We start from the raw sequence: 526,835 nt of genomic DNA, 5'->3' as shown, positions 1-526,835 counted from the left end.
TATTTTCTAGTATTATTAATTCATGTAATGTTATATAACCCGTCATGTAATATAACTCGTTTGTGTTATTTTGAAAATTTAAAATGTTTAAATATTTATAATTTTAAACTTTTTATTAAGTTTAGATATATCAATTATAAATTATAAACTTCTTAAAATTCTATAATTTACTATATACCGTAAATTTACTATATATGTATGTTGAACACACACTTTTATATTAATTGAGTAATACATGTTTGTTTTAAAAACTTTAAATCACAATATATGCAGGAAAAATATACATTTTTATTAACTTTATGTATTATATGATGATTCACTATATTTACATTTTAAAATAAAATAAAAGATGATAGGAGAATTTTTTTTTAATATGAAATAAATCTTCTAAATATCTATATTAATTAAAAATATTATATATATGGATATTTAAAATATTTTAATTTGTTTGGTTATAAGGATAGTAGAGATAATTAACTTAACTTGTTTGAATATGAATATAAACATTAAATGACATTCAATGATAATTATTTTCATAAACATATTTTTGAGCAAAAACTTCTGCAAAAATACTAGTATAGATATCAAAAACAAGAAAAAAAATCTGTCAATATATGAAAAACATGTATTCTTGTAATTAGGTTAAGTATGCATAACCTTCGGAGTAATTTCTGATTCAAAATCTAATGCATACTGATTTGCTAAAACCTGAAACCTTGCAGGTTTTAAACAAGAACTGTAATAACTATATCATAATATAAATACAACAACTAGACCTACCACTACGAAATGATTTAAAACAAGAAGAAAGTACAAGATTGTATACTATATTTTACACCGATCCTTATTCATAAAAAGTTGTATCTACTACTACTACTTTTTTTTTTGTTAACCACATCATCATCATCAATTCAAAGTTTGACTATAAATAAACACATTACTATTTCTCCTCTCTTGCCAGGCGGCGTTGCCTTACAAAAACCTGACAAGAGCAAACTCAGGTTTTTTTTTTTTTTTCTTTGATACTACATTTACGATTATACCCTTCTAACTGAAAACGGCAATTTACGTTCCTTCTTATTTGTATTCTTCCTTGCCTTATTCTGTTTTTTTCTTGTGCCTTTAATTTTAATTCGGAAAGAGAAAAAGACTCTTCCAGTCCACATAACAGTCGCCGGTAACAGAGAAAAAAAACTCCGATGATCGAGACGGGAAGATACCTTCTCGGCGCCGCCGGTGCTAGCGGCTTCGGTTCTAAATCCACCGCCGAGGAGGTTACCGAGAACTGTGACCTTCGTTCCATCACAGCCATAATCACCGGTGAGGTTCTTTATTTTTCGTGTTTTCGAATCGTTTTGATTCTTATTTGTTGTTTGATACGGTTGATTTAGGTGCGACGTCAGGGATCGGAGCGGAGACGGTGAGAGTGCTGGCGAGACGAGGAGCGAGGTTGATATTTCCGGCGAGGAACGTGAAAGCGGCGGAAGAAGCGAAAGAAAAGATCGTCTCTGAGTTCCCGGAGACGGAGATCGTCGTTATGAAGCTTGATCTTAGTTCTATCACCTCCGTACGAAGCTTCGTCTCCGGTTTCGAGTCTCTTGATCTACCTCTTAATCTTCTCATGTAAGTAACACAATCCCGATTAGTTTTAATGCATGTATATAAATTATTACACACATGTACGTACGTGTGGCTGGTTCTGGGAATTTATTATGTTGTGAACAGAACATAATCTCAGTTTCTTCTTAGTTTTGTTTTTGGGTTTTGTTTTAATTATTATCTTATGTGATTAATTTATTTATTTTAATATACAAATTGTCGAATCAGAAACAACGCAGGCAAGTTAGCACATGAACATGCAATATCCGAAGACGGGATCGAGATGACATTTGCCACTAATTATCTAGGTATTACTATTTTCTTAATCATACGATTCCCCTACTCTATGTGACAGATCTTAGTTTAATTACTCCGGCCATTATACTAATGTTATTTTTATTTTTAATCTCTTTCGTTAATGGCCTTTCTTAATTATTATTATTATTATCATCAGGCCATTTTCTCTTGACCAATCTTTTGCTGAAGAAGATGATACAAACGGCAGAGGAAACAGGAGTTCAAGGACGTATCGTTAACGTTACGTCGGGTATTCACGGCTGGTTTACCGGCGACTTGATCGAATATCTCCGACTCATTTCACAACCCAAGTGGTAAGAATAATCTCTTTTTTATCTTCTGGTTGAGTCAGGGAGTAGGTGTAAATGTTCACATTCCATACTTTAATTCTCCAAATCAGAAAAAGTAAAATTAATACTGTAACATCTAGTACAAATTCATGTAAGAGCCTAATAGCTAGAACTATAAATGAGAGAGTAGGATTGGTGTGCTTGAGAGGTGAATAAAAACTTGTCGAGGAATTTACTTTTTTTACCTAAAGCTAAAAAAGCTGCGTAGTTGTTAATGTTTTGACTGATGAGTGACAGTAACTTGATAGAGGGGTAAATTAATGGGAAAGCGAAGTAAAAGGGTTTTGACCTTTGGGAATGTAACAATTTTTTCTTTTTTTCTTTTGGTTTTGATCGATTAGTCAATTCGATGCGACACGTGCGTATGCTCTCTCGAAGCTTGCCAACGTTTTGCATACCAAGGAGCTCTCTTCTAGACTCCAGGTCTCTTTCTCTCCTCCTCTATCACTCTCTCTCTCTTATTTACTTGCATCCATTTAATAAATTACTCACACAATAAATAATTATCCCAAAAAAAAACTCAGAAGCATAATGGTAGAAATTGATGTGTGTCATAAATTGTCAAATTTATTGAATTTATTCAAAGTGTAAAATGATTAATGAAAGGGTGAAAGGGGGTATGGGAAGGGGACAACAAGAAACCTAGATAACTAGGATTTGTATTCTAACTAAATATGTGAAAGAGTTAGTTAAGTCACACACCACAAAGTTTATTTGACTATTGACCATAGTTAGGATTTAGGACAATCATGTGGGTCATTAAACTAAAGTGATTAAAGTTTATTATACAAGTATAGAATTTAATGGTAAAGAAAACAAAATGCAGAAAATTGAAGCGAACGTGACTGTAAACTGCGTACACCCAGGAGTTGTTAGAACCCGGTTAACAAGAGACCGAGAAGGCTTATTGACAGGTTGGTTTATTTTAATGTTTTCTCACTAGTCAGTACTCAGTAGTCACTACATTAGCATATTAGTTTATTCTTGAATTATAATCATGATCAAGATTCTTAATCATAACTATATGACTTCCCTTTGTCTTTACCTACTCAGATCTCGTCTTCTTCCTGGCTTCCAAGCTCGTCAAGACCGTCCCTCAAGTAATAAATTGTTATTTTTTATTTTTTATTATAAAGTTTGTAACATAATCTGTGGTGGATAAGTTGTTATCCTTTATGTTTTGAATCATGTTTAAGATTAGTGGATTTATGTGCTACTTTCTTTGGTTTTGGCATGGGATTAGGCAGCAGCAACGACGTGTTACGTGGCAACAAATCCAAGACTGGTGAACGTATCGGGAAAGTACTTTACGGACTGTAATGAAACAATACCGTCTGGACTCGGCTCTGACTCCTCCGAAGCTACCAAATTATGGGCTGCTTCTGAGATTCTGGTAACTCAACCTTCCAAGGCCGGCTTCGATCCATGTAGCTAAAGAGAAAAAAAATAAAGTAGTAGTAATTATCTTATCATATACCCCTAGGAAAACAAATTATACGAGAAAAATATCATAAAGTTTAGTTAATATATACAATTAGTATTCTATTTCTATAGTGCGAATGCTAAGCTGATGTACGTTGTAGTCTTTGTTTATACTTAAGTTATATTACCTTATATATATATGAGAAACAATTAATCTAGATTATTGTCATAGTTTTCTTTTATGTAAGCATATATATATATGAAGAAGAGTTCAACTTGGACTATTATACTTAAACTTAGAATAATAAAGTTAAGTGGGAAATCATAATGTCAATCATTAGTTTCGAAAGTGCTTGGAAGTTCTTCTCATCTTTTGATAATCTTGTGATTAACTCATTTGGACTGATCTGTGAGAGAGAGATCTCTTTCTTATCGTTTCTTTTTCTATTCTAAAAGAATCGTTTTGACATTGACCATCCATATATATGTCCATGTGAGATATTAAAAGGAAGTTCTGGCTTTCCATCACTGTTATATTATTACGTGTGATGCTATTTGGATGTTTGAGTTTTCTCTTTAATAATGAGTTTGAACTTTGCATTGATTAGTTTACCTTTTGCTCTAATAGTTAGAATTTTCTATCAATAAGTCGTGAAGAATAGAGGGAATAGTTATCTTATTCAAATGATATGTACATACTCGTGATATTATGTAAAACTCAATTTTATAAATGTTTATCTAATATAAATAGGAGAAATGGTATATAGTGAATATAAATGAACAAAAAAATGGATAAGAAATCTACGAAGGATATGAAAAAGAAAATAAATAATATGAAAAAGTGAGAAAAAAAAAAGAAAGATAGAAAGATGAGAATTGGTTAGAGATGGGACTTTAAGATTTAGGACCATATAAAATGGCGCATGATAATACTTTTACGCGTGGGGGAGTCTCTCTCTCTCTATCTATTCTTTTTCTTTTTATCGAAGGGGACCCTACTAACATGCGCCAGGGGTTTTCACTTTTCATCTTTCACTTTTTCACTTGTGATGAAAAAGAACTCTCGTGCACCATCAAACTTGCTCCGTCCTTATGGAATTCTAATCATTACATAAAGAGCAGAAAAGGAGAAGGTTGGCACCAAACTTAAAACAAAAGAACAATGCACATGCTTCCTTAAATTTCCCTTTTTAACAACACTTCAGTGTAAATCTAGCATATAAAAACAAAACAGTTCACAACTAACAGTAACACACGTTCTTCGATGCATCGATGAATTAAACTTACCTTAGCGAGAGAGCATGAACCAGCAATTTGTTTGGGAAATAAAGGTCTAACGCTTTACGGACCTTTATCAGTTTATCTTATTTGGAGAAGGCAATAATTAATAACATAAAAAAGCCCAAACGAATTTGAGGCCCCAAAGTCATTAATGCGATATTTTTTTTATTTTTTTTTTTATTTTTATTTTATTTTATTTTTTTTATTTGCGATGATACGATGATTAGTAATAATGTAGTGCTGCTTATAGGTTGGTCGTCCATGTAAGGTACATTGTAAAATTACAGAGAACTAAGTAACAACCCGTACTATGTGCGAGATAAATCAATTTAAACAAAATTATTATAAGTAAAATTATTATTTTAGAACCAACATTTGTTTGTGTCAAACATAATATGTAACTAAAGTTTTTTATTTATTTATTTAAAGCTGCGTTTTTTCGTGTAAAAAATATGTTTCACACGTGAAATCTTTAAATGTGGAAGACAAAATATTGATAAAATGTTACTATTTCTTGCAACATGTGTTTTGTGTGGTTTAAAAATCAAATTCATATATTTTATGTTTTATTTTATAATCATAACAATTTTGCATGTTTCTTATGTAACCATAACAACATATACTAAATTACTCGGTAGTTTCATTAATTAATTTTATTATATGTTAGTAACAATCGGATTCTAAAATTTTCTTAAGATAATCTAATTTATTGATTTAATATTTGTGATTAGGCTATTTAAATATTTTGAGTTAGTCGGTTTGTTAATAGTTCTATAAATAACGGGTTATTACCAAAAAAAACCATTATGAAAAAATTAATGAAATTTCAAAATCAACGTATTCGTGTAAGAATACATTTCACCCGTGAATTATGTGAACGTGGTAAAGAAAATATTTATAAAATGTTACAATTTATGAAAATATATATATTTTTGTGTGCTTTAAAAATCAAATTTTTATATTTATGGTTAATCGAGTAACTATAACAATTTTTCACAATCTAATAATCACTCATTTTAAATATATTATATTTTTTTGGGTACTAAGTTTATTTATAATGATAAGAGTTATTGTCTTATTCCTTTTTAATAGCACATTGATTAATGTACAATTAAAACGTATATTCTTATTTGGTTATCAATATTTCTATTTTTAATGAATAATCACACTAAATATTGAGATTAATTAGTTTACATACTTAGATATTTATAAATAATCACACATCATGATATCCCCTAATTTGTTGTCATTTTTATATTTATTTATGAATATATATAAATTTATATTTATTGGGAATTAAGTTTCCTTTAATGAGTTGGAGTTAATTCAGGGGTAATATATTTCTTTTTATAATCAATTATAATAACTATTGAAAGCTTGTTATTTAAATTATTATGGTAATAATACTAACATAAAAATAACATTTTTTATATGATTTTGTTAATAAGTTATATGTTTAATAAGTTATATGTTCTTTATTTTTGTTAACTTTATATGTTTTTATAGCTTTTTTAGAATATTTTACTTATATTAATTTTAAGAAATCAATAGTTTATATTGATTTCTTAAAAATAATATAACTTTGACTTGTATATCTGTAAGTAAATTTTAGTGAAATTTTGACTTAAAATAGTATGTAATTATTTAATTAGTTTTAATATGTGATATTTAAATTTGTGTGAGAATTGATGACATATCTAATTATTATTCAGTTAATTGGTTTTTTTAAATATAGTGGCATGTTAATGTAATTAAGTAGAAAAATTAAGGGTTTTTTTGCTAAATGTGTCTCGAGCTCTCTGGCGGCGACACATCAGCTTTTTTAGAAGAGTGCTTCTCTATTAATATATAGGGGATATCTACTACGAAAGTTGTGTTTTGGCTCATTTTCAAACGGTGCTGTTTAATATCAACTTAGATAGTAAAATGTGGTATAACCTATTTTATTTGAGAGAACAGTATTTTATCTCTTTCTAACCAATCCTATATATATATATATATATATATATATATATATATCCAAGAAAGCAAAGGCAAATAGGTGATGGCTTTAAATATATTTGTATTTTACTTAAATTTGAGCCAGGGTACCAAAATTTGGGTCTTGAGCTGCTAGTGCTAATGAAAGTAGTGTCAGCAAAATTAACCTCTGAAATTATCGTTAAATGTTTATGTGGCTAAGTCTAATCTTTATGGAGGTTGGGGGAATATATATTTACAGAGTTGAATATTACGAAATAATAAAATTTTCATCGCCTAGAGCTAACATGTTTAATGGTATGATGACATATTGGATTAAGATTATATACCATATCAACAAGGATCGAAGGTGTTGCTGTTTTTCAAAAACTGAAAAGAAGGAAGCCCAATAAGATCACTAATTCTAAGTTGGCCCATTAGTACACATGATAGCTAAATTGAACCGATCAAAATATTCAAATTAATCCAAACATTCAACCTATAGAGTAAAAGTGTAAAACCAGCAATATAACCCCTCGATTAAGAGATGGAAAGGTTACGTACGGTGTCTCCATCACCAAGGAGTCAAACTCTTAACAACGATCTTTTCCTCTTTATATAAATGTGCTCAAAACCAAAGACTTAAGTTGAAGTCAGTCAGTGGTTTCTAATCTTTTACCCGAAATAAACACTTGCATCAGATTTTGTTATTTGCTCTTCAAAAAGTGAATTCGAGAAGAAAAAAAGGAAATACAACTATTGGTAAAGTGGCTTAAGGGTGCAGAGAATGGCAAGTTGGTTAAGGTGCGGGTTTGTTTGTCCACACACACGCTGACATGGACCGCAACTTCTCTAAGATGCTATCCACGCACTACGTAGGACCCGTAACTAAATCCAACGGCTCAGATTCGGTGGACCTTTTCTTCGTCGAGAATTATCAGAGAAGGCACGCGCATGGGGTAATGTAGGACCCTAACTTCACCGGCCACAACTAGCCCTAATAACCGTTCATTATTCGACTCGGTCAACTCAATTCACGACACTTGTCAACATCTCTGACTCTTGTATGTCACATATGCATGATTACCACTTTGAGAAATGAAGACTAATCAAGTTTACCAAAGAGATTAATCTTCATTTGGGCTTTTGGAGCATATATTTGCACAATATGACCATTTCATAATATTATTTCAACACCGAATGTAATTAATAAGATAATATTGGTTTTTCAAAAATATTATTATAATGTGTTTGGTAACTTCTTCATTCGTGATAAGAAGATGGCTAAATAAGGGAGCGTGGCATGTGGAGTGAAAGAAATTAGGTGTTCATGAGCTGTTTTGTACACTAAGATAGCTCACGTGGCGATGACACATTAGGTCATATTAAATCTGAGGGCCAGACTAATCAACACACCACAACGTTATGATGGGGTAGATCATGACCGTCTAAAATGAAATCAGCTTAAATTCGTGCGATACAGGTAATCATATATAGCCTAATTGGAATCTTAAGTCACACGTGAAATACGAATAAGTTGTAGTATGAGATAACAGATGATCTTTTTTAATCTGGTGCATGTGGACCTTTTGGATCTCTCTTCTTAACATTTGTACATAATGTTTTTGTTTCTGTATATCTGACTTGTACGTGTAAATAAGTCCCAAGAAAACATGTTAAAATAGATGAATTGTGTTCGTTTTGTTGTTATTTGATTTTAGAATATAATAGGTCGACCAAAATAAGAGATAATATAAGAGGTCAACTCGTCAATGGATGGTCAACTTATTTGGTCCTTGAATTTTAATTCCTCCGTACTAATAAGATACTGATAATATACTTTATATCGTGAAAAAAAGTTATACTTTATATACCTTTTCGACAACTGAATTTTTTTCTTTCATTTGATAATTATATATTTCCAAAGATAATCTTCTAACAAGATAGTTTAAAAAGGCCACACCTATCACTTTGCAAAACGATTTTGTCTTTTAAAAGGTAAATTGCAGATTTTTTAGTTCAATTCTGTGATGATGTATATGTAGCATATACTAGTTGAGTAGTTGTGTATTGATGCGTTATACTTGTAAAGTTGTATGTATCAATATAATCAAACTAGCTAACAGAGTATATCAATGTAAATATGTAATCAAATACTAGTTAACTAGATATGTACACATGATGATACATACACAAAGTTAAATTATTTATTATGTATCATATCATTATAATCAATTGGTAATAAGTAATAACTACTACATAACTAACGATTTATCTTCACTTCCAATTACAATGTGAAACATTCTAACAATTTTTTTTTTGATAAAAAGCTAGATATATAGACATATTTTACGTGTAACAATATCAAAACACACATAATATTAATCTACTAAATACTCTCTGTTTTTCATTAGTTGTCATTATAGAGGATAATTTTGTGTTAAATTAGTTGTCGTTTTATATTTTCATTACAGTTTTTTTGATAAATTGTACAATTTTATCTTTATTTTTTTAGCTTATTAATTGATGATATCAAATAAAACAATAAATTAATTATGGGTAAAACATAAAAATTAAACATCATTTTAATATGTGTGAAAAACCTTAAACGACCGTATTTTAAAACGGAGGGACTATATTCTTTTGCTCAAAATTGTAAACACTAGTCCCCATAACTTTCTAGAAACAATAATTAAGAAATGTTCTTTAACCCAAAAAAAAAAAAAAACATATGGGTAAAGAAGCCACTTTCCGTGATTTTACTACGAAAAGAGCAGTCGACTTTTGAAACAGAAGAAGAGACCAATCTACTTTTAAAGTTCAGGCATTCAAATCAAATTAGGAAATTTTGATGTACTATATATATAGTTTACAATTTAAAGAACAGAAATGAAATAGTTGTGGACGTTAAGACTTAAATATCCAATACCTAATTAATGACCAAAATTTTCAACCCGACTCTGATTTTTCAAATTTGAAAGTTCCCTTGAACTGGAAAACAACAAGTGATATATATATTAAAAAATTAAGAAACTGATAGATGATGTTTTATCAGATAACACATGTATATTGATAGTCAAAATATTTCCAAAAGCATAACCATAATTTGCTTGTCGAATAGGATTTACGTTTGTAACTTCTTTTAGGAGTTAACGCGTTGCTACTGTTTTTGTTTTTTTCTTCTAATACCCTTACGAGAATCTGATTATGTTCTGCACTTATGCTAGAATTTATATTATGTTTATGTTGAGTCAAAAAATAGTAACTTAGATTGAAAACGACAATTCAATTTAATTTTGATTAACATCCAATTAGTATATAATAAATATTAAAAATATAAGATAGTCTTTTTTCTAACAAAAAAAATCATGTTAGCTTACAAGTTCAGCGACAAAATTGTGACGATTTTGCAAAAGAAAAACATTTTTTTTAATCACAATCGCATGATTAATGAATACCGATAATAAGTTATTTTAATCAATTTAATTAAGAACTTAATTTTTTGGTAATGAATTAAAACGAAATGCAGCATCACCACTATTTGTTTTATTGAAAGAAAAAAAAAACATTCAAGCTATATGTAATCGTATGTACTTCCACCTAATTAATCCTTCCATGTTCTAAATAATGTGGAGAGTTCTTTGGCAAAATATAGATCAGTGAATATATTATATAAGCCCATACATACATGCTTATAATAAATATGGACGCGTACTAAAGCATTTGTTTATTTTTCAGTACGACAAAGATTCCCACTCGGAATGTTTTATTAATCTTATATTATACAATTTGTTCTCTCTCTTTCTCTCTCTCTGTCTAGTCTCTACCATAAAGCAAATGTGATCAGAGACAAGCATACAAAGAAGTTCCCCATTCAAAAAAGATTTCTCAGCCATCAAATTTTTTCTTTTCTCTTCATCCTACAAAACAAAAACAAAAAGATAGTTTTTTTCTTCCAAATACAGAAGTCAATTAAGAAAAAGAAATATCAGTTTTTGTTTTGGCTGATCTGAGGAAGTTCATCTATGGATACAGCTCATTGGCCACAGGTATACACAAACACATATATTCTTACAACTCAATATGTATGTGTTAGATCGTTTGATATATCTTGGCTTCAGTACATGATCTTTTACTTAGAATTCCCTTTTAAGTTTTTTTTTTGGATCTTCTTCTTTTTGATGTTACTCTTCTCTTCAACAGTTTTGGACCTTCTCCTTTAATTAATTATATGGTTTTTTTTTTCACTTTACCCTTTATTAATTTGCTTTTTCTTTTATGTTTTTAGTTAAAGCATTTCTCAAATATTTCAATCATTTTTATCTTGATGAAAAACCCATTAATTTTTGATAGACAGTACATACATGTTAATTATGTCTTTTACATATACTTGTATATATATAGGCAAAGGTTTTTGTGTTAATGGTTGGGAGAGTTTTTTTTGTGATTTTGATGATCAGGAGATTGTGGTGAAGCCCTTGGAAGAAATAGTAACAAACACATGCCCAAAGCCGCAACCACAACCGCTTCAGCCGCAGCAGCCACCAACGGCTGGGGCCATGGGTGGAGAGAGGAAGGCAAGGCCAGAAAAGGACCAAGCTGTAAACTGTCCGAGATGTAACTCAACCAACACAAAGTTTTGTTACTACAACAATTATAGTTTGACGCAGCCAAGATACTTCTGTAAAGGTTGTAGAAGGTATTGGACCGAAGGTGGTTCGCTTAGGAACATTCCTGTCGGCGGTGGCTCAAGAAAGAACAAGAGATCTCACTCATCTTCAATTTCTTCTTCTGGTGATATTAGTAACAATCACTCGGGTTCTACACAACCAGCTACAAAGAAGCATCTCTCTGATCATCACCACCACCTCATGAGCATGTCTCAACAAGGTTTGACCGGTCAAAACCCTAAATTCCTTGAGACGACCCAACAAGATCTCAATTTAGGTTTTCCACCTCATGGGATGATCAGAACCAACTTCACTGACCTCATTCACAACATTGGGAACAGCAGCAACAACACCAACAAGAGCCACAACAACAACAATCCATTGCTTGTTTCTTCATGTTCTGCCATGGCAACTTCTTCTCTGGATCTCATAAGAAACAACAGTAATAATGGGAATTCTTCAAGTTCTTCATTTATGGGATTTCCAGTTCATAATCAAGATCCAACATCCGGAGGGTTTTCAATGCAAGATCATTACAAGCCTTGCAACACGAACACAACACTGCTAGGGTTTTCATTAGATCATCATCATAATAACGGATTCCATGGAGGGTTTCAAGGAGGTGAAGGAGGAGGAGAAGGTGGCGACGATGATGTGAATGGAAGGCACTTGTTTCCTTTTGAGGATTTGAAATTGCCAGTTTCTTCTTCATCAGCATCAGTCAGTGTCGACATTAATGATCATCAGAAGCGAGGAAGTAGTGGTGGTGATGCAGCCGCTACATCTGGTGGGTATTGGACTGGGATGTTGAGTGGGGGATCATGGTGCTAATTTCTCGGCTTGATTGATGAAGTTAGTACTATTAATGGTTAATTATTGCTATTTATTTAATTAATCAATATGTTCTTAGTTTCCCTTTCAATTTTCTTATTGGTGGGTTTTTTTTTTCTTTCTTAACTTGGATTTAAGGGTATTATTGGGGGTGCATGCATATTGAATGACTTTAATTTGTTTTGAATTTTGTTATTGCTAACACAGATTATAAATGATACATTGGTTGGTCTTTTGATGTTCCTTCTCTTGTTAATTCTAATTTTTCATGTCATCCATTCACCAAAACTATTTTTTAAAATTACATAATGAAAAATTTAATGCAAAACTATGTTCTATATATAGTGTGCAATTTATTATATGCAACAGCAGAGTATGTTTTTTTTCTCTTTTGGTCATACAACACATGGATGTCATTTTGTTAGAGAACAGGTACAAATTTTAGAAAATTAAGAGAAATTAAAAAAAATAAAAGAGACAGGTAAGGTCTGATGACTTTCACATGACCATCACTAAATACACTTATCTATTCTTTATTGCTAAAGATGATTTAGCCCTACCATCGCAATTAATTAGTAATATATAAAACCATATATTCCAGTTAAAACTTTATCTAATTATAAATTATTGGATTCGTTTAATTTCTGACCAGAAAGACAGTTGATTGGGTTCGTTTTACAACAACAAGGAAAGGTACCTAACTAATTCAGTCGACGCATTTTGATTCATATATAATGAATATATATATGGGCATGAGTGAGTGTGTTTGGAAAATGTTGATTTCATGGATTACTTTGATTCTGAAAACAGTTTTGAAATGAAACAATAATAACAAAGCGTACATGTTTTTGGTTTTCCATGTGTTGTAGAAGACTGAAGAGGCAAAAATTTAATCAAAAATCCAAAAATTGAAAAACAAAGAGAGGGAAGAAGAAGAATAATGTGAGAGACAGACAAAGTCACAAGTCTAAGGACTGGAGAAGGTGGGCCCCCACAGAAACATTCTCCTTGAAATCTGTGTGTTTGAAATTATACATCCCACTATGGTTTCAGCTTCATCAATCTAGATCCTTTTGTTTTTTGTTGTTTTTTTTCTTTTTACCTCTACTATTTATTTAATATTTTTTTCGTATCTATCTACTAATTACACTAAAAAGACGTACAAATACGATATAGTTTATTGAAAACTAATTCTTCAGTAACGAAAACGAAACGAGGCTGAATAAGTGAATGTATTGTTTCATAGTCTCACTATATAAGTTATGTTCGAAACATCCGATAAAATTTGGAATTTCACTTTAAGGAAAACAAAGACATGAGTCGAACTTTTATGTTACAAAACCACACCAGTCAAATGGCAGTTGAGAATATTTCAACTATCGAAACAGGAAAGATATTAGCTGCATACAAAAGTACTGTGTGTTATAAACTGTTAGTTGTAAGGAATAATTCAGATATCTTATACTAATTCACTTCACAATTCTGACTGATAACCCATGGCTTAAGTTTATTCGACCAATGATAACCACACACGATCATTATGACAATATCTACAATCAAAGGCGCAATTATACAACAACAATTTGGATAATCTCAAAAATTCTGAGGTTTTGTGGCATTGGTTTTAGCCGTTAAGTACTTTATGTTAATTATACATGACAATTTTAAAAAATTATATCGTTATTCGTTTCGAAAATCACTTTTCTCTTTTGTATTTAATTTTTATTCATCCGTGGGTTTGTAAATGTATATAATTTATACAAAAATAAAAACTGAGAAAAAAAAGAAAAAGAAACGAAAAAAGAAAGACATGTCATGTTTCTGATCAGTTGAATTTATTCCGAATGCTGAGCCAACCGCCCTTAATCGTCCATACTGTAAAATAAACACACTTTAGTTTAACAAATTTGTTAATGAGATTATTATGGCATCGAACAACAAAGACATCAAGGTCAATGGACTTAGGTGATGTGTTATGGTGGCCACTATAAAAAGAAAGAGAAAAAGAATCCGACCAACGTTAAATAATTTTGTCTGAAAGTGACAATGACTCGACCTTAAGAACATACTTCTACACTAAGTTTTAAATTCGGTGTGCTTGTGTTGAAGTATTCAAGTATGGATGTGATCTTACGGATAAGTTCTAGTGGAGAATAGAACATTGATATATATATATAAAAAAAAAAATTGACGTCAAATAGTTTTCTCTCAGATCGTAGCTCAACAACTTCGAATGATACATCCACGTCCATAAAATTAGTTGAATCTTAATCCAAATTTTCTCGAACACTTTTAGATTTCTTTTGATTTCTTCTTAATCTCTTTCTAGTAGTCAGTTCTTCTCTATAAAAGCCGTATTGATTTTGAAACCTAATGCCACTAATTCAAAGTTAACATTTGATCAATTTTTATATGTTTATGAGCATATAACTTTAACATAACTGAGATAGGTTCTAATTACGTTCGAATGATATACAATCTTTAAGCACAGTTTAAATTCCTATCACATTTGTACTAACGTTTTTGTCACAAAAATTGTATTTATGTCAAATTGTCAATTACTTATATTTTAACAATTGTAGGTCTACAAATATAGTTCTAAAGTAGATTTCAAGTTGTTCGGCAAGTGGAGTATTATAATTTATAAGATGATAGGATGGACCATGCCACCATGGCATGTAATGTTACATATTACATATGGCAAAAGAATATATGTTAGAAACTTAGAATAGATTCTTAAATTTCAAAAGAATAATAGCTAGATCTCAAGTCTCAACATCATGAAATAAAATAGCTAAGCTAAGGGAAAATATTTGGTAACTTACAGAATTGATATGATGGCGATATAGTTTGAATATCTAATTAGTAGACTTCCACCTAATTATTCAACTTTTCATTCTTTCTAGTATATATATATAGTTTGGTGAGAAAAAAAGGTCGGATAATTTGGGGAGGAAGATATAATCACCATGCAGATCAAGTATCGTATTATCGTATGATATCAAAAAATGAATATGAACGAAGAGAAACCATAAAACTTAAGATATTCTATTGTAGACATATAGTTGTAACATAATTTACGGTATTATGGTACAACGTACAAACATGTCTATTACTAATATGATTTTATTTCATTTTTATCACCAAAATTTATAGTAAGTGGGTATTAATTAGTAGGTTTAGATTAGCCGGAGGTGCTTTACTAGACGGGGAAGGGAATCGGTGTGGAGGATTTGTCGTTAACATAGACATATGTTCAGCGTCATTGGCAGAGCGATAGGGAATGTGTTATGGTTTGAAAGCGGTAAGTTACACGTGTGGAGCTCAAAATTGATTCGGAAATTGTTGTTGGGTTTCTAAAGATATAAATAAGTGATGCTCATCTTTTGTATTACAATTGTGTTATGGTTTTATTACAAAAGAGTAAACAGTCCGTATCTCACATGTATACAAAGAGGCTAATCATATAGTTAACTGATTACCAAACTATGTTTTCGTTACCTTTAAGTTTCTATTCTTTCGATTTTAGACCGGATGTTGTCAATTCAATTTTGTTAGAAAATGTTAATAACATTAAGCAGCCAAGACATGTTCGATTGAAATATTATATTTTTGAACAAATAAGGGAAGACTTTTGTCTCTTCTATACACACAAAAAGAAAATAGTATATTCGATAAGATTAATCAAGTACACAGTGAATTCGACACAATTTTGATGATACCGGCCGTTGACATAAAAAGAAGACGATTTGATGCGAAAGACGTTGGGGAAAGGTGTGACCCTCGAACATTTTTTGTTTTTTTTTTTAATATGAGTGATACGTTTATGGTTGTGGTATAAAATCATTGTCAACGTACCAAACATTCAAATCATGTTCGCAAAATATGACTATAAGCTTCCAACTAAAAAAAAAAAAAAAAAATCAGTAGAAACAGAATTTTTGAGAACACACAATTAACTAAAGATGGTCAAATCAAACAGAACCGATTCATTTGTAGTCCTTTTTCATGTCCTTCAATTTATAACTCTCCTTGGTCACATATACCTAGGGTCTGAATGATTTGTCACCTTGTCTCTGACAAGGTTATATACACGTCATCTCTCTTCGAAAAAGCCCAAGTCCAGCATAACTTATTGGATCAATGCAATTCGCGAAGGTTTTAATTACGAGACAAATCCATTATGCCGCATTTGCATACTCAGAATCTTGAGCTTAGGCTAGAAACTTTAGAAATAAAAATAGACTAGGTACTCCTATAAAATTTCTTTTATTAATTATTATGCGTGATTGTTTTCACAAAAGTAAACAGCCTGAATATGTAAAATTCATGAAATGCGTAATACATCAACTTATGAAAATATTCATTTAAATAAAGAGTTTCAATATGACAAAAAAGAAAAACTTCATTGTAAAAACTTTCATAATAAAATGATTATAGTAGATATTATAGAAATAGTTTTGACAAAAAAAAAAAGATATAATAGAAATAGTTAAGAAGCATTATTAGGCGCAATCGGAGATCGAAAACAATAACAACAACATAGAACAGCCCCGATTATGATGGCAATTGCAAGGATGATTGCTACAATCATTACGATCATACCAGGCTCCATTTTGTTTCTTTCAAGGCACCAATATATGTATTCTTTCTAACTTTATTTTCTTCTCGTGTATTCTTCTTTGTTAGTTACAAATTGTATTTATAGACATGTATAAATTTTTGTGTAACCAAATCGGAAAAAATGGAAGTTTTACATTTTGAACTTTATTTAGGAAAAACTGGAAAATATAATTAACATTTTTCATCAAGGAATATTACATTTACTCAGTAAAATATATATTAACTAGGAAAAACTGGAACGTTTACATTTTTGTTATGGTACTTTTGATTTCCATCATATGTAGTAGATTTACTATATTCAACTAGGTACTATCCCGCGGAAAACCGCGGGCTGAATTTTTTTTTGATGAAAATTTGTAATAATTTATTTTGTTATTATGTTATTTATAATGGTTTGTGATTAAAAATTTGTTGCTTATATTATAATTTTTATATTTTAAAAATGTTTATTGAAATCCTGTCAATAAAACATTTGCATGTAATGAATAAAATTATTTAAATTTTTGTGAAATCTTTGCTATAGTTGTAAAATTATTTAAACCTTTGTGAAATCTTGGTAAAAAGATATAACTAACATGTAAAAGAAATCTTATCTGTTAGTTTTTTTTATTGATTCTAACAGATTTTTTTAAATTTTCTACAATTTATTTTATTTGATGTTTCCCCTATTTTCGTTTTTTTAATTAAAAATATTTATTTAGATAATTATTTAATCTTAATTAGTTTTTCTAATGGCAATTGAATGTAATTTTTAATAATTTTAAGGTTAGTTTTATATTTGTACTTCTCAATTAATATAGTAGGATTTTTTTTAAAAAAAATATCTTAAAATACCAGACTTTTGATGACATTTATGTAATTTTGATTACACAAGCCCCGTTTAACATTTTTTGTTCTTCTCATAATTACTGCATTTTTTGATAAATATAAATACGCCACGCTTCATTATTTGAACATAAAACACAAAAGACACTTTATCATTTGTATTATGCAAATTGGGTGATTTATAATCTATCTATGTAATATAATAATGTTTGTTTTGGCCACGCAGAGGAATAAGAAGTAGGAAAAATAATTGAACTTTTAAAAATTGTTTTATAACATAATTGAACTAAGAAAAAAGCCAAATGTGGAAAATATATGAAGAAGCATTCAACTAGTTGGGCCTCAGTGGTTAAACAAAGTTGGGCCTCAAATTTAAAAGCAAAAAAAAAACACCACGTAGGTCGTCTTCACCGTGCGATTGCCCAGAATTGCAACTCATGTTTGTAGGATAATATGGAGATGAGAGTTTTCGATCGCCCTGGGAATTATAACCGAACCAATTTGTCCGAACCGAACCGAACCGAGATTTAGACAAATCGGTTCGGTTAGTATTGCTTCGTTCGGTTCAATCGGCACAAGTTGTGCAGAGAATTCGGTTATGTCATTCGGGTCGGTTCGGTCGGGTTATCCGAACGGTTAACTGATAACCGAAAATTAAGGACACTACTATAAATTCTTTCTAAACCTAATAACCCTAATTTTCTTTTTGTTTCACTCGCAGCCTCTCCCACCAAAGAACACGAAGACTCACCACCAAACATCGAATCTTCTTTCATTCGATTCACCATTCTTCTGTTATTCTTCTTCTTCTTCTTCTTCTTCTTCTTCTTCTTCTTCTTCTTCTTCTTCTTCTTCTCCTTCATCTTCGATCTACTTCTTCTTTGATCTTCTTCTCCTTCATCTTCGATCTACTTCTTCTTTGATCTTCTTCTCTTCACCTCGTCGCTGCAATAGCCCATGATGGTTTCTTCTTCTTCCGCCTTCGTCGCTGCAACAGCTCAGACTCAGGAGTGAACTGCCGTTGTAAGCAACCGGAGTCTGAGAGAACCGCTGCCGTCTACTATCGGAGCCGGAGTAAATCGCCGCCGCTGCATGCCATCTTTTCAGAGAAAGAAGAAAACCCTAATTGTTTTATTTTATGGGTTTGTATTGACGGGCCTTTTTTGTTGGACCTTTTTAGTCTAAAATGTTGGTATTAAAACCCAAACAAAATCAAAATTATTATTGTTTTTAAAAAACGGTTATTTTCGGGTTTTTAACCTCATAACCGAATAAACCGATATCCGAACCGAACCGAACCGTATTTAATTTCGGTTAGTTTCAGTACAACTTCAAAATTATGTAAATACCCGATTACCGACTTACCCGACCCGAACCGAACCGAATTACCCGAATTCGCAGGCCTAGTTTTCGATATGCAGATGAAAAAATCAAACTTAAGAAGAGAAAACAATGTCGAGAATTAGGGATTTTGTTTTGAGAATTAGGGATTTTTGGGGAAATTGGGGATTGGATTTTTGTTTTCTCGATTTCATTTAGCGACAAACGATGTCGTGTAAGACTTAACAGAGAGAGTTAACGACATCTTAACCCCAGTTAGTTGCTCCGTTTGCCAAGTTAACGACATGTCTCTTTGGTCCTAGTCAACACAAGCTCATGTTTAAAACAGAAAGTCAATGCAATTTCATGTTTAAGATGGCCTGTGATGAAGTTGATGATTAAAATGGCCTAAATGAGTGAGTTCATGTGTTTTATGACATTTTTCCCGAAAAATAATTGAACTTTTAAAAATTGTTTTATAACATTTGAACTAAGAAAAAAGCCAAATGTGGAAAATATATGAAGAAGCATTCAACTAGTTGGGCCTCAGTGGTTAAACAAAGTTGGGCCTCAAATTTAAAAGCAAACAAAAAAAAACACCACGTAGGTCGTCTTCTTCGTTTAGATCTGTCCAACTCAGAATCGTGCGCTCCCACGACGTTTCCGACCATCACTTTATAGGAATCGCGCTTCCCTTGCGATTCCAAGCGCTTCCGGACGTTTCCGTTTCCGTTACCGTTTCTGATTCCGGAGCGGGAATCGGAGCATCTCGGACGATTCCGTGTAACGTGCTCCGTCAGTTTCACAAAAAATTCTCTGCGGTTTCCATTTCCATTTTCCAAGGTACAAGTAATAGTTAAAATTTTATGTATAGGATCTTTGTAGTTTCCTTGATTCGATTTTGAAATTTGCGGTAATAGGATCTTAAGTCTCCTAGGTATATATTAAACAAGTGATCTGAGCAAAGCCTTTTGTTTTCATCTTTACTGCTCTCAGATTCAATGAATGTCCGTTTTTTTTTTTTTTTTTCTTATGGATCAATTTTTGTTTGATTCAAGCGTACTTATTATTTCCTTGTCGTTCTCGATTCATTATAATGTGTTTGGTAGCAGTTTCAAAGTGTTACTATTTGTTTCTACGGTTGGTAACAAATATGGCCAAAATATATTTTCATCAAAATGCATGAAAGATGACTACGTACGTAAACCAATTTAACCAGCCAAATTAGGAAATGAATCATGTCTACGACATTTAATCTTCTTCTTCTTCTCTAACGCGTTTCTACTTCTCTCAGAATGGCGACCAAACAAACCTTGAAGTCACGTCTCCAAAAAGGTGAGAAGCTGCATGGACACTTTCTCCTCTCCTTCTCACCAGAGCTAGCCGAGATCGCCGCACGCGCTGGCTTCGATTTTATCATCGTCGATCTGGAGCACGGCGCCGGAGGAATACGTGATGCGCTTCACTGCATTCGAGCGATCGAAGCCGCCGGTTGCTCAACCGTCCTCCGTGTTCCTGATATTAGCCAGGCTTGGGCTAAGAAAGCGTTGGATCTCGGATCCGACGGCATTATGTTCCCGATGGTCGAAACCGGCAGATCTGCCGCCGAGGCTGTTTCGTTTTGTAAGTATCGTCCCGACGGTGTTCGCGGCTGTGCGTACTCTGTTGTGAGAGACTCCAACTTCGGATTTAACGAAGGGTATTTGGGTAATTACTCTGATAAGCTCTTCATCATGTGCCAGGTTCGATTCTCTCCCTAATCCGTTTTTGATTTTTTTCAGTATTTATTGGGTGAAACTGTTAAACTGTAAAAGAAATAAACTTTTTGGTATAATTTATGTTGAGGTTTGTAGATAGAATCAGAGGAAGGTGTGAAGAATGTGAATGAGATCGTAGCCGTTGATGGGATGGACTGTGTGATGATGGGGCCGAGAGACCTGAGTGCAAGCTTGGGGATACTTAACGATCCAGGGAACCCTAAGTTGAAGTCAGTCATGAAGGAGGCGGAGACGGCGGTTTTGGCATCTGATCCGGCGAATGGAGGAGCTTACTTGGCTGGGATGGCGACGGCTCAGGACAAAGCACTTGATCTCAAGGCACGTGGGTATCACGTGGTGCTCGGGTCAACTGATGTTTCACTGTACAAGAAGGCTGTGGTTGATGAGGTCAACGCCTTTAAGGCTTAGTAGTGTGTAGTATTGACTAGAAATAAATTAGAATGCGTGTCATTCGGAGATTTAAGGACCTAGTGTATTGTCGTTTCTATTCATAAAAAAGCCTGCCGTTTTTTTCTCGATATCGTTTTAGTGGCCACTTTTCATATCGACTCAAACCAGATAGAACTCGAAGTGTTGTTTTGTTTTGTCTTTATCAAAAATGCAATGTTTATCTCTGCAATCGCTGCCATGGAAACCAAATCCAGTGATTTCATCAGAGGTTCATCTTCTGAATCCCAAACAAGTGAACGAGTTCAGTTCTCTGTATCGCAGAACTCGAAACTGGAGAGTTAGAGGTTTATCGGAAGAGAACGTAGCTAATTCGAGTGGTGACGGCGGAGATTTGAACAAGTCGTTGTCTGGTATTGCGAGAAATCAAGTGGAGGAGCTTCTGAGCAGAGAAGAGAACAAGGGTTTGCTTGATGGTCTTGAAAAAGCTTCGTTGAGAGTGGAGATTGCCAAGAGAGAGCTCGAAGAGATAGAGAGGCAAGAGATTGAGGCGAAGTTGCTACAGGATTATGTTAATCAGCTTGAATCTAGAGCCTCAGAGGTTAGATACTTAGGAGTTATTTTTTTCGTGTAGTTATAAAGATGATGAAACTTGAGAACATTTTGATGATCTTTGTTGCTTGGAATGAGATTTTGGGAGGTTCTTTAGATTGAGAAATGACTGGTTTATCTTTATCCATTGAGTATGATATATCGCTAGGACATATTGGTTATATTTCAAGTCGAATAGTGAATATGTGCATCGTATGCTAAGGATAGGTTCAAGTTGTTGATTAGTTTTAGAGTTTCAGTCACTATCAATGGTGTTGCGTTTGTACTTGAGACCTGGAAGTGGGATTTCTCTGAGTTTGTGGGGAGATACTTCATTAGATAAGGTTACTAAAAATCATGAATTTGGTAGCATTTTGAGTTTTCGTTTTTGGTTTTCTCGTGTTTCCGATCAAAGTCTTTAGTTTGGTTATTGTAGACAGTGGAAGTTCATGTTTTTCTATCACCAAATTCCTAAAGGAAACTATGACAGAACCATGTTTCATTTGATTCACTGTCTGATTCAAGATCGCAGAATGCCAGCAGGAGATCGTCGCAGCAAGATCAATGGTTGAGGAAGCAGAACGTGCCTTGTCTTTAGCAGATACTGAGGCAATTGGAAGTTCAGAGAAAGGTTATTCGATCAATAAAGACAAGGAGAGAATGGAATCAGCAAAAGCAGCAGTAATCGCAGCTGCGGTTGGGACCATTGCGGAAACCCCGTTTGGTCTTTCTCAGGTCTCGAGCATCGAGCAGCTAGTTCTTCCCCTAGGAGTAGCGTTTGCAAGCTGTGCATTGTTTGGAGTCACGTTCAGGTATGCAGTCAGGAGAGACTTGGATGATAGTCATCTCAAATCAGGAGCTGTTGCAGCCTTTGGGTTTGTGAAAGGTAATAAGAAACACTTTGGTTACTGTCTTTGATCCAACTTGGTCTTTTTTTTTAACATCTGTTGTTGTTATTGTTGTTGTGTGGTTAAGGACTTGGTATGTTGAGCAGAGGACCGCCGTTAGAGTTGAGCTGGGAAAGCTTGTTTTCACATGGCATAGACGGCGCCGTTTTGGTGTCTCAGAGTGTTTTGATATTTGCGTTTGCGTCTATAGCTTTGGACTTCTGTTTCAAAATGAAGCTCTTGAGACCATTTCCTAGCTCTGACTAGATTGATTTATAATAGAACAAAGCAATTTTAAAATTGTAGAAATGAAACAATGAAATCTTCTTTGAAGGCTTTTTTTTAATGTAAATTTTTATTAACTGGTTTAAAATGTAAATCTTTCAGGTTCACCTTCCATGTTTCTGTTTTACGTTTGCAATTTATATTTTTACTATACTAATTAGAGCAGAGGACTTTCAGTTTTGCCCAGTCCTTTAAAGAAATGGTTGCAATGTGTTTTGTGAAAGATCAAACGAAATGACCAACTGCTGAAGCACTCCTGTTTCAAACACACAAAGTCTAAATACTTTAGGAGTCAAATGGCAATGAGAGTTTAAAACACAAGCATCTTTGGTAATTTAATTTTCGCAAGCGATCTGTGATTGCACTATCAGTAGTTTGTGTTCATTGGTTCCATCACATAAACCTTGTTCTTAAATAGTTTGTTTCTGTTCAAGCTAATTGATGACGATGATCTAGCTGAGAGTAAGGAAGATGAAGAAATATTCTGTGCACAATTTAAGGCAAGTAATCTGTAGATAAAAACCACAAATAGGCATCTATAAAAGTTCACTTCTATAATAATCAAAGTCTGGTGGTCTGAATATATCTTGGAAAACTTCTGCAGGTGAATAACAACATCTCTGATCTGTCCTCACTTCTACACTCATTTTGGTTTTATCATACATTTTGCTTATATTTACATATGTTTTGCTTATTTTTTTTGTTAATTTAGTTTTTCACATTATACAATATATGTGAAATGTTATGTAATTGCAAAATTTTTAACAGTGAAATTAGTTGAAAATATTTAGTTATATGTAATACTATTTTAGTTTTATGATGTGATAAAGTTTTACACCAGTTATATTAAATTTGAAGTAAATAACTTTTTTTTGAAGTAAATAGAAAATAAAATGTATGTAATATACATATATGTATATATATATATTTTTTGTAATTTGTTTCTAAAGAAGTGTAGAGGCGTGTATACAAAAATATGTTTACTAAATGCTTTTCTTTTCTTGTTAACCGAAGGTTGAAACCGTGAAAGGGCTGAACAATATCCACGACATTGTCGCCGTTGAAGACGTCGATTGCATCACCTCTGGCCCAAAGGATCTCAGTGCGACACTGGGACTACTTCATAACCAAAGGGATCACTTTTGGTTACTGTTTTCGATTCAACTTGTGTTAAACGGTCGTTTACGTTAAACAAAATAAAAATAAAAATGGTCGTTTACGTTTGTGATAGAAATTGTGTGTTTCCACAAGCATTAGGGAAAGAAATTGTAAAAGAAAAAGAGTTGATTTGTCTTGTTATATTGTGTGTGGAAGTGTGAGCTGGAAAAGATTTCCCATCCTTGTCTTGTCCCGCTCTTTGGTTGTTTTTTTAGATTATATATGATTTGCCAGTAATGGAATACTTAATTAACTGTTTGATTTACTCTAAATAATTAATTATTATTAATCTCTGACCTGTATTATTTTGGATCTCTCTATTTTGTTTTAAATCTGATTTTTGTTGTTGTTGTCGTTGTACGAGTGTGGTTAATAGGACTTGGTATGTTGAGCAGATGACCGCCGTTAGAGCTGAGCTGGGTTGCACATGACATAGACACGGCGCCATTTTGGTGTCTCAGAGTGTTTTGATATTTGCGTTGGCGTCTATAGCTTTGGATTTCTGTTTCAAAATGAAGCTCTTACGACCATTTCCATTTTGGTCAAAAAAAAGAAAAGAAAAAAAGAGACCATTTCCATTTCCTAGATTGATATTGAACAAGCAAATCTAAAATTGTAGAAATGAAATCTTCTTTGAAGACTTTTTGATGTATATTTTTATTAATTGGTGTAAAAATGTAAATCTTTCAGGTTCTCCTTCCATTTTTGGGATATTTTCCAGTTTAACTTTGTATTAAAAAGATTTTTTACAAGAATATTAAAATCATTGTCAAATGTCAAGTCACTATTAGGTCATCTCCAGCTTGATGATTACTCAAAAAAAATATTTTTATTAATTTGTTTTTTGTTTTTTTCCAATAAATTGATCAATAGAATAAGGACATCTGTCACTTTATATATAAGTACCGTTTCTTCCGTCACTCGCCAGAGAAACGTTTCTTCTTATTTTATCTTCTCTCTTCATTTTATTATTTTTTTAATAAGAAACGCTCACTGCCCATGCCCTTAGTCACTCGTGAGAAGTTAACCAGAGAGGTAGATGGGGTCAAAGCCATTCCTAACCATTCATTTATTATACTTAATACACGTGTAATAATCTTAGCAGCTTACCGATTAACCACGTCAGCACAAGAGTTGTTTTTTTGTTTGTCTTTCTACTTTCTATCGCTCTCAATCGCGTTTGTCGTGGAGGTCAACTGATCAGAAAAAGAAACAATAGGCCACAGAGATAGTGAAAACAAAAAAAAAAAAAAACAAAGGGGGAAGAGAGGAGAAGATGAATTATTTTTAGATTTTTATATACTAAAGAAATTAAGAGAAAGAAATTAGTATTCAATTTCAATGGGGTTTCGACTTGTTCTCGAGTAAATTTTACTTACCTAGTCTCTCTCTCTCTCTCTCTCGTTCCAGATTTTTTTTTGTGTATAATTCAATTTGTATCTAAAGGCGAATTATATACTGGTTTTTTTTTTTTTTTGAATTGAATTGGTGGTATTCAGGGCGGTTTTAAAGCGACGGAAGAAGATGGTGGGAGGAGGTAGTAGCGGTGGTGTTGGTCGTCGTGGTAGTGGTAGTGGGAAGCAGCAGAGAGGTTACTCTTTGAATCCTAAAGACTATAAGTTGTTGGAAGAAGTAGGACATGGAGCTAGCGCTGTTGTTTATCGAGCGATCTATCTCCCTACTAATGAAGTCGTCGCTATCAAATGTTTGGATCTCGATCGTTGCAATTCCAATCTGGTTCGTTTTTTTTTTAGCTCCTCATTTTTGAGATATTTTTGTTTAGGTGTAGATTTAGGGTTTTGTATCAGATTTTTTAGAGTAGAAGTTTCGAGATCATGTGAGAGTTGCTAAAATAAAGCTTGGAGAGGACTAAGACTGATTGTTCTGTTTTGTAGAGTTTTTGAATCATCTTATTAGTCTTTAGATGAGGAACTTAGTATTTACCTATATTCTTAAGCTAGTTTAGTTATGATTTTCCCACTTTGTGTCTGTGATGAGAGCGTGATTAGATCTGTGCTTCATGTTTGTTTTTCTTTTTACTTAGATCACTTTCTATGTGAATTAATGAATGTGTGTTTGGTTTTTTTGGTTGTGTTAGGATGATATTAGGAGGGAATCGCAGACGATGAGTTTGATAGACCATCCCAACGTTATAAAGTCGTTTTGTTCATTTTCTGTCGACCACAGTCTTTGGGTCGTTATGCAGTTCATGGCACAAGGTTCGTGTTTGCATCTTATGAAGACTGCCTATTCTGACGGATTTGAAGAGTCTGCTATCTGTTGTGTACTCAAAGAAACTCTTAAAGCTCTTGATTATCTTCATAAACAAGGCCACATTCATCGTGATGTTAAGGTTTGTTTGTATAAGTCAAACTTTATATCAGCTCACTTGACTTTCTTTATATCTAGCCATCCATATAATGTATTCAAATTTTGATTTTTTTCTTTTCTTTCATCCAAGGCTGGAAACATACTTCTTGATGACAATGGGGAGATTAAGCTTGGCGATTTTGGCGTTTCTGCTTGCTTGTTTGATAACGGTGATAGGCAGCGTGCAAGGAACACATTTGTTGGTACTCCTTGCTGGTCGGTTTATCGTGCTTCTTTCTTTTTTCACTTTACCATCACGCTATATTCAATTTCTTACATTTAAAACTCTTGTTTCTGTTTGTAGGATGGCACCAGAAGTCTTGCAGCAGGGAAATGGATACAACTCCAAGTGAGTTTATACTTTAAGCCCAAATGATAGATAAATCACTTAAATTTTCTGCTTGTTTTTCTTCTCTTATATAGAAAGTAGCTCACTTTGGTTTGCATGTTTAGACAACTTGTCAAACTTGTCTGCCTCTAAGCCAAATGCATATTTTGCTTGGTGATGCATATCAAATACTGTTTATATTGTGGAACAAAGAAATGCAATAATAGCTTTATTGGTTGGTTGTTCTTCTGTCATTCCTTAACAGGGCTGATATCTGGTCATTTGGTATAACAGCGCTTGAATTGGCTCATGGTCATGCACCTTTCTCAAAATATCCGCCCATGAAGGTCTTTAATATCTCTTTTTCGGCTTATGTCTATTATTTGTATCTATTAAAATGGTTCTGATTCTTTTTTTTTTCTCCTGGTTTCAGGTGCTCCTAATGACTATTCAAAACGCACCTCCTGGCCTTGATTATGATCGTGATAAGAAATTTTCTAAGGTACTCGTGTTCTTTCTAGGTGTATTCTTTATGGTGTTCTAGTATTGTTGGATTTTCTCATGTTTCTGTTTTTCGTCTGCAATTTATATTTTTACTAAACTAATTAGAGGACTTTCAGTTGTGCCCAGTCCTTTAAAGAAATGGTTGCAATGTGTTTGGTGAAAGATCAAACAAAAAGGCCAACTGCTGAAAAATTGCTGAAGCACTCCTGTTTCAAACACACGAAGCCTCCAGAGCTTTCTGTGAAAACGCTATTTTCCGAATTACCACCTCTTTGGTCACGTGTAAAATCTCTTCAGGTTAGCCTTGTTCTTTTTGTGTTTCAGCTTTTTTGTTGAAATTTTCATTTTCCTACGTTATTAAGCGGGTTGTTGCATGACAGGCGAAGGATGCTCAACAGCTTGCATTAAAAAGAATGGCCACTGCTGACGAGGAAGCTATATCAAAGGTGACAAATCCCTTAGTTTGAACAGTTTACCTAAATACTTTATGAGTCGAATGGTAGAGTGGATATAAAACAATATTTTTGATGTCAGAGCGAATATCAAAGAGGAGTGAGCGCTTGGAATTTTGACGTCAGAGACTTGAAAACACAAGCATCTCTGGTAATTTAATTTTCCCAAGCGATCTGTGATTGCACTATCAGTAGTTTGTGTTCATTGGTTCCATCACATAATCCTTGTTCTTATATTGTTTGTTTGTGTTCAAGCTAATTGATGACGATGATCTAGCAGAGAGTAAGGAAGATGAAGAAATATTATGTGCACAGTTTAATAAGGCAAGTAATCTCTAGATAAAAACCAGACGTAGGTATCTATGAATGTTCACGTTTTTAGTATCAAAGTCTGGTGGTCTGAATATGTCTTAGAAAACGTCTGCAGGTGAATGACAGAGAGCAAGTATTTGATAGGCTGCAACCATGTGAAAACATGAACGGAAAGGAAAAAGCTTCCAATACTGAGGTGGATGAACCATACTGCGAAGAGAAATTCACTTTCATTACAACTGCTTCTTCTTTAGAACGACTGTCACCAAATTCAGAGCATGACATTCCCGAGGCCAAGGTTAAGCCAGTAAGACGCCAAAGCCAGAGTGGACCACTTACAAGCAGGACCGTATTAAGCCACTCGGCTTCAGAGAAAGGTCACATCTTTGAAAGGTTTGACATTTGCCACTTGTTAGAGACTGCACTTCATATCTGATTGCTCTTTATTTAAAAACTTTCAAACAATCCAACTTATAGTTTTCATCTGCTAGATCCGAGACTGAGCAGCAGACGGCACCAACAGTCCGAAGAGCACCTAGCTTTAGTGGTCCTTTGAATCTTCCAACCCGTGCTTCTGCAAACAGTTTGTCAGCTCCCATTAAATACTCAGGAGGTGAGCAAGTGAAATTGTCAGCCTTCGTGCAGCTTAGTGGTTTTATTACTTCTATTGCAGTTGAGTTAAAGAGTGTTTTGTCCATCTTGAATAGGATTCCGTGATTCTCTGGATGATAAGTCAAAGGCTAATCTGGTTCAGAAAGGACGATTCTCAGTAACATCAGGAAACGTAGATCTTGCAAAGGTTGGTAACTTGGTATTTGATTGACTGCTATATGTTATCCTACTCTTTGACGTTAACTAACCATACAATCTACTCTAGGATGTTCCAACAAGTATAGTACCTCGTCGATCTCCACAGGTTGGTATCTAGTCTTTGCTTACTAACTGATGATTTCTCCTAACCTAACGGTATTTACCTGATAAATTATACACTAATTTTCCAGGCGTCCCCACTCAGAAAATCTGCAAGTGTGGGTAACTGGATGCTTGAGCCCAAAATGGTCAGTTTGCCAACACCATATAAAGGGTCCTTCAAGTCATTCATTAGTAGTTTTTTATTTTACTACGGGAATGTTGTATCGTAGTCTTAGTATTGTTTTCCATCCTGCAGCCAACAGTTCAGCCTCAGACCATCAAGGAGTTAAGTAGCCATCCGACGTCTTCCACACTCATCATGCCTCAACTTCAACATCTATTTCAGCAAAACTCAATACAACAAGTGAGGAGAACATCCATCAAGACATGAGACTTATCTCTTATTAATTAATTAGCAGGATGTTAACTTCCGCAATTGAACTATTTCGATGCAGGATCTTACTATGAATTTACTGAATAGTATACAACCCGCGGAGGCAACAGAAGGTAGACAATTATACTTCAATCTACTGTGACGTTATAATTAATGATGAAGTCTATTCAGTAACAGTACCTTCATCATTCTTATAGGTTCTCATTCTGGAAAGTTACCACCTTTGCCTCGCTCAGACAGTAATGGAAACGTAAGTTGATTTTTCGTACATGTTCTCAAAAAGTTCATCAAAGATGTTGCTCACAGCTGTTTAACTAATGTGACTATGTTACTTCATCTACTCCACCTCTTCCTTGGATTACAGGTTGAACCTGCGGCTTGTGAGAGGGAGAGGTTACTACTTAGCAGTATCTCTGACCTCCGTGCTAGGTTAGTCCTCTTGTTCAAGCAAAGATTTTGTTTTCTAGAGAATGATCTAGTCTAGTCTTTCTAATTGCATCTTGCTGCAAGCTTTAACTGCCAAAATTTTCAGGCTGGACGACTTAACAGAGGAGCTCGATATAGAGAAATCAAAATACAACCAAGTAAGTTAAAACACATTCTCAACTAGTTAAAACTTAATAATCCGCTTGTTTTGTTCCATGTCATCAAGCAATTCTTTCTTTTAATGTCTGTGTACAGCTGCAACAGAAACTGAAAGCATTCACGGGTCGCGAACAAGTGTAACAAGAAAGGAAAGCGACACTGGAAACACTAAACTGCACAGAACCTTTAGGAGAAGGAGTGAAGTCTCTTGTGGTTATAACAGTGAGAAGCAGACAAGAGACAGTGACACAAAGAGCATATCGATTTCTCCAGTTTGGTTCCGTGTAGGTTTCAGACGATGACGAAGAAAACAAGATCTGCTTCTGATGTAAACTAATAGTTAAAGACAGACAACAGAAACGAATACACAGAATAAAAAGGGAGAAGAAAGTTCCTTTGGGTCGCAACCCCTTATAATTTACTTTGAATATATTATTCCCACGTTTTGATCAATTTTTGTTTTCTTTGGTTTGGTGTGTATCATCATATTTTACTAGTAAGTAAAAGCGTTGGACCCTTTGTGTATTTGTAAATGCAACTTGATTGACATATTGTATTGTATTACTCATCAGATTCTTAAAAAAAATCTTCTGAATTTGGCTTCAAATTAAACTAGAAGGTAGGTTCATTGCTGTATGTTCAAATAAAACGGATCTTTGTAATCAAAATCATGGGTTTTTACATTATGTTCGAACGTTATTGTACAATTAAGTTAAACTGATTTTTTGATTACACAAGAAAGAAACTAGAAGAAAGTTCTTGTTGTTCTTCTTCTTCTTCGACTTGTCAAGGTTTTGGTAGAGGCTTTAGACACCAAATAGCCAACACCCAAACACATAACCCAAATCCCCAAATCAACGGCCCATCCCATTCCCTCCGTCTCAGACTCCATCTCAGCCGTCCATTCCACCTCCTCCCACTCTCCTTCTCCGTCGTCAGATTCTCCGGCGCTACACGTGCAAAAACACAAACCGCCGTCAGATTCCTTCCCTTCCCCTCTCTCCTCCGGTATCTCCTCCAAACACTCGAACCCAATCCTCTGCTTCCTCCTCCGTCTATGTTTCCTCGCCATAGTCGCCGTCGCAACGTGTCCCTCCGCTGCAACAACAACCTCTGCCGTCCCTTCCTCCTCCATCTCACACTCACACTCTAGCTTCCAGTTCTCTCCTTCGTCTTTTCTGAAAATACCTTTGACGACCCTCTCCTCGCTCATGTAAACCTCGAAACGGATCCCATCCCAGACACGAACACGTTCCCTAGACCCGTAGATAACGTCTCCTCCTTTGACGACCCTGTGGAGGGTAACGAAAGCAGGGGAATCGGGTCGGATCTTGGAGCCGTCGAGCTCGAAAGCAGCTTCGTTGATTCGAGGTGGGTAGAGAAGAGTGAGAGAGTCGGGTAAAGATTGTCGGGTACTGGTGGGTAAACCAGTGAAGCGGACGTAGAAAGCTTTAACCTTTAAGCTCTCTTTCTCGACATAACGCTCGAAACTCGTCGATCTACACATTTCTCTCTTTTGGGTTTCTCTTCTTTTTCGTTTTACGTTTAGTGTCTGAGCTAATAAAATTTGTGAAAGAATCGGCTTTTATTTTAAGAGGGAAGAGAGAAGGGTGGCGAGTTGCGACTTCTGTTTTGTTTTGTTTGAATTCTAGGGGTGGCCGTGGGTGTGGCACGCGGTTTAGCTGCTCACGTGGAAATTTTCTTAAATTGTTTTTATTTTCTTATACTTGTTTGGTCAAAATGCAATATAAAAAGTGTAGTGTTGCATGATTTTGCATATGTGTAAAAATACCAACAGCAAGCGCATGAAGTAGTAACGTGGTTTCTCTCTTCTTGAGTTGCACAATTATGTGCAGACTTTGCTTTTATTTGTCTTCTACTCACAACTTGTCTTCTTCCGGTACTTCCCTTGTCCTTTCCCTTCGGTTTTTGTTTAGGAGAGAATCATAATACAATCGGACTTATAAAAACAAACTAAGGATATTCTAAGCTAAATCCCAAAACTAAATTTCACAATAATACGAAGATTTGATTGTAATCGGTCGTATTGACCATAGTTTTACAAGATTACTCCACAACGATTTCTAACCAAATATATAGCTGCTAAAGTAAACAAATGTAATGATATAATATATTTTTAGTTACATAATTTCATGATACATGTACTGATTGATGTACGTGAATCTTTTCTCTTTGTTTGTTTCTTGAGAGATATTTTTCTGGCGGTGAGATAATGATTAGACATGATTTTTATAGTAATAAAGGTCCCACATGATCTTCAGCCGCTGGTTTTGGGTTCTCTTTTCAACTCTCACTCTTCTTTCTTTTTTCTCTTGCGCCATAAAAGCAATATTGCTTTTTAACACGTAAAGTTAAATTAAAATAAATCCTTAATGGGCCGGGCTTATACGCTATGAGATCTGTTTCCCATACATTGTCCACTAGATGATACATTTCGATTTGTTTATAAAATTTAAGAATACAGTACGTCCACAAAGGGATATGCAAACCAATAGAACAATACCATGACCAAAGTTTAAATCCGAATTATTCGTTCAATGAACATGTTCTATATGATTAAACCAAAATCAAAATGAAATGAGAAAAACAACAGTGGATAAAATCCACTTGGATGATTTCATATTCATGATGTATTTTGCAAACATGTTTTAATTTAAGGAAGTGTTTTTGAACCCAAAATCAACTAAAAACCTTAACCAAACTTATCCAAAACCAGGATTGGTATCTTTTAGATCACAATATAGATTTAAGACATTCAGTACTTTTATAATTTTGATTTTTGTAGAGTTTGACTACTGTCACCATCTGATTTGGGCACTGCAAATTGAGTTTCTTTAACAATAAATTTATCACGTATAGATAGTTCGTAGTTGTTGCACAAAAAAAAAAAAAGATAGTTCGTAGTTTGTCTCTATAGGTTTCAGACACGGACTACAAATCAGATACATATATAAAATTGTTACAAGACGACGCATGTGATAATGATAAATTTACTTTGGGTAACATGGGCATGTAAGTAAGAACGTGGTCGTTCCGCTCTTGTTTTTTCCGGCAACTAGTTTCTAAAAAATAACTAACATTCCAACCAAAACAAAAACTTAGGTAAAACCAAAAGCTTAGGGTAACATGACAATGAAACTAAAGAATAATAATACTCCTTGCTAAGTATATTTATAGTACTCGAGCTCGTTCATAAAACGCTGTCTGTATAAGCGGTTTGGACGCAAACGCATAAGTTAGATGATAAAAAAGAGTTAAAGAGTTTTGGCAAAAGGTCAAAAAAAAAAAGTAAGTCATTGTCTTAGTTTGGGGTCAATGTATAGCACAGTAGGGATGTAGGAGGATAAGCTGTGACTTTAAGAGTGAATGAGATTCTTTCTCAAATGAATGGTGTCAAGGAGTAGTATTCATTTTTTCTTCTTTCGTCTCTATCCACCTATCAATATCCCCACTCTATTTATATTTTTGAAATTAATGTGTTTTGTTTTTGTCTTCTCCATTTTAGATAATAAGTGGGCGAATCTAATCCCTACTAGGCCTAATCCCTATGTAATACACGCATTTTATGTCATATTAGAAAGCAACATGTTAGTTGAAAAGTTTAAAGTGTTTTTGGTTTCAGCTTTGTACCCACTATTAGATTTAAATCATTAGGTTTATTTTGTGAGTTAGTTTATCGTTTTTAGTAATGACATATGATATGTTAGGAACTTCATATAAAAGATGTGATCAAGCCTAACATCTATTCCCATATACTATAAAAGAGAAATAGTCAACTCATTACTAATCGATTTTGATAGAATTTCATGAAACTTAACCCACATGCTCAAAAGCCACAAGCTTTAGACAACACTTCATAAGTTATATGTTTGTGTCAAACTGTCAGTTGTCCTAATTAGTTGTTGACAGTGGCGGATGCAAACATCATTTTTACCTAGAGCACAAGAATTAATAAAATGAGTATGGGACACATGCTTATTTAGATCCACCGCTGTATTGTTCATTTAAAAAAAAAAAATCTAATTCTTTTTTCTTTCGGATGTGTTTTTTTCCACGTTTAATTTGATTTCGTTTACATTGTTGCTCCACATTTCTTCAAAGAATTATTTAGAGATGTAATATTTCCTCCAAAATCGCGATTAGATATATAACATCAACTACGTCATTGCTAGTTAAAAAAAAACAAAATAAAATTCAACACTCTCAACAAAGCTGGATCTCTTCCTAAATACTGTGGAGTTATATAAAATGGATTTAATTCGTAGAATAAGTGAGATGAAGGATTGCGTAGAAAGAAAAACGAAGAAAAGAAAAAAGTGCATTGTCTTTGTCTCGACATGTGGAAGTATCGGTCTTATGGTCCATTGAGGCACACTCGTTTAGAATCTCACTACTTTCACCATATTCACATCTATACACGATTATGGCATCTATATACATTTCCTTTTCAATTTATTCTGCAATTATGGGTTTTGGATATTCATGTCCTGATCATAAAACGTTATAATTCTCTTAAACAAATATCAAATTTCGAATATGTTTTAAGGTTAGTGGCATGTGTACGTTATTTATTTATATAATATATTTCTAGAAAGTGTAAGACATCCATTCTTATAAATTAATAAAAACTTTGACATCTGAGTAAATAATGATGAAGATATTTTGATTTTTTTTTTCTTATAAATGGACTCAAAGTCTGTTCTTATGGATTATCTTAAATTATAATTCCAAATAAAGTTATTTTTTGAACTAGCAAAATTTAAGGTACATACTACATAGTACTCGTATATAAGCTCGCTATCCAAACGTGAAGAGGTTTAAAATTATAGAGTCAAACAAATTGGGGAACAATAAATATGTTAAATTAGTTCTTTCCCCATTGTTACCACTTACCACTCAAACTTATAATATTTGTTCTATCATCCACTAGCGATCGATTTTATATCTCAATGAACTATATCAATGCTGATATATATATTTAGTGGCCTTTCACATGGACGTAAAACCTAGGCCAGTTTCGAAAGTTTATACTCAAAAGAGTCAAAACTAACAATAATGGTTATATTTGAAAAAAAAATAGGTATCATCAAATTTAAGGAGGAGTGGAAATTTTACACGTAATGCTGTTCGAGACATTTATTATAATTACGACGATGTGATTGCCGGAGACAAGTTTGTTTTCAAACCCCTTGATCAAAAAAGGACATTTTAAATCATTGCACCCACACGAACCACTCAATTATTTCATTTGGCTGTAATAATAATTCAAAGATTCTTACAAAAAAAAAAACTTGGTGAAATATCATTAAATGTCCTTTTAGAACAAGATGCTAACGACAATCTACTTGGCCACTTGACTTGTGTACCAAATTCACCTTTTTTTTGTTCACAGAATTTGCGTTTAATTACTACGTTGGCGTTTGTGTTTTGACGGATTCGTCTACGTGGGGACAATGCGCGTGTCGGACATGCGCACTTAAGAGGGTAGAGACAATGTGTTCTTTAGCTTTCCTCATATTCTCTCTTCCAAACCAAAATAAAAAAATAAAAAAGTATTTTTTGTTCAGTCAGGTTAAAAGGCAGAGTTTCATATTCCTAAAAATTCTGGTTTTTTGTATAAGTATCAAAGATAAACTCTTAACTCTCAAAGATTTTATATTTGCAACGCTTCTAATCTTTTTTTCTTCACTTTCAATGGAAATAGAGCAGAGAAAGAACATGAAGAGAGAAGAGGAAGAAGATAACAATGGATTGTCACTACAAGAAGAAGAACATGAAACAGAGGAAGAGATGTCTGGGAGGACGACCGAACCGTGGACGAAGCAGATAACGGTGAGAGGAGTGTTAGTGAGCATAGTGATCGGTGTTGTGTTCAGTGTGATAGCTCAGAAGCTAAATCTCACGACAGGGATTGTTCCAAATCTCAATAGTTCTGCAGCTTTACTGGCTTTTGTCTTTGTCCAGACATGGACTAAGATTCTCAAGAAATCAGGATTTGTCGCCAAGCCGTTCACTAGACAAGAGAACACAATGATTCAGACATCTGCTGTTGCTTGTTACGGCATTGCTGTCGGAGGTTAAAAACATAACTGCTTCTATTTCTTCCTTTTATAGTTTCTTTTTCTTGTGAAACAAGCAAAGATTCAGTGGAAGGATCTACAAAAACAGTTCCATCATATTAAAAATAGTTTAACTTTTATGAAAACTTTTGGGTTAGTTGAGTCACAACAAAAGGGTTGATGTTGCTTTTGCTTTTTGGGATATATATGATATAAAATCTAAGTTGTGAAATTTTGATTTAAAAATTTGCTTATTCTATTTTCTTTTTCAGGTGGGTTTGCTTCATATCTTCTGGGGTTAAATCATAAGACATATGTGTTGTCTGGTGTGAACTTGGAAGGTAACTCTGAAAAAAGTGTAAAAGAACCAGGGGTTGGTTGGATGACTGCTTATCTATTTGTTGTCTGTTTCATCGGTCTTTTCGTCTTAATCCCTCTCCGGAAGGTTATGATTATTGATCTTAAGTTAACATATCCGAGTGGTTTAGCTACTGCTGTTCTCATTAATGGTTTCCACACACAAGGAGATGAACAGTCCAAGTAAGTTAATTAACCTATTTCACAAAAAAGTGATATAGTTACTTAAGTTTACTAACCTTTAATTGGAATCGATCGGTTTGCAGGAAACAAGTGCGTGGTTTTATGAAATACTTCTCATTTAGTTTCTTGTGGGGTTTCTTCCAGTGGTTTTTCTCTGGTATTGAAGGTTGTGGCTTTTCTCAGTTCCCAACCTTTGGCTTGAAAGCTTGGAAACAAACGTAAGCATCAATTATACACAAAAATGAACATGACATTTCAGTGAATCGAGTTCTTGAATCATATAGTAACTCCTATCCTTTTCTTGCAGGTTCTTCTTTGATTTCAGCATGACATTTGTAGGAGCAGGAATGATCTGTTCACACTTGGTTAACCTTTCTTTGCTTTTGGGAGCTATCCTCTCTTATGGTTTAATGTGGCCTCTTCTTGATAAACTCAAGGGCTCTTGGTTCCCTGAGAATCTCGACGAACACAACATGAAGAGCATATACGGCTACAAAGTCTTCTTATCCGTAGCTCTAATCCTCGGAGACGGTCTCTACACTTTTGTTAAGATCCTCTTTGTCACCATTGTCAGTATCAACGCAAGATTGAAGAACAAAACCAATGATCTTGATGCCGTGGGTCACAAGAAACAACGTAAAGACCTCAAGGAAGATGAGAATTTCCTCAGAGATAAAATCCCGATGTGGATCGGAGTAGCCGGATATCTTACCTTCGCTGCGGTCTCAACCATCGTAGTTCCTCTGATATTTCCTCAGCTCAAATGGTACTACGTTATTGTAGCTTACATTTTCGCGCCTTCTCTAGCGTTCTGTAACGCATATGGAGCTGGACTTACAGACATTAACATGGCTTATAACTATGGCAAAATCGGTCTTTTCGTTATCGCGGCTGTGACGGGAAGAGAGAATGGAGTTGTAGCTGGACTAGCCGGTTGTGGACTGATCAAATCAGTTGTTTCGGTTTCTTGTATTTTGATGCAAGATTTCAAGACGGCTCATTACACGATGACATCACCTAAGGCTATGTTTGTTAGCCAAATGATCGGGACGGTCGTTGGATGCATCGTGACGCCGCTAAGTTTCTTTCTGTTCTACAAAGCGTTCGACGTTGGAAACCCTAACGGCGAATTCAAGGCTCCTTACGCTTTGATTTACAGAAACATGGCGATTCTTGGGGTACAAGGCTTCTCTGCTCTGCCTCTTCACTGTCTCCAAATGTGTTACGGGTTTTTCGGATTTGCAGTTTTGGTCAACGTCGTCAGAGATCTTACTCCGGCAAAGATTGGGAGGTTCATGCCGCTTCCGACGGCGATGGCGGTTCCGTTTCTGGTCGGAGCTTATTTCGCGATCGACATGTGTGTTGGGACTTTGGTTGTGTTTGTTTGGGAGAAGATGAATCGGAAGAAAGCAGAGGTTATGGTTCCAGCGGTCGCTTCAGGACTAATCTGTGGCGAAGGGCTTTGGACTTTACCTGCGGCTGTGCTTGCACTCGCGGGAGTAAAGCCTCCGATATGTATGAAGTTCTTAGCTTCATAAGATCGATCAGTCAAAGAAGAGAAAAAAAAGACTTATGAAGTTAGAGTAGTTAGATTATTATAATCATCTTATTCTTAAAATAACAAGAAGACAGACTTATGAGTTACGATCAAGAGCATCTCTTTTTTTTTTTTGACGATCGATCAAGAGCATCTCTTTTTCTTACAGTATATGGGAATCGTTGTTTCATGATATTGTACTACTCCATGCTCTGTTTTTTGTTTTGGTATAATTTGTTAACACATCTTGATTTGTTCTATTTCCGGTTATCAGCACATTTATAAGTCCGGTTATCTTCTATTGGTTTATCTAAAACAGTTATGGGCTTGGTAATAAGATGGTTGAGATGATTTTCCAATAAACTATCTTTGACGACAAAGACTTATCTACAACTTCATACAAGTTAAAGGAATTTGTATATTTAGTTCTAGTCATAATACACTAAAATTGAAATCTTAACAACAAAAGATACTGAATATGAAATATTATAAAAGTTTGAAAAGGTTTTGGATTCTGACTACCAAGAAAGAGGAGCGTGTGGAAGCAATGAACCCGGCCGTCCTTGGCCGACCATCTTCCTTAGACGCGCACATTGTGATGCTACATCATACACCTAAATATTATTGTTAAAGGTTATAACTATTATTGTTCCCCTCTAATATTTATTATATTATTTATTTATGTGTGACTCGGGATAATTAACCAGTATCTTATGCGGAGAAAAATAAGTCGTAAGTACATTCAATATTAGATTAAATATATATATATATATAATCTATTATAATTGCCAAAATGTTTAATGACTATAAGTTGTTTTACATAAAAGTATGTTTCATCTATGAAACGATAGTTGTTTGTATACAATACTGCCTTTATAAAAATAGATGTATTCTTTTTTATATGAATATATAACTGAGTTTTGATTCAAATAAATAAAATATGTTATAATTTTCTGTTTTGTTATATTCAAATTTGAGAGGATTAGTAATTTTCTTACTGATTGAGTGAATAGTAATATTTTTATTCATTTTGTATGAAGTAAAAATTGATTTTGGAGATAAAAGTATGTTTGAGTTATGCTAAAAAGATTAAAATAATTAATTGAAATGAATTTAAACAAATCATTATGTCATTTTAAGAATGGTCCTCAATTAATATTTTTAATATTTTAGTTTACTATATATTTAAGAAATTTATATTGTCTTATACAATGTATACATAATTTTATCATTTAAAAAAAATTAAAAATATAATCATTTACATATCATATTTGACAACAAGAGAACAAGTTGTAACGGTTCATAAAATATATATAAAAATATGACTGTAAGTTTAAGAAGAGAAGACACGACTGCAAATTGTATTTATACATTTTTCAGAAATTAAAAAATATTTTACGAAAAATTACGACGAAAATACACAGATAAAATGTTACTTTGAAAAGATGCGAACGAAATGTTATGACGAATAAAAGCGAACGAAATAACACAACTGCAATGTAATCTCATGGAAGTTAATCGTAAAAATTTGTTTAATTTGATGTGTGTAGCATCGTTAATTATATATTTAATTATATGTGTAGGTAAGATTATTTTTAAAGAATATTTTTCAATAAAGATATAAAGAATGTTTCAAAAATTTGTATGTTTTTGAAATTTTTATTAAATAGTTTAGAAATCCCAATAGTTTAATAAATAAATTTAAATAAAGAAAATTTGTAACGATTATTTTACTAAAATGAGTTCCTCCGCGATATCGCGGGAGCTCCATACATAGTAAAAATAATAAATAAACATCCTTAAAATGACAACCTACGCTATAACACTAGTTTGATGGCAGCAGAGTTTGAGAGAGATAGAACCATAGAGGTCCCCCTTTACCTCAGTTGTTATAAGAGAGAGAGGTCCCCCTTACCTCCCAAATACATTTCGTTTCCTCGTAAAAACAGATCAATTTTGCTACATTTTTGTAAAAGAAGTTGTGAGAAGATTAATAAAGGTTTCATACAAACAGAAAAAAGTACCTTTGAAACTCTTTTTTTTTTCTTTTCTATCTCTCGCAGATTTTCATTTATTAAAGACACATCAATCAATGTTCTCAAATTCGGTCGACCTTATAATCTGATAATATCTTTGAGTTTTAGATCGAATTTGGGTAAATATTGAACCAATATACTTATTTTAACAAAATTATGGTGGGAAAATGAAAGAGAATTTTTAAAAAATGGTTGAAGAGTGAAGATCTGCGCCGTAGGGTTTCTAAAAAAAAATTGGGAAAGAAGATGACTTTGGTGATTACGAATATTCACTTATTGGGAAAAAGTAAGATTCGAACCCTCGTCCTCTCCACACTTGAGTTTACTTGTAACCACTGTGCCACTTAGATGTTTTAACATATTTTTTTGCTTTTTAGTTTACATAATGAATAATAATTATATGTGTTATTATTATTATTATTATTAGGTTTTGAATCCACGCTACGCGTGGGTGTATTTGATATATTTTGATGAACTTATATATGATTGATGACCTTTGATGAAATATTATTTTATAAAAATTATTTAATTAGTATTAAGGAAAAAAACATAAATTTCAGATACGCAAGTTTGAAAAATATAAAAATAAGTTGTGTTATAAAATCAAATCTGATCAAAAAAATCATAAATCTAACTCGACGTCCCGGTGAGATGGATCAAACTGGTGACCTCACATATCCTAAACCATTTCTGCACCAGAAAAACGAAACAATTTTATAATCATGAATTTATCTCGTTTTCATATTTAATTGATTGCTACCACCTATGTTTTCATGTTTTTTTATTCAATGTTTTCTTATTTTTCATATTCGTTCTTGTCATTTTTATTGTCAAATTTTATGATAATTTTCATCGTTACTTTTACCGTCAGGTTCTTCGTTATACTCTTCTTCTTCTTCTTTGTCAACTTCTTCACATTCTTCCACTGAAAAACCTTTTTTTTAGACTACCACACAACTTATTAACCCATAAAACTCCAAGACCAAAATCATTTGTTTTCTCATTAAATTTTTGCAATTCATAAAGACCAGAATAGTCAACACATGCACCCAATTATTGATAATTTCATCTATATACTTATTCGGTTTTAGATCCACATATATTGAAACTTCTCAAACCAAAATCCTTGTACATATTTCTTTTATTTATATAGATTTTACTTTTACTTTTTTTTTTCTAAAACATCTTAATAATATAGATTACTACTATATTTCCATAAATGTTAATTAGTTAAATATCTAATTCTTATTGGTTATTTTAAATCCTATATGGACACCTTTAGGAGTTTATAGCTTCAATTTTTTATTAATATAGATATAATATTTTAAAATTTCTCTGGAGGATAAGTAATTGTAATATTTTAATGGGGCATTCTCAAAAATGCCCCTTTTTCCATATCTCTTTTTAAAAATACCCTTTCATGTTGACCATTTTTAAAACTACCCCTCTTTATATACAAAATGACCAAATTACCCTTTTTGAGTGACAGCAAGAATGTACAGTCATCAAAATCGAAAATATTTTCCCGCCAAAATTTTTTTTCCCGCCAAAATCGAAAATTTTTCCCGAAAAAATTATTTTTTCCCGCCAAAAAAAAAAATTTCCCGCCAAAATCGAAAAATTTTCCCGCCAAAAATATTGAAATTTATACCTTTTAAAAATCTTGTAAATGCTTTTAAAAAACTTTTAAAAGCGTTTACAAGGTTTTTAAACACATTGTAAACGCTTTTAAAAAACTTTTAAAAGCGTTTACAAGGTTTTTAAACACATTGTAAACGCTTTTAAAAACCTTGTAAATGCTTTTAAAAAGCTTGTAAATGCTTTAAAAGGTTTTTAAACACCTTGTAAACGCTTTTAAAAACTTTTTAAAAGCATTTAAAAGGTGTTTAAAAACCTTTTAAAAATTTTATAAAAACTTTTACAAGGTTTTTTAAAACATTGTAAAAGGGTTTAGAAGGTGTTTAAAAACCTTTTAAAAATCCTTTTAAAAACCATTTGAAAACCTTTTAAAAACCTTTTAAAACCTTTTAAAAACCTTTTAAAAATCTTGTAAAAGCGTTTACAAGTTGTTTAAAAAACCTTTTAAAACTCTTTAAAAAATCTTGTAAAAGCCTTTACAAGGTGTTTATAAGGCTTTTATAAGGTAGAAACCTTATAAAACCTTTTAAAAACCTTGTAAATTTTTTTTGGCGGGAAAATTTTTGGCAGGAAATTTTTTTTTTTCGAAATTTTTTATCAAAAGTTTTTTGACAAAAAAAATTTTGGCGGGAAATTTTTTTTGAAAATTTTTTGGCGGGAAAATATGTCGGAAATTTTTTGGCGGGAAAATTTTGTTTTTCTTTTTATTGAATAAAATAATTTTCATCTAAGGGTAAAATGGTCATTAAAAATTAAAAGAGGGCATAAATAAAAATGGCCAGAAAAGAGGGTATTTTTGAAAAGGGGTATATCAAAAGGGGCATTTTTAACAAATTCTCTAAAATATTCTGTAAATTTTAAATACTTTTAAATATAGATTTTACTTTTACTTTTTTTTCTAAAACATCTTAATAATATAGATTACTACTATATTTCCATAAATGTTAATTAGTTAAATATCTAATTCTTATTGGTTGTTTTAAATCATATATGGACACCTTTAGGAGTTTATAGCTTCAACTTTTTATTAGTATAGATATAATATTTTAAAATTTCTATGGAGGATATGTAATTGTAATATTTTAAAATATTCTGTGAAGTTTTAATATTTTTGATATTTGAACCTTTTAAAAGTTTCAATATTTATAATATTTTAAACTTTTAAAATTTATAAATTATAATTCTCTTAAACCTTTTAAAAGCTAAGAATTTTTTAAAATTTATAAATTATAATATTTTGAAACCTTTCTAAAGCTAAGACTTTTAGAAAATTCAATATTTATAATATTTTAAACTTTTAAAAGGTTTTGAAATATAATATTTGAACCTTTTAAAAAGTTTCAATATTTATAATATTTTAAACTATTAAAATTTAAAAAATTATAATATTTAAAATCTTTTTAAAAGTTTCAATATCTATAATATTTAAACTTTTAAAATTTTAAAATATTATAATATTTTTTTGAAACTTTTTAAAGTTTTAATTTGATCAAATAAAAATTTGGATCAAACCGAATAAAATTTTTAAACTTGGACGCCTGATAAATCAAGCTTTCATGTTCATTCGTTGTTGGAAGCATATTAATCTTATTTATACTGGTTATGAACCATTGTTTAAAAAACTTCTAGCCGATGTGGGACGTTTATACATAGTTCTTTTATTTCCATAAATTAAAATTCTGGAAATTTAGAAAATGTTAATGAATGACATGTCAAACCCTGATAGGTTGTTTAAAATAATTCTTAATATAGAAAATTCTGGAAATTTAAAAAATGTTAATTAGTGACATGTCAAATCCCTATTGGATGTTTAAAATCCTAGGTGGACAGTCTTAGAAGCTTATAACTCCTACTTTTATTTAGTATAATTATTATTATAATAATAATAATAATATTATTATTATTATTATTATTATTGTTATTATTATTATTATTATTATTATTATTATTATTATTATTTTGCGTATATTTGTTTTTTTTTAAAAACGTTCTTCACTTATGTATGTATAAAAGGCAAAGATCTCATCTTTTATATTTCTTACTTCAGATTTTTCATTTATTATATCTATGGTATTAGACCAAAATATAAATTTTGTATTTTATCATTCATAATATATGAATCTTTCAATTTACAGTATGAAACAATAAGTTTTATATTTACGTGCTTCCTTTTTTTTCATTTAAAAAACAAATTATATTTACTAGTGTAACTAATTACAATATTCATATTTGTTTTTATGAATGGTTTTAGGATCAGTTGTTTTGGGTTTGGCTAAGGATTACTATTAATAAAAGGGACAATTTGAGTTCTGTGAGAATGTCCACCTCAGCCAAGTTCACATTTATCTTAGAGCATGCCACATCAGCAGCAAATATAAGAGAAAACCCAAGAAAACAAGTAAAAAAATTCGATTCAATTTTTCCTTTAGATTCTTCGTCTTCCCCTCTTAATATAGATCATAAAATTTTTGGATTACAAAACCGAAAAGCCTCACCTATTGCAAACAACAAACCAAATCAAGAGTACGTAATTTGACGAGCATAGACGATGAGTGATTAGAGATAACGAAATGAAACGACAGCCCTTATGGTCATTCGTCGTACCAGAGAGATGGCGATGAAAACCCTCGAAAAGTTCCACATAAACTCAAGGTAAAACAAAGTCTGCAATTGCCCACAAAAACATCATTATGCTTCTTTATCTATATTAATAGGTTAATAGTAGTTTGTTTAAATTTTAGGGTTTCTATCTACCTTTTGGAGTTTGAGGTTATGTATTGATAAGTAATCTTACACGATATATATATGTTTTTTTGAGTTTATTGCGGTTGTTCTGTTTTGAAAGTGATTTGGCGTGCTATTATTTTTGTTTACGAAAGACCTAAATAAAGAAAAGATACATCGTTGTTCATTTCTTTTTCTGCACTTCAAAGTCTAGATACCAATAAGAAAGAATATGTGGTTGAGTTATATGAATAGTTTATCCAAATATTTAAATTGCGTTTCATATAACTTGTGGATTGTGCTTTCATTCCTTTCTGAATCTGTCAAAGAAAAGGACGGACATGTTCATGTTGAAGATTGAGTCTTCGATTAAACCTGCAAAGAATAAGAACAATCATTGTGAGGCAAAGAATGAGAAGAAGAAGAATCACAAAAGATTGAATTAAAGCGACCGTAGAAGAAGAAGATGCAGAGAGGAGTCAACTACAAGAAAAAAAACAATGTCAAACAATAAGACAAGTGAAACTGTCGTGACTTAAGTTAAGACAATAAGAAGTAATCGGGCTAATTGTTTAGTTAGACTCAAATGAGTGAATATGTTGTGTTAGTTAATGTCTAAAATCTAAGTGCAGTTTTTGATGCAGTGCAGTCTAAGCATGAGTAGGTGTGGCTTGTGTAAGAGCCTAGGATCTAGAAGTAAGGTCTAGAGTATGGGTGCAAGTAGAAGATGTATGTGTGTGGATTGTAAGAGACATCCAAGCTAATACAGTATAGTCTTTATGAGTACAATGTTTTCTGCCTCTCTAGAATAAAGAAACTAAACAAAGTGTAACAAAGAGAGAACGAGGAAAAAAACCTCTGAGAGAGAAACAAAGGCTAAAAGTGGGAATATCAACAGTTCAACACACCTAGAGAATTAACACAAAATCTAAATGATTATTATATTTGGTTATAATCACACATGCCACCACTCAAGAGAATAAGCTCAAACTGTTCACCAGATTGTGCTGTAGCCGCGTACTTATTATCTCCATATGAACATATCTCAGTCAATTGTGTTATGAGAATTCCTCTTTATATTTAGCGTGTTTTGATATTACATACAACGACACCTTAGATAATAGTCGATGACCATCAACAATAACTCAATTCTAAAGATATACGAAATTCAAATATTATATATTACTTCGTATTTCATACTGTAATTTTTTCTTCACCTCCAATAATACCATACATATGCTTGGTTATAATGTCAGATACAAAATAATGTAATTTTAACATATAACACAAAAAGTTAATTTAGATTTTATAAATAAACTAGCTCAATTGTCAAATGTCTTTCCGGGCGTAGCTCGGAGTTTCACAGTCATCATCATCATCTCGAAAGAGAAGACAAACCTTTGTGACCTTGAAGCAGCTAAAAATACATGGATGCATTCATTTACACCTTCCAAAACAAGGCAACCTTTAATTACAATAATCCAAACAATAGAAAAATAAAATAAAAATATTAACAAACCAAAATATAAAAAAAATTAAACAAAAAATAAAAAAACAAACAAAATACAAAACCAAAAGGCCATGCCTCAAAACAAAATTTACAAACAAAATGTAATCAAACACATTCCAGAAATTTTAAACAAATCATTTAAAAAAAATAAAATAATATATATATGTAGATACATTAACTAACCACGAAATATAATAACAACAAAATATAATGAAAAAGTATAACTATGCAAAAAAAACACCGGCCGGCCAAGCCCAAAAAAAGAAAAATCAATTACATTTACATGTAATAAACCCTAATATATATGGAAACAAATCTTCAGATGTAAAACAACCAAAAACAAATAAAAACAAAACTATATTCCAATTATATAGGTTTTATGCAAATAAACGTGAAATAAACCTGCGCGTAGCGCGGTATAATCTCTAGTATACAAAATGAGGAACTACGTAGTGGAAAATTTGATTGAAGTTCAAAGGCACCGTCAAGAAATCAAATTACGTGAAGTGCTTAGGCTTCAAATGCCTTTACTTAATGAGTGGTCAAAATTAGACGCAAAAAACTCGGAAGCTTTGAGCAAGCTAACTGAAAACTCCATGCTTTGTCTGTCCGTTTACCCCTCCCCTCATACATGGTGCCACGGTTAGATAATATTATTTCTTTTGGAAAACAAATTTGTTTAAAATGTTTTTGCTAATGAAAAATATTAATCATGTGGAGGTTAGATGTGGTGTCCATACATGAAGAAATGGTCATAGCTATAGAAGTCATGGACGAGATCGAAGATGTCATCATCAAGTTTCTCCCACGAGTAAGTCCACTTTATTTTATGTTATTGACCTTTTAAAAAAAAAAAAAAAAATTCTTATACACATGATAATAAGAAACTTGCCTTGTGATTAAATATCAGCAGGTTGAAATAATCCTATTTGAGCTGACAGAATTGATTGGCATGTTCAATCAAGAATTGTTATATTTTGAAGAAATAGAGAAGACCCTTTTCTCCATTCCTATCTTTGCGGTAAATCAATATCTCTAATACTCCTCTCATTATATTTGTCCGGTCCGGTTTAATCTATAACTTTGAATGGTTTGATTCTTTGTTTGGAATTAAGCTTTAAAGACTAAAGTGGTGAAATATTTGTTTTAATTAACAGGCCAAGGAAAGCAGCATTTTCTCCAAAAGAATGAAGAACAGAGGAAATCTTTGCAAAGTTCATAATTTTTTTTCTGTAATAACTAAGAGTTGAGATATGTAACTAAATATTTATAATTATATTAATTATAATACATACTAGTGATATTTAAGGTCATAGATTCACATCTTTTGTTTTAATTGGAGGTAATGTAGTAGGAATTTAAACCAAAAGGTTCATGGAAACAGAAGTTATCCTTGTAGGAGGAAAGAGTTTATGGTGGAAACACTGCGTATCTCAATTTCTTGGTTTCATTGGATTGTTATTTATCTCATCTCCTATGTGAATATTCAACATCTCATTCATTGATTTGTTATATATATATTTTATTGATAAAGTAATTATCTTCAAACTGCGAGTTTGCTTCCGAGGTTCTTTCTCTTTAGTGGTCTTAGGGGCTCGGTCAAATTGAGCCAGCAGGGTTGTTCTAGGGTCCAAGGTTTTGACATTTTATAGCTACTATAGGTGTTAAGCTGATAGAGGGGGAAAGGGTTTGATATATTCTTTTATCTATCATTCTTTCACATCTCAATAATAGTAAAAAATACAGAAGTGGATGGTAATTGGTATAAATATAATTAACTTTTGTATTTCAGTATCTAATAACGTCTCCTCATTCCCCCTGTTTCTACTTTCTTCTCCAATTAACGCTGTACAAATAAACCATTTTTGGAACATATTTTGGCTCTTAATTTTCCTAAGTCTTTATTATACTATTCTAAAAAAGTGCAGGATTGTATCAGATCCGTACTAAATTACCTTTCACAATCGAGACATAGGTCTACATCAAAACCCCGTTCTTAAACCAACTTAGTTTCAATGAAACTCTTGTTTTTAAACTAACCGGTTTTCATCTCTCGTATAATGTGTAAGTCTATGTCATGTTATGTTATGTCTCTTAAGGTTTAAATTTTTAAATCATGTAGGGCTAAAACAAACGGGAAAATAAAAATAATATATTTTTATTCTTTAGCTTATAATTGTGAAATCTTGTTACAATGGTGTTCAAATATTAGCATTCCAAGAATAACATTTTTCTTGAGCTGTTAATCTACATGGACCATCAGGTCTTATACTCCAAACACACGGATGATGTTTACAGACATAATAATCTCTGTTAGTTACAAGAATATCAAACCATTTCGATTCACTTCCCCATTCAAAGTGACAAAAAAACAGCGTTGTGCCCCAAATGTTAAGAGCTGCTCTAAATCCCCAGTGTTGATACGGGGCTAATGATTGTGATTCGAGATCTTTGTTCTTCGATTTGCAGTGTAGTCCCAATTAAACATTTGGACCAATATCATTGATGATATCAACATTTAGTCTCGCCTCACATAGACAACCAAAGAGAATAACCATGAATGTGACACTAAACATTATGTTAAATGCGTATGAGCCACACATTATGAATAGTTTAAATAACAATTGTGAATGTTTTACAAAATATGAACTTTAGGTTTTAGCATCCCATCTTTTTTATACGGTTATCTTCTAAGTAAAATTAGCTATTTCAGAAACAAATAATTTCTTATCGGTTACCAAATAAACCCTTATACAATTGTTTCGTTTGTATTGCCTTAGGTAATAAGAAATCATTTCGATTAAAAATGATAAATAGGCTAAGATTTTCCTACGATAATTTCTAGTCAATAAAGTGTCTATTAATTCCAATAAGCATTTTTTTAGTAATAAAATGCCACAATATAAAGTAAGTCAAGATGTATTTTGACTTTTCATAAATAATAATATTTATTTGCTTTGACCAAAATGAGAATATATATATGGGGAATTAGGTTACCAAACAAAAAACCACACGAAAGTAACAAGAGAGTGAATTAGGCAAACAAAAATAAATGAATCACACAACCCACCGCTCAACCACCACCAGCCCCATCTTCTAAAATATTCTATCTCTTCTTCTCTCCTTTTTATTTCGTTTAAATTTATATATCTTCCAAAATCCTTAGCACAAACATTATATATATTCCTCTTCATATTTTGAAGAAAATATTACTTTTTGTTTTTTGTTTAATTCTATATCTCGTAACTAAATGGCGAGCGAAGGAGTCGTCGTTGTCGGAGGAGAGAGAGAAGGAGCTGAGATCGTGTACGGAGCGGAGGAATGTTACAAGCAATCATTGGAGCTTCTGGAGGAGCTAGGGTTTCCGAAAGGAGTGATGCCTTTGAAGAATCTTGTGGAGTGTGGAAGAGTTAGAGCCACTGGTTACGTGTGGATGAAGCAAAACTCTCCTTATGAGCATTTCTTCGAATCCACCAACACTCGCGTTTCCTACGGTCTCGAGGTCACTGCCTATGTCGAAAAGTGTTGTATGAAGAAGATGACAGGTACCATCTGTGATATATACCTAGCTACCTAGTATATATTGATAAATAGCTCATGTAATTATAAAAGGACAATAGTTTATATATAGATATGGCTTTGTTTATGTATATGAATTAGCGTGTTTGTTATATATATATAGGAGTGAAGAGTAAGCAGATGTTTATGTGGGTACCGATCGTGGAGATGAGTATGGAGGAGCCAAAGAGCAAGAAGATTTACTTCAAGACTCCTATGGGAATCGGCAGGTCTTTTCACGTTACCGCATTCATGGACGACGAAGAGAAACGCAACTTTTACTTGGAGAATCCCAAAAATTAAACGACGTCCTTTAATAATTAATTGGTTCATCATATGATTATTACATTTTGGGTTGCTTTTTTTTAATTTTCAGTTTTATTTTAATACATCTTGTAAGGTTTCTCTATGTCACATTGCTATTAAAATAATGATATACTCCGACACATTTCTGGGAGCGTTGATTTTTTTCCTTAAAAACGTTATTCTTAAGTCTTTAATTATTTTTTTAATTTATTTCTGTACATTTTATTAACTATCATGTGAAGTAAAATTTGATTTGTGATGCAGTGGACTTAATCTTATAATTGAAAACGATCGATGATCTAAATAATTTCTAATATATTTCCTAAGTTCAATATATACGATGAAGTATGTAATTGGAGACTTTCACTTATATCTATATTTACACTTTCACTTATATGTATATCAAATAAATATCTCGCAACCATATATTTCTATGAGTAGAATCACATTAACATGGAAATCACTATCATATTTACATAACGAGCAAATTATTTAACAAAAGCGTACCCTGTCCAAGATATAAATCATGTCAAAACAGTACTAATCGAATTTATATTTAGTATTCTATATATATCCCTGAACTGAAACTGTAGAGTTTTGAATTTTAATTGAAGATTGTGGAATATTTAATAAATCGTACTGTTTATTATTAGTACTAATTAATAAACGAGAGCGCTTTCTCATATTTTCATTCACCAATTACCATTGAGTTGATATACATTATACGCAGTGCCGGCTTAACTAGGTGGGCGGGCAGTGCGACCGTCCCGGATACATAAATTAAAGGGGCATATATGTATAAAAGAAGGGCACAAAAAAAAAATTATAAGTTAAAGAGGCAAAAAAAAAACTTTGTAAGTTAAAGAGGCACACAAAAAAATTTGTAAGGTATAAATGGGCACAAAAAAAAAGTTATATGAACCAAAGAGAACCAAACAAATAATTAGTAAGTTTTTCTATAGGTTAAAGAGTATTTTTTTTTAGTTTGCCCAGAGGCATGTAATATGTTTAAGCCAGCACTGATTATATGGATATGCATTATGCATGTACGTAGAGCTTTAAAGTACTGACGGAATAATATGGTTGGATGGGTCCAAAACATTCATTAATATTGGTGAATTTGTTCAACCAATATGACCCACTTCTAGGGATTCATTGGCTAATTGGTATGCATAATAAATAATAATATACCACTGAAAACAAAATTATATAGAAAGAAGAGAACGATATAACATTAATAGAAATTTTGAGATTAGAAATCTGTAACTAGTTGAAAATGACATATAATCTAATAATTTATTTTTAGGTTTTTTACTAGTGAAATGCTGTTATGTCATTGTCTATGTGGTATTGTACGATAATTTGCAATCAGAAATTTTTTCTTTAGATATGAAAAAACTACCAATTTTTTTTATGTAAGTCGTACGTATACCTTTTAATTATTTTTATTTTGGTTCACCACATATAACTTCTATTTATAAACCAAAGATTAAAGAATGTATGATGAATGAATTACCATAATAAATTAGATTCGAAAATTATTATTTAAATAATCCATTCCTGGATTTTCTCATAATACATAAGGATTTCCTTAATTTATAAATGATAAACTCTTGAAAATATTTTTACCAACCCATTACACATAGAACAATTGATATTAATCTATCACAAATTTTCATCAGACATATTTTTAGCTAGAAGAAGTCTTCCAAATTTCTTGGAGCTCTCTGGCAAACTCATCTTGTCTGCCAACAACCATAGTGATATGATCTTTGTGCTCAAGAACCTTAACTCGCGCCCGAGGAATCCGCTGTTTAACGTTGTAGCTACACTCGACAGGAATGAGTTCGTCGTCACCTCCGTGGAAGATGGCCACGTTGCACTTTAGTTTATCTCGAACGATATCTAGATACGTATCGAGTTTGCTTCCTGTCCCACATAAAATGTTGTGTAGAGTGTGCCACGCTGCGTTGTGCGTGTGACACATGAAACCTTCTATTAAAAAGTTTACAGTCCTAGGTAGAGAAAATCAACTATTAGTACAATATATGATAAATCAAAATATAGTTCTTACATATCAATTTATTATAGTTATTGGGTTTGGACTTTGCACAAAAGAAAAAAAAAATGGACTATTATCAAAAGAGATCTACTGTCTTAAGTATATATATGGGTGCTGCGCTAATAAATAATAACCAATGACACTAATCAAACTTGCGCATTTATTTTGAATTTTGGTTCATAGTAGTATTTTTAAAAAAATTAAAGAATTCATAGTTATTGGTTTTGGAGTCGAACTCATAATTGGTAGCATTGATCGGATGGATTAGATTCCATTTTCTTTAGTAATTTAATTTCCAATGGTTGGTTGTATTGGTAGGACGAGAGCATTACTTCTAACCATTTAGATTCCTAAAACGTAGAAACTACAAAAACAGAGTCGTAAAATCTATACATTCTTGTCACTGATATATGCCGATCAACCAACCTAGACATTTCAAAAGTAAAATCAATTTCAATTTGCTCCAAGTACACATAGTCATAAGTACTTAGGTTAGAATTTTAAAATTTAGCATAAACACACTATAGAGTCTAAAGTAGGTTGCCTAAGACACCGTTTGTTTTAAAGCTTTCCTCCAATGAAAGAAGGTATGCTGATGGCATGTCAAAACACGTGGCTTTCTATGTCTGGTTATTTGATGTAACTTGAGGATTAAGCTAACACCACGTAAAGTTGTACTATATCTGTAAATTAATTTGGTGAAAATAAGTTGAATTAATAATCGTTAACTGAGTAGACACTTACTAGCTAGCAACCAGATGCGGCTACGAATTAAATTTGTTAGTGGATTTAGTCCATTTGGAGGTGGTTTGGTATACTAACTAGCCACATCAACCATCAATTGTTTCCTTTCAATTAAATATGACATTTACATGCTAAAAACAAATATATATAGAGAGAGACTAAACCTAATTTTTGACATCACTAAATTTCCAAAAATATTCCAAACAACCTGATAAAAAACAACCAACATTTTACCCTCATGTATTATTAACGATTGCCGCTGCGGTTTTGTGACATTGTGTACTAGCTAGTTAAGTATGGAAATTGTTTTATTTTCCGTTGGATTTTAAGTTTTTGGATCTTAATTTTATTACATTTAAGGAATGTGAATTCCTCTCCTGATATAAATCGATTCGAATTTGGTTGGGTGGATTAATAAAATTAAAATGAAAACAAAGAAAATAGTTGATAAAAAGTAAAAACCTGTTATTACGGGTGATGAGATTTGCAAGGAACTGCCAAAGACGGTGGTGTTTGCAGATAAGGAGACAAATGGTACGACTAACGTGTTCGTACCAACAAGCCATCGACGCTCCTAATGCTATAGGCGGCCAAACCTTCCTCGGTGCCACTTTCTTCATCACGTACTGCCTCGGCTTCGTCTCTCCCGCCGGCACTGGATAGTACGGCTGCCCACACGTACACATGAACACATATTCTATTAGTCCTATACATCACATCTCTTATTTTCATGTGTCAAACCAATAAAGTTGTATTTTTCCTTAACTTGTTCAATTATTTCCAGCAGCTAAAATGACTGACCAACATATTATTCATAATATAATGACAATTAGGAACCTGTAGTTATTATAAACTTTTAAAACTAATTATCATGCGAAATTTATGTTCTGCATGCATAGAAACCAACAAAGACAGGTCCAAAATATGCGAAAACGTAACTAATTAACTCACCGGAGCAAGGAGGGTAAGTGACTTGACTAAGCCGCCGTGTCTAGCGGCGAGGCTAAGCGCCAAAATGCATCCCAAAGAATGAGCCACGATGTGGAAAGACTTCACATTGTGTTTGTGTAAGACAGATTTCTCGATCATCTCTACGTGTTCTCTCAACGTGTAGAGTGAATCAGCTGGCTTTGGACTCTTACCGAATCCTAGAAGATCCACGGCGAAGAGTCTATGAGCCGAGGAGGAGGCTGACAGGCTTGGAAATACCGTCTCCGTCCAAAACGCTGATGAAGATATGAAACCATGTATGAACAGAACATCCTCTTTCGCCGCCACCCCTGTTGTAATGAATCCGATTGTTTTAAAACGCAAATTAGTTTACTAATTTCAAAATCCAAAATTGTCTATTTGCATTTATAATTTCTAAAGAGTGTTTTTATAAAATAAAAAAAAAACACAATCATTTACCATGCAAATGTTTTTTTTTTTTTTTTTTTTTTTTTTTTGAAAAAGGGTAAATAATGATTTAAAGTGTGGCTGCTGGGATTCGAGCCCAGGTCTCCACGGCCACAACGTGGAATTCTTACCACTAAACTACAGCCACTTTGTTGTAATAAGTAAATGTTTTATAAATGAAAAACAGTGAAACTGGTTGAACTAATATATCTCCCCTTATCATATAAGATGAGAACGTTTACCATTTGGGATTTGAGTTTTGACAAAGAGGGAATGATCTTTGTCACTAGTAGAGGCCCACGATGTACAAAATCCACAATCACAATCCGACCATCGAGAGACATCGTGGCTCAAATTATGCGGTTTGATCTTTCCCCGAAGCTTCTCAACTACCGTGAAGTTCACCGTCAAGCTTGACTTCGTTACTGATTTCCTCCTTCTGCTTTTATTCTTCTCATGATGGTCGCTACACTCGGACTCGGACCGAGTAACCTTAACGAACCGTTTATTGAGCTCATTAACGGATAGGTTAGAAAAGTCCGATAGACGAGAAGGACGTGTGTAAAGTGTCTCAGAGATATCCTCCAGCTCAATCTTGGAACGTCCGCTACAAGAAAATCAAACGGTAGTAGATTTCAAATTTTCAATACACTTGTAGGGATAAAAGTAATTGGCTCACCGTACCATTTTTAAGTCAACAATGAACTTTAATGCACGTCAATTTTTGTAGTAAATATGATAAGATGATAATAATTATGATTCAGGGAAAAAGCGGACAGCACATGTAATGATGTAAAATGAATAGCTAGAACTTATAACTGTGAATTTATTATATATTAGACGAAACATATTTACTCTTGTCTCTTGAAATATGAAAATATTTACAAAAAAATATTCTGAGTTTTTTTTAACACATCTGTAATTGGACAATTCTGATATTGATACATTTGCAATAACTAAAAAAACGTTAAAAAGAAAAGAGAAAAAATTTACCCGAGTTCTTGAAGCCGCGAAAGAGTAAGGATCTTGGATTCGCCATCGTTTTGAGACAAGAGGATCTTCCCTCGAGTCGTGGTGATGGGTTCCTTGGCCGACAAACAATAGCAAGGCTTCCATTCGGCTTCAAAGAGATAGTCTGCTGCTTTGTAGATGAGACAAAGAAATGAATCAACGACGTCTAAAACACAGAACACGAAGAAGCTAATGGCTTCGTTTAGCCATGTCCCTGCTACAGTCGCTGCTCTTCTTAGCTTCATCACAGCCATGCCTCAACAAAAGCTTCGAGTTGTGTTTGATACACAATTCTTCTTTATATATCTGAGAATGAGATGTATATAAGAAGACTAGATCCGCGCTGAAGTCTAGTTGTGATAATTGTGTAATGTATTTTTATATAATATATAGATAGAACTTCTCTCTGTCTCTGTCACTTTCTATCGACAGTTGAGAATAGGGGATTAATTATGGAGGCAAATAAGAATTTGGGGGTTGTATGTATATATCAGTCTATAGATGATACGTGATTAATATATAATACGATGTCATAAGGTGATATTTTGTTAAAAGACACTCTACAATTACCATATCAGGTCACGGATCCACCGGTTTGCCCGGTCTGGTATTTAAAACATTGGCTAAATAACATGTGGTTGTGAGTTCATTTCAGACACTCCTTATTTGGTTGTATTTGTTGAAAAAATCTATGCATATTGATAGGAAGATGGCGAATTTATTGCAATTGACTTTATTTTTACAGATACGGAAATAAGAAATGAACTTTTGTTGGAAACAAATTCAGAAGGTTCCTTGGTAAAGCGTGCAAGAGAAACTATGTTAACTTGTGAATGAAGTTGGGAGTGAGAAATTGGGGATTCTTGTTTATAAAATTTGCAAAGATGAGGAACATAACTGTATCACATAATTATAATTATCTATATATAAATGTTTTTATCGGATATACTTATATACACTCAAAGTACTATTTGTCGGCAGTAAAAACATTTAAAACTTCCTTAAACTAAGTAGCCATATTCTTCAGATGAACAAAATGCTTTGTACTGTATGGAAAAAAAAGACTTATAAATTGAGAAATACTGTAAGAGAAAAAAGAAAAATCAGAGTTTTTTTCTAATAAAGGAATAAAAATAAACACATAAAAGGAAGACATAAAAGATAAATGTGGGTTGTGTCATTAAACGCCTAAAGAAAAAGAGGTGCGTGGTGGTTGAACCATCCTGTAAAACGAGAGAAACAGTCCATGACTTGGCTTTATATCATATGATCTTGCACAAATCCTCATTTGAATAAGCTTTCTCTTTTCTATTTTACTCTATTTTTCATTTGAATAATCATTTCTTGTTCCTCTAAAACTTGCTAATCCATTTTTTTCTTATCTAACTAGCTCGTTTTCTTTGTTTCGTGACACGCAATTATATAAATATTTCCAGACCAACATAGAGGTTGCAATAAACAATATCACCTTCCCTATTTGTTACATACCCGCTTCTGGACGTATAAGGTTTCTATGGCGATACGAACACCATTATACTTTATTACACTAATATGATGTATATGATCCATTGATAACTTACAATTCATTCGTACCACCGATCGAGGCGCAGCAACTAAAATACGCTTGTGACAAATACATATCAAGATTCCTAACATTTCCGGTGTTAAATAAGTAATCGACACATCTAACTGTAAAACGGTACGGATCACGTAGGTTAAGAAAAGGACATGCATGATCTTTGGGGGTATGATGTCTTTCTATCAGATTAAAATTTGTTTCAATTTTGACGCATGCAATATAATACTGTATCCGTCTTCTATCAATTTAGATGTTTGGTTATCGTACTTGGTGTTATAGTCCATGGATTTTCATATCTATATATAAACTCTTCGCCTTTATTTCAATCTTTCATAAAATTGATGTTACATATACTTACAGTACAAAACGTGCAAGTTTAGTTTTCCACTTGAAAGTTGTATTTTTATATCAAATTCATACTACAAGATCAACGTGTGTGCAAGTGCATCAATGGGTGTTTGTCCAGAAAATATATATATATATATATATATATATATATATATATATATATCAATGGGTTAAATTAGATTAGACTTAGGTCTTGGCAAACTAATCAAACTGGAATTTCCAAACCAAACCGAGATTCTTCGATTAACTTGAGATTGTTTCGACTATCGGCAAGAATTGAAATTATATTTTGGTCTATGTTCGGTTCGGTACACCCATAAACAGTGATGACTCTGCAAGTAAGTGAAGGTCACGTGGAGACACAAAAAATTATAAGCCTATAGGCCTAAAGTGTAGTTGTTGTTTTGGTCCACATTGCTTCTACCTTTTTTTACCCATAACCAAACAGTATTTTAAACTTCGGTTTGGCTTCAACAACAATTACTTTTGACCTCATCGCACCTAATATAGTAATAATACATTCTGCAGAACCAAACTGAACAGGATTTAAATTCTATTTATTCAGCAAAATTTTCTCCAAATCAAAATTAGAATATACTATATAGTTTAAAATTAGTATTATAAAATATGGACTTTCTAGTAATGGGCCATTCTTGAGCTAACATACTACTATAGCGGCCCATTTGAGGTTGAAACACGTGTAAACGCAAGGATATCGTGTAGAAGAAGCTGAAAGATCCAAGGGAATAGGAAACTCCGTGATTGGAACGTCAAAAACCCTAACCGGAGATGGCACGGACCTCAGAGGCTCAGAGCTCAAACGTCCGTTGCGTCTCAGACCATATTTATTCTCCGATCGTATCTAACTGGTCTTTTTGTAATGGAGATCAGAGACAGTCCGACAGAGACGCTCGTGTTCGTGTTCTTCTACCTCTCGATCCAATTTGTTTTGTTTCTTGGAGTTTTGCCCTCCACTTATTTTATTTGATAAATTGTTTCTGAAAGACCTAGTTCAAGTTGACACGACTTTGTTATCATCTTCCGAGTCATTTGATACTATAAGCTTGAGCTTGAAGTTGAGGTATGTTCCACTCACCGTACTTGAAAGTTGAAACTGTACCATCCATTTGCTACCTTTAGTTCTATTATTGTTAATAGGTATTCTCGTCTCAGATTTGTAGTTGTCTCAACAATCTACGTGTTGGACACATGTAGAACATTGCCTCTTTAATCTGCTCGAAACTGGCATAACAGGGTATACCGATGCTGAAAACAGAGGAATTACATCTTAAGACTGTTCTATTCTCATTCATTATCTGATTATGATTCTAAAACAGTCTCGGGCACTACTTCTTGAAACATGTTTGTGATATATGTATGTAGCCAAATCCCAACATAACATAACATTATAGTACAAGTACAATTACACTGTCTATTGTTCCTAATTTAAAAACAGTTGGGGTGGGGGGTTCACTTTGGATTCATTTACGAATATGGTGCTCTTTTGGAATAATTTTAAGACTATATGTAAATGTAACCACCGATTAAATTAGGCTACTACTATACCACTTACGAACAATATTGAATGGCCATAATAGTCCATGTGTTTTGACATTTGAACTTTTTGAGTGGTCCTATGATTTGATTAGGCGTATACGACAAACAAAAGAAAACTAGAGTTAGAGATATGTATGTATGTATTTGTATTCTTCAAGTCATCAACTTTATTTCCCATTCTCCACCACAACAATCCAATAATTTATTATCATCATATGTGATGAATGAAAGTGGGAGTTTTCTTCTTTTTTAACTAAATCAGAAGAAATTAGAGGAGTGATAGAAGACATGAAAGTAGTGGGGTCGAAAAGAGAAAGAAGAAAAGAAATGGGGGTAAGAAATTAGTAAAATCTAAGAAAGTGACCCGAAGATGGAAGAGAGGGAGAGACTGGATTAGTTCGAGCATCACATCTCTCTCTCTCTCTGGTCCCCAATGAGAAGAAAGAAGCAAATCTCTCACGGTCACGGCAACCTCATATGGGTCCTTTTTACCAACACACTTCTCCAAGCACCTTCTTTTAGACGCCGTTGCTTAACGGAGTCTTTTATCCTCATCCAAAAAAAAGTCTACACACAATTATTATACATACTCTTCTGTTGTGTGTGTGAGTGAATGGTACGTACGATGTAGTTTTTGAGAAGAAGACAAATACAAAAGACGTTACCTAAGGTCGAAGTAAAAAAAAAAGATATTTTTATAAAGAGGCGGTGTGTGTGTATCATTGTGTGTGTAGAGAGAAAGAAGTTAACGGTGTTAAGTGTTGTAGGAAACGACAACGTGGGGATGATACTGAGTAAGTGTCAGGAGAGGAGAAGGGAGAGAGAGAGTAGAGAGTTAATGAAGATTTTTGTCTGTATTCTGAAACAAGTTCGAATGTTGGAGACTAAGGAAACAAAAAAAAAAAAATCAAAAGCTTTTATCATCATGTCATGGCTGGCTCATGAGTCTTTCTAATAGCTTAGCTCTGCACCGCTCCTCTTAACCTAAAATCCCCAATTTCTCTCCCTATCCTCTCATTTTTCATAAGTGGCACTGAGAGAGAGAGACAAAATAAATAAATAAAGAGTGAGCCTTTGTGGTTGTTTTTTAAGGTTCTTTTTATATTTATGTTTGCAGAAGAGACATTAGGCTAAGAGAAAAGGCGGGTGCTTTTTTTTCTTCTTCTCTGTTTTCTTCTTTCTTGGATTTTTGGGTGTTGCTTTGTGTGAAGGATAAAGTTTTGAGTTATATCTCCTAGGTTTCCATTACAGAGACAAAAGGGGTATTTTGAGAGTTGTTATGCTTTTTAAGCAGGTTTGTAGAGGTGGTGTTTCTCTGGTAAAAGTTTGAGACTTTTTTTGGGTGGATATTATTACAGAGTCAGGAAATAGAAAGAGGGGAACTGTGTGTGTGTGTGTGTTTTAGTTTTAATGGGAACAAGAGCAGAACGTAAGGAAGATTATGTTGGTGGGTTTGGATTTGGAGTTGTAGAACATTCGCATAAAGACGTTATGGTGCTACCACATCATCATTACCATCCATCATATTCCTCGCCTTCCTCTTCTTCCTTGTGCTACTGTTCTGCTGGTCTTGGCGATCCCATGTTCTCTGTTTCAAGCAATCAGGGATACGCTTCTTCTCACGGTGATATGTTCTCCCTTGCCGGTTCTAGTTCTGCTTCTGTTACTGTAGCAGATCCTTTTTTCACCTTGAGCTCTTCTTCAGGTTTCAAGTTCTAAACCCTTTTTGTTGATTTCTGATCTATGAATTAAAAAAATATGAAATTTTTGTATGTTGGTTTGATGTGAAATTGGTTGGATTAAAATCCAGGGGAGATGGGAAGAAGTATGAGTGAAAACGCAGGTGTAGCTTTCAGTAACGCTCAGTGGCAGGAGCTTGAGAGGCAGAGGAATATATATAAGTACATGATGGCTTCTGTTCCTGTTCCTTCCGAGCTTCTCTCACCCTTTCTTAAGAACCACCCATCAACCACTAACCCGGATGGTAAGATGTCCATAGCTTTCACTTCAACAGCTTCTTTAGACTTTCCCATTTTTGTCAGTTTCTCTTGGTTACATGTAATGTTGACCACTTGTTTTACCTCTTAGTGGAGGCATCGAAGTAGATTTTTTAGTACTTATGCTGATTAAAAGAATCTGCTGTGGTCTTTGTGATGCAGTAACAGTTGCAGTGGCGAAAGGAGGTTCGTTGCAGCTTGGGATTGCTTCAATCGCAAGCAATAACACGGCTGATCAGGAGCCATGGAGGTGCAAGAGAACGGATGGTAAGAAATGGAGATGCTCAAGAAACGTGATTCCTGATCAGAAATACTGCGAGCGACACACACACAAGAGCCGTCCTCGTTCAAGAAAGCATGTGGAATCATCTCACCAATCATCTAGCCACAGTGACATTCGTAGTAGCGCTAAGAATGTTACTAGCCAGTTTACTAGAGCTTATCCTCAGTTTTACGGACAACCTGTAAACCAAGTCCCTGTGCTTTCTGCTCTTCCGTCTGCTTCCTCTTCATATGATCACCACAGGTGCCTTTACTTACACTCTTGTCAAAGTTTTTAAATCCATCCCTTTTTTATATCATTTCAAAGATTGAAACTTTTTTGTTAATTTGTGAAGAGGAGTGAGGTGGTATAGGAAAGAAGATGGTTCCATTGGAACTTTAAACCCGGAGATCCATGGAGCTGTCCAGCTGAAGGTTGGATCACGCAGAGAGCTCAAACGTCGATTCGATTATGATCTAAACTTCAGGCAGAAGGAGCCAGTAGTAGACCAGAGCTTTGGAGCGTTGCAGAGTCTATTGAGTGTAAACCAGACACCACATAACCAAGAGACAAGGCGGTTTTTTGTACAAGGGAAACAAGATGAAGCAATGGGAAGCTCTCTGACACTATCAATGGCTGGAGGAGGATCAATGGAGGAAGCAGAAGGAACAAACCAGCATCATCAGTGGGTTAGCCATGAAGGTCCATCATGGTTCTATTCAACAACAACACCAGGTGGACCATTGGCTGAAGCATTGTGTCTTGGTGTCTCCACCAACAACCCAAGTTCTAGTACCACTACTAGCAGCTGCAGCAGAAGCTCAAGCTAAAAACCGGTTTACAAACAAAGTCAAAAACCGGTTTTAGTGTTTTAGTGATTTGTTTGAAAAATCTGAGACCTTTCTTAGCTTTTGTTTGTGTGTTTGCGGTTGGATTTTGTAGAAGACGAATCAAATTGCAACTTTTTCACCTTACGTTTGAATCCTTAATCTAAATATGTTATTAATTTGCCATTAACAATCTTAATCACTTTCTTGAACTTAATTTGACTAATTATTACAAGAGTTGACCAAGACCGACAGGACCCAGTTGTGCCAACGGGGAAGGTTCTGTGTTTTTGCAGGAGACGTGACGTCAGCAATGACGTGAGAAGAAGAGTTTAGAAAAAGCATATATCCCTTTAAGCGACTTCGCAGCAAAACCTCTCGTCTCATCTTTTAAGAACTTTTTAAAAGATAAAAATAGAAAATTTAATATCCAAAAAAACTTCAGATTCCTTGATTCGTGGGAAAAGTTTAGATTTTTATTTTTTTGTTGGATTGTGATTTTTTTTGTGCGGTGATTGTATATGAACTTGAGCCGTTTTGTGTCAAGACTAAGAATGGCAGAAGAAATCTCAAAGAAGACTGCTTCGGTGGCTGATTCATCTTCTGCTGCTGCTACGGCGGCTGCTACCAATGCTGCGAGATCAAGATGGAAAATTTTGTGGCCTAATTCGCTCCGGTGGATCCCTACCTCCACCGATTACATCATCGCCGCCGAGAAACGTCTTCTCTCTATCCTCAAGTACGTATGTCTCTCAAGCACATGTTGTTTGTTCTCAATTACACAGCTTTAGGGATAAATCTTACAAAATTCTGTATGAACCCTGTTTCTGGAACATTGTTAATTAGAGTTTGAAATGTTAAAGGAGGGGTTTTTGTAGGTTCTACATTATGGATGAGCTGTTTTTATAATTCTTTTGTGATGAACAATCTTCAGGACGCCTTATGTACAAGAACAAGTTAATATTGGTTCAGGACCACCAGGTTCCAAAATCAGGTGGTTTAGGTCTACCAGCAATGAGTCACGTTACATCAATACTGTTACCTTTGATGCCAAGGAGGGTTCTCCCACTCTTGTCATGGTTCATGGTTATGGTGCTTCTCAAGGCTTTTTCTTCAGAAATTTCGATGCTCTTGCCAGTCGATTTAGGGTGATTGCTATTGATCAACTTGGGTAAGCAACTTTGGTAATTATGCAACTTGTCTTCCTGAAATGTATTAGTCACACAATATGGCCTTTTGGATGCTTTAAGTATTAACGATTTCATGCTTTTGCCATTAGTTGGTTTCGAAGCATCAAAGTGAGGATATTCTAGACCTTTTTTTTGTTCTCATGTTTTGTGACTGTATAATAAGGTAGTTCTCTCTTTTTCTTCCTAGGTGGGGTGGATCAAGTAGGCCTGATTTTACATGTAAAAGCACTGAAGGTATTATATTCATCCCCTGTAATGTTCATGACTCAAGTGGCTAAAATTTCATTGGAACCAAAATGGCTTGTATAATGGAACTGCATTGGTCCTTTTTTAATTGTGTAGAAACTGAGGCATGGTTTATCGACTCCTTAGAGGAATGGCGTAAAGCTCAGAATATCAGTAACTTTATTCTATTAGGACATTCCTTTGGAGGTTATGTTGCTGCTAAATATGCGCTTAAGGTGATTTTTCATCCTTAGTATAATCCAATGTGTAAAAGGTAATCGTTTGGAGATATCTGACTTTTGATTGGGTATATATGTGGATCTTTCAGCATCCTGAGCATGTTCAACACTTAGTTCTGGTTGGATCTGCTGGGTTCTCAGCAGAAGCAGATGCATCGGAAAGGCTCACAAAATTTAGAGCAACATGGAAAGGCGCCCTACTAAATCATTTGTGGGAGTCGAATTTCACTCCTCAGAAGCTGATTAGGTATGCTCTTATAATATTTTCTTATTCACCAATAGGTCTACTAGATGCTCACTTTGATGATACAACTTTATTGCACTCAATTGTAACCATTTGATAAAAGTGGCCGGATACTAGATTCACTATATATTCCTAAATGTGCTTCGCCTGCAGAGGATTAGGTCCTTGGGGTCCAGGTCTTGTAAATCGGTATACAACGGCAAGATTTGGTGCACACTCGGAGGGAACTGTGCTAACAGAGGAAGAAGCCAAATTGCTAACTGGTGAGTAAATATTTCTTTAAGTTCACTAGAAGTTATGGAGGATGATGATGCAATAGCTGATAGTGATGGTTCGTTTTGCATTGTAGATTATGTGTACCATACTTTGGCTGCAAAGGCTAGTGGAGAGTTGTGCTTGAAATACATCTTCTCATTTGGAGCCTTTGCTCGGAAGCCCCTCCTACAAAGGTTTGTCTACCAAATCTCATTAATAAAACCAAGTTTGTGACTACATTGGAGTTTTTTACACAACTCAAATTCGATGACTGTTTTTTTTGTGCAGTGCATCAGAGTGGAAAGTGCCAACAACTTTTATATATGGAATGAATGATTGGATGAACTATCAAGGTGCAGTGGAAGCGCGGAAATACATGAAGGTCCCTTGCGAAATCATTCGGGTTCCACAGGTCAAATCTCTAAACACATGCATTTGTATTCAATTCTGAGAGGAAAACTATAGAGAAGAAGATGATGCTTATGTGAGATTGTTGTCTATTTGAAATGTTGCAGGGTGGTCATTTCGTGTTCATAGACAACCCAAGTGGTTTTCATTCTGCAGTGCTTTATGCTTGCCGTAAGTTTATATCTCAAGACTCCTCTCATGATCAACAACTCCCAGATGGTTTACGATTGGTTTAGTTGTAGTATGATGTTCCTTTACCTTTCAAATTAATTACATATGTATACAAGTATATATTAAAAAAGAACATCAAATAGAAATATTCTTTTATATTTCCCTTTATGGTTGTATTTGGAGTTCCAAGATCTTTCTATTTCTAAAAGTTATACGTGTTTGTAGTGTTCTTGATTTCTATATTACAAATAAAAACCTCACGAATGTTCCAAATGTGATCTCATTATTGAGATATCCTAATTGTAACCTTCCACAATCCAGATTTCTGTGTTTCACCTAATTTTTTACATTTACTTATGAAACAAAACAATCAAATCTCTGTGCTTAAAATTTGGACCACTGGATCTCTGGTCAATGCTTTATTGTTTAACTTGTCATAAACACAACATTAACTTTCCTTGTACAGCAAGACAGTCGTGTAATTACCGTAACGGGAAAGGTAAAAGAGGTTAAAATTGGCAACATTCTTATTTTAGTAGAGAGACCTTGGTGGTCGAAACAATTTCCAACGGCCATGCCGACATGTTCTCTCTCAGACAGCTCAATCTTGAAAAAAACAAGAAACCTAGGGGAAGGAGAAACCACAGAGGAGGTTTTTGACCCCCATTTATTATTTTTGGCTGACTCATTCTTCTTATCTCCCAACAAATTTTCGTTGATTTGTCTTATGTCTTCATTTTCAATATGGAATTTATACAAACTAAAACTTTAATTCTTAAGTTTTCTCCCTCACAATCTAAAAATGTCTTTCTCCTCCCAATTTGCAGCAATGCTGTGAGGATCAAAAGGTGAGCCAAGTCTTATACATGTCGACGATTAGGTTTAGTCAATGAAAGGTTTTTTTCATTGGCTTCTTTCTGATACGATGAGAAAAAGTTTGATCACAGCTTTTTTATGTTTATGATATCTAAAAGTCTGATCATTTAAATTTTGATCAAATGATTTATGCGCATCCTTCTTTAATGCGTTTGGATTTGAAAAACAGAGATATATAGAGATCAAGAAAAGATGGCGGCAGGAGGAGAAGAGAAGATATTGGTGTCGGTGAGGGTTAGGCCGCTAAACGAGAAAGAGGAGACGAGGAACGATAGATGTGATTGGGAATGCATCAACGACACCACAATCATCTGCAAATTCCATAATCTGCCTGATAAGTCTTCCTATACATTTGGTAAGAATTTGAGTTGCATCTCGTTCTTACCATTTTGATTTGAGGTACGTTAATGTAGCAATTGATGTGTTACAGACAAAGTGTTTGGATTCGAATGCCCCACGAAGCAAGTTTATGATGATGGAGCCAAAGAGGTTGCACTTTGTGTCCTCTCTGGAATTAACTGTAAGAAATTTTTGCATCTCTCTTTTATGATCAATCATTTTGATATATATGCTAAAGCCGATTCTTGTGTTGCAGCGAGCATCTTCGCGTATGGACAGACAAGTAGTGGGAAAACGTACACGATGAGTGGAATCACTGAATATGCTATGGATGATATATTTGCTTACATTGATAAGGTTTTTACATACATTATTAACCTCCCTTCACTCATCTGTTTTGGTATCTATATTTAAGTCTCTGAGATCCTCTGTTGTTTCCTTTATAGCATAAACAAGAAAGAAAATTCACACTAAAGTTCTCGGCGATGGAGATATACAATGAAGCTGTGAGGGATCTCCTTTGTGAAGATAGTAACACTCCACTTAGGCTCTTAGATGATCCTGAGGTCACATTCATCTTCTTTTCAGTAAATACTCTAATCATCATCATTATCTATTTAATTGACTGATGTTATAATCATTGTTAACTTTTGGTAGAGAGGAACGGTCGTTGAGAAACTTAGAGAGGAGACTCTCACAGACAGAAACCATCTAGAGGAACTCCTTGATATATGCGAAAGTAATTAACCAGACTCAATTCTTTCTTCATAATCTGATTACCAAGCAAATATGATATATATTGGATCTGTGGTTTTTGCAGCTCAGAGGAAGATTGGAGAGACGTCTTTAAATGAGGCTAGCTCCAGATCTCATCAGATTCTCCGACTGGTATACACTTATTTTCATCTTTTAATGAACTCACATATTGTCACAACTCACAAAGTCACATTAATACTTTTTTCTCTTGCAGACAATTGAAAACTCGAATAGAGAATTTTCTCCAGAGAGCTCAGCGACTCTTGCAGCATCAGTGTGCTTTATTGATCTAGCAGGAAGTGAACGTGCTTCTCAGACATTATCAGCTGGTTCAAGACTCAAAGAAGGCTGTCACATTAATCGGAGTTTGCTTACTCTCGGAACTGTCATCCGAAAACTAAGGTCATTTTTGCAGCAACTTAGTAGTTTTCTGTCAAGTCTATTGGCAATAAGTATTGACATAGTATATTTTTGAAAGTACTACAGCAAAGGGAAAAATGGGCACATACCGTATCGAGACTCAAAGCTAACACGTATACTTCAGAACTCACTGGGGGGAAACGCAAGAACAGCTATCATCTGTACAATGAGCCCTGCTCGTAGTCATCTCGAACAATCAAGAAACACACTTCTCTTTGCAAGCTGTGCTAAAGAGGTGACCACAAATGCTCAAGTCAATATGGTTGTATCTGAGAAAGCCTTGGTGAAGCAACTGCAGCGGGAACTGGCGAGAATGGAGAATGAGTTGAAGAATCTTGGACCTGCTTCTTCTTCTTCAACCTCAGAGTTCTACACATTAATGCTCAAGGAGAAAGAAGAGTTGATTGCAAAGGTTTGTTGAATGCTTCTTTCCATTTTATTGATTAAAGAAAATATTACTCATTTCTTGTGCAACAACCTGCAGATGGAGGAACAGATCCAGGAACTTAAATGGCAACGAGATGTAGCTCAATCTAGGGTAGAGAATTTGCTTAAATCAACAGCGGATGAGAGCTCATCTTTAAGTTCAATGGATAACAGCAGAAGAAGAAGAAGCAGCTACGATTCCACAGATTTTGATGAGCCTCGTATGCTAAATAACTTGGGGAAGAGTAACCTTTACTCTCCTGATGAGGATGGTTTCCTTCTAGATGATAATACCCCTCAATTTCCCGAGCACGATATACATGATAAGTGGGAGGTGATGGCTCAAAGCACCACCCAAGAACCAGAAGATGCTTGCAAAGAGGTTAGATGCATTGAAGTGAACAATGGAGAAGCAGAAAGAGTTCAAATCCAAGACTCAGTAGGCGACATTGTTGAAAAGAAAGAATATGAGCAGCAAAACCACAAATCTTTTATACCCGATGAGTCCGAAAAGGAAGATGCTGATTCATCTTTAAAAACAATAGATACGGAGTTGAGTTTATATGGTAAACTTGAAGCTGAAGATGAGCTAGTAATAAAGAAGCTATTAGAAGACGTCCAAGAGACTGAGCAGTCTCTGGAAAAACAAAAGCAATCTTCGAAGAACGAAGACATGAAACAGTATTCTTCTAGGGATGATAAGTCAGAGCAAGTCACGCAATCACCCCTTGAGGAAGAGCAATGTGTACAAGTCTATGAAGGCTTTGAAGAACTTGAAGCCAAAGATGAGCTAGTAATAAAGAAGCTACTAGAAGGCGTCGAAGAGACTGAGCAGTCTTTGGAGAAACAAAAGCAATCTTCGAAGAAAGAAGACATGGAACAGTATTCTTCTAGGGATGAGAAGTCAGAGCAAGTCACAAAATCACCCCCTGGGGAAGAGCAATGTGTACAAGTCTCTGAAGGCTCTACAGAACTTGAAGCCAAAGATGAGCTAACTATAAACATGTTAGAAGAATCCCAAGAGACCGAACAACCTGTGGAGAAGGAAGACCACAAATTTAGTTGGACTTCAGAGAAGGAAGAGAGAGAACATAATTTATCAGTGGATCAGTCAGAGCAATTAAATAAATCACCCTCTAAGGAAGAGAAATGCGTAGAAGTGTATGGAGACTCTGATAAAGATGATAACACATATGAGGCTCTGAAGAAAAAAGTGAAGGAAATGCAGAAGACAATTGAATACTTTATGAGTATGCAAGCAGAAGAGAAACAATCTCCTTCTTTCAATACGATAGATGAGAATATGAGTCCAGGAGATCACTTCAAGATGAGAAGAAGTCGAAGCTGCAGAGAAAGTCTCTTGTTTACAAAGGCATATGCTGCTGCTGCTGCTAGTGGAGGCTTCATATTCAAGGCCTCTACCCCATCCTTTGATTCAGAGTCCCCTATCTCAGTGGACGCAGAGAGCATTAAAGATTCCGATACAGATACTTGTAGAAGTAGCTTCCATGAATTTATGGCAGGACTTAAAGAAAGAGCACTGCAGCACAATTCCACGCATGAGCTGAATCATAGTGATACTGAGACAAAGACGATGAAACCAGAAAACACAGATGATGGTGACAAGAAATCAGAATTCGAGAGACAACAAAGCCAAATAGTAGAGCTTTGGGAAGTATGTAATGTACCTTTGGTTCACAGAACCTACTTTTTCTTGCTCTTCAAAGGCGATCCATCCGACTTTGTTTACATGGAAGTCGAACTCAGAAGGCTATCTTTTCTAAAAGACTCGTCTGAGATATCGAGGAAACAAGCTGCCAAAGCACTAACACGCGAGAGAGAATGGTTAGCTAAGCAAATACCAAACAAATTCGGAAGAAAGCAAAAAGAAGAAGTTTATAAGAAATGGGGTGTTGAGTTGAGCTCAAAACGTAGAAGCCTGCAAGTAACTCACAAACTATGGATCAACACTAAAGACATAGATCACTGCAAAGAGAGTGCTTCTCTTATAGCTACATTGCTTGGATTCGTTGACTCAACACTAACACCAAAAGAAACGTTTGGCCTCAACTTCTCACCTACAACACTCAACATCAAACCTTCCTCTGGCTGGAGATTTTCAAACTCTTTCTCTCGTATTAGCTTCACCGGATGATAACAAAAACCAGAATTTAACTACAAAAATCAATTCTTTGTGTGTATAATAACAGTTTTAAGTGAAGTTGTGAAAGATGTGTATGTATGTGATTGGAATCTAACTCTACTTCAATTGGTATTTGAAACAGAGATTTACCTAAACAGAGGAAAAAAAAATAAAAACTCATATAGTATAAAGGAGAGAGCTTTATAGATAAAGCTCCGACCTTGGAACGATTTGTAGAAGCAACAATGGCGCAACTAATACGACCAATAAGGCAATTGTCACCGCAATGTAATCACCATTTTCGTAATCTCCGCCATTTGTTTTCGAAAAAGCTTCCGAGCCCACCTTCTTGTATCCCCACTCTTCTTCTTCTCTGTCCGTCTTTCTCCACGGAGAGGTCTCCACCTCGTCGGCGAATTCGTCCCGCGCCACCGGAAGCTCTCACTCCAACTGTTGTTATTGCTGAAGACGATGGTGATAGCGATGGTTCCGAGTCTGACTCGTCGAGGAGCCGTAACCAGCGGAAGCGTGACGCTCGCCGCGCCGTCAAATGGGGGTTAGAACTTGCTTCCTTCTCTAGTGATCAGGTTAAGCGGATTCTAAGGTAAGCTTCTCAAAATCTTTCACTTTTGTATAGATTGTGTTGGTATTTCTGGTTTTAAAGTAATTGGCTTTTTCTCAATCGTAGAGCTGCGTCGCTTGGTGAAGAGGTTTATGATGCATTGATGCTTGGGAAGGTAGTTACTTTGAGTACATTTGGACGGTGTAGCTACTTTTATTGTATATTTGGGACAATGCACATAAGATGTTTGTTGTTTTGCCGCAGAGACTAGGCTCGGATGTTCGAGAAGGGAAGCGTAGACATTTCAACTATATCGGTGAGGAAAAAGAAACATCATTTATAACTAGATTGAAATGTTGGAGGATTTGATCTTTGTATCTTACGATTAGGCAATGATCTGAGTGAAATGTTTTGCTAATATGGTATATATGCTCTCAGGGAAATTGTTGCGTGAAGTTGAACCTGAGTTGATGGACACTCTGATACATGCTACAAAGCAGGGTGATCACACAACGCTGCAAGCGCTGATTAGTTCAGCAAAGGATGTTGCAGATGATGCAGGAGAAAGCTATGATGATGATACAGAAACAGAGTCAGCAGATGAAGATGAGGTAAGTGTAAACAAGAAAAATCTCAATATAAGTATAACGTTGATATCTAGTGATTAGACAAGAAAATTGTCTCCTGGATGGGATAGTTAAAATTACATTGTTAGGATTACTTCAGTAAGTGAATGGGAGATTGGATTCTATATAGTTAGGGAGATTTTTGTTGTTAGTCAAAGAGGAATTTATAAGGATATACCGGCTAGTAAAGTAGAGAAGAGAACATTCTGGTTTCTTAAGAGGAACAAGGAGCTTCTTTTAGCAGTCTCTGAAACTTCTGCGAACATTCATGAATAGACTTTTAACCAGCTAGTGACTACATGTGGAATTGGATGAAGAGAACTCTGTTTGTTGTTAACATAAAGCATGGTTCAGTTGTTTGCTGTTAAACTCATTTAATCTTTGAAAGAATAACTTCAGGGGTCAGACGAATACATGGCTATGGCTGCGAGATGGTTTGATGGCCTAATCAGTCAAAATGTGGAACTAACAAAGGAAGTTTATTCTCTTCAGAGTGTTGATTTCGATAGACAGGTTAGTCAAATATGGGATATAGATATGTGCATGAGTTGTTTATTAAGTGTATGGGTCTATGAACAGGTATGATCCAAAAAGCATCATTTGGTTTAGTGATATATTATCTAACTTCTGTTTATGTCCTACTGTTGTTGATAGGAATTGCGTAAACTTGTTCGGAAAGTACAGTTGGTTCATGAACAAAGAAAAGGCACAACAGAGGAGAAGCAGAAAGAAGTTGATGCTGCATTGGTGGCTGCTGAAAAGTCTCTGAATCAGTTCCTTCGTTCCATGGCGAAGCAAATGCAGAGTGAGCAGACTGATGATTTGTACTTATGAATAATAGTGTGGCATCTTGAGTCTACATTCTCCTCAATAGTCTATTCTTTACCCAGTGACATCCATAGGATCATAGTTTTTTTTTGGCAAATGCTGTTACTATTTATAATAGAATGATACTGTACCATGAAGCAATATCACTTTGGAAATACGTTTGGTGACCTGTTTAGATCTTGATTCTTGAGGCTAAGTTTAAACTTTAAAGATTGAAGAACAAAACGTGAGATGAATAAATAATGAAGGGGCTCTTACAATATGCTTAGGTCCAAACAAGTAATATACTCTAAATTTTCTAAAAACAAACTATTAGATAAATGACCAAACTTTTGGGTTGGTAGTTGGTGCTAGAGTCATCGTTATGTCAACAAATACATATATTTTGAGTAGCATCAATTTCTTTTGAGTAGGACTTTACGTACCGTCTCCAATACACAACAAACGTTAATTTACCTAAGTTCAGGTGGAATTTAATTTCTTCCATACATGTGTGAAACACAAGGATTTAGCCTACTTTACTTAATATCAAAGTCTCTTTCATCTGATATTTCTCACAAGACCGGACCCAATAAAGACAATTGTCTAGCTCTAAGTATGTAGGACTAAGTGCAAACATCAGAGTATAAAGACAACATAATCATCAAGAAGATGAATCCGATAGATCTTTAGCTGATCTCATATCAGAATCATCTGATAACTCTGTCTACTTTTTCCTACGTCTTACTTCATCCTTTAGGAAAGTCTCTATAGATGTTGTATTTTTTGCCTTATCATGATCTTTTCATATTTTCCCTCCTTTGTTTCTGTTATCTTTTTGTCCTCCTTTTGTTCTTTTTTGTTTTCTCCCTTTTTTACATTTCAAGTTTTTGCATTTCTCGTCATCTCTCCATCGATGTAAATTCTTATCGGACACATCATCCATCATCAAAGCAAAACATAAAACAATACTATATATCTATAAATATACACGAGTCCTTTTCAATTAGTAGTATTTTATTATGTTGGTACGTTGCTAATGTGCGACTTATCATCACACGTCTACCTTAAAGTGTCATCTCGTATTCATTACATTTGCTACGGTTTTGCATGGAATTTAATTTAGGCTATAATTAACCGAAATAAATTTGGTTAAATTAAATTTTATAATCACAAAACATATAAATGTAATAGGATATAGAATATGCACCCGTAAGTGAGAAATTCGTTTTCAAAATTTCCGAAAAAGAAGAAGAAGAAAAATAGTAAAGATGAGTAAATATTGGGAAGACTGAAGAACATTTGAGGAATCAGAGGTGAAAACATCGGACAACCACGTCGACAATGGCGACGGTGAGGGTGAGCTTTCTCCCAATCCACCGCCCTCTCTCCACCCATTCGCTGCTGACTTTTGGCTGTAAACAACACATTCCAACTTTAATCAGAATAATTAATAGTTAATTTCTTTGATTCTTAGATAAAATACAGGACTAAACTATATTATGGTTTCTTTGTTACATAATGGTAGGCCAATTATTGTACGTGTTATAACAACCTTTTTGTTTTCCTTTTCGTTGATGGGATGACTATTATATACTCCTTTATTACGTGTAAAAAGAGAAAGAATCAACCTCTTTTTTTTAGCCTGGCTCAAGCCAATCACATTACTTTGCTAGCTAAGCTCGTCGTGTGTGCATGACCAAAATAAAAGCAAGTGGGATAAAAAATAAACGAAAACAAAAACATAAAAATATAGTTAACCTACCTAGGCAAGGAAGGGCAAAGAGTGATGGTATAGTCAGCATCAGTACATGTGAACGTACTCGTAGCGTCGTCGAACGCGTAGCTGTAAGATCTTGGACACGCCGATTTGAATATCTCTGAGTACATGGATGGTTTACACTCGGTTGGTGATGCGTACGCGCCACTACAACAATACTCTGGACTACCAAAAGCTTCGCACGCGCTCTTGCATGCTGACCCGGATCCGAACCGGAGCTCCGTTGGACATTTTTGGTTTAGATCCGTTACGCATCCCGTTGTTAAGCAAGTACCTTCTGACCCGCCATTTGCTTCCACTAACATGGGAACGTTGTAACCGTCCACAAGGCTCACGTCGTAGAAGTCTTGTTTACGGGCAGGATCTGCTGGACCTGACCCGATTGTGAACTCGGCGAGTGTAGCGGGAGGTTTGGCTCCCGCGCCGTTACACTCTACCTGGTTAGAGCCACAGTCTCCGGTTAAGCACGTGCCTTGGCCTGTATCAGAGTCGAAGTTGCAACCGGTTCGTGCCCAAACCCGACCTGACCAGCTAGCTGGAGCTTGGAACGAACGTGAACCACCGGAGGCTAGCTCAAAACCGGTGGTGCCTATGTCGCCACTTCCGGAGTTGGACAAAATTCCCGGCCAGACGGTGAAGCTACATCGATTTACGATGGTGATAGTAGCACCATCACTTCCTACCAAATGCAATGCTTTAATAATAAGTTAATATTAACATTTCTCTATAGAAATATTCATATACATATATGAAATTGTAAGAGATATGAATATTGCGTACCATGGAAGAAGAGGAAGCTAAGGATGATGTAATAGAAGAATGAGACAGGAGAATGAAGAACTGTTATGATCATCACTATTTTTTTTTCTCTTTCTCTTTTCAAAAGAAAAAAAGTATTTTGGTGGAGAAATCAAGTTTGGAATATTCACAAAACGAAAGAGGAAGAGAGAGAAAAAAAAAAAGACTAAGAGATAGAGTTTAAAGAGCATTTACGATGTCATCAGCACCTCTATATATACCTTCTCTTAAGGGTCAAGCTCAAGACTTTTGTGATCTCACAAAAGTATTTTGACCATTTCTTTTTATGATTTTAAAGTGATACAAGATAAAACAATATGTTGAAAAGCAAATTTATCACTAATATATTGATTAAAGTCTTTTTTCCATATAAAATTTGTTGCTTTACAGATTATCTGTTTGAATTTTTTTCAAAAGTCATAAGTTTTCTAAACTAAATTTTGTGGAAAATAACACCCGAGCACTCTAGGTGGCTAATTTAGCCAAGAGAGCAGAGAGCATCTATTTATATGGCTAAAGTCATATTGTTTGAAAATAAGTAACACTCGTATTCAAAATTCGTACTAGATAAACTTGGACTGCAGGATCATATTTATCTTGAAAGACAAAACTTATCGTTGATCTCTCCAAAATGCAGGTAGTGCGTTTACATATATATAATCCATCAAAAACTGCTTAATAAAACACTAATCTTGTGATTTGAGTAAAACGATGTTCTGCTTTAAACTAAGAGAGCAGAGTAAACACAAAAGAGAAAACATCACAAGTGAAATCTACAGCTCGTCCTTGGTGTTCTCTTCTTGTTGCTCAACAGGTTCGGCTTCAATGTTTAGACCACCAGCCAAGTCATCTGATTTCGTCTCAGTAGCCTCAGTGGTCTCTGGTTCCTCTGCTGCCTCGACTTCCTCGTCGGCTACTGCATCAGGGCTGATGCTCAGACTGCTCTTGACTGAGTTGTAAATACGGGCTGCAAAGTCTTTTGGGTCGTTGAGTATGAATCCACTCTCGATCAACGCCGTCTGGTACATGAGTTGTGCTGTTTCTTTCACACTCTCATCCTAAGACAATTCATTATTGGATTTTTTTTTGATCAATTTCTCATCTGATTATAAAATAGAAACAAGGTAACTAAAAATGAATTGAGGGATCTTGTTTCTTGTACCTCTGGGTCGCTAGCAACTCTATCCTTGAGTTCTTTGATGATAGGGTGTCTTGGGTTGATCTCGAGGACTCTCTTTCCGCGCATGTAAGCTTGCTTATTAGCATCTGAGAGAGTTTGGGACTGCATAATTCTCTCCATATTTGCACTCCATCCAAACTTGGATGTTACGACAACACAGGGAGTGTCAGCCAAACGGTTGCTGATTTTGACATCGTCCACGTTCTCGCTTGCGAGATTTCCTTTCCACCACTTGGTTAGCTCCTTGAATGCTTCTTTGAGCTCCTTGGCTTTTGAATCTTTCCCAACCTTCAGTCCTTCTTTTGACACATTCTGGAACTTTTTGTCTTCGTAATCCATCAGGTATTGCATCAAGTATTCATCAACTGGGTCCGTGAAGAAGATGACCTGAGAACACAAATATAAGAACGTGTCTCACGAGTTGGCGATCTACAATAGAAGAATTTAAATCGTATTTGATGCAAACCTCATAGCCCTTCTTGATGAGCCTCTCCAGGAATGGAGATTTCTCGAGTTGTTCCTTGCTGCTTCCGGTAATGTAGAAGACGTCCTTTTGCCCATTTTTCATTCTCTTAATGTACTGATCCAGGGAAGTCAATTTTCCATCGGACTTAGTTCTGAAAACAGCAAACTATAAATCGTTAGCCTGCTGGTGCAATTAACTAGGCAGATTTGTATAAAAAATAACAGAACATACGTCTCAAAACGAAGAAGTTTTGCCAAGCGGTTTCTGTTACCAGCATCCTCAATGATGCCAAGTTTAATCGACTTGCCAAACTCATTCCAGAATTTTGTGTATTGACCCTTCTTCTCATCGTTCTCACCAGACTTCTCCACATCTGTGTACCAACAATTCAATAAGTTTAGACCATATTTCAGAAATATGAAACTATCACGTAATAAAAAGATGTGGAACAGTCAAAGTCCAAGAAGATTGTTTTATGGAATACCTTTTTTGTCATCATCATGGATCTCATCAGGGTCTTCTTTAGCAAGCTTGCGGATCATATCAAGTGCCTTTCGGATAAGCTTCTTCTTAATTGTCTTTAAGCTGCTGTGTTGTTGAAGCATTTCTCGTGATACATTTAGAGGTAATGTGTCAGAGTCAACGAGACCCTGCAGAAATAACTCACATTAGGAATTTAGCCCTTGAATATTTGCATTGAAGGAACCCCTTAATTTGCTTTCCAATTAATTACCTTCAAGAAACTCAAATATTTAGGCAAAAGCTCATCAAACTCATCAGAGATGAAGACCCTCCTGACATAGAGCTTCAAATTTGCCTTGTTGCTGTTGTAGTAGCTCTCGTACAAATCATGGGGAGCTTTAGGAGGAACATACAACACAGCCTTGAATTCAACATCACCTTCAGCATTAAAGTGACTCCAAGCCATTGGCTTCTCGTCAGTAAAATCCTGTATAGCAACTGGGGTCAGGAAAATCCACACGAAAATTTTACACCTAGTGTGTAACAAGTATAATTTTTTCACGCATGATTTTCACCTTTGAGAGAGAGTGGTAGAATTTAGTGTACTCTTCCTCCGTCACATCCTTTGGACTTCTCAGCCATATAGCCTTAACATCATTCAGAAGCTCCCATTCATAAACTGTTTCTTTAACCTTCTTTGTTTTCTGCTTTTTCTCACCGTCTTCATCCTCAGCATCTTCTTCCTTTTCTTCCTCGGTAGAGGTGGTTTCTGAAGTAAAGTACCATTAACAAAAATCAGGGCCGCCTGAATTGGAAAAAAGGACACTGCAGCAGACAAATTATAATGTGATGTTTCATTATTACTCACCAGTTTCCTCATCATTTGATTCATCTTCCTCAACTGGGACCTCGGTTTCAACCTCTTTGCTAGCCCAGAGGGAGATAGGGAAGTTGATGAATTCAGAATATCTCTTCACCAAATCCTGTAGTAGACAACAATGATCATAAGCAACCACAATGACACAATACACAGTGATAAGCAGTGCACCCATAATCATAATTATGTTGAACACCTCGGAAGAGTTTGCATTGGGTAACTTTGGTTTGCAAATTGTAACAAAGGAGGGATTACTTGTTTATCAAAATATTACTCACCTTAAGTTTACTTTCTTCTAGGTACTCGCCAGCTTCATCCCTAAGATGTAATCTAATTTCGGTTCCACGTCCAAGAGGTTCATTCCATGTATCCTCAGAAACAGCAAATTTACCGTCAGCCTTTGATTCCCATACATACCTGATAATGGAAAAGAAATTATCAGAAAAGCTTTTCGCATGATTTTGCATGCATACAAGTATTTTTCCAAACAGAACCCTAGCCAAAACCAACTTACTGGTTGTCATCATTGTGCTTGCTAATGACTTCAATGTAGTCAGCAACAAGATAGGCAGAGTAAAATCCAACTCCAAATTGTCCAATAAGGTTCAAATCCCCGCTTGATTGCATTTTCTCAACAAAAGCTGCAAAAAAAGGCAAGATCTTGAATACATAGAATTTGATTGATCCGAGCTATTATGCAGGAAAACGTATCACCACATAAGCAACATACCTGATGTTCCAGATTTTGCTATGGTACCAAGGTTCTTGATTAAATCTTCCTTGGTCATACCAATACCCCGGTCCCGAATAGAAAGAATCTTCTTGGCTTTGTCTAGCTTAATCTGCATATCATTGCATACTTATAGAGCTTAAAAAGAGAAAAAGAGCTTGCACTAAACACAACTTAACCAAACGATAACAGAGGAAAATTAATTTCCAATATTCTCAAAGTTCAAAGCACAAATCAAATTCTTCATACCATAAGAAGCTGAAAACAAACAAATAAAGTTGTAGGCTTGTAGCTAACCTGGATCTCAAGCTTAGCAGTGTCACCTTCACCCAAAACATCTTTGTCAGTGAGTGCAAGGAATCTAATTTTATCCAGAGCCTGAAAAAAAAATTACCATCACAAACACTTATTAGTTCCCCTTATATAATAACGACCTATCCAAAAAAAAGCACAAAAACCATGTAGACGCAAGCTAGCTTACATCAGAAGCATTGGAGATCAACTCTCTCAAGAAAATGTCCTTGTTACTGTATAGAGAGTTGATAATAATGTCCATAAGCCTAGAAACCTCAGCCTGGAACTCAAACTTCTCCGCGCTACTGCGAAGTGTCTTCTTTGAAATCGACTCAGACTCTCTAATCAAATCAAACGAATTCGAATTAGGCGTGATTTATTTAAGCAAATTGAAAACGAAACTCTTCTCACCGTAAAAACACTAACCTATGAACTACATCGGAATCCGTCGATAAACCGCCGTGACCACCAATTGGTTCCTCCACCTTGGGTGGATCTGTAACCTCATCTGAACTATCTTCCGCATTCGCGTGTAGCTTTCTTCCTATCAGACATACCATAGAAACCTCATCACCATTAGCAAATAGAGATCCCAAGCAAAAACTTATCTCTATACTCAAATCAAGCAAATCTACACTACACCAAGAACAAATTGCGTAAGATCGTGTTACCTTGATCTGGAAGAAGAAAGAGAAGCGAGAAAAGGAACAAAACGGACACAAGCGTCCTCTTCCTCATTGTTAGATTAGATCGTAGAGCTTCCTCCGTTCTCTGCTCACTCCTTTGCTTTCGGGTTATAAGTGATGATTCAGCTTGAGAGATCCGTATATAGGAAATGATTCAGTAGATGTGTGTACTGTTTAATTGCGTACACTTTTGGTTTCTCGTGAGTGGTGAGCTTCGTCATGATTTAACAACGTGGCAGATCTAACGGCTATTATGTTGAGATCGCCACGTGGTTGTTTTGTATTGGAGCAAGCGTTTTAACTTGACGTGGAGCGACGTGGATTCCGGGTTGTAGCGTGGACGGACGACTTGAATAATCAAAGTAGTCTTCTTTATTTTCATATTTTGAGATCATTTTTATATGAATGGAACAAATCTATATTTATAAAAAAAAGATTATTATAATAAGAATATAACAAAAAATAATAGGAAAGATATGTGTGAAAATTAAAATATAATGCCTTAAAACCCCCTTTTTTTAAGAAAACCATTTAGAATTTTGTAATAGATAAACCAATATTGAGTACTTGTGACTCTTAGATAATATATGAGTTGATGCAAACAATTAACAAAAAATGATATGAGTAAAACATGTATGACCATTATATTTCACCAAAAAAGTATCTTTAATATTATGCACATGCAAAACATCTTTTGCAAAACAAATTATTTGGTATATACTTCAATGGATAATCTAATACTATGATACAAAGAGATGAGTATAATCTAATACGCATTTTCCCTCCCTAGAAAGAAAATCAATGGATAATTCTTATAAAGAGATTGTTTCAATGGATTAGGATTATATCTTCAGAAAGTATTAGGCCATAAATAAATATTCAGAAAGTATTAGGGCATAGTAAGTATTTTCATTGTTGTTTTTTATTTCTATAGTAAGTACTTTCATTGTTGTGTTTTATTTAGTATTTATAGGTGTATAGTTCTCTAATTAGTTTTCAAATTTTCAAGATTGGAAGGATCTCTTTACTAGTCTAGAGGTCTCGGTTGGGTCTCTTAATTTCGATGGTGATGATGATGAAGAAAGTATACTTGTTTGCACTTCCATTGGTCGATTATTTATAATCTCTCTTCACATCGAAATTAGTGAAGTATAGATTTATTCTTTACTCTTTCACTTCATTTGGTCGATTTATTATATATTAAACATTATAATATAATTTATTATATATTTTTTTAACCGATATATTAAATGGTTAATTATGTCTATGAGTTTCTAAGTTTTGTGAACCGTGAAGACGCTCCATGGATAATGGAAGACTATTTTCTTATGAAAAAATCATGTTTGAGTCGTTTGATTGTTATGATACATTTGGTTCATATCAGTCAGTTTTAACTCAAATAATTGCATGTTGGTATTTTCGAATTGCATGTTGGTTTTTTCTCTTGTTTTTGATATTTCTTTGTTTTATCATCAATTTTGGTTCTAATTAAATTTTGGTTTTGTACAACCAACATGAGTTATCAATTTAGGAGGGAAAATGGATTAGATTTAACTCAAACAAAATTTTTGTACAGATAATGAAATCAATTTAGGGAGGAAAAATGCATATTAAATTAATCTAATCCATTTTCCATTTGCGTATGAATGTCTGGCTTTTCTAGAAATTAGAGAATAACATCACAACGAAATGAGATTGCTGCAAGAAAATCAATAGATTAATCTATTCCATTTTCCCTCCCAAAGAAAATCAATGGATAATCGCCGGAAAGAGATTGCTTCAATGGATAATCTAATACTATGATATGAAATCAATTTAGGGAGGGAAAAGAAAGTCAACCTCCAATATTCCAATCCATAATGCCTAATAGGACCGTGACAACACTTTCTCTCACTCTCTTTGTCCCATTTGACATTGTTGCTTTCTTAAAGCAAACTTTGATGTTTCAAGAGTCAAGACTTAGGTTTGTCCACACTTATATGTACCCGTTTCATGTTGCATCAACAAGACTGTTTCATGTTGCATCAACAAGACTCTACTGAAGGAGTGAGATTTCGTTACCATTTGTGTATGAATGTCTGGCTTTTCCAGAAATTAGAGAATAACATCACAACGAAATGAACAAAGAAACGAACACTTGATAAAAGAGAAAACCAATTAATCAAACCACTAGAAGCGTTGCTCTGTATCTTATAACTATATATTTATTTATGGAGAAAAACCCAACAAGGTTAAAAAGAAGCTTGACATATACCAATGTTTGAACTAATCCTCCTATATGTTATGAAATAAAATAAAAAACTGAAGAAAAGGGAAAACTGAAGGGAAAAAAAAAAGAGAAAAGTTCAGCGAGACAATTTATAAGTTACCTTAACACTTGTCATCCTTTGATCAATCAATCAATCCATCAACCTATCTCCACCATTTGTGTATATCACTCACCTCCATGGAGGGAACTCCCAACGTGTCTCTGGCTCTTTTCGCTTCCCACCAATGCTAATAGATGAACTCGTCGAGGGCTCTACATTTGCTCCTGAATGCTCTCCCATAGCCCCGGTTTGTGACGGCGATAGAAACTGCCTCAAGCTTAACGACTCTCTGTTACCTATCTCAAGTCCAAACCCAGAGCTCTGATCAAAGTTTGGCCGCACTGACCCATTCATACTAGGTGATCCACCTGCCAAGCTCATGAACATGTGTTGTTGAGGGAATGGTGGCTGCACATATGGGGTCGATCCCATTATTTGCGGCATCATCACTGGCGTACCTCTTGAGTCCACCATGTACGGAATAGCAGTTCCAGGAACGTACATGGGCGATGATGACATTGACAAACCAGGAGGACCACTCAATCCGTTGTAGCCATAAATAGGGGATGGAGAAAAGGAGACACCAGGGGAAAAACCCAAAGAGTTTCCCGGCCTTCCCATGTATAATCCTCCTGTGGGCTCGATGGACTTACCATTGGACAAGAACGAAGCCATCTGGGATACTGAATCTTTTCTCTCAACATCTACTTTTGTACCTAAGATAGAAATACCCGGTTCTTCCAACTTGTGTCCTCCATAGGGAGCTGTATTCCATGGGTTACGCCCATGGTATGGACCCTGATCACGTGAATCGCTGAAAAACTGTGGCCTGTCATTCAAATCAAAGTTAACTTCCTTGCCTGATTGCTGAGCAACTGACGATGAGGAGACAGGTGATGCACTTTGCTGACCATTGTGACTTAGAAACAATCTTGTTTCCATCTTCGACTCAGATGGTGGAGGCATATCATCGTCCTCGTTCATACTATTCAAATCCAGGTTGAACCTGCTTGATCCCCGGAGATTAGCTTCATGTGAAGACTCTCCACACCTAGAGTTTAATGAAGAGAAAGGAAACTGATTCCAGGGAGTTAGACCTTCAACTTGATCATCACCTAACTCAGCCACATTCAGATCGATACCACGGCAAATCATCTGCTTTTCTCTTAAATCCCCACTAGGAACTTCTTTATGAGGTAACGCTGGGTGAAATACACTAGTAGCAGCTGATCCTTTCCCGCTAAGAGATCTTTCCAAATGCAACGGTGCTGCTGCAGGCATTCCAGAAGATGAGACAGAATGTGAAACAGACATAGGAGTAGCCGTGGTAGATATGGAGGACATAATGACATCTGTTTCATCAGGACAAATGTCTTGATTAAGATCAAAGCCACATGGGCTTTTCTCTCTGCCTACCTCAGATTTAGCAGCTGCTGCTAGGCGGCTTTCTTCAACATCATCACTGTTCATCATCCCACTTTCAGGTATATCATTCTTCTCATCCATTACATCGTCATCTCCAACACGAGGTTCCTCAGAGGAATGGTTTTCACCCACTGATAATCCCTTAGATGGAGAACCTGTATGTACATCATCATCCCGGGACTCTTGCGAACCAGACTGCCCACTTTCATCAGATAGTTCTTCTGAAGAACTGTGAGAAGGTTCTCCAGAGTCCACTTCTCTTGCAACTTCCTGTGCGACTTTGGTAGCGACCTCCAAGGCATCCAAAATACCAAGATCAATATCAGTAGTTGTTTTGTCAATTGCTCCAAGGCGCTGGGATATGGTCATTGATCTAGAAGAGTTGCGTTTTTTTCTCCGCTTTGCTCTCCTCTTTCTGTCAGAATCGCCCTTATCATCATTTCTTCCTTCATTGTCAGCATGATTGGTTATATTGTCACTCTCAACTTTTCTACTTCTACCATGGCCACCTGATAATCTTGATGAATTGTCTGAATCCTGATTATCCATTATATTATCAGTCAATGAAGGCACCTGTTTGCTATTATGTGCTACACTCACATCGTGTGACCCACAAATCGTCTCAGACGCATTCCTGCTCACCTCATTTGAATCAAGACTACTCTGCAAAAGACTATTTTTCCCCAACTCCATACTGGCAATAATAGAATCAGAAGACACAGCTACATGTCCAGCTGAACTAGATGTCCCTGCTACTGCTTCACCCACATTTTCAAGCAAACGTGCATAGTTTGCAACCTGCTTTTCCTTGGAAATCTCATCACCTAGTGGAGCATTTGATAGGCCTTCAACACTATCACGCTCTGAATAAGGAAGGCTACTGGAACCAGTAGGCATAGTACCAAAAATTGTTGGACCACTTGTCTCCCTCATAGAGCTTTTTTCATTCACAGAAAGTTTTTCTTGAACTTCTTTCATAATATCATCAGTAGAAGAACTGTTGAAAGTTTCAGTCATCGTATTAGAGTCGAACCTTTCCTTTTCGTTCTTCAGTTCCAAACCCTTATCGTGATCTGGGTTGTTTTCTGCTGAGCTTCCTGACAGCAAGGCTTCATCAGCTATTCCAGGACAATGTTTTTCATTATTACTTTGCGTTGAAGAAAGAGTAACAGCAGATTTTTGTCCACTGCTCTCCGTGCTGGCTGCTACAACTCTCATCTCATCTTCATGGATTTTGTTACAGCTTTCAATGTCACGTTCAGAGTGGTCATTAACATCTTTATCCTTCAAGCTACCAAAGAACTTTCTCGCCTTATCTTGAACCCGAGAACTACCATGGTCAACAAGCTTCTTGACAGCAACCCATACCCCAGAAGAAACTAACTTCGAACTGTCTACACCTAGATTTTCAATAGCTTCTAACAAAGCAAGAATTGACTCCTCTATAGATCCGCCAACTGAATCCTTAGCCAACAACTGCGCTTCAGCTAGCCAGCCACTAAAGTAAAGGAGTCCATCTAAATTTACAAAAACATCAAGACATTCTCTGTTCTTTGTAGCTGCAATTGCGCTTCCAACAGCTGTCCACTGTCTAGAAACATCCCCATTATTATTCTTCAAAACTGAATCTTTACTACTACTCTGCAGGACAGACACGAGCTCTTCAACACGAGAAGTGACCGTGAGTCCATCTTTTATTTCTGTTAGGGTAAAGAAATCCTCAAGCGTCATACTGGCTTTACTTATGACAACTCCGAATATATACAACACCGTTACGAGTCAATAAGGTTCTTTCTCCCATTAGACAAGGTCCTGAGATAAGCAAAAACATAACAAGACAAAACTTAAATGACCTTACCCTAATGAGGCAAGTACACAAAACACAATTAAACTATTATGCTGTGCTAACACATTCATGTTTTGTAATTGTGTCCTAATTCATATGCAAGGAATCAGGACAAAACAAAGATAAACTACACTCCATTGTTGAGAATAGGGAAAACATAAAAAAACCTCTGGCATTTGGTAAAAAGTAAGAAATATAAATTCACATCTCCTAGTATCGTACCAAAACAAGTAACTTCAATTTGCAGGACAACTACGGCCTGAACAGTACAGTAAAAGGACAACGGAAAAAAAAATTGTAAATCGCCCAATCTCAGAAACTATAAGAGTACATCTATTTCAAAACACCGCCAATCAAATCCCAGGTCCTGGATCAAAACCCTAAAAAATCAGAATTAAAAACTAGCAAAATTCAAGACATGTTAGAACAATTATATGAGATTAGGGCAATTCATTGAACAAGGTTCCTAAGATCAAATTCAAACAATCGAAATTAAAATTAAAATAATAATACGAAGACAAATGACCAAATAAATGAAGACCAGTAATAAACCCTAGGCGAATTTCACAGTAATTGAATCATTTGTAAAAAGAGAGAGAGGGAGAAACAAAGAACAAACCACGAAGCACGAGGAAGACGAAACCCTAGGTCAAGCGAGTAAGCCGTTCCGACACAATCGATGCGCACTCGCATCTCCCAAATCTCTTTTCCTTGTCCCTCTCTAATATACGTATGTGTGTATATTACTCTTGTCACAATCTTCAAAGCAAGCTCTAAATCTCCGGCAACGATGGTTGGCAGCTCAGAGAGAGAAACCTCGTCGTCTTCTTCTTCCTTCTTGTTAGATGAAAAGGTTTGTCGCGAAAACGAGAGAGAGAAGAAGAAAAGGCTTTTTCTCTCGTTTATTCTTTATTGGTAAATAATATATATTTTAATATTTCAATATTTTTCGAGTTATGCACGTGTGAAGTGTGTGGGGGAGAACCGGTAGGGACTCACGACCCGGCTTATTGTGTACCACCAACTTGTCGAGTCAACAAAGAACCCATTGGTTCCCTACCACAGTTAGTTGTAATTTTTGCGGAAATCTATGGGAATATTTAGTCAGATAAATTGCATGAATATCCTAATTAATTCACTATATATATGGAATTATGGATAATAGAAAGAAAAAAAAATCATATGATTTGATGTAAATATATGATTGAAATAAATAAGTTTTTAACTTTGTCATTTAACTATTTGAGAAATTTTGTTTTTCTTTGACATGTTTGTTTTTTTATAAAAAAATAAATGCTATAACCTTTGTTCTATTTTATAAGATATTTTAGTTAAAAATTCCAATGTTTAAAAAATCAGAATTTTTTTAATATTTTATATAATATATATTAATTAACATTCATTTTGAAAATTTTAACCAATAGATAAAGACTACATAATACAAATAGTCTTAATATATTAGATAAATATAATATGATAATATATATAGGGACAGAGGGAATATTTTTAACACATCCATTTAATTTATTGAAGTAGTCTTTATTTTTAGATTTATTTCAATGTTTATCTTATTATTTAGCATGTAAAATGTTGATATATTTGTTTACAAGAATAACAGTTGTACAAATATTCTTCTTAAAAAAACTCTTTACCTCAAAAACAATATTTTCTATTTTCCAAATACGATCCGTACCTCAAAAAGGTCCAAATGCGCTAGTGTGTACATTGGCATAGAATCATCTTTGTCTTTGTTTTTTTGGTTGTTATAGAATTGCATTGTTAAACTGCACATTGTATGGGTAATTTGGGAGTTAATTTTTTAGAGATTTGCTCGATAACCTACAATTTATTAGAAATAACTAAAAGGGAGATTTGCTACGATAACCGTACAATTTATTAGAAACAACTAAAATAACCTATCAAGATTTTAAAATATTTGTATAACATATTTTTACCGTATTATCCTTGCATATATTACTCATTTTTCTTCTTAACTATCTAAATATTATAAAAATCACACATACAATACTAAATATTCAGAAAATTATTTAAAAACAAAATTTTAAAAAGGAAATAATTGAAAAACAAAAATTAATAAATATAATCATTTAATAAGGGAATCAAATGAAAAAGGAAATATTAAAAAAAAAATCTTCAAAAATCTTTGGTAATTTTTTTGTAGACTTCAAAAATATAATTTAACAGACTTATATGTCTGCATAGTTCTATAAACTTTGGTTAAATCTTCGTATCTTTGGTAGACTTCAAAAATATATTAGTGAGAGTTATAATTACTCTGCAAAGAATCATAGACTTTATGGTAAAGTCTTTGGATTTTCGGTTGACTTCAAAAATATATTAAGCAGATTTATAGTTAGTCTGCAGAGATTCATATACTTCGATAAAGTTTTCGCATTTTTGGTAGACTTCAAAAATATATTAAGCAGACTTATAGCTAGTCTGCGGAATAATCTAGACTTTTGTTAAATTTTCGTATTTTTGGTAGACTTCAATAATATATTAAGCATACTTATAGCTAATCTGCGAAGTTCTATAGACTTTTGGTTAAATCTTCGTATTTTCAGTAGACTTCAAAAATATATTACGCAGACTTATAGATAGTTAGCGGAGTTCTATAGACTTTAGTTAAGTCTTCAAAATATATTAAGCAGACTTATAGTTAGTCTGCAGAGTTATCTAGACGTTTGTTAAGTATTCGTATTTTTGGTAGACTACAAAAATATATTAAGCAGATTTATAGTTAGTCTACGGAGATTCATAGACTTTGGTAAAGTCTCGCATTTTTAATAGGCGTAAAAAAATATTTTAAGCAGACATATAGGTAATCTGCAGAGTTCTAATTATGTTGATTAAGTCTGGTGTATTGTAGCAGAACTCTAATATTAATTTTAGCAGACTTGTTTGGTAGTAGTTTTAAAAGTTTATTAATGAAACACAATTAAAATATATTAATAGTAGTTTCAATCTAAACAAGATCAGAGAATTCTAGAAACATAATTGAAAGATAGGAGTTCAGAATTAGCAATAACTCAGCCCAGAAATTTAATAAACTTGAACAACTAAAACTAATCAAAAAGAGAAAGACGTAAGATCTTATGTTGTGGAGAATGAAGGAAGTCGATTCAACGTTAATTAATTATATTAAGTTTTAAACAATTAATATATTTTTATAAATATTTAGATATTGGAGTTTAATCTTAATAATTTTATGAATCATATATCTTTGCCAATTGAAAGAAAAAGACAAACGACATTTTTGGTATTATGAAAATTATTACATAAAAAATGAGTTAATCTAACAATAAAAATAAAAAGAGGTTAGCACTTAGCGTGGCTAATCATTAATAAAAGTGGATTACCGTGGGTAACTCTCTCTTAATTTTCACTTGTGTCACTGGAAAACTGAAAAGAACACATCATAATAAAACGCAAAGCAAAGGGCGTTTCTTGGAAACATGAGACCGCAAAATGGTGATTAGGAAAAAACAACGGCATTCAAACTTTTTTCAACACTAATCTCTTAGCTTTGCGTATTACCCTCCGGCAAATCGGACACACTTTACTTTCTTCCGACAGGATCTTCTGAGCACAGCCGCGACAAGTGGCAGAGTGACCGCACGGTACGAAGAAACAGTTTCTCCGTTCCTCGAAACATATGACACACAATGTCGAGTAGTCCACATTATCGTCAGACGAGCTAAACGACGCATTTTCTACATCTCCTTTCCCCGTAACCTCCGACGGCGTCCAAATGGGGACTTCTTCTTCTACTGCCACCACTGGTAGACTCTCCATGCCATTATCCTCCATGTCACACTCGCTCAGGAATTTCAATATCAAAAATACAATCGTCATTATAGTCCCTAAGAAACAATAACAAATGTAAAAATTAGCTCTACATTGAAATAGCAGTATATGTTATATAACTTTTTTTAATTGTCAAGTATATATATATAACTATGGGAGATACTATATGTATCGTACCCAAAACTGTAATATAAATCAGCACTCTATCTGTAAATGATAGCTCCAAGTACCATCGAGCGACCTCATCCTGCAATATACAAGATACTTGTATAAATCAATCCATGGTTTCGTCAGTTTTGATAGAAAATGTGATTAGTAAGGGGTGGTACTCACGTGATCGGATGCTGTCGTGATGGAATTTGAAATATGTAGAAGCTGCAGACATTTTGTGATAGTTGCATCAAACATCTTCGAGAAATAAAAATGACCCACTGAAGATGGAAATGATATGTTTTCATATATCTGAAAGTTATATTGGATTTTTTCTTGTTTGATGGATAGAAAGCATTAAAAAAAATGAATTCTTGATTAATTCCAAGCAGTGTCATAAATCTGACAGTGTATATATAGTAGATTGTGTCAAAGTTAGACTCGTCGTGCAATCCATATATTCTTAATTTGATCAGATAAAGAGGGAAAATACAAGTTGCTAACACCCAAAAAATAGAAGATAACTCCAAACTATGATTTTAATACCTATTTTTAGAAGACAAAAAAAAAAAAAAGAATTCAAGTGGGAAAATGAAAAGGTCCCCAAATGATTCACTCTGTTTAGTCCGAAACGACGGATTCATTAATTTGAAAATTACGTGATGCTAAATTGCAAAAATAAGAATAGAAAATGGATCATCCTTTCATTTGTATAGTTTGGCTTATCTAATCATTGACACATAATCATCCCTAACAGGTCTCTTCTGGCACAATCATTAGATAAATGAAATTTTTAGATGATAACTCTATTTAATGGAGTAGTAGTTAAAAGAGTGAAGAGAAAGAACAAAAAAACATTTACGAACGAACACACCAAAAGACTCCAAAACAGCTATGAGGGGTAAAATCGTCATTTGACTTAAAAAGCAATTTTTAATCTTCTTTGTCGTCTTCGAAAATACTCAAAGAGCATCTGAGAAAACCCAATCTCTCTCATCTTCTCCAATTCGATACTTTATTTCTTTTTTCATCTCTCCTCTCAAACAAACTCAATCAAACAAGTTTCGATCTGCTTAATCAAAGTCGACATGAAGCGCTCTGCTACCAATGATGCTCAGAACGAGAAAGACAAGAAGATGAAGAGTACAACAACAGAGGAAGAAGAACAAGGCTCAGAAATCGGATTCTCGAATTTAGACGAGAATCTAGTGTACGAGGTGTTGAAGCACGTAGACGCGAGAACCTTGGCTTTGTCTTCTTGCGTGAGCAAGATCTGGCACAAGACTGCACAGGACGAGCGCCTTTGGGAGCTGATCTGTACGCGTCACTGGGCTAACATGGGCTGCGGTCAGAACCAGCTGAGGTTTGTGGTCTTGGCTCTCGGTGGTTTCAGAAGACTCCACTCGCGTTACCTTTGGCCACTATCTAGTCCTAATCCCCGTGCTAGAGTCGGTAAGGATGAGCTCAAACTCTCCCTTTCTCTTCTCTCCATTCAATACTACGAGAAGATGAGTTTTACTAAGAGATGAAATCTCTCTCCCAAACTCTAATTAGGGTTCGGTTTCATCTCATGTGTATTTGGAGTTTGGTTAGAAATTGATAAGGGATGTGTGATGTGATGCGATGCTCAAAGCTGGCAAGAATATTGTTTTATCCATAAGCCAGACTGTCAGAAACTGTTATGTTCTGTAATAATAGAGGATGATGTTTGATGAGTTTAATACTTTAATCGGATCTGTTTAAGTAGACTAATAGTATCATATATATGATTCGATTTTGTTTTAATGGTTCTGTCGTGAGTCCATAGTTGGACAATGGTTTGTAATAAAAATCGATTCAGGACAGACATGCCAAACTAATTCTGTAGTAAACCAAACATTCAACACTTAACGCAAAACCGGATACGATGTCAATCTATGTAATGTTGCTCTCTTTTTCGCAATTACTTGCGATGATAAGCATTATAGATTCGTCTGTTTATGTGAATTTGAGTGAAATCTAGGCATCAACACCATCATCGTGTAACCACCATCCTATCCATCATCCTTATTCAAAGCAAAAATCATTATTATGGCTGCAACCACTTTTGTCATTTTCTTATTTGATTGATCTTGCATTCTTGCTGTTAAGAAAGATGAAATACAACTATACAAGAGTCAACAAAAATAATTATTTTTACTGCATAAAGTAACTTAAAAAGCTTATGTTGATCTTCCAACATCTTTGTTATAAAAATGATGGCTATATTATAGTACTTTTTGTGCTAGGTGTGTTATATGAAGTTTGTAAACAAACTCGACTAGAATTACATAGAACCATAAACCAGTTTTTATGTCGGCATACTATTAATAACCAAAGTTAATATTTCGTGATTTTGTAAGATGATGACGGGTTTAGCTAAACAAGATTTGTTTCCCTTTATAAAATGACAATAACTCAAAAAGAGACAACCCCACACGGCTCTCTTAGCCACGACCATAACTCAAAACACAAACACATCTTAGCGTTTTTTCTAAAATCTGAAAAATCGAGAAAATGAGTTGGTGGTGGGCTGGTGCCATCGGAGCTGCCAAGGTAAAAAAAATTCAACTCAATCCATGAATCATCATATGATCATCCCGATCTTCATCTTCGAGTCACTGATTATTAGAAAAATCTGATCTTTTTTCTTTTGTGTTCTCGCAGAAGAAACTCGACGACGATGAGCCAACGCAAAGCTACGAAAGCGTTGCTCTCATCATCGGCGTCACAGGAATCGTCGGAAACAGCTTGGCTGAGATCCTCCCTCTTTCCGACACACCCGGCGGTCCTTGGAAAGTCTACGGCGTCGCTCGCCGTCCTCGCCCCAGCTGGAACGCCGATCACCCGATCGATTACATCCAGTGCGATGTCTCCAACGCCGACGACGCAAGATCCAAGCTTTCACCTTTAACAGACGTCACACACGTCTTCTACGTCACCTGGACCAACCGCGAATCCGAGACCGAGAACTGCGAAGCTAACGGCTCAATGCTCCGCAACGTCCTCCGAGCGGTTGTCCCACACGCGCCTAATCTCCGTCACGTTTGTCTCCAGACGGGGACGAAGCACTACCTCGGACCTTTCACCAACGTCGACGGACCTCACCACGATCCGCCGTTTACAGAGGATATGCCGAGATTGCAGATCCAGAATTTTTACTACACTCAAGAGGATGTTCTGTTCGAAGAGATCAAGAAGAAGGAAGGTGTTACTTGGTCGATACATAGACCGAACATGATCTTTGGTTTCTCTCCTTACAGTTTGATGAACATAGTTGGGACTCTTTGTGTTTATGCTGCCATCTGTAAGCATGAAGGGTCTCCGTTGATGTTTCCTGGGAGCAAGAAGGCTTGGGAAGGGTTCATGACGGCTTCGGACGCTGATTTGATTGCTGAGCAGCAGATTTGGGCGGCGGTTGATGATTATGCGAAGAACGAAGCGTTTAACTGCAACAATGCTGATATCTTCAAGTGGAAGCATCTGTGGAAGATTCTTGCTGAGCAGTTTGGGATTGAGGAGTATGGATTTGAGGAAGGGAAGAATTTGGGGTTGGTGGAGATGATGAAAGGGAAAGAGAGAGTGTGGGAGGAGATGGTTAAGGAGAATCAGTTGCTGGAGAAGAAGCTTGACGAGGTTGGTGTGTGGTGGTTTGCTGATGTTATACTTGGAGTTGAAGGAATGATTGATAGTATGAACAAAAGTAAGGAACATGGCTTCCTTGGTTTTAGGAACTCCAACAACTCTTTTATCTCTTGGATTGATAAGTACAAGGCTTTTAAGATCGTTCCTTGATTCCAAACCAAACATACTTTGGATAGTTCTCTCGTTTCATGTTTTATGCTTCTCCCAACATCTCAGTTCGTTGTTGTCTTCTAAAAAATGAAATAAAAGCGTATTCGCCCTTTTCTGTTTTTGAATATTCTTCCATCTCCTAGTCTTGTAAACCCTTTGGTTGCTTTTTGGAAAAGCTATACTCTTTTGGGATAATTTTCAGTTTTCAAATATCGTTACAAGTTACACTGAAATATATTGGACAATGTTGTGCTAGTCTTAGGGGAAAGAGCTGTAAGCCTGTAAATGTAATGGAAACACACGAGGTTCTGTGTTTTACTCCAATACCCTGCTATGGTTCCATCAGTGGTGTGTTTTTTTGGTCGTCTTGTGAAGTTGTTAATTGGTCCAAACGCACACAACAAGGTACCATAATTAGAGACGCTAGCTGTGAGAAAGACTTCACATGGACTTATCTCAACTCTCTCTCTCTCTCTCTCTCTCTCTTGTAAGTAAGAAAGCTTTGCTTATCTTGAAAGGAGTATTGATGCTAGGACCAATGATTTATGAATTCGGTAGTCTGGTGCGTAATATCAAACCAATGGCAAGTACTAGGAGTATAGAACAACAACCTTTGCTTGATTCATAAATCATAGGTCTTAGCATTATCAATGCACTAGAAATCAACCAATCCTTGCGCACATATATATACGTATATATAAAATACTTGAGTGCTTTTGTTTCTTTCAACTCCTTCAACCGAAAGGATCGAATGAAAAGCCTAAACCATTGGGTGAGGATAATGTATTATGCATACACTCTCCACAACCCCCAAGTTGCACCTAAAAATACTTATATGCAAAAGAATAGATTTGCCTTTGTTTCCCAAAGACCCTCCCTCCTTCAAGCCTCGCCTGCTTAACTTAACCACTGGTTTCACCTTTCCCCTGAAACTATTTGTAATTAAGACGGGTTAGCTTGCAGTTGCAGTTAGCAAAAGAAAATATATTAGGGAATCGCTGACACTGAGGGGAATACCATTTTGCTGGATTCATCAACAGCAGTTGTGTCTAAGTTGGTCGGATCTTCTAATGACCCTGAATTAGGAGGTAAGCAAACAGAGGTTTCAGTTTCTGACATCTTCCCTACCTGTTGAGAGAGATCAAGTCAAAGCTTATCAAATCACAAAAGCCATTTAAAAGATATCCAGACAATTTCTAAACACTCAAGATTAAACAACTCACAGTATGACCAGTCATCAAACCAGGGACCTCCTTTGAGACAAGTGCAAGATACTGCTCCATCGCATCTTCTTGACTCATGTTTCCAAGTTTTTGCCAAGCATTCCTGGCACAAAGTAAAGCACTATTTGTTACTCCACATAGAAGCTGATTTAACACTGCCATAAAGCAACCAAGCTATACACCAATGGCTCAGACAATTGCTGCTGAATCTGTCCTTAATTAGATGATCAGGTACCTTTCAAAGCATTATCCTTTCTAGTCTCTAGTATACGGAATCTATGGAAATATGAACCTGCAAAACTCTACAATACAGAATTTTATCCCTAACCACTAAACAATATCAATCTTTACACTCACAAAGTTCTCTCTTTTATGACGTTCAAATCATCAGTTACCAAGCTGAGTTGCATAGAAAACGATTCAGAACAATGGAAAAAGTATGATACCATTTGGCACGAGCAAAGACCATGACGGCCATAGGTTGTGCCTCTCGGCATGGCCCTTCAGTGGCTATCTTGTGAAGTCCGTACAAGTCCATCTTGGACTCAGCACCAATATCTTCTGATTTCCCGGATTCTTCCAAAAGATTTGCAACAGCCGCAAAGGATTTCTCCAGTTCACTCCTCTCAATTCCTTCCCAATCATCATCATCATCTTCAATACTCAATTCCTCTTTCTCTTCGTCAGCTCCTTCAGTATCAATCTCTGTCTCTGCCACCGTATTAGTCTCTTCAACCCTAACCTCATCCTCAACTTCAGCGACTACGACATCTCCTCTACTTTCTTCGTTTTCTACGCAACCACTTCTTCCTATTTTTGTCGATTCGCTTCGATCCTCTTCTCCTTCAAGCACAGTCTCCTCCTCCGCTACCACGTTTTCCGGCGAGACCGAACCATCAGCTCCCGCGGTTCGAACCATCGAATCTTCGCGTTCAGTAACGATTCCTTCCGCCGAGTCGCTCTTTTCTACCTGAACTCCACGACTGATCATCATCTCCTCGACGATCGCATTATTTTCCGGCGAGACAACCGCCGTGGACTCAGTTTCCGCCGTAAAAATCACCAGTTCCTCTTCGCGGTCTTTACGGGATTCAGCGTTTCCCGTAGTCGCTTCCTCGACTTCACCAACTCCATCAGCTCCGTTAACAAAGCGATCAACAAGCTCCACATTCTCATCAGCAACAACTGATAGATTCCTGTCGCTGTCCATCACTCGAGCATCCATCTTCTTAACAGAAGGAACCTCCTCTGTAACAAACTCATCACCGACACCGATGATCTCAGGCTTCTTGGAACTCGGATCGTTAGCAGAAGAGAAGAGATTGGCAAGAAGGAAAGAACACAAGAAAGCAAGAAGAGCCGTGAGAAGCATCTCAAGGAAAAACATAAACTCCATGATGATCGTTTTCGTTGGTTGAAGAATTAGGAAAGTAAGATACTTGGGATCTGACAAGGAAGGTAGAAGAATGTAAATAAAATACTAGTACTGCTACTGTATTTTAAGAAAGGAGGAAAGAAGAAGAGATGAAAAAGGAATAAATAAGAGAGAAGGAGGAGAAGAGAGCATATTCTTGAAGGAGGAGGCGCTTTATAGTTTATACCACAAAGACTCAAAAGAGGCGGGTCCGTCTCTCTCAACGCCCAACCGCTATGACTTTGCTCCTGCTGACTTGGCTCTTTCGGGTTTTTTATGCTTATCTTCTTCTTCTTCTCTCCACCTCACCACACCCCGGCTCCTTCCTTATTATTAACGCAGCGCGCCGCTTTTTTTTTCCTTTTTTTTGTCCAACACTCCAACTATTATCTTTTTCTTTTGGACTCTTATGTATAATGGTTGTAAGAGTGTTTTTTGGACTCTATATACTCTTATTTGTTTGTTGGTTAAAATCAGAAAAGAAGCTTTTATGAACATTAGTTTTCTAAATATTTGCTTGGATGGTGTTGTGAATGTTTGCCCAAAAAAAATAAAGATAAAAGACTAAAGAGAGACAAAAGAAACGTTGATTTAAAAACAAACCACTTTCAAAGGCTTTAATGATGCCTAGATTTGAATGCTATACATATAAACAAGACAAAAAAAACTAAAAAAGATTAGGTTTGGAGTTACAAGAAGTGAATGATTAATATAAACATAATTTTTGATTTGGTTTTTTTTCTTTGCAATTATGCAAGTGGGGTTCAAAGTTTTTATTTTGTGTGCTATAAAAAACCAAAAATTGGGCCTAAATTATAACGAGACTAAGGAGTAAGGCCCATGCGAACATTCATCATTTTTTAGCATAACATATTTTTTCACGGTTTTCTTCTACCCAACTCAGTCGCTCTCCTCCACTAAGAGCAACTCTAACCATAAAACATATTTTTCAAAAAATACATATTTTTCTATTTCACTTTCCAAAATACCCCTTTTTAATATATAAATGACTTAATTCTAAACCTTAAATTCCAAATATTAAATCCTATCTCCAAAAAAGTATACCCTAAATATAAAATAGAAAACCCAAACCTGAAATAAAAATTTTAAAAATTAAAATTGTGTAAAAGAGGGTAAAACTAAAATTTTCAAAAAATTATTTTTGAAAAGGAGTAATGGGCATTTCTAACAAATTTTCAACAAAACACCAAATTTTGACACCAAATTTAGTGTTTTGGTGTCCCAAAATTTTTTCCATCTCCAACCACAACACTAAAAACAAAAATTTTGATTATTTTATTATAAAATTTAAGATTAAATATTTTTAATAAACATTAATGTTTTGTTTTTGTTTTAATTTTGTAATATTATGTTTCCACTAGTTTAGTAAACCTTGATATGAATTATTCAACTTAATAAATTTGGTATTTATTTTAAAATTTTGTCTAAATTATTTATTTTATATTATATCAAATATAGTTAATAGTTAATAGTTCACATTATTAATTGTAATAAAATAGTTTTAAAAATATTGATGATATATATGGCTTTCAATGGATAAACAATAGGTTAGATATATATCTAAATCAAAAATACAAATAAAATAATTATTTTTTTAGTGTTTTGTAAATATAGTGCAATACTGTTTACAAAACACTAAAAAAAATAGAATAATGTTTGTTATGCTGTTGTTTGGAGTGCTTTTGCACTATAATTGATGTTTTCCGTCAGCGAGTTGTTCTAAACCCAATTGATAAGTTCTGTTGTAGTGACCGAACCAGAATCATAGAGAATAATCATAAAGAATATGTGGTGTAGTTAATACTATGAATTGTCAATTTATTAATATATCAAACTAAAACCATAAAACAAAATAAACTTGATCCATAATTAAGATAAGAAAATTATACATGTGATATATAAACATACATATATTAAACTAACACTGAAACAACACACTCAACTTCATTATACATGTGATGCATGTACTATTATTATACTTAAATACATCTACTTATTAAATTGAATACTAAACTATAATCAATTTTGTGTAGTTTTGAATTACTATAGCGAGACAATCATTTTTTTAATTCTTTTTTTTGTCTAATGACTTTATTAAAAATAGAAAAGCAAAATAATATTTGCCAAACTCCATAATTAAAGTAAAACAAAAAAAAGAAAAGACATGATTTGTGCAAAAATTACTTTAAATTCAAATGGTTCATCATTTAAATTTAAATTACCAGGGCACAACAAAAGTCTCCTTTTGTTTTTCACTTTTTTGTTTAAATCCTCCTTTATAATCAGAGTTGAATCTGACTATTTCATGTAAATATAGTAGTATATTGTAATTGTACTATCCCTATAATTAGACTCAAAATTAATAATAAAAAATATCTAGATTTTTTTTTGTTCCCGAATAATTCAAGTAATTGGAGCTCCACTGGTTTCCAATTTAAAATAATTGACGTTGAGAGTGTCAAAATGCTTGACAAAATTCTCACACGTGTAGCTTTATGATTGGTAGTCTATTTGACTGATGCACTACACCCCCCTACAAAAAGATAGAGATAGAAAGAGAAAGAAAACGCATATGGTTGACTCTCTCCTCTCTTTCACTCTCTTCAATCTTCTTCATCATCATCATCTTCTTTAAACCAAACACAACTTACAAGGAAACTGTTGTTTGAATCTGTGTCTCTATTTAAAAACTCCTTTGACCTTTTTTTTTAAAAAAAAAACGAGTATAAAAAAGTGGTTTGTTACGTTGTCTTTGATTTTTTAATATATGGCGGTGGAGCTGATGATGAGCAGTAGCAGCAGTTACGGCGCAGCCGGAGGTAAAGGAGACGGTTTCCCTTCAATCTCGGCTAAATTGGAAGAAGACACAGCTCTAAGAGAAGCTGCTTCCGCTGGGATTCACGGCGTCGAGGAGTTTCTCAAACTCATCGGTCAAAACCATCAGACGGAGGAGATAACGGCGGTGACTGACGTGGCGGTTAACAGCTTCAAGAAGATGATTTCTCTTCTCGGTAGATCTAGAACCGGACACGCTAGATTCAGACGAGCCCCCACCACCACCACCACCACCACGACGATGCAGACGCCGTTTATTAAGCAAACGACGGTGGAGAAAGAAGCGGAGGAGGAGGAGGAGAAGAAGCCAGAGATAACCGCCGTGTTTGCGAAACAGAAAACAGAGCAATATCACGGCGGTGGATCTGCGTTTAGAGTGTACTGTCCTACTCCGATTCATCGACGTCCTCCTCTATCTCACAGCAACAACAATCAGAATCAAACAAAGAACGGTTCGTCTTCTTCGTCTCCTCCGATACCACCACCACCGTCGACGATAAACTTCGCTCCGTCACAACCTGTCTCAGCAGCGACCAACTCGTTCATGTCTTCACATAGCCATAGGTGTGAAACAGAGAGTACACATATGTCATCAGGATTCGAGTTCACTAACCCATCTCATCTCTCTGGTTCAAGAGGTAAACCACCTTTATCAGCTTCAGCTTCGTTGAAGCGAAGATGTAACTCATCTCCCTCCAGCCGTTGTCATTGCTCCAAGAAAAGGTTCGATCCCAAATCTAAAGATTAAGACTTTATTAATTATTAGTACAGATCTAAATCTAAAGGTTGAAGCTTTATTTTAATGGTGTTAAAAAAATTAGGAAATCAAGAGTCAAAAGAGTGATTAGAGTTCCAGCAGTAAGCAGCAAAATGGCTGACATACCATCCGACGAGTTCTCATGGAGAAAGTATGGTCAGAAACCTATCAAAGGCTCTCCTCATCCTCGGTTAGTAGTCCTTATTCATTTTTTGTTATGATCGATCTACTTCACAGTTCACATATAGTAACATCACTTCATTCAACATACACAATCTCTATAGGATTTGATTAGAAAACTACGCAACTTGTGTTTTGTCAATATTATTGCCAGATAAAAAAAAAATGAAATGTATGTATATTTTTTCTATATTGGTTGTACCAAACGTGTCGTCTAGTAGTAGTAGTGGGTTCAGTTTCACGCTCTTTTTGACTTGTTGTTTCCTAGAAACATTTTTTTAAAATTAAATACAAAGCCAAGTTTGAGTTGACTCGTGATTATTAATTAAAACGGCTGATGGACTCGGTGGTGAATTGATGATATTATCACAGGGGATATTACAAGTGCAGCAGTGTAAGAGGGTGTCCGGCGCGTAAGCATGTGGAGCGTGCACTGGACGATGCGATGATGCTTATCGTGACGTACGAAGGAGACCACAACCATGCTTTGGTGCTCGAGACGACGACGACGACGACGCATCATGACAAAACTCTTTAATTCTGGTCGTTGCCGTTCAGAGTTTGAAAGCAAGTGTGTGTGTGTGTGACCACTAAATCCAGATTAGTCAACGACAGAGTGGGCCTGCACTGCACTTTTTTATTCCTTTTCTTTTTTACTTATAAATTTTTATTGAAAGACAACATTTTGAGAAAGCTTTTTGCTTTATCTTTCTTTCCTTTAATTGAAGAAAAAAAAAAAAGAGGAAGGGGAAAGATAAAGACGAGAGAGGAACGTTGTGGATCTTGGTGGAAGTTGAATCATGTGAATGTCCTTTTCTGTTTATTTACTTCTAGGATTATATTAATCACTATTTTAGTCTAATTCTGATTCTTCAATTTAATTTTTAGACTCTTTTGACCCATAAGGTTTCTCTCCTTATTTGAAAAACTTGCAATTGAATTTTTCTAGGTCACATAAAATAGGATACGGTTATGAAAATAAATAAAACCAAGTGATTTTTCCCTTATTAGAAATCAATCAGTTAAAAACAATTTCAATAATTTGAATGCTTTTTTTATAGTTTATATTAGTGTTCAAGAAAGCGGTCTAGGCGGCCGTCTAGGCACTAGGCGCTCAGCAGGCGCCTAGATAACCGCCTAAACCGCTTAAAATTATATTAATTTAATTTTAATATTTATTTTTAATTTTTAAAAACATATATTTAAATTATTAAATTTTATATCTGTATATGTAATTATAAATATTTATATGTTATTAATATAACTTAAATAAATGTATTTTTCTTACTTTTGTTTATAATTTATAAATTTTTTATTTTTCTAACATATATTTGTACTAATTATATATATAATGTTTTATGTTGTAAATGCCTAAACCGCCTAAAAATCGTCTAGGCCCCGATTAATCATTGTATATTGTCAGTCTGAAAAATAAAGCAGTTCAGTGTGGCCTATCCGCTAACAGCATCAATCAAGTCAACTAAAGAGAGATATAATATAGACTTGTAGTAGCCTCAAAAGTAGAAAGAAACATTTGGCGGGTCGGTATAACAAATTAAAGTGGAATTAACGAATTAAAGGGATCTTATTGGACTTATACTTGGATTAAGAGACACAGATTGAAACTTAATTATGGGTTTTCACTTTCCATAACTTGAACATTAAACGATTCAGGAGTGGTAGGTTGCATCTCTATCCTATGAGCCTCGCTCGTGGATTCACCTCTGTTCCTCGAATCTTCTAACCATCCTTCCAGTGTGGACTGTACTAAATTGTCGAATATCCCTTTCTTGAATTTGCTACCCATCTTTTTATAATCAAACCAAAGAACAAATAAAAATTGATTCAAACTTTGTTAATTTTGGGATATATATAGCTAGGCATGTGGGTCATATGAACTTACCTGTGTCACAAGGGCATATAGTGGTAACGTGCTGTAACTGCAAAGCACTTGGACTAACACTCTGAATGAAACAAAGAGTCCATTAGATCAAACCAAATAGTAAACCTTTCAAGCTTTGCTAATTAGACTTAAAGAGTACATATTATTACCCCATGACGAGCCTTGGAATAAGGAAGCCTAGTTTCTCCATGATACATGAATGTATTCCGTATGTAAACTGATGATAACGATTGAGAAATCGTAAATAAGAATGTGATTGTTCATAAAATTGAAGAAGCTAGTGTAGCTGATCAGGGTTGAAAGAGAAGTACCAAAATCCAGAAGAAGAAAGCAATCTCAAATGAATTCTGAAAGAGAATGAAGTGGATGAGTTGGAGAACTATTCCTGGCCTATGGAACCAAAAGAGTTCATCAGAAGGTGTGATCACTGCTTCTTCTGCGCGGCTTCGCTTCTCGGAAACATCCAGAGCTAAGCTACTTATTATGTACTCCAATTTGGCACCCACCATTAGTAACAGCTGCATTTTTTAAAACACTTATATATAACCATTCAAAAAGATTAAAAAAAAGTAACAAAAAGTCCCCAATTATTAGAACTTACAATCAGAGGCAAGAAAGACAACCAGAAGTAGGTGTTCCATCCTCCTACATTCAGCAGCAAAAAGACGACCACAAAGAGCCAGAGATACCAACTTTACATTTTTGTGATCACATCAACAAAATAGGTGTCAGACAAAACTGATTCAGCTATCAATTGGTGTGTCTGTCTAGCTAGAAAGCTGATTGATTATTTTACCTTATGCTCACAACTTTCTTAAAATCTATCTCCAGTGTTCTTAGCATGTAGTTATGAAAATCAAATGACGGGTTTGTACGGCAATGCCTCTGCCAAGGTAAGAGAATATACATTATTGTTACATAAGAGACTTGGTCAACCTATATAAGATGTTAGAACAAGACACTACCATAATGAATGCTTGTCGCAGAGCTATATATTCTGATTTGGTGACAGAACCATAAAACTGCTTGAAGAATGATCTCTGCAAGAACAGTACAAATTGGCTAATCGCATCAGAACTCAAATTAAGATACTTATAAGTAGATAATCTAATGTATGTGTAACACATTTGCTAGTAGTATATCTCCATAGCTCACCAGCCAGCTGATGACAACAGATCTTCTCCAAAATCCTCCAGCATGCATCTCGAAGAACTCGTGATTTGCATTGAATAACTCGTGAATGGCATGAGCGTTAGGATGAGCATGAGCATGACCATGACTATGATCACGCCTTGCAGAGCCTGCGACACTATGTTATGTACTTTGTGTGTTTTAAGGTGCAAAGCAATTGTTAATTCTCCTGGAACAAGAATCTATTATTGTGGAATCTTACCTTTTTGAGAGGGATGCTTCTTGAACCAATTCTCCCAATGCTTCCATTGTTTTATCTACATATAATTTCAAATCAATGAACTACTCGAAGACAGCTTTTGAAGGCAATACTGTTTTGTAAGTTGTGATAAAAACTATGAAATTAAGTTACCCTGGCTCCTCCAAGAACCATGGTTGAGGCGCAGAAGATGACATGAAAAACCGCTAGCACGAAGATGAAGATATGGAGTTGATGCAACGCTTCCACGGATACTAACGGAACCTTCCCCTGCAACCAAAGCAAGAGATCAATGGTTAATAGAAATGGATCCAGTAAGAGAAGGGAAATGAGCAGAAGAGAAAAGATAAATTGCCTTGGCAGCACATTGGTTCGAGCCTTCTCCTGTTGAAAGGAGATGTCGTGCATTGATAATGGCCGTATGAGAGGATTGAGGAGCATGATGCTTCTCCAATGGCTTCTTACAGGGGAACATGTTGCTTACAAGAGCCTCTGGGGCACATATATGCTGAATTGCAGCTTGAGATACCGTTAACATTAGGGAGATAAACCCAAGGAGCATCAGTTCTGCGTCAGGACATCAATATAGTTAGGTGTCTCAGGTGTAATCAAATAAACCGACTCATGTATGAAGAGGAAATTGAAGGAAGAAGTAGTTACCTTCTTTGAGTTTCTGCAAGGCTTCGAACAAGGCATCTTGTTGCCTACGCTTCAGACACTAAGACAAAAAGAAACTCAAGAGAGCTTCAAAGAAGAAGAAGAGAGCTTAAAACTCAAGATTTTTACCGACAGAGACAGTGATACCATACCTTTCCAAGATGATGAAGACCACGTTCGGCGAGAAGAGATAAGAGAACGATGATGAAACAAATAAACGCAACGACCCATGTTGGTGTATATTCAAGAGAACGAGACTCTGCTTCTGCCATTTCTGCACCTCAAGATGGAGACAAACTCTTCATTATATTTTTTTATTATTTAAAGCAGAGAATAAAAATGGAAGAAGTTGAGGGAAAAGAATAGAGAGAAGGAGCATTATGTGGGTTATCTCTTCAATAAAGCACAAAAACCTTTCTTCTATATCACGCCAACTACTTACAAATTTTTAAAACAAAGAATCTACACTGTATACCTCACAAAACACAGAAAAACAATTAATGTTTGGTTTCTCATCAGACCATATTTTATGTAATAAGCTAAAGAAAACTACTTTTTTAGGACTTGGAACTACTTTTATTCAGGCAAAAAGAGATGACTTATTACATTCAATAATTTTGATTTCTTTAAGGTGTCCAAGGTGCTGGGGGCGGCGGTGTGGCTGGGAACAATGGAGGTACGGCAGAGAACATAGTGTTTTTGTCAATACCCCAAACCGCTTCTCTTCCGGATAAAGCCACCAGAGCGGCCACTAGACCCGCATTGCCCGCTAGTGTCGGCTCTGTGTAGTTGTAGTTTGTACGAACGTCGTGGAACCCATCCTGCTTGTCTGGTCCAGCAACCATTGCTCCTTTGATAATGTTTGGATTATCTTTTTTGCTATTTTTCCATTTATATCCTCCTGTGCAGCTTTCTTTCATGTTCCGTGGAATTGAAGCTCCTCTGTGATGCACCTGTTTCGGGTACCGTTGGCCAAAACCCACAACATAACTCATCTTCCGAGGGTTTTTACCAAGAATGTAATCAATCTACCAAAAACAAAAACAAAAAATACAAAGTTCCATTAGATAAAGATCCTTACAAACTTGTTTGTTTTCCTTCATTTTGTGAGGCATGCATACCTGAGATCTTGAAAAGTTGCGTAGGTATTCATTAGTATAGAAGTAAGGACCACAGTACCATCCAGGAGTATCAGCAGCCTCTAGATAATCACTGTATAGCGCCGCTAAGAAAGCTGCATTTGCAGCATACTGTAGAGGCTGTGGATCTCCATGGTTCAACTGGATCAAACCTCCTGTAGAGATGATATAGTAACGTTACAATTATTTTTTTCAACATTTCTCATAAAGTTTAAGGTAAAAGAAAAAGCAGACAACTCACCCTTTGTTCTCTTAAATTTGTTGAAATCAGGTAAATAAGAGCACATAACTCTGCCTGTTTGGTTATGAAATGCGCTTAAAATTTCTTCGTAGGGATATCCAGGGCTCAGAAACAGCCTCATCCGGGTTAACAGCAACTTAAAAACAAAGCATATAAATACAGAAACTAAGCCATTGGCTATAACAACTCCAAAAACAGAACTAAGAATGTGTCAAAGAGTAGTAACTAACCTGAGCCCCTGGGAGCTTGTTGTCCCAGCTAAATACACCATAATAAGAGCTATTCCCGAAGGCACCAGCACTCTCAGCAATAGCGCGAGTGGTAACGTCACTAAGATAGGTTATATTTCCAGTAGCATAATACAACCAAGCCCCACCCCATATACGCTCATCCCAAAACAGGGTAGAGTTATAAAATTTGCTAGAGTCTTTATCAGGTGTACTGTATCTACCATTGCTAAAAGTTGCAAACTTATAGAGCGTCTTAGCACCGTGAACAAGCTTTTTCGAATATAATCTGTTGTCTTTGAATACAATGGACGCAGAGGCCAGAGCAGCTGCCATCTCTGCAGCAAGATCAGAGCAGCCACTGTAGCATTGAGATACAGTCCTTTTATAATCAATGTCCTCAGGACGCATCCAGCAGTAATGGTCATTATGCTTATTATTTCCTCCACTCCCTAATCCGACCTGTGAAAGAAAAAAAAACGTTTTAAACACACTAGTATGATTTACAAGTGGGCTAAAAAAAACTATGTTTTTTCACCTGTTCCACCATAACATTGATTGTATCAGCACTACTATTAAAGGTTTTGAGAAAGTAGTCAGTTCCCCATTTGATGAGTTCTTTAACATGGTTGAGCTCGCCAGCAGCTTCATACTTTGCACTGTATTCAATTACACTCCAGCTCAACATGGTCATAGCATAAGACATGGGGAAGTTGAATTTGATAGTATCTCCAGCATCATAGTAGCCTCCTACCAAATCTTTGTAGCATTGTCCTTGATCTCCCTTCCCATCTTGAAGACAAGAATCACCCTTCCATGATACGTTATAAATATTTCCCTTTGGAAGTTTCCCAGCTACAAAAACATCATCACCACATAAGATATCAAACTGAGACAACAATGATCAAATCCTACAAAAAGCTCTTCCATGTGATTCGATGTTGCAAGACAGATTTAGTAAGAAAAAGGTTCAAAGTTTTTAGTGCTTACATTGTTGAGCATTGAAGAACATGAGAGCTTCGTTGAGAGCGAGTGTGTAATTATCCGGTGATGGTGGCTTGTGTGTGTGGCGTGGCACAGTTTTAGCGATCAGAGTTATGAATCCAGAGATAAACGCGGTTACTACAATGATTCCAAGAGTCCAGAGAAAGATCTTGCGGCTGACTAAGATACATCCGAGATCGACGTACTTCTTCTTCTTCAGCTCCTTCGGTCCGAGTAGCCAGCTCTGTTGTGTTTCGTCAAGAGGCCGTGACAGAGCCGCACGGTCGAGGTCTTGTAGGTTTCGACTACGACGATCTTCGTCGATGACGGAGTCCGCCGCATTGATCTCTAGAGGACCACCCCAAGGATCACGTCCGTACATAGTGATTAGTCTTAAGCCGATGAGATTTGTCTTAATTGTTAAGAGAAGGAAGATGAAGAGAGAGCTTTGGAGTGAGGTTTTAGGGTAAACAGGTGTGTTTGTCTGATGTGGAAAGTGCAAAGTTACATTAATTGACACGTGGCATTCATTCGGTCGTCCATGGCATTTTATGTCTTTTTTACGATTTTGTTTTTATATTACTTCCATATAAATGTAATTTTTGTTGGTCGGCCCAATTTTACTTTTGGGGAAATGTATTAACGTCAGAAAACCAATTAGGTGAGAAATAATGTCTCTCTCTCTCCCATTGCAGAAGAATTTTTGTCGAGTTGGCCACTTTTATGATTGGATTAGTGGGTATAATTCATTTATGTCAGAAACCAATTAGGTGAATTTATACTATAAAGAAAACTTCAATATACTACTATAAACAAAAATTGGTTTTTTTTTCTTTTAGTATTACAACTTTTTAATAATGTTACAAAGTTTTATTATTGCTAAAAAATATGACCTTAAACTAAGAAGATTATTTAATGGGACGATGCAAAGAAAGATACATGTGAACGATGTTGTGAAGCAAATCGGTTTCATAAGTGCTCAATCACGGGATGAAACAACGAACTAGACTCGAACTTAACTCGATTACACAACCGAATATTCCCACTGATCTCTTGGCTGCAGCTGCATGTGGTTCTGGTTCTACAGTGGGAACGCCATAAGTTGGATTCGGTACCATGTACTGCTGATAAGACTGGTAGATGCGAAGATCAGACACTTGAGACAGCAGCAACGGGTTTGTCTCAACGATGGTTTCTTCTTTTTGGTGAGGCAACTGAGTATTATTATTCCAAGGAAATGCTGATGTCTCTTGATGGCTGAAACTCTGACTCTCATCGAACCAAAACGACAGAGGAGGCGCTGTGGGCTCAACCGCCACCGCTGCTGCTGCCACGGAGAAGTACTCATAAGAGCAATGGTGATCAGGCTGTGATGGGCTAGTTTGCTTACGTTTCCTCTTCTTTCTTGACCAGAACTTGAGCTTCTTCATTGCTTTCATAACCTTCATTTGGGATTTGGGTAATGCTTAAGGCTTGAGAAAATGGTCACTGCGTTTTGTATCGAAAAGGAGACTAGTTTGTAACCGTTGAAGAACATAAAGTCAATAAAAGTAATTAAAATCATCATTTCTATTCAATATTCTTTTAAGCTTTTTAGAATCTTCAAACTTTGTGACCGTTAAATTATCACTATCTTGCAAAGGACCCACAGGCTCTGCCACTAATGACATGTGACATGGCTTTTCCATAGGTACTAAGTTGGTATCAATACAAGAAATTGTATACGGTCTTCTTGTTTGGCAATCACTGCAAAAGATTCTAAGTGTACAAGTGAAATTTTGACATGTCTAGGTAGGTTGCTTCATGACAAGGATATTAGTTCCTTTTTTTTTTTTTTCAAATAAAACATGTGTAACACTTGCAAAATGGAAGTACACATCATATATAATTAACCCATTTGATTGTACCTTGTATTGTCAAATTGACTGGTAAATCTGAAATATTTGTTCTTTGATATAATGTTCTGTTCGCGTTTTCTTCTCAACGCGTCGTCATACTTGTCATCTCTGTATTAACAGTTAACACCATATTTGACTGAAAACATGGATCTCGTGCCAGACTTAAAATATATGTTTAGTTATTGAAGATTAATCTTACTTATGTTGAAAAACAAGCAAGAGTCGCAGATGCGATATTACTCAGTCTACAACATAAGATCGTTTCCGAAAAGTAGAGCAAGACAAGTAGTATTATCCAGGAAAAGACAAGGACCATGCCAAAGACTCACTTTTTAAGGAACATATTCCTGAACTCATCATTTGATTTTGCGGGCTCATCTGCGCTGGGTTTGGGGTTTGTGTAGCCGAGTGGTTTAACATCATCATTTGATTTTGCGGGCTCATCTGCGCTGGGTTTGGGGTTTGTGTAGCCGAGTGGTTTAACATTTCCATCTGCGCTGGGTTTGGGGTTTTGGTAGCCGAGTGGTTTAACATTTCCATCTGCGCTGGGTTTGGGGTTTGTGTAGCCGAGTGGTTTAACATTTCTTGGGACAGCGAACGTGTTTTTACCTTTCAACTGCACTTCATCTCCTTGCTTTTCACCCACAGTTTCTCCTTTCGCCTTCTCAGGAATCTGGGAAGGCTCCTTTGAATTCCCAGAACCATCTAAAGAAGAAGTAGATACAAAGTCAGTACTGGCTGGCTACACTATGAGCAAAACCAGATAGAGATACAGATTCTAACCATTTCCACGCCGAGTGAATTCCTTTTTACCCTTCTTTGGATTTGACCGTGCTATACTGATCTTCTTACCAAAAAACATCCTTCTGTTCTTTGCTATAGCTGCTGCAAGGTGTTCATCATTCATAAAATCAACATATGCCAGTCCCTGCAAGACACAATTGACCATATTAAGCCATCATATTGGCATATATCACTTAAAATAGCTAGTCATTTTTTTCCAGATTTATTAACAGTGACAGCTGAAATGGCATCACATGCATAAGTTGTGTGTGAGAGAGATACCCTTGGTTTTCCAGTGTCTTTGTGATGGAGAATGCGGATGGAATCAACCCCACCAACATCGCCGAAAAATTTACGTATATCTTCCTCTTCTACCTGGCAACAACAGTATTAGCTTGTATTGGAAAATCTCACACATGTTATTTCAGTAGGCCGTCTTTCTCAATTTTACATAAAGCCCGTAGACTTACCTTGACACTGAGATTTGAAAGAAAAGCTGTACACTCGTCTGTATAAATTTTCGGCTTCACTGGTTTGGCGTCTTCAATCTCTTCTTTATTTGCATCAGCGGCTTTTCCATTCTCTGATTTAATGTTTGGTACAGTTGCACTCTGACCTACGTCCACTTCATTTACTTTTCGACCCTTTGTCTTCTGCCGCTTAGCCAAAGACTCGTCTTCTACATTCTGTTCTGCTTTTCTCTTTTCACGTGTACTCTTTTGTGAGTTATGCTCTTTCAGGCCAGCTGGTGGTTTGGCTGGCGTAGACTCCTGTTGTAACCTGATCAACTGTAGCTCTTCCAAGCGTGGCATAACCTATGGAACAAAAATTAAGCAACTCGTATAATTTACAGCTTCCACAACGTTTCCGCATGTTATTTTATCACAAAATGCATCGCTCTTAAATGAGAGTCAGGTATAGGGGAACTAAATTTACGAAGCCAAGAGCAGTGCGGAAGGCATCAATCTAATTATTTCACTGATCTATATAATGTATTTATCACACCAGAATTAACAAATGAAATCAAACCCAGCAAAATTTGTCAATACTCACAATTTTCAAGAAAAGTCAAACAGTAAACAATAGAGTACCTTTTGAAATGCTATGTCAAAATCTTCCAAATCCCCATGCTCCCTTTCAAATCGCAACCATCCTTTGCATATGTCCTGGAAAATTGTCCTTCTTAAGAAATGAATATAGGCTTTCCGAAACTAGAGATGACAACTTAGGCATACAGTGCTCTCATGTTTCAGATGTCATGTATGCAAATCTTCTCCGACCATCAAAAACAGAAAAAAACTCAATTAAGTGCTTGTGTTGTATTTGCCACATTTATACATGGTTTCTTTATTTTTCATTCAATTGACTGCCATTTCAGTTGCATGTGAAGATAACAAAATAAAAAGTGACAGTAAAACAGAACACAAGAGGGAATCGAGTACATACTTCTGAGCCAGTGCCATCAAACTTTCTTGTATAGCACCTCCGGTAAAGAGACCTAGCTTCCTTTACATGCCCCAAATGCACTTCCATATCAATGTAGGCATACCAGGCTGCTAGCATCCCACCACTGGAGAGAACCAAGTAAGATGAACCATAGTGAACCAGATTGCCTTATTCTGACAAACGCTGTAATCTGCCCGGATTATTTCAAGGTAAATGTGTAGTTAATTAAGTATAAAGGATATAACTTGCAAACCTCTTCTTCAAAAAGCTATCCCAAACACCTCGTGCTCCAGCTAGATCTTTTCCAATACTAAGTTCCAAATTAGCCCAATAAGCATGCAAATGCAGCAAGCTGTCTGTATTTTGCATGTGGGGCATTAGGTAATCTGATGCTTGCTGACAGGATAGAAACATTGAGTTAGTTCAAGTGATTCAGAAGAGGTCCAAATCGGGAACAAAACAACACTATTTTTACAGATAGGGTAACCCTAGTCCCTAGATAGCCTCTCAAATGGAAAACTATGAAAAGAATGTGATAACTAAATGAACTGCAACCATACAAAGATATTGAAAGCCGTACAGATATTTCATATTTGAGATTAGTAATTATGGTAAAAGCAGCAGACAAACCTGAAAAGTTTCTCTTATCAGAGAATAATCCAAAGTCTCTGATATCTTAGCTGATAACATTCTCCTTCTCAGGCCATCTACTCGAGTGAGGTATAAATCCAGGTACTGATGAGGAAACATCTCATAAGAAATACATGGATAGAGTTGAATGGGTACAAGCTAGAAAATGAATTTAAAAATCATGAAAGAAAAAGCTGTACCTCTTCAAAGGAGGAAAATGTGCACTGCAATGACTTCTCAAAGACCTGTACACAACATTTTGAATAATAGGATATTCTCAGTATAATTTTTTGAAAATTTCATAGTATAACGCATCGGATATGGTATAACAGAGATAAATCAATGTTAGGGCAAGTATTCTTTCCTAAACTATATTTCTTTTGTTTTTCAATTAAACAAATTGACACTTACAGCATAGATCTCTTTCTCGGGTGCAGAACCACGCTCTAAAGCAAGCAAATAACGTGCCCAAAGATCTTCAGTCCATGGGCAACTTCTAGTCGCCCTAGAATATGCGTGTGTTATAGCTTTTCCAACCTGAAGCAGGAAGACGATTGTAATGATCAAGTAGAACTTGTAACAAAAAAACACCATAAAAAACGACTCAAAGATTCATGACGAACCTTCAAAGTCTTATCAAGATAGACGGTGTAGTCTATCCACAAGTCACTTGAAACTGGGTATTCAGCCACAGCACGTTCATATATAGCTTGAACTCGGTTAGGATCTCCAGAAGTCTTCTCAAACTTTATATAATTCTACAAGAAAAGTAATAATAACTAAGTAAAAAAAAAGATGCAACAGTATTTCCTACAACATGCCTAATTCTGCAGATTCAGAATCCTTCACACAATATGATCACAGATGGTAGGCATATGAAAATCCAATTTCCATACAATATTTATCACAAATATAAACGGCACAAAAAACTAAACGCACCATGAATTCCTGAAACTTTTCCGTGTCAGATAAATCTTTGTTAGATATGTGTTCTTCAAGATGGGCACGTTCACTATACATCTGCTGTGCCTTCTTGTTTGCAGCAGCAACCTGAGGAGAAACCTTATTCAAATCATCTGATCCAATATCAAGGTCAATGCCTTGCTCCAACTCCCAAGCCTTGTAAGTACTAAGGGTGGAGCTCAAGTTTTTTAGCGGAACAGACAGGTGACGGTGGAATATGCTTCTGATCCTTTGTATCTGCTTATTTTTTTCCTGTAAAATAAAACTAAATTTATGATGCCAAAAGAACCATAAATACATCAACAGATTTGTTTCTACTTTAAAAACTAGAGACCAGTAAATAATATTATAGCAACCATTAGCGTTCGTTTCTAACAAGGTGTAAGTTCTTTCCACTGAATACTGTGACTGTGAGCAGCAACCCACTATCACACTTCTGTTTCACTTAACACACGCATCATCCTAGAACACAAACCTTGCTAACATGCTGCTAAATTACAGTGAACAAAATGAAGATGAAGAAAATCAAGAAATAGATCTAACCTCAACGTCAGCCTCGACAATAGCGGCTAAAACGCCTTCCTCAAATGCTTTATATCCTTCCCATATTCTATTGCCTTCAGTGACATGGACGCCCGCAGCCGGAATAGCACGTTCAAAAAGACTCCTCATTTTTGAAATACCATCAGATGTGTATCCATGTACTGATGGATCAGATTCTAGCATAAAGTTCAGGTAGTCACACCAAAGTGATACAGACTGCATAAAAGAAAAGCTATCAGTTGAGCCATAGATTATAAAGCCTCACTACCAACAGAACAACTCAAAATAGCATACTAGCGTACTTCTTCAGTCAACCTACTTAACAAAAACCTTCCAACTGAATGGTAAGAACATATATATGACTACCAAAGCCTCTAATCCAGCAATTGTTTCGAAGTACAGAAGAGAACATACCTGATAATCAGAAAGTCCCCGTTCATAAAGCATCACAATATCAGAGACATTCTCACTGCAGAAGAGAGATAAAAAATATAAGAAAACTCTCAGAGGGTGTGTTGTAACTTACAGATAACTACGCTTGAACCGTAACAAAATAAAGATCAAAGGCCGAAGAATGGAACCAGAGGTATGAGCAATATATAATTTAAGAGGCAAAGTATCCGCAAATAAATATTTACCTAGAGGCAAGAGATGCTTCATCTCTTGCCCATTCAAGCCACAAAGAAGGACTCAACGGGAATATGGCACTCATAGCTTCCCTTGCTTGTCTTAGCTTTTCAAGGTTTGCTGTTTTCCTCAGAAGCTTTATATACTGAAATACGAAATCCAACAAAAAATATGTAATCAGAGGTATGGAAAACTCAATTTTCACATAATCCCTAAGTAAACTCTGCTTTCCCATCAAGGGTAGAGAAAGTGAAGGGTTACTTACTTGGACATAAGCATCGTAGTTGTAAGGATTGGAGGAGAGATCCGACTCTAGGGTTTCAATCTGCTGATTCGACACGGCATCATCATCGGAATCGGAATCAGAATCGCCGGAATCATCCGACGAGGGAGGGTCAGCTTGGGGAACGGTAGGATTTTCGGTAGAAGCGTCGTCCATCTTCTGGTCGCTGCTACTGACTAGTTCGGTGTCATCATCCATCATCGTCGTCATCTCAAGTTTCTGAGTTGGGGATTCTTCTTTCGGGTTTAGGGTTTAAAGCACTACGAATTGCAAATAACTTCTCCGGCCTCGCTACCGTCTTCAAACACCGCTATAGGCTATATAGCCCTTTCGCGTCCTTTACGCCCAGGGGAGATTTTTCATTTATTTCTAATAGACCTTCCCATATTAACCGGAACTGAACCGAATCAAATTTCGGGATTTAATTCGGTTAAGGGAACTACATAAGAACCAAACGATTTCAATTTGTAGAACCGAACGGTTCTTGGTTCGGGTAAAACGCGAGAACCGGATGGTGCCCTCAAAAACCGAAACTAATACGAAACATTGTCAACGATTCTTGGTTCGGTTCGGTTCGGATTTCAGTTGTAATCCTTACGGGTTATGCCTGTTTGGTGGTAATTTGATTATTTTTGGTTACAAATAACCAATTGGAACCGAAACCTTTTTGGGTTTATTCAATTCAAATTTCAAGTACTCATAGCAAACCGAACAAAGTTGAACCGAATCGAATTGTAGTCGGTTTATAATTACCAAATTTCTATGCCTGAATTATTCAAAAATCGAAAGAATTGAACGCCTAGAACTAGTTACCGTCGCTAAAAGTTATCAAAGTTTTTATTTGTTATTAGTTATATTATTACTGTAAAATACCTGCTGGAAAAAAACACATTAAAAAGTATATATATGATAATAACCTCATAGACCATAGTACAATGATACAAACCAGCAATGAGAAGAATATAAAGAAAAATAGTCATAGCCATTTGAAATATGTGGCTAATCAATCAGTTCGTTAGTTTGCGAAAACTTATGACATTTCAACGAAGATTTTATATTGACAAAACAACGTTCTCGTGTATGTTGCTAAAATTTATTAACGAGGATCGAATTAACGATGGATACTTTTCATCACTACTAATAATAGGGTGTTTTGATAGGTGGTAAATTAGGTAGTCCCTAATTACAAGGTATATTGAGTTAGCACACAAAGATCTTTTTAACCTGTTTGTCCCCCAATTATACTCTATTTTAACATATTTTTGGTACACCAAGTATGAATGGTATATGTAATGCCAAACATTTGGCAGACAAGTGCACATGCCCAGTGTTAAAAACGTTATTTACAATCTCCACCAGCTGTAACATTGTGCGGATCTCATTGTAATTTAAATTACTCGGTTCATGAACCTCTCTACACGTTTATATATACGGCAAACACTATAGCTTGTCTCTCCATTACATTATCAGAAGTCAGAAGAAAAGTAGAGAGAACAAAGCATGAGTGGCTATTCCAAAATGGATTCAACAGACCAGAAACCCGACACAGACCACCCGGTTGTGGATCCTCATCAGACCCAGAAGCCGGATCCGGAACCTATCCAAATGATACCGAAGCTGAGTAGGAACAGGTCAGTGTCTGCATCAGGACAAGCCGTTCCTTCACCAATGAAGATGTCTATGAGAAGATCTTCGTCTGTCTCTGAACGCTACTGTAGAATCTATGACCAGAGCTCTGCCACGACGTGGCCTCTGCCTTTCCATGAAGAAGATGAAGACGAAGATGATGATAAAGAGAAGGCCGTTCATAAGAAGAAGAAGAGCAGCAGCATCAAGAAAAAAGCATTCGTCAAGGCTTGTAAGCGTTTTTTTGGGATCTCGTGAAACCTTTATCTTTTTTTTTTCCTACATCCATCTTAATATCATATAACAGATCTCATTGTTATTTTATGTTTTAGAGCCTTATATTTTCTCATGAAACGTTTAATACAAGAAAATTTTCTCAAATTAGTTGTTTATCGATTGCTTTGAAGTATATTGGTTTTACGTGTTTTGCTTTCTTGATTGAGTAATGAGATATGATGATTATACAATTTATACTACTATTTAGATTGTTTTTTTATGTATCTATTATTGACAATCAAAACCCACTTGCTTTTATAACTGTAGAAGACCAATTGTGTTTTTAATTTGTGCGTCTGAATTCGTCTAAAGATGACCCAAAAAAAGAAGTGTGTAAAGATAATATTTAACAAGTTGTATATCATACATACAATACATACAACCAATAAGATGAATAAACTACATATTACTTTATTTTGGGAGATGATGATCCTTGACTCCAAGATTGTCCTTTTGTGTAAAACTCGAGAGAGCATCATCTAGCCCAATGCACTTGCACATGGAGTTCGAATTATTTATCTTTTTCCAGTTTTTATATAGTTTTCATCAACTCAAATTTTAAAAATATAACCATCTTAGAGTAATCACGTTTTATAAAGATAAAACAGATTTGTATATAAGAGTTACACATATCAAAGAGTTAATTGGTCTTCTATGTCACCAAAATCACTTAATGGTAACATTATAGTAGTTAATTCTTATGAGCGATCAAATTAGTAACAATTTTTTCACAAAAGATTGTAAGAAGAAACCTTTGACTTTGAGGTATATCTCTATAATAAGAGAAATTTGTGACAAAATGTCGAGGGGTATCAGTCATGCCTCTCCACCGCACACAGTTTTTCTTTTTGAGGCCAACAAGTATTCTAAGAATAAACAAATGCTGTATGGTGCGACAATTGTTTAAGACATCGGTATTGTAATCTGTAAACTATGATACACCTTTCTGTCTACAGTTCTATCAAACAACCCATCCAATTCCGACCATGCACTAATGTGGGTAAGATCTACGTACCACACGGTCCACACCGACAGTCGTATGAAATACACCCATTTATGGAATACAAGCATTAAAATTAACATAGATCCAAACGAGTCGCTCAGCTCTCTTTCGCTTGCATCTTGATACTTCTTTATCTTTTACAACTTAAAGCTTTGCTACATGTTTCAAGCCAAATCTAAATGAGATTTGTAAAAGAGATCTACTATATATATTAAGAGTTTTGTTTAACATGAGATATATGAAATTTTGAATTTTCACCTAGTAGGATAAATCAATATAAAACAAATGTTACTAACTTATATGCTTATTCAAGTTTTACAAATAGTAACCACATTATCAATCCATTTTCTAATAGGACAAGTAATCCTTGGCAACCCTTTTGACATGTAGTAGTAATGTGGGCTTTTGTGAAAAGTCTAGATCTTTCTCATGAGAGAGATCTGGATACCTCTCTCTAGGATGGGTGTCACAAAAAAAAACTCAAGAAACACTTTGTGTTGGCCTATTGAAGCCCACCCATTTCACACCATCCCCTCTTCTCGAAGCTTCAGCTAGGTCCCACCTTTTCCTCCTTCCTCTCCCAACCTCTCCTCTTATCTTCTCTTCTTCTTCTTCTTCTATATCTCTTCCTCCCACTTTCCCTTAGGGTTTTCCAACTTCAAACCCCTCCTCCTTTCTCAGTCTCCACTTCTTTACCTTACCCTTTTGCTTCCTCAATCACTAAGCTCGCATAAAAATGGCATCTTCCGCCGCCCAAATCCACGTTCTCGGCGGGATTGGATTCGCTAATTCTTCGTCCAAGAGAAACCTCAATGGTAAAGGTGGTACCTTTATGCCAAGAAGTGCCTTCTTCGGCACAAGAACTGGTCCTTTCTCCACACCCACTTCTGCTTTCCTCAGAATGGGCACTAGAAATGGCGGCGGCGCTTCTAGGTACGCGGTTGGTCCGGTGCGTGTGGTTAACGAGAAGGTTGTTGGTATCGATTTGGGTACGACTAACTCCGCCGTCGCTGCTATGGAAGGAGGTAAGCCTACGATTGTGACTAACGCTGAAGGTCAGAGGACGACGCCGTCTGTGGTGGCTTACACGAAGAGCGGTGATAGGCTTGTTGGGCAGATTGCCAAAAGGCAAGCTGTTGTTAATCCGGAGAATACTTTCTTCTCTGTGAAGAGGTTTATTGGTAGGAAGATGAATGAGGTTGATGAGGAGTCTAAGCAGGTTTCTTACAGAGTTGTTAGGGATGACAACGGGAATGTTAAGCTTGAGTGTCCTGCTATTAACAAACAATTTGCTGCTGAGGAGATTTCAGCTCAGGTGTTGAACTTTATCCATTTACTCATTTTCTCTTGTATTTGTATCGATGTTGATTGTGTGTTTAGCTGGTTAGAGTTTCGTTTATGTGCAATTTTGGGTGATAAGTGTGACTTCTAGATGGTGGATACTTCACTATTGTTCATAGTTCAGTAATATTAGTCTTGTCTTCTGTATTTCTCATGGGGTTTGTGTCTATTCTAGGTTTTGAGGAAACTTGTGGATGATGCCTCAAGATTCTTGAACGACAAAGTGACCAAGGCTGTCATCACTGTACCTGCTTACTTCAACGACTCACAGAGGACAGCTACGAAAGATGCTGGTCGAATTGCTGGTTTGGAAGTTCTTCGTATTATCAACGAGCCCACAGCTGCTTCATTGGCTTATGGGTTTGACAGAAAGAGCAATGAAACAATCCTTGTCTTTGATCTTGGTGGTGGTACCTTTGATGTTTCAGGTATAGAAATTGGATTTTTGCTTATGTATCTTCTTGAGAATATTCTTTACATGTAATAGCACCACTAATATGTTTTATGTTGCGTTTCTTTATGATACAGTGCTTGAGGTTGGTGATGGTGTGTTTGAAGTGCTTTCCACTTCTGGCGACACACATTTGGGTGGTGATGACTTTGACAAGGTGAGTTCTGCACATATTTATTTGAAAGTTCTTAGTAGAAGAGCTTTGAATCTGTTTACTCTTTCTTTTGTGCTTTACTTGATAGATCTACTTTTGCAATGCAGAGAGTTGTTGATTGGCTTGCTGCGGAATTCAAGAAAGATGAAGGGATAGATCTTCTGAAAGACAAGCAAGCTCTTCAAAGGTTAACAGAAGCAGCAGAAAAAGCTAAAATTGAGCTTTCCTCGCTGACTCAGACAAATATGAGGTACACTTAGTTTTTTTCGCCAAATTTTTCAACTTTGTACTTTTATAAGTACCTGACTTCTGATTGATATGAAATCTGTGTGTAGCTTGCCATTTATCACGGCCACAGCTGATGGACCCAAACACATAGAAACTACCCTCACACGTGCCAAGTTTGAAGAATTATGTTCAGATTTACTTGACAGGTAATCTTGGTTACAGTTCTTATGGCTGATATTCTTGGCCTGGCAAGTAAACAGTTTGCTATCTGTTCATTCTATAGCTTCTGATTGATTATGGAGGCTTATGTTTCTTAGTTTCTTACCATGTATCTTCCTTGTAGGGTCAAGACTCCCGTCGAGAATTCCCTGAGGGATGCAAAGCTAAGCTTCAAAGATATTGATGAAGTGATCCTTGTCGGTGGATCCACACGTATTCCTGCTGTTCAGGAACTCGTAAGGAAGGTGACTGGGAAAGAACCTAATGTCACAGTAAATCCTGATGAGGTTGTAGCTTTAGGTGCTGCAGTCCAGGTGTGTTCTCGTGACCTTGTAACTTTCATCCTATTTAGGTCTTGGTAACCTTGTGGCAAATAAGTTGTGATTTACTGCAGTGAGTTCTTATTAAGTTCCATTTTTCTTTTTGACTCTAGGCTGGTGTTCTTGCTGGAGATGTGAGTGACATTGTGCTTCTTGATGTGACACCACTTTCGATTGGTTTGGAGACCCTTGGAGGTGTTATGACCAAGATCATTCCAAGGAACACAACACTACCTACTTCGAAATCAGAAGTCTTTTCGACTGCTGCTGATGGGCAGACAAGTGTTGAGATTAATGTGCTACAGGGTGAGAGGGAGTTTGTTAGGGATAACAAGTCTCTTGGCAGCTTCCGTCTAGATGGTATTCCACCAGCACCACGTGGAGTTCCACAAATCGAAGTCAAATTTGACATTGATGCCAACGGTATTCTATCTGTCAGTGCTGCTGACAAAGGCACTGGCAAGAAACAAGACATCACCATTACTGGTGCGAGTACATTGCCCAAGGATGAGGTGCGTGCTTTTTTGCTTAAGAATCAAATTTATAACTGTTGCTCATTGCTATCAGCTGATTAATGGCTGTAGCTATCTCTATGATCATAGAAATGGTTCCTTCTTCTAATATTCATAGTACTGGTAACTAAAGTTGGTGTGGTTGAATATTTTACAGGTAGACCAAATGGTCCAGGAAGCAGAAAGATTTGCAAAGGATGACAAGGAGAAGAGAGACGCAATCGACACAAAGAACCAGGCAGATTCAGTGGTGTACCAGACGGAGAAGCAACTAAAAGAACTTGGAGAGAAGATTCCAGGTGACGTGAAAGAGAAGGTGGAGGCTAAGCTACAAGAGCTGAAAGAGAAGATAGCAAGCGGATCAACACAAGAAATAAAAGACACGATGGCCGCTCTAAACCAAGAAGTGATGCAGATTGGTCAGTCTCTATACAACCAGCCTGGAGCTGGAGGTGGAGCACCAGGTACTGGTCCATCCCCTGGTGGTGAAGGTCCTTCATCAGGAGACTCGTCTTCAAGTAAAGGTGGAGATGGTGGAGATGTGATCGATGCTGACTTCGAAGACAGCAAATGAGAAAGCAAACTAGGACGGCTTTGATGATATTCATACATGCGGGATGCATTGATTTTGTAGGGTTGGATTTGAGAAGACACATGAATTAAGAAATGCTTGTGAACATCATTTATTTTGTCGTGAGAAGGAAGCAGTGTGTGGGTTTACAGAGGATGATGTTTTTTAAAAATACATAATAAAATGCAAGGCTTCTTCTCTCTTACACGTTACTTTAAGTGAAGAGACAAAACCTACTAACCAAGTTGGGGGTTTTGAGGCAAATCCAGAGCGCAATTATAGTATCCAATAATAGCGACTCAATCCACCGCAATTTTAGTATCCAATGCATAACAACGTACGCTTGGTTGGTTACTTCTTTACCTTAATCAAAACAAAACTAAAACGGAAAATCTTAAATCTATGATGGTGAGTTAGATTCATCATGCAACTTTATAAAAAAGGTGAAATATGAATCAAATCAGTCCACATGCACCACCACATATGCAGTTTTTTAAACTTTAGTAGTAGAAAGAGGCATACAAACAAACACCAAATAAAAAATAAAATCTTTACAGCATAGTTTCCCTTGTTCCCAGGAAACGTATTAAAATTTGTCACAACTCTCTCTCTCTCAGTCCTTTTAGATCTCTCTTTGAGATATGAGAAGTTTTTAGTAGTTTCAAGCAAGATAAACATTTTGTCGTTTGTTACTTATGAATGCTTTCTACTATTATTACAAAACAGAAAATTAAAGTTCCCAGCAAAGCGTGTAATAATAATGTAACAAAACAACAACAACAACAACAACAGGCTGTAAAAATACAAAAAGGAAAACATATAAAAAGAATAAAAAACAAAGAGGGAGGCAAGAGTAGTAGTAAAGTGGGAAGATCAATGTCCAATTCCCAATCTCTTTGACCAATTAGTTGACTTTTCTTTCCTTCGTCTGCTTTGTTTTTTTTTAACTCTCTCTCTCTTCTTTGATTCTTTCTCTCTCAGCTGTTACCATCTTCTAATCTACCCTCTCACCTTCTTAATCACTTTTTGATTAAGCCTAACTTTTTTTTTTTCCTACACCAAAAATTAAAAAAAAAACCTAATTTACTGCTAGCTCCTCGATTGAGTTCAGGCTTCTCCTTCTTCTTCTTCTTCTTCTTCTTCTTCTTCTTCTTCTTCTGGCTCCTTTGCTGCAAAAATCTATCCAATCCTTAAGTCGTCTCTCTCGATTTAAGATTCTTCTCAGCATTTGTTTAGATCGTGGTTTTCGAGCTCTGTTGGCGATTCTCTTGAAGACATATGCCTTGAAAACGTATTTGAACTCCCAACTTCTTCTTTTTTTCTTTCTTTAAATTACAAATATTGCTTTTGCCCTTAATTGTTCTTTGTTTCTTCAAAGTCTTAATGTTTCTTTGTAGTCTTACTCTTTGACTTTTACAATGATTTTTTTCTCTTTTTGAGACATTTTGGACTTAGTCGTATGTTCAAAGATTCCCGTCTAGGTCGTAAAGCTACAGTCTTTTTTTGTTTTGTTTTTGTCTATATTTAGAAATCATGATTTCGATTATCTCTTCTTTGAGTTTCAGATTTGTGATTTCAATTCGTGTCATCATTTCTTTTTTTGCAGACCAAACAAAAAACAACAAAAGCAGGGTGCTTTGATTGTTTTAGAGGCTAATATTTGAAAGCCTTTGCGGTAGTGAAGCATGGCACTTCGGCTACCAGCTTCTAAAGCAGCTGAAGTTGCGATTGGATCCATTGGCTGCGGTTATGATTTAGCTATTGATGTAAGGTTGAAGTATTGCAAAGGAGGCTCCAAAGATTCTAGATTGCTTGATATTAAAGAAGGTGATGACAATTGCGAGATTCTTTTGCCTGGTGGTATCTCCATCCCTAATGTTTCCAAGTCTATCAAATGCGATAAAGGCGAGCGTATGCGCTTTAGGTCTGATATTCTCCCTTTCCAACAGGTACCAAAGTTTATCTCTTTTTGTTTACCCCTTGTTTCAATTTGTGGTTATGTCTTTACAAACTTAGAAACTCTAGTTTCCGTTGGTCCATCAAGTATAATCTATTGCTTGTTGTAGGTTTTGAAACCCTTTAGCAAGATTGAGAGATCATTTCCTAAAATAGCGTTCTTGATGCTTAGTTATTAACTATCTTATGGTTTTTTAGATGGCAGAGCAGTTCAACCAGGAACTATCTTTGGCTGGTAAAATCCCCTCGGGTCTCTTCAACGCAATGTTTGAATTCTCGAGCTGTTGGCAGAAAGATGCAGCCTATACCAAAAACCTTGCTTTTGATGGGATATTCATCTCATTATACACGGTTGCTTTGGACAAATCTCAAATGTTACTCCGTGACCATGTTAAGCAGGCTGTCCCATCAACATGGGACCCTGCTGCATTGGCAAGGTGATTTGCTGCTCTCTTCATAATAGGATTGTAATATTCATAAACGTATGTATTAAAAACCTATGGAAAGTTACTTACAGCTGCACATTGTCTGTGAAATTGTTTGATGGTTTTGCAATGACATGAGAAGAATCTTCTATCTTGATAGGATTTTTAAATGGAGGGCGAGGATCTATGACTAACACTTATCCAAATGTTTCTTTTATCAGGTTTATAGATATTTATGGGACGCATATAATTGTTGGTGTTAAGATGGGAGGAAAAGATGTGATCTATGCAAAACAACAACATTCCTCAAAACTTCAACCTGAGGATCTGCAGAAAAGGTTAAAAGAGGTGGCGGATAAGAGGTTCGTGGAAGCTAGCGGAGTGCATAATATGGCTCCAGAAAAAGTACATGCAAGTAGTAAGGTCAGTGAAACAATTGTTATATTTTTGTTCACCATCATCAGAACTTTTCTTATTTGTGAATGTCAGTTATGCTGTGGCTTTTTGACATCTAAAAGAATCACTACTACCAATCTAGTTTTGCAACTCTCAAGTCTGTAATACCTATCTTTTATCGTTTGTTTCAGGTGGAAACAAAGGAGCAACGCCTGAGATTTGCAGATACCAGTTCCTTGGGCTCTTATGCAAATAAGGAGGTAATTTCCATTGGTACTTAGCCGATCATTAGAGAATTTTATCTTGTGTGTATGTGTTAGCTTCTTTTCTCATAAATTACATGTATTTGTAGGACATTGTCTTCATGTGCAAAAGGCGAGGTGGAAATGATAATAGAAATCTATTGCATAATGAATGGCTGCAATCAGTCCAGATGGAGCCTGATGTGATCTCAATGTCCTTTATTCCAATTACGTCTTTGCTTAATGGAGTTCCAGGAAGTGGATTCTTAAGCCATGCCATAAATCTGTACCTAAGATGTAAGCCTACAAATCATTTGCGCTGTGTGCATTTCTTCATAACAGTAGTTTCTTTTACTTTTTACAGTCCAACATTACTTGTGATTTGTATTTGTAGATAAGCCACCGATTGAAGAGCTACATCAGTTTTTAGAGTTTCAGCTACCAAGGCAGTGGGCACCAGTGTTTAGTGAACTTCCTCTTGGTCCGCAACGCAAGCAACAAAGTTGTGCGTCTCTGCAATTCAGTTTCTTTGGACCTAAGCTATATGTGAATACCACTCCGGTATGAAGTTCGTTTCACTGCAGGCACTGCGGTTAGATTTTGCTTAAAGGTCCTCAAGTCTTGAGATGTTGTTCTCGTTTATCTTGGTTTCAGGTTGATGTTGGTAAGAGGCCAATCACTGGCATGCGGCTCTACCTAGAGGGTAGAAGAAGCAACCGTTTAGCAATTCATTTGCAGCACCTTTCCTCTCTTCCCAAGATATATCAACTCGAAGACGATCCAAACAGAAGTATGCGACAAGAGTCCCATGATCGTCGATACTTTGAGAAAGTAAACTGGAAGAACTACTCTCACGTCTGCACAGCACCGGTTGAATCAGAAGATGATCTTTCAGTAGTAACAGGTGCGCAGCTCCATGTAGAGAGTCACGGGTTCAAGAACGTGCTGTTCTTGCGCCTTTGTTTCTCAAGAGTTGTGGGAGCTACACTTGTAAAGAATTCTGAATGGGATGAAGCAGTAGGCTTTGCTCCAAAATCAGGACTCATCTCAACGCTAATAAGCCATCATTTCACTGCAGCGCAAAAGCCACCACCACGACCTGCAGATGTAAATATAAACTCGGCTATCTATCCTGGTGGACCACCAGTACCGACTCAAGCTCCCAAACTTTTGAAATTTGTGGATACAAGTGAGATGACAAGAGGACCACAAGAATCACCAGGGTATTGGGTTGTATCAGGTGCAAGGTTACTGGTGGAGAAAGGGAAGATCTCATTGAAGGTAAAGTATTCACTGTTGACTGCAATACTGGAAGATGAAGTGATTGAGGAACACTATGAAGGTTGAGAGAAATGGTGGTCGTGTGGCTCAAAAGGATTAACGAGGATGGCAGAAAATAGGATGGGTGGTTTTGTTTGTGACTGTGTGTGTACATTCTTCAGCCTTTGTCATTTGTAATGTAACGGTGTGTGTGGGTGTTGGTGTGATAGGAATGCTTGACTTGTACATTCCCTATCTTTGGACCAGAGATTTTTGGAGAAGCTAACTACACACTGCACCTAAAATATCTATATATCACACGAGGAGTTGGTGTTCAGGGATTTATCCAATCTATGGTTTTGAATAATTCACAAGTTCTTTGTACATAGGATAGCAAAAAGACAACAAGAACTTAGTTACATTACATTTAGACTAGCAAATAGATTAGAGGGTACGAAGATCCTCATTTGTTGTTTTTCTTAAGTGGATTAGTATGTACATGGATTACATCAAGTTGTGTGAAAGCCATGAGATTTTTGTGCTGAATTCTAATTTTGCTAGAATTTACATTTAGACTTTCAAAATGGCAAGTCAAAGTAAAGCTCTACTTGCACGCAAACAAAACAAGAGAAATAAGGGAAAAGTGTTGGGCATAGTTTCTAAAGAAGTAAGAAAGAGAGTAATAATCAACTTTGAAACACGTTTGAAAGTCCTATAATAAGAATGAATCGAAAGAGACCCGCCATCGCCTCTTGACTTCTCTAAACATTGATCACGTCAACAAGACAACAACCATTATAAACACTTAACCACACGTTCTAACTTGTATATAATACTATCACAATTAGGCCTAATCACAATCATCTATTAATTCTCCATTACCGATAAGAAACGAAACAGAGAGAAATAAAAAAAAAACGAAAAAAAAATGTCTTCATCATCTTCCCTAACGCAGAGAAACCCAATTAGCTCGCAGCCAAATGGCTTACAAGAGGGATCAGAGTCTGTTCCAAAGCTAAGGAGACTACGTTCGACATCTCAAAATGCCATGTCACAGACCCTTACGTCAGCTGCAAACTTAGCTAATCTCCTCCCCACCGGAACGCTCTTAGCTTTCACGCTCCTTATACCCGTCTTCACATCCAACGGCTCGTGCGACCACGCGAACCGAATTTTAACCACAGGGCTCTTGACGCTCCTTGCCATTTCTTGCTTCTTTAGCTCCTTCACGGACAGCGTCAAAGCTGAAGACGGTAACGTGTATTACGGTTTTGCTACTCGTAAGGGCATGTGGGTTTTTGACTACCCTGACCCCAACGGTTTGGGTTTGCCTGATCTTAGTAAATACCGTATGCGGATCGTTGACTGGATCCACGCTGTTCTGTCGGTTCTTGTGTTCGGTGCGGTGGCTTTAAGGGACAAGAACGCCGTGAGTTGTTTTTATCCGGCGCCAGAGCAAGAAACCAAGAAGGTTTTGGATATCATTCCGATGGGTGTTGGAGTTATATGCAGCTTGTTGTTCTTGGTTTTCCCGGCGAGAAGGCACGGTATTGGATATCCGGTCACCGGAGACAGAGGTCGTCGTTAGTTTAGATTCGTTCTTTTTTTTTTTAATTGCCAAATAAAATGTAAACGATTGATTCTTTTTTTTTTTATATGGTTGACTAATTCGTTTACGTGATCATCTCGTGTTATGATTTATCTATATATATGTGTATTTCTTCTTCTTATCTACTTCTTATTTTGATAATTATTATAATGTTGAGTGGAATATAATGAGAACTATTAACGGAAACAATCTTATAATATGTTTCTACTAGGTCGTAAACTTGTCGTACACTCAAGAAGAGGTGATGAATGATTTGAAAATGGCTTCTCTAATTGAGTTAACACAAGAATACTTTAGCCAATTGAGTACTAACAAAGATTCAAACTAGTAACTATCGAATTTTTTGTGAGCTAATAAATAAAATTGTTGGATCTACTAATGTTTCCCTAGGGTTCACTCTCATAACTTAAACAACCAGGCCTCCTATGATATTATGTCTATTACAAAGAATGAAAGAAAACATCAAAAAAATTCTGGAAGAATAGATTCGATTAAGATTCCTGAGTATATATTTTGCTACAAGTCTTTTGCTTCTTCTTTGCGAGAGCAGTTATCAAGAACTGCATAGTGCAAGCATCGCCATCACGTGTATCAGCCATGAACGTTCCAACTCTCTCTCTCTTATGAAATTTATGTCTGTGTTGTATCTGATGACAGGACGCAATTAATCACAAGCATTCAAAATAAATCAAAAGCAAGATACTTAACCCATTGAAGATATGAAGAGAACCAGAGAACAGGGTACCTTAACCCATTGTTTGATTATGGGCGTAGGGTCTGGCAACTTTTTGAAGATGTCTTCAGCTGCAGACCAATTTTCTAGAATAAAAAAAAGCAAGTTCTCTATTTCTCCTGTACCATGTTGCTGCTGGAGAACATCCAGATAAAATTCAGATTTGCTACATGCGTCACTCACAAAATCTATGATTGCTTCTCCGGGCAGAGAACCCTCTGTTAGGTCGTCAGACTCATTAACATATATATGAAAGAGGAGTCTAACACAAGTCCACACTGCTCTGATACACAATTTGAACGCCGTAGAAGCCTGCAATGCAAAGTAGTACACCATCAATATGAAGAGAAAAAAGAATTACCTAGGCTGCAAAATCTTGCAAAGCAAACAGAAGTAAAGGTCATAAGACTTTTAGTACTACGTAGTCAGGTATATATGCTACCTCTTTTAGATGCTTCATATTGTACAACTCTATACCAATATCGTGAAATGAAGCAAGTAGATATTTGAGCTCTGGAGGTGAAATCCCCGGACTAGAAATTACATCCTCAACTAGTCTGTTAGTGACCTGAGAAAAAAAGGAAACATTGAGACAATTAGTTTGCCAAGCATGGAATCTTGCAAAAACTTCAACTGATTTGTGAGAATTGCAGGTAAAGCATTTAACCTCTACTTTACGTTGGGTTCTCGTCGAAATAATAAATGCAGCTATAGCCACGTTTAGCAGAGTCTTGTCAAAGTCAGTCCCAAGGCATTCCTTGTCAAGGGTCCGTCTAGCAAAAAGGGAAATGAAAGGTAAGCAAAACATTCAACTCAGAATACATATATGATTCGACGACCAAATATATATATATATATATGTACCTCTTAAGGAAGCGTAAACAATTAAAAAATTGGAGAAACAGATCCTGTATAACAGATAGCTGACCAGAAGCAAATTCTATTTCCAGCAGGACCATCTTTTTGTTCTCAGAATTTATTAAGCTGGCAAGCGGCTGGCACAAAGATTTCAGAGCATCAAGGTAAGGTATCGTGTATTCCATCGTGCATTTTTGTTGTTTACCCCTAACATTAGTTTTCTTCTTTCCATCTCTCGATGTGGTATTATCATCATCAGGGTAATGGTCAATCATACGAAATAAAGAACCTAAGCTTTTCCATATATCACCGTTACCAAGTAAAGCTCCAAGTCCTGAACTAACTTTACCATTTTCTCTCAACTTAACATCAAATACACTGACGGACAGTCCAGCTGAATAAAGTCTTAGAATCACATTTTCTTGTGGCATAGCCTGCCAAGTAGTCAGAGCTATCAATATCCTATATTCATTAAATAATATGTAGACACAAAGTACATGCCAAGGATGCGAAAAAAATTACCACAGAGATAACAGCTGCTATTTCATTCAACTGTTTTGGAAGTCCTGTACACCATAAGTCTCCTGATAACTGAGACTTATGAACACAATAGGAGACTACGTCAAGAAGCTCCAACCAATTTGCTTTAGGTTCAACCTGAGAGAGAATAAGAAAGGGGGGGTATGAGAGAGTTTCAACAAAGCAGAGCAGTCAGTGCTACAAGAGACATAATAATGACCTAACAGTGCTAGAAACATCTCATGACTGACTAATCTAGGACAAGAGACTTTTTTGCACATACCTGGAATTCACATGCCACAGTTTTCAACACAGACATCCCAATTTTAACGGTTGGTAATGTTTTTGTCTCCTTGGACAGAAACAGTAAAGAAAGCACCTGGCGGGAGAACTGAATACAAAACAGAACAATTAACGAGAGAGAGAGACACACACATGCACACAGAGGGAGATGTAAAATTGTGACAAGTCACCTTATAAAAATGACATTTTGGCAACGGGAATACAGAATATTTCTTCAGTGCAGAGATGCAGAAAGAATGCACATAAATTTCATTGAGCAGATCTGCTTCTCTAATTATGGAGAGAGCACACTTTCCCATATCTGACAAGACCTGCGTGAGAAACTTGTCCTGTGCATTGGCATCCAAATACCTGTTGAAAGAAAGAAAGAAAGGGTGAAACTTGTTGACTTGTACACCAATTTTGAAGCATATCTCTCACGGTAGGTATACCTGAGCCAGGGTTTTATCTCCCTATCTAGAATCTCAAAGACCCTCGTGTAGTGGTGACGCTCCATATCCCGCGACATTGCTACAGACCTGAAGATGGATTCCACAACCATGAAGACGACTTTTGCTAGCTTATCTCCTCCAAACTCGGGAGGATTTGGCAAAAACTGTACAAGTCTGGTCTCGGGTCCTCTAACCTGCTCGAGGACTCTAAAAGCATCGTTGTAGGCGTGAGTGAACCAACCCCAGTCCTGGTAACACTGAATCAGCCCGATTCTGTGAAGCTGGACGGCGTGAGGATCGTGGGAGAGCAGTTCGCAGCATTCCAAACAGTAGTCATAGGCGCGGAACAAATCCCCTGGGGATTCGTGGGCAGGGCCAGTGACTGAGAGGCGCTTATGGAGGAAAGAGACGGTTTTGATGAGGAAAGGGACGAATCGTTTCGCCATGGATTGAGCGGCTAGGGTTTTGTCCTCCTCCCGGCATGTCAATAGGCCTGAGATCGGTCGGAGGTATGCTGAGAGGGAAGATAAAACTTCTCCGGCGTCGGAGGAGGACTCGATTAGAGATAATATGCGAACCTCAGTGATAGTGTCCGAATCCATCCTTAATCCTTCTTTTCTTTTGTGTTGTGTGAAATTTTGCTAACTAGGTCATACATAAACTTGTCATACACTCAAGAGGTAAATAAATGCTTTAAAAATTGCTTTGTCTAAATTTGGCAAGTGAAAGCGATAAAATATTCTCTGGTTAAATGTCACACCATTACTCTGCTCATTTTGTCTTCCATATGTGTGTTGATGAATGATTAAATCATGTAAGAGATTAAATGTGTTTTAGAACTCATACTTCATACTTGTCATGTTTTTTATTCGAGACATACAAACTTGGAATCACAAATGAAAAGTACAGACGAGGATAACTTCACTCTGTTATTTGCAAAAACTTAAACAAAAGGGAAGACGACTTGGCCACTTGACTTGGTCTTTTTGGAATTTTTGATTGAGCCCACCGGTGCGATTGGACCTTGCCTCCTCATCTCGTGTATAGCCGCATCAGCCTGCTGCATACATAAATTTTAGTTTTATTCAACCTTGTCACACATAACAATAGAATGAGAACGGCTTGTGGGAATAGGTTTGCCAATAGCTTAATACCTGTGAGCTGAGCTTGTAGCGTCCAACTAAGTCAATGTAATAAGGAATTAGCGCTACCAACCGAACCGTATCATCCATGTATTCAGCATCTGGTAGGGCAAACTTGAAAAGCAGCATCTTCCTGTGTTTCCCAGGATGTTGGTCCGAAAAATGCATTGATATGAAATACTTCCCAAACTTTTCGAATGACTTGTCACCAAAAACCTACACATAACAATTGCATCATTGCTAGTCACCAATGAGGCCAGAGCGTATAGGGAAATGGAGTGAAAATCAGTGAACTCTCTCAGAACTTCCTACAAACTTCCATGTTCATCCCTTATATGTTTAGGCTGAAGTCCAAGAATAAACTAAGTGCTATAATTATCAATCAGCAAACGACTAGAAACCCAACAAGATTTAGCATCTGACCTTATCAAGTACCAGATCTGTAACCATATCCCTAGCTACCTCCTTAGACTCGGACATCACAGCTAACTCCTCTGATACCCACTTCCTTCCACCAGGAATTGGCACCACCCCTCTAAATCTCTGCAGATTCCTCAGCTCCTTGTGCATCGTTTTCACAGCCTTTTTCCTCGCCATTGCAAATACGATGTGATCCATGGCTTCATCATTCATGTACACTTCGAAACTGATCTCATCTTTACAAGGTACAACCGAGTTGAAGAGCCTCAAGATCAGATTGTGTCTGCTCTTAAGCTCCATGGTCGCCAATAGCCCATGGCAATACCTACGCCCGCTCGCGTAGAACTTGAACACGTTTGCCGCTTCTTTCAGCATTAACGGCGAGTCCTCTCCTTCACCAACTCCCAACAAACTGAAGTTTTTCTCTAATATCGAGTCTTTAACACAAAATTTTGAGGCCCAAGCCAAAGCGAGGTTTTCATTCTCACGTTTTCCAGTGAAGTAGTTGATTGCGTAACCAACCAAGATAGAGAGGCAGACTATCTCCACCGTGTACCAATGCTTCATCTCTCCAGCTTCCGCAGCTCCTTCACCTACAGTAAGTTTATTAAGGTGGTTGACTGTGAGTTTGTTTCTTTATGTGTATTTCTTCTTCTCACCTACTTCCTATTTTGATAATGATTTTAATATTGTCGTCCGTTGAGTGGACAATTATTTACGCAAGCAATCTTATAATATGTTCTACTAGGTCATATAAATTTATTATGGTTTCCCTGTTTGAGTTGCCACAACAAATTAGTAAAACTGAAAGCAGTAAACTTGTTATGGTCAAGTGTTTGGTCATAAACTTATAATATACTTTTGTAACTAAGGGCATGTGCACAATAAAATTCTTGTAAGAAATTGGTGGGAGTAGGGGGATTCATACCTGTCATGTTGTTTACGTCTCTGACTTTCATCTCTTGCCATGCTTATTCGAGACATACAAGCGTCGTGTCAAATTTACTTATCTAACTATATCAAGTATAACTTGAGAAATTGAATGATAAATTAACTACACAAATATAATATCGTTTAACGTTACTAATTTACTAGTTTTACTAATATTTTTAAATTAAAAATAAATGTATACTATACAATTCTATAATTTTTATAACGTATCCATTTACTTAATAATTTGTATAACATATCCATTTACTTAAGTGATAAATCGATTGTGTTGTTAAAGTGACTTGAAATCTCTGAAGACGTCTACAAAGATGTACAAGACTGTGTAAGGTGTACAAGGCTTTTACTGGGCTTTTACTAGGCTTTTGTAGAGACCGACTCAAGGCAACTTAGGGTTAGGGTTTTGGGGGTGTAGGCGGCGCAGCCGCCTGTACGGTGTAATAGATTCTAGAAGATTCACAAGATCTTTTATTTCCTATTGTATCGGGTTTTTTGAGGCCTATATAAGAAGACTAGGGGATTGTAAGGTTGTCAATCAGATTAATAATATAAACCCTAGACAAAGGGTATTCGCCTCAAGAACACTCTGTTTCTCTTTTCAAAGTCTTTCTTATTCTGTTTCTGTTCATCCGAATTCACAACAACTGGTATCAGAGCACCAGGTTCAATGACGAGTTCCGTAAAGTTTGAGGTTCCACGTTTCAATGGAACAGGTAACTTTTGTCTCTGGCAGACCCGGGTGAAGGACATGCTGAATCAGCAAGGGATGAAGAAAGCTTTGTTAGACACAAAGCCAGAAGCGATCTCACAGGATGACTGGGATGAGATGAGGGAGAAGGCGGATTCAATGATACGAACATGTCTTGGAGATGAAGTCGTGCATCAGGTTCTAGATCTCAGATCTTCAAAAGAGATCTGCGATAAGCTAGAAAAGATGTACATGTCGAAGTCTCCATCTAGCAAGCTGTACCTGAAACAGAGGCTGTATTGGTTTAAGATGGCTGAAGGAGCAAATCTGGTCCAGCATATTAACCAATTCAACCAGATCACTGGAGATCTAGGGCGTGTGGGTGTTACAGTTGAGGAGGAGGATAAGGCCATGCTGCTGTTGTGTTCTTTAACTCATGTATATGAGACGTTGGTGACTGCACTATTGGCTGACAAAGAGACGATAAGTTTGCAGTCGGCTACAGACTCGCTGCTTGGGCATCATAACCGATGCCAACAGCATGGTGGTGGTAGCAGTGACAACCCTCAAGGTGATGGACTATATGTGAGTATAAGTCAAGGTAGCGGAGTACAGAAGAACAAGGGAAAGCAGAGAGATGGCAAGATGAAGAAGATAATCTGTTATAAGTGTCAGAAACCAGGACACTATAAGAGAGATTGTCCTCTGAACAAGGAGCAGAACGAGACAGGAGGTTCATCTAATTCTGTGAACGTGGTTCAGGCAGAAGACGCAGTGAAGGTCGAGTTCGATTTGCTTGCAGTGACTACAAGCAATCACACAGATTCTTTGACACTGGATACAGGCTGTTCATTCCACATGACTTCAAACAAGCATTGGTTTGACACGTATCAGGCTGGAAATTTTGGAACTGTTCAAATGGCTGACAATAGAAGCTGCAGCGTTGTTGGTATTGGACAGATCAAATTTCGGATGTATGATGGCACTTTCAGGATTTTAACTGAAGTGAGGCATCTTCCAACGGTGAAGAAGAATCTGATATCTCTTGGTTCACTTCACAGGGACGGATTCAGGTTCGAAACTGATGATGATAACTGTGTGAATGTGCGCATAGGAGATATGGTGTTGATGAAGGGTCAGCTCACAGCAGGGAGTGTGTATCGTTTACTTGGAAACGTGGTTGTAGGTGGAGCTGCAGCCGTGGTAACTGAATCAGATAACACAGCTCTATGGCATATGCGGTTGGGGCATATTGGAGAGCATGGTTTGTCTAAACTTCACAAGAGGGGTCTTCTGGATGGTTTGAAGAATTGTAAGATGGAGTTTTGTAGGTTCTGTGTGATGGGGAAGCAGTCCAAGGCATCTTTCAAGACAGGTCTACACACCACAAAGAGTCTTTTAGACTATGTGCATTCTGATGTGTGGGGGCCTACACAAGAACATTCATTAGGAGGAAGCAGATACTATGTCATCTTTATAGATGATTTTTCTAAGAAGGTTTGGGTTTACTTCATGAGGCAGAAATCTGAAGTTTTTGAGAAATTTAAGATTTGGAAGGCTGAAGTGGAAAACCAAACAGGAAGGAAGATGAAGTATTTGAGGTCTGATAATGGTACAGAGTATACTAATGGAGAGTTTCAGAAGCTGTGTGAGGAGCATGGTATTCAGAGGCACTTTACAGTGCGGAAAACACCACAACAGAACGGTGTAAGTGAAAGGATGAATCGTTCTATTGCAGAGAAAGCAAGGTGTTTGCGGTTGAATGCAGGACTCCCGAAGATCTTCTGGGTTGAAGCCGTATACATGGCAGTCTACCTCATCAATAGATTGCCAAGGGTTTCTTTAGAAGGAAAGGTTGCTGAATATGTATGGACTGGGGTAGACATTGATCTATCAAACTTGAGAATCTTTGGATGTCCAGCTTATGTGTTAGTTCCCAACGACGAAAGATCAAAGCTGGATTCGAAGTCCAAGAAGTGCGTTTTTCTGGGATTTGAGAAAGGTGTGAAAGGTTTCAAGTTATGGGATCCTGAGGCTAAGAAAAGAGTGATCAGCCGAGATGTGGTGTTTGATGAGCAGTACATGCTGCTACAGGCGAGTTCAGAACGAGTTCCTGTAACCATTGAGGCTGATACTGGTTCAGAGATAGCGGAGGATGAAGAGGAGTCTAGTGAAGCTAGACCAGCAGCAGAAGCAGATGAGCAAACCCCTGAGGTGGAGCAGTCTCCTAAGGTGGGGAAGAAGGGTAATCAGATACGTACAGAGGGGAGTTTGGCTGCAACCAAGGAAAAGCGTGTAGTGAAGGCACCTGTCAGATATGGGTATGAAGATATGGCTAGCTATGCTTTGATGATTGGTACAAATGATCCATCAAGTTTTCGTGAAGCTATTAACAGTCCTGAAAAGGAAGAATGGATTGCTGCTATGACAGCGGAGACAGTTAGTCTGAACAAGAATCAGACATGGGAGCTTACAACACTTCCAAAGGGGAAGAAAGCAATTGGTTGCAAGTGGGTCTTCAAGAGGAAAACAAGAGTCTCTGAGAAGGAAGTTGTGACTTTCAAGGCGAGACTAGTAGCGAAAGGGTACTCACAGAGGGCAGGGGTTGATTATGACGAGATTTTCTCCCCTGTAGTTCGACACACGTCCATCCGTGTTGTGTTGGGACTGGTAGCTTGCTGGGATTTGCATCTTGAGCAGATGGATATGAAGACAGCATTTCTCCATGGGAATTTGGAGGAAGAGATATATATGGAGCAACCTGAAGGGTTTGTCAAGTCTGGAGAGGAGGCACTTGTATGCAGACTGAAAAGATCTTTATACGGGCTGAAACAGGCTCCTAGACAGTGGTACAAACGTTTTGATACTTACATGTTGCAGATAGAGTACCAGAGATGTGAGTATGACTGCTGTGTTTATGTGAAGAACGTTGGTAATAATTCTCCCATATTTTTGCTGTTGTATGTTGATGATATGCTCATTGCTGGAAGCAATATGGATGATATTGTTGAGTTGAAAGGGCTACTGGGAGAAGAGTTTGAGATGAAGGATCTTGGTGCTGCAAAGAAGATTCTTGGGATGGAGATTCGCAGGGATAGGAGTTCTCAGAGATTGTGGTTATCTCAAAGAAGCTACATTGAGAAGATACTTGAAAGGTTTGACATGAAGAATGCAAAACCTGTGTCTACTCCTCTAGCAAATCACTTCAAGCTCTCAGCACGTCAGAGCCCTATTTCTGATGAGGAGATCAGAAACATGGCACAAGTTCCTTATGCTAGTGCAGTTGGTTGTCTGATGTATGCGATGGTTTGCACAAGACCAGATTTGGCTCAAGCTGTTAGTCAAATCAGTAAGTACATGTCTAAACCTGGGAGGGAGCACTGTAATGCAGTGAAATGGATTCTCAGGTATTTGAAGGGTACTACAGATCGTGGTCTCATGTTTGGAGGACATGAGTGCAAGGCAGAAGTCGTGGGTTTCGTTGATTCAGATTATGCAGGTGATCTTGATAACAAGAGATCTACAACCGGGTATGTATTTACTCTTGCTGGAGCACCTATAAGTTGGAGGTCTGTGTTACAGTCTGTAGTTGCCATGTCAACCACTGAAGCCGAGTACATGGCAATGGGAGAGGCAGCTAAGGAGGCATTATGGGTTAGAGGACTTGTAATGGAATTGGGTGTTGAGCAAGGTGGAGTTCAGCTACACTGTGATAGTCAGAGTGCTTTATATTTGGCAAAGAATCAAGTGTATCATGGTAGGACAAAGCACATTGAGGTAAGATATCACAAGATCAGAGAGTTATTAGTTTCTGGTGTGATTTTACTGCAGAAGGTGCACACGTCTGAGAATGCAGCTGATATGTTGACCAATCCAGTCACCATGGAGAAGTTCAAGCACTGCTTGGATTTGCTCCAGGTCTTTCGTTGCTAGATGAAGACAAAAGGTTTCCCCAAAAGCTAACAAGGAGTTGAAGTTGAAGTCAATGAGATTTTGTCGTCAAGGTGGAGTTTTTTGTTAAAGTGACTTGAAATCTCTGAAGACGTCTACAAAGATGTACAAGACTGTGTAAGGCGTACAAGGCTTTTACTGGGCTTTTACTAGGCTTTTGTAGAGACTGACTCAAGGCAACTTAGGGTTAGGGTTTTGGGGGTGTAGGCGGCGCAGCCGCCTGTACGGTGTAATAGATTCTAGAAGATTCACAAGATCTTTTATTTCCTATTGTATCGGGTTTTTTGAGGCTTATATAAGAAGACTAGGGGATTGTAAGGTTGTCAATCAGATTAATAATATAAACCCTAGACAAAGGGTATTCGCCTCAAGAACACTCTGTTTCTCTTTTCAAAGTCTTTCTTATTCTGTTTCTGTTCATCCGAATTCACAACAGATTGCAAAGTCAGCTTTAACAAAAAAAAAGATGAAGTACAAATACAGATTCGAACCCGTGAGTCCGTGACCAAGATAAACAGTAACTTGCTCATTTACCAATTGAACTGAATCATCTATTGAGCTATATTGAGAGTATGGGGAACGTTCCCCACCTCTCCATAGTATAGATCCAACTCTGCTTAGGGGATGTTTTTTACCTTATGGTAAATTTATTGATGATTAAATCTACAAAACCGAGTATTTTGTCAGCATTCTCAAAGACAATTCTAGACCAGCGTTGTCTTTTGAGGGTTTATTAGGGACATTACCTTTAGTAATATCATAGAAAGAATAATTTCATATTTTGAAGGAGAGCGTTTTTATGGGTCTTTTTCGATGATCCTTTTTTTTTTTTAACTTTGTGTTGGCATTAACCTTATAAATATGAGATTATACAAGAAGTAAATTAACTATAATACTAATGAATAATGATTGGAATATCAAAAAATGACCGATCATTAAAATGTTGTAACACTAGGTTCTTTGATAAAATGAATGTGAAGAGAGGGGTGAAGACATATTTTCTAAAAAGAGTATACCAAATATCATTAGAAAAAGAGGATTTTCAGATTTGCATTAAGTGGAGTCTTCTTATTCTCATCAAGCTAAATTGGAAAATACACACATCCCAAATTTCTCCTTGTTTTAATTAAAATCTTATAAATTCAAGTTAAGGATATGATCGTACTTTAATGGTGTATGTAATTCATGAGTTTTTTCATGAGATCCCGTTTCTTTTATGGAAAGGTAGTATATCTCTCTTTGTTGGATTAATATTGGTTACTTAATTGATTTACGATGGAATTATTAATAAAAAGTAAATAGATAACATGAGAGAAATAAAATTGTGCCCACTTACACAATACATATTTTATAACTTGTGCTAATAAAGCATTTGGACTACGACTCGTTCGAATATGTTAATAAAAAACGTTAGAGAGTGTTTATAATAAGGATTTAAATCAACGAAGACTTGTGTCTTTTTGCCGGTATCCACCCAAAGGAGTTAGAGGGTGTGTTTATAGTAAGAGACTCGGCTATCTACAACTACAAGATTATCAAGAACGTCTGATGATTTTGGGTCAGGACGTCTGGTAATACTTTTTTCTTGTTTCGTTTCGCGCTCAACTATCACAGTTTGTTCGCTTTTTTTTTATCAACTCGTAGACTACGAGTCTTTCAGAAGATTGTGCCACAAAACATTATCTAAACAATAAACTAGAATATGTTCGGTTCTATACAGGTTTGTAAATATGTTGGGAATAGTTGCTTAAATTTAATATAAAATTGTAAAAAACAAATTTTTTGAAATAGTGTTTGTAGATTGCTGTCAACCGCTTTTCAATTTTTTTTTCTTTTATAAATTTGATATGTAATTAAATGCCTTAGACAAAATTTTGGAGACTGTGAGTTTTACTTAAGCTATGAACAGCAAAAGTTGAAAAAATACAAAAAAGATTTATTAGCAATCAAATGATAAGAAAAACATAAGTAAAAAATAATCAAATGCTAAGCAAAACATAAGTAAAATATAATCAAATGATAAGAAAATAAATCAGAAAAATACACATAGAAAATATATGGGGCATTTTTATATATAACTAATATAGAATTTTATCGTAGTTTAATTAGATGCATGCACTTTCAATTCTTCCAAAAAACTAATCTATTCTTTTACGGTTTCTGTTTTGAACAAAACTGCTTTAAACATAAGAAAATAATAATAATAACAAGTGAGAGAAGTTTTGTATTATTAGATATGCAAAATAAGCACCTAGAAACATAAGCACAAATTGACGCAACGAATATAATTGAATGTGCAATGTCATGGATGGCTTCTTCCAAATATAAGAAGCATATGCATTATTATTTTTCTTAGTGTAATGATCAAAAAATTATTCATGAATAAACATCAACCAAATAATAAGATTTGTTGATTGAACTTTTACATCTCAAATTTATCTTATACAGTATATCTAATCTATATATGATATAGCAGTTTAATCATAGATATAGCCATTTTTTCTTCTTATTTTGGCTTTTTAAAGTTTTAAAATTTTGTAAAAGAATTATATTTCAAGAAAATGAAAATTTATAAATTTCAAATATAATAAAATTCATCCAAATTAACTTTTTTTTGGCCTTGATATGTGAAACCAAACAAGAAAAAAAGTAGTACTAACCTGACTCATAATGAGAAGCCTCTCTTTGAAGTCTTGTAGGTAGGTTTGTGGCAAGCCAAAATCCGAAACCTTTACTAGATTGTACGCACATCCACAGACTCTGTCAGGTGGGTAACAGCATAAAGACACGGCGTATTCAGCTTCTTTTGCATTTTCTATTTTAGGAAACATGACTCCGTTAGGTTCGACGTCCATGGCTTTCTTAGCCCAGGCTGAAGTCACCTCTTGCACACGAATTACACTAGAAGAACCAGCTGCCTTCACCGCACGGTTACAATGCAAAGCCTCACTAACGCTACCGGGTCCATGCTCCAAATCTACAACAACTACGTCGTAGCCTGCCAAGGCCCCGATCTCAGCCACTGTGGGAGACGCCGAGAAGAGAAGCATCTCGTGGCTTAAGTTGGACTTAAGAGAACGTGGTGGGGTTAAGGTAGCTACAAGTTTCGGAAATACTCTAGGCTTAGACTTAGGAATTAGAGGAAGCGAAAAGTTGGATAGAGCCATATTTGATTCGATGGGTGGGTTCTGAATTTGTGTGTTAGTGTTACGTGAGTGGCTGAACCAAGACTTAAGAGAGGCGGTAAGTTGAAAGTTGGATAGAGCCATATTTGATTCGATGGGTGGGTTTTGAATTTGTGTGTTAGTGTTACGTGAGTAGCTTATTATATATATATACATAATGAATCTGATTAAATGTTGTTCCGCTATTATGGGTGTCAAAATGGGTCAAGACTAATGGTTCAATTCAATTCAACTCAAATTAAGAACCCTAATGAGTTGAAAATTTTAACCTTAATGACTTGATGAATTAAATGAGTTGATGATTAAATGAGTTAATGAGTCAAATGAGTTTGATTATAATGGATTTATGAGTTAACCCACTAACCCATCAATGTCTACATTATCAACCTAATATCATCAACAACATCATAATATCATCATCATCATACTACCACCATCATCATACTATTATCATCATCATCATCCTACCATCATCATACTATCATCATTATCATCCTACCATGATCATACTAACATCATCATCATACAACCCTCATCATAATAATATTATTATACTATCATCATCATCATACTACTACAATCATCATACTATCATCATCATCATCTTCTTTATACTATCATCATCATCATCATACTATTGGGTAGGATATCATCATCAACCCAATATCATCATCATCATACTATCATCATACTATCATCATCATCATCTTCTTTATCATCATCATCATCAACCCAATAGTAGTAGTATGAAGATGATGATGATGATAAAGAAGATGATGATGATGATGATGATAGTATGATGTAGTTGTATGATGATGATGATATTATGATGATATTATTATGATGAGGGTAGTATGATGATGATGTTAGTATGATCATGGTAGAATGATCATGTTAGTATGATCATGGTAGGATGATGATGATGATGATAGTATGATGATGGTGGGATGATGATGATGATAATAGTATGATGATGGTGGTAGTATGATGATGATGATAGTATGATGATGTTGATGATATTAGATTGATAATATAGAAATTGATGGGTTAGTGGGTTAACTCATAAACCCATTATAACCAAACTCATTTGACTCATTAACTCATTTAATCATCAATTCATTTAACCCATCAAGTTATTAGGGTTAAATTTTTTTAACTCATTAGGGTTCTTAATTTGAGTTGAATTGAGTTGAACCATTAGTTTTGACTCATTTTGACATCCATAATATTTTATTTCTTTTAGTAATATTTTTATTAATAAATTAGTAACAGTTTTGTAAATATTATTTAAAAATTTAAAAAATATAACTAAGGCTTTGTACACAAACTTTTATTATAGAAAAATACTTAGGTTCACCCCTTGGGGTGAACCTCTCCATTCACCCCGTCTTCTCTCAGCCAATCAGAATCTTCCATCTAATATTTCATTTAAAAAATAAATCAAAATTAAATTAAAAAGCAACCCAAATTAAGGAAACAAATTCTGTATACTTTTAATTATGGAAAATTAAATATTTGGCTTGGTTTAGATTTTTAAAACTAGAGTAAAATTATATGTCGGTTTGGGTTTACAAATGAAGTGGTTAGGGTTTAGATTTTACAATTAAAACGAAATTATATGTCGGTTTGGGTTTACAAATGAGGTGGTTAGGGTTTAGATTTTACAATTAGAACGAAATTATATGTCGGTTTGGGTTCACAAATGAGATGATTAAGATTTAGATTTTATAAATAGAATAAAATTATATATCGGTTTGGGTTCACAAATGAGATAAAATTATATATCGGTTTGGGTGAATGGAGAGGTTCACAAACGATTTGATTTCATTTATGTCGGTTAGGGTTTAGATTTTACAATTAGAACGAAATTATATGTCGGTTTGGGTTCACAAATGAGATGATTAAGATTTAGATTTTATAAATAGAATAAAATTATATATCGGTTTGGGTTCAAAATTTTGTGTCTTTTCCTAGAAGTTAATGTTCGAGACGGACATTTTAATAAATCACTATGGATTTCTTTTTACGACGAAGCTTTTAGTTATATTTTCGTATTCTAAGTTTGCAACTGGAAAAATATGACTAATTTACCAAAAAAAAAAAATGGAAAACGAAATAGGGAAGATCTTTGGCTAGATTTTTGGTGTAATTGTCATCGCATAATATAGTGCGTGATACACACTCTCTACATAATCCAATAAGAAAAAGAAAAAAGGAAACTCGGTAATAATTATTGATTAATCATAGTAATTGTTAAACTAAACTACTACTAATCTCAATGGAAAAAGGAAAAATAATTCAATCAGAAACAGGTCTGATTGTGATTTAACTATTTAACCTCAACAAAGGCACTCATTCGATCATAATCTGTCTATCTTCGTACGTAATTGCCTTTTTTCCTCACGCTTCTCGCTTTTTGATCAACACGAGTTAGAGCAAGTTTATTAGGGGGTTCATATAAGGGGAGTTCTTAATTTTTTTATGAATTAATTGTGTACTGTTTGGAATATAAGAACCCATGATCTCTTAAATAAAATTTTCTCTTTTCTTGGTAGGTTCTAATTTTGGATCTCTTATTTTTGAAAATATTGTTTTTTTGAAATTTAAAAATTTTAAATAGAATAGAAGTGGTATAAATGTGTAAACATTTAAGATTTTATAAAAATAGAAAATATTGCATTTAGTTAATTTTTAAACATACAAAACATAATAAAAACATTAATACATATTACAATAAATAGAAGTGCAATTCATAAATAGGAAAAATGATTAATTCCTAGATTGTGTGTTCGAGGCCAAACACTTAAAACACACAAAAGAGAAGACAATAACCATACCTCTGATTTCCCAATGGTGATCATTTGTTCTCTGACATCTTCCTCCGCCAAATGCATGGTCAACTTCAGCAAACTAATGTTCGAAACCGAGTCCTTCAGTTTAATGACCAAATCATCAGTTACCAAATACCTTGCGTATCCCCTCACAAACCCAAAACTTCTTATATTAAAAACCTTGGATGTTTTGGGTTTGAAGAGTAAGACAAGCAGGCATCTCTCTAGTGAAACTTAACCTACTGCTGCCAAAGGGTTCACCCGGGCTGGGACAGAACCTGTAACAATAATAGATTTCTCTTTGCAAAGTGACAACATCAAGCAACTGTTTTTGGGCAACTATAATACGAAGGAAGCAGACACTTGGCAGACAACGAGGAATCATCATTTTCTTCATTCAAACCCTTGAAGCTTCTAAACACGTTCCCAATACAACCAAGAGTGATATTATTGTCTCCACAGATGTCCCAGACAGATCCAAGTGGTAAGGCTAGAAAAGTGAATACAAGATCAATGAAATCTGCTCCAACCACACATTAAACATCTTCACAACCAACTAGCACCATTAATCCATCAATATCATGCTAGCACCATTTAACCTCAATACAAAAGTGAATACAAGATCAACCAAATCTGCTCCAACCATTCTACTCTCATCAATCCATCAATATCATGCTAGCACCATTTAACCTCAATACAAAAGAGAGACATATATCAAAACAAAGACAAAGACACAAGGAGTGGATAATACAATGAATATCAAACAAAGACAACAAAACACAAGGACTAGATAATACTACAACCAAAATCTCTTTAACACATAATAAGACAAGAACAATCATGTCTAAACATCTCTTTAAACCATCACTTACAAATCGTTACACAAACACACTATAAAACATTACACAAACACACTATAAAACATTACACAAACAGAGCAAATCGGATCACATGGTTCTCAAGAACCATAATCTCTTTAAACCATCACTTATCAATCGCTTAAAAAGACAAACTCAAATCAAACATCAAACAACCCTAATTTCAAGCAACCAAACTCAAATCACCCTAATAATACTTATTCCCATGATAAACTTACCCTCTCAATCGAATTCATCCATTCTCTTTCGATGGAATCGCCTACTCTTTCAAATCGCCACCGCTACAATCTCCACGACGATTCAAATCGCCACCGCTACACTCGCCTCCGAGAAGATGTCTACCGATTCAAATCGAGACTTTGATCAGGAGAAAGAGAGACTTTGATCTGCAGATCTTCCTTTCTCGGATCGAAACTTTGAACGGGAGAGAAAGAGAGAAGTTGATCGGGAGAGAAAGAGAGAAAGAGAGAAACAATTTTTTTTTTCCCTTTTCTATTTTTCAGTTGACCAACGAAAATTGGACACGTTGCAGTCTCTTATGAACGATTTGGGGTTGTAATATAAGAGAGTCTCTTCTTAATTTCCTTTTCTTTTGATTTAAATTTAACCCACCTAAAATCTATAAACCTCCCTTACAACCCCCTGATAAACATGCCCTTAGGGTTCCAAATCACAATGAAGACATACGAAGATGATCTTGAGTCTATGAAGAAGAACATGTGGTCGAATCTCTATGAATTGGCGGATGTTGCGACTAAAGTGTATGAAGACGAACAACGCAAGAAAAAAGGAAAATCTAAGATCGTTTCTGAAGAAGAAGAAGACGACGACGAGAGGTTCAGATTCTTGGATTATGTCCCTAAAAAGATTAGGTCTTCGCTAAGATACTCACAACAACGAAACTATGAGAATCTTAATGGGGATTCTACTTCTTCTTCTTCATCGCTCCGCGACCTTCGTTGTTTTGAGACTCGTTCTTGGCTCCATTACAACACGGCTGAGATTGAAAGCCCTCCAAACCCTAATTCCCAGTCTTCTTCTTGCCTAACGGAGAGCACAAGCCGCAAGAGCCGTGCCTTGGTGCCGCAACCAAGGAGTAGTAGTGGTAAGTTCAAGAAAACAAAGGTGGTTGCTTCTTTGCCACGGATAGCTAGAGGGACACCGGAGTGGCTTGTGGAGGTGATGAGAGAGATGGGCGTAGCCGACGAAGACCCGATGCTGATCTTTGAGAAACCACTATCCGCGAGTGATGTCAAGTCAGACCTGAGCCGTCTCTTGCTCCCTTTCAGTATGCTAACCACAAAAGACTTCTTGACGCCTGCTGAGTATGCAGCCATACGGAGACAAGACATCGAGGAAGAGAACATTGGTGTGGGAACGATTCTGGTGAATAAAAAATCTGAGATGCACTACAAGAAAACATGCAGTTTGAGACTACAGTTTGTGACTCTTTTTTTGGTCACAAATAATTGTAACGTTTTTGGGACGAATTTATAACTAATAGAAGACTACATAAACAATGGTTGCAAAACAGTCCCAAAATTACGACAAACAGTTGTAGTCTCCAAATCGTCTCATATTTGTGACTATTATAAGACTATTATAAGACTATATCATTGTAATCCTAAAATAATCGTAAATTGTGACGAATTAGAGACGCTTTTTATGGTCGGGAGTTTCAGTCACAAAAGTAGTCCCAAATTTGCTACTTATTTGTGACTTTAGGTATTTTCTTTATATCAATTTTTTACTCATTAATTTAAGAAATATTTTTTATAATTCTACGAGTGATTGCCGAATCATATATTTTTTCTTTTTCTTTTTGGAGGCTTTAATTTTTTTTTGTTTGTCTCACAAAATAGTGTCGCAAAACGGTCACATTTTGAGACTATTTTGTTAATTATTTGTGACTATTTTGTGATTACTTTGCTACTAACACCTGAGATTGTGACGAATTTGCTTCTTTTTACTAACTTCTAATAATTGTTTATGTATATTCAACAATAAAGAATTATAAAATTTGTGAATGTATTTATTTCTACATTGGTATGAATCACTCTAGACAATGAATCATCATTATATCAAAAAGAAATATAATTTCAAATGTTTAGGAAAAAATATTTGCAACTTACATAACATGTATAAGTATTACATGTGATTTCTATATCTTGTTTGTGATTGTTTTGTAATTTCTAACTTTACTTACTATATCAAGTTTTTACTTATTACACTCATAGATAGTAGTTATAATTCTTAATATGAGTGCTTGTAAAATCATTTGCAAAATTTTGTGGCCCTTAAACTTAAAATTTGATATGTATAAGTTTGTGATTCATAGAATAAGGTCACAAAACAGTTACACTTTGCGACTATTGTACTAATACGGTCACATATTTGCGACTAGTTTGCCACCACTTTGCTACTAACACATGAGATTGCGACGAATTTGCTACTTTTTACCAAGGCCTAACGAATTTATTTATATATTCAACAATAAAGAATTGTAAAATATGTTAAGTTATTTGTTTCTACATAGATATGAACTATTTTAGACACTCAATCATTCTAATACCCAAAACACTTTAATTTCCAATGTTTAGAAAATATATTTGCAACTTACATATATAACATGTATAAGTGTTACATGTGATTTTTATGTAATATTTGTGATTTTTATGTAATTTCTAATTACATTGAGAATTCTAATCTGAGTTGTAAAATCATTTGTAAATCTTTGTGGCCCTTCAACTTAAAATTTTATATGTATAATAAGTTTGGACTATAAGTGCTTTTGAATGCTTGTTACCAATTTTTGCTAGTCATTTTTTATTTTAATCATAATTATAAAACTCGAATAATGTAACTCTTATATATATATATATATATATATATATATATATTAAAAACAGAAATCCATCACTTTAAAAAAAACCAAAATGTTTTCTTTATAAATCTAATTGAAATCTAATAGATCAAAATTTAAATCTAAATCAATTCTAATACTTTATAAATCCATACCCCCAATATCTAAATTATAACATAAAATGAAATCAAATTACCAAAATTTATCAAAGAAAAAAGGGGAAAATTTCTCATTGGCTATTCTTAAATGGCAAAGATTGTCATTAGTTTATTATCCACCATTGATGAAGTCAATCCAACGGACAGAAATCATCTTCTTTTCTCCTTCCCTTCTACTCATCGTGTCTTTCCCTTTCTTTCTAAAGAAAATCAATTTTTGTTTTCTCTCTTTTCCTCATCTTCTCTCTTTGTCGCCTTCTCCTCTGAAGATACCAAAGGAGCAGAGTTAAACGTGGTTTCTATACCGGCCGTCGGATCTAATACAGCAACCGCGTCAGTGTAGACGGTGGAAACAAGTTTGTCTCTTTTTCTCTCTCCGTTCTTAATCTGTTTCTGAACCCATCGTTGCTGAGAATAGATCTGGAGAAATTCTATGTGTTTTAATTATTTATTTGATTTGTACTTTAGGTCTCAACCACAGATCTGAAGAATCAGTGTCAACAACGACTTCAGAGGTGTTGAATCTGAAGACCCTATTGTCAACGACGACGTCAGAGGTGGTGGATCTGAAGATCCCAGTGTCAACGATGTCGGAGATGATGGTGGTTGCTCGCACCGTTTACCACCACCACTACATTTCGAATCTTCTGCCAGTTCACCATCAATACATCTCGATTTCTGCATAGTCGCATCTCTGGCACTCCGGTCGCCGCCACCGTTTTGTTCTCCGTCGCTGTAATAATACATCTCCGGCAGTTGCCAATCTATAGATATAGTTATATAGATATATTGTATATATATAATGAATTTACGAAAGAAATAAAAACTACTTTTAATTTCATTTTCTTGTATAAATTTTTTATATTTTTTTTTTTACTTTTTTTTATGTAGTTTGTCGCAAAAGGGTCAGGAATATATGACTACATATTGATCTTAATGTAGTCGCAAATTTAAGACATAAAATGAGGTCACATAGTGGTCAGTATTTTGTGACTATATCGGGACCAATAAATTTTGCGACCAAATTTTAACGACTATTCAAAACAGTCACAAAATAGTCATATATAGTGCATTTGCGACCATTTTAGGACGATTTTTGGAGTCCCAAACAGCTTGTTTTCTTGTAGTGATGTGGGGTTTGCGTTTAAAGTTATGGGTGATGAAGAAGAACTCTGGAAACGGGACTTGGAACTACGCATTGAACTGGGGGTGGAACGACGTCGTCAAGGGTAACAAATTGAAAGCCGACCATGAGATCAGTCTTTGGAGTTTCAGGTGCCGTGGAGTCCTATCACTACAACAAATATGCACATTGTTAACCAGAGAAAAACGCTATCATAGGTCTTTGATAGCGTTTTCATGAGCGCTGTTTTAGGGCACTGTTATTATATGTACCCCATATACAATAGCACTTATTACGTATGCTATGTTATAAAAATATAACATAGCTTTAAGAAATTGCTATATTATCAAGATCATAATTTTGAAAAAATTTATACAACATTTGTTTTTTCGTGCTATGTTATAGTTTTATAGCATAGCTCTAATAAACTGCTGTATTATCAAGATTATAATTTTGCAAAAATTTATACAATATTTAATTTTTCGTGCTATGTTATACATATCTAATATAGCTGTTGCGAAATGCTGTTTTATCTTGTTTACTGTGCTATGGTATATTCTTTTATCATAACGTTTACCTGTACTTTTATAGCATTTTCTGATATGTGATTATAGCACACATAACCTGTTTTATAAAATCTCATAAAATCTGATTAATAAACGTCTCAGATCCAAAATACATAACAAAAGTCTCAAGAACATCAGTTTACCATCAAAGTCTCAAGAACATCCAAAATAAACAAGCAATCTCAAGTACTTAACATTACACAATAAAACCATCAGTTTAAGACATAATGACCTTGTTCTCTGGCCAAGCAATGCAGGAGCTAAGTGCATCTTCAATAATCTCTATTTCATCGGATGGCCTCCAAACTTTTACATTTTTCACCTTCACAACATCTATCCACACTTTAACTGCATTAGAACCCAAGCGAGTAAAGTGAACCTTATGTTCTGGATCATTTGTTCCCCATCGTCCTTCAGCCACAACCCTATTCTTTTCAGTTAAATCCATCAACTTGCACTTCTTATTCTCCTTGGAAATAACTTTATTAATGCGCTGCCATGTTTACAATATAAACCATCAGTCATCATATAATTAACAAAAACAACTTCATAACATATGAAAACACTTACTGGAGACTTCCTGAGAGGAGACTGTGATGGTAAAGTATTCTTTATTGGTGATATTGGACCCGTTGCATCATCAACAGGAGACTCAGAACCAGATGCAGACTTAGAAGACATAGATGCAGATTTGGCCTGCGATGCAGCCTTTGAAGCTGTTGCTGAAGTTTTGGACTCTGTAGCAGACTTAGAAGCTGTGGCTGCAGACTTGGCCTTTGATGCAGACAAAGAAGCATGTGATGTAGCATTCTGACCAGTTGGAGTTGAGGGATTTTCAAAATCAACCTTACTCAGGGGCCAAGATACGTAAGCCATCAAACAGTCCTCAAGAAATGACATTTCAGCTGTAGGTCTCCATAGTGATGTATCAGGCTGCTTTACTGAATCCACAAATACTTTAACTGCTTTTGGTCCAAGAGGAATTCCGTTAACCAACGCACTTGGTTCTTGTGTCTCCCAACGCCCCTCAGCAACAATGACGTCACCCTTAGACAAATCCAATAGTTTACATTTGTTTCCTTGTATACCCTGTTAAACACAATCAGTAAACAAATCCAATATAATTAATTAGCATTATAGACAGGGGTAATACATTGCTAACACATCCACCTAAAATGCACAGGTCCTCCTAGTCTAGCTTCTCTTCCTAGATGAACAGTCAAGTGTACCATGATATCAAAGAAGGTTGGAGGGAAAAACCTTTCAAACATACAAAGCGTTTCTACAATTTCAGCTTCCAATACTGTAATAACCTCAATATCAATAACTCTCTGACACAAATGATTGAAGAATGCGCATAGCCGTAGTATTGCTGTTCTAGGACCTTTTGGTAACAATCCTCTAAGTGCAACCGGGAGAAGCTGTTGCATCAAGACATGATAATCATGTGATTTCAGACCTCCTACCTTACACTCTTCTACTGAAACTCCTCTTGAAATATTAGAACAGTATCCATCTGGACCTTTAAAATGAAATAGTCGTTTGCAAAAAATCTTCTTCTCATTCTTGGACAAAGACCAAGGTGCTGCTGGAAGATATGTTCTCTTTCCTTTTGTGGTAGGATGCAACTCTTTTCTTAGACCAAGATGTTGAAGATCCTTACGAGCATTAAGACCATCCTTAGATTTTCCACAATGCAACAATGTGGATACAATGCTGTGAGTCACATTCTTTTCTATGTGCATTACATCCAAATTATGCCGTACTGGTAGATCCTCCCAATAAGGCAGAGTAAATAAAATGGATCTTTTCTTCCACCTTGATAACTCATCTTCATCTACTTCTACTTCCTCATCTTCATCGGATTCACTTTCATCATCATCACTGTCAAACACTGGTTCTTTATAGACAGTTCTCTTTCTCTTCATCCCAGCCTTTTTCACATTTCCGAAATCATTTTGGAAGTTTTTCAGATTCTGATGAACTTCATGACCAGTTAAAATTCTTGACTTTCTCCTATGCTCAACTTTTCCATCAAACCAAGTCTTCTTTTCCCTATATCTGTGTGTTGGAGCCAAACCTTTTCTATGACACATGTAGACATGTTTCCTGCTAAACTTCAACCACATACTATCAGTATTTTTCCCACACATAGGACATCCCATTTTACCTTTTACTTTACAACCAGCAAGATTTCCATACGCAGGAAAATCACTAATGGTCCAGAGAAGCATTGCCTTTAGAGTAAATGTACTTTTACTAAAAGCATCATACGTTAGCTCTCCATTCTTCCACAGATGATTCAAATCCTCAATAAGAGGTTCTAGGTAGACATCAATATTATTACCTGGTTGTTGTGGACCAGGAATCAATAATGTCAACATTATATTCTCCTTCTTCATACAAAGGTGAGGAGGCAAATTGTAGTTTACCAATAGCACAGGCCAGCTACTATAATTACTATTCTTCATGTTGAATGGATTAAATCCATCTGTGGACAGCCCAAGCCGTATGTTCCTTTCTTCAGCTGCAAATGAAGGATACTTCTCATTCATCTGAGCCCATGTAACAGAATCTACTGGATGTCGAAGTTTTCCATCAGTGCTCTTGTTAGTGTAATGCCACCGTAAGTCCTTAGCCATGTCCTCTGATCTGAACATTCTCTTCAGCCTTGGTATAATTGGAAAATATCTTAATACTTTCTGTGGGACACCTTTCTTTACCTCATTAGTCCGCTTATTAGTCTTCCACCGTGAAGCATTACATTTGGGACATTTATCAAGCTTCTTTAACTTCTTTCTGAAGAGGCAGCAATCATTAACACATGCGTCGATCTTTTCATATCCCATATGAAAGCTCTTTAAAAATTTCTTGACATCATACAATGATGTGTGAAAGACATTACCATCTGGCAACATGCTTGGCAATGTCTGAAGCAGTTCATTGAAGCTCTTATCCGACCAGCCATTATGTGTCTTAATCCTAAACAAAGTCACAATAGCCGATAACTTGCTGTGGTTTGAACAGCTAGGGTATAGTGGGGTTTCAGCATCCCGGATCTTTGCAAGGAACTCATCCTCTTGTTGGTCCTCACCCTCTGCAATCTCACTTAAGTCGCCCACAGGTTGGTCAGCTAAGTCACCTCTAAAAGCCAACTCTTGATCAAAAAATTCAGCAGCTTTATATAACTCAAAAACTTCCTCATTCCACTGAGTTGGTTTACTTTGAAATTCATCTACTGACTTCACATCTCCATGATGATACCAATCACTATGCACCTTGTATGCCTCATCCATCCCTCTTATTACAAGATGCTCAACCACAACACTGTTTAACTGTCGTACTACATTACGACAGTCTTTACAAGGACATATTATCATTTCTATGTCACCTAAAGCCGCAGACACATCCCTTACAAATTTCCAAGCTCCACTTTTATAACCAGGATCAGCTCTTCAATGGATAATTAAAGAAAAAAATCATAACTAAAAGAACATCTTAAAGTATCCAAACCCAAAATAAAACCTAATTATGAAATATAATTCCTTACCTGCATAGATGCACCCATGCCTTGTCCAACATTATATGTTATAATATAAATTTTAACCTTTATAGATAAAATAGAGATACATATTATACAAAGCTCACATTAAGCAACAATTCAGACAATACTGCACTACTTCAGACACATACAGATGCTCTTAAACCAATATCTAACTGTGTAAAATCTCACTAATCTAATCACTATTTATACGAATCAGACTCAAAGGACAAAACATAGCAATCACCAATATTCGTGTGTAATAATAATGTTTAACTATTGGTTGAGTGATACTAACCTGTTGTGTGAGTACAGAGAAATGAGAAGCTTCAGTTCCCCAACATTTCAATCACCAACACTTGGGAAAAAAAAAAAATCGTTCAGTTTATGAAGGCGCAAATACTCAAATCCAAAAGCTATTTTTGAGTCAAATCTGTAAATAATCGAACCCTAACAAAACAGATGGATTCGAAACTCCACATTCTCAAAATCTGTAAATAATCGAACCCTAAAAAACAGATAACGAAATAAATCTAGATAAATCGAACCCTAACAAAACAGATAACTAAATCTGACCCTTATCGAAATCAAAAGCTGTTTGAAATCACAAATAATCGAAACAAATAACGAAATTAGGAGGAAGAAGAAAGACATGCCTCAAAAATGGATTCGAGCTATCAATTGCGATGGATATGGAGATTTAGGGCGAAATTGGGGCTTTTCACAAACGGCGAAATTGGGGCTTTTCACAAACGGCGATAAAACTGAAGAATTGATAAGAAATTTAGAAGAATTTGAGCACACACAGAGAATTTAGAAGAAGAAATCTTCTTAGGTTGAGCTTAGGTTGTAACGAGAGAGAGAGAGAGAGTGTGTCGAGTTTTTGGGTTTTTTTTTTATTTGGCGATTAAGTGAATAATTTCACTAAGTATTGGCGGACAAAAGTCACTTTTGTTTCCCGCTACATAATTTTCCTATCATAGCGTTAATAAGATGCTATTAAAAAGTAAGCGAAAAAAAATCTCATCTTTCATAGCAGTGACGGAAAATGAGCTATATCCGTCTGCTATCAATGTACATATTTGTTGTAGTGTATGCTTTGCCCTTGAACACAGAGTTCCCAGCTTGTCCAATTCACTGCATTGATGTCAAATCATATGAATTGGAACATTTTGACATGAATTGTTAGGTCTACTTTAGTTACTATATTGGTTAAATTACGTCCCTTTGTAAAATATATCTCAATGACAATGTTTAAAAACCTTTGTGATGCAAAATTTGATCCAATCCCTGCAAATTATTTTGGTAACTTTGTTTGAATGTACTTCATTTAAATCCCCCATTAACGACATCGTTTTGTTATTGTTAGTTTGACGCTTGGCTATTGAAACAAGGACGTTTATAGTTTTAGGATAAAAATGAAAGCAGCAGTGTGATATCTTCTTCTTCTTCTTGACTCTTCTTCGTCTCCCTAAAACCGTTGATGCACAAACGCGGGAAATGACCTTCACTGTCCCAATACTTTTAAACCCAAATCCTCCAGGAAGCTGTGTGAATCAGAAAATGGTATCAAAGCTGTCTCTTTTCCGAGCAAACTCACTTCCTTTTCCCCCAGTCTTCTCTTCCTACTCAGCTTGTTTCATCCATAAACCCCATCCCTCATCTAAAACCCTTATCCTCTGCGTCTTCTCCAGTAATCTCTCTTCCACGAACGTTCCCTATGGCTGAGCCTGTAGCGTCCTCCAACTAAGTCAATGTAATACGGAATTAGCGCTACCAACGGAACCGTATCATCAACAAATTAGTAAACTTAAAGCAATAAAAATGATGGTCAAGTGTTTGGTCATAAACTTATAATATACTTTTGTAATTAATTAAGGGCATGTGCACAACAGAATTCTTGTAAAAAATTGGTGGGAGTAGGGGGACTCATACCTGTCATGTTGTTTACGTCTCTGACTTTCATCTCTTGCCATGCTTATTAGAGACATACAAGCGTCGTGTCTTCCCAAAGTACACAAGAAACCCCTGTGCAGGTTTATAAACTGCGTTCTCTGCATCCGTTTTACAAGAAACTATAGTTAATATGCAAGAAACTTCTGGTTTTCACAGCAAAACCTCTGAGTTATGTTTACTCCAATTGCCCAACTGAGTCTGCAAGAAGCTAATTCAGGACCTTCACACAAACTCTGAAGATGTGCTTCTACAGTCAATTCAGCTTTCCTTACTTGACCCAGTCATAGAAACTCAAATCATTTCCATTATGAATTCCGGCAATATGACTATCCTGTGTGATCACCGACTGCTATGTGCATAACTTTCACCATCTTCACATTCTTTGATTGCTCTCTTTTTCTGGTTGCTTCTCTCAGTTCCAGGCACATAGTGTCGTTTCTTCACTCTCCCTGATTTGCTCATAAGATACAAATACCTATGTCTCATCCCCATCAATGGATGCCTCTCTATCAAGAAAACTTTGTCGTAACCTTCCCTTAGGACAACAGTTTGTGTCCGAATCTTATGTGACATATAAAATATACCCGGGTGGTGTACTAAAGCCTGCTTAAACCTTATCCCAAACCCTAAATACTCACCTAAACAAAGCACGTTCTCTGTCTCAGTCTTCTTCGATACCAAGAGGTGCAAAAGCTCATGAAGTACAGCGACCGCCCACTTCTCAGCCTGATCACTGAACGACCCCAAGTGAAATGCATTTTCATAAGGTGAGATGTAAGGAAGGTTCTGCCACTGCTCAACCCATTCCTTCACTCGTTTATCCAACTCGTACCCTTTGGGGAAATTCATCGAATACCTTATGCGCAACCCCTTTTTCACACGAGACCCATCAACGATGGCTTCTCTTCTCTCCATTTCCGACACAGCGAGGCTGCTCCGCCGCGAAGAGACCGCCAAAGCAAGCGTCGGTTCACCCGTTAACCGATCTTTGATCTCCGTTACTTCAAAAAAATCCGGGTAATCGCTGACCAGCGAAGTGATGTAATCGTGAGGGAGACCCAAATCGAACCTGAAACGATCGATGACATTGAGAGGAAGACTTCCGGCTCCCGTTAGCATCAAGAATTTGGTCAGGCGTTGGACGGTGGCGTTGCGGTGAGGCGGGGAGAGATGAATCGTCTCTTCTTCTTCCTTGTGGAGGGCTAGAGCTTGGGGAGTGAGGCGAACGTGGAGAGGATGAGAAGGAGAAGGCTGATGAGTGGTGAAGACAGATGGGTATTTCTGGATAAACGCGGCGGCGGTTATGTGGAGATTGACGAGAGGCTTGAGGAGTGAGAGGGATGAGAGAGGGAGTGATTTGGGAGGAGATGATACGATTCGATCCTTGAGAGAGAGAACTTGTTTGAGGTTTTTCTCGCGCTGAACAGCTTCGTCGAGGTGATGGTCACTTACCCATTTGACTCTAGCATTCACGAAGGTGCGTCTTTGTTGCAGAGCTCTCCCCAGCTTTGTCGTTGCAGCTGCCATTAAAGTTTGGGTGTGACTATGTTGATATTGAAAGCTACAATTTGTAACAGAAACAAATATGCCGGACTAAATTCAAAGCCTCGTACGTATATACAAATGTAAATCAAAATTCATATAAGATTATACGAAAGCCATAAATCAAAATTCATACGTTTCTCCCGTTAGTAATACTAGGATGTCGGCCGTGCGTTACAACATGGGAAAGTGAAAACTTGAAATGATTAACATTGTTAATTTCACATTTCGAGTGAAATTTTTTTGATAATTTTTTAAATGTATAATATAAAAGTCATAAATAATGATTAAGATGAATTAACCAAATTATTTAAATTAAATATTTGTTATATATATACATAAATGAAAAATCGATTAAGTAACAATAAGAGAATAATATTAAAGATATATAAATTTAGGTTTACTGAATCATACTCAGATAATCAATTTCAAAAGATATTCACATAGAATAAAATTTGAATTATTATTCTATCGAAATTTATAAAAAATAATAAGAGAATCAGAGAGTTACAGCTCATAGCTGCAACTGCAGCCAACCAAATTGACTAAAAAGATAAATCTATGAAAAATTAGAAATTACCATTAATTACCTAAGTTAATACTTGAAAGAGATGATCATTACAGTTAGATGGAAAACGACACCAAACAAAAATTAGATGAATGAATCAATGAATCAATAAATAAAACGATCCAATTTTTTTAACAAAGATGAGTGAATTAGTTGATTAATAAATTGAAAGAAAATAATACTCAGAATTTTTAAATTTGGAAGTATTAGACAATAGTCAAATAACAAAAACTCTTTTCAAGGTCCATTAATATATAAACTTGTATGTCGGCCCGTTTAAGTTAACGACATCCTAGTTAACGAGTCGACAAGCATCACTCGTTTAACTAACAATAATAGTGTCGACTAACAATAATAATAATCTAACAGATAAACACTACATGTCATTCGCATAAAAAAATTAAATTACCTTGAATTAGAGATTGATGCTTGAAAGTTAAAAAAAACACTTCAATAATAACTTCAATAATACAATTCTTTAGTACTCAGAAAACAATTTTTTGAAACTTGTTTATGTAGTCAAGAAAAGTTTATATATAATAAACAAAGAGGTCTAAGACATAGAGGTGTGAAATGTAAAGGTGTAAAAATTAATAGATGTGAAACATGGAGGTACAACAAAGAGGTGTAACACATAGAGGTGTGAAATTAAAAGGTGTAAAAATGAATGAATGTGATATTTGAAACCAGGAGGTACAACAAAGAGATGCAAAGACTAAGAGGTGTGATTTATAAGGTGTAAAAATGAATAGATGTGATTTTTGAAACCATGAGGTACAACAAAAAGATGCAAAGACTAAAAGGTGTGATTTTTTAAAGATGGGGTGCAACGAAAAGACACGATTAATAATTTTAAACCGTTGGATTAAAACTATAACCAATCTCATCCATTGGATTAAAAGTTGACACAAAAAAGTGGGTTTGCTATTATAAGCTAACCGGAAAAAAAATTAACAGATTCGGTGAAGTAACACTAACAGGTCATTCATAACCTTTAATAATCTAACCGGAAAAAAAATTAACAGGTTTGGTGAAGAAAAACTAACAGGTCATTCGTGTTTGTAAGCTTTTGTCACTCGGTGAGTTTCAAAAATCTTTCTATATTTATAACAACACAACAAAAATATATAATTACCTTGAATTAGAGATTGATGTTTGTTAGTTCAAAAACACTTCAATAAAACAATTCTTTAGTTTTATTTAATAACTTGTAAGTTTTGAAAATACTCAGAAAATAATTTTTCGAAACTTGTTTATGTTGTCCAGAAAAGTTTATATATAATAAACAAAGAGGTGTAAGATATAGAGGTCTGAAATAAAAAGGTGTAAAAATGAATAGATGTGATCTTTGAAACATGGAGGTACAACAAAGAGGTGTAAACATTAAGAGGTATGATTTTTAAAAAATGGGGGTGCGACAAAAAGACACGATTAATAATTTGCAACTGTTGGATCATTATTAATTTTAAACCGTTAGATGGAAAAGTGGAACTAATCTCATCCACTGGATTAAAATTGACACAAAAAGTGGGTTTGCTATTATATATAGATATAACTTGTCAAGAGTTCATCGAAGATCCGAAGAAGAACCCTGTTGAACTCTCGGAAAATCTCTTTTGGTGCTTTATTGGAGACGCACGTTAAGAAATCAAGCAAGAACCAAATTTTATCTCATTTTGGTATGGAATGAACAGCTTTTGACAACTATCAGCAGTCGGATCTAGGACGTATATGGATTATTTATAAGCTACCGGAGTCCGGTAACTATTTCTCATCCTTTTTATGATAAGCAGTCTATAACGTGTGAAGTGCAGATGCCCGATGGAGTGCCTTTTATTTTCACGGTTGTGTATGCTTCAAACTTAGCTGTAGAAAAGTTAGAGTTGTGGACTTCTCTCAAGGACACTTACATCTCTTTCAATCTTTCTTCTCGTCTTTGGATAGTGTGCAGGGATTTCAACGAGATTTTAAACACATGGGAAACGTCAAACACCAGCCTCATTCGTTTAACCTCTGCCATGAGGAGCTTCAGGGATTGTCTATCAGATGCTGGCTTTTTTGACCTTCCTTTTCAGGGTCCAAAATTTACTTGTTCTAATCATCAATCTTCTAATCCGATAACCACAAAGATAGATCGTGCTTTGGTTAATTGGCAGTGGATTCTTGACATTCCTTCAAGCCACTGTTCTTTCGAGTCACCTCAGTTTTCTGATCACACTCCATGCCACATCAGAATCCGATCGCTTAAGTGATAAGAGGGTGGCTGAAGAAGAGCAAACCCTTTCTCACCTTCAAGTTTGGGTGCTAAATGACCCCTCTACTCAAAACATGGCTGAGGAATCGACTGCTCGAAGCGTTTGGCTCTCTCTGAGGTTGGCAGCAGAATGTTTTTTCAGGCAAAGATCTAGGATTAGATGGATGGAAGTCGGTGATTCAGATTCAAGGTTCTTCCATGCTATGATGAAGATTAGAAACGCTTCAAAGGCCTAATGAAACGAGATCTGACTCCTTGGAGGAGGTTCATCAGTTAGCGGAGAGTTATTTCTCATCAATCCTTTGCTCTCCTAGGGGAGACTACTGCCCTTTTCTATCAGATATTCTAGGAAGGCTCATCGCAACTAAGCTGAATCCACCTCATATATCCTTGCTCTCGAGTGGGGTTTCTCCTGGGGAGATAAGGGCCGCCTTGATTCTGCTGCCTCTGAATAAAACACCGGGTCCTCATGGCTACCCGGTTGAATTTTATAGAGCTTCTTGGCAAGTTCTGGGTCAGGATTTTGTTAAGGCAGTGCAAGAGTTTTTTTTGCATCTTCATTCCTGCCGTCGTGTGTCAATGCCACTTATCTAGTTTTGATCCCGAAGCGCCCAGGAGCCAAAGATCTGAAGGACTTCAAACCAATTTCCTGCATGAACACCAACTACAAAGTGATCTCTCGCATAATTTTAGACAAACTAAAAAATATCCTTCCTTTGATTATCCTTCCAAACCTGACAGCTTTCATCAAGGGTAGATTGTTGATTGAAAATGTGCCCTTAGCATCTGAGGTTCTTCAAGGATATCACTTGGATTCTCTCTCGCCAAGGATCAACTTAAAAGTGGATATATCTAAAGCGTTTGACTCCGTTTGGTGGGACTTCGTCTTATCAGCGCTATCTTCTTATGGGGTCCCTAACGTGGTGGTGAAGTGGATCAAAAGTTGCATTTGTTCTCCAAGCTTCTCTTTAAGTACATAAATGGGGTCACGTCGGGTTCTTTTAAAGGTAAAATGGGTCTCAAGCAAGGGGATCCCTTATCTCCTATCCTCTTCGTGATGCTAATGAATGTCCTCTCTTTGATGCTCAACAAAGCGGCACAGAATGGAATATTTGGTTATCATCCAGGTTGTGAGGACATAGAGCTTACTCAATTTATGCTTCGCCGATGACCTACTAATTTTCTTAGATGGTTCCGAAACCTCTCTGGCTGGAGTCTTCACAGTCTTGTCACAGTTTGAGAAATTTTCGGGTCTCTCAGTAAATATCTCCAAAACTTCGATGTTTTCCTCCGGTTTAAGCAACGATGTGTTGGATCGGATGAGATCAAAATTTCCTCTTCCTCTTGCAACTCTTCATGTGCGGGGCTCCCTCTTTGCTCTAGAAAGTTAAATCCTTTAATCACAAAGATCAGGGCAAATATGAGCTCTTGGCTTCATCGCTACTTGAGCATTGCCGGCAGGTTGCAGCTACTGTCTACTGTCATATTAGGCATTGTATGTTTTTGGACCAGCGCTTTCCTCCTCCCTTAGAAGGTATTCAAACGCATAAACTATCTTTCCAGTTCCTTTTTATGGCACGGTTGTCTGGATAAACCCTCGGGAGCAAAAGTATCTTGGATTGATGTATGTTATCCTAAGAGGGAAGGTGGCCTCGGTCTGCACTCTTTTGCATCATGAAATGAAACTTGTGCTCTGAAGCTTATCTGGATGCTCTACTTTAGAGCAGGTTCTATTTGGGTGGCTTGGCTTCGGAGGAAATATCCTTCTTCTGCAAGTTTTTGGGCGCTTAATGATAACTCACATCGAATCTCATGGATGTTCAGAAAACTACTTAATTTGCGGCTCAAAGCTTTACAATTCCTCAAAATCAAGGTGGGAACAGGGGAGGATACTTTTTTGGTGGGATCCCTGGACTCCTTTTGGATCTCTCTTAAACTTTCTCAGGCCTGATGCTCCTTCTCGACTTGGAATCCCTCTATCTTCTTTGGTCTCCGATTATAAAACAGGTGAAGTCTAGACTCTCCCCCCAGCAAGATTAGAGGCCTTTCTTCAAGTCCTCAGTTTCATCACTACTATCCCCTCTTCCTCAGTGAGTGACTCTCCCTCTTGGATCATTAATGATAAGGAGTTCAAGTTTTACCACTCCAAGGAAATGTGGAACTCATTACGGTTGGAAAAACCACATGTTCCTTGGTTCTCTCTCATTTGGCACAAGGCAGCAGTGCCTAAGCACTCAGTGGCAGTCTGGTTGTTTTTGCTTAATAGGAACCCCACTTTAGACCGAATGATTCAATGGGGGCTAGATGTGGAACCACTCTGCCTACTTTGTGGACTGCATAATGAGACCAGAAACCACCATTTTTTTTAGTGTGAGTACACCTCCGCTATTTGGTATGCTCTCATACACAAAATGGCTCTTCCCACCCCTCCTTTGACATGGGATCATACTATTATATGACTCCCTTCCGTCTCATCTTCAACTGTCACCTCCCTTGCTCTTCTTCAAGGTTGGCAATCTTGCATCTATGAGATCTAGAATGAACAAAATCGTCGTTTCCATACTGTTTTGTCGTGCCAGTAGATCTCCTCCTGGATGTACTCCCTGTTCAGCTCTTTTTTCAAACGTTTCAACTCCTGGCTGTCAAACGGGATCTGTCTAGTGGCTTCATCTATCCTCACCTGCAATTCCTGCAGTCTGATAGCTGAATTTGGTTTAGCTCCTCTCTTCCATTTCGAGATCTCTTTCCTACATAGAGCAAGCTTTGCCATCATACTATTTTCCTCTCTGATTTCATTTACATCCCAGAAGTTCTCAATAATCTCCTTGAAGCTTTCTCGATGGATCCATCTTTGATCATATTTAAAGCCAGCCCAGCTTTTCCATCTGTCTCCTAGTAGGTTAGTGATCAAAGGGCTGTGATCTGAACAAACTTCTTTTTTTTTCCTTCTTTAACAAAGACCGATGGATTTTCGTTTGTTTTTTAAATTTAGAAATATTATTGAATATCTACTGTATATATTACTGTTGTTTATGATTTTTAATAGTACTAGGTAACAACCCGTGCTGTTGCACGGAGTGAAATTTTTGTTTGAGTTATTACATTTGTAAATATATTTATTTAATATAACATTTAAGCTTATATTGTTTTGAATTCATCAAGTTAATGAAATATTAAAATAGTAATCGTTTCACCATAAATTTTAGATTGACATGGTGGTAGATCTGGATAGAATTTAAACTGAATTAGTGATCGTTAGATTTTTCATCAAAATCTTGAACTATCAAATCAGATAAAAATTGTAATAAACTAAAATTACATGAACTGGATAATTTCAATAAAAATTGTCAATCCAGTCAAACCCGTCCGCTAAGCCATCCCGCAACGGCTTTAAATATTTTGAGCCGCAAAATGTCTTTGCATCCTCTCGGTTGTATTTGTGAGATCCGATGCATTTCAATAAATCATTTTTTCTAATATAAAATATATTTAAAGTTTATACTTAATTAATATTAATAAAATATATGTTAGGCGAAATTTTCCTTAAATATCAAACAGTCTTTTTTTTTTTTGGGCAAAAAATATCAAACAGTCTATGAGTCAAAATTAGATAATATATATCATCTTTTTTTTGTTTAATATTTTTTTTGGCTCTGGCTATCACGCTGAAAGAACGTACTTATAAGATCAAATGTATTCATGGAAAGGATTTTCGTTTATGGACTTTCTTAAAAAAAAATTGCCAATAAATACAATGGTACAAAAATGTAATTAATTAGAAAAATTGAGGGGATTTTGCTAAATGGTGCACTGAGCTCTATAATGCTGACACATCAGCTTTTTCACCAAAATGTTTCTCTTTTAATATATAAGGGATATGAAAACGTTTTTTTTTGGGTATAAAAAATATGTTTTTTTTTGTATATAGAAAGCATGTTTTGAAATTTGGCTTAGGGCACTAAAATTGGTTGGTGAAACCAGACAAGAAAACAAAACAAAATTTACCTTGACACCTACATAATGAGAAGCCTCTCTTGGTATTTAATTTAAAAAATAACTAAATACTAATACTAATCGGGAGATCCATTTTTGTTTTTTTTTCAAGTCTATCTTTAAGGCAAAGTTTGAAACATGAAAGAGAGAGTAGACCAAAAATGAAACTAACGGGTCAATTTAAATTTAAGGGGTGTTAATGGGCAGTGCTTAAGTTAGGTATCTCTTCGCAGTAGTGAGCTTAAACGCCAATTTTTTTTTCTTAAATTGGCTTTTTAAAGTTTTAAAATTTTGTAAAAAAATTATATTTCAAGAAAATGAAAATTTATAAATTTCATATATAATAATATATTTCAATAAAATTTATAAATTTCAAATATAATAAAATTCATCCAAATTAACTTTTTTTGCCTTGTTATGTGAAACCAAACAAGAAGAAAAGAAGTAGTATTAACCTGACACATAATGAGAAGCCTCTCTTTGTAGTCTTGTAGGTACGTTTGTCGGAAACCAAAATCCGAATCCCTTACTAGACTGTACGCACATCCAGGGACTCCGTCAGGTGGGTAACGGCATAGAGACATGGCGTATTCAGCTTCTTTTGCATTTTCTATTTTACGAAACATGATTCCGTCAGGTCCGACGTCCAGGGTTTTCTTATCCCAGGCTGAAGTCACCTCCGGCACACGAATTACACTAGAAGAACAAGCCGCCTTCACCGCACGGATACAATGCAAAGCCTCACTAACGCTACCGGGTCCATGCTCCAAATCTACAACAACTACGTCGTAGCCTGCCAAGGCCCCTATCTCAGCCACTGTGGGAGACGCCGAGAAGAGAAGCATCATGTGGAGTTGCTTCCCATGGCTTAAGCTGGACTTAAGAGAGCGTGGTGGGGTTAAGGTAGCTACAAGTTTCGGAAATACTCTAGGCTTAGATTTAAGAAACAGAGAAAGCGAAAAGTTGGATAGAGCCATATTTGATTCGATGGGTGGGTTTTGAATTTGTGTGTTAGTGTTACGTGAGTGGCTGAACCAAGACTTAAGAGAGGTGGTAAGTGAAAAGTTGGATAGAGCCATATAGTATTTCCCAGTATAAATGATATATTTTAGTAAACTTTATTTAAATATAATATTCATAATAAATATATATATATATATATATATTTATAACTTTAGGCAAAAGTAGACATTTGTACTTTGTATGCACACTTGTTTGGGTTTTGATTCATACAAATATATTGAGTTACTTAGAGAATGGAAATATTATGCAGAAGTTAGGAAAATAGTGTGCCAAGTTTAAGCAAAACTACTGCAATTTATGTGAAGAAGTTCAAAAATGATTGTTTTGCAAACTATTGTATATTAATAGAAATAATTAATTTTTTTATTTGATTGTTTATTCGATGAGAAAAACATTGCCGTAAGTGGAAGCAATGTTGTTTTTCTTGCAGCAAATTTCAAAATTCATTTGAGTGGATAAAATGAAAACCAAAAACTCAATATTGCAACAGCTTCAGATCAAACAAAGAAGAAAAATACATAGACCAAACTCAATATTGCATGGAGTCATCTGATTGGATCAGATTTCAAATACATTATCTCTATCATAAATAATACGACTAGATTAAGAATTATATTTAACAATTTTCTGACGAGAGAGTTATGGAAAGAAAATCATAAGTCAAACATAAATATGACTTTGTAAACTTGGTTGGACAACTTTTGTAAATATATCTCATGACAATTCTCAGAGAAGCTAGAACACACCATTTCTAGGCTCAACTTCCAATCAATCTCACATGTGAATGCAGCATAAGATCTCTCTAAACAAAAAAGGAAGGTTGAGTAAATTATAGCCGTTCCCAACGCCATACATGCATTACATTGTTTCTCAGAGCCACACTTGTCTGCGGCTTAGCAGTTAAAAATAAGTTATAGCCGTTTTGTCTCAACACTCGCAGTGGTTGAGTAAAATATGCATCCGACACGCAAGTAAGATATTGGGAGGCAATGGATTCTTAAGAACTCAGGCTCAGTATCTCTCCTAGAATGATCCGCATATAAGGAAGGAAAGTTATATATATCACTAGATAATGAATGTGTGGGTTTGAAATTAATATAATAAAATATAATTATATATTTTTAAAGAAGTTTAGTAAATTATTGAATAAATTGATTATTTAATAGTTTATATTACATATAAATTCTTTTAAATACTTATTTTCAAAACTTATACAAAAATTATAAAAAATTTCCCTTAATTATGGTTTTATAGTTTTCTTGGTTTCTTCAATAGTTTTCCACTCTTCAATAAATGCAAGAAAACTTACCTATAATTATGAAAATAAATATTATTCGAGATGATTAATCGAAAACTAAAGATACTTTTTCGAGATGATTGATGAAGTCATATATAAAAATCATATGAAAGTTATACAATTATACCAGTATAACTAAGACCAAAACCCAACTTATATATATTTAAAATTTACAATAATTTGGTTTTAATAAATTAATATAAACATATTATCTATATATATATATATATGTTAATTAACTATATACTGATAAATGATATATGATTAGAATAATATTAATAAGTGAATAGAAATTAAAAAATAGTTACATAATAATTTCATGTGAATTATTTATCTTAAAATGAATAAAATATAAAAGCAAAATACACGACATATCTTAAGGATGACAAGTAGAATTGAAAATAAAACTATACATTTTGATGTTCATAATATAGGCATAATATATATGTAGTACTAATATCCCAAAAAAAAAAATTAAGAACAATTTAGATAATAGAAAAGTTAAATATTTCATCATATTTTTAAACGAAAATATCACATATATACATCATATCTTACATATATATATATATATCATAAACACATGTTGAACTTCTTATAAACATAATAGCATATGCTACACACATGTTGAAATCTTACATAAAGTATATAAGAATTACAAAAATGCAATAATTAAATATTAATATTTTTTATTATTTTTTTGTTATTTAGACATTTAAATTAAGAGTTTATGATGTTTTACAATAACTAATGTACAAACTTTTAATAAAAATCATTAAATTTTCTTTAAAAATTACGTTTTTATGTGTTTACCATAATTTTAAAGACAGTACTATATTTTTATATTTTTTTGATATTTTTCTTTTAACATAAACAGAATTATACATATATATAGTACTATATTTTTATTAATTTAATAAAATAACTCTAAACTTAGTCCTCGATTAATCCCCATATAATCTCTAATTTTTTTCCTATGCGCTAGATCCATCCCGCCCGCCCGACTAGCGTCAGCGTCTAGCGATTTCTAAAACAACTAAGACATATTAATAAATAACTGCAACTAGGCATACATATTTTTGATCAAATAAGTTTTAATAATTACCCATATACATATAGATCTAAATTCATAAAAACAAAATGTAGTTTGATATATATATATATATATATATATATTTCATATATATTGAACAAAGGGAAAGATACACAAAACCAAGACATATTAATAAAAATAAGTGCAACTAGGCATACATATTTGATGATCAAATATGGCTTGCAACTTTCTTAAAAGTGACATCCAATTATCAATCAAAACAATTTTACAGTTAATTTTTAAAATATAAGCCTATATCAACAACCCCAACTAATCACAGTACTAACATATATGTTTGATCGTTGTGAGTTTAACTAGTTTCTGTAATGAGACTAACATATATGTCTATGTTACGAAACTTTCACGGAGATGAAATGAGACATTGAGCGATAGAACAAAAAATAAGATCGATCCATTCATTTTTCAACGGATTTTTGAGATGAAACAAAAATTGAATCATATGATTACTAGTGTAACACATCTTTTGAACAACTGACTGAGAACAAAGGATTAAAGGATGTTACTTTCTTAAGTGAACAAGAAACGAGAGCCTACAACTTCAAAACTCAAATTATGATTGAACGAGGTTCTGGAGGCTTATCAGAAACACTGCCTCGGTGCCACTATAAGGATAACCGTAGTGAAGTAAAAAAGTAGAGAGATTCATGGAAAGTAAGAAAATATCTAATCGAGGACTAAAACAGGAGTAGAGGAAGAAATAGCTATTTCAACGGCAAGCATGAGAGAGATGCCTCCCTATACTTGAGAGTCTAGTGGCCACGACTCATCTTAACTTTTGGCATTGACTTTTTCATCTGGCGTGCACGTTCTTTAGCTTCTTTCTTCCTTAGTGCCTCGGCGCTAAGCTTTGCCTCTGCCTCCTCCAATATTTTCTTCTTTTCGGCTTTCTTTCTCATCAATGCCTCATGCCTCACATTCTGAAGTTCTTTGTATGTTTCTTGAGCGGCCTTCTGCCTAGCACCGTCAGTTTTGTTCTTTGCCTGCAAACAGAAATTTAAATTTATTCAACTTGTCCCACTAAGTGATCAAAAAGGGCAAGTGAAAATAACTTTGCCTCGATACCTGGGAGCTGAGCTTGTAGCGTCCAACTAAGTCAATGTAATACGGAATTAGCGCTATCAGCCGAACCATATCATCCATGTTTTTAGCATCAGGCAGGGCAAACTTGAAAAGCAGCATCTTCCGGTGTTTGCCAGGATGTTGATCCGAAAAATGCATTGAGATGAAATACTTCCCAAACCTTTCGAAAGCCTTGTCACCAAAGACCTGCAGAGCGCAATTGCATCATTAAAGTCTGATTAGTACAACAGATAATTTGAGGAGATACAAAAACCATGCATCACAATAAGCAAAGTTTAACTATCCAAGTCCAATAAAATCGATATCCATTTTCCACATCTACAGACATAGATAGCCCGAGTGGATGACAACAATTATGCAGCAATTCACTCAAGGCAACTGTGTCACTATCGACAAATCAAATTTAGATATATCTTCGAAATTTATGACAATAAAATAGTAGCCACAGCACAGAAATGGCATTTGTTAATGGTCATGTACGCATGATACTCTTTGATTAGTGATCAAGCATCAGAGAAAAACACAGTATCAAATGCTCTTTAGAAACTTTTTAATGAAAAAAAGGAGAGGAACATCATACACACTAAACTCAGGTAGCGATTGTTCAACATATCAGGACCATGTAGTCTAAATATATCATGACAAGAGGAACCTAAGGAATTTTGCAGTACATCACAAATCTCCCTCCACCCTACATCTCTGTACAGTTTGACTATGCTAATTGGATTCAAGCTAACTGCCCAGCTATAGTGTCAAGCTAACTGATCATTGGAGTTCTTACTCTGATCAAGCACCTCCTTTTTGGAGTAAATATAGCTCCTTTTTCTAATTCAGCATAGAGAAAACCCAAGTCACAAATGATGGCAAGGCATCTAACCAGTAGACTACCTATGATATTTCATGTTCATCCATCAAACATTTAGGCTACGTTCAAGAAAAAACTAAACTAAACTAAACTAAACTGCTATCATCGTCAACCATCAAACAACTAGAAAACCCCCAAAAAGATACTAAAGTATCTGACCTGATCAAGTGCAACGTCAGAGATCATATCCCCAGCTACCTCCTTGGACTCAGAGACCACAGCTAACTCATCAGTTACCCACTTCCTCCCCCCGGGAACAGGCACCATTCCTCCAAACCTCTGTAGATCCCTCAGCTCCTTGTGCATCGTTTTCGCCGCCTTCTTCCTCGCCATCGCAAACACAACGTGATCCATAGATTCATCATTCATATACACCTCGAAACTGATCTCATCTTTACAAGGAACCACCGAGTTAAAAAGCCTCGAGATCAAATCATGTCTGCTCTTAAGCTCCATGGTCGCCAATAGCCCATGGCAATACCTACGGCCACTAGCGTAGAACTTAAACACATTCGTCGCTTCTTTAAGCAACAAAGGCGAGTCCTCTCCTTCACCAACTCCAAGCAAACTAAAGTTCTTCTCAAAAATCGTATCCTTAAGACCAAATTTGGAAGCCCAAGCCAAAGCAAGATTCTCATTCTCACGTTTCCCTGTGAAGTAATTGATCGCGTAACCAATCAAGATAGAGACGCAAACGATCTCCACCGCGTAAGATTGCTTCTTCTTTGGAACCTCAGTATCCGAAGTCTCTGAAGCAGAGTCAAGATCTGGCGTCTGTGGATCGGAAGAAGGAGTTGCGTTATCGGAAACAACCGGAGATTCAGTCGATTTCTCTTCCTCAGGCAACCCTTCGAACTCATCTTCATCCCAGTAATCGAAGGAGATAGACGAAGAAGGCTTCACGGACTGAGTCGGAGGAGGATCCGATTTAGAAGAAGAAACAGGAGGAGTAGAATCAGATTCGGGAGATGGTTCCAGATCTAGAACCGTTGACTCAGACTGAGTCAGGAGAGGAGGACGAAGCGAGTGGTGAAGCTCACTGGAGTCTTCAGAGACATCGTCGTCTTCAGCATCGAAACCTTCGAAGTCGGAAGAAGAAGAAGAAGCGTGAACACGATGATGGAGGCAGAGGAAAGCGATGAGAGCGAGGGAGAAGAAAGAAAGGAGACGATTCATTGTTTTGGATCCGTAGAGAAGAAGAAGATGAACTCTCTCTTCAGCTCCGAGAGAAACAAAAAAAAAGTTAGAAAAGAGAGAGTGGCGTCGTCGTGCTTCGCCACCAAAGGCGTAAAAATATCAGATCTTTATTTTTTATTTTTATTTTATGTTACCAGAAAAAATTAAAAATTTATTCAGAGAAAAAGAATTAAACACAAATACTTATCTTATAAAATTTGGGAATTGTATATTAGCTCAGAAGTTAAAGTTTAGTTACAGAATTAAATTAAATCGTCGGATCTAATGAGTAATGAGGTACATCTACCACAAAATTGAAATATGTTGCCTGAGTTTATAGGATCATATCAATTAAAGCTAACAAATATAGGTGGACGATGTGAACTAAAATGCCTACTAAACTGTCGAGATCCCTAGTGGTATTTGTTTCTCTGGTACATTCATCAGCTCCTTGCCTCCTTCTACTTCCCTATAGTGAGTGAGATAAATGGGCCGGTGGGCTCTAGCTTTAGAATTAGAAAAGAGGTATAAATTATCACTGACAACAATTGGGTTTGCTTCTATAGTATGAATGAATTCACGACTATAATTAAATCATGCAGCTATGCTAAGCGTAAAGGTCAATTTTGTTTTCAATATTTAAATATCGCATGTTTAACGTATTTTATATAAAGATTAAAATATTAATTGATGAAATAAATAATCAACCAAACGAGAATTGCGTGGGAAGAAGAAACATCATACTAGTTTCCGCTCATCTGATGATCAGCCGCGCTCGTTCGTAGAGGCTTGGTTTTGACTTGCTATATATGTATGCGTATACCTCCTTAGCTGTGGATTTAAATCTCAAACCTTCAACCAATCAGTATGGCTTCCCATGACCACACTCTTAATTGTCTTCTTCCTCTGCTCTTCATCATCTTCATTTCTTTTTCACACGGGTCGCCCACACCTTTACGCAAACTAGAATCCGCCATTACCATCAGAAAAGTCAACCGTAGAGGACCTTACATCGGCCTCGTGACTGTCTTTGAGACCGAAGAAGATGCTTTTCTCGGCAGTGTCGACTTCAGACCCGACCCTACTCGTCCCTTCATGGATCTCTCTGGTATCTCTTAATGAACTTAATCTACCTCTTGAATCGATCTTGTTGTTTTCTACATTATATATATTCCTTTGTTTTTTAGTTAAATGGAAGTAATTAAGTTCCTTTGAGATCATATATAAGCTAGGAGTTTCTGATTATGAGTGTACATGAATGCAGGAAGACGTTTTCGGATTGGGAAAATTCATGGCAAGAAGGTTGTGTATGTCAGATGTGGCATAGGAATGGTGAGTAGTAACCCACAACATATTAAGTTGACCCACAAAAAAAAAAAAAAAAAAAAAAGAGATTATTTTGGTTATTTTTCTTACCTAAAAAAGTAGTGTACAGTACTAGGGATGATGAGCACATGCCAAATCAAGGTGTGGGCACATAATATATTAAATAATAAAATAACATAAAAATAATATTATTTTAAATTATTTTTCTTAAATGTTTTAGAAGATATTTATTAATATTACACATACTGTAAAAATTATTTACAACAAATATCAAATTAGTGGACTCAAAAGTCAGAAGCTAATACATTTTGAATTAAATTCCTAATTAATAATATAGTGAGTAAAATACGGACAGGGACATATTAGTATAAGAAAATAATTTTAAATCCATATCAAACCAACCCTCTTGATGGTAAAAGTTAATTCTGTAAAAATATATGCAGGTGAACGCAGCAGCAGCAACACAACAGATGATAGATGTGTTCAATGTGAAAGGGATCGTTCACTTTGGTATTGCAGGAAATATAAACAACTCCATGTCCATAGGAGATGTGAGCATTCCTAAGCAAATCACCAATGCTGGCTTGTGGGACTGGCTGGTGATTTTTCTAAATTTTACACAAGTGTTTGATATTGATATGTATAACTAGTTGCTTCTTCATATTGTCTGATGATTATGGTACGACTAATAAACAGAATCCAGACAAAGCAAAGGGAGGTGAGGATGTAGCCTACTTAGATGTCGGGAACTATAATGTTCCACGAGGAGATGGCAAAAACGAGCTAGGGACTATTGGATATAGTTACGAGGAATTATATTCAGTCAATGGTCCTATCAATTCACCTCAGAAAGTGTTTTGGATCAATACAACTCAAGAGTGGCTTCATCTTGCAGCTGGTCTAGAGGTTTGTTGACAATGATATATATTTGTTTAAGATTAGAGTTTTTCAGTAGTTCCATTGTTAAAGGGTTGTTCTTCATATATGGTATATATGCATGGGTGCAGAAGATGGAGCTTTTGCAGTGTGTGAATGCAAGTTTGTGTCTTCCAGAGAAACCAAAATTGGTGGTCGGATTAAAAGCAGCCACTGCTGACATATTTGTAGATAATGCAGCCTATAGAACTTTCTTATACAACAGTTTTGGGGTTTCTTCGTCAGATATGGAGAGTTCTGCAGTGGCTATGGTAAGACGACTGATACTACTTCTAGTAATATTATTCATGTTTTATTCATTAATGTCAATAAATTTGATTTAAAGTGATATTTTTGTTTGTTTGTGTTTTGATTTGACCAGACGTGCGTGTCAAATGGGTATCCGATAATTGTGATAAGGGGGCTATCAGATTTAGCTGGAGTAGGAGATAACACTGTTAGAAAGTTTGGATCATTGGCTGCCACTAACACTGCGAAAGCTGTATTAGAGTTCATTAAGAAGCTCCCATCGTCCCACAACACTAATCCCTACGTGTAACCAACCTCTTGTTATATTAAATTTTTGTATTTTTTTTTGTTTATCAAATAAAGTTGTTCAGCTTCTTTGCTGTTTTTGATGATAAAAAACAATCAATTCAGCTTCTTCTTTAATCTTATGTTTTTGAACTCTTTATTATTTGTTTTAACATAATATTTTCAAGGGAAAAAAAACATAAAAGATTCTTTATGTCTTATGTTTTTTTAAAAAAATGAACAAGAAGTTATTGAGCGCAGCCGCATGTAACATGTTAAATGAAACGATAACGACGTGGAAAGAAGAAATATCGTCTTACTAGCTCTCATACGCATATCAATGATATGCGGTATGTATACATATGACCTGAGGATTTAATTCTCTCAAACCAACCAAATCAGATGGCTAGCTATCCACCAGGACCACACTATTTTGTTTTCTTCCACGTTTTGCCTGTTTCACCCACACCTTCCAACAAACTATAGAATCCGACATTAATTACCATCAGAAAACTCAACCGGGGAGGACCTTACGTCGGCCTCGTGACGGTCATTGAGACCGAAGAATATGTTTTTCTCCGCAGCGTCGATTTCAGACCCGACCCTACTCATCCCTTCTTGAATCTCTCTGGTATCTTTAACTGAAGAGAGTGATCTTTCTTTTTTTTTTGGGGGCGTCAACAAAACAAAATATTATGACCCAAACAAAATAGAACAACAAGAAAAAGAGTTTATTATTTCTTTAGGGATATCTTAAAAAAAAAAAAAAAAAACTAGTACACTGTACACACACTAGGGACAATATTATATTGACACGCTTAATGGTCCACAAACAATTCTGTCCATATAATCGTTATCCCAATCTGGCGACCTTTTTTTTTTTTTGGTTGGTATTTTCGCATGTTTGATACAAATGTGAAGAAGTAAGAGATTGCATTTGCAACAGATAGCTTTATAATTAGGCTGTGAAGTGAAGAGGGGGAGAGAGACAACGATAACAAAACATTACGAGTGAGTTGTAAACTTGTAATGGGAAGCAAAGGAGGATGAGGAAACCAAGGTTTTTGTGTCTCCATGGATTTCGTACTAGCGGGGAGATAATGAAGAAACAGCTTTATAAATGGCCTAAATCTGTGATTGATCGATTAGAACTCGTGTTTCTCGACGCACCTTTTCCTTGTCAAGGCAAATCTGATTATGAAGGCATCTATGATCCTCCTTATTACGAGTGGTATCAATATAACAAGGTCGTCGTCCTTTTTGACTTTTGTTTTTTTCTCTCCCACCTGTTTCTCTTATATATATGTTGATGATACTCTCGATTCGTGTGTGTGTGTGTGTGTTTACTTACGTTGGGATACTTTCTTTTAAAAAAATTCAGGAATTCACAGAGTATCCCAACTTGGAGAAATGTTTTGAGTTTTTGGAGGATCGTGTGGTCAAGCTTGGTCCCTTTGATGGTCTCATTGGTTTTTCTCAGGTATGTAATAATCTTACATTTGAAATTGGCACCATCAACAGAGTTTGATTTTTTTTTGTACTCTCTTTTAAACTCCAAATTTGGTTTTTTTTTTTTTTTTTTGCAGGGGGCAATTTTGTCTGGGGCTATACTAGGAATGCAAGCCAAGGTACGTACGTGTCTATAACATACATACCACATATTCATCATAATTATATTAACATAAGGCTTTTTCTGATTTGAATTTCGCAGGGGATTGCATTTCAGAAAGTGCCAAAGATCAAGTTTGTCATAATCATTGGAGGAGCTATGTACAAATCCAAGAAGATGATAGAGAATGCATACTCGTCTTCCTTGGACACTCTCTCTCTCCACATTTTAGGTATATATATATTTGATGATCTGTGATAAGTTAAATAAAGGATTACAAGCATCCCTTCAAAAGGAACCAAAAACACCAATAATCTTACAAAGGAGAAAAAAGTAAGCTAGACATAAAAGTCTTTAAACTTAAACAACAACCAAGCTTTAGAGCTTGACATAATACTAGGAGGTAAAATAAAGGGCACCTAACGTCCTAAAGATAGCATAATGCCATATAGGACTATCGTCACAAAGGGTTCCCCACTGATCTGTGATTTAGTTTTGCCCAAATTCTCCAAAAAGGCTTCATTCTTCACATTTGATGATCGTATCTGGTTGCATTGCAGGAGAGAAAGATTTCGTGAAACATTCTGCAATCAAGCTGACAGAACTCTTCAAGAATCCGGTTGTCGTTCATCATACCAAAGGCCATATCGTCCCGAGGCTTGATGACAAAAGCTTGGAAAAAGTTACGGGGTTCATCGACACCATAGAGCATCTAGTGATGGAGGAAGACAAGAAGAATGGTGAAAAAACTAAGAGCACCTCCATTAGACAAATAATGGGGCGTCTTTAGCTATTAACTTAAAAAAAAAAAAAATTAATGAGTGTACACTAACCGAATAACATTTTAGAACCCTTAAGATACCTTATATGTCGTTACGGGATTGGTTGATGTTTTTTAAAAAATTTTGTATTTGGAAAAAAGAAACAATAATAGCGCGCAGCCGCATGTATAAAAATAAAATGAAACGAAACGATAACGACGTGGAAAGAAGAAATATCTTACTACTATTAGTTTTCTGCTCATAGCAGCCTCTCGTAGAGGTTGGACTTGGACTCTATTCTCTATATATCAATGATATGCGTATGTATACATATGAGCCTGTGGGTTTAATTCTCTCATACCAAACATTAATAAGATGGCTTCCCAGGACCACACTCTTAATTGTCTTCTTCCTCTACTCATCATCATCATAATCTCATCCTTCCACGTTTTGCCTGTTTCACCCACACCTTCCAACAAACTAGAATCTGCCATAATTCCCATCAGAAAACTCAACCGCAGAGGAACTTACATCGGCCTCGTGACTGTCATTGAGACCGAAGAAGATGCCTTTCTCCGCAGCGTCGATTTCAGAGCCGACCCTACTCATCCCTACTTGGATCTCTCTGGTATCTATCTACCTACTGAGCTTAATTACCATTTTCTAACTTAAGAGAGTGATCCTTTTTTGTTTTTGAGTTGAAAATGTAATTAGTACTGATTTTATGATGACTAGTACGTGTATACATATGAATGCAGGAAGACGTTTTCGAATAGGGAAAATTCACGAGAAAAAGGTTGTGTATGTCAGATGTGGGAGAGGAATGGTGAGTAACCACAGCTATTAATTATGACCCAAACAAAATACAACAAGAAAAAGAGTTTATGTGGTTATTATTTCTTAGAGATATCTAAAAAAACTAGTACACTAGGGATAAGGGCAACATTTATATAGGCCCAAATAAAACAATTGAAATGATAAGAAAAAGTTATCTCCACATCAAAGAAGAAATGAAGATATTTATTTCTTCTATTACTATTACACTTTGTATAGAAGGGATCGGAGATGGTAAATGTAATTAAGAAATATTTGCAGGTGAACGCAGCAGCAGTAACACAACAGATGATAGATGTGTTCAATGTGAAAGGGATCGTGCATTTTGGTATTGCAGGAAATATGAACAACTCAATGTCCATAGGAGATGTGAGCATTCCTAAGCAAATCACCAATGCTGGCTTGTGGGATTGGCTGGTAATAATACTAATTTAATATTGATGTCGAATTAATTGCTTCTTCTTTTCTAATGTTTTCTGATGATTTTGCTTCTGAGTAAAACCAGAATCCAAACAACGCAAAGGGAGGTGAGGATGTAGCGTCCTTAGATATCGGGAACTATAATATACCACAAGGAGATGGCAACAATGAGTTAGGGAGTCTCAGATACGGTCAGGAGCAGCTTTATTCAGTCACTGGTCACATCAATTCACCTCAGAACGTGTTTTGGATCAACACAACTCAAGAGTGGCTTCATCTTGCAGCTGATCTAGAGGTTGTTGTTAAAAATGATATTTTGATCAGATTTAGGAGTTTTGCAATAGTTCCATTGCTGTTAAAGGGTTGTTCTTCTTATGGTATATGGGTGCAGAAGATGGAGCTGTCGCAGTGTGTGAATGCAAGTTTATGTCTTCCAAACAAACCAAAATTGGTGGTCGGATTAAAAGCAGCCACAGCTAACATATTTGTGGATAATGCAGCCTATAGAAATTTCTTATACGATACTTTTGGAGTTTCCTCCTCAGATATGGAGAGCTCTGCAGTAGCTATGGTAAATTATTCATCTTTGAATCATTAACTTAACACTTTCATTTTGATTGTTTAAGTGATACATTTGTGTGTTTGATATGACCTAGACGTGCGCATCAAATGGGTATCCCATAATCGTGATCAGAGGATTATCAGATTTAGCTGGAGTAGGAGGAGATAACACAGTTCATAAGTTTGGATCTTTGGCTGCCACTAACACTGCCAAAGCTGTATTAGAGTTTATTAAGAAGCTCCCACTGTCCTAATATCTTATCTTTGTAACAACCTATCATCATGATGAATGTTTGAATCTAAGTGTTCTCTACTGATCGTAACAATGACACTATACGGTGTTTAAGCAAATGAAAACACTTGATCTGATATACAAACTGCGAATGCAAAAACATTAGAAAATACCTTACAAGTAGAATATTATTAGCGTTTGACAACTCTCGTTGAATCATCCTCATCATCATCGTCAGAAGGAGGAGAAGGATCGAGACGAGCGGCGTCTATAGCCCATTGAATCAGCTTCTCCACTTCAGCATCTTCTCCGATCTCATCCTGAAGAAGAACAGGTTTGGAAACAGAGGACGAAGAAGACGCGGAGGGAAGAGAAGTCTTCTTCAGAGCCGAGAATCTAAGCATGAGATCTTCCGGCGTTTCTTCAGTCACATCCTTTGATTTCGTCGGCGATCTCGGCCGTCGTTTCTGATGATGATCCTTCGTCTTCGTCTTCTGAGATTTGAGTGCGAGAAATCTAGAATGGAGATCTGGATCTAAGTAATCAGAAGAAGATCGAGAAGCGTGAGAGTCAACAGAGAGCTTGAGTATCATCTCATCTTGAGCAGCTTGAAGCAACAGCTCCACTTCATCTTCTTCCTTGCCTCTTCTCCTCATCTTCCCCCTTCTCTCGTATCTGTTGACAAAATTAATTGAAAAACACACAAAAACCGGATTTGACTTGTTGATTTAGAGAGATTATAGACTACAAATCCGGTTAATTACTGGTTCGATTTAATTGGACCGACGCCTAACTAGAGCGGGCACACCCAATGGCGTTTCTCACGCGTGTTAAGATTCCACTGACATAAGTTTTAATCTCGACCGTACGTTGTAAACACTGATGGTTTCATTGCCGTTGATATTTTGACCAAAATTTGCCAACCAATCAGGTTAGGCCAATCTAGCGACCCTCGCATGTGCGATACAAATGTGAACCACGATGATTCCTAGAAGATGAAGGAAGAGATTGCAACAGAGAGTCCCCTTTATAAAAGAGGCTGTGAAAGGGGGGGGAGAGACAAGACAAGACAACCATAACAAAATACATTGTGAGTTTGTGTAATAATAATGGGAAGCGAAGGAGGAGCGTCGATTGTGAGGAAACCAAGGTTTTTGTGTCTCCATGGATTTCGAACGAGCGGAGAGATAATGAAGATACAGCTTAACAAGTGGCCTAAATCTGTAATTGATCGGTTGGATCTCGTGTTTCTCGACGCACCTTTTCCTTGTCAGGGCAAATCTGATGTTGATGGCATCTTTGATCCTCCTTATTATGAGTGGTTCCAATTCAATAAGGTAGTTCTTTTTTTTTTTCTTTTTTTATCCTCCTTTCTTATGTAGATGATACTCTCGATTCGTGTGTGTGTTTACGTTAGGAATTTTTAAAAAAATTCAGGAATTCACAGAGTATACCAACTTCGAGAAATGTTTGGAGTTTTTGGAAGATCGTATGATCCAGCTTGGTCCCTTTGATGGTCTCATTGGGTTTTCTCAGGGGGCAATTTTGTCTGGGGGTTTACCAGGAATGCAAGCTAAGGTATGTGTCTATAACATGCATACACCTAATAATAATCATAATTGTATTAACATAAGACTTTTTGTCTGATTTGAAATTTGCAAATTTTGTGCAGGGAGTTGCATTTCAGAAAGTGCCAAAGATCAAGTTCATCATAATCATTGGAGGAGCTATGTTGAAATCCACGAAGCTGATTGAGAATGCGTATTCTTCTTCCTTGGACACTCTCTCCCTCCACTTTTTAGGTATATTTCTGATTTCTCAACTCTTGTTTTGCCAAATTCTTCAAAAAAAGGCTCATTCTTTTGATGATTGTATCTGGTGGTTGCAGGAGAGACTGATTTCTTGAAACCTTACGGAACCGAGCTGATAAATTTCTTCAAGAATCCAGTTGTCGTTCATCATCCTAAAGGCCATACTGTCCCGAGGCTTGATGACAAAAGCTTGGAGAAAGTTACGGGCTTCATCGAGACCATAGAGCAGCATCTGGTGAGCGAAGAAGACAAGAAGAATGGTGAAGAAACTAATAGTAAGCCGAAATAGATGATGACGAATGATTCTTTCGAAAAATAATCCTGAAATGGTTGTAAATAAATCTGGCAATGTTTGTGAAAAAACGAAACCATTATTACCACAAAAACAAATAATAAGACGATTGATTCTTTCGTTGATTTCTCATAAACTTTTCTTCCTTCGCGGCTACACAACCAACCAAACCAAACGGTAAACAAGCAGTGTATCTGAAACACTTACAAAATTACAAACACATTCTCCATCCAAACATGGCCTCATTTGCACCCCCCAAGTTTTTGTTTTCATAAAATTGTTACAAACTTTGGAGCATCCTTCCTTGGGCCATCAAGGGACCGATACAAGTACAATGTCTCAACATAATCACCAGTGACTGTGTCATCGTCATCATCATCATCTGACCCAAACACCTCCACCACTACATTAGGCAGAGCATGAGCAACTTCCCTGCAGCCTCCCCGGGATAAGACACATGACGACAACCAAACAAACCTCATATTGCAATACCTATGCATACCAGAACGCAACCCAACATCCCCAAAGGGACTGTCCCTGATTTCAAGCTTTTGCAGTTTAGGACAACCCTCAAGAACATATCTCAGGGCCCTGTCACTGTTCCCAGCAAAAGCTACAGATAGCGTACGGATCAGTTTCCCGTATTCTCCTATATAGCTAAAAGCTTCATCTGTCAGTAACCCAGATACTGCAAGTCTGGTTAGCTTCTTGCAGTTTTTAACAATGGCACCAAATCCAACGTCCATTGGCTTTCCCGTCACATGGTCAGGCCTATGGCGACCCATAATGCAAAGCCTAAACACCGTAAGCTGAGGACAGTTCTCAGACATTGCTGTTACAGCTCCATTAGTCATCCGCTGGCAGAAGTACAGGATAGACTCTAGTTTTCTACATCCCTCTGAAATTGCTTGGAGGCCTACTCCTGAGATAGGACCTTCGCTGTCTTCACGAGGATCGAAAGGGAAAACCCGAAGCTCACGAAGCTCCTTGCATGTTGCTGCCACTGCTTGTAATCCTTCATCGCATATCGAGTCAAGAGCCTGCGTTATAAAAATTTCAAGATATGCATGTAACTCAAGTTCCTCATATAGACATGTTAGAAAAACCATACAGTAATGATAAAGAAAGATAAACATACCCAGAAGACTCGGATATTGTGACAGTTGCGTATGATGGGCTTGAGCATGTCAGGAGAAATGTTAGCATAACTGAAGTTAAGAGAGGTGAGATTAGCACAAACTGGAGAGATAGCTGGGAGATACTCAGACGTTAAATCCCTGAATCCTGAGAGACAAGATATGGATTTACAAGCACGAAAAGCAGCTGCATAATCCGGTTCTTGTTCACCCTGAAGCACATTCTCTGGACTGAATGAGCCCGTCCCAAGACTTGTTAACTGCGGTGCTCGAACCATTAGTCGATGCAGCACTTCAAGGGAAACAAACCTGTTCGTTCTAAGTTTCTTCAAGAACGGTGACCTAACCACAAGCTCTTCCAATGCCTTGAAATTGATAGGGGATTCAACACAGTCAAAAGATAAAGACTCCAGATGCGTTTCACTCGCAGGAAAACAAGAAAGCCAATCCACCTCGTCATCGGTGACTTCAGACTCCAGCAAATCAAGAACCTTTAGCTGTCTGAAAACACATTCCCCACTTGATAAGTTGATGAGAAAAAAAAAAATTAAAACTTTTTCTGAAAAGACTCAACTCAACAGATCTACAAAGTTACCTGCATTTGTTAGCAACAACAGCGATACCACTAGTCCCAAAACCTTCACAGCAAACCAAAGTAAGCTCCTTGAAGCCAGGAAACGACTCAGCAAGAAGAGCTAAATCATCATCAGTAACAAACATGCGTTTCAAATGGACCTTCTCAAGCCAAGGGTAAGCCTTGGCAGTGGCAGCAACCCAAGGAGCGAACTGAGCTCCCCAATTACGAGGCATGAGATTAAAATCAGCAAACCTAGGTTTCCCTTTGAGCACTAAAGACCTAACACGCGTGAACCGGTGAGTAAGCCGAAGAGGAGAGAGCGAGTAACAGTTACCGATAAAAACCTCGAATCTGGTCTGAGCCTCGACACGCCACCACGATCTGCAGACCAATGAGACGGCGTTGCGATCGCATCTGGAAGTGAGGAACTGAAGCACGTTTTCAAGAACGTTCTCGAGGACGTGGTCTGGACAGGGCGGCTCGAAAGATTTGAAATTTCGGGACTTGTTGTTAGCCAATGCAGAAGCAGAGGAGGAGGAGGAGCAAGGTGGTTCAGAAGTAGCGGCGGCGGAGGAGCGTGTATCCAACTTGAGATATCTCTTAACATCCTCTGACATTTTTGCTGAGCTATCTTCTTCTTCTTCTGTCATACAAGTAGAAGTGAACACAAACACTCCAAAGACTCTTTTACTTGATCTTGTTAACAAAATGATCAATCAGTTTATGTGCAGACAAAAGTCCGATTCAGATGAAGAAGAGAAGAGATAGGTAAAAAGAAGCATTGGTTCTTTCGAGTTTTTGGTCTCTCTTCTCTCTCTCTCCACTTCACCTCCATTATTTGAGAGACTATTTCCCAATTTTTTATAAAATAAATATATATTTTTGTGTTGTAGCTTTTGTATGTTTGTAGCACTGTTTATGAATGAAAAGAGAAAAAGGAAACAAGTAAAAGAATGATCAAGTTTTTGACAAAAGGGGCAAAAACAAACATCATTTTTTTTTTATCACTTTTAAAGATTCGTCCTTGTTAAAATATTTAAGCTGTGACAGGTGACATATTTAGAGAGATTAAATCTGGTAATCATGTTAAACTTGTATCTGAACAAATTCTTTAAAAAGGATGTTTTGTACTGTTTTCATAAAATGTACAAATCACTTTTTAACCTTTTCTTTTTTTAGTTATGATTGTTACAATTTCAATCAACTTTTTTTTTTACACACAAAATTTAGAGGAAGAAATATTTGTTTGGAAGTTGTACAATGTTCATTCCTGGTCATCTTTTTGTAATAATAGATTAGATAACCAACTTAACTTTATATATATAGTTCAAATGAATTTTTGGTGGGGATTTTTTAGTGTTTTGGAAATTGGAATCATAGAAGCTTAAAAAAACTTCCCATATACGGATGGATATACCTAAGTGGCTTAGTCTACTACTTCTAGTCTTGTTTGTGCTGCCATATATTAAACAAACCGTACGTCAAGAAAAACTAGAACACTATTTGCAATGTTTTATAATAGTCTCCACTAAGACGTAAATCTTGATCAAAGATCTCGAGGCGCTCTATATATCTTTGCTTTTATATGTTCTTACAACGATTCTCTTAAATCTTTGTAATGGTGAGACTGACATGGAGATTTCGACTGTGTTTCTTGAAATATATCAAAACAACAGGAACACAAAACGATAGAACCAGCGAAAAAAGATTAGAGATCCCCGCTAATGACTTGCATTGATTGATCTAAATATGGCCAGCCCAAAATTGTGACACGTAGATCAGATTAAAGAAGGCTTCTTCTCATGGCCAGGAAAATAAGTTTGGGCTTTCCGTTGCGGCCTTTTACACCTCATAATATGGGACGAAAATAACAATGAAGCCAAAATAGAACAATGATCAAAGGTTATCTATCTATCTACTGCCATTATTAACGTTTGTTAATCAACATTTTTAATGGGGGGGGGTTGGGTTGAAGAGAGATATGCATGTCTGTCTTATTGATTCAACTATCCCTTTCAAATAAACAATATGCTGTTTAACATTCTGAAAAGGCAATCATTAGAAGAATATCGATCACTTCAAAATAAGCTGCTTTCCGAAGTCAATTTAATAAACAGAACGGGTCACTCGTATCAACAACGTTTTAATTCGTCGTAGTCTTGCTATAACTAGTACCAAATCGGTCATAAAAGTCTCTATAAGACAGGTGTGTGTATTTTTCAAAAGCTAAGGAGAGTCGTATATGTGTGAAAAATCATGGTATAAAATGTTTGACCTTGTAGGCTTATTATACAAAGAAAATAATGACGTGTAAAACCCAAAATATTACTCTACTAGAATTTTAGAATGTGGCAAGTAGTCGCCGAACACGTCTCTCTCTCTCTCTCTCTCTCTCCTCGTCAAAGTCTCTTTTTCTGACTCCTCTCTTTAACTCCTCCTTTCAATTGTTTGGCTTTAGAATTTAGATTCTTTAATAGTACTCCGTTTGATGTAATTAAGATCATTTAAACACGTATCTCTTTCCCAAATTTGGGACATTCCTAGTATTAAAAGCTTGCTTTAATTATCTCCATCTTCTATAATCTGTATATTTGTCCTTATAATTCAATTTTTAAATTCGAAAAAAGGATCATCAACTCTACTTTTTCTGTTTTTGTTTTCTTCTCTTGCCTTTCCTCTTCTTCTTCTCTCTCTCTCTCTCTTTAGTTAGTCTTTTAGCCCTAGAGAGACTTGAAATGCAGCAGTGAAATTGAAATTGGAGATTAGAGTAAAGCAAGAGATGGTGGTAAGGAAGGTTGGCAAGTATGAATTAGGTAGAACTATCGGCGAAGGCACCTTCGCTAAAGTTAAGTTCGCTCAGAATACGGAGACCGGTGAGAGCGTCGCTATGAAAATCGTGGATCGTAGTACCATCCTCAAGCGCAAGATGGTTGATCAGGTTCTTACTTACTCTCTTCGATTTGATTTTTGGCTGAGATTTGTTTATTCATTCAGTTGTTAAACAAACACTAACAACGATTTGTGCAGATTAAGAGAGAGATCTCGATAATGAAGCTTGTTCGTCATCCTTGTGTTGTTCGTCTTTATGAGGCAAGTTTCATGTTTTTTGTTTCTTCTTCTTTGCATAAAAAGATCCTTGCTTTCTTATGGGAATTTGATCTTTGTTCCTTTTTTTTTAGGTTCTGGCGAGTAGAACTAAGATTTATATCATCCTGGAGTACATTACTGGTGGTGAACTGTTTGATCAAATTGTGAGTAATGCTCTCAACTCAAGTACGCGTTTTTTTTTTTAACTCGGTAAGACATTATCTCTGATTTCACTTGTTTCATTGCTATAGGTTCGTAATGGGCGTCTTGGTGAATCAGAAGCTAGGAAATACTTTCAACAGCTTATTGATGGAGTTGATTACTGCCACAGCAAAGGTGTCTACCATAGAGATCTAAAGGTGAGTTCTTGCTGACAGATTAACACCCTTCCTTCCATCACCTGTTTGTTGATTTGATGATTGACTTGTGTGTCAATTGCAGCCGGAAAATCTTCTGTTGGATTCTCAAGGAAACCTTAAGATATCTGATTTTGGCCTCAGTGCCTTACCTGAGCAAGTAATGGGGCTTTCTGTTTCATGTTTTCTTTCAAATCTCGGTAACTTAGTTTGTTGTTGCATCTTTATGAATTAAATTATCTTACTTTGATCTGTAGGGAGTTACCATCCTAAAGACAACATGTGGAACTCCCAATTATGTTGCTCCTGAGGTATATCATATATCATAATGTTTTTAAAATATGATGTGTTGTTTTTGATTGTAGCTTATGTGTTCTTGTCTGTTTTTGGTTTTAGGTTCTCAGTCACAAGGGTTATAATGGTGCTGTGGCAGATGTATGGTCCTGTGGGGTCATACTTTATGTTCTCATGGCAGGATACCTTCCATTTGATGAACTTGATCTGCCAACTTTATATAGTAAGGCATGAGCTCTTCTGTTGTTGCTTCTTGATTCTTTGTTATGTTGATTTGTATTGTTTCTTGTTTCTGTCAAGTTTAATTATCCCAATGAAGCATTAGGTTTTAACTAGGAATATCTATAGAAATTGCTATGGCTTAATTATTTTCACTGTGGTGGTCAAGAGTCCATTCTGTAAACCTAACGTGTTATGTGGCTAGGTGCTTGTGTAACGTACTATATTTCTGATATGGTTTCCTTTTCTTCTTATTTTCCAACATTTTTCAGATCGACAAAGCTGAGTTCGCTTGCCCTTCATATTTTGCTTTGGGGGCAAAGTCCTTAATTAATAGAATTTTGGATCCAAATCCCGAAACTGTAAGTTTTCAGTTTCCTTGCGGAAATCTTTGCTTGAATTTTTTCCCAGCTGCTGTGCTATAGAGATGTATCACATGTTGAAAGAGTAGCAGCTTGAAAGAACAGATATCTAGATTACATTATAATCTTTGACAAGATGCGGTTGAATCATATCTTTATGTTCTACACTCAAATAGACCCTGAAAGTCTAAGCATATTCTTTCATAACTGTCCTGGATCATTTGGAAGGTCTATACAATATGGATGCCAACTGAATGCATTACATAATATAGTTGTGGGTGAAGTTGTCCACAGTTACTCTTTTCATCTCAACTTGCAAATTCTGACAAATGTAGCCTTGCTCATTTCTTTTCTGGCAGCGAATTACAATTGCAGAAATCAGGAAAGATGAATGGTTTCTAAAGGATTACACTCCTGTACAACTTATCGATTACGAACATGTTAACCTGGATGATGTATATGCTGCTTTTGATGATCCGGAGGTAGCATTCAGTTGGCACTATTCTTCGTCCCCTATTTGTTTGCTGTTGAGTATTGTGTATAAAGCATGTGTTTCCAGAGTCTCTTGTTGTTCTAATTTTAATGAGATTATTCTTTCTGCCTGCACTCAGCATGATGTAATATATGTTCTATGTAACATTATACGTTGCAGGAACAAATATATGCACAGGATGGAACAGGGGACACAGGTCCACTGACTCTAAATGCGTTTGACCTAATTGTTCTATCCCATGGCCTGAACCTCGCAACTCTTTTTGACCGTGGAAAGGTACAATGCTGGGCATGACCGGCTGTGTGCATTCCTCTTCCTTATTCAGTTGTCTTTTCTCATTTCTCCATGTTATACAATTATTGCGTTCACAGGACTCCATGAAGCATCAGACGAGGTTCATCTCACACAAGCCAGCAAACGTGGTTCTTTCAAGCATGGAAGTTGTGTCGCAGTCCATGGGCTTTAAGACGCACATTCGTAATTACAAGGTGAGAAACTAGAGCAAGAGTTTCTTAGGCAAGGTCTTCTCATCGGTTGAAATTGCTTCATTGTTTTTGGTGATGTGTAGCTTAATATGTCTTGAGAGCCTCCTTTTTATTTAGATTCATCATCTAAACCTCTATTGGCCTCCAATTTCATTTTCAGATGAGAGTAGAAGGATTATCTGCAAATAAGACGTCTCATTTCTCCGTCATTCTAGAAGTAAATTCTCTTACATCTCTTAATACCAATCTATCTTTTTACTTTGGTCTCTCTATGTCTCAACTCTTCATAAATTATTTTCAAATCTGAAGGTCTTCAAAGTTGCACCATCAATTCTCATGGTAGACATTCAAAACGCAGCAGGAGACGCAGAAGAATACCTTAAGGTTAGTTTCAGAAGAAGACCTTAATTGTTATAAGTGTCACCTTGAGGTTTGTGTGACTCGTCTCAGTATAGTAAAACCAGTTTATGTTTTGCAGTTCTACAAGACTTTTTGTAGTAAGCTTGATGACATCATTTGGAAGCCGCCAGATGCATCTGTAAGAAATCGAATCACCAAGGCCAAGAATAAAAGTCGACGTTAAATCCATGTGTGTTATTATAGTCAAGCAGAGCTTTCACATTTAAAAACGATATGTAACTCTCTGTGTATCATTGTTTCTTAACTGCTTCCCTCGAATGAATATGTGTAATGTACAAGCTTGTTGATTTGTTTTTAATTAATGAATACATATAGAAGATTGTAGTAAAATTTATACGATACCAAGACTAAATGAAGAGAAAACTGCTCACAGCTTCTCCTGATTTCTGTAATCCCCTCAACATGCATATTCTTGGATTAACATGCCATGATCACTAATATACTACAAACTATGTAAACATCAATTTATCTAAGTAGGTACGTCAACATCATCCACCATCTCATTGCATCTCGTAATAAAAACTATAGTTCATTATAAAAATATTTTTGCCTCATTTGCGCGGCCACAATATTCATGCAAATTCTCGGTTCGTATCAGCATCCTCTCCGCAATACTTAAAAAACAAAAAATGTTACCGTATGCATATCATTGACATGTACAGCTAGCCCTGGGCGTTCAGATCGGATCGGATTTTTCGGACTGGGATATATACAATCCGTTTAGAATCTGGTTATTTTTCGGATCAGATCGGTTCAGATTTTTTAATCTTTTTAAAAAATCCGAACTGAAACCGATGCCCTTATATATATTATTTGGAAAGTAAAATTAATAAGTTGGAATCGTTCAGATGGTTAGAGGGTATGTTCCCTAACCTCATGGTCACGGGTTCTCTTTAAAATTTTATAAGAGATCTATTTATAGTTAACGTGCTTCTAACAAGGCCCAAAAATAATATCATTTAAAACCAAATATATAAAAAATTAACTGTTTATTCGGTTTAGCGGATAACCGATCGGATTTTGGTTTAGATTTGTTTAGAGTCGAAATCCGATTCACAATCAATACAGAAACCGATCCAAACCGATTAATTCGGATCAGTTCGGATCGGTTTGTTCGGTTTTGGATTATATGCCCAGCTATGTACAGCCACCGTGAGCTTGTATACTGTGAGAAAACAGGACTTGATCACTTGAATACGTACGGTCTGGTGCTCGACTGGAGGATCCATGCATGCTTCTAACATTATTCTCATCACTTTTTCAATCTTATCATTTTGAGTATATATGTAAATGTGTATACTGTTAACTAGGGACGACAGATGTTTATTAGTTGGTTCTACTCGTTCTTTAAGGTTGGTTGATAGCTTAGCTTGTTCCGTGCCACGTTTTGGGATAATCTTTGCAGCATAATTTATTAAACAAGATTCCATGCTGTTCCAATTGGGTATTCAGTAAAATGCTAACCACCTTTGTAAAGTGAAGTGATCACAGTAAGACGAGATCAACACATGGATTAAGACGTTTTATTACTGACCATTTAAGTGGTGAGTACTTTCTTCTTACAATTCGTACATAATAGTGGTTCCGTATCAACTAAAGGCACGAATATTTTTTATTTTTATTTCTTTCATTTTAGGCTTAAATAATAATATTCGTCCACCATGATGTAAAACCAAAAGTGTGATATTGAGTTTGACATTTTATTATTCCTTAGTGCGACTACAACAATATGTCAATATAATATATGAATTATTCACTTAGGCTTGAATAATATGATTCGTCAAACCCTGATTTTGAATTAAAAAATGATACATTAAGTTTGACATTGTATTATTCCTTATTTTTTGGTAAAGTTTAATTATACCTTATTTGTAAAAACAACAATACTATTCACCAACTTTATTTAGCATAATGTTTTTGACACCCGAATATAATCTTTCATTATATAACTCGCCGAGTCTTCCAGGTGTTCGTCAGATGCGAACCAATATAATCCGAACTAATTATTATTTCGATTGGAGAATTTGAAATCCAACTGATCTATAATGTTTTTAGATTTGTAATTAGCGATTTAAACCATACGTATAAAACCGGATCCGTATCCTACAAAAAATCAATCATGATAATTAAATATGGAATACCCATCTTAGAGTTCTACTGCAATGTATTAAAATTCAGTGAGTAATCAAATCTCATTACAGAAAAAAAAAGAAAAAAAAATTAAATCTCATTTTACGTAAAATAACAAAAAAAAAATTATAGTTTATTCACAAATAATTAACAAATTATTAATTAGATAATTCACAAATTGGTTTAGTATTACGAAAAATTGGTTTCGTATTTACAAATTGGTTTAGTATTCACATATGAGATTTACCGATATGTTAAACTAATATAACCATCATCATCGTGATCACTATCCACCATCGTTGTCATCAATTTTCTTATATTATTTCACAGCTTAACCTACTACAGTGTTCGTGGCTCTTCCGAATTGACAAATCTAATGTTGTTTTATGTCAAAAGGACGAGAACAAGTTGGTCCATAACACTATAAACATAACCAAGTAGCTGCAACTTGGTACTTCATGCTTAGTATTTTATACAGTTCTCTTTTTTTCCCCCTTGATAATGACGACGAAGAAATTCAATCCAGTAACAATTTGATTTTTTTTTTCATTACTTAAACTATTGCAAGTTACAACACATCTTTCTATGATTCCGTTCTTTTAACTAAAGTTTCCATATTAATTACTTTTGAAAACTTTTAACAGTATAATATTAGAAATGATTAACAATAATATATTCCATCAACTAAGTTTCTTTACATATTATTGATCATACGGCAAGTTGCTTATTTGGTGGCCTTTGTTGTGCCAACATGAATTTGGTTCAAAAGAAGCATGCAAACTGAAACAAATCTGTATAGTCGACTCATGCATGTATTTGGAATGAATCTATTGTTATCCTAATGTAATGGTCTTCACTCTTAACTTGCATTTACAGAGATTTGTAGAAGAAGACTAATTAAGCACTTCTTTTTTCTTTAAACTGTATATCATCAGCCGTCTAGCGTCAGGCCATTACAATATTATGTGCTCATCCACAGTTTTCATCATGATTTTTTTTTTTTAATCATAAGTACATACGACCACAAAATACAGCCAAACTTTTGTATAAATGTAGGGAAGATGCATGCATGATGCATCGCATAAACAATATTTCTAACTATTTCAATAAAAGCTGGGGAAGTTGGATTATTTCGCGTTCATTGAATTGAGTTTTCAAATCTACGAAAATCAGGTTACTAACTTAATTATAAAGTTACAAAACATCGGAACCATGCATCTCTTATACTGTATGCATATATTTAACTTATTATGTATTCGTTTTTAATTTGATCACATTTTCGAAATAATTAAGACTAATATTTTAGTAGTTCCTTTATACTATAAAACTTAGGGTTTGGCTAAACAGGAGAATTAGAAAACGGTGTGCAATAATTTCTCTATGATCATTATGAGATTTTGAAACATATGTGCTCACTTCACAGCTCTATTTTTCTAAACGATCGATGATTCTATTGAGCGTTTTTTTGTACGTCGGTTAAAATTCGGATGTCTTTCATTTTTGTTAGAAATCGGATGGTTTCAACTTACACTATACTTGGTAAATAAAACAATTGTATTATTAAATATATTTTGTTCTAGAAGCACTTGCATTTTAATACACATTCTCAAGAACTCGATCGAATGAAATTTCCATACCTGAATAAAATATACAAACTGATCTACGAGTAAATCTATAAATCCGTGGTCCTCCATCATCATCAAAGAAGTAACTAGCGAAATCTGAAATGGAATAAACTAAAATAAACTAACAAAAAATGTACTCGAAGGAATATATAAAAATAGGAGCCTGACAGATCCGGAAGGAGCTAGAAAAGAAACGTGACTAATTTGTATTCATTCAAGGAGACAACTAATCAAAGCTTTTAACTGTATTTGGTCCATAATGGTCAAGTTGGAGCTGGACATGTGTCGTTTCTACTTTTTCTTCTTCCTTCGCGACACTTCTTCTTCTAGTATTTTTCTCTCTTTTGTTTAAAAAATTTAGGTTCATATTAAAAAACAATTCACTGGTCATCTAATGGCTTCGCCTCCGTTCAGCTTGGCCGACATACCCTAGTAGTCAGTCAACCTTTTTTATTTCTTCTTTGCTCTTCCATAGTGGATTTCTATAAAGCTAATACGCAGAACTTTTTCCTTTTCTTTAATATAAATGGTAATAACCCTTTAATTTGTTAATATAGATACGTAAAATAGACAAACAATATTGTATGACAGCAAATAGATATCAATTTATTTTTTTCAACACGTTATTTTTTTCTATTTTTTAGTCTATATTACTAATAGACTACATCTGATGAATAATAAAATAAAAAGTGGGTTCACTCCACAAAAAGATTTGTTTTCAACCACGACAACCATTCAAATTTTGCATATATTGAAAACGTTGTGGTGAAATTTTGATTGGGATGTTGGATGCTAATTGTAATAAAAACTTAGGTAAAAAGAAGATGGTATTTCATTAACGATGAACGAGTTTATAACCAGCTATAATTTACCGTATAAAGTAATTACAGAAAATATGGTTATTCTAATAATGGATATAAAATGTGCTTCCCTAATTTGCTTTTGTAATATATCTCCTTAATGTACAAATTAATTTTTTTTAACATATATTTTCTTCTAATTTTATGCAGTTTAGAGTATTTTTAGCCGCATTCTACTTTAGAGTCAAAAATCTATTATAAAGTTACATTTGCTCTAATCATATTCTATATATTACTCTAAAATAGAAAATTATGATATTAGATTAATTATATTCTCAACTGTATTTTTTACTAAAAACACAGTAAAGACATTTCCAGTCCCACTTTATTCTAGAATTAAACCTCTATTATATATTAACATTTACTTTAACTCTATTTTATATCTTACTCTAAAATAGAATAAATAATAAGATTTCTTTATATTTAGAGTAATTATATTCTTAACTCTAATTTTTTTTATATTAACTCTATTATTAGTAACATATTAGAAAAAAATAAATTATGTGCTATTTTAGAATTTTAGAGTTTACTCTATATGAATAAAAATAGAAAATACATTAGAGATGTTCTAATTAATATATGGAAGAAAAACTATACTCTATTTTAAAGTTATTCTATAGTAAAGTAAAAAATAGAAATATACGTCGGAGATGATCGCAGACTTGATGATAGTCTCACTGAGCAAGTGTACGACATAGAGTCGACGAAACCGAAGCGTCACCGATCATGATATAAAGTAGTGGAAGAAGTACTTACTAGAATAAAAAAAAAAAAAAAAAAAAAATAGAGAAAGACGCACGAGCGAGCCGCTTCAGTCCAGATGCGAGACCTACATGTCCACCCTTCCCAATTCAATTAAACTATTGATTGAGAAATCTCTCTCTCAGATTAACGCACTAATCAAGACTAGTACTCTAATTAAGTAGTAAGTAGTAGTTTATAAAAGAATTAAGCTCGTTCTTCCTTGCCATTACTTATATAAAACCCTCTCTCCCGTTCGTCTCCTCAACTTAATCCTCCTCACTGCTCTATCTCATCTTTCTCTCTTGCCCTAGCTTCATCAACTCCTCTCAATCAGCTAAACATCATATTTCACCTCACTTCAAACCGGCTTTTTTCCTTTGATTTTGTTTGTTTCCCCCGGTGGGATCTCGTGACGGAGAACCGCCATTTGATCTCTCGATGTTATTCGTAGCGTCGATTACTTCTACGGGTTAGTCTGAATTCAGAGTATCTTTCTTAACTTTGTGATTTGATTCTACTTTGATGACATTTTGTGAAATCCCCCCCCCCCCCCCCCCTTGATGAATTCTATATAAGTTTCCGCTTGAAATAGGAATTATTAGTGATTGATCAGCTGCATGAGCTTTTACTTATCGGAATTCCTGAGCTGCAGATCCGATTTAGGATTATGTTTTATTTGGTTACTAAATTATGTATCTAAAGTTTAGTTTGCATGTGCAGATTTTGATATGCCCATGGGCTGAGAGAGAGAGAGAGAGGATGAGAGTTTTCTCAATCTTGAGTGGATCTGTCTCCTCTTCTTGTTTTCAGGTTTGGTTTCTCTTCTTCACTATTTTTTTTTGTTTGTATTAGATGTATTTGCTAGTTTCATACCTTTGAAGATCGCACTTCTTCTGTGTTGTTTACTGAAGAACATCTTAATTAATAGTTTAGTTATGAGCATAAAATAAAAGACTTGTTATTTTCTTGTGTCATCAATTTAAAACAAAAAATACTTTCACACAAACTATATGATAAGATAATAGGCTCATTCAACCCCCATTATGCTCAAGGGGTGAGAGTTGAAAACACCCTTGCGAGTGATACTGATACAACCTCTCTTTTAAGATAGTTTTCATCTGTGTTCACAGTCTCTGGATGCCACATATATGCAACCTAATTTCTTTGAAAAAGCAAATGCCTAGAATAGATTCCCCCCCAATACATTGAGAATGTTGGATGCTTTTATTTTGCTTAATGTCTTCTAACAAGAGAAAGTAAAGAAAACTTCTTGTTTCTACTGTCGAGAAATCGAAAATTTCATTGACTGAATGTAAGCAAGTCATTTTTTAAAAATTATAGAGTTTAAAATGAAAAAGGCTACTTTGCAATTGCATCAACTTGCAATGCATGAATTTCAAGTTTATATCATCAACTTAAGTGTGTGTATGCTGCTCGTGGTCACAATATGAATGTGAATCTGAATATTCATTTTCCTTTGTCAACGCAGTTGAAAACGGGTACATATAATCGAGATAAGATTGACTGAGATGCGGCGCAAATCCATTTTAGTATGGGACCGCTGTGGTTGATTAAGCGGAAGACTTGGCAGGTTTGCTCGAGTTATCTCTCTTGTCTAGACCATTTGTGAGAAGGGATCTTTTGTTTCCACCAATACCCCCACCAATCTCTAAATCTGCACTAAGTATTATTCTCACACTACACTTTTAAAACCAATCCTATGTTTCAGATGCTTTCCTAGCCTAGAATGCATTGTTGTGCGAATATGTAATGTCTTGGCACATCAGGGTTAGTTTCTTCTGTACCCCTCTAGATATTCTCTTACTGTGTAGGATTCCCGAGCTACCAAAACTTTAAGAAATTAGAGAACTGTAGCCGATCCCCATCCTATAAGAAAGGTCTACTCTGCAGGTCACAGCTATTAGAGCCGCACTCCTCATAGTTAACGTGTTTATTTCTTCCATCAAAATCTGATCCTTGATAAGCTATATTTAAATATTAAAAGTAAGTAGATAAAAGTGCATTAGTGGCTTTTCCTTAATTTCCTTTGTGTTCCAAGTCAATTTAAGATGATTCTCGAATTCATATAAAATCGTTTACACCATGGACATGATAACTAAGGTCTAAGAATTTGTATCGTCTTACGCTAGTAGCTACACTAGTTTCCTAAGAAATAAAAATGGGGATTGGTGAGGTGGTTGGTTATATTCCCTTCTCATCGATGGTCTAGATGTGCGAGGTGACTCTCATGAATTTGTGAAGCTCCCAAGATAGTAATGGTAATTCCTAAAAAGTGGGTTAGATTTTCAGCTTGTGAATTTGTTGTATTGCATAATTTTCATGCCAATGAATCCTCCAACACAGGTGATGTTTCCAATTATAGTTGTGTAAGCTTTTTTGGGGATTGAGTAAATCATCCCATTACTCAAACTAATGTAAATGATGGATGCAGTAGTGAATTTGTTGCAAGGTGAATAGGTTTTGTTGCCTTTGCAAGAAGGTTTTGTTGCCTTTGCAAGAAGTAAAGAAGACAGAAACAGGTTGTAAGATAAAGCACAAGTGTGTATATATGGATGAAAGAGGAAAGTGGACGGAAGGTGTAACCTTTGACTTGTGGTCACTGATGTTCTCGCTCATCCATTTCATGCTGCAACAGGAAACAACAAAAGGAATGGATGACGTAACGCCAAGCATTAAGAGGTTGCTTGTAGACTTGATAATAAATCACTCCATTACTAACGTAATATTTGTCATCTTCCGTAGTTTCTGACTACCAAATGAGACTATGTATCTTAGCTAATGTATCATTACTGTGCGTAAATGATAATGTTATTTTTATTTGTGGGACCATGGTTTCCGAATAATTAATTTTAACATAGAAATCATATTCACATAAACCCAAATTTGAAAATATTGGTTTCATCTTATGTACATGTGATATGTGGATTTGAATGAGCCTGGGTGATGATGATCGCTATGTTCAATTCCCTGCTACTTTTCAATAACACGTTTCACAAATGTAACATCTTGCGTGCGATACTGAGAATAGACCAACCAAGGGAATATGTTAGAATACAGTACTTACCCAAAAAGTTAAAAGAAAAAGAAGCTTTAAGCTTAAAAGATACCACTTGTCTAAACTTGAAGAAGAATCAAAATATTTCTACAAGCTGAAGATTAATCAAACTTATCCACAGATTGTTTATCTACAAAAGCTTCGACCTCATATCTCTGAGAAAACCCAAGAAAGCAAGAGAGCGAGAGGAACTTATGTCGAACCAATATTCTGTTCAGTTGGAAGTCCACGAAAACCATGTAACATATCCTTTTAAACACAGCTTCTTCTATAAATGTTTGTCCATATGTTATATGTAATGTATATATATATATAAAATTATGAATATGGCAAATGCAGGTGGTGATTGGAAATGGTATAGTCCAAGTGACTATATCAAAACCAGATGGTTGTGTCACCGGAATCTCTTACCAAGGCGTCGACAATGTACTAGAAATTCGCAACAAAGATTACGATCGAGGGTAGTAAATTGAATGTTTGTACTTTGTAGATACGTTATATGCATATATGCATGGATCAGTCTATTATTAGTTATACAAACTTCATATGTTGTAAACCAAACTAGGTATTGGGACCTTGTGTGGAGCGAAGAAGGAGCAACTGGAACCACAGGCAAATTTGAGCGGTAAGTATGCATCGATCTAGCGAGCATATAACAAAACAAATCAAGTCAGGTCTTTCTATAATATTTATATACTTTGGTTGAGGCAGGACCAAAGGCACAAGTTTTGAAGTGGTAGTGGAAAATGAGGAACTGGTTGAGGTTTCCTTCTCAAGGAAATGGGATATTTCTCTCCAAGACAGTATTGCTCCCATTAATGTCGATATGAGGTATAATATACAACATGCATATATATGTGTGAGAGTGACAGAGAGTTTGATTTGGATATTGTATCATTCAGGTACATAATGCGTAAAAATGTAACTGGATTCTACTCATATGCAATTTTTGAGCATCTACCCGAATGGCCGGCTGTTAACTTGCCTCAGATAAGGATTGTCTACAAGCTTCGTAAAGACAAGTAAGTAATGTTCAAAATGAATCTTTCCCTTTAAAAAAGAACTTATATTAGTATACATACTTATGTGGAAACGTTTTCTGCAGGTTTAAATATATGGCGATTGCTGATAACAGGCAGAGGAAAATGCCACTCCCAGAAGATAGATTGGGTAAAAGAGGAAGAACCTTGGATTTTCCTGAAGCTGTTCTTCTTGTTCACCCTGTTGAAGAAGAGTTTAAAGGAGAGGTTGATGACAAGTACGAGTATTCATGCGAGAACAAAGATCTTAAAGTGCATGGATGGATCTCAGATAACCTCAATTTGGGTTGCTGGCAAATCATTCCTAGTAACGAATTCAGATCAGGTGGCTTGTCCAAACAAAACCTTACCTCTCATGTTGGTCCCATCAGTCTCGCTGTATGTGTTTTTTGTTTTTTTTCGTTCTTCCTTCTAAAGATTATGGAAACAATCTATAATGTTGTGTTCTTGCTAATGATTATGTAAACACAGATGTTTTTGAGTGCTCACTACGCGGGTGAGGAGATGGTGTTGAAGTTGAAAGCAGGGGAGTCATGGAAGAAAGTGTTTGGTCCTGTTTTTACTTACCTTAATTGCTTGCCTGACAAAACCTCTGATCCTCTTTCTCTATGGCAAGACGCAAAAAACCAGGTTCATCCATTAACCAAAGTAACATTCTACTTTGTTCATATTAAAAACATATCTAACCTTGTAGGAAGTGGTGTGTGTATATAGATGTTAACTGAAGTTCAAAGCTGGCCTTACGATTTCCCTGCTTCAGAAGACTTTCCATTGTCCGATAAGCGCGGTTCCATTAGCGGTAGATTACTAGTATGCGACAAGTAAGCCTCACATTCCACATCATTTACTCTGCTTTTCTTCATTTCATCATCAATCACTCACTTTTTTTTACTCATGTTTTTGAATTCCTGCAGATTCCTTAGTGATGAACTTTTACCGGCAAATGGTGCTTTCGTAGGTTTAGCTCCACCAGGAGAGGTTGGATCCTGGCAGTTAGAATCTAAGGTGAGCCTGAACACTATATTCTTGGAGGACCATACAACAATATCTATTAAGTAATGAACTCATGCTTGCATCAATTTTATTTAGGGCTATCAATTCTGGACAGAAGCTGATGCAGATGGTTATTTTGCAATAAATAATATCCGAGAAGGCGAATATAATCTCAATGCTTATGTGACAGGATTTATTGGAGACTATCAATACGAACAGTCAATTATCATTACTGCAGGTTAATTTTTTCTTAAAACTTACATTGTAATCAAGATTATATATTACTGTGTCAAAAAAGTACATGTAAATATTTAGCATTAGCAACACTCTGCACCCAAAAACCAGGCTGCGGCATTGACGTTGGCAATATCGTGTATGAACCACCTCGAGATGGGCCAACGGTGTGGGAAATAGGGATACCTGACCGGTCTGCAGCTGAGTTCTTTGTTCCAGACCCAAATCCCAAATACATCAACAAACTTTATATTGGTCATCCTGATAGGTAACGCATAATCAAAGATATCATTACATTAGTGGTTTGAATCGTTATTTAACATTAAGGCTGCGATTTTTTAATACTAAACCAGGTTTAGGCAATACGGGCTATGGGAAAGATACACAGAACTATATCCTAAGGAAGATTTGGTGTTCACCATTGGCGTCAGTGATTACAAAAAAGATTGGTTCTTTGCACAAGTTACCAGGTAACACATATTTGAACCCGTTTCACATATTCTAAGAAGAAGAGTAAAACAAAGGAACCTCACAAATCTTTTTAATTATGGTACAATAGGAAACTGGACGATGACACATACGATAAGACGACATGGCAAATCAAATTTAAACTAGAGAAGGTACAGAACAACAGCACATACAAAATCCGGATCTCGCTAGCAATGGCAAATATAGCAGAGTTACAGGTGAGGATGAATGAGGATGACAGTGATCAGAGCACCCCTATGTTCACAACGGGTGTAATCGGACACGACAACGCGATTACAAGACATGGGATACGTGGAATCTATAGGCTTTATAATGTGGATGTACCAAGTGAGAAGCTTATCGAAGGAGACAATACTTTGTTCTTGACACAAACCATGACTACCACTGGAGCCTTCAATGGTCTCATGTACGACTATATCCGTCTCGAAGCACCTCCTTTAGATTCATCAAACTCTCACTAAACAAAAGTTGCCTTATGTTCTTTTAAGACAAGATAATTTAAGTAAGGTTTCACTCTCTCCTCACTTAGCAATGCAATTAAGAAAATTATTTATTTTAAACCACAAATAAAAAATATTTATTCATGACATTAACTATATTTCTCCACTTAATTGTATTAAAACACATAATAAATTAGAATTGTAACTCCCATTTTCCTAAATATAATTTTACATCACTTCTATTCCTATAAATATTCATTTTCTCATTCTTTCATTATTTCATTCTCTCATTCTATCATTCTCTCATTCTCTTCAACTATATCTCAAATTTGTTGTTGTTGTTGTTGTTTTGTTTTTTTTGTTGTTGTTGTATGGGTTGAAAAATCAATTCAAATATCATTGTAAAAGCTTAATTCTAAATTATATCTTTGGAGTTTGTAAGATATATATATATATATATACATTTTTCAACCCATAAAAAATTTAAATATACATTGTTTTTGATGTTTTAAAAGGTTTATCTCTATTGTTTACTCTATTGTTTATTTTAGATTATATCTTATAAGTAATCATTTTTAATATTTTTCTACTATATTCATCCCACAAGGTCATGAGATTGAAAAGTTCTATGTCTAATTCTCTATTCTTTTCTAGCACTCAAATTTAAATGAAGTGAAATATAGAAAAATAATATAATTTTTAAAATATACTATCTGATTAAACCCTCTAAAGATGAAACTATTTGTATGAAATCTAATACTAGAATTTAAATTGATGAGTGAAAATTTAGAAAAAGAAACCAAAAAGATAGAAGTTTTCCTTGGATTTTAAAAATATTTAGATTGAAGTTCATATGATGTTATAAGAAAACTAATTTAGTTTGTCACTTACAAAATAATATGAATTTGAATATGTATGAGTTTATATCAACAAAAAACCAAATCATGTGTAAGTTTAAAATTTTATTGGACCACTTAGTATTCTTTTTGTACAAAAAAATAACAAATTAAAATTTTATTTCTAATTAACTCACATTTAATGTCTTGTGCAATTCTACATTTAACTCAAATGTAACTCCTACATTTAATTTCATTCTCCCACTAATTTGTTTATCTTTCAAGATAAAATGTCTTTGGTTAAATTTTCATATTTTTTTATTTTTGTTAGCTATATTTATATATATATATATATATCTTCTATTTATATTTCTTTAAACTTTGATATGTGGAATTATACATAATATTTTTATACATAGTTACTATTTTTTTGATTATTTTGTTTGATACAATATTACTATAATACAATCTTAAGAAAAAATATATTATTTGATAATGTTATTGTTAATAGGAAAATGAACAAAATATTGTTTTTATAGTATATATGTACGCGGTTGTGGTAGTATACTTGCTATTAATACGAAAGTATGATTAAATGGGCTTTAGTGTTGGGCTTACTTTCTAATCTCACAGTCAGATTTAACTTTAGTACAGACCGTAAGGGTAAAAACGTAATTTGAGATCACCGATCTATCACTGCCTATATATATAGTCGCCTGCAAAATCTAGGGTATAAAAGCCCCTAATTTTTTTCTCCGCCCAAGAGACAAAAATCCTTGGAAATCGAGCAACGGAAGCTCCTGCGTTAACCGTCAAATCTCTCTTCTAACGTCGCCGGCGATCGGTAAACCGGCGAATTATCTCTTCGTCTCCGATTGAGGTCTGAGATTCAACCTAGCACCTTTTTTTTTTTGTTGAAATCGAAAGTTTCAGATTCCGGATTTATTATTTTTTTAGTTGCCAATTTGATTTCGAAATTGGTTGCCCAAATTTTGAATCGGCAGATCGTTGGGAAGTAGAAAAAAATGGCGACGTTTGAGCTGTATAGGAGATCGACGATCGGGATGTGTCTGACGGAGACTTTGGACGAGATGGTTCAGAGCGGTACGCTGAGCCCTGAGCTAGCAATCCAAGTCCTTGTTCAATTTGACAAGGTTTTCAATTAACTTTATTTGACTGATCTTGGCGTCTTGATTCGTTTCTCTGTTTTTTTTTTTTTCTTTTTCTTTTCTCCCTATTTTGATATCTGTATGCTTGTAGTCTATGACTGAAGCTCTGGAGAGTCAAGTGAAGACCAAGGTGTCGATTAAGGTGATTTTTAAATCTGTTGCACTTTTTAATCCTTTTTTGTGAAATTGTGAATAACAGTCAACGGTATGGGTAGATGATAATAACCAGTTTCTATTCCTGAATTGGGTAGAAGACGATTTATAATTCTAATCTCTCTTGCTCTAGTTCTGTCATCGTTAAGAGTGTCTTTGGAGTCATATGACTAATATGGTTGAAGCTGGCCTCATATAATTTCTCAAGAGTTTGAAATTAAGCAGTATATTTATCTGCCTGATAAGTAGTGCATACAGCTTATGAAATAGTAACACTGTCATGAATTCAGTCAAGTTTGTAGTTTCATTCGATGTCATATATGAATCATAGGTTGAAGCTTCCCATATATGATTTCTTAAATCTAAAAGTTTCAACTTTTGATTATTTGACTTGTAAGTAAGAGCTCACATCGAGAGATACTAGCAACTTCATGAATACTCTTTAAGTTTAGAGTTTCTATGGGTGTGATAAAGTTAATGATACGTTGAAGCTGACCCTCAAATGATATAGTTCATCTTGAGATTAAGCTGTATGAATTCAGTTATCTGGCTCATAATTAGGAGCTTATTGACTGCCTACCAACGAACATCTGTTCTTGAAAATAGCTCTTTCTCATGATATCCTTTGTAGTTTCAGTTTTCATTCTGTGTTCTTCTCGAAGCTGACTGAAAAATTGATTTTGGTGTTTTTTTCACCGATCTAGACAGTCTTATGTACATTTCTGCCTACTGTTTCTGATGATTGACATTAAATATCTTTCGTCCTGTTGCTATGAGTTTTGCTAGTTGTACACTCTATTGTGCAAAACCAAGAATTTAACTTATTCTTTACTCGGAAAACCCTTTTTTCTCATTTCTGAATATCCTGAAGAAAACTTTGGCAGATGAAACAATCAGATAATCTCTCTTATTTATTATTTCTCGTACAGGGGCACCTGCACACTTACAGGTTCTGTGACAACGTCTGGACCTTCATATTACAGGACGCGATGTTCAAGAGTGAAGATCGTCAAGAGAACGTGAGCCGGGTTAAGATAGTGGCATGTGATTCTAAGCTGCTCACACAGTGAGATGCAAGTTCTCAGCAGGGAATATGCTTTCCTTTGTACTAGATTTTGAGTTTTTTTCACTTTGTAAACTCAGCACTTGTTATATGTTGAGCTCCATCTACAGCCATCAATTTAGCCTATATGTAAATTCTCGGCCCGATGACATATGGGATACTACTGTTGCTATGAGAAAGTTCTTGAAGTTTAACCTTTGTTTGTATTATCTGTGACTTCCAAATCACACACTGAATTATGGATATGTAGTGGCTTTGAACTTTGTCTCAGTGGAACACATATTGGTGTCAAAGCCATTGGTTACTCTTAAGACTTCTTTTTCTCGGCTCTCTTCATTCTCTGTCTTTTCTATAATTTGGGGAAGAGGATGTGAGTTATTATTATTTGGTATGTTGTCTTCTTTACCTTTACAGATGTCTTTCTTCATCAAAGCAGAAGAGAATAGGATTCCTGTAAGTCTCTTTCAGGGTAAGTTCTTTTATGATTCTGGAACTTTGAAGCATAGCTGTTAATGTCCCTTTTTCTCTCCCCTGTTTCAAATCTACACCCACACGGCACTTTTTGGCACCTTTGTGTGGTCATTTGAGAGCCAAGTGAATAGAATCCCTCGATTTATAATGGAACTGAGTCTTTGCTTTTCTCAAGTTCTTTTATACCTGTGTAATTGATACTGTTGACAAAATATATTTTGATGCAGGAAACTAGTCGCGTAATTTCCTGAAGAGCTAGTGTAGACTTGTTACGTTTAACGCATATAAACAGCTCAACTTCGTGAAGAGAGCCAAAGGTGAAAGAAAAAGGTAAACGTGAGGAAAAAAACTGGTCGGACAATTAGTTTTGCTCTTTGATGTGTTATGCATGAAGAAGGCATGTCAATACTCAATAGAAATTCTTTATAAATTGTGTTGTTGTTACCCTGATGCTGTTTCAAGATGACAGTAATGAACTTTTGTCCATCACCTGGAAATTCAAGTTTTATTGTTTGAAACTATCGGCGATCATTCATATTTCTAGATTTCTAGTTGAGGCTAACTTGTGAACTCTTTTTATGAATAGCTGTCATGGCAACCTCTAAAGTCCAAAAATTCCAGCTAATAGAAGGGATGGAGCTTCAGGTCTGTTCTTTCTGCTGTCCTGCTGGATTTTATAATTTCAGATTTTGGACTTAATCTTCGTATCAATTTAGATCACTGTCACTGGTTTACCGAATGGGAACAGTGTAAGAGCTGAGTTTCACATTCAGAACTGCATTCGCACATGGATTCTCCATTGGGGTTGTATTTACCAAGGGAATAAGTGAGTAATGAATGATCTTTAAGACAGAATTTCCTACTTTAGCTATATGTATGTTTTGACTTATGTTATCTACAGCAACTGGTTTATCCCATCTGAACATTCCTCAAAGCAAGGAGCGTTGCAGACTCCATTTGTGAAGGTCTACATAACTCTTACATTTCTTGTTTATCTACAAGGTTTATCTAGAAGTCAATTATTTTCAGCAAAGTGTTTCTTCTCTCTACTGCAGAGTGGGAATGCTTATGTAGTGATCCTTGAGTTGCGGGATCCAAGGGTACGTGCGATTGAATTTGTGTTGAAAGATGGTAGCCATAACAGATGGTGCGTAATTCGTTCTTTTCTATAATTGAGTCGTACTTGATACTCGTGTCTTCTGAGGGATGAACGGGGTGCAATTCACGTCTCTACCTTGATGCCTAATGGAAATTTCAGGTTGAAACAACATAATGGAAACTTCCGGGTTGAGATTCCTTGGAATGATCTGCATGCTCATCATCGGATTCCAAATAGTCTGATAGAAAGAAGAGCACATAAGATATGGGACCGGAAGGGCCGTCCCCAAAGCTCTGCACGTGAACAACAGGTAAAATTGGTCCATTTAGTAAATACGCTGATCTTTTTAATAAGTAATTCTTTACTTGCTTTGCGGTGTAGCTCCTGCTCTAAATTACTCATCTCTGTGTTTATGAGTTGTAAAGTCGGTGCTGTTTCTTGCATGTATTTCATTTCAGATAGACTATGACAACGCAATAAGAGAGCTCCAAGCGGAGCTCGCTAGAGGAATATCTTTGGACGACCTGCACGCTAACTCTACAGTACCAGTGGAGAAAGAAGTAACCAGTGAGCCACATCAATCAATGAACCAATCATATCGGCGGAAGCATGATGTTCAGAAATGGTTACAGAAGTATGCCGAACCAATCAACAGAAATGGAAGTGAGCAAAGTTCAGTCCTTGCCGAACTCTCCAAGAGATCTATCGGCCAAGAAAATGTAGTTTCACAGAAAATCTTTCATGTCAGAAACTACGAGATCACGGTTTGTAATACCACTTGTTTATACAGTCAATCCATTATTGGTAGTTTTTAGTAACTGCTAGATAATTTCTGGTTTATGTAATTTTGTTAGGTTCTCCAGAGAGATGTTAAGGGAGATTGTCGCTTATGGGTTGCCACAAACATGGCTGGTCCAACAGTTCTCCATTGGGGAGTCGCCAAGTCTTCTGCAGGAGAGTGGTTGGTACGATGTTCTTGCTTCTGTATATATGTCTTATCACAATCTTCTCAATAAAGGACTGATTTTTCTAACTCTAAATAGATTCCACCACCTGATGTGTTACCTGAGAAATCAAAACTTGTTCATGGAGCATGTCAAACACATTTTACCGATTTGTCGAACAGAGAACACTCTTATCAGGTAAAACATGCATTGAATATTTTTTTACGGCGATTGCCGTCTTTTGTTTTAAAGTACTTCTACTATTACTTTTATCTACTAACGCTTCTCATCTTTCTCGCATTGGAAAAGTTTATTGATATAAATTTAAAACAAGTCGGTTTTGTTGGTATCCAATTTGTGATATGGTCTGGAGGCTACTGGGTAAACAATAATGGAGCCAACTTCGTTGTAAACCTGAAATCAACAGCCAGTACCAGGGGTAAGGTGAGTTAAAGGCATCACACCGTCAGTGGAATGATAATATTGGGATGTTGTTATCACTATTTTCACTTTTAAGACATATTTATTCTCCTGATCAGCTTGACGTGGATGGAAAGTATATTCTCAAATGGTTGCTTGATGAAATATCTGAGCGAGAGAAAGAGGCTGAGAGATCATTGATGCACCGGTAAGTCAAAGTATCTGAAACCTAATTTTCCTTCTTAGATGTTAGTGAAGTTTCTGATATGCATAGCTTGGCAGGTTCAACATCGCAACAGAGTTGACCGAGCGTTGTAAGGATGAAGGAGAAGGTGGTTGTATTGGTATAATGGTGTGGATGAGGTTCATGGCCACCAGACATCTCACCTGGAATAAGAACTATAACGTGAAACCTCGGTAGAGCTATTGTTTCATTGGCTACTTTAATTGATCATATGTCTTCTTCCTTTATCAGACTTTTTATGCGTCAAGTCTTTCTATGCAGGGAAATTAGTGAAGCGCTAGAAAGATTCACCAATTTGATGGAAAAAATATATTTGCAGCAACCCATAAAGAGAGAAATTGTGAGACTAACTATGGCACTTGTGGGTCGTGGAGGTCAAGGTGATGTTGGGCAGAGAATCCGTGACGAAATCCTTGTTATTCAGGTATAGAGTTCAACACTGCAGCTAAAACTTTTCCTAGTCTTGTTAGAGTAGTTGTTTTTTTCGTCTTTAACCTCTACTTGTCTTTATTATCTTTCGTTAGAGAAATAACCACTGCAAATCCGGCATGATGGAAGAGTGGCACCAAAAGCTGCACAACAACAGTAGCGCAGATGATGTGATAATTTGCGAGGTACATATAAATATGATGAAATATGCTTCATAATGAAGTAAGATACTCACATCTATAGATTGGTAAATCAGAGATGTAAGCTACTCACATCTAGAGATTGGTAAATCAGAGATGTGAGATCTGTTTAGTTTGCTGTTGTAAAGACCAGCAATTTTTCCCATGATTATATATACCTGGAGAATCTCTGATGAGTTTTATTCTTCTGCCACAGGCTCTCTTAAACTATGTGAAATCTGACTTTAGGATCGATGCTTACTGGCAAACACTAAAGGCCAATGGTATCACAAAAGAAAGGCTTGCAAGTTATGACCGCCCCATAGTATCAGAGCCTCGTTTCAGAGGTGATGGCAAAGAAGGACTCATCCGTGACCTTACAATGTACTTAAAAACATTAAAGGTATTTATAATAACAATCGTATCCCTATTTTCTGCTAGCACTTTTAGCCTTATTTTCTTTTCCTGATCCATTAAAGAATTCTTTGGCGCAAACTGTATTTAGCTTAGTAATTAAACCCAACACTATTGTGATGATGAACATATATCCCTCTGGCCTTCATTAGATTATGATTGCTTTGCAATTGGGACCGATAATATCAGGAATATACACATTACACAACAACCTTTAGCTTCATCCTCGACTTTCAGTATCTTGAATATCTAAACGAGCTGTTTTGACCTGCCTTTGTAGGCAGTTCATTCAGGTGCAGACCTTGAGTCTGCTATAGATACGTTCCTTTCTCCATCTAAGGTAATTAGTTCATGATCCAAACTTTTTTGATTTCTGTGACACATATCCTCAACAACCGTATCTTTGTTTAGAGTAATACCTCATCCTTTCATTTTCTTTTTCAGGGTCATCATGTCTTTGCTGTCAATGGTTTATCACCAAAATTGCAGGTACCATATCCTCATAGTATCTTTCCAGTAAGATATATTATACATTATAATGACATCAACCTCAAAAATCCTAACAGAGCGTCCATTTCCATTGTATGGTAGGATCTACTGAATTTAGTTAAGAGGCTTGTCCATGAAGAGAACACTGATTCCCTAATAGAGGTTCTAATAGCACATATCCTTCCTATTGCCACTCTTACTCCGTATTGTGTGTTTATTTTATCCTTATGCTTGCTTTGTTTTATGCACTTCTGCAGAAGTTAGTTGATGCTCGCATTGAGTTACACGCTGCACTACGAGCACCTCGTACGAGGGCTAAAGATTTATTATTTTTGGACATTGCTTTGGAGTCGTGTTTTAAAACAACAATAGAGAAGAGACTCATCTCTTTAAACTTCAATAACCCACCGGTATCTGTTATTGTTTTAGTTTAAAACTAAATTACTTTTCCTTGTAGCCAAATATTAGTCCTTAAACTTAAAAGTGAGGTGTGGATTGATCTTCTTTCTCCCTCTTTGGAACAGGAAATTATATTTGTCATCTGCGTGGTGCTTGAGAATCTGTGCTTATCTACATTTAACAATGAAGAAATTATCTTTTGTACAAAGGCATGTTATTTCTTCTAAATCTTTCCCGTTGTATCTCTTTCAAAGTTTGACTCTCGGTGTTCTTAAATCAATAATATTTGTGCTTCTCTTTCATGTCCAGGATTGGTACCGTGTCAGCGAGACTTACAGACCTCATGATGTTCAGTGGGCATTGCAAACAAAAGCCGTCCTTGACCGTTTACAACTAGTACTTGCAGATAGATGTCAGCATTATTTTCGATTAATAGAGCCTACTGCAAAATATCTTGGTCAACTGTTACGTGTTGACAAGCATGGGGTATTTTTCAATTAAACTCCAGCTTCTTCTTTACGTAATTAGTCTAAAAGTTGATATCTGTATTCATTTCCGTTTCTTGTTTTATTTTTTCAGATTGATGTTTTCACTGAAGAGGTTATAAGAGCAGGACCAGGGGCCGTTCTATCAACTCTTATTAACAGATTTGACCCTTCTCTCAGGAAAATGGCGAATTTAGGCTGGTAAGATACGTTTTTGAGCTTGAGAAAACAGACTATAATTCAGATTTATTTCATGTAGAAGGTGATTACTGATTACTAAACCTTTTATTATTTTTATTTTATTTTTTCTCTAATCCAATTGTATCTGGTTGAGCAGTTGGCAGGTTATCAGCTCAGCGGATGCATATGGGTTTTTGGTTTGTGTGAATGAGTTGATTGTAGTTCAAAATAAAGTCTACTCGAAGCCAACTGTAATTATTGCTAGTAAAGTCACAGGAGAAGAGGAGATCCCTGATGGCGTTGTTGCTGTACTGACTCCTAGTATGATTGATATCTTGTCTCATGTCTCTATTAGAGCAAGAAACAGCAAGGCATTTACTATTTTCTGATCCAATATATATCATTACACAATGCTGCAAAAATAAAAACCAAGATGTTCACATTTTACATATGTCCGCTTCTCAATTCAAGTTTTTCTGATGCAGATATGCTTTGCTACATGCTTCGATCAGAATGTTCTTAGGAATCTCAAGTTGAAGGAAGGGAGAGCAATATCTATTCATACAATGTCTACTGGTTTACGTATCAGGTAATCGAACTCTTATGTTGTCACTGTTCTTTACGCTAAAAGATGGGTTTTCTAAGACCTCTGAGTTTATATCACTTGTAGTGATGGCAACATCTCTGATGTCTCTGTCCGTCATATTTATATTTCTTCGGTTCCACGGGGAGTGATCTCTAAGGGGAAGAAGTTTTGTGGCCACTATGTGATATCATCCAAGGAATTCACTGATGAAATGGTAAGTAATTAAGAACCAGATTCGTGAAGATAAAAAGTTTCATTTTCAGAATACAATTTGACTGAGTTTTTTAGGTTGGTTCAAAATCATACAATATCAAATTTCTACGAGAAAGAGTTTCATCATGGATCAAGATACCTACCTCAGTTGCTCTTCCGTTTGGAACATTTGAGAATGCACTCTCAGATCATTCCAATAAGGTATAGCTAAAATCATTATGCCTTATCAATTTCTCTTTTCTTGAAACTCTTAAAAAGTTTTGTAAAGAATGGCTACCACATGATCAAATGAAATCCTCATTGAGTTTGTGATACAGAGCTCTCTCATATATTTTATTTTTGTTGGATCCATTGCTTTTCAGGATGTGGCACGCAAGATTTCTGCCTTTAAGGATTCTCTTAACAGAGGAGATCTGACAAAACTTAAGGCGATTCAAGAAGCTATTTTACAAATGAGCGCTCCAATGGCTCTGGTAATTGGTCATATAATTGTTTTTCTTTTCTCTGTTCATGTTTTATATGTATCTCATGTTGGGTTTTTAAATATTTGGTAGAGAAATGAACTGATCAGCAAATTGAGAAGTGAAAGAATGTCGGGTCTTGGAGATGAACCAGGCTGGAACCGATCGTGGATGGCAATCAAAAAGGTAGGAATCTCTATGTATGTATGTGTTATGAAAAGAACCAAGTGCATTCCTGATCTTCACATCTCCACAGGTCTGGGCTTCAAAGTGGAATGAGAGAGCTTATGTCAGTTGCAAAAAAACTAGGCTTGACCATGATGCCGTTTGCATGGCGGTGCTAATTCAAGAAGTCATATGTGGCGATTATGCTTTTGTCATCCACACAAACAATCCCGTCTCTGGTGACTCTTCAGAAATATACACAGAGGTAAAAGAACTTGCTCCATATTTAAAAACTTTGAGTAAAAAACCAATATCACAAAACTGTGCGTTTCTCAGGTTGTGAAGGGTCTGGGAGAGACCTTGGTTGGAGCATATCCAGGACGAGCAATGAGCTTCATCACCAAAAAAACGAACCTAAAGTCTCCAACTGTAAGAAACAAAAAGATTGTATTTGTCTCTTTAAGTTTCAGTTATAAATGAATAGAATTTTAACAAAGTGAGTGGTAAATTTTGGGTTGTACAGGTGATCAGCTACCCAAGTAAGAGGATAGCTCTGTATTCTAAACCCTCAATCATATTCCGGTCAGACTCAAACAATGAGGATCTCGAGGGAAACGCAGGCGCTGGACTTTACGACAGGTTTGTTTATGTGTGTTTCTCTGTTTTCAGTCTTTTTGCGGAACTCAAAAGCTGAAGAAGGGTGTAATTGCTGCAGTGTGATAATGGATGAAGCGGAGGAAGTGGTGGTGGATTACTCAAGGGAGCCACTAATAGTGGACAAAGCCTTTCAAATGCGCCTGTTCTCAACAATTGCAGAAGCTGGAAATGTGATAGAGACGCTCTATGGTTCTCCTCAAGACATCGAAGGTGTTGTCAAAGGTGGCCATATTTACATCGTCCAAGCTAGACCCCAAGTTTAAGCTCTCTCTTGCTATTTCTGCGTACCAAACATGTTGCTATTTCTGCGTACCAAGCTCTCCCTAAGTTTTCAAACAAATCTTATAATTACACTCCTGATACCAAACATTGACTCATAATAAATATGTTGAAAAATCACGAGTGTGTGGGGTTGTATGTAATGTAATATTTTATTTGGTGAAAAATCACGAGTGTGTGGACTATTTTCAAGTGTGGTGAAAAATAATTAATAAAAATATTGAAAATGGTTTGCACACTCGTAATGTGGACTTGAGGAGGATCGCACAATCGTTTGTATCCGGTTTCTCATACCACCGGACCAACAGACCATTTTTGCAAAGCAAATCAGAATTTATTATTGATGATTTCTAATTTGAGCCGGGATCCGCATGTATATCTGATAAGAGGAGGGATAGAAAAGACATTTTACCTCTGATTTAATTTAGTTAATTTACCTGATTTAACTGATTTTACCTCTAATTTAATTTAGACATAGTTGCAAAGGCTAAGGCTGATCTTGGTATATTAGTTCAATCCAAGAAATCCTAAGGAGAGATGGACGAAGCCATCTACAGCAACTTCGTGGCGGTCAGAGATCTGGCATACATTCGTGAAGTGCGGTCCAACATACAGAAAGCTTACCAAGAGATTGAGGATTCATGTATAATTAAAAACACTATTGTAAACCTCGATAAGCTCCTTGAAGCCAATAAAAACACTCTTTTTATTTCAGTGCATTATTACAACAATATATAGTCTTAAATTCCATTGCATAATTTGTCTAAATTTTGCAACATTAATATGAATCACAATATTTTTTGCTGGGTAAATGATTTATTAAATTATAATGGTTTATTTCATACTTTCTTCTGATAAACATATACTATGATAGAAATCCGTGAAAGAAATAACTTTATAAAGTACTCAAATATTGAAATATAGTAAAACATCTATAAATTAATATTTTATAAATTAATAAACACTATAAAATTGATAAACTTTGTTTGTCCCAAGTCAGACCAGTGTAAAAAATAACAAAATTTGATAAGATAATAAGATAATATTTTTTTTGAAATCCCCATGTAAAATATGGTCCTAATAATATTATAAATTAATAATAATATAATTTTACATATATTTATATATATGTTGATATATGTATGTTTTAAAATTTTGAATTTTCTCCTAGAGTTCATATCTATAAAAAATAGTTATGTTTTATTTTTAAACTATAATGATAGAAAATACTCTATAACATATCATAAAATAGTTAAGTTTTTTTTGAAGTTTTCAATTTCTACATATGTATCATTTTCACTTTGATAGTTTTATAGAGTATTTGTAAAATATTGTCAATAATATTTTTCTATATATTACAAATTCAATTCTAAATTGATAACATCTGAAAGTCTAATCTTATTTTGATAAAAATTGTCTCAATTCCTAATTTTTTAAATTTAAACAATTAAAATATATATCTATAAAATTAAACAATTAAAATATATATCTGTAAATTAATAATTATTTATTTACAATATAAAATAATTATTATTAATTTATAAATAAATTAATATTATTATAAATTAATAAAATGTTATGGTCCCAACATTTTTAATTTATAGAGGTTTTACTGTAGTTTGTTTATCATTCACCTTGATGTGCATAGTGTTCTTAATCCGTGGAGAGGCTTGTTAACAAGTTTGTTTACCATGTTAATGCTATCTGTTTCTGTGTGTAATAAACATCTTGTGACAAAACGTACGAAACGGCATCGTATGAAAGAGGATATAAAACGTTGTCGTATAAGCAATTAATAAGAGGCGAGAAAGTCCCGCGAATGGATACTGTTGTTCTCATGGCTACAACACCAATCAGATGTCTTCATGCTTCGATTCCTACGGTCTCACGTTCGCCGCCGGCGATTTATCAGGTCTGTATCCGTCGCGCACGATCTTTAACCTACCGATCGACGACTATGAGCATGCGTTGTTTATTCAAACGGTCCGATTTGAGATCTCGCTTCCTCCTAAGTAGTAGTAGTCGGAAAACCACTTTTCCGATGAGACGTGGCTGTTCCGTCAGTGCTTCAACGGAGGAGTCTTCTTCTTCAGTGCCTTCCAATCGAAACCTTATTGTTTTAAACTCCGTCGTAATCGTAGCCTTAGCGGTAGCGAATCGCGTGCTCTACAAACTCGCATTGGTTCCCATGAAACAGTACCCTTTTTTCTTGGCTCAGCTCACCACTTTCGGGTAACGTAACGAACGGCTTACGCTTTTTAGGCAGTGAAGGGAGATTTTTAATGTTATGATAAAATCGAATCGAATAAATTAAATGGTTTTGGCAGCTACGTCTTGATTTATTTCACCATTCTGTACACGAGGCGCCGTCTAGGCATTGTGACAAATGAAATGATGGGTGTGCCTAAATGGAGATTCGCAGTCATTGGTTTCCTAGAAGCTCTTGGAGTTGCTACTGGCATGGCTGCAGCAGGTATATCCATTTATAGTCATGATTTTACATGTTTGTAAAGGTTACATATGTAGTGATTCCATTTTACTCTCTGTTTTGTGCAGCCATGCTTCCTGGACCGGTTATACCGATTTTGAATCAGGTCTTTTTGGTTTTCTTTTATTAATCATGGACTACTTTCAATGTATGCATTAGTTTTGAACGAACTCAATGCCTCTCAATGTTTTGGCAGACGTTTTTGGTGTGGCAGCTGCTTTTTGCTCTTCTTATTTTAGGCAGGAGGTTTTTGCTTACCCAAATTGCTGGTTGCTTGCTTGTGGCTGTGGGAGTTGTGGTGGCTGTTTCAAGGTAGCCCTTCACTCTTCTCTTCTTTCCACAGTTACTTTTATCTTCTGGAATCTAGATGCTTGATCTTGGGGGTAGAGAAATGTGTGTATTATGTGGAGAGAGTCACCTCTGTACTTGTCATGGGACAGAGAGTCACCTCTATCAAATTCACTATTTTAAATGATTACAGGTGGCTATACTTGTAGTATTGACCATCCACATTGCAGTTAGAAGATCCTGATTCTAGTGAAACCTCTGTACGTGGCATGTAGTCTTTGATTTCTTCAAATGCTGACTGTAACTCATCTGCAGTGGATCTAGTGCAGATCATACACTATCCGGAATCGGTTTGTTATGGCCTGCTGTATTGGTAGCATCTGCTGCTTTTCAAGCTGGTGCATCTATTATAAAGGTAAGGCCGCTCTCTCTCTCTCTTGTGAGTTGTGAATATTATTTTTTGTTTGCTGCTAGTATCTAAGTTGTTAAGTGTTTCTTTTCTGTTATACAGGAATTTGTTTTCATTGATGCTGCAAAGCGTCTTGAGGTATCTGGAACCATATTCATATTCATCTTCCTTCTGAAAGAGTACATCCCCTGCATCAACAACTTTGCTAAACTCTAAGCATAATGCAGGGAAAGTCACTGGATATCTTTGTAGTAAATTCATTTGGATCTGGATTTCAGGTATCTACTACAATATGATCACAACTAATAATATCATTATGTAAAACGTATTTGTTCCAGCAAAAACAATGACTATATAGTAGTACTAGAAGTGTTTTTGTATCTTTTTTTTGAATTGTTTAGTGTTATGGATCACTGAAGTTGTGCTTGAGCAGGCTCTTTTTGTGTTCCTGTTGTTGCCTTTTCTCTCAAACTTGAAAGGGATTCCATTTGGCAGCCTTCTTTCCTATCTAAAAGATGGTGCCGGCTGCTTCTTCAACACTGGAGCTAAGATTTCTGGTTAGAGAGACTACTATTCTATTATTCCACGCTGTTGTTTATATATCTTTCATTTAGTAAAGTAAGTGCAAAAACTGTTTGTGATCCATTGAGAGCATTTCAGGCTGCGATGGTGCCCCTATACTCCCACTACTCTATATAGCGACGAACCTCGCTTTCAACATGTCATATCTCCATTTGGTGAAAATATCTTCAGCAATCGTTTCCTCTCTCACTGTCATGCTCTCAGGTCCATATTTCTCACCTCTTCAGCTGCACCAAATTACTTAAACCCATATTAGTAGTCTTATAATGAGATATATACTGATACTTTTATTTGGTGTTGTATTAGTGCCATTATCGGTGTACATAATGTCAAAACCATTGCCGTATCTACCGGGAGGATCAAGCTTGAGCTCAAATTTCATGATTGGGAGTATAGTTCTGGTTCTAGGTCTTCTCCTCTACAACATCCCCACCACCTTTTTAACTAAGCAACACACCAAGACCTCCTAATAATTCACATTCTTTCTCTTTATTCATTCTATTCATATATATAAGATACAAATCCTATATAGATTAATCAATTTCGGTGTTTTCTTTTACGAATATTCCATTGGTTAAATTAAATCAAGTAAAAAAAATGAAAAAGAAAATTCACAATTTTTTTATTATTATTTTTATTAGAAAATAGACTTGTGAAAGTTTGTAATTGGTTTAAAATCAAGTTGAGTGGAGTCATCTGGTCGCCTCTCGGAACAAGTGCTGCGATTTTTACCTAAAGTCACTTTTTTGTTTTGTTTTGTTTTGTTTTAACCGTCTGGTGAATTTCACGACGGTCTAATCTCCTCCTCCTCCACACGCGCCGACCACTCTCTCTCCTCTCTTTCGCTCTGTTGTAATTCTCGATGTCAACTATTTCCTTCCTCTCTTGTTGCTCTTAGGGTTAGGGTTTTTTTTTTTGATTTTTTGCTTTCTCCCATATCCTTCAATCAATGTGAAAAAAAAAGCTCTCCTTTTTGGCAGTTTCCGATGTATGGTCGCCATTCTCAACCGGTGCTTATCCCCAACAACGACTCTGCTGGTGGTGGTGAAGACCATGTCTCTGCCTCCGCAACGTCCGGTCACATTCCCTATGACGATATGGATGAAATCCCCCATCCTGACTCCATCTATGGTGGTACTGGTTCCGATTTGATTCCCGATGGCTCTCAATTGGTTGCTCACCGATCCGAGCCCTCTGAATTACTTGTTTCTCGTCCTCCTGAAGGTGCCAATCAGCTTACGATCTCCTTCCGTGGTCAAGTTTACGTTTTTGATGCTGTTGGTCCTGACAAGGTTAGTGATCTCTACTTTTGTCCCCTTCCCCTCTTTTGTTATTTGTAAGAAGTCTCTCTCTCGGATGCATCTGATGTCTGATGGCTTTAGGACACGTAAAAATTGAGTCTTTTTGTTTAAGTGAATGCATAATTCTGTCTAGTCTTACCAAACCTTTGGGAATTGGTTTTGATAGGTCGATGCTGTCTTGTCTCTGTTGGGTGGTACTACTGAGCTCGCTTCTGGTCCGCAGGTGATGGAACTAGCTCATCAGCAGAATCATATGGTAACTTTTTGTTATTTGTGTGCTCAAAATTCTGTCTAAATTGCTCACTTCATCTTGATTCCCACCTTTGTCATTTTGGTGTTGTTTTTTTTTAGCCTGTTGTAGAATACCAAAGCCGCTGTAGCCTTCCGCAACGGGCGCAATCCTTGGATAGGTTTCGGAAGAAGAGGAATGCTAGATGTTTCGAGAAGAAAGTAAGATACGGTGTTCGCCAAGAAGTGGCTTTAAGGTCAGGGGATTTTTCTGTTTTTAGTTCAGTTGTTTAGTTTTGTTGTCATTCTAGATTACGGTGCTACACCTGCGAATCAGTCTTTTTACCTATTTATGCCAAAGTTTGTTACCACCATCCCACATTGGTTAACCAATTTCTTAGGCCTAAGGGAACCCTCAGTATTGAGCTATCTTTTTATTTTGTAAGTGGGGATCTTAACAAAATCATTTGGGTAGTTATTTTTTTTTTTAATGCCACATCTGTCAGGAAAATGGATTATGTGATAGTTACTCTTTGAAGAGGCTGGCATATTTCTTTCACATTTACTGGGGTCTAAAACGTGGTATTCTTGTATAGCTAAGCTAGTAATTTCTCTTCCTCACTCTTTTTTTATGTGATAGGAGCTGAAATAATATCTGTTCATATTCAACTAGTTTACTATCTTGCTACTTTTCTTTTATTTGAATCAAGAAGTTTGGTGACCATGTAGTGACACAGGCTCCATTGTCCATGGCTTGCTGTAGTATATGAGAATATATGCTTGTAGTTGAGCTGCCACCTTTTCTGCGTCTCTGACCTTTGTTAGTGTTTACCAGAATGGCGCGCAATAAAGGTCAATTCACCTCTTCAAAGATGACCGATGGGGCTTATAACTCGGGCACAGATCAAGATTCTGCCCAAGATGATGGTCATCCAGAAATATCGTGTGTTCTGCCTCTTCCAATTATTAACTGCTTCTTCAATTCGTGTTCTTGACTAATGTGCGAAAATTTTCTTGCTCTTATTTTAAACATGAGTGTGTGTGTCTTACGTAGGTGTACTCACTGCGGCATTAGTTCCAAATGTACACCGATGATGCGACGTGGCCCTTCCGGCCCCAGGACTCTCTGCAATGCCTGTGGACTTTTCTGGGCTAACAGGGTGCGTATAGAATCTCCACAGAGTGATATAAATACATCACCTACTCATTTTATTTGTCACATATATCATATTTTTACTATGCTCAGGTCTTAAGATAACCAATATGATTGACATTTGTAAACTGTTCAATTCTTGTAGGGTACATTGAGGGATCTCTCAAAGAAAACAGAAGAGAATCAGTTGCCTTTAATCAAAATGGTAAGCTTTTATCATTTTCACCTCGTTGGTTTACACAGATAAGACAGAGCTTGAATGATGGCTTAATGTAGGGCGAGGGTGGTAGTATTGCCGATGCTGACAATTCAAACTCTGAACCTGCAACTGTTGAAGAAGACACTTCCTTGGTTCCTCTTGCCAATGGGGAAAATTCTAATGTGTTAGGTAATCACTAGGTTCTGTGATAAGAATCGGTGAAAATAGAAGAAATCCTTGTAGAATCAGTTGGTCTTTCGTTATGAATTTTATCTCTTCTCATCATCACATGTATTATAGAAACCATAACCGAACCTCAAAGCAAATACCATTTCAGATGTCTTTGGTTTAAGAGTTTGATAATCAGAATAGTTCTGTTGTTATTGTGCCTGTAACCATATCCTGTGACATGGTGAGGTTAAAAGGGTAAAGTCGATTGTGAAGGGGAAACAAAGACTTGCGTCTGATGTCCAATTCAAAACAGATTTGATCAGATTGAAGAAACGTTATTAACCTTAAGTGGTGCTATTTGTCGTTAAGTTTTTCTTTTTCTTATTTTTGTAGGTTGTATTTACTCCTCAACTAACACTACCTCTCAAAATAGCTATGAGAATATGGTTAGAAGTGGCAATTTTTTCCCGTTTCTATAATATCCAAAAACATTTTAAAATTGCGTTCAAATGGGAGACAAATGCATCTTAGATCTCAATCCTAGTTTACAAGAGTAGTTTATAGTGTGCATACGCATCGCATACCAAAAACCATGTGGATTACTAACTAAATCCTGCTAAGGGACCACGGATTAGATAAGATTATCTAATGTTAACAACAAATTATTGGTGAACATAACAAATAGAATATACATTAACCACACAAAAAGTGTATGGAACTGGAAGAAAGAGAACCGTCCAACCAGTTTGATGATAAGCAGAGAAAAAAAAAAGATAATTTTTTCCTGCCAACAATATAGTTATATATACTAATACTAGTATTTATTGAATAGATTATGATCGAAATTATGATGAGATTATTCGAGAAGAGAAGGTGTCGCTTTACGTGGACTCGATCCTCGTGACGACTCGTTGTGCTTTCTTTTATTTTAGTTATGTTCAAACAAAATTAAAAGTAATCTAAGACGAATAAATTTAGTGGGTTATCTGTATCAGTACACCATAAAAGAGACTCATATATGCATGTATCATAGCATATAAATGTATTAAACAAAGCAGTCTGTATATATAAAAATCTTTCGATTGAAATAAGTGAATGAGTCACGAGCTAAATCTGAAGGCTTCACCAAACCAAAAAAATATAAAGGTATCAAAACAGCTAAACAACACTCTTGTGAGTCATCCCCTGTATTATCATTATTATTTGTAATAACAGAAGTATTACTTGCACTTAATATTAATGTAACAGAAAGATAAAACATTTCTTTGCGTTGGGAAATAATAGAAACCTTTACGGCTTTTTTTTTTTACGGTAAGAGATAGTTCTGGCTCAGAAAATGAGTTTGGTCGTGGGATGGTAACTAATTTTGTAAGAAACTATATAAGGAGAATCTAAAGGAGTTCACATGTAAGCAAAGATAAAGGAGTTCATGCGGGGGGAAAGCAAAGTGAAATATCACGCACTTCTTATGTTACGTTTCCAACAAAATCAGTAAGATGCAACGGTGTGTGCGTGCGTCTTATCCAGGGGAGACAAATAGTGACATAAAATAATATGAACTTTTTAAAAAAATAGCATTAATCTAAAACTATTGCACTTAAATTTTCTAAATCCCAAAACACAACTAACTTATAAATATTACCAACCTATATTGATCTTATATATATTATATATATATATATTAAAACTGAAGATCCATCAAGCCAATTTTCACTTTACAAATATAACAACATATGCTAACTGGTAATGTCAATGATTTGTGTAAAAATTTTGGTAGTAAATCAATGATTTGTGTAAAATTTTTGTATAAATAATTAAAAAAATGTCTAAGAAGAGATTAAGCATCTAGACACCCACAAGATCTAGAACAATGAATGGCTCACTAGTCCAGTCATTTAGTCATCCTTACCTTATAAAAAGTAAAAAAACTGCGCTCATGAGAGAGATTGAGAGGAGAGAGCAAACAAGAAATGGCATGAGTAGGATGATAATCCACGTGTCATTATCTTATTGCATGAAAAGTATACGTGTAGGCTCCTCACATAAAGTTTTCTCCCTCCTTCTCCCATGTCCCAATGCCTTTTCAAAGTTTTTTAATTGGCCCCTCCTCTTTTTAAAAAATAAAAACACACAATTTTCAAATAGTTTATTCCTAATTTGCTGTTTTTTTTTTTTTTCTTCTTCTCCTTCTTCTTCTTCTTCTTCTTCCTTCCCTTTCTTTTGTTGTCCAAATCTCTCAACATCTATTTGACGCTCTCTCCTTTGTTGATCCAACAACAAAAACCCTATTTCTCCTCTCCCACCCCCACACTTAAAAACCACCGTGTGTTTTTGTTTCCCGGTGAACCAGTTTTGATAGCTTCTACAGTCTTTTTTTTTCTTTCCCTTTTCCAGTGGTTGACAATTTGACTACTGCAATCTGAACGCAATAGGGAAGAGAACGGATCAAACACAAGCATCTCTCACCACGAATTCAGTTTTTTCTCTCTTTTATTATCTTCTTCTTGATCGTCGTCACCATTTGTGTTTCTTGTTCTCTGGATTCAATGACGGGTTTTGGCTGAACGAAGAGAAACCAAGCAAAGCTAAGCTGCGATCATTTTTCATTTTCCTGTTCGATCAATTTTTTTTTTTTTTTTTTGTTAAAACGAAATGCCTCACCGGACTACTTACTTCTTCCCGAGGCAGTTCCCCGATCGTGGATTCGATTCCTTTTCTCACGACAAGAAACCGTCGTCTAACGTTGGTGAGAGTTTTGGATTTGAAAGGGATCATAAATCATCTAATGGAGGACTCATCGGCGACAAGGAGAAGGAGACGACAACTCTGTTCTCATCTAATCCTCTGCTTTCTAATAGCTCCGCCGTTTCAGATCTTTTCAGCAATGATCGCAAGTCGGAGAACAAGAAACAGCAGCAGCAACTAGCGGCTTTTTATGAGTGGTTGGCCGAGAAGAAGGCGAATTTATCTCGGTCTTCTTCCGCCGCTACTACTGGACGCGTCAAGCCTACGCGCCTCTCTATCTCTAGCGACGTCGATGAGGAGAGAGAGCTTTTGTTGGCGGCGGCGGCTGCTCCGCTTCCTGCTGCTTCTTCTCCTGATTCCGTCATTGTGACGTCGTCTTCTTCCGCTCGAGCGATTAGCATGAATGAACGAAACATTGGTCGGAGCTTTGATAGGGAGGTTTCGCTTCCTCGAATGTCTAGTGACAGCAGCTTCGCTGGAAGTTTCTTCTCCGGGACGACGCTGGACGGTAATTTCTCCAATTTCTCGAGTCCGACAGACGCGAGGGAAACGACGACAACCACGCGTGTCTCTGTGACCAAGGAGGAAGAAGAAGTTGAGGTTAGGGGAGAGGGTAAAGAGCAAAGCTTAGCGCAGAAGTCAAAAGAAGGATATTACTTGCAAGTCACGCTTGCTTTGAGGTTAACCTCTCAAGCTAACCTGGCCGCTGAGTTGGTTCATACAGAGAGCATTGAAACTGTCTCCTACCGTTTTTGGGTACGTATATGAACTTTTGTCTTGAATGATCTATGGGTAAGATTTAGGTTTGAGTTGTGATTTATTCTTTCAACATTTTGTATTTTTTCAGGTAAGCGGTTGTTTATCATACAGTGACAAAATATCAGATGGATTTTACAGCATATTAGGGATGGATCCGTATCTTTGGTTGATGTGTAACAATTCGGAGGAAGGAAAACGACTTCCATCTCTTTTGTTACTAAAGGAGACTGAGCCGACTGATACATCAATGGAAGTGGTTTTGATTGACAGACGTGAGGACTCGCGTCTTAAAGAACTGGAGGACAAGGCACGTGAGCTGTATTGTTCTTCTGACAACATGTTACTGCTCGTGGAGAAACTTGGTAGACTTGTTGCTGTTTATATGGGGTACACTACTTTCTCTTCTTTTTCTTCATAGTTGTGCATATATACGATAAGATTTGTGTGCTGAGGTTTTAGAGATTTTTAGGGGAAATTTTCAGATGGAGGATGGTGATCTACAGAAACGATGGAAACTAGTTAGCAATAGACTCAAGGAGTATCGGAAGTGTATCATTCTTCCTATAGGTAGTCTAACGATGGGCCTTTGCCGGCATCGTGCCATTTTATTTAAGGTGAGCCATGAACGTACATATTAGAAAGCTAGACTGGTTTAAACATTTAAAAAACTTCTGCCGTATTGCATCTTGACTTGTGAATCATGAATATGCAGAAATTGGCTGATTACATAGGCTTACCATGCCGGATAGCTCGAGGCTGCAGGTACTGTAAAGAGGGCCACCAATCGTCTTGCCTTGTCAAGATTGACGATGACAGGAAGCTTCCAAGGTTTGATAGCTTTATAAGCCTCCCCCATTGGCTTTTTTTTGTTTCCGTCTCTTTCTACTTAACTACATAAGTAGACTTCAGGCTGTTAGCAAAACTAGATTTAATTCCTACACTTGTGGACTTTCAGGGAGTGGTATTTAGGAAGTTTCTACCTGCTTTCTATTTAAACCCCTTATTGATTCTTTATGTTTTACTAACAGATGGGTCTCTCCTCTCCAGGGGTCTACTTGTGTATGTCCTTGATTCTGTGCTAGCTCTAGAGTGGCATTGAATATATATTTTTTTTGAGCGTATGTTCTACATTTTGAGTATATACTTGATATCATTTCTCAACAGGGAATATGTAGTTGACCTTATCGGGGAACCAGGAAATGTTCATGATCCGGATTCCTCTATCAACGGTGGAACACAGTGTCAGATTCCTTCACCTCTTCGAATGAGTCATCTTACAGAATATTCCAGGACTTGCGTGCATACTACATCTCCTTGTAAGACTGTAGAGTCAAAGGCTTCACGCGATCTTTCTGAAAATATCCAACGTTCAGGTAGGCTGCAGTTAGCAGAACATGCAATACCATTATAATTCAAAATTGTCTGTTTATAATTGAGGTAAAGATGGAAGAAGATTGTGATAACAGTTGTGCTAATTGAAATCTTCTTGTAGGGAGTCAAGGCCATGTACACAAAGAAATTGAGTTGCCTGACATTGCAGCTACTATATGTTGTGCTCATGTTGATCAAACTTGCTTCACAAAAACATCATCAGTGGTTTTGTCAGAATCAGTTCTTCGAGCTCTACCACTTGATATACCAAACCTTATTGAAGAAAAGATTGCCCAACAAGAAATCTTCAAAGAAGAAACCATTTTATCAGAAGATCCAGTTCAAAAAACTCCTGTCAAGCAGCCAAATGGAGACTTATCAGTTGAATCAGAGATAACAGAACCTGACACTCGAAAAGATAAAAAAGGCAGGTTACCTGTTGATGCCATCTCACCGTACTTGACTATTGAGCCTTCTTTGGCATCAGATTGGTTGGAGGTCTCATGGAATGAACTGCATATCAAAGAGCGTGTGGGTGCTGGTATGTCCTTCTTCTATGATTTTTGAGAGTACAAAATATATTCTGATGTAGCACCTTAATAGCAAAAACTCTCTACGTTTTTTCAGGATCATTTGGAACTGTCCATCGTGCTGAGTGGCATGGATCAGTAGGTTTCAAATTTAAAAAATTTCATCATTTATTTAATGTGTTTTCTCCTTGGAGTAGCTCCCACTCTGATATATTTTTCAGCACAAGATGTTGATTACGTTTTTGTTTATGGTGAAGGATGTGGCTGTCAAGATTTTGTCTATACAAGATTTCCATGATGAACAATTCAGAGAATTTCTCAGAGAGGTATGTATAAAGCAAGCAGATTAGTCTCTTCTGAAGAACTAACTCCATGAGATCACTTGAGACCTCTCTGATACTAACTCTGATCAATCCTGTGATTTTGATTGAAGGTTGCAATAATGAAACGTGTTCGTCACCCAAATGTTGTTCTCTTCATGGGTGCTGTGACAGAGCGACCTCGCTTGTCAATAATAACAGAATATTTACCAAGGTAATTCAACAGTATACTTTTTCTTTTTGGTTTGTTCAGGCCAAAGTCGTATAGTTGAACAGATTTATGATGTTTCATCTTAAACGTATGCATTACCTATTAGCTTATGTTTCTGTCTTACTTCTTGAAACAGGGGAAGTCTTTTTCGCCTCATCCATAGGCCAGCTTCTGGGGAGTTACTAGATCAGAGGAGGAGGCTACGTATGGCATTGGATGTGGTTTGTGATCTTTCAGTTTATGTTTATCTTATAATATGTTTTTTTTTGGTATGAAACTTGAAAAAATGTCTTTATTTGAACTAGGCCAAGGGACTCAACTACCTACACTGTCTTAATCCTCCAGTAGTGCATTGGGACCTGAAATCTCCAAATTTATTGGTTGATAAGAACTGGACAGTGAAGGTAATGATGTTAAACCAAAAAAGCTGGATTGATACAAACCCTCCCATCGTCTCTTTCTGTAACATATCAACCTTAATCTTTCCCCTGTCTCAGGTTTGCGATTTTGGGCTTTCAAGATTCAAGGCAAACACTTTCATACCATCAAAATCTGTTGCAGGAACAGTAAGCTCTCCTAAGATGTTAATTACTGTGGAATATGGAAAAATATGTTCTGACATGTGAAACTTATTCTCTTTCTCTGCTTTAACAGCCTGAGTGGATGGCTCCAGAGTTTCTTAGAGGGGAGCCGACAAATGAGAAATCAGATGTTTACAGTTTTGGAGTAGTCCTATGGGAGTTGATTACTTTGCAACAGCCTTGGAATGGACTCAGTCCTGCTCAGGTAACCAACATTCTCTACCCTCTCCAAAATAACATATCATTCTTCAGAATTGGTGTTCACACATGAGTAAACAACTTAGATACCTTTAGTGTTTGTTAGAGTTTAGTTATAGTATATCTTTTAAAATCTTGGTCTGGTGATCAGGTGGTTGGAGCAGTTGCATTCCAGAACAGGCGGCTTATAATTCCTCCCAATACCTCTCCAGTTTTGGTTTCTCTGATGGAAGCTTGCTGGTCAGATGAGCCGGCTCAGCGACCAGCCTTTGGTGGCATAGTAGACACACTAAAGAAGCTACTAAAGTCTCCGGTGCAGCTGATACAAATGGGCGGAGACAAAGGGGTAATTCCAGCTAAAACAGCTCCCATTCTATAGTTTAAATACTTAACTCTTCCAAAATACTAACATAAAAACTGTAGGTGCTTTGCGTTGATTAGCTCCTGAATTTGATTTTAAATTAGAAAAATCAATGAGACGAAGCCTTGCCTGGAAGAATGGAAGGCTAATTTTTTCTTTTGGTTTTTGTTTGTATAGTATAGTTTTTCATTGACTGGGACAAAGAATAAAATAAAATTATGAGATTTGGTTTCTTGCAGTTGGAGACCGTTGCATTGTTGTAAATTTGCAATCCATGCAGTATGTCATCAAAAAGCTGTTTAATTAAAAGTTGATTGGTCAAAAACAAAAGGAACAGAGAAAAGGTTCTTTACATGTCTAATATAGCTTGTGTTTGTTTAATATGTTTCAAAATGTTTCTATCGAATCAAAACCAAAATTTATCTGGGTAGATTCAGTCTGAGCAAAAGGATTTGGTAAATAAAAAGGTATAAATAAGATTGTTAACTGTTAAGAAACAAATCACAACAACAACCATCATCAAGAAAGAGAACCCCAATTGCTTTGGGGATTTGATGATCTACAAATACAAAAACTTGGCCCTATGATCTAATTCCCAGGTTTCTGGCCATTGAGCCATACAAGCTTTGGCACAACCTGGAGGACAAAAGAGTTGAATTCGTCCCCTGCAATTTCATTTCCTGCTATATCTAATTGTTTCAGATTCAAATCTCTTAACACGAAATACGCATCCCAGTATTTGGTGACCAATCCCGGATTCTGTCTTCTTACATCATCCTGACTCAAGTCTGAATTAGAGAGCGGTGAAGAACAAAGGTACCGTGTTGTGTCCACTGAGTGCTTGCCGATGTGGTTGTGGGAAACATCCAATACTTTCAGCTGCTTCACATGTCTTAGAGAGTCCAGCGCTGAAAAACTTCTGATCCGGTTATGACTCAGATTTAGGCAAGAGAGAAGTTGCATTGCCTCCAATCCTGCAAGACCCACATACACCATTTAATCACATCTATCACACAGATGCAACAGCTGGAATCAAGCAACTTTACCTTCGGTTGAATGAAGCTCATTATGACTAAGGTCTAACATTTGGACAAACAGCAATTTGTTGACAGAGGCTATCCGAGATAGTGATAACTTATTTAGCCGGAGACATACAAGATTGTTCATATCCCTATATCTAAAAAGGTATCTTGATAAGGATTCACTGCTTGAAGTCACCTGCATGAACATTGTCTTTATGAGTAGTAGGCGTGATGAAACAGAAATTTTATAAAAAATCTAGATTCAAATTGAGATGACAATGTAGGGAAAATCATAATTCTGATGGAATTTTTAAGAGCAGAAGCTCAAATTGAGATTCACTACGAAAAGGAAGACTAAATACCTTGTGGAGAAAAGCTACGCTGTGCTCATCCTTGTAGTAGTGGTGATGCGAAGAATCCAGTGCCATTAAATCGTTATACAGCTGGAGTATTTCTTCATAGTGAACACCCTTAACAGCAGCATCCGACATCATAGCTTCAGAAGCCATCAAAAGCCTCGCAAGAGTGAGCTTTCCGATTTTGCTATAAAAGGAATAAGAGAACAAAGTTAAAGACTACAATTTCTCATTCCCATCGAAACAATGAAGTATATAGGATATACCTATCAGCTAATAGACGGAAACATTCAATCTCAGAATCTATAGCTGCCTGACGCCATTTTAAATCAATCCCAGCGTTTAACTGACCCAAGGTGACAAGAGAGTTCAAATCCTTTGACTGCGCATCCCAAAGTTCAAAACCATCCGTCCATGAAACAATGCGCTCTTGAGAATCTTTGGCGGGATCATGAACATGCGCTGTAAAGACAAACTCATAAGGAGCGCTGAAATTAAATCCTCTGGAAGAAACAATTCCTGGAGAGTTCCCAAGCCTGACTTTCACTTTGTAATCCTTGCTTCCACAAGGTTGTGAACTAAAATTCAGACGAGCAACCCATACACAAGATACTTGAGAGCTTTTATTCGAAATTGGTTCCCAGACAAGGTTCTCGTTTCCTTTTAGTTCAGAATCAAGTGTAACAGTCAACGAGCTAACTCCACCAACAGCTTGGTCAAAGTAGAGAATCAGTGGAAACGAACCCGTCTCAGAACAAAAAGTAGTAAAGTTAGAAGGAGAGCCATTCAAGCACCCAGCTCCAGATAGAATGACACTGGAACCATGCGAAGGCCAAGAGGAAGTGAGAAGAGGAGACTCCACATTAACAGTTTGATCAAGTAGCCACAGATGGTAAAACCAACCACTTTGGTCATCTGGGTCCGTAAAAATAGCTTGATGTACAATTTCATATTCATCAGGAATCTTTTTCTCTGGCACAAATCCATCAGCCCTATTAGCTAGCAAACTTGAAAGAAGTACACTGCAGAATTTCAAACAACAAAAAAGATACATTGGTAATAGCGCCTTTGATACAGGCAGGTAAATATGCTGATGTGATGAACACCTTGGCGGTGTAACAGTGTTTACTGAATCGAGAAGCTATAGTAACTAAGCCTTAGATTTTGTAAGTATCCCCATAAATATATAGCAATAGTATCAACCAAATTATAAACAAGCTAAGTAACCCAAAAATGAATGTTCCATCAGAGGAAGCTTCATATTGTTCATAAACAAATGCATCCTTCCAGGATGAACTCCGTTTTTGCACTATTAATTACTTTGGTTCGAGACATGTGACTATCAATCTAGTGCTTCGGTTTCTTAAAAAAAACAAAAATATTTATGAACATGTAAAAGTAGTGTTTCCATATAATTTACTACATAATAATGCGTACCTACGATTATGCCACGCAGAATAGTTGCTGAAATTGTTATTGATCATATCATCTGTATACTGCAACTCATCCTGTTCTGACCTGTTGGTTAGCTCTACAACAAACCTGAAAAGGAACAAACAACACATTAATATGCAAAGCTTTGATTGACATACACAATGCACCTCAAAAAGAGTGTTGAGATACCATAGTTTTCACCTGCGATAATTCCAAGCATGAAAATTTCTGGAATCCAGCTTCTGGAATTTATCCAAAAGTTTCAATTCATTCCCTGTGGAGGAATGCCCTTTACTCAAAACCCACTTCCGATGATGCCAAGCACCATAGGACTTGAAATTCTGCTTCAAAGCATTCTCTACCTGAATTAACAACAGAATACACAGCAATCACTACTGAGCAGCTACTTTCATGAAGAGAAAAAACTTGTTTCCTTTTTTTTTTTATACTAATTGGTAGGAAAAACTCACCACTCTGAGTTCTTCATCAAGAATGGGCTTGACCAAGCTTGGATCAGGCCCGATTCTGGAAAGGCTATCCTCCACGGCAAGCTTCCGATAATTCCATGCTGTGTACGCTTCAGGATTGATCTCTAGAAGCTTCGTGCTCAATTCAATAGCTTCCTTGGTATAACTAGAAACCAAAAAATTCCACAACATACATAATGATGATTAGTAGATTATGAACAAAGGATCCTGTAGAATCGTATTAAAATTCTAACAAAATAAAACCGATGAGATCGAAATGAAAAGAGAAGATTTGTACATTTTATCATGATGATAAGTCATAAACTGAGACTGAAGAGACCGAAGCTTAACCGCTTTAGCAGCGGAAGCTGCTTCCTCTTCTGGCTTAGAAGCTTTCCTTGGACGACCGTGCATTCTTCTTCTCCGTTGAAAGCGAGAGTTGGATTCAACTTCTCTGGTAAATCTGATCAGAAATTTAGAACACAAATTAGAAAGCTAAGACAAAAACACTAAATCGAAACAAATCTAAGTGTGATCGAAAAATCTAGAAAACAACAGAGATGAATGAACAAACGGAGAAGCGGATCACCTGAAACGAGCACGTTGCGGCGTCGATCGAGATACGAACAACTGAGAGAGACGAGACTTTTGTTCTCGTGCTTGCAAATTGCAATTGATAAATTTCCCGGTCTGGTCTTTTTATTTCAATAGTCGTAAACCAGTAAACCGACTTTAATTGAAAAATAAAATACAGTCGAACACGAACCGGATTTTGGAATTCTTCGTTTATGTATTGAAGGCTCTTTGTTTCATTCAGTTCAGGGTTTTCAATCCGACCTTGGACCTTTGGCGACGAGGAAGTGAAGATTTTTTTGGGGAAACAGTACCTTGTCAAGGTTCGTAATCACTCTAGATTCTATTTTCCCAATTTAGATTTCTGAGTAATTGAAGAATTTGGTGTTTTAGAGTCAGATTGTAGCTAGTCTTTTGGATCCGATGGGATTGATTTCTAAAATTTCCTTTGTGAATTAATTGTGATCGTTGTAGTTGGATTTGCATTGAGTAACAACAACACAATGGAAGATTCAGAGAAACGAAAACAAATGTTAAAAGCAATGAGAATGGAAGCTGCTGCACAGAACGATGATGATTCTATAGGTCTTGAAACCTCTGTGAACACAGGTCACTTATCTAACCCCTTGGCAGAGACATCTACTCACCAGCAGGAGTCTTTTGAAAAGCCAAGGTTTGATTATTACACAGACCCCATGTCTGCTTATTCTAGTTTCAACAGAAACAAGACCCCTAAGCAACAATACATCTCCTCTCCTCATCATCACCAAACCAGCTCCCCAGTTCCGCCGCAGTTTCCACCGTCTGTTCCAGGTTCTTTTTTTTTTCTCACACACTCACAATTGCTTTATACCATGTCAGTTTAACGTAGTTAGCATGTTAGTTGGTCCTTGGTGAGTATATAAGTAGAAGATGGAACATATTCAGGAACTAACTTGTGGTCTCTGGTTGTAAGGAAGCTTCTTGTGTTTGGGATAGTTAGGTGCTCTCTACATCAAATCATTAGGATTTTTTTGTTCATTGTTAGTGTTTAGTAATGTGTTCGTGATTGTCACTCTTCATCAGGAATAAGTTTCCGAACCTATTAATTTCAGCTACCTTACTTTATATATCCCTTTATGCTTCCCTTTCTAGGAATTGATAGTACTATGTTCACATCAGTTACAGAAAATTCATGTTCTGTTTCTGACAATGAGAAGTAATCTAGTACTAATCCTTGCATTGTTACTGTGAACAGGATCATTGGGGAGTGAGTATCAGGCGCATACCAATCATGGCGGTTTTCAAGCAGCTCATTATGATGGTCATAATCTGCATACCGGACCAAGAGGGATGGCGCATCTTTCACCCTCACACAGAGGTTCACCCGCCGCTTGGAATAATAACTATAGGCCTCCACCAGTTAACCATTTAGGTCCACCTCAATGGGTACCTCGTCCTTTACCATTCTCTCCAGAATATCCTGACATGGGGAATAATAGATTTGGTGGTCGAGGCAACTACAACAATACTGCTCCACAATATTCCCATTACGGACGGCAGAACTCTAACTGGGCTGGAAACACATATCCTAACTCAGGAAGAGGTAGAAGCCGAGGACGCGGTATGAACACAAGCTTTGGGAGAGATGGAGGAAGAAGACCCATGGAACTAGGGGCAGAACGATTTTACTCCAATTCCATGACTGAAGATCCATGGAAGTATCTTAAGCCAGTCTTATGGAAGAGTTGCTCAGATTCTTCTAGCAGCAACTCAACAACAAGTCAAGCCTGGCTTCCCAATTCTATTGCACCAAAAAAATCTGTGACCTCAGAAGCTTCCCACAAGGCTAGCAATAATCAGCAGAGTCTTGCTGAGTACCTCGCTGCTTCTCTAGATGAGGCTACATGCGATGAGTCAAGCAATTGATCAGGACAATAGGCCTAGTGAAATACACCAAATACAAGCATCTGGAGTACGATCAGGATATCCAGAAAGATCACCGACGACTCTTTCGAGCTAGGTATTGTTCAATGACTAGTGTTCATTTTCTTAACGAGACACAACAGCGAATGATGATCATCTTGGAGAGTAGAATGGTTGGCATAGGGGTGTTCTACGCTAAAATATTTTGTGTTTTTTTTTTTTAATTCTTCAATATTGTAAAATCATTATCAGGAAAATTTGTTGCGTGAATGCGTTTGAAGTGTCCCACATTCGTATTCTTATCATTTTTGCTGCTGGAAACAATGCTACTATAGGAAACTGTATTTTGTTTTATTTGGATTCATGTAACTTGTTGAGTAAAACTAATAATAATAGTAGTATCTTGTGAAGAATTCTAGTTGGGTACAACCCGTACATGTGCGTTTGTTGCTTGAAGCCATATGACATGGTGAATGTAATAAAGAAGGGTCGTTGTTGGATGGATCTGACCACTCAACCCTGTCGTTGCTAGACACCCGAATCCCACCTACATTTAATGTTGCCGTCACCGAAACAGGTGTCCGGTCCCAACACAAAACTTTAGTATTTTATATAACACATCCCATTCAGGCACATGACACATATCAGCTCTCTATCTCAACAAAAAGAAATATGGAGGCAAGCCCAGTGACCGGTATCAGGCTCTCTTCGGTGGTGCCTGCTTCTGTGGTAGGCGAGAACAAGCCACGAGCGCTCACCCCCATGGACTTAGCCATGAAGCTCCACTACGTCCGTGCCGTCTACTTTTTGAAGGGTAAACGTGACTTTACCGTCTCCGACTTGAAGAGCACCATGTTTACCCTACTCCAATCTAATTATCACGTCTCTGGTCGGATCCGGATGCCTGAAAACGACAACGACCCTTCTGGTCTAGCCTTACCTTACATTCGCTGCAACGACAGTGGCATACGCATCGTCGAGGCCAACGTCGAAGAGTTCACGGTCGAGAAGTGGCTCGACTTGGAAGATCGTTCCATTGACCACCGGTTCCTTGTCTACGATCACGTTCTTGGTCCTGATCTTTTCTTCTCTCCACTCGTTTTCCTCCAGGTACACACACATACACACATTTTAGTTTTATGGATCAATAAAGTTCCCATGCAGGCGAATTACTTATGTTGTAAAGCAAATCTTTAGTAGTTACTATCAAACATTCATTTCAAATTCATTCCAAAAAATATACTATGTGGAAGAGGAAAAAAATATCTTTTTCACATGTGAATGAGTCTTTACAAATCAGGCAAGACTAAATTATTTATTTTTTTTACTTTGAATCTCGTATTTCAGATAACTCAATTTAAATGTGGGGGGTTCTCTATTGGGATGAGTTGGACCCATGTTCTAGGAGATGTGTTTTCAGCATCAACGTTCATGAAAACACTTGGACAGCTAATGTCGGGTCATGACCTACCCAAACTCGTTTACCCGAAAACCCCCGAAGTGACCGCTCATGACCATAATGGTGAAGCTATTTCCATAAAAAAGATAGAATCGGTTGGCAACTGTTGGTCACTTGCCAATAAATGCAAGATGGGGAGATACATTTTTAATTTGAGCCTCAACCAACTTGATCGTTTGATGGCCAAGTACACCACGCAAGACCAACCTCTCTCGGAGAGTGATATTCTCTATGCATTGATATGGAAGTCGCTACTGAATATCCGTGGCGAAACAGAAACAAATGTTATAACCATTTGCGACCGTAAAAGATCTACAACCTGTTGGAATGATGACTTGGTAATAAGTGTAGTGGAAAGAAAGGACGAAAGGATTGGGATATCCGAACTAGCTGCACTGATTGCGGGTGGGAAAAGAGAAGAAAACGGTGTGATCAAGCGGACGATAGAAGAAGATAGAGGGTCTTCAGATTTTATCACGTACGGTGCAAATTTAACGTTTGTGAATCTTGACATGTCAGATATGTACGAGTTTGAGATCAAAGGGGGGAAGCCGGATTTCGTAAACTACACGATTCATGGGGTTGGGGACAAAGGTGTTGTTTTGGTTTTCCCCAAGGAAAAGTCTGCAAGGATTGTGAGTGTGGTGATGCCTGATGAAGACCTTGCAAAACTCAAGGATGAGGTGGCTACTATGATTATGTAACTTTGTATTTTGTTCTTGTGGTGTGCAACTACTATACATTATTTACACTTTGTAATTCTTATGGCATATTCGATATTTCTTTTGACTCTTCTTGTATCGGTGATGACATTTATTATCCAAATTGTTGGGAACCCTAAATAAAATGTTATATACTTGGAAATGCTGATGAATAGTGGCCTTTATTGGTTTGCAATAAAAATTAATGTCCCTCTGAATTGATTTTTGATGCGATTGACAACTAGAAATTAAAAATCAACTAATGTGGGTCTAGGACTATTCAAATGATACCAAAATTATCTATAGATTTGGATGGGATTCACAACTAGAAAAAAAACAATTAATGTGGGTCTTGGACTAACTATTTAATGATACCAAAAATAGATTTTTTTTTTTTTTGAAAGTAGGATGAAATCAATCTACATGCGTTGTTGGTTGTTAGTGGCCAGTTATGGAATGAAACTACACGGAGGAATTTATTATTGGAATATCCAACACGAAAAAGATGGGTTTGGTTGAGCTTGATGTAGTTTAAGATCAAGGCACTTCAGTGATTTCACGTTTGCCTAACACTCCATCGACTTATGGAAGATGGGTTATTACAACAATTTTGAGCTCCTGGGACCGACCTCCATGTCAAAAGAAAGATTCTGACTTAATTCCTCACATATCCACATGAGGGGATAAGCAAAGAAGACAAAACAACTCTATATATATAAAACGAGGGTTTGGTTGAAATCCGGAGTTCCATAACGGGAAGAGCATAATGTGGGACTATTAGCATATCAAAAACATATTCCTAAAGAATGTCATATCTTGGCAAGAGAAGAAGTGAAAATCCAAATCAAACTACGTTTATAAAGAGACCAAGAGTTTCTAACTTTCATCAGTCTACTATCAAGAGTTTTTTATGTTTGTGTTTTATATAATAAAATAAAAGACTATTGGTCTATTGTCATATAGTCTTTTTTGTCAACATTTTATCAGTAACATTTTGACCTTTTGCTTGTTTATTAGAATGATATTCATTGCCAAACTTATTTAGTATAATAGATAGAGGAAGAGGCTACCTTGAGATCTTTCTTGTTTGGTGTCTACTACATTCGGAAACTGGACATGACAGATTATAGAGCGAAAAGAGAGTCACTGACTCACTGGTTCATAATGATCTACCATGGACACTACAAAGCATGACTAAAATCTTTTCGGCTCCTCCAGATTTATTTAATAGTTTATACTTTTGTTCATACAAATACAACTTTGACAAACCATTCATGTTTTGACTATAATAAGCAAGAAAAGAAGGGAGATGGAAGAAAATAAACAAATAAATATCTAAATGGTAAAAAGAGTCTTCTTCCTTCGTACCAAGAAACCTTGAAAAGGCAGACAATTCCAATTAATCATATTATATCAAATCACCAGACATCTCTGAGGTATCTTCCTTCAGTTTGAAGTTTCTTAACTATAGCCTCTGCTTCTGACGAACTCACACCTTCCTGGAAATTTGTAAGAAAAAATCATTGGGTCAATCTTCCAAGGAAAAAAACCGAAATGAAATACTAAATTCCATCACAATGCTTCTTTATACCTGCTCTTGAACAATGGTATGTAGAGTTCGGTGCACATCCTTGGCCATGCCCTTAGCATCACCACATACATAAAGATATCCTTCGTCCTTTATTAAATTCCAAACTTGTGCTGCCTGAACACACAGATGAAATGCAAAAAGTAAGGAGATTATTTGACATTCTTTTCTCAAAGCATGATGCATCCCTCCATATAATTTACCTTCTCCGTTATCTTATGTTGAACATACTCCTTCTGCGCTCCCTCACGCGAGAATGCAACGATGAGCTCAGATATTACGCCTTGATCAACAAAATTCTTGAGTTCATCCTCGTATATAAAATCCTGCAACATAAATATATGCAGCAGCTCAGCATGATGACACTGCAAATGAAGAAGGTGCTTGTTAAAAGTCTCACCATCCGTCGATTTCTGCACCCAAAGAAGAGCAAAGATGAGCCTAGTTCTTCTCCATCTTCTTTTAGTGCCATCCTTTCCTGTAGAAACCCTCTAAAAGGTGCCAGGCCAGTCCCAGGTCCGACCATAACGATTGGAGTTGAAGGGTTGGTCGGTAACTTGAAATTAGATGATCGAATAAAGATTGGGGCTCCACTACATTCATGACTTTTCTCCGCAGGAACTGCATTCTGAGTTTTTGAAAACTATTAAAAAAAAAAATAACAGTGAAATGTTGGATAGTAAAAGAGAAGGTAAGAACTACCTTCATCCATGTCGAACACACCCCCTTGTGGATTCTACCAGTAGGAGTTGGACCATATACTAGTGCGGATGTAACATGAACTCTACTTGGCGCCAATCTGTATTGTAAAAAAAAAGTAAGAAAGATTTCGAATGACAGAGACACTCAAGGGTAGTTTTCCTTCTGCCACAACAGATATCTCAAAAATAATTAAATTACCTCGGCGAGGATGAGATGGAGTAGTAACGAGGTTGTAGACGAGGAGCTATTGCAGCAAAAAAGACACCTAGTGGGGCTTTTGCAGATGGAAAAGCAGCCATCACCTCTAACAGACTTCTGTGACTTGCAACAATCCATTGTGAATATTCATCCTACAATAGATAAACCGACTGTGTTAGCTCATGAGAACTTAAAATCAAGAGAAAACTCGATATTCCAGTCATTCAGAACCTTTCCATCAGGTGATGTCAGGTGTTTAAGTTTCTTGGCTTCACTTGGTTCAGTGGCATAGGCCGCCAAGGCAACTAACGCAGACTGAAACCAAAAAAAGAGAGTTTAATATTTGGGAATAAGCAAAGACCAAAGCAACCATGAAAAGCTATGTGAGGCTAATTACAAAATAAATAGATGTAAACCTTTCGAGGAGGGTTCAAAAGGTCAGCGTATCTTGCCAAACCTGCCCCAAGCGTGCATGGACCAGGGAAAGGAGGCGGCACTGCGCTTCCTAATGGGGAGCCATCTTCCTTATCAGCATGTATGGAAAATACTAAATCGAGAGAGTGGCCAAGCAATTTCCCAGCTTCTTCAACTATTTCAACATGATTTTCCGCATAAACACCTACATGGTCTCCTGTTTCATATCTGAAAGAAATGCAATAGTTTTTATACGCCGTTTTCTAATTGTGAAATTTTAACAGAACAATCAACTGTTGACTAAAACATCAAAAACAACATGTTAATATATAAGTACACACAGAAACGAATGGCAGAAACCAATATTGAAGATATTCAATGCAAAAGTTTTATTTTTTCACATGACCCAATGTGACTGGTATTTTAATCTCCGTAATCCTGGTAATAATACTCAATGGAATGCCATAGTCCTACTAACTCTAAACATACTGAATTTGTAGCAAAATCTCCCAGTTCACTCTATTAATCATATAAAACAAGGAGTCTATGTAAGCTGAGATAACTGGACTGCCTTGAATTTAATGCAAGGGTATAATGCAATAAAATATGTTAAGAGTTGGATGCTTACGTAATACCAGTCCCTGATATGTCGAACTCGAGATGGATGCAAGACCGATCAGATTCAGGTGTGTGAAGCTCCCTCTGCACAGCAACATCAACTCTGTTTGGAAAAAGAAACAATTTTTAGAACAACCGAAACTGTAAGCCTATTCCAGTATTTACTATTTATTACACCTTAACTATACCTTAAGGGATGATGAATGTCAATAGCAATATTTCCGTTGGCCACATTTGATCCCATTGGTGTCTCGGATATCAAACTAGGATCATGAATCACCAGCCGGTATTCAGGTATAACAGCTGTATAGGGAGTTACCACAGTTGTATCATCCTCGTCCCTGAGGAGCTTGTCTAGTTCAGACCATAGCGATTCCTTCCTACAAACCACAAAAAGCATGGATAATACAGTATGGAGACCCTTAAAAACACTATTAACCAAGTCAACTTTGAAGACTGTAGAGTCCCTGTCTATAATAATACATTAAAAGACTAGAGAAAGTCTTTCATAGGAGCACACGTAAGACAGAGACTCAGAAACAAACCAGGCATTAAAATCATCCTCGATGCTCTGATCATCATCTCCTAAACCAACTTGAATAAGACGCTTTGCACCTGAATTGAATGATGATACCAGTTACGCTTTACCTCATGCACAAAAGAGACTAGGAAATGGGTATCCATGTAGCTAGACAGGAAAGAGAAAACATTCGGCACTATCTTAGGTAAAACATAGCACAAATATCTCCTACGCTCTTTATCCAATATCTAGCATTACCTAAGACTTAAAATATATGTAAACATACTCGTGTACCTTTCTTACAAAGCTCTTCATCAAGAACTATCCCAATCTGGTCCCAAACAAATTACCGTCAGATCAGGTCAGAAGAAAACCAATAAGCTAGACAGAAACATCTTCTCAAAACGGTACCTTATTAAAATGTTCATACTGGCGATTACCAAGAGCAAACACACCATATGTTAGTTGTCCAAGACTAATATCCCGTTCATTATCCTAAAAACATGAACACAGAGTATCTGAGGAAATCAAATCCAAGGAAAAACTAAACTTCGATTTAATTCATTGCATTGAGTTGAGGCTACAAACCTCCGTAAACCATTTGAAAAATCTAGCAGCATTGTCAGTAGGCTCTCCGTCTCCATAACTAAAATACATTATAAAATAAACGAATCCATCAAGCTCTTGGAGGTTAGATCGCAAAAAGAAATCAGAACCGGATTGGATAAATCTTACGTAGCAACACAGAAAAAGGCCAAAGTTTCCTTCTTCAATTTCTCTTCATATTGGTCATCATCAGCAGCATAGTCATCCTAATTCAATCCATAACCAGTAAAAGGAAAATTCAATATACAGTAGCTTAAGCAAGAGGGAGTGAATAGAATCATACTCCAAGTAGATCATACCAAGTCAATGACTCTGACAGCGGCATGTTCATATCTCGCTTTGATTTCTTCTGATAACGCCTTAGAAAAAAGAAAAAAAAAAAAGAAACTGATACTGAAATGACCCGACTCATAAAAGACCAATCTTTTGAATCACACAAAAATCATATAAGAAGATATCAAAATCACGACTTGAAAGGGTAGTCGCGAGTACCTTAGCAAATCCCTCAGCTGTTCCAGTCTGAGTACCGAAGAAGATAGAGACTCTAGTCTTGCCGGATCCCAAATCAGCATCGTCGTCGTCTTTAGCCATCAGAGACTTAGGGAGAACCATAGGCTTCAGCTCCCGGGTCTGATCCGCCGTCGTTTTCCTCCATAACAATACAACGAAGCCAGCTACAAGTGCCAAAGAGGTGGTTGCAATCACAAGGACGACGTCGTCGGACATCGAATCGGTACCAATAATTGACTTGAGCTGCTTGAACAAATCGGAAGCATACAAAGCAGAGGTCATCTTCTTCTCCTCGATTTGAAAAGCTTCCCCCGTCACTCACTCAATCTCTCTCTCTCTCTCTCTTTCTCCAGGGTTTGAGGATTCAGGGGGAGAGATCGAAGAGCAAGAGGAAGAGGAAGAGGAAGAAGGTTCAGAGACAAGAAGAAGCAAAGAGGGGCTTATTGTGTGTGTGTGTGTTTATCGGTGGTGGGGCGTTGAATCTGAGTGGGCTCCTTTCACTTTCCTTATTGACTTTTCCTTTTATTTTTGTCCAAAATTAAAAACAAAATTTCCACAATTATTATTATTTTACAAAAAAAAATTTATAAAATTGATAAACCATCCAAAAAAAAGTTAAATGATGTAAAATATTCATTCTACTAATCAAAAAAATAAATAACGGTTAAAAGTAAGTGACTTAGGGTGTATTTAAACCATGATTTTGGAAGATTTTACGAAATTTTAGAAATTTGAAATTTTGATAGATTTTAGGGAAGTTAATATGATTTATTGTAAAATTCTTTCAAATCCCAACTAAAACTATGAGATTTGTATTTATGTATTTTTAACTAAACAAATCCTCTCAAATCCTCCAAAATACCTAAAAGACATTAAGGGGGTGTATTGAAATTCGAAACCATGATTTTGTAGGATTTTATGTGATTTAGGAAATTTGGAATTTTGATATATTTTAGGGAAGTTGATATGATTTATAGTAAAAAAAATTCAAATCCCACCTAAAACTATGAGATTTGTATTTATGTATTTTTAACTAAAGAAATCCTCTCAAATCCTACAGAATCCCTAAAACTTATTAAAATCCAAATCCACAGACTATTTTGAATAACATTGGATTTTAAAGTAGATTTCTAAATCATCAGTTCAATAACAGTGGATTTTAATAGATTTTTTAAAATTCATGATTGAATAACATAGGATTTGTAAATTTTATATAAATCACTTAAAATGTTAAGTTGAATACCGCTAAAATCCAAATCTACAAACTCTTTTAAATATTAATGGATTTTAAAGTAGTTTTTTAAATCACCAGTTCAATAAGAGTGGATTTTAAATAGATTTTTTAAAATTCATGATTGAATAACATAAGATTTGTAAATTTTACACAAATCATTTAAACTGTCAATCAATTATAATGGTAAAAAATTGAAAATTATAATTTTTAAAACATTTAGTTTTAGCATTAGTTTCTTTCCAATAAACTTCGATCTTCTTTTTTTTTTCTCTTAACTAATTTCACTATTAAACAAAAGTAAACAAAAAAATTCATCATTTTTAAATCAATTCCTCCCACGTTTCCATTTCTTGTGTTAAACAATTGATGGATCTGAATTTTCACGGGTCTCAAACAATGATTGTGATTTTAAACAAATTATTAGATTTTGTACTAATATAATACTATACGTTGGTAGAATTATTAGATTTAATTTATTTAACACTTACATATATATAATTTTAAATCTAATTGGTAAGAATAAATTACTTAAATTTAAGTTAAACTCATGCATCGCATGGCCATTTAAAAAAAAAAAAAATGCATGGCTGTCTAGGCCCTTTGATGAGTACATTATAACCAACCATATTTATCTATCATTTCAAGATTTTGGTTCCTAGTAATAATAGACACAAAAAAGATACTATAGAATCAGTTGCAGATTCTATAGAATCAGTTGCAGATTGATGCAAATCGTTGACCACTTTCCAGTCCGCAGACAGATTAGTTTCATTCAGTTTGCTTCAACCATTCAAAGTCGAAAACCTTCAGTGATGAAGACAAAGGGCACCATATAGTATGATAGGTTCCTCAACTATTAATTTACTCATAGAGTACATAAGGAGTCATATCTTAGAAAGTAAAGAAAAAGAAAAAAGAATTGGGGCCAAAAAGGGGAAAGCTAAGCTACTTTACACATGCAATCAGGAACTGGATAAGTGTAAATAGACTGCTTCTGCTTGCGTAGACGAAGCTGGCCATGCCTGTTCTTGTGACCATTCACTACTGCTCCTTCAAACTCAGACCAATCTAAGCTCTTGTTCACGAAAACCTGTCCTAACAGTATCATGTTTGGTCTTATGGTTTTGAGATTCAAGTAGGCTCTATGCGCCAGCAATGCATTGTGCATATTCCCAGGAGATGCAGAGATGAAGATATCGCTCTTCATACTCACGTAATAATCGACTGCAGCCATAAGAGAAGCTTTCCCTTCTACATCAGCCAATTCCTCCGCAGAGGCTAGGCTTTTCTTGTTTTCCATCCCAGGGAACAGTTTACGCAATGTCGAGATTCTTGCTTCTCCTCCGTAAACCTGGTGTGAAGCTAGATAGAGACGGGTGTTGTTACTGAAACCCAACGCTGAAAGCAGTAAACCAATCTCTTCTGGTGTCAATGGGCACCGCCCTTTGTTTCTTAGCTCCTCATCTGTGAACTGTGAATTTAAGACCCGTCCTTGCCAAATCACCTGGCGATATTTTGCCAGCGCCAGTTTCTCTGCTTTGCCACCTTCGAAGTCACAGCCTGAATGAGCAGCCATATCCTGAAAATAACATAAGATTATGTCAACCTAGAAACTACTGCAAAAAAATGGGCACATTTTGAGAATGAAGATCATACTTTATCAAAACGAAGATGAAGCACGGCAAACTTTCCAGCTCCAGCTTTTACAATGGTGTTTATTCTGTCTGTTGGATCCATGTTTCCTGATGTTTGAGAGCTGGAAGGAGGATATCTTAGTCGATGCACAAGAGCGTCCCCTAGCTCCCGAATACGAGGAACAAAGTTTAATGCTTCAAAATTTACTTTACACCGTAACCGCTGTATACTTTCAGGCAAATTGTCAAATGCCAAACGGTGAGAGAATGGGGCAACCGCAGCAATACCATAACTGCAGACAAGAGTGATTAATTCATATTAGTAACAATGCACTGGACTACCGCAAAATCTAGTTCACAGGAACACATTTGCATGTAACACCCCTTAATTTCGTCTATAAAGCATTTCAAACATCATCTATAGTATCATATTTTCCAGGATTTTACAATGCCGCCATTCCTAATCACTAGGTTTAGAAGCCACAAACCTTTGAATAACAGGTAAGACATTTTCCAAATACCACTCTGCGGAAGCGTGAACAGGAGCAGTCTTAATTCTAGTAGCTCGAATACCTGTGGCATAATAATCACGCGTGCTCCAGGCATACTGTGTTGGAAGCTCTCTTACAATCCGCACCTCGTCCTTAAGGACACTTATAAAGTGCTCCACATCAAATATATCTGTGAAGGAGCTACAAAGACAATGCCCCCATAGCATAAACCACAAAATTCATCTAAGGCACAGGCAACTTGAAGTTTCATACTAGTAGATATAACAAATACAGTACCTTGAATCTTGCCAAACAGGATTCACTTCAAGGCGTGGAATCACAAGTGTAACGTTCATAATCTTGGCAACAGCAACAGCATCACATATCTGAAGAAGCAACCAGAAAAGTCAGAAGGGAAACCAATATAAAACTCTATAAGAATTGAGATGCAACTCTCACCCCCATCCTTTGTTGATTTAGTCCACCGTCAAGGAACACCTGAAGAAACCCTTGAGACTTCTCCGGTAAGGCTGTAAAGAGCGACAAATACGTCAATAAAAAAGTTACAGACTTTTCAGGGCACTTGAAATGCAAACGATGAGAGAAGAAGAAAGCTTTGATTTACAAACTTACGAGATCCTCTAAAAGATTGAGTGCAAGGCTTCCAACCTTGATCTGGTAAGGGAGACCATAACTCAACCTGTTGTCTGATCGACTGCACATTCGTTCGAGAGTAGACCAGAAGGTTTAAGAGGAAAGTAACATACATTGATTCACTAAATAACAAACCAACTTACAATTTCTCGATCAAGAGCGCCTTGGAGTAAGCGCATATGTCTAGGCCTTGGAGCATTCCATTCCTACAAAATGTTGCCAACACTTAAATTCTTCAGCTTCGCAATCTTAGTTTATGAAATCGAAGATAGGGAGATATATATATATAGAGAGAGAGAGAGAGACTGACGGAGAAGAGAGAAGGAGAGGCGCGGCCAAGAGGGCCGAAGAGACTGGGGGACAAAATCGGGAAAAGGAGCACGAAGACACTAACGAGAGCTGTCCTCTGCGACTGAGTAAGGTTCTGCAATGGCTGCAATTGCTTCATCTGGAGGATCGATTCAAGTTCAATCGACGATAAAGACAACAACCCTTATTCTAAACTCAGCGACAAACGAATAAAAGACCAAACTTTGTCGGTGTGTATCTTCTCGTCCAGAGCATAGCTTGTATATTTGATCCGAAAGTTTTGGAAATCCAATTTGTTGAAATCTGACGGAAGCACGACAATACTTGAAACTAAGATATACGATGGGGAGATCCAAGTTTTAGGTCAACAGAATTCGCCAGAGTGTTTAGAACTGTTGATACGTCTCTTCGGGAGATATGAAACAAAAATTCGGATATGCAATACCAGATTAATTTTAATGCAAACAAAAAAAAAAAAAAAAAATTGGGTAGTTATAAAAAAAAAAAAAAAACCATATTAGAAGATTTGAATCTGAACAATAAAAAGGAACAAGCTCGATTGACCAGAAAAAAATTATAGTAGCAGAGCATATGTTTCAATGTTCTCGATTCAATTGCAAGGTTGAAGGCGGGTTAGAGGGGAGATACGGGTGTCAAAAATTGTTTGTCCCCCATATGGGATATTTCAATCATTTTTCCATTAGTATATAACTCTTGAACAATTCTCCAACTCTTGAAACTAGATTATGGGTATGAGTTTAGTAGGCTCACACAATCTAATATGGTATCAATTAAAGAGTCATGATAAAAAACAAAACAAAAAAAAGTTGAATCCTACTTCATTCGCATAAACTAATTCTGAGAGATTTGTGACATAATTATATACTAGTTCGTAAATCTCTTAAACTTCAATGTGGGACAAAGTATCTTAACTTTTTTTTTTTTTTTTTTTGAAAAACATATGTTTCCATTCTATTAAATAGAGTGTAACATACAAAGCAGGTTGAAAGGCTTAAGTAGCATAAGAGGGCATACCCCAAATTTAAAGACAATAAAAGTACAAAGATAAATAAAAGCAAGAGATATATGGGTTTTGAGAGCTATGGACCAATGGCTGAATAGCAAGCTGGAGCCTGTGAGATCAAAACATATCAATGCAGCTTCCAAGAGTAGATCATTGGAAGGGAAGGTGGCCATGGTCTTGATTCGAAGACTTGATGGCGATGAAGCAAGCAAAGCTGAGAATCTCATCAAAGTGAGACAATCTACACAAAGTAGTGCTTTGTCAAAGGTGTGAGCAGGGTTGAGAATGCTCTGAAAACCGATCACTGCAAGGGTGGTTGCGGTTTTAAGTCTGAAAGGGAAAAGCTTGAAGAGGTTGTGGTAACCACCACTCCTTGGAATGGTGATCATAATGCCACTACTCTTTAAGTCAATATGAGGGAACTTCAATAAGTAGATGATATACCTTTTGGAGAGCTTAGTACATGGAAATGATGGAGAAAACAAACTGGCTAAACATCGGTAATCCCCTCTCCGCAGAGGTGGAATCATAATGCCGAGTTTAAGCTTGGTTATACGCTGGGGCTGAAAGAGTTGAGGGATTGGTGATATGCAACAAATAGGAGCATCGGATGCAAGCATTATAAATCGCCATAGAGACGGGTCATGGTTAAAAATAGAGCTCTGTAATGCAGTCCTCCATACCATAGTACTCAACTTTCCTCGACACAAATAGATGTCAAGCCAATCCGAAGAGATCGAGACTCTACTACCGAGGAGACCCCGACTTGACCAAGTAGAGAAACTCGATGCTAAACATTTTGAGCTTGAGATAGATTTATCACAACCAGTTCTGAGGACGCAAACTCTACACTCAGAGACTTCTTGTCGAGCACAACCAGGCAACCAAATGACACGAGGGTCTAAACGGTTTGGGTTCAAAACAGCTTTAGCGGATTTAAGCATCTTCCAGTTCAGGGGCAACACATTTGACCAAGATATCCTAAGCACCAGGGAGTTGGATAAAGAGTGAGAATCGAACCTGGAACAGAGCGGAATCAGTGGTGTGTTAGAGAGCGCCAAAGATGTGGGTTTCACCGTAAAAGTCTTTTTCGGCTCCAGTGTCAAAACAGAGCTCCCGTCCAGCTTCAGCCAAGCAAACCACTTGGTGAAGGGAAAAGATTCCAAGGATCGGAGAGTTGTTGCGGTTGACAGTGTTAGGAGGCGGTAAGACCGGCGGAAGCCGAGGCAGGTGGGGCGCTCATTGGTCTCAGAGGGAACATCTCGTGGCTGGGACCACGATGGAGCAGGCACATCGAGACGATTCACCAGAAGCTGAGGCAAGGGAAGGGGAGAAAGAAGCTGAAGCATGCTCGGAGTCGAGATCCAAAATCTCGAGAGGACTCTGGGAGAAACTAGTGACCATGGAACAAAGAAACAGAGGATGCAGTAGAAGAGAGCAAAGTTTAATAGGACTGAGAGAGCCCGACGCCGGTGAGCCGGAGCTCTACCGGCGTCGGGGAGAGGAGATGGTAGCGGCGCCTCGGTAATAGTGCCTGAGAGGAAATATTAGGGCGAACTGTTTGGTTCTTGACAAAGTATCTTAACTTAGTTTTCAGTTTTCACTATCTAGATCATCTTAGGGCATCTTTATAGGGAGATCAGTTTAGGGTGTTCTTAGAGTATAAATATTGTGAAAATAATGTAAGATCAGTAGTTAAGAACTTTTGTTAATAAGTTAGTTATTGGGAGAACATGTTTAAGATCTTAATATTTAATAATATAATATTTTTATAAAAATTTAAGAATGTTTAATAAATACATAGATTAATGTTTAATAAAAAAATTAAGAATGTTTAATACTATTTAATAATATAATGTTTATTAATATTCTTAAACATATTACAATTATAAAAACTTATAAAAGAACATTTAAATTTCAAACTTATAAAACTTTTATCAAAAATTCAAAATACAATACCAAATTTTTATGAAATAAAAAAAACATTGTAAATGAAATTAGAGAAAAAAAACCAAACAAACGATTTTGGTTTGAGTGTTTTGGTTTGATGGCCTTACCGTGGCAGTTGTATCAGCAGCTCTCGGTTGTACCCCTTTCAGTCCAACAACCCTGCAAGATGCGAAGAATCAGATCAACCTGATGTTATGTGATTCCTATGGAGTATAGTTTAAGGGACATGGTTTAATTGGGTCCACATGATCGAATGGCCTCTTTACTCACAACTCACACACATTTGTATCTTTTGATTCTTTCTTAGTCAAACTAATTATTCCAGAATAAAGTCATTAACTTTAAAAACATGTTGCTCTTTGAGTATTAGGAGAATGTTTCTGGATATTGTTGAAGATGGAAGATACTTAAGTGTTGTTATATGTATACAAATACCACTGAACCCTGTGCTTAAAATTCATCTGATTACAGCTCGATCGTGTTCATTAACTAGTAAACAGCCTACTCTCATTATCATATATGGAGAAAGCAACAGACAAAACAGTAGAAGACATGGGAACTATCTTATATAAAGATGAGTCGGGCTCTCTCAATCAGCATCCCCAAGACCATCACTTCCATCGCCTCTCTTTGTGATTTCCGTGAATTGAGAGTTTGGTTTCTTCTTCTGCGATGATGCCACCTCTGCGTTTCTCCTCAGAACAGCTCCAGGTGATGGATACGGTCGTTGTTGAAACAGAGGACCCTGAAACACATATCCATCTCACTAAGCTAGGTGGAACTCATCATCAGATCAACCATGTGAAGATCTTCTTCACGACAACACAGTAACACTGCAGGCTCTTTCAATCTAAGCAAACACTACAAATCACATCCAAAACACAAAATTTAGAGAACAATTCACAGAGAAAAGAACAAATGAGCTTGTTTGTAATTAACTTAAGACTGATCAGAACCTGGACAATGAGATCTTTCAAGAGACTGCCATATACACACACTTTATCTATCTTTCTTAAAGTATCCATAGCTCGGTTCAAGATGTGATGATGATCCTCAGTGTTGATAGACTCTAAGCTTGAGGTAGAACAAGTTCCTTTGCAACCATACTTGATAAAATCCCACAAAAAGATGAATGAAATCGTAAGAAACTGCCATATACACATACAAGATTCGGGCAAATTGACTTCCAAATAGTAAAAATCAACTTTTTACGAGAAACCCTTCAAAAAGCAACAATTTTGTTTATGACTCTTAAATATTTCAACAACGATCAATAGAATCGAACCGAATCGCAACACACAACCCCAGAAATGAAAAAGAGAGGATCTTTTTATGAGATAACAGAATTGTAACTAGGAATATGAAATGACAAACCTAGATTGAACTTTGGCCGGAGATTTCGGGAGTCAAAACGCAATCAGGCACCGGCCGATCGATCAAACGAGAGGGAACGAAACAAAGTCTGGTCGGGTTGACTCGGTTCTGCAAAGCGGGTCGAAGCATTCGCCGTTTTCTCTCTTTCTCGAAGAAAACCTAGTTGCGTTTTGGAAGAGGAAGAGAAATAAAAATTATCTCCATTGCAAAAAATTCTCAACCATTCCCGTAAAGCCACGTAAACAAAGAACTAAGCTTAAAACTGTTCTAATTCAAGAACTAAAAATCTGTTCTAAGGCCACTGTTCAATTTATTAAACATATTTTTAGGCTAAGAACACTTAATAAGTTGTGCCGATAAAGATGGCCTCTACTTTGGACCTTTGGTTATCAGTTGTGCCTTCTTACACAACTCAACGGTTAGGTAAAACACACATGGAAAACTTTTCAGGTGATTTGCAACTTATAAGGTTACTCAAGAAGTGGCAGACAGCATGTTGTTATGCTCCTATCCTTAAACCTTAGGACATCTCCAAGAGATACTATATCCCCTCAAATTTAAAGTTTTATGTGTTCCAAGAGATAGTTCAATACTTCATAATTTGAAGTTTTTAACAGTGACACTCCATATTTGAAGTATCACTGTTCAAAACTCCAAATTTGAAGTTTCATCTTTTTTTTTTTTGCATTTCAATCCCTAAATTTATTTCATAAATAATCTCAAAAATTAAGTTTTTATCATTTTAGTCTTAAAATTTTATCACTTCAAAGTATTTCACATATATTCTTATAAATTTAATTGTTACATATATTTAATAAAAATTAAAATATTAAAATTTCACATATATTTAAATTAAAATTAAAATATTAAAATTTCATAAAAATTACATAATATTACAACAAATATTACACAACAAAATGTGATACTAAACATAATTAATACAAAATAAAGTACTACAATGAAATAAAATTACATGAACACATAAATATGACACAAATTAAAATACTAGAACAATACTAATAATCACCTAAATTTGATCCCGAACCTCCAAGATCTCCAAAATATTGTCCATAGAATTGTGGTGTAACCGAAGGTTCTTGTTCTTTTTTCTTTTTTCCTTTAAGAAGACTCATATTTTTTTTGTGATACGGAGCCCTCACATGAGCTCGTACGTAGACACATATGTTTGATCAAGTACTATACTTCTTCGTACCACCGTAGAAATTAAATTATCATTCTTACATCTATTTTAATAAAAATATATATTCTATCAATCCCAAGACCAATACTGGATTTTATAACCGAATTTTAACTTGGGTAATCTTTGCTTGAGTAAACTAAGAACATGCATTTCTTAAATTCTTAGCTTTAGTTGTTATCTTATAATAACTTATCATTTAAAATCACAAGATTACCTAGAAGAACATGAAACATTGTTCTCCAAATTAGATTGTTTATAATTGTAATATACATGTATATACAAATGTATCCATCCTTACCCATTTAGGATCTCATTCATTATTTTTAACAACTATTATTTCATGTGTTTTAGCAACAAATCTAGTATTTGATTTAAAAGATCTTAAAATGTATTTTCTGAATATTATCTAGTGGAAGTAAATAGGAAACACCATATGAGGATTAACCAAACAACATAGATATTTATTAAACAAATTACATAGATTTATGAAGAAATGGTGATAAATAAAGGAAAATGATACAAGATTATTATGGGATATGGAGTTCAAAGAAAGAAAAAAACATTAAAAGACATTTGACTGAAATTATTGTTGGTTTTGGTTTTTAGGTGATAGAAATATTTGTTGAGTATTATTACTCATGATTCTTAGGTAAAGTTGCAGATGGTCCCGCAGATGTTGATGCATCATCAACTCTATGACCATCACCCATCTTTCCAGATGTAGTAAGAAAATCATCTGGAATTGGAACATGAAAAAATTTTGGGACTTGATCAGGTCCCACATTGGTTTTAAGCTCATTCACTGCAAATTTGATTTCTTGTTCAACATCATTGAGAATACTCTCATGGTGTTGTACCATCCCATAAATTCCAGAATTGGGATCACGTCTACGAGCTTCAGCCGCATAGCACAAAGAGTTGGCAGCAATCTTACGTTCTTCTTCAGACCCAAGCCTATTGAGGATATCTGCAACTTTTGCAGCTCCAAAGATTTGTTGAACATCTTCAAATCTTGTATCGTTCGATGGAAAATATGCTTTGTATATGCAATTTGGGTCACAAATTTGTTTTAAGGCCCTACAGATAGCACAACGGTTGGAATTCATTTCTTTTTGTTTGGTTTCCTCCCTTATACCCTAAAGAAGAAAATTAAATGAAAAAAATCATCAATACTATATATATATGTACATTTGATATATATTAAAAATGATGGAAAAAAAAGATTTTGGTTCTGGAACTATTTACACAAATGAAAATCTGATCTCCCATATTAAAACTACAAAAATATTTAATCATCACTTGTTAGTTGTAATGAGCAAATATCTACATAAAATTCTATATAAAATCTACCTAACTTGAGAGATCAAAATTTTTCCAATAATTCATATAAACATATTAGTATCACGTGAATTATATAACAAATTAGTAGATAAACCGGGATCACATAATACCTCGAATGAAAATGTTAAAAGATCTTATATCACTAAAAAACTGAAAGTATTGTAAATTTGAAGGATGCCTATAATGATAAATTAGTCATAGTTTTATAGCTTTAAAACTTGACTGGTTAAATCACTAATTTAGTAAGATAGTAATATCCAATAAATATCGTAAGTTTGACTTATTTATATTTGTTTGGCAGTTACTATCTACCATTATTGTTATATTTGACTGCATACTTCTATTTTTGGCAAGATAATATCATATTTTCTATTCATTATAATTGTTGGTCAAATATTCATGCATTAGTTATATTTATTTATATCCCCTAAAAATGTATTATAGTTTTTTTTTGTATGTAGTATCAACATAAGTTGTTATATTATTAGTTTGTCTATCGCACACAAATTTGACCATTTATCCTTCAGTCACATTCTAAAAAAATAAAGTGGACACAATTTTAGTTTATCAATCGATCGATAAATGTTTTTTATAATACTATTTGCGTCGACACACGGATTAGTTTTTAAATAGATAGTATTGAAATAATAAATATTTATATTTTATTGATTTATCTATTACTCAAAAGTAAAATTACGAATATGAATATATTGTTTTTAGCAATTATACTAACATTTAAAGAAACAAATTTATCCAAAATTATTTGGAAAAATACAAGTTACATTAATGTAAGTTTTAACATTAAACAAAACTTTATCATATGCCTAATTTACTCTAAATGTAATATTAAAAAAACGCTGAGAAAGAATTAACCTATTTTTTCTATACTCACTCCGTTTTTTAATTGTCGTTTTAGAGTTATACTTTTGCTTTATCTTACTAGTCGTTTTGTGTTTACAATACAAATTTATAGAATGACAAGTAATATAAAACAGAAGGAGTATATTATAATGAGTAATGAGTAATTGTCTTAATTTCATAAAGTCCTATCGATAAAATAAATGAACTGAAAGATTTTATAGAGTTACATTCTTTGAGTACAAGCTTGTGTAAAGAATTTTTTATAATATAGGAGACTTTATCATATTAATATATATATACTGTAAATTTTCTTTTATTTTGGGAGAAACTTTAAAATGAAAGTTTTAAATTACTTGAATCACAAAAAAAAAATATATATATCTATAATTTTTTTATCTTCAAGTATAACCGATTTATATCCATCATTGGTCAAGTTGGATAATTCTAAAACATCATTATTTGATAAACAATTTAGAGTTACGCTCTATGCCATCGTAGATTTGCAACTCAACGGTTAGGTAAAACGCACATGAAAAGCTTTTCAGGTGATTTGCAACTTATAAGGTTACTCAAGAAGTGGCAGACAGCGTGTTGTTACGCCCCCTATCCTTAAACCTTAAGGTCCTTCCTTAGACGTGAATGATCAGAGTTTCCTTTTCCGCTATTATTGGAAATGGAAATTATTGGACTATTTTAAAAAAGGGATTACCTTAGGGTTTTTAAAACTTTTAGGCATGACTGTCAACGCTCCCAAAACCCAAAAGGAATCGAGAAAGAACAATAACAAGGAGAAAACAGAGTTGTAAAATGACAACGGTGCATCTTCTTTTAGCCCCTCTCCAATTTATTGTTTAGTTTTTGTTTATGAAAGGAAACATTATTAGAAAACCTATCGGGTTCTTATGATTTGGGAATTGGGATTGATTGTTAAGTTGTGTAAATCGTACTAGTATAGTTTTATTCTGTTTAATCGATTCATACGAATCGGAACTCCTTAATAAAAGAAACTATACTTGATTTGGACTCTAGTTTGTACATTCTTAACTTCTTTTCTTTCCTTATTTCTTTACCCTGAAAAGTCAATGCATGCATGTTGTACATTTCGACAGACAATTTAAAAAAAAAAAAAAAAAAAATCATTCCTAGGATCAGATGGTTTATGGAGTGTAAAACATAGAATTACGGCATCTTTAGAAAAAATTTCGCTCGCTACATTAAGAATGAAGCAAAAATAAATGGGGTTAAAGATAAAGAATACAGATGGGGTCCATTGTTTTTACTTTGGTGCAAATAGTTATAGCAAAAAACAATAACAATAATGTCTGAAACTTGCTTCTCCGCAATGCGATATGAGATTTCATTCTTCCCATCTCAGTTTTTTTTTTCAACACTTACTTATTCAAAGGAAAGAAAGGGGCAAAAGGTAGACTTAATACTTGTGTGGGCTTCAATCGTAGTCAACTCTGCTGCAGCTCTCTCTCCGCTTCATTCCCAAGATGGAAGCCTAACCAAAACAAGAATTAGTAACGTCCACACACATGATGTCAATAAAAGATTTATTATGATGTTCAGTGAAATAAGTAAACTATACCCAAGTTTCAGGGAAGTGTCGGATTCATCTTCAATGGGAGCTCCACTGTCGTAGCTTGACACGTTTGTGGTCGCTGACTCTGTCTCCACAGCTTCCTTAAACGCCAGCATTTTAGACCTTTCAAACGTCTCTAGCTGTCCATATATACGTTACCTCAACTTATATTATACTATATTTTCAAAAAAAAAAAAAGGCTGATTAATTAAGGTTAACATGATTTCGATAAGAGTATAGAACCATACTTTCTCCCTCAGTCTCTTATTCTCATCCACCAATTCCGATCCCTGCGTCACATGTTAATTAAGTCATTATATGTATAGGCCTATCATTTCCATTAGTAATAAGAATTATACGTACTAACCCGTTTCTCAAGTGAAGAAATCTGGCTCATCACACAGTCGCCCTATTATCAACAACAACAATGTCACACTTATATATATATATACAGCTTAATTATGATTACATATATTCCACGTCTATAAGGAAATATGCATGCTACTATAGTTTATGTATAGTAATAAACCTTTTTCTCAGACACACGGCTAAGTCCAGATTCAAGCAGTTTCTCCAGCCGCTGCAACTCTTCTAAGTTCAATCCATCAAGATCCTCTCCTCTCAGTTTCCTGTTTTACGTTATAAATACAACATAATACTCACTTCAATTTTATTAGAATACTCAAAACTACATCATACACATACACTCATTTCTACCCAACTACCCAAGTATCTCTCTATATATAGTTTGTTTGGACCCAGCTTTCAGAACTTTATCGAATCATACATCGGCTCTTTGTGTCTGCCAAACTAAGATATTATCTACCTATATATACTAGTTGATGCGCAGCTACATAGCCACATAGGAGTGTGTTTTAATAAGAATGAGTATAATGATTGAACACTACAAAGTCTTGCAATCTTTAGAAATAACGCTTAAAATCTATAACAAAACATCAATTTCCAAGACACACCTGAACAGGAAGAACCTACTTAATTATATATTGTAATAACTCATTCGTTCTTCTTCTAGATGATATATAAATTCTAAAACCTATAAATAACAATCACACATGATTGTCAAAACAAAACAACCACACACACATGAAATAGATTTGTCTCTTATCAGCATAACATAAATGGAGCCATACCGTAACTGCTTGGTTTTGTCTTCGATTTCCTTACTTAGTCTGGAGAGGTTACAGTTCTCAAGCTGCTAGATGCAAAGTCAATATTTTCAGGATTCTGCTATTGATATGGAAACTTAATTAAATAGATGCTTCAAGATTAATAATGCTATGCCACATTTTGTTTCTATGTTTAGACATACACCTGAAAACCTAAAACAAAGACGCATAACAAATGCATAGTGGAGAGTATTTTAGAGAGAAGAGTTTGATGAAAAATAAAAAGAAAAGAGTGAGTGATAATAAGAATACCTGGAGATGAGTAGAAGGTGGATCTATCAGTTTGTTGATGTTACTTGCATGAAGGTTATACCTTCCCAAAATGTCTCTCATTCTACACGTTTCAACAAACAATCCATCTTTCAGTTGAACCTTTTTAATTTCCTTCGACTATATAAGCATTTGTAAATTTACTTAATTTACTAATATGTACACCATAAACGTTTTCTTAGTTATAATAAAGTAAATGTAATCCGAAGTAGCTATATATCAAGTCAAAAAATATGTGCTGACAACATTTATATAATTAGTTGACTCCATTCCCAGTTATAGTAATGCTTCCCAAGATAAGATAAACGAGTGGTTAAGACTTAATCCCCAATCATACCAAGTGACAGTGTCAAAGACTTTTGTAATTCATAAAGTCAAAAGAAATTATAAAAAAGGAAAATAAATTTATTCTAATTGTGGTAAGTACTATGTATCCATATATACATATGCTTCCATAATTAACAAAAGTCGCACTATAATATTCTGCTCTCATCTCATCATCGATTATAGAAATCATAACATGAGTCTTAATGAAAATTATTGAAAAATTATAAGTTAGTATCCCATAATAGGTTTCAGAAAAGTTCAACGTAATTAATCACGTGTTATAAGTTAAAACATAACATAAGTTAGAACGTAACTAATCGATACCTCATAAAATCCTATATGTGATTAACTAGAAGTTGATTTCGTACATGATCTCGAAGCCCAAGGAAAATTAGCTGTAGAAAGCAAAAAAAAAAAAAAAAAATACCAAAGAACTCATTTTTCAGTACAGATATATCTTAATATATCTCTCTAATAATGTTCTCTATAGTATAATCACATAGATTGAAAAAGGGAAAAAAGAAAAAAAGAGAGAGAGAGAGAGAGAGAGAGAGAGAGAGAGAGAGAGAGAGAGAGAGAGAGTGAGAGAAGGAGATACCTTGAGCTAGAGAACTCGAAAAGCTTTCCGGTGGCTGAGAAGATGATGAGAGCAACATCGGCATCGCAAAGAACTGAAAGTTCATCGGCTTTCTTGAAGATTCCTCTTCTTCTTTTAGAGAAAGTAACCTGTCTCGCTGTTATGTTATCTATTTTCTTTATCCTTATCTTCTCTCTCGCCATTTTACCCGATCTCCTTCACTACTAATCTTGAATCTTGCCTACACATAACACAGTATAGACCAAGAAAAAAACAAAGAAAACAAGTGGAACAACGGTTAGCAAAAGAGTGTTTATAAATATATTCTCAGGAAACCCTAGATGGGTAGAGAGGGAGAGAGAGAAAGAGAGATCAGATCCAGAAACCATGAGAAGCAAAAGAATGAACAGTACTAGATGAATCCTTCAAATACCCCTGCTAAAGAAGAAAGAACACAGATTCACAGCTTTTACCTTTCTTTGAATGGGAGGATCTTGGATTAGGTTATGCAATCTCAGCACCCAGTTTTATTAAATTTTGTGAGAAGATAAAAAAAAAGGTTTTCTGGTAGCTTTTTATTCCCTAATATGTGAGAGAGAGAGGGAGTGAGAAAGAGATGGTTACTGTGTTTGTGTGTTCAAGATTGGAAAGACGAGTCTGCTTTTTTTTAGCTAAACAGTGATCAATGGGCCATAGGTTTTGTTTCCGTCATTTTCCCAAACTAAAATCATTAAATATACCACATAAACACACTTTGTGTTTTGTCTGACTGAGTTGCTAGGTGAAGAGACTGCTACTGCTACAGTTGTGATTTTTAAATTATTACCTCACCTTCTAATCCAACTAGCCTGTTGTAACTCAACTTGATAGCTAAACAGTGGTCATGGATTCATCTGGAACTTTAACTTTACAGTAGTTTTACTGTTTAGTTTAGTTTGGATTCTCGAACTAGAAAACAAAATAAAGATGGAAGTGAATATATAATTTAAATATCTTTAATTATATATAGCTAGGTCAAATAAAATGATACATATTTAAGAATTAAGATACATAAGCTGGAACTATGCACCAATTCTAATGGAAAGCTAGCTTTGGATTATAATTAGTAGATGCTAGCTGTTCATCTACCCACTTTGGATTTGATTTTTCACATAAGCTGGTGTCTATTAAATATTTCATGAATCTAGTTTTATTTCAAATCGTTCACTCACGATAGATGCGACACCTGATTAGATGTCTCGCATCGTACCACCATCATTACCTTTTATATTTGGTTGAGCCATTTATACCCTTTTTAAGTTTTAACCCTAATTAGAGATGATCTCACGTTTGAGTACTAATGTGATATATTAATGACGGGAAAAGTAGTCTTGTATCTCTTTCTGGAAGTGGTACTAAAAATCAAATTAAAATTGAGAAAATTCGTGGGCTACCACCTCATAATATACATGTGAAAATTAATCCGGCACAAAATCCGTGTAAGGTTTAAGTTTTTTTTTTTTTTTTTTTTTTTTTTTTTTTAACTGTCTTTTCAATTCATACCTTAGATTCCCAGAAAACCGGGATACTGGTTACAACTGCGAAGGAGGAGTATCACCTACAGCATACAACAAAAGGGGAAGAATAATACAAACGACCCTCATACCAGATGACATTAGTTTTGAAACAATCCAAACCAAGTGACCAACTCCGTTTCTCCAAGAAGACGGGAAGCATGACCTGGTCTGTCGTTCCTTGAAAGAGGTTCCAAGCGGCTTCTAATAATGACCTTAATCTCTTGTATCAAGGCGGCTGGAGTTCGCGAGATCGCAGAGTGTAGACGAGAGTTACGTTCTTTCCAGAGAAAGTATACCGAAGCTTGAAATGCCAGTCTTAAGATCATTGCCACATTCTTGTCCCTACATGGATTTCTCAACCACACCAGAGCATCCTGAACCGAGTTGGGAGGGACTACTGCAGCCATCGAGTGAAAATATCCCCAAACTTCCCCAGAGAAAGCACAATCGAAGAACAAATGTTGCCTTCATTCGTCCTCTTGAGCGCATAAGAGACAAACAGATGGAGTTGCCAACCCCCATTGTATTAGTCTATCTCTCGTATGTAATCTGTTTCTGGCAACCAACCAGGTTATGAAAGCATGCTTTGGTATCCTGTTCTTGCACCACACCGAAGCATACCACTCGTCCCGTTGAGCTGGAGGATTCAAAGCTTCCCATGTTCTCGCCGTAGAAAAACTTGACGAAGCCTCATCAATCCCCACTTTCCATAAATACATGTCATCTTCCCCATCCTCCCGCATATTCACTACTGACGGCGGGGGAAGGCACTCCTTCAGCAGAAGAATTATAGGGCTCCTACTCTGACTCCTAGAAATCCACCAGTTCCCTTCTCTCACTGCATCAGCAACCACTGCATGTTTGGACAGCCCCGAAACCATTGGTCCTCTATCACTCGTTAACTCCAATAAAGGCCCCAATTCTGTCCAATTATCACTCCAAAAACTACACGTGATTCCTGTTCCCACCTTACATACAACAAACGGCCTTGCCAGAGGTCTCAGCTTGCATATGCTTTTCCATATCCAGCTTCCAGAGGTTACATTCGCCATCTCCCAGAAATTTCCATGCCTTAGTAAGTTTCTCCTTGTCCAAGAAACCCACAGAGAACCCGCTGAGGTGAACAACAACCAAATGAGCTTCAACACTAAAACTTTATTCAAGGGCAACAATCTTCTTAGTCCCAACCCTCCACACTCCTTAGGGGTGCATACTGATTCCCAGCTGACTCTAGCTCCTCTTGCTGAGTTTGGTGCTCATTTCCTTAAAAAAAAGCTGCATATCCTTTCTATCTCCTCTATGCATTTATTCGGTAGGACAAAGATTGAAGCCCAGAAAGTTATAGTTGAGTATATGACGGATTGTAAGAGCTGAAGTCTCCCAGCAAAGGACAAATGCCTCACATTCCACGCCGTAAATCTGCTCATGATGCGATCAATTAAAGGCTGATAGTCCTGTCTTCCCAGCTTCTTAGATGTGAGTGTAATTCCCAAATATCTCACTGGTAATGATCCCTGAGTGATTCCCATTTCCTCTGCCATTGTCTGGGTTCGAATGAAGCTGCCTCCATCGAGAAACAGGGCAGTTTTGTCCCTATTTACTCCCAGCCCTGACTGACCTTCAAACTCCTCCATTATATAAAGAATTCCTTGCAAAGAGTCTTGTTGACCATCAAAGAATATGAGTATGTCGTCCGCAAAGCTTAAGTGCGTCACCACCGGTGCCAAACAGAGAGGATGAGGGCCAAACCTCTGGTTAAAAGGCCTCTGTCCAATTGCTTGGACAATACATCCATTGCCAAAACAAATAAGAGAGACAAGATTGGATCACCCTGCCTCAAACCTTTCTTCCCCGGGAAATATCCCACTAGTTCTCCATTCACCGCTATACTGAAGCTTGGAGTTGTGAAACAAACCTTCAACCATTCGATGAATTGTTGTGGCAAGTCTAGAGCATGGAGAACATTTAACATTAACTGCCAATCTACATTATCATAAGCTTTGGCGAGATCAACTTGGAGGCACCCTCTCGTAGTATCCCCTGGGACATGGAAGTCTGTAACTAGCTCCGAAGCTAATAGCACATTCTCACAGAGGTAACGCCCCTGTATAAACCCCACCTGATTACCCTGTACCGCATCAGATACGAACAGCTTCATTTTCTGTTTCAGGAGTCGAGAAATAATCTTATACACCGTGTTACAACACGAGACAGGACGGAATTGAGTAATCCGATCAGCGCCAGGCACTTTTGGTATAAGAGTAATAATAGTAGCATTGAGGCCCTTTGGTAGAGTACCCGAGCGAAAGAAATCCTGGACAGCCTCAACTACTACATTGCCCACTTCACCCCATGCTTCCCATATGAATTCGACAGGGAACCCATCTGGTCCTGGTGCTTTGTTCTTTGGCATGGTTATGATTGTTCTCCGTATCTCTTCGATAGTAGGGATTTGAAGCAGCTGGGTAGCGAGCTCAGAACCACACCTAAAAGAAGAGATATCCCTGATTTCTTCAATGGATAATGGCTGAACGCCAGAATTTGCTGTTCCTAGGAGATTTTTATAATATGCTAACAGCATATCCTTCACTTGAGCCATATTGTGCACCAGATCATCATCAGTTCCTCTCAAATGCTTTATCCCATTCCTTCCCTGATTTGCAAGAACAGTCCTATGAAAAAAAGCAGTGTTCGCATCCCCATCTTTATACCATCGAATCCTAGACTTCTGTTTGTAGAAGGATTCCTGAGTTTTTTCAAAGAAGTGCCAAGCTTTTCGGGCTAGAAACTCTTGTCTAAACAAAGAATCAGAGGGAGTGGTCAATAAAGCAGCCTGGACTTCCTCCAATTTTTCCAGAGCCTCCTTAGCCCTTTGCTGGATGTTACCAAACCCTTCTCTGTTCAACTGCCTGCAAGCTTCCTTAACCATCTTAAATTTCTGTCCCATGGTGAACAGCTTGGATCCAACAAAACAAGGCCTCTGCCAAGCTTCTCGAATCTTCTCCCTGAACCGAGGATGAGTAGACAAGAAGGAGAAGTACTTAAAGGGCTTCTTTGATTGTTCTACCCTAGCCGTAGAGTAGACTATACATGGGGAATGATCAGAATCTCCAAGCGCCTCAATAACCGTAATAGCCTCCGGATACTGAGTTCTCCATGTCTCATTGACAAGTACTCTGTCCAGTTTCCTCAAGACTGGATCCTCTTGTCTCCCATTAAACCAAGTGAAAAATGCTCCCCTACTCGGCATATCTGAAAGCTCATTTGTTTGTAGGCATTCCCGAAGCTCATTCATACCAGACAAAGGTATCGAGTGAGGAATCACCGAGAAATGTTCATTAGTAGACAGAATCTGATTGAAGTCGCCCATTACCAACAGAGGATGATTCCTTGCAGGAGAGTTCTGAACTATATTGGATAGTACTAACCAGAGATCTCTCCGCTGAATCTGAGTGTTATAAGCATAAACAAAGGCAACCGCGAAGCTTTCTGTAGTTGCCGGATCAAAAACGCCACAAACCATAAGCTGAGGTGATTTGAAAAAGCAGATAACTGACACTGTCGGATCCCAAACAACCCAAATCCGACCATTCTCTACACAATCATACCCAAACTCCCCCCCTCCACCCTGAAAAAGAAGCCTGAAAAACCTGCATTGCATTCTCTTCCGCTACATGTGTCTCCAACACACTTCCGACCAAAGGCTTATATTTACTAATCCATCTCCGCAAAAACGCCTGACGAGAAAGACCATTCAAGCCTCTAATATTCCAACAAAAAACTCTCATTTAAACGACCAAAAGGTGAGAGTAGAGCTACGCTCTTTCATAGAGATCCAGTGTTAGCCGAGGTATCACCTCGACTAAGCTGATCACTTGAGGCATGGGACAAGATCCCGAGCTTATCCACCTCCTCTACCTCAGACAGTGGATACCTCCGTGGAGTCTTCTTAACAAAAACCATCTTGGATTCTAACTTGGCAAGCTTCCTCACACTCTTAATACCTGCCATCGGCTTCCTTACTTCAACTGACGACGGTTTTATAATCTTCTTCTCCAAAACCGAGCCTTTGTCCTTCACTCTCCTTTTCGACTTTGACTCTACCAGAGTCCATTCCTTCTCCTCTGGTTTCTCAATAGGATTAGTTCCTTGAGAAGGAGGTTCCTTCCTCTCTTTCCGCTCCTTACTCTCTCTTATCCACAACTTGACCGCTTCTTGAGTCCTGGCTGACATTGTCAAATCACTCTTATGGCTAGTGACTTTCTCTTGTGGAGGAAGGCTTCTGCTCCTTCCTACTTCCCTCCTTCTAGTAGCATCCCTAACAGGATGCCTCTTGCTCTCCTGTTCCTCCAACTCTTTCACCTTAGTCGGAACCTGAACCACATAACCAACTTTTTCCTCTAACCTCTGACCCTTCCTCTCACCTAACGGGATCTCTGTGTCCGCAACTGCAGTTCCTCCTAGAGTAAAGGCGCCATTGTCTCTAGAACCGAACTTCTTTCTCATCAACGGTTTCGGACACCTGTTAAGAAGGTGCCCAAACCTTCCACAGTATAAGGTTTAAGTTTTTATGACTAAAAAAAAGAAGTATTTACGATGTGAGAGAGAGAGATAGCTAGGTTGAAAGTGTTTTGGTCTTGTTCATGGGAGAAAAAAATTAAGTGAGTGCAAATTATAAGTGAGAATTTTTGGTGTAGATCAATATTGTTCTGAAGGATCTTATAAAAAGTCGAAATAGATTGGGGACGAGCTAAGTGATTCTTAAGACTGTATAAATTTGAGATTAAAATGTAATTATGTTCAAGATGTATATTTAACATATTTATAAATTTCCTCTTCTTGTTAGAACATTGCTAATATTTGTTATTATGTCATGTGTTTCTGACTCGAATCTAAAAAATAAAGTTTAAATGTTTTATTTGGAATACTTGGTCATTTTGTGAGTTCTCTGAGCTTTATGCACTTAGCATCATTGCCTGATAAATCATTAAAACCAAAAATTTTATTATAATTTTAAGAAGATAATTTAGTATTTATAACATAATACATGTAAAAAACAAATAATAATAAATTTTTATTTTTATTTGCGGTTATAGAAATCTGATTAATTTTAAACTAGTTATGGAAATTGAATATTTATACTTTGCAGGTTTAAAAATTCCGGATTTTTTTTTTATTTAAAAGAGAGGATTTGGGCCTTAGTAATGTCCAAAAATAGGCCCGTAGAAGAACAAGAGATCATAATCTATCGAAAGCACAGAACCTTCTGAGCGACGAAGAGGCTTTACGATAACGACGGGCAAATTGGTAAAAAAACGTGAACCACCTCACCACCAGAACCAGATTACTCAGAAGACGAAAACCGATCGGCGTTCAGTAGACTCAAAACCAAACTCGCGGTGAATCGTCGGAATCCACCGCTAAAGGAAACATGATGATCTCTCAGTTCTTCGTCTTATCTCAGCGAGGAGACAACATCGTCTTCCGTGACTGTAAGCTCCTTTTCTCCCGATCTGATCCCCTCTCTCTGCTTCTTCCTTGTTTTTGTTTCCCCTCTTCAGAGTCGAGACTCATTGTCACTGTTTTCTGAGAATTTTTACATTGAAGCTTCTCTAAGCTCATTGATCTGTTTGATCTACCAGCATTTCCTATCCGATGACATATATGTTGAGCTGAATTCTCAGATCAGATTGTAACTATTCAATTAGTTGGAGAAGATGTAATTCTTGGAATCGTAATGATCAGTGGAGATATGGAATCCCTTTAGATTCTCTGTTTGTTTGAGCTGATGCGATTTAGTTGGATCCACTAGAAAATTTCAAAATGTGTTAACATTTTATTGATACAGACCGGGCTGAGGTACCAAAAGGCAGTACAGAGACGTTCTTTCGTAAAGTCAAGTTCTGGAAGGAGGATGGAAATGCTGAGGCACCACCTATCTTTGTAGGTATTATTATCCTTTCTGTTTGTTTGTGAGCTATAATGGTTTTATCTGACGCTTTGTGTGTGTGATTATAGAATGTGGATGGCGTGAACTACTTCCATGTCAAGGTTGTTGGACTTTATTTTGTTGCGACAACGAGAGTTAACGTGTCACCGTCTCTTGTTTTGGAGCTTCTACAAAGGATCGCTCGTGTTATTAAGGATTATCTTGGTGTTTTGAATGAAGATTCATTCAGGAAGAATTTTGTGCTTGTGTATGAGTTGCTCGATGAAGTAATTGTAAGTCTCATTATTAGCAAGTATATTTCTGTTTAGTAGATGTTTTGTGTTTAATTTAATATGACCTCATTGCTCTAATTGATTTAGGATTTTGGTTATGTGCAAACTACATCTACTGAGGTTTTGAAATCCTATATATTCAATGAGCCTATTGTGGTTTCTCCTGCACGTCTTCAACCTATCGATCCTGCCGCCATTTTCACAGTAAGATTGTTCTTTTTTTCCTCCTCCTTGTATGTATGTCATATGTGACTGGCCCTTTATATTAATGTTATGCAGCAAGGAGCCAAAAGAATGCCTGGAACAGCTGTTACGAAATCGGTTGTAGCTAATGACCCTGGGGGTCGGAGAAGAGAGGAAATTTTTGTGGACATCATCGAGAAAATCAGTGTTACTTTTAGTTCAAGCGTGAGTAGTTACTCTTTTGAAGTTTATTATACCAAAACTATATAAGTCTTGCCATACTCTTTTCACCTTGCCATATCAGTGATACTATGTCCTAATAAATGTAGTTGCATCGTAATGTTAGTGTCTTGATGAAAATTGAAAATGATCCATATTTTTCTGATTTGTGAACAGGGTTATATACTGACTTCTGAGATTGATGGCACCATTCAAATGAAGAGCTATCTTTCTGGTAATCCAGAAATTCGTTTAGCTCTTAATGAAGACCTAAACATAGGAAGAGGAGGAAGATCAGTATATGGTATTGCTTGTTACACCCCTTTAAATCAACATTATTATCTTAGGAAGGAATCTACGTGATATTCTATCTTGTCTCACTCTTTGAAATCTTGGTGTCTTTTTCCGTAATTTGGGCTTTGAGAATGCTTTAAATGTCAACTAAACTGCATGTTTCCACTTACAAGGCTTTCTTCATAACCCGATTCTTGAATAGATATTGCTACTACTGTAGCATTCTTCTTTGAGGCTCATCATTATCAAGTAGGGTTGATCTGGTAAGACTATCTAACCCTTGGTAACATCACTCTTGAAATGTTGCAGATTATAGGAGTTCTTCAGGTTCAGGGGTGATACTTGATGATTGCAATTTTCATGAGTCTGTTCGTCTGGATACCTTCGATTCTGATAGAACTTTGTCCCTGGTGAGCTTTAAAATATATTTCACAGAAAACATCTTGTCATAGCATGTTGTATTGCTATTTAACGTGCGTTCTGCTTTTCAGGTTCCACCAGATGGTGAATTTCCAGTAATGAATTACCGTATGACCCAGGAGTTCAAGCCTCCTTTTCATGTTAATACCTTGATTGAAGAGGCTGGACGCCTTAAGGTGAAATTTCATGCGTACAAGTTTTCTGAGTCAGATGAAAACTAGAAAAATTTCTTACTTTTTATCCCAGTGCTTAAGTCATATATTTCTGGTTGCTAAAATTTAGGCTGAAGTGATAATCAAAATACGTGCTGAATTCCCTTCAGACATAATTGCCAACACAGTTACAGTTCAGATGCCATTGCCAAATTATACTTCCAGGTACATCACTTTTTTTATTGTACAAGTGCATTACCGAGATACATGTGGGAAGAGTTTCATAAATACAGTTTCATAAATTCTGGCCTTGGGTATTCCAAAATCTGAACCACACTTGAGATAGATTCAACGGATTATGTTTGTTGTGACAGGGCTAGTTTTGAGTTGGAAGTCGGTGCGGCTGGACAGAGGACAGATTTCAAGGAATCGAGCAAAATGCTTGAATGGAATTTAAAAAAGGCAAGTGTTTAATCTCTCACGTGGTATTTTGAACTATTGTATTGTGCTACCATTAGCTAACAACTGTGGTGTTGTAGATTGTTGGCGGGGCTGAACATACACTGCGTGCAAAGCTAACGTTTTCACAGGAATTTCATGGTGACCCCCCCTAAGACAAAAGTTATTCATTCGTTCTCTCAGAGAAAAATAAAGTATTGCTTGCTGATAGTTTTCAATTTCAATTTTAGGTAATATCACAAAGGAAGCAGGGCCGGTCAGCATGACTTTCACGATACCAATGTACAATGTTTCTAAACTTCAGGTAAGTATAACGCCGGTTCTTGAGATTTTTCCTTCTTGTATTACCATTAACCGTCCTCTTCAACCATCTCTAATGGATTGGGTGATGCAGGTCAAATACTTGCAGATAGCAAAGAAATCAAGTAGTTACAATCCATATCGTTGGGTTAGATACGTTACACAGGCCAATTCATATGTGGCTCGGATATGACTTCTTTCAGATAATGTTTGTCACTTGTATGTTTTAATAATACTGTCTCTTTTCTTCTCCACAATGTCTGTTTATTTCCGGATCATACTTCTTCAAGTTTTAAGAGGATTGCTTTGCAGTACATGTTAAATGTTCTCTCTTTTTTTTTGGATATTTTCTTCTTTGGTATCATTGATTCTTTTGTTTTGTTTTTCCCTGAAAACATCATATGATCTCCAAATATGTAATCTGCAGAATTACATCCATTGAATCTTTCCTGGTCAATTCCAAGATTCTACGTTACGCAAATCGTAAAGTAGTGAAAGAGCAGCGTTGAGATGCAATTAGATTAGCTTTATTGATGATCATAGTGAAATCAATACAACTTATTAACAAACGTAAATTCCCTTCCATTACCTGATACATTTTCATGGGCAAAATCTCTCTTCCCCACTGTACACTACTATATACCACTTCCCATTAACCACTTTCACCAAGCCTAGGGGAGGTTGTTAATAAAACCACTCCATCTACGTGTAATCAACTACTTGTTCTACTACTTTGATTTAATCGGGCCGGTGGACAAAAATCCCTCTCACCTTTCTCTTCCCAAAGGCAACTGATGTCTTGAGGTTCCGTACGTTTCTGGAGAAGAACGACTCAAAGGCGAATGCCTTGTGAAGACAGGAGAAGACGAAGAAGAAGATGATGTTGGTGAAGGAGCCTCAGACTGTCCGTGAGCCCGTCCCTGATGATCTCCAAAAATGAAATCAGCAAAGTCATCCGTGCTTGTACTGTCTGTGCTACAAGAGCATTCATCTGAGTTGCTGTCAAAGAGAGAAGAACTGTCACTTGATGAGTCCTCTTCTAAAATTCTCTGCAGCCTCTGGAAACTGGAATAAAACGACTGTATATTGCCAGATCGACCACCACCGGGAGTGTTGGAAGACACCACAGGACTTGAAGTAGACACAGGCCGTGGTATGGATATGGTAGTTTTCTCATTAGCTTTAGGTACTGGCACCCTGCATTTTTTATTGGATGCTTCGGCTTTGGTACACATTGTTAGTCTTGGAGGCATTGGAGAGCACCTGTTGTCAATTCATTCGATACGTAGCATAAGTAATCAGATCAATTATAATCCACAATCTTAAAGAGTGAGAGAGGTATCTCACCTTGCATAGAACAACATATACGCTCCCTTCGTCAAGATCCTTTCAACATCAGAAGTTACTACCTGAAAACAATCAATGCACACCAGAAGAATTAAACATAGAATTTCTCTTCAAACTTGTGATCAAGAGATGAAGATGACAAGAAGAGACCAGTAAATGAGTAGCAACCAACGCTATTCCTCTCACAAAACCAATCCAAAGACTTTCAGACTTCAATGAGGTTGGAACAAATGTTCTAGAAAAGCCAATAAAACCAGCTACAATATATCCTATTTACAATATAATCTCATTTTCCAAGGGAAGGGGAAATTATATAATTATTATCCATTCAAAACTAAGAAATTCGACATAGAAAAGGAAGAAGCAAACAATGTACACCTATAATGTTGTCAGAGAGGTAGGAAATTCTATTTACTTCCAAAGTGCAACATATATCAAACACAGGTAAAAATGTAACAAAAACAAAGCTTATTTAGAAACCAATTCACAACCAACATTCCAATGATAATATATGAGAAACTTACCGTGCTATCATCAGCCTTGTACCACTTATTTTGATTTCTGATATAGCAGACATAGTGGCCAGAAAACGCCGCATTCATTATATCCAAGTGAACAATGACTCCATAGAGTTTGTAGTCATGTGATTTTTCACTCCCTCCACTGACATATGGTGCCAAATCTAGAGTTTCTGGAAACCTTATAAACTTATTGAGCTTCCCGAACTTTCCTGCCTTTAAGAATTAAGTGTAGCGAAATTGTGAAAAGACAAGAAAACACAGATGGAACTCAACAGAAACAAACCAGGTCTTCATTGAAGATATTAATTACCTGGAATCGTTTTAGTGCAATTGTAAGGACATTAGGAGGTTCCGTAATTTTCAGCTTCTTTTTGGCTCTCTCATAGGATTTACAGCTGCGCACAGAAATACAAAAGTTAGCACCCATTAACCTTCGAATGTAAACCTCACAGCCAGAATCGAATGTAGTTTTATAAGAGGCCACAGATGATTGGTTTAAACTACGCAAATACAAGACCATGATATACTCAAAAAAATTCTGTCATGATAGCTAGAGGGGAACTCTGTTGCAGCTGGTCATGGAACAAGGTATTGTAATTAAAATTCATAAAAGGGAATGATATGGTTGACCATGAACTCTAAATCAACTTGTATCCTACCCATCTAAGAACCATACATAAAGCTGATGTAAAAACTCTATCTCCAAAACATGAAAAAAATATATATACATATCAAAGGACCACGCGAACTTCAACACATTATAAGGAAGTGCTGACCAACCTGTCACATCTGTATTTGTTTTCTCCATCCAATATCTCAGTCCTTGTAAATCGACGCAAAGCATCATCCAAGGTGCTAATATCCCCATCAATCTCAACCGTTAGATCCATCATTTTTTCGCGAAGCTCAGATTTTCCTTGACATTTCATGCATTTAATCTGGCAGACATCATAATTTTCAAATAAAAAGGATTATAACTCCCTCCAAACCTATGTAAAATGAGTAAAGTAAAATGTACTAGGTAATGATACCTTTGATCGGAGGTATCCCCCAAATGTCAAACCAATAAGAGTTGTATCTTCTAATTTGCTAGTCTTCGGCATATCATTTTCAGATGCCTTAATGCACACAGACTGCATTGTATCGACAACAAACCTGCAAATTGCAAGGAAAATAAATTAAAACAATATTCTTAAATGTATGCATGAGAGTTCACTCGACTACAGAAACTTCAGTTCACCTAAGGAATTCATGTGCATCTTCTTCCTTGCCATTCCCAAGAAAGATTCCAATACTCTGCAACTGAGATAACAACCCATTAGGGGATAGTGGAGACTTCCCTTCTTTTGCCTTTAAGACCAACTTCTCAAACCCACAGGTGAAGCACTGTTCTTTGTTTGGACCTATAATTAAACGACCTAGTAAGAGCCTGATATAACGATGATTGTAGAACATAACCTTCCAAAATAAGTAGCATATAGCGCATCAAAAAGAAAATAACTTAGGACCAGTGACGCACATGCTCTAGAATGAAATTGCTGGAGGAAGTATGTCGTCAGAGGAGGAGTGAACATCAGGCATTGGAAGACAACATTAGCAAAGCAGCTGAAAGAACAAGAATATTTGTTTGCATCAGCGAGTGAGCTACACATTACTTTGTATTACAGCAAAGCGCTGAAGACTTTATAAAAGCCACAAAATAATATGCACTTCTTCAGAAAGCATAATTCCCAGGATAAAAAGGACTATAAAAAGAGGAAACTGGGGTCACCTATTCCCAACATTAATGAGGCCACAAGGCTGGAACTCAATTTTATTTGTATACAGCTTAGCAAAGTCTTCATATGGAAAGAGCCCCTGCATGTCACAAATAGATTAATAAGAATAAATAGCTGTGCTGATTGTTAATGTAGGAAGTATGTGTTGCAGAATGATGATAGCATCCTAGAACTCAGTGATTACCTTACGACCATGTCTTCCTACCATCTCATTTTCAGATGATGACTTCGGTCTTCTCCACTGGTCTACAACTTTCTGTGCTGATGCCTTCAAACCACATCTTCCATGTAGAGAATTTATATGGTGAACGGTAACACCATTCTGTTTCTGATGGTCAAGAACTCTTCCCGTTTTTGCACCTAGAGGAGAATGTTTCATAACATCAGTACACTCCCTAGTATTTGAGGCCTTGGATGCCAAAAGTTGGACTTCCCCAACCTTCCTAGGGTCCAACATACAGCGACTTTCACTACTGGCACTCTTTGACTTCTGAAGGGTCATAGGAGACAAATCAGTAGTGCCCAAAGAACTTGGCGCATCAGTAGAAGAGAAAGTTGGTAATGAAATTTCAGCTTTAACAGATCTTTTAGCCTTTCTTTCTTTTAAATTCACTTCAATAGAAGAACTCACTGGTGCAGCCCTGGGAGCTTCTTCTGAAATGCTACTCCTATGCCCAGAAACTTTAGTAACTGAAGCGTCTCTGGAGGAGCCATAGGAGAAATGCAGAGAAGATTTACCAGGTCCATCAGATTTAGAACTATCACAACTGTCACTAAGATATTCAGCTGATCCAAGGGCCGTACCCCAAAAATCAGATGACTTCAGAGGAGACGGGTCAGCGGATCCTGGATGCCCATCCGTAACTAATGAGCGTAAGCTACTTGATTGGATCTGGTTCTGCCCAGCATCACCCCCAGGTTTATGCAGACTTAATTTAGGTATACTAGCGAGGTTATCTACAGACTCAACCAAATGCACAAATTTAGGAGACAACGGTTTGGATGGAGCATCATCAATGGTGTTGAAACAGGTCTCCTCTGACTGTGCAGAAACACGAGCATCAAGTGGAGATTCTGGTCTCTCAGAATCAGAAGAACTGAAGCTCCCACAACGAGAAGAAATCTCATCACCAGAGTCATTACGGGGGGAGGAGGAGAAACCAGAAAACGAGGATCCAGATGTTTCAGCAACAGAAACAGCTTCTTCCTTATCTATAAGGTCATCTTTGTTATCTGCAATATCTCCATTCCCATCTTCAGGAGATTTAGCAGGATCAGAGAATATTGCTTCCTTGCTAGGCATAGAAACTGGTTCTGGATGCTCCAATAAAGTTTCATCAGCAGTACTCGGTTCATTTTCTTCTATGCAACTCAGATCAGAATCACTTTTCTCATCTTCATCATCATATATAATGGGAGCAGGACGACATTCATCTTTGTGACCTTGCCGCCAGTGAATGATTTGGCATTTCCCAGAACTGAGAAAAGAAAAGCAAAATAAGTTCCAAAGTATCACTAAGACATGTTGGGAACGAAACTTCACATATGCGGATGGGGAAAAAGGTTGAGAATTTGACAGACATTATAGCGCAAAGCTTAAACTATCGAATTAAAATAAATTTATCAACAGCACATTATCACAGATACATATACTGCACTTCCTCCCAAACTAACTAATCTCTCCAGATGCACTTTGAGTATTGCTAAAGTTACAGAAGTACATCTTATTCTTTCCCTTCTACTCACTCCAATTGACCAAGTCTCACCAGGTAATGCAGTACAATCATAACTCTAGAACCATACACACTAAATTCTGAAATTGAAAGGATAGGAATTTGCATACCAATACCGAACGGATTTGCAGCGAGAGCAACGAGTAGTGGCAAGACAATAGCACACAGGACAATGGAAGACATTAGAAACGGCAACAGAAGAGAACTCAAAAGAAGCCTCTTGCTCAGCCCTAGCAGCCTCTTCAGAGGCATGAATAAGAAGTCTCCTAATCTCTTCCCTTCTTTGAGCAGCGACCCTCCATTTGTGTCGGACAACGAAGCCGATCAAAGGTAAAACAAAAGAGATCACAAGGACAAGAGACGAAATCCCTAGATCCAAAACAAGGAGCATTTATCCTCCACCAGATGCACAAACAATTGGAAACAAATCTGGACCACCAACCATAGATTTTCTCCACCGGCGTAAAATTAGCCGGGACCGGAGGTGAACTGTGAAGATCACTCCGGTGGATTTTAGCACATGCAGAAGAAAGAAGGAAACAAAACCCAGAAAATAGTTTTTTTTTGGGATTTCGCTGGTGGGTAAGCTTCCGAAATGACGACACAGGAAAATTCCAAGATCAGACGGTATAAACAAAAACCCTTCGAGAGCACAAGTTGGGTTGTTTTTGTATATTCTCTGGAAATTAAAAAAGTTGAGAAATTTGGGTGATTCTGGTTTTAGGGTTTCCAAGGGAAGGAAAAGAGTGGAGAGATTCTTCTACGGTAGGAGGAGGAAGAAGAAAATATGAGACAAAGGATATTACTTTTCTAAACCAAGACGTTTTCTGCTTTTTTTTTTTATTATTACCAGATTACTTTTTTTTTTCTAACGTCATTTTGGATTTTTTATTACCATCAATTCTTTTTCTTTAATAATAATAATTGTTCAATGGAAAATATGTATTAGCCTGTTGACAAAAAGAAAAAAGTTTTTGTCTTAGTCAAGTTAAAAATTATATTGATGGGAACTTGTAATTATCTACTTTAATAAATAAATGTATATATTAGTGCCAATTTCTTTGTCTTTCATTTTAATTTTTTTTGTTATTTTTCTTTACAAATTGATATATAAATTTATGTCGTCTTTTGATATATGATAAAAAAAAAAAATTAACTTACTATAAATGGTTACCATATATACAACCATTAATCCAGTATTTGCAATCTACACAAATTATTATTATATCTATGACATACAAAATTTAGTTACGCGTTTTCATCTTCTGCTACCCAGCAAGTTAGTCCAGTAATACTTACTCAAGATTGTAAACTTGTATTATGTATATCTTGGAAGATAATCATCAAATTTTGGTTAATGTAAAAACACTATTACACTAAACATGTAATTGCCAACTAAATTATTGGTTCAAAATGAAATGAGTATTCCAAAAAAATTGTTAGAATATATCCGGCGAGAATTATATTCAATCCACCATATTGATAAAGATAATAGTCGATATCAAACGTAAAGACTAGATCAACAAAGAGTCATATTGTAGAACATTATTTATTTCAAGTCAAATTTCATCTTATTTCTTTACTTAAAAAAATATTTAAGATTCATTTCTATTCCAAAAGAAAACAATATAACATCAATGAACCTAACAATTGAGTAAAATAATAGTGTGAAGTAAAATTTCTTCTGACTACATGAAAGAAAATTTTACAAATAAAACTAGCAAACTACAAAGAACCTGTACTAGTTCCACACTAGAAGAAATCATAATAGCGTCTATAACTAATTATTTAGAATTATTAACAATAAGTCGCTTTGGCCGAGTGGTTAAGGCGTGTGCCTGCTAAGTACATGGGGTTTCCCCGCGAGAGTTCGAATCTCTCAGGCGACGATTACTTTTCTTTTTTAGACATAAAAGGTAAAAAGGCCCAATTAAGACACACGTCTCGGTCGTGATAAGCCCATAAAGATAACAGTGGGCTGTCTCTGACTCACTCACACGTTTTTCTACTTTTTTGACTACTTTTATATTTTGGACCCGGCAAATCTGACTGACTTAATTAGGGTTTACTTTAATGATCGAGAGATCGTTCAGACTTCAGATTTTAGACACACTCTCTCAAGTCTCAACACTCATCGTTCGTCGTCAACATTGAACACAAGACAAAACCGCGTCACCAAAAACTTCACTACAAATAAATAAATACCCTTTGTTTCCCTCTTCTTCTCCTTCATCGTCTTCACTCACACAACAACAACAACCTCAATTCATCCTCTCTTCCTTCCGATTTCCACAAAAATGAGCGCTAAAAGTTTCGTTGAAGGTGGTATTGCCTCTGTAATCGCCGGTTGCTCCACTCACCCTCTCGATCTCATCAAGGTTCGTCTTCAGCTCCACGGCGAAGCTCCTACCTCCACCACCGTCACTCTCCTCCGTCCAGCTCTCGCTTTCCCCAACTCTTCTCCTGCAGCTTTTCTCGCCGCCGAGACCACCACCACGTCTTCCGTTCCCAAAATTGGACCGATTTCACTCGGAATCAACATCGTCAAGTCGGAAGGCGCCGCCGCGTTATTCTCCGGCGTCTCCGCTACTCTTCTCCGTCAGACTCTCTATTCCACCACCAGGATGGGTCTATACGAAGTGCTTAAGACCAAATGGTCTGATCCTGAGTCAGGGAAGCTGAGTCTGAGCCGTAAGATCGGAGCGGGGCTTGTCGCTGGTGGGATCGGAGCCGCCGTTGGAAATCCAGCCGACGTGGCGATGGTTAGGATGCAAGCTGACGGGAGACTTCCTTTAGCACAGCGTCGTAACTACGCCGGAGTAGGTGACGCGATCAAGAGCATGGTGAAAGGAGAAGGCGTAACGAGCTTGTGGCGTGGCTCGGCTCTGACGATTAACAGAGCAATGATTGTGACTGCAGCTCAGCTTGCCTCTTACGATCAGTTCAAGGAAGGGATACTGGAGAGTGGTGTGATTGAGGATGGGCTCGGGACTCACGTGGTTGCGAGTTTCGCGGCGGGGTTTGTTGCTTCTGTGGCTTCGAATCCGGTGGATGTGATAAAGACGAGAGTGATGAATATGAAGGTGGGAGCTTACGAAGGCGCGTTGGATTGTGCGGTTAAGACGGTTAGAGCTGAAGGAGCAATGGCTCTTTATAAAGGCTTTGTTCCTACGGTTTGTAGGCAAGGACCTTTCACTGTTGTTCTCTTCGTTACCTTGGAGCAAATCAAGAAGCTGCTTCGTGATTTTTGATATTACTACTACTATTCTTTTATTGATGATGACGACTACTTTAAATTGATTTATTCATTTTTGAAATACAGTAGTGAACCCAAAGAGAGAAGAGGAGTTCAATATATTTTTTGTTCAATCATTGGTGTTATAAATACAATTCAATTTTTGGTTTCTATACTGATGTGAATGTTCACTACCAAAACAACAGATCCAACGCACAGTTGAAACACAAACAAAAAAAATGTGTAGTTTATTTGGTCAAAGAAAAGGCTGAAGCAAGATAAGAGAGAGAGAGAGAGAGAGTGGGGAGTGGACTAAAAAAGAATGAATCTGTTATTTTGTTGTTGGGGTGAAAGAATAAGGCATATAATGGTGCTGGGGTTAATTTGGCGGCTGTACATCTGGAGTTAAGCAGCTCTAAGAAAGAGATCTCATCTGGAAAAGGTTCTCGGTGTAGTGTTGGGAATCTGGCTTCCTCCAGATGATCCTCTGCCTCTGTCTCCTCCTCCGTTCTCCGATCTTCCTCTGTCAAGAACATGTGCGCTTTGGATTTTGCCACTGTCTGAGTCCTTGTTCGAGTTCGACCCTGATCCTTTCTCGGTTTCCTCTGATACACGGTTTTGCCCTGAGGATGGACTGGGTTGCCCTGAAGTTCTTCCTTTGTCCATGTTTTGGAGCTCGTTTGCAATCTGACTTCGTCTCTCCTTCAGGAAGTTGAGTCGCATTGTCAATTTGGAAAGTGCAGAAGTTGTTGTTGTGCTTCCCTGTTTGTTGCACTCAGCATCTAGTTTTTGAACGATATTTGAATGAAATTTAATGGTTTCAGTATGTAAACTTACATCTCCCTTTGTGCCAGACCTCTTTGACATGCCTGCCAGCTTTGAGGTGCCACGTGACATTTCTTGTTGCGAGCTTTTGCTCCGTGAATCCTGTTGCTTCTCCGTCTCATTTTCTCTTGCAGCCGTTTGCCCATCCTGCAAATTGTTGCCCGTCTGTAGTGGATAAATACATAGGAAGAAAACACAATTTGATAGACATATATCACAGTGGTTACCTTGGACGTTGACCTTTCAAAAATGTGAGTAGAGGCTGCTTCAGTATCCTTTTGTTTCTCCTTCCTGTGTGACAAAGTTGAAAGAAAACTACTAATTAGCTTTGATATGGTTTAAATCAAAGGTTGTGACGTTAAATGTGGATCTGTTGTGAATCCTTTACATCTTTGCATTGTGCTCTGGCATTTTCCGAGATTCTTTGCTGTTACCATGCGTGGAACCAGAGGCTTTAACGTCCTGTTGACCAAGTCTATTTTCAAGATCATCAACTTTATGTTCCAAGTTGACAATATCAGCCTCCGCCTGAGCTACGTCTTGCAAATCTTTCTTCAACTGCAGACATGTCTTCGAAGTTATGTACTTTTTATAACCAGCCAAAAGATCAACTAGTTCTAGACAAAGATGAAGAGCAACCTTTTCATCAATTGTTTCTGGAATATGTTGATTCCCTTTTGACACGTTCAGTCCCGTTTCCAGGGCTAATTTCTTGTCTCTCTCTTGCTGCAACTGTTCTTGTAGTCTTTCCACCTAGAGGAAGGTATAACACAAATTCATAAACCTAAACATAGACACTCAATAAAACAAACTTCACATAGCTAAGATATGGTTTTATTTTACACTTACATCTTGCTCTAAAGCTTGGCGCCGCCCGTACAAAGCCTTCTTCCGTCGCTCCAAACTAGCCTGTAGAACTGCATTGTTTTTGACCTGTTCTACCAAACATGGAGGTATTTTAAAATCATCACTTGTATTGCCAAACGAGGTAGCAAAGGCAAAGATACTCAAAAGGACTTATCGTGACCTCTTCTGTAATTTTGTTTTGCAGCTCCAATTTGGTTGACTCAAGTCTCTCAATGTCAGCACTGCAGAATATTAACATTGTCAGATGAAACCCATGTAAACCATGAATTCTAGTCCAAACAAATATGAATTTTTGTAAGAACCATAACGATGTAAATCATTTGTCAAGATGATAATACTTACTTGTCCTCATCCACTTCCGCTGTGAAATCAATAGATTCCATTGACAGGTTTTTCTTCCCCTGAGAACATAAAACACCAACCGTTTAGTATATGTCTGGATCCCCTTAAGAGATAGATAAAACACATAGAGAGCTGGTCCCTCGATATAATAAAGGCAGAAGGAAAAATAAACTTACAGGGGTACGGCCCCAATGCCTTTTACTTCCTCCTGGTGCATCAGATAATGTTGACGGTTTTTGAGTGCTAGATGCCACATCTGATGTTGATGAATTCTTATCTTCAGGTTTTGAGACCTCTACAACAGCCTTTACCTCTGCATTATCAGCTCCTCTTAACACGATTTCCTCATCCTTTTTTCCGTCATTGTGTCGTGGTAGTGAAGATCGTCTGGAGCCAGATAAAAGCTTCTTAGGCTCCCTACTTGCTTTCGGGGATTTTGATACAGGACTTAAATTATCATTTATCTGCAGAAAACAGTGCAAACACAATAGTAAGAAAGGATGAGGACCAAGGAACTTGTACCATCAATGTAAACTTTAAAATAAATTCTAGAATCCAAATATGCAACTCATTTGTAATGGAAATACTCTTGTAATCGTCAGATTTCGAGAAATAGATTAAATATTGAAGATTAGTATATGAACGTGCCGTATGGTCATCAGGATCAATGCTCTCTGCATATTTGTCGTCTGAGGCGGCACTCTCACTGTATGATCCATCAGATTCATTTTCTAGGTCCTCTTCCTCATCTGTGTAGTCATCAGATCCCTGGGTGCCATCATCATACTCTTCATCATACTCTTCATCATCAGATCCCTCCTCTGTCCCACTACCACTTTCTTCTGAGTCAGAGTACAAGCCCGGTGACAGGGAACCTTCCTGCAGACAGAGACCATTTATGAAGCTAGAAGTCAGTGTCTGAAAATAAGCACACAAGTGCAACTATGATAAGATCCGGAGTTGTCATTTCACACTGACTCCAATGCTTTCACTATACTAATGTAATAAAGAACGGATTACTATGCAGAGAGGAAACCACTTCATCATTTATGATCATGCGACTAAGAAGGTCCTTAATCATAGAGAGAAGTATAGTCTTACTCCAAATATACTTTCATATTCTTCTAATAATGTTATCACTATAGCCTGGGCATGATTCGCTGCTGCAGCTGCTTGCAGAAGTTGCATAGAACCATCACCGCCGACATCAAAATCATTTTCAATTTCACAGTCACCAGCCAGAAGGGGTCGAAGAAGTAAAGGTGCCATACAAGCTGCAACGGCGTTTGTGTTCATCCGGTTCACAGTTTTGTTAGAGGCTACAATCTGCATCATCATCAGGATTCTGAAAGAGGACAAATAATCAGAACTAATGACAAAAGTTATTTTACCCTATAAGCATGTTAAATCAGTTTCGTAAGCTAAATGTGGAAAAGAGACAACCTTTGCAATAGGCGACGATTTGGTTCAGGGAATGATTCACAGATTGCTGCCCGCATAGCATTGACTCTATTGCCACGGTCAGTACCTGGTAAAGCTACGCGTCAGAAAACTGGGAATATGATATGTTGCAAGGAGAATAGGCGAGCAAATTCCAATTTTATTGTCAACTAATATGTCAATTCTGTACAAAACAACAAACACAACAAAAGTAGATATGTATGTCTAAAAGAGATTTTCAGTCAAATTTAAGATGGAGACATCTGATTGTCCTTAACAGTAAGCAATATAATGATCACAGTAACCCCCAAGGAAGATAAATGCTTTTGATGGAGCACCAAGGAAGAGGACACACACACACATTAAAGAAAACAGAAAGAGAATGATAAACTTACGGCAAACTTCCAGAAGGGCGTTGCAACAAGATGCAGGCACCGGAGAGGAAGGCAACTCTCTGAGAAAATACTGCACATTTATGGATACAGTTAGATAGGTTTAAGAGTGATAGGCTAACTCAGTATTGTACTGAATAGTAGCAGGTACCTTAAGGCAATCAGCAATAACATGAGCATCCTCCTCGGGACTGAAATCATTTTTTCCTGAACCAAGTGCCTACGTATTAATAACTTGCACAAAGCAGGAAAGAAACAAAAAAAAGAAGAAGAATAAAATACACGTAATCGTGTACATATACATAAAAACTCAAACCTTGCTCATATTCGCGAATCCTGTGTTCAACATCATCAACATCGGCAGCTTGTCTCAAGATTCCTTCAATCCTGACTCCTGCAGGATATTGTTGTCTTATTTCAGTTCAGAGTGAGTAAAAGAAGCAGCAAATCAAGCTGAAAGCTTAAAACTAATACCATGATCTTCAACAAATCTAAGGGCCTTTTCCAAGAATGATGGAGCTCCATCGACATCTTCTAAAGCAAGTAATACTGGCCTTCCAAGGACAGTTGATTTTGCTGGTGTCTCATCTTCTGTAAGAATATGAAAAAGTGCATCATTGTCTAATGAACTGAAAGAGAAACTAATATTTCGATATCTACTGAATGCCCATATTTTGGGGAGCCTTTCAACACGAACTGGTCAGCCTTTAACATAATAATATTCTCACGTTGCTTATTTTCTAGAGAGGAAAATTTGACATCCTCACAACACTTAAGACATAACATATCTTGTTATATATTTAAAGACTAAACCATTGAAAAGGTGACAAACATACTCTTTTCATCAGCACCAACAGCGGGATCGGAATGATCATTCCTGAAAATACCATTTTGACCCATAACATGGGAAGCACTTGGTGCCTGTGTCAAAGCATTTTCCAGAGCAGCTTTCCACTCATATAGATCCTCCATAGTGTCAGCCTTCAAAAAAAAACAAAATCATAAGGTCAAAGTTTATCCATCATTGATTCTCTGTCCTTTAGTGATTTATGATTAGGCCAAAATATTCTTCTAAGTCAAACTTGAACTTACACAAGCTGCTATGCTAACACGATAATAAAGATAAAAGCACATCAGAATAGACAATTAATCAGCGGATGCTAAAGGTTGAATCGGTTTACATTTCTTGGTAGTCAGAAAATACATCCATAACAAAACAGAGTTTCACTAAATAAATAAAAAACAGTTTTAAGGAGCTAAAGGTTGGATTCCGGTGTTGTGGCACTGGCACCCATGTAGCCAAAAAAGCAAAAGGAACGGTTCTGAATGCATAGAAATTTTCAGGGCGTAATATAAGATGCAAAATGAGGTGGATGCAATTGATATAAACAAGATTAAGGAGACCAATGACAGAAAACAAAGTGATGAGAAAAACCTTGAGTGTAAAGGCACGTCCATCACGACCGTCAGGGAAGAGAACAGTCAACAGCTTCTTATCTGCCTTAACAACCACACTAAAAGATAGTTCGAAGTTCTATGATGTCAGTAACACCGAACCATAGAATAACATAATACATCATCATATATGAAGAAGAAGATTTTAATGATTGGAGTAATAAGCCAACCTGCCTGAATTGTTGAGATCAATTCCCCCAAGGGTCAGGTTAACCTCACTGCCCCTCTGTTGGACTGCACTCTGAAAGATGAACAGACAATATGAGATACCCATTCTCTGTAATAATAACGGGCTCATGCCTCGTATAAATTAATTGTAAAAACTATATCTGATTTAGGATTTTTTCAACAATATCTTCAAAGAAAAAAGTGCTTACAGGGTCACTTCGAAAGAAAACAAGTGAAGTACGCGTCAAAATAAACCATCTTTTCTTCCATGATGTCCAGCCAATCCCTGTATTAAATGAAACAGAAAGTGATGAGAGACAATTTTTGAGATATAACCACTGAACAGGACATGTAGCCTAGTGGTTTTTCTGCAAGTGCCGTCGTAGTAAAGTATCACTATCAGGGTTCAACCCCGCCTACAAAACCCACTTCAACGTGATAAATGTCCTTACTCTCTGCCAGTAACAGTTACCCCCAGTCAGAATTAAGCCAACATCTCATCCTAACTAGAACAACTCTCATCAGTCATCATCCTAAGAAAGGCTACACTGAACTAAGTATACATCCTAAGAGAATAGAGCATACATTACCTTTTGATGATATAGATAGCGGTCCACTCTTGAAAACCTACAAAGTCGACATAAAAAACAAAATCCATGAGAGTCAGAGATATCTTTAAGATGAATTCAACAACAGCAGGCATAATGATTAAACCTCAAAAACTCAATCCCTAAGTCAATGTGACGCAATGAATCCAATTCAATAAAAGCATATAACGATCCTTCTAGCTCGGAATGTAAAATTGATCATAAGAAACCCAGAACAAGCCTAATGATTGATTATATAAATGCTCATTATGGCACAACAATGACCGATGGAGGAGAAGACAGGGGAATTTTAACCAAAAAGGGATTCTGAAGGAGCATTTTCACATATTCACCAAGCTAGTCTTCTTCCATTTACAGAGTCAATTCAACCACAATGCCAAATAGAGGGAGTCAATATTACCGTGTTGCCAGCACGGGTACGCGAGTCTGTGTTCCCAGACTGCGCTTGAGGAATGCTACAGGTATCACCCTGAGATCGGAACAAACAAACAAAAAAAACGAACATTGATTGGGATTTTTCTCGGAGATAAATATCCAAAAAAAAATCATAAAAGAGAGAGAGAGAGAGACGCACATGAGACTCCTGCTCTTGTTGTTCATGAGCGTTAGGCTGCTGTTGTTGTTGTTGTTGGTTTGGCTGCGCCTGAGGCTGTGAGGACGATGATGATGATGATGATGATGATGACGATTCTGCGTTTTTGTTAACCATAACTCGGGTTCACGCCATATACGTACGTACGGTACGGGGCACACTAAAGAGAAGAAGAATGTACGATCATCAAATTCGAGGAGAGGGTAAACGGAATCGGATTCTGACCAGAAGATGCCATGAATAATATGAATTCGAGAAACAAACCTTTGATTTGATTCGATCTGAAGGATGATTTGATAATTAGTAAAATTATTAATCAAAAAATTTTTTAAAAAAAATTACTGATTTTAGGGGGTGAGAATAGAGAGAAATGGCGAGAATGATTATTGATTATTGTGATTGATTGATTGATTTGATGAGTTTCAACGGAGTTTGAGGAGAAGCGATAAAAATGGGCGAAATGAGAGGAACCCCCAGACTAGACTCTCCTCTCTCCTCTCTCCTCTCTCCTCTCTCTGGCAGTTGTACACGTCATCATCTCCCTTCCTTTCTTGGAGGGAAATTTCTTTTCCTTCTTTTCTCCCCACTTTGACCTCTTCTCCAACTCCAACCATTATTACTATTTGAGTATTTTCTCTATTTAACCCAAATAATAATAAACACTCTTATAATTAACTCTCTACTCTATAGTTTATATATATGGATTATGTGCTAATTTGATCTATCTCTCTATAGTCTCACCAATTAATACATTCTAACACATTAATTTTGGAATTAATTATTAGATGGTATCAAAGAGCCTCTATCTATCTCCTTGTGACAGAAGGAAAATGACAACCTTACAATTGATTTGACCTCCTCAGTAATATTTCTGAATCGTGCTGGGCACGACCCTCCCTCCACCACTCTCTCTCTTTATTTTATTTTATTTGAGTTAGGCTTATAGGCATCTCTCTTGAGTTTGAATAATTGTATATATAAATGATAAATCTACATGAACCATTAGTATAAAACGATTTTATCTTTTTCGATAATAATGCTGCGTGCATGGGGACTCGTTCATTCGTCTGCGTTTCGAGTTTTTCTTTTTTTTTTTTTTTTTTTTTGTGATAGGTGGTTCAATATACTATTCATTTCACATTTATAACTTATGCAACTATTGCAAGCTTTAACTTTTCTTTTTCTCCATCTCTCATGAAGTTTTTCAGATTTAACTATATGTTATTCACTGTAGGAACAAAAAAAAAAAAATTATATCAAACTCAATGGCGGACCCAGTAAGAGGTAATCATGAGGAGGGTTATTGTTTGTGTTATACTCTTTGAAGATTTATAATATTGTTTTTTTTTCCTACAAATTGTACCCTTTAGATTTTGTAGTCTTTATACAATTCCTATATGTTTTGACTTTTTTTTTTTTTTTTTTTTTTTTTTTTTTTTTGACAACAGGAAACCTTTGTTTTCTAAGGCTTCACGAAGAGTGGAGAATCTGGGGTCTCCCTGAGACTCTCCTTAACCAAGAAGAAACTACCACGAAATATTATATGGCTTGGAATGTGCACGTCAAGAAGAGTCTGCTTACTCCCAAAGCAGAGAAGCTCCTCTCAAAAAGTTTTTTAAGTAGTAAAAAATTACTTCCAAAGCCAAAGCTCAAAAACTGTCTCTGAAATGCCTGTGGATTTGTAACAATTTCGCCCCAGGTGTATTCCTAGTTAAAATTTTAAAAGGCCTGTGTATATGGAACAGAGAGTTATCTCCCAGTTTTATTGATTAGTTAACTTGTATGATGCTTTTATGATCGGCCCGAGTAATAGACAATATTGCGTGCGTGTATGCTAAGCTAAGACTTGTTTTAAAATTAAAATCCTAAAGTCATATAAAATAACCTCTGTTCATATATCACTATGGTTTTGTTGTATCCGTATGCGAATTATTGATTGAAAACCAGAAAAAAAAAAAAAAAAAAAAAAAAAAAAAAAAAAAGAGTTATGAGGAACAAAAGTTTAATGTTGAGCAACCACAGTAAACGCAAGTGACGAATGGTGAGAGAAAGAAATAGAAGTGCACTTGTTTATTATATATGTCCAAAATCACATCATAGTTAGACAATAATATAAACATCGCAATGGTAACAAACACAAACAAACAATAACATTGGAAGGGCACAAAAGTTAATTAGTCTATGGAAATAGTATGAGTATCCCCTACTAGCTTCCGCTTACGTTGAGAGAGCTTCCGCTAATATTGTTTCGGCCTCCATCAAATATGCTAGTAAACAACGGGGCACCAGGCCATATTTGTTTTTTTTCGGAAAAGAGAACAGCATGATAACTAATACGCAAAGCGCACATAAAAGTATAAAAATCGCCTTCGCAATCGAATACTTTTGCCAGTACAATCAGATTTAAAGGAGGTGTAGGATGTTTGAATGCCCACAACACCATGTCACAGTACATGGTACAGTGTCTCGCATGATCACCCCCTAATATCAACAACGGATTTATCTTAGATTACATATATATATATGTAAGAGAAAACGAGCTTAATTTAACAAAGAGTAAAAAATTAAAATTCTCACCTGGGCTAAAGACTTCGAATTTGAATCCAGCATCCAATAATTGACGTCGCAAGTCATCCGAAACAGTATTATCATCAGCATAAGCGTGAATCGTCACCTCCGCATCACAACCATGCTTCTTGATAGCGTCTTTGATACTTTGGTAAATCGAAGAAGGATCGAGACCATCTGGGATAGGGTAATCATTCACATCCCAAAACACACATGTCTTACCATCTACACCCCCGAGGTACGTAAGACAAATAATAAACTAGATCCGATTAGAGATGCTATCAAAGACATATATTAAAGAGAAAGAGATATATATAGAGAGAGAAAGAGATCTTACGCTTGTAGAAAAATCCCACCAACGTGTTATCGCCCATGGTGGTTTCGTCCGTTCGTCGGAGGACTACGGATGAATTGAGAGACAGACGACGACTCTGTGAATGTTTTGGGGTTTACAGTACATCTTTTTTATATAGGTTCTTCTTATTGGGCTGGGCCTGGCACTACCACCGTCTTGGGTAATGTTTTTCAAAACATTTATATAGTATTGTTAATTAATATTTTTTGTTAATGTTAAATTGTTAATGTGCACTGCATGTTAGACAAACATGTACATTAATTAAGTTCCGAAATATTAATTAAATTTGGACGTCTTCATTGTAGTATTATTTAGTCACTGTTTGGGATAATGATAATCCATATTCCCATGAATGCCAATCTGTATCATCACTATAGTAAATGTTAATTTAATTATGGTTTAATGCTGGTTAATTATGATTTGCTACTGGTTTTTTTTTCCTTAAATCATTACGCTTGTTGATTTAATGTATTTATAAATAAAACAATTAAAATAATTTTTTAAAAATATTAAATGTGCTTAAAGGATGCAATAGTTAGATTCTATTTTCAGCAAAATTAGTTGCTTCTTGTCTTACTACTTACGACTCTCTTTTATCCCTTTTTTTTTTTTTTTTTTTTTTTTTTTTTTTGTTATGGGTCGAAATAAATAAATTATATAGGTCTTCAATCCAACAAGGGCGAAAAAATTGTGGAGCAGAAGAATCAAATTCGTCTTCAATCTTTCTCTTTGAGCAGCAGATCTTTTCCGATTTCACGGCAGCCATGGAAATTGAGGTCTCTAGCTTGTCCCATGATACCGACAACAAAGGAAATCGCATCGATTTGGATAGTATTCGTGTCAAGCGTTAGACGTTGCATAAATTGCTTGAGGATTGCCAAAAAGCTCTTGAGCTGCTTGAACTTACCGATAATCCTAGTCCTTCCGGCGATGATAACGTCGGCGAACGGATTGAATCACCGGAGGAAGAGGAGGAGGAGGATGAATCGGACAGGGAAGAGTACTCTTCTTCTTCCGATCCAGGAGATCCTGAAGCTGATAACGTATGCTTACATATACTTTAATCTCTTTAAAGTTTATAGGATTGTGATGGAGGATAGCTTAATTTAGAATATATAAGCTTGTGACTTGATTTTACATGATTCTTTGTTTTGTTGTGCAGTTTTATGATCTCATGAAGTCTAGAGTTGAATGTAATGAGTTTCGTGAAAGGATAGAATTAGCTCAAGTTTCAGTTCCTCAAGATCTTTCTGGTAAGTAACAAGTTTCTGTTTGTTTGTTTTACCTCAATGAGAAGATTTTTGTCAATGGATGTGTTATTAGGTTGTAGAGATAAACACTTTTAGTGATATAAGTTGTTGCATTTGGCAGAAGATGGTAGCTCTTGGGACGTAGTTAGTGAAGATGATGTATGGGGTGAGGAATATATGGGTCAAACGGAAGATGATTATGTCCTTGTTAGGGAAGAAGATATAGCTGACGGTATCGCTTGTTTCATGGCTACATATTTATCATCCCTTAAGCAGACTAAGGTACACTTAACAATACGCATATCTTGCTTGCTTTATGTCTCGAGTTATGAATGTCTCATCAACTTTTCATGCAAAACTTATTCTGAGTGATATCTTTGTGTAGGATATATCACCTGATCAGCTTCAGAAAGGTAAATCTTGAACTTACAGTAACGAGTTCCTAATTCTGCTTTGTTATTCTCTCGGGGGGAAAAAATAGTAGTAGCCTAAGGTTTTGTTGTAGAGAACGTCAAAACTCTTTCTTCCCCAAGGCCTCAAATCAACCAAATACTTGACAAACCAACTTATCTGTTCAATCCCCTAAAACTCCCTTTCCAACTGGGTGTTAGTGATGGTGACACTTATGTCTCCTTATGATACTAAGAGTTTGCATGTGAATTGGCATTGTAGCACTTAGCACGATGTTTTCAGTGAAGAAGAGAAAAGGGAAGCTTCGTAAAGCGTGGGAGGGAAGTAAAGTTATTTACAATGTAGCATCATGGAGCGCAACTGCGATAGGGTACGTCGAGCAAAAACACCCTCTTTAATACTATATCTTGTCATTAGTTTGTATGTCTGAATGTTTGACATTGTCTCACTTGATCTAATTGCCCTTATTGGTAACAGGATATATCAAAACCCGATGATCCTGAGTATTGCATCAAAAGCCTTCTGGATCTCGTGCCAGGCTATATCAAAGCTTGTCTGAAAGTATAGACACTTGGATCATACCTTACAACAAATGTTCTATATATATCATTTAATTAATCTCTGTACATATGCCATTTGTTGCTTCTTCAATCTCTGTCTGTGATATCCTCCTCCCTTTTCCATTGTATCCTCAACATGCAATCTTAATGATTCGTTTGATCTCTCAATTTGATATGCCAGCTTGTTCTGAAGTCAAGTGTGATAAGCTCTTAGAAATAATAAAGAAACTAAAACGATTAACAACTATACTAATACTTATAATGCGATATAAATCTGAAATCGGGATGCCTCTGATAAGTTTTGAAACATCTTTGGCATCGTTGACATGAATTTCAACTCCGGAAGACTGCCTTGAAACATCGATTATTGCTTATCGCTTTGCTAAAGATTTATCAGATTTATTGTCCCTAAACTTTTGGAATTAATACTCTTCTCACGTTCATTCAAATTTAGTAAATAGTTTTGTAGTAAACTTTACTTCATCATGTTGTTAACTCGTGTCAGATGTGACGCCAGTTTTGGAATATATTGACATTTAGTACTAAAGAAAAATGTGGTAAGTGGTAACCATTTTATTTTATTATACATCTAAAGCTTCCTGAAGGTTTCGACAATTTGCTCCACCAAGCAAAATACTTGCAGCTTCAAGCAGATGAGCAAATGAGATCTAAACCTTGCAGCATTTTTTAGCTGTTCGATGCTTAGTAGTAGAATGACTTGGCTTTATTATCTGCAGTGTCCTTGCAAAGAATCGACCGAACCTCCATGATCGATCTAGGAGGCTCCAGGTCTTGCTCTCTTAACGAGTTGCCAAGCAGCTGTTGCATCTGTGCTGCAAATGTATCGTCTAATATCTGAAAATACGCATCATTCCATATAATATTGTAAGATCAGGTGAAGGCTTGACTCATACAATTTAAGTAACTGCTGTTTTTATTGGGACTTACAGAGACAGCAACTCTAGAACCCTTGTACCAAGCTCTATTCTCTTTTCTGTTCTCCAAAAAGCTTAAAACAATCTGTCACGCACAGAAGAAGAATTAGCTCTCCAACACCGCAAACAAATATTCAGGATAGGGCATTAAAAATAGTTACCTGCCCCATACGATCCCAATATCCTCGAGACAATGCGATAAAGACATGCGTCTCACAAACTGAATGTAGATGATTCACTGTGTTGGTGAGTTGCTCCTTTAGGTTATTCATTTTGCTTCTGATGTCTGATTCTCCAACGCTTTCTTTAGAATCTTGTAGAATCTTCTTCAACATTGTTGCCTTTTGTAGCTTGCTCTGAAAAGAAACAAGATAAATGATTACCACACAAGCATATAATAAAAGGGAAATTTTCAAACATGCTTTCCAACAACATAACAAAACAAGGACAAACACTACAAATCATTCTATTTTTGATGCTGATAACATCTATTAGTCAGCTTCTTTCTTTTATAAGGTTTCAGCCCTATAACATACGAATAGCAAGGAAATAAAAGAGTTAAGGGAAACTCACATTTTCTACAAGTTTTTCAACCACAGCCTGAAGGTAACTACGAAACTTGGCTCTGAGCATCACTGTCACCTCAGAAAGACGATCACCAGGAGCTGCATTCCCACCATCAGGGATGCATGACGACCATGCTTTAAATTTAGCCTCTATATTAGGCCGTAGAACATCAAGCATCCTCTTCATGGAGTTTAATAGAATGCCCAGCTGCATCAACCAGATTCAGAAACTTCTCAGCAAACTATTCTCTTTTTTCTAAAATAGAAAAAAATGTAGGAACATTATGCTCACCTCATCCGGGACTACATATGCAATCACAGATCTTTTCGTCAGCTTTTGGACATATTTGAAACTTAGTTTTTTTGGAGCCAAGTTTTCTTTGAGAGGGGATAAGACATCTGCGTACTGCTTCTCCAGAGCTTCCACAGTTGCTTTTTCAACATCAGCAATGGCCTAAAGAAACACAATCAATGTCAGCCTAATCACACCATACATGTAATTAAGTTGTAAGCTTATATCATGCAATGGTATGTACAAGCAATATTTTCATAATCGCAAAATCTAAAGGCATCAAGGAACAGCTAAACTTACACTCTCCAGAACAAAGATATATTCTGGCCATCTGGAAATGATAACGTGATAGTCTTGAATGGTTTCGTTCAGCCTCTTATACATTTCATCAACAAATGGAGTTGTTGAATGTTGTGTCCTGACTCCAGACCATTTTACCTGCTTGAATGACAGTTCCGTAGTGATATGATACAAAGAAGTTAGTTTGAAGAACGAGAGACGAGGGAAACTAACTTTGCTTCTATCTTGAATTGCAAAAGAAGAAAAAAGAAATCTGAAGGAAACCTCACAAAAAATATCAGTAAACATACCTTATCAAGTTTCAAGGACTCAAGTAATGAAAGGCGTCTATCTTGAATCCAAATCATGATATATAGATGGAACAACTCTTTTGCATCAACACCTCCTTGGATAGGACTGTAAATCGAAATATGATGCCAGTCAAAAATAACAGAAAAACACCAAATCAAATAATCTAAACAACTTACCTAATGTTCCAGTTGGAAAGATCACGTTGAAAGTCTGCAGTTGCAATCACAAGCTCTGCAACTGTTGGCGAAGGGCCAGAGGGCGGACATGCAACAAGGAATGCTCGAAGTCTATTGCAGAGATCAGTGCTATATATAGATGCTGACAGGTTTGGAAGGTCAAGGAAACTGCATATAAAAATATAACAAACACAGGGGAAATCAGCAGCTGCTAGAAGATTCTACAAGAGCTTTAAGTGCAGTACACACATCTAAACATCTCAATCGCAGAAAATTTGATGACATAATGTACAACAGTGGTTCTACTTGCATACTAACCTGGGAAGTATATCTTCATTTTGGATCTCAATATCAGTATAAATCTCATTCTTTACATTCTTGCAGACCATAGTCATTTTCTGGTAAGCAGAGGACATTGCAGATGTATCCCAAAAATTGGGCTCGCTGTTGTTAGCAACAAACTCATCTGTCTCACCCAAGTGCCTTCTAGATCTCTTCTTTGCTGCTGCCTATAATTGAAATGATGCCAAATAGATGAGAAAAATGGCTGATCAAGAGTAAGGTAAGGCAATTGGGAGGCTGTACCTGGAAATAATGACAAAGATTAGTCTGATCCTCCGGAGACAAGACATCGTGCAGAAGCGTGTACAATTTCACAGCAGGAGTGAGCGCTGGCGCTGGAGCTCCTGATGCAGAACTGACCACATCAATCATTCCAGAAAACGAAGACTCGTCAAGAGATTTGTAGTTCTCGAAGACCAGTTTCAGAATCTGCTCGATTTGGTCCTTGATTTCATTCAGGATCCGATTCTGTTGAAAGCAAAAACACAAAATAAAGATCCTTAAGCAGTCATAAGCAGAAAGTACTATTATGCTTTAAAAAGAAGAAAAAATCAACAGCAAACGGATTAACTTGGGTGATATGAGATATTGTCTGATGCTTAAATATGCCATGTTAGCAACTGCGAGGATTCTAATCTGTCATTCACCATTGTATTTACATTTTACACCTATGAATATAATGGTGAATAACACAGGAAAATTTCTAGTGTTGTGCTCTAAAGTTAAGTATTATGATCAACGTAAACAAGCTAACTTTAGGGTCATATCATGTCCGTCCCTTAACTTGAGGCCAGAAATACGTAACTCCAAAACCCACACACACAAGTAAACCCGCAAAGTAAATTAATAACAGATAACTGCAGAGTGCACATGTACGTACCTCCTGATGACTCAAGGCGCTCTTGCCATTTCCCTTCATGATGACAGGTGTTAACAAGTCATGCACCAAATGGAGACAGTCGGAAGTCGGTGTAGCGACATCCATTACATAGGACAAGTATCTAAAAGCAACAGATAAAGCAAGATAGTGAAAACGGAGTTCTAGCGTATCCCTCAAATAATAATTAACAAAAAGTGAGTACAATATACCTAAGCTTGGTGTAGACATCTGAAATCCCATAGTAGGTGGCAAATTCTTCCAAAAGCCATTTCCATGAACCATATAACAATAAGTTTCTTTGCTGAAACCGCTGCATTTTCAAGGCCACTTCCAGGACTAGGTCATATGCGACTGTCTCCGCAACAGAACCACACTAAAGGAAGATGAAAAAGGAAATCAATACACCAAAATCAAATGAACACAATATAATGAGTTTTATTGGTGTTCAGAAACATAATCTTCAGAGGATAGAAGATATATCTTCAAAAAGTTTTGAGAAACGTTTCAATTAATGGACTTACAAATGAACGAATTGAATGAGGAGCTGAAAATACCTTAATTAGCACTTAGATAGCCATAACAACTTATTAAGTCTAAAATCAACAACTATAGTAAGATAATATTTTCTGGTCAAAACAAAGAAATGCCAATCCACTAACAGAGCACAAATCAGAAGAGAGATTACCAACAGAATATATAATGAGTCATTTGTTAACCCACCTTCAAATGGCTGTTATCATCAAAACTTGCTGAATAGTCAATATAGAGCTGGAGTCTGCCCACAAGTTGATGTTCTGGCTCACGAAAAACAGACCACCAGCGAACTTTCTCAGCCTGTATGTTTTCTTCATTAGAAGCATTTGAAACAGAGCAACAAATTAAAAAGGCAAGTCAAAGCAACGTACCGAATCTTCAGAAATATTAGCTAGTTGGACAAGCACACGCCCAAAATCTTTCCCCGTCGGATCAAGGATCTCAACAATCAGATCATCTCCACGACTATCAGGAAAGCTGTTGAATTTCCATACACTTTGTCAGACATCACAGATATGGATTTGGTAGAGTGGAAAGAGGAGTTGGGAACAGAACATACAAAACATGGCTTTCACCAGATCCGGGTTGCATCACAATGGCATCATCTTCAGCTAAGCTTTTCAATCTTAACTTACACGAGTATGTTTCTGAATGACAGAACCAAACGATCAATCAATATTTAAAAAAAGTTCTTGTACAAAAACAGAGAGTAGTGAAGTGGGAAACATGGAGATACAATTTATTTTTAACTTCTCCTACACATACTGCATATATATGGCATATTTTTGTAAAGTTTATTCTCCCCGAATAGGCAAGCAGTTAATAATTTTCACATACCTTGTACAACATCATAAGACGTTGAATTGTTACGTAGACTTGTGACACCAGTTTTCAGGAGACCAGAGACTTGTTTTAAGTACTGTGTACTGGCATGTACATATGCCAGACTTTGACGAGGAAGAGATGAACCATTGGCCGGTACACGGACATGGATCTTCCTAAGAGCCCGCCATCCAGAAAATAAGCGTGTTGACATATTGGAAAAGTGAATCCGGATTTTCTCGAACTTTATCAATGATGGCTTCAAAGATGATATACTACAGCCAGTTGGACCATCCATAACTGTTTTAACACGTCGTACTGAACAAGCAGACAAATATATTTTACGACTATTGATTATAGGAGGGGTAGCCAGAAAGCAGATGGAACACAAAATTCAAGTTTACCTTGGACCTTCATTTTGCCAATATTTTTTTTTTGTTTAGGTGCAACTCCTTCGTGCGCAGCTTGTGAAGATCGCTTCGCCAGAAGCTCCTCCTCTGATTGCAAAAGGAGCTGCTGCAACCTGTTAGTCAAATTAGCCCAATTACAAATCTGTTATTCAGTCATTTGAAGGCATGAGGACGAAAAAATTATCCTTCAACTTCAGTTTGCATAGAGAAATCTAAAGTATTTCTATCCAAGGCACTAATATAGAGAAATTTGAGGAATACATATGAGAACTAAGAAAGGAGCTTAGAGCTACATAATAAACTCACCCAAATGCTTCTCGTAGAAGAGCACACTCATTCTCCAAAAACATGGGAGCCTCCATGCAACCCGTTGACCACGCATGCAGGCAAAGTCGTACACATGCATCATAGGAAACAACAGCATGCCATGGCCCACGAGAACTGTATCAGGGTACATAAAGAAGCGACAGAGTGCTTAAAAAGAATACTACTTGTTTACTAAACTGATTGAAGATAACAACGGGGTTTCTCTATGTGTCTAGTGATCTACATCCAATTTCTCAAGCAGTGAAAAAACTAATCAGATCAGAACTACCTCGCATGAAAAGTTGGTAGCCGAGCTGGATGTTGATCAGGTGGCCCAGATGACTCAGAAGCAGCACTAGGTCTATAGGAACAGAAGCAAAAAGTGAGTATGGTTTATCAAACTGAGAACTCATTTCATATAACAAGCAAAAAAAGGAAATACCTATTAAAGTGGCCAGTCTTTCTACTTTCTACACAATCTCCTGTTTTGACATCTGAAACCTGAACGCTTGACGTTTCTGGTTTAATTTCTTCAGATTCCTCTGCTGCCCCGGAAAATGGAGGGGCACTGGGTATATCGCTTACTTCTTCAGAAGAAAACGTCTCATCAAGCTCCTGCAATATGAAAAAAGAGTTTTGAGAAGATCAATAAGGAAACAAATCCTATAAGCATCATTGTTGTTCCACAACTATACAAGGAAATACAGACATATATCAAATTTAAACAAGAAAAGCAACTCTTGCTTAGTATTACATAAAGACCTTATAGCATCAGCTAAACCACAAGCTCCTGACCATATTTTGACATCGTTATGACGATTATCACAAAATCCGAATCTTCAAACCAAAATCAAATAAGATGAGAACAACGCGATTGCAAAAATCATTCCATATCTGTCATTTTATTGGTCATCCTTAACTCTACGAACGCGGAATAATCATCCATCATACTAAATACTCTACGATCAGAGAGTTTAAAACGAAAATTTAAGGTTAAACCTTCTCGACGGTTGCTCTCCCGTCCGTCTTAGGGAAATGAGTTTGTTCCACCTGAGATACGCCGCCACCAATCCTCCCAGCTGTCGGCGGCGGAGGAGAAAATTGCGAGCTAGTAGCAGAATCCGTGGATTCATCATCCTCGTCAGTATCACCATCAAATCTGGGTCCCGTTTGTTCGCGAGCACCGACTAAAGTCTCTCTTGATGAGCTCACCTCGGAGTAAGTATAATAAGACGAGTTTCTACCGTAGCTGCGACCAACGGCGCTGGAGACTCTACTGTCCTCGGGAGACGAATCGAGAGAGACGTCCTCGGAATTAGTACTCATACCGTCTTCGGAAGTGACGTCAGTCTCGGTGGCCACCGCTAGGGTTTTGGTGACCGGAACAGGAGCTGAAGGAGACACGCGGCCGTCACGGACCTTGGGAGCAGGTAATCTCAATTGTCCGTCGGGGATCATGGGGAAATGTGAAGTTGAAATCGAAGCACAAGTGTTAATTTAGTTGGGAAGGAAGTTGCTAAAATTGAAGTCTCGCCGTTAGAAGAGAGATTTGTGGAAGAACTCAGAGAAAAAGCTTCACAGATCGAGCTTGATTTTGCAATGGAGGTGGAGAGTATGAAAGCTTAATCAGGAAGCTTTCACCGAGAAGAGAGAGTGGGAGAGAGACGATTGAAATCTGTGTGCACACTTCTTCAATATGATTTTTGTTTTTTTCTTTTTTTAATTTACTTTTTGATTCTCTTTTTTAATTTGAAAAAAAAAAAATTGGGAATTCAAATTTGGGAAAGGGGTAGAGAAGAAAGGCAATCGAGTGGGTATGAAGAAGACCTCCGAGAACGGTGTCGTTTAGTACGCTCACGGGGGAGCTGCACATAACGGGTAGGTGACGTGGAAAAGTAATTTAGCATTATAATTTATATAAGTGGTATTTGAAAAATAGACCAAAAGGAATTGTAACGTTACGATTTTGTAATTTGTTGTTATGGTAGGCTACTAAATAGGTGGTGGTGGGGACTATCGGAGTCGACTGGTGGTCTTGTTTTCTACCATTTTCTTTTGTCAACGTATTCCATTTGAATTTCAAAAGTGGGTTATTAAAAGTTATTTTGGGAAATTATGAGCCTTTGATTATGTAAAGCTTACTTAAATGTTTGGTAGTATTAAAAACTTGTGTAAAAAAGTATGTTTTATTGAAGAAATTAAAGAAGGGGAATTCCATCACAAATAAGAAACATATCACTTTGCTTGAGTTGCAAAACTGTCAAATACTATCTAACCACATGGAGGATGTTTGTTGAGCTTCTTTACCTGCTGATTTGATTAAGCTTTTGTTTGTGTATATTATAAAGACTAAAGTGTTGAGATGCAACAAAAGGATAACCTAACCAAAAACAAGCATAAGAAAGAGTGTTGATACCATTGTTGCCTGATTGATTGATGTATCATCTCCAATGTTTGCATTACAATAAACATATTCCACACTCTGAACCGAAATTATCATTATTTTGAAACAAAGTACACAAGTGTTTCGTGGCCCTTAGTGAAAATCCTTTTCTCCTTTTCAAAATCATAGACATGGCAGAAATAAATAAGGAATGGAGAGAATGAGAACTCTTTGGGGTTTTTGAGAAAGTGTTGGGGGTTTATTATATTATGCGTACAGGTCATCCACATTGCACTCTCCCAGATACACTTTGATGCTCCGTGGCGATCCACAGTTTCCTTCAGCTATCAAAACTCTGTCGTTTGCAGACATGTGCGCTATGATCTTGTATATCATCTCTATCTGCAATTTCAAAGATAAAAGACTTCTTGATATGTCCATTCGAAAAGTTACAAATAAAATAAACTGCAAGGATTTAGACGTTACTTCCTCAGGAGCATGGCAACGATCAGCTATCTCTTCCAATGTCAATGGCTCTACCGGATCTTTACACCTGCAGGCAGATAAAGAAAATTACAATATAAGTGATCTCTATCGAGTCTTGACACAAGATTTGAAAGGAGAAGCGGACATGGTCTGATACTTACGTGGCTTCATTAAGAACTGACAACACCCGCTTTTGCAGAGCCAGAACTTCTGCTGCTGCCTTTTTGCCGGCTTCCACACCTGTAACCGTTGTTTCATTCAGATTTTCAGTAAACAAATTTCAGTTAGGCAATTACAACACACCGGTTTCAGATTCGAGAGGAATATCTCTACCGGGTTGGTGGTAAGCATTTATGTTCACAATTGAGGCATACAGTCCGACCGCTCTTTCATAAAGAGCTATAAGAGCCCCAACAGATCTTGGTGTCACTTCCTCGATAGTAACACTAATGGATTCTCTACCGTTTGCATATAATGCAGATCTAGTTCCCTGGACAAATTCAAACCAGCTTATCAGCTAGGAAGATAGTCTAGATACAGTGTGTGTAAAGAGTGAAGAATATCTTTTAATTCGTGCGAAATTCAGACCTGAAGCATCCCAAAGAGGTAGTCTCCACAAGTGACACCTGGCTCAAGCTCCCAATCATGACCGGGGGGTCTATCCCGTAACACTTCTATAAAGGTTGCAAAGAAATTGTGCACACCATCTCTCAGCTGTTGAATGTAGCTAGTGAAATAGGAAAATTAAATACTGTTGCATGAGAGCTCCATTTTTGCTATGTCTCGATAAGAAAACTATTTGAATAAAGGAAACTCACGCATGCTGATCTGTGCTCCCCTTGTTTCCATATACAGTTAACCCTTGATTAACCTGCAAATTCGAATAACCGTTCTAGTGATCACACTCGTAAAAACAGGGTTGAGGAAACAGTACACAGGTTTCAATTCTTCGATGAAGGCGGTGTAACAAACTGAACTCAATCATGCACACAAGCAATTACGTAACCAAGATCTTAAGATTCCTAAGAGTGGTATTAAATGCAAGACCAATTTACACTTCTCAGTAAATTCTCATGAACCCCCGTTCGGAAGTGTTGCGGTGAAAGTTAAAGAAAAGAGTATGCTTACAGTGTTACCGTCAAGATCAAACTCCTTTCCCAGTGATTCCATTACCAGCTGCTGCAGATACCGACTAAATAGTAATAAGCTATCCTTGTAAGGAAGAACAACCATATCCTGTAAAGGAAATGAAAAAAGAATTAAAAGGGCAAATAAGAACTCAATCTCCTTGCTAGTCTTAGACACTCTCGAAAAAGTTGAGGGAAAGTACCTTGGAGCCAACACCATCTGAAGCCCAGTACCAACACATAGCTAAGAGAGCTGCAGGGTTATTTTTTATCTGAAAGAAGAAAGAAATCCATAGGGTAGAGTGAGTCATGGTTATTATCTAAAGTGTATGAGTTAGGAAACCAACCTTGTGATATAACATTCTACTAAAACCCTGGTAAGTAAATTCATCTTCAACAAGACAAGAAGTGGTAGTTTTAAAACAAGCTGCAACAAGTAAGACTTACTGAAGTTGTTCTAGTCGCCTCATCCATTATTTTGGCACCGGTAAGCATCTCTCTAATATTAATCCCCTATATGATGTCAGTGCATTAGCATACATAAAAGCAATGAGTGATCATACTAAGTTTAAGCTTATGTACTAATTACCTGTAGTGCTGCTGGAAGCAAACCAACTGCAGACATTATTGATGTTCTTCCACCCACCCAGTCGTACATAGGAAATCTAGCTAGCCAACCTTCAATTCTGGCTGTATTATCCAGCAACGAGTTTTCTTGGGTTATTGCAACACCCTGCATATGCATACACCGGGAAATTGCTGCTGAGAAACTACAGTTGGGCAGAAGTTGAAGCTAAATCATATGCAATATATCTGAAGGTGCCTAATGATCCATGGAAAGCAACTATGTTGTAACTGAGACAAATTACTGGTTCCACTTATATAAGATTACTTTTAGCTGTCTAAACCAGTTAGGATTTTATAAACAGCATTCTTCCCATATTCATGGAGACATGGATTTCAGAATATAAGCGGAAACAAAAACCTGAGATTAACACCTGTTTTGAGAAATTCAGACCAGCGTCACGGAATGCTTTCTGCACTTCCAAAAGTCCATTTCTAGTTTCAGGAGTACCTCCACTCTGAGAAACACGTAAAATACTAAGTCATGCTCGCCAATATCAAGACCAACCATCATATAAAACAACGGTATATAGTACACACCTTTGAGATAACAATCACTAAAGTCGTGGCAAGCTCTGCCCCAAGTTGTGCAACCTGATGATCTATTCCAGCAGGGTCGGTGTTGTCGATGAATCTTATCTATCAACACCATAAAAGCACAACAAAACCACACAGCAAATTAGACACTTTGGATCAGAAAAATCTAAGACAATAGATCCTTACACAAGGGAATGCAATGTTGACTAGAATTAGAACAGTGTGAGATACCTTCAAGGGAGGATTATCAGGAGCCAAGGCCTCAGCAACAAATTGAGGTCCAAGAGCCGAACCTCCAATGCCTACAGAAAGTATCTGAGTAAAACGACCCTCAGGAGAAGTTGGTGGCTTTATCTGCAGTGTAGAAACAAATTAGAGTAGGTCTCGCAAGCAAACAAGATTCAGAAGTAGAGCTAAACAAGACACTCTGCAAAGAAATATTTTTTTTCCAAGATCAGCTATGGTACAGACTGAGGCCAATCACAAATGATCAGAATACCAAAACAAGGTGGGATCGAATACTAAACCTTGCCAGAGATGATGTCGTCGGAGAAAGAGCAGATAGAATTAAGTGTATTCTCGATCAAGGTCTTCAAAGTGGGTTTAGGTGCGAGCGTAGAGTCTCTAAGCCAGTAATGTCCAACCATCCTTCCTTCATCTGGATTCGCAATAGACCCTTTTTCAAGATCCTCCATAGCCTTAAACGCAGCCTGAAACCGGGGCTCCATCTCGGCCACAAACTCGTCGGTAAACCCGACCCGACTGACATCGAGATACAGACCGAGGTCTTTCTGCTGATAAAACCAATCGAGGTATCGCTTCCACAACGCATCCGGATCTTTCACAAGCTCTTTCTTCTTCGCATAATCCGAGTGAGAAATGTCGCGCGCCAAGGAACGAGCCGAGGAGAGAGTCAACGGTAGGTTGGTGGTGGGTTTGGAGGTATGTGGGAAAGAGAAGGAATCACGGGATTGCGCCGGCGGCAATGCTTTAAAGGAGAGGTTTTTGGAAGGTTTGAGAGATGGGGAAGAAGAGTAGAGGCCTGAGAGAGAGGCCATCTTAGAGAGACAGCGATGTTTACGAGGGAAGAGAGAGAGAGAGAGTCTACAATGGAGAGAGAGAGAAAGGGTGGAGCTTTATTATTTATATTAGAGGGATCCGTTTAGTTTATTCCGATTTGATTGATATTTGGGAGAAACCAATGAACAGAGATGAGTTGCGGAAAGAGATTTTTGTCCTTTGGTGGGAGCGAACGGCCCTGCTTAGATTAGGATTCTCACAAGCTTTATCACTCACTCTTCTTCTATGACGACTATACTTATGTACTATAATACTATATTGTCTCAATAGAGAGATACCATTATGGGTGGCATCATATTCTAGTTTGCTTCGCATGGCCCGCCATTTTAAGATGTTCTGTTTTCTTTTCTGTTCAGAATCAATCAACTACCACTCTTTTTAGTTGAAAAAAACAAAACTAGCACTTCAAACCATCTCGTCTGTAGTATGATATGTGTTTGGGATGAAATGTTGAGTTTAATTTGTATGTGTTTGGGATGAAATGTTGAGTTTGATTTGTTGATTCGGAGTAGTATAGTTTGCGAGACTCCCAAAATACAAATTTGATATTTAGAGGACAAACAAGACACAAAATATTAATCTATAGAAAACACTCATTTGGTTAGTGGGTTAGTTGTTTCCTTCAGTAATGATTTGTTTTTGTTTGGCAATGATTCATGATTCGTCTGTAATGATTTTGACCGATATATAACTCACATACAAACGGACCAATTTGACAGCTATAAATATGTTTTAAAATTGAGAATTCATCTACAAAAGTCTAACATGTTAAATTAAAAGGCGGTTTTCAACTTATTTTTGTAAAAAACGCACTATGGTCCCCATTCAAGTTTTTTAAAACATATAAGCGTTTTTCTAAAAAAAAAAAAAAAAAGTTTTGCGGTTTTGTTCAGCAAAATATATGGTGGCAAAATCCATAGTGTTTACCCAGCGGTTTTTGAAACCACAGAAAATAATCTAGCTTTTTACTTCCTTTTCAATATTTAAATAATTTATATCTAATACAAATATAGAAAAGCAAAAATAAAAAATAAAACACATATATTTTTTTTTTACTTTCCTCTCTAGTCCCAATACTTCTCACTCTCTCACTAACATGTAACATTTTTTAAACACTATTATATAACATTTGGTTTGTATATGTATAAAGATATTTATTAACTAATATAAAAAAATAAACCTATAGAATTATACTAGTTAATAATACTTAATATTAAAAGTCCGTACCGCAAATTATATTTCACCAATCAAACATTATTTTGTACCACTTATTTTGGAATAACCGCACTTGTCCCGCAAATACATTTGTCCCGCACGTACCGCAGTTGAACCGTACCGCACTAGCAAAATTTTTGTCCCGTACTACTAAATCCGCGGTTATTCCGGGACAAAATTTAGTAATGCGTATTTGCACAAAACCGCATTTGTGAAGGGTTGTTATCTAAATTATACAGTTCAGATAAACCGTATTTGCACAAAATTTTAAAAAAAAATTATACAGTGGACATAGGCGTATTTGCACAAAACCACTGCATAATGGAGGGTTGTTATCTGAACTGCGGTCTACTTGTATTATACAGCATAAAAAACCGCAAAACTTACGTGTCTCTTTTTTTTCTAAAACCGCAGTTTCCTTCTACTTTTTGGTGATTGGTAACAATATGCGTATTTAATGTTTTTGGCTTCTCAATTCCGCATTTTCATGTCACCACTCACTGCCTAAGAATACCCTCATTTCTAAAAAACCATTTACCTCCTAGAATAAACAAATGTCATTACGAATTGTACATCAAACATTTTACAATTTCAAATCTAAACTATAGTAGATTTCACATAAGAAATTTTTCTTTTTAAAATAAAAAGGATAAGTTATATACAAACATCTAAAAAATCATTTGTCTCATTAAGAAGGAACAATTACCAAATGGTTCAAACAATTCAATTACAATTAGTCAGACTAATCTATCTCCAATCAAATCAATGGTAGTTGAGAGTCAATTACAGATAAATGGTATTTATTTTACTTTTTTCATAAAATGTCAATAAATAAAAGTATTGTATGTAGTTCTCTTAAATCCAAACAAAAAATAAAATAAAAGATTAAATTTAGAGAAATTTGTATAGTTAATTTGCACGAGGAATGAATCTGACACAAAACGCGCAGAAAATTTTGATAATTTTAATTTTTGTGGTTTTATTAGAAGATAAACATGATGATGACGTCATTAAAACCAATAGAAAGGGAGAGCACAAAAAAAAAAAAACGTAAAGAGAAGAAGAAGAAGAAAAAAACAAATCGTTTTCGTTCTTTCTCCCCATCATCCCATAGAGAGAGGAGGAGGAGGAGGGTCAGACCAGAAAGTCGCTCGCGAGCCTTTTATAATAAATCCAATCCTTTTTTTAGGGTTTTGCTAGCGATCTCTCTGGTTAACTATTAGGGCTTTCCTCAAATCGGGATTAAAAACCCTCTTCTTTCCGCCGGAGGGCGATTTGGCTCTGCAAGACTTTTGAAATGAAATAGAACACGGCGGGAGAGAGAGAGAGAGAGAGACATTTATACAGCTTAATCCTCCTCGAATTAGGAGTTTCTGATTCTGTTTTGCTTTTTTTTTTTCTTCTTCTTCTCTCCATGACAAAACGGGTATTCGAAGCCTGGAAAGGAAGCAATGTAAGTCTTTTTCTTTCTTTTATCATTGAGCGATTGAGTCTCGGATTATGATATTAGGTTCTCTGAATTTTGTTTTTTGGTAGGTTTTGGTTTATTTTGCTCTCTTTTGTTTTGAGCAATTTTAATTGGAAATTAGGTTTTTTGTTTTTGTTTTTTGAGGATTACGAAATATCACTGATTGGTTCGCTTTGGTACGTGTAAACTAATGTTGCAGATGCGAAAAGCTGTAAGGGCTTGGTGGGTTCACAAATCACAACCATTTTTGAATGACCTTACATTACATAATTAGTGGTTTATGGGATTCATAAGCTGTGTATGTTGGTTTGATGGTTTAAAGGGGGCTGAGATTCTTGTTGAATTTGTATACACTGCATTTTGATTTTAGCATTATCTTATTAATCAATCCTTTGGTTTTGAATGCCTTGACTCTGTACATGTTTTAAACTAGGTAAGACCATTAAATGAATGGTCTATATTATCTTGATTTGCTCTCTCCTTTCTCCTTTTTGTAGAAATTCATCCTTGGTGGGAGATTGATATTTGGACCAGATGCTAGGTCACTGCCTGCTACCTTGCTACTGATCATAGTTCCAGTTGCTTTGTTCTGTGTATTTGTGGCAAGACATCTTCGCCATGAGTTTTCTTCCTACAATGCAGGATATGCTATCTTGGTGGTAGCAATTCTATTCACTATTTATGTAAGTCTAGTCTTCTTCGATGCCCATCTCATACTCCTATTTATTTACATTTGTTTCTTTCTGTTTAATTGGTTTATCATCAACATTTGTCAGCTGTTTTTTGGTGGTTAGATGTTATGTTTACAAAGCATCAGAGTTTAATTCGCTGCTATGGACCCTGCTTAGTTACAAATATATATAACCTGATAAATGACTTGACTACCCGGCAAATCATGTAGCTTAATATGTTGCGTGGCATTCAGACTTTTTACTTTTTTTTTTCCTTTGCTGAATCGCCTAGTTGGTTTTGATAGGTATTGATCCTCCTCTCCTTCACATCTGCACGAGATCCTGGTATAGTTCCACGAAATTTGCACCCACCAGAGGAAGAACTACGCTATGAGACAACTATATCAGCTGATGGAAGACAAACACCAAGTGTTCAAATTCCTAGGACCAAAGAAGTCATGGTTAATGGTGTTTCTGTTAGAGTGAAATACTGTGATACATGCATGCTTTACAGGCCTCCTCGTTGCTCTCATTGTTCCATCTGCAACAACTGTGTTGAGCGCTTTGATCATCATTGCCCCTGGGTGGGCCAATGTATTGGACAGGTACGCTCATTCAAAAGCATATTGACTTTTAAAAAGGATAAACTTCATAAAAACAAAATTTATGGCCGAGGTTTCTTTTCTCCTATCTGAAAAAGGCCAAGATCTGTTTGTTCTGCTGATTGGGCAATCTTGTTTTGTTACGTGGGTAGACTCTGACTTAGAAATTTGTGTCCATTGGCAGAGAAACTATAGGTATTTCTTTATGTTTGTTTCTTCGTCAACACTTCTTTGCATCTATGTGTTCTCGATGTCGGCTTTCTACATCAAGATTCTGATGGATAATCAACACGGAACTGTGTGGAGGGCAATGAAGGCTTCACCATGGTCAGTTGCTCTGATGATATATTGCTTTATTGCCCTGTGGTTTGTTGGAGGACTCACAGCGTTTCACTTGTACCTCATAAGTACAAACATGGTTAGTTGGTCCCCTATTGTTTCAGAATTTTGTTTTCTAGTTAGAATCATTGGACTTTTTCTTCTGATAATAGTATCATATGCATGTTGTGAATCAACTTATGGCGATACCGTGCAAGTTTTGCAGACAACCTATGAGAGTTTCAAGTACAGATCAAGCAGCAGAAGCATTGTCTATAACCGTGGCTGTGCAAACAATTTCTTGGAGGTATTTTGCTCGAAGGTGAAGCCCTCGAGGAACAACTTTAGAGCCTTCATAGAAGAAGAACCTCCAAGAGTTGTAACTCTGCCTAACACAACCAGGGAATCAGCTGAAGCAGATGAGGAAAATGGGACCCGACGACAGAAAGTAGAAGACGATCTAGACATTGGGGACGATCTGATGAATCTCTCACAGCGTTGTAATGCAGAAGAGGCCACCAACGATCAGCCTCATCACACTTTGGACATAGACCATGAGAGAGCAGGCTCGATAAGGACAGAAACAAGGCATGGAAGCTGGGGAAGAAGAAGTGGGAGCTGGGATATATCAACATCAGATGTGAGGGAAAGCCGAAGCTTCACAACAGCGAAGGAAGGAAGAGGATGAGTTTATCTTACTTTGTTTTGATTGTTTCAAAGACTTAGGGGAGGGGGTCTCTATTAGGACAGAAGTTGGTAGATGTGATTTGGTATTGGGGATTTGCGAATCAGTTCATGTAATCTTGAGTATATACAATACCAAGAGTAGTAGCTCTGTCTTCTTTTCGTTTTCTTAATGTGTATTGTGCTATTTTCTTGATATTATGTGAATATTACGTTCTGTATTTGCGTCCCCTATAATATCCTACCTTTTAAAATTGTCATGCTCTAGCTAAAATCCATGTTATCATCTTCTCGTAAATGCAATTAGCATTCTCGTACATGCAATTAGAAATGGGATAAAAGGAACTATCAAATCAAACAATAATTTTGTAGCTTTTTGTAATATGACCAAAATAACTATTTTTTTTTTTTTGGTCAACCAACCAAAAATAACTATATAAGAAAGAAATTACATGAAATTAATTGAACAGGACATAGAAATAGGGAAATTTCATGTAAACTAGAAAATACATAAAAAATTATAGAAATATTCAGGTCTTCATACCACTTCCTTCGCCTCTAATTGGGTTTATTGGTTATATGATTTTAATGAATTTAGAAATATAAACAAAAATCATGTGTTATTCAATAATTGATTTTAAAATACTTATCAAAATTATGTGTTATTGGTTATATAATTTACAAATTTTTGTGAAAATCTCATGTTATTCATTTCATGATTTGTTTTTGGATTTCAAAATCCATATTATGTTTTAAGTGGATTTGAATGAATTTGAAAGTGTAAAATAAAAAGATTCAAATCCAATGATAAAACATGTTATTTCAAAATTCATATGTTTTGATTTCCATAATTTACAATTGTATATAGATTTAAAAATCACACCTCCAAAAACAACCACTTACTTCAGTGCTTAATGAATTTCAATTACTTAAGCAAACCACCACCAAAGTCTTGCATTCTTTCTCATACCCATGAATTGTGTGTATTGTTTGCGTAACGTTTGAAACTTGGAATGCAACCATGCATGCTAAAAGGATTGTATAGCCATGATTATAGAATTTTTCCAAATAATATGCAAAATCAAAATCACTTGTAACTAGAAAAATATTTCTAGAGTCTGGAGCCAAATTGCCAATGATTGCCGACACAATAAAATGAGTTTCTATTGATAGGTTTAAAATGTCGTTTGAAAAAAAGTCAAACCTCTCTTATGCATATTTCATTATGAAACCTTGTAGTCGAAGTTGAATTCTAACATCTTCACTCAAATTCTTAACAACATCTCCACATATAATTTTATTCTATGACAAGCGGTATATATATGAGTATTTGGATTATTTTCATGCACTTGTCTTAAAGCACTTTCAATATTCACCACTATTTATCAAAAGGATAATGTAGCGGTGATGTATTGATATCCCAGAAGAGATCCACAAATTCAACTGTTATTAATGAAAAAGTAACAATATACACTCTCTTACGGGTGGAAGTCGAATCATACATTTCAAATGATTGTAAAATTGAATTGAAGAGGTTTAAACATAATATTCAACCAAAATATTCAAATATTTCAAATGTTTAAATAAAATTTTTTGATAAATTATGTTGATAAACGTATAAGTATATAGTACAAATTATTATGTTGATAAATGTATGTAGAAATATAGATAGGTTGATAGTTGAAAATATAATACATGATAATGAGAATATTCATTAACTTGAATAAACAAAGGGATTATGAAAAATGTTAAGTATAATGATAATATTCAATTATCATGTAAATAAGTTTTGATGGGATAAATACAAATTATATGTTAATAAGTCATATTGATAAATGCGTATGTATATATATAGTAAAAATTATTATGTTGATGAATGTATATGTAGAAATATAGATAGGTTGGAGTTAAAATAATAATACATGATATACAATATTCAGAATTAAGAATTTTTAATTGGTGTGATTTATCATACATTACAACATCTCTCTACATGTACTATTGGCAATGTTTAATTAATAAAAGTAAAAACATTAAATGCACAATCATCTTATTTCTAGCGAAAATGAGTTACATTAACGAATGAAGATAATCGTTATACAATTGGTTTGAAAGTGGAAGTAAAAAACACTATGAGTATAAAATATTTGAATTACAACCAGACTTTGCTAAATGATGAACAACATTATTGCAATTTTTTTGAAGAAAATGCACAACCATCTATCTTTTAAAACTCAAGCCAAAATCCAAGTTAACATCGTCTTGTTGTCTTGTACATGCAATTAGCACCAACTATCAAATCAAACAATAATTTTGTAGCATTTTGTAATATGACCAAAATAACTATATTTCTACGGTTTATTTTAATCTAAAACACGAATAAAGAGCGAATGAAATTCAAAAAGACAATCCCACCCAATTAATGGCGATAATATTTAGCCAAATTTATCTTCTTCTTTTTAGGCTCTTCTATATTCCTCAATACTACGTATCCCAGTTTCTAAACAAAGAAAGATGATAAACAATGGACGTTGTCTTTGACTAAAATTGTACAACCACCAACTATTAACATAGGCTTTCCAAATTTAGCAAATATAAGCAAAATTTTAGTAAATTTAACTTTACTTGATACCAATTATAACATAGCACATCCTAAAGTTATCCAGCCCTAATTATATGACACCCTGAGTGTACATATAAATAAAGCCAAACATCATAAAACTGAATAACAACCGGAAACTTGAGTTTAGCTAAGACATCTTTCCGACGCTTAGAAAAATGGCAACGTCCTCCGTTCTGTCCACCTTCGCTGCGGCGGCAATTACTTTGCAACTATTCTTGTCTCCAGCTTCAGCCTCCCCTCACATGAAATACATTGACGCTATCTGCGATCGTTCCCATGACCAATCTTACTGTGTTAAAACTTTGACTACTAATCCTCCTACAGCTGCTCCCATTGGCCTGGTACTTCTATGTTTTTTCATTTTATTGCAAACTTTTTTTTTTTTTTTTTGGTTCTTGTGACATCTCAATCGTAAATGGGAACGATCATTACAAGTTTCCGCTAATAAAAATGCTTAAAATTTGTCTCTCAAATAGGTTCCATTGGCGGAGGCTGTGCTTAACTTGGCCATTTCCCACGCGGAGAAGACAGCCATTTTCGTGGACGAGAATGCGAAGAAAGACCCAACGGTGAAGGTTGCGTTTACGGAATGCCACAAGGCCTACGTGGCCGTCGCGGCTGCTCTCAAGAGCGCAAATGTGAAGCTCAAGACATCCCCGGACACAGCTGACTACGACGTCAGGGCTTCAAGCGACCACATGAGGCTCGTGAATGAATTGGTTGGGAAAAACAGTGACAAGGCTTCAACCACACTCAAGGAAATGAATGTGCAGATGGAGAAACTCATCGATCTTGCAGCTGGAGCCGCCGATGCCGTTGACGACGACGATGAGAACATTCGCCTTCGCGTCTGATGGATGTTAAACCGAGCTGGTGTCATTTTTTTTGCTTTTTATTTTGTTCACAATACAAGTGGAAATTAATTAATTAACATGCATACACATATATACATACAAACTGTGTTATGATAAATTAGTAATTCAGTTTGTGAAAATATGTGGTCAAGTTTTGCATCTCTTACAAAAATATCTTACATCGATTTGAATCTTAGAGCAAAAAACGACTCCGGGTCTAGAACAAGAAACTGTACTTAATTAATTACCAATAGTATGTTTGGTAACTTTGGTCAACCTGAGTATAGTGTGCCTTCCCGCCGTCACATCTCTGTCTATAGTATATATAGCATTAAAAAAAAAATTGGAACCAATGGGCAATGGCATAATATGGCCCTAGTCTGAGAAACTTTATTAGTTGATCTTGTGGCTAACTGTGGACATTCTTTTTAGTAGCGATTTAGTTTTACATGTACTCGACATTTTTATTTTGCCGCATATTATGGCCTATACGTTAGCATAGTCAGATCTCTATATTCATTATTGACCTTCAATATTACATAAACGGTTAGGTATTGGGTATCTTTGTAAAAAAGCAAAGTTAACCTCGACTTACAGACCAGCCGCCCGTAACTATGTCCCTCCTCTAAAGCCAGGGCAGGCTGGGCAGCCCCTGCTCCACCAAATTAAGCGCATACAAATTAAAGTTTAATACCTTCCTACAGAAACATCAAACATATATTCTTCAGCTTTGGCTTTTGATTTTGCCGATGTTTAAGAGCTATTGAGTTGAGTTTGGATCGCTGTTGTGAAGTTTATCCGCCCCTCTCAGATGCTTGCAAGATCAAGCGACAATTAAACTTCAACATTTTGGTAGGAAGTTCGCGTTTGGATGTAGAAACTCGTTCTGATCCAACTGACGACTACAAATTCTGGCTTTACCAAACTATACTGTAAACACCTAGTATTCAATAAAAGCATAGTGGTATTCAACCATTCTCCGGATGAAAGAAAAATATAAGAAAATAATGAGTTTTATTGGGCTAATATATCTATTGGGTTAGACTTTTAAATTATAATTTAAGAGAGTTAATATTTATTTTGGGAAAGGTCATGTTAATTAGACGTAACTCATTAACTTTTAATGATCTAACTTTGGTGTACAAATTACAATACATATAAATTCAGAAAACCTATTAACACGGTACAGATTATTAATGATTAAAAAAAAAAAAATTATAATGGGTCAGTTTTGGTTAAAGGACCATATGAGCCGAAAATTTAACCGCCCAAAAACTTTTGGCTGTAAACCCTACTTAATTCACAAAGTCCCCTCATCAGCCACCGCGCGCCCCTATAAAACCGAGCGTTTCAACGAAAAGCTAGCGTGTCTGATTTTGGTTTTCTTGAGAATTTCGTACGGCGGAAACCATGTCCAGCAGCTACCCTTTCGGCATCCGCGGTAAGATGATTTCTCCAAAATAATTGTTTAATGATATATATGATTTTGGATCTCTATATCTATCCATCTTTCATATATATAGTGTTTTTGGAAGTATATTTTTTTGTCTATGATCGAATTGGATTATTAGGTCTAATTTTTGATATTCTTGAAGATGTTGATTTTTGTTCGTAAAATTTGTTGTTTAATTCTTCTTTTGTTAAAAACCTGATGATCAGGTGCAGTGCATGACACATTACTCGTATGGGTAATTGATGATGATTACTCATTCCCTGAAGGTCTCGATCTGTGGCAAATCAAATCAGCTTTTTAAGGATCCCTTCAAACAGGGGATGTTGCCCATCTGGATATTCGGTGCTGCTGAGAATAGATGGTTGAATGAAATGGAAGACGAACTTTGGGAAGCCGGAATTATAGTCCATCTCTTCAAAGGTGATCATCAATTCCTTCTTCTCTTGACTCATATTATATGTATATGTGTGTGTATATATATAATAAACACTCTCCCTCTTTCTCCATCTCGATGATGAATCTTTCTATAATCTGCTGTAACTAAGGTAATATATCTATGGGTGTACTATTTGCAGGGGATAACCGTACCACCCTTAACAGGGTTATGTCGGACCTTGTTTTCTGGTCATTCCGCTTGTATGCTCCAGAAGATTTGGTGATGGTCTCAGATGACCTGGGCATGGATCAAGACCCCAGATTCTGCCGCTTTCGTCGAGCTATGACAAACAAAGGTGTCCGCGTTTACACACAGCACATTCAGTCATTCTGGGACAATGAAACCTTGGAAGAGCACCCACGACGAGGTTATTCCCCCATAGCTTACTATGAATACGCAAGTGACAACGAGACTCTTAAGATAGCTCACGCAACTTACGACGAGAGGACTTTTGAAGCTTGCGGATTCCCAAAAATTCACGCTTGCCCTAGAACTGCCCCTACCCCTACCCCTGAAGATATCGAAAAATATCGACCCACTTTTAGAGTTGGTGCACGACCAAATTAGTAGACAAATCTTAACTTGGATCATCTATATGTGTCACTATCTATATGAACGCTTTTGTATCCCATATATGAATGATGCTTGCTTACTCCTTTATCTTTGTCTTTATCGTTTACTCGGTTTACTCCTATATGAACGATGTAGGATGTTCTATATATAGCTAGACAATAATATATATATCAGCACCAAGACAATAACATAGAACATCCTACATCCCAGGCAGAGCATCCGCTAGCTAATATAATATTAGTGTGTGTGGTGTCTTTACTGTTGTTGTACTTCTTCTTGGCACTTGAATAAACGGAAGTGGTGGACATTGTTGCCGAGATACCACTTTTAATGAAAAATAAACGGAAGTTGTATTAAAAAATAGCGACCCACTTTTATGTAGGAGAGTAAATTAGTAGAAAAATCTTAACTTGTATTGTATCATCTATATATATATAGCCTTCGTTCATCACTATCTATTTTTAAACCTGTGTTCATCACTATCTATATGAACGATGCTTGCTTACTTCTTTATCTTTGTCTGTATTGTTTACGCAACACCTATCATGACCTCCAAATTTCCACCACTACTTCCGTTTATTCAAGCCCCAAGAACAAGTAAAACCACAGTAAAAATGGTCGAAAACCACATTAATATTATAATAGCTAAGACAATAATAAAAACGTTTCCAACACTCGTCACATCCAAAAGCCTTGACATCAACTAAATAATATATATCAGCACCAGACAATAACATAGAACATCCTACATCCCTATTGAGATAGATAGATATACAAAAAGTAACTACTCGGAATCAGGCAGAGTATCCGCTAGCTTAGCTTCCGCTTACATTGTCTTGTGAGCTTCCGCTAATATCTCCTCTCCTCCATCAAATATGCTAGTCAAAAACGAGGGTTCGCTTCCAACAGGTAATGGCCATTCTGGCTTAGCTTGGGTTAAGAGAACACCAAAGAACCAGACCGAACTCAAACATCCAATACCATAACCGAAGTCGTCTTCCATTATGTTTGCGAGCACAACCAGATTTGATGGTTTAGGGTTTTCCAGTGTCCAAATCATAACGTCAGCATACATGGCGCAATGTCTCACATATTTATCCCCTGCTAAAAAGTAACGTACGGTAAGTATTTCAACAACAACAAAGATCTTACATCTACAGAAAAAAAAAAAAATAGTATTTAATTAAAAGAAATTGACCTTCGGTAAAGACTTCGACTTTGAATCCAGCATCACAAAATTGACGACGCAGTTCATCCGAGAATGTATTATTTTCAGCATAAGCATGAATCGTCACCTCCGCATCACAACCATGCTTCTTTACAGCTTCTTTCATTCTTTGGTAAATCGAAGCAGGATCGAGACCATCTGGGATTGGGTAATCCTCCACATCCCAAAACACACGCGTCTTACCATCTACGCAAACAGACAACGATTATACTAATTACGAATAAATTAGATTTCAGTTAGGCACATATATATAGCTTAGAGATCTTATTACCCTTGTAAAACCTCAGCGGATAAAGGTTCTTATAAGTGGCTTCGTCGAGATTGGACATAGTTTCGTCGGAGGGCTGCGGATGAGAGAGAGACTTTTGTGAATTACTGGAGTTACTAAAATTGTGTGTTTGCGTCTATCTTGATATATATAGGATCTTATTGGGCTGGGCCTGGCACTAGTAGGCCATGACACAAAATCTAAAATTCGAAAATCAACAGAAAGTAGAACGTAGTACTATGCTACCACATGCAAGAAGGAAAAATGAACACATCAAACAGGAGTATAACAAATGATAAGCATGGTTCTGAACCGCAGCTCAAGAAAACCATACCAACACGTTCTTAATAGCTTCCTAGGTTTGTTTTGGTTTACCAAACCAAAAAAGAATTCAGAAAAACCCACTAATGGTTGTAAACCGTTATAGAATGATAAAAATATATAAATGGGTCAGTTTGGCTAAAGACCATTGAGCCCAAAATATAACCGCCCAAAAAACTTGACATCTCTCTGGTTGTAACCCTAAATTCACAAACAGTCATCAGCCATCGATCCGAAACCATGTCAAAATTGCCCCCTGTGACCATCGTCGGTAAGATAATTTCATATATAGTTTTTTGGTAGTATATTTTGTCTATGATCGATTTGGATTAGATATAATTTTTGATTCATAGCGATCCTTTGATTTTTGTTCGTAAATTGTTGTTTAATTCTTCTTTTGTTAGGACCTGGACCTCGTAGACCTAGAGTGCGTCAAACACTAGTCGTATGGGAGATTGATAGTTACTCAGTCCCTGAAAGTTTCGATCCTTTTTTTATCCACGACCAAATCAAATCAGCTCTTAGCAAGAATGGTATTATAAGGAGGGGGGGGGTCGTGTCCGTCTGGATTTTCGGTGCTGCTGAGAATACATGGTTGCAAGGAATGTTCGACAAACTTTGGGAAGCCGGATTTCAAGTCATTCTCTACAAAGGTGATCAATCAATTCCCTAATAATTGTCCTCTTAACTCATATAATAAAACCCTCTCTCGATGATGATTCTATTCATCTGTAAGTAAAGTAATCTCTATTGATACTTTTTTTTTTTTTTGGCAGGGGATGCACATGCCGGATTGCGCAGGATTATAAGGGATATTACTTTCTGGTCATTCAACTTGAAGGCTCCACATAATACAAATTTTCTGATACTGTCAGAAAATTATGACAAGATTGAACAAGACCCCAGATTCTGCAGATTTTGTCAAGCTTTAGAAAACAAAGGTTTGTACGTTGTCGCAACAAACTTTGAGTCTCTCATTAACCCTGAAACTGCATCTGCCTTGGCAATTACCCTCGCAGAGCCACCAAAACCTTACGGGATTCTCACATCTTCTCGCTCGCCTTAGAACTGCCCGTACCCCTGAAGACAAAGCTTAACTTGTATCATCGGCCTGTCTGTATTTATTTGACAAATCCCTTTTTTATTTGCTACTTATCATTAGTATGTATAACCTTTGTTCATCACCATCTATTTATGCTTTTTGTATCCATATATGAATGATGCTTGCTTTCTTGCTTACTCCTTATTTTTGTCTGTATTGTTTACTCAACGCCTATCATTACCAGAGCACAAGTACAACAACAGTAAAGATGTCCAAACCCACATCGGTATTATAGAAAGACAATAATAAAAACGTTTTCAACCCTCGTCACATCCAAAAGCTTGACATCTCTAACTATATATATATATTAAGCACCAAGACAATAACATAGAACATCCTACATCCCTATTGAGATAGATAGATATACAAAAAGTTACTACTCGGAATCAGGCAGAGTATCCGCTAGCTTAGCTTCCGCTTATAATATTGTCTTGTGAGCTTCCGCTAATATCTCCTCTCCTCCATCAAATATGCTTGTCAAAAACGAGGGTGCGCTTCCAATAGGCAAAAACCATTTTCGCTTAGGTTGGGATAAGAGAACACCATATGACCAGACGGTAGACAAAAATCCGATACCATAACCGAAGTCGTCTTCGATTATGTTTGCGAGCACAATCACATTTGATGGTGTCGGGTTTTCCAGTGTCCACAACATAACGTCACAAAACATGGCGCAATGTCTCGCATATTTACACTCTGCAAAGCAGGTAAATATGCATATCAACAACGTAGATCTTTAGATTTACAGATACATACATATATTATATATGTAACAGATAAAGAGCCTAACTAATTGAGAAATAATGGAATTCTTACCTTCGGTAAAGACTTCGAATTCGAATCCAGCATCCAAAAATTGACGTGTCAAGTCATCGGAAACCGTATTATTATCAGCATAAGCATGAATCGTCACCTCCGCATCACAACCATGCTTCTTTACAGCCTCTTTCATACTTTGGTAAATCGAAGCAGGATCGGGACCATCTGGGATTGGGTAATCCTCCACATCCCAAAACACACACGTCTTACCATCTACGCAAACAGACAACGATTATACAAATTACGAATAAATTAGAACCAATCAGATGCATATAGCTAGAGATCGATCTTACCCTTGTAAAAAATCAGCGGATAGAGGCTCTTATACGTGGCTTCGTCGCAATCGAATATCGTTTCGTCGGATGGCTGCGGATGATCACGATCACACATGGTTTCGTCCGAAAGCTACGGATGAGAGAATTTAGGGTTACTACAATTGTGCTCTGCCTGCGTCAATTTTTTTTTTTTTTTTCTATAGATATAGGCTCTGATTGGGAGATATTTTTAAGACTTTAAAATTAATTTAAAGTCTTAAAAGCCAAAATTTTACCAATCATGCTTTTACTGTTTTATTAATTTTAAAAGTCTTAAAAGTCTAACTGCCCACTTTTTTATTTTGTACGTACAAATTTTTTAAGTCACAAATATGAGACTTTTTTTGCTGTAAAAAAATAAATAATAATACAACTGTTGTTATTTTTTTCTTTCTTATTATCCATGATGATTAAAACATTCATTTTCAATCTATGTATAATTTATCATAAATTTATTATAATTCATTAAAAATAAATTTTTTATTTCTGTTATTTTGAGATCCATTTTTCATAATTATTTTTGCATCAAAAACAATTATAACACATAATCAATTATGTCATATCTTTATATTTTTTAATTTGTTGAAAATATTTATCTATTCATTTTTTATGAGTTCTTGTCTTTTAATTTTAAAATTTTTATTTTTTAAATAAAATTTATTATGTTACTACATAAATTTATTCTTAGCATAATTTATATTTATGAAAACATAACAGCCATTAAAATTTTAACAGTTAAAGTTTCTAAAGCAAAAGTCTCTACAACAAAGTCGTTACAGTCAAAGCATCTATAGTCACAAGTAACAGTCGTTACCAATCAGGGCCATAGAGTACACCCTAAAAATTATGATTAATTATAAAATATATAATAATGTAAACATAGATTCAGATATTAACTGTTGTCAAAAAAAAAAAAAAAAAAGATTCAGATATTAACTTTTTTTGTATCAACGTATCTACTTTTGACTGAGTGACCCCTTTGCATGCATGTCTTTTAATATCATTGAGTTATTATTTTTTTTGGGACATGTGTGAAAAGATATTATCAGATCAAATCTCTATAATTTATATTTATACTAGAATTTGCACCCGCGCACGCGCGGGATTTTAATTTAAAATATTTCTTATCAACAGAAATTGTTGAGCTCAAATATAATAATTCCAACTTTTGAGTATAAATATATAAATTACTTTACTCAATGATATACAACATATATAATTTTTAAGATAATATTTCTTTGTTATATCTATTTGCGATTTTACGTGGGATTTTAGTTAAATTTTTTATCAGTAAGAATCATTGCTACTATGTATCATCCAAACATTGATTAAATGAATAAAATGACCTTTTGACGAAAAAAAAGAATCATTGAATATGAATATAATTTAAAGATTAAAAGATAAATCTATATAAATGCCGTACTTATTTTACTAATCTATATATAACATATTTTGTTTGGTGTCGCAATAATATTGTCGACAATCTTTTGACATTTTATCTTTAAAAGAGTTCATTCCATATTCATATCCCATGAAAACATAATTTTAAAAATTCTAACGTCAATGTCGATCGTTAACCTAATTATAGAGACCATTTAAACATATTGATATCCAACATTAAATGTGAATAGACAAAGTTTCATGAATAGTTTGACTGCTATGTCGCTACAATGAGGTTGTCCAAATGTATCATCTGTCATAATATAATTTCAGACTAAGTAAAAAATGCTTAAATGATGAAACATTTAAACCCCACAATGAATATCTATTCATTAATCCAAGCTACATATATTTCTAAAATCTCATATGTTATTTGCAGATGTTAATATTGTGATGTAACCCCATCTTCGTCTTCTAAAAAAAGATATAGTATACTTTAAATATGTTGTTTTTGCCAATATTTTAGGTTTTTTTTTGTTTTGAACAAAATTCCAATGTTTTGGGTTATATTTGTTACATATATTTTATATCATGTTATAAAATTGTATCTCCACCTTATGAGATATGCTACACAGATCACATGCCACTTTTTGTAACGGTTTGCATATTCTTTTTTCTATATTTCCTGACCATTGATTTTGTTTTTTAGATAGATTATTTCTTCAAAATTCTTTTTCATAGTTTTCTCAAAAAAAAGTATGCCCCTTTGTTTTAGATCAAAACTTTTAAGTTAAGTAATTAATATTTTCTTTCTTATAAGTAAAATTTAATAATAAATCTTTATGGTATGTGTTTCTTAGAAACTAATGTTTCACTTCAATTTTATTTTCATGTTTAGATTTTTATAAATACAATTACATAACTTGTTTTTTTTTTATTCCACCATGCATTAAAATTTTTACTTACATTCTAAAACCCATTAACCCATTCTAAATTTTGGAATATAATCATTTTTTGGTTATAATTTTAGTAACAATATTATTACTAAAACAAATTTATAGTATTATTTTTACTATTTTAAAATTTTCATTGAATTTACTTAATTCATTTTTTAGATAGTTATTAATTTTGTAATTTACTAAAAAATATATTATTGTTTATACTATTCTAAAATTTAATTAATTTTAATTAATTCGTTTTTTATTTATTTTTTACTGTTATAATTATAATTAATAAATATGCAATTAATGAATATTAAAAATATTTTTTTTATGCAAAAAAAATAAAAGAAAATTGATTAGGTGGATGCTGATGTGGAGGAAGGAGAAGTGAGCAAAGTTAACTTTATATATATAGATATGTGTTTATTTATTAGTAATATAAAAGAGTTTCATTTTTATCTAGATAAAATATCTTCAAAAATGCTAATTAAGTCATTAATTTACAAAATAATGAATGAACAATTAATAATAAAGAATCCCTAACAATTTAAAACTATAGAGATAGAACTAAAATTATTTATGTACTTTATATTCATTCATAAACACATTCATACGCTATATATATATGTGTCTATGGCGTAACCAAAACGTGATATTAGCAACATTGTTTGTCTATTCGTGTTTATATCAATCTCAATTTACAAAATGAAGTGTAAAGACAATATGGTTTTGATCATGGGTGCCACCGGTTCCGGCAAGTCATCACTCCCGGTTGATCTGGCTTTACATTCCAACGCCGAGATCATCAACTCTGACAAGATGCAGTTCTATGATGGCTTGAAGATCACCACGAATCAATCAACCATTGCGGAACTACGTGGAGTGCCACATCACCTTCTCGGTAAACTACACCCGGAGGCTGAAGAAGTCACAGCTGCAGAGTTTCGCGTTATGGCTGCTAAAGCCATCTCTGAGATTACTCTACGTAAAAAGCTCCCAATACTTGCCGGTGGATCCAACTCCTATATCTACGCTCTCCTTGCAAACTGATCTCATGACCCTGAAAACTATCCGTTTTCTGATCACAAGGGCTCAATCTGCTCCAATTTGAGATATGATTGTTGTTTCATTTGGATAGATGTGGATCAGCCTGTGCTATTCGAGTATCTTTCCTTACGTTTGGATGTCATGATGAAGTCAGGTATGTTCGAGGAGATCGCTGAGTTCCTTCGCGCTAGCAAGGCCCCAAAAGAGCCATTGGGGATATGGAAGGCTATAGGAGTGCAAGAGTTTGGTGACTATCTCAAAATGTACAAGTTTGGGGACAATGAGATAATGAAATGGGATCCTGTGAGAAAGGAAGCTTATGAGAAGGCGGTGAGATCGATCAAAGAAAACACGTTTCAGCTCACAAAGGATCAAATCAGGAAGATTACAAGTTGAGAAATGCCGGGTGGGACATAAAGAAGGTGGATGCTACAGCATCGTTTCGAGAGGCAATTAGGGCAGCCAAAGAAGGTGAAGATGCAGCTGAGATGCAGAGAAAGATATGGAACAAGGAAGTGTTGGAACCGTGTGTGAACATTGTCAACATCTTTTTGGATCAGCCGATCGATTAGAATTATGATATTAATCTAGTTATTACAATTATTATTATTATCTAATAAATTCAAATAAAACTTCTCCTAGCTAGAACTAGCTATCAGCTCTATATATATTAATATATTGTATTTTTAATCATATTGAATTGTTTTTGTGGTTTTAAGTAGGATCATGTCCTCGCGAAATTGTGAAAATAATATCATATTACCGTTATAACTTTATTTAAGTTCAACTATTTCAAAATAATTTTTAACTAATCTGTGTCATTTGGCCATTAATCTAATTTATATACGATTTCAGACTTAAAGAATCGATGTTTATACATAAAATAATAAATATAATAGATTTAGTTTATAGAATTTATTTTTAAAAAAAATTGAACACATTAAACTCGCATTCCGCTTAATTAGACCATCTACATCGCCAGCAAAGTTCATCATTGCTCAAAATAATATATTTTAAGCATTTTCTTTTTACATTATTATATATTTAAATAATAAATCTGGAAAAAGAAAATTAACTTATCATAAACTGTCATATGTTTAGAGAATCGATTCTTACGGTTCTATAAGGAAAAACGTTTCTCAATTTTTATCTTCCTTTACTATTACTTTAATGTAATCCCTAAAAGAAACTATCGCTGGACATGTCTTTAAAATTTGTATCTCCATGAAATAATATGTTCAATTTCTCGTCATATCAGTTATATATTAACTAGATTAGGATCCGCCCGAGGTGCGGGTTTAGATTTTTTAAAATAAAATTAATAAGTAAAAACTATTTATAAAAATAAATTGATACACGGAGTTGTCCAATGTTATATTTGGTGTAAATGGTGCGACTATGCGGTTGAGACTATTAATCATGTTTTCCTTGAATGTCCTTGCTCATGTGAAGTTTGGGATTTATCTCCGACTCTGGTCTCGTCAGAGGGTTTTCCATATGAGTCAATGTACTCGAATTTGGATTTTGTTTTCTGGAGGGGTGCCTTTCAACAGGGTGATCATGATCAACTTCTTCAATTACCATAAAATTTATGGGTAATCTGGAAGGCCATAAATAAAAAAGTTTTTCAAGATTTAGAGATCGAGGCGAATGATATAATTGCTCAGGCTTTGGGCGATAAGTTAGCCTGAGAAGAGGCGCACTCTTCTACGGCGGTCATGCCAGTTCCATCTCCGTCTTCGGATGTCCAAGTTTCTTCACCTGGTTATCAGATTAATGGTTCTTGGAAAGCAACCAATGTGCATTCAGGATTGGGCTGGTGGTGTTGCGTTGGTGAGGAGCAAACCTTGTTGTTGGGGGCCAAGTGTCTAAGACGGAGCTCCTCCCCCTACATTCAGAGTTAGAAGCGTTGTTGTCGGTCATGGAGCGGATACGTGTTGCAAGATTCACTTGTCAACATTTCGAGACTGATTGTGCTGAGTTACTCACTATTGTGCAGTCCCTGAAGATTGACCGTCCTTCTCCAACCTGCTCGATGAGTTTAACTCGCTGGAGTCCTTTCCAATATTCTATATCTCTTGGATCCTCTGTGCGTCAAATACGAAGGCAGATTGTCTTGCTTGTGCTTCATGTTCTTTTATCTCTGAAGTTTCTTTTATAAACCCCTTCCCTCCAGCTTGGACAACTAACCGAAGATTTTTTTTTAATTTATTGTTTGGTTGAAAAAAAAAAGGTAAATAGATACACTTTTAGTTAAAGAAAATAGTTGTAGATCAGTTCAAAGTTATTAAAATAAAATTAAATTTAACAAATAATATATATTTAATTCTTTTCATAAGTAAAAACAATGTAAAAAAGTAAAGAAATAAACTGCTTTTAGTTATAGAAAATAGTTATTTTTTTTTTTCTGTAGTACACTAATGTATATCCATTTAAAAATCTACTATATACATTACCACTAAAAATGTCTTTGTACACACAAATTTGTTTTACTATTAAAATATGCTCTTTAGTCTTTACTACTACTAACAAATTATCTTCATGAACACATTAAATAACCTATTACTGTATATGTGTCTTCACTTTAACATTTTAGTTAAAAAACGCATATATTAATATTACATACTCCTATCTTATATATTACAATAGTAGTCTTTTAATAAATTATTTGATTGGTGAAAAAAAAAATGAAATGATCTATTTTTTTTTTTACTTCAACCATCTTTTTCTTTATGTAAAGGTGAGTATTTACATTTTTTGGAAACAGTAATTAATTGTATATTTTCACAATCATTTTTCATCTTATATGAAAAGTAATCATTTGTCTTGTAAAATTAGCAACTTAAAATTAAAATAAATAAACTATATTATAATTTCGAATTTTATAATATATATTTATATATATAATTTCCTTATAATGATCTTTTTAAATTTTAAACCTGTTTAAATTTTATGATTTTCTTATAATTGGTTTTTAATATTTTAAAACTTTTAATAGTTTTGTTTTACATTTAGAAGTTTACAAAGGTTTAAAAAAAAGATTTTAAATAAAATTAGATTTTATTTTCTCTATTTTATTTTTATATAAACTTTTTATGGTAGGTTTTGAATTTTTCCATTTTTATTTTAAAAATTTTTACTAGTCACTACCCCAGGAACATACTTTTGATTTAAAATAAATAAACTATATTAGAATTTCGAATTTTATGATATATATATATATATATATATATATATATATATATATATATATATATATTTCCTTATAATGATCTTTTTAATCTTTACACAGTTTCAGATCATACGTTGAACTAGTATCTAAACTACAGCCACAAAAGTCAAAGCTTTATGCTGAGGGACACACAACACAGTTGGGATTTAAGCGGAAGAGAAGAGAAGAAGAGAGAACGGCAAAGAGAATGAGAATAGAACTAAATCCCTTAAGTTATTCTTACAAAGGTTTACAAAGGATATAAATACCGAGAGAACTAGGGCTACACCCTTCACAATAAATCACATAGGGAATAAGGAAGGAGAATTAGTTCTTCCCAAGATTGAACTCGTCCTCTAACTGTTTCCTTAAATGCACCGCCCAAGACTTTATTTCCTCTTCTTCTCTAACGGCTATAAAAAAATTTCGAACCTTCTCATGGACGTCCACATAGAGATATGGGCAATGTGATCATGGTCAATACTTCCCCTCAAGCTTAGCCAAGGGAGACGGCTAAGCTTGGAACCCGAATAAGATCACCTCATTAAAAACCTCAACATAGAAAACCACATGGGACAAAACTATGTTAAGGAAAAGAGTATGATCTCCACGGGTTAGAGGAGTTCCTCACGGATGAGTTGGATCAACTAGTCCAAGCTTGCTGGAGATGTATTCGTAAATCTGAGAGCTCGTGGCTTTGGTGAAGATGTCCGCCAATTGGTCTTTGCTCGGTGTATAACACGGCAAGACAACACCTTCTTCAATCTTTTCTCGTACCTTATGACAATCGACCTCAATATGCTTAGTCCTTTCGTGGAAGACCGAGTTGGTTGCTATGTGTATCGCCGCCTTATTGTCACAATGCATGGTGATTGGTTGATCAGACTCCACTCCAAGATCCTTAAGAAGGCCTTTGAGCCATGTTAGCTCGTTGGTTAGCTTCTTCATAGCCCTATATTCCGACTCGGCACTTGATTGGGACACAACTTTCTGTTTCTTCGACTTCCAGGTTACTAAGTTCCCTCCAACAAACGTACAATACCCTGTCGTAGATCTCCTATCTATTGTATCACTAGCGTAGTCTGCATCATAGTAGCCGACGAGTTCCGTGTTGTTGTTCTTTCCCATCCAAATACCTTGCCCTGGACTACCCTTGAGATAACATAGAATCCGCTCAAGTGTTTGCCAGTCAAAGTTCGTTGGAGCTTTCATGTGTTGACTAACTTGGTTCACCGCATAGCAAATGTCTGGCCTCGTGATCGTGAGATAGATTAGCTTGCCCACCAGTCTTCGATAGCGTCCCACATCTTCGTATGGTTGGTGCGACTTGGGAACCGGAGCACCAGGTGTTGGCTTCTCCCCCTTTCGCTTGACCTGGTAGCCTTCTTCAAGTGGTGTGGACACTGGCTTGGCACCTATCTTACCTGTCTCATGTAAAAGGTCAAGAGTATACTTCCTTTGAGAGAGAAACAATCCCTCCGGAGAGCGAGAAATTTCTATCCCAAGGAAGTATTTGAGTTTACCCAAATCCTTAATATCAAAGGTAGAGTGATGAGGACATCAATAGTAAACTTCCGGAAGAACCCGTTCTGCCATTTCCCGAAGAACCCGTTCTATCATTTCCTGAAGAACCCGTTCTACCAATTCCTGAAGAACCCGTTCTGCCAACAATGATACACAAACCAATGACAAGGCTGGGAGCAAGGACCTTAAGGGAACAATTCAACAAGTCCATTGCAAGTCTGATTACTCTCATTGAACTAGAACATTCCAAAGAGAAGACTCCACAAGCATCATTTTTGCCAGTTCTACAAGGAATCAAAGAACACGTTCTTTTCATCATTTCCGAAGCAATCAATGAAGGGCTGGAGCGTGCATGAGAGCTATTATCAAGGTAAGTGTTTGAATTCAAATAATAAATGTTGGTTCTTTCTTGTTTTGCAGGAATCGGCCGTTGGGTCTTTATGAGTCTTTTTATTTATTTAAGTCCTAAAATCGAGTCTGTTGTTTTTGCAAGTTTAGTCCTTTTATTTGTAATAAATTTCGACCCTAGAAGGTCCCCCGCTGCTGGACCATTATATAAGGTCCCTTCTCAGCATTGTAACCTTTCAAGTTTTAATGAAATAAAATGAGAGTTTTCTTAGGTTTTCTTCTGAGATAGAAGCAACCACCCTTTTCTCCTTCTTCTTGTGTGTGAATCCTTGAAGACTGAGATTTGACTTATCATAGATCCTTTCACAGATCTGTGTGGCGTCCCTCAATCCACCCATCTATCCTTTCATCTTCCACTGCTACCGAATAGACAGAACAGTGTTTTCAACCATTTGTCTATTCACCATCTCTTCACTGCACTCCATCTATCATCCACTAAATAGGCAGAACAGTGTTATCAACCATTTGCCTATTTCCATTTATCCACTTGGGTTCCCTCATCTGGGTTCCTATATCATCTGGTATCAGAGCTAAACGCTCCAAATCAGGTTTTATCTATCCCTTTGTTTCAGTTTGTTTCAGTTTGTTTCCCTTTGTTTGCTTCAAATTGTGTCTTCTTTCAGTTCATTTTGTTTCAGTTCGTTTTTCACCTTTTAGATCTGTTATTTTCGTGTGTCTTTGTTCTATTTTGACTGTTCATCTTCTTTAAAAAAAAAAAAAAAAAAAAAAATTTAGATCTGTTCAGATCTGTTTCCTAGATCTGTCAGTTTTTGGACCTTTCGACTTCCTGTGCACTTGATCTCTTTTCTTACTTTTACAGGAACGTTTTGAACTATGGGAGAACAAGGAGGAGATGTGAACATGGCTGAGATACTTGCAGCTATTCAAACACAACTCCAAACGCTTGGTGATCGCATGACACGAATTGAACAACCCCCACCTGCACCAAGAGCACCAGTTCGCAACTTGCCAAGAGGAAACCATGAGGTTGATAATGGAGATCAGTCTGATTCAGAGGAAGAATATCCAGATCTTAATCAACACCAAAGGCCAAGGAGACACTACCAACAAGGTAGAGGACGAGATGAAGGCAACATAAGAGAAGGAGGCTATGATCTTAAGCTTAATCCACCGACATTTGCTGGAAAGGTTAATCCTGAAGCTTACATTGATTGGGAAAGACGTATGGAGCATATCTTTGGCTACTACAACTATTCTGAACAGAGAAAGGTATCCCTAGCTGCTGCTCAACTTACAGATAATGCCTTAGCTTGGTGGGACAGAGATGTATCTGAAAGGAGGAGGCATAGACATATACCAATCACTACTTGGGATGATATGAGGTTTCAGCTAAGAAAGAGATATGTCCCAGCTTATTACCACCGGGAGCTGCAAAAGAAGTTCCGCAAGTTATCACAAGGAAGCAAATCTGTTGAGGAATACTTTGAAGAGTTTGAATCTCTTAAAAACAGATTGGAGGTAGAAGAGTCTGAGGAGAACTTGATGGCGCAGTTTCTAGATGGTCTTCATGATCGGATTGCTAGAAAGGTGGAAAGACAAACATATCATGATCTTGAAGAGTTGTTGCATCTAGCAGTCCAAGCTGAACAACACATCAAAAGGAAGGCAGCTTCTACTAACCGCAGTAAAACTCCATGGACACCACCACCTCAAAAACCTTTAGACAAGGGAAAATCTCTTGATGTGGACCAAATATTTAAAAGAGCTGCACCTGAGACATCAAAAGTAACCAAACCAGAGCAAGGTAAGCCTACTAACCAAAGAGCTCGTGATATTACTTGTTTTAAATGTCAGGGAAAAGGACACTATGCAAGAGAGTGCCCAAACCAGCGAGTAATGATCCTTAAAGCCAATGGAGAGTATGAATCACAAGATGAGGAAGAAGAACGTGTTGAATCTGAGGAGGATATTGTGGACTATCCAGAGATGGGAGAGCTTCTAGTCATAAGGAGGGCTCTTAGCACTCTTTTTGATCCTGAAACAATTCAAAGAGAAAATATCTTCCACTCTCGCTGCTCCATAAACTCCAAGGTATGTAGCTTAATCATTGATGGTGGTTCATATACTAATGTAGCCAGCAGGTATTTGGTTGATAAGCTAGGTCTTCAAAAGACAAAGCATCCCCATCCATATCGACTTAAGTGGCTCAATGATGAGGCTAAACTAAGGATCTCCGAGCAAGTCACCATACCATTCACCATAGGCAAATATTCAGACCAAGTTGTGTGTGATGTGGTTCCTATGCAAGCTGGACACCTTCTTCTAGGACGGCCATGGCAATTTGATAAGGAGACTTTACATAATGGCCGAACAAACTACTACACCTTCTCACACAACAACAAGAAGCACACTCTAGCTCCACTCACCCCTCAAGAAGTGCATGAAATGCAACAAACCATGTCAAAGGGAGCTAAGTCAAACAAAACCAATCTTTACATAACACCTTCTACTGTTTTGAAATCAATTAATTCACAGGACAAAGTGCTACTAATGATCTTTAAGGAAGGTTTATTTTCAGGACAAGAGGAGAAAGACTTACCACCAGAAGTGCTTGAATTACTAGGAAGGTTTAAAGAAGTCTTTCCTGAGGAGATACCACCTGGACTACCGCCTATAAGAGGAATCGAACATCAAATTGATCTAGTTCCGGGAGCACCATTGCCTAACAGACCAGCCTACCGCGTAAACCCTGAAGAAGCAAAGGAGCTGGAAAAGCAAGTTCGTGATCTAATGTCAAAGGGCTACATTCGTGAAAGCCTAAGCCCTTGTGCTGTACCGGTTCTTCTAGTGCCTAAGAAAGATGGAACTTGGAGAATGTGTGTAGACTGCAGAGCAATCAACAACATCACTGTCAAATATAGACATCCTATTCCAAGGCTTGATGACATGCTAGATGAGCTTAATGGAGCTACTATCTTTTCTAAAATTGATCTAAGGAGTGGTTATCATCAAGTCAGAATGAAAGAAGGTGATGAATGGAAAACGGCTTTCAAGACAAAACAAGGATTATATGAGTGGTTAGTCATGCCATTTGGACTCACCAATGCCCCAAGCACCTTCATGAGGTTAATGAACCAGGTCCTAAGGGAGTACATCTGTAAGTTTGTGGTTGTTTATTTTGATGATATCTTGATTTATAGCACAAGTCTTGCAGATCACGTAAAGCATCTTGAAATGGTGATAAAAGCGCTTAAGGCTGAACATCTCTATGCTAACCTTAAGAAATGCACGTTTTGCACTGATCAAGTTGTGTTTCTAGGATTTGTTGTGAGTTCTCAGGGACTAAAGGTCGATGAGGAAAAGATCAAAGCTATACAAGACTGGCCAACTCCAACAACCATTGGACATGTTAGGAGCTTTCATGGGCTGGCTAGCTTCTATAGGAGATTTGTGAAGGATTTCAGTACCATTGCTGCACCCTTGACATCAGTGATTAAAAAGAATGTGAAATTCAAATGGGGTCAAGCACAAGAGGATGCATTCAAACTGCTCAAAGACAGCCTAACAAATGCACCTGTTTTGGTACTTCCTAACTTTGATAAAATGTTTGAAATTGAATGTGATGCTTCTGGTACAGGAATAGGTGCTGTTCTAACTGAAGGAGGAAAACCAGTAGCATACTTCAGTGAGAAACTCAGTGGAGCTGCACTTAATTATCGAACATATGATAAAGAACTCTACGCCTTGGTAAGATCTCTAGAAACTTGGCAACATTATTTGCTATCCAAAGAGTTTGTTATTTATACAGATCATGAGACACTCAAGCACCTAAGAGGACAAACTACACTTAAGAAGAGACATGCAAGGTGGCTTGAATTTGTGGAGACATTTCCATATGTGATTAAGTACAAGAAGGGCAAAGAGAACATTGTAGTTGATGCTTTATCAAGGAGACATGCTTTGATCACTACAATGGAGGCTAAAGTCATGGGATTTGATCATATCAAAGGTCTATATGAGGAGGATCCAGATTTCAAAGAAGCCTTTAAGGAAACAAGCAAAGCCGCTTATGGGTCATACTACCAACATGATGGATTTCTCTTTAAGGACAAAAGACTGTGCATTCCTCAAGGATCCATGAGAGAGCTGCTAATAGGAGAAGCACATGGAGGAGGACTTATGGGACATTTTGGGCGTGATAAAACTCTAAGTGTTCTTATGGAACATTTCTTTTGGCCGCATTTGAAAAGAGATGTGGAAAGGTTCTGTGCAAAGTGCATCACTTGCTTGAAAGCAAAATCCAGGTCACATCCTTATGGTTTATATATGCCTTTCCCTATTCCTAACCTACCATGGGTAGATATTTCTATGGATTTTGTTTTAGGACTGCCTAAGATCAACAACCGAGATTCTATCTTTGTTGTGGTGGACCGGTTCTCTAAAATGGCGCATTTCATTCCATGTAACAAGACAAATGATGCTACTCAAACTGCTGAGCTCTTTTTCAAAGAAGTTGTGCGTTTACATGGAATCCCAAGGACCATTGTTTCAGATCGAGACACCAAATTTCTCAGCCACTTTTGGAAGACTTTGTGGAAAAAGCTAGGAACTAAGCTACTCTTCTCCACCACTTGTCATCCTCAAACTGATGGCCAAACTGAGGTAGTTAATCGTACTCTCTCCACTCTATTGAGAGCTACGGTGGGTAAGAATCTCCGAAACTGGTTATCCTGTTTACCCTATATTGAATTTGCTTATAATCATGCTAAGCATTCTGGTACCAAATTCTCTCCATTTGAAGTTGTCTATGGTTTTAATCCTCTAACCCCATTAGACATCACACCTCTGCCCCAAGCTGTTTATTCTAGTGCAGAAGGAGTCACCAAAGCTGATTTTGTGAAGAAACTCCACCAAAAGGTTAAAGAGAATCTTGAGAAGAAGAGCGCAAAGAACAAAGAGCATGCGGATAAGCACCGCAAGGAGCTGACGTTTGAACCTGGAGATTGGGTCTGGCTACACATGAGAAAAGAGAGATTTCCCAAGGAGAGAAAGTCCAAGCTGTCACCAAGAGGAGATGGACCATTTCGGGTCTTAGAGAAAATCAATGACAATGCCTACAAGATTGAGCTACCAGGTGAGTTGAACATTTCTCCTACCTTTAATGTTGCTGATTTATCTCCTTTCCATGCAGATGAAATAGTTCTGCAGACAGAACTTTCTCAAGAGGGAGGGAATGATGAGGACATCAATAGTAAACTTCCGGAAGAACCCGTTCTGCCATTTCCCGAAGAACCCGTTCTATCATTTCCTGAAGAACCCGTTCTACCAATTCCTGAAGAACCCGTTCTGCCAACAGTGATACACAAACCAATGACAAGGCTGGGAGCAAGGACCTTAAGGGAACAATTCAACAAGTCCATTGCAAGTCTGATTACTCTCATTGAACTAGAAGATTCCAAAGAGAAGACTCCACAAGCATCATTTTTGCCAGTTCTACAAGGAATCAAAGAACATGTTCTTTTCATCATTTCCGAAGCAATCAATGAAGGGCTGGAGCGTGCATGAGAGCTATTATCAAGGTAAGTGTTTGAATTCAAATAATAAATGTTGGTTCTTTCTTGTTTTGCAGGAATCGACCGTTGGGTCTTTATGAGTCTTTTTATTTATTTAAGTCCTAAAATCGAGTATGTTGTTTTTGCAAGTTTAGTCCTTTTATTTGTAATAAATTTGACCCTAGAAGGTCCCCCGCTGCTGGACCATTATATAAGGTCCCTTCTCAGCATTGTAACCTTTCAAGTTTTAATGAAATAAAATGAGAGTTTTCTTAGGTTTTCTTCTGAGATAGAAGCAACCACCCTTTTCTCCTTCTTCTTGTGTGTGAATCCTTGAAGACTGAGATTTGACTTATCATAGATCCTTTCACAGATCTGTGTGGCGTCCCTCAATCCACCCATCTATCCTTTCATCTTCCACTGCTACCGAATAGACAGAACAGTGTTTTCAACCATTTGTCTATTCACCATCTCTTCACTGCACTCCATCTATCATCCACTGAATAGGCAGAACAGTGTTATCAACCATTTGCCTATTTCCATTTATCCACTTGGGTTCCCTCATCTGGGTTCCTATATCATAGAGTTAAGAAGAGCCTTAGTGGCACAAATACCATCCTTATCATCGCCGGTGATAATAATGTCATCGACATAAACAAGAACGACGACACGACCACTGGTAGTGCGGAGGGTGAACAGCGTGTGATCAGCTTCAGAGCGCTTGAAGCCATTCGTCCGTAAGGTAGAACTGAGCTTATGGTACCACGCCCTCGGAGATTGCTTGAGACCGTAGATCGCCTTGTGGAGCCGGAGAACCTTACCCGGAGTAACAATATGTTCTAACCCTGGTGGAGGATGCATGTAGACCTCCTCAGTCAGCTCCCCCTGAAAAAAAGCGTTCTTGACGTCCATTTGGCAGAGCTCCCACGAGAGGTTAGTGGCCAAGGATAATACTACCCGAACTGTGTGGAGTTTGGCCACCGGTGCAAAGGTATCCGTATAGTCAAGACCATAGGTTTGAGTGAAGCCGCGTGCCACCAATCGAGCTTTGTAGCGCTCTATCTCACCAGTGCTAAGATATTTGATAGTGAACACCCACTTTGAGCTGACAGCCTTTTTACCCTTCGGGAGATCGGTCTCGTCCCAAGTTTTGTTCCGGATCATAGCTGCTGTTTCATCGTCCACCGCATCAAGCCACTCCTTATATTTCTTAGCCTCCTCGTAGGTTTGAGGGACAAAATGCTCATCTAGCTTACCGAGGAAAGCAGCATGAGCAGCGGGAATAAGGTCAAGCGAACATACAGCCTGAATAGGGTGGGCAACAGCCTGATTATTGTAGTAGACCCTCTTGTCTTTCCATGTAGACGGATGAGATCGGATTCGGTTACTACACCGTAGCAAGGGTTGAGTAATTGGTTGGTCTAGTGGCTCAAGAGTTTCTTCTCTATCTGTTCTCCCTGTTTGTTGTTCGACGTGATCGGATTCTGTAGGCACTTCCGTAGTTGATGGAGCAATAGGTTCGGGAACTTGGTCCAATGGTGGACTTGCAATAGGAGAACTCGTATGCAGCCTATCTTCGGATTGGTGAGGAGACGACGGTAAAGGATCGGCATTGATGTTCTGTTCACCGAGCGATGTTGGTTTAGTGATGCCAAGGTGGTCAAGAAGGAACCGCAAGTTGGCTGCCCGGGCAGTGTTAGATTGAGATAAGTCTTTTAAGCCTTCCCAATCCCTTTTGTCATAGTAGCCTTGTTGTTCAAGAAACTTGACATCGCGTGAGACCATAGTGCGGCCATTGATCGGATCGTGACACTTGTACCCCTTCTGGCTTGTTGAGTAACCGATGAACATACTTTTAGTGCTTTTGGCCTCAAGTTTATTCCTTTGTTCTCCTGGCACTAAAACAAAACAAACACACCCAAACACACGTAAGTGATCAAGAGAAGGTTTAATTTTGTTTAGTACCTCATAGGGTGATGAATCATTTAAGACTTTTGTTGGTGTCCGATTGATCAAGTAGCACGCCATCATGACTGCATCCCCCCAAAACCGCTTAGGGACATTCGAGTGAAACATCATTGACCGAGCCACCTCCATTAAGTGTCGATTCTTCCTCTCAGCCACTCCATTTTGTTGAGGCGTATATGGACAGCTGGTCTGTTGAAGAATTCCATGCTTAGCAAGGTGCTCTTTGAGTTTATGGCTTGTGTATTCCCCTCCATTATCCGATCTTAGTACCTTTATTTTTGCATTAAATTGATTAGTAACATGATTCTGAAAATTGACAAAGGCATCATAAACCTTATCTTTAGATGGTAACAAGGTGAGCCAAGTATATTTAGATTTTTCATCAATAAAAGTCACAAAATACTTGTTATTATCTCTAGATAGGCAAGGAGATGTCCACACATCAGAATGAACTAAATCAAAGCAATGTTCATAAATGGTACTAGATTTAGGAAAAACAGTTTTGCAATGTTTACCAAGAATACAAGACTCACAAGTGGAGTTATCAAACGAAACATGAGGTAACATTAATTCAAATACACGAGAATGAGGATGGCCTAGTCTAGCATGCCACACATCACTTAAACTACTACTAAGATTCGAAGCAAAAGAAAACGAATTAGAAGGACTTGAAGCTTTCTCTAGGACATAGAGATCTCCTCTACCATCTCCCTCTCCAAGAACCTTTCCACTCTCAATATCCTGAAAATGTACACTGTTAGGTCCAAAAATCGCATAACAATTCAAATCTGTAGTAGCTTTCTTTACCGATAAGAGATTTGAGGTAAATGAAGGCATAAAGAAGGCTTTAGAACTTTTATCAAACAACTTTAGTTCTCCTATTCCTTTAACCTGTACTCTATCTCCATTAGCAATGATAACATTACCTAATGCCGGTTTTATATTGTGTATAAGACTAGGGTTACTAATCATATGGTGAGAAGCACCCGAGTCTACAACAAGTGAGGTACTAGGTTTTGAAGTGAAGAAAGTGATACCGGAGTCCTTTAGTGCGGCAATGGACTTGATGAGAGCCTCAAGGTCCGACTTTCTCACCAGGTCTCCAAGAGAAGCTGCCATGGCCATAGCTGTTGCATCTCCTTGATTTGTTGCTCCGGTGCCTTGACCACTTGGTCCTCCTTGCGAAAGATTTGCCTTGAACTTCACCGGTTTGAGATGTGGGTGAAGGATCCAACATTTGTCTTTCAGATGGCCCCTCTTCTTACAATGGTCGCAAACCATCACTTTTCGGTCCTCATGTTTGTAAACTCCCTTGTTGGCCGTAGCCAAGTCCTCCTTACCGCTAAACAAGCCTAGTGATCCTTGTTCTTTTTGAACTTGAGAACACACATCTTCAAGGGTTGGAAGCTTGTCACCACGAAGGATATGCTTGATAAGATCATTGAATGCTGGATTCAGAGTGAGGAGAAGACCGAAAACCTTGTCCTGTTCCTTTCTTTCGTTAAGAATGGCCGGATCTATAGTGCTTGGCCGAAGCATCTCTAGTTCGGCCCAAAGGGACCTAAACTTGCCGAAGTGCTTTGTGAACTCCAAGTCTTCTTGGTGAAGACTGTTGATAGCTTTCTTTACTTCAAACACCCTGGTCAAGTTAGTCACATTTCCATACACATTTGCAAGTGTCTCCCACAACTCCTTGGCCGTCTCACAGTACGAGTATGCTTCAAGGATTGGTGCATCGAGCGAATTCTGAAGAATGGCAAGCACGGTCTGATCCTCTTGAAACCATTTGACTTCCTTTTCGAGTTCAGCCTCCTTGTCTTCTTTTTCTCCTTCTTTACCGTCGTTCTTGGTGACTTTCTTGGGAAGCTGATTCGTTTCAACGTGAATCCATAGTCCCCGGCCACTCAACGCGGTCTTTGTGGTTCTTTTCCACAACAAATAGTTGGCCCCTTTTAAGACCACTGGTGTAACAAAAGGTTTGGTAGTGTCCATGAGCGAGAGCTGCTAGAGATGGGAAGAACGAGATTAAGAATATCGAACAGAGAGTGTAGAACCCAAGTATTCCAAGAATAAGAAAGAGATTGAGAGAGAATATAAGAAACTTGAGTAACGAAGAATAAGAATAGGATTAAAGAATCAAAGATCGAAGAACTGCTCTGATACCATGTTGGGATTTAAGCGGAAGAGAAGAGAAGAAGAGAGAACGGCAAAGAGAATGAGAATAGAACTAAAATCCCTGAAGTTATTCTTACAAAGGTTTACAAAGGATATAAATACCGAGAGAACTAGGGCTACACCCTTCACAATAAATCACATAGGGAATAAGGAAGGAGAATTAGTTCTTCCCAAGATTGAACTCGTCCTCTAACTGTTTCCTTAAATGCACCGCCCAAGACTTTATTTCCTCTTCTTCTCTAACGGCTATAAAAAAATTTCGAACCTTCTCATGGACGTCCACATAGAGATATGGGCAATGTGATCATGGTCAATAAACATAAGACTCGTTCACCACACCACAACACAACACTAAAACTGTAGAAACAAGAGAAAGAGGTGAACTTTCAGGTTGGAAACTATCAAATAAACATACCCATCAAAACAATACAATCAATTAATCTCAATCCGTGTTAAAACAGAGATCGAGAGAGAGTTATATTAAAGAAGCAGAAGCAGAGGAGCTTACGAAGATGAGAGTAGGGAGAAGACAAAGAGAATCTGCTCCTCGTCGCTTTGTTCTTCTTCTCCTCCTCGAAGTGACAAACTAACCTATTCCTGTCGAAATTGATAACCTATTACTGTCGAAAACCCTAACTGGAGATAGAAGAGCCATAAATCAAGCGACCCAGCCACCATCGCCAATCACCGGAGACCATAACCTCAAAATCAATCTCTCGTCCGTTCGATTCCGCCGTAGACGACGGCGCTTGGCTCATCACCAGCGAAGGGATGAAGATGAGTTACACCTTCAAGCCAATAAACGAAAGTATTAAGACTTAAAAGGAAGATGTTGAATAAAACCTAAGTCGAAATAGAGGAGAGGATAGAAGATAAAGATTTTTTAAAATGATTTTCATATCTTGAATCGTTTCAAGCGATACTAAAAATTTAACTAAATATTTTAAAATGACTAAAAATGATCCTCATTTCTCAGAATTAACTTAACTAAATATTTAACGTCATTTATATATTTTTGATACTAATTAAATATTTGACATCATTTACTAAGCGATACTAAAACTAATACAAATGATACTAACCAAAAATAAATGATGCTAAAACTTTATAGTCACATCATTTAATAAACGATGCTAAATATATCTAACAATCACAATTATTGTGTAACAATTTGTATCATTTGTTACAATAATTAATCGTAGCAAACTTAAAAGAATTTAAAATCAAAAGTATTTCTACTTTACAATTTGTGAGAATAATTAGTAACTAATTATTACAGATTTTATTAGGATATATTGTTTGTCAGTATATTTGTTACAAAAACATTGTTATATTTTAGTAACAATTTACCACAAACTATATTTGTAGCTAAATTGTCACTATGTTCTACAAAAAACTACAAATTTGCTACAAGATAATTTATTTAAATTTTTGTCACTAATCGGTAAGTAACTGTCACAAATATTTGCTACAGATTATTTGCATAACAAATTTTGAAGCTATATCATCCCAACCTTGTAGTGTCTGTTTAAATTTTATAATTTTCTTATAATTGTTTTTTAATATTTTAAAACTGTTAATAGTTTTGTTTTACATTTGGAAGTTTACAAAGCTTTTTTTCTTTAAAAGATTTTAAATAAAATTAGATTTTATTTTCTCTATTTTATTTTTATATAAACCTTTTTATGGTAGGTTTTGAATTTTTTAGATTTTTATTTTTAAAATTTTTAATAGTCACTACCCCATGAACATACTTTTGATTTAAAATAAATAAACTATATTATAATTTCAAATTTTATGATATATATTTATATATATAATTTCCTTATAATGATCTTTTTAAATTTTATAATTTTCTTATAATTGTTTTTTAATATTTTAAAACTGTTAATAGTTTTGTTTTACATTTGGAAGTTTACAAAGGTTTTAGGATATTTTTGGATTCCAAAATTTTTGTGGATGTTAACTGATTTTTTTATTGTTTTTATTGTTAAATTTAAAATACTAACCAATATACATATTATCTCATATGCTGCTCATATTATTTTTGTTATTAAAATTTTTACTCTAATCTTGGAGTTATTTTCTAATTTCATGTTTGGTTGACAAATTTTTTTTTTTAACTATAATCCATGAAGAAGTGAATTATGGTTTTACGATGAAATAGATAGTTAAATGTGATTACAAAACTGAATGTCTAACGATAAATTTTATTTTAGAATAAAAAATTTCAAATATTAATATGTATCATTCAAAAAATATCATTTAAGAATATTAGTAATTTTTAATGTTTTATTTTATAATTTCAACACATGTATTTTTGTAATGCATATGTCAAAACATAAGATAATTCAACATAAATTATAATTTATTGGAATGAATCTTTAAAATCTTCAGTTATTTGATGAGAATGCTTTTATATCTTTTATGTTTTTATTTTATAAATTTCACTCATGTAAAATTGATTAAGACATGAGGTAAAATTAGTATTTATGAGATAACAACATAATAAATATATCTTAAAAAATGTTGATTCTGTTTTTTCTGTGAATTACATTTTGTTAATTTTTATTTGTATTTTCCATTCTTACTAAGATATAGATTTGATGTGATATATTAATTATGTTTGATAAAATATTTAGTTCTATGCATTAAGATGAAATATGTAATTAAACTTAAAATATGGTTTATTATGAGGGTATATATATTTAAACGGTACTGCTTATTCTATAAGAGTTTTAAGGTAAAATCACAAAGATTAATAAACAATAAATATTATGTCATTTACAAAACTTCAACCAACAGAAAAATATACTATATAGTTCAAATAGTCATAAATTGTTATATTAATAAAAATTATACATAAAATTTGAGAAAATATTATAAAATAGAGCAAAAAAGCCTTAAAACTCTTATATAATGGAACTGAGAGAGTATTAAAATGAAATATGAGAGGTTCATATTCAATATTAAAATGTTACAAGATAAAATCTAAAAGCATGTACATTACTACTTAATTATTCTTAATAATTTTTTCAAATTTTTACCCAAGTAAAAACTTGGGCCTCATCTAGTGTTTTATATAAAAACATACAAATGATTAAATATAAAAAATGAAGTGATAATTGTAATTAATTAATAAATCTATTTTTATTTTCTTTTGTTAAAGGCTAACCATAAAAATGAAGTGACAATTGTAATTAATTACTAAATCTATTTTTATTTTCTTTTGTATTAAAGGCTAAATTTTTCTATATATAGTAAAAGGAAAAGAAAAAGAAAAGTGCAAAGGGTTAAACAAAGTGTTTTCATTTCACATCATTTTTATTAAATATGAAGGAAATTAATAGATTAAATCAATTAAAGCTACAGCAAAAAAAAATCTACTCAAATTTTTTTGAACATGTATTATAAATAAAGGTTATATTCTTGAAACATAATACAAGAGTCATAAGATAAAAAAAAAAAACAAATTTTTGCTTTTCTAGGATTCTAAGACGGTCAAAGATGGCAAAATGGAATGCCATAGTATTGATAATGATGGTAGTGATTGTTGTGATGGCAGTAGAAGCAAAATGGAGTATAGAAGAATTTAAACGCTGTTTTCACAATTGTTCAAAGTCGTGTCATGAACATGACGGTAATTGTTTCGAACGTTGCAAAATCAAATGCGGTGGCCCAAACCCTCCTGGCCCTCTCTATGGTTCCTCACGATACTACAAGTTTATAACTTAACGTGTACTTGTACTTACGTATTGTTCTAATTTTATGATATTGTCTATCTGTATATGCATGGATAATAGAATCTCACATGGGGTTGCAGCTGTGGAACTTCGTGGAAGGGAAGAATGATACAAAATAATTTTCGTAGTAGATTCGTTGTTGATCATGTCTACCGTTTATTTAAGTTTTATGTTTATGTTAAAAGTTGAATAAAAAAACAATATTAATAAAACGAAGACACATAAAACTTATCTGTTTTTACAGGCTATCTAAGTCTCAAGAGAATTTGTTAAAAATACCTTTTTTGATATACCCCTTTTCAAAAATACTCTCTTTTCTGACCATTTTTATTTTTGCCCTCTTTTAATTTTTAATGACCATTTTACCCTTAGATGAAAATTATTTTATTCAATAAAAAGAAAAACAAAATTTTCCCGCTAAAAATTTTTCGAAAAAATTTTTCCGCCAAAAATTTTGATAAAAAATTTCGACAAAAAAATTTCCCGCCAAAATTTTTCCCGCCAAAAAAATTTACAAGGTTTTTAAAAGGTTTTATAAGGTTTCTACCTTATAAAAGCCTTATAAACACCTTGTAAAGGCTTTTACAAGATTTTTTAAAGAGTTTTAAAAGGTTTTTAAAACAACTTGTAAACGCTTTTACAAGATTTTTAAAAGGTTTTTAAAAGGTTTTAAAAGGTTTTTAAAAGGTTTTAAAAGGTTTTTAAAAGGTTTTCAAATGGTTTTTAAAAAGATTTTTAAAAGGTTTTTAAACACCTTGTAAACGCTTTTACAATGTTTTTAAAAACCTTGTAAAAGTTTTTATAAGATTTTTAAAAGAGTTTTAAAAGGTTTTTAAACACCTTGTAAATGCTTTTAAAAAGTTTTTAAAAGCGTTTACAAGGTGTTTAAAAAGATTTTAAAAGCATTTACAAGGTTTTTAAAAGCGTTTACAATGTGTTTAAAAACCTTTCAAAAACCTTGTAAACGCTTTTAAAAGCGTTTACAATGCTTTTAAAATGTATAAATTTCAATATTTTTGGCGGGAAAAATTTTCGATTTTAGCGGGAAAATTTTTTTTTAGGCGGGAAAAATTTTCAATTTTGGCGGGGAAAAAAAATTTTGGCGGGAAATTTTTTTGGCGGGAAAATATTTTCGATTTTGATGACTGTACATTCTTGCTGTCACTCAAAAAGGGTAATTTGGTCATTTTGTATATAAAGAAGGGTAGTTTTAAAAATGTTAAACATGAAGGGATATTTTTAAAAAGGGTATAGAAAAAGGGGCATTTTTTAGAATGCCCCAAAGACTAATAAGAACTTTTGTTAAAAGAAAACAAACCTAGAAAGTTACATACAAAAATAATAAAAATTATAATTTAATTATATTATAATAAAAAACTAGGGGTTTTAGAATCTACCATATAATGATCCATATATAAAGTAGATATTTATATATATAATTTCTTTATAATGATCTTTAAATTTTAAAGCTGTTTAAATTTATAATTTTCTTATAATTGGTTTTTAACATTTTAAAACTGTTAATAGTTTTGTTTTACATTTGGAAGTTTACAAAGATTTTTTTTCTTTAAAAAATTTAAATAAAATTAGATTTTCTTTTCTCTATTTTATTTTTATATAAACCTTTTTATGGTAGGTTTTGAATTTTTACATTTTCATTTTTAAAATTTTTACTAGTCACTACCCCAGGAAACATACTTTTGATTTAAAATAAATAAACTATATTATAATTTCGAATTTTATGATATATATTTAAATATATAATTTCCTTATAATGATATTTTTAAATTTTAAAGCTGTTTAAATTTTATAATTTTCTTATAATTGTTTTTTAATATTTTAAAACTGTTAATAGTTTTGTTATACATTTGGAAGTTTACAAAAGTTTTTTTTCTTTAAAAGATTTTAAATAAAATTAGATTTTCTTTTCTCTATTTTATTTTGATATAAACCTTTTTATGGTAGGTTTTGAATTTTTACATTTTTATTTTTAAAATTTTTAATAAATTTAGAATTGACATATGTCAACATCTAAATGATGAAAAAAAATATGAGATGATCTATTTTTTTTTTTTACTTCAACCATCTTTTTCTTTATGTAAAGCAGAGTATTTACATTTTTTTAGAAACAGTAATTAATTGTATATTTTCACAATTATTTTTTATCTTATATAAAAAGTAATCATTTTTCTTATAAAATTAGCAACTTAAAATTAAAATAAATAAACTATATTATAATTTCGAATTTTATGAGATATATTTATATATAATTTCCCTATAATGATCTTTTTAAATTTTAAAGCTGTTTAAATTTTATAATTTTCTTATAATTGTTTTTTAATATTTTAAAACTGTTAATAGTTTTGTTTTACATTTGGAAGTTTACAAAGGTTTTTTTTTTTTTTAAAAGATTTTAAATAAAATTAGATTTTCTTTTCTCTATTTTAATTTTATATAAACCTTTTTATGGTAGGTTTTGAATTTTTTACATTTTTATTTTTAAAATTTTTACTAGTCACTACCCCAAGAACATACTTTTGATTTAAAATAAATAAAATATATTATAATTTCTAATTTTATGATATATATTTATATATATAATTACCTTATAATGATCTTTTAAATTTTAAAGCTGTTTAAATTTTAAAATTTTCTTATAATTATCTTTTAATATTTTAAAACTGTTATTAGTTTTGTTTTACATTTGGAAGTTTACAAAGGTTTTTTTTTCTTTAAAAGATTTTAAATAAAATTAGATTTTCTTTTCTGTATTTTATTTTTATATAAACCTTTTTATGGTAGGTTTTGAATTTTTACTTTTTACCTTTTATGGTAAGTTTTGAATTTTTACTTTTTTATTTTTTAAATGATACAATTAACACGTGTCAAGATTTTGTTAATGGGTAACTTTGACATCAAACTTTATATAATAAGATATTATATTTAATTTTCAATGTCTTTGAACTATATGTTTGATTAGAGTATTAGACTCTTATAATTGGATCGGGTTGTGAGTTTTAAGAAAAATTCCCTTTGTATCATTTTTAACTTTGAAGTAATGTTTTAGAAAATTGTTATTTTATTTGAAGTCATGCTTTTAACATTTTATGTAAAATTTTAGCTTATTTGATTTTTTGACCATTTTTATTTTTCATTATGTTTTTTCGTTTATTAGATTCACTTTACTTAATGGTGTTTAATGTAAACAAAGTAAATTAAATAAATTAAATGATTTTTTAATCAAACAACATTTAAAATGATATCTAAGAAGTATAAGCACTTAGAAACTTGATGAAATAAGATTATCTTTTGTATCTTGCCCAACTGACACTTGTTAAAATTGTAGATGGCATGCACATCTTAAATTGTAGAAAGACAAATGTCTGATTTTCTATATCTAAATATTTTATTTTAAAAGGTTTATTTCAATTTGTTTTCATCTTCATATTTATGATCTTTTACCAAACGAAAAGAAAATTACTATTTTAAAAGTTTTTTTTTTCAATCTCTATTAGTTTTCATATTACTAATTTAATATTCACACCTTCAAGACATGTGGGTGTGAACTAATTAGAATGTACTATAATTAAAAGAGGTCCTCCGATCCAGTTATGATAAGACGTTGTATGTGCTAGAATTTTTTTTTGCTATGAAATATTAGATATATCTACAAAATATTTAGTAACTACACTTAAGTGCTTGTAAGTATTTAACGTTACCCAAAAAAAAAATTACACAAAGAAACACGAGTCGTTTATATACAAGAATATATATATATATATATATATATATACAAAAAATTATGATACAAAAAATGTTGGATTGTTTTTCAAAAATCATCATAAACAAAAAATTATAATAAAAGGTTGCAATTTATGAGGTTAATTTGTAGATATATAAAATTCTCATTTTAAAAGTATTTTAGAGGTTCACTTAATTATATGAAAAATGGGGGAATTGTTCACTCTGAGCTAATTGGTTAACGAATTAGTATTCATAGCATGCACATGCAAAGTTTATATAAAGCCATAAAAATCTTTTTACAGAAACTGTCTCAGTATTAGATGGTTATGGAGTAACGATCTAGATCTAGGCAATGCCAACAGCTTGTTGGACTTCAAATCTCTGCAGCTATGGTACAAGTAAATTGGTGGGTACAAAGTTGAAAGGTTGTTTACATATAGGGAGGGCCACGACTCCTGTCGCATAATACCAACCAAATCAATATAACTGTCATTTTACAACCTGTTGGTAGTTTATCTTTCTTTATATTAAAAGAGACGTTGTGAGATGAAAAATCGAAATAATATCTATCAATAAGCAAAAAAAATGTTCGCGGTAAGATGCTCGGAACAAAATGCGGACCGATATGCAACTTCATAACTTATAAATGAGATGGCGAGAATGAGATTTTGAATATTGTTTTTCAAAAAAGACATGTCAACTTGTGAGTTTGTTATCAAAGGAGATTGTTATAATAAGGTTCTTCTAAATGTAAATTTTGTGTTTTCTAGGTAAGGTGCTCATCTAACTATTTCCTTGAATCCTTGAAAAAAATGAATTATAAAGGTAAAAAAATAAAAAAAAGGGATCACAAGATTGAGGAGGAAAAGAATCCCAAGAGTAACTTGATTGATATGTTTACATCAAGCGTTACGACAATTAAATGATGGTTAATTAAATTAGGTTGTGCTGAAAGAGACAAAAGAGTGAGAAGAGGGAGTTAATGCATATGTTGTAATTGAGCGGTGGGTTTTGGTAAGATAGCGAGAGGAAGGTGACAAATGTGAATTCGTCATTTTCTTCATCAAGACGGAAATCTATATATCATCTCCATCGGGAATCATTTGGTTTAATTATTTCAAGCCTTTCGGTTCACTTGACTTGCTTCGAAAGGTTACTATACTGTTCACATGAGATAAAGTACCTTTAATTAAAATGAAAAAATCCGGATTTTACGGTCCAAAGTCTCCTTGAACAAAATCAAAATAAGTTAAATGAACTAAGGAAATATTCAGTGAATGAGAAGAAGAAAATACAATAGAAAATGGGTCAAATGTGAACCCTTGCAAAAACTCGATTTTATGTCTAAAACGGACAACAAAAATTTATCCTTAACTGCGATTGTTTTTATCACGTACAATAAGTTAAATACATTTTTATGTGGATTTGCATCAGTTTATCACATTTGATTATAGGACTCTATTTATAGATATCATGAGCATAAATGCATAATAATAAACATATACTCTATGGCAGCACGGTTGAAAAGATTGAACAGGTTGAAAAAAATTATTCAACCAATTTTCACCATTTGCATTGTAAAGGTTGAAGAGGTTGGAAAAAATTATTCAGCCCGTTCAACCTAAAAAGTTGAAAAAATAAACTAATCCTACAACAAAAATCTTCAACTTGTTCAACCACTATTTTAGAGATGAATGAGTTGAATGTTATTCAACCCAATTTTGTTCAACCCAATTTTTCAATTTTGTTCAGTTTTGTGCATCCATTTGCAGCCTATGTTGTGTATAATTGTTTCTTGAACTAGTCACATTATCAATATATTATAGCATGCTGTTTATGTAAATCGTCACATGCGTAATAAGCAAATAACATGTTACTTACACATATGTTTACTTATCTAAACAACATGTTTTTTTTTTTTTGTTATATTAACGAGTGTGAGTTGAGTTTCCCCGCAATGGCATGTAATGCTTAGACACCTAGCTAAGAGTAAAATCATCAATGGCTTCTCGGATGCTCAACTAGATCTTATCTTCTTCTTTTTTTTTTAACTTCTTTCTTCAGTTTTACAGAATTAATACATCTTAACCAGCCTAGCAATAAGCTAAATGATAAGTTTACGTAGGGACTATAACTGATTATTGCTAGCTCTCATTATCATTTTATTTGTTTGTCAACAATATATATGTAACATACGGTTTTAAGACTTTAAATCCAGTTCTAACACAACAACAACAACACTATCACATATTAAAAGGCTACAAATCTTGATCAACGGCTCCTTATCATCTAATTGACATAGGAATACATGGCAATAGTAATATAGGGAAGTAGTAAAGAGGTGTTTTTCTAATGTTTACCAAAGATGGTTTGTGTTTACAAAGATACAAAAAGCTAAGACAGCTGAGGTTGAAACTCATTGGTCTACAACTCTAGAAGCACCGTACTTTAACTTTTGATAGTTTAATTGGTCTATCACTCAATTACGATCGTTCAGTAAATTATGAAATTAACCATTTGAACCAAACGTTACTGATGATAATTAATTAATCACAATGTGTCCTAAGCTGTCCCAAACTACTAGATACGGTTATTAACTATAAGAAGAAACTATGTCCAGAAAAAAAAAACATAACTACTAATTAAGCAAAAGTAGTTACAGAAAGAGTCATACCAAAAACGAAACAATTATGATTTCTAACAATTTTAAATAATGTCTGAGCAAAATTAGGGTTTCTTACCAAGAGAGTTCTTGTTGTTATGCATCCAAATTTTAAGCACTTGTCTCCTAACACCAGTCTCCGCACAGAACTGCTCAACAGCTACGTCATCGTGCTTCTGAATTCGCCACCCCAACCTCTCCGCAAAGGCTAACATCTTCTCCTTCTGCTCCGCAGTGAACTTCGTTCTAAACCTCTTCGCCGTTGTCCCGCCGCTGCTACTCGGATTCGATGTATCCTCCTCGTCCGCCGATCCCACAGGTGGCCTATAAGGCTGCCCTGCGGCCGGGGGAGATGTTAGATGAAGATATCCAGGCGGCGGATGCGGATGTGGAGGGCGGTTGTAGTACGTGGGAACTCTATGAGCCCTGCCGCCGATAATTTCAGTTTCCTTGCGGTGGAAGTTGCGGTGGCAGCCACAAGCTGCACACTTGAGAGCGTCGAGCGTACCATCTTCACCGGAAGGCATGAACTCGCAGCATCCGTCTACGGCGTGGCCGCCTATGTTAACGGCATGGTTCTTCAAGCACTCTCTATACCTCGTCTTCCCTCCGACCCCTTTGTTCCTTCCTCCTCCTCCGCCGCCGCTCGACGTAGCTCCCTCGCCGCTCAGAGAGTCGTAACCACCGGGGGGATTAGCACCCGATATCTCCATATCTTCTTCTTGCTCCTCAAAATTCATATTCCCTCTATTTTCTTTATTTCTCAATTCTTCGGCATCACAAGAGTCATCCGTACAATTAGATTGTTACTTATAAACTATTCTAGAGACCAATAATTCATAATAGTTAAGAGTATAAATTATGGTAGGAAAAAATAAGATATATTTTAATTTAATCCGAATGAAAAGATGAAACAGTGAAGATAAGAACGAGAGAGAGAGAGAGAGAGAGAGAGAGAGAGAGAGAGAGAGAGAGAGAGAGAGAGAGAGAGAGAGAGAGAGAGAGAGAGAGAGAGAGATGATGATGAGAGTGTGGACAACAATTCCCAAGCCTGCCGCTTAATAAAAGAGAGCCTCAACTTTTTTTACGTTTTTTTCTAAGCATAATTTTGATACAGTTTCATCCAAAAAAAGACACCCATAAGCCATAACCTTTTGAGGGTTTAATGGAAAGTACAGTTTATAGAAAAAAAATATAAAGTTTATGTTATATTGTATAATTTAATTAAATGGTGGTTTGAGATTTGATTAAATGATTAAAATGACGTTTAGGGCTTTGTTCAAGGTACGTTTGACTATGGCGACTTTGCCGTAAAAAGAGGATCAAAGTGGAACTGAGGTGAAAGCAAAAGTGTCTCTTTAGGACTTACTGATCACAGCAAAATGGCAAAAGCATGGGGACGTTGAGATAACGTGTCATTAGTTTAAATCCGGCCCTCATTTTGTTTTTTTGTTTCTGTTCATTATTAAACAAATTTCTTAATTTGGTAATCAGCTCTTTCACAATTGATAATATAAAAATCGCTACCTATATATCTGAACACAATGAAAATTCAACCATTCCTTAAACCAAAAATTGTTCAACCATCCCGACCAAATGACCGTCTCACCGGTAGGTAAAAATCCACGACCCAAAGTAATTCAATCCGGCTATGCAGTTCAAAACAAAAATTCGATTTCAAAATTGAACCCTGACAATTATTTAAATTCACCTACCAGTATATCAAACATTTTTCCAGAAACGAGCATGCCTATATAGATGATGATAATATTTCTCGGTATTTTCTAGTCTTAAGCTAATCTTCAAAACATGTGCACTTTATCGTTTTATTTATCTTGATGTAACAGATCGCTAAATATACTTCTTAATAGTATATATAACTTGTGACAAAAAAAAAAATAGTATATATAACAGTTGTTTGACTTGCTCAGTAAGGTTTGTAGATCTAGTTTAAGTTTAACATCTACTTAACCGTTCTAATAATTGTGTGACTTTAAATGATTCTTTTTTTTTTTGGATTTTTGTATGCATTACTAACTGTTATATACTATGTTTTTTTTCTTACTGTTATATAATGTTGTAGTGTAATATGTAGGAATATTATTGTGAGCCAAAAATTAATTGTGGACCAACCGGTGTAGTCTTGTTTTGTTTTTGGTCTTAAAGAGATCATGTTGCAAGTTGCAACAAATTTAGCATCATTTATCCTTAAAATGGAATTCAAACACGTTTTTTGTAAGACATATTTACAGCTTATCATCTATGATTTTATTCCAACTCTTAATCATGTTTTCTCCCTCTCTCTTAACTCTTTGTCACTAATTAGTAGTACAAAATTACAAAACAATTTCTATAATTTTTTCGGCTTACTTATGGTGAAGGTGAGAAACACATATCTTGGTTACAAACTTATTTTTTTTTTGTGTGTCTATGATATTTAGATTTACAACAAACAAAACAACGAACATGAGGATCATTTGTGTAAGGATGAATAACAGGAATGGAAACAATTACAAGATGCTATCAAAATTCAAGAAATTGGTATAAATAATGGTACTCAAACTGAGATTAGGATCAATTTTGGTTTCAAAATAATATTTACATCTCTCATCAAAGACAAAGACTCATTAATTTGTGAATAGGGAAAAAGACAAGTATTGTTATGCAGACGATCATCAAGTTGATAAAGAAGGGAGGAGTTAATTTGTGGAAAAAGACAAAGACGACGGGCGTTTGACGACGGAATAGTACCACAAACAAATGTGATGTGGCGTAGTCAGGAGAAAGTTGATGATGAATTTTGCAGAAACAATCACGTGAATGGTTTGTGTGGTTGTGTCTCACCTCCTACTCTATTCTTCCTCATCCATATATATTTTGTAAATTTAATTTGTTTCTAGAAGTTTTATTCTATTTTTTGTTAGTTGACGCTCTTTAGTTTTATTTTTCAATTTATCTTTTCATAAACTTTTAAAGCATGATGAATGGGCGGTTCTTTTTAAAGTATTTTCACAGTGTTAATATTTTAAATAGTTTGTTGGTGTTTACCGAAGAGAGTCATTTTCAAAAGGGTTTGATGTAAAAACATATAGTTTGTTAGTGTTTTTTTTGTTGGTTAAATTTGTTAACACTTTTGATAAATTATATAGAAATGATTTTATCCTTCTGAATTATACAGACAAAATAGTTGACGTAATATACAATAATACAAATGACGCAGTGGAAAAGCTGATACAATTGTAAAATGGACAGGTTGCAACAATGATACTTGCACCATAGTTGACATGACGATGAAGGATATGATCACCTAATTAAGGTTGGAGTTAAAAATTGAAAAAAGAAAAGAAAAAAAAAGAAGAAGCTATAAGTGAAATGTGTTGGATCTGATCCTTCAAAAGATTACAAATTTACAACCAACCTTTTAGACCAACATGCCGACACACTTGAACAAACTCTCGGTAGTATATGAATGTTCTCTTGTAGGGTGTAATAAGTTTTAACTTGAGCTTGATCATCAGTATCCAATCTATACTATTACTATATTTTCATTCATCCGAGAGACGAATTAGTTGGTCTAATTGATCTTCACATTATTCAAATTTCCAATCATATTGAGAAAACACTTGTTGCACAGAGCATCATCACATGCACAATTGCACTTACAATTACAAAGTTGAATTAGAAGAAACTGAAACCCTGTGAAGGAAAATATTAAAGTTAGTATCTCTATCCAACATGCTTATCCTCACATAACTTTGGTCATCGCCGAAGTGCTTTCCACTTTTCGTTAAAATCTTCTTTTCTTCTCTTAGAAACTTCTCACAATCCACAATCCCTTCTTCACACTTAAACCATGCAAAAGCTGCGCACAGTATATAATACACCAAATCAAATGAGGAAAAAAATAAATGGTTCCATAATCATTTACATTGTTTTTATTTATATTTACCTGGTTGTAACTCAAAGACCTTGCCAAAGAAATTGCAGCGTTGAGAGACGAAATCAGGAACGGTAAAACGTTTAGTGTCCTTCGCTGCTTGTTTCAATAGCTTCCACCTCTCATACATAGCATCATAACTGTGTTCAAAGAAGGATTTAGCCGTTTCATTCCCACAGCTGTCTGACACAGCCTTTAGAACCTTGGCTACTCTAAGCTGCGAGTCCTTTGAGACCCCAATCGTGTTGAGTTCAATGTACTCTGTCATTTTCCTAGCTGTCTCTCTGTCTTTCACCAAAGCCCATCTGCAAAATGAAACAAGAATGTAACGTTTAATTAAGATACTTTTTTTTTTGTTCCCATGAAGCAAAACGTAACAAATTATGTACTTACCCAATGCGCATCCCTGCATGGCCAGTGCTCTTTGAAGCAGTGAAGAGCATTACATCGTGATCAGCTGCTGATGTTATTGGCGTATACTGCGGCCAGTAGTAAGCCAAATCATGGATCAATATACCTTTACTACTGTTTACTACCGGTTCTCTCAAGAACCCATCAGGGTTGTTTGGAGATGTAACAAGTTCAATGTATGGACCTTCTTCCTTGTATGTCATTGCATCTCCGCCCCATCGATATAAACCCGATTTAAGGCAGTCAGTAATCAAAGGGTATGACTGCAACCAAACCGCTTATACATGTTAGATTGGTATATATGTGCGCTAAAACAACCCAAGAAAGCTAGTATCCAGCAAAATGGTGCGTCTATAACAAGACATACAAATAGTTTGAGTAGACAGCTATAAATGTGACTCACACTATAATAAGGTGCAGCTGAGACGACATTAATAGGACCAGAGTCATCATGTGGGGAGAGAGCATAGAGAGCAGCCTGATACAACTGTGTCGAGCCAGTGCCAACAACAATGAAACGGTCTTGCGTTACAGCATTCCCAACAATCTTATGCACCCTCACAATCTCTTTGCCAAGCTCTGGTTCAAGAAACCAACAAAGGTTGTTGTTGTCAGAAAAATAGCTGAGAGATTGCCATCCAGGTATCACCATTGTTGTCACATCTCCCATTTCCTGCCAGTATCTCTCATACACCGTTGGATCGCCACTACGTATAGATACCACATCAAGGTTGTTAGCATACATTATGTTTATAGTGTGACAAGAATTGATCTTTGAATCAAGGAAAGCTGTGAATATACGTCAAGAAAGTATTCGTGGGTCCTTTTCTCTAATGGAGAACACAAAACAACACATTCTGATTTCTGAAACAGTGAAAAACATGGTCAAGTACGTACTAGATCACCAAACTAGTCCTTTAGATTCTCTCAAAGGACATGAAATATTTATGTATTCAGAATCATGTCCACCAAAATGTGGGCTCTCTTTACTTTTTCTTTTTTTCTCTTTTACCTATTTATAAGTTTTCCCTTGACAATGGAGTTGGAAAGAATCAAAAATAGATTTTGATATATATTCTGATATACCATGTGTCTCCTCAACCTAAACTTTCAAACTCCATTGGCTATCACTAACTAAATTAATTGCGAGAGCATCCAAAAAGAAACATCACTCGTCAACCTCCTTCCTCTCACAACATACCACATACCACATAAAGTCGCTCTCTTCTTTACTTTCTCATCAACAAGAAGAGTGGCCCATTTCCAATTTATTTTAATACTCTTTAACAGTTGACATTTATGATCAACTTATCTAAATTCCCTAAAAAAAAAAAACAAATGGACCACCACAATCAATTTGCAAATTTTTTTTTTTTTTTTTGATTAGTCATAAGTCATAACAAAGTTAATAATAACAGAACCAAATATTCAAACTAGCGGCGTACGTTAAGGAACACAAGAAAATATAGGGGGTCAAATAATGAACCCCATCAGTAAAAAATTATATCACAACGACCATTTTGCCCCTTTTTGAAGTTGCATTAAAAATCGAATGGTGACTATGGCATTAAAGCGTGGAGGTTCACTTGCGTGCTTGTCGGATAATCTCAGATTCTTTGCTAGTATTAGAATCAGTGACTTTCAAAGCAATCAAGTATGGTATAAGGAAGAAATATTGTCTACAGATTCTAGAGGATACGCCATTAATACACATATTTACTATTCTAAAACACCAAGAAAGAATAAAAATTCAATCAAAACTTCCACCATAGTGTCATAGTGACAAGAACATAAACTTTTCTTCAGAAAAATTGTAATCTAGAACATGAAAGAGTAAGTAAAGACTTACAGTTTAAGGTTGATAATTCTGTCGTCGTCTTCTTCGATCTTGCTATAGTTGCAAGATGCTGAAGACAACAAAGAAGAAGATCCTAAAGCCGTGGTGGATACCACAGGCCATATGCTAGAATACACCGTTCTGTCCCAAGAATCTCCTCGTTCTTTTTCACCTTTCAAGATCTTTAGAATCAAGCTGAAGTTCACGGCCAACGAGAGGACCAACATATTCCTCCAAGACAGGAACCTCGGAATCTGTTCCATTTTCTCTCCAAACTAAAACAAGAAAGCTAGGAAACAAAAAGATGCAAATGCTTGAAAGAAGAAGAGCAGAGGTGGGATAGCTGGAAAAAGACTTCTTTATAAAAAAATGAAACTTATAGAATCTCATTTTATCAAAGGCAAGCAAGTGCTGTCCAACGAGACTGAACCTTTTTTGGCTGATAAATTCAAAGTTATGAATTTTTGAAAGAGATTAAAATAACCTTTGAAGAATCTCAAGAGATAAAGGTGTCCTATGTAACATGTGTTTATATTGAATTATGAACCTAATTAGATTATATAACTCATACTTAACTCAATTACGTACAAATCATTCAATCAAGGTTTATTTTTAATTAAAAGATTTGAAACCTCTATCCTCGCAGATAAATCTAAACCAAGAGTACTACCTATCAAAATATAAAAACAAGGGATTTTTACTAGAAGTACCACATTCCAACAAAAACTTTTCAGAAATACCACATTATTTTTATCTTTCTAAAAGTACCATAATCCACTTTTTTTGGTCATGAGTAGGTAACCATTATGCCCTTAACGATTGTGTGGCTAGGAAGACTGAGTTGATTAGATGTGTCACATGTGTCAGATGTGCAGTTTTTAAATGTGAAAAAATAAATTATTGACCATATTGGATTGGTAGACAATATTGAAATTGGTAGACAATATTGAATTTTTACAAACATGTCCACAATATTTGAATCGGTAGACGATATTAAATTTCCAAAATTATAAATTTGTCCATAGAAATTTGACAATGTAATGTTATAAAACATGTCCACTGAGGTGAAAAATGTTGTCTACCATGCTTTAGCGTTTGGAAGTTAATATTCAAAAAAGTCAATGACAACTTATCCACCATTTGTATGGGTTAAAGTAGTCCATCAACTAAAAACATTATAATTTACAACATGATTTTAGTTATAACTTGATAAAAGGACAACATTTTTACATGTATTATTGTCTATTATTTTCCACAATTTTCAGAATTGATAGACAACATTGTCGATGAAGATACAACTTGTCCACACGTTGTATCCTAAACAAAAACAACACCAAACGTTAAACTTTATAAGTGAAATCAAACCTTACCGATAGTAGAGCGATGATTGGTTTGTTGTTTGACCCGATTCGATTCAACTGAGCCTAGATCTGTTCATGAAGTTTCATTCTCTTCTTCTTAATCTCATCTTATTCAGCTATAAACGCAGAAATAGAAGAACAAGTCAATTGATGCTTGCTTCATTAAAATTGAATTCTCAGATGCATCGTTAATTGCTGGAGAGGTTTCGTTTAGATAAAATGAAATTGATTTGAATGAGCTATCGTTGTCCTCATCAGCCATTTAGATAAAAGAGAGAGAAATACAAGAGAGAGAAGAAAAAAAAAAAAAAAAAAAGACAGCAAGAAAGAGAAACGGGAGTAATAGAAAAAAATATTGTTTATTTATAAAATGAATAAAATGTTTAGTTAAGGAATAAGGACAGTTTAGTATTTTCAATTAGTCATTGTGGTATTGGTGGAAAGACATAATCCAATGTGGTAGATTGTATAAGTTTTGCTACAGTGTATGGTATTATTGTTAGAAAACTCTAAAAACAAAGATAAAAGTACCTGTCAAATTCCAAACAGAGGGTCCAAAGGTCTTAAACTTGGCCACGGTGAAGGGGTCACTGGAGAAGCTTTATATATAAACTGAAAAAAAAAAATCTGTAATTAGGTGGGAGCTCTTTGTTTGTTTCTCTCCGCCAAAAAAGGTTTTTCCCATTGAGAGAAAAAAAAATGATTTTGTTTTTGCCTTTGGCGTGAAGAGTTTCAGCTTTTTCGTTTGTCAATGGCAGAACCTTGGAAACGACAGTACATGAACCGAATGAGAAACACTGAATTTATTCAGGATCTCTGTTTACTACAAGACTGGTGAATGCTTTACGTGTAATACTTTCTAGATTTACGTCACTTCTCAGTTTTCACGTCTAATTCGCTATTATTTCTTGAACTTGTAGATTAGCTAGGCTCCTTGACTATGTAATTTTTTGTCGGTTCGTAGACATGTTTTGAGGCAATTCTACAATTTTGAACAACACAATTCAGGGTGAATATTGTCGTAATAACATATTTTGAGGTGTTAATTATGAAAGTAACAAAGAGAAAATAATTATTTGCAAAGATAAGATAGATAAATGGTTCATGGACCAAAACTATTGTCACGGCCCAATTTGCCCAAGGGGTTATCAAAGATCATATGGGTTGGATCCTAGAGAAATCTACCAACACTTAGGGTGCGAATGGTTGCAACGGTCAGGGCGGCCAAATCTGTCTGCGGATTGGACCGCTTTTAATTTACCATTCAACAAATATAGTCCGCAGTGATGCGGTCCAAATAAAGTAGAGACAAGACCCCGCTGCGGACCAACTGTGGACCGCTTTTGTATACAAAAAGAGTTGGTCCGCAGCGGTCTGTAGTCCACCCTAAAAATAGAGCGGTCTAGACCGCAGACGGATTTGACCGCCCTGACCGCAGTTACCATTCAAACCCTTAATCATTTCTTTTAGCATTTTTCTTTGGTTTATGTGCATTTTTCGGAATATTTCAGAAGTCTGTAAAAATGTCAAACGAGAGATTGTAGCAAAGTGTTGAAGAATTTAGAGACCTAGCTCTAATCTTAGATCCGCTTGAGATCATATCCGAGCACTAGACACACTTTCCCTCCATTACAAAACAATGGACTTGTGCAGTTGTGCTCGACCCTAGTATAAGACTATAAGGAGTATACTTCACAAAGATACGCAACAGGTTTGTATAAGGACGACCAAATTTTTTTGTCGTCCATTAGCCGATCAACTTTAATTTATTACTGATATTTACACGTTATTAAAAAAAAGCTATATGTAAAAAAAATTACTAAGAATATGCCATAAATAAAGGTGATTTTTGCGATATATATTTTTTGTTTGTGTATTAGTATTACCTTTTTATAATACAGTTAGGTAAAATATATAAATGATGCATATCCTAATTTATCAGTCATTAATTTTTTTTGGTTGAGATAGGTATGAACCTTTTAATTTTTTGGGCAGCAGAATTTAATTAATATTCGCTATTTTACCTTTTTATCAATGGTCACTAAATTCATTTACAAATTACAGAGAAGACGAAAAAAAAAAAAAAAAATTAAAAGAGAAAAAAAAAGAAGAAGGGCAGAGTAAAACCGTGCAGGCAGGCCCTGAAACGAACTTCGACGCTTTCTCTCGTCTTTCAAACCAATCCGTTGAACGTAAGCTTTCATCATCATCATCGTCACTTTGATTTCCCCCAACATCACAGATCCTTTGTTTTCTCCTTCATCTCTCCCTTCTTCTTCGTTTTCATCGCAGCCTCTCCGATCTGCCTCCCCTTTGTTTGATTCTCTCAATATCTAGGGTTTCCCGAGGAGGTCCCCCCTCCGTTATTATAATCCCCTTTGGTCAGTTGTTTCTCTCTCTCGCTCCCTTTTTTTATTTTCATTTTCCAGAGTAATCGAGTGACGAGTTTATAGAATTATCGACTCTCTTTTAAGTTGGGTTAGCCTAATTGAATTGACATTAGTGGATGCATTTGTATATTTTACAAAGGTCTCTTCTTCTTATTCTTGTGATAGCTCTTTGATTGATGCAGAAATTTCAACATTCTGGGGGTATACATTAGCTTTAGTAATGCGGTCATCTAGCCTCGAATGACTTTTTTTTTGATTCGCAGTTAGATGATCCTTTGATACCTTTTTAGGTTTCTGTAGCTATTTGATTGTTCTGTAGCAATTGATATGGGTGTTTACCAGACTACTTTGTATTGTATGCTTTTCTTTTCCTGATGGTAAATTTTAGAAAGTTTTTGATTGTTCTGGATTCTTCAAGTAGATGGTAATTAGACTTTCATATTTTAGCTTTGTGGATTTAGCACTGAGAGTTGCCAACGGTCTAGTTTGATTCTTTTGAGGTCGAGCTTGAACTTTCATTCCTGAATCTGATTCTGCCCTTGTCTTACAGGTTCCAAGAGGTGTTATCGGATCTTGTAGTCGCTTTATAATGACCTCCAGCACCACAGGAGATCGAAGGTTTCTTCTCTTCTTTCAAGTTTTCTATGTTTTAATACTGGGTTATGGGTTATATTTTGGCCTCTTGTCACGATGCTTGCATGATTCTCTTTTGATGTGGCCTTCTCTTAATATGAATTACTTGTTTTCAGTGTGCTGCATATTCCAGCTGCTGTTAGAAATAGTATCACTATATGTGCCTGGGGTATTGAAGGAAACTCAGTGTTTTTTTTTTGCTTTCTCTGAAAGAGCTTGCTTGCATGATATACATTCACCATGTTTGGAAGGAGAATAGTTTTTATTTCATATTACTTGCGTTAAAAGTGTAGAATAGTTTTATTCAACATGATTATTGATTTGCAACATCATCATTTAGAGTATCAGAAGATAATTGTTTTAATGTTTATAGAAAACATATTATAAGAGCTGGTCGTTTTTTAACTACCGAAATGTGTTATCATTTATACCTTTTCTCATTTTCACTTAAAGAGCTTTGTATCCTCTGTGGTGGTCTTGTATCATTGGTTTGATGAGAAATTACATTTCCCGGATATTAGCAGATGGGGTGCTACAAGAAGAAGTGGCATGACTATATTGGGAAAGGTTGCTGTTCCAAAACCGATTAATTTACCAAGCCAAAGGTATTTGATGAGTGCAGGATCATGTTGAGTATAAATATATGTATATATAATCTCGTTCCCTGATCATTTCTCTTCTGAATTGAAGGTTAGAGAACCAAGGCCTTGACCCTAACGTGGAAATTGTTCCAAAGTAAGTTTGCACCTGTTTGAGATGCTATTCCTCTCATCCTTCTTCTTCCTCAAATTTTAGATGGTTTAAATTTCTTCTCGACATCTATTGTAGGGGAACCCTTAGTTGGGGCAGTAAATCATCACTGAATGCTTGGGGGACATCATCGTTGTCACCACGAACTGAAAGTGGCCCTGGTTCACCAAGCCACCTCAGTAATCGACCTTCTTCTGGTGGAAGTGTCACTCGACCTTCAACTGCTGATAGTAACAAAGCACATGACTCTTCTTCTTCTGTTGCATGGGATTCAAACTCTCGGCCTTCATCAGCATCTGGGGTGTATCCATCTAATCAGGCATCAGTTGCACTACAACGTCCACATAGTGCAGACACAAGACCAGGAAGTTCCCAGTTATCCCGATTTGCTGAACACGTGTCAGAGACTTCTGAAACATGGGGTCAACATGTGCCGGGAGAGAAGTTGGTATGGTTCTTTTATTTTGTATCCTTACATCTGTTGAGCTCCATGTCACTCTTTTCTTACGTCTTCTGTTTTTGGGACTGTGAATGGTAATTAGTTATCAATCTAGGATAAAACTTTAATTACTGGTATATCATTCGTGTTTGCAATGGGAACAACCGTAGGATACATCATCAAATTATAGGGCACTTATTGTTTCTCTTAGAGAAATGCTTTGTAGTGCGTAACATAATCATCTGGCAACTGAGTGGCATATGTTCTCCAAGAAGTTTAGAATTCTGGTTGGGCAAATAGAATTTGATGGAGGGGTTTTTCATTATTATTTAGCAAACTTAAAAGGTTATTCTTTTGTAGAATAGTTGTTTACAAGTTACCCACCTTTGCATTATTTATCCTCATTCTTCAAGACTCGTTTTCTGCAGGGAGTTGCTTCATCAAAGAATGATGGATTTTCTTTGACTTCTGGAGATTTTCCTTCCCTTGGTACTGAAAAAGAGAGTTCTGAAAAGAGCACAAGGCCACAAGGTACCATCGATTAACAGTTAAAGTTAATGTGTCATTCATGCATTACAGTACTTCCATTTAAGATTAGTTCTCTGCACTTTTCAAAAAATACAATCAGCGTGTAAACTACGAGAAATATAAAATGTTTCAATTTGTACTCAATTCTATCATATACTCGTCGTCCTTGCCTTCAAGAGAGTGACGTTAGCACAGTTTGAAAATTTGTACTTCTAAATGCGATTCTGTTGAGAAGTTTATCTACACGGATATTCAACAAAGTCAAAATTATCAGGGCATGGCTTATCTGGCTTGCTGTTGGTTGAACACTGTTTCAATCTTAGATGACCTCCTAATATGTGCTACTTGAGGGTTTTAGGATTACCTAGATAGAATGTGATGTGAATTTATGAAGTAGATACGTTAGACATGGCTCTAAGAAACTACCAATTTGCAGATGCTGGACCTCGCTCTCGTCCTCCATCTTCGTCTGGAAGATCTGTGGAAGAGCAAGGTGTAGATTGCACAAAAGGTTCTTACGTTCAAATCTCTTTTTGTATGTTTTGGGGATATACAACAGATGTTGGCATCTCATTTCAAGAGTTACCTATGTTTATAATCATATCTTATGGAGGGACATGTTACCCTCTCAGGTTCTCTTGGACACTATAGCTGACCATATCTTCTCTTTTATCTGCAGAAGCTAATGAACGGATTGGAGATGCCAATTCCTGGAGAAGAGATGATCAACCATACAGTGAAGATGCATATAGACATTGTAGAGAAGAAGGGCAATTGGACTCCCGTGGTCCACAATCTTATCCTAATGCTAATTTTCCTCATCAGTATGATGCTTGGCGTGGTCCTCCAGTAAATAATCATCAAGGTGGTGGCTGGTACAGAGGGAACCACCCATATGGTGCCCCAATGGGTCCTGGGGGTTTTCACATGGATCCTTTTCCATTTTATCCTACACAAGTTCCACCTGCTCCTGGGCATGTGGCTGGTCCTAGGGGTAATCACTCTAGTAATGAAAGGATGTTCAGACCTCCAATGCTTGATTCTTATGTACACCCAAGGATGCAGTCTAGGCCTGGGTTTTATGTTGGTCCAGCGCCACCCGAAGGCTACTATGGTCCTCCCAGGGGGTATGGCAATCCCAGCAACAGAGACCTGCCTTTTGCAGGTAGGCCTGCTGGTCCGCATACTTATAGCAATCATTCTGGTCAAAGTGGATATGATATGCCTGGAAGCGAGCCACCACATTCGCAAGAAACACATAGGCCATACAACGAGCCATCACATTCTCAACAAACACAAAGGCCATACAACGAGCCATCACATTCTCAGGAAACACATAGGCCATACAAGGTTCTCTTAAAGCACCAAGATGGGAGGTTGGGGGAAGATAAAGCAAAGCGGGAAGAATTTCTAGGAAATAGGCTCCCGAATGCAGAGAAGGTAACTCAACAGCTGCAAACTTCAAGAAACGAGAGGATAGAAAACAGAAATGAGGCAAGTGGTGAAGTACAACCAGCTAAGGCAGAACTTTCTGCTTCCGGAGATTCCAGTTTGATTCAGAAAATCGAGGGCTTAAATGCTAAAACTAGAACTAATGATGGTTGGCAAAATGCATCATTTGTCGTCAATAGAGATGATCAGGAAAGCAAACCACGTACAGTCAATTCTGGGAACGCCGTAAATAAAGTTTCAGCAAAAAATCCTCGAACTGGTCATGCCAGTGATAGTAAGAACTCATTACACTCTAATCAAGGTGATCCCGCCACAAGCAAAAATGCTGAGCTGGCAGCTACGAGTGGAAATGCCGTATCCAGGTCAGTTATCATTTTTCTTTAGCGTTTCAGCCAGTTATGCCATCCTTTATGACGGGAAAGTTTTGATTTTAGTACCTACAGGAGATCTACTCAACAGACTCAAGGCAGAGCAGACCCCCAGACCAAACGAATAGTGAACAGTGAAGGCAATGATGGTTGGCAGAAGACAACTGTAATGTCAGGCTCCTCCCGTGGAACTTTAGCTACAAACTCAGAAAGCATTCGCGAGGTTAATGTAGATGACTCTTCAAATACCGATTCCATCAGGAGGCCTGGGTCTGGAATATTAGCAGACCCAAACGATAACCAGGTATAAACTAGTTCATATGATTTTTGTTGTTATTTATACTATTATGTGTTTCTTGTCTGTAGTCATCCTTTTGTTTTGTTTGACTGAGTGTTTGCCATGTTCTCTTAAAGCGTTCTACGATGAGAGAGTTAGCCAGGCAGCGAGCTCAACAGAGGCAGAAAGAGGAGGAAGAAAGAGCAAGAGATCAGCGGGCTAAGGCTCTTGCAAAACTAGAAGAGTTGAATAGACGTTCCCAAGTATCTGAGGAGGGTTCAGTCAAGGACATGGAAGCTACATCTAATGCTTCTCTTTCTGACATGCCAAAAGACCCTGGGTCTCATTCACCAGACACTGTTACAGCTGCAAATTCCGTAGAACCTACTTTAGGATCAGGAAAAAACATGAGGGCTTCAACAGAATATGCACATAATGTGGGCCCTACCCAACAGGATAATCTTCCACGTGATCGTGATGGCACTGCCTTAAAACAAAAGCGTTTGGGTTATAAGCAGGTATTTGAGAAAAAAACGGCAGGAAGCTCTGTTGCTACTACAGAGGTGTTCGATGTTGTTCCATCTCCTCAGGTTGTTAATGAAGGTGTCTCAAGCCATATCTCAGACATGCCAGCAACGTCAAGCGTTTCAACTGAGTCAACTTTCACGAAAAGAAAAAATAACAGGAATGGTAAGAAAAAGCACAAGGCTGAGGAGACAACCATGTTGAATACGACAAGAGCTGCCATTGGAAAAGAAAAAAAATCGGGAGATGAGTCAACTGAGGCTGGTAAGGCAAGGGCAGTTGAAATGGACTTGGGGTCTGTTTCAGTTCCAAGCTTGGATATCAAAGTGTCTGGTGAGTCGTCTGAACAAATCAGTTCCTTCACTAATGAAGAGTCTCAAAACAGAGCAAAAAACAACTGGAAATCTCAACATGTGCGTAGGACTCAAAGAAACTCACTGGTAAATAAGCCTGCAGAGAAATTTCCTGGTAACAATGCTGTTATGTGGGCTCCGGTACATCCACAGCAGAAAGCTGATGTTTCAACAGGTGTAGGGAGTCAGAACACTCTCCCTGAATTTGGCACCTCTTCGAAGAGTCACCATCAAGGGCAGACTAGCTCTAAAAGTAAAAGAGTGGAGATTGAAAGATATGTAGCGAAGCCCATAGTAAAGGAAATGGCTGAGCAAATCGTCAGTAAAAGTCTAGTAACCGCTGCTGCTCCAGATATGTCGGAGAATGTAAACCAGAAAGAAAATCGTGGAGGTGAAGGTACAGGAATTCTCCAACCTTCTGGTTCAACTGCAGGCAAATCTAGGTCTCCTTCAAAGTCAAGACACGGGAATGGTAGGCAGGGAAAGCATGGTAGAGAACATGGATCATGGCACCAGAGAGGTTCTGGAGCACCTAATAAAGCTTTGGAGGATGGACAATTTGTAAACTCAAATCAGCCCATCCAAGGAACAGTGAACTATCACTCTAGTAATCAAACCGAAAAAAATTCTTCTAAGGATCAAACCACATGTAATGATGATGGATGGAACGATGGCTGGTATATGACTCCTGAAACGCATTACTCTGCTGCTGAAGAAGTGGAAGCAAGTGCTGTTGGAAAAGATCAAGGAATGGGCATTCACGGCAAGCAGCATGCTTCCAGAAGCAACAAAGATGGAGGAAGTAACTATGGTGACCCTAAAAAAGCCAATAAGAAGGATTTCAATAAAACTCATATGCAGAACTCTGGCCAGGGGTTTAGTCAACCAGATCTTCCCGTTGCTTCAAAAGAAAGCCGTGGCCCTGGAGATCAAGTGTGGCATACAGCTAATAGGACAGGTAAGTATGGAGGTCGTGAAAGTACGAGGGAGAAAACTTATGGATCTCAGAAAAAAGATGTTGCTGGATACGAGCATCAAGGGGTTTCTACAGAACAGAAAATGACACCAGCTGATACACAACAAGCCCAGTCGCAAAACCGATCTACGAATAAGGATGTCCAGGTTGAGCATAATCCGAATAGTATGTTCCAAAAGAACACAGGGCAGGGTCGACGATTTGGAAGAGGGCATGAGTCACAAGGAGGCTGGGGTTTAGCCGCGCAAGAGAATATGCCTCATCACCATCAGAGGCCAACTTCAAACAGAGATAGACAGAAGCAAAATGTGCATTATGAATACAAACCTGTTGGGTCTCATACTTATGATGGAGAACGTAATCGAGAACAACAACCCAAAGATACAGAAGGCCCAAGATACAGGGAGAAGGGACAGGGGCAGCAAAGGCATGGTGGATACCAACAGCAGAGGGGTACGAGTGGGAGAAACACTGGTCATGGATTCACAGGTGAGAGAAACTAAGATTGGCCTCTTGTGTTAATTAGGGTAGTAAGAGCTGCGATGCTGAGGATAATTGCATTTTGTGAGATATGGCGATTTGAGGAAGCTGTTTCGTAGGCACATAAGCTTGTGGGATTGCTGAGAGGAGACGTATCCGAGGAGGCATTGGCAGAATCAGATAACAAAAGTATTTGCTCATGAGGGTTTATCATATATATTTTGAGTCACTAGTATGAATATGCATAATTTACTGTAGTCTTTTTATGTATACAATTGATGGGCAATTGGACTGACCTTGTTTCGTTTAAGCCGTTGCTTCTATTGCTGGGTTTTCCTATGTTCTGAGAGTACGGGAGTCATCTTACATGACGTCCTAGGCTACTTTGATTCCAATTTTTTTTGTTTAACGTTGAGACTGAAGTTATGTATGCCATCATCCCAACTTGTTTGGTATCGCTCTGATCATTTCCGCATGATAAACCCAAGTTCTACTACTGTTCTGACATAACATGCAATGAATAATTTATTCGTTTCTCAACTCTCTCAAATTGTATATACATACATAAATCCAGAGATAAACTTTTGGAGTTGGTGTTGTTATTAGTTTTCTCAAACTCTCAAAATAAATGAGACTTGCGAGGTTGTTCTTTTTGAGGTCGGCATAAGTGATAGACGGTTTAATAAAATAATTTAATATTTATAAATATGATCATTTATTGGATTAAAAATAAATAAAAATTATTATATTTTTAAGCTAGAATTGGTCAAATATTAGTTTTTTTAAATATTTTTAAGTTAAAAAAAAAAAGAAAAGGAAAATATCTAATAGAATTGATGTTGGTTTAAAGGGTATGTCTTAGTGGATAAGGCAGTGGTAACCAGAAAAGTCAAAATCTTGTTGGCTAAGTCAGAAAATCTATTAAATTAAATTAATTAATCAAGAGAAGAGAATCCTACATATATATATATATATATATATATAAACGCGACGGTCTAAATTCCTCTGGGTTGGTTTACGATATAAGCGGATTACGGGTACGCTTCTTTTGCATCATCCTAATAAATCTTTTCCTCTCTCTCGAGATTATTTCTCAATCGTCGGTTAGGGTTTCTTCTTCCTTGCGCTTCCCCTTTTTTTGATTCTCTTCTCTCTAGCTTGAATCCGATGGAGTCTACTACTGCACTCGTCGTCAAGGTTTGTCACACTTTTCTTCTCCTCTGTTTTCTTTTTCTCATTATCAGTAAATTGTCGATAATTCTTTGTGTCTCTCCGTGCAATCGTCTCGATTCTCATGTTTTTATCTTTGTTCTAGGTTTACGAGCTTTATTGTTGCTTGTAATCGGTCCTTTTGTTTTCAAATTTCGCTATTAATCGGTTCTATCTCTGTGTCTTTGCAATTTTAAGTCTAATTCGAATTATAAACCCTATGAATGATTAAAACTTGGATTCTTATCGTATTTGGAACCGTAATTTGGTTTTTCAAATCAGTATCAAGGTTGTTTGATTTGGATCGCTATGTTCTTTCTATTTTGTATGTTTTGATTGGGATCGCTTACTGTAACAACCTGATGTTGCATAGTTTTGTTTATTTCATTCAATTGACACTATATTTGTTTGTGGATCCATGCAGGTTAGCTATGGAGGTGTGCTTAGGCGTTTCAGGGTGCCTGTAAAAGCTAATGGACAGCTTGATCTTGACATTGCTGGTCTCAAGGAAAAGATCGCTGCTCTCTTTGACATCTCTGTTGATGCCGATTTTTCCCTGACTTACTCTGATGAGGATGGTGATGTGGTGGCCCTCGTTGATGACAACGATCTGTTTGATGTTACAAATCAGCGTCTTAAGTTCTTGAAGATCAATGTGCTGTTGAAGACTGGCTTCCCCACTAACCCTGTTGCTCCTGAGAGTAGTGGGAGTTCGACACCTTCGGGTATTCCCAACAGTCAAAACCCTGTTTCCAAAATCCAAAAGGGTTTAAATGATGTTCTGATGGCTGTGCCTAACCCGATGCGTGATACCATATCGAAGGTGTACATGGACCTTGCATCCAAAGCTGCAACTTCTAGTCCTGTTGTTGGTGAGATGCTTGATTGCATCTCAAAGCTAGGGCAGCTCTCCCCTGTTACTAAGCCTGGTTCTTCAGGCCCTTCCCTGAGCAGGGATGTTCCTTCCGCTGGTGAGAGGACCCAGACCGGAAAGAAACCTGCTAATATGACTGAACCCTCTGATTCAAAGACTTCTGGTCATGTGCCAACCTCTTACGGACTGGGTGCTAGTTTCAACGAGTGTCCCTTTAGTGGCAGTACCGTGAATGACTCTTCTCCTTATCCTGTTAACTTCAACAAGCATGCTCGTCGTGGATGCCATCCTAAAAAGAACACCAACGGTGATTACTGGGCCTCATTTGGTGTATTCCATAAGGGCATCCGTTGTGATGGATGTGGAGTTCTTCCTATAACTGGGCCTAGATTTAAATCGATGGTGTAAGGACATCTCTTACTTACTATTGTAGTGACTATAGACATGTTAGAACTTATTGTGATTATTTGTTTCTCTGGTGAATATTTTGCAGTAAGGAAGACTATGATCTTTGCAACATCTGCTTTTCGGTGATGGGTACTGAGGGGGATTACACAAGAATGGATAAGCCCGTATCATTTCAACATATGCATCCTTTCAAACACCGTGCCCAAGTATTACTCTTCTCCTATGTTTAAGATTCCTTTTCTTCTTGTTTATTATATGCGTCTCTCTCTGATACCTATGTTGCAATCTTACCTTTCTTTTTTCCTTATAGATGTCAAATCCTCTGCTGAACCGGCCAGGCTATGGGGGTTTACATTTCAAGTGTACCCGGCCTAGACTAGACAGTCGCTTTGTCCTTGATGTGAATGTACTTGATGGAACAGTTGTTGCTCCATCCGCTCCATTCACTAAGATCTGGAAAATGAGGAACAATGGTTCGTTGGTGTGGCCTCGTGGCACACAGATTGTCTGGATCGGTGGGGACAGATTCAGTAACTCGTTGTCTGTTGATTTACAGGTTATTAACTATTTCCTTAGTTCTCGTTTTTTTTCTTCTCTTGATTCTTTCCACTAACAACAGATCAATTGTTGTTTCAATTACACGCCGTTGAGTTAGCGTCTTCTCTACACAGTGAGAATAGCTGTTTGTGTATATAATACCAATTGTTTATTTTTCTTTACACCTATGGCAGATTCCAGAAGGGGGTGTGCCTATCAATGGTGAGCTTGATGTCAAAGTTGATTTTATTGCACCACAGTTACCTGGCCGATACAATTCTTATTGGAGAATGGCTTCCTCTGATGGTGATAAGTTTGGGCAACGTGTTTGGGTGTTGATAAATGTACTTTCTACTTCTGTGCTCTTTCTTTCCTTGATTCTTTGACTCTATGAAATGTCTTCAATACCGGTTTTCTTTTTTGCATGGTTAGGTTGATGCATCCCTGAAGAATACTGTTGTGAATGAGTTTCATGGACTGAACTTGAATGCCTCCCCCTCCCCTGATGAAAATTTTTCAAGCGAATTTACAGGGATGATGAATTGTGAGTCAGCTCAACCTGGCAGCTCCAATGTCAATCCCGGGACAAAGAAAGATGCTGATATAGAGGGAGAAGTTGGTGAACCACAGGTCCCGGAAAAAGAAAACCTGGTGATTGGTGGATTCCATCCTGCTATCCCTCAAAGTCATTCTCCTTCATCTTCATCTTCATCATTTAACATGGTGGAGTTCCCAAATATTCCTGCTGTTGAGATCTTGTCTGGTGGTTCTTCATCTACAAAAGACATCCCAGTTCCTCTTCAAGAGGATTTGGAAAGGAATGACGTTGAGATAACCATGCTCAAGGAGCTCGAGGAAATGGGTTTCAAGGAGATAGACTTGAACAAGGAGATCTTGAGGGACAACGAATACAATTTGGAGCAATCTGTTGATGCGCTTTGTGGAGTTAGCGAGTGGGATCCTATCCTAGAGGAGCTTCAGGAAATGGTAAGTGTGTCTGCACTTTGTGAATTTAACAGTTTGGTAAACAGAGATTGTGATGTTGAAAATGTTGTGATTTCGCAGGGTTTCTGTGATGATGTAACGAACAAGAGGCTGCTCAAGAAGAACAATGGAAGCATTAAAGGTGTGGTAATGGATCTCCTCACAGGGGAGAAGGAGGCTTAATAATAATTCTGGCAACTCTACCTATCTATCTAATCTATCAGGAATAATTATTATGTTATTATAAATAAATAAAACCTGATCTCTCTAGTTTGGTTTCGTGCTGCGTCACAACATGGTGTCTTCCTTTGCTTTGGACCTTTTTGGTGTTGGATGATATTACTATTTATATAAGACGTGGAGTTATACCTACCTACTTATATTTCCATTTAGTTACATTTCGATTTGGTTATGTCATTCTTCTGCTCTATTTAGTTGAAGGAATGGTTTAGTATATTTAATTCTTCTGCGACATGTGTTGAATATACATTTAGAAGCTCATCTCCCTCAATAATGTCACATGTTCACTCTGCTTGGTTGAAACAATGGCATGGCAATTAGCCAATCAGTCATGATGATTGGCTTTATTGATAAAAAATACTTTGCTTTTCTATCTGTTGCAAGTTGCAACCATTGAAAACCTTGTTTTGAGGATGTGATTGTGGTGCGGGATACAACTGTGAGCAAAACAGATGGACAATGTAAGACTAATAATTGATTTCACGTTTTGTTTTAGAACAATTTACAAGTTTGAAGGGATTAACCAATAATGGGTTTGTTAAAATCTCTTTGAAGAAGAAAGCCTGAACAAACTTCTAAGGCTATTTTTCTTCTTCTTCTTGAAGGTTTGTTCTTCTAAAGTGAGTTCGCGTTCCAATTTCTTAGAGACCGAAATAATCTCGTAAGGATCCCACAGCGACTGTCCGAATTCCCAATCCAAAAACGACGGATGATGCTTTGTGCACAAGGCCTCCGTTTTGAAACGTGAAGCTTTGCCTTTGATAAAAGCGTGCTTCCTCTGCGCCTCGAACTCTAAAACCGTGTGTTTAGAGGTTTGGGAGTGGCTGAGCCAAGCCTGTGCAGCTGCCTTCATCAACTCTACTCTCTTCTTCTTCTCATCTTCTTCTTCTTCCTTTTCATCTTTAGCCTCTCGTTTCTTCCTCATCTCTCTTCTTCATCTCCGTATTGGACTTTTGGTGGGGGATCCAAGCTTTATTATGTCAGGTTTAATGTCAGCCTTACGTTTCTTGTTCGAATCTACTCAGCTCTGTCTTGTCTCTTCCTTTTTTTTTTTTTCTTTTTTTCTTTCTTTCTTTGTTTTATTATTTATTTTCATGCCTCGTTTTTTCTTAGCCTTCAGATTTTCAGATGACTTTGACAAGAATGAAAGTATATAACAAATCAGATTACTTTATTGTAAAAAAAAAATCAGAGGACTTGGTTTCTTTTGATTAGTGTTAGTATCTATGTAAACTCCTACTAATATAAAACTGCATAATTATTATTAAAACAATTTTTTTTGATAAATCTCCAGACTTAGTTAGAAGCATGAATTCTCTATTCAATCAAATACAAAACAACCCCTAAAGTCTAGCATTCTAGCAACAAGCTTGGCAGAAGAGACGAGGAAAGCAAAAAAACCAATTCAATGTTGATAGTGTCAACTCAAGGATTGGGTCACCTAAGTGATTAGTGTGGAAACTTTCCAAAACAAAATGGCTAGTGATTAAGGAGATGCCCCCCATTAAACATTTTTTATTTGATTCAATCACAGAAGGAGGATCTTAAAAGCTTTTCCATAAGGAGGTAGAAGAAACCTTCTGAGAGAGAGTCTCTCTCCTCAACATTGAGATACTAACTCTACATTGGAACCCAACCTTCTATTTAATTTATGCGAAAATTAAAATAGAAGGTGAAACAGATGCATAATTTGAGATGATGAAGAGATGCATAAATCAATAATTAGCTTTAACACTTTTCTGAATAAACCATTTCCATTGCTATTTGTTTATGACCTCACTAAAAGAAAAAAAAGTTCATTCAGGCAGTTCAGACTTCTCTCTCTTAGCTGTTTCTATCATTGTACACAAGAACTCACTTGGATCATGGCTATATGGATCTGCAAGTGCTGCGTGCGCTAAAAACGGAAGTTTCCTCAGTGATCTCCCACTTAAACCCTGCACATTAAGAAGTTGATCCGAATCATACTCAGTTTTTTCAGAGTATTCTCAGGCTTTTGTCACTAATCTACAATCAGTATAAAAGTATTCCCAAAGACTGACCTCACACCCTTTTGCCGCTTCTATCAGCTGTTTACAGAACCAGGGAACTGTATTTGTATCATGAACCTCACTTTCATTTGCCTTTTCTTTCAAACTTGAAAAGCTTGGAATAGAGAATCCATCACAGCCCTATACCAAGATTTCATGAAGCTTGTAAGATATAATTTCTCCTCCTTCAGTGTTAACAGGAAACGGTGGAATTAGAAACGTATAGGGGGTGCTCTTATGTGGTACCTGGAAACTTGAGATGATCCCTTTACTTATTAATTCCTCAACACATGACCTTAATATTTCATAACGAACATGAAGAGTTGGAGGCCCAACATAAGCTTTTATGTCGGCTCGATCCACAAAAGCAACATCTGCAACAAGAATATTGATGTGTGAAATCTCACAAATCTAAATGAGGAACACAGTTCAGAGAAAGACTGAGAACTGAGAAGTCAAAGCATTTTATATTAGTAGCAAGTCAAAGTCATAATTCTATTGCGAACTTGGTGCTTAAGATCATCCGGATGAAAAGAAGGGACTTATATAAGAGTACAAAACATGAGGCTAGGACAGGATCAGAATGGGCAACCAAGCTTTACCAATAGCAGTAGTTATATTTGATGTTGTAAGGATGATCACATTCGGTGCAGATTTCAATTTGTCCATTTGGGTGAGTAGTGCATTCACAACCTGCAAAGTACATAGGAAGATTTGGTCTTCTAGGATTAAGAATTAATTCCTTTGCAAATACTAGGTGCATATGAAATTTAGAAGTTACTTGGATTACCCGGATAGAATCTGAAGGTTCTGAGCCAGACAAAGCCGCTTTTCTAGCAGCAGCAAGACTTTCAACTTCATCTGCAACCATAAAATTCCTGACGGGATAAATAAGCCTGCAACCATAAAATTCCATGATAATATCATAACTCACCGATCAAAACAAATACTAAATTGCCATCTTCCTCCACCATCTCTTGGATTTTCTGGAAAAGCTTGGCAACCTATATTATGCAATTAGTAGACATAGTGAGAATAACATAATATTCCAATATAGTTTTTATCCTAAGATAGGTCTGATAACTATACAACTGTTAGTGAAGCTTGTGATATCACTACTTAAACATGGAATAATCCATGAGTACAAAGTCAGCTTGTTGAACAAATCTACTGTGTTAAATGCATGCTAAAGGGAAAACATAAGACAAGAGCTAAAGAAAGGACAATTCTGTTTCATACCAGCTTGCCACTTTCAGAGAACCATTTACTAAATAGAGAGTGAGCATTGACTTCAATCAATTGGCAATGTGGATATCTGATGGAGGAAACATAAATCAAAATCAAAACAGAAAGATAAACGAAATAATACAGTCAATATATATTAATCTGACAGAGTAAGATTTTGTCCAGAAGAGGACCTGGAGTTGCACCGAATTGAAAGCTTTTGAGCCAACGCTTTGCAAAGAGATGTTTTGCCAGTCCCTGGTGGTCCGTGCAAAAGAATAATCCTGCAAAAACATTTCAACAAATCATGAAGACTAAATAGTTGAATCAGGCACAAGAAAACAAATATCAGACTTAGACACCGAAGAACAAACAAAACCGCATAAAACAAATATAGCTTTTTAAGCAACTCAGTTACACGAAGTTTTGCGTAACAATCTCATGATGTCGAACAGAACCAAACATAAATAAGAATTGCTAGGTATGTTAGGAGAATAGTATGTACTGCAAAACATGCAAACTTCCCTCACCTATTCCATGAAACAAGATTTGGATTAACACCCTTCTGCGTGAACAGCAACGCACTTGCAGCGTAACGTAGTAACCTTTGCTTGAGTCCAGATTCATATATTAGGCTACACAACAAAAAAGACCAACCACTGAATAATTTGTTTCAACGCCATCACTGCTTTCTAACGAAGGCAAGACCATACTTCTAGACAGACCTTTCCCATAAGCCATCAAACTCTTTTGCAGGTAGAATCCATTCATTAAAGCTAGCAGGTTGTCCATCAGCGCACAAGTCCTCACATGGTCCTTCTTCAATGAGCTGTAATGTAATTATAAAAAAAGTGATGATCTGTATGGATGGAACCTAAAAGATAACAAAGTTGACAGGCTATTCAACATAATCAGAGGTTTGCATATAACCTGAAAGGCGTGGACAACTGGCTTCACTTGCCAGAACAAGAGAACATCATTGTTTTTCACCCATTCCTCTAGATACAAGAGGCAAAAAAAATATCAGTAACATCAAACCCTCATATTAGCATATGACTAAAAATTTTCCATAACTATGCAGATGAAATGCGAAATCCTCACAAAATCTGAAACAATACCTGTATCACAAATGCATATCCTTTGCACATTTTGAACGAGAAACAAGTCATCAGCAGGTATCAATACAAGTCCATCTGCATAGCTCATGCTCCTATTCTCAAGCATCCTAGATCAAACACAAAACTATCCCCCATTTAAACCAATTAAAAGAAGAAACAACCGACACAAGAGCTATTCCAATGAAAACAAATGTGATAACAAACCGTTCAACAGCTCTCTGCACATCCTCGAGACGAGCGGTGCTTGAAGGCTTTAAGCAGACCTCCACTAGAGAGAGAGAGAAACACAGAGATTTGAAAGATGAGGAAGAATTCATAAAAAGAGAGTCACGCAGGTTAATCGAATCCGAAAGGGAGAGGAAGGAGAATTGGGTGTACCAGATACGAGGAATTTATTCTCGCGGAGGCAAGGAGGAGGAGTAGGAGGATTGGGTGTAGCGATTGGCTCTGTTTGGTCCGGGATAGTCGTTGATACAGTGTGAATTTGGTGAGAGGAGACATCCATGGAAGCGTTGGGAAGAGTAATCGTATCCTCCTCAAGCATAGGGTTATGCTCGGCAATCTCCATGGGAGTGCTCATGCTCATGCTCGTGCTCGTGGTGTGTGTGTTCTCTCTCTCTCTTTCTGGATTTGGGGAAAAAGGCTGAGAGAGAAATTTCTCAATTTCAATTTTAAGATTTTTCGCCTTTCCTCCGGAAATAGGCGGGATTCCCCAGCTCCCTTTTAGTATTTTTTTGGCAATGATAAATTAATAATGTACTGAAAATTTCAGGTTAATTGTTGAAAAGTAAGAATAATAATACTTCATCCGTTTTAAAGTATAAGATATTTTAAGCAAAGCACGCAGATTAAAAAGTTTTTACTTTTAACAAGTTTAATCAATCAGAAACAATACTGCATAATATAAAATACTAAACTAATCTAAAAGTTGCATTGAAATTTGAAAGCATCCTATATTATGAAATAAAAAACTTCTCCAAAACATACGGAGGGAGTAATAAACTAGATTTTAACCTGCAGTATATTGTGGGATTAAGTATTTTTGTATATTTTATATAACTTATTAAAAAACAGTATGTTGGATCAAATATATGTTTTAAACTTTTTTACAATAATATTGAGATATTTGTAATTTTATTTTCTTTATCTATTTAAAAATTATTATTTTCATTTGAAATTTAATTAATCAAAATTCTTTTATTTTGGAATTTAATCAATCAAAATTAGTTGTTGTGAAAGTAAACATCTGTTAATATGTATAATACTTTGTAGTTAGTATAAAATGATTTAAATTTTATTCACCAATTTGAAATTAGTTAGTTTTGTCTATGAGTATGATCGAGCGGGTTAGTGTTGGTTTTTAACTCCTTTCATATAAAATTAAGTTTTAAAATATTTTGTTTGTGTTTTTAGACCAACCCGCAAAAATATATAAGTGTACTAATATTAACATAATTTCCATCACATTCTTATAGTTATTTTTAGTTTAAGTTTGGATCCGTGAATAAATAATATTTTCCATAAATTATTGTTGCTTTTTTAGTATTGTGCATATGTTAAATTGCTAAAATCTGTATTTATACAGATTTAATTTTATCATCACAAATTTAGTAATATTATTGATATTACTCATATGACTAAATTTGATGTATTCACTGTTTAAATTGTGCAACAGGATATATATATTTGTATTTGACATCACTCTATGAATGACACATTTTTTTAGTCAAAAAACATATATCATTTTGTGGAGGTGAAAACAATATATATATATATATATATATATATAGTATAGTAAAATCATACATTATTAGTTTTTTTTTTATATTTTTTCTATCCATTTCAATTGATCTATCTATTTTAACATAGAAAACATTAAACAATTTATGTATAATGGAAAACATGTATAATGTCATACCAAATATGGAAAATCGAAATTAAATAAGGTAAGATACTATAGTTTTTTTTTCATTAAAACATTTTAAAACTTATAATTAAAAAGGAAAATAAAAATTGATGTTGTTCAGATATTTAGGGAAATATATATATTTCCATACTCAATTTTCCTAATTTGATTTTTAACATTTTTTTTTATTAAATGTTTTAATTACAGTGGTATTGTCTGTAAATAAGTCTGAACTCTAAGTCTTCTTCTGAAAATTGCTGTGAAAATAATAATATAGATGAAAACAGAATTGAAGAAATTGGTGTTATGATTAAGGCTAAATGATGGCTATGATTAAAATCAAAATGATGGTTAAAAGTTTAAAACTAGAAGATTTTTTTTTTAAGAAATGCTACTGTATATTTTTTTTTTGTGGGTTAAATGTTAAATTATACTGTATAGTTTGAACGAATCATAATACAATCGTTTATTACTTAATTAGCATCTCTTCATTAAAACCGACTTTATGGATATGTGCGTTTTGATTCTGCAAAGTTTCGAGTAACTCGACAGTGTAGCTTCTTGTTAGTAGATAGTGTGCGATATATATATCACAAGTTTCACAACCCAATAAAATATTTGTGACCGAATTAGATGAGAGATGACCACATAAAATTTATTGAATCTCTGGAACAAGTTGTTTAATCCAGTTCTATTCTGAGAACAAGTCTTCAGTATCTTCTTCACCATTAATATAATACTAAATTACTTTTCCTTAACCCTATAACTCCCATAAATATTAATTGGGTTCTGCAGCACCAACTTATGGATTTTAGAGGGCTATAGCTGGTCGTGACTTCAGCCAACCAATAAACAAAAATTCTTCATCCATTTGACTATTTGAGTCTTGGCTATGATACCAGGTTTGATGACAAATAATTGACTGGAACTTTTTCCTAATGTTTATTGTTCATAAGTTAACGAGGTTAATTATATATATTCTAAGAAATTAAGATAAATTGTATGGAATGAAAAGATCTTGAGGAAAACTTTTTTCTTTATCTAGTTCTACAATATGCAATCAAATATATATGGCCAAATTGGATTTTTGTTAATACTATGATTATTTTGAATTTTTTACTATTTTGTTAGAAATTTCTAAACCAGTGTTAAAATCCGATAATAGATATTCATCTTCCATGCAGCGGAAGTCTATACCGTACGATTCGACTTGGCTCCAACTGGTCCAAATAATGCATACACGAAAGTCGAAACCAACCGAAAAAGGAAAGTAGAACAATATATATATATATTGCTTCTAAGTTCTAACCAAACGAAACAAAAGATGACCATATATAAAAGCCACAACTCACTTCCACCATCGTTATTAATCCACTCACTCCCTTTGCTCTAACTTGGCCTTCTTCTTCTCCTTGACAAAGAAGACTAAGAGAGAAACAACGGAGAAGACGCTGAACAATATGGATGCTATGTCGAGCGACACGTGTCCACCACTAATAGCCTGAATGCTGAAGAGATTCGTCGTCCTTCCCTCGTCCGAGCTCTGCCCGTATGCTACTTCGTGGCCATCTCCATCAATTCCATAGACACGTACGAAGTAGGTTCCAGTGGGGATATCGAGCTCGACGGTCCAATCAAGTGATTGAGGGGTCTTGTCATATGGCTTGGACACAATCTCGTAAGGGCAGGTTTTGTCCTTCAAGAGCTCGTTATGAGTCTTTCGCCACGGTCTATCAACTTGGCTGATTGGTGCATAACAAAGCTTGACTTGGATTGTCTTGAACGTAGCATCGGCATCGACCTTGGCCGACGACTTTAGCTTCCATTTAACTGTCACCATATCTTTTCCAGCTTCCAAAACTAAAGAAATACATTATTATCAAATAATAGTACAGATAGATATATAGTTTTTATTTATTATAAATGTATTAGTGACCCAAGTCATTTTTAAAAGTATGAAGAGATATGCATAAATGGAAATAACGAATTCTAAAATAAAATAGGTAGCATATCCCCAGTACTATATTGCCAATTATATTAGTTAAAGTCTAGCTACTAGAGAGTTTGAATTATAAGAAAAAGGGTAAGACAAATTCACAAACCTACGCCATCTTGCATGGGTTTAGTGGTGACCTCGATTAAATTTTGGAGCTCAGTGAAGAGTCTATCTTTATTTCCTCCACGGCACGAATGGATGAATGAAAATATGAGAAGTGAGGCGAAGAGGAGAGTGTGGATGGTCATCGTTGAATTTTGAAATTTAGGTAAGAGGAATATGCTTTTTGATGAAAAAAATGGGTGCATGTTAAGTCTTTATATAGTGTGTGATCTTTGGCCATCATAAAATAAGAAATGCGAGAAAGACAATGTTTCGCTTAGCAGTTAAGCAAAATTGTGTGAGAGAGATGATTACCCTTTGAAGATTTGGAGGAAATGGGGGAAAGTGAGTCTTGTGTTCTATAAGGCTACATTTGTCTCTATTGTCTCCAGGCTCCAGCTGAAGAGCGATGTTTCTTGAACATGACGAGGGAATGAAAATTCAGTCTTGAGTTCTCCTAGTTATCATTCATTTTCTTTGTTTTTTTTGTTGTGTTAGACTATCTTTAATGGAGAAGCGGTGTAACATTTCTCGAAAAATTAAAAACATATATTTTTATTACACATTACCTTTTTATTTACTTTTTAGTATGTGTACTATTGGGTAAATGACACATGTCTGTTTATTTTTAAGAAATGTTTCACAGGTACCCAACACGAAGAATGATGATCAGACGCAAACAATGCTAAATAAAACAAAAATATGTTCTCGCGGAGGCAAGGAGGAGGAGGAGGCGGAGTAGGAGGACTGGGTGTAGCGATTTGCTCTGTTTGGTCCGGGATAGTCGTTGATGTAGTGTGAATTTGGTGAGAGGAGACATCCATGGAAGCGTTGGGAAGAGTAATCGTATCCTCCTCAAGCATAGGGTTATGCTCGGCAATCTCCATGGGAGTGCTCATGCTCGTGCTCGTGGTGTGTGTGTTCTCTCTCTCTCTGGATTTGGGGAAAAAGGCTGAGAGCAATTTCTCAATTTCAATTTTTAGATTTTTCGCCTTTCTTCCGGGAATAGGCGGGATTCCCCAGCTCCCTTCTCTTTTAGTTTTTTTTGGCAATAATAAATTTTCAGGTTAATTGTTGAAAAGTAAGATTAATAATAATAAATGAAAACAGAATTGAAGAAATTGGTGTTATGATTAAAATCAAAATGATGGTTAAAACTTAAAAGTTTAAAAGTAGAAGACTTTTTTTTATTATTAAGAAATGCTACTGTATAGATTTTTTTTGGGGGGGTTAAATGTTAAATTATACTACTGTATAGTTTGAACGAATCATAATACAATCGTTTATGAATATGAATATGTGCGTTTATGAATATGTATTACTTAGCATATCTTTATTCATTAAAACCTACTTTATGAATATGTGCGTTTTGATTCTGCAAAATTTCGAGTAACTCGACAGTGTAGCTTCTTGTTACTAGATAGTGTGCGATATATATATATCGAATTCTAAAATAACGAATTCTAAAATAAAATAGGTAGCATATCCCCAGTTAACTGTATTGCCAATTATATTAGTTAAAGCCTAGCTAATAGAGAGTTTGAATTATAAGAAAAAGGGTAAGACAAATTCACAAACCTACGCCATCTTGTATGGGTTTAGCGGCGACCTCAATTGAATTTTGAAGCTCAGCGAAGAGTCTATCTTTGTTTTCTCCACGGCTCGACTGGATGAATGAAAATATGAGAAGTGAGGCGAAGAAGAGAGTGTGGATGGCCATCGTTGAATTTTAATATTTTGGTAAGAGGAATATGCTTTTTGATGAAAAAATTGGTGCATGTTAAGTCCTTATATAGTGTGTGATCTTTGACCATCATAAAATAAGAAATGCGAGAAAGACAATGTTTCGCTTAGCAGTTAAGCCAAATTGGGTGAGAGAGAGATGATTACCATTTGAAGATTTGGAGGAAATGGGGGAAAGTGAGTCATGTGTTCTATAAGGCTACATTTGTCTCTATTGTCTCCAGCTGAGGAGCGATGTTCCTTGAACATGACGAGGAAATGAAAATCAGTCTTGAGTTCTCTTAGTTATCATTCATTTTTTTTGTTTTTTTTGTTGTGTTAGACCATCTATAATGGAAGAGCGGTGAAACATTTCTCGAAAATTTAAAAAGATATATTTTTATTACACATTTTTCTTTTTTATTTATATTATAGTATGTGTACTATTGGGTATATGCCACATGTCTATTTATTCTTAGAAAACATTTATAAGGTTCTGACACAAGTAAAGATTCTCCTTCTTTTCTGTTCTCTCTCTTTTTTTTTTTTAATAAAAGCATTGACATGAGCAACCCCCGATGGGGCTGCCCTTAAAGTTCCAGAGTGTCATTTGTAATCCAAATTACCAAAACTATTATAAAGAATGCAAAATAACAAATAAAATTGTTCATTAAATATATTTAAATTTACGTCATTATTTAAGCCGATCGACATGGCTAGGTTAAAACAGAAAATTTGGACACTATTACTCGGTACTCAACACAAAGAACGATGATCAAACGCAAAGAACGATGCTAAATAAAACAAAAATATTTGTTTGGGAGACTATTTAAGCCAAATATCATTAAATGCAAAACTTGAACATAAATTTTGGACACTACTACTCGGTAGTCAACATAAATATAGTTGATCTCTCAAATTATGTTTAGGTGTAAAGAACAATGCTCAAAAATAAGAAAAAAAAAACATCTCATCATACAAATTTGACCTAGATAGATTAAGATCTGAAAATATGGTACCTAAAGTCATATCACCGCACAACACTCACTAGGATTACCTTATCCATATGTTTGGGCCACTATCTAAGTAAAACATCATTAAATGCAAAGGTTTCAGTAGAAATTTTTATTTATTATAAATGTATTATTGACCCATATTGTGTTAGACCATCTTTAATGGAGGAGCGGTGAAACATTTCTCAAAAAATTAAAATATATATTTTTATTACACACTTTCCTTTTTTATTTATTTTTAATATGTGTACTATTAGGTAAATGACACATTCATTTTTATCATTCATTTTTTTTTTCATGTTGTATTAGACCATCTTTAATGGAGGAGCGGTGAAACATTTCTCAAAAAATTAAAATATATATTTTTATTACACATTTTCCTTTTTTATTTATTTTTAATATGTGTACTATTTGGTAAATGACACATGTCTATTGATTCTTAAGAAACGTTTCTCAAGGTTTCCAACTTTCCACACAAGCAACGATTCTCCTTCTTTTATATTCTCTCTCCCTTCTTTTTATTATTTTTTTGAATATGACAAAGGAATGAAATGTTCGTCTTGAGTTGTCTTAGTTAACATTCATTATTTTTTCTTGTTATGTTAAACCATCTTTAATGGAGGAGCGGTGAAACATTTCTCGGAAAATTAAAATAAATATTTTTATTACACATTTTCTTTTTATTTATTTATTTATTTTTAATATGTGTACTATTGGGTAAATGACACATGTCTATTAATTCTTAAGAAACGTTTCTCAAGGTTTCGACACAAGCAATGATTCTCCTTATTTTCTATTATCCCTCTTCTTTTTATTATTTTTTTAATAAAAACATTGACATGAGCTACCCCCGATGGGGCAGCCCTTAGGATTCCAGGGTGTCATTTGTAATCCAAATTACCAAAATTATTATGAAGAATATAATAGAACAAATAAAATTTTTAATTAAATATATTTAAATTTACGTCATTATTTAAGCCGATCAACATAGCTAGGTTAAACTAGAAATTTTGGACACTATTACTTGGTAGTCAACACGAAGAACGATGATCAGATGCAAAGAACGATGCTAAATAAAACAAAAATATTTGTTTGGGAGACTATTTAAGATAAATATCATTAAATGGAAAAACTTGAACATAAATTTTGGACACCATTACTCGATAGTCAACACAAATATAGTTGATCTCTCAAACTATGTTTAGGTGTAAAGAACAATGCTCAAAAATAAGAAAAAAAAAACGTCTCATCATACAAATTTGACCTATTTAGATCAAGATCTAAAAATATGGTATCTAAAGTCATTTTTCCACACATGTCATTAGTATTACCCATGTTTTAAAAATCGCTAAGCGTTAGTCGGGCGATGAGGGAGGGCCTAGCGATTAATCGGGAAATCGGATTTAAATCGGGAATTAATAGGAGACTTAGTTTTAGGGTTTCTTATTATTATATAATAAATAATAAAATATTTCAGTTTTAGGGTTATATAGATTGTTTATCGCAATATTACAAAATTATTTGACAGCTTAGTCGGTGTAGGACTCACTATAAATGGTTAAGGTTGCCAGTTCGACTCGTTTCTATCTCAATTTTATCAATTTTTTAGTTTTTATCAGCAAGGGCAAAACGATAATTTTATAGTCGTCTTCTCCACAACAACCACGCGACTGTAAAACCCTAATATATGGCCGTCGACTTTTTTTTGTCTCAGTTTCTATCAATTTTATCTTATTTTCAATTAGATATAACATAAAAATAGTAGATTTCCTCACTTAAACATCATATTTAAGTACAAAAGCAAATCAAAATCGAGTATTTTTTTCCTGATTTGGGTGTAATCGCGGCGGCCTCTTGGTGCCTAGCGATTATACGCCGTGTAATCAGCCGATTTGGCCGATTTTTAGAACAGGGGTATTACCTTATCCATGTGTTTGGGCCACTATCTACATAAAACATCGTTAAATGCAAAGGTTTAAGTAGAAATTTTTATTTATTATAAATGTATTAGTGACCCAAGTCGTTTTAAAAAGTATGGAGAGATATGCATAAATGGAAATAACGATTTCCAAAATAAGATGGGTAGCATATCCCAAGTACTATACTGCCAATTCTATTAGTTATAGCCTAGCTAATAGAGAGTTTGAATTATAAGAAAAATGGTAAGACAAATTCACAAACCTACGCCATCTTGTATGGGTTTAGCGGCGACCTCAATTAAATTTTGGAGCTCAGTGAAGAGTCTAGGTTTGTTTCCTCCACGGTTCGACTGGATGAATTAAAATATGAGAAGTGAGGCGAAGAGGAGAGTGTGGATGGTCATCGTTGAAATTTGAAATTTTGGTAAGAGGAATATGCTTTTTTGATGAAAAAAATGGGTGCATGTTAAGTCTTTATATAGTGTGTGATCTTTGGCCATCATAAGATAAGTAATGTGAGAAAGACAATGTTTCGCTTAGCAGTTAAGCCAAATTGTGAGAGAGAGAGAGATTACCCTTTGAAGATTTGGAGGAAATGGGAAAAAGTGAGTCATGTGTTCTATAAGGCTACATTTGTCTCTATTGTCTCCAGCTGAGGAGCGATGTTCCTTGAACATGACAAAAGAATGAAAAATCAGTCTTGAGTTCTCTTAGTTATCATTCATTTTTTTTCATGTTGTGTTAGACCATCTATAAAGGAAGAGCAGTGAAACATTTCTCGGAAAATTAAAATATATATTTTTATTACACATTTTCCTTTTTTATTTATTTTTAATATGTGTACTATTGGGTAAATGACACATGTTTATTTATTCTTAAGAAACGTTTCTTAAGGTTTCAAAACAAGCAACGATTCTCCTTCTTTTATGTTCTTTCTTTTTTTTTTTGAATTATTTTTTTGAATTATTTTTTTGAACATGTCAAGAGAATGAAAAGTCAGTATTGAGTTCTCTTAGTTATCATTCAGTTTTTTTTTCTATCGTGTTAAACCATCTTTAATGGAGGAGCGGTGAAACATTTCTCGGAAAATTAAAATAAATATTTTTCTTACACATTTCCCTTTTTTATTTATTTTTAATATGTGTACTATAGGGTAAATGACACATGTCTATTTATTCTTAAGAAACGTTTATCAAGGTTTCCACACAAACAACAATTATCTTTCTTTTATGTTCTCTCTCTTCTTTTTTTTTTTTAATAAAAGTATTGACATGAGCAACCCCTGATGGGGCTGCCCTTAAGGTTCCAGGTGGTGTCATTTATAATCCAAATTACCAAAACTATTATAAAGAACGTAAGAAAACAAATAAATTTTTTATTTAAATTAACATCATTATTTAAGCCGATCAACATAGCTAGGTTAAAATAGAAATTTTGGACACTATTACTTGGTAGTCAACACAAAGAATGATGATCAGACGCAAAAAACGATGCTAAATAAAACAAAAATCTTTGTTTGGGAGACTATTTAAGATAAATATCATTAAATGGAAAAACTTGAACCTAAATTTTGGACACCATTACTCGATAGTCAACACAAATATAGAGTCTAGCTTTGTTTCCTCCACGGTTCGACTGGATGAATTAAAATATGAGAAGTGAGGCGAAGAGGAGAGTGTGGATGGTCATCGTTGAAATTTGAAATTTTGGTAAGAGGAATATGCTTTTTTGATGAAAAAAATGGGTGCATGTTAAGTCTTTATATAGTGTGTGATCTTTGGCCATCATAAGATAAGTAATGTGAGAAAGACAATGTTTCGCTTAGTAGTTAAGCCAAATTGTGAGAGAGAGAGAGAGATTACCCTTCAAAGATTTGGAGGAAATGGGGAAAAGTGAGTCATGTGTTCTATAAGGCTACATTTGTCTCTATTGTCTCCAGCTGAGGAGCGATGTTCCTTGAACATGACAAAAGAATGAAAAATCAGTCTTGAGTTATCTTAGTTATCATTCATTTTTTTTCATGTTGTGTTAGACCATCTATAATGGAAGAGCAGTGAAACATTTCTCGGAAAATTAAAATATATTTTTTTATTACACATTTTCGTTTTTATTTATTTTAAATATGTGTACTATTGGGTAAATGACACATGTTTATTTATTCTTAAGAAACGTTTCTTAAGGTTTCAAAACAAGCAACGATTCTCCTTCTTTTATGTTCTTTCTCTTTTTTTTTTTAATTATTTTTTTGAACATGTCAAGAGAATGAAAAGTCAGTATTGAGTTCTCTTAGTTATCATTCAGTTTTTTTTTTTCTGTCGTGTTAAACCATCTTTAATGGAGGAGCGGTGAAACATTTCTCGGAAAATTAAAATAAATATTTTAATTACACATTTCCCTTTTTTATTTATTTTTAATATGTGTACTATTGGGTAAATGACACATGTCTATTTATTCTTAAGAAACGTTTATTAAGGTTTCCACACAAGCAACAATTCTCTTTTTTTTATGTTCTCTCTCTTCTTTTTATTATTTTTTAATAAAAGCATTGACATGAGCAACCCCTAATGGGGCTGCCCTTAAGGTTCCAGGTGGTGTCATTTATAATCCAAATTACCAAAACTATTATAAAGAATGTAAGAAGACAAATAAAATTTTAAATTTAAATATATTTAAATAAACATCATTATTTAAGCCGATCAACATAGCTAGGTAAAAATAGAAATTTTGGACACTATTACTTGGTAGTCAACACAAAGAATGATGATCAGACGCAAAGAACAATGCTACAAAAATATTTGTTTGGGAGACTATTTAAGATAAATATCATTAAATGGAAAAACTTGAACATAAATTTTGGACACCATTACTCAATAGTCAACACAAATATAGTTGATCTCTCAAACTATGTTTAGGTGTAAAAAACAATGCTCAAAAAATAAGAAAAGAAAAAAATCTCATCATACAAATTTGACCTTGTTAGATCAAGATCTGAAATATGGTATCTAAAGTCATTTTTCCACACATCACTTATTAATATTACCTTATCCATGTGTTTGGGCCACTATCTACGTAAAAATCATTAAATGCAAAGGTTTAAGTAGAAATTTTTATTTATTGTAAATGTATTAGCGACCCAAGTCATTTTTAAAAGTATGGAGAGATATGCATAATTAGAAATAACGATTTCTAAAATAAAATGGGTAGCATATCCCAAGTACTGTACTGCCAATTCTAATAGTTATAGCCTAGCTAATAGAGATTTTAAATTATAAGAAAAATGGTAAGACAAATTCACAAACCTACGCCATCTTGTATGGGTTTAGCGGCGACCTCGATTAAATTTTGGAGCTCAGTGAAGAGTCTATCTTTGTTTCCTCCACGGTTCGACTGGATGAATGAAAATATGAGAAGTGAGGCGAAGAGGAGAGTGTGGATGGTCATCGTTGAATTTTGAAATTTTGGTAAGAGGAATATGCTTTTTTGATGAAAAAAATGGGTGCATGTTAAGTCTATATATAGTGTGTGATCTTTGGCCATCATAAGATAATTAATGCGAGAAAGACAATGTTTCGCTTAGCAGTTAAGCCAAATTGTGTGAGAGAGAGAGATTACCCTTTGAAGATTTGGAGGAAATGGGGAAAAGTGAGCCATGTGTTCTATAAGGCTACATTTGTCTCTAGCTGAGGAGCGATGTTCCTTGAACATGACAAGGGAATGAAATGTCAGTCTTGAGTTCCCTTAGTTATCATTCATTTTTTTTTCCTGTTGTGTTAGACCATCTTTAATAGAGGAGCGGTGAAACATTTCTCGGAAAATTAAAATATATTTTTTATTACACATTTTCCTTTATTTATTTATTTTTAATATGTGTATTGTTGGGTAAATGACACATGTCTATTTATTCTTAAGAAAGGTTTCACAAAGTTTCAACACAAGCAACGATTCTCCTTCTTTTATGTTCTCTCTCTTCTTTTTATTATTTTTTTGAACATGACAAGGGAATGAAAAGTCAGTCTTGAGTTCTCTTAGTTATCATTCATTTTTTTTTCCTGTTGTGTTAAACCATCTTTAATGGAAGAGCGGTGAAACATTTGTCGAAACATTAAAATTTATTTATTTATTTATTTTTATTATGTGTACTATTGGGTAAATGACACATGTCTATTGATTCTTAAGAAACGTTTCTCAAGGTTTTCACACAAGCAACGATTCTCCTTCTTTTATGTTCTCTCTCTCTTCTTTTTATTATTTTTTTGAAAATGACAAGGGAATGAAATGTCAGTCTTGAGTTTTCCTAGTTATCATTCATTATTTTTTTTTTGTTGTGTTAAACCATCTTTAATGGAGGAGCCGTGAAACATTTCTCGGAAAATTAAAATATATATTTTTATTACATAGTTTCCTTTTTATTTATTTTTAATATGTGCACAATTGGGTAAAGGACACATGTCTATTTATTCTTAAGATACGTTTCTCAAGGTTTCCACACAAGCAACGATTTTCCTTCTTTTATGTTGTCTCTCTTCTTTTTATTTTTTTTTTAATAAAAGCATTGATATGAGCAACCCCCGATGGGGCTGCCTTTAAGGTTCCAGGTGGTGTCATTTATAATCCAAATTACCAAAACTATTATAAAGAATGTAAGAGAACAAATAAAATTTTTTATTTAAATATATTTAAATTTACATTATTATTTAAGCCGATCAACATAGCTAGGTTAAAATAGAAATTTTGGACACTATTACTTAGTAGTCAACACAAAGAACGATGATCAGACACAAAGAACAATGCTACAAAAATATTTGTTTGGGAGACTATTTAAGATAAATATCATTAAATGGAAAAACTTGAACATAAATTTTGGACACCATTACTCAATAGTCAACACAAATATAGTTGATCTCTCAAACTATGTTTAGGTGTAAAGAACAATGCTCAAAAAATAAGAAAAGAAAAAAATCTCATCATACAAATTTGACCTTGTTAGATCAAGATCTGAAAATATGGTATCTAAAGTCATTTTTCAACACATCACTTATTAATATTACCTTGTCCATGTGTTTGGGCCACTATCTACGTAAAAATCATTAAATGCAAAGGTTTAAGTAGAAAATTTTATTTATTGTAAATGTATTAGCGACCCAAGTCATTTTTAAAAGTATGGAGAGATATGCATAATTAGAAATAACGATTTCTAAAATAAAATGGGTAGCATATCCCAAGTACTGTACTGCCAATTCTATTAGTTATAGCCTAGCTAATAGAGAGTTTGAATTATAAGAAAAATGGTAAGACAAATTCACTAACCTACGCCATCTTGTATGAGTTTAGCAGCGACCTCGATTAAATTTTGGAGCTCAGTGAAAAGTCTATCTTTGTTTCCTCCACAGCTCGACTGGATGAATGAAAATATGAGAAGTGAGGCGAAGAGGAGAATGTGGATGGTCACCGTTGAATTTTGAAATTTTGGTAAGAGGAATATGCTTTTTTAATGAAAAAAATGGGTGCATGTTAAGTCTTTATATAGTGTGCGATCTTTGGCCATCATAAGATAAGTAATGCGAGAAAGATAATGTTTCGCTTAGCAGTTAAGCCAAATTGTGTCAGAGAGAGAGATTACCCTTTGAAGATTTGGAGGAAATGGAGAAAAGTGAGTCATGTGTTTTATAAGGCTACATTTGTCTCTATTGTCTCCAGCTGAGGAGCGATGTTCCTTGAAGATGACAAGGGAATGAAAAGTCAGTCTTGAGCTTCCTTAGTTATCATTCATTTTTTTTTCCTGTTGTTTTAGACCATCTTTAATGGAGGAGCGGTGAAACATTTCTCGGAAAATTAAAAAACATATTTTTATTACACATTTTCCTTTTATTATTTATTTTTAATATGTGTACTATTGGGTAAATGACACACGTCTATTTATTCTTAAGAAATGTTTCTCAAGGTTTCCACACATGCAACAATTCTCCTTCTTTTCTGTTCTCTCTCTTCTTTTTATTATTTTTTTGAACATGACACGGGAATGAAAAGTCAGTCTTCGGTTTTCTTAGTTATCATTCATTTTATTTTCCTGTTGTGTTAAACAATCTTTAATGGAGGAGCGGTGAAACATTTCTCGGAAAATTAAAATATATATTTTTATTACACATTTTCCTTTTTTATTTATTTTTATTATGTGTACTATTGGATAAATGATACATGTCTATTGATTCTTAAGAAACGTTTCTCAAGGTTTCCACACAAACAACGATTCTCCTTCTTTTATGTTCTCTCTCTCTTCTTTTTATTATGATTTTGAATATGACAAGGGAATGAAATGTCTGTCTTGAGTTTTCCTAGTTATCATTTATTATTTTTTCTTGTTGTGTTAAACCATCTTTAATGGAGGAGCGGTGAAACATTTCTCGGAAAATTAAAATATATATTTTTATTACATAGTTTCCTTTTTTATTTATTTTTAATATGTACACAATTGGGTAAATGACACATGTATATTTATTCTTAAGAAATGTTTCTCAAGGTTTCCACACAAGCAACGATTCTCCTTCTTTTCTGTCCTCGCTCTTTTTTTTTTTTTTTTTTTTTAATAAAAGCATTGACATGAGCAACCCCCGATGGGCTGCCCTTAAGGTTCCAGGTGGTGTCATTTGTAATCCAAATTACCAAAACTATTATAAATAATGTAAGCGAACAAATAAAAATTTTAATTAAATATATTTAAATTTACATCATTATTTAAGCCGATCAACATAGCTAGGTTAAAATAGAAATTTTGGACACTAGTTAGATCATGATCTGAAAATATGGTATCTAAAGTCATTTTTCCACACATCACTCATTAGTATTACCTTATCCTTGTGTTTGGGCCACTATCTACGTAAAACATCATTAAATGCAAAGGTTTAAGTAGAAATTTTTATTTATTATAAATGTATTAGTGACCCAAGTCATTTTAAAATGTATGGAGAGATATGCATAAATGGAAATAACGATTTCTAAAATAAAATGGGTAGCATATCCCAAGTACTGTACTGCCAGTTCTATTAGTTATAGCCTAGCAAATAGAGAGTTTGAATTATAAGAAAAATGGTAAGACAAATTCACAAACCTACGCCATCTTGTATGGGTTTAGCGGCGACCTCGATTAAATTTTGGAGCTCAGTGAAGAGTCTATCTTTGTTTCCTCCACGGTTCGACTGGATGAATGAAAATATGAGAAGTGAGGCGAAGAGGAGAGTGTGGATGGTCATCGTTGAATTTTGAAATTTTGGTAAGAAGAATATGCTTTTTTGATGAAAAAAATGGGTGCATGTTAAGTCTTTATATAGTGTGTGATCTTTAGCCATCATAAGATTAAGCCAAATTGTGTGAGAGAGAGAGACTACCCTTTGAAGATTTAGAGGAAATGGGGGAAAGTTAGTCATGTGTTCTATAAGGCTACATTTGTCTCTATTGTCTCCAACTGAGGAGCGATGTTCGTTGAACATGACAAAGGAATGAAAAGTCAATCTTGAGTTCTCTTAGTTATCATTCATTTTTGTTTTCATGTTGTGTTAGACCATCTATAATGGAGAAGCGGTAAAACATTTCTCGGAAAATTAAAATATATATTTTTATCACACATTTTCCTTTTTTTTTTATTTATTTTTAATATGTGTATTATTGGGTAAAGACACATGTCTATTTATTTTTAAGAAACGTTTCTCAAGATTTCCACATAAGCAACGATTCTCCTTCTTTTATGTTCTCTCTCTTCTTTTTATTATTTTTTTGAACATGACAAGGGAATAAAAAGTCAGTCTTGAGTTCTCTTAGTTATCATTCCTTTTTTTTTCCTGTTGTGTTAAACCATCTTTTATGGAGGAGCGGTGAAACATTTCTCGGAAAATTTAAATATATATTTTTAATTACACATTTTCCTTTTTTATTTATTTTTATTATGTGTACTATTGGGTAAATGACACATGTCTATTGATTCTTAAGAAACGTTTCTCAAGATCTCTACACAAGCAACGATTCTCCTTCTTTTCTGTTCTCTCTCTTCTTTTTATTATTTTTTAATAAAAACATTGACATGAGCAACCCCCGTGGCTGCCTTTAAGGTTCCAGGTGGTGTCATTTGTAATCCAAATTATCAAAACTATTATAAAGAATGTAAAATAACAAATAAAATTATTCATTAAATATATTTAAATTTACGTCATTATTTAAGCTGATCAACATATCTAGGTTAAATAAAACAAATATATTTGTTTGGGAGACTATTTAAGATAAATATCATTAAATGGAAAAACTTGAACATAAATTTTGGACACCATTACTCGATAGTCAACACAAATATAGTTGATCTCTCAAACTATGTTTAGGTGTAAAGAACAATGCTCAAAAATAAGAAAAGAAAAACGTCTCATCATACAAATTTGACCTTGTTAGAACAAGATATGAAAATATGGTATCTAAAGTCATTTTCCACACATCACTCATTAATATTACCTTATCCATGTGTTTGGGCCATTATCTAAGTAAAAAATCATTAAATGCAAAGGTTTAAGTAGAAATTTTTATTTATTATAAATGTATTAGTGACCCAAGTCATTTTTAAAAGTATGGAGAGATATGCATAAATGAAAATAACGATTTCTAAAATAAAATGGGTAGCATATCCCAAGTACTGTACTGCCAATTCTATTAGTTATAGCGTAACTAATAGAGAGTTTGAATTATAAGAAAAATGGTAAGACAAACTCACAAACCTACGCCATCATCTTGTATGGGTTTAGCGGCGACCTCGATTAAATTTCAGAGATCAGTGAAGAGTCTATCTTTGTTTCCTCCACGGCTCAACTGGATGAAGGAAAATATGAGAAGAAGAGAGTGTGGATGGCCATCGTTGAATTTTGAAATTTTGGTAAGAGGAATATGCTTTTTTGATGAAAAAATGGGGCATGTTAAGTATTTATATAGTGTGTGATCTTTAGCCATCATAAGATAAGTAATGCGAGAAAGACAATCTTTCGCTTAGCAGTTAAGCCAAATTGTGTGAGAGAGAGAGATTACCCTTTGAAGATTTGGAGGAAATGGGGAAAAGTGAGCCATGTGTTCTATAAGGCTACATTTGTCTCTATTGTCTCCAGCGGAGGAACGATGTTCCTTGAACATGACAAGGGAATGAAAAGTCAATATTGAGTTCTTTACACAAGCAACGATTCTTCTTCTTTTCTGTTCTCTCTTATCTTTTTATTATTTTTTTAATAAAAACATTGACATGAGCAACTCCTGATGGGGCTGCCCTTAAGGTTCTAGGGTGTCATTTGTAATCCAAATTACCAAAACTATTATGAAGAATGTAAGAGAACAAATAAAAAATTTAATTAAATATATTTAAATTTATGTCATTTTTTAAGCCGATCAACATAGCTAGGTTAAAATAGAAATTTTGGACACTATTACTTGGTAGTCAACACGAAGAACGATGATCAGACGCAAAGAACGATGCTAAATAAAACAAAAATATTTGTTTGAGAGACTATTAAGATAAATATCATTAAATGGAAAAACTTGAACATAAATTTTGAACACCATTACTTGATAGTCAACACAAATATAGTTGATCTTTCAAACTATGTTTAGGTGTAAAGAACAATGCTCAAAAATATGAAAAGAAAAACGTCTCATCATACAAATTTGACCTAGTTAAATCAAGATCTGAAAATATGGTATCTAATGTCATATCACCGGACATCACTCATTAGGATCACCTTATCCATATGTTTGGGCCACTATCTAAGTCAAACATCATTAAATGCAAAATTTTAAGTAGAAATTTCGAACGCTATTACTCGGTAGTCGACACAAATATAGTTGACCTATAAAACTATCTTCATGCGTGGAGAACGATTCTCAAAAATAAATATATAAAGAATGTATTGTTCGAATTAAACCAAATTAGATCCCAATAAAGAAATTTGGTATGCGATGTCATATCACTAACATCACTCATTAGAATCGCCGTATCCATATGTTGCACAACTATGTTGAAATATCAAATTATGCGCAAAAGGCGAAGAAAAACGCCAAGAATATTAGAAGAAAAATTCATCTCATCAACCTACTTAAAAATCTCAGTCCATAATTTAATATTACATTACACACCGCTCATTAGGATTACCTTATCCTTATGTTTTTTTTCTTTTTCACTCCTGTTTAGACCTATTAAAATGTTATAAAGTATTTCTTTTCTATGATTGACCTCTAAGCATTAACGCAAGACAACTATGCACTTGCAATCTATGTCTGAAGATTCCATAACATTGAGAGAGTCCCATGTAATTTAGGATCATATCACTTAGACACTTAGACACAAAATTTGGGAGTACTTTTAGGAGCGTAATTCAAGTATATGAAGTCTTTTTCACACCATTGTCTGTCGTCTGAGATTGATTGTTGGTCCATTAAAAACCTACATGTCCTATATTAAATATACTATATAGAACAAATACTTTCACTAACTTTACTAGCCAAAGCAGTCTCCAATTAAGTTCTCTATATGAAGCTGGTTTAGGCAGCAGTTTTAAATCAAAGACGTGAATATTACAAACCAAAATTACAACTGCGTATCATTCGATTTGACCTCAAAAAAAAACTTCTCTTTTAGGGTAGTCTCACCAAAAAGATTCAGCAAGACAGTTACCACTTCCATTCTTCCTAGAGAATTACTAAATATAGTATCATCATCACTCATGTATCTTCAGGGACAATGCAATTGCTACTTAAACCAAGCTATTTCCGTGCAACCGAACGCATGAGCCTTGTAGAGACCATTTCATTACACATTCATCTGAATCAAGATCATTTATCCCATAGTCCAAACAGTCAGCTATAAACAAGTATCAATAATTCCTTCCATTTAGCCCCCTTATCATCACTTGCCTCCATGAATTGAGTTTGTTCTTTCAAATCCCTTGAGCAGCTTCAGTATACAGAATACTACTACCTAGTATCTACTGAACACTTGATCTAATCAACATACCAATACTAATAGTTATGCTAACCGTTACTAATAATAGATCTAGAGTACAATGAAGACAAACCATTATCTATATTTCTTATTTTGTTTCCACTGAATCAGCTGAAACAGAACTACACCTAAATTCAGCTAAACACTACAAAAGATTACCTTTCGCTAGAGACTTCCTTTAATTGCATAACTAAATCCAACACAGAACATATGATATAGATTCCTTAATAAAAGACTTCTTCATAAAAATAACATCTATTATTCAATCAGTTGAATCCGTCTTATTTGCAATGGATCGAGTACATAGATGCAGCCATATGGAAGTACAATAACAAAGAAGTGATCGTTACAAAATAATCATCTTATATATAAGGATTGGTGAGGATTATAAATTCTGCATTTCAGATAAATGATCATTCAGGAAAACTCTAGTTCTCAAAATCAGTGTTTTGCATCCGATCAGTACCAACAAGAGATAACTTGTTCTCATATACATCGATATATCCAAACGAATACGTACCTGGGGGGCATTCCAAGGCAGCTTCCAAGGATCTATGGTGAACACCGTGAGAATCAACAAAGTATCCTCCTTTATGATCGTGTCCGGACAAACAAACTTTAACAGAGTCATACTTGTGTATAATGTCCATCACTTCATCAAAATTCCACAACAAAGCTGCTTTGGATGCCACACCGGGGCTCATAGGCACATGCCCACATACAATAACTCTCTGGTTCGAGTTTGATGCATCCTGAAGCACACTATCAAGCCATTGCAGCTGCTCCTCCCCAACACCACCGTTATACTTGACAAATCTCCTCGCAACATCCTCAAGCCCCTCAGGGCTATTTTTGTCTGAGTTTGGGTTCTTTTCATCAAGTATCTTCAATGCAGCGATTGTTTTAGGATGGTCCTGTGGCCATCCTACAGCACTGATGTCATACCCATCTAACACAACAATTCTATAGCCTGGAGTTGGTGAAAAATCATAGTAAGCATTGCCATCACGACCTGGGATCTTCAGCAAGGGAAGCAACTCTTCACGGGGGAGATTGTAGAGGCAGTGATTGCCGATCATATGATAAACAGGACCATTGAATTTGTCGAATTCACGGACCAGTTTCTTAGTCGCAGCCAAAGACTGATCCTTGGGACAAAAACCATCAACAATGTCACCCATGTTGATAACAAATTTGAGGTTCCCATGTTGGTTCCAAGTTTCAACAGCTCGTTGTAGGACAAGGATGCTGTTCCTGTAATACCTAGGAACACCTAAAAAGGAGCGGCCATCTGGAATATCAGCATACTGAACATCAGCTATAACACCAAACGAGAAGAGTGGCTGTTTGACTACAGAACCCATTAAACCTATTGGTCTGTAAAAATCAAAAATTTATGTAAGCACACAACCAGTCATAATGAATCACATTTTAGCTTCACATTAAGAATAAAAAAGCCACGATTTTTCAAAACTTAGATGCCACAAAATGGAAAAGCTTGTTCAGTAGCAGCACATGACAACAAGTTTCTTCTGATCTCACAAAAATTTGAGCAGAGCCCTTTTATTCAACACTTAAGTTGAAAAATTCACAAAACAAAAGGGTAAAAGAATGCAATTGCACAAGTATAATGACAAATCGTAGAGTCAATGCTCGATCTCGGCTTATAGATCGTGAAAGAAAACGCAAGTCGTATGGAAAAAAAAAACATTATAGTAAACGACGGACTTACAAGAATATAGCTCCGCGAGGATTGGATAAGGGAACGAGCAGAGGTGAGCAGAAGAATCAGAGAGAAGAGGCGCAAATTGGCTAATTGCAGAGACACAACAGCTACACAAGAAAACTCTTAACATCTGAAACTGTGAATTTTCTTACAAACCCTGTAGTTTTCTTACTGCTTACAAAAACTACATGCTGTTTCTTATCGACAAATAAACTCCCCCTTAATTTTGGTCAACAAATAGGATAAGTTGTTTGGCCTTTGCCTTGTATGTAGTTTTTTTTTTTTTTTTTTTTTTTTTGTAAAAGGTGAAATACTGTATGTAGTACTTAGGCAGCCTTTGATTATTAATAATAACATCATAATCAATGGAAGATACTTTTTTTTCTACTAAAATATGAATCTTAAAAAAATTAATAGCAATGATTTGCAAGTTAAACCCTACACTTTGTCAACATATTTTTGGTATGGTTTTATTATACAAAATGTTCTATAGAACAAAAATTAAAAAATAGTAAAAAATATTACAAAATTGATAAGCTAAATTAATATAAATAATAATATAGAAATTTAAACATTTTTCTAATTATGAGTGGATCTATCTTTATCATGTTTTATAGAGGTTAAGAATTAATTTAAAGAGTTTTTTCTTAATGTAGTATAGTAAAACTGAATCAAAAAATTAAAAACAAAATTAATCTTTTACAATTGATAAAATAATAATTTCACATAATCTTTTTCACCAAAAAAAGATAATATTTTCACATAGATTTCTTTAACCTACAAATGTGTAAATTTTCTTTTACTAAAACATAAAACCCTAGTCAATGATTCATACACGTTGATAACTGGAATCTCTAAAGTACAAAATCTTCTTCTTCTTTTTTTATGATCATTAAGATATGAAATACAGCTAAGATCAAAAAATTTATGACCATATACTATTTTAACTTTTCCATTAATTAAAAGGAGTTCTAATCTTTCTCTTTTTTTTTTTTTTTTTTTCGTTTGGTTTAACTTTTCCATTAATAAACCGAATCAAAATTACCAATAAGAAATTGGAATTGGGTCAGATAGATCTGTATAAATACTAGGGAACCTTCAACCCCAATTCCCCAAAACCCTCTGTGACCATTATTATATCAATCGCCTCGCCGCGTCTTCCTTTTGTTTGCTACCTACGAGTACGACTATGGCGCCCAACAAGATCATCCTAAAGAGCTCCGACGGTGAAATCTTCGAGGTAGATGAAGCCGTAGCTGTTGAGTCCCAGACGATTAAGCACATGATCGAGGACGACTGCGCCAGTAACGGAATCCCGCTTCCCAATGTAACCGGAGCCACCTTGGCTAAGGTTATTGAGTACTGTAAGAAGCACGTCGAGGCCGCCGCTGAGGCTGACGGTGCTGACAAGGATTTTTGTGGTAAAACTGAGAACAGTGAGCTTAATACTTGGGATACCGAATTCGTCAAAGTCGATCAGCCTACACTCTTTGATCTCATCCTGGTTTGTGCTTTATGTTCTTTTTGGATTAGGGTTTTGATGTTCTGTTGGATTAGGGTTTCTTTTTCTGATTTGGGATTATAGGTTTGCCAACTCTGTTACTTAGGGTTGTTGTTGATTTTGTGATATGTTGTGTTTTTTTGTTTTGTTGAAGGCTGCTAACTATCTGAACATCGGTGGACTTCTTGACCTAACGTGCAAGGCCGTGGCTGATCAGATGAGAGGCAAAACTCCAGACGAGATGCGTGCTCACTTCAACATCAAGAACGATTACACAAAGGAGGAAGAAGAGGAGGTTCGCAATGAGAACAAGTGGGCGTTCGAGTAGTGGATCCGGTGTTGGGTGTTTCTCTAGGACAACCTAGTCTTTTTAGTCTTCTTCTTTCTTAAATATTTTGGATTTTTATTTCTTTCTTTTTGGTTTGGACTTGTCTTTAGAATTCAACCGAATGCTTTGTTCTTCTACTAACAAGAACCTTTTGGTTTCTCTCCTCCAATGGTGTCTTTGGTTTTATTCAAAGAAATTGTGTGTTTCTCTTTAGATTTTATCATTAATCTTCGCGACTGGTTACAACGATGGACTCCTTAGTCCTTACGCTTAACATTCCATTAGACCATGTGATTGGCAGCTAAGTGTATCTCCTATCTTTCTCAAGTGTAGTCTTCTCTGACAAGTAACCCTTCGGGTGCATCGATGCTCGTTGAACCTTGATTGCTTGTTGCATCCCAGATCGAAGTTTTATCCCAAATTTGTTCAAAGATAGAGAGCATCATAAGTGCAAACCCCATACGGGGGGCTAGAAGAAGCTTAAGTTTCTTGATGCCGTTATCGCTCCATGTCTTCTTCAACTTAGTCGCAATGCATGAGGAACAAAGCATAGAGTCAAACAACGTCCACTCCCTGAGAGAAGCATAAGCTTAGGCTCTTCTTCATAAGAGATTCTTGAGTAGTCTGGTGCTCGGATCTTGGTTCCGTCTTTCAGAGTAACACAAGTGATCTTATCAATGTTTCCTGAGCTATTGATGTGTTGTTCAAGCTTCTTTCATAACCGCAACTTCGTATCTTTCATCAGTCAACCTCTCGTGAACAAACTGATCAGTCAAAGAAACACAAGCCAGCCACAGCAACTCATTAGTGTTCTTGACAGCTCAAACAACAAGCACCCACATGGCTTCATCGTAGACTACCAAATGCTCTATCTCGGCGTATAGATCGTGAAAGAAAACGCAAGTCGTATGGAAAAAAATCAAAAACATTATGGTAAACGACGGACTTGCAACAATACAGCTCCGCGAGGATTGGATAAGGGAACGAGCAGAGGTTAGCAGAATCAGAGAGACGAGGCGCAAATTGGCTAATTGCAGAGACACAGCTAAACAAGAAAACTCTTAACACATCTGAAACTGAAAACTTTCGTGCAAACCGTGCAATTTTCTTACTCCTGACAAAAACTATATGCTGTTTCTTATCGACAACTAAACTCCCCGTAAATTTTGGTAATGGTAGTTTTTGGTCTGTTTATTGCAAAACTTATCGACATCATTTGTAAATACAAAAATGATGTTTCTTATACATCATTGTATATCCAGTATAAGTTTCACTCTAGCTTGCTTGATGTTATTTGAAGCACTTCAAGTAATAGTAAGTCGTAGCACTTTCTTTTGACACATACCTACTTGTAGATTTTGTGGTCGAAAATTAAAACATTGAATTTGAAGGATCAAGTTTACAAGATAGACAAACAATTGCCTATCACTTTAAAAAGAGTGATCTAAGCATTTTTGATTAATTAATATCAGAATTCGTGGGGTTGTGGAGGTAAGACCTTTTTGTAAAGGCTTTTACTACAATCATACATATCTTACTCTATTTACACTCCTCCTCTAGAGCCTGTCATCTCCTCCTTGTGAAAAAAGGATGTCTCAAGGCTTCACGAGCGGTTAGTCTCTCTGATGGATCAAATCGAAGAAGTCCTTGCACCATATTTATCAATTCTCCCGCCGAGTGGTCTACATGTTGCATAATCAGATTCTGCAACAACACATACAGGACCATATGTAAACACACAGAATCACTTCGACAAATCAAACTCAATATACGACACTTGACGAACCTGAAGCCGAGGAAGCTTCAATACTGCTTTGAGGCTGTCCCTTGAGGTGGCCCCATCAGGCCAATCCAAACGACCTCTTCTCACATATTTCTCTGAGTGCCGACTTTATCACACAACACAAGAAAAAATAGTTTAACACCCGACCATATATACATCACTTCAGAGCAAATGTTTTGATTCAACTCACTCCACTTTCTTCAACATTTGTTGAGGGAACGACCCAAGTACACGCTCCATCATTGCTAAATGCTCCAGATTTTCATGTGTTTGGAACAACGCTTCTCCCTGAAAATCCCAAAATTTTCAATTAAAAACAAAAAAAGGGAGTAAATTCCCAATCTAACATTAAAATGAACTAGCTCAAACACATACCGTGCACAGTTCCACTATGATACATCCAATACTCCAAACATCGCATGGATAACTCCAGCCAAGACCTGCACACAAGCCCATGTTTCTCCATCAGTTTGTAATATAATTTAACAGAATCTAGAGATCAGAATGAGTTATTTTTTACAACATGAACTCACCTAAAATCACTTCTGGTGCCCTATAATGTCTCGTAGATACAATGTAGGTTTGGTCCTGACGCTCATAAGTTGTGCTACCAAAATCAATCACCTTTATTGCACTTGATTTAGGCACTCTTTTATAGCTTAGATCCCTTTGTAACCGGGAGCCCTGCAATAGAAAACACAACAAAATCCTTTAGCACTTAACTCATATTAAAGTCACACACATGTAAATTCAAGATATACCTTATACTCAGGAATCTTCACATAGTCCGAGGAGACTAAGAGAATATTTTCTGGTTTAAGGTCCGTATGAATCATGCGCAAGTCATGCATAACTGCAAAATCAGACAAAAATAAACAAGGAAAATGCCATAAGAAACGGAAAGAGCTAAAATTCAGAAACTTATGTGGTAACCATCACAATAACAAGCAAAACTCAAATGAAAATGCAAGAGCATGCAGATTGATTGAAAAGACTGCAAAGACTACACACATGCTACACATTCCAAGAGTTGCCAGCCAATCTCACGGACAAGATCAATGGGAAAGGAGCGATAATTGTTTTTCCGAAGAAAATCGTATAAACTTGATCCAAGCTTCTCAAATACCTGTTGCAACCATTTAAATTCATCCACAAAATTTAACCCCAACTATTTCCCAAACCGGGGAAAATCATTGCCATCACAAAATTGACTAAAATACTTACAATACAGATATGGTTACGATAGTCAAACCAGTTCCGAATTTGTACACAACTGCAAGGAATAAAATGATTTAACCTTTGCAAAAAAAGAATTTGAAAAACCATGTCCGACTCTATCAGATTTCTAATGCATGATGAAAAGTAACTTACCGATTGCCACCTTTGTCATGTTTACCAAGCTGTTGAAGCATTTCAATTTCGATCATAGCAGCCTCGCGGTATTTCTTCACACCACGGACAATCTTGACAGCCACCATTTCCTTCCTCTCCCTGTCCCAACATTCTAGCACTTGACCAAAGGTACCTACAAGGACAATTTAAGTAACGTTCGAATAAGATATGAGTACTACAATGAGACATGTGAAAAAACATAAGATAACTTATACAACAACCAAAAATTCATACCTTCTCCCATTTTGCTATAGATTTTATCTGCGAAACAAGAAGAGCATAGAGCAATCAGAATAATGAAATCAAAAAATATATATATACACAAGGTTCACCACAACATCTAATGTTTGTTAAAAAAAAGCCATTGAAAAAAAAAATCTAGAGATATATATTTAAGGTAGCTTGAGGATTATCAAAACAGCTCTTTGGTTAATAGAAAAAGTGAGATTACAGCGTGGGGTTAAGTCATCTCCCAGTTCAAACATGTAATGTCCATCCTTGTCATCTTCTCGCCTTGGGGGAGAACCATTTCGAGCCACAGCCTTAACACAAATAGAAGAGCTACTATTGTCTGTAGGAGCTCCGGAGGATGCAAAGCTTGATATATTTCCAATCTCTTGCCCACAAAACATTCCTACCTGAGCCTACACATATCCATGTACCATAACAGACAGATGAAAACCTGCCACTATCCTTCTACGCTAACATGTTTTGAGTCATATTCTATTACTATCTTAATACCTAAAGGGCAATATGTAAATCCAAACAATTAGGGTACTTTCAAAGTGCATCAATTTATCTATTCTTGAGAAATAATCATTTGTTCTGACTGAAACTGATAGAAGTTAAAGCATTGGAGAGGGAAAAACACAAAAATCTACATCCAAATTCACAAAACATCATCCATGAGATCAAAATTTGTTCACCATCTACAAACAAAAAAACTAGATACAAAACATACCACGGAAAGAAAAAAAAGTTGAACCTAACCACACTGACATCTAAAATATGTTTATATAGATCTGAACAGGTACAACAACACCTAATTCTCACACGAAATCAACCTAATCACACAAAATTTGGTATCTTCAAAAAGTAAATAATTGACAAACACAACCACACAAAAAAAACTAAAATCACAGATCCATAAGAATCGACAAAAGAAAATAATCAAACAATCTTCAATTTCAAATCGAATCAAAGGAATCAAACACAAAATTGGAACCATGGATAAAAAAAGTGGAGATAAAAACTATACCTTGGTTGCAGAAGGCAACACATCCCAACCGAGACGCGCTCTCTTCCTGGGACGACGATCCATGTGAGTATGAGGAAACTCATGCACGCGCTCCATCTCCATAATCTCAGAAAAATATTCTAATCGGTGGTGATTGTTTTTCAGAAAGCCAAAACGGCGATGACGAAAGCTATTTGGGGGTAAACAGAATCGAAAAGCGTCCTAACCCTAGTTTTTAACCAGAAGAGCCTATTTGCGAATTTGCGATAGAGAAGCAGTCAGAATACATCTCCACCGTCCACGTGTAAGCACCCTATGTAACCAGGGTTAGTTGTAACTGCGCTGGATTTAACCAGAGTTGAGTTGTGTCTGTCTCAATTATTGATTGGGGAATAGGAATATGCTCTTCCACTTTCCAAAAGATGAAAACTACAAGAAGTGCTTCTTATTTCTCTTCAAAACGACACGCATTCTTAGTTCGCTCGGTCTTTCTAATCCTCGCTTTTTACCCGGATCGAATATTCCAAAACTATTTTAGTATTTTTACTTTATTGACGGCATTTTTTCCTTTCTAAATTATCCCCTTTATAATAAAACGGAAATACACAACATTGTTTCGATAGACTTTATAATTTTAATAAATGGTTACAAATTGGTTATACATAAATTATAAATTAATCCATATATTAATTGTAACCAATAAAACCTTAATTGTAACAGAAAATTTTAAATGGGTTATTCCAAATTGATAGTTCATGGATATTCCAAACTTTATTTTCGGAAGATCACGTATATAGTTTCAATTATCTAGAATCACAATATCACCAATTTATTTTCTACATATTTTATTGATAAACCACATCAATAAAAAAGTTATTAAGGGATAAAAATATACTCTTAATCATAAAAAAAGAATCAAATCTCGCTAATTTAACAAGATTAATCGTGATCTTCGGGATCATATTCAGAAATTAAAAATTAAATCTTAATGATAGATTAGAGCCGTGTTAGAGCATGGGTTGAAATTCTTTTTATTATATCATAATTTTAGAATAAAATATAATTTATATGATTGATTTTAAAAGTTTTTCAGGTCCTAATCTAATATTAATCGTGATCTTTGGAATCATATTTTATTCTAAAATTATGATATAAATAAAAAGATTCAACCCGTGCTCTAGCACGGGTCCTAATCTAATCTAGTGGTAATTTACTTTGTCAACAATGAATGTTACAGTAGAATATAAACCGGAGTCTCTTTGGTTTAAAGTTTAAACACTACAATACATGTGTAAATTGCGAGTAAACCGGTTTTTTCTAAATGTGTTTGTGGGCCATTGCTGACTTGTTTCACAAGTGCATGCAATAGCCAATAGGATAAACGGTACAGTAAAAACCATTGGAATGAAGCTAGATGTGATTGAGGGTAACAATTCTACCGCCAGATACTCAGAAATCAAAGATGTCTATTTTCACTACTCCAACTATTCGAGCATACTTCAAAAACTACTCTTTTCAACACAACAGGATTTACAGTTTCTTTTGAAGAGAAGTATAAACCAGATGGAGATATCCTAATGGCCTCTTAACTCCTGAATATAATGGCCTAATTGCTGAGCACCAACGAACAAGGCATCGGCTGCCAGAATAACTCCAAACTACATATATGACATGACATGAGATGAGATCAGCAGTCATGAGGAATATGGTTTACAAAAGCTACAAAGATTTTGATTCACAAAACTTACCAGACGCGCAGTATATACTAAACGGTATCCCCAACCTTCTTTGGCAGCTTGAGCTCTTTGCTGGTCTGTCCAACTGCAAGCAAAAGAGAATACATGAATACAATGCCAATCCTGCATATGATGTACAAGATAGCTAGGCCATTGACTTACAGTCACTTCAAACAAATACAAGGCCTATCCATTGTACTCCTCATTGTCTTTCAAACCATTACTTTTCAAGGTATAAGAAAGTCTGAGTAGCAAAAAGAGAGACTTACCCAAGGAACTCTGAAAAACCTCCAATCCCAGCAAGCTTCAAGGGTTGAACACCTTCTGTGACTAGATCCTGCTATCAAACAATGAATGAATTAGTAGTTATCGATGTTGTAGACTTTCTAATTCTAAAATGAAACTGAATATTCCAAAAGCACAAAACACAAAGTTGAAAACAATTGTATAACCTCGTCTTGAGCGGATTCCAAACCGCCTTGTACCCAGAAAAGATTCTCATACCCTGCATTACGAAGCAGCTCGCAAGCAGCTAAGGATCTGAAAACACAAAGTTTTCGAGTCAAGTGTAAATATGAGGATCATCCAACAATATGAACCCTGTGATTCACAGTTATACTATCAACATACTAACTCTGAATAATGTAATATATAGGCAGAGAACCTAGCCAGCCAATTATTCATGATCACATAAAAGTAACCACATAATTAAAACATGGTTAGTTACTCTATTCTACTTAGTAAGGAGCAGTGAGTCCCTTAGCATTCAAGAAGCCTGTTTCTTGTATTAAGTACCTCAATCCTTTTTGGCAAGCAACAATCAGCTCTGCTTCTTTTGGGAATTTCTCCTCAACCTTTGATAAAAAGAGCCTACAAACGAAAAAAACAAAAACAAGAAGCAAATAAGAATGTGAAAAGGCATACAAGAAGGTCCTCTTAATCTCACAGACATACCTATTAAAAGATAATGTAGGTGCACCACTCCACCATCCCCCTGTAGAAGCAGAAACATGGTGAAATCTCCGCAAAAAGTTAATAAAATGGGATTATACAAGTTATAGTCTCTATCCTAGGTGAAATTAGAGGATAACATACATTGCAAAGATGAACATAAACAACGAGTTGATCCAATATCCCTATATTCAATAGGTCAAAAATGGTGAAGAAGTGTACCCATAGCAAAACTGGTGACTTTTTTGGAAAGAGTTCCAGCGTCAAGGTTGTCATCATTGTCGAAGATAGGAACCCAGGTAGAGCCTTTAACCCATGCCTTTTGAGAAAAATAGAGAACGGAAAAAACGATGAAGAACAATTACCTCAGTGAAACACTATAATCCAAGGGTATATTCTCTGACAGTGGGCAAGGAGCTAGAACTAACTTAAGAACACGACATGCTAGGGTGAGATACATGAATCAAATTCTATGCAAATAAAATGAAAACTCAAAGGTGAAGGTGGACAATATATCATCTATGGATAGCAAGGAGTCTAATAATCCAAAATTAATCTATGAATGTACCTTGTTGCGCTCGCTAGAGGGGCGGACATCAAGAAGAGGTTTGTTTGAAAGAGAAATAGCATAGCCTGCTTCTCTTGGTGTAAGAAGCTTCACTTTTCCTTCCCTTAACTAAAATCAAAACAACAAAATTTGATTGAACCATCTATAATCTATCTAGAAGTGCATAAGGGGTGATTCAGATTATTACCAAACCATCCCAACGCTTTTTAGCAGCAGCCATGTCTCTCATTTGCTTAAGATCAATATCTTCATCAACAGCTTGCATCCTAACAACACCTACTCTCTAAAACAAAGCAACAACATATATGTTCTTTTTTACTTCCTCATTACAGAAAACGATATAAATCCATAAAAAGCGAAATGGAGAAATCAACTTACAAGGCGGCGAACAGTGGAAAGGGATGGACTGCATCCTCTGGGAAAATTATTAAGTTGAGAGGTCATCCTCGAGCTCTGGTTTTTGTAAAGATTAGAACGAGAAGCTAATAGAGGATTTAGAACGGGAAGAGATAAAGACTCCATTAGGTTCCAGCAGTGAGTAGTGACTGAGAAGATAATCTTCTTCTTCGCGTTTGCGCATCAACAGAGAAGCCGAAAGAAGAAAAGATTATTGGACCGAGTGATCTGTTTTGGCTTTTACTGAACCAGTTAACCCGACTCGGTTCGTGACCGCCTCATTTGGTTAGAAAAATTTCGATTGGAGGTCCATAAACCGGCTCCACATCAGAATTGTGATTGGATTTAAAAGTTCAGCCCAAGAGCCCATAAAGATCCACATCCACAGTCATCGCTTATGAAATTAAAATCAGGTTCATTTTGATATTACATGAATATTTTGTTCCTTTTAAATAATTATCTTTCAAAATTTAAAATTGGTACAAAATCTGTTCTCAATTGTTGTTTTATTTTTAGCTTTCTAAGCTACCTTCAATAGTCTTTCCACCCAGAAAAACATACTAAATTTTACATATTATTTAGATTTAGTTACGGAGATAAATATTGTTTGATATAAATGATCCAAATCAAAAAACCATTTTCTTATATATATATATATATATATATATATATCACTTTTTAGGCATTGTATTTTAGCTCTTTTCCATAAATGGAATATGCAATGGAGTTTTCCACTAATTACATTATAGAATTGACAAGCAACATATCAGGATATGTAAAAAAGGTTGTAACTAGGTCTTTAAATTGTTATGAACTTGCTTTCTCTTAGAGAATTAACTGGTTTTTAGTCAATGTATTATGGCAGTTGAAGCGTGATCTGACTCGCTACAATAACTGTAAAGGAAGGCTAAGGTTGTGTCGGCTAGGTGTTGGTGATTTGGTTGGTAATATCCTACCTATTGATAGGTATATGACTGCACATGAAGATACAGTTAAAAGAGAGTATTATATGTATATATATATATATATTATATTTTGTAATTTCAAAAAAAGTAACTTGATATTTAAATAGAATTCAAAAAATTAAATCTGAAAATGAATAAAAACTAATAAATTAAAATATATATATATAAGTTTTCTTAGCATCAAATAAATATATATATATATATATATATATATGTTAGTTAAAAGCTTTCAAATTATTTAACTGATACAAATTAAGAGAAAATAACATCAGTTTCGTATAATCCATATAAAACAAATAAATAGCTATATTAGTTTTAACAATTGATGTGAAATTATATAATTAACATCACTTTTTTATTAATGTAAATTTGTATCGATTTTTTAAGTAATGTTAATATAAATTATAAATTATATCGATTGTGTAAGTGATGTAAAACTATATTTTGTATCATTAATTTTAAAATGATGCAAATTAATAGAAATTTATATCAATTATACTGAATTGATGTAAATCAGATTATTGATAGCATCAGTTAGTTGAATCGATGTTAAAAATTATTATTTGTATCAATCATAAAAAATAATTCAAATTTAAATCATTTATTTATTTGACACAAATTAACTGATGCAACCTGCTCTTTTTTGTAGTGACATTATCTTTTACAGAACCAATGAGGAACAGGTATGTTTGTTCCTAGTCAGCACATCAATAAACACTTATTCAAGTGAAGTGAATAATGTAATGACAAGTGTAACTCTTCACAAGGTGGATATCATGACAGTATGAAATTCTTGAGCATATATTTTCTGACGCAGCGGAAAGGAATTAGATAGGCGTGTTATAAGACATATGAGAATGTTAAGTAAGCTAAATCTAAAGAACATGCATAGAGAAGATTATGTATCCGATATCACCATTGAGCCCTTTTGCGACTGAAATGTTCATCCATTTACTTAGCATATCATGTCATCAGTGCAGGGAATATATCAAGTCTGTCAGAGACTATGTTCCACGAAATTGATGAAGAAATACAAGAACAAGAAAAGAAAAAAAACCAACGTTGATTTTTTGCTGATCAATCAATTGAACTGTCTAGTATGCGATCCTGCATGCAGAGAGGTCTGATGTACTCTGCACACCTATTCTACTATCCTGAAGTATTATATATGATGTGTACTTAATTTAAAGCCTGGAAGGCAAGGCACCATTATCGGTCACTGGAATAGATGTAAAATCACCATAATCAAACAGGCCATAGTAGATAATGATTATTAAGCTTACTTTTATCATTCACACACAAACGTCATAGACAGTGGGTTTACTTAAACAACATCCAGAAGAAAAACCTAGAGGGCCACACACAAGTCATAAGAAAGAAACAAAAGGGTAAAAGGTTGCAGTGTATCACGATCTGAAAACACCAAAGAGCAGAGCTGACTCCTCCGTCAGTCATCTTATTAGGCAAAAGGAACATCCAATATTTTCACCACTGGTCAAACCTTAGCAGTAACAACTAGCTTCCGTCTTCCCACTTCACTTCCGTTAAATTCCAAGGCCTTGTCATTTGCGTCATCTCCGACGATAATAACAGAAGCAGGTATTGATTGACTATTGTTGGTTGGTTTACAACTTCCAAGCTTCTATTTGCAGGAGATTACGCTCAAGTTTGAACAAGAAGTCAAGAACGACCAGAGAAAAAAAAAACAGTCAAAAGTGTAGTGTTGGAAACGGTCAGAAAGTTACCGAATTGGTTAAATCTATTTTCCTGTTGTATCTGAACTTGACATACAAAACTACAATACAAAAACACACACCCCAATAAATTGAACGACACACTCAAATACAATCTTGACATCAAACCCCATTTTCATTCTGTTGCTCGACTTCTGTCCAACCAATCCACGCTCTTACGTGCTCTCTCCATCGGCTGAGACTTATCTCTGTATATGTCCACGCTTCTCCTCGACCTCTCCATTTCCTCAAATGGAACCTTCAGCTTCTCCGGTTTCTCTATGTGGCTCAACTTGTATCCCTGAAACCTTAGTCTGTCTACGCTTTTCCTCGGTTTTTCTCGTCCGTCCTTACTCTTCCTTGGCGCATCTACACTATGCCGAGGAGGTTGTTCACACCCTTCCATGCTTCTTCTTGAGAAAGAACTGTTTCTTTTCGATGTGGATTTCTCCACAGCGCACACAAACTTCTTGAGATGGCCAATGTATTCTGGAAAGAGTTCAAGATCACAATGGTTTCCACCTTTGAGCCATAGCGGTTCATATTTCTCTCTGCAAAGTTCCCAAAGCTGCTTCCCATGTGAGAAGTCAACCACATCATCCGCTGTTCCCTGCAAACAGAAAAGATTTCAACATAATTAAAACTGAGAAAGAATGGATCTTGCACGACAAACTGCTCAGCCTAGAACTCGGTTAACTCAAATATACCAATGAATAAACTTCGATCTCGGAAACTTACATGAATGACGAGGACAGGACACTTCACCAGCATAATCTTATGTTTTGACATATGCATTACAAAAATATATGTGTTGAAATTATAAAATCAAACATTTAAAAAATTACTAATATTCTTAAATAGTTTTTTTTAAATGATACATATTAATATTTGAAATTTGATTATTCTAAAATAAATTTTATCGTTAGACATTCAGTTTAATAATCTCATTTAACTATTTATATCATCGTAAAACCATAATTCACTTCTTCATGGATTAGAGTTAAAATTTAATAACAAAAATAATATGAGCATCATATAAGATAATATGTTTATTGGTTAGTATTTTAAATTTAACAATAAAAATAATCAGTCAAAGATCAGTTAACATCCACAAAAATTTTGGAAATCTAAAAATATCTTAAATATTATTCTTCTATATGTCATAATTTCATAAGTAATACTTTTGTCAATTTTCATCAATTAACCAAAAATTCATTAATACAAACTCATTTTTTCTATTTTTTTCTTCAGGTTTCTCATATTACTACATGCATTAAAATCTTTAAAATAAAACATGTAAGACTATACTAATACACATCATGTATTGAATTTTTTTTTTTTAAGTTTATTATTCTTTCAATATTTTGTGTACTTGTTTACAATAAAAAATTATATTACATTGATAAATACAATTAGTTAAATAACTTATGTTATTCATTATTTATTGATTAATATACATTATTGATATATTAAGTTTTTGCTTACACATGTCAAATTTTATTAAGAACAAACATATAATATAATTAGCATACAATGAAAATATATTAATTTTGTTAGTTTTCCTTTTTGATTAGATAAATAAATGTTTTATATTAATTAAGTTTTTGCTTACACATGTCAAATTTTATTGAGAACATACATATAATATAATTAGCATACAATGGAAAATATATTAATTTTGTTAGTTTTTCTTTTTGATTTAGAAAGATAAATGTTTTAAAATAAAAACATATAAAATTCTGTAAATATAATTAGCTCTGTCCTATTACGTTTATACGAAAAAAAAAAAAATTGATACGTGTCAACATCTAATTAATATATTTGACACGTGTCACGATCTTGTTAATGAATAACTTTGACATCAAGCTTTATATAATAAGATATTAGGAAATGTCTCACTAACCATTTGTAATTAAAGTATACTAACCATTTATTAAAGTATTAGGAAATAAATCTATACCAACCATTTATTAAAGTATTAGGAAATGCCTCACTTGTTGTGTGGATTTGTAATTAATATAAAAAAATATGTAATATTTTGCAATTATTCATTTATATACTTTAATAAATGGTTAGTATCTTATTGACTGAATTGATTATTTAATATTTTATATTAGATGAATATATTGTTCCTTTTAAATAATTATCTTTCAAATTTTAAAAGTGGTACAAAATTTGTTCTCAATTGTTGTTTTATTTTTAGCTTTCTAAGCTACCTCAATAGTCTTTTCACCCAGAAAAACATAATAAATTTTACATATTATTTAGATTCAGTTACGGAGATAAATTTTGTTCGAGATAATTGATCCAAATCAGAAGACCATTTTTTGATATATCACTTTTTACGCATTGTATTTTAGCTCTTTTCCATAAATAGAATATGCAATGGAGTTTTTCAATAATTATATTATAGAATTGACAAGCAACATATTAGTAGTGAAAGTGGAGCGATAGATAACTGGCTAAGTGCCAAACCATTCTTGATTAACCAGTTCTAGAGTCCGTTTGTCCTCTCACTCATAAACGTGGCGAGTCAAATGGACCTGGTAACTATTTTCCATCCTTAATTTGGTCATTCTTTGTAACGTGACTCATACATGTTTCTCCGGTGGCTGTGGCAATGTCATGTTTTGTTTCTTTTAGAAACATTTGAGGAGTAAGTGATAGATATAATAGTCAATTTACATGTATCAGTTTGTTATTATCTTAGTGTATAATAATCGGTTTTTTTTTGTACCAGGCGATCTTTATGCCAACCGAACAAGAACAATATTTGTCCTATAATACATTCTATGTCATGCTGCTGTGTGGTTTTGGTACAGAGAATGGGGTTCGACTTTTTGAACTACAAGATTTAAGTGGTGAAGGACAAGGAATAAGAGGCTACGTGAAAGTTGCAGTTACTCAGTTTGTGGAAATGAGTGGTCTTTACTGTTCACCTAGTGTTGGGGGTGGATTGACTCGATAGGTATTGATTGACTATTGTTGGTTGGTTTCCAACTTCCAAGCTTATATTTGCAGGATATTACAGTTCAAGTTTGAACAAGAAGTCAAGAACAACCAGAGAAAAAAAACAGTCAAAAGTGTAGTGTTGGAAACGGTCAGAAAGTTACCGAATTGGTTAAATCTATTTTCCTGTTGTATCTGAACTTGACATACAAAACTACAATACAAAAACACACACCCCAATAAATTGAACGACACACTCAAATACAATCTTGACATCAAACCCCATTTTCATTCTGTTGCTCGACTTCTGTCCAACCAATCCACGCTCTTACGTGCTCTCTCCATCGGCTGAGACTTATCTCTGTATATGTCCACGCTTCTCCTCGACCTCTCCATTTCCTCAAATGGAACCTTCAGCTTCTCCGGTTTCTCTATGTGGCTCAACTTGTATCCCTGAAACCTTAGTCTGTCTACGCTTTTCCTCGGTTTTTCTCGTCCGTCCTTACTCTTCCTTGGCGCATCTACACTATGCCGAGGAGGTTGTTCACACCCTTCCATGCTTCTTCTTGAGAAAGAACTGTTTCTTTTCGATGTGGATTTCTCCACAGCGCAGACAAACTTCTTGAGATGACCAATGTATTCTGGAAAGAGTTCAAGATCACAATGGTTTCCACCTTTGAGCCATAGCGGTTCATATTTCTCTTGGCAAAGTTCCCAAAGCTGCTTTCCATGTGAGAAGTCAACCACATCATCCGCTGTTCCCTGCAAACAGAAAAGCTTTCAACATAATTAAAACTAATACTGACAAAGAATGGATCTTGCACGACAAACTGTTCAGCCTATAACTTAAATTTTCAATAAATAATCTTTGATCTTGGAAACTTACATGAATGACGAGGACAGGACACCTCACCAGCGTAATTTTGTCAATGTTCTGAAGAAGACCAAACAAAAACGAAGTCAAGGAGGAAGAATGTTTAGAAGCAACATTATGTATAGAAATCAAAAGGGTATTGTATATTACCTTGTATATGTCAAACCAATAAGTTCGCTTAACAGGATACATAACTCTAAGCCCAGAAAGAATTGGACTATGAAGAATGGAAGCTCTAAGTCGAGGCAAACGTGCAGCTAGATCGACAGTTGGACCACTACCAACAGATTGACCATAGAGGATAATGTTCTCCTGCTTTGCCCCATAATTCTCTTCAAGACATTTGTAAGCAGCCTCAATATCAGCATAAGTATTTTGTTCGGTGGGCTGCAACAAAACAGGATAATTATGTAGAGATGGACCAAACAGTTGAATCACAGAACTAAAGAAAGCTTTGAGATCTGTAGTAACTCACCTTCCCTGATGATTGGCCATACCCTGAATAGTCATACCTGCAAACAACCACAGCATATTCAAATGATTTTTCCCATGTTATAAGATGGAAGTTGTAAACTTATGAGGTAAATCCTACTATATATTCAGGTTCATTGGTAGAAACAGATCTTGAATTTCTAGAAATGGAAAAACTTATCCCATGACTACTTACTTGATGTCAACAATCAAAACTCAAACATCTCAACCTCAAAAACTACTTTTTGTCTCTAGGAGTAGTAGAGATCCCGATTTAGAACAAACCCTAGTGACAAAAATCTCCCATAAACAAAAACAAAAACTATACTCTTCTAGTAAAATCCTAGATTTTTTATGAGTGCTGCAACCTAAACTTTTAGTAGATTGCAATAAGTTATGCCAATTTTGGATCTTGAAGCTTTGAATCAACTACTTTGCACAAACCCAGAAAGCAGAGCAGAGCTAAGCTAAATATAGAAAGAAAAAAAAATCTGATCTGGGCAAAAAAAGATAGAAACAGAGAAAGAAGGGAACTACTAACCCCATAAGATTGACGCGGAGGTGAATACTAAGCTCGATGAAGAGCTCATACATCTGACCGATGTCGGCAGCATTACCATGAGAATAGAGAAGAGTAGTGACGGCCATAGGGTACCTGATGTACATGGCCACGATCTCGGTGCCTCGGCGCGTGGGCAGCCGCAAAATATCGACATTTTCTCGATGTGGAAAAGGGTTCATGAGAAGAAGCTCCGTTGTTTCATCTCTGATAAGCTTGTACGACGGCGGATTCGGTGGAAAAAAAGCTAACTTGGCGGCCATTGAAGAAGTCACACCTCCCATCTTACTCTAAAAACAGAGTCCACCACCACTCTCCAAACTCTGTCTCTATGTGTTGTATATGCGAATCGTTGTGGTATAGTAGTGTGTAAGTCGTTCAGAGAAGAAGACGAAGATGTTGATGATGATTGCGAGGAAACATTCTTTTCTTTTTCCTTTTGTCTTTCTTTTAGAGAGAGAGAGACTCTGGAGTCTGCGTCTGGGCTATGAGACCGATTTGATTTGTTGAAGCTAAATAATTTGTTGTCAACAAATTAAAAAAAACCTTAATGTTTTTGTTTTTGTAGTACAAAAAATTGCAAATTGTTAAATGGTATTTAAATTGTTATTGTCCATAACGAAAATGGGGATCCTGTCTCTTTCTCTCTGTATTTGCGTCTAAAAGTATAAAAACAAAAAACCATTATTTGGGGATTTCCAAAAACTAAAAATTTGACCTGTCTTCTTTTTGTTTTCTTTTGTTTTGGAAAATTGTTTATACATAAGAGACTTTTACAAAAGGAGTATTTCTTTTAACAATGAAGTTAACTTGGGTTTATTCATGCATTTTTGATTAATTTGGTGTGATTTTTTTGAAATCTTAATATATTGGGTATTTCATTGAGCTATTAAGGTGAGTAAGAGAATGTATGTTTACCTAATCAATTTTGTTTAGGTATGTAATCGATTTTTATATTTTAATCATTTGTATTGAAGAGTTATTATCTTATTGGCCTCTTATACTACACATGATAAATCATGAGAGCATGTGTGATTCACATGGGATAACATCATCAAGTCCATTACAAAGTTAAAAGATTCTAAATATTCCCAACTTTGTGTAGGCTACATTTGTTGTCTATAGTATGATTTCAGATTCAATGAAAGAAAATGTCTAATTTTTGGGGTACTAACTATTAAAATTTTAAGATACAACAAATGAATTTACAGGTTGTAGAGTTTGAAGGTACACGTGGATGGTTGGTTGCCTTAGAATTGTATTTACTGGCTGGATCATGGGATGGGGGACCAATACAGTACAATTAACCCCCTCCTCCATCTTTTTTTGCAGTCAACTTTTATTTTTATATCCCTATGTATACAAAAATATAAACTTAAGTATTCTATAATCTAATAATTCGTATATTAATAAGATAATAAGAAAGTTTAGGCCAGCGTTCTCGGCGTACCTTGACGACATCAAGACTGATAGGGAGTAATTCTCTTCTTTCTCTTTATCTCTAATTTCTAGAAATGCTAATGTAAGGGCGGATTCTTTGGCACGCCAAGCGCGTACATCTCCGCACCAAGTTTTATTTGTAAACAATTTCCCAACCAATTGGTTCGTTTGAGCTGATCTTTTGTTGTCAAAAAATAAAAAAAAAAAAATAAAAAAAAAAATAAAAAAATATGAGAGTTTAGGTAGCTCTAATGATAATTTTTAAAAGTGACAATATTTTTTGTTTGTCCAATGAGTGAAATAGGTTACAAACATGTTTTCGACGGTTTTATATCTCTATTATTTTGTCTAAAATAAATTGTGGATGTTCGAATGATAGTGACAATAATAATAATGTTGTATTCTAGTAATATAAAACGTTGACGATGGCTCCAAAAATAATTAATAGAGGAGGATAAGTATGTAGAGGTAAGCAAAGAGACAAGTGTGGAAACTAATGGAATAGCTGGTCGAGAAGCTAAAGGCAAAGGTTGGGATAACTATAAGAGAGTTCCAAGACAAGATCTGGCCTTGAAAATGAATCTTCAATGTCGCTCTATTCTCATACACTTTGTTTCCTCTCCTCTTTCTTTTACTATTATATTTAAATTGAGTCTATTATTTCTTGCGCTGTTAGGAGTGTTAGCCTGTTACTCATGCATATGATGAATACATATGGACCATTTCTTGTATATCCCGACAAATGTTGCATTTCCATATTCTGTTAAAGCGACTGAACAAGCACGATTGAGACTTTTTACTTCTTGATTTTTTTTTTGTCTTTTAAATGCATATTTCACTTTAATGGAATCTGCCATCATCATCAGTCGAGAATTTCATATAGATAAACGTGGGGAATATAGAGAATTATTTGTCACGCCTATAAGAGTTAGATATGAGGACTTTAGCTCGGATTAAGGTTATTTATTTATAGGTCATAACAAATCAATCACCTAGCTCAAAGGATCACTGCATTGTAGCAGTTATTCACGATAACAAAAAGACGTAAAAACAAAAAGATTGTTTCTCGCTGGTATTATAGATCCAAAAACGATCGATGCAAATAAAAAAACAATTCACGCGGTTTGTTGTCACAACTACGGATGAAGAGATTGAAGGACAGACTTTAGCTTTAAGAGTAACGGTGAAAGCAGGCTGGACTCATTATATATCTACTGGGCCATGTACAAACAAATCAATTCAAGTTGACCTTAAATCCACGAGTAAAAATATATTACTATAGGTCATAGACACAATTTTGTGTAATGGTATAGTACTGTTACATTTCCAATTTCTCTACACAACTTACGCTTTAAAAAATCATTGTGGGTCATTTGCGGCTGTATTAGCACTAAGTAAAGAACCCGGCATGGGTGAGAGGATAAGTGAGTCAGAGCATTGCATAAAATGTGTAAGCTTTTTGTCAGTTGTTCTTAGCTAACATGGGAAAGAAAAAGAAAAAGAGACACAAGTTTCTTGTATTATCTCCGGCAAACTTATTTAACTGGATTTGGGGCTAAGATTCCAGCTAGACGTAGCTGATCGATATACATAATTTTGTATAGGATTATCCATATTTTTTTTCTAGGTCAGCTCACTTGAGATTAGGCCTTTTACGCCAAATAAACATAATTTATTATTCTACAAAATCGAGTATTTCAGAGTTAGTTTTTCTATGCACCAAGATTCATCGTGAACAGACAGGCGGACTGAAAGCTATAGTCATTCGAAGGACAGTACATGATGGTTTGTATTCTGTCATCACCGACCAACCAAGAAAAAACACGCAAGTTCGGCCAATAACCTCGACTCCCTGAACCAGACATCATGAACGCTTGCCTAGGTTGAGGACTACTGAGTCCCTGGCCGACATCCCTACTTGGTAATCATAACTTTCTTTTTTATGATTCCTTTACTGAAGTCATAACTCTTTTGCTATTTAATGACGTCGATGGCCTTGATTACCCATATATAGTGCATCTTTTAGGATTCACCAAGATTCATGAATGGCTCTGAATAAACTTTGTCATATATGTCGGTGTGATTTCAATTGGGACATAATGCTTACAATTAAGACTAGTTTTCTCATGCATGATTTTGTTGGGTGTTGTTGGATCAGAAAGTGTGGCCCAATCGAGAGATTATGACAGAGGTTCCTTTTTAAGAGCACGATTTATAGGTATCAAACTTCTTGTTTCTTTAGGAACCTCTAGTACCAACTAAAGTTAGAAGATTAGGTTGGATTACAAGGTAGATCACGAGAGTAAATAGTTTTATCTCCGTAAGTTCCTTCATACCCTAGAGACAATGAATGATGTTATCCACAGATAGACAAAGAACTTTTTCAAAGGATTTCATAAAGTCTTAAAGCCTGGCGATCGCTTAGTGCCTAGATCCAGATCACCTTTACTATGATTGCAGCCTCACATCCCAAGTTAGTCATAACGGAAGGCGGAAAAGCAATTAGGAATGATAGATCATCAAAGAGAAATACATATTACTGTAGAAGCAGCTTAACTTTCGCATTTAGAGTTCAGCCAAAAACAATCGTTGAAGAGTGTAAGAATCTCATCTAAACAAAATGCAAGAGAGGGAGAGAGAGGGCACAGATAATCTCAGCTTTTTAAAATCCACGCCTTGGACGCTCTTCCGCTACATTCACTCTGATTGCTCTACCGTCCATGTTCTGTAAATAAAGACAGACGCAAGGAAAAGATCAATTGAGAGCTACATCACAATATCATGTTAAGTGCATTAGCATAACCATATATGAGGAAAAGGAGATTACCTGTCCATCAAGAGCAGCAATGGCGTCGTTAAGTTCAGTCTCGTTAGACATTGTGACAAATCCAAATCCACGTGAACGACCTGTCTCACGGTCATAAACCACCCTAGATTCCACAACTTTACCATGCTCACTGAAAACCTGTTCTAGACGACTATTGTCCACATCCCATGGGAGGTTCCCTACATAGACTCTGAATGCAGGTTCATATACCCGAGGTGCGCGTTCTGGACGTGATCCTCTTGGAGCTGCCTTGTTGACTGTGAGAAGACGTCCGTTCAGATCCTAATAAACCATGAAAATACCAACACAGATGCTCAGTAATGCTCTGAGAGTACCCAATTCGAATCAGTTGCTAAAATTTCGTAGCCACAAACAACTCAATATAGACACAACAAATGGGGGTCAGTAGTGAACAATTGAGACAAAAGATCAACCGATAAAATGCAAAAGCCTCCATATTCAATTTACAAAAACAAAAACAGAGAACGTGTGACAAATAGTAACATACAAAGTTTCAGATAACAGAAATCCACAGACCCAAAAACAAAAACTGTTTTCTTGGAGCAAAAAGACATGAACTCTGGTTGAACTAAGAACAACAATGCTACATATGCACCAAAATCAAATGAACAAGATCCCATTACACTAATACTTCAGATACCATTGAAACATATCAACTTACATAACGGTTGAACTTCTCGACAGCTGTCTCAGCTTCTTCCACGGTACTCATTGTCACAAATCCAAACCCACGACTCTGGTCGGTTTCCCTATTGTATATAACCTTCAACCAGAACAATTCAAAGAATAGTTAACAACAATATCCCTTGAGTTACAATATAACATCAACTGTATACATACACTCAAAACCAAAAGCATAATGTCAACAGATATGAACTCAACACACACAATTCTGACCACTTCAACAATTTAGAGAACCTCCAGACACACTTACAAGCCAAGCATTTCACTTTCCTCATTCATTTGACTAATACTTCGATGCTTATAGCAATGCACAGAACATATATGACCTTGACTTAAACAATGCATAACGAAACATAAACGCCATCATAACGAACCATAAGAGCACAAGAAGAAAGCAGCTAAAAATTCACCTCAGCGATTTCAACAGTACCGGCTTGCTCAAAGAGCATAGCCAAGGCTTGGCTATCAACATCATAAGCCAAATTCCCGACGAAGAGTTTCGCCTCTTCCGGTGGCTCAGGGAACTCAGCTCCTTCGCTGACATCTCCTTCCCCTTCCTGTGACTCGAAAGCCCCCTCGTTCTCCTCAACGGCGACGCTTCCTTCCCCACCTTCTTCAGCCCAATCGGAAGTCTGGGCAACGAAGGAGACAAAGGGGGATTTTTTAAGGTGGGTTTTGGTTTTGAGAGATAGGGAGAAGCTTGAGAAAGAGAGGGGCATGTTAATGCGTCCGGTGAGGAGAGAAACATTGGAGCAGCGAATTCTGGAGGAAGAGATGGAAGGATGGGAGAAAAGGGTAGAAGAGGAAGAATCCGCCATGGCTAAGGGCTTCAAGGTCGAGGTAACGATAGAAGAAGCCATTTTGGTGAATGTGAATTTGTGTGAGAGAGAGAGAGATAGAAGTGGAAGGAGAGGAAGGGAAGGGTTTTAGAACGGTGGGGCGAGATAAGGATAAGGAGGGCCGAGACAGCAAGTCTTCAAAATGGGCTCTTTACTACCAAAGAGTGAAAAATAATTTTAAGAAACCAAACCAAAAAAATAGGGCAAACAATTATTTTGAAACAAAACAAAATGAAAAGAATTGAATATGTGTTATATTTTTCACCCAATGGTTAATAATTTGCTGGTTCAATTTAGTATTTAAATCTGATTTGTAAGCACTGTAATTTATTTTTAATATATATAACAGTGAGCTACATTTTTGGAAGTTTTTGCCACATATCATTTAGTGATATTCTAAATAAATGTGGACACAAATACATTTTTCAAGTTTCAATCACAATTCCCTTGGTAAAATGTAAAGTGAATCTTACACTTATGTTTATTTCCATTTAACCTTTGTACATAGGAAATGCATATTCTTCGCGTTTATATATGATATATTTTTTACTTTTTTACTATGTAACATAGAGATGTTAATTTGTGTAAATCCACCATATTAAAATTTACAGTACATTCTTTTTAATCAAAAATATTTCAAACCTATTTAAATTTGCAATCCATTTCAAAAAAAAAAAAAAAATTTGACCCAAATAATATAAGTATGTAATTTCTAATTAATTATTAATTATATAATATCATTAAATTATAATTATGAAAAACATATTTTCCGTTTTCCCTCATAAACTTTCACTTGAACTCTAATTTTTCTTTCACAATACAAAGTCTCATTTTCAATCTTATTCATGGACCTAAAATTGATCCGAAACTGACTTATTTTAAAGAAAAATAAGGAAACTTATTTTAAACTTTTTGATCCTAATATCTTCTCTATAATCAATACGAATATTTTAAACTTCATTCTTGGATCTTGATTCGAATATCTTTACTATAATTGATCAAGAACCAAGATTGAAGATTTCAGTTAGGAAATTTATTTTAAACTTTCTAGCTCTCTAAAGAACAACCTCATACGAACTATATAGGAAATTTAGGGGGAGGTATTGGTTTAGGATTGAGAAAGAATTTTAATGACTTTTTGTTTTTAAAAATCTTGCTGATTTTTAAAATCATAGAAAATTAGAAAGTAAAAATGAAGGATTCTATAAGAGATTGTTTAGAAAGTTATTTTAAATCTTGCTGATTTATGTTTCCTAATCTTGTAAAATATTTCATAAAATCTTTCAAAATCTTTATATTTGATGAAAGAGTTTTCATGACTTTTGTTATGAAAAAAATGTTATAAAATCCTAAACCAATAACACAAAATTTGAATTCATTAACAATCCATGATTCTTTTGTTTTAATTGAATAACATAAAACTTTTAATGACTTTATAAGACTTTTAATCCAATAACACTAGATTTATCAAGATTTTAGATAACTTTTTACAAATCCACAACCAATAACACCAAATTTTTAAAGAGTTTTAAAAAGTCTTGATTGAATAACAACATATTTTACATAACTTTTAAAGTCATTAAAATTCTTTCAAAATCCTAAATCAATAACCCCCTCTTAGAAACGAAATACATATTAGCCTTGCCATTAGTAGTAGTTTCCTTCGGTGGAGGCTTGTGTGCAGGCGTGCAGCATTAGTATTGGTTTTGTCACGGGTTCGAGTCTCACTTTGAGTACTTCTGATTTGTTTAGCTTTAATCAATTATATGATTCTTTATGGGAAAAATGTCATTAAAATCATGAACTTTCAAATTTTGGCCATTTAAAACATGAACTTTGTTGTAGGCCATTTAAAACATCAACTTTCGTTGACTAGTTTTTTTAAACATGAAGTTTCATTGACCAGGCCAAAATAGACATGACGTTAAATCCGATAGTTGACCTACTAACAGATGTTACTATGCCATTAATCACTCCGTTACTGACAAAACGACATCGTTTTAATTGAAGTTTTAGTTTGAAATAATGTCATTTAAACCATGAACTTTTAAATATAGGCCATTTAATTCATGAACTTGTAAATGTATGTCATTTAAACCATGAACTTTTAATTTATGTCATTTAAACCATGAACTCGCCCTGGGCATTCGGTAAAAACCAGACAACCTAAAAATTTTGGTTATCAGAGCAAATCGAAGAGAGAAAGCTTAATAGTTCGGTGCAATTGATTTGAATAACCGAATTTTGGTTTGACTCGGTAATCGAATCGATTGGTTTATTAGAAACTGTAGAAGTATATAAGCTTAATCGGCTAACCCGTTTAACCCTAGTTTAGTTTATCTCTTCTTTCTTCGACTCTGCCTCATGATGCGATTCTGAGAAAGAGAGAGAAGAACATCAGTTCATCATTCTTTTTCGATCTTTGTCATGTATTTTGTGTCTTTTTGTTTTTTTCTTGAGTCTTTTTCATTTATTAGGACACTACACTAGAGTCTGAAGGATTGATCATCTTGTTTTAGGATACTGCACTAGAGTTTGAAAGATTGATCACCATTTTTATGTATTATGGTTTACATAACATAAATTTGAAAGTTCATGGTTTAAATAACATACATTTACAAGTTCATGGTTTAAATGACATATATTTACAAGTTTATGGTTTAAATGGCCTGTATTTAAAAGTTCATGGTTTAAATGACACTTTTCGAATTAAAACGACGTCGTTTTGTTAGTAACGGAATGATTAACAGCATAGTAACGTCTGTTTGTAGGTCAATTATCGGATTTAACGTCATGTCTTTTTTTGCCTGGTCAACGAAACTTCATGTTTAAAAAAGGTAGTCAACGAAAGTTGATGTTTTAAATGGCCTACAACAAAGTTCATGTTTTAAATGGCCAAAATTTGAAAGTTCATGATTTTAACGATATTTTTCCCGATTCTTTATCGACAAGTGTTACTGGGATATCAAGTATACTCGTGTTAATATATATCCAAATTATATAACAGAACATTTAAGTAAAATACTCAAATTCAAATATAATGGAAAGCCTAGTTACAACTACAAGTGAGAAGTGACAACTGAATTAACTGACTCCACGTGACTGCAGAAATGCAACTATTAGTTGCAACTTGCAAGTTTCCCAATAACTCTCAGTGTCTTGAATGAAGAAGATTTGTTAGTTAAAACGAGAAACAAGCTATGGAGCAATGTGAAAATTCTCTACCTAGACCCTAGTCTGATGCTAAAAAAAAAAAAAAAAAATTAATCCCTCTTTGCAACTTTATATTAGCATAGTTTAATACTAAAAGACTCACCAAATCGAACCAGCCAAGCACTAATCACACCAACTACGTCACATCATTCGTTGCGACCATTTGTTAGTATCAAAATTTTCTTCTTCCTTTGGTTGCTAAATGTCATTATTATTGTTGCACATGGCTTTCCTTAACAAATAAAATGTTGCACATGGGCAGAAAAAAAAAGAAAGGTGGTTAGTTGTTTAATTAGTTACTTTCAAATTTTAAATGTAATGTATCCCCCCATAATCAGTGGACAGTAGTCAAACACGAATATGAGACAAGCCCATCAAAAGTAGAGCTACTCCTCTGGTATTTGACTGCTCCAAATTTTTCTTTCTTTTTTCCTTTTTTTATTTTTTCTTATTCCAATCTATCAACTCCACTTTTATAATTTTCTTTCCTATTTTTAAGGGTAAATTTTTCTTTATTTAACAACCAGGATCGATGCATTGGCCAGAGGGAAGAAACATTTAAAAAGTCGCGAGAGTTGGTCAAACATTGACTGGCTCACCACAGCTTTGACTTAAAAAGTTACCATTTTACACAACACTCCAAACTTCTGAATAAAAAAGTGAATTTTTCGGAAAACCAAAGCCTTTTTTTGAACTGCCAAATGGTCACATTGTAACTAACCTCTCCATCCATGTGTGTACGTACACAAATTGATTAACTTCAAATTTTTGCAACTAAACTAACTCATAAGAAAAATACTAAAAGAGAAGGACACAAATTATATTTATATTAATATCAAAGATCAACACATCTGCACTTGTTCCCACACTTTAACCTAATTAAAAGATTCCTTAAAACAGAGAATCCTTAAGAAGGGTCCTAAAGATCAGAGCAAGCCAGAGGTTGTATTCTCCTTACAATTTTACCCGAAATGAAAAATAAAAATTAAAAAAAAGGGGTAAAAAGATGGTATTAATCATCCCCTTAATTGGTGGGTGGCTTTTTAATTGCCTTTTCCTATATATAAAATTGGTAATGTGTGACCCCAACTAAGCCACAATCAGCAACGGGAGCTCTTACGGCAATTCAGTGCACCAGAGCTAAACGTCAAGGGTCCAACGAGTGAAGACGGTTTAGCACCAAGGCTCGAGGCCTTTGCATAGCTAGACGAGGCTGCACCACCTGATGGAGTAAAAAACGCACCGTTTAGCAACAAATCTCCAGAAGATCTCCAATTCCAACTCTTCCACTCGCTCTCAGGCGCGTCCTCATGCTTAGTCACTTCTTTGCTGAATCTGATGTTTGGGGCCAAGAATCTGTTCCCTTGACTATTGATTGTAGGATTAGCACTTCCTCCAATCGCGTACATCTCCCAATGTGTGTAGTCGTTGTTCACCACATGGAAGTACCCATGTCTACACCTACACATCAACAACAACACAATGGACCCAAAAAAATTAATCTATATCCATAGTCACAATCACATTAACTAACTAACAACTAACACACAGTAAAAAAAAAAAAAAAAATCACATCTTTTAAAAATTTACCTTGGCATTCTTTGGACAAGGCCTTCACCAAAATGGTTAAAAGCAATGGTGATTTGCATATTCTTGTCACGAGTGTAAGTATCACTGTGACCAAGCAGCATGACCTTATCATGATGTGTCATGTGATTGTTAGACAAAGTGATAGCCGTCGAGCCCATGATAGCATCAATGAGTCCGTCTTCACAGTTAGAGAGCGAGCAATGGTCAACCCAAACATGACTCCCTCCAAAGATAGAGACACCGTCACCGTCCGATATCGTTCTCCACCCGAAGTGCCTTGGGGAGCTTCGTACCATAGCGTTCCCACCTTGCTTACAGTCATGGATATGAATCCCATGGATGATAATGTTGGTCACGTACTGGATCGTGATACAAGGCCCACCAGAGATGTGTACGGAGACGCCACGACCGTCGATGGTCTTGAAAGAGTTCATGATGAGCTCTTCTTTGAGACGAATCGTCATGTCTCGCTGGAAGATGATCCAGAGCGGCTCGTCTTGGATCACGGCGTGTCTTAAAGTACCGGGTTTGGGGGTAACTGGGTTGTCGTCTCCTGAGTCGGTGACAACGTAGATCCGACCGTCACGGCCACCGATAGCGTTTTTGCCGAAACCAATGGCGCAGTCGGCGAGACGTTGACGGTGTTGCTCCCAGTGAGGGTCACAACGCCAACAGTCGTCGATTGGGTTACCGGTCGTACATGAGAGATAACCTAACTTCCTTCTTGCAGCAACCGACGCATTAATGCTCCTGCGAGCGAGCGAACAAACAAACACAACTTTTTATTAAAAACAGAGACTTTTCAAAATGGTCCCTTTTTTTTTTTTGGTAAAGGCGACAACTTTGTAACACAATGCTCAAATGTAAAGCGAAAAAATTAAATGATTAGTGGTTCTCAAGTAAATGTGAATGATAAAGTTGAGAAAGATTCATACTTGTGAACTTCTTCAACAACAGATTCAGGGTCTGGAACTGGTGAAGATAAGAACACTGGAGCGTAGAGAAGAAAGGAGACAATGGTGATAAAGAGCTTCTTCGTCTGCATTTTCGTTTTTTTTTTTGTTCTCTCTTTATCGGATTAGAGTACAGAGTCTCTCTTTCTCTCTCGGATTTTGGGGAGAGGAGATGGAAGCAAAGGAAGACAGAGGAATTAAGTAGTGAGTGGGGGAGATAGAGAGAAGAGGAAACTTTGGGGGAGTTTATATAAAGATATAAAAGGACCTCTCTCTACACTATACACTACTACTATTTGTTATTGGAAATTTTTAAGGTTTTGGTCCCACTTTTTTTTTTTTTAATATCATATCATCTTTAATAAAGAACCTTATAGTATATAATAATGCCTAGGATGAACCAATAATATGGTTACATCCGTTACTCAAGTCTAATTTGTTGACAAAAATAAATAAAAATAGCTTCCACCAATCTAATTACTAATTAGGTCGAAATTTGTATACTTTTCAAATAACTAGTTAGGTCGAAATTTGTCTACTTTTCAAATAACTTCCACATGACCTGATTAGCCGAATAAATATATTGATCCAGGAAGTTGGTGTTTAAAGTTTTATTATAAGGTTCCAAACCAAAGTAGCTAGTTGATAACATATGTTATAATTATGCATGTATTTATAGTTGTGTTTTTAATGGTTTTTTTTTTTTGTTTCATACATTTAAGAAAACAACAAAAGTCGGGATTTATAAAAACTCAACTTTTTTCTTGATTGGGCATGCTTTGAATGTGTTACGAATTCATTAATTTAATTATCTACCGATGGCCTTCACAAAATTTCTATTTGTTTGAATATACATGTTCTGTAATCTATATGGTCGTCTAGCGGAGAAAGACATCAACGCAAATTCTTTAAATCGAGATAAAGAAGCTAAAGCATGCTAAAAGATATCGAACTGGCAAGCAATGATCGTTTAGTGGAACCATATCAGTCAAATACTGAAATACCTCAACACTTTCAAGCTAGTAAAAGTTTGCAACACATTAGGCCTAATAAACTTCTCAAATATACAACTTTTTAAGAGAAAAGTGACACATTAGGTGTATTCCTTGGAGTGTCACTTTTCTTTTAAGAAAAACAACTTTTCCTTATAAACTTCTCAAATATACCATAAATTCCAAGGAAAATCTTAGATATATAGAATCATTTGTTTCACCAAATTTCTTAGTTCTCGGAAAAGATAGTCGACATTCACATATACCAATTTTGATGAAAGGCGATTGGAGGCTGATAGAATCCTCGAAACCCTTAAAAGTGTTTTTATTATGTTTTTAATTATATATAGTATTTAAATAGATTGTTGCACTGTATAACGCTTTATTAATATCTCCTATCAATAGTTTGACACACTAAATAATTCGTGCGGCACCACTGGACACTTGCTGAATATAAGTATTCTAGATGTAAAATCTACCCCAAACGAGTTGGATTCTATTGCATTTACATAAACAATGATGAAACCTTAAAAGTGTGTGATATGGTTTGGTAATTCGATATCTATTTAGCGGTAATTTCTTGTATGAGTAGTCTCGAATCTAAACAATTCGTATCCTATTACTTATATAGATTGCACAATCCTTTTTATTATGCAGTTTTACATCCTAGTTTGTAGAATAATATATATGTCGGTATAGAATATGGTTACATATATAATTTTACAAACAAAAATTAAATAAATCATTGGAAAGTTTCCGTATTGTACCATTTACCTGAACAAAACATTTATTATTCAGAGAATTAAGATTTCCAACCATATACTATAGCGACATGCCGGGTAATATATATCAAGGGAACGAGAAGACAAATGAGTGGAGATGTTTTGAGTAATGAGGTATCAAGTAGACAAGTACACACAAATAGAAAAAATAAATAATGGAATGAGATGATAAGAAAGAAAACAGTAGAATGATGTAATAAAATGTCGGGATAAACCATTTAATAAGTCGTAATGATTCTGTTGAAGATAATAGTACTGCTTGCATGATCTTTGCCATCTATCTTCAAATTCTGTATGCGTATATCTGTATGGATTTTTGATTAGCCTACTTTTTAGATAGGGAATCGAATGATATATAGTAATTTTAAAAACATAGAAATGAGTTTAAATTGTGAAAACAAAAAATGATAATAGGAAGAAGAAAGATGGATAATATTTAGAACAGTTGATACAATATATATAGGAGAGAAATACGAGAAAATGTGAAGTTTATAGGGTTGTGTGAAAACAAAAGTATCTCACCATATTGGCACACAAACTACTTAAATTAAGTTATAGGTTTTGAGTTATGTAATTGTTTATTAATGTTTGGTTTTATTTCTCTCATTTTCTATAGACATATATTGTACTAATAGAAGAACTTAATTACAGCTATTTTTCTTCATGATTGGTATTGTCGGTGAAAATGTCTTGAAAACTAGTTGTATATCTCACCATATTCCCATTCCAGTTCATAGTGCACCAATCACGGTACGGGATTTGAAAACAAATCAAAACTCTCTCTGGCCTCTGCCTTTAAAGTCCTTTAGGTAAATAGGTGTTGGTAATGATAGGGGGAAGTGGAAAGCATGGGGGGAGGGAAAGTGAGTGTGGGGCAACTAATGCCTCGTGATTTGCCCTTTTTACGGGATTCCTAATTGTTAGGTTCGTTTTTGACAGTTGAGCATGCTTTTCTCTGCTGGACACCGTAATCAACTGATACCGTTTGATTTTTCTAAAAAAACATACTATATATAAAAGTATTGGCTACTACTAGTACTACAAACGAAAAGTAAAAACAACAATAGTGTCACCTTTGTTTTTTCTTTGACGACAACAATAATGTCATTTTGTTGACACTTGAAGAAGTCTGGTATATATAATATTGTAAATAACATATACACTACTACTCCATAACTTTAGTTTGCTGTTGATGGTTTTCAAAAAAAAAAAAAAAACAAAAACAAAAGTTTGCTGTTGACAAAACTAAATGTTATGGACATATTTCTAACGAACTCATGGCGACCTTAGCATATTTTGATTGCTTGTGCTGGTTGTTGGCGCTCCTTTTATTTGATCTTTCATGGTGTGGTTTGACAATTCTAACAGGGAAAAGGAATGGAGATCTTGTTTTGACCATATTTACTAAAACTGTAACATTGTAAAATTCTTAATTAGCTCTTTCATCTTGGCTAAAAAAATGTTTGCTTTGTTAATATATTTTGCTTTATCCATAAGATAACTTGACAAAACCTAGATTATGGATTGACAAAACTTAGGCCTTGAACGTTTACAAGTTTTTAAATGGTTTTTAGATTTTTGTGTTAAAAATTTATTAAAAAAAAAAAAAAAAACAGAAAAAAGAATTCAAGTCACGCTTAAAAATGAAAAACTAGTAAAACATAGATTTTGGTTTTTCTTTGAAAATAACTAAAAACCAACAAAATCTGATTCCCTAATTTTTAGTAAATCCAATTTTTTCATAATCTTGATTGGCTTTAAAATAGATTTTTGAAAAATCTAAAACCAAAAACACATTTAAAATCTACGGCCTTAGTTTTGTTTTCCCCAAAGTAAATGTTCTTGATACATGCTAAATCGAAATTAACAACCATTTATTTAGCCATTTGAAATAAGCTACATACCATTTCTCTTTTGCACGGGAGATAGTGCGATTGGCTAAAAGAAGAAGTGCAAGTTGAAGTTCTTATAAACCAAAATAGATGTGTTTTGTCATATAGATTTTGCTTTATCAATAAGAAACGTAAAAGCAAACAATCAAATTCGACATAAAACACTGTTTAAGGAAAGATAATTACTTACATTGATCTTGGGGGTCATAGTGCTCCATGAACGGACAAAATATTTCCAAAGGTTATACTTGGTGAATGGTGATAAATTTAGGGTTTGTCACAAGTGTTTTTAAAAAAAAAAAATTTGGAAATAGAAGATCCGATTGGTTGGCTTGTCGTAAGTTATTAAGAAAATTTGCAATATTTATGTGTTAGTTAGATTTATGTCCTGATTAGTACAAGACTTTTAAGACTTTAAAAAAAATTAAAGCTTTGAAAGCCATTTATTTGCCAATCAAACTTTTTTGACTTTAATTTTTTTTAAGGTTTTGTAAGTCATTTATTTTTTTTCCTTCTTTGCTTTCTCAAAATTTTAAAAGCTTCAAAACCAGACTTTAAAATTAAAAAAATATAAAACTTTATTTTTTTCTCCCCCATTATACTTAAAAGCTTTCCAAAAGTTTATATATAAATTTTACATAAATTATTTTTACACATTAATTATTCTTATTTTTTTCTCCTTCTTTTAAGATCCATTTTAATAATAATTATTTTTATTTTCATTATCATCATTTCAATATATTTTAATAATAAAAGTAACAGCTTCAGCTTTAAAAGTGTTTTTTACCAATCAAATTTTAACAGTTAAAGTTTCTACAGTTAAAGCATCTACAACCAAATTCTCTACAGCTAAAATTTTAAAGTTAAAGTCTTTACAGCCATAAGTAACAGCCGTTACCAATCGGGGCCTTAGTCTTTGACTTTGAGATTTTAAATACTTACTACACTCATATTCAAAACACATATAAATATGAAAGTGAGTTACATTGATTTTTTTTTTTTTTTTTTACAATTTGATAGAGTAGTAGGAATCAATCAAGGATAGAGGCCCGCTGAACTCAACAAATCTTCACCTTCACTCCACTCCACCAACAAGATTTGATCAATAAGATAAATGTGATAACGACAACGAAGATTTGAGTAATCACAGCACATGCATCCCAAAAACTGATTATATTGTTCAAGGGGCAAAGTAGGCAACCCTATCATGCGACGTATCCTTTTTCTTTTGTTTATTCTTTTTCAGTCCGTAAAGTTCGCCGAGAATTCGAAGATAAGTAAATATATGGTATCCAGCCATACATGTAATACGTGGCTAACTCATGCTTATGTTATCCTTTCTAATCATTTATTTTATTTTTGTTGTGGTGACCCCATATGACTGGTATTTAACGGAACCTTGATTGAACCATGACATAGAGAACTTACAAGGATTCAATTAATGTCGTCACCTATATACATGTTCACATAGAACTTCATAAGAACTAGCTAGAGATGATTCATCCCTATATGCCAGTGATACAAGGCTGAAATCTTCTGATAAATCCGACACGATTTTACCATTTTGATTTATTTCCATTGGCATTGCATCCATTTATGCGTTCTTGATTTTGCTAAACAAAAAATGAAACTCTTAATGGAAATTAACCCAATAATTCGGAAAATAAATAATTTACGTACAAAAATAATACTATTTTTATATTTCCTGATTACTTAATCATTTATATAACTAATTAATATTATTTAGTTTTTTGTATCTTGTAAATTTTATCCGAGCTAGTAAACATGAGATAAGTTTCTAATCCATGTATCAAATGGACCCAAATGACATGTTTGAAACATATTAAGTGGATTTGATATTATATGCATCCATTGGCCATTATTGTTGAGTTCCGTTTGTGTATGTGACTCGCGTGAAAACACTAAAGGCCCGAGAGCTTGTTTTGGTAAACAATAGGTCAACGTATCGGTCTTTCATCCGCCAAACGAAGCTATAAAAGAGCAGCTGCAGAAGCTTTTATATTATGAAGAAATACCATAAAGGTTAGTACTTAAGTCATCTAAATTAGGTTACAGAGTTTAAGACCCTGGACCTGCTGGGCAAACTTATAGGGGTACTCAAAATCCGGTTGAAAATTTAAGCCACGTACTAATTGGTCAACTGGAAAAACACAAAGAACTTGCCTTGCATGTTGAAAAATGGTTACATCCATCCACAATGCTTGATTATAGAATCCTTTAGCTCATGCATACGACTTTGCGTTGAGATTAGGACATCGAGTCATCAACACGTCTATTTATTTGCTCTAGTGCTTCAGGAGTGAGGTTGAGTACTCCCTCTCGAACTAAACGCTTATTTGTCTATAAAGAAAAAAAACTAACCACGTCCACATTGGAGAACTCAACGCGTATTTTATTTCACTTGTTTTGGACGCACGTTAATTAATCATCAACTCAAAATCAGATCACTCGTACAACAACATAAACAAAATATATATAATGTGACTTTTAAAGGTATACGAAATATGGTATTATTTTATATCCTACAGTATCCACATAATATTGTAATCTCAAACTCAGATACAAACGCAAGTTGAACTTAATATATTAATATACGGTATATACCAGTGAATATGTATCCTGTGGTTAACATTAAAACGAAAACACTAGTAAAAACTTATCATATAGTTACTAATAATTTTGTAGTTATCTCATGATTTTTGTAGCAAAAAAAGATTAGTTACAAATTTACGACCAAAAATGTTAGTAACTATTTGGTCGTAGCAAAGTTTTTCATCGTGACTAAGTGTCGCAAAGTGCTACAAATTAAAGACTACACAATTTGTAGGAAAATGCTAAAAAAAAATTAAAAAAAAAAAAAAATTAATTAGAAAAAGAAATTAATAATAGTTTTTATTTGTTTCTTAAATTCATTATATTATATGTAGAATAAATATATATCTATACAACTATTGGAACGGAGAACAAAACGACGGTGGAGATGTACTATTGCGGCAGCGGAGCAACGGAGAACAAAACGACGGCGGCGGTCGAGATGTATTGGTGGTGAACTGGCGGAAGCTTCAAAACGTAGTGGTGGTGGTAAAAGGTGTGAGCATCTTCGGTGGTCCTTCACTTCCACCACCATCTCCGACGCCATCATTGACACAAGGGTCTTCAGATCCACCACCTCCGATGTCGTTGTTGACACTAGGGTCTTCAAATCCACCATCTCCGACATCGCCGTTGACATTGATTCTTCAGATATGTCGATGAAACCTAAAATACAAATCAAAGAAATAATTAAAACACATTAAGAAGGAGAGAGAGAAGGTGACAAACCAAAACAACAGCTCCGTAGACATACTCTGTGTTTCTAAACCTGAAATTACTTAGAAGAATCTGTTGAATCGACAATGGAAAGAGAGAAGATGAGAAAAAGAAAAACTAATTTTCTCAAAAGTGAAGGAAGACACGATGATTTCTGTCCCTTAGATTAAATTGAATCAATGGTGGATGATAAACCAAAGGACAATCCTTGCCATTTTTTATTAGCCAATGAGAAAATTCTTTTTTTTTTTGTTATAAAATTTTGGTAATTTGCTCTCATTTAATGTTATAATTTTGATATTGAGGGTTTAGGATCTAAAAAGTATTAGATTTGATTTTAAGTAAGACTTATAAGGCAAATATTTTACACTTATATTTTCATTATTTTAATTAATAGCAGATTGTTACACTTATATTTTCATTATTTTACATTTTTTTTTCATTACCTACAGCATGTTGTGTCACAAACTATGTCACAAATTTCCTACAGATTTAAATTGACACTTTCAGTAACTAAATACCCACATTTAGTGACATTTTAGCTACAATTTTTTTTCCCAACTTATTAGTCACTAAGTAGTAACAATCTGTAGTAATAGTTACCGTAACAAAATTCCGTAACTATATGAACATTTTTTACTAGTGAAAGAATATGTATTCTGTGGGATATATATATATATATATATATATATAAATGGTTTTTGAATGTTTAATTTAGTGTAGTTGGAGGCGATGCTATTTTAAAAGTTCATAATGCTAATGAGCGAGACACACAAATTTGTGCATAGACGTTGCTACAAAACAATGCTTGTTAGAAAATAGTATGACTTTGAGTTGGTTTTGCTAGAAAGAGAGCCAAAACTAATGAAGAAAACCAACGTCGTCTGAGGAATGTGGACTTAGCACACAATTTTCAACACTTGGTGCATTATTTAGAGATAGTTTATTTGTATCCATAATGTTAGTAACCGACACAAAATTCATGTATTATTTCTTCAGTACATGCCATGCCAAAAGACTTGTAGTTGAAGGGCGATTATGCCATATACGTACAAATATTAGTTGCTTGGTGTAGTTGGAGGAAGATTGTCCATACGTACGTATGGTGCAATTTTATCATTTACTAGGAGTTCAGTTTGCGCGGTTTATATACATGTGTTTTAACGATCAAATTTCAGAATCAACATAGAACTATTTACACACAAGACGAGAGAAAAAAAAAAAAAAGGCACTAGACAAGAAAGTTAAACATTTATACACATACATGATTCTCAACGCAAATATTTTTATTTTCTCCATATGATCAGTGACAATATTAACATTTCAATTATTGAATTGAAAACACATTATATTACGATCAGAAAAACCTCCAAATAAAAAATTAGACATCATTGTTGTAACGTCATAACTCTCTCACTATCTGAAATCTTCCACACTTGATTTCAGTTTTTGGCATCTATTCTCATTCAACGACCAGCCGGTTTACTACTAAAAAAACTCAGAAATTTATCTATCGGATTTACAAATCACGACGATATCTTTTTTTTTTCCCTGACTTTAACTGAAAATTCTTTTTTTTTTTTAAACAGTCTCTGACTCAAATACATATGTAACTGTGGAGTTCTATCAACATGAATTACAGAAAACATAAAAGCTATTTGCTGATATAATAGTTTAATTAATTCTTGGAAATATATTCGCATGTACAATCCTTTTTCTGATAGTTAATTATCTGCACTTACAGAACACAACATTTTGTTGTAAAACCATTATCCCAACAGTGTGAGTTTATTGAACTCAACACTTGTGTTACCACTTGTAGTGTTTTGTACCAATATAAAATTTACTGAAGCTGATATTAAATTCCACCAAATAATAAATTATTGGATAGTTCATCTAAAATTCCAAGTAAGAAATTATTGAGAGAGTTGAATCAGAATTTATTGGTAGAACGAACACGTGAGGTAGTAGTCGTAGGAGTCCAAAAACGTGGCAGAGAAGCGGACCATACGAAGTAGCAAGTCTGTGTTTTGTTGTATCATTCGCCACGGAAAAAGCTAAAAAAAAGGGACTTCAAACTGAAACCGCCGAACGAATCTTAAATGAAGCGAACGAAGGAACTCCCAAGAAAACAAAATTAAGTCTTTTTTTTTCTCTCTCTCTTTGTTACTGGTTGGGCTCTCTGTCCAAAGACTCCACCTTTTCTCTGCAAATATCTCTGCCCTCCTACTCTAACATGTCTCCCCTTCTCTGTCTCTCACACATACAACGACCCCTTTCCTTTTTTCACCTCCTCTCACCATTACATTTACTCTTTGTATTTGGTATTTACTACTTTGCCCACCAACCTCTTCTTCTTCTTCTTCTTCTTCTTCTTCTTCTTCTTCTTCTTCTTTCAAGAAGGGATTTTAGGGTTTTGGATTCTCCACATTGTACGCCACTCTGTTCAATACACCTTGGTATTCCCGAATCTTGACGTTTGGGATTTTCAAGTTTGTCGTTTCCTTATTTAAAAGGTATTTTAATTCGTTCCAAGTTTTGTTTTGTTTGTTTTCATAGCTTATCTGGGTCTCTGTTTTATGCGTTTTTTGAGCTCTGTGAGTGTTAATATTATACATTTTCCTCCCATCTGTTTTTGTGCTATCACATTGTTTAGTGACCCTTAAATGCTGCGGAATATTACTAATTTCACAGTCACATTATATCAGGTAAGTGATGATAGGTGTCGGATCTTGAAGTTTCAGGAGAGTAAAAGAGAGCTTTAGGATTTGTATGTGCATCTGTTTTTTGAATAATGGGGGAGACTAGGAGGCATTCTGTAGATGTTCCCATCACAAGAACCCTTGTGGCTCTTAGAAGGGTTAGGTCACTGAGAGATCCCTGCACCACTTCAATGAGCAAGTTTGCTTCTTTGCTTGACACTGTCAAATGGGAAACTGGTTCCAACAATGGGATCTCACTTCAGTTTGTGGAACATGGTGATGATGCTTGTAAAGTTGATGCTGGTCCTGGAGGTTTGATTCCTTTTGGAGGTTCTTACTCGATAATGGAGGAGCTAGAGAATGGTTGTGATCTTCACAAGTTGAGCAGCAAGGTGGTAGATGTTGAAAGAGAGGCCTGCTCAAGGAGTAGATCTCCGTCTAGTGATGATTTATCTGTTAAAGGTAGGGAGTTAGCATGTAATGTGCCTTCAGTTAGTCATGCTGAAGAGGCTGCTTCAGGGGGAAGATATGGAAACCATTATTCAACTAAGTTAGGTAGCTCAGTTGGTGAATATGGAAGTCGTTTAGGTAGTCCAATGACCTCAACAAATCATAGTTATTATGGTGATGAAGATGTTGATTTTGATAATCAATCTAACCGTGGTTGCGGGATAACGTATTGTTGGTCAAGAACGCCGAGGTACAGAGGATCAAACCAGTCCTCAGATGTAGAAGAGTATCCTTTACTACCTGGAAATGGAAATGGTGAGAGTGATGTAATGACACCGAGTCACGAAGTGTTGCCAAGGAGTCTGAGTCAGAAATTTAGGCCTAAATCTTTTGATGAGTTAGTTGGACAAGAAGTTGTGGTGAAATGTCTCTTGAGCACCATATTGAGAGGAAGGATTACTTCTATTTATCTTTTTCACGGTCCTCGTGGGACTGGTAAAACATCAACTTCTAAGATATTTGCTGCTGCCTTAAACTGCCTTTCACAGGCTGCACATAGTAGACCATGTGGCTTGTGTAGTGAATGCAAATCATACTTCTCCGGAAGTGGCAGGGACGTGATGGAAATAGACTCAGGTAAACTAAACCGGGCTAGCTACCTCAGGTCTCTCATCAAGAGTGCATCTCTACCTCCGGTTTCATCTAGATTTAAGGTTTTTATAATCGATGAGTGTCAGTTATTATGTCAAGAAACTTGGGGTACTCTCTTGAACAGTTTGGACAACTTCTCTCAGCATTCGGTTTTTATATTGGTTACATCAGAGTTAGAAAGGCTACCGCGTAATGTGCTCTCACGGTCTCAGAAATATCATTTCTCTAAAGTATGTGATACAGATATATCAAATAAGCTGGCAAAGATTTGCATTGAAGAAGGTATTGATTTTGATCAGGGGGCTATTGATTTCATTGCTTCTAAATCTGATGGTTCACTTCGGGATGCTGAGATAATGCTTGATCAGTTAAGTTTGCTTGGTAAAAGAATAACAACATCTTTGGCATACAAGCTTGTAAGTTTACACATCTTTCTTCATACTTCTTTAATCACTCAATTGTCTTGGAAATGTTAGGTTAGTTTAGAAAAAAAGGAATATGAATGTTTCTTTTATTCTGCAGATTGGGGTTGTTTCTGACGATGAATTGCTTGACCTGCTTGATCTTGCCCTGTCTTCTGATACTTCAAACACGGTTATAAGGGCGAGGGAACTTATGAGATCCAAGATAGATCCAATGCAGCTTATTTCCCAGCTAGCTAATGTCATTATGGACATCATTGCTGGAAAGTCTCAAGAAAGTAGTTCAGCAGCCAGACTTAGGTTTCTTACAAGGCATACATGTAAGCATTCCAATGATAACATATGATATATCAGCTTCATATTGAACCTGTCTTAACTCCTTATCATATTTTGTTATACAGCTGAAGAAGAAATGCAGAAACTGAGTAATGCATTGAAGATACTATCTGATGCTGAGAAACACTTGAGAGCATCGAAAAACCAGACAACCTGGCTCACTGTGGCACTTCTGCAACTTAGCAACACCGACTCATCTTCTTTTGCAACAAACGAAAATGAAAGAAGCCAGAGAAGCAAAGGTCCTTGATTTATATAATGCCTTTCTTTTTACCATTATCTCATGTCTCTGTTTCATGTTATCTTGGTTGGTTGTTAACTATATAACTTACCTTGGTCCTGTATCTAGACGCTGAGCTCTCCAGTACATCATCGGATTGTCCTGGTGATGTTGTTAAATCAGAAACCGAGGATTGTCAAGAGAGAAACGGTAAAGAAACAGTTGAAACTGTATGGAAAACGGTTACAGATTTGTGTTGTTCTGATTCACTAAAGAGCTTTTTACTGAAACGAGGAAGGTTGACTTCACTTACTGTTGAAAAAGGTATCTTATATTCTCCAAAGATACTCTAAAGTTTTAGCTTTGTTTGCTTTCCGGTAAGTAATGCAGATTCATTTTTTCAGGTGTGGCAATAGCAGAATTGGAATTCTACACACCTCAACATGTAGCAAGAGCAGAGAAATCATGGAAACTGATTGCAGACTCGTTCCAATCTGTGTTAGGATGCAACGTTGAGATCCGAATGAATCTTGTTATATCTGCGTGTTCACCACCAAAGAGTGCTAAAGCAGCAGCAAGTCTTTTCTTTGGACTTTTCAGTTGTTCTCGTAGAATGCTACACAAGTCGTATCTGGCTACTAGAACTGACTCTGATTGCGCATCTGAAAAGCACGTAATTACAAATTCTCTGAGAAGTTGCCAAGGAAATGTTTTGAGGGCTCGAAGTGTTCGTTCTTCAGCCAATGCATCGTCTCGAATGAGCTGTTCCAGTGACCAAGGCGATGCAACTTCTGCTATGTGTACTCCACACATGCCTCCAGGTGACAAAAGGTAAAATTGGTTTCATATATTTATTTCAAAAGTAAGTTGTTTTGTGATTTGGATAGCTACTCAAGTATGCTTTGCCTCTGACTTTGTGCAGGCTAGAAGACGACGCTGATGTGTTGTGCTGGAGGAGAACTCCCTTAGGGAAGGTAAATATCTCTACTAGGCCTACGAAGTCCATTTGGTTTGAATTTGATCTCTGTCGTCTGAACCTTTGCTGTTGCTGATTTGTGATGATCTCATGTCTTGTAGGGTCAGGGAGAGACACAGAACAGCAAGAGCTCACGGCTTATTGGCCGAGTCCTTCCCTGCAGCACTGCAGCTAGTTAAGTGGAACCAGTAGGCTTAGCAAAACCATTGAGACCTGTTTTGGACAATATGACATAGAATGTACAGTTGCAAAATATGTTTCAAGACCATATTTTAGATTGCCGCCATATACTAATCAATCATTTAATGGACCTGAATTTTACTGTCTTGGAACCTTTTTATTGGCTGAGCTCATTTTCTTTTCACATATATCTCAGCCTAAAAGTGAAGTAGATGTTCGTTTTGGTTTCTAGCAACCGGTATTGCGCTAAAACTCCATTTCGAATGCTGACCATTGTTTTGAGAGTCTTAAACCATTTGTACTCGTAGTAACGAAGATGGTTGGAATCAGTAACAAAATGACTGCAATACCGGTTACATATCTTTTATAAGCATCTCATAATAGTTGAAGACTTGAAGTGGAGAAGTGAGGTGAGGTGCCCCGGGAAATCTATTTGAAGGCCAACATATACATGTTGCAGAACCCAATCCACACCACTTATTAATCATTTATGCTATAGCCCATATCTTTGATTCTCTTAAAACAAACTCGTTAGATTAGTCTTCAACTTTTTTGGTGTATATAAAAGGTGGATTATTATTATTTTGGATAATATGCAATAAACAGATTGAAATATGGATATTAATATATGGATATTGATACATTATAGAGGCTATTTTGGGATAAGATAGATATATATATTATAGTAAATTATCTGGTTTCATTACTCTTTTTTTTTTTTTTTTTTTTTTTTTTTCCAGTGTTATTATCATTTTTGGATAAAGAAAGAAAACACCAAAAATTAAAATAATTGATGATAACCCTAGTAGTCCGATGCGTTTGGCAGGCCAGCACATGTTACGAACAATCACCACCGTTGGGACAGTAACACGTGGCGGCAGTATTAGCGATGAGAGCTTTTTGATGAGAAACCGTAGCCGTAGTAGTCTCCACCAGCAGCCTCCATTCGTGTAAGCAAGCGTTTTTGTTTGTCCTTCCCAAATCCATCTTTTTCCAGTATAGAGAAGATAGCTACAACCCCCAGCTCCAGACTCGACTATTTTGCTTTTTCGATCTACACTCCGACGTCTTTTGTTCTTACCACGGATCTCGCCTGTACGACGGTCCGCTTTGTGGAGGTTCTTCACTTGCGTAGGGTATGACATTTCGTGATTTGTACTATTTGAGTATTACATTTTACTTGGGAGCTTCAATATTTCTCGCGTGGCTTGTGACGCTTGTCGTTAGATTCTCAAACGTTTCTTAGGTGTTTTTGTTTTGGCATTTGATCATAGATTGATTGGTGTAAATATATGCTTTAGTTCTCGTTGGTTCCTGGATTGTGTGGATTGGTGATTTAGATCTCTCTATTCACTTCATTTTTGGAAGATTCAGAACTGCTATAGCTGATACAAGTTGTTCTCATGTCTGATTTGATTATTTGTTTGTTCGCCGTGTTGATGTTATCGTATTGTATATTTTGAGGGTAAAGGATTTGTTTAATGATGTTTCAGTAAACAGGGGTGGTTGCCTAAAGATGGAGGGTTTCTTAACGGATGAGCAGAGAGAGTTGATGAAAGTTGCAACTGAGACTGCAGAGAGTCATCCACCGGCACATAATCCTCACTCGGTTTTGCATACATCGTCTCATATGCCTAAAGCATCTGCTGGTGGGAAACCTTCTGGTGGCTCTAATGCTGTGAAACACAGAAGGTCTCATGCGGGAAGGTCTATCCGCTCCAAGAAGGGTTAGTTACTATTCTACTCTAGTTAATATTTGGAATAGCTTATGTTTTTACACCATCAAGTTTGAGGGGATGTCAATTTAGTTAATAATATTGGAGCAGTTAATTGCATAGATAGATTCTTCCTTTAGTTCATCTTCCTTTGTTCTTCGGGTGGCACTGATTGATTAATTTTGTTTCAGATGGGGGTGGTGGGAAAGGAAATTGGGGAAAACTTATTGACACTGATGGAGACTATGACATTGACCGTAATGATCCAAATTATGACAGCGGAGAGGTAGTTTCTTCACCTCTATGCAAATTTTTCATGATTGACTACTTTTGTCGCCAGCCAAAGTACTCTAGCAAAAACCTTTTCTGTGTCTATCAATTGTTCTAGTTGATTTTTTAAAAATGCTTATCCATAAGATATATTGCTATTTTGATGTCATCAAGATTAGTATTCATTGCGTTTCTTGTTATATTAGGAACCATTCGAGCTTGTTGGTGCAACTGTTTCAGACCCATTAGATGATTACAAGAAAGCTGTGGCTTCAATCATTGAAGAATACTTCAGCACTGGTGATGTCGATGTTGCAGCAGCTGACCTCATTGAACTTGGTTCAAGTGAATATCATCCTTACTTCATCAAGCGGCTTGTCTCGGTATCCATGGACAGGCATGACAAAGAGAAGGAAATGGCCTCAGTGTTACTCTCCGCATTGTATGCTGATGTCATCAATCCGAACCAGATAAGAGATGGGTTTGTCCTGCTGCTAGAGTCAGCTGATGACTTTGTGGTGGATATACCTGATGCTGTCAATGTTCTTGCTTTGTTCCTTGCACGTGCTGTTGTGGATGACATCCTTCCGCCAGCTTTTCTTCCCAGGGCGGCCAAGGCACTTCCAACTACTTCCAAAGGTTTCCAGGTTGTCCAAACTGCAGAGAAAAGCTATCTATCAGCTGCACACCATGCCGAGCTAGTAGAAAGAAGATGGGGTGGACAGACTCGAACAACTGTTGAGGAAGTCAAGAAGAAGATTGCTGACATTTTGAAGGAATATGTGGAGACCGGAGAGACTTATGAAGCATGTCGCTGCGTAAGAGAGTTGGGTGTGTCTTTCTTTCATCACGAGGTTGTGAAGAGGGCATTAGTTATTGCCTTGGAAAACCACGCAGCAGAAGCACCTGTCTTGAAACTACTAAAGGAAGCAGCTTCAGAAAACCTGATCAGCTCTAGTCAAATGGTGAAGGGGTTTTATAGGTTAAGAGAAAGCCTTGATGATCTTGCTCTTGACATTCCTTCAGCTAGTACCAAATTTGATCTGATTGTACCAAAGGCTATCTCAGGCGGTTGGCTAGATGCTTCGTTTAGCTATCCCTCTGAGGAATGTGGACGACAGCAGGTCGAGGATGAGAAATTAAAGCGGTTCAAGGAAAAGATTGTGACCATCATTCATGAGTATTTCAACTCCGATGACATACCTGAACTCATACGCAGTCTTGAGGATCTAGGAGCACCGGAGTACAACCCAATTTTTCTCAAGAAGCTGATAACACTTGCTCTGGACAGGAAGAATCACGAGAAAGAAATGGCATCTGTTCTCCTCTCATCTCTTCACATTGAGATGTTCACCACAGAAGATGTTGCAGATGGCTTTGTCATGCTCCTGGAGTCTGCAGAAGATACAGCACTTGACATTCTGGATGCTTCAAACGAACTTGCTCTGTTCTTAGCTAGAGCTGTGATCGACGATGTTTTAGCACCTTTTAACCTCGAAGAGATCAGTAGCAAACTACGACCTAACTCAAGCGGAACTGAAACCGTGAAGATGGCTAGGTCACTCATCTTTGCTCGCCACGCAGGAGAGAGGCTTCTACGATGCTGGGGAGGAGGAAGCGGTTGGGCAGTCGAAGATGCAAAAGACAAGATATCGAATCTGCTGGAGGAATATGAAAGCTCAGGGCTGGTATCAGAAGCGTGCAAATGCATCCATGAGCTAGGCATGCCATTCTTCAACCATGAGGTGGTCAAGAAAGCACTGGTGATGGGTATGGAGAAGAAGAAGGACAAGATGATGCTTGATCTTCTACAGGAGAGCTTCGGTGAAGGACTGATAACAACAAACCAGATGACCAAAGGGTTCACAAGAGTCAAAGACGGGCTCGAAGATCTAGCTCTGGACATACCAAACGCAAAGGAGAAATTCAAGGACTATGTGGAGTATGGTAATAAGAATGGTTGGGTTTCATCTTCGTTTGTAACTTGCCTAACTGAAGACGCTAATCTAAACTAGATCAAGAGGAGAGAATCCCACAATGGTGTGTGGGAACTAAAAAAAACCTGATAGAATGTACAAGTTTCTTTCTTTCTTTGTTTCTATCTTGAGCAAGCATCCCTGTGGTTGGTTTTTTTGTTGCACTTTTAAAAGCTTTGAGAATTCTGCAAAGGGGAGATAGATACTCTTTTCACCAATGTTAACAACTTTTGTTTTCTTCAGAACCTTCTTTTTTTATTGTGTTCTGAATTTAGAGTCCAACGGAGCTATTTTGGATCTATGTTTAGAGTCAGTAAGTTTTAATGACAAGATTAATAATTCCTTAATGGGCAATTAGACAAAAACTAATGTATATTTATTCCTTATTTGGTATTATTACTAATAATGATCAAACTATTCATTTAATTAATTCCCATATATGATGGCTTCGTTGATGGGACAGAGACAACAAAGGGGAGAAAGAGAGAAGTGTCGAAGCTAAAAAAAATGAAATTCGTAATACCAAAACTACCCTTCACACTCTCTCTCTTCATCTCACTCTCTCTTCTCATCGTCTTCTTCTTCGCCTTCCCAACAACGTACCTCCGCCGTCCTCTCTCATCATCCTCCGTCGTCGCGGTCGCCGTCGCCGAAGAAGGCATACGGATCCGTCACCATGGATACGCCTCATACGAAGCCTACATCAAGCACCAGCTCAACAAAACTCAAAACCCGAAGCTACGTAAAGTATGGACAACGCGCGACTGGGACAGAAAAGTGCGCGTGTTCTCCACTTTCTTCAAACGTCTCAGCGATCACAACCTCCTCTCGAACCAGTCGAAAGCTCTCTCGATCGGGGCGCGCGTGGGACAGGAAGTAGCGGCGCTGAGATTGATCGGCGTGGAAGACTCGGTCGGGATAGATCTGGTGCCGAGACCTCCTCTGGTGGTGGAAGGAGACTTCCACGCGCAGCCGTTCGAGGCGGAGACGTTCGATTTCGAGTTCTCGAACGTGTTCGATCACGCGCTGTACCCGGAGAAGTTCGTTGGAGAGATCGAACGGACGTTAAAGCCAGGTGGGGTGTGTGTGTTACACGTGTCGATATCGGGGAAGACGGATAAGTACTCGGCTAATGATCTCTTGAGTGTGAAACCGTTGGTGAATCTGTTCAAGCGATCTAAAGTTGTGGAGGTGAGGAACATCGATGGTTTTGGGCTTGATACTGAGATTGTTTTTAGGAAGAACTACAACAACGAGTGAACCATACTACAAAAGATTTCTAAAATTATAGTTGTTTTTTGTTTTAATTGTTTCATAGTATTTAATACAGATACATATAGATTCGTTGTTTGTTTAAGTTGAACACCAATTGTTTCTATTTTGGGGTGGTATGTTGTTCATCATGTTCTATCGTTTTACTACAAAATCAAAATGTATACATCTGAGTGGTGACATCAATAAATTATAGAATTTTTTTTTTTTTTACTCACTGTTGTTACCTTATTTGTAATCTCCTTGTGTTAGATTTTGTCTAATTCTTGCCATGTCTAAATAAAAAGTTTAGTCGAAAATTGGAATAACAGGATAGTGAATTAGTGATGATAGCACAAATTTGATGCATTTTCTGATTTTCATCTCCTAGCTGCAAACTTGCAATGGTTGTTGGTGTATCTCATCACAAATAGCACAAAAGTATGAGTTTTGAAGCTTAATAATACTCTCCTTGTGCTCAAAGCTAAGATTACTTTAATGTAAAAATGACAAAACTTTCAAACCAGCTAAGATAAGAGACAACTTGCTGCCTTATCTGTATCCAGGAGATAATGTAATGATTGAGACTTGAGAATATCATTTGCAAGAGAAAAAATAAAAGTTTTGAGGATGGGGGAAATGATTATTATTAACTCTCTCCTGCCCTTGGGTATAGCCTTCTCAGCGAATTACATCGACGCTTCTGCTTTCTTCTTCTACCTGAAATTTTACTTTCATTACAAAAAAACCTGATTTGGTAAAAATTACTATAATAAGAGTTGTTCATTGTCTTAACCTGTTGGGAGTCTTCCAGATGCAAGCAAAGCCTCTTCTGCCATAGACCTCCAATGTTGTGCGCATGAGTAATTAACTCCAATCCCTACACTGAGTCCTCTTAATAGAACTACTGTCCGAAGAACCGAGAATAGTTCCTCTGGAAATGCCTATTCACAACCAACAAACAAACTCACTCAATTTCTGCAGTAAACTCCAACAACAACAACACACACACATGACTGTTAGTTCAGGTATTTGTGTTTTTACCTCAACCGAAATCTTTTTTATCGAAGAGTCTTCTGAGAAAGGTTGCAAAACTGTCGTACCAGGAGGCATCTCTGTGTCAAACATTGTTTTTGCTAACTGGAGAAGCTCTTGTTGCTCATTCTTACACTTGGCCATGGTATTTATACCAAGTTCCCTGAATTTTCACCACAGAAACGAAAATTCAAGGAAATATCATATGCTACAAGCCTACAACACTATTCCGATCAGGTGACTCTAACCAATTTTCAGCTTCAACTAAAACAATAATCATGATAACTAAGGTACTTCACCTAAAGCTCTGTACAGCCATTGAGGCATCGTTATCAGCGATGGCAATTACCAAACTTGCATAACCAAGTCTCAGCTGGTCAGGGAGTTCCTTCACTTGACCATAGTCCAGCAGTGCAACCTGATGACGGGAAACAAGATTGCACAACTCAAGATATATAGACAATAAAACCTATCAGAAGTCCACAGTAAGTCAATTAAGAAACTACCAAGGAATAACAAGCTACAAACAGAAGATGACTTGCCTCTGAACCTTTACAAATCAAGATATTCCCAGGATGTGGATCCGCATGAAAGAAACCACTCTTCAGTATCATTTGGCCATATGCTTGGGACAAACTGTCAAGTATATTGCTAGAAGGAATACAAAAAGTATATTTTTCCAGTGCAGCATCAGAAAATATCCAAGAAAACAACGATTAAAAGCAGAGAACATGTTTTTTTCTAGTTCTAGCACACAATAGCTATCAAGCATAGGAAAGAAAACTATCAGAGATAATGGAGGAGCTTACAATTTTGCTGCCTCTGCCATTTTTCCATGAGGATTTATCCCTCTTTTGGCCATCTCATCACCGAGGCTCAAGATTGGGATTCCGTTCATGTAATCCATAACCAGAACCTTCCTGTGCGTATTATGATTATTCCTCTGGTCAGCACTCATTACTCATTAGTCAAGCAATAGAACCAAACATATAACAATTTTGAATGAAAATAGATTCTGTCAAAAAGACATGAACCATAACTTGATCAGCGAAACAGGACAACTTAAAAGCCTTAAACATTATTGAGATAACCAGAGTGCTGATATAAGAACACGTACCTGGTCACCAAATTTCGTAGCACCCTGGGAACCAGAACAGGACTCTTTCTATTGTTCTCATAAAGAAAAAGTCGGATCCTTTCCATTGCATTGGCCTCCCTTTTAAAGTCGAATTCATACCCAATCTTGAAAATGAAAAACAAGAACTTAAAGTGACTTGGGGGCTGTACCAAATCTTACCAGATATCCTCAAAAGACAGAAATGATAAATACCTGCTTCTCGATTTCCTTTGTTATGGAGAACAAGTCAAATTTGATATCAGTTTTTTGCATGTATAATGCAAATAGTTGCAAGTTTCTTATATCTATCATCATCAACTTTTCCACTCCAGGATGTTGGACCTAAAAGACGTAGTAGCATATTCAGAAACTAATTGAAAGCAAGCTAGGAAGATTTCAGTAGTACTCTCCTGATAATATCTCTCACCTTTACAACAACATTCCTTTTGTCACCCTTTACTCTTGCTCTGTGTACCTAAACAGAAGCAAAAAAGAAAGTGAAAAGATATGTTGAGACTTACTTTAACCATACTAAAATCTTAATCTGACTCTATAAGCGTACAAGATAATAATACTCTGCATAGGTTTTCAAACTGATACAGAATGTAGTACCTGAGCAATAGAAGCAGAACCAAGAGGCTTAGCATCAAATGTTTCAAACACTTCTTCAATGCTTTTACCCAACTCTTTCTCAAGTACAACTCGGACAGCATCGAATGATGTGGCAGGAGCTTGATCACACAAAGTGACGAGTTTTCTGACCCAAGCAGCTGGAGCCAGGTCAGGCTTCCCAAGAATTTGTGCAATCTATTAAAGAAAGTAAAAAAAAACTCATCATTGGCAATTGTGAACAATCCAACACTAAAATGTACATCCTTCCTCATCTATATTTATGGAGAATTGGGAATCAAGATAAGAGGCACATTAGTTACCTTAAGGAAGAACCCACCAAGGTCAGAGCACATAGAATAAATTTTGTGAGCAGCAAGTTCATGTTGTCTCTCCCACATTTCCTCGTGCTTGGTCACATCTTTGACAAAGTTCATTCGAAGTTGAAAGACCTTTTAAAAATTGCCCAGCAGAAACAACAAAGATTCAAAAATTACAGAAACTCATAAGACATGTACATACAGTAAACGAAACATGAAGAAGAAAAAGAGTACCATGAAAGAGAAACCTTGTATCCAGTGTAGATATCGGTGGCACGAGCCCAGAACTGAAACGATCGTTGCCAAGGTCGGAATCCATCTGTGAGCTTTTCCTGAATCTCTTTGAAATCGATCGCATGCATTTTTTCGAGAATTTTTTTTAGTGAAATTTTTAGGAAAAAGTGATAATAAAAAGAAGGATGAGAGGATAAAGTCGTAAGTTTGAAGAGTTTTGTTGTCTCTATGTATTGTATGGCTTTAAATGCTCACTTTTATTTACTGTGTGTGTTTGTTTGTTCATTTTTGGATTTAATTGATTGTTCACCTCTCTATAATTTGCTTAAAATCTTCACTGAAAAATAAAAAGTCACTTTGAGATAAAAGACAGATGATGGAGGATAAGGTGAGAACAAATGTACAATAATAATCCACATACATTTTAATGCGATCTTGTGTATTTACAATGAATTGTGGATGTGACTCAAGAACGTATTACAAAACAAAACAGTAAAGGTTTGTTATTAATGGTAAGCCATAAGTCTTAACAAAAATAACTTATTTGACAGTAAGAAACAAAATATGAAATCCAAAAGACAAAATCATATCCTAAAATAAAAAGTGACTATGACATGCATGTGATCAAATTACCTGCTCACTCTTACCAAGTTTCAACCAAGGATACCATGTTTTTTACATTAAGATGATGAAATTGACCTTTTACATGGTAAAAACTAGATGGTCGGCTAATTTGCCTTGTTTAAACAAAAAGAAAATTCGATTGGAGATATTGATTACTATTTTTTTACAGTGGCTACGGTAGTCGGGATACGATGAAACAAGAGTTTCAAAGACTGCGACCAATAATAAAATGACTTTTTGAGATTAAACTTGCTCTTTCTTCTTCAGAAATTCACCACTAAAAAAACAAACTAGACTCAATAAGACGACAGGCATTCATCTCAAAATCCAAATTCATATCGTTTATCAGACCTTAAGATTCTACCATTCTGAGTTTGCTGCCAAAGCACGAAAGAAAGTGCGAAGTAAAAGAAAACATGTCGCATGCTCAGAGATCGATCACACGAGAGAGCTTCTGGATCCTGTTTAGCAAGAAATCCCCTTGCTTGATTGTTGCCTGGTACAAAGCATTCTTTGCATCCGGGCGGTTAGTCTCCAGAACACCTGCAACTTTGTCTATCTTGCAGTGCAGCTTCCCAGCTGCAATGAAGCGTGACAGCTCCCTGTAACATTCATTTGAAGCCGGTTTTAACTTTCTACTTTATCGCTTCTAAAGAAATAGCTGGCAAACTAAATAGATACTAAAGAGTTTTCATTAGTGTGCTTACTGATCAATGAAGTCCACAGAAACGCCAAAGGCCTTTGCCATGGCTTCAACTGTCACACTCTTGTAAGATTCCAAAAACTGCGAGTAAACGACAGTTCTGACTTCCCTCATGTAGAACCGGAAATGCGGGTACAAGTACCGGTCAAATTTAATCTGCTCAGCCATTCCAGCTGTGAACATATCCCAATAATAATGTTAGTAAACAATAAACATGCACACCAAGTAACATGCATGCCGAAATATGACATCTAGTCCTTGTAATGAACTCACCGAATGCTGAGAAAAACGCCTTGTACTGGCACTCATACAAGGAGTTCAGAAATTCAGACAGGAACGGAATCTTCCCAAGAACGGTTAAGATCTCAGGTGCATCAACAACCTATCAAATCAGTAGCACTCTATTAGTTTCTAAAAAAGACTTCACATCCTCCGTAAGAAATTTCAACAAAAAACAAGATTCATCACTTTAAAAGTCACCCTAACTAAAATATAGATAACTCGAAGTAGAGGACTGAGCAATTGACATATACCTTTTGCTTAAGAGAAACTCTGTCCAGAGTTATGATGCTTGTCAGGACGGTGTAGAATATAAAGGTCTCATATGGAAAAATTTCATATGTGGTGAAGGTTGAGATAGAATCCAGAAATAAGCTGGCAGCCTTCTTAAAGTTTCTGGTGGACATGCAGTACAACCCTTCATACACCTTCAGCCTGTTCTTCCTCTCCCAGTCACCACCCTCTTCAAACAATCTGGCAAGGCAAAACGGAAACTGTTAGAACATAGACTTCAGACGTGTTAACAACCATGAATGCAGCCAAATTGACACTACTTACTTTTTAGCTTTGTCAATGCTCTTTGATACCAGGTCAAAGTCCATATAGAAAAAAGCAAGCTGCAATGTATAGAACACCAAGTCCATCTTTTGCCCAACAGCAACAGTTTTCCCTTCAGTGAGTTTTAGCTGCTCCAAAGCTTTCTCCTAGAATTACAAAACCAAAAAATTTAATGGCCGAGGAAGTTCTCTGAACTAAGCATAACTATAAACTAATGACATGCTCACATACCTTATCACTAATCCTGATGAAATAGAGAGCCTTAGCAAGATGAGCTTCACGCACTTCACTTTCACCCAAATTCTCTTCTGCGTCAGCAATCCTATACAAAGAAGAATGAAAGAAAAATATAAGAAAACATAAAACACAATTCGAGACCTCAAATTCTACAGTGTTGCCTTACATCAATCTAAACCCAATAGACAGTAGTGGTAATACGAGGACTCAAAATTTCGAAAATAGGAATACGAATTAAGGAAACTTACTTCTCGTCAAGCTTCTTAAGCTCCTCCTCGTTAGCGGTCCGCATCGAATCTAAGAAACTCTGATCCAAATCCAGAACCGAAGTAGCCGCTAGGGTTTCGTACAACGGGGCCATGCCTAACAAAAATACAAACCAAAAACATCAGGAATATAAAATCTCGAAGGTAATTGAAATCGATTAGAGACAAAACGAGTTACGATACCATCGGATTTGATAAAATCCACGACCTCAGACTTGAGCTCGACTTTCTCGATGTCAGGAACATCGGGATGCGTGAGGAGAAAAAGCTTGTTTGCTAGAATGAGATGAGGCTGTTGAGATCCTTCGGCACCACCGTCCATGGCTAATCAGAAAAGCTTAGACTCGGATCTGAGAGAGAGAGAGAGCAAAAAGAATGAGAGAAGTGTTTGCTTGAACAAGGAGGAAGAGCTAACTGGTTCGATATGGGTTTTGTGTAATTATTTATATATTATTAAAAATAAAAAATAAAAAATAAAAAATAAAAAGTATACATCGCATTATCATAATATTAAAAAATTTATATCTAACAAAAAAATGTAAATTTATGATTTGAACAAAAACAAGCAAGATAAATATATTATTTTAAAATTGTTAAATGAAATGGAAATTCATATTTTAATATTTTTTATCCAACAAAAGTCTTTCAATCTGATATATATTCATACAGAAAAAAAAAACTTGCAAATGATTTCAGAAAATTGAAGAATTTTAAATGCAGTTGTAAGTCTCAGCATTAACAGAAAAATATAACTCAAAGAGTTACACATGTCATGGAAGAGAAGCATATTATTCAATTTCTATAACTTCTCCAATATGAAGAAAGATGATAGAATTATTTTGACATTTATTGCAAAGTGGTGTTCTTATTATGTCAGGATCTCAATCCAAGTAGACACATGAGAATGAACCCCTTTCTAAATTCCTTTCTCAAGCATTGCTCTAACTCTCATTGGAAGCCCGTAAAGACGGATGAACCCTGCTGCATCAGCTTGGTTATAGATCTCACTCCCTTCAAACGAAGATATGTCCTGTCTATACAGACTGTTCGGACTCTTACGCCCTGTAACCGACACAGATCCTTTGTACAGCTTCAGTGACACGGATCCCGTGGTTTTCTCAGTTATCTTCTCCATGAAAGCGTTCAAGGACTCCCTAAGTGGATCGAACCATCTTCCCGCGTAGACCATCTCTGCGTATTTCAGTGCTAATGAGTCTTTTACCTGAATACTCTCTCTGTCTAGGGTGAGTGATTCTAGTTCTTGTACTGCTGCAAAGAGGATGGTGCCTCCGGGAGTTTCATACACACCTCGTGATTTCATCCCAACCAGACGGTTCTCCACCATGTCAATTCGCCCAATCCCGTGTTTTCCTCCTATTGTGTTTAGCTCGGTCAGAAGTGCGGCTGGACTCAAAGGCTTCCCGTTCAGTGCCACTGGAAGTCCAGATTCTATCCCGATCTCGATGTATCTGTTCAAGTATCAAATGTTAGGATGCAAATTGTATGATCCATACTCTTGGTAAATAAATTTCATAGCAGCTAAATCAGTTAACTCCTTCATACAGCAAAAGCTACACATCATAGAGAGACTTGATTAACGAGGCTTAAGTTGTGAGCTCTGTAGCTAACCGATTCAACTCAAAGTTTTTTAACTATCAACACAGCTACAAGCCACCTAGGATAACAGAAGGACTCTATAAAATTCCGACCAGAGGTTTAGATAAAAGCAACTTACTCAGGCTGATCGGGAGCATCTTCAGGATCTACAGTTAACATGTACATATCTTTCTTCGGCTCGTTTGCTGGATCTTCCAATATATCACCCTTTCAACAAAACAAAAGTTTGATATCAGAGCATGAGACACATTAGTATGAGTTGAGCAATGTGACAAACTGAATCAATTTGTTGTATCCAAAAAGGAAATGCGAACCACCATCTGTCTTCTACTTTACCTCATGACTAATGTGCCACAGGTTCCTATCCCGGCTGTAAATAGATTTCTTTGTCGCTGTGATAGGAACGTTATGCTTTTTCGCATACTCTATAGCATCTTCTCTGCCTTGGATGTCCCATTCTCTCCATGGTGCCACAACTTGAAGTTCAGGGTTTAGCGAAAAGAAGGTGAGCTCAAACCGAACCTGGTCAATCAATCAGTACAGAAAGTAATGTGAGAATAAATGTGTGTGAGATTTTCCAATGTGACACATTAGCAAGACATTCCAAGTACATGCCTGGTCATTTCCTTTGCCAGTACACCCATGGGCAACGGCATCAGCTCCAACCTCTGCTGCTACATCAACCATGGCCTAATCATTTAGAAATTGCATTAGACTATTAGTGACGATAAATTAATCCAAGATGTATACAGATATTAGAAATATTGGGGGTTCCCTGACAACTCAAATCATATAAAACAGATCGAAATGATACCTTAGCAATGACAGGCCGAGCCATGGAGGTACCAAGTAAGTACTTTCGTTCATAGATGGCACCAGCCCTAAGACAAGGGAATATGTAATCTTTAACAAACTCCTCTGTGAGATCCTTAACGACCAACTGAGAAGCTCCACTGGCCTTTGCCTTTCGTTCTAAACCATCCAACTCTTGTACACCCTTCATATCAACCATTGAGATGATGAGGCGACATACGTAAAATGCGAAACGAAACTTTAAATATCAGCATAAACATGTCACGTTTGGCATTTTTGTAGTGTACCTGACCAACATCGGCAGTGAAACACACAACTTCACAACCATAATTCTCCCTACAAAACAAAAGAGTTACAAATTTATAACTTCCATGAAAATATTAGTAGCAAAGCAATCTAAACTAGTTGTTTGATAACCACATGATGATCCAAAATGTAGTCTTGCTAGAGGTAAAAAAAATCAAGAAAAAGGAAAAACATACTTAAGCCATGGCACGATGACAGAGGTGTCTAAGCCACCACTGTAAGCTAGAACGACCTTTTTCAATTTTCCACGAAGTCCAGCCTCCTTTGAATCAGTAGCGAGGGGGGTTCCATCACTGGAGAGAACAGCACGGATAGCTGTGCAATATTCAAAGACCACAAAGTGTTTATAACGTACTATTCATCAAGAGGGGACAAAGAATTATGTTTTTAAAGGAAATGGGCAGATTTCTAACTTCACCTTGATTCTTCTTGCAGCTGGTGCGGGATGGGGAAGCATGACCGGTAACAACGGCATTGCCAACAAGCTGGCTTCGTCTCACAGATAACTGCAATTCCAGAGTAAAGAAATAAAGAACCTAAATGCAAACAACAAGCATTATTGTTAAATTCAAATCACAAGTAAGTAAGTACCTCTTGGAACTGGGAAGTGGTTCTTGGACAAGCTACATTCTGACATTTTGAGCTACCTGCGAAAAAACATATATCAAGATGTCAAACTTAGATTACGATTATAACCTGTTGGAACATCTATCAGATATCAATCAATCAATCACTCTAAGAGTCCCATTTGCAACTTTTCGCGGGTTAAAACAGACATTAGAAACGGCGGTAACTTTCGGGAAAATGAAGAATTATGTATCCAAAGTATATAACTTAAAAACAAAGGAAACGAAGCTGAGTAGATGAGAAATGAAGGGGAGAGAGAGAGAGAGAAATAAGAACCATTGTGGGAGCTACGGAACAAGAGAGCAGAGGAAGAAGAAGGAAACGAAGTCGCCGAGATTTCAGCCATGTAAGATTATTTTTCTGGGATTTTTTTTGTTTGTCTCTTTTGTCTGCGGTTGGTTGTGTTCTTCGACAATGGGGTTTGGTGCTCTCTGGTTAGGTAGTAGATCCAATAGTGCCAAACACAGTGTTCTCTAGGGTTTTCTTTCTGTATTCGCGGCGGCTATCTCGTTTTTCTTTTTATTCTTTTTGTTTCTTTTCTTCAAAATATAGGAAACGTTTCCCATATTCCATATTCCATATATGGAAACGTGGAAAGAAAAATTAAAAAATGTGGACTTATTTATTTTCTCTCAATACCTCCAATTATTATAAAACTAATAGAGATTTGAATGGCAATATTAAAATATCAGTTTAGTTTGTGTCAGACCATTGACAATTTCTTTGGTTTTACATAAAAAACTAGAAAAATAAAAGTTTCAATTCCCTTTGGTGCGTGTTATATACTTAAAATGAAATAGTCCTACAAAAGATTAGAATGGCCAAAGCTGGCACCTATGTCATGGATCTCTCAATCATAATCCAACTTCGGAAAACACCCCTCTCTTTCAACAAAACTCTCTTCCTCTTCTCTTAACAACTATAAGAACAACCAAACACAAGCAACAAAAAGAAGAAGAGGCCATTACTACTTTTCTTTATTATAAGACATGATACCGGATACCCCGTGATGATGTATAATAATAATGCAGCGTGAGTCCTCAGACACTGATCGTGTTTTGCCTATCCGCTGGTGCAACGCATTGCCAAAAGGAACAATAAGCCGGGATATCTGTCGGTTTCAACCCCAGTGCAGAAATGTTTCGGCCATACTCCTGGCAAAGATATTATTAACCACATGATGTTACTTCCTTGGAAACTAAAATTTGCAGAAAATACTTACTAATCCCACATTTAAACTAAATAAAGAGGGTTACCTGAATATCAAGGAACAACTGCATACACATCTTGTCTGTTTCAGATACATTTTGATCAGAAACACCTGATGCTGCACCTGCTCGTCTCTGTGCATTTTGACGTAATTTCTGTAGCGATGACTCTGTTTTTCTTGCCTGTTACATCATACAATCAGTATCTCTACCGCCTTTCACCACATATAAATTACTCACCATTTCTGCATCTTCATATAGCAATAATTGAATTTGAAAACGAATTTTAGGGACAGAGAAAATGCTTGTCCAAATCCTATATTTAGTTTTGGTTAATTTCCTAAAACAGTGTTATAAATCTCAGTTTTATTTTACTAATCAAAAATCCTCAAAAAGTGTTTAAAACATAGTACTTACCACGCTAACAAGTTCAGCAGCTAATTCATAATACCGCCTGGTAATTTCAGTGACAGTACCATGCAGTAACTCCTCCCTTATTTTTTTGGTCAAGTACTGTCTAGCCTTATCTCCCTCCAAGAAAGCCTTGTAAAAGAGAAAGTAAAAAAACCAACCCTTAAAAATTTCACCAGTCAAGTTATTATGAACTTTTATCAATCGCAACACCAAAGCTGAATGAATACCTTTACAGGACGCAATAGCCCGACGACGTATGGTGAGTGCCTTACAGGGAGTGGCTTATTAGTCATCCTATATGTAGCGGTTATTCCCTTGAGCTGCCTTAGGTCCTACAGGAGAGAAGAAAGCATTTACCATTACAGAGTTAAACATGTGTGATACATGGAGAATAACTCCAAGCTAATCCAGCTATACAGCAAGTTATACGCAACATTGTTATTGCAGGTGCTCACAAAGGCAGTCAAACAAAGCTGGATTTAATGTTTTTTCAGAGCTTTACCTCAACAGATTTATCAACAATGACGTCAATTATTGTCTTGGTAACTAAAGGTAGGACTTTCTCTAATGATGCCCCGCCTTGTTCTATGCTCATCCTCACTACATCAAGAACTTCAGTGGAGCATGAAGATAAATACTGTGATATATGTCCAACGTAATCGCCACAAACTTCTGAGACTAGACAATTTACATCGTGTATAACCTGCCGGGAAGGAAACGTGTAAATATTCCTAAAAAATCAATGATCAGCCAAATTGGTCTATGTGATCTGATTTCATGTATCTATGTGAAAAGCAGATATTCCGAGTTTACTTATTATCCACAGGATTTGTTTCATTCTATTATAAACATAATGGAAATTAAGCTATCCCACAGAACATAACTGCAGCTGATATAGTAAACAGGAAATTGCAGAGAACCCAAAATGTCCAAAATAAGAGGAGCTCAGACACAATCCACATAAGAAATAACTTACATATACAAAATCTTCTGCAGTGGCTGAAGCTGCCCATCCACATCCAGGACTCGGGTTGGCATTACTCTTTCTAGTGTTCAGCGCAGATGACACCCACATGCTATATCTACATGTCATTAACACATAATCAAAATTATAATTGAAACAAAAACCAGTACACGTGGATAATATTACAGTCGAATTTCACAAACCTCGAAAGAAGCTGCAAGGTCAAGCGAAGAAATTTATCAGCAGCAGAGAAAACGAGAACATCTTCTTTCCAGCATGACCGCAAGCACTCCAAAAGAGTACCACTCTGTCTGAGAATTAAGTTGAGCAAACTCTGCTTATCTGAATCCTGAATGAAAACCAGAGATGGAGAAGTAAGAGCAGAATCCAAGGCTCCAGCTATCTCCTGGAACCTGAAATTACGCATATTTGAGTTAGAGAAGCTGAGAAACCACTAATCTAATGGTAAAACGACAGCCATCTATGATATTTCTCAAGTACCTCAGTGAAAAATATACTCCCACATTCCATTGCTTCATGAATTCGATGTATATAGCTTCAGCTCGAAACTTCGTTACAGCAGACCTTGACGGACAATAACCTTCATAAGAAGTATAAGGTATGAGTCAACTGAAAAAGATCCAGATTATCACCTAGTATTAAATTATGTTTTATGCTCATATAAGCCACATTAATCTCAGTTCACAATGCATCTGACATGCCATGTGATCAAGCTCAGAGGAAGATAAACATCAGTTACTCTACCTTCAAGATATGCAAGGAAATCCAAGCTTGCCTTGTAATTCTTCAAGAACTCTGTAGGCCTTCCAGGAGAAAATGCTCCTGGTTTGACTTTCTGGATTGCCCAAAGAACTTCTTTCAGGATTGAATTTGCCAAGAAGTTGAAGACATGTAAACCCGATTTGTCTGTTTTAGCACAAGATGCCAAGCAAAGAGTATGATGAGTGAAATATAAAACAACACCACTAAGAAGGAAATAAGCCATGAAACCTAGGCTACTGTGTTAAAGGGGTAAACAATTTCTTGAAATGTTAACAGGAAAACAGATGTTCTTGACAAACATCGAACTTTAAAAAAGTAAATTGGATGTCTACAACATATATGATCACACAGCGATTTTAGCGAATTACCCGTTGAAGATATTTCTAGCAGCATTTTACAGTCCTTCGCAACAAAATGCTTGATCTGTTTGTAATCGTTTTCAAGTTCATCTCCGGATGTTCCAGCAGCATCCGTTGATGTTTCATGTGTAATAATTTTATGAACAAATGGAGCCACAACCGCTGTACGAAAAAATTCTTCTGCATTGTTGGTGTTATCAATGGCAGCGTATGCACGTAAGCAGTTGTAAAGGACACTTGTATCTCTATTGTTTAGCCCATCAATGAAGCAATGACCCAGGCTAGCATCCAATAACACACTAGCGCTCTGAATCCTCTTCTCCATGTTCTCAATGAAAGGCAGGTTCTGTACTGGCATAATAGAAAAAAGTAGTGAGCAACAGTCATCAGACTTTCTATTGTCTTCTGAGGCTAACAAGTATACTAGAGTTTTGCAGAACACCAGAGAACTTAGAAGATTTTACTATGTAGCATCTCATGTAACCTATTTTTTCTGTCAACAATCTTCTCAAAGCCAATGAATTCTCCTACCAGCACAGCCACTTCTAAAGCCTTATATTCAGCTAGTTCTGATCCCTAATACACTACTGTCAAATGCAGTATACTCGAAACTTCTTGTAAAAAGGAACATAGTTTCTTTTCTAATGCAATCTATATACATTGAGACTCGAAATTCCGACTTTGCAAAAGAAAAAAAGGAAAAGTAAAAATGCATGATGGAGACCTGTGCATGAGCCATATAGAACTTGAGCCGATTCATTTCACTAGCTATTCTTTCGAGAAGCATGCTCTGGGTTTCTCTCATGGTTGTCCCATCTTGCTGCGTAGAATTCTCATCATTCATAGAAATCCTTCCCATGGAATTCACATCCTCGCTTTGCCAGTCAGAAGGAGTACTTGGTAGAACTTTAATAAGCTTTTCAACCTACAATTACAATGAATACGCATTATTTACGTCAAACATTCAGATTATCTAAATAACCATTACAACAATGCATAACCATTACGGATCAAAACCAATTGAAGATTTTATAGAAATTATCATTCGAAAGTAGATTAAGATGATCGACAAGCTTACATAAACCCTGTGATCTAGATCTCTAATAACCGACGACAAGAAGACTCGAGATTGCACTTAATAAGATTGAGAAACCAGAATCATGTACCTTGGATACCACATGAAATGTGTCGAGCAACAATTCGAGGACCTCCCTAGCAGCAGCAGCATCAGAGCGTTGCTGCAATCCATTCCTTAATGCGAAAAGTGCGGCCTCAACAGATCCACGAAATGCAGTGATCTTCTCACGGAGCTCAAGAAGCGGAGCGCGCATACGGACAACAGCCGCATCGATATCGACGAGCTTAGTGCTTAAATTGACGAAATCGGCGTAGTCTCGGTTGATGAGATCAACAAGTTCACGGTTAAGGGATGCAAGGTGGGACCGAAGCTCGGATCGGAGAGTGTCAAAGGGAACGAATGTACGGAGCTCTGAGATGTAGGACTCGGAGTCGAAGCCAGGGGAAAGGAAGAGGGAAGGCTTGAACCAAAGGGGATGGGAGTCGTATGGATCCGAGAAGAAGTCTGTGGCGGATCTCGGTGCTGGCGACGGCGACGACGACGTCGCGACCAGATCTGACATTTTTTTCGCTTCGCTGATTCCTCCTCTGAGTGGGAAATGCTTCCAGACTTCAGTTATGGGTTATACAACTGTGTGTGGACTGCTTGCCGAATCCATGTTATAGAGATGAACTGCGTGTCGGCAGTACAAGTGCCTGCTCAATTTAACCAAACCGGACGATTAAATAATTCGGTTTGGTCGACCCTGTGTAATCGGTATGTATGATTTGGGAAAGAAAAAAATTTCAAAACATATTGACGCCTGATTTAATATCATCTAGAAAAATTTATTAACAGTAATAAATATTGCTATTGTGTAAAATCGCAGCTAAATAAAGAACAAATAAATACAGGTGTTGGTAATTTAATCAAGCTTAAAGCTTAACCGTAATCAAAATCAAGGTGGAGATTTCTTGCAATCTTTGGTTTGGCAAAATTAGATTGGAAAAGCCAAAAGTCTTTCTACCAACAAACTAAACCGGTTGTAATAATCTCAATTTACGAAGAGCTTTGGGAGAGAAAGATCTTTGAGGTTCAGGAGTTAGGCAGAGAAAGAAGAAAAGGAAGGAGATTTACTTTTCATCATCATGTATCAGTAAAGACTAAAGAGAGAGATTGATGATGAACTCATCACCTTCCTAGTTCCTTCCATGGGAATGATACAGAGAGTGAGATTAACTTAAATACTTAACAGCTAAAACCAATGCCAAAACCTCGTTAACTAAGAGTTTTTGAGATTATCCAAAGTATTGGTTGTATAATTGCGCCTTTGATTGTTAATAAGTTTATCCAAATTTCTGACATATGAGACACGTGTTTACAAACTGTTAGAAAAGTGACAACTGCAAGATTCTCATCCCCGCCAAGATATATAAACCTGACCGGCTTGTATCAAAACAAAACAAATCTAATTCAACCTATTTCACTTATTGTATTATTCTGTTCACCCTGAAAATTGTACATTCTTCTTTTTGAGACGAAAATTGAGCTATGGTTTTCTAACGTAGATTCAATCCTAGGCTACATGTAGTAGCTGAGTGATTGCTGCTTTCTGGATCCACCTTCCCCGTAGAGTTCGTTCCATTGTTGAAGCTCTGTCGTGTTCACAGACTCTGATGAAACGCTCGAACCCACCTGATTCAACACCAATGAGAATGGTTACACTTCACTGAGCCCCAAAAAACAATATGAAAAGATTAAACAAAAACAGCAGCATAAGCAAGCAAATCTTACCCGTTCATGTGCGTATCTGAAATCTGCCATGTTCATAGCTCGGATATCAGAACTTCCACTTAAAGCTGGAGGATCTTTGCCTTCAGCCAGAGCAGCATCTCGCTCCTACCATAATGTCCCATCCATCATAAGCATATTTTTATTCTATAGACAAGTTAACTCAACATATATAAAAGTTATTCTTCGTTTAATACAAAGAAAACTCACTTTTTTTTCCTTCTCCAATATCTCCTTGATTGGACGGTGGGCAGCAGTAACACATAGATTCTGAGCGCACCAGAGAGAAATTCAGAATATATATGAGCATTTCTTTGCATTTTTGGCAGACCATAACAACAGAGAGTTTAAAGGAATTACTAGGGATCTACCTTAAGGTCGCTTCCAGAATATCCACTAGTCATCCTAGCAACCCCATCAATATCCAAATCAGGGGACAAGTCTTCTTTTGCAAGTATAACCTTTAATATATTTGCTCTATTTGGAGCATCTGGTAGTCCTAACATCAACCTACGCAAGTCAATACCACAGAGTTTTCACAACCTCTAACTGTCACGTCAATTTGACAAAAAAAAATCCCACAAAAGGAAGCGATTTTTAGTTTACCTACGGGGCAACCGTCTAATGACAGCCTCATCAAGGTCATAAGGCCGGTTTGTGGCTGCAAGAACCAGAACACGTTCCATTTTCTTTGTCTTTAGACCGTCCCAGTGTATCATGAACTCATTTTTCATCTTCCGCATGGCTTCATGTTCCCCCGGGGTTTCTCTTCGGCCTAGCATGCTGTCCACCTACAAGACAGTAAAATATTGTAGGACTGTCAGTGCTCTGATTACAAGTATGATGCGCCTAGGACTTGACCATGAAAAATTACCTCGTCCACAAATATAACGCTAGGTGAAATTTTACTGGCCAACGAAAAGACAGCTTTGACATACTTCTCAACCTCACCAAACCACTGCAGTATTGACAAGAACACAAGTCTCGAACAAGAGATTCCGTGTATAAATCGGTAGATTCCAACTATTCAAGGGCATTCAGTTACCTTAGATGCGATGCTTGACATTACGAGGTTGATGAAGTTCGCACCAGCTTCCTTTGCCACTGCTTTTGCAAGCATGGTCTTTCCAGTTCCAGGAGGTCCAAATAAGAGAATTCCTTTACATGGCTGCATAGAGAAGAACCAGAGCGGACTGATCAAGAAGCCACCAATGCACAAAACGTTAACAACTAAATTTTAGGAGAGACGAATCTTTGAGAAAACCCAAATTATTAGCTGGTATAACTAATATCATTGTTACTCCACAAAAACCATGTAAGTATAGTGGCACACACAAATAAATTGTGTTTCCTTCATACGTCTATGAAAATTGACAGCACCAAATATATAAAAAAAAAAACTATAGGAGTTTTCTGAAATCTAATGCGGAGAAGAGAACCACCTTTGTTAATTGCCCCCTGGAAAAAAGTTCAGGCCGTTGTAAAGGAAGCATAACCAGTTCCTTTAAGGTATCTTTGACTTTCTCAAGTGCCCCAATGTCATCAAATGTAACATCAATGTCACTGGGCTGAATAACTTCACTTATAAGCCGCTTCTCAAACCCATTATCTGTCACAATGTCCTGAAAGCAACAAAGAAAATTAACAGTTGTTACATGATATATGAGCCATGGCCATAATGAAAATAAGTAAACAACAATCCAATTTACAAGGAAATTTCCTGACCTTGAGAGACTTCTTTGAGCTCGTAGAACCATTTAGCACATCCCGGAAGAGTCCTATTGCAAATTCTATGCTGAAAGGATTCAAATTTCGCACTCAATACTAAGACAGATAATCAAGAGCAGTAATGCGCAGGGACAAGCTGTAAATTACCTATCACGAGACACAATAACCCTAGTATCTGGATCAGTATCAGGATTACGCCTTAGATGGTCGCTAAGAGCCCATCCAATGATCTTTTCTGCACCTAAACCGAAATGTCAAAGTCAACTCTTAAGAATAGCATTCCATTGTCAATTATGGTCATCATGTCGAACAAAAGGAATATATACTGTCGCTTTGAAGTGCTAGATCCTTCATGCACAGCGTCTCGATTCCTTCACATTCCAGACCACATCGTCCCAACACCTGAATTGAGATGCAAATATGGAATCGTTTTAAAAACTTCTGTAAAGCCCTGCTTTTAAATCAGGAAATGAGACTTGAGAGTTTAGCTAACAGCCAAAATACCAAGGATATAATTTAGCTAGATACGTTATACGTAAATCCAAAAAGTTTCTCATCTATAAAACTTATAATGTACGTGTCCAGACATAGAATGCTCCCATAACCTTTTTCTAATTACATATTGTGTCCATAGGAGAGCCAAAAGCATACCAATACCATATATTCAGTGAAAGACATACCATGCGCAAGTGATTGAAATTAGCCTTCATTTTCAAAATCTCAGCATCACGATCCAACTGATACTTCCAGGATGTAAGTTCTTCCTCATCCTGGAAATAATTAGCTCCTTCAAGTCTATGGTTTCTTTGACAGACAACAGACGAGAATGCTTATGATTCACAGAGTAACAGACCTGTGGGATTTGAATAGTAACTTTATTCCCAAAGAGCTCCGTTAGACGTTTTGATTTCTCTGGAACTTCCTTCCCTCGTGTATGTAGTCGTCCAATATCCTAGGAATATTACGCAAAAGTAACATTAGTCTCAGTATATATAGAAGAAAAAGGATACCCTCAGCATTGACACTAGCCAGTTGAAATAACAGTCGCTGGATCGAGCATGTTTAGAGGAACCAAGCAGAGCTGAAAGCCGGCTAAAAAACAGAATTGATACAGTTAAATGTAAACTCAAGATTCCACACTTTGGTCAAAAGTTTAAGGCATATATAAGCATAAACTAATATTACTAGTCCTAGGCAGGAAAAACAAAAGGTAATAGATAAATACAGAAGAAGAAACCTATGAACATGCATTAATTGGTAACAGATAATGGCCAATTGCCTCAAGAATGACTAAGAACATTGTTATGTATTATTTTCCCGCATACGAAACAATTGAAGAAAAGATGATTTACTGGTAAAGGTAAGCCAAGGAAAGCAGTGAAAGATAGACCTCCAGGATGAGACTGCAAAAGAGATGAAAAGAAATGAATTTCATTAATTCGTCAAAACACAATATTAAAACTCTACTTCACTACATGATTTTTTTAATTTTCTTTGCACTACATGATTTTATAATTTCCAAGAGAGATAATAAATCACTTTTGCGAAAGGAGCTCAATGCATGCAACTGGAGCAAAGCATCGCACAGTAACTACCTTCTCCTTGAGATTATCAGAATGTGTCTGTGAACTGATCACAATTATGTTTTGTGGGAGATATGCAAGTCTTCTTTTGAACGCACAGTACAAATCGTAATTTCCAACAACAGATTTCTCAGCATCTTTCAAAAATATAATAAACGGACAAGTTCTGCTCTCAGCATGGACAACCTGGAAATAGATGAAGATATAAGCACAATGATAACAAAAATTCATTACTTTGCAACTAAAAAGTACCTCAAACAATGTGTCAACAAGTAAGTTATCTAGATCCTCAGAACCCAAGCTTTCGAACTGAAGATCAGTAGCTATAACAAACAGAAGAAATGGTGTGTGAGACAAGGATCAGTAACTAATGCTGAGGACCAGTAAACAATGTACTACTGAAAATGAAGTACCTTTGCAGAAGAACCCATATCCCAGTTCACACAGTAGACCAACATCAACTCCATCAGGTATTGGCTCATCAAATCTAACACCCACTTTAGCTAAAGAATTCTCATCAAATACTAAAATTACTTTCCCTTTAGACCCAGGAGGAGGTCCCCTGAATAAGATTAAGTAAAAAGTGAATATAAAAAGGCAAGAGAAAAGTTCAGAACATAAACGGGAAACATATAGAAGCCAATATCGATCTCAGCAGCTGCCTTAATTAGAACTATGATAAGAAACAAACCTTAAGCCTAAGGTTGACGACTCCAGATAATCCTCACTACCAATGAATTCTACCCTGTCACCTGCAAGTGTTTTTGTTCTTCCAAATGAAGTATCCGCAAACCAGAAATCCAAGAAGATTTAAGTACATCTTCTGTTGCAAACAATTTAATGGGGCCTGCCTTTCTTCAAAGTATGATTCACTGGAGTTCTGAATGAAGTCTCCGGCTCCAACTTTGTCTGGGAGTCGGCACCAGAAGAAGTAGCAGGAGAAGGGCTAGAACTAGAAGCACTGGCTGAAAAATCCGAGTTTTTCCCACGATCAGTGACCTCAAGACTCTGAGTGGGAAGGTTACATGACTTTCTAGAAGCAGCCAAAGCCTGCACGAAAACAGATATATGAGTGTAGAAACAAAACCTTTCCTTTTGTAAACTAACAACAAAAAACACACAATATATTGCTTACCACCAGAATTGGATTACTGTCAAATATTAGCAATTTCGCCTCGAAGTGATTGGCAAGCGCTTTAGCTAACATTTCTTGGTATATTTCAGACCCTGAAACGATTACAACCGAAAAGCGAAAATGATGTTGCCGCCTAAAAGAAGTACAAGAACTACACAAGCAAGATACCACAAACCTGTGGGACCAGAAAGCAATATCCTTGGGTTCAAAGTGGTCATGTTGGAGGTATATTTGGCATATTCTTTTTTCTTGAGATGTACATATGAAGTAGTTATTAAGATACTCTTTGTATTTTCACTGCAAAAATAAACCCTTAGTCAGCATACACAAAACAGAGAACAGTATCCATGCAAAGCCCAAAATACCAAAGACAAGAGAAAACTGATGTTCCGTGTGAAAGACTACAACGGGGAGGATAGAATTAGAGAAACGAAAACCAAGAGAAACATTAGACCTCAGAATTCTATGATGCTATAAACAGATTCGTAATGGACGATTCGCATGCACATATCTTTAACTCTGCATAAATACCTGAAAAGAAAAGAACAATATTACTTGGTCTATACCTCAAATAATAGGGAAATGTTTTGAATGAAACTTCCAAGCTTTCGCCTCCGAAAATTCCAGCTTGAATGCCTTCTCTGATTATTGCAGATCGCAGATCATTGCCTGATGTTGAAGCTTGTTGTGGACTTCTTATCACCTCGTTTTCCTCTAACATCTGATACCAGCTTTGTTAATATAATACAAAATATTGTTGATGACGCCAGGGTACAAGGGAAACATAGAGTACTTACCTTCATATTGGAATCTTGATTGTGGCTGCTGACTGCTCCACTATCTGCAGCTTTATTACTTTGATTGTCAACAGATAAAATTCCTTCCACGCTGTCAACAGATGTAGCAGGCTTCCCTGGCGCTTGGTGGCTCTTACGGGATGATTTTCGATGAGATGAGTCCTGCTGTAAGGTTGCTAACGTTGTGATAATGGAATTGCCTGTTGGATCTCTTGCCTTTCTCTCTAAATCTAGAAACTTTCCTGCAGGGACCTGTACTAAACCAGCTTTTGCAGTAACTTTTGCTGTCATTTGCTGAAATATCTGGATATAACTTAAGGGGAAAACTTATTTGCATTCCCATGGAGATATTCATCTTAAAACTGAAGGAAAATTTTCATCTTGCTCATTTTTTATACAAAAAGAAAGAAAGGATACAAAAGCAAAGCTCTTGAGAATACCAAAAGCCACTTCGTCACCAGAGTTTAGCACATGGCAATCATTCTTCACGACAGGCTTTCTGTTTATCCACACAGGTCCCCTGCTTCCTGTGGCCTCTAGAATCCCTACAACATTGCCTTTGCGCTGAACATGCATGTGCACAAACAATGAGAATACATTCTGCATAAAGGAGCTCACATATCTCCACACACAACTCAAAAGTAGAAAAAAATCATAAGCACGAGACAGAGGAAAAAGAAGCAGGCATGGCATGGGACAGTGCTAATGTTTGAGCGTAACATTGGAGAACAAAAACAAAAACAAAAAGAATATATATACCTGAATTCTTGTGATTCTGCACAAGAAGGAACTGAGTTCGAGGTCATGTAATTCGCAGCCGCATGATCTACTAGAACCAAGAGTGAAGGTTGAATCAAGAATGTTTAGGCTTGGATACTGAAAATTCACAAGTAGCTCAACTTGTCAGGATATAGTATTGTGGTATTATAAAGAAAGTTAGAGAAAGTTAAAGAAAGGTAAAAGGGTTTAATTAAAACACCTGTTGAGACTCTGCTAGAAATCGACACCAGGGGCTGTTATAGCTACCGTGTTCATATATCCATCCTTTAAAAGTAATCGTATCTGGCTTCTCTTGCAACTTCGGTGTTGCGACTACAATCCAAAACAAGAAAACAAAAAGACGAATTGAAAACAAAACAAATCTCTAAAGGAAACAAAATACAGAAAGATTGAACAAAGAATAAGAGAGATGGACCTTTCGCAACAGATGGTGGTGACGCAGCTGCAGAGGCCTCAATCTTGGCGTCTACGGAGGTTGGAACGTTGCATTTACCAGAACCCGCCGCAGGATTCAGAGTATCAGTTTCTTTAGCCACCGAAGCGCCGTCTCCATCAGAAACCTTTTGGCGTTTGGGTAAAGGAGGTTTATCTCCGGAAGAAGAAGGTGGAGGTCTCTTGCCGCTGCTGCTTCCGTCAGGCGGGGTTGTATCACTCCGTTTCGGTGACACCATGACTCTTCTTGATCTCTCTCCTTTGTTTGTTACGATTCTTTCAGTAGCTAAGACTTGCGATGCTTTGAGAGTTGAATGAATCAATCAATGCGAGAGAGAACGTTAACAAGAAAAATGGAATATATATAGGCGTTTCTCAAAATCAAACCGGTTATAATTAATGATATGATATAATAGAATCAAACCGGTTTGGTTTAATTTAACCCACCACCGGTTTAAACTTTGAACCGTACCTCACCATCCAAAAAGCAAAGAGAGTCTCGGAGAGCTTTTTTAGGTTGAGACCAATGGCGCCTCATGAGATTCGCCGTCCGTTTAAACGACGACCTATCTCCGATCAACAGAAACGTCGAGAGCTTTCCCTTCTCCGTCAGTCTCAACATCGCAGTGACGCTCAGCAGCGAGCTCGAAACCTCGCCTCTTCCGTAATCTCGCTCCAATCCTCCTCTCCCGATGTCGACCCGGAGATACTGTTTGAAGCCGTGCCGGAGCTCGACGAAGGAACCGAATCGGAATCGAGTAGCTTTGACGTTCGTCAAGCTTCGAGGCTCAGAGGACCTGAGGCTCGCAAGTGGTTTGCGAGGCAGCTTATGTTACCTGAATGGATGATCGACGTCCCTGATAATTTGAGCCGAGACTGGTACTGCTCCTATTTTGATGCTTATCTCCTCTCGCTTCATAAATGAGTCTGATTATGAGAATTGGGTTGGTTTTTTTGTAGGTATGTGTTAGCAAGGCCAGCTGGCAAAAGATGTTTCGTAGTTTCATCTGATGGGACAACGGTTAGTAGAGTACGCAATGGATCCATCTTGCATCATTTCCCTTCTGCGTTGCCTGGTGGTGCCAGGAAAAAAGGCGCTTCTGGCCCTGCAAACTCATATTCTATACTAGACTGTATCTTTCACGAGGTAAAAGTCTCTTTTTTTTTTTCTTTTTTCTTTCGTTCTCTGATTTATATCTTCATTCTTGAGCTTACTAGGATGTGGTTTGTTACTGTTTATGCAGTCTGATCAGACATATTATGTGATTGATATGGTTTGTTGGAGAGGTTACTCGCTTTATGAATGTACAGCAGAGTTCAGGTTCTTTTGGTTGCAATCTAAACTTGCTGAGACTGGTGCTTGTGATCCGCCTTCCTTTTATCATAAGTTCAGGTTCAGTGCGGTTCCTTTTTTTAACTGCGACCAAAGTGGACTTCACTCGGCTTATACAGGTTCATTACCTTATGTCAAGGATGGACTGTTGTTTTATAACAAGTAAGTGCATCATTTCATCTCTCGCCATTAAGTTTACTGCGACTCTCATCTTTCCTTCTCCTGCTGTCTGCACTTGCAAAAAGTTTGTGTGCCTTGAGGTTTCTAGCTGCGAATCAGTTGTTTTCTTGTTAATCTAGTGGAGGACTATTGTAACTAGCCTAGGAGCTGTGTAGTTTAATTGTAGCTTTTTCATCTCCGCAATTAGGGAATGCGTTTGGTTATGACTTATGATGGACTGTATAGGGTTTTGATGAATGATGATTATATTAGAAAGAGGACAGATCTTTTTTCATCTGTTTTATGAACGTTGCTGTATGATATCACTGGTTGCTTCATACTCTTGTTATGGTATCATTGTCTCATTGGTCTAGTGTTCTTCTTTGACTCTTTCCCTACTAAATTTCATGCAATACTCGCAGACATGCACATTATCATACTGGAAATACTCCTCTGGTGTTGATATGGAAGGATGAGAGCTGTAGTCAGTATGTCATCGATACAGATAACAATGGAGAAGTTCCAGATCAACAACATGTAAGTGGATTTGACATACATTTACAACTCATGGTTTTTTCATAACAGAGTGTTTAGTGTTACACTCCCATTTACAAAGTCTTAGCGTATATTCTCTGTATCTTGTATCAGATCGTCTTGGAGTTGCAAGAAGAAGGAAAACTTGTAACATCAGATGATCCACCTGTACCATTCAGTTGCTTAAATGCAGATTTTGTAAAACAGGTATGTTCAATATATAGTAGAGTGATTATAATTTCCGTATGTCTTTAAACCAAGGTTGTATGATCAGCATTTGGGCAAATTGAAAAGTGTAAAAGCATAGATATTATCTTCTTTCTGAATTACTGTGCCTATGTTTGTTATAGAGACGCCATATACTCGTAAGGTAGTGATATTGCTCAGTAATATCTTCTTTCTAGGACCAACAGATTCCTCTAGCTTAGTACTGCCCTGTTTGTTATAAACTCCATGCACCCATAATAAGAGGTTGCAGTTAAATTAGCTTAAGGATGATTTCGCACTGTGTTACTTTGCTAAATATGTGGTTTGTGCCATGTTGGATATTATAGTCAGGACTGTTGTCAGGAAGTCTTATTCGCTTTGCCATTGGCGATGGAGGGCTGAACTGTGTGGATGGTAGATTTGAGAAGGCGGATTTGCAATATATTGGTGTGTCAAATCGAGCCCGAGCCTTTGCTGATAGCTATTCCAAGGTTGGTACTCTCTTTCTTTGCATATGGCATACCAACTTCAGGAGAATCATTTTTATGAATTGACTCGAGCATTTACAATCCATCTTGCAGATCATGTTTCAATATATGGCCCGACATTCTCCCCTGAAAGTAGAAGATCTTGCATCTACGATTTCACATGAGAACCAACAAGACAAGACCCCTGAAGTAGAGATGTCGGATTGACCAGAAGAGAGTATCAAAAGTATATTGTTTGGTCACTGTGTCGTGTTCGTGTAAACAGAGGGAAGCAAATTCTTAAAATCGTAGCCACATTTTTTGGCTTCTCACACGAGTTATGATTAGAGTTAGTTTGATCCATGAAAATGACGATTTTTTTTTGTTTTATATTGTCTACAGAAGTAAAAGTAAAACCCTGCAATTGAAGAAATCAACAAATATTGTCCAAAAAAATTGAGTAAAGCCCTATTAAATAATTAAAAAGCTAAGAAGCTAATTGTTTCGAAGGAAAACGATGTAAACAGAAGAAAGATCATCCAGCTGATGTGGTGGGCTCGCAGCTATCGTGAGTGCAAGCCAAAACATCTCTGTATTCTCTAGAGATATTGAAGGAGTCGTACACTTGGCCAGTGCTGCTCTTCTTGTACTCAAAGAGAAGCGATGAGTGATCAGAAGCAGTCAACTTCACAAACCCAAAGTCATAGTCTCTGACCAAACTCCATTTGGGTACCAGTGAGCTAAAGGGAGACAAGTGACTTCCTGCACCACCCACAACAACGTGGATAGTTCCTTGGAAGGTCCCTGAGTAGTGATCCTTATCGTTGTTCACACATTGGCTCTGCAATAGAAAACAAAAAGGTAAGATAAGAGCTTAGAGACAACGCTACATCGATGAGACGGAAATCAAGCAAATTATGATGGGATCAAACCTGGTAAATGGGGCAGCTTCGCTCATAGTTATGGACATGGCCGTAGAAAGCAAGGTCCACTTTGTACTTCTGCCACAGTTTCTGTAGGCTTTCTCTTCCCATAGGCTCTTCAAAGGTTCCTTCTTGGCCATACCAATCATTGGTGGAATAACCAAGGACACGATGAGCCATAAAAATGAGCCAAGGCTGAGTCTTTCTGTCTACAGAGGCAAGGCAACGCTCGATGAATTGGTATTGCTCTGTGCCTTCTCTCCAATCGTGTTCAGTGTCTGCTATACAGAACCGGAACATCCCGTAATCCGCTCTGTACCTGCCCATTCAACCCGACATATGTAAGATATTGTTCTGGAACTTGCAAGTAATCGTCAATGGTTAACAAAACTATACCAGAATTTAGCTCGGTTCTCAGCAGGAAAGTAGAACATGGTCTCTGCAGGAACACCACACTCTCCTCCAGAGTCTGGCCGGGCATAGAAAGATCCAGTGTCTGGCCAATCACGCTCGTGGTTGCCACTGTAATGAGAAAGAAATGACTTAAAGCACTACAAGAGTAGTAGAGGAAGAAGAACAATGATGAAGCTTTTCTTATTGACAAACCTCCCGACCATGTAGGGGACAGTAGAAGCGATGGGCTCGATTTGAGATGTGAACTGATCCCACTGGGAGAGGTAGCCATTGGAATAAGTGAGATCTCCAATGTGGAAAACAATATCATAGTTCTTCAAGTCCTTGATGAGTTGGTCTGTTGTATTGAGGGAACCAGGTTGGTAATCATTGTACTCATTAGACCCATCTCGCTCACCCTGAAATATATACCATTTGAGATAATAGTCTGAGAGCACATGGAGATCATAATGGCCTAAAAGAAACATACCTTCCCCATGTCACCGAATATTATGACCCGTTGTAACGAGTCTTGTCCAGGGTAAGGAGAAGACACGAAGGTGTAATTCTTGCTCCAAATCGTCGAACCATTGACCAAGTCATGGCCTAGCCTATATGTGTATCTGGAAACCAAAGGATTGAGAGTTAACTAACATTTATGAAACTAAAATTAACACTCCTGGTTTAGACTAAGCAAAGTAGAGTTTTCATACTCGCGGTTTGGCCAGAGTTCTTTCAAGAAAGCAGTATGGAAGAAACCAGGATCACGCCAACCAACGCCCCGAGCAGGATTACCTGTGTAACATCACAATGATCCAGATGAATAGTTTCAAATATCCCAACACTGTTGCCTCAGAGATCACAGCGAAAGATATACAAAACAGGACGTACCACACAAGCTGTTTCTGTTGAAGGTGATTGTTCCAGCTGGCGATCTCTTACTTGGAAGTCCCTTTGCACTCCATTCAACAAAAGGAACAGCCTCATTTATGTTGTACCCACTCGTCCATGTCACGGTCATCTATCAAAAGATACAAAAACAAGCCTATTTTAACGAACTCCAAAAAGTTTGTATTCTCCAAGACCCAAGGCCTTTTGAGTCAAGTTGTGGAAAAACTTACTTCATCCCAATTCTTGGTTAATGCAAGACGCGGGTAGACAGGTGCTTTAGGATTGACAAAAGCTACAGGATTGGATTTCCCGAGAAGTTGTGGCTGCAGTGATATTCAAAAGATCAGTAAAGTCCACTTGGTACTATTGCAGGTATACAAATATACTAAACTGAGAAAGCTAGTATAGTTAACCTACCATTTTAACATCATTGGTAAACAGTGCAAAAGAGATATCAGCTCTCTGATTTATCATCTGTAACTTGAAAGTCACATTCCCTGACTTCATATACTCCGGATGAGTGTTACAATACAAGTACTGGCAAATAGAAAAAGGAATGTTACCAGGACTCAAATCAAGAAATAACAGAAATCAATAGATGTTAAAAAAAAAACCAAACCTTGACGGGAGCTGAGCATATGTAAGGAGTTTTCTCTTTGCCACCAGTTGTTGGCCAACAGTTACCCGAGCTAACAACAAAGACGAGTCAAATAATAATGCACAAAAGGCACATTTCACCATCTATAACAAAAATAGATGTAGTTTAGAAAAAAATACTCGAAATTAGCTGGCGAGAAAACTCCAATCCAATCTTTTGAAGTGGGCTTGGGGTTGGAGACAGCAACATGTACCCATTCAATATCTTCACCCTGTTAGATCAGAGTCACATCAAAACCAATCGAGCTTGGATTTTGAGAATCAAGACTAGAACGGCTAAACTCAAGCTATCAACACAAATTTTTTGACATTTAAATCATCTCTTAAGAATACACATATATCAGTAAAACTAGAATCAGACAAGAACAAAATAACATCATCAAGATCAAGAAAATGGTTTTTGAAACCTGTGAACCAAGAACTGAAGGGGAAGCGTGAATCTTGACAGAAGTGTCCAAAGCAAGACTGGTTTCGTAAATGTTAATCTTAGCCAGTGCTTGATCTCCATCTCCATGACCAAAACATAAGCTCGAGCTTAGCAGTGCGGTGAAGCACAGAATCACTAGTAAAAACACTCTAGCCATGTTTTTCTTTGTTGTTGTGACTTAGCAACAAAAACCTAGCTAGAGCTGTATATTTCTTATATATAATCCAGGATGATATCTAAGAATCTTTCCAAAACTGATTCATCTCTATCGAATTCAACATTCCTAAGATTATCCAAATCTTTTCCTTCACCGTCAAATCCAAGTAGTCGAATATTCTAACAGTTCCATTTTTTCGATAAAAGTAATATTCTAACAGTTTTCTTTTTTTTTGTTATAATGATGGTAACAGTTTTTAAAAATTTAAAGATAAAACCAAGAAAAAAAATTTGAATTTTCCTTTTTTTTTCGGACTTAAGGCTGACCGGATTCGGACCGGCTTTAACCGGGAATTAAATAGTGGATTGTAATTGGCACACCGTGTTGTTCTAAACGCATCCCTAATTCGGGTCACGTCGGAAAGAAGAAGAAGAAGGATGAAGAAACCATCGAAGAAGAGCGAGATCGAGTACTGCAAGGTATGCCGATTGCATCACGACCACGGCTCACGCCACAAGTACTTCCCTCGCCACAAATACCTCCTCTCTACCTTCCTCGATCGATTCCGAACGAAGATTGCTGACGTCAGATTCTTCCTCAAGAACCCTAGCGTTCTGCGGCCACAAGAGCAGTCGCAAAACCGCGTTTGGTGTGTCTTTTGCGATGAGGACATTGTCGAGCTCGGCAGCTCCTTCGCCTGGTATGCCATTACCTTTACCTCTTTTGAGTCTGTTCATTCGATTTGCGTTCGTTGCTTTAGCGAACATAGTAGCTATGTTACTTAAATGGAATCTAGAATCGGAGTGTGCGAGAATTTTTGTTGTTGATGATAGAGCTAACTGGGATTGAATCGTCTGCTGATTATACTACACATAATATTTTGGTTTGGATGCTTTTTTTTTTTACCAGTTCTAAGGCAATCAACCACTTCGCAAGTTCGGATCATCTTGGGAATATCAAGCAATTTCTTTCGAAAAATGGCCCGGCAATGGATTGCATTGACGATTTCCGTATTACTGAAGCTAATGTAGCTAAGGTATGCACTATGTACTTGAGGATTATGCTGCAGTTGTTGCCAGTATTTTTTTCATAACCTGTGGCATAACCTTTGCAGTTTTAAGAGTGACAGAGTGTAGCCGTGTGTTGTTTGTTGATATCTCTAATGACATTCTATCTATGCTGGATGCAGTGGGAAAAAAAATGTCAGTCATTGGGAAATGAAGATGCATCTTCTTTTAAAGGGTCCTGTGAGCAGCTGTCTGGGACATCTAATGATATCCACAATAAACTTGCCTTTAAAACTATGGATAAAATTGAAAATGTTCCTGCACACCATATAAATGTTTTGCCTTTACAGTATAATACGAATGAGTATCAGATATCACATTCAGAGCTTCCTGGAGTTGCACATTATGGTTCATATCTGAACATGGATGCTTCTCACCTCCCTTTACGTACTGATCCCCCAACTAATCTACCAGGTATTATTTTGTTTAATTATGACCTCCATATTTTGTTAGTTGTAGAGTATAGCAAGTTGTGTATAATAGTCTCAATGAATTCTGTTCTCTAGGGAACGGGTTTGGCAAACATTCCATTCCTTTTAGAAGCAAGGATTACCCAAGCAATCAAGAGGAGGTGAGTTTCAGTTATGGTAACATTGGTATTGCTGCTTTTAAAATTCTGATGTGTTATGTTTTCATCTGCTTCTCAAAAGTAGTTTGAAGATTGGTTATATTTTTAATACATCTTAGGTATTAAACAATTTAGTTAACATTTTGGTTGTTCCAGATTCCATTCAAAATATCGACTTGTCCAGTTTAAAATAGTTTGTAACTACACTTTAGGATTTCTCATTGTTATATTGATATTGCAGCCTACGTTAGATAAGATGATCTGACATGTATCTTATCATTCTTTTTGTCACTTTTTGATTGATGTCATCATTCGAGTCAGAGATTCTTCACTACTTGTTATTTAGCCTCTGATTCTGGTGTAATTATGGTACCTCTTAGTTTCATAATGAGGCTTTTTCGGCTCAGAATTTTTGGTTGTACGGCAATGCTTTGTAAAGATCATGGCAATAACTATTCCTTGGTTCAGGATTTTCTTATGTGTTATTTGTGTAATTGACGCAGAATAAATCTTCTATCTAGGTGTGTTCTTTTAATCATCAAAGTTCCATTACTGATTAGGTCTTTGTGCTCCATGTGTTCAATTACAGAATTCCTTCGGGTTGAACAGTTACACACTCATTGTCTAAGTCCTGATTATTTTCTTTTTATGAGCCTATTACTGACATTGTCTTCATTCCAGGAGAATAAACAAATTAAGGGCAGTTACAGTTCTCCAGGTAGGCTGCTACTTGGCATTCAAATTTTATATGTGTTGTGTTTATTTAATATTAGTGCTTCATCGTCTAGGTTTATAGATTTTATTGATGTAGCCATTCTGATATGCACTTAGTATTAATTGGATTTGTCCTTTTTTCCTCTTTTTCCTTTTCTTGTGAGGTAGTAATGACTAGCATTTCTTCCTCACATTCGAGCGATGCTTGCGGGAATGTTCACTCTGGAGCTCCTCCACCATGGCTTGATGCAAATGATGGGAATTCTTCTAATGTTCAACTAAACCAATCAGACATGAGCAGCTTTCAGGCAAAGATACCTGGAAAGACTCGTAAGCTGAATCCTAACAGGGTTGGCGCTGCATGGGCTGAAAGGAGAAAAATAGAGATGGAGATGGAGAAGAGGGGACATGCAATGAATAGTAAGGTTGATGCAGACTGGCTTCCCAACTTTGGTCGAGTTTGGCAATCAGGCACTCGAAAAGAATCCAGAAAAGAATTTGAGAAGGAAAAACGGAAGTTAATCAAAACTGAAAGCATCTCTACAGAATCAGAACCAGTCGAAATACAACCGTACATTAGCAAACGGGCGGTAGGTTTTACCTTTCTAATATTTATTTACAAATGGCTGGTATCATCTCGGTTATCATTTTTTCTAATTCTCAAACATATGTGTGCTCCTTTTATACTCAACATAAATGATACATTTGGCTACTGTTTTCTTTTTTTAATTTCCTTTGAGAAATACGTTTCAGTGGCCTTATATACATACATTAATCGTGATTGCAGCGAAGAGAGAGTGGTGAAAATGGCTCTGGCTGACATCCAAGATGGCAACGAGTACAGATTACTAATGTAGGAATTTTATAATCCTCTTTTCCTGGAAATCATGCTCCAGTGTATCTTGTTTTTCATGTCAAGCTATGAAAGAATTTTAGAGGTATGTGATCCTGGATAATCCTTTGAAGTAATGTTAAAATTGGATGGAATTTTTTTTGGGTACGAAGAAAGGGTTAAAGTATAGCATAGAGAAGGCCTCTCTGTGACTATTTGATCTTCTTTTGGGCTCTGTGGCTACTTTACCTTTCTTCTTAAGAAACATGTACATCTTTCTATTTCTTGTTCTTGGGGAGATAAAATGAAATAACTCTGTGTTGTGCATAGATTGTGGCCATTTCAACAAATTGTATTCATTTTCTAGTTGGACTTGTATACTATTCATACATGTTCCCCTGCGCTGGTATGAGATAAAGACGCAGTAGTGTGTCGAACTACATTGTTCTTGAATCTTGATTGAATGTACAAAATTTTGCTAATATCTGATGACTGTTTCTGGTGAGCAAAACCTGGATGCATTTGATTGTCCCTTAATCCTAAACTTCCAGAAGTTCCCTTTAGCTGAAACCAGATTCTCCTGGCATAAGAATTCCCAGGAGAGCCACTTCTCAGCAGTCCTGTGCACATCATGCACTAAAACATCTGTTGTTGAGTTACTACTTCCTTCCCTTGCTAGCACAGCTGCAGTGTATATACTCCCCATCCTACCAGGTGCCTCTAAGTTGTCTCCACGTGGCCCATCAACAACTATCACATCCCATTTGGTATTGTGTACTTCCAGTGGCAAATCCTTCAGTTCCATTTTGCAGTGTGATGAGCCTTGTTGTAGATTATTCATCTTGGGTGCGCATGCGGGATTGGCTCGAGCATGTCGAAGCAGATTGTAAGCATTTTTCACTTCCATCTGATGGTATTTTAGGCTGTAGATTCTTGTGTTGTTCGGATTTACTTTAGCTTTTGGTGTCATTGTCGTTGCAGGTTCATCTTCTAGAATGACAGTAATACCTCTAGTGTTGATTGAAGATAACATGAGGTATTGAGGTGCAGACCCGAAAACAAGAACGTTGCAAGGGGATCTACGGGTAATGGTATCTGATAAGAGCTTCAGTTCCTTTTCCGTGAGAGCGATTGGGCCCTCGTTAGCCCTGAGGTGCTGACTGGACTCGGCTGGACTCAAACGAAACGTGGTTGAAGACGAGGACTTAGATGCAGAGGATGAAGACTTGTATGAAATCCGGAGGAGTCGGAGAACGGAAAGGCTTGAAAGAACGAAGATAAGAAGAGGTATGAGTTTACGCACAGTGAACTTTGGCATCTTAATCTTTGATTCTGTCTGGTGTTTGGGATTATCAGGGGAGGAAGGAGGTGAGAATCTGAGTAGAGGATTGAGAATAGGAAGTGAAGATTGATGAAGTTGAGGAGGCATGATTACTATTCTCACCTCTCTTTGAGTATCACCTGGTTCCCAAAAGAGTTTATGTCTTTTGGTTTTAAATGATCATCAATTATGATTGTCAGTTTGTGTCATCTTCGAGTGAATAACAAGGAAAGGTCGCATTGCTTCTGTTCCAAGATTCTCTTTCTTTCCTTTTTTTTGTGTTGTCATGTCATTTGCTTGTTAGTTTAGATTTACCTAACTTCATGATTATTATTTTTCAGTTTGTCATGTCACTGGAGTAGCAAAGATTTTAATCGAAAGTAATACACGTATATCATTTTTGTTTTTTTTTTTGGACAACACACGTTCATCTAAGTGATTGCAATATGTGAATAAGTTTGGTAAACTATATATATAGTTACTATGAAATGCTTTTTGTGGTCAATAGTCAAACAATGTTAATAGTGCAAGCATTATTTGCGACAAATTCCCTCATCAGAGATAAGCCAGAAACATGAGATTGGAACCGAAGGGAACAAGCAATACTAAGAGGTTAGGAATATTCGAAAGATTTGGTCAAACATTCGTCTACTTAGATAGGTTTTGTAATTTGTAAGTTTCGTAACCGTAACTAAGGGTTTAGCCTCGTCAACATTTATCAAAACTTAGGAATTTTATAACAGCAGAACGAAATAAGAAGTGAAATATATGAAACAGAATGCAGACTGATCTCAAATGGTGTGGTTAACTAGGTCAACAAAAGTTTACTCTTTTTGAGTATCTGAACAAACAAACAAACAAAAAACTGTTGAAGTGTCTTCATGAAACAACAAAGCTGTAACTACCCTTGTCCATCTTATCTTCCCTTGTTCTCTGCAAACAAGCCAAACCAAACTTTAGAAGAGAGCAATTTCCAAATTACAAGGACACGGTTTAAGAAACTTTTACAAAGCAAGTCCCCCATTCATCTCGAGTTATCCAAATCTCTTGGATAAAGCATATTCACTTTTTACATGTCAATGCAATGTTCATGATCGAATCACAAGCTGTCTATCAACACTTTGAACCAAACCAACAGTTCCATGATATATGCATAAACAAATCCTACTAGATGTCCAATTGCAAATTGCTTATTTAGTAACTATAGACAGAGCAGACAAGTATACATCGAGACAAAAGCATCTTAGTTATATAGATGACTCTATACTACACGAACTAGCTTGCTTAACCAAATCATCATTATCAGACATCAAAACCCATGCATGGCTGGAAAGAAGAAATCGGTAAAGAGAAATTGTCACCTAAGTGGCACCAACGATGATGTTGTTGATGGGAATAAAGATTAGCTTCACAAAGAAGCCAACGAATCCCATTACTACGAACCCGATAGCTGTACGCACTGCCACCTTCGTGAACTCTACATACAACAATACAAATACAGAATCAGACCATCTCCATCATGGAAAGAAATCACGGATCTCTCCAATCAACATACATACGGATCTTCCCAATCCATAAAAGACAAAACGATAGATCCAGCAGCTCAGAACATACACAGATCGCTCATCATTACCTAATCTAAAGACAGCAATTTCAAAAATACAAAAATTCCGTAGACCGATCTAGTTCAATACCTTTGCGATCTGGCTTGTGACAACGCTTAACGAGGCGAATGCTGTCCTTGGCGAAGTCTCTAAGAGGATCGACGACGGAATCAATGGCGTCCATGGCGCTTTTTTTTTCCTGACGATTTTTTATTTATTTATTTGTGTTTTCGTTTTTATTCGAAAGAGAGAAAACAAATTGGGAGTCTTCGGAAATAATTAATGACAAAAAGATAAGTATATAGAAAGAGAATGAGAGAGAGAGGGAACGTCACATGGATATTGAAGAGCCAATCACAGACCGAGCCTCGACGGAGGTATGCCATGTCAGCAAAGTCAAACCTTTTACTGGGCTCACACTGTACCTTGACCCAAGCCCACGAAAACCACTAATGACACGCTAGCTGGATTAGAGAAAAACAAAAGCCCTACGTTGCTAAGTTGTGTTGTGTGTATGGAACTGACGTGGGATGAGGAGGATCCGATGGACTGCACCTGCACCGTGGAGAAAGAATACATGGTGGATCCTAGGGGTGTGCTGCTGCTTCTGAGTCTGAGAGAATGTTAGTATAAACGTTACGGGATATGACACTTGGCTTCCTGAGATTGATATCGAGATGGCGGTGTGTAAATATTTGTCTTCATGTGTGGAGAGGTGGTCACAGGGAGTTGTGATGAACTCGCGTTTATATTATAGGAGAAGGATGCGTAGACAAGGCGCTAGAACTAAGTGGATCCACCAATATTAACAAAGCTTTCTTTAATTTTCTCAAAAGGACAAACAAACAAACAAACTCATATTTATGTCTCAAGAAGTGAGTTGTAAGGCTATGGGGAAAAAACAAACCATTACTAGCTAACATATTCTCTATTTACTCCATGGATTCAAAAGTAGGAGCATACCAACCGAGCTGGTCAATGAGCTTCTTCATCCTCTCTTCTTGTCCCTTGGAATCTCCAAAAGCAGTAGTGAAAGGATAAACAAAGGTAACCTTAGTGGCCATACACCTGTAAGCAACCACATCTTCCTTCACCAAAAACTCCATCACATCTCTGCTAAATCCTCCTCCTTCTACCTCTGCCACCAAATATCTCCCTGCATAATTAAACATTTTGTTATAATCCGATTTCTTCATAACTAAAGAGTCATTACCACACAGACACTATGATCCCTTAATTGAAAAAAATGACTGACAAGTGATTACCATATGGGGTATCTTCAAGAACCATAAACTTAGGATTCTTCTGAGTGCTCACTATTGCATCTTTCAATTTCTGCGTTGAACACTACAAAGAATCAGAAACGATGCTAACTAAATTGAGATGATGAAGGGAGAAAATAGACCTGAATGGGATCTTGTTGTTTATCGGTTTCAGGGATTGGCAATGGAAAAGAGAAGGAAGATGAGGTTGGATTCGTGGATACACATCCTGGGTTCGTAGAAGGGCAAGGCCTAATTTTGCTACACAAATTGATGAGAAGATGAGAGGAGAGTTAGCATCAAAAGAAAGCAAACGCAAACTTTTCTCAATTAAGAATGTGGAGAGGAAACAAACAAACCCATTGAGAAGACCGGTCTGGACGAACTTGGATTGGGTGAAAGGAGTGGTGAGTGGCTGAGAAGAGGAGAGAGAAGGAATGGCTAAGGCAGGGGAAGAGGAGGAAGTTAAAGAGAGAGCAAGAGCAAAAGAGATTAGGTTTGGTAAGAAAGAGATTGGAGAAGAAGAAGAAGAAGAAGAAGAGAGTTCTTGAATTTGTTGTGTTGGGTTTTTCAATGAACACAAGAACTTGGTGGTTGCGCCTCTCGGCCGTGGCGGGAGGATGAGTTGCAAACTCGTGACCAAACTCATCTTTGAGTTTACGAGTTTATGGTTACTCTCTTATCCTCCAGTTATTATATTCCACTTACTAATAGCTAATTTAAATTTAACAAAAACAGAAAAAATTAGCTATTTTAGTTTTTTATTTCCCGGAAAAAAAAATATATATGCATAAGTACTCTCTAGAGTAAAAATGGACCATGACTTGGTTTTGGTAGGTTTTTCATTAAAAATGATTAGAGAATCACAAAATTTAATCTAATTAACATATAGTTTCGATTTCTTTAAATGACGAAAATATCCTCGGTCGATCACTTAAAAAATTGCCGGGTCGGGACGCGGATCCTTACATATCCGACTACAGTAGGAAAAAACCCCGCGGATCTGTTTGTACTTCAAAATAATATTTTTCGGATCCAATATATTATTTCATTCAAGATTAGTTATTTAAGATCCCAAACAGAGTTATTCTTTATAGGCAAACACTCTGATTTCATTTTCTTTTAAGGTATTTAAATGAAAACCATAAATTTTAATTACCAAAAATTCGGATATTTCTTTAATTACCGAGATTGATCTTAACAGATAATCTTTTAAAAGGAATATTTAGTGATTCAGTTAAAATCTTTAAAAACGAATATTCAAGTTACCAAATCTGACTAAATTGCTTGATTTCCGATATTATAATATTTCCTTAACAAAACTATAGTAATTAATTGTGAGTAGTATAGATAGAAAAAATTAAAAACGCAGAAATTATATATATGTAAAGTTGTAAACTAATTTACAGAAAAAGTGTACTGTATATCCCACATCGACTAAATATTTTGGAATATGGTTCATAATCACTATAAATATGTGACTAAAATGTTTAGAGTATAAATGAGCAGGAAGCTTGATTTATCAGGTATCCAAATTTAATAGTTTAATTTGGTTCTATATTTGAAAATATTTAAACTTTTAAAAAGTAAACATATTATAATATATTATAATATATTTACGTTTTTTAAAAAAGTTTAAGATATTATAAATATTTAAATTTTTATAGAATGTTTAAATTATTATAAATATTTTTGAACTCCGTCGAAAGTTTAAAATATTATAATATATTTAAAGTCTATAAAATATTTAAGTAATATTAATATTTTAATTCTTAAAAATTTAAAATATAAAATTTTTTTGAGTTAAATCCGTTAAAACATGTGTTTTTATCAAACTATAAATTAAGCCATGGAAGCAGAGTGTGTCTATCCTCTTACAAAACTATTATCCGATATTGCGGAGTGTCTATTCTCTTACAAAACTACGTACTATCTACTATTGTGGTGTGTCTGTTTCCGTGAAAAACTACATTTTACAAACTACTTACTCTATTAGGATTTCCAATTTACTGTATAACCCCAAATATACAAATAAACACTATATAAATAAAGAAAATAAATCAAAATAAAAAACTATATTACAAAAATACAAATTACAAAAAAAATAACTAACAAAATATATAATCCTGTGCTGTAGCACGGGTATCACCTAGTATATATATATATATACATTTTCAGAAATAGTTGTTCGAAAAACAACATTTATAGTATGTGGGAATTATGATTTGCCATTTGCCAAGTAATTATAACCCTTTGTAAGCTCCTATTGTTTGATACTCCATGATAGCTTAATGGCGTATGCATCCTCCAATGTTCTCTCATTCAGTGGTTTTCAATTTTCTAGATTTTTTTGGTTTCTTGTTTTTATTCTACTAGTATTAAAGTACTTTTATTATATACAAAATACAATACCCGAAGTACATTGTAACTAATCATATGATTAGAATGTATACTGTAGTACTTAGGAGTTAGGAGTTAGGAGTTAGGAGTTAGGAGTGTGTTAATTATATCCCTTGTTATACGAGTTACATACTTACATTGAACCTTTCATTAAATCAAAATTTGACTTCAATAAATATTGACTCATGGCACTAGAACTATTTACCATCGAATCAGATCCAGGAGACAGAGAGAAGGAAATGAAACGATAGATCAAAAGACGTTCAATCGTCTTGAAGTACTATTTTTGTTACGTCATTATATTTACACAAGAATTTTCAAAAATTTCATATTGTGTTTCTTCTTAAGCAATAAGCACAGTTTTGATCATTTTGCAAGGGAAAGAGAAATGAAGAGGATTCCATTGGACAAGGAGACTCTATTTTTCCGATTTCGCAGGTAATGCTTGTCTACGTTTCAATACCTTTTTTTTTTTTTTTGTTTTTTTTTTGTGTGTCAAAAACTTAACATTACTTATCTAATAGTCAGATTTTGTTAATGATAAAAGTTTTATACATAAAACTGCAAACAAAAAGGTAAGAGCTTTTGCAATTTTTTTTTTAATTACTTATTTTGTTTACATCAGAGTAGAAACTACAACTTATGTTAGGAATTTAGGAAGACCATGTCTTCCACAGATAGGTATATATATATATCAGTGTATCACGCATGTATGTTTTTGTTTAAAGGGTTGGTTAACTTACGAGAAAGACGAATTAATTTGAAAACGAAGTAAAGACTATATCAAACACAAATCCACCGGTGACAAACCGACATTGTTTATGTGGGTGCCATGCCATGTTATGGAAAGGTCGCGTGGCCAAAACTAATCACATTAGTCGACTTTGATACCGTCATCCCATTTAAATTATATTTTCATGTTATTACTAAACGTAATTTATTTAAACATATGAAAATTGTTATTCGTATTAAGAAAAAACTTATTAATCGACTGATTACTGATATGCGGTTGGGTTGAATCGAACCTGCGATCGAGACGTTGACTACCATTTATATTTTCCATTAAAGTATTTTAATTTTTACTAGAAACAAAGTTTTTTATTAAAAAAAAAAGAGAGAGAGAGAGATCACTGAGAGAAGAGGTTGACCAAAATCGACCAAGTTAAGACTAGGTCTTCTTGCGCAAGCTCCGGTTACAAAATAATCCAGTAGTACTGATATACGCTAATTCCTGTTTCTGAAAGCAAAGGGTTTTGTGTAATTATTGATAGCTTGAGTTTGCGAATGGACGGAGAAGAGCTTACCGAGCAGGAGACTGCCTTGTACGACCGCCAGATTAGGGTTTGGGGTGCTAATGCTCAAAGAAGGTTACTACTTTCTCATCTCCTTATCCTACTCATCCCTGACTTAGTACTTTTACTGGGTTAGCGTTGATTTGTTTCAATTCCTCTTTTTTTTACTTATTTCCGAGTTAGTTGCTTCTAAACTAGTTGAACTCGTAACTTCTGTGCTCTGAGATGATCGTGTATGCTCTGTTACTGGGCATTTCCAAGGTTCATGTTTCACCTGAGATTGTATTTGGACTTTAGACTTTTAAAGTTTTAGGTTGATGTAACTTAGCTCGTTCTTATTCACTATCATGTAACTACTGTGGCATGGTTTGATATAGTGTTGAGGTTTGTGTTTTGCTTGCAGATTGACCAAATCTCATGTCTTGGTATCTGGGATTAAGGGCACTGTTGCTGAGGTAGCAGCTGTAACTCTTTATCATATTTCTGTTGAGAAGTCATGCTTTTCAATTAGTTAGTTAATCTAATGGTCTTTTACTGCATTTCTTGGATTTGTGTCTCCATTTGGTGTGTAGTTTTGCAAGAACATTGTGCTGGCAGGAGTTGGTAGTGTGACGTTAATGGATGATCGTTTGGTGAACGAGGAGGCCTTGAACGCAAACTTCTTAATTCCGCCTGATGAAAATGCTTACCGTGGCAAAACTGTTGCTGAGATTTGTTGTGATTCACTCAAGGATTTCAACCCTATGGTCCGTGTTTCTGTTGAGAAAGGTTTCCCTCTAGTACCTCTCCTTCTAACGTTTTGATAACATACCGGCTCTTGTCTGATCATTTTTTTGAAATCTTTCAGGTGATTTGTCTACACTCGGCCTTGAATTTTTCGAGAAGTTTGATGTTGTGGTTATAGGCTACGGTTCTCGTGCTACTAAAGTATGGATAACAGTTTTTTATAGTTTCCCTCTTGCTCTTATCTTCAGTTGCTTCATAACATTGTCTGTTTTTCTTTTTGTTTGCAGAAATCTGTCAATGAAAAATGTCGGAACTTAGTGAAACGTGTTGCTTTCTATACAGTCGATTGTAGAGACTCATGTGGTGAGATCTTTGTCGACCTTCAAAACTACAAGTACACAAAGGTACTTACATGATTTGATGTTTCATCTAGTTCAATTTTAATTCCATTATCACCTCCTCATTCCATAATTTTCAGTCGTCCTTTATATTGTTTCCTTGGCAATTTTCTTTCCACAGAAAAAGCGTGAAGAGACTGTGGAATGCGAACTTAATTTTCCGAGTTTTCAGGTACAATAAAACAACAAATATTTGCTACTAAATAATCCTTTCATCTGTGTATGTAGTAAAAGTAACATTTTTTTTTGGTTTATTGCCGCAGGAAGCTATATCAGTACCATGGAAACCATTTCCTCGGAGAACAGCAAAGCTCTACTTTGCTATGAGAGGTTGTTAACTACTTACTGCAGCTTAATTCTTGATAGCTTTTCAGAAACAAATGAAAAATTAAAAACCCCATTGCAGATACATAACAAACAAAGCTGCTTCACTAATATTTGGAATTCTAATGAGATTTTTCAGTAATAGAAGTGTTTGAAGAGAGTGAAGGTCGTAAACATGGAGAATGTTCACTACTCGATCTTGCCAGAGTCTTGGAAATCAAAAAGCAACTCTGTGAGGCAAATGTAAGCGTGTTCTTTTGTTTTTGTTTTGCCATTCTTTAGAAATTTCACTCAGTTCACTGAAAAACTGAATACTGCAACAGTCTGTCAGCGAAAGCCTTATACCAGATAGTCTCTTGGAAAGACTAATCACCGGTACTACTGAATTCCCACCAGCTTGTGCCATTGTGGGAGGAATATTAGCACAGGTTCTCTCTCTCTCTCTCTCACTCCCTCTTTTCCCCATTCGAATATTCTCAGTAGAAACTTGGAATTTAACAAGAAAGCTTGTCGATGTTGCAGGAGGTGATCAAGGCAGTATCATGCAAAGGAGACCCGTTAAAGAACTTCTTCTACTTTGATGGTGAAGATGGGAAAGGTGTGATGGAAGACATTTCGAACTCTTTTACCTCCTCTTAGTAGTATACTAGTATCAACCAGTGAGTCCTAAAAATTCATCTAACTCTGATGTTTCATGAGATCCTATTTAATTAATATCTCAATTCGTTTGTTTTTGCTTTCACATTATTATGAACGTATTAATGCAAAAATATTCTGAAATTTCGTGCGGGTCAGTTGTGATTTTCCGTGGTAGAATCATTTTTTCAGTTATTGATATTTGAATTGTTCAGTTTCATTCAAATTTTAAATAGAGATTAGAGTGAGATCTCACCAGATTTTTCATTAAATAGAAATTAGTGAGATCTCACAAGATTTCATCTTATTATATAAACCACATTCTAGTTCTTACTTAGTAAAGTTGTAAGAAGAAAAGAAAATGGAAGAAAGAGAGGAGAACAAACACGAACTACTGAAGCAGCAGTTGAATGAGCTTGAGAAAGAATGGACTGACATGAAAACAGGTAAAAAAAACAAAAACTCATCTGCTGTTTCATGGATCACTGTGGATAAAGCTGTTGAGTTGGTCGAAAACTCTCCAAGGAGACTAATGCTCTCACTCCAGCACGAACCAGAGGCAGAGATGATACAAATAGGATCACCCTTAAGGAGAAAACTCTTTCACGACTCTGATGATGATGATGATGGTCAAACCAAGAAGGCGACATCGCTTTCTCATTCATCTTGTTGGTCTTCCAATGTGAAGAGAGCGAGTGATGACAGAAGCTCTGACAAAATAAAGCAATGACAGAAGCTCTCACCGACGTCCTCTCTTTTTTTATCTTTAGGTCGGTGCCATGTCGACGCCATCAAAGTTAGAAATCTCGCCACGCGTGTAAATTGAACCGAACCGAATCGTACCAGACAGAACAAAAACTGATTGATTTCACTAATTGAACCGATGGACTATACCGGAATAGTTGTATGTCGGCATCAGCTTTCTTCTATTCCTCTTCTAAACCGTACCCCGTTTTCACTAAGCAAAAAGAGCCAATGAAAAGAGTGTGAACCAACCAACCTAATCAACTGTAGCAAACCGTACAATACAATTTCTTCTCCAATAGAGAGACTGAGAGAGAGACCTTTCCTTTCTATAAATTAGGTTCTCTTCCTTTTCACATTATTTACCTTTGTCTTCTTCTTACAGAGCAAATTAAAGAGCCTCGATAACTTCACAGACTTGTCTCTCTCTCTTTTTTAACATCGGAGATTTTTCGAAAAACTTCCCAAAGGAAACTTGCAAGGAAGAAGAAAAACAAAAAAAAAAATGGACAAGTTTTGGACTTTCCTCACTGCTCTTCATTCAGGCGCTGGGTATGATTCTTAAATCTTCCTTACATTTTATTATTTCCAACAAAATCACTTCTTTTTATTGTTTCGATTTCTAATTTCTAATTCTCGGTTTGTTGGTATATATATGCAGGCCCATTGTGATGTTGCTCTATCCATTGTAAGTTTTTAATTTTCAAAATATTTTTTTGTTTAAAGATTAGAAACTCAAAATCTGAAATTTAATAAATGTTCGAATTATTTAGGTACGCATCGGTGATAGCAATGGAGAGCGCAACGAAAGTAGACGACGAGCAGTGGCTTGCGTATTGGATTATCTATTCGTTCCTCTCGCTGATTGAACTGATTCTGCAATCGCTTATTGAGTGGATTCCGATTTGGTATACGGTGAAACTTGTGTTCGTTGCTTGGCTTGTTCTTCCCCAGTTTCAAGGCGCAGCTTTTATCTACAACCGTGTTGTGAGAGAACAGTTTAAGAAACACGGCGTCTTCCGCTCTTCCCACCACTCCAAGTCCACCAAGCCCAACATCCTCCAGTCTATTTTCCCTCACCGGGTAAGTAAAGTAACTATTAGGAGTTCTAGAACTCGAATTGTGTCAAAGAAATAAACTTTATTTTTCTTGGATTAATACATTTAATTATAGTCCTAGGAAACGTAAAGTGCCTTACTAATTCTCTTAACGTAGCGACCATTAGCATATAACAAGTGTGTTATCTAGTTTTTGTTTAATTCGTTAATTAATGACTTTTTTGATTAATTAATTGTGATATAGGAGGGACACGAGGCTCACAGTCACTGATTCAGAAGACAGAAGAAGCCTGACTAGTATTATTGTAATGCTCAGAGAGTTGGTGGTGGTCACATCATGATGTCCTGTCTAATCTACTTTTGTTTTTTATTTTTAATTTAGAAAAAAAATGGGTAATGGAATGTTAATGTTGTTGATGATGACTCATGAGGTGTGTGTTTCGATTTATATTAGAAGTGGCTTTCCACCTTGTTGTCGTATTGATTTAGTTTCCACGCGTATATGCTAATGTTGTTCAACCAATCCATCTTTCATTTTAAAAGTCTTTGATGTTTAAGTTTTTTAAAAACAAATGTATCTGAAGTTTCATTATCTTATAGTATGCGACTCATATATCTCACCGAATCAACCCACACTATTTGCAATATCCAAACGTGAGTAGGTTAGTTTGTTTTGGCTGACAAATTAATATCTAAAACAAATAACTCAACGGTATGACATTGCGAAAGCAAATAAGATATGAAAATTTAATTCTATTGATGAAATAAAAAGGTGAAAGTGAAAAAAAAAGGGAGATACTTTTGACTTGATGTGCAAAATTGAATAAACTAAAGCTTCCAAAAATGAAACCACACAGAACTCTAATTCATCCTCTGAGCAGCCTCCTTGGCTAGAACTCTCTCCTTAGCCTTAGTCTTGGCCTGCGATTTGGATCCCATAATACCACCTCCCCACTTCTTACGGTACTCTTCAAACTTGTCATTGAAGTTTGCCTATGCGAGGATACAAATCAAAACCATTTGAAATCATTCTACACACACAAATCATTCCAAAACACAAATGTAAACAATCAACATCATTATTCTCTCACCTTTATGGCCTCCAGGATTCTGCTGAATTCCATCTTGTCCTCGTTCTTCACTGTGGTCAAACACAAGCAAGATGCTGTTTTCTGGTGGACAATCTGCAACAAAGGAACGAGATCACAGATCAATTACAAGTTTTTTTTAGTAGAGAAAATCTGTAAAAGGCCCTTAAAAAGTAAGCAATCATAGTTACCGCTCCCAATCGTGATTTCCCCTTGACAATGCAGTAAGGAACTTCCATTTTCCTGCACAATGCGGGCAACCAGACAACTAACTCAATCGGATCCACATCATGAGCAATCACTACCAATTGTGCCTTGTTCTGCAATCAAACAAAACAGAATAGGTTTCAGTCAAGGTTTCTTCAGCAAGCTTATAAATTCATAGTGAGTGACAATTGAATCAGTCAGGAAGAGAAGAGACCTGCTCGATGAGGTAAGTCACATGATTAAGACCATACTTGACAACAATTGGCTTCTTAGACTCAGAAGGTTTACCCTCAGCCTCAGACTGAGCCTTCTTAAGAAGACGCTCCTTCTTGGCAGCTTTGTCCTCAGGCCTATACTTGAGAAGAACCTTGAACAGAGGAGTTGCTGCAAAATTACACAAAACATTGAGTTTAAATAGCTTAAAGGGTAAATTCAAAAAAAACAGAGCAAAAACAGGAATAGTAGAGATCAAAGACCTAAGCTTTTGTCAAGGGTCTTAGTAAACTGGTTAAGTGCAGGTGGAACCTTCAACCTCTGCTTCAGGATACGTTTCTGCCTCTGCAGACGGATCGATTTAGGCCATTTGATGTACCTGGAGAGATCCTTTTTGGGAGGCAATGCTCCTCCGATCCCAAACTGCTTAGGACGCTTCTCAAATAGAGGGTTTGTTACTTTGTCCTGAAACCCAAATACATTTTCAGAAACTAAGAACAGATCGAAGGATTGATATAATATCTTGAGAGAGAGAGAGAGAGCAAAACAGAATCACTTACAGCAGTCTTCTTCTTGGTAGTCACCTTAACTCCTCTCTTTGGGGCCTAAAAAACAAATTTGAAATGTAATACATAAGTCCAGATTCAATTCCACATTTCTAACCAATCACAGTTGCAAAAACTATAAGATCAGACTAACATAATCCACAGCTAAATCTCAAAAACAACAACTGTTTCGGACGTGGGCAGCGACACAACAGTACACTAATCTAATCTAAAAAAATATTGGATTGAAGAACGAACTCGGAGCAGAAGAATTTACCATTTTCAGCTTTTCTGCAGCTCAAAAACACTGAAAGAAACGACGAACGAAACGAAAGAGAGAGAGACAAGCCGAAGAATTATAAATTAGGGTTTATTTTTTTTTTTTTGTTATGTGAGTTGTCAATATGGGCCGTATGTTGAGATCCATAAAAAAGTAAGCTGTGTAAAATCAATATGATTGGGCTTCTAATTAGATGGCCCATCTATATAAGTACACACAACTAACATAATCAAAATATATTTTTAAAAAACCCTAAAAAGCCTTTTGTTCTTCCCTTTGCTTACTAACTCTCTCCCTCTCCCTCTCTGAAGATTTTAGTAGAGAGAAGAGAACAGAGAGACTCAAATTCGTACCCTTTTTTCCCCGGAATTATTTTTTTTTACTTTAGGAAAATATATAATTCAGTCAGTTACACTTTGAGGTGGTTGACAAAAGCCGAATCGGTGGAACTAAAACAGGAGGGAGAGAGAGAGAGTTCCTTGTCGCAAAGATTTAAAAAGTGTTCCTGCTTTGTCTTTTTCTCCTTCTTCTTCTTCAATTCTTGTTTTTTTTTTTAATAATTGAAACGGCGGTTTCATCTTCTTCCTCTTTTTAAGTGTTTGTTTCTTCTCTCGGATTGTTTCATCGTTACTTATGATGGATAATAACATTGAAGTGAAGCGAGAGATTCCTCCACCTTCTTCTACTACTACTTCGCCGTTTGGCTTTCCCGGAAGTGAACCTGTTCCTGTTGTCGATCTCTGTAGCAGCGATGATGACTCTGACATTGGAGATATCGCCGGTGAATCAAACCAAGTAGGAAGACCTGACATAAGGTATAACTCTGGCAACTTCGTCGGTGTGAAGAGAGCAAGAGATACTACTTTTGGAGCTGGTGATAGGAACAATGTTAAGAAGGTAACAACACTTGAGGAGCTGGCTGTAACGTTGCCTGAAGGATTCGGCCAATCGAATCCGCCGCAGGTTAATGTGACGCATGCTATTCCCGCCAATCCATGTAATGTCTTCAGGCCTATGTCTCCGCCGCCGCCTTCCTCGGGCGTGTCCGGGAGGGTTGGTAGTTGTAAGCAGTTCTGGAAAGCTGGAGACTATGAAGGAGCACCTGGCTCTACTTGGGATCTTTCTTCAGGTCAATACCAAATGTTAATTCTGTTCATTAGACAGTAATGATGAATGTTGATACTTATGTCACACTGTATGTATTTGTGTTTCAGGTGGCTTTGATCATGTAAGAGTCCATCCTAAGTTTTTACATTCTAATGCAACTAGTCACAAATGGGCTCTTGGAGGTATTTTTATTCATCAACCTTTATTCGAGCTAGCTTTACACGATGAGTTTGCAGCCCTCTAATTCGTTGAGCTAATCTGTTTTATTTTGTTCTCTTGTGCAGCTTTTGCAGAGCTTTTGGACAATGCGTTGGATGAGGTGGGTTTAGTTAGTTTCTTAACTTGTTATAATGTTGTTGTATTAGACAGATTGAAGTGCATTCAACTTATGCGTTTGTAGTAATGTTTCCTCTCGTTGATATCAGGTTGCTAGTGGAGCTACTTATGTTAAAGTAGACATGCTTGAAAACAACAAAGCAGGAAACAGAATGTTATTAATTGAAGGTACAATATACACTTTTCTTTAGCATATCTTATTGAATCTCTTCCTTGTTTTTATTCATGTGGTCATGTATGAGAATACTTATGTTTTGACATGTAGATAATGGGGGTGGTATGGATCCTGAAAAAATGCGACAATGCATGTCTTTAGGATACTCCGCCAAAAGCAAAATTGCAAACACCATTGGACAATGTAAGCATTAAAAACTCGAGTGATACTTATACCAAATGTTTGCAGAAACACGTTTAATTCATTAATATGCTTATAGATGGTAATGGATTTAAGACTAGTACAATGAGACTTGGAGCAGATGTCATTGTATTCTCGCGTTGCCCTGGAAAAGATGGAAAGAGGTTAGTTGGTTATCATCAATATGTTACCTCTTTTGGCTATCATGTTCTTATTCGTTTTGGTTCGATTGTATTTTCACTACCTTACAATATGAACAACAGCTGGAGTTGTTATTTTTTGTTATAGTCTATTTTACTTGATGTTGGTTTTAGTTCTACGCAGAGCATTGGGCTCGTATCATATACATTTCTAAGGAGCACAGGAAAGGAGGACATTGTTGTACCCATGGTAATCTTTCTTTGTTTCACTTTGTGGTATTGTTTGTGAACAACTCCATGGTCTGCCACTTGGTTTCCCTATTCTAAGTAGTATTCTGATAACTGCTTGGCTCCACAACATGATTCTTCTGATATTTCGTTAAAATTGTACTGCTTGGTAGATAAAACCTTTGGTAGAGAATCGTGATGTTTCCTTCTCTTTTAGTACCTTAGCTTGTATCTCAATTGGTAACTTTTTTTCAGTACTGCTGGTAACATTGTAACTTAGCTTTGATTTTTAACTGTCCACACATCTCTTCTGCCATAGAAGAACTATTTTTCATGCTCACAACATTTACTTTTAATTTGGATGAATTTGTATGCATTTTATCCTTATATTCTCTTGTAATGTGATTTATAATGACAGCTTGACTACGAAAGAAGGGACTCTGAGTGGAGTAAAATAATCCGGTCTTCCCTTAGTGATTGGGTTAAAAATTTGGAAACAATAGTTGAATGGTCGCCATTCTCTAGTGAAGAAGATCTACTTCATCAGGTATATTTCCCCTTTGTTGAAAACAGTTGCTAAGTCACTTATCCATACAATGAAATTTTCAATGAGAGTTACAACCCAGGAAGCAAAAAGATGAGTCAATTATAGTGATTATTTTAGTACATTCTGAGCTATATGATCTTCTTTTGTTCTCTATCACTCATTTGATGTGGGTTTTCATCTAATAGCACCCTTTGACTGTCTCTGTGAACAAATGTTATGACTAATTTGTTGCTTCATTTGTTGTAGTTTGATCTGATGAAGGATCGTGGCACACGGATAGTTATATATAACATGTGGGAAGATGATCAAGGGATGTTAGAACTTGATTTTGATGCTGATCCGCTTGTATGTATTTTTATTGCTCAATGTATGTAGATTTATTGTGAGATGATGATGCATAGAAATTTTTATGCATATCATATTGTTTATCTGCAGGATATTCAACTTAGAGGCGTCAATCGGGAAGAGAAGAACATTAAAATGGCTGCTCAGTTTCCTAATTCTAGGCACTTCCTGACATACAGACACTCACTAAGGGTATAAACAAGTCAGATGTCTTTTTGTCAAAGTAGTTCTAGTCAGTCTCATGCTAGTTAGGACTGTATATCTGTAGTATTTCAATTATAGTGATTATTTCAGTAGGCAAAACATTTCAGTAATTACTGTAATTGTCAAAATAAAAAAGCTTGAATAGGAATATTATTATGAATCTTGTTCAAATTAGCTGCATGTGCTTCTATTCTAAATTCATTTTTCACATCTTTTTTGACATGTTCCCAGAGTTATGTATCGATCCTCTACCTAAGAATTCCACCTGGGTTTCGTATCATTCTACGGGGAAAAGATGTTGAGCACCATAGCGTAGTGAATGACATGATGCAGACTGAGCAGATCACATATCGACCACAGTCTGAATCATATGGAGTGTTCACAGATGTAAGTTTTAGTAACTTTATAAAACCAGCCTTCATATAGTTCTTATTTATTAGAAGCCATCTTCTAGTTATAATATAATAAAGCTGGTATCGTGCACAACTTCTTTGATCAGATGTCTGCTATTGTAATGATTGGATTTGTGAAGGACGCAAAACATCATGTTGATGTTCAAGGCTTTAATGTCTACCACAAAAATCGGCTCATCAAGGTTTCCTTCTACTTAAATGGCGTTTTGCTTCCCAAATGATATTTAAGATAAATAGTAGATTCTCATATTCTTGTGTTGTTTCTTTTCTTATTAACTTGTGTTATCAGCCATTTTGGAGGATATGGAATGCGGCAGGCAGTGATGGTCGTGGGGTCATAGGTATTTGTTTTTTATGGAAGGTGTGTTACTTTATTTGCTTACTTTATGTGAAGATTACAAAGCTAGTTTCTACTGCTAATAGGTGTTCTAGAAGCTAATTTTGTCGAGCCTGCTCATGATAAACAAGGGTTTGAGCGTACAACAGTTCTCTCTAGACTTGAGTCACGACTTCTTCAAATGCAGAAGAATTACTGGTCTGATTCTTTTCTCAAGTTGTTCTAAGATCCAGCTTCATTGAGCCGAGCATGGATGTTTCAGGGCTAATAATATTGCATCCCTTTTTGACCAGGAGGAACAACTGTCACAAAATTGGCTATGCGCCTAGGCATGGAAAGACTTCAAACGGTTATTATCACAGAGGTATAGTGTCTGTATTGGTTTTATAACGTCCATACCACATTTCTAGAGAGTTTACTTGTAGAGATTGATCATGTAACAATGTCTTGTGGATGTTAAGACTCATCACCAGAAAATTATCCCGAGGGATTTGCTCAAACAAGAAGCAAAACTTCTACCCCAGCTTCTGACAAGTTCTACTCTCCAAATCATAAAGAGGACAATGGTGTATATGATGGGAAAGATGGTGGACAGGTATATATATACTCCCACCAAAATCTCAAATCTAAAATAATGAGGAAAATCCTCAAGGACCTTTCCATCGTAATAGATCTCTCAATGTTCTTTGGTACACTTTCAGTTGCAAGAGGAGCTGCGGCGTGAGAAAGAGCGTAGGAAGGCACTTGAAGTTGAGGTATGGTCCCTACTTTCTGACATTTTAACTGTCTCGACAGTTTCTTTGCAAAGCCTGATGGAATCCTTCCTGGTTAATTTAGGTTCAATTAGCAAGGCAAAAGATAGAAGAAATGAACAAAGAGCAAGCGAATCTGATTCAGATATTCTCAGAGGAACGAGACCGACGTGATGGGGAGGAAGAAGTTCTGAGAAATAAGCTAGAGGTTCTTCATTCATGAAACAAACCTTTCTTGGTTAACTAGTGTTGTAATCATTTTGAATGCTCACCCTTAAATAACAAAACCTAAAACGATTCATTGCAGGAAGCGTCCAACACGATTGATGATCTGTTGAATAAGATTAAAAAGCTGGAGGGATCTAGAGGTCCGAACTGGAGACATTGAACTTGCATATATGGGGAGGTTAGATTACGACAACAAAAAGGTATATCTTGTGCTTGTGTAAACCAATTTGATTAATAAGGCTTGTCTAGCATCTCCATTTAATTTATGACTCGACCAGGTCTGGTTGGGTTGGATACCATGTTGTAAATTAGTGTTATTGATAGGAAATTTGTAACATCTCTAAAATGTTTTTGACCTTCGATTGATTTTCCATTTTTTTTCCTTTACAAACTTCACTGTATCTTTAGCAGCTGTCATTTCAGTAACATTAACGAACTTCCATGTGAAAACCAACCAAAATTAGTAGTAATAATTTGGGTTGACTTTGTAGAGATCTTGGCTCAATTATATATATATCCATACCAATATGACTATACAAAGGAATGGATGTCTAGTTTATTTGATGTCAGAGGGGATTCAAATTTTTTTTTTTGTCATATGTTATTTAAGAAGGGAAGCATGTGTGGTTTTGAATAAGGTCAACTAAAGAAATGGGAATCATTCCAAAAAAAATGACAAAATGAAGGATAAATGAAGAGGAGGGCATGGGCAAGGTTTGTTTAAAAGAGAAGCAGCAGACCAAAGCTCCCTGCAAAACTCTGTTTTATCAATGACACATTGTGCTCTGTCTGTCAAAAGCAGAAAAAAAAACTTGCCTTCGTTCTGATTGCATTTATTGCTTTATTCCCAAACAAACTGCATAAAATAAGTAACAATATATATATGGGATGTTATTCTTTTAAAACTATTTGAAAAGCTCACATTCTTTTTAAAATTGTTAAAATAGTACTATTTGCATTACTCTTTAGGGATTTTTTTTTGAAAAAAAACAAATGAAAGCAAATGTTGAAAACGAAAAAGCCAACTTGTCATGTTGCGAGTCCCTTGTTTCATCTCTCTGCCAGAGTGAGCCAGTCAAAATAAAAGAAAAAAACTCACTTCTGTTTTTCGCTTTTTTGGCTTACTTGTGTGTCTGTTGGTTTGGGTTTTGTTTGGCCTTTATTTTCGTTTATAGACTCGAATTGATCAGTGTTACTCTTTTTCCCACTGTAACCAAGATCAAATCTAAGTTGATCTTTCTTTACAAAAAGTTTTTGATTATGCAGTGTGAACAATCCCATTTAAGAGTTATTTTTCCTCCCAAAAGACATGAAAATTAAACAATTTTTGGGTGCAAGTTTATATAAGTTCTTGCCTTCTTGGTACAAAAACATCATCGTTTATTAAAAAAAAAACAAAGGGAAAATTCCCAAAAAAAACACCAACTAATTTTTATTTGGAAGAAAAAAACACCAACTTTTAAGGCTTCCAAAAAAATACATCAACTAATTTTTTATGACTAATAAAAACCCAAACTATAAAATGTTGGCAGATTCATACAAATGATATCAAACAAAAAAAAATATTCCAATTTTACCCTTTGAAAAAATCTTAATTTTATTTGTTTAAAATTAAAAAGAAATCACATATATAAAAGTAAAGTTTTGGTCTCTCCTTATTGGTTGATTTCACTTAATGCTTTCTAATTTATTTATTTTTTATTTGCTTTGTAATTGTTTAATTTCTTTAAATAATATTTAAGACTCAAATAACACAATATATTTATAACTCACACATTAAAATAAAATTATAACTGAAATAAAATAAATTATGCATTATCTCATTCTCTCATATTAACATTCTTTTACTTTCAAATTTTTCATATTCTCTCATTCTCTTCTAGACTTCTACAATACCTTAAATAATTTTTTTTTTTTTTTTTTTTGTTTTTGATTTCTATTTTTGTTGTATGTGTTACAAAAAACCAAATGAAATATCATTGTAATATTTTAATGCTAAATTTTAATTTTAGAGACTGCATATATATTTTACATTGTTCTTAATTTTAAAGATTCATCTCAATTATCTAATTTGGATCATCATCTTATAATTAATCATTCTCTCCTCATCTCCCACCAATATCAAATGTTGTTATTTCTCATATGTGTTGTAAGAGTTTGATTCTATATTTTAATTTAGAAAGTATTATATATATTTAACATTGTTTTCAATTTTTATTTTATTTATATATAAATAAAATATTTCTTTTATATTACTTGCCTTTCTAATCTATTCATATTTATTTTTAAAATTTTCATAGTTAAATTTAAATTCACATATGTTGGTTTTAAGAAAAAGAAAATCAAGTTTAACATATATAATTCACATAAATAATTCACTTTAATATATATAATTGACTTTTTCCATTCATTATCACTCAAACACACTATAATTAACTCCTCTAATTAAATTATTTTAGAAATGTAACTTATATCTTTGAAATCTTATAAATAAACATTGGAATATTTTAATCTTATAAATAACCAATAAGGAGAGATCAAAACCTTACTTTTATATATATGATTTCTTTTTAATTTTAAATAAAGGGTAAAATTGGAATATTTTTTTTGTTTGATATCATATGTATAAATCTGCAAACATTTTATAGTTTGGGTTTTTATTAGTCACAAAAATTTAGTTGATGTATTTTTTTGGAAGCCTTAAAAGTTGGTGTTTTTTTTTTCCAAATAAAAATTAGTTGGTGTTTTTTTTGGGAATTTTCCCAAAAAACAAAGTATCATATAAAAAGAGAGAATATGAAAAACAAATGGGTACAAAAAAAACATCAGGGTCGGGGGATCATAAATGCAATTAAAGGCGCGTGTTAGAGAGACCTCGTGTGGTTCTGATTTCTTTCCACGTGAGGATGTGACAATTTAATACTACTACTACTCCACTTGCATACAAATAATTACCCAATCTTCTTCCTCCTTCATTAATCTGATCATAAAACAAGTATAAGACAATCATTCATTCCCCATTCACATGGACTCGATCCAGAAAAATTATAGTACTAGTTCATAATTATTGAAATTACGTTTTCACCCTTATATTGTAGTGTATTCCTAATATTTTCTTTTTTTCCTTTGTTGCGAGAATATGTTTTACCACCAACTGCATCAGTAATAAACGTACCAACCCATTTGTGGTTGGTTGGATGGATGGATGGATACAAGCGAGATTCATTCCTAAAGTTTTCTAACGGTATCAATCAAAGCGGTCCACCACATTAACCATGTCACGACTCACGACTCTATACCATATATTAAAAATTCATCATTTCAAAATAAAATGAAGAAAACACACAAAAAGAGTTCCCTTTCATCTACTATCAAATTTTATTGAACATATACGTACATAAAGTGAATTAATAATACTCGAAATTGAGCATCTTTTATTCTTTACCATGTCTAATAATAAGAATTTTTTTTTTTGGGTAATTTTCATCAAAACAAAATATTGTTAAAAGGAAGGGACTATAAATACGACTGTAGACCTGTAGTGTATATAATACACAGACGAGAACCATCCCCACATCCATTTTTTTCTCTCTCTATAAAATCGCTTCGTCTTCTACCTCGGCGACACCACTTGCAGACGAAGAAACTTAAAGGTGAGTGAGAAACTCTCTTTTAAAAAAACTGTACGGAGTACATGGAATCTGTAGGAGATGTGTATTTTGTATTCTGGAATTTTCTCCATCATCTCTCTCTCTCTCTCTCTGTTAGATACTTTTTTGTTTGTTTGCTCCTGCTTGTTTCTCTCTGTTTCACTAAGTTCCACTCTCTTCGTTTTCCGTCAGATTCAGATTGCTTTTTTTCCAGGAAACTCGATTCCTTACTTTTTTTTTCCTCCATGTTTGTCGCTTTTTATGATACGGTTCATCTCTGTCTCCTGATTCGCTTTACGATACGATTCCTGAATCGCTTTCGTCTCCTAGCTTGATTTTGATTTTTAGAATAATATTCACTGTTTTTGTTTACTTTTTGCGATGAAGTTTTTTTTGCTCCAGAAACTAGTTAAATCTGGTAATGCATCTCGCCGTCGTCTTCTCTGATTTTAGGGTTTTAAGCTTCTCTGTTTCTCTGTACATTTCGCTTTTCATTTTTTTTTTTGGGGTCAAAAAAGAATTTGAAACAGATTCGTTAAATCAGGAGCAGTGCAAAATCTCCATTTTCCTATGATTTAACTGTTCATTTGATACGATTGATGCAAAGACAAGACTAGTCGTGTGATTTTATTTATAGATATACTCATAAAAAGGTCTTTCTTCTCTTTCCTCTGATTTTTTTTTCAGATTTTCCGGTGAAGAGTCAAACATCGACGTTGACGGAACAAGAGGAGAAGACGAGAGAGAGAGAGAGTCAGAGCTTCATCGTCATTAGCTATTTTTTTTTTTTAGTTTCCCGACGTCTAACCACATGAACCGGCGGCGACTTCTGATTTCGGCGATACTTCTCTCATACTTTCTTCTTCACGGCACGGCTCTCGCCTCCGGTACTACTAGTTAAATTCCTAAATCAGATTTTAGATTCACTTTATTGTTAGTAACACACTGGCTGAGTGGTGCATGAATTGGTTTTGAAGAAACAGGGGTAAAGCTTAGAGGTAATCTGGATTTTACTAAAACGACGACGTTACCTAGCTCTTCGCATCGGAAGATGCTTCTTCTCTCTCCTGGTAATTTTTTGAAACTTTTGTTTTTTTTCTTTTACCAAATCGATGATTGATAACTTTTGTGTTGAATTTTGTTAAATTTGTCTATGGTTGCTCCATTTTTGGTTAAGATCCTCGTGAAATGGTGTGATTTTGTTTGTTTTGTATGCATCAGAACCTCTTCCTCTCTCTCTCTTTGCTCTTCTCTGTAAACACACACACACACACCTTACCTGATGCGTTTAGTCCTTTTTTGTTTGTATTTTTGTCACAGCGTCGTCGTCAGTCTTTCGCACGTCTGTGTTTTCTTGCTCCCCTTTTGTTTCTTTTTGTTCGTTATACTTTTGTGGACCCTATTATTTCCATGACTTATCAATCATCTGTTGAATTATAATAAATACAAACAACATCATCCTCTTAAGATTTGAGTTTTTCAAATCAGCTCTTGAATCTAATTTTTTCTTCTTGTTTGTTATAATTAGTAAAAACAAAAAAAAATAATTGGTGAAATTAGTTGATGACTTGTTTGACTATTGACTCTAGTCTAGTGTGCATACATGTGTAGCGTAGAGCAATGCTTAAACAGCTTCCTACTTCATCCAGCTGTCAAATTGATATAGTATTTCTCTTTATATTTTCTTTCTTCTACTCCAATAATTTTTGGTTATTATTCCATTAAGTTTTACTAGAAAATGGAGTTAGAAAGTACGAGTCTTTATTTTTTCTTTGTATCCAATAATTTTCGAAATTATCTTCTTAACAATGTAGCTAATGTAATATATAGACTAAAAATTTCCTCTGTTTATTTTGAAAAAGAAAAAGGAAAAGTTGAAAGGAGGGCAGAGCCAGAGAGGATAGGAGACAAGTGCAAGAGTACAGACATAGTGGTGAACCAAGCTGCAACGGAACCAATGCCGAGCGGGATACCAGGTTACACGGTAGAGATTACCAACATGTGTATGTCTGGATGCGTTATTTCGAGGATCCACATCAGCTGCGGTTGGTTTAGCTCAGCTAAATTGATTAACCCAAGAGTCTTCAAGCGTCTTCACTACGACGACTGTCTTGTCAACAACGGCAAGCCTTTGCCTTATGGCTCCACACTCTCTTTTCACTACGCCAACACTTTCCCTTACCCTCTCTCTGTCGCCTTCGTCACCTGCTCTTAGCTTGTTTGCTTTCTTTTTTTTCTTTTTTCTTTTAGGATAAGATAGTAGCAACTGAGGGAAATTAAGAGAGTCTTATTAGATACGGAAATATGGAGATTAGTTTTATTCATACGAATGCTACCATCATCCACTTTTGTTTTTTGTTCTCTTTGGATGTGGAAACAGTGATATATATAAGTATATAAAAAAAAAGGAATCTATCAAACTCTTTTTCCCTCTATAAAGCTTACCTTATTATTCATACGAATACCATCATTACAGTATGTTTATCTAAAAGTAGATTTACCCCTCCCTCTCTTTTTAGTATGATTAAAAAGGTTTTGGTTTTGATTTTTTATAATTAATTGATCAAATCAATTAATAAAAAATAAATTCGAAAGATAATATATATATATATATATTTTTTCGGGAAGATTTTATTTTTCAGCTTTAATATACTATTGATTTTTAATTTATAAAATACATTTTCTTTTATGTTTAGAAAGTAATTTAGTATAATGAAATAGTTGTTTCAAAGGGTTTATGCCTGCATTTATAACTTTATCAGTTTATGTATGCATTTATATCTTTATATAAGTTGCTAAATGCTAAGATTACGACTTGTGATATACTGTATACGTTTTCTAAAACAAATGAATATCATTTGATAACAAAATAAAGGGAGCATATATTTGCTGGTCAAAGTTGTTCAGCATTTGCTTTCCTTTTTCTCTACAAATTCAGGTTATTATTTCCGAACAAGGGTAAAGAATATTAGTTTATCTTTGACAATCTTAAATCATTCATTCGCGAGAGATGCACGTGATCAAGACTATCAAGTATAAAAAGATGGTATGCTAAAACTTGAAGTTCATTTTTTATTGAACATTGATAAGTATCATTCAAATTTTTTATAATGTGTGGCTCCTCTGTAATTCATATAATGTTTAGTGTCACATTCATAGCTATTCTTTTTGGTGGTCTATGCCAGGTTAGTCGGCATGTAAGTGTGGATATCATCAATGATATTGTTCCAAATGTTTAATTGGCACTACACTTCAAATCGAAGGACAAAGATCTTGGATCACAATCTTTAGTCCCTCATCAACACTGGGGATTTAGAGAAGCTATTAATATTTGGGAAACAACTTTGTTCTTTTGTCACTTTCAATGGAGAAGTCAATCTAAATGGTTTGATATTCGTGTAACTAGGAGAGATCAATATATATGTGAAAATCGTCCTTGTGTTTGGAGTATAAGACCTAATGGTCCATGTAGATTAACAGGTCAAGAACAATGTTTTCCATGAAATGCTGAATAATGTAACAAGATTTTATATTTATAAGCTAAAGAATAAAAATAGTATTATTTTCCTTTTACTACACCAACATTTGATGTCTTGGTTGTGAAAGGTAATTTAGTATGGTTTGATACCAATCCTGCGCTTTCTTAGAATAGTCTAGTAGAGACGAAATTAAGAGCCTTACAGATATTGAAATATGTGATTAATCAGCTAGACTTTAATGTCCTCTAATTTTGTTTAGTGAATATATATGACTCACTATTTTTTATATAGAGAGCATATTAGAATCGTTTTTCTTTTAAGATTGATAATTGATTGTATAATTTATATAATTTGGTATTATGTTAATTAATTTTTATATTTCTTGTAATTATCTTTAACCATATAAAATAAAAATAAATTAAAATTTTTACTTCAAAAATGTTAATATATATATATATATATATATATATAACAAAATATGTTTGATGTTCTACCTTTTAAGTTAGTTATACTTATTTAAAAAGTTATTTACAAAGTTAATCCTTAAAAAGTTGCATAAAAAGACAATAAATATAAAAATATGGGAATTCAATTTAATATACAAAATCGATTTAATATTCATGTATAAGAATTTTTATAGATAAGGAAATCAATTATGAAAAGTTAACACCATTCAATCGAAACAATCAGTTATTAGTAGGATTTTTAGAGAAAAAGAAATCCATTATGATGATTTAACTAGATTTTGACCCGCGGTACACCTCGGGACTATTTTTTAAACTAAAATTTGAAGTTGTATATTTTTTTTTAGTGTAAGATTATATAATTGTATTTGATTGTTAATTGTAGGATATAAACCTGCAGTTTACCACAACATAATTTATTTTTACATGGTCATAGTTTAATCAACTTAACTAAATATATCTAATATTCTTATATTCATAATAGTAGCAAAATAATGAAATGATGATTACCCGTGTAACACAATTTAATGATAATTACCCGTGTACAATGATAATTGTTATACTCTTCTTCTCTTCCTTGGCATCGTTAGTGGCATTGATAATTTTGGCATCCTCATTCCTTAATTTTTACTGGAAAACAGAAACCCTAGTGATGATGATTGTGATCAAAGAGGAACAACGAATCTCCAAAATTCAAAATTTTAAAAGAATCAAAAAGTTAAAAAATCAAATCTTGGGAAACCACGATGAATGTAAACAATTAGTGATTGGACCAACGGAGGCGGATCTAGATGGTGAAGGAACCAGGGCAGAGCAGCCATTAACGATGCCAAGAAAGAGGAAGGAGATTCTCGCAGGCGGATGTGGTTATAAACATTAAAGTTTTCCAATATTATGAATAAGGCTGCTAGATCATATTGTTAAAGTGTTGATTAAAACTTTGATGGACCCGGGTTCGATTCTGGAGTCTTACCTTTTTAAAAAAAAACGAAATTACAGCATGAAAACTACGTAGTTTTGATATACGATGCCACTTCATTAAGGGGGGTGTATTGAAACAATAATTTTGGATGATTTTATGAGATTTAAGAAATTTAGAATTTTGATAGATTTTAGGGAAGTTGATATGATTTATGGTAAAATTCTTTCAAATCCCACATAAAACCATGAGATTTGGATTTCTGTATTTTTAACTAAACAAATCATCTCAAATCTTTCAGAATCCCTAAAATTTATTAAAATCCAAATCCACAAACTGTTTTGAATAACAGTGGATTTTAAAGTAGATTTAAAATCATCAGTTCAATAACAGTGAATTTCAGGAGACTTTTTAAAATCCATGATTAAATAACATAGAATTTGTAACTTTTATACAAATCACTTAAAATGTCAAGTTGAATTTTATTTGAGTATAGTTAGAAAGTAGCACCGAGAGTTTGTATAGGTATAAATTGACATTTTTGATATTGTACATGTCGGAAATGGCCATTTTTCCGTTTGATTGTTTTGTGTCCAGATGATTGACACTTGTTATGCGTGCTATTATTTGAATAATTAAATATTTATTAATTTATTGTTTTTTTTATCAACAATAGAATATTAATTTATTGTTATTTTCAGTTTTTTCTTATTTTAATTTAATTTAGTGAAAAATAACATTATTGGTCGTGTGTACTGTATACGTTGGTTTTGGGAAAGACAATTTTTTTTTGTCGTCAATTTTATTACGCAAAAGCTAAGGAAAAAAACTTAAATAGAATGTTTTTGCATCAATTTGAAACTGTCGTTAAAATATGTACTCCCTTCCATCCGTTAAATGACGCTAGTTAAAATGAAGCAAAATAATTTAAAGTCAGGTCAATGACACATGACAGTTTTGTAACTAACATTAAGTTTTTCAACTCGGTTATTAAGTGACATCAAGGTAAATAAAAACTGACGCTAAAAGCCTTCTTTTTTGCTGCCCGATGGAGTATAAAAAGATGAGATGCTAAAAAGACTTATACTTTTATTTTTATAAAACATTCACAGTTATTATTATAAAAAATATTCTTATGTGTAGTTCATCAGCATTTCATTTCATATTTAGTGTCACATTCATTGTATTTTTCTTTGGTGGTCTTTGCAAGGCTAGTCGGCATGTAAATGTGGACATCATCAATGATATTGGTCCAAATCTTCAATTAGGAGTATACTGCAAATCGAAAGACGAAGATTTTGGAGCACATTATTTAGCTCCTCATCAACATTGGGGATTTCAAGCAAAACTCAATTTTTGGGAGACCACTCTGTACTTTTGTCACTTTCAATGGAAAAATGGAAGTCAATCTAAATGGTTTGATATTTTTGATGCTAACAGAGATTATCGTATTGGTATATGTCAAGATAATCCGTGTGTTTGGAGTATAAGACCTAAGGGTCCATGTAGATTATTAAAAGGTAAGGAAAAATGTTTTCCTTGGAATCCTCCTGCTATTTGAATACCATTGTAACAAGGTTTCATCATATTTATAAGCTAAAGAATAAAAAGGTATTATTTTCTTTTTACTGAACTAACATAGTAACACTTTCCGTTTGCTAAGCCTTACATGACATAAAATTTAAACATTATAAAAAGACATAACATCATATACACTTACACGTTAAACAAAAGATGCAAACTGGTTGGTTTAAGAACCAAAGTTTCATTTGGACCAAGTTCGGATTAAGAATGGGCTTTTGATGTCGACCTGCTTCTCGGTTGTGAAAGGTAATTTAGTATGGATTTGATACTAATCCTGCTGTTTTTCTAGAATAGTATAGTAAAGAATTAGGGAAATTAAGAGCCTTGTAGATACTGAAATAAGTGATTAATCATCCAGACCATACTGTCCTCTTTTCTTTTTTGTTTTTTTTTTTTTTAATTTGGATGTGGAATGTTTCGAGCAACATTGATAGATAAAGCAAAATATCAAACTCTTTCTCCCTTTATAAAGTCATATCAATTAGTAGCTAGAAAATGTCAAAATCCAGAGCAAGAACACACCCTAAAGCCGATTGGGTCATAATAAGTTGACTTAACCCCCGAGGAGAAGACTACCAACAGAGAAAGAACCTCCTAAACAAGTAGATCAGATCACTTACTTGTTTATTGTCGTCACATTAAGAGCATCCCTCAATTAATAATAAGTAACGGTTAAACGGAAGAGGCTCCAAAACGGTTTGGTCAACAAAACATCTAATGACAAGTCTCAGAATTTTATATAGCCAAAGCGAGATAATTTAGAGATTTAAAAGACTGTATAGAAATTTGGCCATTTGGCAAATTCACCAATACTATGATTATTATGATGTGAAAGGAAGAAATGAATATTTGAAGGCACAATTTTTGTTGCTGTTTAGTAGATAGTAGTATAATAAATCTTCATCACGCGTAATCGACCTAATATAGTAGTAACCTATACAACTTCAGTACATTGGGACAGTAAGGACAAAAACAAATAAGAAACAAGAGGTACCTTGAAAAGAATTTAGTTCATTTTCTTTCTACACATTCAAAGATAGAAAAAAAAAAACTCCACAGCTTTAAAGGGAAGCTTTACTTTTACTTTTTTTTTTTTTTTTAGCTTTCTTTTGTTTTTTTTTGGTTTCTTCTGTACCGGAAGAATTGAGACTGCGTGTGTATGATACATGTCTTGCTCCCTTCACAAAATGGTGCATGTGCAGATTACCGTCTTGGGTGCTTTATCAACCTTCTTCTCTGTTCAATCAAAAACAAACATTCAAGTGTTAAGTTCGAATTCATCAACAACGTCTTCGAGTTTTCATGACTTCGTCAAGATTGTTTATAACAAACAAGATGGAGAAAAATCTTAAAGATTAGCAACGACTATTTTCAAAGTGAGATCCATTCTCTAGAAGATTTGAAATAAAAAAAAAGTAAGAGCCATCGTCTAGCAGGTTTGAATAAACGAATGTCAGTCAAACTAATTGTTGACCCATGACGACGACCAGTAATGAATACAGGCTATTCTTTTCTCTCATGGCATGCCTTTGGTAGGCTTACAGCTGATTTTGCTTTCTTTCTCACTAAGAAAAAAAAAAGAACAAAGAGCACACCAGAAACCTAGGAATGAATTGTAGATGAGTATCTTTCACACTCTGTGAAGACAAAAATAGGTAAGACCACTAACCACCAGATGCATCTACGCTGATAGGAGGTTGATTGAGTCAGTAAAGTATGCTTCTAGAAATAAAAAAAAACAATGTACTGATCCTAGTCACTTGTGCAAAATCTAGTTGATGAACACTATTATGAAATTTGACCAGCCTAGTAGTATGACTAGAGGTAGATGATAATATTATATAAGAAGTAAGGTTGAGCCATATAACAAAGATCAAAATCCATACAAGTGACAAGATAAATAACACAAGAATTGAGAAAAAAAAAAAACTGATGATATACAACAAGAGAGGTGGGTTTTGGTTTAAACATAGAAGAAGAAGAAAAAAGAGAGGTACCTGTTTTGGATTTAGCAAGAGAGGGCTGTACAACAACATGCATCACAATGACTCCACCAGCAATATCTCCAAATGGTGTCTTACACTGTCCAACAGTCTTAGTGTTCTCCAAGATCTTACCTGAGCTGATCAGCTTCACTTCGTTTATACCCTTTGGAACAACTGTTTTGCCTAAAGATTAAACCACACAAAAAAAAAAGTAAACGAGCATTTTTAAAGAAGCTGCAACTCACAACAAATGATACAAAAGACTTAATATTTCTCATACTCTTACAACTTCAAAAAATTGAACTAATCATCAACATCTACAGCTCTAAAGTTTTCCCATTTCTACCAGAAAATTGCAAGATTCAGGGACAATCAAAAGACGTAAGAAAACCCTAAAAAACAAACCTTTGGGCCAATCGGAGACGACCCTCTGCTTCAAAAAATCAACAGTAGACGCTGCGGAATACCGAAAAGGTCCGATGTCAGAGCCATCGTACAACCTGAATTTGATATCTATCGACTCTTCCTCCGGCATATCCGTCGTTGACTTCTCTCTCTCTTTCTGACTTCTTGATAACCGCCTAAAAACCCCAGCTCCGATCACCAAATCCCGCTTCTCAAAAATGAAAAACCCAACCACCGAACACAACTCTTTCAGATCTGAAAAAAAAAAAAAACGAGAATCAGAGCTCTCGCTTCGATTGAGATATAGGACCAAAAAAAAAGAGGATTATAAACTGAGAAGAAATTCAAATACAGAGAGAATTGTAGCTTCCGATCTTTTTTTTGATTAGAGGAGGTGTGATGAAAAAAGCGCTTTTTAACCAAAAACAAAGAAGGCTCTCAAAGAGTCACCACCAGCACCAAATAACCCCAAAGTTGCCTTCTCTCAACTCAAGCCGACGGTTTTCACCTTTTTCTTTTGTTTTTGTTTTGCGTCGTCACTTCTACTTCTCTCTCTCTCTCAAGCCGACGTCTTCTACTTTTTATCGTCCTTCTCAAACGCTGTCGTTTTATTCGAATTTAAGGTTTTTTACCCCCTGTTAAAGTTAAACTGTTCCCACCATATTTTTTTCTTTTTTTCTAGAATTGGCACTATGTTTTCCGTAGGTTCCAAATCTTTTTAATAGTCTTGTCGAACATAATTGAGATATGGGTATTCTTTGTGATAAAAATTCATATTTTTGATGTATAAAAAAGGCCTTTTTTAACTTTTTTTTAAGAGGGGAATACACCATGAAGTCATGAAATTTCAATTATCACAAAGTATCTCAAGTATTGAGTTGTCCATATTCATACACTAACTGATTTAATTTTAGCCTACAATGATCCTAACACCGTTAGTTATTCATTAACTCACGATGGAGACGCTCCAATACTTATTATACTAGAATATAACCCGTGCTCTAGCACGGGTTGAAATTTCTTTTGTTTATTATGTAATTTTTATTCAAAAACATCATATATGTGATTATTTTATTTATTTTAAAAGTTTTTTTGGATGGAATACTATGCCAAATCATATGCTGAATATGAATTATGAAAATAACATATATTTTGTAAGAACTATTCTAGTAGATCTAGATAATTAACCCGTGGCATACCGCAAGTTAAGTTGTGTGATAAAAAATTAATTTATTTTTTTATTTGATTTGTTAAGTGTTTAAAATTATACATTATATTTTGATTGTTAATATTGTGAGTTAACCCGTAGTATACCGCATATTAATGTAACGTATGTTTGTCAAAATCATCTTAACCGAGAAAAAGCCTACGATACAACATTATTCTAAACTTTAATTTAATCTGAGAAATCATATTTCTTGAAATTTTAACCTTTGCTCATATAATCTTGGAATTATTTCATATTATAGTGACATATTATTGATTCGTGCTATAACAAATCAAATTAGAGTGTTTATAATTTTTAACTTTTTGATCTATCATATATTTATGATATTTTTAAAAATATCAAATTAAACTATTTTAAAATATTTCAAATTAATTTATTTTAAAAGTTTAAAATATATTAAACTATACAATTCAACAAAGAAATATATGAAATTGAATTTAAATATTCAAATTTTGATCCGTTACTCAGTTAAAATTTATTTTTTAAAGAATAATATTACTAAAGCTTGAATATTTTATGGATTGAACAATTTTTTTGGTATGAATAGAGTGTATTTCGGTGAATGAAAATGTCAATGATTTATACTAAAAGTTTGGAGGAGTGTTAGGTAAAATATTATTTCGTTTTTAATTAATTTTCGAGATTTTATTATATTTTTTTTCTTTAATTTCCTAAAAGTATATATGGCCTAACAGTATATGATTGTTAGAGATTTTATTTCTTTTAAGTTGTATTATTCTTGGGATATTCTTTTTAAGTGTATCTATGTATAAGTTAATCCATATAACCTATTTTGTAACCAATTAATGAATCAAATAATAACAATAACTTTATAACTTATAACTATTATATAGTCTACCAAAAAGAAGTTGTGTACTTCCGAAATATTAAATAGGGGATACATACTTAAAAGGGAAATTACCTAGAATATTACATAAAAGTAGGTTTATTACTAGACTAACACGTTGAGATTTTCGACTTACTAGAATAACACATAAAAGTTTGATTATTACTTCTAAACCAGGATTGTGTATTTTATTACGGTTTATGCTATTTATAATTAAATTTGGTTGAAAAAAATCATCAATATCTTGGGTGCAGCCGTAGCCTCAAAAAGATGCAGATCTTCGTGAAAACCTAACGGGGAAGACCATTACGCAAGAGGTCAAGTCATCTGACACCATCGACAATGTGAAAGCGAAGATCCAAGACAAGGAAGGGATCCCACCGTACCAGCAGCGTTTGATTTTCGCCAGGAAGCAGCTCGAGGACGGCCGCACTCTCGCCGACTACAACATCCAGAAGGAATCGACGCTTCATCTCGTGCTCCGCCTCCGTTGTGGTGCTAAGAAGAGGAAGAAGAAGACTTACACCAAGCCAAGAAAATCAAGCCAAGAGTGACGAGAAAACTGTCAACGCCGCTCGTCGATATCGAGACCGTCAGAAAATGTTTGAGTCTTCTTTTTTTTTTTCTTACTTAATTGTCTTTGTTCTGGTTTGATCCTATCTTAGAGCTTTCTTAGGTCTCTCTCTAGATTATTTCCTTGATTGAGCTTCAATAGATGTAACTTAGCTTTCAACGCCTTGGGGTTATTGTGATTTTCAATTGAACTTTCCGATGTTTTTGTATTGCTGATTTGATTGTTGTTCATATTAGTTCGATAGCTTAACTACTTCTGCTGGTTTGATTTTGGTTCTTGAGTCTTTGTTGTTGTTTCTATGTGCAATTTCTAGTTATGGCTTCCATCTAACATTTGATTTTGTGTTTGTGTTGTTTGGATTTAGTCAATGCTGGAACCAACAAGGCTGCATCAAGTGGCACATCTCTCAACACCAAAAGGCTTGATGATGACACTGAGAACCTTACTCGTAAGTCTTATCTTTAATCACTTGCTTTACTTATGGTGAATTGATTTTCCTAATGGCTATAAAGATTAGATAGTGGTAGTCTCAGGCTCTGTAATCTGGGAAAATGAGGTTCTATGTTTGTCCTGGAATCATAAGAGTTTAGTTCTTCTGTTGTATTACCTGAGTTTTAGCTATGAGGAACCTTTTATGTATTGATATTTTATCTTGATGATAGAGTTTCATATATTGATTATGCAATTGTGAAATATATGAACTTGCTCAGGTATTTTATTTTCCCCTCTTGTTAATGCTCTATCAACGTGTGCCAACTGAGCTAACCCAGTAATCTCCGGGCTTGTTCATGCTCTTAAGGTGAGTTTTTTTTTAATTCACGATATGATTTGGGTGTTATGAGTCTTATGACTATATGGATATTGGGTTTTAGGGATTGATTTGATTATAAGAGAACTTTGGTTTTTAGGGATTGTCTCTGCATCTTAGTTTGATTGGTTTGTAAAGTTTTGTGACATCTTTTTTTGTTTGTTTTATCACATAGAGTTTATAGAGTTTGTGACTGATCTTGTGTGTGTTTGGTTTTGAAGGCACAAAGATTGTTTGGGAATAGGTGGATTGAGATAGCCAAAGTGGTCTCAGGCAGGTATATTGGAAACCAACAGATATAAGCTTTAATGGTGGACCAAGGTTATTATGGATATGAAATTAGAGACTTCATTCTTGTTCTTTGTGGTTTGTTGTGTAGAACGGATAATGATGTGAAGAACAGGTTTACAACACTGTGCAAGAAGAGAGCTAAGTATGAAGCCATGGCTAAAGAGAACAAGATCGCTTGTTGTGTGAACTCAAACAACAAGAGACTGTTGTTCCCAGATGGTATTAGTACACCGAGAAAAGTCGAAAGTGAATCTCCTCTTACTAATAAAATGAGGTGAGAAACCTTGTTTTGGTTTCTCTTGATTGATTCCAAAGAAGAAAGCTTATTTTGAACTGTTATATTGACATATATAGTGGTCATGTTCATTTATCCAGGAGAAGTCACATTCCGGATCTTACAGAGATCAAGAGCTATGGGGATAGATCACATATAAAGGTTGAATCGGCTATGAATCAACAGACTAGACCTCCACTTTCGGTAGTATCCCACAATGCTGCAGGTATCAATGGCATGAAAGAGCAGAAACTAACAAGCAATGCAAAAGAGAGTGATGGTGCGCAAAACTCTTATTCTTGCTAATCCTTATCTTGGGAAATAGATGTGAGTTGAGATGCAAACAGAGAGAGTCTTATTCAACTAAGTTGTGGTTTTGGTAAATAGGTGAGGATAAAGGTACCCAAGAGGTGTTTCTTAAGAAAGATGATCCAAAGGTGACAGCTTTGATCCAACAAGCTGAGCTTCTCAGTTCATTGGCACAGAAAGTTAATGTAGACAACACAGATCAAAGCATGGAAAATGCCTGGAAGGTAAAACAATGCACGATTCATTTTGTTCTGTAACTTGTAAAACTATTAGCTAAAATTGAACATTATGTTGGATGATCCTTTGTGAGCTTTCTAATAACAAAAGCAATCTCTCTTGTTCCTAATGCTTCCAGGTCCTACAGGATTTCTTGAATAAAAGCAAAGAAAATGATCTATTCAGATATGGAATCCCAGATATAGATTCCAAAGGTCTTGATGAGGACTTGAGGATTAGTAATGAAGATAGTCAAACATCTTGGAAGTTCAGAAATTACTTTTTTTTTTTTTTTAATATAATATATGGATGATTGTGGTTTGTATGATTCTAACAGCCAGTAATGTCACTTATAGGCAACCTGATCTCCATGATTCACCAGCAAGCTCTGATTATAGCTCAGGATCAACCGTAATGCCTCCTCATCCTTCTGATGATAAAACTCAGCAACCCATGCCTGATACTCAGACAACAACATCGCAGAAACAAAATGACGGGCAGTTACCACAAGCTAAAGTGATTGTGCCTGATGTAATAACTGTGGAACATGTGGATTTACTCACAACATGTCAGGATGTCCTAAAGAACCCTAATGAGATTGTTGTGCCTATGTCGGGTGACGAAGAGTTTCACTCCCCTGTTCAAGTCACTCCATTTTTCAGATCTCTAGCAGCAGGCATTCCTAGCCCACAATTCTCTGAAAGTGTAAGCTTTTCCATATACTTATAACGTGAGTACCTTGAAATGACCATTTGGTTCAGCATTTTGTATGGACGCATTTTCTAAGTAATAAAAAAAAATCGATTTGTCGTTTGCTTCAAAACATCGTCTTGTTCTTGTGTTTCTTCTAAGTGTGTCTGGTTTCCCCTCACTTGGCTGATTTGTTGAGTCTTTTATCTTTGTGCGGATTCTCCTTAGATAAAGCCTCAAAACCGGTTACTCAATTCACTTTCATCACCACCACCTCGACACTTCCATAAGTCGTCTCGTACTAGTGTGCTCACAAGTGCGGTGTGAGTCCATTCTTGTAACACTCCCTCGCATTTTCAAGGAAATCAAAAAGTTTGTAGGGTACTCAATCAGAAAGTTTGTGACTCCATAGTTGTCCAGTTGTACTCTCATATTCATAGTTGAACTTTTGTATTTTTTCGTATATCCAATTGGACTATAATATAAATTATTAATTAGCAGTTGATCACAAGATTTATCAGTATTAATGAGCATATACAAGGTTTTCATAACACAATGTTCATAAAAGGTTGGGTTTACCTCTTTTGCTTCATTTGAGGTGATCACTTATTAAGTCTTCCTTATACTTTAAAGAGTGTTTTATGTGAAAACGATAGTATATATTAGAAAGTGATAAATTCTTGTATTGTTGATTAAACATGGTTATTTAATAGTTCAATATGTAAAGAAATTCTTATAAACCTTAATTATCATTTTCATATTTTAAATATAAATGCAAATCTAAATATATATTTAGTTGTACCTAGTTGAACTGAGTATTATATATTTATGTTATCTAAATATTACCCTCTATAGTTAAAATGTAATTTTGTATGGTTATTGTTCATTACCTCTCGAAAATATGATAAATAAACAATTACGAATTACATAGGTTGTTCTAGTAACATCTCTTACTTGTTCCATTTCCGGTGAACAACAACGACAATATTAGCTAGGGTTATAGAAGAAGATATGTTGAAGATGACTACAAAATTACAATAATATTGTTCATTAAAACGGATTTATGGACCTACGCTAAGCAAAAGAACGTTATGTACGTACTCTAATCTCAAGAACATTATGTATGTATGCGTTCATATGTACATACACGTTTATATGTACGTACACGTTCGATTTTAGGTTTAATGAACCCGAAATTACCAGAATATCCTCGTCTTCTACCTCTAACATACGACTGAAAACCCTAATTTTCCCTGCCTCACTTTATTTTTTCACGACTTATGTCTATTTTTTTGGTTTCACTTGTGGGTTTTTTACTCAACTATTATAGATTTTCATCTCAACATCTGATTTCTAAGTTAAAAACCTATAAAAAGTGAGTTATATAGATTTTCGAACAGATATCTAGCTCTTCCATGGATGAACCCAGAGGAAAGATTAACGAAACAGAGTAGGTAAAAGACGTTTGCTCCGGCCGACAAACAGAATACGATTGATGAATCTGCTACAAACGTTATTACATGAACACCATAGATCGGAAGAACAGCAAACGTGTTTAGATCTACCTCCAATAAGTCTATTGCAACGCTAGACTATCTTTGACAGCTCAAACAAATTCGTGTTATTCTGGTAAGACTTTACAGCTGTCAAAAATGCTTACTAAATCTACCACGGACAAGAAACCTACCATCACACTCCGAAAACTATTTCAAAAAAACAAACAAGTATACCAAAAATATCTGAAACGAGAGAAAGCTGTCGAATAAATCTGTCGCAACAGGCCATCAGTCTACCATAAATATCTTTTGGATCATATTGACTGTTGAAGGTGTACGTCAGATATTTTTGGTACACTTAGTTTTTGATACACATATACGTCCACCGATAAGTGTACCAACACTACAACTAAGTGTACCATCTACGTCGACGGCAAAGTGTACCAGCACTACAACTAAGTGTACCAAAAATATCTGACGTACACCTTTAATCAGTCCACGTGTATAAATCTACCATCAAAGGATCGGTAGACTTAGTCCCAACTTCCAATGTTTTTTTTTTTCTAATGGCATTAGCCGTAATTACGTTTTTTCCCAACACTAGTTTCAGGGGTAGTATAGGTACAATGAGTTAGTATAGTAATAACAAACAATTGTATGTTACTTTTGTAATAAGGAAGCTTTTATGCAATATTCTAGTAACTCACCCTACTTAAAAACTCTTTTGTCCAAAGTCCAAACTCTTTTTATACATATCACTAGTGTGTATGTGTATCCATTTACACCACTAGTGCTTAATTTAGTTTCTTTATCATTTTCATTTCATTATATTTATACATATCTTTTAAAAAGGAAAAAGATACATTCGATTACCTTCTTTTCTTTTTTGGGTTTAATAATAGAGAATTTGATGAGTAAGTGATGATAATGCGTCACTTATTCTCCCAGACAGCAAAGTCAAGGCCTGAATAAGCTAAAGCATAACTAGGAGGAACGAGAGTTCCCAAATCTAGCTTTGGCCCTATCTTCATAATAACCTTATCATCGATCATAGCCAAGTAGAGATCCGACTCTGCTGCTTTTATCGTAACAGAGCTCGTGCTACCAATCCCATTTCTGTTCCTTATCGCCACCAACTTTGATATGCTCTCTTTTAGTCCCCATTCCATGTAATGATTATAAAACTGCAACAATAAACAACATCTCAATTATAACAAGTATATTTTCATTTTCTATCTATCAAAATCTATAAACCAAAACTACATACTAAAAATGGATATAAGGAAGTGATTTTTGAGACTTACAATGCAAGGAGTTCCCGGATGAGTAAGAATATAAACGTATCCAAGCAAGACTTTATCAGAAGGGAAGACCCACGTTCTGAAAGTGTCGTGGTTTTCAATGAATGTAACCGCGTTCCCGGGCATGGTTCCAATCAGACCAGGCGGTTTTCCCTGCGAGTCTTTTAGTCTCCAAAGCTCACCTTGGACTGCTGACTGTAAGATCCCTTTCGTTGTGAAGTCAAAAGCTGTCAAGACACCACCACCCGCTTCCTCTATCCACTGTTTGAGACCCGACCTATGCTGGTCCTGATTATAGTCCAGTTTCCCATCTCCTCCATATTTCATATGGTCCCAATTCTCACCCACCGCAAAGTCCGGTGAAGTATTCTACGTATCCAGAAAAAAACAGAGGAATTAACTATAGAGCTCTCTAGTGTGAGTAGATGATCATAAAACATAACTCTAGTTACTAACCTATGTCTCTTATAGTATTACTAGCTAGTGTTGGTCCGATATGAGTATCCGTATCTGATTACTTACCTGAACGTATAGTTTGGTGATGGAAGATGCATAACCTCGAACGAAATCAAATCTCCAACCGTGGAATCCGATATCAGATTTAAGCCAGTTCATCCATTCCGACAACTCTTTCTGAACTCTAGGGTTAAGGTGGTCGATGTCTGGCGCCCCGTTGAAGTCTCCTCCGGTGTCGATGTTTCCGGTACCGGGAAAGTTAGGGTCATTGCGGCAGACGAAAGAAGGATCCCAATCAAGACGATCATCAGAAGTCCCTCCTTCGAAATAGCAGTAGCCACATTTATCGTCTTTACTCACACCTGTCCTGTGGTTGATCACTATATCAGCCACAGCTTTTATTCCTTTTTGGTTAAGTGCTTGGATTAGTGATTTCAACTCTGTCTCTGAGCCGTATTTGGAGCTCTTAAGATCGTATAGCTTTCCTGGTAAGTACCCTGAGAGTTGAATTTGAAGACGGAGTGAGTGTAAAGAGTAATTAAAAGAGTAAAAGAAGAAACAGTACCTTCAGGAGCAACGGATTGGGAAGAAGGAGGAAGCCAAATATGAGTGGTTCCAGCTTTGGCTATGTCGTCGATGGAATTGTGGATAGAATTGTAAAATCCTCCTTCTTTCTTCCATGATTCCCAATTGAAACTCTTTTGTCGTGTCACAAACAATTGAAAAAACAAAAACCCAATTAGTGAATGAGTCTGTGTTTGTATGTAAAGAAGCAAAAGTGTTACTACTTTTTACCTGAAACAGTAAGGTGGAAAACGTGAAGGTTGGGAAGACGATGAAGAAAAGAAGACAAGTGAAGAGTAACGCATGGAGAGAAGTCATTGTCGGATGGTTTAATTTGCTTCCTCTCTGTTTTGTGTGTGTGTTTTTTATATTGAGACGCTGCCAAAATCTTGTAGAGTTACGTAACTTAAACGATACGTCCTTGTCATATCTGAGTAAATTTCTTCTACAATCTGTTTTTTTCTTGTGGATTAAATTTGAATACATTTCCAAGATTTTAAGACCAAAAAAAAAGTCTGCTCTGTCTGATCTTAGCTCTAACTAAATCTAATAAGTCAAGTTTGGTCTCCCTTTGGCTCCGTTTGTCACATTTGAGTGAACGGTTGAGATTATTCTAGGAAAAACAAAATAGTAGTAGTATGTCTGTCTATTCGGCCAAAATATGTTGTTTGGGCTGTTAAAAATATGATTGGGCCGTAACGTTAACTTTTCCTAGAAGAATTATAAAGCCCAGAGTTTAAACATGTTAGGGCAAATGAGAGAATTAAGAAGATCTTATGAATTTATGATCAAGTTAGTCCAGGACTCCAGGTCGATTTAATTGTGTAGTCTAATGTTGAGGTTAATGTTTCTTTTGGTCTTCAAGTTTCAACGTTGAGGATTGAGGTTAATGTATTCTAATCCACCAATTTTTTATTCTTTTTAAACATGAGACTTGTGAGTGTGATCATGTTATTTCATTAATTAGAATCATTACTTCAGTTTTCATTTCCTTTTAAATCTACCGAACTACTAAAGTTTAAGTAATTAACGAGAAACACAGCATCAAAACTATTTCACAAAATTCTAATAGACGTACATAAAATGTTTAAAGGATAGTACAATTCCGAGATATTTTCGAAACAAAATGATGAGAAAAAAAAAAAAAAAGACAAGTTTGGGAAACCAGACTCAACAGTACAACATAATTAAAACCCACTAATTCGTAATAGAAAACTAAAATCTTGATTTATTTAGTTTGACATTTTCTTGTCCATCTGATCCTCTAAGTCACCACCATAAGTTTGAACAGGATGGCTCACGTCAGGATTAGCCTGCGGCTGAACCGTAAGCTCACCAGAAGCCGGAGTGGATGAAAGCTTGACCATGTTGATGGAATGATCCGCCGACACCGTTTTGGGCTTCTCGGTCTCATCAACAACCACTGATGGGGTTTTGTAGTACTTGAATATGACGTAAAGAATCATTTGAACTGCTCCGAGAAACGCACCCAATATATTTGGAAGCTTCAATCACAAAAAAGTAACCACATCATCAGTAATAATCCCACTAACCATTTTTGTTTTTAGAGGGGAACAGTAATCCCATTAATCGCCGACAAACCAAAAAAAATTAGTATGTAATTGTACTCTCGGTTTCTTTAACGCCATCATATAATATATGATTGTAAACATAAAAGCAAAAGTAGCGTACGGCTCAAATCAATTATTAGCGGTCTTTAAATAGACGGAATTTGGGCAAAGAGACAAAAGGTGGTGGAGAAAAAACTCTTTTTCCCTTAAATATGAACCAACCATAATAATATATGATACTACGTTTGCGCTGTCCAGTTTCATATGCTTAGGAAAAGAAGATTCAAATATAAAATTAAAAAAAAAAAAAAAAAAAGGAAAAAAGAGAGACTCACTGCGACGTAGAAGTCTTTGATAGCAAGACCGTAGAAGAGCCACGTAATGGCGCTGAGTGTAAGAAACAATGATAGGGAAAAAGGCATAAACTCCACACTCTTTGTTCGTATCACCACTCTCTGCATCATCATTTTTGTTTCATAAGTTAAAACTATACTATAATATACGTAAACATAAAGAGATGCTATTACCAGAAAAGGTAAGACAAAGAAGCTACATATATATTATTTTGTACATTAAATTTAGAGTATATAATATTCTTCTCCATATGAATTAGTATATGACTCTTTTAGATCTATGTTTGTGTGTATATTATTATTATACATGTCACATAAGTTTGTACGTACCATGATGCTCAAAGGAGCTGCGAAAACACAAACGGAAAATCCGACGCAAATCCCTCCAAGGACTTTCTCACGGTTCGATCCTTTGGTTAGGAGCTCGCAAACAAGAATAATGGCAGCAAAACCCAAGAAATTCAAGAGCCCAAGAACCTTCAAAGTTGATATCTGCAAAGTCGTTGTTGATATATATATCATCATCAGCGAAACACCTAAACCTAATTCTTTTTTTTTTTTTTTGTAATATATATACAAGTGCATGTTTTTAATATACGAAAAGAAATGGTAAGAGGTTTAAAACGTACTCTAGCTTTCTTGTTAGCATAAGTGATGAAGAGGATGATGTAGATCGTTTCGATGAAGCACCCCACAGCGTTTATGGTGATGAGAAGGAAGCCTGCTCCATCTTTTTGCATAGCGTAGTAAATCCATAACATCGCGCTAAAGAGCGCTGACACGTAGGGAAGTGATTCAAAACCTTCAATCGATTTTTTCTTGCAGATTCTTACAAAAGTTGGCCTGAAAATAGTAATATCCAAAACATTTTTTTTATTATGAGAAAAGAAAAAGAAAGAAAGAAAGAAAGAGTGTTTGAGATAGATGATGCTTACACTGGTGCCAAGAAAACAATGAATGATATGATGTTGCCTGCAAAAATACATATTTCAAAGATAGTACAGTTAAATTTTATATGCACTTACTAATAATAGTTACAGGATATATAATAGTAGTATAACTTTGATGTTTGCTTATTAATGCTTGATAATACTTACCCATGATTCCAAATGTAACTGCCAATACGTTGTGAGTTAGAGCCATTGTAGTTATTTTGTGAATGAGCGAGCTCTTCAGTAGTATCGTTCTGAGTATCGAAGAAAACTAATAAGGAAACAAGAGAATGGGAAATATAGATAAAGATCTTCTACTCTTGATGTCTCTCTATTTGAGTTTTCTTCGATATGAATTAACTAGCGAGGCCAATGGCACACTATATATAGCGAGAGGGTAACATGCGCAAGGGTTCCAAGTTTATATGGTGGGGACGTCGTCGTTTAGTGGTATAAGAGAGAGAAGAACATCGCATATTGATGGTCTCAGATATTTCTATGGTTTTTTAAAATGGAAAATATTTGATAATTTTATGTGGTATGCACTCTTGGCGTGTATTGTATTTGTGTCAAACTTTTATGCCAAACCTTTGGTTTATATTATTATCGTAAGTCATTTAAGTGACCTTTCTTTTTCCTTTAAACCAAATTAATATAAATAAATGAGCTTTTAATATAGGCTTTAAACTTATTGGTAATTTGTTCCTTTAGCATGACCAATAAAATAAACCATTGATCGGCTGATAGCTTTCTAGCTTACCATTCAAACGTATAATATTTAAATCTTTCGTCACTGTATGCATGTTCCAGTATATATTCTACCAGGACTCAAACTATAGCTAAATTAGTCCCTACGTTATGTGAACTATTCCAAACTTTGCATGGTAAAAGAATACCACAAACACTCCATCATGGTTTCTTTAATTAGTTACAAGAGGACAAATTTTAACGTTTCTACTGTAATTAAAGATAACTAATTAAGACAAGAAATTATAGAATTAATAATTAAATTACAAATAAAAATGTATTTGATCATGTTCAAAATATGGACTGCAAAAGTTCGTAATTCCATTCCATCTCCATCCCGAATCGTTAAATTACATATTTCCATGGACCATGGAGGTGGAACCGATAAAATTACTAAACCATGCATGATTGCTCTCCTTTTTGTGTTCATCGTACCAGTAAAAAAATGAAACGTTTAGGTGTCCGCCACGTGTGACATATTTTATGTTGTCTCTGAGCACTCTTGAACTTCATGATTAGGCAGCCAAAATTAGGTCCGTAACTAATTTTATTTTATTAGATTTCATAGCAACAGATAATATCTTGTCCGTGTGATAATGTATATAAACGGTTCGAGAAGAAAGCAAAACAATATAAATGTTATAAAACAAAGAATAGTGCGTTTCATCTTAGACGCGACTGTCGCCGTGTGTAAACCGCATAGGGTAAGATTCACCATCATGCTTCTCTGATGTTCCACTTGACTACTTTTTCATGCTAATCTAATTATCTACACAATTATTATCTAATTATTAAAACAATTCATGCTTTTATCTGTTTATGATAATTTAGTTATAAAACAAAAATTAGTAACATCCAACTAGTTGAGCTGATGATATTAATGGAATTAATCATATGATATATACACTACTTAGGTTGTAATTCAGTTTTATGGATACTACCACAATATACGTCTAATTCCACTTATTGTTACCGTAATAAAATATACCGATTAACATAACCAAACTAATTGATTTTTCTGTACGTACGTAGAGCATTAATATAATTTTATAGAACAAAAATTATAAAACATTACTTAAAAATAAAATAAACTTGATAGAGAAGAAAATTTTAAAAATGAAAGGTGGCATGTTAAATTTTGAATTTGTAAGCTCAATCTATAGGATAACTGTAATTAACATGATCCATACTAATTTTTATTTTCTTTAAGGAATCAACAGTTCATTACTACTTTTCAGGAATTATGGAGATGCTTCATAATCGCCGTCAGATTTTTACGTTTGTTAATGTAAAGTATAAAGTGCGAAGTTGGTCAAAATGAGCTAGTCACGATTTACTTTCATTGTCCTTTACCATCATTTCTAGACAGACATATATTCTTAAGTAAATAGAAACTAATTCGAATATCATGTGGCGTGATATAGTATCTTGACGGTCCCGATTGTACCAAATGAACTGATCGAGGCCACATGGACCATGTCACTATTGCTAAATATGCCGAAGATTAACATGTTTCTTGTAAAAGTTCTCATTCTTAACTATTGCTATACTTGGTATTATGTAACATCAACACATCAAACGATAATTCAATCAAAGCTAAATCATCTCATTTATATAATACGTACTGATATTATAAAAGTTCTCAAGCATTTAGTTAGTAGTACTTATTAGCCAGATGTCACAAAATTGTTTAGCCAGCGTTTCAATATATTAATTATCGATGATTAAAGCATTGCTTACATTTTATGTTCATTGGCAAACAATAAAATCGGTGACAGATACGGTTCTTTGTGGCTTCAAAACCATATTCAATTCGTGAAAAGTAAAGTGTGGATGCTATCACAAGGGTTATATCATACTACCATCAATTATTTAATTATCTTTTATATAGAATTAAAGTACCTAAAGGCTTAAAGCAATACTATATATATATACACTACTATATAATCATCAAAAAAAAAAAAAAAAACTAAACTGATAATGCATTTGTGCGAAATTCATATTTCTTCTCGTTATGGTGTGAACATGATAGTATGCAATAGCAATGGCTGATAGTCAATCGATTGTGTTAGACACAAATACTTGGTCAAATTGCAAGTATTTGCATGACAGCATGAACATGAATATTGCAAGTATTTGCATGACAGCATGAACATGACTGGTTTCAAGCTAGTTCTTGTTTGTATGCTGATGATAACAATAATATTATTGCAAAAAAACTAACAAACTAGATATCTCGTCAAGATCACAAATGAATGACCAAAAAAATACACCATTCAAGTAATTTGATTAGTCAAAAATTTGAGAATTATTATATCTTTTAACTCTGTTTTGTTTGGTCCGTCTCTTTCATAGTTCCATTTACTCCACTCACTGCTTTTGTCCTATTATTCCAGTCATTCCGTATCGATAGTTTCGGTGTAACCTTTGAGAACAAAAAAGTATTAGTTGGAGACCCTCTACGGTATACATATTTTATTCAATCCCAACCAACATACAAAATTGTAAAAGCAAATAAAACGAGTTACATATATAGAAGTTTGACAGCATGACTTTTAACAAAAAAAAAAAAAAAAAAGGTTTGACAGCATGACTCCTCATGTTTTATTAATAACTTTTTTTTTCTTGACTACAAAACAGTCATTGCTAAATCTTGGATCTTACACAAATCTAACTTTTTATCTACTATACACCAAACTATTTTACCAACAATGTTATCTCTAACATATACAAATCTATAAACTTTTTTGTTTACTCTAAACCAAACTGTTCGGATGCTGTGTTGTCTGCAAAGACATCATTTTATATCAATAAAATTAGTTCCTAGGTAATATTGTTGTCAATAATTTATAGTTAATATACTTTAAATAAAAATTACAATTAAATTATGAGATAAAAAAAGAACTTCGTTTGTCGAAAAGTAATATTCAGCTTGTAAGCCTAGAGTATCAATTCACATAATCTATTTATAAAAAAAACTTGCAAAAAGGTAATATATAACCTATGAAAGTAGAAACAGAAAATGTATGGTTGGAATGTAAAAGCGTTTGAAAATGATTGACTTATGAAAACCCTTTGAATGTTGATTCTTATTTCCACCTTTCATTGTGGTCTCACTTACTTAATCAAAGACAAATTAAATGATTGGATTGTTGAATAAAAAAGTAAGTAAATAATTAGCAAATGAAGCTTTTACTTTATTGGAGTCTCTGTGGTTCTTCTTCAGTCAAAGGGAGTGGTTCCATCCAACCATGCAGATTCCTTATTAAACGGTTAAAATTCGTCCCCAACCATTCTTTCCTCGTCCTCACTTTCTTCACTCTTTTTCCGAATCCGAATTCAAATATTTTAACTGAGAGTCTGTAAGATGTCAGCAAAATCAATATTATTACGGTAAGAGAAGATCAGCATATGCTTCATCGTTCCATGCATACACAGAATCAAAATGTCCGAAATACAAGCTACTATGTAAGAGAATATTGAGTTTGTGGTTGCACAATATATATATATATATAAGTCTAATTGACTTCATCATAAAAAATGTTCGATATGTATTATGCTAATTAGGAAATTGGGTTATAACACCCACTTTCTCAAGACAAATCACATTGAAAGACATTTTTTGTCAGTACATAACCTATTAACCTTAACTCATCGTCCACTTAAAGTGCTTTACCCATTAATATTTCCCACCTTAGCTTTTTTTTTTTTTTTTTTTTTTTTTTTTTTTTTTTTTTGTTGTCTTCACATTTGAAATCCAATATATCGTTATTATGGAAAGTCGTCAAATCTACGATAAGCCTAATGAACATTCAACCGCAGGAGTAGGAAATATGTATCAAAGTAATTTGCAATGCGGATTGCCCATTTATAAAATGAAATCAACGTCCTAGTCAGTTTTGAGTAGAATGGATTGGGAACTAAACTAGTGATTCCTTGTGTTTCCTCTAGTCACTTGTCTCTTAACTTATATCCTGATTCATCACTTATCTCGTGGTATTGCCGAGGTTCCTCATAACAATTGGCTGACGATTGATGTCAAACTGATCGATGCTAAAAACGTTATAGAGATTGAAACTATGACCTATATAGGTCTTGGTGTTCCCATTAGACCCATAACATTTTGTTATATAGTATGTATTGCGTTTTTCCTTGCTTCATTATATTGTTTTCCTCTTCCAGATAGCTTTTCCGAACTTATTTACAGTAGATTAAAAAGCAGAATTGGAATCATACCAAACTGTGTTCCTTACTAGATATACTCTACTATTTGACATAAAAGATAAATGACCTGTATATTACACCTCCAATTTGGACAAATGGATTCATTAACGGGGAAATGTAGCTAGCTCAACTAATAATACCTCTGCATCTTACTGCTTGCTTATTTCATCAGGAAAATCATGAGTATTACACACATTACACATGTTAAATGATTAACTACTTATCCATAGCTCTCGTGCCACAACAAAGAGAAATACATAGTTCATCAAATATAATAAAAACTTAAGTCTGCTCTTTTGTAACTTAGCAGAATCAAAAGTCTACTCAACTTGAACTTGCAAAATATATAGGCAACAAGCTAAACTATGTCTTCTCTACACAGAGAGAGCCAATTGAATGCTAACAATGTAAGTATTGACACATGATATTGCAGTTAAATGTGGCTCAGTAGTCAGTACCCGATATCAGCTGGATCACCTATGTACTCGGCGACTTGTTCAAGTTTAACATCAAGCATCTCCTGGCTATCAGCATCGCAAACAACACCAGTTTCCTTATCCAAATCTTTCTCAACAAGACTCCCAAAACTACCCTTATATCTACCCGATAGAACCAACACCCGCCCTCCTCGCCTAGGCAATGCGGTCTCTAGCAGCTTCTGGTCGATCCCTTTAACAACCTCCTTCGTCTCATCCATAGTGATATCACAAGTTGTCTGCCCAACAACATCGTTCACCACTCCCTTTTTAAGATACAATCTTCCACCTTTCAAATCCTTGCTTACTATTCTCACCCTTATATGACTTGTAAGCCATGAGTCCTTCTCTCTAGTTTGACCTCCTCTATAGTTCTTCTTACAGGCTCTAACTTCAGCCCTACTCTCTCTCTCTGTTTCTCTACTGCGTTTACTCACCACCACTACTCTATATTTCTCCACATTGATACCTACTTTCACTTCCTCCTGGCTTCCAGAACCAAGTGTTTCTCTACCGGAGACAGTTCTCACCTCTTTTGTAATGCTGTTTCTGGATTTGTCTGATTTACCAATTTCTTTGGCTTTACCCTTGGGACAATCCAGAGTGAAACCAAATCCTTCATTACCAGACCACTTCTTGTACTCAACAATCTTAACATCCTCTTTAGCTTTAAGACCTATACCCTGACCTGGTTTCCAACCATAGCCAGCAAGTAAAGCTTCTCCAAAGCCATCCACAGGAAAGTTCTCGAAGTCCTCTAGTTCAGGAGCATCAGGGAGTGATGCCAAATCTTTCCTCATGCTTTTCAGTAACAACTGCTCCACAGGCTCTGTCTTCGAAGCGACATCGGGTTTCTGACGCAGATTTAGACCGTACGAAGTGTTGTTATTGGAGACAGAGGGAACCACCACCTCGACCTCGAATTGGAGACCAGAAGTGGAAGCCGACTGAAGCGGGAGATCGATGTTCTTGTAGGGTCTCCTCCGACGGTCCTCAATGGGAGGTATTACGTATTTCGGTTTGGTGTGGGTTAGGGTTTCTGATGGATCGAATTCAGTGACGAATTCTTTGTGATTTCCTTCATCGACGCCGTCCTTCTTGTCGGAATTCAACCTAATTCTGGATCCGGATCCGGATCCGGATTTGGATTTGGGTTTGGAAGGGATAGAGAAAGAGAGCTTCATGGTTGATGAGTCCGTACGTAACTGTGGGAGGAGATCTGTGTAAGAAGAATTTTATGAGAGACTCTTTTTGTGGCTAAGTCTTTTCATATGGCCAGTTAAATGGGCCTATGGGCCATCCCTCATTTAGCACGTGTCTTTCGTTTTTATTTATTTGGTTTCGTCTGTATTTAACTTGGCAAAATAAGGAAAACAGCTCAGTAGTCAGTAGATCTTCTTCCGACGACGAACGGGGGATTTCGTCTTTTAGGATAAGATAGTCTTCAGACAAGATATAATTTTCAAGACACGACTGAGGTTGTGAATGGTTGTCCAGTACGCTCCGGACCATATTAAAGTCAGACCAGTCTACAGTTAGTACGTCATTCACCATTCCATACTAGAATGCACTTCTCCATACTATACAACTCTATACTAGTCTGCACTTTAAAAAAAAACTGCATGTTGGTGCGGGATTCAGCACCCCCGACATACCGAGCTAAACCAGAAACATTAATTGAACATTTAACCGGGAATCCGGTTAGGGGATCAATTAGGTCATCAAGAGTCAATTCGGGTGAGACGAAGTCTTGGAGAAGAAGAAACCGACCTCCATTTCGATGCGGCGCAGCCGACTCAAACAATAAGGCAGTTTTCCATATCTCACTTCGTCTGATAAGGAAAGTTAATATATTGTGTGATCTCGAGACATGTATAAATAAGGGGAGACTTCTCCATTGTAATCCATCCAGAATCTAATACAATAATTGAGTTCTCTTTCCGTTCTTTGCAATAAACCCTAGTTCTTTTGAGTTCTTCTTCTTTACTTCTAATTTCAAGGTTTAGATCTATTTTCTAGAGAGATAGCTCTATTGAATTTGTTTCCCGCTTTAAACAAATTTATTGTGGAAACCTAGTTTCTACAATTGGCGCCGTCTGTGGGGACGCAAATCGTCTCTAGAAAGTTACTCTCTAGGAAACTCTCCTTAAAAAGCCTTGCAATAATGTCTTCCGTCGTGAACGAAGTCCCCGAAACAAACCGCACGCCCGATCTCACAGGCATCACGCCTTCTCAAGATAACATCGCGACACTAGGTGGCGCATCGACTAGGCCTGTCACTGCCGTGTACTCCCGTCATCGCGTGAACACAACGGTAAACCTGGCCGGAACCTCCACCGAACTCCCAGTCGGGGTCAGATCCGAAGGGGAAACCAGCCAGGGTGCAGGACAAACTCCCGAAGAGCTGGTCAACCTCGACACGGAGCCTTCTAATGAACAAACCCATAACAAGGCGGATGCTCGCACAACGGAGCAGCAAATCGGCGCACAGAACGGGAACCTCCCTGTTCATACCACACCAGCGGTCCAGAATCCGCAGGTCGTTTCCATGGAGGACTTCAGAATCTTGTTCGGCACCATGACGAAAGAGATCTACCAGATGATCGCGGACACCAACCGCAGAGTTGACGTCGTTGTAACCCAAACAACCCCATCACAAATATCTGCCGGACAATCGCCAGCACTCACCTTGGGCGGCCTCACTCGTCGTCTCGACTTTTCTGACGGACAATTCGAGCAGAGGAATCTTCCCCCTCAAACAACGTCGAGCATTCGACCGACAAATCGGAATTTACGGATACACGAGAGCTCGACCGCCCCGGTCACCCGCCTTGCGAACTCTGGACCTTGCTTCGAACTCGAAGAAATCAGGTCGCAGATTAGCGGCATGAACGCGGTCCTCCATCGAGCTATCAGCACGGCCCTCGAGATCGATAGGATTGTCGAAGTAACTCGGCAATCACCCTTCCCTCAACGGATAGCGCGGGCCGCCATACCGAACGTAAAACTGAAGCTTCCAATCTACCAAGGAGACAAAGATCCGGTCCAGTTCATGACATCCTTCATGGCGACCATGTCAAAAGCGCGATTCACCGACGAACAGAGGGACGCCGGTTGCTGTCAGCAATTCGTGGATAGCCTTTCCGGCGCTGCCTTGGTATGGTTCACAAGGCTCGAGCCGAACTCGATCGACAACTTCGACGACTTATCTAAGGCCTTCCTCAAGAACTATCGAATCCTCATCGAACCAGGCGTAACAAGTTCAGATCTATGGGAGATGGCCTAGGAACGGGGAGAACCCATCGCCAGTTTCTTGAACAGATTCAAGGAGAAGCTGACAAAGGCCAACGTACCGGAGGATGCAGCAATGGCAGCCTTCAGAAAGGGCTTAATCCCTGGATCACCATTACGAAAGGACCTTAACATCCGGGAACCCAAGGATCTCGACGATGCGTTACATCGAGCCTCTAGATTCGCGCTCGACGAGGAGGAAGAAGCCCGAATAGCCGCAAAAACTAATGACGAACAGCCGTCGCATTCTGCTAAGGCTAAAAACCGGGTCGAACACCACGAACCCCGCAAGCACCACGAACCTCAGGATCAAAAAAAGGGCGTCATCCACGCAGTCTCCAAGGTGGACGATCAGGACAAGCAGCCATCTGACCCGAAGGAACTCTACTGCGATTTTCACATGTACCCCGGTCACTCCACACAAGAGTGCGTCCACCTGAAGAACTACCTGTACGCAAAGTATCTTTCTGGCAAAGTCGAAGCTACTTATCAGCCAAAAAGCGCCCGTGGAGGCAGAGGTCGCCGAGGCGGATGGCGATCTAACCGAGGCCGTGGCGCAGGCGGCGGACGGGGTTACGATGGACCACCCAACGCAGCCCAACAGCTGGTCAACCAAGCACCCGTGAATCACCAGGAGGAGGCGCCCCAAGCAGACGAACTACCTGGCCCTCCCAAACGACAGAGGGGACAAAACCCGGAGCGGGCCAATTCTCCTCCTCGTGGACGAATAACCATGATACTTGGTCCACCTGAGTACTGCGCAGACTCTGTTCGCGCACTAAAAAAGAGGGCACGACAAGTTTGCGCCCTTCAAACTGCTCCGAGCGAGCCTTCACTCTGCAAGGACCCGATATCATTCACTTCGGATGACGCCAAAGGGATCCAACACCCCCATTCAGACCCTTTGGTTATCGAAGTCTCGATGGGCGACTTCGACGTCGAACGAGTCCTGATCGATACTGGGAGCACCGTCAATGTACTCTGCTGGCAGACGCTGGAGAAAATGGGCGTCACACCAGACCAACTAAAACCCGAAACTCGAACACTAACGGGCTATGATGGGGTCGCTAAGATGTCGATGGGAGACGTAAAACTACAAGTACGAGCTGGCGGAGTGACCCGGAAGACTAAGTTCGCAGTCGTTGATGCACCACCAATCTACAACGCTATTTTGGGGGTACCATGGATATATGCGATGCAAGCCGTACCGTCGACCTATCACCTCTGCCTCAAATTCCCAACTCCTACAGGAATTTGCACACTTTACGGTGACCAGAGGGTGGCCAGAGTCTGCTCTGTTATCGAAAAAAAGCAGAGGAAGACGGAGACCGCATAGCAATTACAGAGCGGGGACCATCTCTCCGGTCCCCGAAAGCCGGAGCGGGATCGCCTCAAGTTTCCGGAGTGCAAGATCCTACAGGCGAGTATTGACCCCTCTGACCAATCGCGAACTGTCGGCATCGGGGCCGAACTCGATGAGAGCATAAAGGCTAAGCTGATCGCTTTCCTGCAATCTCGGGCTTCCACATTCGCCTGGTCAACAAAGGACATGGTCGGGATAAGCCCCGAAGTCATGTGCCACAAGCTAAATATCGACCCCACGTTCAAGCCGATCAGACAGAAGCGCAGGCGCCTAGGCCCGGATCGAGCCAAGGCGATCCAGGACGAAGTAGAACGACTACTCAAGGCGGATCAAATCATGGAAGTCCAATACCCAGATTGGCTGGCTAATCCGGTTGTGGTCAAAAAGAAAAACGGCAAGTGGAGAGTTTGTGTGGACTTCACTGATCTCAACAAAGCTTGCCCTAAGGACAGCTTTCCTCTTCCGCACATAGACCGTCTCGTCGAAGCCACGGCCGGACATGTTAAATGATTAACTACTTATCCATAGCTCTCGTGCCACAACAAAGAGAAATACATAGTTCATCAAATATAATAAAAACTTAAGTCTGCTCTTTTGTAACTTAGCAGAATCAAAAGTCTACTCAACTTGAACTTGCAAAATATATAGGCAACAAGCTAAACTATGTCTTCTCTACACAGAGAGAGCCAATTGAATGCTAACAATGTAAGTATTGACACATGATATTGCAGTTAAATGTGGCTCAGTAGTCAGTACCCGATATCAGCTGGATCACCTATGTACTCGGCGACTTGTTCAAGTTTAACATCAAGCATCTCCTGGCTATCAGCATCGCAAACAACACCAGTTTCCTTATCCAAATCTTTCTCAACAAGACTCCCAAAACTACCCTTATATCTACCCGATAGAACCAACACCCGCCCTCCTCGCCTAGGCAATGCGGTCTCTAGCAGCTTCTGGTCGATCCCTTTAACAACCTCCTTCGTCTCATCCATAGTGATATCACAAGTTGTCTGCCCAACAACATCGTTCACCACTCCCTTTTTAAGATACAATCTTCCACCTTTCAAATCCTTGCTTACTATTCTCACCCTTATATGACTTGTAAGCCATGAGTCCTTCTCTCTAGTTTGACCTCCTCTATAGTTCTTCTTACAGGCTCTAACTTCAGCCCTACTCTCTCTCTCTGTTTCTCTACTGCGTTTACTCACCACCACTACTCTATATTTCTCCACATTGATACCTACTTTCACTTCCTCCTGGCTTCCAGAACCAAGTGTTTCTCTACCGGAGACAGTTCTCACCTCTTTTGTAATGCTGTTTCTGGATTTGTCTGATTTACCAATTTCTTTGGCTTTACCCTTGGGACAATCCAGAGTGAAACCAAATCCTTCATTACCAGACCACTTCTTGTACTCAACAATCTTAACATCCTCTTTAGCTTTAAGACCTATACCCTGACCTGGTTTCCAACCATAGCCAGCAAGTAAAGCTTCTCCAAAGCCATCCACAGGAAAGTTCTCGAAGTCCTCTAGTTCAGGAGCATCAGGGAGTGATGCCAAATCTTTCCTCATGCTTTTCAGTAACAACTGCTCCACAGGCTCTGTCTTCGAAGCGACATCGGGTTTCTGACGCAGATTTAGACCGTACGAAGTGTTGTTATTGGAGACAGAGGGAACCACCACCTCGACCTCGAATTGGAGACCAGAAGTGGAAGCCGACTGAAGCGGGAGATCGATGTTCTTGTAGGGTCTCCTCCGACGGTCCTCAATGGGAGGTATTACGTATTTCGGTTTGGTGTGGGTTAGGGTTTCTGATGGATCGAATTCAGTGACGAATTCTTTGTGATTTCCTTCATCGACGCCGTCCTTCTTGTCGGAATTCAACCTAATTCTGGATCCGGATCCGGATCCGGATTTGGATTTGGGTTTGGAAGGGATAGAGAAAGAGAGCTTCATGGTTGATGAGTCCGTACGTAACTGTGGGAGGAGATCTGTGTAAGAAGAATTTTATGAGAGACTCTTTTTGTGGCTAAGTCTTTTCATATGGCCAGTTAAATGGGCCTATGGGCCATCCCTCATTTAGCACGTGTCTTTCGTTTTTATTTATTTGGTTTCGTCTGTATTTAACTTGGCAAAATAAGGAAAACAGCTCAGTAGTCAGTAGATCTTCTTCCGACGACGAACGGGGGATTTCGTCTTTTAGGATAAGATAGTCTTCAGACAAGATATAATTTTCAAGACACGACTGAGGTTGTGAATGGTTGTCCAGTACGCTCCGGACCATATTAAAGTCAGACCAGTCTACAGTTAGTACGTCATTCACCATTCCATACTAGAATGCACTTCTCCATACTATACAACTCTATACTAGTCTGCACTTTAAAAAAAAACTGCATGTTGGTGCGGGATTCAGCACCCCCGACATACCGAGCTAAACCAGAAACATTAATTGAACATTTAACCGGGAATCCGGTTAGGGGATCAATTAGGTCATCAAGAGTCAATTCGGGTGAGACGAAGTCTTGGAGAAGAAGAAACCGACCTCCATTTCGATGCGGCGCAGCCGACTCAAACAATAAGGCAGTTTTCCATATCTCACTTCGTCTGATAAGGAAAGTTAATATATTGTGTGATCTCGAGACATGTATAAATAAGGGGAGACTTCTCCATTGTAATCCATCCAGAATCTAATACAATAATTGAGTTCTCTTTCCGTTCTTTGCAATAAACCCTAGTTCTTTTGAGTTCTTCTTCTTTACTTCTAATTTCAAGGTTTAGATCTATTTTCTAGAGAGATAGCTCTATTGAATTTGTTTCCCGCTTTAAACAAATTTATTGTGGAAACCTAGTTTCTACAATTGGCGCCGTCTGTGGGGACGCAAATCGTCTCTAGAAAGTTACTCTCTAGGAAACTCTCCTTAAAAAGCCTTGCAATAATGTCTTCCGTCGTGAACGAAGTCCCCGAAACAAACCGCACGCCCGATCTCACAGGCATCACGCCTTCTCAAGATAACATCGCGACACTAGGTGGCGCATCGACTAGGCCTGTCACTGCCGTGTACTCCCGTCATCGCGTGAACACAACGGTAAACCTGGCCGGAACCTCCACCGAACTCCCAGTCGGGGTCAGATCCGAAGGGGAAACCAGCCAGGGTGCAGGACAAACTCCCGAAGAGCTGGTCAACCTCGACACGGAGCCTTCTAATGAACAAACCCATAACAAGGCGGATGCTCGCACAACGGAGCAGCAAATCGGCGCACAGAACGGGAACCTCCCTGTTCATACCACACCAGCGGTCCAGAATCCGCAGGTCGTTTCCATGGAGGACTTCAGAATCTTGTTCGGCACCATGACGAAAGAGATCTACCAGATGATCGCGGACACCAACCGCAGAGTTGACGTCGTTGTAACCCAAACAACCCCATCACAAATATCTGCCGGACAATCGCCAGCACTCACCTTGGGCGGCCTCACTCGTCGTCTCGACTTTTCTGACGGACAATTCGAGCAGAGGAATCTTCCCCCTCAAACAACGTCGAGCATTCGACCGACAAATCGGAATTTACGGATACACGAGAGCTCGACCGCCCCGGTCACCCGCCTTGCGAACTCTGGACCTTGCTTCGAACTCGAAGAAATCAGGTCGCAGATTAGCGGCATGAACGCGGTCCTCCATCGAGCTATCAGCACGGCCCTCGAGATCGATAGGATTGTCGAAGTAACTCGGCAATCACCCTTCCCTCAACGGATAGCGCGGGCCGCCATACCGAACGTAAAACTGAAGCTTCCAATCTACCAAGGAGACAAAGATCCGGTCCAGTTCATGACATCCTTCATGGCGACCATGTCAAAAGCGCGATTCACCGACGAACAGAGGGACGCCGGTTGCTGTCAGCAATTCGTGGATAGCCTTTCCGGCGCTGCCTTGGTATGGTTCACAAGGCTCGAGCCGAACTCGATCGACAACTTCGACGACTTATCTAAGGCCTTCCTCAAGAACTATCGAATCCTCATCGAACCAGGCGTAACAAGTTCAGATCTATGGGAGATGGCCTAGGAACGGGGAGAACCCATCGCCAGTTTCTTGAACAGATTCAAGGAGAAGCTGACAAAGGCCAACGTACCGGAGGATGCAGCAATGGCAGCCTTCAGAAAGGGCTTAATCCCTGGATCACCATTACGAAAGGACCTTAACATCCGGGAACCCAAGTATCTCGACGATGCGTTACATCGAGCCTCTAGATTCGCGCTCGACGAGGAAGAAGAAGCCCGAATAGCCGCAAAAACTAATGACGAACAGCCGTCGCATTCTGCTAAGGCTAAAAACCGGGTCGAACACCACGAACCCCGCAAGCACCACGAACCTCAGGATCAAAAAAAGGGCGTCATCCACGCAGTCTCCAAGGTGGACGATCAGGACAAGCAGCCATCTGACCCGAAGGAACTCTACTGCGATTTTCACATGTACCCCGGTCACTCCACACAAGAGTGCGTCCACCTGAAGAACTACCTGTACGCAAAGTATCTTTCTGGCAAAGTCGAAGCTACTTATCAGCCAAAAAGCGCCCGTGGAGGCAGAGGTCGCCGAGGCGGATGGCGATCTAACCGAGGCCGTGGCGCAGGCGGCGGACGGGGTTACGATGGACCACCCAACGCAGCCCAACAGCTGGTCAACCAAGCACCCGTGAATCACCAGGAGGAGGCGCCCCAAGCAGACGAACTACCTGGCCCTCCCAAACGACAGAGGGGACAAAACCCGGAGCGGGCCAATTCTCCTCCTCGTGGACGAATAACCATGATACTTGGTCCACCTGAGTACTGCGCAGACTCTGTTCGCGCACTAAAAAAGAGGGCACGACAAGTTTGCGCCCTTCAAACTGCTCCGAGCGAGCCTTCACTCTGCAAGGACCCGATATCATTCACTTCGGATGACGCCAAAGGGATCCAACACCCCCATTCAGACCCTTTGGTTATCGAAGTCTCGATGGGCGACTTCGACGTCGAACGAGTCCTGATCGATACTGGGAGCACCGTCAATGTACTCTGCTGGCAGACGCTGGAGAAAATGGGCGTCACACCAGACCAACTAAAACCCGAAACTCGAACACTAACGGGCTATGATGGGGTCGCTAAGATGTCGATGGGAGACGTAAAACTACAAGTACGAGCTGGCGGAGTGACCCGGAAGACTAAGTTCGCAGTCGTTGATGCACCACCAATCTACAACGCTATTTTGGGGGTACCATGGATATATGCGATGCAAGCCGTACCGTCGACCTATCACCTCTGCCTCAAATTCCCAACTCCTACAGGAATTTGCACACTTTACGGTGACCAGAGGGTGGCCAGAGTCTGCTCTGTTATCGAAAAAAAGCAGAGGAAGACGGAGACCGCATAGCAATTACAGAGCGGGGACCATCTCTCCGGTCCCCGAAAGCCGGAGCGGGATCGCCTCAAGTTTCCGGAGTGCAAGATCCTACAGGCGAGTATTGACCCCTCTGACCAATCGCGAACTGTCGGCATCGGGGCCGAACTCGATGAGAGCATAAAGGCTAAGCTGATCGCTTTCCTGCAATCTCGGGCTTCCACATTCGCCTGGTCAACAAAGGACATGGTCGGGATAAGCCCCGAAGTCATGTGCCACAAGCTAAATATCGACCCCACGTTCAAGCCGATCAGACAGAAGCGCAGGCGCCTAGGCCCGGATCGAGCCAAGGCGGTCCAGGACGAAGTAGAACGACTACTCAAGGCGGATCAAATCATGGAAGTCCAATACCCAGATTGGCTGGCTAACCCGGTTGTGGTCAAAAAGAAAAACGGCAAGTGGAGAGTTTGTGTGGACTTCACTGATCTCAACAAAGCTTGCCCTAAGGACAGCTTTCCTCTTCCGCACATAGACCGTCTCGTCGAAGCCACGGCCGGAAACCAGTTGCTTTCGTTTATGGATGCTTTCTCAGGCTACAACCAGATCGCCATGAGTTCAGCCGACCGCGAAAAAATGGCATTCATCACAGATAGAGGGACCTACTGCTACAAAGTGATGCCGTTCGGACTAAAAAACGCTGGAGCAACCTACCAGCGCTTGGTAAACATGATGTTCGCTGATCTGCTTGGCAAAACCATGGAGGTCTATATAGATGACATGCTGGTCAAATCCCTGATCGCGGAACAGCACGTCCAACATCTGGCAGAATGTTTCAACATCTTGGATCAATTCCAGATGAAACTAAACCCGACGAAGTGTACATTCGGAGTAACTTCCGGAGAATTCTTGGGGTACATCGTCACTGAACGGGGAATAGAGGCAAATCCTAAGCAGATCGAAGCTATACTAGGACTCCCGTCACCGACCAACAAGCGAGAAGTGCAGCGCCTGACTGGCCGGATCGCTGCTCTAAACCGCTTCATCGCCCGCTCAACGGACAAGTGCCTCCCCTTTTACCAACTTCTTCGTGGGAACAAAGATTTCCATTGGGATGAGGAATGCGAGAACGCCTTTCGTCAGTTGAAGGAATATCTGACCTGTCACCCTGTTTTGGTTAAACCAGAAGACGGGGAAACACTATATCTCTATGTTTCGGTTTCCAGTTCGGCGGTTAGCGGGGTACTAGTCCGAGACGACCGCGGAGACCAGAAGCCCATTTTCTACACAAGCAAAGCACTAAACGATGCGGAATCACGATACCCCACGCTGGAGAAACTGGCCCTTGCAGTGATCGTCGCAGCACGGAAACTGCGACCAGATTTTCAATCGCACTCAATCGTCGTATTTATCGATCAACCACTCCGAACCGTCCTTCATAGCCCCCTCCAATCCGGACGCATGGCGAAATGGGCGGTCGAACTCAGCGAATACGACATCGAATATCGTTCTCGCCCAAGTCTGAAGTCACAAGTTCTAGCTGACTTCATCACCGAACTGTCACCCGAGCTTGACGACCCCACCTCCGCGGTGGAGCAATGGACAATGTTCGTCGCAGGACTCCGACTAGCCCAGGGACTTGGAGTCAAACACTTGCAGGTCTTCTACGACTCCCAATTCGTAGTCAGTCAGTTCAGCGGAGAGTTCGACGCCAAAAACAAGCGAATGGGAGCATATCGACAGGTTGTCCGCACGTTATCCGGCGAATTCACGTCCTTCTCTCTGATGAAGGTCCCACGGAACGAGAACGCATCAGCCGACGCTCTCGCAGCTCTGGCAAACCGTTCCGACCTCGAGTTACGGTGTACAATTCCCATTGAATGCATAGAGGCTCCCAGCATTGATCCGGACAGCCAGATTGCCCTCATCAACGACGATCCAATCCCGATGGAAGTCGACGAGCCAATAGAAGATATGGCGGATGTCGTCGAGCCTCCCGAAGATTGGCAGACTGAGATCAAACTTTACATCTCCGATGGCACCGTCCCAGCAGACCGATGGGCAGCTCGACGTCTGAAGGCTCGAAGTGCCTCGGGAGTGTTCCTCACCTGTGTTACTCGGGACGAGGCCGAACGTATCATGATGGAAGTTCATGAAGGAGAGGGTGGCAACCATTCTGGCGGACGCGCACTTGCTCTCAAAATCAAAAAGGACGGACACTATTGGCCTACCATGATGGCTGACTGCGAAACTTTCGCGGGTAAATGCGAGGCTTGTCAGCGTCATGGACCCATGCGGCACGTCCCGCCCGAACTGTTGAACACCGTCACTGCCCCGTATCCATTTATGCGCTGGGCCATGGATGCCATAGGACCTTTGCCGGCATCCAAATCCAAGAAGTAAGTCCTGGTGCTGACCGATTACTTCACCAAGTGGGTGGAGGCAGAGTCCTTCACAAGGATTCAATCCTTGGACGTGACCAATTTCATATGGAAGAACATCATATGTCGCCACAGACTCCCATACGAGATTGTCACCGACAACGGTACCCAATTCACTTCGATGATCACCAGACGCTTCCTGACGAAATGGAAAATCTGTCTTAGCACTTCGACTCCTCGATACCCGCAAGGCAATAGTCAAGCTGAAGCTACGAATAAGTCGATCGTCGATGGGCTCAAAAAAAGACTCGGTCAAAGGAAAGGAGCATGGGCAGATCACCTGGATGGCGTGCTATGGTCATACCGCACAACCCCGCGACGGAGTACGGGACAGTCCCCTTTCTCCCTCGCGTATGGTCTCGAAGCACTTGCCCCGGCTGAAGCAGGAGTCCCGACACTTCGTCGCACTATGATGGTCGATAATCCCAAACTTAACGATGAGATGCTGATCGATCACAACGATCTTGCCGAAGAATTGCGCGACAAAGCTCTAGTTCGGATGCAACACTACCAGGACGCAGCGGCTCGATACTACAATAAAACTGTTCGTCAACGGCGTTTCAACGAAGGTGATCTGGTTCTGCGAGAAGTCTTCGAGAACACCAAGGAAGTAAACGCCGGCAAACTCGACGCTCTATGGGAAGGTCCATACCTCGTATCTAGAGCAGTTCGTCCGGGCGTTTACGAACTCGTAACCATGGCCGGGGAACGCATCAAAAACTCGTGGAACGCGGCCCACTTGAAACGCTACTACAGCTAAGTCGTTGTTACGACCCTATCTAGGAGTTTTCGGGAATCCAAACTCCATTGATCTTTCGCTTGTAATACGAACTACGGTTGGCTTATCCCCACTTCGGGGTACGTAGGCAATTCCTTATCTTTCAAAGACTAAGCGAATGCAGCTAATATATTAATAAAGTTTTTTCCGGTTTAAAAACTTCCTCTTATTCAACTCGGCGACAAGCCGGTGTGCAAAACAAAATATCCAAAGTGCACTTGCATTTAAATCTCCTTTACACGGTTTTGATAAATCCTAACAAGTAAAAAAAAAATAAGTCAAATCCCCATTACATGCTTTGGACGTTTTGACTAATAATAAAAAGAAAAAAAGAGAAAAGAGACGCAAAGGGAGAACGTTCCTTCGACGACTCGGGGTCCTAGATGAGAAAAGAAAAAAGACCGCCCGAACTCAGAGTTTGGAACGGTCGAACTCCCACACTCAGCGTCTAGGTTGATCCTGCAGACGAAGTGGAGGCCGCGGACCCGATAGGTCGTCTGCCGATGGTTCCTCCACCGCTACCTTGTCCAGTTCGGCGCGCCAGAACTGACGCCTTTCCCTCAGGGCTTCCAGTTTTTCCCTTGGAACTTCGATACCTCTCGACGCCAAGTCTTCTAAGAAAGCGCACGGGCCTTCAACCAAGTGCCTCTCGCGGAAAATCGGGCCGGCCGACTCCAGGAAAGTGGCATACCGCCTTAACCTTTCTACGGAAGCTCGGTAGGCCCATATATCCACGTTAAACGGGTACGCAGTATCTTCGAGAGGCTGACAGTCGGCCTCCAAGAGGACGGGCACCCCCATACCTTCCAGCAGTTCTAGGCACGCCGTTCGCGCGGCAAACAGCCCGGTCATACGCCACCTCTCCAAGTAGAAACCGTTGGAGATTAGTTCGTTCAGGACCCGAATGGTCCCGTCCAAACGATAAAGCCGACAGACCTCGGCCAATCTCCGGCGTCTCGCCATAAGGTGATCCCCCAGCCTATAGTGGCGAGCTCGATATCTTCGAAGTTCCTGACACACAGAACTCCCTTCTACACCCGTCATGTCAACGTACGGGACAGGAACGCAAACTCGGAACGTCTCCGCGCTCTCGTGGGCGGAGGAGTACTCACCATCTTTTCCTTTCAATGTTTTCAAAAATAATGGAAGTGGTTAGAATGATCTCCTAAACCCTCAATCCTATTTATACTGGATTATGGGAAGTAACCGATGCTAAACCCACCAATCAGAATGAAGCTTGATTTTCGCGTTTTCCGAGAGAAATTCTCAAAGACCGCGCAACGCATTTAATGGGGCGCGTTCATTATTTCCAAAAAGAAAAAGGAAATTTTCATAATTTCCAAAAAAGAAAAAAAAAAAAAAAAAAAAAAGGTACGAACTATACACTCATAGGTATACCTTAGCCCGAACCGGACTAAGTATCTATTAGCTTGTACAAAGTTCACCCCTCGTTGACACCCTGGCCAGGTGATCAGCTCGTATAAAGACCCACTATTTTCAGGATAAGCCGAACCCAGAGTCGCCCCTGACCTTCCTATGTAGGGATAAGCCGGACCCAGAGTATTTATTCCGCACCCGCTTTTTATTTTTGGGGTAAGCCGAACCCAGAGTATTTATTTCGCACTCAAACTTTAGTTCGGACAGAACGGTTAGCCGAACCCAGAGGATATTTTCACAGTCCGGCATCCGAGCTAAAGCAAAGGAGGTAAGCCGAGCCTAGTATCTCGCTCTCTGATTAAACACACTTTGTTAAATACTTCGTCACTAACTTTTGAGGCTCGAGTCGATGTTTGCTACTATCAATCAATAAAAATTGTCTGTTGTAAGCCGGGAGACGTCTCGTCTCTCACACATTTTTCAAATAACAAAACAATGACTAAATATAGAATAGAGCAGCAAAGCAAAATCTCTTATTATTATTATAAAATTTTTATTCCAAGCGAAATTCAAGTTCGCCTGTTACATTGCGGGTAGGTCTTATTAAGTAATCAAATAAAGCATCCTAATTCCGAACCGGTGCGCCATTCGCAGCGATCTCACGAATGCTCGACTTGAGTTGTTTCGGCATTGGCCATAGCAGCTGCAATCTAGTCTTTTCCCAATCCTCGGAACGAGTCTCCAACGCTCTGGCTTTTTGTTCAGATTCGTCAAGCAGATCAGTAGTCCTTTTCCTTTTCGCTTTGAGTAAAACAATCTCGGATTCCAGAGTCCTCAAGCGTCGATCGATTCTGCCCCTCTTCATATGAAAGTATTGAAGATCTTGAGTCAGTTCTTGGTGCGTACCCTCAATCTGCATACACAAAATCAATAACGGGTCAATACGAGGGAGACAAGTTTCGATCGCTTACAAGGAAGGCAAAAAGAAAAAGAGGGTAGCGATTACCTGACGGAAAAAGGCATTAGCCTCGGCAAGCTCGGTATCGGTTGCCCGCCGGTTAATGTAAAACGGCTTAACTTTGCCTGGAACGAAGTCACCAATTAAGGCAGGATCTATGTGCATTGGCTTCCGATCTGATTCACTTCGGCATTCATTGCAGTATGCAACAAGGCATGGCGGCAAATCAGCTATCTTGTCAAACCCATTCTCAATCCAATCTTTTGGGTGAGACTCCAGCATCTCGAGTTTGAGTAACAGATCTCGTTGTGCTTGTTCTGATGCGGCAAGACGGTTGGAATATTCCGCATGACGATCTTCCACCTCATGAAGAAATTCGATTAGTTCGCGTCTTTCCTCCGGTTTAACGCGGAACATCAACATCCAGGGAGCTCTGATGTTCGGGAAGTACGCCATCCCTCTTTCGATAGCTTCGGCATTCGAGAACGTTGGCACATCGTTGCCAACCAACGGGGATTCTATGCTGCTAACCGAGCTCGACATTGTGTTTGATTGAAAAGCTTTCTTGGATGTACTATCCGCGAGCAGCACTGGTTAGATTTATACAAGCCTTGGGAGGTAAATGTAAGACCCCGACCCTAAAAACCCATACTCGGACAAAAACTGGCCGATAAAAATTTTTCTAGGGCCGACAAATACTATGCGGAAATTAACTAAGTACAACAGCGGATATGAATAATAGGTGAACTTAACTTAAACTTGTGAATTTATTAAAAATATTAAGAGGTTCAATTCGACGAAATAACAACTTGTCCCATGCATGGAAATAACAAAAACTAATAAAAATAACGCCATGAATATTTCTACCCAAAGCCACACCATCCTTCCTCCTCCCTTGCCTCCGTCACACGAGCTGGTCAGCCACTAAAGTCCCGATCATCGGACCTATCTTTTCCTGCGTCATAAAAGGAGGCGTAAGCAAACAAAGTTTACTTAGTGGAGCGGTCATCCCGTCTCACTAGGCTCAGTTCAACGATCTCAATCTAACACAGAGAATATTCCAATCAAGTCACGCAAGTCAATCAAATACCATGGATAGTCGCCTAAATCTCTTAGACCAACCATCATTCATATTGCAATAGAAACCATAACCATAAGACAAGCAATTAACAAGATTAAATAAACCACGGGTCAAGAGAATCAACCATGGAACTCGGCCACAGTCACGCACTCACCTTCGGTATCGACCTAAGGTGTTGATCTCTCGGTTTCTATGCTCGGATCTGATCCCCGATTCTACACGGACAGATCAGTACCATTAATATCCGAGATAAATCCCCTAACTATAACCATACCATCGATGGATCAAGGTGGAAGAACACTTACCGTTCTTCTCGACTCTAGACTTAGGATCTCTCTCGCTCGACCAAAACTCTCCTCTTTCTCTCTCGCGGCGGCTCTCGGATTCTTATGCGGAACTAGGGAAATTCTTAAGGGTTTTATCCCTTATATAGGATCCACGAACCGCCCTAAGTTTCCTT

The 526,835-nt window shown here is 36.2% G+C and overlaps 109 protein-coding genes, 8 long non-coding RNA genes, 3 other non-coding genes and 8 pseudogenes across 197 annotated transcripts; 62 read left to right on the top strand and 66 right to left on the bottom strand.

The window, feature by feature from the left end:
- Window positions 1-791: 791 nt before the first annotated feature.
- LOC104731057 (short-chain dehydrogenase TIC 32 B, chloroplastic) lies at window positions 792-3,886 on the top strand. 2 transcript variants are annotated; one of them, XM_010450315.2, is made up of 9 exons: window positions 792-1,001; window positions 1,142-1,320; window positions 1,392-1,623; window positions 1,828-1,907; window positions 2,054-2,210; window positions 2,588-2,669; window positions 3,073-3,160; window positions 3,300-3,346; window positions 3,490-3,886. In XM_010450315.2, exons 2-9 carry the CDS (start codon window positions 1,200-1,202, stop codon window positions 3,679-3,681), a joined length of 999 nt encoding a protein of 332 aa, XP_010448617.1. In that variant the 5' UTR covers window positions 792-1,001; window positions 1,142-1,199; the 3' UTR covers window positions 3,682-3,886. The 2 variants fall into 2 exon arrangements, with proteins under 2 accessions (XP_010448617.1, XP_010448616.1); XM_010450314.2 differs by lacking the exon at window positions 792-1,001 and having other exon boundaries at window positions 1,003-1,320.
- Window positions 3,887-10,514: 6,628 nt separating this feature from the next.
- Window positions 10,515-12,652, top strand: LOC104731056 (dof zinc finger protein DOF4.6). Its single transcript, XM_010450313.3, has 2 exons — window positions 10,515-10,957; window positions 11,369-12,652. Exons 1-2 carry the CDS (start codon window positions 10,934-10,936, stop codon window positions 12,407-12,409), a joined length of 1,065 nt encoding a protein of 354 aa, XP_010448615.2. The 5' UTR covers window positions 10,515-10,933; the 3' UTR covers window positions 12,410-12,652.
- Window positions 12,653-19,726: 7,074 nt separating this feature from the next.
- ALL1 (aldolase like) lies at window positions 19,727-21,473 on the top strand. Its single transcript, XM_010450311.3, has 3 exons — window positions 19,727-20,020; window positions 20,472-20,919; window positions 21,031-21,473. The coding sequence occupies exons 2-3, from the start codon at window positions 20,473-20,475 to the stop codon at window positions 21,361-21,363; spliced, it is 780 nt and encodes a 259-aa protein (XP_010448613.1). The 5' UTR covers window positions 19,727-20,020; window position 20,472; the 3' UTR covers window positions 21,364-21,473.
- Window positions 21,474-21,506: 33 nt separating this feature from the next.
- LOC104731055 (uncharacterized) lies at window positions 21,507-23,217 on the top strand. 2 transcript variants are annotated; one of them, XM_087477579.1, is made up of 3 exons: window positions 21,507-21,943; window positions 22,466-22,819; window positions 22,909-23,217. In XM_087477579.1, the coding sequence occupies exons 2-3, from the start codon at window positions 22,498-22,500 to the stop codon at window positions 23,085-23,087; spliced, it is 501 nt and encodes a 166-aa protein (XP_087333705.1). In that variant the 5' UTR covers window positions 21,507-21,943; window positions 22,466-22,497; the 3' UTR covers window positions 23,088-23,217. The 2 variants fall into 2 exon arrangements, with proteins under 2 accessions (XP_087333705.1, XP_010448614.1); XM_010450312.3 differs by having other exon boundaries at window positions 21,536-21,943; window positions 22,459-22,819.
- A 2,209-nt stretch (window positions 23,218-25,426) lies between these two features.
- On the top strand, window positions 25,427-30,715 carry LOC104731053 (uncharacterized). 8 transcript variants are annotated; one of them, XM_010450307.2, is made up of 22 exons: window positions 25,427-25,627; window positions 25,763-26,000; window positions 26,362-26,616; window positions 26,725-26,849; window positions 26,938-26,982; window positions 27,227-27,308; window positions 27,395-27,463; window positions 27,592-27,762; window positions 27,846-27,911; window positions 28,000-28,068; window positions 28,173-28,241; window positions 28,345-28,622; window positions 28,721-28,842; window positions 28,937-29,028; window positions 29,107-29,145; window positions 29,231-29,287; window positions 29,398-29,505; window positions 29,597-29,648; window positions 29,733-29,785; window positions 29,900-29,964; window positions 30,068-30,119; window positions 30,217-30,715. In XM_010450307.2, the coding sequence occupies exons 1-22, from the start codon at window positions 25,605-25,607 to the stop codon at window positions 30,259-30,261; spliced, it is 2,175 nt and encodes a 724-aa protein (XP_010448609.1). In that variant the 5' UTR covers window positions 25,427-25,604; the 3' UTR covers window positions 30,262-30,715. The 8 variants fall into 8 exon arrangements, with proteins under 8 accessions (XP_010448609.1, XP_010448611.1, XP_087333702.1 ...); XM_087477574.1 differs by having other exon boundaries at window positions 25,440-25,627; window positions 27,582-27,762; XM_010450308.3 differs by having other exon boundaries at window positions 25,446-25,645.
- A 41-nt stretch (window positions 30,716-30,756) lies between these two features.
- Window positions 30,757-31,758, bottom strand: LOC104731052 (uncharacterized). The gene has a single exon (XM_010450306.3). It carries the CDS (start codon window positions 31,625-31,627, stop codon window positions 30,866-30,868), a length of 762 nt encoding a protein of 253 aa, XP_010448608.1. The 5' UTR covers window positions 31,628-31,758; the 3' UTR covers window positions 30,757-30,865.
- Window positions 31,759-35,434: 3,676 nt separating this feature from the next.
- On the top strand, window positions 35,435-38,537 carry LOC104731050 (metal-nicotianamine transporter YSL1). Of its 4 annotated transcripts, none has more exons than XM_087477570.1 (5): window positions 35,435-35,625; window positions 35,846-36,217; window positions 36,473-36,740; window positions 36,824-36,958; window positions 37,048-38,537. In XM_087477570.1, exons 2-5 carry the CDS (start codon window positions 35,860-35,862, stop codon window positions 38,276-38,278), a joined length of 1,992 nt encoding a protein of 663 aa, XP_087333696.1. In that variant the 5' UTR covers window positions 35,435-35,625; window positions 35,846-35,859; the 3' UTR covers window positions 38,279-38,537. The 4 variants fall into 4 exon arrangements, with proteins under 4 accessions (XP_087333696.1, XP_087333697.1, XP_087333695.1 ...); XM_087477571.1 differs by having other exon boundaries at window positions 35,588-35,712; XM_087477569.1 differs by having other exon boundaries at window positions 35,603-35,761.
- A 9,849-nt stretch (window positions 38,538-48,386) lies between these two features.
- LOC104731049 (S-protein homolog 20 pseudogene) lies at window positions 48,387-48,788 on the bottom strand (annotated as a pseudogene).
- Window positions 48,789-49,165: 377 nt separating this feature from the next.
- Window positions 49,166-50,223, top strand: LOC104731048 (uncharacterized). The gene is made up of 2 exons (XM_010450304.3): window positions 49,166-49,730; window positions 49,868-50,223. The coding sequence occupies exons 1-2, from the start codon at window positions 49,436-49,438 to the stop codon at window positions 50,044-50,046; spliced, it is 474 nt and encodes a 157-aa protein (XP_010448606.1). The 5' UTR covers window positions 49,166-49,435; the 3' UTR covers window positions 50,047-50,223.
- A 1,351-nt stretch (window positions 50,224-51,574) lies between these two features.
- LOC104731047 (putative lysophospholipase BODYGUARD 3) lies at window positions 51,575-55,847 on the bottom strand. The gene is made up of 5 exons (XM_010450303.3): window positions 55,247-55,847; window positions 54,496-54,860; window positions 53,807-54,135; window positions 53,318-53,523; window positions 51,575-52,064 (listed from the first exon to the last, which is right to left on the bottom strand). The coding sequence occupies exons 1-5, from the start codon at window positions 55,516-55,518 to the stop codon at window positions 51,740-51,742; spliced, it is 1,497 nt and encodes a 498-aa protein (XP_010448605.1). The 5' UTR covers window positions 55,519-55,847; the 3' UTR covers window positions 51,575-51,739.
- Window positions 54,330-54,401, bottom strand: TRNAH-GUG (transfer RNA histidin (anticodon GUG)). The gene has a single exon. It is a non-coding gene; the product is annotated as a tRNA-His (tRNA).
- A 3,133-nt stretch (window positions 55,848-58,980) lies between the features above and the next one.
- LOC104731046 (growth-regulating factor 8-like) lies at window positions 58,981-62,020 on the top strand. The gene is made up of 4 exons (XM_010450302.3): window positions 58,981-60,453; window positions 60,559-60,732; window positions 60,908-61,271; window positions 61,363-62,020. Exons 1-4 carry the CDS (start codon window positions 60,159-60,161, stop codon window positions 61,835-61,837), a joined length of 1,308 nt encoding a protein of 435 aa, XP_010448604.1. The 5' UTR covers window positions 58,981-60,158; the 3' UTR covers window positions 61,838-62,020.
- Window positions 61,987-64,839, top strand: LOC104731045 (1-acylglycerol-3-phosphate O-acyltransferase-like). The gene is made up of 9 exons (XM_010450301.3): window positions 61,987-62,573; window positions 62,769-63,005; window positions 63,212-63,258; window positions 63,367-63,485; window positions 63,578-63,735; window positions 63,886-63,995; window positions 64,082-64,181; window positions 64,276-64,399; window positions 64,503-64,839. Exons 1-9 carry the CDS (start codon window positions 62,356-62,358, stop codon window positions 64,629-64,631), a joined length of 1,242 nt encoding a protein of 413 aa, XP_010448603.2. The 5' UTR covers window positions 61,987-62,355; the 3' UTR covers window positions 64,632-64,839.
- Window positions 64,840-65,106: 267 nt separating this feature from the next.
- Window positions 65,107-69,665, top strand: LOC104731044 (kinesin-like protein KIN-7I). Of its 2 annotated transcripts, XM_087478569.1 has the most exons (11): window positions 65,107-65,218; window positions 65,394-65,414; window positions 65,612-65,797; window positions 65,873-65,962; window positions 66,038-66,138; window positions 66,228-66,347; window positions 66,439-66,520; window positions 66,602-66,669; window positions 66,752-66,939; window positions 67,024-67,369; window positions 67,442-69,665. In XM_087478569.1, the coding sequence occupies exons 3-11, from the start codon at window positions 65,635-65,637 to the stop codon at window positions 69,536-69,538; spliced, it is 3,255 nt and encodes a 1,084-aa protein (XP_087334695.1). In that variant the 5' UTR covers window positions 65,107-65,218; window positions 65,394-65,414; window positions 65,612-65,634; the 3' UTR covers window positions 69,539-69,665. The 2 variants fall into 2 exon arrangements, with proteins under 2 accessions (XP_087334695.1, XP_010448602.2); XM_010450300.3 differs by having other exon boundaries at window positions 65,107-65,414.
- On the bottom strand, window positions 67,852-70,157 carry LOC147930289 (uncharacterized). 2 transcript variants are annotated; one of them, XR_015574611.1, is made up of 4 exons: window positions 69,747-70,157; window positions 69,072-69,208; window positions 68,517-68,963; window positions 67,852-68,417 (listed from the first exon to the last, which is right to left on the bottom strand). It is a non-coding gene; the product is annotated as an uncharacterized LOC147930289 (long non-coding RNA). The 2 variants fall into 2 exon arrangements; XR_015574612.1 differs by lacking the exon at window positions 67,852-68,417 and having other exon boundaries at window positions 68,456-68,963.
- LOC104731043 (uncharacterized) lies at window positions 69,756-71,725 on the top strand. The gene is made up of 6 exons (XM_010450298.2): window positions 69,756-70,130; window positions 70,215-70,263; window positions 70,353-70,404; window positions 70,527-70,699; window positions 71,114-71,227; window positions 71,369-71,725. The coding sequence occupies exons 1-6, from the start codon at window positions 69,772-69,774 to the stop codon at window positions 71,546-71,548; spliced, it is 927 nt and encodes a 308-aa protein (XP_010448600.1). The 5' UTR covers window positions 69,756-69,771; the 3' UTR covers window positions 71,549-71,725.
- Window positions 71,726-72,654: 929 nt separating this feature from the next.
- Window positions 72,655-74,307, bottom strand: LOC104731042 (thaumatin-like protein 1). Of its 2 annotated transcripts, none has more exons than XM_010450296.2 (3): window positions 74,082-74,307; window positions 73,287-73,995; window positions 72,655-72,936 (listed from the first exon to the last, which is right to left on the bottom strand). In XM_010450296.2, the coding sequence occupies exons 1-3, from the start codon at window positions 74,152-74,154 to the stop codon at window positions 72,753-72,755; spliced, it is 966 nt and encodes a 321-aa protein (XP_010448598.1). In that variant the 5' UTR covers window positions 74,155-74,307; the 3' UTR covers window positions 72,655-72,752. The 2 variants fall into 2 exon arrangements, with proteins under 2 accessions (XP_010448598.1, XP_010448599.1); XM_010450297.2 differs by having other exon boundaries at window positions 73,287-73,980; window positions 74,082-74,287.
- Window positions 74,308-74,690: 383 nt separating this feature from the next.
- LOC104731040 (endoplasmin homolog) lies at window positions 74,691-79,018 on the bottom strand. Its single transcript, XM_010450295.3, has 15 exons — window positions 78,780-79,018; window positions 78,535-78,652; window positions 78,296-78,449; window positions 78,112-78,192; window positions 77,815-77,926; window positions 77,599-77,725; window positions 77,363-77,501; window positions 77,076-77,190; window positions 76,783-76,976; window positions 76,479-76,694; window positions 76,230-76,395; window positions 75,977-76,118; window positions 75,746-75,896; window positions 75,262-75,666; window positions 74,691-75,157 (listed from the first exon to the last, which is right to left on the bottom strand). The coding sequence occupies exons 1-15, from the start codon at window positions 78,844-78,846 to the stop codon at window positions 74,873-74,875; spliced, it is 2,472 nt and encodes an 823-aa protein (XP_010448597.2). The 5' UTR covers window positions 78,847-79,018; the 3' UTR covers window positions 74,691-74,872.
- A 1,962-nt stretch (window positions 79,019-80,980) lies between these two features.
- LOC104731039 (uncharacterized) lies at window positions 80,981-85,300 on the bottom strand. The gene is made up of 2 exons (XM_010450294.2): window positions 84,994-85,300; window positions 80,981-84,340 (listed from the first exon to the last, which is right to left on the bottom strand). The coding sequence occupies exon 2, from the start codon at window positions 84,257-84,259 to the stop codon at window positions 81,233-81,235; it is 3,027 nt and encodes a 1,008-aa protein (XP_010448596.1). The 5' UTR covers window positions 84,260-84,340; window positions 84,994-85,300; the 3' UTR covers window positions 80,981-81,232.
- A 2,539-nt stretch (window positions 85,301-87,839) lies between these two features.
- On the bottom strand, window positions 87,840-88,610 carry LOC104731038 (E3 ubiquitin-protein ligase APD1-like). The gene is made up of 3 exons (XM_010450293.2): window positions 88,536-88,610; window positions 88,380-88,449; window positions 87,840-88,258 (listed from the first exon to the last, which is right to left on the bottom strand). The coding sequence occupies exons 1-3, from the start codon at window positions 88,608-88,610 to the stop codon at window positions 87,891-87,893; spliced, it is 513 nt and encodes a 170-aa protein (XP_010448595.1). The 3' UTR covers window positions 87,840-87,890.
- Window positions 88,611-89,315: 705 nt separating this feature from the next.
- LOC104731037 (F-box protein GID2) lies at window positions 89,316-90,098 on the top strand. The gene has a single exon (XM_010450292.3). It carries the CDS (start codon window positions 89,441-89,443, stop codon window positions 89,879-89,881), a length of 441 nt encoding a protein of 146 aa, XP_010448594.1. The 5' UTR covers window positions 89,316-89,440; the 3' UTR covers window positions 89,882-90,098.
- A 789-nt stretch (window positions 90,099-90,887) lies between these two features.
- Window positions 90,888-92,165, top strand: LOC104731036 (3-oxo-Delta(4,5)-steroid 5-beta-reductase). Its single transcript, NM_001319284.1, is given in 2 exon segments — window positions 90,888-90,926; window positions 91,038-92,165. Coding segments are annotated over 2 exon segments (1,167 nt in total).
- A 597-nt stretch (window positions 92,166-92,762) lies between these two features.
- Window positions 92,763-95,269, bottom strand: LOC104731035 (acyl-CoA-binding domain-containing protein 3). 2 transcript variants are annotated; one of them, XM_010450289.3, is made up of 4 exons: window positions 93,835-95,269; window positions 93,389-93,491; window positions 93,183-93,293; window positions 92,763-93,097 (listed from the first exon to the last, which is right to left on the bottom strand). In XM_010450289.3, exons 1-4 carry the CDS (start codon window positions 94,782-94,784, stop codon window positions 93,068-93,070), a joined length of 1,194 nt encoding a protein of 397 aa, XP_010448591.1. In that variant the 5' UTR covers window positions 94,785-95,269; the 3' UTR covers window positions 92,763-93,067. The 2 variants fall into 2 exon arrangements, with proteins under 2 accessions (XP_010448591.1, XP_010448592.1); XM_010450290.3 differs by having other exon boundaries at window positions 92,763-93,091.
- A 1,861-nt stretch (window positions 95,270-97,130) lies between these two features.
- LOC104731034 (putative WRKY transcription factor 7) lies at window positions 97,131-99,457 on the top strand. The gene is made up of 3 exons (XM_010450287.3): window positions 97,131-98,381; window positions 98,480-98,605; window positions 98,968-99,457. The coding sequence occupies exons 1-3, from the start codon at window positions 97,591-97,593 to the stop codon at window positions 99,131-99,133; spliced, it is 1,083 nt and encodes a 360-aa protein (XP_010448589.1). The 5' UTR covers window positions 97,131-97,590; the 3' UTR covers window positions 99,134-99,457.
- A 686-nt stretch (window positions 99,458-100,143) lies between these two features.
- On the bottom strand, window positions 100,144-102,915 carry LOC104731033 (MLO-like protein 13). Its single transcript, XM_010450286.2, has 13 exons — window positions 102,698-102,915; window positions 102,549-102,606; window positions 102,244-102,455; window positions 102,042-102,158; window positions 101,892-101,946; window positions 101,654-101,799; window positions 101,464-101,538; window positions 101,295-101,383; window positions 101,100-101,190; window positions 100,810-101,016; window positions 100,648-100,715; window positions 100,499-100,559; window positions 100,144-100,402 (listed from the first exon to the last, which is right to left on the bottom strand). The coding sequence occupies exons 1-13, from the start codon at window positions 102,815-102,817 to the stop codon at window positions 100,226-100,228; spliced, it is 1,476 nt and encodes a 491-aa protein (XP_010448588.1). The 5' UTR covers window positions 102,818-102,915; the 3' UTR covers window positions 100,144-100,225.
- A 183-nt stretch (window positions 102,916-103,098) lies between these two features.
- On the bottom strand, window positions 103,099-105,650 carry LOC104731032 (endoglucanase 21-like). Its single transcript, XM_010450285.2, has 6 exons — window positions 105,143-105,650; window positions 104,691-105,007; window positions 104,156-104,614; window positions 103,926-104,061; window positions 103,667-103,839; window positions 103,099-103,573 (listed from the first exon to the last, which is right to left on the bottom strand). Exons 1-6 carry the CDS (start codon window positions 105,516-105,518, stop codon window positions 103,172-103,174), a joined length of 1,863 nt encoding a protein of 620 aa, XP_010448587.2. The 5' UTR covers window positions 105,519-105,650; the 3' UTR covers window positions 103,099-103,171.
- Window positions 105,651-105,937: 287 nt separating this feature from the next.
- On the bottom strand, window positions 105,938-106,696 carry LOC104731030 (uncharacterized). Its single transcript, XM_010450284.3, has one exon. The coding sequence runs from the start codon at window positions 106,582-106,584 to the stop codon at window positions 106,120-106,122; it is 465 nt and encodes a 154-aa protein (XP_010448586.1). The 5' UTR covers window positions 106,585-106,696; the 3' UTR covers window positions 105,938-106,119.
- Window positions 106,697-107,193: 497 nt separating this feature from the next.
- Window positions 107,194-112,657, bottom strand: LOC104731029 (uncharacterized). 4 transcript variants are annotated; one of them, XR_015574610.1, is made up of 16 exons: window positions 112,292-112,657; window positions 112,038-112,171; window positions 111,814-111,868; window positions 111,400-111,615; window positions 110,833-111,108; window positions 110,517-110,651; window positions 110,305-110,430; window positions 110,094-110,138; window positions 109,894-109,998; window positions 109,517-109,659; window positions 109,264-109,446; window positions 108,909-109,087; window positions 108,288-108,632; window positions 108,100-108,192; window positions 107,818-107,962; window positions 107,194-107,739 (listed from the first exon to the last, which is right to left on the bottom strand). XR_015574610.1 is itself a non-coding variant. In XM_010450282.2 (16 exons), the coding sequence occupies exons 1-16, from the start codon at window positions 112,517-112,519 to the stop codon at window positions 107,360-107,362; spliced, it is 2,625 nt and encodes an 874-aa protein (XP_010448584.1). In that variant the 5' UTR covers window positions 112,520-112,657; the 3' UTR covers window positions 107,194-107,359. The 4 variants fall into 4 exon arrangements, 1 of the variants encoding a protein (XP_010448584.1); XR_015574609.1 differs by having other exon boundaries at window positions 108,909-108,983; XR_015574608.1 differs by having other exon boundaries at window positions 109,264-109,387.
- A 1,044-nt stretch (window positions 112,658-113,701) lies between these two features.
- On the top strand, window positions 113,702-114,316 carry LOC104731028 (uncharacterized). Its single transcript, XM_010450281.3, has one exon. The coding sequence runs from the start codon at window positions 113,810-113,812 to the stop codon at window positions 114,191-114,193; it is 384 nt and encodes a 127-aa protein (XP_010448583.1). The 5' UTR covers window positions 113,702-113,809; the 3' UTR covers window positions 114,194-114,316.
- A 1,279-nt stretch (window positions 114,317-115,595) lies between these two features.
- LOC104731027 (heat shock 70 kDa protein 6, chloroplastic) lies at window positions 115,596-119,215 on the top strand. Its single transcript, XM_010450280.3, has 8 exons — window positions 115,596-116,529; window positions 116,731-116,983; window positions 117,084-117,163; window positions 117,268-117,410; window positions 117,496-117,594; window positions 117,732-117,921; window positions 118,041-118,439; window positions 118,597-119,215. The coding sequence occupies exons 1-8, from the start codon at window positions 115,951-115,953 to the stop codon at window positions 119,011-119,013; spliced, it is 2,160 nt and encodes a 719-aa protein (XP_010448582.1). The 5' UTR covers window positions 115,596-115,950; the 3' UTR covers window positions 119,014-119,215.
- A 476-nt stretch (window positions 119,216-119,691) lies between these two features.
- On the top strand, window positions 119,692-123,656 carry LOC104731026 (MACPF domain-containing protein At4g24290). The gene is made up of 8 exons (XM_010450279.3): window positions 119,692-120,301; window positions 120,617-120,959; window positions 121,165-121,403; window positions 121,613-121,814; window positions 121,979-122,047; window positions 122,140-122,326; window positions 122,424-122,590; window positions 122,684-123,656. The coding sequence occupies exons 2-8, from the start codon at window positions 120,696-120,698 to the stop codon at window positions 123,374-123,376; spliced, it is 1,821 nt and encodes a 606-aa protein (XP_010448581.1). The 5' UTR covers window positions 119,692-120,301; window positions 120,617-120,695; the 3' UTR covers window positions 123,377-123,656.
- A 307-nt stretch (window positions 123,657-123,963) lies between these two features.
- Window positions 123,964-125,017, top strand: LOC104731025 (protein DMP3). Its single transcript, XR_015574607.1, has one exon. It is a non-coding gene; the product is annotated as a protein DMP3 (transcript).
- Window positions 125,018-125,147: 130 nt separating this feature from the next.
- LOC104733328 (separase-like) lies at window positions 125,148-126,457 on the bottom strand. The gene is made up of 4 exons (XM_087478568.1): window positions 126,299-126,457; window positions 126,074-126,199; window positions 125,644-125,943; window positions 125,148-125,545 (listed from the first exon to the last, which is right to left on the bottom strand). The coding sequence occupies exons 1-4, from the start codon at window positions 126,437-126,439 to the stop codon at window positions 125,390-125,392; spliced, it is 723 nt and encodes a 240-aa protein (XP_087334694.1). The 5' UTR covers window positions 126,440-126,457; the 3' UTR covers window positions 125,148-125,389.
- A 59-nt stretch (window positions 126,458-126,516) lies between these two features.
- Window positions 126,517-128,409, bottom strand: LOC109127916 (separase-like). The gene is made up of 6 exons (XM_019233511.2): window positions 127,743-128,409; window positions 127,482-127,662; window positions 127,292-127,399; window positions 127,012-127,146; window positions 126,695-126,923; window positions 126,517-126,539 (listed from the first exon to the last, which is right to left on the bottom strand). The coding sequence occupies exons 1-6, from the start codon at window positions 128,342-128,344 to the stop codon at window positions 126,517-126,519; spliced, it is 1,278 nt and encodes a 425-aa protein (XP_019089056.2). The 5' UTR covers window positions 128,345-128,409.
- Window positions 128,410-128,562: 153 nt separating this feature from the next.
- LOC104731024 (uncharacterized protein At5g49945-like) lies at window positions 128,563-130,302 on the bottom strand. The gene is made up of 4 exons (XM_010450277.3): window positions 130,233-130,302; window positions 129,308-129,897; window positions 128,897-129,100; window positions 128,563-128,802 (listed from the first exon to the last, which is right to left on the bottom strand). Exons 1-4 carry the CDS (start codon window positions 130,261-130,263, stop codon window positions 128,686-128,688), a joined length of 942 nt encoding a protein of 313 aa, XP_010448579.2. The 5' UTR covers window positions 130,264-130,302; the 3' UTR covers window positions 128,563-128,685.
- A 10,371-nt stretch (window positions 130,303-140,673) lies between these two features.
- LOC104733325 (putative B3 domain-containing protein At5g35780 pseudogene) lies at window positions 140,674-146,169 on the top strand (annotated as a pseudogene). The gene is made up of 2 exons (XR_015573656.1): window positions 140,674-143,211; window positions 145,934-146,169. The product of XR_015573656.1 is annotated as a putative B3 domain-containing protein At5g35780 pseudogene (transcript).
- On the top strand, window positions 144,742-145,647 carry LOC147930288 (uncharacterized). The gene is made up of 2 exons (XR_015573564.1): window positions 144,742-145,162; window positions 145,275-145,647. It is a non-coding gene; the product is annotated as an uncharacterized LOC147930288 (long non-coding RNA).
- A 387-nt stretch (window positions 146,170-146,556) lies between the features above and the next one.
- Window positions 146,557-147,578, bottom strand: LOC147930287 (uncharacterized). Its single transcript, XM_087477926.1, has 2 exons — window positions 147,066-147,578; window positions 146,557-146,988 (listed from the first exon to the last, which is right to left on the bottom strand). Exons 1-2 carry the CDS (start codon window positions 147,393-147,395, stop codon window positions 146,713-146,715), a joined length of 606 nt encoding a protein of 201 aa, XP_087334052.1. The 5' UTR covers window positions 147,396-147,578; the 3' UTR covers window positions 146,557-146,712.
- Window positions 147,579-147,652: 74 nt separating this feature from the next.
- On the bottom strand, window positions 147,653-151,116 carry LOC147930286 (uncharacterized). Its single transcript, XM_087476797.1, has 3 exons — window positions 150,693-151,116; window positions 150,046-150,102; window positions 147,653-149,948 (listed from the first exon to the last, which is right to left on the bottom strand). The coding sequence occupies exons 2-3, from the start codon at window positions 150,075-150,077 to the stop codon at window positions 147,653-147,655; spliced, it is 2,328 nt and encodes a 775-aa protein (XP_087332923.1). The 5' UTR covers window positions 150,078-150,102; window positions 150,693-151,116.
- A 220-nt stretch (window positions 151,117-151,336) lies between these two features.
- LOC104731021 (protein WHAT'S THIS FACTOR 9, mitochondrial-like) lies at window positions 151,337-153,654 on the bottom strand. The gene is made up of 2 exons (XM_010450275.3): window positions 151,972-153,654; window positions 151,337-151,782 (listed from the first exon to the last, which is right to left on the bottom strand). The coding sequence occupies exon 1, from the start codon at window positions 153,517-153,519 to the stop codon at window positions 152,332-152,334; it is 1,188 nt and encodes a 395-aa protein (XP_010448577.1). The 5' UTR covers window positions 153,520-153,654; the 3' UTR covers window positions 151,337-151,782; window positions 151,972-152,331.
- A 2,262-nt stretch (window positions 153,655-155,916) lies between these two features.
- On the top strand, window positions 155,917-156,354 carry LOC147930285 (uncharacterized). The gene has a single exon (XM_087476796.1). The coding sequence runs from the start codon at window positions 155,917-155,919 to the stop codon at window positions 156,352-156,354; it is 438 nt and encodes a 145-aa protein (XP_087332922.1).
- A 7,905-nt stretch (window positions 156,355-164,259) lies between these two features.
- LOC104731019 (uncharacterized protein At5g49945) lies at window positions 164,260-167,654 on the bottom strand. The gene is made up of 3 exons (XM_010450274.3): window positions 165,888-167,654; window positions 164,846-165,049; window positions 164,260-164,763 (listed from the first exon to the last, which is right to left on the bottom strand). Exons 1-3 carry the CDS (start codon window positions 166,902-166,904, stop codon window positions 164,533-164,535), a joined length of 1,452 nt encoding a protein of 483 aa, XP_010448576.1. The 5' UTR covers window positions 166,905-167,654; the 3' UTR covers window positions 164,260-164,532.
- Window positions 167,655-167,771: 117 nt separating this feature from the next.
- LOC104731018 (bark storage protein A) lies at window positions 167,772-169,817 on the top strand. Of its 2 annotated transcripts, none has more exons than XM_010450273.3 (6): window positions 167,772-168,012; window positions 168,169-168,236; window positions 168,674-168,781; window positions 168,927-169,136; window positions 169,238-169,417; window positions 169,528-169,817. In XM_010450273.3, exons 1-6 carry the CDS (start codon window positions 167,772-167,774, stop codon window positions 169,702-169,704), a joined length of 984 nt encoding a protein of 327 aa, XP_010448575.1. In that variant the 3' UTR covers window positions 169,705-169,817. The 2 variants fall into 2 exon arrangements, with proteins under 2 accessions (XP_010448575.1, XP_010448574.1); XM_010450272.3 differs by having other exon boundaries at window positions 168,674-168,829.
- Window positions 169,818-170,195: 378 nt separating this feature from the next.
- On the top strand, window positions 170,196-172,249 carry LOC104731017 (uncharacterized). The gene is made up of 5 exons (XM_010450271.2): window positions 170,196-170,926; window positions 171,061-171,159; window positions 171,266-171,307; window positions 171,391-171,520; window positions 171,849-172,249. The coding sequence occupies exons 1-5, from the start codon at window positions 170,726-170,728 to the stop codon at window positions 172,076-172,078; spliced, it is 702 nt and encodes a 233-aa protein (XP_010448573.1). The 5' UTR covers window positions 170,196-170,725; the 3' UTR covers window positions 172,079-172,249.
- A 68-nt stretch (window positions 172,250-172,317) lies between these two features.
- On the top strand, window positions 172,318-174,177 carry LOC104731016 (bark storage protein A). Its single transcript, XM_010450270.3, has 6 exons — window positions 172,318-172,677; window positions 172,808-172,875; window positions 173,145-173,300; window positions 173,389-173,598; window positions 173,695-173,874; window positions 173,960-174,177. Exons 1-6 carry the CDS (start codon window positions 172,425-172,427, stop codon window positions 174,116-174,118), a joined length of 1,026 nt encoding a protein of 341 aa, XP_010448572.1. The 5' UTR covers window positions 172,318-172,424; the 3' UTR covers window positions 174,119-174,177.
- Window positions 174,178-174,205: 28 nt separating this feature from the next.
- On the bottom strand, window positions 174,206-174,752 carry LOC104731015 (uncharacterized). Its single transcript, XM_010450269.3, has one exon. It carries the CDS (start codon window positions 174,750-174,752, stop codon window positions 174,288-174,290), a length of 465 nt encoding a protein of 154 aa, XP_010448571.2. The 3' UTR covers window positions 174,206-174,287.
- A 405-nt stretch (window positions 174,753-175,157) lies between these two features.
- LOC104731013 (uncharacterized) lies at window positions 175,158-176,335 on the top strand. The gene is made up of 4 exons (XM_010450266.3): window positions 175,158-175,433; window positions 175,534-175,674; window positions 175,769-175,898; window positions 175,985-176,335. The coding sequence occupies exons 1-4, from the start codon at window positions 175,206-175,208 to the stop codon at window positions 176,194-176,196; spliced, it is 711 nt and encodes a 236-aa protein (XP_010448568.2). The 5' UTR covers window positions 175,158-175,205; the 3' UTR covers window positions 176,197-176,335.
- Window positions 176,259-178,801, bottom strand: LOC104731014 (F-box protein FBX14). The gene is made up of 3 exons (XM_010450268.3): window positions 177,931-178,801; window positions 177,338-177,836; window positions 176,259-177,239 (listed from the first exon to the last, which is right to left on the bottom strand). Exons 1-3 carry the CDS (start codon window positions 178,560-178,562, stop codon window positions 176,469-176,471), a joined length of 1,902 nt encoding a protein of 633 aa, XP_010448570.2. The 5' UTR covers window positions 178,563-178,801; the 3' UTR covers window positions 176,259-176,468.
- A 1,433-nt stretch (window positions 178,802-180,234) lies between these two features.
- Window positions 180,235-183,958, top strand: LOC104731012 (CBL-interacting serine/threonine-protein kinase 8). Of its 3 annotated transcripts, none has more exons than XM_010450265.3 (14): window positions 180,235-180,850; window positions 180,940-181,002; window positions 181,092-181,163; window positions 181,251-181,358; window positions 181,441-181,515; window positions 181,613-181,666; window positions 181,752-181,877; window positions 182,141-182,230; window positions 182,590-182,712; window positions 182,883-182,999; window positions 183,095-183,211; window positions 183,369-183,425; window positions 183,518-183,592; window positions 183,687-183,958. In XM_010450265.3, the coding sequence occupies exons 1-14, from the start codon at window positions 180,692-180,694 to the stop codon at window positions 183,789-183,791; spliced, it is 1,341 nt and encodes a 446-aa protein (XP_010448567.1). In that variant the 5' UTR covers window positions 180,235-180,691; the 3' UTR covers window positions 183,792-183,958. The 3 variants fall into 3 exon arrangements, 2 of the variants coding, with proteins under 2 accessions (XP_010448567.1, XP_019088883.1); XM_019233338.2 differs by having other exon boundaries at window positions 180,292-180,850; window positions 183,567-183,592; window positions 183,687-183,890; XR_015575095.1 differs by having other exon boundaries at window positions 180,376-180,850; window positions 181,752-181,872.
- Window positions 183,959-189,065: 5,107 nt separating this feature from the next.
- On the top strand, window positions 189,066-191,825 carry LOC104731011 (uncharacterized). The gene is made up of 3 exons (XR_758546.2): window positions 189,066-189,456; window positions 189,708-189,797; window positions 190,477-191,825. It is a non-coding gene; the product is annotated as an uncharacterized LOC104731011 (long non-coding RNA).
- Window positions 191,826-192,130: 305 nt separating this feature from the next.
- On the top strand, window positions 192,131-195,412 carry LOC104733323 (uncharacterized). Of its 2 annotated transcripts, none has more exons than XM_087479360.1 (13): window positions 192,131-192,302; window positions 192,403-192,524; window positions 192,629-192,688; window positions 192,775-192,894; window positions 192,966-193,085; window positions 193,169-193,428; window positions 193,575-193,733; window positions 193,818-193,924; window positions 194,018-194,108; window positions 194,193-194,334; window positions 194,442-194,598; window positions 194,684-194,800; window positions 194,890-195,412. In XM_087479360.1, exons 6-13 carry the CDS (start codon window positions 193,315-193,317, stop codon window positions 195,278-195,280), a joined length of 1,278 nt encoding a protein of 425 aa, XP_087335486.1. In that variant the 5' UTR covers window positions 192,131-192,302; window positions 192,403-192,524; window positions 192,629-192,688; window positions 192,775-192,894; window positions 192,966-193,085; window positions 193,169-193,314; the 3' UTR covers window positions 195,281-195,412. The 2 variants fall into 2 exon arrangements, with proteins under 2 accessions (XP_087335486.1, XP_087335485.1); XM_087479359.1 differs by having other exon boundaries at window positions 192,137-192,302; window positions 193,169-193,481.
- Window positions 195,413-196,790: 1,378 nt separating this feature from the next.
- On the top strand, window positions 196,791-198,676 carry LOC104731010 (transcription initiation factor IIA subunit 2). The gene is made up of 4 exons (XM_010450264.3): window positions 196,791-196,975; window positions 197,100-197,249; window positions 197,356-197,406; window positions 198,347-198,676. The coding sequence occupies exons 2-4, from the start codon at window positions 197,121-197,123 to the stop codon at window positions 198,485-198,487; spliced, it is 321 nt and encodes a 106-aa protein (XP_010448566.1). The 5' UTR covers window positions 196,791-196,975; window positions 197,100-197,120; the 3' UTR covers window positions 198,488-198,676.
- A 301-nt stretch (window positions 198,677-198,977) lies between these two features.
- Window positions 198,978-206,761, top strand: LOC104731009 (alpha-glucan water dikinase 2). Of its 7 annotated transcripts, none has more exons than XM_087478285.1 (32): window positions 198,978-199,281; window positions 199,538-199,596; window positions 199,668-199,777; window positions 199,853-199,916; window positions 200,007-200,098; window positions 200,210-200,360; window positions 200,509-200,814; window positions 200,905-201,015; window positions 201,094-201,192; window positions 201,329-201,438; window positions 201,534-201,622; window positions 201,697-201,831; window positions 201,920-202,082; window positions 202,183-202,272; window positions 202,484-202,669; window positions 202,961-203,020; window positions 203,125-203,169; window positions 203,272-203,331; window positions 203,427-203,579; window positions 203,694-203,777; window positions 203,878-204,054; window positions 204,148-204,254; window positions 204,391-204,604; window positions 204,719-204,822; window positions 204,904-205,033; window positions 205,108-205,233; window positions 205,395-205,505; window positions 205,587-205,679; window positions 205,750-205,923; window positions 205,995-206,087; window positions 206,182-206,297; window positions 206,374-206,761. In XM_087478285.1, exons 9-32 carry the CDS (start codon window positions 201,144-201,146, stop codon window positions 206,576-206,578), a joined length of 2,874 nt encoding a protein of 957 aa, XP_087334411.1. In that variant the 5' UTR covers window positions 198,978-199,281; window positions 199,538-199,596; window positions 199,668-199,777; window positions 199,853-199,916; window positions 200,007-200,098; window positions 200,210-200,360; window positions 200,509-200,814; window positions 200,905-201,015; window positions 201,094-201,143; the 3' UTR covers window positions 206,579-206,761. The 7 variants fall into 7 exon arrangements, with proteins under 7 accessions (XP_087334411.1, XP_010448565.2, XP_087334408.1 ...); XM_010450263.3 differs by having other exon boundaries at window positions 201,304-201,438; XM_087478286.1 differs by having other exon boundaries at window positions 199,025-199,281; window positions 200,905-201,011.
- A 1,638-nt stretch (window positions 206,762-208,399) lies between these two features.
- CLT2 (CRT (chloroquine-resistance transporter)-like transporter 2) lies at window positions 208,400-210,920 on the top strand. 4 transcript variants are annotated; one of them, XR_015575094.1, is made up of 10 exons: window positions 208,400-208,826; window positions 208,922-209,067; window positions 209,151-209,188; window positions 209,279-209,394; window positions 209,700-209,785; window positions 209,882-209,917; window positions 210,007-210,057; window positions 210,275-210,336; window positions 210,440-210,565; window positions 210,668-210,920. XR_015575094.1 is itself a non-coding variant. In XM_010450261.2 (10 exons), exons 1-10 carry the CDS (start codon window positions 208,414-208,416, stop codon window positions 210,829-210,831), a joined length of 1,314 nt encoding a protein of 437 aa, XP_010448563.1. In that variant the 5' UTR covers window positions 208,400-208,413; the 3' UTR covers window positions 210,832-210,920. The 4 variants fall into 4 exon arrangements, 1 of the variants encoding a protein (XP_010448563.1); XR_015575093.1 differs by having other exon boundaries at window positions 210,213-210,336; XR_015575092.1 differs by having other exon boundaries at window positions 209,686-209,785.
- LOC104731007 (GATA transcription factor 25) lies at window positions 210,901-213,625 on the top strand. Of its 3 annotated transcripts, none has more exons than XM_010450259.3 (8): window positions 210,901-211,260; window positions 211,342-211,653; window positions 211,829-211,918; window positions 212,014-212,147; window positions 212,726-212,833; window positions 212,945-213,050; window positions 213,189-213,248; window positions 213,320-213,625. In XM_010450259.3, the coding sequence occupies exons 2-8, from the start codon at window positions 211,348-211,350 to the stop codon at window positions 213,440-213,442; spliced, it is 927 nt and encodes a 308-aa protein (XP_010448561.1). In that variant the 5' UTR covers window positions 210,901-211,260; window positions 211,342-211,347; the 3' UTR covers window positions 213,443-213,625. The 3 variants fall into 3 exon arrangements, with proteins under 3 accessions (XP_010448561.1, XP_087335484.1, XP_010448560.1); XM_087479358.1 differs by having other exon boundaries at window positions 211,010-211,213; XM_010450258.3 differs by having other exon boundaries at window positions 211,172-211,653.
- A 1,730-nt stretch (window positions 213,626-215,355) lies between these two features.
- On the top strand, window positions 215,356-220,727 carry LOC104731006 (serine/threonine-protein kinase CTR1). Of its 6 annotated transcripts, none has more exons than XR_015575091.1 (16): window positions 215,356-216,914; window positions 217,006-217,304; window positions 217,387-217,531; window positions 217,630-217,745; window positions 217,946-217,976; window positions 218,082-218,290; window positions 218,410-218,829; window positions 218,916-218,960; window positions 219,076-219,144; window positions 219,252-219,352; window positions 219,486-219,570; window positions 219,655-219,753; window positions 219,847-219,915; window positions 220,004-220,135; window positions 220,280-220,474; window positions 220,552-220,727. XR_015575091.1 is itself a non-coding variant. In XM_087479357.1 (16 exons), the coding sequence occupies exons 4-16, from the start codon at window positions 217,727-217,729 to the stop codon at window positions 220,567-220,569; spliced, it is 1,488 nt and encodes a 495-aa protein (XP_087335483.1). In that variant the 5' UTR covers window positions 215,536-216,914; window positions 217,006-217,304; window positions 217,387-217,531; window positions 217,630-217,726; the 3' UTR covers window positions 220,570-220,727. The 6 variants fall into 6 exon arrangements, 4 of the variants coding, with proteins under 4 accessions (XP_087335481.1, XP_087335480.1, XP_087335483.1 ...); XM_087479357.1 differs by having other exon boundaries at window positions 215,536-216,914; window positions 218,916-218,956; XR_015575090.1 differs by lacking the exon at window positions 217,946-217,976.
- Window positions 220,728-220,928: 201 nt separating this feature from the next.
- Window positions 220,929-224,530, bottom strand: LOC104731005 (geranylgeranyl transferase type-2 subunit alpha 1). Its single transcript, XM_010450255.2, has 9 exons — window positions 224,358-224,530; window positions 224,067-224,231; window positions 223,772-223,934; window positions 223,503-223,663; window positions 223,305-223,409; window positions 222,134-222,889; window positions 221,874-222,054; window positions 221,536-221,707; window positions 220,929-221,463 (listed from the first exon to the last, which is right to left on the bottom strand). The coding sequence occupies exons 2-9, from the start codon at window positions 224,180-224,182 to the stop codon at window positions 221,078-221,080; spliced, it is 2,040 nt and encodes a 679-aa protein (XP_010448557.2). The 5' UTR covers window positions 224,183-224,231; window positions 224,358-224,530; the 3' UTR covers window positions 220,929-221,077.
- Window positions 224,529-226,659, top strand: LOC104731004 (protein SICKLE). Its single transcript, XM_010450254.2, has 3 exons — window positions 224,529-224,664; window positions 224,816-225,154; window positions 225,579-226,659. The coding sequence occupies exons 2-3, from the start codon at window positions 224,845-224,847 to the stop codon at window positions 226,247-226,249; spliced, it is 981 nt and encodes a 326-aa protein (XP_010448556.1). The 5' UTR covers window positions 224,529-224,664; window positions 224,816-224,844; the 3' UTR covers window positions 226,250-226,659.
- Window positions 226,659-228,569, top strand: LOC104731003 (protein ECERIFERUM 2). The gene is made up of 2 exons (XM_010450253.3): window positions 226,659-227,356; window positions 227,594-228,569. The coding sequence occupies exons 1-2, from the start codon at window positions 226,919-226,921 to the stop codon at window positions 228,407-228,409; spliced, it is 1,254 nt and encodes a 417-aa protein (XP_010448555.1). The 5' UTR covers window positions 226,659-226,918; the 3' UTR covers window positions 228,410-228,569.
- Window positions 228,570-229,597: 1,028 nt separating this feature from the next.
- On the bottom strand, window positions 229,598-234,748 carry LOC104731002 (NADPH--cytochrome P450 reductase 1). Its single transcript, XM_010450252.3, has 18 exons — window positions 234,425-234,748; window positions 233,545-234,081; window positions 233,352-233,411; window positions 233,182-233,258; window positions 233,035-233,092; window positions 232,858-232,941; window positions 232,741-232,777; window positions 232,472-232,541; window positions 232,115-232,306; window positions 231,937-232,029; window positions 231,311-231,536; window positions 231,126-231,209; window positions 230,895-231,046; window positions 230,697-230,793; window positions 230,395-230,622; window positions 230,198-230,320; window positions 229,998-230,111; window positions 229,598-229,905 (listed from the first exon to the last, which is right to left on the bottom strand). The coding sequence occupies exons 2-18, from the start codon at window positions 233,842-233,844 to the stop codon at window positions 229,825-229,827; spliced, it is 2,076 nt and encodes a 691-aa protein (XP_010448554.2). The 5' UTR covers window positions 233,845-234,081; window positions 234,425-234,748; the 3' UTR covers window positions 229,598-229,824.
- Window positions 234,749-235,629: 881 nt separating this feature from the next.
- LOC104731001 (O-fucosyltransferase 31) lies at window positions 235,630-238,733 on the bottom strand. Its single transcript, XM_010450250.3, has 8 exons — window positions 237,886-238,733; window positions 237,719-237,781; window positions 237,555-237,636; window positions 237,381-237,451; window positions 237,219-237,307; window positions 236,919-237,122; window positions 236,453-236,723; window positions 235,630-236,375 (listed from the first exon to the last, which is right to left on the bottom strand). The coding sequence occupies exons 1-8, from the start codon at window positions 238,021-238,023 to the stop codon at window positions 235,737-235,739; spliced, it is 1,557 nt and encodes a 518-aa protein (XP_010448552.1). The 5' UTR covers window positions 238,024-238,733; the 3' UTR covers window positions 235,630-235,736.
- Window positions 238,734-243,869: 5,136 nt separating this feature from the next.
- LOC104733322 (uncharacterized) lies at window positions 243,870-244,950 on the bottom strand. Its single transcript, XR_015573775.1, has 2 exons — window positions 244,885-244,950; window positions 243,870-244,569 (listed from the first exon to the last, which is right to left on the bottom strand). It is a non-coding gene; the product is annotated as an uncharacterized LOC104733322 (long non-coding RNA).
- Window positions 244,951-246,824: 1,874 nt separating this feature from the next.
- Window positions 246,825-250,384, bottom strand: LOC104731000 (MADS-box protein AGL24-like). Of its 2 annotated transcripts, none has more exons than XM_010450249.3 (9): window positions 250,055-250,384; window positions 249,603-249,822; window positions 248,660-248,741; window positions 248,372-248,433; window positions 247,750-247,849; window positions 247,588-247,629; window positions 247,469-247,510; window positions 247,227-247,360; window positions 246,825-247,139 (listed from the first exon to the last, which is right to left on the bottom strand). In XM_010450249.3, the coding sequence occupies exons 2-9, from the start codon at window positions 249,782-249,784 to the stop codon at window positions 247,121-247,123; spliced, it is 663 nt and encodes a 220-aa protein (XP_010448551.1). In that variant the 5' UTR covers window positions 249,785-249,822; window positions 250,055-250,384; the 3' UTR covers window positions 246,825-247,120. The 2 variants fall into 2 exon arrangements, with proteins under 2 accessions (XP_010448551.1, XP_010448550.1); XM_010450248.3 differs by having other exon boundaries at window positions 248,372-248,436; window positions 250,055-250,234.
- Window positions 250,385-251,124: 740 nt separating this feature from the next.
- On the bottom strand, window positions 251,125-252,189 carry LOC109128158 (uncharacterized; annotated as a pseudogene).
- A 4,158-nt stretch (window positions 252,190-256,347) lies between these two features.
- Window positions 256,348-259,709, top strand: LOC104730998 (AP-4 complex subunit mu). Its single transcript, XM_010450247.3, has 13 exons — window positions 256,348-256,629; window positions 256,986-257,080; window positions 257,156-257,359; window positions 257,447-257,563; window positions 257,639-257,767; window positions 257,939-258,065; window positions 258,365-258,465; window positions 258,547-258,651; window positions 258,758-258,852; window positions 259,002-259,089; window positions 259,167-259,227; window positions 259,317-259,390; window positions 259,481-259,709. The coding sequence occupies exons 1-13, from the start codon at window positions 256,569-256,571 to the stop codon at window positions 259,577-259,579; spliced, it is 1,356 nt and encodes a 451-aa protein (XP_010448549.2). The 5' UTR covers window positions 256,348-256,568; the 3' UTR covers window positions 259,580-259,709.
- Window positions 259,710-259,891: 182 nt separating this feature from the next.
- LOC104730997 (ubiquitin carboxyl-terminal hydrolase 16) lies at window positions 259,892-265,627 on the bottom strand. Its single transcript, XM_010450246.2, has 11 exons — window positions 264,876-265,627; window positions 263,217-264,510; window positions 263,026-263,111; window positions 262,774-262,859; window positions 262,495-262,657; window positions 262,286-262,409; window positions 262,035-262,192; window positions 261,565-261,649; window positions 261,258-261,467; window positions 260,734-260,795; window positions 259,892-260,649 (listed from the first exon to the last, which is right to left on the bottom strand). The coding sequence occupies exons 1-11, from the start codon at window positions 265,154-265,156 to the stop codon at window positions 260,154-260,156; spliced, it is 3,045 nt and encodes a 1,014-aa protein (XP_010448548.1). The 5' UTR covers window positions 265,157-265,627; the 3' UTR covers window positions 259,892-260,153.
- A 945-nt stretch (window positions 265,628-266,572) lies between these two features.
- TRNAS-GCU (transfer RNA serine (anticodon GCU)) lies at window positions 266,573-266,654 on the top strand. Its single transcript has one exon. It is a non-coding gene; the product is annotated as a tRNA-Ser (tRNA).
- A 168-nt stretch (window positions 266,655-266,822) lies between these two features.
- On the top strand, window positions 266,823-268,173 carry LOC104730994 (mitochondrial uncoupling protein 4). The gene has a single exon (XM_010450244.3). It carries the CDS (start codon window positions 267,063-267,065, stop codon window positions 268,014-268,016), a length of 954 nt encoding a protein of 317 aa, XP_010448546.1. The 5' UTR covers window positions 266,823-267,062; the 3' UTR covers window positions 268,017-268,173.
- On the bottom strand, window positions 268,091-275,283 carry LOC104730996 (rho GTPase-activating protein REN1-like). Of its 5 annotated transcripts, none has more exons than XM_087478541.1 (24): window positions 274,954-275,283; window positions 274,672-274,849; window positions 274,498-274,566; window positions 274,080-274,116; window positions 273,699-273,775; window positions 273,492-273,562; window positions 273,302-273,380; window positions 272,703-272,847; window positions 272,341-272,457; window positions 272,183-272,260; window positions 272,018-272,073; window positions 271,870-271,939; window positions 271,478-271,562; window positions 271,136-271,379; window positions 270,683-270,913; window positions 270,211-270,498; window positions 270,035-270,093; window positions 269,853-269,913; window positions 269,675-269,758; window positions 269,465-269,578; window positions 269,214-269,383; window positions 269,053-269,116; window positions 268,838-268,972; window positions 268,091-268,762 (listed from the first exon to the last, which is right to left on the bottom strand). In XM_087478541.1, exons 2-24 carry the CDS (start codon window positions 274,804-274,806, stop codon window positions 268,430-268,432), a joined length of 2,802 nt encoding a protein of 933 aa, XP_087334667.1. In that variant the 5' UTR covers window positions 274,807-274,849; window positions 274,954-275,283; the 3' UTR covers window positions 268,091-268,429. The 5 variants fall into 5 exon arrangements, with proteins under 5 accessions (XP_087334667.1, XP_087334666.1, XP_087334663.1 ...); XM_087478540.1 differs by having other exon boundaries at window positions 268,838-268,990; window positions 274,954-275,242; XM_087478537.1 differs by having other exon boundaries at window positions 268,091-268,990; window positions 274,954-275,242.
- Window positions 275,284-276,728: 1,445 nt separating this feature from the next.
- LOC104730993 (uncharacterized) lies at window positions 276,729-277,690 on the bottom strand. Its single transcript, XM_010450243.3, has 3 exons — window positions 277,595-277,690; window positions 277,267-277,482; window positions 276,729-277,170 (listed from the first exon to the last, which is right to left on the bottom strand). Exons 1-3 carry the CDS (start codon window positions 277,629-277,631, stop codon window positions 276,896-276,898), a joined length of 528 nt encoding a protein of 175 aa, XP_010448545.1. The 5' UTR covers window positions 277,632-277,690; the 3' UTR covers window positions 276,729-276,895.
- Window positions 277,691-278,209: 519 nt separating this feature from the next.
- LOC104730992 (uncharacterized) lies at window positions 278,210-280,001 on the top strand (annotated as a pseudogene). The gene is made up of 6 exons (XR_015574579.1): window positions 278,210-278,655; window positions 278,775-278,865; window positions 278,984-279,144; window positions 279,248-279,275; window positions 279,535-279,643; window positions 279,751-280,001. The product of XR_015574579.1 is annotated as an uncharacterized LOC104730992 (transcript).
- Window positions 280,002-280,350: 349 nt separating this feature from the next.
- LOC104730991 (uncharacterized) lies at window positions 280,351-287,574 on the bottom strand. 2 transcript variants are annotated; one of them, XM_087478534.1, is made up of 21 exons: window positions 286,687-287,574; window positions 286,130-286,302; window positions 285,977-286,048; window positions 285,688-285,822; window positions 285,376-285,494; window positions 284,987-285,289; window positions 284,709-284,796; window positions 284,521-284,626; window positions 284,336-284,449; window positions 283,825-283,988; window positions 283,616-283,736; window positions 282,979-283,203; window positions 282,712-282,902; window positions 282,394-282,561; window positions 282,217-282,322; window positions 281,927-282,064; window positions 281,627-281,788; window positions 281,342-281,542; window positions 280,930-281,124; window positions 280,782-280,853; window positions 280,351-280,688 (listed from the first exon to the last, which is right to left on the bottom strand). In XM_087478534.1, exons 1-21 carry the CDS (start codon window positions 287,143-287,145, stop codon window positions 280,536-280,538), a joined length of 3,465 nt encoding a protein of 1,154 aa, XP_087334660.1. In that variant the 5' UTR covers window positions 287,146-287,574; the 3' UTR covers window positions 280,351-280,535. The 2 variants fall into 2 exon arrangements, with proteins under 2 accessions (XP_087334660.1, XP_087334659.1); XM_087478533.1 differs by having other exon boundaries at window positions 281,927-282,067; window positions 286,687-287,505.
- A 586-nt stretch (window positions 287,575-288,160) lies between these two features.
- Window positions 288,161-292,244, bottom strand: LOC104730990 (glucose-6-phosphate isomerase 1, chloroplastic). Its single transcript, XM_087478535.1, has 14 exons — window positions 291,372-292,244; window positions 291,076-291,198; window positions 290,848-290,946; window positions 290,682-290,765; window positions 290,273-290,416; window positions 290,131-290,196; window positions 289,887-289,955; window positions 289,685-289,792; window positions 289,375-289,427; window positions 289,145-289,283; window positions 288,890-289,046; window positions 288,718-288,796; window positions 288,557-288,623; window positions 288,161-288,472 (listed from the first exon to the last, which is right to left on the bottom strand). The coding sequence occupies exons 1-14, from the start codon at window positions 291,900-291,902 to the stop codon at window positions 288,338-288,340; spliced, it is 1,854 nt and encodes a 617-aa protein (XP_087334661.1). The 5' UTR covers window positions 291,903-292,244; the 3' UTR covers window positions 288,161-288,337.
- A 1,904-nt stretch (window positions 292,245-294,148) lies between these two features.
- On the top strand, window positions 294,149-297,136 carry LOC104730989 (protein S-acyltransferase 8). 2 transcript variants are annotated; one of them, XM_087478536.1, is made up of 6 exons: window positions 294,190-294,592; window positions 294,807-294,829; window positions 295,105-295,290; window positions 295,584-295,883; window positions 296,065-296,298; window positions 296,425-297,136. In XM_087478536.1, the coding sequence occupies exons 4-6, from the start codon at window positions 295,737-295,739 to the stop codon at window positions 296,884-296,886; spliced, it is 843 nt and encodes a 280-aa protein (XP_087334662.1). In that variant the 5' UTR covers window positions 294,190-294,592; window positions 294,807-294,829; window positions 295,105-295,290; window positions 295,584-295,736; the 3' UTR covers window positions 296,887-297,136. The 2 variants fall into 2 exon arrangements, with proteins under 2 accessions (XP_010448541.1, XP_087334662.1); XM_010450239.3 differs by lacking the exon at window positions 294,807-294,829 and having other exon boundaries at window positions 294,149-294,592.
- Window positions 297,137-299,519: 2,383 nt separating this feature from the next.
- Window positions 299,520-300,499, top strand: LOC104730987 (uncharacterized). Its single transcript, XM_010450238.2, has 2 exons — window positions 299,520-299,846; window positions 299,982-300,499. The coding sequence occupies exons 1-2, from the start codon at window positions 299,661-299,663 to the stop codon at window positions 300,357-300,359; spliced, it is 564 nt and encodes a 187-aa protein (XP_010448540.2). The 5' UTR covers window positions 299,520-299,660; the 3' UTR covers window positions 300,360-300,499.
- A 1,178-nt stretch (window positions 300,500-301,677) lies between these two features.
- Window positions 301,678-302,905, top strand: LOC147930284 (uncharacterized). The gene is made up of 3 exons (XM_087479549.1): window positions 301,678-301,800; window positions 302,019-302,232; window positions 302,388-302,905. The coding sequence occupies exons 2-3, from the start codon at window positions 302,055-302,057 to the stop codon at window positions 302,813-302,815; spliced, it is 606 nt and encodes a 201-aa protein (XP_087335675.1). The 5' UTR covers window positions 301,678-301,800; window positions 302,019-302,054; the 3' UTR covers window positions 302,816-302,905.
- A 531-nt stretch (window positions 302,906-303,436) lies between these two features.
- LOC104730986 (uncharacterized) lies at window positions 303,437-304,434 on the bottom strand. Its single transcript, XM_010450237.3, has 3 exons — window positions 304,321-304,434; window positions 304,020-304,235; window positions 303,437-303,922 (listed from the first exon to the last, which is right to left on the bottom strand). The coding sequence occupies exons 1-3, from the start codon at window positions 304,376-304,378 to the stop codon at window positions 303,648-303,650; spliced, it is 549 nt and encodes a 182-aa protein (XP_010448539.2). The 5' UTR covers window positions 304,379-304,434; the 3' UTR covers window positions 303,437-303,647.
- Window positions 304,435-304,787: 353 nt separating this feature from the next.
- LOC104730985 (uncharacterized) lies at window positions 304,788-305,877 on the top strand. Its single transcript, XM_019233434.2, has 3 exons — window positions 304,788-304,909; window positions 305,043-305,291; window positions 305,415-305,877. The coding sequence occupies exons 1-3, from the start codon at window positions 304,879-304,881 to the stop codon at window positions 305,702-305,704; spliced, it is 570 nt and encodes a 189-aa protein (XP_019088979.1). The 5' UTR covers window positions 304,788-304,878; the 3' UTR covers window positions 305,705-305,877.
- A 7-nt stretch (window positions 305,878-305,884) lies between these two features.
- Window positions 305,885-307,095, bottom strand: LOC104730984 (uncharacterized). Its single transcript, XM_010450235.3, has 3 exons — window positions 306,853-307,095; window positions 306,557-306,772; window positions 305,885-306,436 (listed from the first exon to the last, which is right to left on the bottom strand). Exons 1-3 carry the CDS (start codon window positions 306,947-306,949, stop codon window positions 306,159-306,161), a joined length of 591 nt encoding a protein of 196 aa, XP_010448537.1. The 5' UTR covers window positions 306,950-307,095; the 3' UTR covers window positions 305,885-306,158.
- Window positions 307,096-309,835: 2,740 nt separating this feature from the next.
- Window positions 309,836-310,990, top strand: LOC104730983 (adenylate isopentenyltransferase 4). The gene is given in 2 exon segments (XM_019233959.2): window positions 309,836-310,626; window positions 310,629-310,990. Coding segments are annotated over 2 exon segments (912 nt in total). The 5' UTR covers window positions 309,836-309,899; the 3' UTR covers window positions 310,814-310,990.
- A 14,091-nt stretch (window positions 310,991-325,081) lies between these two features.
- Window positions 325,082-325,885, bottom strand: LOC104730982 (uncharacterized). The gene is made up of 2 exons (XR_758543.3): window positions 325,549-325,885; window positions 325,082-325,397 (listed from the first exon to the last, which is right to left on the bottom strand). It is a non-coding gene; the product is annotated as an uncharacterized LOC104730982 (long non-coding RNA).
- Window positions 325,886-328,485: 2,600 nt separating this feature from the next.
- LOC147930283 (uncharacterized) lies at window positions 328,486-328,995 on the top strand. Its single transcript, XM_087478532.1, has one exon. The coding sequence runs from the start codon at window positions 328,548-328,550 to the stop codon at window positions 328,773-328,775; it is 228 nt and encodes a 75-aa protein (XP_087334658.1). The 5' UTR covers window positions 328,486-328,547; the 3' UTR covers window positions 328,776-328,995.
- A 6,145-nt stretch (window positions 328,996-335,140) lies between these two features.
- On the bottom strand, window positions 335,141-336,285 carry LOC104730981 (zinc-finger homeodomain protein 2). Its single transcript, XM_010450234.2, has one exon. The coding sequence runs from the start codon at window positions 335,927-335,929 to the stop codon at window positions 335,255-335,257; it is 675 nt and encodes a 224-aa protein (XP_010448536.1). The 5' UTR covers window positions 335,930-336,285; the 3' UTR covers window positions 335,141-335,254.
- A 2,494-nt stretch (window positions 336,286-338,779) lies between these two features.
- On the bottom strand, window positions 338,780-343,070 carry LOC104730979 (tryptophan aminotransferase-related protein 2-like). The gene is made up of 5 exons (XM_010450233.3): window positions 341,387-343,070; window positions 339,941-340,244; window positions 339,520-339,800; window positions 339,139-339,431; window positions 338,780-339,051 (listed from the first exon to the last, which is right to left on the bottom strand). The coding sequence occupies exons 1-5, from the start codon at window positions 341,635-341,637 to the stop codon at window positions 338,855-338,857; spliced, it is 1,326 nt and encodes a 441-aa protein (XP_010448535.1). The 5' UTR covers window positions 341,638-343,070; the 3' UTR covers window positions 338,780-338,854.
- A 1,687-nt stretch (window positions 343,071-344,757) lies between these two features.
- LOC104733321 (protein MODIFIER OF SNC1 1) lies at window positions 344,758-352,361 on the top strand. 10 transcript variants are annotated; one of them, XM_087478111.1, is made up of 11 exons: window positions 344,758-344,927; window positions 345,028-345,116; window positions 345,676-345,743; window positions 346,280-346,363; window positions 346,449-346,493; window positions 346,587-346,956; window positions 347,376-347,478; window positions 347,912-347,986; window positions 348,155-349,289; window positions 349,371-349,599; window positions 349,710-352,361. In XM_087478111.1, exons 3-11 carry the CDS (start codon window positions 345,715-345,717, stop codon window positions 351,927-351,929), a joined length of 4,290 nt encoding a protein of 1,429 aa, XP_087334237.1. In that variant the 5' UTR covers window positions 344,758-344,927; window positions 345,028-345,116; window positions 345,676-345,714; the 3' UTR covers window positions 351,930-352,361. The 10 variants fall into 10 exon arrangements, with proteins under 10 accessions (XP_087334237.1, XP_087334239.1, XP_087334236.1 ...); XM_087478113.1 differs by having other exon boundaries at window positions 344,772-344,927; window positions 346,283-346,363; XM_087478110.1 differs by having other exon boundaries at window positions 344,772-344,927; window positions 346,283-346,363; window positions 349,362-349,599.
- Window positions 352,362-352,785: 424 nt separating this feature from the next.
- Window positions 352,786-356,290, top strand: LOC104730978 (protein NBR1 homolog). The gene is made up of 7 exons (XM_010450231.2): window positions 352,786-353,103; window positions 353,540-354,393; window positions 354,483-354,603; window positions 354,708-354,953; window positions 355,129-355,278; window positions 355,367-355,921; window positions 356,000-356,290. The coding sequence occupies exons 1-7, from the start codon at window positions 353,074-353,076 to the stop codon at window positions 356,099-356,101; spliced, it is 2,058 nt and encodes a 685-aa protein (XP_010448533.1). The 5' UTR covers window positions 352,786-353,073; the 3' UTR covers window positions 356,102-356,290.
- Window positions 356,291-356,611: 321 nt separating this feature from the next.
- LOC104730977 (uncharacterized) lies at window positions 356,612-357,083 on the bottom strand. The gene has a single exon (XM_010450230.3). It carries the CDS (start codon window positions 357,081-357,083, stop codon window positions 356,697-356,699), a length of 387 nt encoding a protein of 128 aa, XP_010448532.2. The 3' UTR covers window positions 356,612-356,696.
- Window positions 356,612-361,260, bottom strand: LOC104730976 (pachytene checkpoint protein 2 homolog). The gene is made up of 14 exons (XM_010450229.3): window positions 360,909-361,260; window positions 360,735-360,798; window positions 360,531-360,637; window positions 360,343-360,410; window positions 360,138-360,241; window positions 359,943-360,047; window positions 359,607-359,696; window positions 359,428-359,503; window positions 359,123-359,192; window positions 358,979-359,049; window positions 358,791-358,881; window positions 358,435-358,562; window positions 358,201-358,329; window positions 356,612-358,095 (listed from the first exon to the last, which is right to left on the bottom strand). Exons 1-14 carry the CDS (start codon window positions 361,114-361,116, stop codon window positions 357,955-357,957), a joined length of 1,452 nt encoding a protein of 483 aa, XP_010448531.2. The 5' UTR covers window positions 361,117-361,260; the 3' UTR covers window positions 356,612-357,954.
- A 2,355-nt stretch (window positions 361,261-363,615) lies between these two features.
- Window positions 363,616-366,281, bottom strand: LOC104730975 (high-affinity nitrate transporter 3.2). Of its 2 annotated transcripts, none has more exons than XM_010450227.3 (2): window positions 366,113-366,281; window positions 363,616-364,296 (listed from the first exon to the last, which is right to left on the bottom strand). In XM_010450227.3, exons 1-2 carry the CDS (start codon window positions 366,252-366,254, stop codon window positions 363,812-363,814), a joined length of 627 nt encoding a protein of 208 aa, XP_010448529.1. In that variant the 5' UTR covers window positions 366,255-366,281; the 3' UTR covers window positions 363,616-363,811. The 2 variants fall into 2 exon arrangements, with proteins under 2 accessions (XP_010448529.1, XP_010448528.1); XM_010450226.3 differs by lacking the exon at window positions 366,113-366,281 and adding an exon at window positions 364,539-364,787.
- A 14,160-nt stretch (window positions 366,282-380,441) lies between these two features.
- Window positions 380,442-382,247, bottom strand: LOC104730974 (manganese-dependent ADP-ribose/CDP-alcohol diphosphatase). Its single transcript, XM_010450225.3, has 2 exons — window positions 381,935-382,247; window positions 380,442-381,579 (listed from the first exon to the last, which is right to left on the bottom strand). The coding sequence occupies exon 2, from the start codon at window positions 381,564-381,566 to the stop codon at window positions 380,631-380,633; it is 936 nt and encodes a 311-aa protein (XP_010448527.1). The 5' UTR covers window positions 381,567-381,579; window positions 381,935-382,247; the 3' UTR covers window positions 380,442-380,630.
- Window positions 382,248-382,901: 654 nt separating this feature from the next.
- Window positions 382,902-383,968, top strand: LOC104730973 (SKP1-like protein 4). The gene is made up of 2 exons (XM_010450224.3): window positions 382,902-383,432; window positions 383,584-383,968. Exons 1-2 carry the CDS (start codon window positions 383,118-383,120, stop codon window positions 383,755-383,757), a joined length of 489 nt encoding a protein of 162 aa, XP_010448526.1. The 5' UTR covers window positions 382,902-383,117; the 3' UTR covers window positions 383,758-383,968.
- A 1,145-nt stretch (window positions 383,969-385,113) lies between these two features.
- LOC104730972 (serine/threonine-protein kinase AFC2) lies at window positions 385,114-388,445 on the bottom strand. 4 transcript variants are annotated; one of them, XM_010450222.2, is made up of 12 exons: window positions 388,191-388,445; window positions 387,384-387,576; window positions 387,167-387,193; window positions 386,912-387,065; window positions 386,765-386,813; window positions 386,552-386,666; window positions 386,302-386,393; window positions 386,074-386,224; window positions 385,916-385,980; window positions 385,731-385,828; window positions 385,544-385,646; window positions 385,114-385,461 (listed from the first exon to the last, which is right to left on the bottom strand). In XM_010450222.2, the coding sequence occupies exons 1-12, from the start codon at window positions 388,290-388,292 to the stop codon at window positions 385,324-385,326; spliced, it is 1,287 nt and encodes a 428-aa protein (XP_010448524.2). In that variant the 5' UTR covers window positions 388,293-388,445; the 3' UTR covers window positions 385,114-385,323. The 4 variants fall into 4 exon arrangements, with proteins under 4 accessions (XP_010448524.2, XP_087334656.1, XP_087334657.1 ...); XM_087478530.1 differs by lacking the exon at window positions 387,384-387,576 and having other exon boundaries at window positions 388,191-388,410; XM_087478531.1 differs by lacking the exons at window positions 386,552-386,666; window positions 386,765-386,813 and having other exon boundaries at window positions 388,191-388,410.
- Window positions 388,446-389,568: 1,123 nt separating this feature from the next.
- Window positions 389,569-392,104, bottom strand: LOC104730970 (rhodanese-like domain-containing protein 11, chloroplastic). Its single transcript, XM_010450220.3, has 10 exons — window positions 391,803-392,104; window positions 391,612-391,707; window positions 391,425-391,532; window positions 391,079-391,175; window positions 390,860-390,899; window positions 390,701-390,775; window positions 390,358-390,445; window positions 390,175-390,242; window positions 389,918-389,990; window positions 389,569-389,827 (listed from the first exon to the last, which is right to left on the bottom strand). The coding sequence occupies exons 1-10, from the start codon at window positions 391,944-391,946 to the stop codon at window positions 389,744-389,746; spliced, it is 873 nt and encodes a 290-aa protein (XP_010448522.1). The 5' UTR covers window positions 391,947-392,104; the 3' UTR covers window positions 389,569-389,743.
- Window positions 392,105-394,506: 2,402 nt separating this feature from the next.
- LOC147930282 (uncharacterized) lies at window positions 394,507-395,289 on the bottom strand. Its single transcript, XM_087478529.1, has 2 exons — window positions 395,257-395,289; window positions 394,507-395,128 (listed from the first exon to the last, which is right to left on the bottom strand). The coding sequence occupies exons 1-2, from the start codon at window positions 395,287-395,289 to the stop codon at window positions 394,655-394,657; spliced, it is 507 nt and encodes a 168-aa protein (XP_087334655.1). The 3' UTR covers window positions 394,507-394,654.
- A 2,318-nt stretch (window positions 395,290-397,607) lies between these two features.
- LOC104730969 (uncharacterized) lies at window positions 397,608-399,988 on the bottom strand. Its single transcript, XM_010450219.3, has 5 exons — window positions 399,354-399,988; window positions 398,817-398,853; window positions 398,492-398,728; window positions 398,354-398,401; window positions 397,608-398,229 (listed from the first exon to the last, which is right to left on the bottom strand). Exons 1-5 carry the CDS (start codon window positions 399,653-399,655, stop codon window positions 397,756-397,758), a joined length of 1,098 nt encoding a protein of 365 aa, XP_010448521.1. The 5' UTR covers window positions 399,656-399,988; the 3' UTR covers window positions 397,608-397,755.
- Window positions 399,989-403,325: 3,337 nt separating this feature from the next.
- On the bottom strand, window positions 403,326-405,414 carry LOC104730967 (31 kDa ribonucleoprotein, chloroplastic). The gene is made up of 4 exons (XM_010450218.3): window positions 404,754-405,414; window positions 404,321-404,422; window positions 403,639-403,920; window positions 403,326-403,536 (listed from the first exon to the last, which is right to left on the bottom strand). Exons 1-4 carry the CDS (start codon window positions 405,201-405,203, stop codon window positions 403,474-403,476), a joined length of 897 nt encoding a protein of 298 aa, XP_010448520.1. The 5' UTR covers window positions 405,204-405,414; the 3' UTR covers window positions 403,326-403,473.
- Window positions 405,415-409,205: 3,791 nt separating this feature from the next.
- Window positions 409,206-411,289, bottom strand: LOC104730966 (putative pectate lyase 18). Its single transcript, XM_010450217.3, has 3 exons — window positions 410,921-411,289; window positions 409,986-410,735; window positions 409,206-409,856 (listed from the first exon to the last, which is right to left on the bottom strand). The coding sequence occupies exons 1-3, from the start codon at window positions 411,028-411,030 to the stop codon at window positions 409,496-409,498; spliced, it is 1,221 nt and encodes a 406-aa protein (XP_010448519.1). The 5' UTR covers window positions 411,031-411,289; the 3' UTR covers window positions 409,206-409,495.
- Window positions 411,290-413,811: 2,522 nt separating this feature from the next.
- On the bottom strand, window positions 413,812-414,940 carry LOC147930281 (uncharacterized). Of its 2 annotated transcripts, none has more exons than XR_015574250.1 (2): window positions 414,617-414,940; window positions 413,812-414,122 (listed from the first exon to the last, which is right to left on the bottom strand). It is a non-coding gene; the product is annotated as an uncharacterized LOC147930281 (long non-coding RNA). The 2 variants fall into 2 exon arrangements; XR_015574249.1 differs by having other exon boundaries at window positions 414,795-414,940.
- Window positions 414,941-417,504: 2,564 nt separating this feature from the next.
- LOC104730965 (uncharacterized) lies at window positions 417,505-418,085 on the bottom strand. The gene is made up of 2 exons (XR_758537.2): window positions 417,972-418,085; window positions 417,505-417,883 (listed from the first exon to the last, which is right to left on the bottom strand). It is a non-coding gene; the product is annotated as an uncharacterized LOC104730965 (long non-coding RNA).
- A 1,818-nt stretch (window positions 418,086-419,903) lies between these two features.
- LOC104730964 (protein STICHEL-like 2) lies at window positions 419,904-424,017 on the top strand. Its single transcript, XM_010450215.3, has 8 exons — window positions 419,904-420,450; window positions 420,643-422,153; window positions 422,260-422,479; window positions 422,561-422,737; window positions 422,845-423,039; window positions 423,120-423,546; window positions 423,638-423,689; window positions 423,793-424,017. The coding sequence occupies exons 2-8, from the start codon at window positions 420,729-420,731 to the stop codon at window positions 423,868-423,870; spliced, it is 2,574 nt and encodes an 857-aa protein (XP_010448517.1). The 5' UTR covers window positions 419,904-420,450; window positions 420,643-420,728; the 3' UTR covers window positions 423,871-424,017.
- A 513-nt stretch (window positions 424,018-424,530) lies between these two features.
- LOC104730963 (MA3 DOMAIN-CONTAINING TRANSLATION REGULATORY FACTOR 3) lies at window positions 424,531-428,074 on the top strand. Of its 2 annotated transcripts, none has more exons than XM_010450213.3 (4): window positions 424,531-425,007; window positions 425,365-425,598; window positions 425,778-425,872; window positions 426,063-428,074. In XM_010450213.3, exons 2-4 carry the CDS (start codon window positions 425,388-425,390, stop codon window positions 427,869-427,871), a joined length of 2,115 nt encoding a protein of 704 aa, XP_010448515.1. In that variant the 5' UTR covers window positions 424,531-425,007; window positions 425,365-425,387; the 3' UTR covers window positions 427,872-428,074. The 2 variants fall into 2 exon arrangements, with proteins under 2 accessions (XP_010448515.1, XP_010448516.1); XM_010450214.3 differs by having other exon boundaries at window positions 424,576-425,007; window positions 425,372-425,598.
- A 118-nt stretch (window positions 428,075-428,192) lies between these two features.
- On the top strand, window positions 428,193-429,317 carry LOC104730962 (uncharacterized). Its single transcript, XM_087478528.1, has one exon. It carries the CDS (start codon window positions 428,340-428,342, stop codon window positions 429,090-429,092), a length of 753 nt encoding a protein of 250 aa, XP_087334654.1. The 5' UTR covers window positions 428,193-428,339; the 3' UTR covers window positions 429,093-429,317.
- A 214-nt stretch (window positions 429,318-429,531) lies between these two features.
- On the bottom strand, window positions 429,532-432,711 carry LOC104730961 (uncharacterized). Of its 3 annotated transcripts, none has more exons than XR_015574577.1 (12): window positions 432,413-432,596; window positions 432,168-432,296; window positions 431,848-432,042; window positions 431,663-431,710; window positions 431,449-431,577; window positions 431,236-431,360; window positions 430,928-431,061; window positions 430,661-430,769; window positions 430,418-430,536; window positions 430,128-430,281; window positions 429,880-430,027; window positions 429,532-429,803 (listed from the first exon to the last, which is right to left on the bottom strand). XR_015574577.1 is itself a non-coding variant. In XM_087478527.1 (12 exons), exons 1-12 carry the CDS (start codon window positions 432,399-432,401, stop codon window positions 429,733-429,735), a joined length of 1,341 nt encoding a protein of 446 aa, XP_087334653.1. In that variant the 5' UTR covers window positions 432,402-432,711; the 3' UTR covers window positions 429,532-429,732. The 3 variants fall into 3 exon arrangements, 2 of the variants coding, with proteins under 2 accessions (XP_087334653.1, XP_087334652.1); XM_087478527.1 differs by having other exon boundaries at window positions 430,928-431,038; window positions 432,399-432,711; XM_087478526.1 differs by having other exon boundaries at window positions 430,928-431,038; window positions 432,413-432,666.
- A 533-nt stretch (window positions 432,712-433,244) lies between these two features.
- LOC104730960 (26S proteasome non-ATPase regulatory subunit 6 homolog) lies at window positions 433,245-435,549 on the bottom strand. Its single transcript, XM_010450210.3, has 8 exons — window positions 435,249-435,549; window positions 435,048-435,162; window positions 434,794-434,884; window positions 434,563-434,708; window positions 434,259-434,478; window positions 433,999-434,107; window positions 433,730-433,898; window positions 433,245-433,624 (listed from the first exon to the last, which is right to left on the bottom strand). The coding sequence occupies exons 1-8, from the start codon at window positions 435,385-435,387 to the stop codon at window positions 433,450-433,452; spliced, it is 1,164 nt and encodes a 387-aa protein (XP_010448512.1). The 5' UTR covers window positions 435,388-435,549; the 3' UTR covers window positions 433,245-433,449.
- A 206-nt stretch (window positions 435,550-435,755) lies between these two features.
- LOC104730959 (argininosuccinate synthase, chloroplastic) lies at window positions 435,756-439,080 on the bottom strand. The gene is made up of 10 exons (XM_010450209.3): window positions 438,705-439,080; window positions 438,393-438,448; window positions 438,220-438,307; window positions 437,978-438,116; window positions 437,783-437,831; window positions 437,497-437,679; window positions 437,298-437,372; window positions 437,019-437,204; window positions 436,801-436,889; window positions 435,756-436,534 (listed from the first exon to the last, which is right to left on the bottom strand). Exons 1-10 carry the CDS (start codon window positions 438,772-438,774, stop codon window positions 435,982-435,984), a joined length of 1,488 nt encoding a protein of 495 aa, XP_010448511.1. The 5' UTR covers window positions 438,775-439,080; the 3' UTR covers window positions 435,756-435,981.
- A 102-nt stretch (window positions 439,081-439,182) lies between these two features.
- On the bottom strand, window positions 439,183-443,887 carry LOC104730957 (conserved oligomeric Golgi complex subunit 2). 2 transcript variants are annotated; one of them, XM_010450208.3, is made up of 12 exons: window positions 443,323-443,887; window positions 442,881-443,081; window positions 442,166-442,502; window positions 441,780-441,941; window positions 441,516-441,615; window positions 441,218-441,427; window positions 441,027-441,132; window positions 440,553-440,753; window positions 440,278-440,382; window positions 440,054-440,179; window positions 439,685-439,819; window positions 439,183-439,582 (listed from the first exon to the last, which is right to left on the bottom strand). In XM_010450208.3, the coding sequence occupies exons 1-12, from the start codon at window positions 443,794-443,796 to the stop codon at window positions 439,469-439,471; spliced, it is 2,271 nt and encodes a 756-aa protein (XP_010448510.1). In that variant the 5' UTR covers window positions 443,797-443,887; the 3' UTR covers window positions 439,183-439,468. The 2 variants fall into 2 exon arrangements, with proteins under 2 accessions (XP_010448510.1, XP_087334651.1); XM_087478525.1 differs by having other exon boundaries at window positions 442,166-442,507; window positions 443,323-443,868.
- A 660-nt stretch (window positions 443,888-444,547) lies between these two features.
- Window positions 444,548-452,392, bottom strand: LOC104730955 (P-loop containing nucleoside triphosphate hydrolases superfamily protein). The gene is made up of 28 exons (XM_087478947.1): window positions 451,932-452,392; window positions 451,443-451,760; window positions 451,227-451,339; window positions 451,007-451,123; window positions 450,665-450,811; window positions 450,248-450,550; window positions 450,017-450,171; window positions 449,626-449,747; window positions 449,451-449,542; window positions 449,167-449,365; window positions 449,007-449,067; window positions 448,729-448,877; window positions 448,568-448,638; window positions 448,328-448,501; window positions 448,085-448,135; window positions 447,586-447,684; window positions 447,413-447,502; window positions 447,059-447,134; window positions 446,880-446,973; window positions 446,730-446,799; window positions 446,447-446,626; window positions 446,050-446,172; window positions 445,879-445,962; window positions 445,611-445,795; window positions 445,376-445,514; window positions 445,215-445,274; window positions 445,008-445,112; window positions 444,548-444,908 (listed from the first exon to the last, which is right to left on the bottom strand). The coding sequence occupies exons 2-28, from the start codon at window positions 451,696-451,698 to the stop codon at window positions 444,795-444,797; spliced, it is 3,429 nt and encodes a 1,142-aa protein (XP_087335073.1). The 5' UTR covers window positions 451,699-451,760; window positions 451,932-452,392; the 3' UTR covers window positions 444,548-444,794.
- On the top strand, window positions 451,980-454,487 carry LOC104730956 (uncharacterized). Of its 2 annotated transcripts, none has more exons than XM_010450207.3 (7): window positions 451,980-452,338; window positions 452,420-452,606; window positions 452,704-452,954; window positions 453,374-453,488; window positions 453,600-453,692; window positions 454,040-454,183; window positions 454,274-454,487. In XM_010450207.3, exons 1-7 carry the CDS (start codon window positions 451,986-451,988, stop codon window positions 454,385-454,387), a joined length of 1,257 nt encoding a protein of 418 aa, XP_010448509.1. In that variant the 5' UTR covers window positions 451,980-451,985; the 3' UTR covers window positions 454,388-454,487. The 2 variants fall into 2 exon arrangements, 1 of the variants encoding a protein (XP_010448509.1); XR_758536.3 differs by having other exon boundaries at window positions 451,986-452,338; window positions 454,056-454,183.
- A 26-nt stretch (window positions 454,488-454,513) lies between these two features.
- Window positions 454,514-457,846, bottom strand: LOC104730954 (putative inactive purple acid phosphatase 24). The gene is made up of 12 exons (XM_010450203.3): window positions 457,431-457,846; window positions 457,144-457,235; window positions 456,986-457,055; window positions 456,784-456,903; window positions 456,597-456,689; window positions 456,367-456,496; window positions 456,189-456,270; window positions 455,966-456,098; window positions 455,689-455,894; window positions 455,479-455,604; window positions 455,092-455,401; window positions 454,514-455,000 (listed from the first exon to the last, which is right to left on the bottom strand). The coding sequence occupies exons 1-12, from the start codon at window positions 457,605-457,607 to the stop codon at window positions 454,695-454,697; spliced, it is 1,845 nt and encodes a 614-aa protein (XP_010448505.2). The 5' UTR covers window positions 457,608-457,846; the 3' UTR covers window positions 454,514-454,694.
- Window positions 457,847-457,918: 72 nt separating this feature from the next.
- LOC104730953 (TITAN-like protein) lies at window positions 457,919-461,115 on the top strand. Of its 2 annotated transcripts, XM_010450202.3 has the most exons (7): window positions 457,919-458,307; window positions 458,517-458,643; window positions 458,797-459,088; window positions 459,181-459,245; window positions 459,924-459,960; window positions 460,125-460,546; window positions 460,744-461,115. In XM_010450202.3, the coding sequence occupies exons 1-7, from the start codon at window positions 458,045-458,047 to the stop codon at window positions 460,774-460,776; spliced, it is 1,239 nt and encodes a 412-aa protein (XP_010448504.1). In that variant the 5' UTR covers window positions 457,919-458,044; the 3' UTR covers window positions 460,777-461,115. The 2 variants fall into 2 exon arrangements, with proteins under 2 accessions (XP_010448504.1, XP_087334629.1); XM_087478503.1 differs by lacking the exons at window positions 457,919-458,307; window positions 458,517-458,643 and having other exon boundaries at window positions 458,797-458,881; window positions 458,973-459,088; window positions 460,744-460,956.
- Window positions 461,116-461,119: 4 nt separating this feature from the next.
- Window positions 461,120-462,217, bottom strand: LOC104730952 (arabinogalactan O-methyltransferase 1-like). The gene has a single exon (XM_010450201.3). The coding sequence runs from the start codon at window positions 462,215-462,217 to the stop codon at window positions 461,267-461,269; it is 951 nt and encodes a 316-aa protein (XP_010448503.1). The 3' UTR covers window positions 461,120-461,266.
- A 606-nt stretch (window positions 462,218-462,823) lies between these two features.
- On the bottom strand, window positions 462,824-464,022 carry LOC109127873 (protein transport protein Sec61 subunit gamma-1). Its single transcript, XM_019233352.2, has 3 exons — window positions 463,804-464,022; window positions 463,471-463,586; window positions 462,824-463,042 (listed from the first exon to the last, which is right to left on the bottom strand). The coding sequence occupies exons 1-2, from the start codon at window positions 463,895-463,897 to the stop codon at window positions 463,471-463,473; spliced, it is 210 nt and encodes a 69-aa protein (XP_019088897.1). The 5' UTR covers window positions 463,898-464,022; the 3' UTR covers window positions 462,824-463,042.
- Window positions 464,023-464,516: 494 nt separating this feature from the next.
- LOC104730951 (thylakoid lumenal 17.9 kDa protein, chloroplastic-like) lies at window positions 464,517-465,750 on the bottom strand. The gene is made up of 4 exons (XM_010450199.3): window positions 465,335-465,750; window positions 465,119-465,236; window positions 464,979-465,048; window positions 464,517-464,869 (listed from the first exon to the last, which is right to left on the bottom strand). Exons 1-4 carry the CDS (start codon window positions 465,622-465,624, stop codon window positions 464,646-464,648), a joined length of 702 nt encoding a protein of 233 aa, XP_010448501.1. The 5' UTR covers window positions 465,625-465,750; the 3' UTR covers window positions 464,517-464,645.
- Window positions 465,751-467,586: 1,836 nt separating this feature from the next.
- On the top strand, window positions 467,587-470,895 carry LOC104730950 (SUMO-activating enzyme subunit 1A). Its single transcript, XM_087478500.1, has 12 exons — window positions 467,587-467,652; window positions 467,754-467,813; window positions 468,647-468,742; window positions 469,071-469,122; window positions 469,240-469,435; window positions 469,515-469,594; window positions 469,681-469,797; window positions 469,913-469,963; window positions 470,055-470,121; window positions 470,255-470,358; window positions 470,439-470,543; window positions 470,638-470,895. The coding sequence occupies exons 2-12, from the start codon at window positions 467,764-467,766 to the stop codon at window positions 470,752-470,754; spliced, it is 1,035 nt and encodes a 344-aa protein (XP_087334626.1). The 5' UTR covers window positions 467,587-467,652; window positions 467,754-467,763; the 3' UTR covers window positions 470,755-470,895.
- Window positions 470,896-471,708: 813 nt separating this feature from the next.
- On the top strand, window positions 471,709-473,095 carry LOC104730948 (HVA22-like protein d). Its single transcript, XM_010450196.2, has 4 exons — window positions 471,709-472,047; window positions 472,157-472,183; window positions 472,269-472,578; window positions 472,798-473,095. The coding sequence occupies exons 1-4, from the start codon at window positions 472,001-472,003 to the stop codon at window positions 472,822-472,824; spliced, it is 411 nt and encodes a 136-aa protein (XP_010448498.1). The 5' UTR covers window positions 471,709-472,000; the 3' UTR covers window positions 472,825-473,095.
- A 191-nt stretch (window positions 473,096-473,286) lies between these two features.
- LOC104730947 (large ribosomal subunit protein eL8z) lies at window positions 473,287-475,149 on the bottom strand. The gene is made up of 7 exons (XM_010450195.3): window positions 474,884-475,149; window positions 474,622-474,666; window positions 474,325-474,526; window positions 474,063-474,232; window positions 473,833-473,961; window positions 473,645-473,737; window positions 473,287-473,546 (listed from the first exon to the last, which is right to left on the bottom strand). The coding sequence occupies exons 1-7, from the start codon at window positions 474,884-474,886 to the stop codon at window positions 473,415-473,417; spliced, it is 774 nt and encodes a 257-aa protein (XP_010448497.1). The 5' UTR covers window positions 474,887-475,149; the 3' UTR covers window positions 473,287-473,414.
- A 3-nt stretch (window positions 475,150-475,152) lies between these two features.
- On the top strand, window positions 475,153-480,269 carry LOC104730946 (protein MICRORCHIDIA 7). Of its 2 annotated transcripts, XM_010450194.3 has the most exons (19): window positions 475,153-476,015; window positions 476,101-476,175; window positions 476,278-476,312; window positions 476,419-476,497; window positions 476,595-476,687; window positions 476,764-476,848; window positions 476,999-477,074; window positions 477,471-477,599; window positions 477,846-477,944; window positions 478,035-478,136; window positions 478,380-478,535; window positions 478,648-478,743; window positions 478,851-478,902; window positions 478,985-479,096; window positions 479,192-479,262; window positions 479,360-479,493; window positions 479,600-479,653; window positions 479,736-479,858; window positions 479,958-480,269. In XM_010450194.3, exons 1-19 carry the CDS (start codon window positions 475,520-475,522, stop codon window positions 480,036-480,038), a joined length of 2,148 nt encoding a protein of 715 aa, XP_010448496.1. In that variant the 5' UTR covers window positions 475,153-475,519; the 3' UTR covers window positions 480,039-480,269. The 2 variants fall into 2 exon arrangements, with proteins under 2 accessions (XP_010448496.1, XP_087334625.1); XM_087478499.1 differs by lacking the exons at window positions 475,153-476,015; window positions 476,101-476,175; window positions 476,278-476,312; window positions 476,419-476,497; window positions 476,595-476,687 and having other exon boundaries at window positions 476,774-476,848; window positions 477,009-477,074.
- Window positions 480,270-483,404: 3,135 nt separating this feature from the next.
- On the top strand, window positions 483,405-485,967 carry LOC104730945 (protein TAPETUM DETERMINANT 1). Of its 4 annotated transcripts, none has more exons than XM_010450193.3 (4): window positions 483,405-483,531; window positions 484,216-484,415; window positions 484,512-484,598; window positions 485,391-485,967. In XM_010450193.3, the coding sequence occupies exons 2-4, from the start codon at window positions 484,340-484,342 to the stop codon at window positions 485,741-485,743; spliced, it is 516 nt and encodes a 171-aa protein (XP_010448495.1). In that variant the 5' UTR covers window positions 483,405-483,531; window positions 484,216-484,339; the 3' UTR covers window positions 485,744-485,967. The 4 variants fall into 4 exon arrangements, with proteins under 4 accessions (XP_010448495.1, XP_010448494.1, XP_087334628.1 ...); XM_010450192.2 differs by having other exon boundaries at window positions 483,411-483,531; window positions 484,506-484,598; XM_087478502.1 differs by lacking the exon at window positions 483,405-483,531 and adding an exon at window positions 483,642-483,946.
- A 310-nt stretch (window positions 485,968-486,277) lies between these two features.
- LOC104730944 (S-protein homolog 20 pseudogene) lies at window positions 486,278-487,031 on the top strand (annotated as a pseudogene).
- Window positions 487,032-489,481: 2,450 nt separating this feature from the next.
- Window positions 489,482-490,020, top strand: LOC104733319 (S-protein homolog 20 pseudogene; annotated as a pseudogene). The gene has a single exon (XR_015574559.1). The product of XR_015574559.1 is annotated as an S-protein homolog 20 pseudogene (transcript).
- An 815-nt stretch (window positions 490,021-490,835) lies between these two features.
- On the bottom strand, window positions 490,836-493,102 carry LOC104730943 (membrane-anchored ubiquitin-fold protein 3). The gene is made up of 4 exons (XM_010450191.3): window positions 492,717-493,102; window positions 492,365-492,619; window positions 491,972-492,142; window positions 490,836-491,210 (listed from the first exon to the last, which is right to left on the bottom strand). Exons 2-4 carry the CDS (start codon window positions 492,492-492,494, stop codon window positions 491,155-491,157), a joined length of 357 nt encoding a protein of 118 aa, XP_010448493.1. The 5' UTR covers window positions 492,495-492,619; window positions 492,717-493,102; the 3' UTR covers window positions 490,836-491,154.
- A 1,518-nt stretch (window positions 493,103-494,620) lies between these two features.
- LOC109129836 (transcription factor MYB88-like) lies at window positions 494,621-498,114 on the top strand. 3 transcript variants are annotated; one of them, XM_087478496.1, is made up of 10 exons: window positions 494,640-495,041; window positions 495,378-495,461; window positions 495,724-495,812; window positions 496,043-496,098; window positions 496,201-496,386; window positions 496,488-496,666; window positions 496,774-496,919; window positions 497,051-497,178; window positions 497,268-497,616; window positions 497,830-498,114. In XM_087478496.1, exons 5-10 carry the CDS (start codon window positions 496,265-496,267, stop codon window positions 497,926-497,928), a joined length of 1,023 nt encoding a protein of 340 aa, XP_087334622.1. In that variant the 5' UTR covers window positions 494,640-495,041; window positions 495,378-495,461; window positions 495,724-495,812; window positions 496,043-496,098; window positions 496,201-496,264; the 3' UTR covers window positions 497,929-498,114. The 3 variants fall into 3 exon arrangements, with proteins under 3 accessions (XP_087334621.1, XP_087334622.1, XP_087334623.1); XM_087478495.1 differs by lacking the exon at window positions 495,724-495,812 and having other exon boundaries at window positions 494,621-495,041; XM_087478497.1 differs by lacking the exons at window positions 495,724-495,812; window positions 497,051-497,178; window positions 497,830-498,114 and having other exon boundaries at window positions 494,661-495,041; window positions 497,268-497,734.
- Window positions 498,115-499,819: 1,705 nt separating this feature from the next.
- LOC104730942 (alpha-amylase 1-like) lies at window positions 499,820-501,938 on the bottom strand. Its single transcript, XM_010450189.3, has 5 exons — window positions 501,650-501,938; window positions 501,420-501,552; window positions 500,921-501,351; window positions 500,402-500,767; window positions 499,820-500,281 (listed from the first exon to the last, which is right to left on the bottom strand). Exons 1-5 carry the CDS (start codon window positions 501,902-501,904, stop codon window positions 500,030-500,032), a joined length of 1,437 nt encoding a protein of 478 aa, XP_010448491.2. The 5' UTR covers window positions 501,905-501,938; the 3' UTR covers window positions 499,820-500,029.
- A 506-nt stretch (window positions 501,939-502,444) lies between these two features.
- LOC104730941 (bidirectional sugar transporter SWEET14) lies at window positions 502,445-504,691 on the bottom strand. The gene is made up of 6 exons (XM_010450188.3): window positions 504,440-504,691; window positions 504,278-504,314; window positions 503,972-504,185; window positions 503,673-503,834; window positions 503,325-503,444; window positions 502,445-502,923 (listed from the first exon to the last, which is right to left on the bottom strand). Exons 1-6 carry the CDS (start codon window positions 504,483-504,485, stop codon window positions 502,651-502,653), a joined length of 852 nt encoding a protein of 283 aa, XP_010448490.1. The 5' UTR covers window positions 504,486-504,691; the 3' UTR covers window positions 502,445-502,650.
- A 959-nt stretch (window positions 504,692-505,650) lies between these two features.
- Window positions 505,651-506,430, top strand: LOC147930280 (uncharacterized). The gene is made up of 2 exons (XR_015573902.1): window positions 505,651-505,725; window positions 506,260-506,430. It is a non-coding gene; the product is annotated as an uncharacterized LOC147930280 (long non-coding RNA).
- Window positions 506,431-509,384: 2,954 nt separating this feature from the next.
- LOC147930279 (protein MOS2 pseudogene) lies at window positions 509,385-510,954 on the bottom strand (annotated as a pseudogene). The gene has a single exon (XR_015575205.1). The product of XR_015575205.1 is annotated as a protein MOS2 pseudogene (transcript).
- Window positions 510,955-513,088: 2,134 nt separating this feature from the next.
- LOC147930278 (uncharacterized) lies at window positions 513,089-514,348 on the top strand. Its single transcript, XM_087476793.1, has one exon. The coding sequence runs from the start codon at window positions 513,089-513,091 to the stop codon at window positions 514,346-514,348; it is 1,260 nt and encodes a 419-aa protein (XP_087332919.1).
- A 527-nt stretch (window positions 514,349-514,875) lies between these two features.
- LOC104730940 (protein MOS2 pseudogene) lies at window positions 514,876-516,382 on the bottom strand (annotated as a pseudogene). Its single transcript, XR_015575272.1, has one exon. The product of XR_015575272.1 is annotated as a protein MOS2 pseudogene (transcript).
- Window positions 516,383-526,835: the final 10,453 nt, after the last annotated feature.

This window comes from Camelina sativa, chromosome 12 (assembly GCF_030686135.1).
Source record: "Camelina sativa cultivar CO46 ecotype springtype chromosome 12, ASM3068613v1".
NCBI lineage: Eukaryota > Viridiplantae > Streptophyta > Magnoliopsida > Brassicales > Brassicaceae > Camelina > Camelina sativa.
The sequence above is the reverse complement of the archived record's forward strand: the minus strand, read 5'-3'. Positions and strand labels throughout refer to the sequence as shown.

What these genes read in the sequence shown, in the direction of transcription:
- LOC104730942 (XM_010450189.3), bottom strand. Translation starts at nt 501,904, where the DNA reads ATGTATTCAAATTTAATCCACAAGAAAAAAACAGATTGTAGAAGAAAT. An exon ending in CCAATCCGTTGCTCCTGAAG is followed by an intron (nt 501,352 to 501,419) that starts GTACTGTTTCTT and finishes TTCAACTCTCAG; the next exon opens with GGTACTTACCAGGAAAGCTA. An exon ending in ATCCGGGAACTCCTTGCATT is followed by an intron (nt 500,282 to 500,401) that starts GTAAGTCTCAAA and finishes TTATTGTTGCAG; the next exon opens with TTTTATAATCATTACATGGA.
- LOC104731043 (XM_010450298.2), top strand. Translation starts at nt 69,772, where the DNA reads ATGGCGCAACTAATACGACCAATAAGGCAATTGTCACCGCAATGTAAT. An exon ending in CAGGTTAAGCGGATTCTAAG is followed by an intron (nt 70,131 to 70,214) that starts GTAAGCTTCTCA and finishes TCTCAATCGTAG; the next exon opens with AGCTGCGTCGCTTGGTGAAG. An exon ending in GTGTTGATTTCGATAGACAG is followed by an intron (nt 71,228 to 71,368) that starts GTTAGTCAAATA and finishes TGTTGTTGATAG; the next exon opens with GAATTGCGTAAACTTGTTCG.
- LOC104730978 (XM_010450231.2), top strand. Translation starts at nt 353,074, where the DNA reads ATGGAGTCTACTACTGCACTCGTCGTCAAG. An exon ending in CGTTGTCTGTTGATTTACAG is followed by an intron (nt 354,954 to 355,128) that starts GTTATTAACTAT and finishes CACCTATGGCAG; the next exon opens with ATTCCAGAAGGGGGTGTGCC. An exon ending in TAGAGGAGCTTCAGGAAATG is followed by an intron (nt 355,922 to 355,999) that starts GTAAGTGTGTCT and finishes GTGATTTCGCAG; the next exon opens with GGTTTCTGTGATGATGTAAC.
- LOC104731026 (XM_010450279.3), top strand. Translation starts at nt 120,696, where the DNA reads ATGGCACTTCGGCTACCAGCTTCTAAAGCAGCTGAAGTTGCGATTGGA. An exon ending in GACCCTGCTGCATTGGCAAG is followed by an intron (nt 121,404 to 121,612) that starts GTGATTTGCTGC and finishes TTCTTTTATCAG; the next exon opens with GTTTATAGATATTTATGGGA. An exon ending in TATATGTGAATACCACTCCG is followed by an intron (nt 122,591 to 122,683) that starts GTATGAAGTTCG and finishes TCTTGGTTTCAG; the next exon opens with GTTGATGTTGGTAAGAGGCC.
- LOC147930286 (XM_087476797.1), bottom strand. Translation starts at nt 150,077, where the DNA reads ATGTTGGACAAGGCATGGGTGCATCTATGCAG. An exon ending in GCATGGGTGCATCTATGCAG is followed by an intron (nt 149,949 to 150,045) that starts GTAAGGAATTAT and finishes TATCCATTGAAG; the next exon opens with AGCTGATCCTGGTTATAAAA.
- LOC104730967 (XM_010450218.3), bottom strand. Translation starts at nt 405,203, where the DNA reads ATGGCTTCTTCTATCGTTACCTCGACCTTGAAGCCCTTAGCCATGGCG. An exon ending in GTACTGTTGAAATCGCTGAG is followed by an intron (nt 404,423 to 404,753) that starts GTGAATTTTTAG and finishes TTCTGGTTGAAG; the next exon opens with GTTATATACAATAGGGAAAC. An exon ending in TTGCTGCTCTTGATGGACAG is followed by an intron (nt 403,537 to 403,638) that starts GTAATCTCCTTT and finishes CTTTATTTACAG; the next exon opens with AACATGGACGGTAGAGCAAT.
- LOC147930287 (XM_087477926.1), bottom strand. Translation starts at nt 147,395, where the DNA reads ATGTCATTTCTTGAGGACTGTTTGATGGCTTACGTATCTTGGCCCCTG. An exon ending in CTCCTCTCAGGAAGTCTCCA is followed by an intron (nt 146,989 to 147,065) that starts GTAAGTGTTTTC and finishes TAAACATGGCAG; the next exon opens with CGCATTAATAAAGTTATTTC.
- LOC104731030 (XM_010450284.3), bottom strand. Translation starts at nt 106,584, where the DNA reads ATGAAGGTTATGAAAGCAATGAAGAAGCTCAAGTTCTGGTCAAGAAAG.
- LOC104731047 (XM_010450303.3), bottom strand. Translation starts at nt 55,518, where the DNA reads ATGGCTGTGATGAAGCTAAGAAGAGCAGCGACTGTAGCAGGGACATGG. An exon ending in TCGCGGCTTCAAGAACTCGG is followed by an intron (nt 54,861 to 55,246) that starts GTAAATTTTTTC and finishes ATTTTCTTGTAG; the next exon opens with CGGACGTTCCAAGATTGAGC. An exon ending in CACTTACCCTCCTTGCTCCG is followed by an intron (nt 53,524 to 53,806) that starts GTGAGTTAATTA and finishes ACGTGTGGGCAG; the next exon opens with CCGTACTATCCAGTGCCGGC.
- LOC104730957 (XM_010450208.3), bottom strand. Translation starts at nt 443,796, where the DNA reads ATGTCAGATCTGGTCGCGACGTCGTCGTCGCCGTCGCCAGCACCGAGA. An exon ending in GGCTATTGCGTCCTGTAAAG is followed by an intron (nt 440,180 to 440,277) that starts GTATTCATTCAG and finishes CTCTTTTACAAG; the next exon opens with GCTTTCTTGGAGGGAGATAA. An exon ending in CTGCTGAACTTGTTAGCGTG is followed by an intron (nt 439,820 to 440,053) that starts GTAAGTACTATG and finishes ATGATGTAACAG; the next exon opens with GCAAGAAAAACAGAGTCATC.
- LOC104731001 (XM_010450250.3), bottom strand. Translation starts at nt 238,023, where the DNA reads ATGAAGCAATTGCAGCCATTGCAGAACCTTACTCAGTCGCAGAGGACA. An exon ending in GCGCTCTTGATCGAGAAATT is followed by an intron (nt 237,637 to 237,718) that starts GTAAGTTGGTTT and finishes ACGAATGTGCAG; the next exon opens with TCGATCAGACAACAGGTTGA. An exon ending in TTCATCTTCGTTTTGATAAA is followed by an intron (nt 236,376 to 236,452) that starts GTATGATCTTCA and finishes TGTTATTTTCAG; the next exon opens with GATATGGCTGCTCATTCAGG.
- LOC104731046 (XM_010450302.3), top strand. Translation starts at nt 60,159, where the DNA reads ATGGGAACAAGAGCAGAACGTAAGGAAGATTATGTTGGTGGGTTTGGA. An exon ending in CACCTTGAGCTCTTCTTCAG is followed by an intron (nt 60,454 to 60,558) that starts GTTTCAAGTTCT and finishes ATTAAAATCCAG; the next exon opens with GGGAGATGGGAAGAAGTATG. An exon ending in TCTTCATATGATCACCACAG is followed by an intron (nt 61,272 to 61,362) that starts GTGCCTTTACTT and finishes TAATTTGTGAAG; the next exon opens with AGGAGTGAGGTGGTATAGGA.
- LOC104731037 (XM_010450292.3), top strand. Translation starts at nt 89,441, where the DNA reads ATGAAGCGCTCTGCTACCAATGATGCTCAGAACGAGAAAGACAAGAAG.
- LOC104731033 (XM_010450286.2), bottom strand. Translation starts at nt 102,817, where the DNA reads ATGGCAGAAGCAGAGTCTCGTTCTCTTGAATATACACCAACATGGGTC. An exon ending in AAGAAAGTTGTGAGCATAAG is followed by an intron (nt 101,191 to 101,294) that starts GTAAAATAATCA and finishes AAAAATGTAAAG; the next exon opens with TTGGTATCTCTGGCTCTTTG. An exon ending in TATATGCCCTTGTGACACAG is followed by an intron (nt 100,403 to 100,498) that starts GTAAGTTCATAT and finishes GATTATAAAAAG; the next exon opens with ATGGGTAGCAAATTCAAGAA.
- LOC104730973 (XM_010450224.3), top strand. Translation starts at nt 383,118, where the DNA reads ATGGCGCCCAACAAGATCATCCTAAAGAGCTCCGACGGTGAAATCTTC. An exon ending in CACTCTTTGATCTCATCCTG is followed by an intron (nt 383,433 to 383,583) that starts GTTTGTGCTTTA and finishes GTTTTGTTGAAG; the next exon opens with GCTGCTAACTATCTGAACAT.
- LOC104730959 (XM_010450209.3), bottom strand. Translation starts at nt 438,774, where the DNA reads ATGGCTGAAATCTCGGCGACTTCGTTTCCTTCTTCTTCCTCTGCTCTC. An exon ending in GTTCCGTAGCTCCCACAATG is followed by an intron (nt 438,449 to 438,704) that starts GTTCTTATTTCT and finishes GTTTTTTCGCAG; the next exon opens with GTAGCTCAAAATGTCAGAAT. An exon ending in CTCGGCCTGTCATTGCTAAG is followed by an intron (nt 437,373 to 437,496) that starts GTATCATTTCGA and finishes CTAAATGATTAG; the next exon opens with GCCATGGTTGATGTAGCAGC.
- LOC104730946 (XM_010450194.3), top strand. Translation starts at nt 475,520, where the DNA reads ATGATGGATAATAACATTGAAGTGAAGCGAGAGATTCCTCCACCTTCT. An exon ending in GGAAGGCACTTGAAGTTGAG is followed by an intron (nt 479,654 to 479,735) that starts GTATGGTCCCTA and finishes TGGTTAATTTAG; the next exon opens with GTTCAATTAGCAAGGCAAAA. An exon ending in TTCTGAGAAATAAGCTAGAG is followed by an intron (nt 479,859 to 479,957) that starts GTTCTTCATTCA and finishes GATTCATTGCAG; the next exon opens with GAAGCGTCCAACACGATTGA.
- LOC104730953 (XM_010450202.3), top strand. Translation starts at nt 458,045, where the DNA reads ATGAAGAAACCATCGAAGAAGAGCGAGATCGAGTACTGCAAGGTATGC. An exon ending in ACCCAAGCAATCAAGAGGAG is followed by an intron (nt 459,246 to 459,923) that starts GTGAGTTTCAGT and finishes TCTTCATTCCAG; the next exon opens with GAGAATAAACAAATTAAGGG. An exon ending in CGTACATTAGCAAACGGGCG is followed by an intron (nt 460,547 to 460,743) that starts GTAGGTTTTACC and finishes TCGTGATTGCAG; the next exon opens with CGAAGAGAGAGTGGTGAAAA.
- LOC104731052 (XM_010450306.3), bottom strand. Translation starts at nt 31,627, where the DNA reads ATGTGTAGATCGACGAGTTTCGAGCGTTATGTCGAGAAAGAGAGCTTA.
- LOC104731018 (XM_010450272.3), top strand. Translation starts at nt 167,772, where the DNA reads ATGGCTTCCCATGACCACACTCTTAATTGTCTTCTTCCTCTGCTCTTC. An exon ending in TCCCTTCATGGATCTCTCTG is followed by an intron (nt 168,013 to 168,168) that starts GTATCTCTTAAT and finishes ACATGAATGCAG; the next exon opens with GAAGACGTTTTCGGATTGGG. An exon ending in ATCTTGCAGCTGGTCTAGAG is followed by an intron (nt 169,137 to 169,237) that starts GTTTGTTGACAA and finishes GCATGGGTGCAG; the next exon opens with AAGATGGAGCTTTTGCAGTG.
- LOC104731019 (XM_010450274.3), bottom strand. Translation starts at nt 166,904, where the DNA reads ATGAATCGTCTCCTTTCTTTCTTCTCCCTCGCTCTCATCGCTTTCCTC. An exon ending in CTGACGTTGCACTTGATCAG is followed by an intron (nt 165,050 to 165,887) that starts GTCAGATACTTT and finishes TGCGCTCTGCAG; the next exon opens with GTCTTTGGTGACAAGGCTTT. An exon ending in GCTACAAGCTCAGCTCCCAG is followed by an intron (nt 164,764 to 164,845) that starts GTATCGAGGCAA and finishes TTCTGTTTGCAG; the next exon opens with GCAAAGAACAAAACTGACGG.
- LOC104730993 (XM_010450243.3), bottom strand. Translation starts at nt 277,631, where the DNA reads ATGGGCGATAACACGTTGGTGGGATTTTTCTACAAGC. An exon ending in GGTGGGATTTTTCTACAAGC is followed by an intron (nt 277,483 to 277,594) that starts GTAAGATCTCTT and finishes TCGGGGGTGTAG; the next exon opens with ATGGTAAGACATGTGTGTTT. An exon ending in ATTCGAAGTCTTTAGCCCAG is followed by an intron (nt 277,171 to 277,266) that starts GTGAGAATTTTA and finishes TGTTGATATTAG; the next exon opens with GGGGTGATCATGCGAGACAC.
- LOC104731021 (XM_010450275.3), bottom strand. Translation starts at nt 153,519, where the DNA reads ATGGCAGCTGCAACGACAAAGCTGGGGAGAGCTCTGCAACAAAGACGC.
- LOC104731055 (XM_010450312.3), top strand. Translation starts at nt 21,554, where the DNA reads ATGCAATGTTTATCTCTGCAATCGCTGCCATGGAAACCAAATCCAGTG. An exon ending in TTGAATCTAGAGCCTCAGAG is followed by an intron (nt 21,944 to 22,458) that starts GTTAGATACTTA and finishes GTCTGATTCAAG; the next exon opens with ATCGCAGAATGCCAGCAGGA. An exon ending in AGCCTTTGGGTTTGTGAAAG is followed by an intron (nt 22,820 to 22,908) that starts GTAATAAGAAAC and finishes TGTGTGGTTAAG; the next exon opens with GACTTGGTATGTTGAGCAGA.
- LOC104731053 (XM_010450307.2), top strand. Translation starts at nt 25,605, where the DNA reads ATGGGGTTTCGACTTGTTCTCGA. An exon ending in TGAAAACACAAGCATCTCTG is followed by an intron (nt 28,069 to 28,172) that starts GTAATTTAATTT and finishes TTTGTGTTCAAG; the next exon opens with CTAATTGATGACGATGATCT. An exon ending in ATCTCTGACCTCCGTGCTAG is followed by an intron (nt 29,965 to 30,067) that starts GTTAGTCCTCTT and finishes CAAAATTTTCAG; the next exon opens with GCTGGACGACTTAACAGAGG.
- LOC104730994 (XM_010450244.3), top strand. Translation starts at nt 267,063, where the DNA reads ATGAGCGCTAAAAGTTTCGTTGAAGGTGGTATTGCCTCTGTAATCGCC.
- LOC104730991 (XM_087478533.1), bottom strand. Translation starts at nt 287,145, where the DNA reads ATGATCCCCGACGGACAATTGAGATTACCTGCTCCCAAGGTCCGTGAC. An exon ending in GTCTTATGATGTTGTACAAG is followed by an intron (nt 284,797 to 284,986) that starts GTATGTGAAAAT and finishes TCTGTCATTCAG; the next exon opens with AAACATACTCGTGTAAGTTA. An exon ending in GCGCCTTGAGTCATCAGGAG is followed by an intron (nt 283,204 to 283,615) that starts GTACGTACATGT and finishes TGCTTTCAACAG; the next exon opens with AATCGGATCCTGAATGAAAT.
- LOC104731057 (XM_010450315.2), top strand. Translation starts at nt 1,200, where the DNA reads ATGATCGAGACGGGAAGATACCTTCTCGGCGCCGCCGGTGCTAGCGGC. An exon ending in CATCACAGCCATAATCACCG is followed by an intron (nt 1,321 to 1,391) that starts GTGAGGTTCTTT and finishes CGGTTGATTTAG; the next exon opens with GTGCGACGTCAGGGATCGGA. An exon ending in TCGTCAAGACCGTCCCTCAA is followed by an intron (nt 3,347 to 3,489) that starts GTAATAAATTGT and finishes GCATGGGATTAG; the next exon opens with GCAGCAGCAACGACGTGTTA.
- LOC104733321 (XM_087478109.1), top strand. Translation starts at nt 345,715, where the DNA reads ATGACCTCCAGCACCACAGGAGATCGAAG. An exon ending in ATTAATTTACCAAGCCAAAG is followed by an intron (nt 346,364 to 346,448) that starts GTATTTGATGAG and finishes TCTGAATTGAAG; the next exon opens with GTTAGAGAACCAAGGCCTTG. An exon ending in ATGTGCCGGGAGAGAAGTTG is followed by an intron (nt 346,957 to 347,375) that starts GTATGGTTCTTT and finishes CGTTTTCTGCAG; the next exon opens with GGAGTTGCTTCATCAAAGAA.
- LOC104730964 (XM_010450215.3), top strand. Translation starts at nt 420,729, where the DNA reads ATGGGGGAGACTAGGAGGCATTCTGTAGATGTTCCCATCACAAGAACC. An exon ending in AAGAAGCCAGAGAAGCAAAG is followed by an intron (nt 422,738 to 422,844) that starts GTCCTTGATTTA and finishes TCCTGTATCTAG; the next exon opens with ACGCTGAGCTCTCCAGTACA. An exon ending in TTCACTTACTGTTGAAAAAG is followed by an intron (nt 423,040 to 423,119) that starts GTATCTTATATT and finishes TCATTTTTTCAG; the next exon opens with GTGTGGCAATAGCAGAATTG.
- LOC104730977 (XM_010450230.3), bottom strand. Translation starts at nt 357,083, where the DNA reads ATGAGGAAGAAACGAGAGGCTAAAGATGAAAAGGAAGAAGAAGAAGAT.
- LOC104730997 (XM_010450246.2), bottom strand. Translation starts at nt 265,156, where the DNA reads ATGCTCCTTGTTTTGGATCTAGGGATTTCGTCTCTTGTCCTTGTGATC. An exon ending in GGGGATACCTCCGATCAAAG is followed by an intron (nt 262,193 to 262,285) that starts GTATCATTACCT and finishes GATGTCTGCCAG; the next exon opens with ATTAAATGCATGAAATGTCA. An exon ending in AACAAATACAGATGTGACAG is followed by an intron (nt 261,650 to 262,034) that starts GTTGGTCAGCAC and finishes TTCTGTGCGCAG; the next exon opens with CTGTAAATCCTATGAGAGAG.
- LOC104731045 (XM_010450301.3), top strand. Translation starts at nt 62,356, where the DNA reads ATGAACTTGAGCCGTTTTGTGTCAAGACTAAGAATGGCAGAAGAAATC. An exon ending in ATTGCTATTGATCAACTTGG is followed by an intron (nt 63,006 to 63,211) that starts GTAAGCAACTTT and finishes TTTTCTTCCTAG; the next exon opens with GTGGGGTGGATCAAGTAGGC. An exon ending in ACTCCTCAGAAGCTGATTAG is followed by an intron (nt 63,736 to 63,885) that starts GTATGCTCTTAT and finishes CTTCGCCTGCAG; the next exon opens with AGGATTAGGTCCTTGGGGTC.
- LOC104730947 (XM_010450195.3), bottom strand. An exon ending in TGACTTACCTCATCGAGCAG is followed by an intron (nt 473,962 to 474,062) that starts GTCTCTTCTCTT and finishes GTTTGATTGCAG; the next exon opens with AACAAGGCACAATTGGTAGT. An exon ending in GGAAATCACGATTGGGAGCG is followed by an intron (nt 473,738 to 473,832) that starts GTAACTATGATT and finishes CCTTTGTTGCAG; the next exon opens with ATTGTCCACCAGAAAACAGC.
- LOC104731024 (XM_010450277.3), bottom strand. Translation starts at nt 130,263, where the DNA reads ATGAAAGTCAGAGACGTAAACAACATGACAG. An exon ending in AGACGTAAACAACATGACAG is followed by an intron (nt 129,898 to 130,232) that starts GTATGAATCCCC and finishes AACTTACTGTAG; the next exon opens with GTGAAGGAGCTGCGGAAGCT. An exon ending in CAGATCTGGTACTTGATAAG is followed by an intron (nt 129,101 to 129,307) that starts GTCAGATGCTAA and finishes TGTTATGTGTAG; the next exon opens with GTTTTTGGTGACAAGTCATT.
- LOC104731044 (XM_087478569.1), top strand. Translation starts at nt 65,635, where the DNA reads ATGGCGGCAGGAGGAGAAGAGAAGATATTGGTGTCGGTGAGGGTTAGG. An exon ending in TGTCCTCTCTGGAATTAACT is followed by an intron (nt 65,963 to 66,037) that starts GTAAGAAATTTT and finishes CTTGTGTTGCAG; the next exon opens with CGAGCATCTTCGCGTATGGA. An exon ending in TATTTGCTTACATTGATAAG is followed by an intron (nt 66,139 to 66,227) that starts GTTTTTACATAC and finishes TTTCCTTTATAG; the next exon opens with CATAAACAAGAAAGAAAATT.
- LOC104731038 (XM_010450293.2), bottom strand. Translation starts at nt 88,610, where the DNA reads ATGTTTGATGCAACTATCACAAAATGTCTGCAGCTTCTACATATTTCA. An exon ending in TCACGACAGCATCCGATCAC is followed by an intron (nt 88,450 to 88,535) that starts GTGAGTACCACC and finishes TGTATATTGCAG; the next exon opens with GATGAGGTCGCTCGATGGTA. An exon ending in GATTTATATTACAGTTTTGG is followed by an intron (nt 88,259 to 88,379) that starts GTACGATACATA and finishes ATTGTTTCTTAG; the next exon opens with GGACTATAATGACGATTGTA.
- LOC104731027 (XM_010450280.3), top strand. Translation starts at nt 115,951, where the DNA reads ATGGCATCTTCCGCCGCCCAAATCCACGTTCTCGGCGGGATTGGATTC. An exon ending in TGTTCAGATTTACTTGACAG is followed by an intron (nt 117,595 to 117,731) that starts GTAATCTTGGTT and finishes TCTTCCTTGTAG; the next exon opens with GGTCAAGACTCCCGTCGAGA. An exon ending in GTACATTGCCCAAGGATGAG is followed by an intron (nt 118,440 to 118,596) that starts GTGCGTGCTTTT and finishes AATATTTTACAG; the next exon opens with GTAGACCAAATGGTCCAGGA.
- LOC104730951 (XM_010450199.3), bottom strand. Translation starts at nt 465,624, where the DNA reads ATGAGTTTGGTCACGAGTTTGCAACTCATCCTCCCGCCACGGCCGAGA. An exon ending in AACAACAAGATCCCATTCAG is followed by an intron (nt 465,049 to 465,118) that starts GTCTATTTTCTC and finishes TGTTCAACGCAG; the next exon opens with AAATTGAAAGATGCAATAGT. An exon ending in TCTTGAAGATACCCCATATG is followed by an intron (nt 464,870 to 464,978) that starts GTAATCACTTGT and finishes TTAATTATGCAG; the next exon opens with GGAGATATTTGGTGGCAGAG.
- LOC104731003 (XM_010450253.3), top strand. Translation starts at nt 226,919, where the DNA reads ATGGAGGCAAGCCCAGTGACCGGTATCAGGCTCTCTTCGGTGGTGCCT. An exon ending in CTCCACTCGTTTTCCTCCAG is followed by an intron (nt 227,357 to 227,593) that starts GTACACACACAT and finishes CTCGTATTTCAG; the next exon opens with ATAACTCAATTTAAATGTGG.
- LOC104731015 (XM_010450269.3), bottom strand. Translation starts at nt 174,752, where the DNA reads ATGAGGAGAAGAGGCAAGGAAGAAGATGAAGTGGAGCTGTTGCTTCAA.
- CLT2 (XM_010450261.2), top strand. Translation starts at nt 208,414, where the DNA reads ATGGATACTGTTGTTCTCATGGCTACAACACCAATCAGATGTCTTCAT. An exon ending in GCTCAGCTCACCACTTTCGG is followed by an intron (nt 208,827 to 208,921) that starts GTAACGTAACGA and finishes TGGTTTTGGCAG; the next exon opens with CTACGTCTTGATTTATTTCA. An exon ending in CATTTGGATCTGGATTTCAG is followed by an intron (nt 210,058 to 210,212) that starts GTATCTACTACA and finishes GTGCTTGAGCAG; the next exon opens with GCTCTTTTTGTGTTCCTGTT.
- LOC104730986 (XM_010450237.3), bottom strand. Translation starts at nt 304,378, where the DNA reads ATGTCCAATCTCGACGAAGCCACTTATAAGAACCTTTATCCGCTGAGG. An exon ending in TCCGCTGAGGTTTTACAAGG is followed by an intron (nt 304,236 to 304,320) that starts GTAATAAGATCT and finishes CTGTTTGCGTAG; the next exon opens with ATGGTAAGACGCGTGTGTTT. An exon ending in AGTCGAAGTCTTTACCGAAG is followed by an intron (nt 303,923 to 304,019) that starts GTCAATTTCTTT and finishes ACTTTTTAGCAG; the next exon opens with GGGATAAATATGTGAGACAT.
- LOC104730941 (XM_010450188.3), bottom strand. Translation starts at nt 504,485, where the DNA reads ATGGCTCTAACTCACAACGTATTGGCAGTTACATTTGGAATCATGG. An exon ending in AGTTACATTTGGAATCATGG is followed by an intron (nt 504,315 to 504,439) that starts GTAAGTATTATC and finishes GTATTTTTGCAG; the next exon opens with GCAACATCATATCATTCATT. An exon ending in ATGCTAACAAGAAAGCTAGA is followed by an intron (nt 503,835 to 503,971) that starts GTACGTTTTAAA and finishes ACGACTTTGCAG; the next exon opens with ATATCAACTTTGAAGGTTCT.
- LOC104731034 (XM_010450287.3), top strand. Translation starts at nt 97,591, where the DNA reads ATGGCGGTGGAGCTGATGATGAGCAGTAGCAGCAGTTACGGCGCAGCC. An exon ending in TGTCATTGCTCCAAGAAAAG is followed by an intron (nt 98,382 to 98,479) that starts GTTCGATCCCAA and finishes TAAAAAAATTAG; the next exon opens with GAAATCAAGAGTCAAAAGAG. An exon ending in AAAGGCTCTCCTCATCCTCG is followed by an intron (nt 98,606 to 98,967) that starts GTTAGTAGTCCT and finishes ATATTATCACAG; the next exon opens with GGGATATTACAAGTGCAGCA.
- LOC104733323 (XM_087479359.1), top strand. Translation starts at nt 192,258, where the DNA reads ATGTCGAACCAATATTCTGTTCAGTTGGAAGTCCACGAAAACCAT. An exon ending in GTCAATTATCATTACTGCAG is followed by an intron (nt 194,335 to 194,441) that starts GTTAATTTTTTC and finishes CCCAAAAACCAG; the next exon opens with GCTGCGGCATTGACGTTGGC. An exon ending in TTCTTTGCACAAGTTACCAG is followed by an intron (nt 194,801 to 194,889) that starts GTAACACATATT and finishes ATGGTACAATAG; the next exon opens with GAAACTGGACGATGACACAT.
- LOC104731002 (XM_010450252.3), bottom strand. Translation starts at nt 233,844, where the DNA reads ATGACCTCTGCTTTGTATGCTTCCGATTTGTTCAAGCAGCTCAAGTCA. An exon ending in TCCATCTCATCCTCGCCGAG is followed by an intron (nt 230,794 to 230,894) that starts GTAATTTAATTA and finishes TTTACAATACAG; the next exon opens with ATTGGCGCCAAGTAGAGTTC. An exon ending in ATACCATTGTTCAAGAGCAG is followed by an intron (nt 229,906 to 229,997) that starts GTATAAAGAAGC and finishes ACAAATTTCCAG; the next exon opens with GAAGGTGTGAGTTCGTCAGA.
- LOC104730945 (XM_010450192.2), top strand. Translation starts at nt 484,340, where the DNA reads ATGAACCGGCGGCGACTTCTGATTTCGGCGATACTTCTCTCATACTTT. An exon ending in CGGCACGGCTCTCGCCTCCG is followed by an intron (nt 484,416 to 484,505) that starts GTACTACTAGTT and finishes TTGGTTTTGAAG; the next exon opens with AAACAGGGGTAAAGCTTAGA. An exon ending in GATGCTTCTTCTCTCTCCTG is followed by an intron (nt 484,599 to 485,390) that starts GTAATTTTTTGA and finishes ATTTTGAAAAAG; the next exon opens with AAAAAGGAAAAGTTGAAAGG.
- LOC104731050 (XM_087477569.1), top strand. Translation starts at nt 35,635, where the DNA reads ATGTGTTCTTTAGCTTTCCTCATATTCTCTCTTCCAAACCAAAATAAA. An exon ending in AATTCTGGTTTTTTGTATAA is followed by an intron (nt 35,762 to 35,845) that starts GTATCAAAGATA and finishes CAATGGAAATAG; the next exon opens with AGCAGAGAAAGAACATGAAG. An exon ending in TTGAAAGCTTGGAAACAAAC is followed by an intron (nt 36,959 to 37,047) that starts GTAAGCATCAAT and finishes CTTTTCTTGCAG; the next exon opens with GTTCTTCTTTGATTTCAGCA.
- LOC147930278 (XM_087476793.1), top strand. Translation starts at nt 513,089, where the DNA reads ATGGCAGCCTTCAGAAAGGGCTTAATCCCTGGATCACCATTACGAAAG.
- LOC109129836 (XM_087478495.1), top strand. Translation starts at nt 495,381, where the DNA reads ATGCTGGAACCAACAAGGCTGCATCAAGTGGCACATCTCTCAACACCA. An exon ending in GCCAAAGTGGTCTCAGGCAG is followed by an intron (nt 496,099 to 496,200) that starts GTATATTGGAAA and finishes TTTGTTGTGTAG; the next exon opens with AACGGATAATGATGTGAAGA. An exon ending in CAATGCAAAAGAGAGTGATG is followed by an intron (nt 496,667 to 496,773) that starts GTGCGCAAAACT and finishes TTTGGTAAATAG; the next exon opens with GTGAGGATAAAGGTACCCAA.
- LOC104730955 (XM_087478947.1), bottom strand. Translation starts at nt 451,698, where the DNA reads ATGGTGTCACCGAAACGGAGTGATACAACCCCGCCTGACGGAAGCAGC. An exon ending in ATTTCAATCACTTGCGCATG is followed by an intron (nt 447,135 to 447,412) that starts GTATGTCTTTCA and finishes ATCTCAATTCAG; the next exon opens with GTGTTGGGACGATGTGGTCT. An exon ending in TGTCAAGCATCGCATCTAAG is followed by an intron (nt 445,963 to 446,049) that starts GTAACTGAATGC and finishes TCAATACTGCAG; the next exon opens with TGGTTTGGTGAGGTTGAGAA.
- LOC104733328 (XM_087478568.1), bottom strand. Translation starts at nt 126,439, where the DNA reads ATGTTTTGCTTACCTTTCATTTCCCTTTTTGCTAGACGGACCCTTGAC. An exon ending in GAACCCAACGTAAAGTAGAG is followed by an intron (nt 126,200 to 126,298) that starts GTTAAATGCTTT and finishes TTTTTTTCTCAG; the next exon opens with GTCACTAACAGACTAGTTGA. An exon ending in TAATCAAACAATGGGTTAAG is followed by an intron (nt 125,546 to 125,643) that starts GTACCCTGTTCT and finishes TCCTGTCATCAG; the next exon opens with ATACAACACAGACATAAATT.
- LOC104730996 (XM_087478537.1), bottom strand. Translation starts at nt 274,806, where the DNA reads ATGGTTAACAAAAACGCAGAATCGTCATCATCATCATCATCATCATCA. An exon ending in TGTTGGTGCTGATGAAAAGA is followed by an intron (nt 272,458 to 272,702) that starts GTATGTTTGTCA and finishes ATATTCTTACAG; the next exon opens with AAGATGAGACACCAGCAAAA. An exon ending in GGCATTGGGGCCGTACCCCT is followed by an intron (nt 270,094 to 270,210) that starts GTAAGTTTATTT and finishes TTATGTTCTCAG; the next exon opens with GGGAAGAAAAACCTGTCAAT.
- LOC104730956 (XM_010450207.3), top strand. Translation starts at nt 451,986, where the DNA reads ATGGCGCCTCATGAGATTCGCCGTCCGTTTAAACGACGACCTATCTCC. An exon ending in GGACTGTTGTTTTATAACAA is followed by an intron (nt 452,955 to 453,373) that starts GTAAGTGCATCA and finishes CAATACTCGCAG; the next exon opens with ACATGCACATTATCATACTG. An exon ending in AAGTTCCAGATCAACAACAT is followed by an intron (nt 453,489 to 453,599) that starts GTAAGTGGATTT and finishes ATCTTGTATCAG; the next exon opens with ATCGTCTTGGAGTTGCAAGA.
- LOC104731005 (XM_010450255.2), bottom strand. Translation starts at nt 224,182, where the DNA reads ATGCACGGTCGTCCAAGGAAAGCTTCTAAGCCAGAAGAGGAAGCAGCT. An exon ending in TCTGCGTGGCATAATCGTAG is followed by an intron (nt 222,890 to 223,304) that starts GTACGCATTATT and finishes GAAATTCTGCAG; the next exon opens with TGTACTTCTTTCAAGTTTGC. An exon ending in GCGTAGCTTTTCTCCACAAG is followed by an intron (nt 221,708 to 221,873) that starts GTATTTAGTCTT and finishes ATGTTCATGCAG; the next exon opens with GTGACTTCAAGCAGTGAATC.
- LOC104731007 (XM_010450259.3), top strand. Translation starts at nt 211,348, where the DNA reads ATGTATGGTCGCCATTCTCAACCGGTGCTTATCCCCAACAACGACTCT. An exon ending in CGCCAAGAAGTGGCTTTAAG is followed by an intron (nt 212,148 to 212,725) that starts GTCAGGGGATTT and finishes AGTGTTTACCAG; the next exon opens with AATGGCGCGCAATAAAGGTC. An exon ending in GATGGTCATCCAGAAATATC is followed by an intron (nt 212,834 to 212,944) that starts GTGTGTTCTGCC and finishes TGTCTTACGTAG; the next exon opens with GTGTACTCACTGCGGCATTA.
- LOC104731004 (XM_010450254.2), top strand. Translation starts at nt 224,845, where the DNA reads ATGGAAGATTCAGAGAAACGAAAACAAATGTTAAAAGCAATGAGAATG. An exon ending in GTTTCCACCGTCTGTTCCAG is followed by an intron (nt 225,155 to 225,578) that starts GTTCTTTTTTTT and finishes TACTGTGAACAG; the next exon opens with GATCATTGGGGAGTGAGTAT.
- LOC109127873 (XM_019233352.2), bottom strand. Translation starts at nt 463,897, where the DNA reads ATGGACGCCATTGATTCCGTCGTCGATCCTCTTAGAGACTTCGCCAAG. An exon ending in TCACAAGCCAGATCGCAAAG is followed by an intron (nt 463,587 to 463,803) that starts GTATTGAACTAG and finishes TGTTGTATGTAG; the next exon opens with AGTTCACGAAGGTGGCAGTG.
- LOC104730998 (XM_010450247.3), top strand. Translation starts at nt 256,569, where the DNA reads ATGATGATCTCTCAGTTCTTCGTCTTATCTCAGCGAGGAGACAACATC. An exon ending in ATCCTGCCGCCATTTTCACA is followed by an intron (nt 257,564 to 257,638) that starts GTAAGATTGTTC and finishes AATGTTATGCAG; the next exon opens with CAAGGAGCCAAAAGAATGCC. An exon ending in AGGAGGAAGATCAGTATATG is followed by an intron (nt 258,066 to 258,364) that starts GTATTGCTTGTT and finishes GAAATGTTGCAG; the next exon opens with ATTATAGGAGTTCTTCAGGT.
- LOC147930284 (XM_087479549.1), top strand. Translation starts at nt 302,055, where the DNA reads ATGATGATTACTCATTCCCTGAAGGTCTCGATCTGTGGCAAATCAAAT. An exon ending in TATAGTCCATCTCTTCAAAG is followed by an intron (nt 302,233 to 302,387) that starts GTGATCATCAAT and finishes TACTATTTGCAG; the next exon opens with GGGATAACCGTACCACCCTT.
- LOC104730970 (XM_010450220.3), bottom strand. Translation starts at nt 391,946, where the DNA reads ATGGAGTCTTTATCTCTTCCCGTTCTAAATCCTCTATTAGCTTCTCGT. An exon ending in CCTACATTATCTTTTAATAG is followed by an intron (nt 390,776 to 390,859) that starts GTATGTCTGTGA and finishes TTTCGTTTGTAG; the next exon opens with GCTCTTTTTATCAAAGGTTG. An exon ending in TAGTATATACTGCGCGTCTG is followed by an intron (nt 389,828 to 389,917) that starts GTAAGTTTTGTG and finishes TCATATATGTAG; the next exon opens with TTTGGAGTTATTCTGGCAGC.
- LOC104730969 (XM_010450219.3), bottom strand. Translation starts at nt 399,655, where the DNA reads ATGGGAGGTGTGACTTCTTCAATGGCCGCCAAGTTAGCTTTTTTTCCA. An exon ending in CTCCGCGTCAATCTTATGGG is followed by an intron (nt 398,854 to 399,353) that starts GTTAGTAGTTCC and finishes GGTTGTTTGCAG; the next exon opens with GTATGACTATTCAGGGTATG. An exon ending in ATGGCCAATCATCAGGGAAG is followed by an intron (nt 398,729 to 398,816) that starts GTGAGTTACTAC and finishes GTTTTGTTGCAG; the next exon opens with CCCACCGAACAAAATACTTA.
- LOC104730950 (XM_087478500.1), top strand. Translation starts at nt 467,764, where the DNA reads ATGAAGAGGATTCCATTGGACAAGGAGACTCTATTTTTCCGATTTCGC. An exon ending in ACGGTTCTCGTGCTACTAAA is followed by an intron (nt 469,595 to 469,680) that starts GTATGGATAACA and finishes TTTTGTTTGCAG; the next exon opens with AAATCTGTCAATGAAAAATG. An exon ending in AGCAACTCTGTGAGGCAAAT is followed by an intron (nt 470,359 to 470,438) that starts GTAAGCGTGTTC and finishes ATACTGCAACAG; the next exon opens with TCTGTCAGCGAAAGCCTTAT.
- LOC147930285 (XM_087476796.1), top strand. Translation starts at nt 155,917, where the DNA reads ATGCCCGATGGAGTGCCTTTTATTTTCACGGTTGTGTATGCTTCAAAC.
- LOC104730952 (XM_010450201.3), bottom strand. Translation starts at nt 462,217, where the DNA reads ATGCCTCCTCAACTTCATCAATCTTCACTTCCTATTCTCAATCCTCTA.
- LOC104730943 (XM_010450191.3), bottom strand. Translation starts at nt 492,494, where the DNA reads ATGCCGGAGGAAGAGTCGATAGATATCAAATTCAGGTTGTACGATGGC. An exon ending in CGTCTCCGATTGGCCCAAAG is followed by an intron (nt 492,143 to 492,364) that starts GTTTGTTTTTTA and finishes TTTAATCTTTAG; the next exon opens with GCAAAACAGTTGTTCCAAAG. An exon ending in TCTTGCTAAATCCAAAACAG is followed by an intron (nt 491,211 to 491,971) that starts GTACCTCTCTTT and finishes TTGATTGAACAG; the next exon opens with AGAAGAAGGTTGATAAAGCA.
- LOC104731006 (XM_087479354.1), top strand. Translation starts at nt 216,066, where the DNA reads ATGCCTCACCGGACTACTTACTTCTTCCCGAGGCAGTTCCCCGATCGT. An exon ending in CAAAGAGCGTGTGGGTGCTG is followed by an intron (nt 218,830 to 218,915) that starts GTATGTCCTTCT and finishes ACGTTTTTTCAG; the next exon opens with GATCATTTGGAACTGTCCAT. An exon ending in ATGGACTCAGTCCTGCTCAG is followed by an intron (nt 220,136 to 220,279) that starts GTAACCAACATT and finishes TCTGGTGATCAG; the next exon opens with GTGGTTGGAGCAGTTGCATT.
- LOC147930282 (XM_087478529.1), bottom strand. Translation starts at nt 395,289, where the DNA reads ATGCTGGTGAAGTGTCCTGTCCTCGTCATTCAT. An exon ending in GTCCTGTCCTCGTCATTCAT is followed by an intron (nt 395,129 to 395,256) that starts GTAAGTTTCCGA and finishes TTCTGTTTGCAG; the next exon opens with GGAACAGCGGATGATGTGGT.
- LOC104731013 (XM_010450266.3), top strand. Translation starts at nt 175,206, where the DNA reads ATGGGAAGCGAAGGAGGAGCGTCGATTGTGAGGAAACCAAGGTTTTTG. An exon ending in AGTGGTTCCAATTCAATAAG is followed by an intron (nt 175,434 to 175,533) that starts GTAGTTCTTTTT and finishes AAAAAAATTCAG; the next exon opens with GAATTCACAGAGTATACCAA. An exon ending in TACCAGGAATGCAAGCTAAG is followed by an intron (nt 175,675 to 175,768) that starts GTATGTGTCTAT and finishes AATTTTGTGCAG; the next exon opens with GGAGTTGCATTTCAGAAAGT.
- LOC104730987 (XM_010450238.2), top strand. Translation starts at nt 299,661, where the DNA reads ATGGCAACGTCCTCCGTTCTGTCCACCTTCGCTGCGGCGGCAATTACT. An exon ending in CAGCTGCTCCCATTGGCCTG is followed by an intron (nt 299,847 to 299,981) that starts GTACTTCTATGT and finishes TCTCTCAAATAG; the next exon opens with GTTCCATTGGCGGAGGCTGT.
- LOC104730948 (XM_010450196.2), top strand. Translation starts at nt 472,001, where the DNA reads ATGGACAAGTTTTGGACTTTCCTCACTGCTCTTCATTCAGGCGCTGG. An exon ending in GTGATGTTGCTCTATCCATT is followed by an intron (nt 472,184 to 472,268) that starts GTAAGTTTTTAA and finishes CGAATTATTTAG; the next exon opens with GTACGCATCGGTGATAGCAA. An exon ending in AGTCTATTTTCCCTCACCGG is followed by an intron (nt 472,579 to 472,797) that starts GTAAGTAAAGTA and finishes ATTGTGATATAG; the next exon opens with GAGGGACACGAGGCTCACAG.
- LOC104730984 (XM_010450235.3), bottom strand. Translation starts at nt 306,949, where the DNA reads ATGTGTGATCGTGATCATCCGCAGCCATCCGACGAAACGATATTCGAT. An exon ending in TCCGCTGATTTTTTACAAGG is followed by an intron (nt 306,773 to 306,852) that starts GTAAGATCGATC and finishes CTGTTTGCGTAG; the next exon opens with ATGGTAAGACGTGTGTGTTT. An exon ending in ATTCGAAGTCTTTACCGAAG is followed by an intron (nt 306,437 to 306,556) that starts GTAAGAATTCCA and finishes CCTGCTTTGCAG; the next exon opens with AGTGTAAATATGCGAGACAT.
- LOC104731016 (XM_010450270.3), top strand. Translation starts at nt 172,425, where the DNA reads ATGGCTTCCCAGGACCACACTCTTAATTGTCTTCTTCCTCTACTCATC. An exon ending in TCAGATGTGGGAGAGGAATG is followed by an intron (nt 172,876 to 173,144) that starts GTGAGTAACCAC and finishes AAATATTTGCAG; the next exon opens with GTGAACGCAGCAGCAGTAAC. An exon ending in ATCTTGCAGCTGATCTAGAG is followed by an intron (nt 173,599 to 173,694) that starts GTTGTTGTTAAA and finishes ATATGGGTGCAG; the next exon opens with AAGATGGAGCTGTCGCAGTG.
- LOC147930283 (XM_087478532.1), top strand. Translation starts at nt 328,548, where the DNA reads ATGGCAAAATGGAATGCCATAGTATTGATAATGATGGTAGTGATTGTT.
- LOC104730981 (XM_010450234.2), bottom strand. Translation starts at nt 335,929, where the DNA reads ATGAATTTTGAGGAGCAAGAAGAAGATATGGAGATATCGGGTGCTAAT.
- LOC104731029 (XM_010450282.2), bottom strand. Translation starts at nt 112,519, where the DNA reads ATGACGACGATGATGGATGATGACACCGAACTAGTCAGTAGCAGCGAC. An exon ending in TTGATGGCACTGGCTCAGAA is followed by an intron (nt 108,984 to 109,263) that starts GTATGTACTCGA and finishes ACAATTTTCCAG; the next exon opens with GACATATGCAAAGGATGGTT. An exon ending in AAGACACTGGAAAACCAAGG is followed by an intron (nt 107,963 to 108,099) that starts GTATCTCTCTCA and finishes TGTGTCTTGCAG; the next exon opens with GGACTGGCATATGTTGATTT.
- LOC104731028 (XM_010450281.3), top strand. Translation starts at nt 113,810, where the DNA reads ATGAGTGGCTATTCCAAAATGGATTCAACAGACCAGAAACCCGACACA.
- LOC104730961 (XM_087478526.1), bottom strand. Translation starts at nt 432,526, where the DNA reads ATGCATGCGATCGATTTCAAAGAGATTCAGGAAAAGCTCACAGATGGA. An exon ending in TGATTTGTAAAGGTTCAGAG is followed by an intron (nt 430,537 to 430,660) that starts GCAAGTCATCTT and finishes TCCCGTCATCAG; the next exon opens with GTTGCACTGCTGGACTATGG. An exon ending in ATCTGGAAGACTCCCAACAG is followed by an intron (nt 429,804 to 429,879) that starts GTTAAGACAATG and finishes GTAAAATTTCAG; the next exon opens with GTAGAAGAAGAAAGCAGAAG.
- ALL1 (XM_010450311.3), top strand. Translation starts at nt 20,473, where the DNA reads ATGGCGACCAAACAAACCTTGAAGTCACGTCTCCAAAAAGGTGAGAAG. An exon ending in AGCTCTTCATCATGTGCCAG is followed by an intron (nt 20,920 to 21,030) that starts GTTCGATTCTCT and finishes TGAGGTTTGTAG; the next exon opens with ATAGAATCAGAGGAAGGTGT.
- LOC104730966 (XM_010450217.3), bottom strand. Translation starts at nt 411,030, where the DNA reads ATGCAGACGAAGAAGCTCTTTATCACCATTGTCTCCTTTCTTCTCTAC. An exon ending in GTTGTTGAAGAAGTTCACAA is followed by an intron (nt 410,736 to 410,920) that starts GTATGAATCTTT and finishes GCTCGCTCGCAG; the next exon opens with GAGCATTAATGCGTCGGTTG. An exon ending in CTTGTCCAAAGAATGCCAAG is followed by an intron (nt 409,857 to 409,985) that starts GTAAATTTTTAA and finishes GTTGATGTGTAG; the next exon opens with GTGTAGACATGGGTACTTCC.
- LOC104730960 (XM_010450210.3), bottom strand. Translation starts at nt 435,387, where the DNA reads ATGGACGGTGGTGCCGAAGGATCTCAACAGCCTCATCTCATTCTAGCA. An exon ending in AGCATTGACAAAGCTAAAAA is followed by an intron (nt 434,479 to 434,562) that starts GTAAGTAGTGTC and finishes TTGCCTTGCCAG; the next exon opens with ATTGTTTGAAGAGGGTGGTG. An exon ending in GGCGTTTTTCTCAGCATTCG is followed by an intron (nt 433,899 to 433,998) that starts GTGAGTTCATTA and finishes ATATGTTCACAG; the next exon opens with CTGGAATGGCTGAGCAGATT.
- LOC104730954 (XM_010450203.3), bottom strand. Translation starts at nt 457,607, where the DNA reads ATGGCTAGAGTGTTTTTACTAGTGATTCTGTGCTTCACCGCACTGCTA. An exon ending in CAACAGAAACAGCTTGTGTG is followed by an intron (nt 456,271 to 456,366) that starts GTACGTCCTGTT and finishes GATGTTACACAG; the next exon opens with GTAATCCTGCTCGGGGCGTT. An exon ending in GAAGCTGCCCCATTTACCAG is followed by an intron (nt 455,001 to 455,091) that starts GTTTGATCCCAT and finishes TTTCTATTGCAG; the next exon opens with AGCCAATGTGTGAACAACGA.
- LOC104731048 (XM_010450304.3), top strand. Translation starts at nt 49,436, where the DNA reads ATGGCGAGCGAAGGAGTCGTCGTTGTCGGAGGAGAGAGAGAAGGAGCT. An exon ending in TTGTATGAAGAAGATGACAG is followed by an intron (nt 49,731 to 49,867) that starts GTACCATCTGTG and finishes ATATATATATAG; the next exon opens with GAGTGAAGAGTAAGCAGATG.
- LOC104730974 (XM_010450225.3), bottom strand. Translation starts at nt 381,566, where the DNA reads ATGGGTTCTGTAGTCAAACAGCCACTCTTCTCGTTTGGTGTTATAGCT.
- LOC109127916 (XM_019233511.2), bottom strand. Translation starts at nt 128,344, where the DNA reads ATGGATTCGGACACTATCACTGAGGTTCGCATATTATCTCTAATCGAG. An exon ending in GAGATAAAACCCTGGCTCAG is followed by an intron (nt 127,663 to 127,742) that starts GTATACCTACCG and finishes TTCTTTCAACAG; the next exon opens with GTATTTGGATGCCAATGCAC. An exon ending in GAAGAAAACTAATGTTAGGG is followed by an intron (nt 126,540 to 126,694) that starts GTAAACAACAAA and finishes TCTGTTATACAG; the next exon opens with GATCTGTTTCTCCAATTTTT.
- LOC104730962 (XM_087478528.1), top strand. Translation starts at nt 428,340, where the DNA reads ATGAAATTCGTAATACCAAAACTACCCTTCACACTCTCTCTCTTCATC.
- LOC104730989 (XM_010450239.3), top strand. Translation starts at nt 294,554, where the DNA reads ATGACAAAACGGGTATTCGAAGCCTGGAAAGGAAGCAAT. An exon ending in TGGGCCAATGTATTGGACAG is followed by an intron (nt 295,884 to 296,064) that starts GTACGCTCATTC and finishes GTCCATTGGCAG; the next exon opens with AGAAACTATAGGTATTTCTT. An exon ending in ACCTCATAAGTACAAACATG is followed by an intron (nt 296,299 to 296,424) that starts GTTAGTTGGTCC and finishes CAAGTTTTGCAG; the next exon opens with ACAACCTATGAGAGTTTCAA.
- LOC104730963 (XM_010450213.3), top strand. Translation starts at nt 425,388, where the DNA reads ATGGAGGGTTTCTTAACGGATGAGCAGAGAGAGTTGATGAAAGTTGCA. An exon ending in GTCTATCCGCTCCAAGAAGG is followed by an intron (nt 425,599 to 425,777) that starts GTTAGTTACTAT and finishes ATTTTGTTTCAG; the next exon opens with ATGGGGGTGGTGGGAAAGGA. An exon ending in CAAATTATGACAGCGGAGAG is followed by an intron (nt 425,873 to 426,062) that starts GTAGTTTCTTCA and finishes TTGTTATATTAG; the next exon opens with GAACCATTCGAGCTTGTTGG.
- LOC104730990 (XM_087478535.1), bottom strand. Translation starts at nt 291,902, where the DNA reads ATGGCCTCTCTCTCAGGCCTCTACTCTTCTTCCCCATCTCTCAAACCT. An exon ending in TAGTGATTGTTATCTCAAAG is followed by an intron (nt 290,766 to 290,847) that starts GTGTGTACTATA and finishes CGTGTTTCTCAG; the next exon opens with AGTGGAGGTACTCCTGAAAC. An exon ending in TTGATCTTGACGGTAACACT is followed by an intron (nt 289,428 to 289,684) that starts GTAAGCATACTC and finishes TCGAATTTGCAG; the next exon opens with GTTAATCAAGGGTTAACTGT.
- LOC104731010 (XM_010450264.3), top strand. Translation starts at nt 197,121, where the DNA reads ATGGCGACGTTTGAGCTGTATAGGAGATCGACGATCGGGATGTGTCTG. An exon ending in TCCTTGTTCAATTTGACAAG is followed by an intron (nt 197,250 to 197,355) that starts GTTTTCAATTAA and finishes GTATGCTTGTAG; the next exon opens with TCTATGACTGAAGCTCTGGA. An exon ending in AGACCAAGGTGTCGATTAAG is followed by an intron (nt 197,407 to 198,346) that starts GTGATTTTTAAA and finishes TTTCTCGTACAG; the next exon opens with GGGCACCTGCACACTTACAG.
- LOC104731056 (XM_010450313.3), top strand. Translation starts at nt 10,934, where the DNA reads ATGGATACAGCTCATTGGCCACAG. An exon ending in ATACAGCTCATTGGCCACAG is followed by an intron (nt 10,958 to 11,368) that starts GTATACACAAAC and finishes TTTGATGATCAG; the next exon opens with GAGATTGTGGTGAAGCCCTT.
- LOC104731040 (XM_010450295.3), bottom strand. Translation starts at nt 78,846, where the DNA reads ATGAGGAAGAGGACGCTTGTGTCCGTTTTGTTCCTTTTCTCGCTTCTC. An exon ending in TCTACCACTCTCTCTCAAAG is followed by an intron (nt 76,695 to 76,782) that starts GTGAAAATCATG and finishes GTTGCTATACAG; the next exon opens with GATTTTACTGACGAGAAGCC. An exon ending in AAACTTCTTCGTTTTGAGAC is followed by an intron (nt 75,897 to 75,976) that starts GTATGTTCTGTT and finishes TGCTGTTTTCAG; the next exon opens with AACTAAGTCCGATGGAAAAT.
- LOC104731032 (XM_010450285.2), bottom strand. Translation starts at nt 105,518, where the DNA reads ATGTACGGACGTGATCCTTGGGGTGGTCCTCTAGAGATCAATGCGGCG. An exon ending in ACAAGCTCCCAGGGGCTCAG is followed by an intron (nt 104,062 to 104,155) that starts GTTAGTTACTAC and finishes TTTGTTTTTAAG; the next exon opens with TTGCTGTTAACCCGGATGAG. An exon ending in CAAATTTAAGAGAACAAAGG is followed by an intron (nt 103,840 to 103,925) that starts GTGAGTTGTCTG and finishes TCATCTCTACAG; the next exon opens with GAGGTTTGATCCAGTTGAAC.
- LOC104730972 (XM_010450222.2), bottom strand. Translation starts at nt 388,292, where the DNA reads ATGGAGATGGAGCGCGTGCATGAGTTTCCTCATACTCACATGGATCGT. An exon ending in CATGACAAAGGTGGCAATCG is followed by an intron (nt 386,814 to 386,911) that starts GTAAGTTACTTT and finishes TATTCCTTGCAG; the next exon opens with TTGTGTACAAATTCGGAACT. An exon ending in TGAAGCTTCCTCGGCTTCAG is followed by an intron (nt 385,462 to 385,543) that starts GTTCGTCAAGTG and finishes GTGTTGTTGCAG; the next exon opens with AATCTGATTATGCAACATGT.
- LOC104731014 (XM_010450268.3), bottom strand. Translation starts at nt 178,562, where the DNA reads ATGACAGAAGAAGAAGAAGATAGCTCAGCAAAAATGTCAGAGGATGTT. An exon ending in GTTGTTGCTAACAAATGCAG is followed by an intron (nt 177,837 to 177,930) that starts GTAACTTTGTAG and finishes ATGTGTTTTCAG; the next exon opens with ACAGCTAAAGGTTCTTGATT. An exon ending in ACAATATCCGAGTCTTCTGG is followed by an intron (nt 177,240 to 177,337) that starts GTATGTTTATCT and finishes TTTATAACGCAG; the next exon opens with GCTCTTGACTCGATATGCGA.
- LOC104731042 (XM_010450296.2), bottom strand. Translation starts at nt 74,154, where the DNA reads ATGATCATAACAGTTCTTCATTCTCCTGTCTCATTCTTCTATTACATC. An exon ending in TAGCTTCCTCTTCTTCCATG is followed by an intron (nt 73,996 to 74,081) that starts GTACGCAATATT and finishes TTATTATTAAAG; the next exon opens with CATTGCATTTGGTAGGAAGT. An exon ending in CTTTGCCCTTCCTTGCCTAG is followed by an intron (nt 72,937 to 73,286) that starts GTAGGTTAACTA and finishes TGTTGTTTACAG; the next exon opens with CCAAAAGTCAGCAGCGAATG.
- LOC104730985 (XM_019233434.2), top strand. Translation starts at nt 304,879, where the DNA reads ATGTCAAAATTGCCCCCTGTGACCATCGTCG. An exon ending in GCCCCCTGTGACCATCGTCG is followed by an intron (nt 304,910 to 305,042) that starts GTAAGATAATTT and finishes TTCTTTTGTTAG; the next exon opens with GACCTGGACCTCGTAGACCT. An exon ending in TCAAGTCATTCTCTACAAAG is followed by an intron (nt 305,292 to 305,414) that starts GTGATCAATCAA and finishes TTTTTTTGGCAG; the next exon opens with GGGATGCACATGCCGGATTG.
- LOC104730975 (XM_010450226.3), bottom strand. Translation starts at nt 364,740, where the DNA reads ATGCACCCATTTTTTTCATCAAAAAGCATATTCCTCTTACCTAAATTT. An exon ending in ACCCATGCAAGATGGCGTAG is followed by an intron (nt 364,297 to 364,538) that starts GTTTGTGAATTT and finishes GTATTTCTTTAG; the next exon opens with TTTTGGAAGCTGGAAAAGAT.
- LOC104730979 (XM_010450233.3), bottom strand. Translation starts at nt 341,637, where the DNA reads ATGGAACAGATTCCGAGGTTCCTGTCTTGGAGGAATATGTTGGTCCTC. An exon ending in CAGCTGCACCTTATTATAGT is followed by an intron (nt 339,801 to 339,940) that starts GTGAGTCACATT and finishes GTTTGGTTGCAG; the next exon opens with TCATACCCTTTGATTACTGA. An exon ending in CATGCAGGGATGCGCATTGG is followed by an intron (nt 339,432 to 339,519) that starts GTAAGTACATAA and finishes TTCATTTTGCAG; the next exon opens with ATGGGCTTTGGTGAAAGACA.
- LOC104731039 (XM_010450294.2), bottom strand. Translation starts at nt 84,259, where the DNA reads ATGACGCTTGAGGATTTCTTTACCCTAACAGAAATAAAAGATGGACTC.
- LOC104730976 (XM_010450229.3), bottom strand. Translation starts at nt 361,116, where the DNA reads ATGAGCATGAGCACTCCCATGGAGATTGCCGAGCATAACCCTATGCTT. An exon ending in GTGCAGAGAGCTGTTGAACG is followed by an intron (nt 360,638 to 360,734) that starts GTTTGTTATCAC and finishes TGTTTGATCTAG; the next exon opens with GATGCTTGAGAATAGGAGCA. An exon ending in AAGCGGCAAAAGGGTGTGAG is followed by an intron (nt 358,096 to 358,200) that starts GTCAGTCTTTGG and finishes CTTAATGTGCAG; the next exon opens with GGTTTAAGTGGGAGATCACT.
- LOC104731035 (XM_010450289.3), bottom strand. Translation starts at nt 94,784, where the DNA reads ATGGAGTTTATGTTTTTCCTTGAGATGCTTCTCACGGCTCTTCTTGCT. An exon ending in GTCTTTGCTCGTGCCAAATG is followed by an intron (nt 93,492 to 93,834) that starts GTATCATACTTT and finishes ACTTTGTGCCAG; the next exon opens with GAATGCTTGGCAAAAACTTG. An exon ending in GTTTGATGACTGGTCATACT is followed by an intron (nt 93,294 to 93,388) that starts GTGAGTTGTTTA and finishes CTCTCTCAACAG; the next exon opens with GTAGGGAAGATGTCAGAAAC.
- LOC104731012 (XM_010450265.3), top strand. Translation starts at nt 180,692, where the DNA reads ATGGTGGTAAGGAAGGTTGGCAAGTATGAATTAGGTAGAACTATCGGC. An exon ending in TCAGTGCCTTACCTGAGCAA is followed by an intron (nt 181,516 to 181,612) that starts GTAATGGGGCTT and finishes TTTGATCTGTAG; the next exon opens with GGAGTTACCATCCTAAAGAC. An exon ending in TGGATCCAAATCCCGAAACT is followed by an intron (nt 182,231 to 182,589) that starts GTAAGTTTTCAG and finishes CTTTTCTGGCAG; the next exon opens with CGAATTACAATTGCAGAAAT.
- LOC104731000 (XM_010450248.3), bottom strand. Translation starts at nt 249,784, where the DNA reads ATGGCGAGAGAGAAGATAAGGATAAAGAAAATAGATAACATAACAGCG. An exon ending in GACAAAACCAAGCAGTTACG is followed by an intron (nt 247,850 to 248,371) that starts GTATGGCTCCAT and finishes AACGTAAAACAG; the next exon opens with GAAACTGAGAGGAGAGGATC. An exon ending in GCCGTGTGTCTGAGAAAAAG is followed by an intron (nt 247,630 to 247,749) that starts GTTTATTACTAT and finishes TGTTGATAATAG; the next exon opens with GGCGACTGTGTGATGAGCCA.
- LOC104731017 (XM_010450271.2), top strand. Translation starts at nt 170,726, where the DNA reads ATGAGGAAACCAAGGTTTTTGTGTCTCCATGGATTTCGTACTAGCGGG. An exon ending in AGTGGTATCAATATAACAAG is followed by an intron (nt 170,927 to 171,060) that starts GTCGTCGTCCTT and finishes AAAAAAATTCAG; the next exon opens with GAATTCACAGAGTATCCCAA. An exon ending in GTCTCATTGGTTTTTCTCAG is followed by an intron (nt 171,160 to 171,265) that starts GTATGTAATAAT and finishes TTTTTTTTGCAG; the next exon opens with GGGGCAATTTTGTCTGGGGC.
- LOC104731009 (XM_087478282.1), top strand. Translation starts at nt 199,543, where the DNA reads ATGGCAACCTCTAAAGTCCAAAAATTCCAGCTAATAGAAGGGATGGAG. An exon ending in TAAACTTCAATAACCCACCG is followed by an intron (nt 203,580 to 203,693) that starts GTATCTGTTATT and finishes TCTTTGGAACAG; the next exon opens with GAAATTATATTTGTCATCTG. An exon ending in TACGTGTTGACAAGCATGGG is followed by an intron (nt 204,055 to 204,147) that starts GTATTTTTCAAT and finishes TTATTTTTTCAG; the next exon opens with ATTGATGTTTTCACTGAAGA.